General features: G+C 46.6%; 1 protein-coding gene across 2 annotated transcripts; it reads right to left on the bottom strand.

Annotated features, from left to right (window-relative positions):
• Positions 1-161,003: 161,003 nt before the first annotated feature.
• EPHB1 (EPH receptor B1) lies at positions 161,004-472,310 on the bottom strand. 2 transcript variants are annotated; one of them, XM_065410514.1, is made up of 16 exons: positions 472,238-472,310; positions 378,965-379,029; positions 358,668-359,349; positions 235,076-235,231; positions 221,243-221,578; positions 207,017-207,198; positions 203,791-203,953; positions 198,620-198,728; positions 196,249-196,313; positions 180,246-180,368; positions 178,441-178,688; positions 175,984-176,199; positions 166,763-166,912; positions 163,994-164,187; positions 161,643-161,798; positions 161,004-161,112 (listed from the first exon to the last, which is right to left on the bottom strand). In XM_065410514.1, the coding sequence occupies exons 1-16, from the start codon at positions 472,308-472,310 to the stop codon at positions 161,004-161,006; spliced, it is 3,027 nt and encodes a 1,008-aa protein (XP_065266586.1). The 2 variants fall into 2 exon arrangements, with proteins under 2 accessions (XP_065266586.1, XP_065266587.1); XM_065410515.1 differs by lacking the exon at positions 472,238-472,310 and adding an exon at positions 385,170-385,227 and having other exon boundaries at positions 207,074-207,198.
• Positions 472,311-576,716: the final 104,406 nt, after the last annotated feature.

The following is a 576,716-nucleotide window of genomic DNA, read 5'->3' as shown; positions in this document are numbered from 1 at the left end:
CAGTGGCTGCAGCGGCAATTTTGGTAGACACCTCGGCCGCCCTTGTTCTGGGTTCCCCCCTTCTTGTGTCGGTACCCCATGAGGTAACAGCACTCCTCCTAAGAGGGGCGACCCAACACCTGTCCAATTCCCGCCTGACTAAATATGAAATGTTGCTCCTAAATGCCCCTAACATAACCCTAGTTCGGTGCCCCATTCTCAATCCCGCTTCTCTGCTCCCAACAGCCTGGGATGGGGAGCCACATGACTGCCAAGCGGTAACCACCGAGCTATGTTCCCCCCCGAGTAGATTTGGGAGATACCCCTTTGCCTAACCCTGAACTGATATATTTTGTCGACGGGTCCTGTTTAAGAAACCCAGCGGGCATTCTTGTTGCAGGGTATGCTATATGCTCGCCCCACAATTTAGTGGAGGCCCACTCTCTTCTGGGGGTGAGCTCTGCTCAGGTAGCCCAATTGGTCGCCCTTACCCGTGCCTGTTCCCTAGTGGAAAAACGGTCAGTTAACATTTACACCAATTCCCGCTACACCTTCGGGGTAGTACACGATTATGGGCAGCTCTGGAAGTACCATGGGTTCCTCACTTCAGCAGGAACCCCCATCCGAAACGGACCCTATGTTGATGCACTTCTTACTGCCCTTTTACTTCCTTCTGAGATAGCCATTATAAAATGTGCTGCTCGCCAAACCCCTAGTGATGAGGTCACACGAGGAAATGCTCTGGCTGATGGATCAGCCAGACAGGCGGCCCTTTCCGGGTCTCCGGCTGAATTTTCTGCTATTTGTTTCATGGCTCTGGCTAACTCTGCTCCAGGCCTAGCCTCCGCCGAGCCATCTTCCCCTGACATGCCCCCAACCCTTTTGCGGGACTTGGCAGACATGCAGGAGTCGGCGGAGGAAGGCGAAAAAAAGTACTGGAGGGCGGTGGGTTGTGAAAAATCCCCCGACAATGTATGGCGCACACCGGATGGTCGCCCGGTGGCACCTGTAGGCTTGCTCCCTTACCTGGCCCGCCTGGCCCACGGGTTAACCCATGTGGGGAAAAGGGGAATGATAGAATCAATTGAGCAGCATTGGTATGCCCCACATTTTGCTACAGTAGCACAACAGTACTGCAGCACCTGCCCAGTGTGCCTGGCTCATAATGTGGGAAGACCTGTAAAAACCAAGCCGGCAGCCCATCCCTCCCCATGGGGCCCTTTTGTAAATATTCAAATTGACTTTATCAGTATGCCTAAATGTTGCTCGTATGAATATGTCCTAGTATGTGTCTGTAGGTTCTCGGGGTAGGTTGAGGCTTACCCAAGTGCCGAAGCCGATTCCCTGACAGTAGCAAAAAAACTGCTACAGGAATTTATTCCCCGATTCGGGTTGCCCCTTTCCATCAACAGTGACCAGGGCACCCATTTCACAGGCCAAATCATGGAGCAAGTCTGCAAGGCACTAAGAATCACTCAACATTTTCACTGCGCTCATCACCCACAAAGTGCTGGGGCAGTGGAACGAGTAAATGGGGTGCTAAAAAACAAAATTGCTAAGATCTGTGCAGAAACCGGTCTTAAGTGGCCAGTCGCACTACCCCTAGCCCTAGTGGAAATGAGAAGCACCCCAGCCAGGAAACACAGTCTTTCCCCCCATGAAATTTTGATGGCTAGACCAATGCGAATGCCAGCGGCCCCTCCAATGGCACCTAATTGCCTAGATACGCAGCTAACAGATGGAAAGGTCCTGACATATTGTAGAAAACTCATGCAATGTATTAAGTCTTTACATAAACAGGTACAAAGTGCCTTTCCTGCTCCAGTGGACTCCCCTGCCACGATCTGCAACCAGGAGAGTGGGTATATGTGAAAAAATATCAGAGGAAAAATTGCCTGGAGCCACGCTGGAAGGGTCCGTTCCTGATATTGCTAACCACCCACACTGCTGTCAAGTGCCACTATCTGTCCAACTGGGTACACGCCTCCCAGTGCAAGCAAGTCCAGGCCCCAGTTGACCCAAGGATCTCACCTCCGCGCCTTGACCCTGAGTCACAGGGACCGTGGGAAGCTGCAGAGGTAACCCGAGACCTCCCTCATAAAAGCCCTCGCTACTCATTGAGAGGAAAGAGAGGAACGGCCAAAATAAAGCCTTCTTAAAAATCCTACGGGGAGCCTAGTGCCCGCAGGTACAGTCTTGTGACAATGACAGACCCGGCCGACAGAATTAAGGAATCAGCTAAAGTGCGGAAGTGGCTCATGCCTTCCATCTGGTTTATGTGCGTGACTATGCTCTTATTATTAATCTTGAACTTTCATGATTCGTTTGTTTTCTTCTGGGCCTCCGGATTGACTCCCGCTCCAGCTTCAACCCTCGGACCACCACCCTCGACACCCCAGCCCCAAGCTTCCCAGAGAACCCGAGTCACCCGGTCTTTGGATGCCTTAAAGGAAAAGAGACTTGTTACAACAAAGGACATTGAAACCTTGCCATGGTACCAGCGAAGAAATATTATTTCCTGGCAGGGGGGACATGTGGTATAACATCTTGGGAGTGCGGGACCCACTATTACCTGGGCTTCCTGCCAGGGGAAGCTTCCTGCAGATACCCTCAAATCCCGCCCTAAACCCCTTGGTCACTCCCCGAGCTAGATCCGAGGCCACTTTTATAAATGCTTCTAATTGGCCTAGACCGGAAGGTCCCTTTAACCTTGAAAGGTTTTGCTCCTCCCTGTTTTCGAAAGAACCCGACGGCCATCTGTACGGCCACACTATTAAGTGGCGTAAAAACAAAACCGTCACCAAGGAAACCTTTCCCTTTGCCCTTAGCGACACAAACTTTGCAGCTCTGGGGGAAGACTCCCGGGCAGGAATTGAGATTTTAGCAACAGCTGGCACTTGCGAATTATCTTTTAGAAAAGGAACTTCCATGCAGTGCTTTGTGATCACTTATCTAGTTTTTGGTGTCCCTTCCACTTACTCCGGCTGCCACCCTAGATTTTCCTTCACTTGCAGAAGAGGGACCCCTACTTTACATGACTGTCTAATAACCCATCATCACAATCCTCATTCCCCAGCTTCTCCCCCTTATATCTCACCCACTTCCCATTCAAATTTGGCTAACCGCGGGCTTAGAAGCATTCAAGTCTCAGAACAAAAAATGTGGTATAGCACACCCTACCGGCGAGATTATTGTTTCCAACGGTGGATTGTGCTAAACGCTACTATAGGAGTCACCACTTTCTCATTCCCCATCTCCGCCTTCCAAATAACTACCCAATACCCTAATTGTACTCAGGGAGCGGCCATTTGATTGGCCCAACTTGTGCAGTGGCAAAGTTTTCGGAAGCGAAGAGGCTTACTGGAAGGGGCCTTGCATGGTCTGACTGGAGTAGCTGCTATCTGGACCATAGATAAGGCCCAAGACCATGAACAGCGCCTGGGAAATTTGGAAAGGGCCACAGGCCTCATTACTGAGACAGGGTTAACCAACACCCATACAGATAGAGAGACCCTACATGCCTTGTCAGGACTGGGAACTATAACCCAGACCCTCTTGACAAAATTAATAGACACGCTCGTCTTAATAGGAAAGGACACCGGGTGGGATTCGGCTTGTAGACAGATGCAAGACTTCTTTAATGGTCTCTTAGCAGAAATGCGGAGCGATGTCCTCAGTAAACGATGGCCCAAAGCCCTTACCACTACTGTGGGAGTGCCACCCGAGCTATGGAGATGGAGGCATACGTGGACGTTGTCAGGGTGGGCCTGCGACTCCTCAAAATGCTCATTCCAAGCTTCAGGACCTATTAATGGCACCTGGGCCCCGGTGCACTTACTCTTGCCAGGGCCCTGGGCGGGCTGTCTCTGGGACTGGGTTATCGGCCGGCAGGTATGGGAAGTCAAGCCACCCCACAGACCTAGCCGCTTTATCACAACCCCCCATGGTTTCTCTGCTCAGCACGTTTGGGTGGGGATCGGAACCTTGTGGTTCCTGTGGCCCTTGGAACCTCCCCAGTTGTTTTGCCTCCGCAAGTTACACCCTGGGGAAGTGCTAAACATCTTTGATGCAGTCTGTTGGGAAGGAGATGCTGTGGGTAAAGCCTCAGGAGGAGAACCCCTATTTAGTAGAAAAGATGGTTGCGCCCTGCCATCAAATCCCCACATCCCTCTCCCCTTTCACCTTAACTTAACCACTGCACAGGGTAGCCGCTTTATCTCGTGGCCTGCTAATCCCCAGATCTATATGACCCTCCACCCAGCTGTCCCTCTAGCTTTTGATTGGACTTCCCTCATCCCAAACCGATTCTTAAATTTAACTTCTCTTTTTTCCCTCCTCTCCAACATATCTCACCTCCAAGACCAAATTCATTTAATAGAGGTCGAATACAGCAGGGAGGCCAAGGCATTTCAGACCGCCTATCGGGTGGGTACCCTATGCTCTTCCCACGATGTTTGTGTTTTGTCTCTAAAGAAATCACACAAGCCACACCCAGCCTCTTCACTTCCTCAGTCTTAAAAATACTAGCTGGCATAATTCTTGCAATCTGTTGCGGTTTGTTAATCGCCACCCTTTGCTGCCTGTGCAAGGTATGTCGTTTACCCTATCAGCAGGTTCAGTCACCACCCCAGTCCCTACTTTTTCCCATAGATACCCCTGAACCAACACTATACTATCCCTCAGACCCAGAAATTAGTCACCTTAGTGTCAATTCCTCCAGTACTACCAGTCTCGTGTCCGCTGATCCCCTCTTCCAATCCACTGAATACGTCACTATGGCCTCTTTAGCAGACTATGATAATGATGCCTACAAGGCATCAGAGGAGGGAAATTGTGGGGAAATAGGACTGGATGGCCTCCCTTATGTCAATCAAAGTAACGCAGAAGGCCCGAACACAGGCCTTCTGACAGAGGCTCGATATACTGACCCTTACAAAAGCCAGCACAGGCCAAGGCCTGAACAAGACTAAGCTGTACAATTCCCTGCCAAATTCGGTCAAGGGTTATGACCAGAGGAGGGGGGGGGAGCAATGCGGAAGGCCGCAGTAACATAATAACCGCTTGTTTATGAAACATAATAACCGCTTACATGAAGAAATTGCTTCTAGCAAAGGCCAACTTCTCCTGTAATTCCAGCTAACTGCAAAGCTAGCCAATCATATATCTTCTTTGGGCGTCCTGTAATAACCCCCCATGCCCTATAACGGTAAAACCCTGGAAAAATAATATGCACCCTGCCGAGAAAACACCCCAATTGGTGACAAGTACTGCCCATATCGGAAACCACCAAGAAACCCTCCACCCAATATGCACCCAATTCTCGTAAATTGATAAGCAAGGTATCGGGAAAAGGGGACAGACCCCAACTCTTATTTCTCGCAAATGACGTATAATTTGTACTATGCTTGCGGTTTGTAAGAATAAAAGCAGCGTGCGCGCTGTGCTGGGTGTGGTAGTTTTCGGACTGCTACCCCAACGCGTTGGTACGTATTGCAATAAACTGGCCTCAGGCTTGAGTCTGTGAACTAAAATCAATGCGTGGGTGACTTTTTCCACGACACTTCCAAAGGCCAATACAATTAATACCAGTGCATTCACTCCCTCCCACTCCCGCAGCTGTCAGCTATTTGCCTGGTCATTACAGAGGGCCTCGGTCCCTTTGAACTCACCACCTTATCAATAGTGCATTAATGGTCCATGCTGCTTTCCTGTCCGCAGTACTCTTTAGTGGTTATTACACTAAGTAAAGCACATCTGCAATTAAATTAGGTGCTTAAAGAACAGACATCCTTGAATAGCCTGCCCTGCTGCAGAGACTGGGCTTCAGGCCAGCTTATATGTAAGTTTTGTTTTCCTAAAGCACTATAGAGGGAGACTGTGGAGAGAGGGAGTTTCTTGAGGTGCCCATGGCCTCTCAAGGACTTTTTCAGCAACCCTCATCTCCCATCCATCTCCCTCCCTCTCTGACTCTTAGCTAATAGCTGTTCACACCTGACTGCTCCACTCTTTGAAGTAGCTGACCCACTGATTTAAACAAAGCCATATTGGCAGTTCAGGTCAGGCCAGAACAACTTTCCAGCACTCTGTCAAATTACCCGCTAACGTAACAGTGGACTTTGTTTTATATTTCCTAGGATGCCTTGATCACAATAGTTTCAGATGTGCGTGTCTGTTGAAAGGCCTGGTTTCCACTAGTAATCTCAGCTGTTTTCTAACTCTGAGTCTGGTCCCTGGATGTGTGGTAACCTTCTGCAGGACAAGGAATGTCTCAGCAGGGAGGCACCCTAGCACACGCTTGGAAACACCACAAGAGGGGCATTTCCAGAACACACAATCCAACTCAGCCCCTTAAAGAGTTTACCCAGGATGCTTCTGGATCCTGAAGCCACAGAAATGACAGTGAGGAAAACCGTCTATTTGAGTGTATTCTGGGTAGCGATAGTACTTGATTTTCACTATGAACTGTAGTCTGCTGGGACAACAAGAAAACCAAAAGACAGTTTTCCTAGGATAGCACAAAGCAGACATCACTACACAGCTATGAATGATCACTGCCTCCCGAATCATCACATTCCCTCAACAAAGGAGGCTATGACCCACTGCAGAAAATACAGTTTTATTAAAATAAATTCACAACTAGACACTAACGCAAACCAAAACCTCAACTCCCAAATCCCTTAGGCTTGGGGGAAATTCAGATCTGGATCCAGTTCTGAACTGTGTGGCTGACCCCCTGCCTCTATAATGGGCCACACCAAACCCCAGTGCTAGAAAAATCCCCCTCATCCATAGCAACTTGTAAAGGGGTCCACTCACCTCTCATGAGTGCCCCCATCTCAAAGCATGTGCCAGCACACTCTCTCTCTCAGTCTGTGGTGGCTCTTTGGTGATTCAGTCCTCCGGCCAAGTCACACACAGTCTGTACATGAAATAAAAACACCCTTCCAGGGAAACAGTCCAACAGGGGGTCTATCCCAGTACCCCTCGGTTGGCCTTTCTCTCAGCCCCTGATGGGCTCTCTAAAATTGTCCTGCTCTTCAAGCAATCCCAGCCCTCGTGTGGGGCCATGTCCCCCAGGGCTCCCTCCCTGGAGACTCTTTGCCTCTCTGGCCCCCAACTCTCCAGTTGGGCCACTAAAAGAGTTCAATGCTCCTTATGGGGTGTGCCAGAGTCCAGACCACTTTCCCAATGGCTGGGGGGTACCCAGGCCCATCCTCTACTCCGGGCCCATGCCCAGGGACACTATAGATAGCAGCCATCAACCATGTCCCTTTAACTAAGCTATGGCACTGCTACAATTCCCTGGGCCACTTCCCAATGGCCCCAGCACAATCTTCACCCTTAACTCAGGGTCTGAGCCTGGCTGAATCCCAGTCTGGAGCACCTTCACCTTCCCCTGGGCCTCTGCCAGCACTGCTCTGTCCGAGGTCCTGTAGTTCCTTTGACAAGCCAGGCATACCATCCACACTCCTCCAACTCTAGCAAGGAACTGAACTCTCCTCTGGCCCTGCACCTCTTCTTATACTAGCTGTCTGGGCCCTGATTGGCTGCTCCATGCAGCCTCAAAGATTGCCTGCTTCCCACCAGGGCCGGCTCCCGGCACCAGCGGAGGAAGCACGTGCCTGGCGCGGCACATGCTAAGGGGTGGCATTCCGTCCATTCTTCGGGTGGCTTCGGCAGTTCGGGCAGCAGTCCGAACGGCTTTTTTTTTTTTTTTTTTTTTGCTTGGGGCAGCAGCCACACAGCAATTCTAGACAGCCTAAGGCCAAGAGAGGGTTCACAGCTGAGATTCACTAGCAGAGATAGGTTCCTATCCCACTGGCTAGCTTAGGCTGCCCCCTGCCTAGCGTGCTGGCTGTGTGCAGTGCATTTGAAGGCGTCTCTCTCTCCCCATGCATTGTACAGGAGCTTAGGCGCCTCACTCAGTGAATTGCAGTGATGCCGAGTCGCACAATGTCTAACCCCTTTTGCGCATTCAGGCCACTGAGCTGCGGGTCCCTCTCTGCTTCAAATGGTTGGGGATTTTCTCTTGCTCCTTAAAACCTACTTCTGCCATGATGCCCACACAACCCTTCCGAATGGCCAGGCAGCTGGTGGGCTGTGATCACGGCTTATAGCACTACTCAGACCTCACCGGGACCATGCACTCCCCCCATCATTACAGTATAAACTCTTGGGGGGGCATCTTTTATTTGTCTGTGTACAGGGGGCCGTGATTCCGGATTGGGGCCATGCAGGCACTATCACAATATAAATGATTAATATTTCTGTACAGAAAATAAAACAGTCACTAAAACTCAGGCATGTTTTTCAATCTACCCATACCAGCACTGGACAGTGCAGCCTCACTTTACTAACAGAGCACCATCAGAGTCTCAGTCCAGGAGTCCGAATCCTAAGAGAAGAAGGATGGGCCACTGGTTAGGGCAAACTCAAAAGAGCCAGGATCACTTCCTTGCTCCACCACAAACTTCCTGGGGGGCCTTGGGCAAGTCAATTAGCCTCTCTGCACGTTGGTTCCCCACCTAGAGATTGGGGCAAGCAGTACTTCCCTATGTGTTATGAGGATAAATCTATTAAAGATTGTGAGGGTCTCAGATATTATGCTGGTTCAGGCCAGAGAAGTACCTAAAATAGATCTGAGTTTCACCCAAATTGCTCCTAGGAAAACACATTAACAACAAAGGAGACATCACCATGGGCATTTGTTGATAGCAAAGGATTATTTTTTTTCAATCTCAGCATCACGTGACAATACTAATTAAATGCATTTCTGACCTGCTGGGCTTCTTTAAATATTTGCAGTTCTCCACAGTGCTGTTTGGTTAATGAAATGAAATTAATGAGCTCATTAGATTGTGCCTTAATCTTTCAGATATAAGTCTGGCAGTCAAGATCACTGTTCTAGTCACTGCTCTTGCAGTTTAACTCAATGCATTCTGCACCAGGAAGCAAGGGAAAATCATTGAGATTATCAGTTATCAGGGCAGCTAGACAAGAAGGGAAATCTGGGGACAACCTTCTCCAACCTTCTGTGGTGTCCCGGGCAGCTAGCCCTTTAAGGGCATTCTGGGTTCAGCCTCACCTGTGACCGTGTAACCCTTCTGCCAGGCGTTGTCAGCAGTAACAAGGGCCGGATTCAAATGTCTAAGGGGCCCCTCTTAAAATTAACCAAATCCCACCAATACAAACTCCCACCCAGAATTTCTGGGGTCACTGAAACATTTTTTCTGGGATCCCTTAATAGACAATACTCCCCAACTCTCAACCACCATGTCTGTGTATGAAATAAGGAAAACTGTATTTGGGGAAAAGGGAACATAGCATTAGCTTGGGAAAACACAGCAACAATCTATCTATGGAATGATAAATAACTTCGGCAGCCATCCAAGTCCATTAACTCATTTCCCCACACACCAGTGTGAATGTTCCATAGGAAAGATGTCCCTTTACAATGTCCTTTACTGCTTCCCCCTCCACTGCACCCCACATGCAGGAACCAGACCTGCTGGGGGAGATATCAGGGCAGCCTGAATTCAGTCATGGGTGAGACTCAAATGGCTAGGAGGGCTGTGAGGTGCTCCACACAGAGAGGTCAGGGTAGAGATGATTTTCCAATATTCTCAGAGAGCCTGGGAGAAAGATTATGCCAAAATAACCACTTGTTATATGGAATAAGTGAAATAAATATTGTTTTATTTATAGATGGATGGAGGAGGCAAAGTAAGGTATTATGAGATTAAATTGAAAGGACCATGCTGTATGGCCCACAAAATGCTAAGAATCTGCTTAGATTAAATCTAAAACCCTAAAATGCCTCCAGGGAGAAGGAGCTAAAAACTTGACACTCTTCATTCCCTTGTATGAAGGGCCAGCTGGCCCTTGTTGGTTATGTGGTTTGCCTTGGAGACAAAGTCCCCGCATATTGAGTTCTGAAGATCAGATCTGAGGTGAGGAGGGCCACTGCCCAGCCATGGACTGACGGCGGTACACATGGTCACCTACAATTACCCTGGCTGCACCAGATCAGTAATAATGCTGTGAAGCTCCTAGATGCCTGGAATAAAGATGTACAGTGGGTCTGGGATATTCAGCGCTACCAATCTCCGCTGTCTAAGCGCAGTTGCTGCTGTTATTCTTGGATTTGTTTGAAGACTCCTACATGTTAACTAAAAAAACCTCTCACTAGCTACTTCCCACTAACTCTGTGAATTGGTATCAAAATAGACAGAGCTGCAAGGCAAGCACTAAAATACTCACCTAGATCTTCTTAGTACCCATAAATGCATAGTTCAAGTGTTGGGCACATGGATTCATTAGGGGTGATCTTACACTATAGCAAGCTCATTGTCTTCAGTGACTGAAGATCAATGAATGAATTGCATTGGTGCAAAGCAGAAGGAAATAAGTCCCATCATTCAGACATAACTTTGAGGGGATGCAATTTATGTTGCCTGATCAGCAGTTTGCACCATCGCCAGAGAGAGTAGAAAAAGCAGGAAGGGAAATTATTATCTTCATCACAATAGAGCCTCAATTCAGCAGTCTGGATCAGGTGCTGGGCCCTTAACATCAGCAAAGGTAGACACAGAACCTGTGATACTGTTTGAAACAAAGAGCAACATGGGAGTGGGATAACAGGGGGAAGAGGAGGAAGAAGAAAAGGTGGTCCCATTGATTAGTGAATGCACACAGCGGTGTTACCTGACATGCCATGTACTTATCCATGGCCAGCTGGTTTTTTTGGAGGCATCATTGCGGAGTTGGGTTTGAGGAGGGATTTGAAGGAGGAGCATAGCAGACTTATGGATCAATTCGTGGAAGGTGTTCCATGCATAAGGGCAGCATGGAAGAGGATCTCGACATTTGTGGGGGAAGCAGACAAGTGGGTGTTCAAAGCATCGGTGGTGGGTGACACAATAAGACATTTCTTAATGTAATGACAAAATTCTTGATCTCCAGTGAGAGCGACTTCTACATTGTCTGTAAATCAAACTGGCATGTGGCATGCTCAGCCAATGGCACACATGGGACAGGTGACCATGTCCCTGGCACATGAGCATTAGAGTTTGTATTTGACAAGAAAGAGGCCGGTTTTGAGAGGGAATGCACAGATGCAATTACCTGTTTCAAAGGAAGGACCTCCTATTCGTGTGCAATGGTAGTGTTTATAACAAGGACCCTCCATTAGTTGAGTCAGAATTCAGTGGTCTCGCATCTTCATTTCCTCTCCTAGTTCTGCATAATCATCAGATTTTTCATCTTCCTCCTATTGAGAGTAAGAGAGAGTTTAGTGCTGGAATTAGGAAAGTTTATGCTACACCCTATGGTGCAAATCTGGTTCACTATACAACATATTTTGGTCTCGACAGCAATTTAATTGAATAATATATATGTTAACTAACATATGAGCCAACTCCCCAGCTGGTGTAAATCAGAATAGTTTCAATGGAGCTAAATTAATTTACAGCAGCTGAGAATCTGACCCACAGGTTTCTAAATGCATGGGTTTGTGACATGCAGATTTGTGTGTGTAGGAGTTTAAATGTGCGTGGATGTTCACACGTGATCACATGCATGTTTCAGTGTATGTGAGTATCCCCATCAGCAGTCATTGTTATGGGTGTGCACTGCAAACCACTTTTAATCCACACACGCAGCATTTAAACATCTAATATGAATGAATCTGCTGTATAAGCACAAACTCATGTATATCTGTCTGCAGGCAACTCCAAACATACACATAAACATGCTCCTGAATGAATGTATGTTTAGGTGTCTTCTTGTGCAGGGGTGTGTGTGCCTGTTTATAGGTATCTGCCAAGATGGGTGTTTGTGCTAGTGCAAAAGATGCATTCATATTTGTTGTATAAAAAAGCTGAATGCCAAAGGCGGATTGCCAATGGTTCAGAATGTGTTCTTATAAACGCAGCTGAGTTTTCAAAGTGCATTTCTATCTTATCTATGCTGTTTACCAATATGTTCAATAAATCATTATTCTTTATCTGATATGCTGCTTGCTCTGCATTCTAAGTGAAGCTTACAGTTAGCAGGGAATGGTACAGGAGGGGAATACTAATGGAATAATAAATGGAGCAGCTGTGTTTAGCGAGACTGCTGTTCTGCCATGGGATTCTCATGACATCACAAACCAGGAGCAAAGCTCAGATCACTGGGGGGACCCCTACGCTGGAGAGAACAGGCTAGTGTTATGTAGCCTCTTCTTTTGTTAATTACATCATCCTTAAGATGATGAGACATTACAAAACAAATCATGCAGCCTCTCCTGTGCTGGCTTCCCCCCTAAATGCCCACCAATCCACAGACCAAGGGTGCCCCCAGAAATTTTTCACAGGGGATGCACCACTGAAGCACTCTCAATTTACCTTAGCAGGGCGTCTACATGGACACGTTTTTAATCTCACACTTAGCGGCAAAATAGGCAATTAAAAAACTAAAAGGTCAATGAGTGGTGCTGCAACCCCCAAATAACACTCATCTTGTGGCCCTCTCAAAGGGAGGGGCAAACTGCCCCTTTCCCCACACACATACACCCCAGGCAGCCCTGGACTCCCCACACCCGAGCTGCATCCCTGCCAACTGTATGCGCTATGCATAATGTGCAGGGCCGCCCAGAGGATTCAGGGGGCCTGGGGCAAAGCAATTTCGGGGGCCCCTTCCATAAAAAAAAGTTGCAATACTATAGAATACTATATTCTCGGGGGGCCCTTGCGGGGCCCGGGGCCTGGGGCAAATTGCCCCACTTGCCCACCCCTCTGGGCGGCCCTGATAATGTGCATCTGACTGTGGGCATCGCTACCACAGGCAGTACCACCCTGTGCTCTTCCACGTCCACTGGGTCTCAGCCAGGGACTACCTATCTGTGCCTCGAAATGGGGAGGCAAAAGTTTTGGCCTTTCTGGGCTGGAATTTGCCCTGATTCCCAGCTGGTGGCCTAGCCACACTGAGGCAAACCCCTCGTATAAACCTGGAAAGGTAAAGGTGCTATTTGGACAAGTACAACTAAGTGCTGCAGATAACCCAGGATAAGCCACGACAATGAAAATCTCTGGTTACATCTACAGTACCACATATGGCAGTATAAGTTACGTCGCAAAGGGGTGTGATGATGCCACCCCCCCGAGCGACGTAAGTACACTGACCTAAGCGCCGGTGTGCACAGCGCTATGTTGACGGGAGAGCTTCTCTTGCCAACATAGCTGCCGCCGCTCGTTGTGAGGGGGATTAATTAAATCGACGGGATTGCTCTCTCCCATCGTCTTAGGCCTGGTCTACACTACGAGTTTAGGTCGACTTTAGCAGCGTTAAATCGAATTAAGCCTGGACACGTTCACACGACGAAGCCCTTTCTTTTGACTTAAAGGGCCCTTTAAACCGGTTTCTTTACTCCACCTCCGACGAGGGGATTAGCGATAAAATCGGCCTTAGCGGGTCGGAATTGGGGTAGTGTGGACGGAATTCGACGTTATTGGCCTCCGGGAGCTATCCCACAGTGCTTCATTGTGACCGCTCTGGACAGCACTCTCAACTCAGATGCACTGACCAGGTAGACAGGAAAAGCCCCGCGAACGTTTGAATTTCATTTCCTGTTTGCTCAGCGTGGAGAGCACAGGTGACCACGCAGAGCTCATCAGCACAGGTAACCGTAATGGAGTCCCAGGATCGCAAAAGAGCTCCATCATGGACCGAACGGGAGGTACGGGATCTGCTCGCCATATGGGGAGATGAATCAGTGCTAGCTGAACTCCGTAGCAGTAAACGAAATGGCAAAATATTAGAAAAGGTCTCCAAGGCCATGAAGGACAGAGGCCATAACAGGGACGCACAGCAGTGCCGCGTGAAAATTAAGGAGCTAAGGCAAGCCTACCACAAAGCCAGAGAGGCAAACGGAAGGTCCGGGGCAGAGCCGCAAACATGCCGCTTCTACGTGGAGCTGCATGCCATGCTAGGGGGTGCAGCCACCACTACCCCAACCGCGTGCTATGACTCCCTCACTGGAGAAACACACAGGGAAGTGGGTTCAGGGTACGAGGAAGATGAGGATGAAGATAATGTAGATAGCTCACAGCAGCAAGGAAGCGGAGAAACCGGTTTCCCCAACAGCCAGGATATGTTTATCACCCTGGACCTGGAACCAGTAACCCCCGAACTCACCCAAGGTGTGCTCCCAGACCCTGAGGGCACACAGGGGACCTCTGGTGAGTGTACCTTTGTAAATATTACACATGGTTTAAAAGCAAGCGTGTTTAATGATTAATGATTAATTTGCCCTGGCAATCGCGGCCAGTACAGCTACTGGAAAAGTCTGTTAACGTGTATGGGGATGGAGCAGAAATCCTCCAGGGACATCTCCAGAGAGCTCTCCTTCATGTACTCCCAAAGCCTTTGCAAAAGGTTTCTGGGGAGGGCTGCCTTATCCCGTCCACCATGGTAGGACACTTTACCACGCCAGGCCAGTAGCACGTAGTCTGGAATCATTGCATAACAAAGCATGGCAGCGTATGGTCCCGGTGTTTGCTGGCATGCAGACAACATCCATTCCTTATCGCTCTTTGTTATCCTCAGGAGAGTGATATCATTCACGGTCACCTGGTTGAAATGGGGCGATTTTATTAAGGGGACATTCAGAGTTGCCCCTTCCTGCTCTGCTGAACAGAAATGTTCCCCGCTGTTAGCCACGCGGTGGGGGGGAGGGGTGAAGTGATCATCCCCAATAATTGGGTGTGGGGGGGAGGGGGGTTAGTTGGGTTTGTGCTGCATGTTAACCCGGAAACTGCAGCCCCTCCTTTTACATTGCAAACCCATTTTAAATGGCCAACCCAACGGGTGCTTGGTATGGGAAATGAGGGCGCTACTGTTTGAAATCATTCCCACATGTTAAGAAGGTTAAAAAAGCCAAAAGACTGTGGCTTACCATGGCTGCCTGCAAGCCGAAATCTGTTGCCTGGCACTGCGTGAGTGATCTCTCACACCAAACCGGCAGGCCCTCAACATAAGAGGAAAAATGCGACCTTGTAACGAAAGCACATGTGCTGTGTAATGTGAACAGCAAAATTTAACATGAAAGAGTGTACCCATTGTTCTCTAAAATGTGTCTTTTTTAACCACCTCTCCCTTCTCCTCCACCAGCTGCAAATGTTTCTCCTTCACAGAGGCTAGTGAAGATTAGAAGGAGAAAACGGCGGACTCGGGATGATACGTTCACGGTGCTCCAGATGTCCTCCCACGCTGACAGAGCACAGCAGAATGCGTGGAGGCAGTCAATGTCAGACTACCGAAAAGCACAGTATGAACGAGAGGAGAGGTGGCGGGCTGAATCGCGGGATGAACAGAGCAAGTGGCGGGCTGAAGATGATAGGTGGTGTCAGCTTGCAGACAGAAGGCAAGAGTCGATGCTCCAGCTGCTGGAGCATCAAACTGATATGCTCCAGTGTATGGTTGAGCTGCAGGAAAGGCAGCAGGAGCAGAGACCGCCGCTACAGCCCCTGTGTAACCAACAGCCCTCCTCCCCAAGTTCCATAGCCTCCTCACCCAGATGCCCAAGAACACGGTGGGGGGGCCTCCGGCCACCCAGTCACTCCACCCCAGATGATTGCCCGAGCATCAGAAGGCTGGCCTTCAATAAGAGTTAAAGTTTTAAACTGCAGTGTGTCCTTTTCCTTCCCTCCTCCCCCACCCATCCCGGGCTACCTTGGCAATTATCCCCCTAGTTGTGTGATGAATTAATAAAGAATGCATGAATGTGAAGTAACAATGACTTTATTGCCTCTGCAAGTGGTGCTCGAAGGGGGGAGGGGAGGGTGGGGTGGTTGGTTTACAGGGAAGTAGAGTGAACCGGGTGGGGGTGGGGCAGAGGGTTCATCAAGGAGAAACAAACAGAAGTTTCACACCATAGCCTGGCCAGTCACAAAACTCGTTTTCAAAGCTTCTCTGATGCGCACCGCGCCCTCCTGTGCTCTTCTAACCGCCCTGGTGTCTGGCTGCGCGTAATCAGCAGCCAGGCGATTTGCCTCAACCTCCCAGCCCGCCATAAATGTCTCCCCCTTACTCTCACAGATATTGTGGAGCGCACAGCAAGCAGCAATAACAATGGGGATATTCTTTTCGCTGAGGTCTGAGAGAGTCAGTAAGCTGCGCCAGCGCACTTTTAAACGCCCAAATGCACATTCCACCACCATTCGGCACTTGTTCAGCCTGTAGTTGAACAGGTCCTGACTACTGTCCAGGCTGCCTGTGTACGGCTTCATGAGCCATGGCATTAAGGGGTAGGCTGGGTCCCCAAGTATCACGATAGGCATTTCAACATCCCCAACGGTTATTTTCTGGTCCGGGAAGAAAGTCCCTTCCTCCAGCTTTCGAAACAGACCAGAGTGCCTGAAGACGCGAGCATCATGTACCTTTCCCGGCCATCCCACGTTGATGTTGGTGAAACCTCCCTTGTGATCCACCAGGGCTTGCAGCAGCATTGAAAAGTACCCCTTGCGGTTTATGTACTCGGTGGCTTGGTGCTCCGGTGACAAGATAGGGATATGGGTTCCGTCTATCGCCCCACCACAGTTTGGGAATCCCATTGCAGCAAAGCCATCCACTATGGCCTGCACGTTTCCTGGAGTCACTACCCTTGATATCACCAGGTCTTTCATTGCCTTGGCAACTTGGATCACAGCAGCCCCCACAGTAGATTTGCCCACTCCAAATTGATTCCCGACTGACCGGTAGCTGTCTGGCGTTGCAAGCTTCCACAGGGCTATCGCCACTCGCTTCTCAACTGTGAGGGCTGCTCTCATCCTGGTATTCTGGCGCTTCAGGGCAGGGGAAAGCAAGTCACAAAGTTCCATGAAAGTGCCCTTATGCATGCGAAAGTTTTGCAGCCACTGGGAATCGTCCCACACCTGCAGCACGATGCGGTCCCACCAGTCTGTGCTTGTTTCCCGGGCCCAGAATCGGCGTTCCACGGCATGAACCTGCCCCAGTAACACCATGATTTCCACATTGCTGGGGCCTGTGCCTTGTGAGAGGTCTATGTCCATGTCAATTTCCTCATCACTCTCGTCGCCGCGCTGCAATCGCCTCCTCGGCTGGTCCTGGTTTTGCTTTGGCATGTCCTGGCTCTGCATATACTCCAGGACAATGCGCGTGGTGTTCATAGTGCTCATAATTGCCGCGGTGATCTGAGCGGGCTCCATGATCCCAGTGCTAGCTATGGCGTCTGGTCTGAAAAAAGGCGCGAAACTAGTATCTAACGGACGGAGGGATGGAGGGAGGGGTGAGTGACGACATGGTGTACAGGTACAGGGAATTAAAATCAACAAAGGTGGCTGTGCATCAGGGAGAAACACAAACAACTGTCACACAGAATGGCCCCCCCGCAAAGATTGAACTCAAAACTCTGGGTTTAGCAGGCTGTTGATTTCACGGAGGGAGGGGGAAGCAAATGAATACAGAACAAATCTATTTTTTACATCTTAAGCTGGCAGACGACGGTGCAGCATGACTGATAGCCCTCGGCATCTTCTGGGTGCTTGGCAGAAAATACTGGGCGCTTGGCAGAAAATAGCATATTATGACTGATAGCCATCATCGTCAAGACAGTTCGATAGGACTGAGCATGTCTGCCCAGGTGCCCATGATTGACAGCCACTGCAGTACGACGACGATGGATACCAGTCGTAATATACCATCTTCTACCAAAAGGCAAGGGGCTGCTGCTGTGTGCAATGCAGCCCCACGTCTGCCAGCCCCACGTCTGCCAGCACCCAGATTGCCGATGAAGGCTACCAGTCATACTGCACCGTCTACTGTCAAAAGGCAATTAGCTGCTGCTGTGTAGCAATGCAGTACCACGTCTGCCGGCACCCAGAGGACGTATGGTGACGGTGAGCTGAGCTGAGCTGAGCGGGCTCCATGCTTGGCGTGGTATGTTGTCTGCACAGGTAACCCAGGTAAAAAAAGGCGCGAATCGATTGTCTGCCGTTGCTCTGACGGAGGGGGAGGTGCCTGACGACATGTACCCAGAACCCCCCGCGACACTGTTTTGCATCATTCAGGCATTGGGATCTCAACCCAGAATTCCAATGGGCGGCGGAGACTGCGGGAACTGTGGGATAGCTACCCACAGTGCAACGCTCCGGAAGTCAACGCTAGCCTCGGTACTGTGGACGCGGTCCGCCGACTTAATGCACTTAGAGCATTTTATGTGGGGACACGCACAATCGGCTGTATACAACCGATTTCTATAAAACCGGCTTCTATAAATTCGACCTAATTCCGTAGTGTAGACATACCCTTAGAGCGGCTACAATAGAAATCTTACAGTGATGCAGCTGTGCCGTTTTAAGCTCTCTAGTGTAGCCATAGCCTCTGTTTCTAGCAACTCCCCTGACTGTACTAAAGTTTTGCCCTGGTCTAGCTACACCAGTGAGTGGCCATCGCTGGTTGTACTGGGACAAATCTGCAGCGCAGACAAGTCCTTAGTGTGAGAGCAGGCAGCCCTTTGGGAACTGTACTGTACATTAAAGATTTATAAGAATAAGGGTGTGTCTACACTATAATTAGACATTCCCAGCTGGCCTGTGCCAGCTGACTCGGGCTCATGGGGCTCAGATTAAGGAGCTGTTTAATTGTGGTGTAGTTGTCGGGGCTCAGGCCACAGCCTGAGCACTGGGACCCTCCCACCGCGCAGTGTCCTAGAGCCTGGGCTCCAGCCCTAGCCTGAACGTCTACACTGCAATTAAACAGCCACTTAGCCTGAGCCCGAGTCAATTGGCATGGGCCAGCCACGGGTGTCTAATTGTAGTGTAGACATACCCTACAGGAATGGGCTGGGCTATATCCCCAGGGATTGTTGGCTCTTTCCATTTCTGTGACCAATGTCTTTCCCTGTGGAGTGACAGCATAATCTAGTGGCTAGGGCACTAAACTGGGACCCATTCTTGGCTCTGCCGCTAACCTACAGTGTGACCTTGGGCAGGTGTCTGTTTCCTCTCCCATCTGGTGTCTGTCTTCTCTGCTTAGACTGTAAGATCTCCAGACGACAGACTGTCTTTTTACCAAGTGTGTTTACAGTGCCTAGCACAACTGGGACCTGATCTTGTTTGAAGCCTTAACACACTAATGAAAATGATCCGCAAAGCCAATTTGACAGCTCCAGCTCACCCCGGTTCAAACTACGGATCAAGCAGCAAAGAGATCCGGTAGAAAGGCTTATATCTTTCATCTCCACTCTCTGGCAACCCAAAGGCACCAGGAGTGAAATCCTGGCCCCACTGAAGTCAAAGGGAGCTGTGACACCGATTTCAGTGGATTCCACCCCAAGACTCAGTCTGTGTGCTGAAGGCTTAGCAGCACTGGATGGATTTTTTTTTTGGCTGGGGGGAGGGGTTGGGGGAGAGAGTAGGGATCGAGTCCCGTGAAAATCAGCTACAGCACATCTTAAAGCCTGCTACAAGGAAGTGTGACATCCAATTTCTTGGGAAGGGGAGGCAGAACGGTAATTAAATTTTCTGATCTTGTTAGCCAATTTCTCCAATCACTGCCCCTGAACTGGAGAACGGGAAAGGAGAGGGGACACACTTGCGTCAGCAACGCTTGTGAGGGAAATTAGGTTTTCACGGATTATTGGGTTAGTTCCACTTCTCCCACTTTTTAATTTATTTGTCTGCATGTTTCGTGGAGCTGAAAGGCCGAGAATTTCCCCCCCTCTTTTTCTAATTAAATCTGTAGTTTTGGAAGATGAAAACTTGGGGGGGTAGAAAGGGGAGAGAGTTGAAATCAGAGGATGACAGCCAAACTCCAGTTTTATTTCCTGTCTTTCCTAACTTTCTTGTTGTGTCCTCTTCAAAACAGAAGGATTCTAACACAATTTCTGGTCTGAACTCTTACTAAATAGCCTCTGGACATTTTTACTAAGAAATACCCACTCACTTGTTTTAAATAAAAAAAAAGAACAGAATTTACTTACAGATTGCTGTCTCTTCCTCTTTTTTTATTAAATTTCCCTTTATAGTTCAAAAGAAATCAAACCAAGAATTAACATTACAGGCCCTCCAGGGTCTAGTTCAACGGGCAGTAATGTCACCATTCTTTCTGATTTCCTTTGAAATACAAAACAATGACCAAAGCGAGCATAACCGCACCTTACAGGTAAATTGTCTGCATGATTACTTATAGACTAACCAGTGAGTGTTCTCTCAGGAACAATGTCCAGAGGCTGTTTTGTTGAAGACCTCTGAATTTCAGATAGAAAGAGAACCTGACTAGTATAAGAAGTGCCTGGAATCATGGATTTTTTTATGAGAGACTTGGAAAGTAGGGTTGGGGGGTTGTATTAAATTAGTGGTAGGGTGACCAATGGGCAAAGGCCTCTGGAAACATAACAAAATATGATCAGAAACATACCTTAGGAAAAACAAAAAGGCAACATGGCTCATGAATAAAAGAGCTGTAGTAGGAACGCTATTGTCCCACTCAATTTTAATTTTTTTAATCAAGTTAATTTGTTTTGAGTTAATAGCTTGAGTTAACTGCGATTAATTGAGAGCCCTATTAATACTATAATGGAGGCACCTTGCCTCAAAGGATGCCACAGAGATACAGTGTATTGGGAAAGACCTTGGTATGGAAGGGTTTAACTCCTGTAAATACAAATTCATACAATGAGGAGAGTTTATAGCTCCAGCCAGTCTGATCTCAGTATATGGGCAGTCCCTAAGGTTAACTGGGCTGATGTTAATTTTAATAGTCACAACTGTTTGAACATAGAAATATAGGAATTGCCAAAGCGGATCTGAGCCATGGTCCATTTAGCCCAGTCTCCTGTCTTTGCCAGTGGTAAGCACCAGATGCTTCAGAGGAAGGTGTAAGAACCCTGCAGTGGACAGATGGGGCATAAGGTCTCAGCCTGGTCTTTAAGAGTTAGAGATTGGCTTAGACCCTGAAGCAGGAGGCTTAATATCCCTTCCAGAATTTATGTTAGCATTAATTAGTACATGTTCAAATGCCCAGCATGCTTCTGTATCACACTGTGCCTACTAGGATCTCAAAGCACTTTACAAAGGAAAGTGAGTGTTATTATGCCCATTGTACAGATAGGGAAGCTGACAAATGGAGCCAAGTTCAGACTTGGGGACTTCAAGAGGGATGTGTCTGCATACAGGAGGCCTGAATTTGGCCTATAAAGAGGTAAAGGGACTTGCCCAAGATTACAAGGAAATAGAATCCAAGTTTTCTCGCTGCTTATCCACCGCTTGAACATAGTATCACCAGGATGGCACTATCTCAAAGTGAACTCACTGCGGAATAAGCATCCTCTTGCCTTCACCCATAAGAATGCCTCCACCATCACTTCCAGCAGTGCTTTTGGAGACACAGACTTTGAAAAGACAAAGGCAGGAATCAAGGGTTATTGCTAGATTATATTTGGGCCCCTTGGCTCTCAATTTAAACCAGCTGGTGATCTGGCTGCGGTACTGAACTAATCACTTTCAGATTCATGTCAAAGACAAGAGTCAATCTAAGTCACCTTCTTTTCTGAACAAAGCAAATGGACACCAAACAGGCTATGGTAAACAAGACTCCTCTTTCACATGGCAGCTGAAATCTCTCAGAAGATTGGACCTTCTATAATGGAGCAGAGGAATTGCAAAATAACTGTGGTTATTTCAGTTCTTTGCCCCAGAATGCAGGTTACAGAACAATAGCTATGGAAACCATGAAGTGTCATTTAATCTCCAGGAGCTGGTAATTACCATGCAATTTCTATTATTGTACAGGAGGAATCTGTGAAATGGTTAACCTTGTTGCACAAAAATGTTCTTCCTTAAATAGCTCTGGGAGAGTTCTGCTGTTTTGACATGCATTTTGGTTCACTGTACAGGAAGTATCATTATTTAAAAGATCTACTGTTTTAGCAGATATGGGTCTATAGTTGCGTTTTCTCTTCTGATTAAATAGAAGGTTACTCTGCTGTTTTTATTCATAGGCTTTTCTCTGATTCTTATTGCTGCACAACTTGAATGCCTCCAAAATGTAATGAGAACTAAGTCTCAAAACTCCCAGTGAGGTAGGGAAGTAATATTATCCCCATTTCACAAAGGGAAAAACTAAGGCATGCAGAGGTTAAGAGACTCAGAGTGGCCCAAGCTCACACAGGAAGTCTGTGTCAGAGCCAGGGATAGAATCAGATGTCCTGGCTCTAACAGTAGATGCTCTCAGTTATGGAGGACATTGTAGAGAAGGTAAAGTCTTCAAAGCACCGCCCTCCTCTTATCAGCATCACCTCGGTCTTCCTCCTGCAGCTTCAGCCAGCTGCTCTTCCTCCAGGTTCTAGGCACTGAAACAGCTGGTGCTGATGTTTGCCATAGAGGATATAAGTGTTGTCCTCCTGCTTCCAGCACTTCAGTCCACCTCCAGGGGAGCTGCACAGTGGATAAAAGTTCCATTTGTTGAAGGATTTCAACATCTGACTTTGCTCTAAATCAGAGCAAAGCCTGAAAATTTGAAATTCTCCAGGCAGGAAAATTCCCCCCCACACATTTCATTTTGAATTCAGGGAACCATTTAGTTTCAACAAAATCATTTTATTTCACTTTGTTTTATAATTTGTATCATATTATAATGTATCATATATATTTATTAAAAAATCATAAAGTTGTTTCAAAATGAAAAATTGAAATGTTGAGTTCCGAAAATGACAAAATAGATAGTCAGATTCTCCCTCACACACCCAGTTTTCTTCCAAAACAAAATTCTGGCAAAATCAACCTGATTTCAAGAAGCATTTTGATTTTGACAAAACTGCCTAGTCTGACAGAATGTGGTTCTGTTGAAATTCTTCTGCCTGGCTCTGAGCACCAGCTCTCCCATCAGCTTGTCCTTTGCACATCCAGTAGAGAAAATGGTCTTTTGAAACCACTACCATAACACTGCTTTCCTCAATGGCTAGGGAAAATCACCTTTTTCTGGAGTTCTTATATTTCCTGTCTCCAACATCCTTTTAACAGCCCGGCCTGCATCCTCAGCTTCAGAAATCCCTCCCTGTCACCATTTTCTAAGTGGATTGGCTAAAAAGCAAGTGATTTATAAAGGAAAAACAAGTGGAGGCAGTTCTAATTAATTGGGCATAACTGTTACATCTGTACTAGCACACAATGGAAAACATAGGGCAATGATGTTTATACACAGATGCAGCACAGTTTAAAATTCCTGCCACCTCTGCTTCAAACAGGGAAGAAATCAACATATATTTCCCATATGTTGGCCATATAGATACAGATGTACATACATTATGGTCTAGTAACAGCATTTGTTTTAAAAGGAAGCAGGCACGTGTATGTACCAAAACTATCTTGTGACCTCTTGTGGTTGTAACCACTAATAATAATATATGGAGATATACCTATCTCATAGAACTGGAAGGGACCCTGAAAGGTCATTGAGTTAAGTCAAGTCCAGCACCCTGCCTTCACTAGCAGGACCAAATACTGATTTTGTCCCAGAACTCTAAGGCAAGGATTGAACTCACAACCCTGGGTTTAGGAGGCCAATGCTTAAACCACTGAGCTATCCCTCCCCCCAATAAACTGATCTTCCAGTTGCCTGCTCCTCACCCTTTGCAGCTCATTCCTTGCTGTGCTCCTGTAGGTCTTGCTCAGGGCTCTCGCAGAGTTACCTCGGGTGATCAGCCCCCAGGATATTCTAGCCTAGGTGTAAGTAAGTAAGAGCTGCAAAGCTCTGCCTGGATTAGAGGCCTCACTGATACTGTGCTTATCCATGTGTGTCGCTAGGGTTTCCGGGGGCACACACCATGGTTCTTAGTACTGCAGTGAGCTGAGACGCTCTGTGGTTCTTCCCCAGTAACTTGTGGGAGAAATGGTCAGTCACCCTGGGCACCTGGGGAATTGTGGGAAGACATTGGAGGACTATCAGCCACGCAAGCAATGTAGCCTGCATCCTCACTGCAAAGTGGGTAGGCACCAGCCTGAGTGAAAGCCTCCTTCAGGGTTTAACCTATAGCCCCAGACAAGCCAGCTAACCCAGGACGAAAGCACCACTGAGTTTGGGTGAGGGTTCTGTTTTGTTTGTGGACAGGAGCCAGGTTAGGGCAGCTCCCTGCGGAAGAGCCTAAGTTCACTCTCCAGTGAAGACAGGCGCTGAGATGCTGATCTGGGCTCTTTCCTGGATCGCACTTCTATTCACTAATGTTTTGCTCAGGGTTGGCCGAGCTGTGCTGAGCACTGGATTCAGGGACAGGCGGCTCTAAGCCACCTTCTGGTCCCCCAGCTCTTTGGCTGCTCTAAGCTACACCAACGCTACAAGTCCCCCAGGCATTCTCCTACAGCAGGGCAACCCCACACTTCCCTGTTAGGGCAACAGTCCATCCCCTTTGTACCACCAGAGTGATACAAAGGGATCAGAGACATCTGCAAAGTACTACATCTCTCCCTCCCCCAGCAGCAATGGGAAAGCAAGCAGAGAGCAACATTATTCATGGGCTGCTAAGCTGCACACTGCCCCCTACACAGGGCTTGTGACAAAGCCACCAACTAGCCCTTAGCAACTCACATGTCTCTCTGACCATGTTAAAACCTTCTCAATCACAGTGCTTCGAATGCCCCCATGGCCATGATAACCAAGTACCTCACAAAACTCACGAGAGGCATGGTACCAATATTATCTCCATTTTACAGAGGGGGAAATGGAGGTACAGAGATGCTAAGGAACTTGCCCAGGGTCACACAGGGAATTGAACCCCAGGTCTCCAAAGTTTGCACACTAGCCACTGGACATTCCTTCCTCTCCATGGAAAGATGAATGGGGACAAATTGCAGATTTGAACCTTGACCCTGAAATTTAAAGACATTGGCCTCGAACTTAGTGAATGCAAAAGCTGATCCTCTGCATGGGAAGCTGGATTTCAGCATAGCAGGGGCCCCTCCTTCGTGAGACACTGTGATCTCATAGCTGCAGTGGGAGCCAGGGGGTGGTGTGTTGCAGAACAGGAGGGGGAAAAAATAAAAGTCTCATTCTTGTCCAGAAAAAAAAAGTGTTTGTTCTGCTTTCAGCAACATTGTAGCCAGGAGGATGGGCCCCTGGAGAGCAACAGATCACACAATGCAGGTGTCTGGTTTTAGGAAAGGAAAACACGCCAGTTTTCCTAACCGTGTGTGCCAGAAGCTCTGTAATTGAAGTTCATCTTGACCTCTCGCGTTGGCCGGCTCTTTGGGAGGAAACAGAAAGGCTGGGCATAATCGGAACAAGTTCATAATTAAAAGCTGTTTAGCCTTTATGAGTTCCCAGTTCACAGAGCTGGGGTGGGAGAAGTTGTTTTCATTTTACCTCATTATGTCTGGAGCAATGAAACCGTAATGAATCATTGGAGTTTGCCAGGGCCTGTTGCTGGCTGAACAAAGAGGGCGTCAGATATGTGAGCAAACATGCCAGAGTACATAGAAATGGGTTTGGGTTTGCTGGCACGGATTAGCTGCCATGAGTCTGCAGTTGGGGGACAAGGGCTGTCAGGGGTAATTACACTCTGAAGAGAGGGAGTGACTGTCAGCACTGAATACTAGATCTAGATAGGCACAGCCTATAGCTCCACTACATTGTGCTACGTACCCCGCATTTTCCTTTAGTACGTTCCTACTGAAATTTCACGGCTCTCTTTCCTTGGAGCTTGGGGGCTACTGAGAATGATGGACTGGCCCCGGTTGATTCCTGACATGGTATACCCACCCGCTCCCAGCCACACATGCTACAAGGACTGAGGAAACAGTGACACACCAGTTCGTATATTTATCTGGAGAAAAGCTACCTCTACAATTTGCACAGCCTGCACCAAATTGCAGTTCTCTTCTTCTCCAGGAGGGTGAGGGAGCCAGCAGTCTAATCCAGCAAAACTGGCAAAGACCCTGGAACACAATCCTTGCAGCAGACCTTTCTTGTCCTTGTTCTACTCCACCACTGAGTTCTTTGGTCTAGCTCCCACCCACTCCTTCTATTTATAAACTCTTCCTCTTCAGTTCCTATTGGTTCCACTCTCAGACAGCGTCTCTGGGTGTGTCCTGCCAGGCTGCTTGCCCACAAGGGAAATCACCCAGTTAGCTTCAAACAGCTAATGAACATGCCCAATGCCCACCATACTCACTTTCTAAATGATTCTCGCCCATTCAGCAGAGTCATTCCACCAAGCTCCAGCAAGTCTGCAGAGTAGGGTTGCCACCTGTCCAGGTTTTCCCAGGATCATCCCTTTTTTGAGGTAGCTGTCCAGGAAAATCTGTCAAAGTGCTTAGTACACACTGCTAACTATCCAGTTTTATAGGCTCAGAATCATCCAAGATGTCCTGGGATTTTTGTACCTCAGCGGTGGCAACGCTACTGCAGGCCAGAGTCCTCCAAAACACAAACAAGAGCTATGTATCCTCCCCACTGTGTCTTCCTTTATTTACACCACTAAATGCTGCAATGCAAGCATGTAGGTTACACTTGCATGGTCAGGATGTGGTGCAACTGCAGTACCACAACCCTTTGTGTACATCACTGTTCCCAACATGCTGCTAAAACAATGCATTGGGGAGGGGGTAACATGTTTGCATGGGATTTTCATTTTTTATCTGTCTAGTTTCCAGCAATGGCCTGAAACATGCAGTAAGTGTCCACTCAATACAGCCCCTGGGGAGGCATCATCTGCCAAGAATGGAATGAAAACATCATTATGCAGAGATCTCTAGCCCTTGATCCTGTGGAGAAATAAGGTTATACTGTAATGATTGTTCATCAACAGCCTGACACTAAGGATCAAGATGTTACACTCTCATCAATACCAGGCTCTTTGCAGGTTTTGAACTCAGCACCTTCAGGGCTGGTATTGATCACTAGAGCTAAAGCAACTTTATGAGTAGGGGCAGCAGATCAGCCATAGATGGGGTCATGTGAACACTTTACCAGTATGGCACACTAGAAACATTCTTGCTCTTATTTTGCACATAACTGGCACTTAACTGTATTGCATTGGTTGCCCATAAGGGGCTCTAGTGGGTACTAACAAGGAAGTGCTCTCAGACCCCTCTCTGACTTACAGAATGTGTCCTGAAGCTGCTGATGCAAACCCTGAGATTGTCTCTGGGAGAGAAACTGCTCTCAGAGTCTTCCTCTGCTGGGCAGGGTTTCAGTAAATGCAGCTGCTCAGGGGTCAAGATGAAGCAGTAGCTGCTCCAAAAATTAGGCATGTAGGGTGGCATTCAAAAGTGTCTAGCTCCCAGGAATTAGACACCTAAATAACTGTGAAACCCACCCTTGGAGACCTACTGAGGCAAAACTCCCATGAGTAAAGAATAGATTCTTCTATTGTTACTCACATTAAGTAATACCTTATTCCATGACCTGTTCCATTGAAATCAGTGGGCTACTTACAAAGTAAGGTACTACTCAGTATGAGGAAGAAAGGTAGAATTTGGCCCGAAGAAACCAGAATTGGGTCCATAATGGTCTCAAACCAAACATAGTAGCTTTGATTAGAGAGCTAACACACCATATATCATTTCCATAGTTTTCTGTAATAGTTATGCAGACAGCAGATATATGAAATATTCCCTTGTAAAATTGTGTGGCTTGAGATTTATAAAACTTTTTTTTTAATCTATCCTGGATCTGTCCTTATTCTGCAAAAGCTTGTGGAATTGTATGCATTTTCACAACACTAACGTTTTGAGAAGGTGCAGTGACTTTGCAATTTAACTCTTCTTTAGGGACCTCAGCCCACAGATCTAGAATGCCAATCTGATGCCCTGATGAATAATATACATCTTATCAGATGGGGGTGGGGGTGGGGGGAGTTTCTCTGCAGCCTGGAGAATACTGATGGTGGGACTGAAGCAGACAGTGGCAAAGCAATAACATGTTTTCATAGAAAGGAGGGGGGGGGAGCCCAAAGATGATAAAAAGAACACCTGCACACTGATTCAGGGATGAAAAAAATATATACGATGGCAAAGATTTGCATTGGCTTCAGGAGCTCCTGCTGCACTAAAGCAAGGCAGAGAATTTACAGCGAATTAATGAAACTAATTTTCTGACTGGAATCATCTTCTGTGAAATATCGAGTCTTTACTCATTAAATAAATTATCTGTGTCTTCCAAGACATTAAGAACGCATTGTAAATTACAGCCCTTCATAAATAATTTGTTACTGCCTGGGTTTAAATATAGAGGGAGAAAAGAGGAGGAAAGGTGAGGAAAAAAGAATATGAGAGAATTGAACAACAAAGAGACAGAGGAAATGTAAGAACAAAGAGGGAAAAAGAGAGTGCAACAGGGAAAGAAATAACTAGAGAAAGAGAAAAGAAAGAAAGAGAAAAAGTGGGCAAGCAAAGAAAAACAGGAAGGAAGGAGGGAATGATGGGATGGAAATGGAGAGAGAAGACAATACCATTGTGTCCCCTTTTGGGTCAGTGCTACTTACCACTGGCCAAACATTGCAGGGAATGGCTAGGTATATTTAAATAATATGATGGCTTTTAAAAACAAATTCACTTCAACTGAGTTTGCGGTTGCTGTGTGGGAAGATTCTCTCTGACGGGGTTAGGGGCAGGGAAGTAAATAAGGAAACCGCAAATTGTAATGGGAAAGTGGAGAGTATTGGCTGAAAAGGAATGTTGAATTTGCAAATGAGGCTCTTCACACCAGACACTTCATTACAGGAGTTAGGTGCATCCAGTCAGGGATTGAAACACACCATGTGATCATGTATCTAACTGAAACTAACCAGCACAGCTCAAATTTCAGACCTTGCCCCCTTGCAACAAATTGCTCATGCAAAATCTACAGACCAGGCCTGAGCCAGTGAAAAGCTGTATATAATGAATACATTGAAGAAAATCAGCAACATGTCAGTTCACGGATGGAAGCAGAGGTGAAAAATTGGTGCCTTCTCGGTGCATTCCAGCTGACCTCTGCTGTGTCTCTAAACTGGAGCAGAAGCAGTGACGATGACTGTCACATGGAAATCCAGCATTATGAATGAGACTGGAAGAACGCCCCTTTATACAAAAGGAGGTGACCCACCAATGCAGGCTGTGTTCCATGTTCCAGCATGATTCCTGAATGCAAACGACCCAGGATATCAGTGCTGGGCAGCTGGTATTGGAGTCAGCTCTTGCTCACTCCTTGCTAAGGGAAGGATAGCAAGACACTAGTTAGCAAAGTCAGTTGCACTCCACCATGGTTTCTGAAATACTGGCCAGAACATTATGCATTTTAGTGTGGCTGGAAGAGTTCCTTCCTCAGTAGAACAGTTGCCAATTTCAGGAAGCTGGGCTCCCAGATGTTCTTGCCTCTAGTCACCAGCCAGGAGAGGCAAGGATCAGAGTCACAAGTGGTGACTCAGATTTCCTGCAATGCTTCTAGGATTTGTTGTTGTTTACATGGGCCAGATTCTCCAAAGAAAATGGTGTCATGTTCCTCGGCCTGAGCTTGGTGAGAAGCCATCCCTTGTATAGGACCTTCTCAGGGAAGCAGCTCCTTGCCACGAGGGATTCTGGAGAGAAGCAGGTGCATTCCAGGTCAAGAAAGCAATTTATGAATTAGAATCATGTAGCAAGGCATGGCTTAGCAGCCTTTATGGTGTTGGAGAAGTAAGTCTCTTGGCTTCATTTAGAAGAGGGGGATGAGTTAGAAAGAATTGCTGTGCCAAAGTCTCTCTCTGTCTGCTTGTGTTTTATGCCACTGAAACTTGAGATTTTGTTCTTATTGCTTCTTCTACCACAGGTTGTCTGAGAAACATAGAGATCTGTGGGAAATGATGGGACATCGCAGAATTGATGGCAGTGCTCAATGAGTTGCTGTAGCATCTCATGATTTTGACTAGTTTTTGTCCTCCTGGTTCAGTAGGTTTTAGGAGAGTTTTGGGGGTGGCCCATGATGATAGCTTCTTCCCTCCTAGAAATTGGGAATACTCTGATCTCAGACTGGGTGAGTCAGTGGTCCGAGCAGCAAAGGAGGGTTATTCTTGTGTTCCTGTCAATCCGAGTCCAGATCTAATGTGTGACTAGTGGTTTGTGGCGGCCCAGAGATTCTGTCAGAGTCCTCACGGGGACACTGGAGATAGACTTCAAACCATCACATCAGAGCCATTGTCAGAATGCGTACTGAAGCCTCCTAGGACAATAAATCACTATTTCAAACACACCTCAGCCCCTGTATGGAATCCCTGCTGGGTTGGAGGTCTATAGATCAGCAGGATATCCATACTGCTGTTGTCTCTGGACTCACAGTTTAAGTGGATGCAGTTGAATGATTTTACTTTTAGGGAGCTTCACTTGCATTTGACATTGGCTGGGAATAGAATGGCTGCTCCCTCTCCACCTGGAACTTCTCTGGGTGTGGGATCTGAAGGGTACCACATAGCATGGAGGGATGAGTTGACTGAACAGTGATACCAGTTTGTATACTAGCCAGTTCAAAAACAGACAGGCTACATTCTTCAGCGCAAAAGTCCACTGCTTAGTGCAAACATGCTTGAACATATAGGGAGAGTTCACACACATTTATACAGTTTCCACAGTGCTTACTAATTTTCTGCAACCTAGAGTCTCCTTTAGACTGAAATGTTTGTGTCACTTATGGGCAGTAGAGCAGGTCTAAGCAACCTCTGGCATTGTTCTCCACAGTCCGCACACTCCCGAGTCTACCTGGTTCAAAGCTGGAAACCAGCTTCCCCAGCTACTTTCTTCTCCCACAGGACTGCCATAAAGATGCTTTTACCCTCATACCAACCTACAGCCAATTAGACTTAAAGGGTGGTAAAATTCCTAGCAACTCTAATGGGTTCAGAGTTAGGTCAACATGTATTGCTATTGAGAATCCCTTCCAAAAGGTGTCTCTTGTGGCTATACCTCTCTAGGAGCAGTCCGAGGGCATTCAGCAGAGCTCCCATTTGGGAAGACTGCCTCTAAAGGTTTCTCTTCCTCCCCACAGAAAGGAGCCCACAACAGCCAGTGCCTGTCCCTAACGCAGAAGGAGATATCACTCCAGTTTCAGTTTGGGAGATATCACACCCACTTTCCATCTCTAATTTCTATGATTTTTGGTGTCCTCATAGGTTACCTCAGGATTCTAGACATTTCATGTTCTGGCAAATTATCAGATATGCTCAATATTCGGACAGAAACTGGAATTTCTATAAACTCATGAAGTAGCGAGTCCAGCCAAGCATGAAGTAGATTTCTCTTCTACTTCACAGCTTCATTGGCTCCTGTTTTGTGTCAAGATGGTGACAAGGGCCAGCATGAGGGGAGAGGCTGAGAATTCTCCTGTCAGCCAGTTGCTTGCATGCAGTTGCATTGCATAATTACCTCCTTGGAGCTGGCAGTCTGAGGGTCCAATCACTGAGTCTCAATCCAATATTTTGTCTCACAGCGGGTGCACAGCTCCCCAGTTATGATCCAAGAGGATTTGGATACAGAGATTTATGCTCCATGTTTTTGAGCTTTCAAAAAGTCTGTACAGGAAAAGTTAGCTGCTGGTGAAATCCATCCATCTGTGACATTATTTATCCATGTTTCAAGGGCTATTTATTTTGTTTCAGGCTGGAAACTAGGCTGGGATCATGGCTTAATTGTATGGTTTGTTGAATTAATTGTTCCTTTTGATCTGCCTTTCTCCCAGGAAGCCCAGGGAAACAAGAGACTTTGTCTAAACTGCAGGGGAGGGGAGGGGCTAGCAAAGGGAAAAATGCACTCGTAATTGTAAATGCCTTTGCAAAAGAGCATGTACTTCAGGGTTACACACCATGGGGAAAAATATGCAAATCAGTTTAAGGTTAGGGATGGGAATTGGTGGTGGTTGTTGTTGTTTTACAGTTTGAGACAATATGAGAAATATGTCTGTGCTATAATTGCTGCTCTGATCATTAACCTGGATGCGGAGTGTGATTTACTTCCCCCTCCCACCCCCTGCAGACCCGATGAGTAACTTATCTATTTACCCAGAAGGAATAAAGAGCAACAGAAGCCGTTTGAGAGTACGGTAATGAAAGTTGCCGTGAGCGACCAGCCAAGGCTCCAAATAGACATAGAATCCAGTTCATGTGTATGCTCTGAGGTTCTTTGTTCCTGCTTTTCCACATGGTCAGCTGGCTAGCCCCATAACTCATAAGCCCAAAGGGGTTATCCCAGTGACAGTCAAATTAATACCTTTTTTGTTAGCAAATCAATAGGAAATCAAAATCATATGTGGTCTAAGGACTGCAGGATAACAGCTTGGCTAGATAGGTTAAAGTCTTCGCACTACAATGGTTTAGGTAAAGCCTATACTCATGCCCTAGCATTCAGGGGGTCTTCATCAGACTGACAGGTTCTGCCCCTCATCTTAGCACCACAGTGTCACAGATGGAGTGGTTGGGATAGTCACAGGAGCACAAGTGACTTAGGCACCTATCATCAATGGGATCTGGTCATCTCAATCCCTTTGCTCCCTTTGAGAACCCAGCCAGAGACTCTCTCTGTAATGGAAGCTTCCCATCTCTTCCTTCTTGGCTGGTGACATCTCAGTTGGACTGCTGGGCCACACTGATATTTCAAGAAAGCATCCTGTATTATCTAGGACTTGTAATCAAGCATGGGATGGAGGAGGAGCTGGAGTTGGTAAACATTTTTCAACTGAAAAATTTTCCTGCCAAAAACATATTTTTGGGGGTAGAGAAATGTCATTTATAACTGCATTCTGTCAATCTGTTGACAAAGAATTGCTAAACAAAACAAAGCTAAAATCTTCTGTTTTGTTTCCAATCTAGATTTTGGCTTTGTTTCTGTGGAGAACATCGCGTTTTATTATTTTAGGTCTGAGGGACGTAAAAGCAGTTGGGTGGAAATGAGAGAGTGGTTTGAAACCTCAGGAATCTGTGAGGGCCCATTGGGTTACTAAGAGCCACCCAACATGACTCAGGAGCACTGAATACATGGTCCAAAGTCAACAGTGGGAGGAAAACTGTGCTGCTCCAGACTGGCTGAAGTCGCCACGCAGAGTCTGACTCCAGAGATGGGGCCATCAGGGATGACAGAGGTCGAGGCTGCTGAGAGCGGGGCAGTGAGACCAGAACAGGGGAACATTGGACTCTGGCTTATGAAAAGGAATCCTGAACTGGGGTGTGAAATAAGATGTCTGGGGCTTGAAAAGGACAATGGGCATTTCCAGATGATCTGTACCGGAGTTCATTCATAGGTTTAACTGTAAATAATAAAGTACAAGTTGGTTAATTCACTGTGGTATAGAGGGATTTCTCGGCAGCCCTTCGGAGAACACCTACCATGCTTATTCGGGGACCACCACTCCTGGGGACAAGTGCCTTGTAACAAGGGAGCAGAAGGAGGGCTGCCGTGAGGAACAGTTTCCAAGTGAGAAGCTTGGTGGTGGTGGCAGGTAACCAGGACCTGGTCGTAGCCAACCCAGCATTGTGACTGTTTCATTTTTCAAAAGTCAGAATTTTTTCAAAATGTTAGATTCCCCACCTTCTCCTCCATTTTTGCCGCAGAATGCTACAGAATGAACGATGTCTACTGTTTGTTTGAGGAGGTTCCATTATTTTCTTTTTTCTCCCACAGTTTCCCCTCAGTAACTTTTTAAACCTTTCTCAGCTTTGGAAAAGATACAGAATGGAAGAAGGAAAATGGAAACTGACTTTGCAACTTTGTAACTTTTCCAAAATTGAAAATGTTCTGAAAAGGAAAAAGGAAAAAAAGAGGGCGGAGGGAAGTAAAAAGTTACAACAAGTGGTGGGGAAAAAACACAGAAAAATGTTTTAAAAGTGCAAATAAGTGGATTTTCCCACTTCATGTCCCTTTTACCCCCTTTCTCCCCTCAGTCTAGAAATTGGTAAAAAAGGTAAATAAAAATGTTTAAAACTTTTAACTGGAAAGAAGGTGGGATGGGGTGGGAGAATAAAAGAGTGATAGAAGGGGGGACTGGGTCTCTCGTTAGTGAAATTATGGGTTTTTTTAATGAAACTAAAATGTTCATTTAATTTTGAAAACTGTTGCTTCAATTTTTCGCCCCACAAAGAAAGAAAGATTTTGGCAAAATGAAAACAGTTCACTTTCTGTCCAAACTTTTCATAAAACTACCCTCACAGACATTTGACCATCTCTAATAAAACATGCATTGACTTTGGGATCCTGAAACCAGTTTACAAGCCTGTGCCTTTTACCCTCGCTCACTGTAGTCCTGAATTGGACCTTTAGAATCTTCAAGCCGGTTTCCCCCCCTTGTTTTCCTAAAACGAAACAAGGATAAAACACCTTTAAAACATGCTGGGTCCGATCCTGCTCCCTCAACCCCTACACTGAGTAGTACCTCACTCCATGAGCAGTCCTTGACCTCAGTGAGACTATCTGCATAATCAAGCCTACTCAGCGTGAGAATTGGACCCCAGATAGATATACTGTCATTGCCAAGCTGATCATACTCCTAGGGCATCCACTGTAGACTACAGGAGAAGCTAGACAGTAGCACCCTGCTGCAGCTAACAGTGCGGGGAATCTGGGGATGCATGGAGCTGAGGCCATGGCAAGTTTGCTGGAAGACTCTCCAGAGCCAGTCCTTCCTGGCCTTATCCCATTCAGCAGTAAGGAGTGAGCTGTCAGCACTAGCAAGCCATTTCAATCAGCAGATCCCTCTCACCGGACACAGACCCATTCTTTGCTGAGGAGGAATGAAGACTGCCCATGTCTGTCTCTCTTGCATTGTGGCTTTTCTCCCCCATAAAGCTGTCTAGCCAAATCTACCAGAGGAGTGGAAGAAAGCAATGTCACGTGTAATACAATAACATAATCAGGGTATGGGGGAGGGTATGCACCTGTCTGGCTGTGGTACCCGAACGCCTCCACCATGGTGACAATCTCTATAGCTGAGCCTGAATTTGATTCTCTTCTTTGCGCCCACCCTTCCAGCTGCCCCATGCCCCTCATGGGGCCTGACGCGAAACAGAAGCAGCAAATGGTTGTTGAGCAGTTGGTTTTCATGTGATGGGGCGTGGCTACAATGGTGCAAGTGGCGCACGCCCCAGGGCCCACGAGGTTATGGGAGCCAAACCAGCAGACACCACTCTGCCTCGGGCACCTTTGTGATTATGACACACTTCACCTACAGGCAGACCAGGCAGCTGCCCTCCCCAGGGGCTGCGAAGAGCCTGAAGCACCACCCAGCTGGGATGTGGGGAAGTGCTCCCATCCCTTCCCCACCCTCTCCCTGCCCAGTCATGGGAAAGATCCCAGCCACAACTCAGGCACTCAGTACTCAGGGCTGCTCCTGGCAGCACCATGAGTGCTCCCAGGCCTCAGCCACAAGTGCAGCAACCCACCTGGCTCCAGGTCGCCCCCCTGGCTACACCCACCACTCCATGCCTGGCTCCCATGGGCCCTGCTGCCCAGGCAACCCATAGCTCATCTGGAAATGTGCAGGGGGGGTGGACTGGGGGTGCAGGCTAGGATGGGCTGGGGATGAGGAGTGCAGGGGCTAGGCAGGGGTGCCTGGGTCCCATTGTGGTTGAGCTGAGTGGCTCCAGAGGGAGGGTTGATGGGGGCAGATGGGGCGAAGGTCCCCAGACCCAGAGGGGAGGAGGTGGCCAGGGGAAGGTGGATGGGGAGCAGGTTCTTGGCCACAGGGGTGGAGGAAGCCAGGGGAAGGTTGCAGGGGGCAGATGGAGAGCAGGGGATGGAGGAGGCTGGGGGAAAGTTGCAGGGGTGGATGGGGAACAGGTATCCTGTCCCCAGGGTTGTAGGAGGCCGGGGAGGGTTTCAGAGAGCAATAGGGCACGTGTCCCGGGCCCTGGGGGGTGTAGGATGAGGAAGTCTGGAGAGGGTTGTGGGGGCGTGGGGGGGAATGGAGGGTGGTCCCTGATCAGAATTAAACTCTTTACTCTGTTAGAATGTGTTTCTCCTAATTAGGCTACATTTACTGGTGCACTCTCGCACCGATGCAACATTTTGACAATGGAAAACCATTGGCAACCCGGTCTGATCTGCCAGTTTAAATGGATTCATGGAGTGACCCCAAAGTAGCTGGAGCACCAGTGAATAGTGTGTGTATCTAAGCAGTACCTAAAGATGGTACATTTGTAGGTGAGAGCTGGCCTTTTATCTAGGTCAGGGAGCAATTATATGATACAGAAGCAGACAGACCATAAATGCCAGATTTAGGGCTTGTCTACTCAAACTGATAGTTTGCAGGAAGCTGAAGTGTGAATCTACCCCACCGACGTGCATTAACAAACAGTCCACTAATGTGCTTGGAGCTAGTCTGGTTTCAAACAGGACTAGATCAAAGCGCTCCAGCAAACTGCTAATGCAGTCTCAAGAGTGGCCTGTATATTTGTGAAAACACTTTTTTGCATTTGGTGCCCAGCCATGTGACTGGTGACTTCAAAGCAAATGCTGTTTGTGCTCAAGCTGCACATTTTTCCATGGACAAAGATACAAAGATTAGGGGTTTGGTTCCCCATTGCATTTCCCCCTTCTTATAGTGGTGTCACTCCATTCATTCAGTTCCAGTAAAGTTGCACCAGCTTGAAACTGGAGTAATACAACAGTGGCCGAACCCATTGGGCTTTATGACTAACTCCATATGTGCTTTGGATGTGCCTTGCTATTTAAAGTTTGACATATAAAAGCTGAGTGTTTTATGTTGATACACTATGTGTATTTATTACTAGTGTGGGACAGCTCATAAGTGCTGTTGTGCAGATTTTCAATTACATACAATTTACTGGTAAAATGTTAGTTAGGTTTAAATTTGAATAGGGGTGCTTCATCACACAAAAGCTAGATTTTAGAGACCATCTCATGCGTGACAGAATTACCAACTTAAGATCATTTCTGTGTGGCTACTGCAGTATAAAAATTAGCATTACACATGTAGATAGCCTGTCTGTTGTGTTTGTGTATTTATGGAGAAGATGGATAGGTTCTGATGTTCCAAGATGGTAAAGGTAAGCCTCATTTTAGAGTTTGGATCAGGAATTGGGGCCTTAACCTATTCTTGCCCCAGGGTTCTCAGGGGACTTGCTACTCCCTTGATAGGGAATCATACACAACCTGGAAGTGCCAGCTAGCAGGTCAAGGGCTGTGGCTTGTCACCCAGTCACAGCCCTGTGTGGAGGCAGCATGATTTCACACCACTGCCAGGAGAGCACTGGGAAGCAGTCACCCTCAGAAAGGCATGCCAGCTACTGGAGTTCCCTGTCCGCCCCCGGGGGGAGAGCAAATGAGAAATCTGTGACAGCCTTTCAGACACTCCACTTCCCTCCCAGGACCTGAAGAATAGCTCTGTCTACAGGGGTGAAAGTAACATTCAACACTTAGCAGTACGGAGGCCAGCTCCGGCTCCCGGAAGGGGCAGGACCTCAGGTAGAAGGGGTGGGGGTCAGCATCCCCCAGCCAGCCCATCCGTGCTGCCTGGCCTGCGCCGCCCAGGCCTGCGCCGCCCAGGCCTCCAGCGGCGATTTAAAGGGCCCGGGGCAGCCGGAGCCCCGGGCCCTTCTAAATCGCCAGCCCCAGGGAAGCCGCTCCTTTTGCCTCCCCCCGCCCCCTGGCAGTGGCCTGGGGGGTGTAAAAGGGGCAATGATGTTAAAGCAGGGTCCTTTGCCGCAGCAGCGCTTTACATCTTTACGGCACCTCTTGCTCATAGCACACACAGCTGGAGTCTGGTCAATGATTGCAGTTATAAAATTATTTAGTGGGGGGCAACATGCCCTTGTCACAGGTAACAGGTTCTTTGCCTGGCGCCGACTGAGAGCTAATTAAGAAGATAAAGTTGGTGAAGCACACGGAAACTTTATGAGTACTAGTTAATACAGACAAATATAACTGAAATCATATAAAAATCAATAAACATAAGTATAACAATAAGATAAGTACAGTAAAGTGGTTTCCTGCATTGTTCATACTTACAATCTTACATTATAGCAGTAATCTCACTTAACGGTGAGAGTAATTGCCATTGGAACAACTTACGAAGAGTCATGGTGGATTCTCTATCACTCACCATTTTAAAATCAAGGTTGGATGTTTTTCTAAAAGATCTGCTTTGGGAATTATTTTGGGACAGTTCTCTGGCCTGTGTTATACAGGAAGTCATACTAGATGATCAATCTACAAATCTATGAATTGTGCACACTTATAACCTAATGGAGACCATTAGAAATGAAGATAGAAAGAAAAGTAGGTGGAGATCACCCTGAGAGGAAGGCACTGGGCCAGGCTTCCTACCTATGTGTGACAGGCCAATTTCCCCGTTTAATAACTGGGTTGGAGATGGGGGGGGGGGGGGGGGAAGGACAGGGAGCAGCCTACCCTGCCCCAGAGACAAGCACAGCAGGCAGGAGCTGGGAATCAGCTGACACAGTTGATCAGCACTGCATGAGACTGGCCCACACTCTCCACTGGACAATACAAAGGGAAAAAACCAGGAATGGGGGCTCTGGTAACTGAGCAGGAGGCTGCAGGCAGACAGACCCCATGGAGCCACTGCTGCAGGGACAGAGAGGGCCCCACTGGTAACTACCAGAGCCCAGAGGACCCTGTCTCAACCCCTACCAGCCTGCTGTTTGTGTTACTTTTTGCACACTTTTCTTTCTTATTTGTGAAGACAATAAGCAGAGCCCTGAAGAGAGGGACAGAAAACTAACCTGGGCGTGGCCAACTGGCTAGGGCCACCAGCATACACCCTGTCATCCCCCAGTGTCCCAACACCAGGTTGGGTAAGCACATCTTTTACACACCTTTTCCTATTCCACCCATTCACATCTGGGACCATATCTGAGAAGGATTCAGCCCCTGCCCAAGTGTGGTTATGTAGCCTACCTAGGCAGCCATCTCTCACAGAGGGCAGCCATAGATGTCGAGATTCAGCACAGAATCCGCTGTGCCAACCTTGGCTTTGGCAGACTGTCTTGTCGGGTGTTCAACAACCACAACATCAGAACAAACACTAGACTTTTAGTTTACAAAGCGGTGGTAATCCCAGTTCTCCTCTAAAGCCGCGAGACTTGGGTGACCTACAGACAACACCTGAAAACCTGGAACACCAGCACCAGCACTTTCTCTGCAAGATCCTCAACATAAAGTGGGAGGATCACCGCACTAAGGTCAGTGTCCTCACGGAGGCCAACATCTTCAGTGTTGAGGCCCTGAATATCCAGCCCCAGCTGAGGTGGAGCAGGCACCGTGTGCGCATGCCTGATGCACACCTGCCAAAACAATTGCTGTACACCCAACTCACCAAAGGAGAAAGCAAATGGGGAGGCCAAAAGAAACACTTCAAAAACACCCTCAAGATAAACATCAAGAGATGTGGAGATGGGAGATGGGAGACAGTAGCCCAGGACAGGGCTAACTGGCGAAGACTTGTCAGAGAAGGAACAATCACTTTGGAGGAAAATTGCCTTGCCCTAGACGCAGAAAAACGCCAGAAAAGAAAGGGGGAGACGACTGTTATGCAGAAATCGTGGCCCAACCCTGCCTTCCAACACCTGCAATGTCTGCCAGTGAGCCTGTGATTCAAGGATTGGACTCCTCAGTCACCAAAGGATCCATAAAAAATAAAACCTGTGGAAGAGATATTTCCTGACCCTGAGGGATCACCGATGATGATGTGTGGTATTCCAGCTACCCATAGTTAAACTTCCCATCACTGACACAAGCCCTTTGCATCAATAAATCAGGTACATTAATGTGGTTATCTCTATAGCTACCATATTGCAAAAATACTCTAAGATGCTACCATATGTTCATGTGTGGATTACCTATTTGTCACACAGCACATTGCTAAACCATCACAAGATACATATTGCTAAATTTTATAAACTTAGGTCAAGCACATAATACTCACGCTGGCTTATGCCAACTGCCAACTTCTACTGGGCCTCAAACAATACCCTTAACACTTAATGCTTAAGACATATAGTCACGCCTATTTTAATACGTATATTTGGTTCTTCTACTTGCTGTTACAGCTTCAGTAACATCCACCATTATTTCTATACAAACGCTTAGCAAATAGATTATATTTTACCTCAAAACATATGCCTTCAAGATCAGGTCAGGGGTCAATGGTCAACACAGCACAGCAAGGGGCAGGGCAGCAGGAGTGGGGAATGCAGCCAATGCTACACCAACCACATGGCCAGGGAGCAGCCAGAGATGGATTGCCAGCACGGGGCCTGGGGAATGGGAAGCCCCCACCAGGCCAAGTCTCCAGGACAAGGCTGTGGCAGCAGCCCTGATACAGCGTTGTCAGAGTAGTGTGGGATTCAGCTTGGGTCAGGTCTGAAAACAAACCTCTCAGATTCACAAGGAGGTTCAGGTAGGCTGTGATCTACTTGAGTTTGGGTTGAGCTTTGAAATTGGGCCTGAGCCAACCTCCGTCATGCAGGGGATCCAAACGCAGCTTTCACCCCAGCTGCTGCTCTATCTGGGCACTGAAGCCCCTACCCCGCCAGAGGAAGATCGCCCTGAATGGGAGGGCTGAGGTTTGGGGCAAGCAGCGTGCCCCAAGGAGCCCAGGTGCCAGGTAGCACAGGCAGTGCCTATGGGGGTAGGGGTGGGGGAGGGTGGCAGGGAAGGCACTCAACTTAGCCTTGAAGATTCACAGCAGGGCAGCTGTGGCGGTATGATGTCCCTGCTCCGCCTGATCACCCCTTTCCCACTCAACTCAGCTCCAGCACCCACCTCCAGGCACCCCTCTCCCCAGTGCCGAGGGGGCTGAGGTCCTCCATCTCATGCCTTCCCCAGGTACAGAGGAAACATTGTGTGGGTGGAAACATAGCCCAGATCCCACAATATTTCCATTGTGGGGACACTAGCCCCCCCGTCCTGCCAGTTCCACCACCCCTGTATCCCACACTCCCTTGCCCAGCTCCCAGAACAGATGCATACAGCAGGTATCGGGATGTCCAAAGGAATGAGGCAAACCCATTACATCATTTTCCTTTCTGGTCACGTCACTACATTGCTGTCATTCTGCAACGCATGACTCCCCTTGTTTTGGTTTGTAGATTGCTGCCTTGCTGGTTCAGTCCTGAGTTGGTTCTGCCCCGATTCAGGATCTGCGCAGGCTGTGCCCGCATACAGCCCCAGGCAGAGTGATGGCAGAGGGATGCCAGTGCGCGCCTCCTCTCACTCTGGCCTGCTGGCTCTGGGCCTGGCCATCAGGTATCTGCACTGAAGAGCATTGCCAGGCGTGGGTGCCCACGTCAGTCAACACATTCCACACGTTTCTGAGGGGGTTCGCTGGACGTTTTCCTTCCAAGGAATTTTAGTATTTTCCATGTTTTCAAAACACATGGACAGCTTCCTTGAATGGTGTGTCACCCTCCAATCCAGAAAGCCAGGGTTCAGGTGAGCAGCTCCCAACAGGCAACTGCCCCTGCCTTAGTGGTGCAAAGGGGCCAGAAAGCCACCACAGCTTTCCTGTTGTAGGGAAATCCCCGAGGTGGCTGGCTCCATGTGACCCCCATGGCACAATCATGCCATGACAGTGCCCAGTTATGGGACCAGCCCCCAGAGCTGTAGTACCTGGGCACAATCTTAGGCCTGGTCTACACTAGGAGTTTATGTTGAATTTAGCACCGTTACATCGGATTAACTCTGCACCCATCCACACCACGAAGCTATTTAGTTCGTCATAGAGGTCTCTTAAATTCGACTTCTGTACTCCTCCCCAACGAGGGGAGTAGCGCTAAATTCGACATGGCCATGTCAAATTAGGCTAGGTGTGAATGGAAATCGACGGTAATAGCTCCGGGAGCTATCCCACAGTGCACCACTCTGTTGACGCTCTGGACAGCAGTCCGAGCTCGGATGCTCTAACCAGCCACACAGGAAAAGCCCCAGGAAAATTTGAATTCCTTTTCCTGTCTGGGCAGTTTGAATCTCATTTCCTGTTTGGACATCGTGGCGAGCTCAGCAGCACTGGCAACGATGCAGAGCTCTCCAGCAGAGATGGCCATGCAATCTCAGAATAGAAAGAGGGCCCCAGCATGGACTGATCGGGAAGTCTTGGATCTGATCGCTGTGTGGGGCGATGAGTCCATGCTTTCCGAGCTGCGATCGAAAAGATGGAATGCAAAGATCTACGAGAAGATCTCTAAAGCCATGGCAGAGAGAGGATACAGCCGGGATGCAACGCAGTGCCGCGTGAAAATCAAGGAGCTGAGACAAGGCTACCAGAAGACAAAAGAGGCAAACGGACGCTCCGGATCCCAGCCCCAGACATCCCGTTTCTACGAGGCACTGCCTTCCATCCTAGGTGCGGCCGCCACCACTACCCCACCACTGACCGTGGACTCTGAGGATGGGATATTGTCAATGGCCGGTTCCTCGGACATGTTAGCGGACGGGGAAGATGAGGAAGGAGATGAGGAGGACGAGGCAGTCGACAGCGCTTACAACGCTGATTTCCCCGACAGCCAGGATCTCTTCATCACCCTTACAGAGATCCCCTACCAACCGTCTCCAGGCGTTAATCTGGACACAGAATCAGGGGAAGGATCAGTCAGTAAGTGTTTTAAACATGTAAACATTTATTTTTAACAGAACAGGAATATTAACAATATTAACAATGGGTTTTTCATGATTACTTTGCCCTACGCGCTTAACGTTTCAGTCCTTGGCAGTGCAACTACTGAAAAAAAATCTAACAATGTCCGGTTTAGCATGATTGTTTTGCCCTAGGCGCTCTACTGTTTAGTCCCTGCCAGTGCAGCTACAGTAAAATCCGGTCTATATGTCCGGGGATAGAGCAGAAATCCTCCTGGGACATCTTCACGAAGCTCTCCTGGAGGTAATTGGAAAGCCTTTGCATCAGGTTCCTGGGGAGAGCGGCCTTATTGGGTCCTCCGTGGTAGGAAATGTTTCCGCGCCAGGAGACAATCAAGTACTCGGGTATCATTGCCTTGCAGAGCATGGCGGCATACGGTCCTGGTCTTTGCAGGCTTTCCCGAAGCATCCGTTCTTTCTCCATCTCTGAAATCCTCATCAGAGTGATGTCGCTCATGGTGACCTGCTTTGAATTAGGTAGGGGAATGTTAGTATTGGGACTGCTTGCCTGTTCCTTTACAGAACTGTAACCGGCGGTTTAGAGCCACGCGGTGGAGGCGGGAGAGGAGCAGCATACAGGGATCTTTCCCTCGGACAGCCGCGAGGGGGTGGGACAGGGGCAGAGTTCATGCTTGCTGGATTGCTGGCAGCAGGGACTGGCATTGCTTTGAACGTGAAAGGAGGCCAGTGCTATTATTAAAGTTTTAAGCAGCCACAAGTCTACGGCTTACCATGTCAGCCTGTTACCCAAATTCCGCTGTCCTGTCCCGCTTGTCTGATCTGCACTGCAAGACCCCAGGCACTGAATGCGAAGGCCGAAAATTCGACCTTGTCCTGAGTGCGCATGTGATAGGTGCTGTGCATGGTCTTGTTCACAGAGAAAGACTATGTTCTTTGTTCAACCAAAAATTTATCTTTCTGAGGAATTCACTCCCTTTTTCCCATCCCACAGCTGCGACTGTCTCCCGAACTACCCTGGCATCACACTCCCAGAGGCTAGCGCAGATTAGGCGTAGGAAGAAGAGGACACGGGAGGACATGTTCTCGGAACTTATGGGCTGCTCCCGATCCCAGGCAGCCCAGCAGACCCAGTGGAGGGAGAACTTGTCCCAGATGCACCGATCACACATGGAACGGGAGGAGAGGTGGTGGCAGGAAGACCAGCAGGTGACTCAAACGCTGCTTGGACTAATGAGGGAGCAAATGGACACGCTCCGGCGCCTTGTGGATGTTCTGCAGGACCGGAGGCAGGAGGACAGAGCCCCGCTGCAGTCTATCTCTAACCGCCCTCCCCCGCCACAAAGTCCCATACCCCCCTCACCCAAAGTCCCAAGAAGGAGGGGCGGCAGAGTCCGTGAAAACTCTCACTCGACCCCTGCAGACTGCTCAAGTACCAGAAGGCTCTCATTCCCCAAAATTTGATAAGTCCTTTCCTTCCCGCCTCACCCAAGCCCCCGTCCCAGTTTCATCCCCCAGTTTCATGTGTAGTTGCTAATAAAAAATACGTTTCTGTTAATTACTGTTTCCATCATGTTCTTTTAGAAGAGAGTCTGTTTGAAGGGGGGGAAGGGGGTTGGTAATTGGACAGGACAGTCACCTTTACCAGGGTACAGACGCGGGGGCAGGTTCAGCAGCAGGGCACACACACATTGCATTCACTAGTTACCCTGGTCAGTCTGGGAGGTGGTTTTCATGTTCTGTGTGGGGGAGGGCTATGTGACTTTGTGGCGGGGGAGGGCGGTTAGAGATCTTATGCAGCGGTCCTTATCCTGGATCACAGAGCCACGCAGCAGGGGATCTGTAACCGTCCTCCCCCTGCCACAAAGTCACATAGCCCCCACACACAGAGTCCCGAACAGGAGGGGTGGGAGGCTCCGTTGAAACAACCAGTCCACCAGTGCGGAGCCTGTCATTCCTGGAGTTTAGAAGCGTCCTTTGCATCACTACACTACACCCGCTCCCCACCACAGTCTGCGTCCCAGGTTCAACACTTTCCCGCGAAAACAGTAATAAAGAAAACGGTGTTCATTAACAAATTTCAAGTGATTTTATTTTTAAACGTGTGTTGGAAGGGGGGAACGGGGTGAATGGGGTATGTAAGTGGAGAGGATAGTGAACATTTACTGGGTAAAGAAACGGGGGCAGGTTCAGCTTCTCTGTAAACAAACTTAATAGTCACAGGTTACCCTGCTCACTCAGGAACCTAGCTTTCAAAGCCTCCCGGATGCGCAGCGCGTCCCGCTGGGCTCTTCTAATCGCACGGCTGTCTGGCTGGGCGTAATCAGCAGCCAGGCTATTTGCCTCAACCTCCCACCCCTCCATAAAGGTCTCCCCCTTGCTCTCATACAGATTGTGGAGCACACAGCAAGCTGCAGTAACAATGGGGATATTGGTTTCGCTGAGATCAGAGCGAGTCAGTAAGGTTCTCCATCTCCCCTTGAGACGTCCAAAAGCACACTCCACCACCATTCTGCACTTGCTCAGCCGGTAGTTGAAGAGTTCTTTTTCACTGTCCAGGGCGCCTGTATAGGGCTTCATGAGCCAGGGCATTAGCGGGTAGGCTGGGTCCCCGAGGATGACTATAGGCATCTCCACATCCCCAAGAGTTATTTTGTGGTCCGGGAAGTAAATACCTTCCTGCAGCCGTCTAAACAGACCAGAGTTCCTGAAAACACGAGCGTCATGAACCTTGCCCGGCCATCCGACACTGATGTTTGTAAAACGTCCCCTATGGTCCACCAGTGCTTGCAGCACCATTGAAAAGTAGCCCTTTCGGTTAATGTACTGGCGGGCCTGGTGGTCCGGTCCCAGGATAGGGATGTGAGTTCCATCTATAGCCCCACCGCAGTTTGGGAATCCCATCGCGGCGAAGCCATCTATGATGACCTCCACGTTTCCCAGGGTCACTACCTTTGAGAGCAGTAGCTCAACGATTGCGTTGGCTACTTGCATCACAACAACCCCCACGGTAGATTTGCCCACGCCAAAGTGGTTCGCGACTGACCGGTAGCTGTCCGGCGTTGCAAGCTTCCAGAGGGCTATGGCCACTCGCTTCTGGACAGTCAGGGCTGCTCGCATCCGGGTGTCCTTGCGCTTCAGGGCAGGGGACAGCAACTCACAAAGTTCCAGGAAAGTCCCCTTCCGCATGCGAAAGTTTCGCAGCCACTGGGATTCATCCCAGACCTGCAGCACTATGCGGTCCCACCAGTCTGTGCTTGTTTCCCGGGCCCAGAATCGCCGTTCCACAACATCAACATAACCCATTGCCACCATGGTGTCCTCGGCGCGGGGTCCTGTGCTTTGTGACAGGTCTGTGCCACTCTCAGACTTCAGGTCCTCACCGCGCTGCCGTAGCCTCCTCGCCCGATTTCTCAGCATCTGCCTCTGGGAAAGGTGGATGATAAGGTGCGAGGTGTTGATAACGGCCATAACTGCAGCGATGGTCGCAGCGGGCTCCATGCTCGCAGTGCTGTGGCGTCCGCGCTGTCACTGACCAGAAAAGTGCGCGAACTGATTTCCCGCCGGCGCTTTCAGGGAGGGAGGGAGGGAGTGACGGTTCGATGACGACAGTTACCCAAAACCACCCTCGACACAATTTTTCCCCAGAAGGCATTGGGGGCTCGACCCAGAATTCCAATGGGCAGCGGGGACTGCGGGAACTGTGGGATAGCTGCCCACAGTGCACCGCTTCCAATGTCGACGCTTGCCCCATTAGTGTGGACTCACAAAGTCGAATTACTGTCCTTAGTGTGGACACACACGTTCGACTTTGTAATATCGATTCCACATATTTGATTTAAGTAAAATCGAACTACTCTCGTAGTGTAGACATACCCTTAGAGAATCTCCTGGCATGTTCCAAGCAGTACTGGGGCCGACCCAGAGGAACAAAAAAATGCGGTATAAAGGCATGGTCACCACCTCGTGGGTTCTGCACTCCGTGGAGCTCAGCCAGATTCACCATTCAGGCCCCAGGCTGCAGATGGGAGATGAGCACGGAATCTAGTGTTCTGAGTGGGGCTAATCTGCAGCTTTGATTTGGTTCTCGCACTGTTAATGCTGCCCTTTGGCGTGTTTCCTGTGGTTTGATGTGCATGTCTAATGGGAAAGGGAAGCCTGCTTGGGCTATTGGTTTTGTTGCTCATTTGTTGATTTTTTAATAGAACATAACTAGCCATTGGCAGGCTGCAGTTAAATACAAGGCAGGTTTATATTGCTGTGAATGAATTCATAGATTCCAAGGCAAGAAGGAGCCATTCTGATCATCTAGTCTGACCTCCTGCATAAACACAAGCCATAGAACTTCATCACAGTGATTCCTGCCCAACATGTCTTTTAGTGAGAGTTGTGGCTTGGAAGTCAACACAAAGGGCTAGATCTTCAGCTGGTGCAAACCGGTCTGGGGCCACTGCCGGATGATTGACGCTAGCTGAGGAGCTGGCCCTTTCAAGTGTTTGTCAAGCAGTGTGGGTGCTGGGGCAGCAACAGCAATGCCAAATCTCTCCTGGACCAACAGACACTAAAGGTATGTTTACATTGTGATAAAACACCGGCAGCATGACCATGGCTGGCCCAGGTCAGCTGGCTCAGGTTCTGGGGCTAAAAACTGCAGTGTAGACACTCAGGCTCAGGCAGGAGCCTGGGCTCTGAGACCCCACAATAGGGGAGGGTCCCAGATCCCGGGCACCAGCCCAAGCCTGAACATCTACATTGCTATTTGTAGCCCTGCAACCTGATCCCCACGAGCCCAAGTCAACTGACCTGGGCTCTGAGTCTCTGTGCCGTGGGGTTTTTATTGCAGCATAGACATGCCTTGTGAGAGCAAGAAGGCAGGGCAACAGCATAAAGAAACAGCTCAGAGGGAGAAGACTGTCACAGGATTGTTTGTTTTAATCAAACTTTTCTGTTTCTTAGAGCAAAACACAATTTCTTCCGGAAACCATAAATCTGGGAGAAACAACAACAGAAGAATTGGGCTCTGATTTCTGTTTTTCATTGAAAAATGTAACAATTTTCATGAAAAATTTTGGGGGGGGAAATGAACATTTTCCAAAATTTCCCACCAAAAAGAAAAAAAAGGAGGAAAAAAAAACAGTTGGCCTTTTACAGCCAGCTCTGTCCCTCACCAGTCTAGGCCCCTTCTGAAACCTGACCAAGTTCCAGACCTCCCATTATTTCTGCAATGGAGATTCTTGCACTCTGGCTCTCTCTTCCAATGCATTCCTCCCTTCCAGACCACTTTTTTGTGCCACAACTCCATGCCCAACCATGTAAATGCTGCATCCTGGTGAGCAGGTAAATTCAACATCTTCGCTGTTTTCTGATTAAACCCGATGAAGGAAGGACAGGATCAGGCCAGATGCTGAATAGATAGTCTGTACAAATCACTTCCACTCTTTGTCTTTCTAGTACAGCTGCTCTGCATAAAACCTAAGGTGCGTGACTAAGCAGGGAGCAGGGAAGGTGTGACCAAACCTGTCTTTGCAGGAGCACAGGGGAGTTTGATTTGAACCTCAGCTGTAACTGTATTATCATGATCTAAAGACCACCTTTCCCATCCAGCATCGTGGTTGAGAAGTGAGTGCTAGCATTTTGCTTGCCAGCTATGATGGGAGTGGGCAGAGGACAGAAACGGGGGGGCAGGGGAGGAGGCTTATCAAACAGCTGTGTCCGTTATACCCCATTAAATATGTTTTCTTTTTCCTGGGTTGTCAGAGTGCAGGAGGAAGATGGTGTCATTTGACCCCCTGAACTACTGGCGACCAGTCACCTCTGAGCTCACTTGCTGGCATGAGCACTGCTTGCACAGGCAGCAGAATGAGGGGAACTGGCAAAGATTAATCCTGACTGAAGCTAGGCTAATGTCACGGGGGACACGGTGTTTGTTATTTTCCATTTCTTTTTAATCCATGGCAGCGGTTTTCCAAGCTAAGCACAGGGTTCTGCTGGCTGTCCAGAGCACTGAAAGCCAACATGGCTGCCTTTGGTTTATTCCTTTCTTGTGCCATTGATGATGTCAGCAGGATCATGCCCAAGTCTTCTGGTTTAGCACTCTGCTGCTGTTGCCGGCACACCATGCTCTCTTATGAGGATGGGGCCACAACCAGCACTACTGCATCCAGAATCACAAGGAAGTCGGAGAGGGATTCTCATGGCCTATGTAGAGCAATGACGCATAGCACAGCATATACTACCAGGCAGAGCTGCTTTTACTGGTTTTCGTATGCCTGCTGGTTCCTCGGCAGCTAATCTCATTCCCAGTGTACAGTGTCTAACTCCAGGGAACAATCGCTGTCTGTGGGCACTGTCTGGCATTGGTGTGAACTAACAGAAGAGAGTGATGTAATAGAAGAGGAAGTTGTGGGTAAGTTGCAGGTAACAGCGGGTGAGACTCAGAATATCTAGAGAGTCATTTCCATTCAGATATTTGACAAAAGTATGAACGCTTACTCGAAAATGATCAGAGAGGCAAAGTGTCCTAGAAAGTTACTGAACTAGTTGCTAGGAGACATGCGTACTATTCCCTCCTCTGACACTGACCTGTTGTGTGACCTTGGGTATGTCACGTCACATTTTTTTACTTCAGTTTTCCCTCCATCCCTCTGGATGCCCTGACTATTGAGACTGTAAGTTCTTCAGGGCAGGATCCGTCTCTTACAAGATGTATCTTCATCCCTAAAACAATGGGGCCCTGCTCTCAGCTGGGGCCTCGAAGCACTACCTTTATATAGATAATAATGTAAATTATCGGGATCCGCCATCACACACAAATCTCCTTCCCCCAAACAGGCCTCAGTTCACTCTATCTGCTGTGTTATCTTTTTGGGGAGGGTCCAGCTAACCTGCTACTTTCCTCCAGCCTTATTTATATTTGAAATATGTACAGGAATCATAGAATCATATAGGACTCTGGACTGCAGGCCAAAGAGTGCAATGAGGTATTGAGGCATTCTGAGGGAGCCATTGGAATAGTAGTCCCTGTATGTCCCATAGATCCTGTTAATGTGACCGTTCCAGAGCTGTGGGCACCTGCAAAGATTCCTGTGCCGATAGGGCCATAGAAATGGATTAGATTATGACCCGAGTGGGTCTGACTGGGGTAATGAGCTGTTGCCACTAGAAAACAATTCCTAGTTAGACTGGTGAAGTGGGAGCAATCTCGCCGTCTCCCTCACCTCCTCCGAGAGTTGTTACTGACAGAAAGAAGGAACACTGGATGATAGGAGAGCATAGGAGTCAAAAGGCCAACCTGGGAGGGAGATATAGGGACTTTCACCAGACTTTCCTGAACCTTCACAAAAGGTCCGGTGCTTGGATTCCATGGGAGAATGGGCAAATTTGGAGCTAGAGGAAGATTTCCTCTTTTGAGCACACTGGTTGTGGGCAGAACACTGGGCAGCGCGGAAAGCCTGGCTCTGAAGGAGAGAGAGGATGTGTCGCAGTTCCTGGGCCACACACCTGGCCCCACCAGTTCAATAAAATGTCATAAAAGCAGAGAAATTTCACGATAAACACAAATAGATCAATAGCATTAGAGCTGCTCTTAATAGCTGCCTCAGGCTTTTCATTCTACATGTTCCAAAATGTCCAGTAGTGAGTAATTAATGACTGAGCCAAGTAATTACTTTCTTGATTTTTCTCAAAACTAGAATTCACGGAAAGAACTTTGAGCATTCCTTGTGCTACACAGCAAATTAATTCAGTAAGTGCTGATATTACAAGTTCAGGCTGCCTTTTAAAAACAACACCATTCAAAATGAGTTAAGATTGCGTCTTCCTGGCTCACCGGTGTAACCCTTTACCGCCTTCACGGCTCCTTATGTTAAAGGAGAGACCACAGCCATGTTATTCTAGGTGCTGGATACACACATAGTGAGAGTATCAGAGGGGTAGCCGTGTTAGTCTGAATCTGTAAAAAGCAACAGAGGGTCCTGTGGCACCTTTAAGACTAACAGAAGTATTGGGAGCATAAGCTTTCGTGGGTAAGAACCTCACTTCTTCAGATGCAAGTAATGGAAATCTCCAGAGGCAGGTATAAATCAGTGTGGAGATAACGAGGTTAGTTCAATCAGGGAGGGTGAGGTGCTCTGCTAGCAGTAGAGGTGTGAACACCAAGGGAGGAGAAACTGCTTCTGTAGTTGGATAGCCATTCACAGTCTTTGTTTAATCCTGATCTGATGGTGTCAAATTTGCAAATGAACTGGAGCTCAGCAGTTTCTCTTTGGAGTCTGGTCCTGAAGTTTTTTTGCTGTAAGATGGCTACCTTAACATCTGCTATTGTGTGGCCAGGGAGGTTAAAGTGTTCTCCTACAGGTTTTTGTATATTGCCATTCCTGATATCTGACTTGTGTCCATTTATCCTCTTGCGTAGTGACTGTCCAGTTTGGCCAATGTACATAGCAGAGGGGCATTGCTGGCACATGATGGCATATATAACATTGGTGGACGTGCAGGTGAATGAGCCGGTGATGTTGTAGCTGATCTGGTTAGGTCCTGTGATAGTGCTGCTGGTGTAGATATGTGGGCAGAGTTGGCATCGAGGTTTGTTGCATGGGTTGGTTCCTGAGTTAGAGTTGTTATGGTGCGGTGCGTGGTTGCTGGTGAGAATATGCTTAAGGTTGGCAGGTTGTCTGTGGGCGAGGACAGGCCTGCCTCCCAAGGTCTGTGAAAGTGAGGGGTCATTGTCCAGGATGGGTTGTAGATCACTGATGATGCGTTGGAGAGGTTTAAGCTGAGGGCTGTAGGTGATGGCCAGTGGAGTTCTGTTGGTTTCTTTTTTGGGCCTGTCTTGTAGCAGGAGGCTTCTGGGTACACGTCTGGCTCTGTTGATTTGTTCCTTTATTTCCTTGTGTGGGTATCGTAGTTTTGAGAATGCTTGGTGAAGATCTTGTAGGTGTTGGTCTCTGTCTGAGGGGTTGGAGCAGATGCGGTTGTACCTCAGTGCTTGGCTGTAAACGATGGATCGTGTGGTGTGTCCGGGGTGGAAGCTGGAGGCATGAAGGTAGGCATAGCGGTCGGTGGGTTTTCGGTATAGGGTGGTGTTAACGTGGCCATTGCTTATTTGTACTGTGGTGTCCAGGAAGTGGACCTCCCGTGTAGATTGGTCCAGGCTGAGGTTGATGGTGGGGTGGAAGCTGTTGAAATCATGGTGGAATTCTTCCAGGGTCTCCTTCCCATGGGTCCAGATGATGAAGATGTCATCAATGTAGCGTAGGTAGAGAAGGGGCGTGAGTGGACGAGAGCTGAGGAAGCGTTGTTCCAGGTCAGCCATAAAGATGTTGGCATATTGTGGGGCCATGCGGGTGCCCATAGCGGTGCCACTGGTCTGGAGGTATATATTGTCACCAAATTTGAAATAATTGTGCGTGAGGATAAAGTCGCAGAGCTCGGCAATAAGTTGTGCTGTGTCATCATCAGGGATACTGTTCCTGACAGCTTGTATTCCATCTGTGTGTGGGATGTTTGTGTAGAGAGCCTCTACATCTCGGGCATTGGCACTCTCACTGAAGGACTGTCTGGATATGTGGACTCCCTACTCAGACCCTACGCCACCAGCACTCCCAGCTATCTCCGTGACACCACAGATTTCCTGAAAAAACTACAATGCATTGGTGACCTCCCAGAAAACACCATCCTAGCCACCATGGATGTAGAGGCTCTCTACACAAACATCCCACACACAGATGGAATACAAGCTGTCAGGAACAGTATCCCTGATGATGACACAGCACAACTTATTGCCGAGCTCTGCGACTTTATCCTCACGCACAATTATTTCAAATTTGGTGACAATATATACCTCCAGACCAGTGGCACCGCTATGGGCACCCGCATGGCCCCACAATATGCCAACATCTTTATGGCTGACCTGGAACAACGCTTCCTCAGCTCTCGTCCACTCACGCCCCTTCTCTACCTACGCTACATTGATGACATCTTCATCATCTGGACCCATGGGAAGGAGACCCTGGAAGAATTCCACCATGATTTCAACAGCTTCCACCCCACCATCAACCTCAGCCTGGACCAATCTACACGGGAGGTCCACTTCCTGGACACCACAGTACAAATAAGCAATGGCCACGTTAACACCACCCTATACCGAAAACCCACCGACCGCTATGCCTACCTTCATGCCTCCAGCTTCCACCCCGGACACACCACACGATCCATCGTTTACAGCCAAGCACTGAGGTACAACCGCATCTGCTCCAACCCCTCAGACAGAGACCAACACCTACAAGATCTTCACCAAGCATTCTCAAAACTACGATACCCACACAAGGAAATAAAGGAACAAATCAACAGAGCCAGACGTGTACCCAGAAGCCTCCTGCTACAAGACAGGCCCAAAAAAGAAACCAACAGAACTCCACTGGCCATCACCTACAGCCCTCAGCTTAAACCTCTCCAACGCATCATCAGTGATCTACAACCCATCCTGGACAATGACCCCTCACTTTCACAGACCTTGGGAGGCAGGCCTGTCCTCGCCCACAGACAACCTGCCAACCTTAAGCATATTCTCACCAGCAACCACGCACCGCACCATAACAACTCTAACTCAGGAACCAACCCATGCAACAAACCTCGATGCCAACTCTGCCCACATATCTACACCAGCAGCACTATCACAGGACCTAACCAGATCAGCTACAACATCACCGGCTCATTCACCTGCACGTCCACCAATGTTATATATGCCATCATGTGCCAGCAATGCCCCTCTGCTATGTACATTGGCCAAACTGGACAGTCACTACGCAAGAGGATAAATGGACACAAGTCAGATATCAGGAATGGCAATATACAAAAACCTGTAGGAGAACACTTTAACCTCCCTGGCCACACAATAGCAGATGTTAAGGTAGCCATCTTACAGCAAAAAAACTTCAGGACCAGACTCCAAAGAGAAACTGCTGAGCTCCAGTTCATTTGCAAATTTGACACCATCAGATCAGGATTAAACAAAGACTGTGAATGGCTATCCAACTACAGAAGCAGTTTCTCCTCCCTTGGTGTTCACACCTCTACTGCTAGCAGAGCACCTCACCCTCCCTGATTGAACTAACCTCGTTATCTCCACACTGATTTATACCTGCCTCTGGAGATTTCCATTACTTGCATCTGAAGAAGTGAGGTTCTTACCCACGAAAGCTTATGCTCCCAATACTTCTGTTAGTCTTAAAGGTGCCACAGGACCCTCTGTTGCTTTTTACATAGTGAGAGGCCATCTTTGTCCCAAAAAGCTCACGGTCTAAGGAAGAGGAAGAGGAGGACAAATCAGTAGAGGTGATGAGGAGAGAGAAGGAAATGGAAGGGGAGAACAGAAGGCACAGTGATATGGCAGAGAGGATGACAAGAAAGGAAGGAAGATAGGATGGATGGAAGAGTCATTCTGTTCCCAAGAGAGTCTTGTCCACTGTGACAAGTCTGCCATGTCTGGGGGCTACTCCCAGCACCAGTCCAGAGCTCTAGGAGTGGGGAAAGGGGGCAGGTCCCCAAGCTATTTTCAACCTTTCGTCTCGTTACCTTTGATTTCTGTAATGTTATTGGCTGGCATGAGGCTGGAGTGTGCTAGCTCTCCCACTGCTCTGCTCTCTCTCTCTGTATCTACTGACACACACAGGACCCCCAGGCACAGCTCTACAACGACTGGCATGACCACACCTGGTTACAATCCAGGAAAGAACACAGCTGGTATGCGGCAGAAGAGACCATTTGCATCACGCCTGCGAGGAGAGCAAACTTTTTGCTCTTTATCTATTTGTGGTACTGGTCTGATCCCCCATCACCACAGTATCTGGGCACCTCACAATCTTTAATGCATCTGCCCAACCCTGGCAGGGCAGAGCTCTTCTCCCCATTGCACAGATGGGGAACTGACTCAGTGACTTGCCCCACATTGCACAGGGAGTGGGTGGAGCAGCAAGAAACGTGGGTCTCCCAAGACCTAGGCTAGTGCCCCATCCTTTCTCACTGCCCCCAAGTTGTTCGGGACACTGTCCTTTTGACCCATCCCAGATTTCATTCAGCCGCAGCTGGAGGTGGTACTAAATAGCAGCATGCGCTGGTCTGTGCGTGCATGTAAGAAAGATAGTAAAAGTCAATAAGCAAATAACTGAAGTAATCCTTCCATCCTCACCAGTAATGAATTATTTGTCTCCCTGCCCCCAGGAGCATGGCACGGTAAATCTGACACAGACCTCCCGTATGCATTTTTAATCCCTTCCGCACAGTGCAGAGCAACGAGTGACAACAAACCCCTCCAGCAAAGGAATCGCCATGGTTCTTTTCCCTCTTCCTATTATCATATTTTTAATTGGCTGGAAACGACCCTGGCTATGTCAAGACAAATCCCATTAAGTCAGTACTTCAGCTTGGAGCCGAGAAGCCAGGCCCAGTGAGACAAAAGCAGAGGAAATCCATTTGAAAAAGGAGTTTACCCTGAGTGGAAACCCAGTGTGTGAGTGTTGGTGAGTAATGAATGTCTGAATGTTTGCTTGGTACATTTCCATTGTGTTCTCTGTTGCAGGAGCTCTGAGAACAGTGATGTGCAACCACTGCTGAGGCTTGAATGCAGAGCGAATGATTAAGAGGTGCGCATGGAGATGAATCTGCTGACTTGGTCAGACAGAATGCCAGGGAAGACCAGAATGATTGCAGCAGAAAGGATATAAAAAGAAAATAAGTTGACCATAGTCCATCTGGAAGTTCAGAGGCCAGCAGACAGAACCAGAAATATGGAGAACAAACAACCAGCACTACAGAGAAATCAATTCTAAGAACATCAGCAGCAGGAGACCAGGGGATAGTTGGTGTGTTGGGTAGGACAACAGGGAGCACTATAGGATAAGGAGACAGTAGAGAAGCTACAAAGTGAGGCTGTACAAACTTGACCCACATTATTAAGCATTAGGGCTGGTCAAACATTTCCTGCTGTAACGTTTTCAATGGAAAATGGCATTTTGAGAACATGGCATTTCCTGAACATTTGGGGGCTTTGTAAACAATAAAGTTTCACTTTTTGATGATGAAAATTTGATTGCTCCCCCCCCCCCCCGTTTTGTGGGGTTTGATAAAAAAAATTGAAAAATTTCTAAGAAAAACATCAATAATAAAAAAGTCGTTTTGATTGACATTTTTCATGGGTGGAAAAAGTAATTTCTCACCCAGCTCTTGTAAGCATTGACACAAGTCACCCACTTGAGACCAGAGATGAGCAATCCAGCCTTGACTTCCTTCCCTCAGCCTTCACTTTAGAGCTTGAGCAGGAAATCTCTGCTCACTCTTGCAGGGAGGGAAGCTGAGGCATTGTCAGAGGTAGAGGCAAGGTATTTCAGCATGTGTTCAGCTTTAAGCAGCTGGGGAATCCCACTGAAGTGCCTAGGCTACTGCTCCCACTCTGGTGGATGGGGACTGAGCGAGTCTTGGCTCCGTCTCCACCCTCTCAACATATCAGCCAGCACAGCTGAGCAGTGCTGAGGCTCCAACTCACTGCCCCGATGGAGCAGGCTGGAAGCCTGGACCCAGTTCTGTCTCTCAGAGTCACAATTTCTTGCCTCCCTGCCAGGAGGGTGGAAGCTCCCGGAGAATGGTGGGGGACAGAGAGATAAGCAGGGGAGTGAGGGGAGGTACTGAGATGAAGCAAATCCCAGGGGTTTTCTCCCTGCTCCCTTCCAGCCCCTCTGGCTCCCACTCCCTGCTCCTGAGCCCAATCCCAGGCCTCAAGGCAGACACTGCAGCCTCTCTGGGCCCCACTCTCACCTCTGGCCTCCACCTACCCATAGGTGTGCACAAATTTACATGGGGGTGGAGCCCCCACACTCTTTCCACTGCAGGGACACTAGCCCCTCCTGCCCCTGTGGCCTGCTGTGGGCTGGTTTTTATTCCAACCCAGCCTCACGACTGTAGTCTGATAGGGTGACAGTTCCTCAACTCGCCTTTCCTACAACATGCCCTGTGAACTAAAACTGCCCCATTCCTGAGGCCTGGAAGTGAAATCTGGAGCTCCGCCAAGCCACCCACATTCAGGCTAAGAAGGAGTAAAGCACTGGGAGATATTTAAACAGAAGAAATATGTTTGCTCAAGTAGCAAATAAACATCTAGCACTTCCCAGATTTTTGTGTGTCGTTACTGGGGTTACTCGGTACCCCAAGCACTGGGGTGCCAGTAGCCTGCCTGGTGTACTGCGTCTCAGAGGCAACGACTGGAGGTACTGCAGCAGCTAGGCCCTGCCACGCTAGCCCTGTTGGATCCCAGTGACCACTCAGATATATGTATCAGGGAGAGGTCTGTACTGGGGCTGGCAGGAAAGGGGAAGGCCTCACAAAGCTTAGGGACAGAGGCTAAGTGAGCAACAGGTTTCTGTTTGGGTCCCTGGAGCAGTCCATCAAGAGCCAGGGCTCTGCAGGGCTACTGCTGGGGTGCCTGCTCCAGGCCACTCTCTGTCCCAGCAAATAAGCCTTTGAAGGTTCCCAAGCCAGGCTCAGTTAGTGTCTCTTATTGGGGCCCCTCTCCACTGTTTCTGTGCCCAACTGCAACTGCTCCCCCAGAAGTCCCACACAGATCTGCCCCAGCTGGAGCATCCAGCTCTTGCTCCCAAACCAGAGCCCAGCCACCTCCGCGCAGGACCTTCCCCCTTACCTGGCCAGGGGCAGGGAGTGCAATGCGAAGGGGGCTGATGGGAAATGTAGTACCTGCTTAGCCAAGAGAAAGGACTGTATAGTGAAGAGGGGGCTCATGGCAGTTGTAGTGCCCTGCTTTGCAGATCCATCACACCTCTTTCTAAGCATCTTGGTTTGCTAACGAATCAGTTATTTCAATCTAAAGTGAGAGGGATGGGGAAGAAAGGAGGTCTTAGAATTAGTGTTGACACTTAGCCTTAACTATGGAGTCCTGACGACCATTGCCTCATTCATAAGCCACAGAAGCAGATGACTTAAGCTATCAAAATCCTGGTTTCATTCACGTAGTTCCAGTTACTTAAAGGGGGGAGAAAGAAACCAAAATACAGAAAGGCTATGATAAAAATAGGAAGAATTACCTCTAAGCAAAATTTTCCATAGGGTTCTGTATGCCAGATACTTTAAGTGTAGAAAAGGAATATTTTTTTTCGTGAGAAAACATGTCATCTAGCATTATCTAGTATAAAATAAAGACTAGGTAAATCTGAGATGTCCAGGATTCATGTTAACTCACGCACCAGTTGTTTAGCAACGGCATTGGATTGTTCTGTTTTCCTAGGGGAGAAGAGGTGCCAATTGTTTACACTGACATTTTTCTATCATGTTAACTTCTACGCCCTTTTATTGAGATAGGCAGCCCACCTGCTCCTTATAAAAATACTAGACCACTAACGCTGCACACAGTAATGTAGATGTGAAAACACCAAATACCCATGTTCTGGAACTAGAAGAGGTAATGTAACAATGTGGCAATGAGCACAGTATAAGAACCTCAGTAGGACAGAACCTTCTACTAGTTCCATCTCACGTCAGTTTTGGCAGGAGAGAGCTATAAAATAAAAACAGTATTTTCATAATGTCTTAAGCATTTAAGTCCAGATTATTAATGTTTCTAATCATGGTTGGGTGACATTTTTGGACTGAAACTTTTATTCAGTGAAAAATGCAGATTGGGTGACATCAAAACATTTACGCATTTCAAGAATTCATGTCGATTTTGCTGAATTATTTTGTTCGGAAAAACCTGGGAAAAAATTATGAAAAAATAGAAACATTTCCTTTGGACATTTTTAGAATGAGATGTTTCAGTTTTTCAAATTCAGAACAACTTTTTGTTTATAAATTTCTGTTAAAAATAAAATTTTAAATGTTAAAAAATGTTAAAAATTGAAGCAAAATATTTTAGTTGACCTGAGAGAAAATGTTTTTGACATTTGATTCACTGAAAATGTTGAAAAATTTGTTTTTTGGTTCAAACCAAAACAATTCTCCTCCACCCCTGATTTTTTGGAATCGCCAGTGAATCTCTAGTTCTAATACCACTGTTCAGAGGACTAAGGAGGCATAAGTAGAGATCAGTGTTTTTTGCAAATCCAAAATAACACAAAATAAAACAAAAAAGAAAGTATAAAATGAAGCACTGCTCAGATTTGGCCCAACCGTCATGACTGAGGCCTGGTCTACACTACGGGGTTAGGTCGAATTTAGCCGCATTAGGTCAATTTAAAAATGACTGCGTCCACACAACCAACCCTATTCCGTCGACCTAAAGGGCTCTTAAAATCAACTTCTGTACTCCTCCCCGACGAGGGGAGTAGCGCTAAAATTGACCTTGCTGGGTCGAATTTGGGGTAGTGCGGACACAAATTGATGATATTGGCCTCCGGGAGCTATCCCAGAGTGCTCCATTGTGACCGCTCTGGACAGCACTTTGAACTCCGATGCACTAGCCACGTACACAGGAAAAGCCCCAGGAACTTTTGAATTTCCTTTCCTGTTTGGTCAGCGTGGCGAGCTCTGCAGCAGAGGTCACCATGCAGTCCCCCCAGAATTGCAAACGAGCTCCAGCATGGACCGAAAGGGAGACACTGGATCTCATTGCTGTATGGGGAGAAGCATCTGTGCAGGTTGAACTCTGATCAAAAAGAAGAAATGCTAATATATTTGCCAAAATCTCACAGGGCATGTTGGACAGAGGCTACAACAGGGACATACAGCAGTGCCGCGTGAAAGTTAAGGAGCTCAGGCAAGCCTACCAAAAGACAAAGGAGGCAAACGGTCACTCTGGGTCAGAGCCCCATACATGCAGCTTCTATGATCAGCTGCATGGCATTCTAGGGGGGGACCCTACCACAACCCCTCCTCTGTCCATGGACACCTGCAAGGGGGAGTGTCACGCAACAGGGAGGAGGATTTTGTGGATGAGGAAGAGGAGGAGGAGAATGCGCAGCAGGCAAGCGGTGAATCCGTTCTCCCTGGCAGCCAGGACCTTTTCATCACCCTGGAGTCAATACCCTCCCAAGGCAGGATCCCTGACCCTGAAGCCGGAGAAGGCACCTCTGATGAGTGCACATTTGTAACTACAGTACAGGGTTTAAAAGCAATAGTGTTTAATGTCTAATTTGCCCTGAAGAATTGGGATGCATTCACGGCCAGTACAGCTACTGGAAAAGTCTGTTCACATGTCTGGGAATGGAGCAAGAATCCTCCAGGGACATTTCCATGAAGCTCTCCTGGAGGTACTCTGAAAGCCTTTGCAGAAGGTTTCTGGGGAGGGCCGCCTTATTTCGTCCTCCACCGTAGGACACTTTACCACACCAAGCCAGTAGCAAGTATTCTGGAATCATTGCAGCACAAAGCATGGCAGCGAATGGTCCTGGGTTTTGGTCGCATTCAAGGAACATTTGGTCTATATCTTTCTGTGTTAGCCTCAGTAGAGTGATATCATTCATGGTCACCTGGTTGAAATAGGGGAATTTTTGTAAGGGAACAGTAAAAGGACCCCATTCATGCTGGGCTGTTTGCACTTGCCTAAAAGGGAGGGATAGCTCAGTGGTTTGAGCACTGGCCTGCTAAACCCAGGGTTGTGAGCTCCATCCTTGAGAGGTTTCAGAGTAGCAGCCGTGTTAGTCTGTATCCGTAAAAAGAACAGGAGTACTTGTGGCACCTTAGAGACTAACAAATTTATTAGAGCATAAGCTTTCGTGGGCTACAACCCACTTCTTCGGATGCATATAGAGTGAAACATATATTGAGGAGATATATATACACACATACAGAGAGCATGAACAGGTGGGAGTTGTCTTACCAACTCTGAGAGGCCAATTAAGTAAGAGAAAAAAACTTTTGAAGTGATAATCAAGATAGCTCAGTACAGACAGTTTGATAAGAAGTGTGAGAATACTTACAAGGGGAGATAGATTCAATGTTTGTAATGGCTCAGCCATTCCCAGTCCTTATTCAATCCTGAGTTGATTGTGTCTAGTTTGCATATCAATTCCAGCTCAGCAGTCTCTCGTTGGAGTCTGTTTTTGAAGTTTTTCTGTTGTAAGATAGCCACCCGCAGGTGTGGTCATTGAATGACCAGACAGGTTAAAGGTGAGTATTTGCTTTAGGTTGGGGGGTTGACTGTAAGCGAGGACAGGTCTGTCTCCCAAGATCTGTGAGAGTAAAGGATCATCTTTCAGGATAGGTTGTAGATCTCTGATGATGCGCTGGAGAGGTTTTAGTTGGGGGCTGAAGGTGACAGCTAGTGGTGTTCTGTTATTTTCTTTGTTGGGCCTGTCTTGCAGGAGGTGACTTCTGGGTACTCGTCTGGCTCTGTCACTCTGTTTTTTCACTTCAGCAGGTGGGTATTGTAGTTTTAAGAATGCTTGATAGAGATCTTGTAGGTGCTTGTCTCTATCTGAGGGATTGGAGCAAATGCGGTTATATCTTAGAGCTTGGCTGTAGACAATGGATCGTGTGGTGTGTCCTGGATGGAAGCTGGAGGCATGTAGGTAAGTGTAGCGGTTTCCGGTATAGGGTGGTATTTATGTGACCATCGCTTATTAGCACAGTAGTGTCCAGGAAATGGACCGCTTGTGTGGATTGATCTAGGCTGAGGTTGATGGTGGGATAGAAATTATTGAAATCATGGTGGAATTCCTCAAGGGCTTCTTTTCCATGGGTCCAGATGATGAAGATGTCATCAATGTAGCGCAAGTAGAGTAGGGGCATTAGGGGACGAGAGCTAAGGAAGCGTTGTTCTACTCACCAGCAACCACACATCACTGAACAAAAACACTGACCCAGGAACCTATCCTTGTAACAAAGCCCGATGCCAACTCTGTCCACATATCTATTCAAGTGACATCATCATAGGGCCTAATCACATCAGCCATACCATCAGGGGCTCGTTCACCTGCACATCTACCAATGTGATATATGCCATCATGTGCCAGCAATGCCCCTCTGCCATGTACATTGGCCAAACCGGACAGTCTCTACGCAAAAGAATTAATGGACACAAATCTGACATCAGGAATCATAATACTCAAAAACCAGTTGGAGAACACTTTAACCTTTCTGGTCATTCAATGACAGACCTGCGGGTGGCTATCTTACAACAGAAAAACTTCAAAAACAGACTCCAACGAGAGACTGCTGAGCTGGAATTGATATGCAAACTAGACACAATCAACTCAGGATTGAATAAGGACTGGGAATGGCTGAGCCATTACAAACATTGAATCTATCTCCCCTTGTAAGTATTCTCACACTTCTTATCAAACTGTCTGTACTGAGCTATCTTGATTATCACTTCAAAAGTTTTTTTCTCTTACTTAATTGGCCTCTCAGAGTTGGTAAGACAACTCCCACCTGTTCATGCTCTCTGTATGTGTGTATATATATCTCCTCAATATATGTTTCACTCTATATGCATCCGAAGAAGTGGGTTGTAGCCCACGAAAGCTTATGCTCTAATAAATTTGTTAGTCTCTAAGGTGCCACAAGTACTCCTATCCTTGAGAGGGCCATTTAGGAATCTGGGGCAAAAATCTGTCTGGGGATTGGCCCTGCTTTGAGCAGGGGGTTGGACTAAATGACCTCCTGAGGTCCCTTCCAACCCTAATATTCTATGATCATCCCAGAGAATAGCCACAGGGTGGGGGTAGGTGTGTGCTGCATATCCACCCAAAAACTACAGCCCCTCCTTTTAAATGTGAAACTCAACCCATTGCTTGCTCTGGGAAAGGAGGGTGCTGCAGTTTGAAAATATTCCCACTTGTTATGAAGGAGTAAGAAGCCAACCCCGCGTTCCAAAAAGCTTACCATGGCTGCCTGGAAACCGAATTCTGTTGTCCAGCCATGTGTGATGTGTCACCATACCGGCAGACACTCAATATAAATGGCAAAATGCGACCTTGTACCTAAAGCACATGTGCTGTCTGCTGTGAATTGCTTGATTCACTGTGAAAGAGTCTCCCTTTTGTTCTCAGAAATGTATCATCTTAAATTTTACTCTCCCTTTTTACCTCCCCCCAGGTGCAAATGTTTCTATGCTCCCCGTATCATCTCTGTCCCTGAGATTATTGCAGATTAGAAGGCAAAAAAAACGCACTCCCAATGACATGTTTTCCGAGCTCATGCAGTCCTCCCGCACTGATAGGGCACAGTTTAATGCATGGAGGCACTCAGTGGCAGAGGCCAGGAAAGAATTAAGTGAGCGCGAAGAGCGGAGGCAGGATGCGATGCTGAGGCTAATGGGGGAGCAAATAGACATGATGAAGTGTCTGTTGGAGCTGCAGGAAAGCCAACAAGAGCACAGACCTCCACTGCATCCACTGTATAACCGCATGCCCTCCTCCCCAAGTTCCATAGCCTCCTTACCCAGATGCCCAAGAACGCGGGGGAGGCTCCATGCACCCAGCCACTCCACTCCAGAGGATGGCCAAAGCAACAGAAGGCTGTCATTCAAACAGTTTGATTTTTAGTGTGGCTACAATAAACAATGTGGCCTTGTCCTTCCCTCCTCCCACATCCCACCTGGGGTACCTTGTCCATTATTTCATTTTTTTTTAATTAATAAAGAAAGAATGCATGTTTTCAAAACAATATATTTGTTTTGAAGGGGGGAGGGTGGTTATCTTACAGGGAATTAAAATCAACAAAGGGGACGGGTTTGCATCAAGGAGAAACACATACAACTGTCACACCGAAGCCTGGCCAGTCATGAAACTGGTTTTCAAAGCCTCTCTGATGCGCAGCGCACCTTGCTGTGCTCTTCTAATCGCCCTGGTGTCTGGCTGCTCAAAATCGGATGCCAGGCGATTTGCCTCAATCTCCCACCCTGCCATAAACATCTCCCCCTTACTCTCACAGATATTATGGAGCACACAGCAAGCAGCAACAACAATGGGAATGTTGGTTGTGCTGAGGTCTGACCTAGTCAGCAAACAGCGCCAGTGAGCTTTTAAACGTCCAAAGGCACATTCTACCACCATTCTGCAGTTGCTCAGCCTATAGTTGAACTGCTCCTTACTACTGTCCAGGCTGCCTGTGTATGGCTTCATGAGCCACTGGAACAAGGGGTAGGCTGGGTCCCCAAGGATAACTATTGGCATTTCAACATCCCCAACGGTAATTTTCTTGTCTGGGAAGTAAGTTCCTTCTTGCAGCTGCTCGAACAGCCCGGAGTTCCTAAATATGCGAGCGTCATGCACCTTTCCCGGCCATCCCACGTTGAGGTCGGTGAAACATCCCTTGTGATCCACCAGTGCTTGCAGCACCATTGAGAAGTACCCCTTGTGGTTCACATACTGGTTAGCAAAGTGGTCTGGTGCCAAGATGGGGATATGCACCACAGTTAGGGAGCCCCATTGCAGCAAAGCCATCCACTATGGCCTGCACATTCCCAGAGTCACTACCCTTGATAACAGAACGTCAATGATTGCATTGGCTACTTGAATCACAGCAGCCCCCACAGTAGACTTGCCCACTCCAAATTGATTCCAGACTGACCGGTAGCAGTCAGGTGTTGCAAGCTTCCACAGGGCTATCACCTCTCGCTTCTCAACTGTCAGGGCAGCTCTCATCTTGGTATTACTGTGCTTCAGGGTGGGGGAAAGCAACTCACAGAGTTCCAGGAAAGTGTCCTTATGCATGCGAAAGTTTCGCAGCCACTGTGAATCATCCCATACTTGCAATACTATGCGGTCCCATCAGTCTGTGCTTGTTTGCCTGGCCCAGAATCTGTGTTCCACTCGTATCAACCAGCACCACTGCCGCCATGATATCCCAATTGCCACAGCCCGTGCTTTCAGGAACGTCTGTGTCCATGTCCTCATCAAAATCCTCCTTGTGCTGGCATCTCTTAGCCCAGTTCTGCATATACTCCAGGATAATGCGCGAGGTGTTTACAATGCTCACAACAGCAGTGGTGATGGTGAGCTGAGCGGGCTCCATGCTTGCCGTGGTATGGTGTCTGCATGGGTAACCCAGGAAAAAAGGCACAAAACGATTGTCTGCCATTGCTTTCATGGAGGGAGGGGCGACTGACGACATGTACCCAAAACCACCCATGATAATGTTTTTGCCCCATCAGGCATTGGGAGCTTAACACAGAATTCCAATGGGCAGCGGAGACTGGAGGAACTGTGGGATAGCTAACCACAGTGCACCGCTCTGTAAGTTGATGCTAGCCGCGGTAGTGAGGACGCACTCCGCCGACTTAATGTGCTTAGTGGGGACATACACAACTGACTGTATAAAATCAATTTCTAAAAATCGACTTCTATAAAATCGACCTACTTTTGTAGTGTAGACATACCCTGAGTGGAGGTGGGCCAAACTTGAGTGTGTGGCTTGCAACCTGGTGCATGGGGTTGCAGTTCCACTGATGAAGGACCAGCATGGGGAATTGGGCCCCGCCCTGGAGGACAAGTTCTGTTACTGCAGGCTCTCTCTGCAATGCCCACCCCCTCTGGACCTCCCCTCTTCACCAGGCCAGGCAGGCTTGCTCTGCAGCGCCCTCCCAGCCCCAGGGGCAGGATCCAACTCCCCCACTCATTAGGGGGGATAAAACAAAATGACAAAAAAGACAAAATGAGAGGAGCTGTGATGGGGCTGAAGTAGGATGACCAGATGTCCCGATTTTGGGGTCTTTTTCTTATATAGGCTCCTATTACGCCCCCATCCTGATTTTTCACACTTGCTGTCTGGTCACCCTAGGGTGAAGATTTTCATTAGCAAGGGGTGCTGCAGGTCAAGATTGATATGCCGGCAAAGCAGAGGGCAACACCACTGAAATGAAGGGGTCTGTCTAATGCACAGTGTATTTCCCTTGCAGTTTATAAGGTGAACGCACACTCTACTACCACAATGTTTGCAAGAGGTTAGAGATTAGCAAGAGGATCCAGTAACACAAAATGAAGTGGGAAACGTACATTTTACAACCTTCTGACTTTATTGCTTCTGCCAATTGTATGGGACATTTTCATATCCCACGCCCCTCCATTTCTGGTACCAATTATAGTTCAAAACAGGGAGGAGGGGACTGCATGGTGAGACGTGTGTTTTTTTTAGTGCTGTTGAAAAGTGCTGGGCTGGTAGCTCTGGAGAAGGAAAGTCTGTGCATTGACAGTAGGGGAGAGCACAGGAATCAGTGCCAGTTTCCCCATGCCACTTTGTCAATATTACCTAGACCATTCCCTAGAGGAGCCAGCTCTAGGAGTGAGGCCAGCTCCATTTCTGTAGCCACCAAGAACTCAGAGTCTCTGCTGACCATACCCACAAAGGTAACAAGGCCAAACCTGAGCTCATGGAGTCATGTGATTATGTGAAACTCTCAGTTTTCACTGAAAAGAAAATAGGTTTCTGGACCTCTTGGTGGCAGAGAAAAGCTTTAAAATGTGACCCCTGAAGGTTTAAAAACCAGAAAGCCAAGAAAAAGAACCCAAAATTCCATATGCATTAAAAATCTCATTTTTCAAGCCAATATTAGGATTTTTAAATGTTTGTGATGGTAATACTGCAAATCTGTGAATGTGACTTTGAAATTCACTTCTCATGAACATCTTCGCCAGTAATATCTCACTGCTTGAATGTTCATGGACAGTGACCAGAGAAGGCATGGGAATATGGCCTGAGGAAATTCACTGAACCATTCAGACAAATGTCCTTATGACAGGGTTTAGTCACCCAGTTCTGAAAAAGGCTGAGCAATTGGGAGGGGAGCATTTGTTTAAACCTGGTGTTTAAACATAAGAAAAGCAATATTGTATACCCTGGATATTTAAACATAAACATTCCTACATCACCAAAGCAGAGCCCCTGGATGCAACACGGAGTGAGATACGGAACCTGTAAGGCCATTTTAGATTGTTAGTGTTATTGTTTATTTGTGTTTCAATTGCGCATAGGGGAATCATAGACCATGACCCCATTGTGCTCGGTGCTGTACAAACACAGAACAAAAAGACAGCCCAGTATACTTAATAGCCAACAGATTAATGCAACAGACAGATGAGGGAGCACAAGGAACAATGAGACAATTCTGGTCAGCATGAAAAGCAGTGCTCACAGGACCCCAGCAGGCTGCCCGTTGTTTGGCACATTTCTGAGGCCTGTGTGTTTGGAGAGAGATTTTTTAAATGACTCCCAATTCCCCATATGGGGTTTATTTCCAGATCTCCTAAGGCTAGACGAATGCTCCGTACTTTCAAAGCACAATTGGGGGTAGTAATAATGTTGCTGCCATTGGCTTGTCTTGGTGATGACCCCAATCAAATCCTGCACAAGCCTTTGGAATTGGAGGAAGGGGGTGTTATAATCCAATAGGGGTGGGTGTTAAATTTAAATCGAGGGGAGGGTCTCCCTCAAAATATAGCTTCTGAAAGCCCTGCCCTGTCCCCCCACACACACCTCTAGCCCACCTCCCTTGGAAGGTCTCACCTTTCAAAAGTCCCTCGTTTTGGGGGGCATCATTTTAATCTCACCTCCATTCCACATTCCTCACTTCTCCTGTTGAAGATTATTTAAGTCAGACATAAAGAAAAACGAGGCTATAGAGAGAGTCAGTGACACTAAATGGAAGGATCCTGCTGCATTTTAAGTATTCTGCACGAATAATTTTTGAGTGTCCCTTGTTTCAAGCCTTCATAAAGTCTTGGAGTCCTGCATTTGGACTTTGGCAGGTTCAGAGGTATAGGAAGTATAGCCTCAGTAAGGGTCCCCCCAAAACCCTGTGCCTGGGAGAAGCATTGCTTTCTTCAGATGGCTACAGTCGCAACTGCATGTCCTCTAATCCTTGGTTCTATCCCTGCCTCAGCCCACTTTACAGAGGGCCCCTTAATGGATGGGCTTGCTCAGACTGCTTGCTTTATATCTCTGTAGCTCACTGAGCAGAGTCCAGAGCATGGGTGGTGTGTGAACTGCTGACTGGGGGAGGCTAGCCCCCAGACCTGCCCCTTCTGCCCAAGGACCCGCCCCTCCTCACCACCAGACCCAGACCCCCCAACCACAGCCATCAGCCCCTGCCCCAGGCTAGCTTCCCCCCACCCAGACCCGGAGCACTGGGAGGACTGGTGGTGTGGCCCCAGCATCCCCAGCCCCGGAGTGCTGGGAGGGCAGGCTGCGCAGCCCCAGCCCAAGCCGGGGCCACCGCACAGGGGAAGCTGCAGAGGGGGACCTGAGGGTGGAGCATGGGTGGGGCCATGCCTGCCTGTTTGGGGAGGCAGAGCCTCCCCCCGCCTATGATACCCGCCACCCACGGTCCAGAGACAGCACAATTTAGATTTTGGTGCTTGATCTGCAGCTTGGCTGGGCAGAAATGAAAACAAGGAAGAACTAGACAGTGCTGGCGCAAGAGCATTTGATTCCTGTGCTTTGGAGCCTCTGGATTCTACACAGGCAGTATTTGCAGTTGTCATTATTCATCCCAAACCTTCCTCCCTGAGTGGGTTTCCCTCTGCAAGGAGAAGGCCCAGTGAGATGATTCTCCTTCCTGTGCTGTCTGGAGGCTAGAGAGTCTCTAAAAGCTAGGGCCAAATACTCAGCTGCTGACACTGATGGAGCGACACCGATTTGCACCAGCTGAGGATCTAATCTGTACAATTCCCTCCAAGGGATGAAGCAGAGAACCAGGAAAAACTTCTGACCTTAGAGGACGTTAAGAGAGACAGAACGGGAAAGAGGCGAGAAAGCACTAAAGACGAAAAGAACCGTGCTAGGATTCAGCCAACCGGTTCTTACTCCTCAGCTCCTCGCACGTCCCCGTGTTTCATGTAAACAGAGAGAGGAAGCTGGGGGGGGGAAAACAACAGTTAACAATTAACGTTCCTGATGAATTAATTGCCCATTTTATGTTGGGAAAAGATGTTAGAAATTCATCACTGTTTAGCTTGGAATGCGAAGCTGGCACTTGTTCCAGACATCTCCTCCCCTCTGCCTAAGTGCAGGGATAATTAATACATTATGGGGTAGAACACTGGCTGCCATGCAGCAAAAGAGATCTGTTTCGCTTTGCTTTATTTTCCCTCCCCAAAGAGACATTTGAAACGTATCGTGTAATAAATGGTTCTTGGATGGAAGGGGAGGCATTGTTCTTTTGCCATGGAAACATGTTCCATCAGTGGGGCCAGCCAGTACTTAGCAAGCCCAGATACCTCACTCATCAACTCTCACAAGATCCTCCATTGCAGGGTGGCCTCCCAAGACCCTGCTTCACAATATCCCCTTTGCAAATCAGCACTGGAAATAGGGCAGGGCAAACCGGCTCATATACAATGAGAACAGTCCTGTTCTTAGCCCTTTGGCCATGGGAAATCAAAGTCCATCCTTTATATCATTCTGATGCATTGGGGCAAAGATCCCCCTTCCCTGGGTCACATCCCTCTGAGTTCTAACCACCTCAAGAGCCTTTCCTCACTCGCTCTCCTCAGGAACAACTTACCAAGGGGCGTGGTAGATTCTTCACCACTGACTATTTTTAAATCAAAATTGGGTATTTTTGTAAAAGCTCTGTTCTTGGAATTATTTTGGGGAAGTTCTATGACCTGTGCTATGCAGGAGGTCAGACTAGATGATCTAAATGGTCCCTTCTGGCCTTGGAAACTATGACCGCGGGCCCCAGACCTGAAGAGCATACACTGGAGGCGCTGGTTTGACATGCTTGGCCATCATGAGAGCGGGTTCCCCTAAGTCTCCTGTTAGGGAGAGGAGCCAGACAGCTGTCTTGAACTCCCCCAGAAGGGGAAGCCAGCAAGCAAACATGATGTCTGTCTTTGTGTATATCTGGGAAACGTACAAGTGTACTGGAGAGCAAGGTGGTCCAGCGAATAGAGCGGTGGACCTATGTTCTAGCCCTGGATCTGCAAGTCACTTCCCTTCTTTGTGCCTGCCTTCCTTATCTCTTTAGAATACAAGTTCAATGGTAGAGACTGTCTCTCTTGGTTCATACAGGAGGGGTTGATATGGGCTGAGACCTCCGGGTGCTACTGTGATATCAATAATAATAATTGGTACCCGTTACTTTTGATGGTATTCTTGCAGAACAAAACTTGCCATTAGCAAGTAACTCCAGAAAGCCAGATGACTGTCAGCTAGGTTTTCATTTCACTGCATAAAATCTTTGTTTCAAAATGTTTTCATATCATCCAAAATTTTGCAAGTATGTCTGTAGTTCAGTACTACCTGGGGCGACGCTCATCTCTGTCCCCTAAGCTCTAATTTTCCTTGGTTTCTATAGCAAAAACATTTCTTCTTTCTACTCAATTCCAAATGTCTTCGACATGAAGGAGCCGTCAGCTTTATGCCTCTGCGGAGCTCCCCACATTTCACAAGATTTGGTGGGAAAGTGGCTGAGGAAGACCAAAGACACATTGTGATGTGCCTCCATGATGTGCCTCCCTTACAGTATATCAACCTGAATTTCAGTTGATTCATTTCCTTTAAAAAGTTTCACCCAACTCCCTCTTTAAAGGCTCTTTCAAAGGAACATTTGACATCATTACAACATTTCCTGTTGTAACTAGAGGTGGCAGAAAAATGCAGATGTTCTGCAAATTTTATTTTTTTAAATGTCCTACCTTTTCTTGTCAACATTTGGAATTTTCCAAAACTGCGGACTGCTCTACAAAGTGGGTAAAGAACTTTTTCATGCAAAATGTTTGGCAAAAAATGTTTGTTGAAATGTCAGACATTTGCAACTAGGTCTAATTGCAACAAATTACATTTTGAGTTTGTGCTTACACCAGAGGGAGAAAGGGATGTCACACACTATGTATCCATCCTGTGTTTTCACAAGGTTGCCTATCACAGTGGTAGCTGCATGCCTCACATGACTAATAATAATAATGCTTAGCTGTCATATAGTACTTTTCATCAGTAGATCTCAAAAGGCTTGACAAAGGAGACCACAGCTATCCCCATTTCACAGATGGGGAAACTGAGGCATGGAGAGGTGAAGTGGCTTGCCCAAGATCACCCAGCAGGCTAGTTCTCCTGAGGATCTATGCTCTAGGCCACACCACCTCCCCCCAAACAGAGGACCAGCTTATGCCTTCAGTATTCACTATTAAACCCATATGGGTAGCTGCTTAGGCATTAACTGATGCTTAGCTTCCACCCCCACAATCTTGCTGTATCTAGGTGGGTGGGCAGAGCTGGCCCCCCACCAGCTTTCCCACAGAACATCTCCTCCAGCGGAGTCTGTTGGTTCACTTCCCCCGCCTGTGCATCGTGTTCTGGGTCCCTGGGGAGAGGTTACATTTCATTTAGAATAATAAAAACGCCCTATTCTGACACAAAGAGAGAGGTTTATGCATTGCTCATTTTCTTCCTCCCAGCATTAACACAAACCAAACAATCTCCTTTCTTCCCCTGTACATTTCTCCTCCAGGCTTTTCTTTTTTTCCTCTCTTTTCCATTCCCACTACCTCCAGCAGAAGGCCCTTGGAGGCGCTAACAACTTCAAAGATACCAGGTCCAATGTGCGGCAAGTGATAAAAACCTACACAGCATGTGTTGAGTAAATTAATATACCCTCCAAAGCCGTGGACTCCTCGGTCTCAGCAGCACTATAATGAGCTGTTATTCTGAGGGGAGGGGGTGAAGAGGAAGGGGAGCTGTATTTAATGTATGCAAATTGACTGGCATGCAAATTGCCACTAAGTTAAAAATAACACTTTGCACAAGGAGCCCATATTTTAAAGAGCTTGTTTATTCATTAGTGTAATTTCTATTATCAATCCTCTTGGTTTGCGTTGTGGGAAGTTTGGTTCACGCAGGTTCTGGGGCTAACAGAGCCCACACCGCTAGCATGGAAGTCACCCAGCCTTGCCATCAGCTTTTTAGCCTATCTTTTCTTTCCCTCCTCTGTTCTTTCAAGATGCCCAAACAGAGGTCACCTCTTGCTCCACAGATGAGATGCGCTGAGACTCTGCGGTGCTTCGGGAACAATGAACGGTATTCCCAACAGCTGGAGGACACTAGTACGTCTACACTACGTGGCACCAAGTCTCTGAGCCTGGGTCAGCTGACCTGGGCCGGCCACAGCTGTGCTGCAGGTCTTTTATTGCAGTGCAGTCTGGTTGGCCCAGAGCTGCAGCGCATCTTTTCGCTGTAGTTATGAATGACCACAAACCCAAAGTGCCAGGCCCATCTCATTACCCTAGTTTAGTAATAATGATGATGAACATGAAGGGGAGGGGAATAGCCTACATGCACGAGGAGACCACCTATCTGGATTGATATACCATTGCTAGGTGCTCAGACACCATAGTGTTAACTAAGGCATAAATATCTAGCTAGGCCAATACTTCAAAACGATCTTTGGTCACAGGACCATGCCTCAGCCAATTGGATTATGTTTGTAAATCCAAAGCTGTAATAGGAATAGAAAAGGACCATGGGACTGGGTTCTTTTAGATGAAAGACACTCTATAACTGCACGGTATCATTATATCTAGACATGATTATAGCTGCAATAAATTCTATTGGCTGTTATGTACTTCAGAGAATAGAGGCTTTCAACATGTACTATATTTTACTACTGACACTCCATGCTTACAGCATGAATTGGAAAGGGAGGTGGTGGGAAAACATGGTTTAGATCAGGCAGGGGGTGCTTCTCTCCAGCTCATATCTATCTACCCACCAACGAATGATACTTATCTGGCACTCATTACCGTGAGTGCCATTGTCACGGACTCACAGGTCATGCCCAGTGTTGGCCCCATACGGTCCCTGGAGGAAGAACCCCCTTCAGTGTGACAGCTCTTCTCAGAGTGACTCTCAGCCAGCATAAAACAGGAGGGTTTATTGAGCGTCTGAACACAGCATAGGAAACTCTCAGGGCCCTCAGGCCTGGCCTCCCTCAGCACAGTACATCTAAGTCTTTCCTGCATCCAGGTGTGATCTGCCGGCTCTCCCTCTCTATTCCCGAGCCCCCGCGCTTTCCAGCTGAGCATCCAATATTACCTGCCCCCAAGCCCTGCCTCTGTCCTTTGTCTTCTGTCCAGGTAAACAGGGTCACCTGGGCCTCCTCTCCTCTCATCCATCCTTTGTTCCTGACTGGCTGGAACTGGCTGGTCAGGTCACCGGCGTCCTCTCTCCGCAGTCCATTGTCCTCCCACTGGCCAGAACCCGCTGTGACTCCTGAGCTGGGCCTCCCAATCACCAGGTCACCAGTCGCTGGGGTATCCATTCTCCAGGCCATTGGCTGGGGTCCCAAGTTCTGTCGCTGGTCCTCTGTAACAACAAACTCCCTCTCCCATCACCTTGTTAAACCAGTAACACCCAGAGAAACTGAGTCCCACCCCCTCTGCATGCAAACCATTGAAAAAAACAAGAAAATCCCCCACTCCATCACATCTCTCCCCCGTTCGAGTCTGAACTGAGCGGGATCACTTAGCCAGTGACCTGGGGAAGTTCAAGGCCCCTGCCCCATGATAAAGCATCGGCTATAACATTGGCACTCCCCCTCACATGGACAACCTCCATGTCATAACCCTGGAGGAGCAGACTCCATCTCATTAGCCCCTTTCATTTGTTGCAGCTGCATCAGGGGCAAATGGTCAGTGTACACAGTGAGGTGCCGCCAAAATAGATATGGCTGCAGCTTTTTAAGGGCCCATAGCATGGCAAGCCATTCTTTCTCTATTGCTGCACAGTGCTGCCCCCGGGGCAGCAGTTTCTTGATCAGGTACACAATGGGGTGTCTCTCCCCCTTAGTATCAGTTTGCGTCAGCACCGCACCCAGCCAGGTGTCTGAGGCATCGGTGAACACCAGGAAGGGTTTGTTAAAATCCAGGTTTACCAGCACTGGGCTTTGGATCAGTGCCCTCTTCAGTGAACAGAGAGCCCTCTGGCACTGCGCGGTCCAGACCACCTTGTCCAGCTTTCCCTTCCTACAAAGCTCCATGAGGCGAGCTGCCAGGGAGCTAAAGTGTGGCACAAACCTCCTGTAGTACCCCGCCATCCCAATGAAAGCCTGGACCTGATTCTTAGTCTGGGGAGCGGGCCAGTCCTTGATTGCCTCCACTTTGGCTGGCTCCAGCTTCAGGTGGCTGCTCCCCACCTTGTGGCCCAGGTATGACACCTCTGCCATCCCCACATTTCACTTTCCAGCTTTTATAGTTAGTCCTGCATCCTGGAGGTGACCCAGCACCCTCTTCACCTGGGACACATGTTCCTCCCAGGTCTGGCTAAAGACACAGATATAGTCAATATACACGAGAGCAAAGTCCTCCATCCCCCTTAGTAACTGATCCACCAGGCGCTGGAAGGTGGCAGGTGCCCCCTTGAGGCCAAAAGGCATCATCAGGAACTCGAAGAGCCCTATTGGGGTGATGAAGGCAGACTTCGCCCTGGCCTCTAGATCCAAAGGCACCTGCCAGTAGGCTTTGGTGAGATCCATAGTAGTGAGGTACCGGGTGCCCCCCAACTTGTCTAGGATCTCATCAGTCCTAGGCATGGGGTAGGCATCGAACATGGTTATGGCATTGAGCTTCTGATAGTCCACACAGAATCAGATTGACCCGTCCTTCTTGGGGACCAGCACCACGGGAGAGGCCCTTGGGCTGGAGGATGGCTGGATCACCCCTAAAACCAGCATGTCTCCGACCTCTCTCTCCAGGTGCTGAGCTGTTTTCCCAGTGACCCTGAATGGTGAACACCTGATGGGAAGGTTGGCTCCCGTCTCTACCTGGTGAACAGCCAAGTTAGTGAGTCCAGGCTGGTTGGAGAACAGCTGCCGGTATGAATGCAGCACCACTCTGATCTCAGCCTGCTGGACAGGGGTTAGCTGGTCTGAGAGGGGAATTGATTCCAGTGAGGGGTCAGCCCCTGCCTCAGGGAGGAATCCCACCAGGGGATCCTCTCCCTTCTCCTCCCACTGCCCACACACAGCCAGCACCAACTTCTCCCTGTCACTGTATCGCTTCATCATATTGACACTGTGTGCCCGATTGGACAGTTCCACTACATAGTTCACCTCGTTTACCTGTCTGATGACCTTGAAGGGGCCAACCCAGGCAGCTTTCAACTTGTTCTTCCTCACAGGCACTTCCCTGTATGCGAACAGCAGGTGGGGTAAATACTTTTCCCAGTCCTGCGGGTGCTGGTCCTGCGGGTGCTGGTCCATAAATGTTTTCAGCATCAACTTTAGGGTCTCATTGAACCTCTCCACCAGCCCATTGGACTGAGGGTGGTACGCCGAGGCCCAGGTGTGTCGGACCCCACACTTCTCCCACAAGCACTGGAGCAGGGTTGACATAAAGTTGGACCCCTGATCAGTAAGGACCTCCTTGGGGAACCCCACTGTGCTGAAAATGGTCAGCCTTTCCCTGCTGGCTTGGCCTGGCGGTCCCCACCCCTCGGCACAGCCCTATTGACTGTGGCCCCCTGGACTGGCAGTGCCCCTTCTCGGTGGGCTTCCACCCAGTAGTCACCCCACGGGTTCTGCTTGGATGCCATTTCCTTCATCTTCAGGTATTGCACCACCTTGTGTCCTTTTTGGCCACAGTAATTAAATTTCAGGTCCCTCAAGTCCCACGAGGGGGGGTCGGCGCATCCCAGCATTCATGGGCACCCCTGAGTTGGGCTTCCTGGAGTCCCACCTTTGAGAGGTCTCTGGGTGACTCCCTTTCTGAGTCCCCGATGCGGGTCTCCCTCCTGTCCCCGATCTGCTGTCCACAAACTCATCTGCCAGTGCACCCACACTATGCAGATCTTTAGGCTTCCGGTCCACTAACCACATCTTAAGGTCTGGAGGGCAGATGTCATACAGCTGCTCCAAACCCACCATGTTATACATGTCCTCTGCAGTAGTGGCCCCTGTGCCCTTCCCCCACTTACAGAGATAGTCCCCCAGCAGGTTGGCAATTTTCTTGTAAGTGACACCTGGGGTCTTGTGTACACCCCGCAATCGTTTCCTGTATGCCTCAGGGGTCAGTGCAAACTTCAGCAGCAAAGCCTGTTTGAACAGGTCATAGTCCCCCATCTCAATACCATCCATTTGGCTGAATGCCTCTATGGCCTTGGGACCCAGCAGGGGGGTTAGACAGCGGAGCTTTACCCCCTGAGAGAGAGTGGACAGTGGGGTCAATCTGGTTCAGATCACAAGCCTTCTCAAAGGCTGTGAGGTAGGCATCAATATCCCCCCCCACACACACACAGGCAGCAGTTTGGTGACTAGATTCCTCACAAAATTGGCATCTCGGGGCCCTTCCCCACTTACTCCCCAGCAGGCCCTCTTGGCCCACCTCTCCTCCAACTCCAACCCATGCTTTCGCTGTTCTGCACAGTCCACCAGCCTCTGCTTCTTCAGTTCCAGCTCCTTTGCTTTCACCTCCAGCTCCAATCTCCACAGCTCCTCCAGGGAGAAACCTGACTGGGGGCCCCCTGTGCTGACTGGGGAGTCGGGTCTGATAGACTCCTGGCTGCTACACGGACTGCCCCCAACAGCTACTCCCTGGCTCTCCGGGCATCCCGGGAGCCTCCCTGGGGTCTGGAGCTTGTTCCTCAGACTGGTCATTCTCTACAAGCTGAGCCATCAGCTGCTCATTAGTGAGCCTCACCGTGCTCAGCCCTCTCTCCCTGCCAGGTCCCTCTTACACAGCTGGTTATAGGCCATTTCCTCGCTGGTTCCTTCAATTCCCTCGTTTTATCGCTGGCAGCAACTCACTGCAAAGCACCCGTGCTCGCAACCAACTGTCTACAGGGTGCATCCACAAACCATCCACTCCTACCATGTTGTCATGGACTCTCAGGACATGCCCACTTTTGACCCCGTATGGTCCCTGGGGGGGAATCCCCTTCACTGTGACAGCCCTTCTCAGGAGTCCACTCTCTCTCTTGGGGGTTAAGCCCCTCTGCCTCCTGGAACCACACCTCTCTGAGCCTTAGCACACCTGTCTCTCGCCGTGGGCCCCCGCAGGGAGTCCACTTGCTCTGGACCCCTGGGGCCTCCACTCCCAGAGGGAATAATGCAACCCTGATCTCTAGACCAGAGTGACTCTCAGCCAGCATAAAACAGGAGGGTTTATTGAGCGTCTGAACATGGCATAGGAAACTCTCAGGGCCCTCAGGCCTGGCCTCCCTCAGCACAGTACATCTAAGTCTCTCCTGCATCCAGGTGGGCTCTGCCTGCTCTCTCTCTCCAATCCCGAGCCTCCACGCTTTCCAGCTGGGCGTCCGATATCACCTGCTCCCAAGCCCTGCCTCTGTCCTTTGTCTTCTTTCCAGGTAAACAGAGTCGACTGGGCCTCCTCTCCTCTCATTCGTCCTTTGTTCCTGACTGGCTGGAACCGGCTAGTCAGCTCACCGGGGTCCTCTCTCCACAGTCCATTGTCCTCCTACTGGCCAGAACCAGATGTGACTCTGAGCTGGGCCTCCCGGTCACCAGGTCACCAGTCCCTGCGGTATCCATTCTCCAGGCCATTGGCCAGGGTCCCAAGTTCCGTCACTGGTCCTCTGTAACAACAAACTCCCTCTCCCATCACCTCATTAAACCAGTAACACCCAGGGAAACTGTGTCCCACCCCCTCTGCATGCAAACCATTGAAAAAACCAAGAAAATCCTCCACTCTGTCACATCCTCAAAAATCCTTAATGTCCTTATTCTCACAGCAGCCCCATGGGGTAGGTCACTGCTTTTATCCCTAACTAGGGCACAGAAAGACTAAGGATATGTTCACACTGAAGCTGGGAGTGCGCTTCCTAACATTGCTAGATAAACAGCTTAGCTTTGCCTGAAATAGAGAGCTAAGCTGTGTTTACATTACCCCACTGTCAGGGGTTTGGGAAAAAACCCACAACCTGAGCAACGTAAGTTTCACAGGCATAAGTGGTAGTGTACACAGTGCTATGTCAGCGGGAGAGCTCTCTTTTGTTGGCATAGAGTGGCTACATGAGTGATTTTACAGCAGTGCAGCTGCAGGGGTGGCATGGGATGTGGCTCGAGCTAGCCACCAAAGTACATACCCAGGGGATCCCCAGCTACATTGCTATTTTGAACACATTAGCTTGAGTGCACATGTCTGTCCATCCGTGCTGGGAAAAATGCTCCCAGCTGCAGTGTAGACCCACTCTAAGCAACTTGCCCAAAGTTACACAGGAAGTCTGTGCAGAACAGGGACTTTTGCTTCTCTACAGTGGAGAGGGGACAATAGAGGAGATTGGATGGAAGCAACAAAGATCCCCAAAAAGTAGATAAATCGCATAATCTATAGCACGTTTGTTCCCCATGACAAACTCTACCTTATTTGTGGCAAACCAGAACCTGCTCTGAGCTGTGCCAATTGGACGTTGTCCAAGATCTACAAGAGAGCATTCTGGGGTTCCATTATTTGATCATCCACTGTCTGCCAGCACATTCCTGCATCCTCCCGCTCAAAAGAAGAGATTTTTATTGCTTGACTAGTTAATTCTCTCTCTCTTGGGAAAGTCTTGCTCCTGTCCTATGTGTGATAAGAGCTGTAAAATTCATATGGAGACTAAAGAAGTCTAATTACAGCAATTAGCATTACTAATTTTATTTCAGCTATAATCTTAAATCAGCGTACAAACAGATATTCACACTATCAATCACTGGGTTCCACGTTTAATGGAGAAAAGGGGGAAATGAGCCTGCATTGGTCTGGCTGGCAGGCAGGGCTGGGCTAATCACTCCCCTTTCACCTCTGGAGTCATGATTTCAAACCCAAGCCTCACAAGTGCAACGAGTTGTGTCCGCTCACCCTAGTTCCAAGAAGATTAGACATTATCCCCGCTGTTTGGAGCAACTGGCAATTCCTGTTTGGAAGAGGCCCAACATTAGAAGCCCAGGATATTCCACAATGGGAGCGAGATTCTGTGACGTTACACTCCATATTCTTTACGGAAATATACTTCTGATATGGACATATTTTATGCAAAATGGGTCATGTGAGATATCATTGAAAAGGTTATGATTTATTGAATGTGATTATCCAATTTTTATGCATATGTCATTTCTGTATCTAAAGTTAGGAATATGGACTATGTAACAATTACAACTGGGTGTGTATTGGGAAGACAGCCACCAAACAACAGGCCATCAGATTTGATGGATGTACCTATTGGGATCCGCCCACTGCTAAAGGACACCCCCCCCCCAGCCTAAGGGGAGGATCTACAAGACCCGGAAACCAACTAAGTTCGGGGGACAACTAATGTAATAACAGGGACAGGAGTGTGGTCAAAGGGTCAAAAGAAGGGAACCTGACGGGGACACTGAGCAGAGAACCCCGGACAGCGCCCACTGCTCCTCAAAGGTGTCCAGGGAGCCGGTGGATGCCGCCCAGAGGAACTGTGCCCGGATACGTGAACGGACAGAGGATCGGAAACAGGCCCCACAGTCACAGGAGCCTCCATCGGCCAACCGCCTCTCCCTGGTTTTATAGATGGCCAGTTTAGCCAGGGCCAAGAGGAAGTTGACCAGGAGGTCCCGTGACTTTGTGGGGCCATGGATAGGGAGTGCGTAAATAAGAAGGTGAGGGGAAAAGTGCAGCCAGAAACGCAACATAACATTGGTGAGGAGCCGGTATAGGGGCTGCAACCTGGCGCACTCCAGGTAAACATGCGCCAGGGTCTCCCTCACACCGCAGAAGGGTCAGGTGTCTGGGACAGGGGTAAACCGCGCCAAGTACACGCCCGTGCTCACGGCCCCATGAAGGAGCTGCCAGCTGATAGATTTGATGGATGTAGCGGGGTGGTTACCCGCTCCTGCCCTGAGGGGTTTAAAACAGCCCTGGAGGAGGGCTGTGGAAGGGCAAGAGGCCTGGGCTGATTGGGAGGAAGCAGGCTCAGCTGGGGCCACGCCCAAATCAGGGCCCAGCTGGCCCTATAAAGGCTTGAGCCAGGAGCTCAAGCAGACAGTCTCTCTTTGACTGGAGAGGGAGACAGGCCTGGCTGCTGGGGAACTCACCCAGGGGACCTAGAGTGAGGCAGGGCTGGGGAAAGGCCTTAGGAGCTCAGAAGCCCTAGGCCAGCAACTCCCCAGGCTGCAGGGCCTAGTTTTAGGCCTACCTAGGTATTGGGCTTGCAGAGGGGCAGCCGGAGGGTGGGTAAAGGCAGCCAGTCCAAACCCCTTGTTGCCTGTGATGATCAGCTGATAGACTGCAGTCCGCCTCAGGGCATGGGGGCTAAACAGAGACTGGCAGTAGCCACGACCGAGGTGATGTGGGGATAGTGGGTGGGGGTTCCCTGGGGAGGGGAGACCCTAAGACTGAGGGGTTACTGCCAGGGGGCAGCACCCCAGATAACAGGGCACCGGGAGGGATATGGGGGCCAAGCGGTAGCTGGACACCAGCCTGCAGAGGGCGCTCCAACAGCTGGATGAGCTAATTCCTGAGAAGACCAGCAGGAGGCGTCGCAGGGGTGAGTCCTGCACCCTTACAATAGGCCATTAGGAAGAAACAACAAGACTGTGAAGATACTAATCTCGTTTCTTCCTGGGAGGAGTCCTGGGACGTAACTGTGACACTACTAAGTCAGGTGGTCTTGTCACCTGATAATAAACATTATCTTGGACTTCTTGTAACTCTACACTAAAAGGAGAGGGGGGTTAAGTTTGGGAAACAAAAGATTCCCACCATATGTAAATCTTATTTAAGGGTGGGGAGGAAGGCAAACATGACTCTCCAAGAAGAAGGACTGCGGAAAGAATCTGAAGGGACAAAGGAACTAACCTGAAGGGAAAGGCAGGGGTGAGTCCAGACTGAGACAGGGCCAAGCCTGTAAGAAGAATAACTGGAATTCTGAGCTACAGAAACTCTGCATCCTGCCTAATTCAACATTTAGGGTTAGAGATTACATTATGTAACCTGTTTCTTTAGTGAATCAAGCTTAGTTTGCGTGTTTCGTTTTATTTGCTTAGTAATCTGCTTTGTTCTGTTTGCTATCCCTTATAATAACTTAAAATCTGCATTTATAGTTAATTTTTTTTGTTTATTATTGAACCCAGTTTTTGCAATTTCTAACTGGGGGGGCGGGCAAGAAGGTGTGCATCTCTCTCTTCACATTGAGGAAGAGGGCAAATTTTTATGAGCTTGCACTGTGCAGATTTTTCTATACAGCGCAAGACAATATACCTTTGGGTTTATCTCCCAAAAGGGGTGTGCATGTGAGTGCTGGGTGAGTCGTCTCACACAGAGCTGACTTCAGTCTGTGTCTGCAGTTGGGTGTGGCCCTACCTGTGTGTGTCTGCTGCAAGAGGCCAGATAGCCTAATTCAGCAAAACAGGGAGCGGGAATCCAGGCTGATGGAGCAGGAGAGGCTCAGTTAAACCCCAGTACATCAGGTAGCATCCCGGATGGGGGGGTCCAACCCATCACAGATGTATTGCTGGCTGTGTGGGCACCCTGGACTCGACTAGCAGGTGTTGTAGCAAGTCATGAGTGAGGTAGAGCTGTGGAGAGCAGGGAGAGCATGTAGAAAGCATCTTTATGCTATGCCTGGCCTGAAGTAGTCTTATTTTCATGAGCCCTTAATTCAACAAAAAAGTCTGAGCAAGATAAGCCATGAAGAGGAAGAGATGGGAAGAGAAAAGAATGCAAAGCACTTGGTCCAGCTGCTACTCACAGAACCACGATGGACAACCATGTATAGGATCCATCTCTCCATGCTTGCCTGCCTAGTGGAGATTCTAGGTTTGGTCTTGTAAGAAGGGCGAAGATGCTGACTACTCTGCTATCTCACACCGATCCTCTTAATGGGCAAGAAAAGAAATGAGGTTAATGCTAGTCTGGAACAGACCAGATGTTCAGCCTTCCATTCAGATGATAAAAAACAACAACATTAAAATGGCCAGGGTGTTTGATGGCATCAGATTCCAGGGGAAGATGGGGATAAATGAGGATAGAGCTAACGCAATCCAGGCTCAAGGGTCAGACATGACATGATGAGAAGATACTGTGTCAATCAGATTTGTAAGCAGGTATTGACCATTCCATTTTCTTATTGTTGATGAGTCTTATTATTGAGGTGTCCCTTCATCGTCTTGTTGGGGCTGAAGGGTAGTGGATAGATTGTCTTAAATAATGCTGATTCAAACCTGTTGGCAATGAGTTTTTCACCAATAATAACAATGGCTAAACAGTATTAGTTGTCGTGAAGCTCAGTGAAGATGTGGCATTCTAAAGCAGGGGTTCTCAACACTTTCATGGTGTTGACCACATCTAAACAGATTCTCTTGTTGACCACTTCCCTTTGCCTCTAGGATCACATTCCTCTGCTCTCGTTCATGATCACAGAAAATTCCTGTGGAAGTTCCAGCAATGGTTGTGTCACCCTGGCTGGAGTGGCTCACGACCGTGAGTGCAGACCTCAGGGCGGACTGTCAGAAAGCAGGGCAGACACCCCCAGCTAGTGGTGTGTTCTATAATTAGCCTTCACCCACCCAGTAACAAATGTGAACTCCTGGATCACTGTAACAGTCTCACCATGGAGTCACAGACAGTCCTCTTGGACTCTCCAATCTATCTTGTCACCCAGGCTAGCTGAACTTGATGAGAAATGGTCCTTTACACCAAAAATTGCAAAATGTTCAGGTTGTTTCCAGTCTCAAGAGACCAGTCACTTACCTCAGATTAATAGGTACCCTAGATCTCACACCAAAGACAACGCCTGTAGTCAATCCTGTTATAAACTATCGAAAGGTGTATTAACTAGGAAAAAGAAGTGAGAGTTATTTACAGGTTAAAGCAAGCAAACATATACACACCAATGAGTTGCCATATATGGTTCCTAAAGGTGAAAGAGATGTAGCAATCTGTCCATTCAAAATGTCTTTCAGGGTGGACCCAGACTGGCCCTGAGGACCTTTGCTTTAGTTTTGTGTTGTCTCTGGCCCTGTGAGAGTTCAAACAGCAAAGAGATAAAAAAAGTTCTTGTGATCCTGTTTAATCTTTTACATTTGGCCTTCCGGTCCATAAGATGAGCTCCTTTGCACATAGCGTTTCCAAGGTGTAATAGGGCCATTCACCAATCCTTTGTATTGTGATGTTCCTTAATGCCCTGTTTAATCTTGATAGGCCTTCTGAATGGATGGGGATGATGATTCCCATGCCTGGGTTCACAAGTTCAGAGCAAACATTTTCAAAGTTATAAAGCAAAACTTGCATATTTCCTTGTAGCATGGAATACAAACATTACAAATGTGATTAATACATGCAGCAACTTACAAGCATTTCATAGAGTCTAAACACTAAATATATTCTTATAAAAGACTAATACCTATTTTGACAAAACTAACATACAGGTGAGCTGGTTTGGTTTCCAGCTATGAGTTTGTCAGTTCTTAGCTAACACCTGTGGCCTTGGCCAGAGCTGGCACTTGGTTTACCAGCATCCCAGGCTGATCTGGAGCAGCAATATTAAGAAAGGGTTTAGGCTAGACAGCCCAACCCTTACTCATGCTGATGAGCACATACTAAAACACAAGTCGTCCCGCTGACTTCAGATGGAAGGACCTAGTCAATGTACTTTAGCGGTCATCTATTGCAGTTTGATAGCTGGATACAAGGATACACCGCCACTGTTTGACCAGCCAGCTGTCTGCAGACCCCTAGGAACAGCTCTGAGGATATCAGTTGTCCATGGATCACAGTTTGAGCACTACTGATCTCTCCTAGTTTTACTGAACTTCAGACTTTTTCTGTTGGCTAAACCCTGCTTTCCTTACCTAGCACATAGTCAGGCAAAAGTTCCAAGCCAAGCAAAGAATGAGGATCTGATCTTGCAACTCTCAACCTGTTGAATATTTGTTATTCGTGCTAATAGTCCCATTGACTACAATGGGGCTACTGACAAGAGTTCAGATTTACAGGGTCGGCCCTTGAGTAAGGATGGCAGGATTAGGTCTTATACACTGCACTTCGCAGCTAGCAAGTTGTGCTGTGTGGTTTGAGAGTTTCCTCCTTTCTCTTGCTCTAAAACTTCAGCTAGTGTCACTAGAACAATATGCAAATATTCCACAACAAACAGAGAACAGATCGGAATGCCACATAGACATAATGCCGAAGGTAAAAAATCTCCCGTCTCCCTGTACCGAATCCAGCTCTTTGTTCCCACAAGAAAGTAGGATGCTGGGTAGGAAGCAGTGGAAGTTTGACACTGTTGCAAGGAAGATAGGACCCTCTCTGTGAAATAGATACTGTCCAGCACACTCAGCTCAGTTTGGTAATCTAGGGCATTGCAGGTGGTTATTTTCATAAGCGGGAGCACACCCTCCCCTCCTCTCTCTTCCTCCCTCCTCCCCCCCCAGGGCTGAGCAGCAAGCCCTGGAAATTAGCAGCCTTCACAGCTCAAAGCATAAGGATATGCTCTGTGAAATTCTCATTTTACAATGCGGCAGCAGCAGGCAGGGCTGTCACCCAATTGCTGGAGCAAACCCCGTCACCTCCATGCCAGCCATTAACTGACCTGGGTGGTTTATTAACTGCTGCATCCTCTTCCTATTCTGGAGTGATTAATTCCTGTTCAATACAGTGGTTCTTAAGAACTGTAGAGGGGAAACTAAATGCATTCACCAGTGCTATCACTGGTACAGGCTTTTTAGGCAAATGCAAGTAAACACAAAAATCCAGGTAAAACCCAGACCTCCATGCTCCTTTTCTTTCCCCACATTGCAAACAAACAAACTGAAAAGAGCAAAATGCTTCTAAGGCTGGTATTTTATTTCTTGCGTAATGATTTTGTTTGAGACATATGCCCAGGCCTTCTGAGTAAATAGTGTCTGTGCTCCCAGGGCCTCTGCACGCTGCACGGCAGGGCTTGGGCGCAACAGACGCCTGGCTTGCTCAGATTAGGTGGGAAAACCGAGCTGTTCAATATGCTGAGACGGCCCGGACATTTCCCACAGGGAATCCCTTTTAGATCTGCATGAATGGAGATCAGGCATCCTGGCAGGAGGGAAGGATGGAGAGGCAATGTGTAAATAATGCTGATGAGTTAAACAGGGCTCAGTCTGAATGTTACCAACAAGGGTCCCAATCCTACAAATTGATTCATGGGAGCAGGTCTCTGAGAATCCTCCCTGAGCTTTCATAGGACTGGTGGGAGGGACAACACACAGGCCCTGACTCTGAGCCCAGGTCACTTCTCCTTCCCTGGCCAACTCCCTCCCCCCATGCAGATCCCAGGACATATCCTTATCTGGTACAGGGAAAGGGAGCTGACTTCCATGTCCATTCAGGACAGGCAGATACATGCATGAGACCCACCATCTTGGCCAGCACTGGGGATTGAACCAGGGACCTCCAAAGCTAAATGCGGGAGTCTCTACAGCTTAAACTAGAAAACCAACCTCTCAAACCAAGCAGGACAACAGATTCACATCTTCTATGCATGGGTCACAGAGGGGCTAGTAATACACCCTGACCAGTGAGTTACACATGCAGGATAGTCTCCTCTGAGCAAGGTTTAAGGGGTGCAATCAATCCCAGTAGAATTATTTAGCCTGCAAAGGGGAAGAGTAAGAAGGGAGTTAACTGAAGTATAAAACTCAGACAGCATTGCAGTGAAAGCCAAGCCAGTGTTTTGTATTACCCTGCCCTACAATTTAATGTGTAAACAAAGGGTGCTTGGTCAAAATAGGAGGCCATAAATTAGAGACAAATAAAATAAAAACACACTCTAACACTGCCCAGTTGCCTATGGAATCCACTGCCACAAGTGAGACACACACCAGCGTAACAGGCTTTTTAAAGGACTGGATAATTTTATGAGCATTAATAACATTTGCAACTATGCAAGCAAATAAAATTTTACAGGAGTAATCAAACTTCATGCTTCACTGTGAAAGCTGATTACCAGTGAGTGTGGGGAAGGAATTTACACTCTGGGGTTGCAGCACTGCACAACTAGCCAATTGTAGTAGGGGGGATTTTTATTGTTGTTGCTGCTATTATTTTCTCCTTCTAAAAAATGAGCTATTGGCCACTGCCAGAGAGCCTGATCTTGTAACATGGAAGTCAACAGGAGGTTTGACATTGGCTTCATTAGGACTAAGGATTGACTATAGAGACTTCATACTGGAATAAATCTGAACAGAACATTGTTTTAATCTAGCATGAGAGTCACTATGGGTATGTCTATACTTAAAATGCTACAGCGGCATAGCTGCACCACCACAGTGCTTCAGTGTAGACACTACCTACACCCACAGGGGGGATTGTCCCATTGCCATAGGTAATCCACCTCCCTGAGAAACGGCAGAATTTTTCTGTCAACCTAGCACAGTCTACACCACGGCTTAGGTTGAGTTAACTATGCCACTCAGGGGTGTCAATTTTTCAACCCCTGAGAGATGTAGTTATGCCAACCTAATTTTCAAGTATGGACCAGGCCTATGTTCCTATATCCTGGAGAACAGGTTCGTGCTGAACCCAAACTTTGGTTGTAGAATCATGGGTTCCATATTCAGTCTCTGTCCTTCATTTACATATCAAATGTGTAACTGACTTGACAAGTGAGAAAATAGCTCTTTGTTGGGTTTTTTTTTTATCTCATGTCCACACTGCAAATGCACCCTGATATCTAAAAGTCAAGCCAGGTTCCTTACCAATTAGAAGCTACCTAACAGTTTATGTATACTGCAAGAGGAAGATGAGAGCCCATCTAAGTATTTCTGATGCTTGGTCCTGAAAGACACTAATACCACAGTAATTAATGGGTTAACCCAACAATATGCAAACTACTTTGGAAAGCTGTTCAGCAAAGAAAGGTTTTGTTCCTATGTCTACACCTCCAGTAGAGAGAATTCACATACAGTGCAGGCAGCTGGGGAGCAGGTTCAAGGAACCACCAAACATAGCAGAAGAGCTACAATGACCCCATTGTTTCAAAGTAACCGGCACACGGGTTTACAAATCAGAACGCAAAGGGATGAAAGGGATTTACTTATCTTGCCAGACCCTGGGTGGGAGAACACAAAAGGAGCTATGAGGCTTGAAATCAAGCAGCAGAGACTCTTTCCAAGAGCCACTACTACCCGATAAAGCCAACGTTAATGTACAAACAAAAAGCTGGACTAGGTTAGCGAAACATCTGCGCAGGTCTTTTCATGGGTTCACTGCAGTTAGAGCCACAGCTGTGTCTGGTACCTCCCAGGGTCTGAAGCCTGAATACAAACCCCAGACCATAGACGCGGGAACTAGGGGAGCGGGGGATGCTGTAGCACCCCCAGGTTTTACACGGAACTGTGCTCCTGGTCCCGTGCTTGGAGCTCCTCACCCACCCCCAGCTGCGGCCCCAGCCTCGGCCCCCTTACCACGTCCCTCCTCTCCCAGAGCCATGGCCCTGCTCCCAGCTCCAGCTCTGAGGGGTAGCGGGGGTCATGGACAGGGATAAGGGGGGATGCAGCACCCCCACTCTAAAAAGTGTTCCAGCATCACTGCCCCAGACCTTTCCCATCCATTCATCCACCAAGTTTTACAGCCACACCTATCACCATGGAACTGAAAGCCTTAGAAATCTAAATCATCCTAGTGAGTGGTTTTCACCCAGGCCTGAACTGCTGCTGTTTCCCTTTCTGCCCACCTGGCACCTCTTCACTGAGCCGTGAGGTTCTTGTGTGGGCCAGGACCTAGCGCACCGACTGGGACATAGGCAGGGGGCTCTTTGGGAATTTCTTGACTCCAATTTTCCCCCAGCCCCATCTCTCTAAGAAGGCAGCTAGGCCCTTTGCTTAGTTCTTGCTGACATGAACAGCATTAGTGGGGGAAACTTTAATCAGCACTAAAACACTCTGACATTTCATTTGGCTCTTTCCCATATTTGTATTTCTCATGCCTTCAAATCCACACATTTTCACCCAGTAACTATAACCAAAATTGTTCAGCTCAAAGGACCAGATCCTCAGCTAGTCTAAATTGGTGTGTTGCAATGACTGCAATGAAGCTGGGCTGATTTACGCCAGCTGGGGATTTGACCCATTAACTCCACTGGAGCGATGCCAGTTTACACCAGCTGTGGAGCTTGTTCCTCATCTCAATGCCCAGAAGATAATTCTTCTTCACATATGTGCCCGGTCTCCATGTCTGTGATACTAGGACTCAGGATAGAATAATAATTTTTTTGATAATGTACCCCTCGCAAAAGAACTCAGGGTGCTGAACAACCACTCTGGGAACAATTTCTCATTCATTAATAAGAGGACAGGAGGAAAGAAAAAGTAAAGGGACTAGATTTTCCAATGCCCCTTTTCTGAAAATGCAGCTGTATTGTAAGAGGAAAGGCCAGTCCCCTCCCCCACCCCCATACACAATATCATGCTTGGAGATCCACTTTGGAACACGTTGCGGCATTACCGTAAACTGCAGTTGAGAACCTCACAGAATTTCAGTCCATTTTTTTCCTACTGACACTCCCCAGTTGAAGTCTCTCCTTAGAAATGGGGAGGCTTTTGGCCTGGAACATTCCACTGAGGCACAGTATGTCCCAGTGAAGCAGTAACTCTCCATGTCAGGAGAGGCAAGTGCCTCATTTGTAGTCACCAGGAAAGAAGGGGTCGGGGGAAAGCACTGGAGAGGCAAGACTGTCCACTGGTTAGGAAACTAACCCAGGTTTTAAGAGACCTGGTTCACATCCCTGCTCTGTTTCCTGTGTGACCTTAGGCAAGTCCCTTAGTCTCTCTAGCCCAGATCCTCAAAGGTACATATGTACCTAACTCTCATTGACTGTAATGGGAGTTAAGCACCTATATACCTTTGAGGATCTGGGCCTCTGTACCTTAGTTCCCCACCTACAAAACAGGGAGAATTATAGTCCTACAATGCAGGGGACTTGTAAGGGTCATTGGCCAATGTTTGCAACAGTCAACATAAAACTGAAGCATAACGTTTGTGTTACCAGATTTGTCCATAACTTTGAGGTATGCTCATTTATTAGGATTACTCTTCTGGGGAGCATGGTGGTTCTGTAATTCTATCAATGTACTGCTTGTGTTACTTGTGTTCTTATAGGGAGTTCTACTTCTCCCTTCTGCAAGTTCCCTTCCAATGGAGCTATCCTGCAGGACCTAGGTTCCCCAGGGCTGGGTTCTTCCAGCCCCAGAATCAGATGAACCCACACACACACACATTAACAGTACTCCCCTTATATGCCCCTGGACTCAGTAGGCTGGGTCGAGCAGCATTTCCAAGCTGTCACCCTCATAGGCCCTTGGATTCAGCAGGCTGGGTTGAACAGCATCTCCAAGCTGTCACCCTCATATACAATGGGCACTGCACCGGAATAGAGTACGCCTGAGCAGGCTGGGTCGAGCACCACTTTCAATCTGCCACCTTCATATGTCCCAGGTTCAGCACATCCCTATTCCCACTTTCACGTTACATTTGTTCTGGTAGTAACCCATGTGATGAGCAAACCCCACAGGATTTTGGGGCGCTGCAGGGATCTTTAGCTTAGGTACGAGGAGCGTTGCTGCAGAGCAAATAGGGAAGCCTTAAACACCCATGGCGGGAGGGGGAGAGAGAGAGAGAGAAGCAACCAGCTTAACCATGAGAGTTATTTATTGCCAGGTACTAACCATAGGGGAGCCAAACAAACAAAACAGTTATAATATTAAATCTAACTTAAATTTGATTATAAAAGTCAGGTTTAGAAAACCATAACTGATCACACAAGTCAGGGTCAGAAGGCTATACCGAGAGAGAGAGAGAGAGAGAGAGAGAGAGAGAGATGGGTTCTCACCACTCCGTGAAGCTTGAATCGCTTGGGGGTCGCAGGTAGTGGTGGTAGCTGAGGGTCCGGAGTGCTGGAGACAGGCAGAGCCCCCAGCACGATCAGTCAGGAGATGGAGTCCCAATGGAAATGATGCAGATTTTGGATCCAGACATCAGAACACTTACTTGAGCATGGGTAGGGGTTTTTGTAGGGAAAGAACAGTGGTTCAAGGGAGAACACTAGATTTGTTTATGTGTAAACTGGTGGCTCAAGGGAGTATACTAAAGTTGTTTTGTTCAGGCTAGACAATAGGAACTGATCATTCCTGGCTACGGGCAGTGTTCCTTGGAGGGAGCTCACAATGCAATTAGGGAGGGTCACTATTTTGGATACCAATAAAGGATTTATTACTAAAATTGGTCTGATAACTACTGACCTGGGTGTGTGCAGGCGTGGGTTCATTAACATCTGGAGCAGAGATCCCCCATCATGCAGTGCTTCTCTGCTTTTCTGATCCCAGAGTTCCATGTGGTTCTTGCCTTGGAATCTCTGTTCTCCATTCTGTATGTTAATGGAGATGCCTCCCTGTCCCCTCTCTGATGCAAATGAGGCTAGGGGAGTTTCCTTAATCCTGTCACCCTTGTCCCAGGGGTTTAGGTGTGTCTCCCACTGCCTTTTCATTGCTTTTTGTAAGTCTTTCTTCTGATCAGTTTCAGTTCAAGCAGAGGCTCCGGGGGGAGAGGGGGAAGGTCTTTCGTGAGTCAGACAGGCTGGGTACTGCGTCCTCGTTCCCCAAGAACACAGAGATGCTAGGTAACATTTGTAAGATCAAGATGAGGCATCTTGGCTGTTTTGAGTTAGAAAACAAAAAGAGGTGGAGGTTCTATCAACTCTCCTGGTCTGGGAACCTGAGCTCTAAGGGTTCGATCCATAGCCCCGTGGCTTCAGCGACTGTCATCAATTGGCTTTGGAGCAGGTCCCAAACAGCTGTTGGGTCTAAGTTCTGATAAGTGAGAAGCTAGGTTCCCAGGAAAATGCAGTCAGCAGGTAATGACCACAGCATGCAATTCTCTCCTTGGTATTCATTCAGGGTAGGATCTGACATACAGTGTGACTATCAACCTTTATGTCTACCCACTGAGCAGTAAAGATGACCACCTGTGATATTTTTCTATTTCAGCATGGGGCTGCCACATTCCTTTTAATAAACTTGGAGGCATTTTTCCTGGAGTCCATCACACACAGGGTCCTTTCTGCAGCTCGGCTCCTGGGGACTCAGAGAAACAGAATCATAAATAATAAAAGCTAATCAAGGAGGATGGTGCTATTTCCTGATGGTTAAAATCTCTGACTTTTCTGGGAAATAATTGTACACATAAAAAAAGAAACCATTCCTCCTCCAAAATATTTCATAATTATGTGTCATAAAAATAATTAGGTTATGGTGAATTAGTACAAATGTTTACAACAAAATTGCCATGCAAAACATTATGGGTAATAATATGCTAATTGCTGTAGAAGCAAAAGCTGATTATGTTTCAGCAATATTAAAAGTTGCCAAGTCGGCGCTTCTATCCCAATCTCAATCTCTTTCCATGGTATCTAGGGACATGAGGAATAGACGGTGACAAGGGAAGGAGGCAGGAAGTAGATGGACCCAGTAGATCAAGATAGCAGAGAGAGTTTACCAGTCCTAGGGCTGTCATCACAGCCTTTCATGTTATGTGGTGATGCAGCATTGCATCATCTTGTAGCGAAGGGACACTGCAAGAGAACGAGAATGGGGACTGTCTGTTACGTCCATGGCAAACACACAGAGAAATTAGATAAAAACATAAAAAGTGCTCTGGCTGGAAGTTTGCAGTGTAACAGACAGAGACAAAGCAGGCTGCACCTTAAGAGAGACACACAACTCACCCCCACCCCACCTTACTCTAGGCTGGCTGGCTCACATGCTTCCCTACAGAGTCTCACAGCCTGCAAGCAGGACCAAGAAACCCCATAGGAATTAAAGTGATAGTGGTACAGTTTTAACACAGTTTTCAAAGCACCACAATATCTTTCTAGATTTGTATATGGTGCCCATCACCATGGTATCTGACTAGGAAAGGCATTCCTGTCTCCAAGTAGGCCCATAGCCAGGCAAACAAGGGTGAGTGAGTGTGGTGGGGCTGGCATTTCACAGGTATTCCCCCCGCCATTCCTATCAATGCTACCATTTAGACTTGGTCACTAGACGCTCTGGAGTGATGTATAAACAACAACTAGAAATGAAGAATCCAGGGCTCTGCCTCTGAGGAACCTGAAATGGCAGGCGCAGGGTTTCTAGACCTCCTGTGCCACCCTTCCTCAGCTTTGGACCCTAACCCCCACCCTGCATGATTCTGGGTCCAAAATTCAGCACTCATTCTCCCTGCACTGCATCCAAATAGCCTTCTTTGAAAACTCCATTATTATTATGCAAAGGCCTCACAGAGATCAGAGTGGGGTTTAAGACAGAGCCTCTCCTCGCTCCAGTGAAGACTGGAGGGAAAGTGAAAGTGGAAACCTTTGAAATCAGTTAGTTCTGTGGTAATACAGCATCTAGCTGGTCCATGCCCAAGGCGCCTAGACACAGCAGTAATGCAAATGAGACCAGGTCCCATTCTGCTAGGCACTGCACAAGCACAGAGTAAGAGACAGTCCCTGCTCTGAAGCACTTACCTCTAAACAGACAAGACAGCCAAAGAATGAAGGGAAACCTAGGCACAGAAAGAGAGGTTGACTTACAGGTCAGGAGCAGAGCTGGGACTAGAACCCAAGTCTCCTTTGAGACTATGAGCTGCTTGAGCCACTTGCACTGCCTCTGCAAGCAGCCTTTATCATCTCACTGAACTGCACTTTGACTGAGAAGCAACATGTTCTGTGTACTTGTTGCCACTGTTTCCGTGCAATCTCAATTAGACATAAGGAGAAGCCATATCAATCTGCCATTTCTAAAGATAGCAAACCCAAATCTTTTCAGTTCTGCCAAGGAACAAGCCGGGGGGGAGGGGGAGGGTTTGAGGGGGGTTGAATTACATGTTCTTATTAAACAATTCAGAGAGCTGAATTTCCCTCTCATTTCCCTCTCTCCTCTGGGCTTGGTGCCTCCAGCATTCGCCATGATCAGCATCTCAGCTTCTCCATGCTGGGACATATAAGTCAGGCCTCAAGCGTTCTCACTCATCAAGCAATTAAAACACGCACTGGAAGAGGCAGCGACGCTGTCATCTCCTTCCAGAAGTCCCCACGCTGTTTGTGCAGCAACTCTGGCTCCCCGGCTCAGGGCAAGTTGGATTTCTTGCTACAGTTGAGGGCATGATTTGAAGTCTGCTCTTGAAGTCTGATAAGCAGAGATCCACCTCTGCTTTGCAGCCAGCACTTCGCTTGTGAGCATGAAGGGGGGTGTTCGTTAGGGTGTAGAAATGTTGTCCAAGAGCACGATGCAATGCACCACCTACGTACTTTGGGCTGGAGTCTCAAGGACATGCCACCCTGGAAACATAAAGGGTAAAAACAACCCCCAAACAACACTCTCAGCACAGAGGGCCTACTCAGCCAGCATAGAGCCAATGCGGGCGTTCTGCACCCGCCCTGCACCCAACATAGGGGTAGATCAGGGACGTGGCCAAAGCACACTGCACTCCAGCTATTCTCTGCTTCCCAGTGCCCACAGGGGGCTATGGGATCAGAGACTCATTTACAGTAGCCCTGAGGCTGCTCTATCTTACACCAGAGGCTGTGCTGGCCCCTGCACAGAAACACAGTACACAGGAGTCGACAGACATCTTAAAGCACGACACCGCTCAGAGTGCAGGAACAATAACTGGAAATCAAGCCCTATCTGTCTGCTCTAGCTGACACCATGAATCTCCCCCCCTTCCCTCGCCATGTTTTGTTTTTTAAACTTAAAGGACCAGCTCCTCAGCTACTGTAAAGTGGCTCAGCGCCACTAACGTCAATGGAATTGAAATTGAAGAGCTCTGGCCTGCCACGCTGCTGACAGGTGCTTTGTAAGAGTCTCCCCTAGGATCCCGCTGATACGCCCCATCGACCCGATTTGCAGCACTGCTTGCGAGCCCAGGCCTAGCCCGCCCTCAGTCATTGCCTTGGCTCCTCAGCTCTAAGCTGCAAACCCCTTTAGTTCACCCCACTGTCAGAACCCAGCAAGGGCGACAGATGGCCGGGTGTCTTTCTCTAACACGCTCTAAGGATGAGGTTGTGTCTGGGACATGGGGGCATGGGTTTAGAGCCAGTCTCACACTTGAACACTCATTGTGCTACTGAATCTGCCCTTTGGCTTAAGCATTTTCTTTATGATACCCAGGAGATAGAGCCGCACACTAGAACAAGCCATGGTGCGAAATCCCCCTTCCACAGAGGCAGCCTGTCTTGCCCTTCCAGGGACAAAACACTCCTAAAGCTGGGAGAGTTGAGGCCCTTGGAGAGGCAGTGTCAGCCGCCCCAGCGGAGCGCTCGCCCCTGCAGCGAGCCAGCCAGGGAGAGCATAGTGCAAAGATGAAAATGGAATATTTGGTTAGCGTTCTGACAAGCCATGAATCAAAAGCAAGTGAAATTGCTCCAGGGCCCCTAGGCCTGTCAGTTGACACCTCCCATTGGGTAAGCTGGCAGCCCTGGGATACAGCACGCTGCTGACTCTCAGCACAGCCGCCATAATACACTGTGTGAGGGGAGGAATGTTTAAGCTGTGCCATCTCCTTGCTGCTGGCCCGGATGGGACAGGTTATTTTCTTTCCTGGCCAGAAGATACTGACTGAATGCAAACGTTCCTGATGGATGTCTCCAAGTTGTCATGCTAGCTGAGTCCTCATTCCTTCCACCAGGCACTCCCCACCCCTCCCCAACAACATATCGATTCTCCTGGTCTGAGTCGCTCTTCATTCTTATTAAAGGAGCAACGGTGCTGAAAATAAACATGGCTGAGACCAGCCTTCCCACGGACAATCCTAAAGTGTGTGTGTGGGGGGGGAGGGTGTCACTCCTCTGGGAGCCCCTGGCAGAGTTCTATGACCATTATTCCATTGTGTGTGGGGTGCCCTCGTATGCAATGAGCCAGAGGTTCAGCCTCCTGGTGCAGCAAGATATGGGAGGGTTTCACCAGCAGACAGCCCCCAGTCTCAGCTCCAGGCTCTGGCAGTGCAGCTCCAGCCATTCACCAAGCAGGTGGGTTCAACAGGAGAGGAGGAGTGACAGGGGCTTGGGCACAAGGGGGATGGCTGAGGCCTGACCTGGAAACCCCCCCCCCCCCCCCCATACAATGCATGTAAGATGGGGGAAGCACCCCTGATCCAAGGCCCGTTCAGATTAATGGGAGTCTCTCCACTGACTGCAGCAGATGCTGTATCAGGCTAGCCCTGACAGCGGCCACAACCCTCACTCATTGTTACTCGGATTTTCAAAGTAGGGGCCTTGTAGGACGAAGCTGTGAGTTGATATCATTTTGTCCTTTCTGTACTTGGCCAGAGGCTTTTCCTTCTCTCTGCTTCTTCTTTCAGGGTCACTCTTCCTCACTGTTCCAGGGCTGTGCTGACTTGAGATGAGACTGACACAGCGAGCTTCATGGGGGAAGATTCCTTATCGTGGGTCAGGTGTGATTGGGGTCCGCTGTGACTGCTCACTCGTGACACAGAGCTTGCCATCTAATAGCCTCGCAGCTGGGATGGTGGGAACCACTCAAGCCAGCCACCGCCTACAGTACATGCTTCACGAGAAGCCCCCATCTCTGCATCTTGTCTCTTTGGTCCAACAGAGCTGGGACTGGCTCATCTTCATGGCAAGCCACCAGGCTCACCCATTGTCTCAGGCATTTCCATGGGGGGGCCACAACAGAGAAACTGGGATGGTTGAGGTGGGCATTGTTACTTGTGGCTGGGTTTTTACATGTTGCCTAGGCTCTTTATGCTATCAATGGACAAGGGTGTGAAGTGGCTTTTGGGTGGAGATTTCTCTTTGTGTTGTCCATTTAGGCCGGCTTTTTTAAGTTTCTGTTCCTTTTGGGTGCCCTGATTTCTGGGGATCTAAACTGAGACCCTGCAGCTCCTCTTGGCTTCAAGTGGAGTTGTGGGGGCTCAATACTTCTTAAGCTGCACATCCTCAATCCGAGGCCACCTAAGAGAATCTTGGTCTGAGTATAGACAGAGGCCCTTAATAAATCCAAATAAATCACTGCATGTATCTGGCCTCTTATGGGCCACATATGCCAGACATCATGTGTCTAATAACTCAGTCTCTCCCTCTGGTGGCATTTTTGCCATTCAAAATTTCAGACTTTTCTGACCCTTTTTTTTTTTAGTGGGTGGCAAGATGTTTTCCCACAGGTTGGAATATCTTCAAAGTCCTTTAATGGTGCCTTGGGTTGAAGTCACACCACAGATCAGCATGGGAGAGGAATACTCTAGGGAATACTCTAGCTAAGGGAGGATTGGATCTCCCCTTATATCCTGCCCAAAGATTAGATCTGCTCAGGAATTTTTCAATGAGATTTTTCCATTAGAAAATGCCAATTCATTGAAACCAAACTTTTTCCACGGGAAAGAGGCAGTTTTGATATTTTTTTACTTAAAATTTTTTTTGAAAAAAAAGTTTTGAAATTGTCAGAATGTTTCAACCTCTTTAAATGAAAAATTCTGGTGCCCTAGATCAAAATGACCTTTTGTTTTGAAATGGTCAAAAAAAAATTCAAAACATTTGAATGCCAAGAAAATGGCAATGTTTGAAGTGAGATGTTTTGACAGACCTGATTCAAGTTTTTTCAGAATGTGGAATTTGAGATATTGACTTTTTTTTCCTGATTCGTGATGGGAAAAAATGTCAATCTCAAAAGTTTCCCACCCAGTACTACTAAGACCATCAAAGCCCCCCGTCTCCCACACAATTCACCTTGGACCTGATCCAGAGCCCATTATGGTCTTTCCCTTCACTTCAGTAGATGTTGTATCAAGCTTAATCTATTCTCTAAAGTCCCTCCCAAGTTTGCAAATATTGAATGAAAACAGCGAGGAGCAGCCCGCCCATGGAGGTATTTTTCTTTTCTTTTCCTTTTATTTTTTTTAAACAAAGGCTTGTTACAGACATTAATTCCAGGACTAACAGTTCTGTGGATAATGAGAGGCTTTGCTGTGAAGAGACTCAGCAAACGGTTCAAAGCCTGGCCTTTCTCCCTCTTTGCTTTGCAGTGTTAAAAGTTTTGTTGTACGGCTCTGCCACGCTGGTGTGCTACCATCTGCTGCCCCCCCTCCCTCTCATTATGCACCAAGTCATTCTGGTTAGCTCCCAGCAGAAAGTTAAGACAGAAGTAAACTAGTATGTGAAAACAAAGGGGGACTTTCTCCATCCTAATTAGCGGCAGGTTGAGAAGTGCAGCGGTGAGGGTCAAAGGTTGTTTCCCAGAAGGCTTTGCTCAGGCTTCCAAAACACCCACTTAATTCAAGCAGCTCAGTGGGCAGAGGCAGACTAGAGCAATTACGCTCCCTGGATTTCCCGAAGGAAGGTTTTAATAAAGCAACTCTTAGAGAAAGATTACTGCAGGAGCTCTTTATTCTGCCACCTCGTAGCAGGAGGAAGTGGAGTATGCCCAGGTACCAATGCCACAACCGGCTCCCGCTTTGGGATTCTGCATTAGGAGGCAATTGGGGGAGGGGGTGGTGGTGGTAAAAGAAATATATTATAGCAAGTTTTAAAAAGCCAGAAACCCCCAAACATTCAGTGGCTCTCTTTGTACAGTGATTACTTCCCGCTGTGCACTGCAGGACTCCTGCTGCTGCTGCAGGTCAGAATGAACCTTTAAAAGGTTGCCTGAATTCTAGGTATTCCCAGGCAATCCAGGCTTTACACTGGACTAGCGTTCACTTCTCTCAGGCCAAGAATTTCAACTCTTCTTTGAACTCTGATTTACTGTGCCATCCCCTCCTACCTCAGGAAGAGCCAAAGCATCATTTTAATCTGGACAAATATTTCCTCCTTGTCCCGCAAGGTTATCCAGAATATCTGTCTTCCTCTCACACACAACCCTTTCAACTGCCCCACAGAACAGTGACTCTAACTCCAGCCAAGCTTTGCACAGCATTCACTCAACAGCCTTCATCTTTTGAACGCAGCACCAGTGGAGGCAATTCCATTGGAATCCCTAAGATGCTTTTCTCCTTCCGTCCAAAAGGCTCAGGAGAAGAGGAGCAGGAGCAGATAGGAACATGGAAGGGGACGCCACAGACATCTTTTATCCCTCTCCAAAAAGATCCGAGAGGCTACAGTTGTACTTCTCAAAGGCCTAAGAGAGGAGCAAAGAGCGCTGTGGGAATTTTCCATCCCACACTCCGCAGGCCCAGGGGATAGACTCCAGGAACTCTGAGGATGCGTGTACTCTCTCTGAATCTGTAGCAGGAAGGAAGCCAGACAGGAGGGGGCAGGGAAGGTTCTAGGCAGGAAAGACACAGGCAGACAGAGTAGCTGTAAAGATAACACTGTTTTCCTTAATATTCTAATAAAGTTCCTTGTTCAGTGTTAGAAGAAAATATATGTGACTCTGTCCCATTGTGACATGACAGAATCTGGGGCATGGGCGTCCAAAGTAATGGAGTACTCTTTCCCCAGCCCCTGGAGACCGGGGAAGGGTCCTGGACCCATTCTGAAGATCTTCTTCCAAAAGAGGAAGGGGAAAGTTTAGACCACAGGTTCTGCAGGCAAGGCGGGAGACGGGAATCTCTGAGTACATGCAGACTGCACTCTCCAAGTACCAGCATTCCTTCCTGCTCCATCAATCTCCAGGCCCTGAACCAATATGACTATTCCCCAGGGTGCCACGTGGCCTCATGGTGCTTGCTTCCATGGCACTGGTTCTTTGGAACAACAGAGATGAGCTCCGGGCAGAAAACAATCCAGAGCCAGTTGTGTTATCCAGGAAGCAGCAGTGCCTCCAGATCAGAAGCAGGGTCCATTGTTGGATCTGTGCTGGGAATCTCAAAGCTGAACAGAGTGGGAAATTCAATTCTCCTGTTACACAGGAACGGGGAGACCCTTCTGAGATAGAATCAACAGGCCTGATTCTCCATTGCCTCGTGCAGTCACTTCTAGCACTGGCAGGCTCCTTCACATCAAGCTTTGATAGAGCAGGGTGAGGAATGCTAAGATTAATGAACATGGGCAATAAATCCTTCTCCCAGTCCAGGAGAAGCAGGTCTCCTAAAATCAGGCATGTTCTGATGGCAGAACTGTTGGAGGAAGCCATAAATACCACCCACTCAAGCTAGGAGGATCTCCCTTCTGCAAAGAGCTATGATGCTCAATGAACGAGGATCCTCGGCCATCCTTGTCTCTCTCCCCACCCACGCCAGGCCACGGGCGCCACCCCTTCACCTTCTGCAGTGATTAAAGTTTCATCAGCGTGGCGTGGGAAGATAAATGGCTTTTATTGGGATCGCTGTTCAGCATGTGGAACATCAAACAAAAAGCAAATCAATACCGCAGCCTTTCCCCATGGTTTTATCCCCTCCCCCCCTTTTAATTTTGTTGTGAGCCAGGGCTATCAGTGGGTTATGTTGCCTTGATAAATCGACAGATCCCCATTAACCCGCAGCCTGCGGGCACCAGCTGGGTTGTTTTTTTTTTAACTCTCCCTCTCTCAATATTTGATGAGGGTAATTTCAAAGACTTGTTTAGTATGATCTCCACATAAGGAGTCCTTCGGAGTGTTTATCACGTTCCAGATATAATTACATTCAAATCCTGAGACACTGTTGCTAGGGTTACTGCTGCTTGCAGTTGCTCCAGCTTTTGTGTATTCACAGTTCCAGCTCCCCCCACCCCACACACCCTGCCCTTTTGCTGTGCTTGTTTCAACGTTAGGGGTTGGGTCATGATTAGAATTCCACTTCAAGATCCTTTTAGAGACGGGCACATTACTGCCATGGCAGAGTGCAGTAGGCCATGCCAGACGCCACTGCTGGACACCCCCAGCAGTGCCGTTCAGTGAAGATGACGGGTAGGATAATGATGCTGCTCTAGGCAGGTTTGGGGAGGCGGGGAAGACAGGGCAGATTACTGCAGCTAAAGGCTCCAGGGACTTAGAAACTCCATGGATGGAATAACAACAAGGTCTTTCCTTCACCCCTAGAACCCCAAGTCAGAATGACGCCTACAGAGCGGGAGACAAAGTGCTACCTCCAAGATCGCAGGGCTGCATTTATAAACAGGCCAGGACACAGCCCATGGGAGTAGGTGCAGAGCCAGGAACAACCCGCTGGTCTCCTACCAGATTCACCCCATGACATTCCTGTGCCTCACCCCAATTGTCTGTAAAATGAGACTGATCAGGATCTCATTGCGCTAGATGCTGTACATACACATAGCAAGAGACAGAGCCTGCCCCGAAGATCCTGCAAGCATGTTATTATTCCTGTTTCATGGGGTAGGTGGGCTGAAACCCTCAGACATTGAAGGTCTTCTCCCAACCCATTGAGTCAACAGGAGGCTGAATATTCTTCAGTACTGACCAAGTACTGAGTGATCTGCCCAAGGTTTCAGAGGAGATTGTTAGCAAAGCCAGGAGTGTTTTTACCACAAGACCAACTTTCCTCCCCTCTAAATAAAACATTTTGGGATCTACAAGTGAAATAGGCTGATATTAGGTTAAGTACTGCCCCACAAACAGCCCCAAGAAAAGGCAATGCATGCTGCTCTGAAGCTGGGAGATGCAAAGCTAAGGGCAGCCATCCATTTTTCACTCCATCCTTTGGTGGGCTCTTGGAGGGAAGAAATTAAATGGTACAACATTTAGGAGAGAATTTCAGCTTTATCGTTGCATTTCCTCACTGGCGGTGGCAAGTGCTATTTTATCCATCAGGTGTGGGAATGGAATTGAATTGTCTTTGTTCTAGTTCAAATTTTAAATAATAAGACCCACCGTAAAATAGGCAGCGTTATCGCTAATCCCCACAGTCAAGCTCGAAATGAGCTTACAAACCATGCAGCAGTCACTGTGGGAAGAACAATTATTGTAACAAAAAAAGCAAACAAACAAACCCAAGCATGGCTCCTCGGGTTATACAGAGAGCGAACACGATCGTTGTCAATTCACAATAGAAAAATCACTGCATGAAGGGATGGTAAAATACTTACAAATATCCCAGTAAAGAAGCTACCTGCCACAGTCAATGTTCTGGCAATTGAGTTCAGATTGAGTCTGTTGTTTACTCCCTAAATTAGTTCTAAATTAGTTCGCAGATGTGATTAACGGGCATTCTATTGGGACAGGAAGCAGCAGCATTCATTGCAAGTGTGCCTGGGGACAGCTCTTTTGATCAAGGGTTTGCACTACATTAAAATGCATCTGACACAAAACGTAAATTATTTCCCATTTGATACATTCCAAAGGGCATCTCCTGTTACCCTGGAATGTCATCATGGGGGATGGTAAATAACTACGAGGATGTCAGGACCAGGACATGGGTGGTCAGACCTAGTGGTCAGAGCAGGAATGGTCATGCCTACTGGTCAGAGCTAAGAGTCCAAGCCAGGGGTCAAAGCTGAAATCAGGAACCAAGGAAGAGTCAGGTCTGGTGCAACAGCTAGTCAGGAAGTCTCTCATTTGCTCAGACAAGTTCTTCTGCACCTTCTGGATGAAACAGTGTGGTCGGGCCAATCGGTGGGGCCATTCGTCATCATCCCCAGTGAGGAGTCTTGTGGCCCGGCCTCTGGGAGGGGACAAAGTCAAGGGTGCCGGAACCTTTATAGAAGTGGGGGGCCAAGGCCAAAGTGGTAGAGGAATTAACCTACTACTACAATATCCACAGAGTACAACTGTCACTTAAATAACAAACATACAAAATGTAGCCACATTATAGTATTTAAGGTATAATTATAGTACTAACAAAAAAAATAAGATAACTTGAGTTCTAAACATTGCTGGAGTGGGTGGGTGGGTGGGAAGTGATTTCTAGCCTATTCTGGTCCTGAACTCACAAGCTCAGCAGCAGGTGCCTGTACAGGGGCTTAGCACCATCTTCACCCCTTCCCCTGGAGCCTGGCCCCAGGGAGTGTGGGGCTGCTCCATCCCCTAGGCATTGTGCTATGGCAGCAGCCATGTGTGGCATTGCTTCTGCTTCAGGGGGCTCTCTCCCCTGCTGAGCCACCTCTGGCCAGGCTCCGCAGCCGCTGAAGCTCCTACAGTCAGGTTCCCTGGTGCCACAGTGCACAATGCCGCCTTAGGGCTTAACCCCTTTCTGCCCACGCTGCAGCCGGGGTACAGGAAGCGGCTGAGTTATGTTGGTGGCCAGCACCAGGAGCCTGGCATTAGCTGCCTTTTGGTGCTGTGCAGGCAGGAAGGGATGGGAACGGCTGCCAGCCACAGTGGGAGATGGCAGGGAAGGGATGAGCTCTGCAAAGACCCGGGTCTGGTTATTCTTTCTTCCCTTCTCCCCCCTGCAGCTGGCAGCAGCTCCCATTTCCTCCCGCCCTCACAGTGCCAGAAGGCTGCTGCTGGCCATGTTCTGGTGTGAACCCTCCCTGGCAGAAATCTGGGGGGGAGGATGCTCCCGTGTGCCCCTGGCCCCAATATGTTGCCTCCGATCATGTTTTTCCCACAGCGCATATATTTCTTGTGTTAAAAAGTGGGGGGGGAGGCATGGCCCCTGGTCCGTCTCCCCCAGTTCCGGCACCAGTGGTCAGAATTCTGCTAGCCCCTCACTTCCAGTAGTTCTGGGTGAGTTGTCCAGTGGCAGCCAGGGTGGGAGGGCTGCCTGGAGACCCCTGGGTTTGGGTTTGAGCTCTCTGGGTCCTTACATTGAATAGGTCACTGTCATCAAGAAGTCTGGAACTCATGGTAAGCTAAGATGCATTTTAATACACTCATATGCAGTGAATTCTTTATGCCTAGCTGTAGGTCAGACCTAGAGGACGGGGGGGACTGTACTCTTAGGCTACATCTACACTACGGGGGGGGGTCGATTTAAGATGTGCAAATTCAGCTACGCGAATAGCGTAGCTGAATTCGACGTATCGCAGCCGACTTACCCCGCTGTGAGGACGGCGGCAAATTCGACCTCCGCGGCTTCCCGTCGACGGCTCTTACTCCCACCTTCGCTGGTGGAGTAAGAGCGTCGATTCGGGGATCGATTGTCGCGTCCTGACGGGACGCGATAAATCGATCCCCGAGAGGTCGATTTCTACCCGCCGATTCAGGCGGGTAGTGTAGACCAGGCCTTAGAAGCAGCTACACCAAGCCCAACTTTGGGATCTTTGTAGTTAACCAACTGAACATGAGCTCCATGTGTGATGCTGTGGCGAGAAGGGCTAACATGATCCCTGGGTGCACAGAGAGATGAATACAGAGAAAAAGGGAGATTATATTACCTCTGCACATGGACTGATGAGACCACAGCTAGGATCAGCGCCCAGTTCTGTTGTTCACATTGTTAGAAAGGATGTCAAAAAATTAGCAAAGGTTGAGATAAGAGCCAAAAGATGTTGTGGCTGGAACACAGGCCTTACAGTGAGCACCTAAAGGAGCTCAATCTATTTCAATTTTTGAAAAGAAGGTTAAAAGACAATTGAAAACATGCACAAGTCTTGTGCAAAAACCTAGTGCAGCTGTGCAACAATTACTCACTACAGCCTGCAGCTCTGGCTAAAAATGACTGCCTCCTACTGTCTTTCAGCTAGAGCATATTCACTGCACAGCGGAAGGGGACTACTATATTCTAGATCTGGAAGTTAAGAGACTGAAACATGTGAGATACAAGAGATGATGAAATTTAAGGGCCAGATCCTCAGCTGATGTAAGCTGACTTAGTTCCATTGACTTCAGTGGAGCTAGACTTGTTTATATCATGTGAAGTCGAGTGACCATAAGAGTTTTAGGATTTCCAACAAAGAGGATGAAGACATCAGGGACGATTTTCTTAGTAGCGTGAAGAAAACTGGCTTCTGGTTTTGCTTCAAAGCGTGATGATATGATGGATACTGTTTATCGACTGAGAAAGTGGGAACGAAACAGAAAAGCTTGGCTGATAATTCAATTTATAACAAGGGACTGGATCTGTAGGGACTGGATCTGACATTTAGCTCCTCTGTTTGCAAAGTGCTTGACATTCATTATTGTGGAGGAATTGCAGATAGGCCGAGACCTTCTTTCCTTCTGGAAAAGCATGTGCATTGCTGAATGCAACCTGTTGCCTGAGCTTTTAGCTTGTTTCATGAGAGGGTAAAGTAAGGGAGACCCTGTATGTAATGTAGCAGTGCATGACTTAGGAGACCTGGGTTCTAATCCCGGCACTGCTATAAATCACCATCTCTGTTTCCTATTTGTGTTGTGCTACGCAGTGTTGTTGGTCCCTGGATGTTAGAGAGACAAGGTGGGGGAGGTAATATCTTTTATTGGCCCAATTTCTGGTGTGGGGAGACAAGCTTTTGAGTTTCTCCTATTTGTGTTGCTATTTAGATTATAAGGGCTTCGTTTTTACAGTGTCCAGTGAAATATACCCCTCATCTCAGGTGTGGCCTTGAGGTGCTACGGCCATAAAAATAATAAAGTCTGGCACATGTTCCTCTCTCTGAAATCTCGTTGGTAAGGAGAGATGGTGTGGTGTTCACTTCGGGGAGAGGGAAGGGGGTGGGGCAGGTCAGTTTCTTGGGCCTACGGATGGGCAAAAAACCTGGAGCCCTAAGCAGCCCATCCTGGGGATGATCTAAGAGACCTTTGAATCATAGGGAGTAAGAAAAAATGTCTGGCAGGCTAGGGGAGAAGGAATTATGGACATGAAGTAACTAGGCACCCAAAAGAACCACTGCAGTGGGGCTGGGCCCAGGAGATACCTGCTGACTGTAACACCTGTCTGGGGTGCAGCTGGGCAGTAACATGGAGTGGAACTGAAAGACTGGAGAAGCAAAACTGGTGAGCTGCATCAGGCCAACTTCTGAGAAAAAAAAGCCACCCAGAGATCTGCCATAGAGCCGAGGAGCCCAGCAGCTGCAGTGGAAAGTGAGCGAGTGGAGAAGAGGCTGAGAAGATGCTGCCCCAGAGCCTATGTGCATAAGGAAGAGTTTTTCCCCACAGCCAGGTTAACTCATAACTGCCCACTGCAAGATTCCTGCACTCTCCTCAGAAGCAGCGGATGCCGGCAGGTTAGAGACAGGATCCTGGACTAGACGCTGCTCGGGTTTGACCTGATCTGGCAATTCCCGTTCCTACAGTTGACGGTTCCTTACATACAGAGTTATTTCTTACTCTGAATGTAATAGAAGACCTCCAAGAAGCCAAGATGTTCCAACTGAGTTAACTAAGAGTTCCTGCAGCAGTCACTAAGAGTACTGTAGAAAAGCAATGCATAATATTCAAGATGTGGAGAAATATTTGATAGAAACAAAAAAGATTATGGAAGATATATTTAGAAGGGGGGAGGGATAGCTCAGTGGTTTGAGCATTGGCCTGCTAAACCCAGGGTTGTGAGCCCAATCCTTGAGGGGGCCACTTAGGAATCTGGGGCAAAATCAGTACTTGGTCCTGCTAGTGAAGGCAGGGGGCTGAACTCAATGACCTTTCAAGGTCCTTCCAGTTCTAGGAGATAGGATATCTCCATTAATTTATTTATTTATTTATACCTCCCAGGACAGAAGAGCTCTGCGTGGCTCCAAAGCTTCTCTCTCCCCACAATCGAAGCTATCACCTCCCCCACCGGGTCTCCCAAGACAGCTGTGAGGTTTGGCTCAGTGTTTGTCACATGCTTTGAGATTGCAAGTGGAAGGGCAGAGTACAGCTACTATTATTTACTATAGTAGCAGCAGCATAGGGAAATCTCCCCCTTTCATTCAAGAATCAAGCAAATGACTGGGTAAGCACCCCAGATAACCCTCTGTGTTGCCAACAAGCTCAGGCTCTGGCACCAGTCAGGGGCTGCCAGTGTGCAGTCCTGCAGGCTGGGATGCCCAAAGGAGCCTAAAGAAGTTAGCTGCATTTCAGTAGGGTTGGATGCCTAGCTGCCATAGGCACTTCGAGCGCTCCAGTCTAAGAGCTCAGCTCTAGGGCCTGTCAGCAAGCGTTTCTAGCTGCTCTTACCTGCCCTGGGCAAAGGTAGCAAGGGAGTTGCTTTAGGCCTGCCTTGTCAGAGACACAGGGCCCAGTGGATAGGGCACTAGACTCAAGAGGACCAGGGCTCTAGTCCCAGCTGTGCCAAGGGTTTTCTGGGTGACCTTGGGCAAGTCACTTTGCCACTCTGTGCCACGGTTTCCCCATCTGTAAAAAGGGAAGAATGCCAGTGACCTCCTGCAGCATGGGCAGCTACCTCCCAAGCACCCCATTGTGGCCAAAGGCCTCTCTCCAGGGCCCTTTCAGCACTCACAGCTCAAAAGTTGCCTACCAGGGGCCCGGTAGGCCCCAAGCAGTTCAGAGTCTCTCCCCTGATTAACTCAAAATAGCACTAAACAAACTCACCGGCTTCATCCCAGACGGCCTTTACAGTCTTTCCACTGCTTAGGCAGGGCCTCTCCTAGCCTCCCTGCCTGGAGTGCTGTCTCCCACTCCCTTCTGCCTCTTCGGCTTTGTTTCCCTGCTGACTAGCGTTGCCATGTGTCCGGTTTTCAACCGGACCACCCGGTCATAAAGGGACCCTGGCAGCTCCAGTCAGCACCACTGACCGGACCATTAAAAGTCCAGTTGGCGGCACAGCGGGGCTAAGGCAGGGACCCTGCCTGCCTTGGCTCCGCGCATCTCCTGGAAGCAGAGGCATGCCCCCCTCTGGCTCCTATGCGTAGGGGCAGCCAGGGGACTCCGCATGCTGTCCTCACCCCAAGTGCCGGTTCCGCAGCTCCCATTGGCCAGGAACCGTGGCCAATGGGAGCTGAGGGGGCAGTGCCTGTGGATGGAGCAGCGCGCAGAACTGCCTGGCTGCGCCTCCGTGTAGGAGCCAGAGGGGGGCCATGATGCTGCTTCTGGGAGCTGCCTGAGGTAAGTGCCACCTGGAGCCTGCACCCGTGACCCTCTCCCATGCCCCTACCCCTCCAGTCCCAGCCCGAAGCACCCTCCTAGACCCCAAACCTCTCATCCCCAGCCGCACCCCAGAGCCCGCACCCCCAGCCAGAGCCCTCACCCCCTCCTGCACCCCAACCCCCTGAGCCAGCCTGATTAAAATGATCAAGTGAGTGAGGGTGGAGAGAGCGAGTAACAGAGGGAGGGGGGATGGAGTGAGCGGGGGCAGGGCCTCAGAAAAGGGGCAGGGCCTCAGAGAAGGGGGGACAGGGCAACGGTGTTCGGTTTTGTGTGAGTAGAAAGTTGGCAACCCTACTGCTGACTCAGGCCAGGGCCCGGCAGGTGCCTTCTTGCTCACTGCACTTTCCTGGCCCCCTTTCTTTTCTTTACTGCAACTTCCTGCTCTTTTTATGATTCTGGGAGCACCTCATTCAACCCATCTGTGGCTCATCCTCTAATCAGGGATGGCTTAGCCCCAAGGCCTCCAGCCCATGGGTAAGCCACCCTGGTACACTCCTTTATAAAATGCTTTGTGATTGACAGGAGAACAGCACTAGAGAAGAGCGGGCTATTATTATTGTCACCAAATCCCAGACCACGTGGAGTTCTGTAGAGTGAAGGCAGCAACACAGTGTTAAAGGCTGCAATAGTTTCATTATTAAAATATCCAGCCTGCCCTTTCCAGGAGGAGATAATGTACAGTCCATTATTTCCCTGCTGTCTGGATAGTACCATTGCAGTAAATACATTATCCTTCCCATGTTCTTATAAATGACAGTCAACCTCCTATTTTATATTATGCTTCCAGCAACAATGCACAGAAGTACCTTGCCATTGTTTTGACAGCATCATACATTTTATAACTCAGTCTGGCTGCATAATGAAACTGCACCGTCTCAAAGAGGAGGAGTGGTCTCAGCCTCAGGGAAGGGACCCAGGGGATAGAGCCCCCAACAGACTGTCTGTGAGGCCGGAGAGGAAGAGCAGCTGGAGTTTGCATTATCATTGAATGTGAGGGTTGGGAAAGGTGCCATGTCACTGGCCTCCAGTGTTTAACCACAGAACAGGTCCAGGAGTGTCCCCACCCTGCTGGGGAGACCCAGAGAGATCATTCCTAGGGGTGAGAAAGCAGTTCACACTCCACTATCAGCTATTATTTACAGTGTGGCCTCAACTACCCCAGGCCCCATTGTGCTAGAGCCTGGGAGTGGAATTTTTAAAACATCTAAATGGCTTAGGAACACAAACCTTCTTGAAAGTACTGGCTTGTGCTCCTACGTCACCCTCCCCTCCCCCCCCCCCCCCCCCGGACAAACAGATAGGGGGAGATTTTTAAAGATGCTCAAAGGTGGCTCACACTAAAGTCAGTGGTAACTGATTCCTTGACTTCAATGGGAACAGTGTTCGGACAACAGTGCGGGCAACTGAAAATCCCAACCCCCGTGAATGACGGTCCATGGTCCAAAAAGCTCTCAGGCTACAAGACAAGATGGAACCAGTGGGCGGAACAAACAAGTGAGTGGGAAGTGGGGAGTTAGGGTAACAATAATAGGGTGTTTTAGCATCAGCAGTGCTAGTTACAATTCACCACCTGCTTAGCTGCTATTGGACGGCAGTTTTCTGCATGCATTGCAGCAGGGGTGAGTTCATGGATTCTGCTAAGAATAGTAATTGTGAAATTGTGACAGTGTTTTTCTTTTGGTGATGGGGGTGAGGGTGGTATTTCTGCACGTGGACACCTATCCTAGAGGGAGCTGTTCTGAGACCACCAATTCATATTTCACCTCGACTGACAGCTGGTAACACTTTTCAGTCAATGCCCAGTCCCATTGAACTTGAACAACCAATACAGAGGGGAAAAATTAAGTGCTCTATCCCATGCCTCGTCTATGCACCCAGGCATTCCTTGTGTTTGAAGGAGGCGTTTATGGGAGCCAGTGGCCTGATCATGGATGTCACCATGACACTTTGTGGTGCGGTTTTCATGTAAAATATGAATTGGTAATGCACATTTGGTTTTGGGCGCAGAATTCAAGAAGTCGTTGGCCATTCTCATTCATCTTGCCGATGCCAAAATATTCTAAGCAATCTGGCTATGAATTGTTGTGTGCGCCAACTCTTGCATTGAAGTCCCCGAGGAGAAAAAGTAGCTCAGTTGATGGTATTCTTCTGATGACTTGATGCAACTAGACCTTGTTATCATCAGGAGGAAAGACCTACCCCCAGTGCAGAACACTCGCATGTTCCACAGTTCTGATTGTGACACCAACCACTCCTTGATTATTAGCAAATTGAAGATTACAGCCAAGAAATTACATAGAGCAAAACCTAGGAGCAAGCCTAAAATCAACACTACTAACATCAAAAACAGAGGAAATGCAAGGAGTTTATGAAGGCTTTTGAACTTAGCATGCATGGGAAGTCAGTACCAGAGAAGACAAAGGAATTTTGGGAAGACTTAAGAACAACAATTCAAGAAACAGCTTTAGCTACATTTGAGAGAAAGAGGCCATCAAAAAAGGACTGGTTCGAAGAAAATGAAGTGGAACTATTACCTCTCATCAACATTAAGAACACAGCCTATCTGGAACATAATAAGAAGCCAACAGAGAGCACCAAAATGAGACTTTGACATGCAAAAACCAAGGTACAGAGAGAAAGGAGATGCTGTGCAAATCATTACTGGACCAAGCTCTATGAAGAGATACAGACAGCCTTAGATACAGGAAACCTTGAAGTCATGTACAACGGCCGAAAGAAAGCTCTAGGCCCCACTGTCAACAAGGTTGCCCATCTCAAATTGCACAGCATTGAAATCATCACAGATAAAAGCCAGCAGTTGTCTCATTGGGCTGAACACTATTCAGAGCTATATGCACAAGAAAGAAACATCGGCAGCAGATCATTGAACCAATTACCAACTCTGCAGGTCATGTCAGAGCTAGATGTGGAGCCCACTAAAGAAGAGCTAAGCAAGGCCATTGATTTGCTATCAAGTGGCAAGGCTCCTGGAAAAGATGGCATCCCAGTGGAAATCCTCAACTGCGGGAAAGACAGCCTATTACCATATCTTCATCAGCTGCTTCTGAAATGCTGGAAAGAGGGTGAAGTACCACAAGAGATGCGCAACGCAAACATCATCACTTTGTGTAAAAATAAAGGCGAAAAGGGTGACAACAACAACTTCAGGGGTATCTCGCTACTAAGAGTAGCAGGAAAAGCTTTTGTAAAAGTCATCTTAGTGTGCCTACAACAGCTGGCAAATCATATCTACCCCGAATCACCATGCAGATTCAGAGCTGGAAGATCAACTATAGACATGATATTTTCTCTGCGACAGCTCCAAGAAAAATGCAGAGAGCAAAACCAACCATTGTACATCGCCTTTATGGACCTAAGCAAAGCATTTGACACAATCAGCAGAGCAGGTCTATTTGCAATACTAGAAAAGATAGGATGCCCACCAACCCTGTTAAGTATTATACGTTCATTCCATGACAACATGAGAGCAACTATCCAGTTTGACGGGTTCACTTCGGACAGCTTTGAGATGAAAAGAGGAGTGAAGCAGGAATTGCCCCTACACTCTTTGGAGTCTTCTTCTTGGTACTCCTGAACTGTATGTTTAAGGACATGAAAGATGGAGTGTATCTCCACACAAGATCGGATGGGAAACTCTTCAACCTGTCCTGACTTAAGGCAAAGACTAAAGTCAAAAAGGTGCTAATCAGGGAACTTTTATTCACTGATGATGCTGCCCTCATAGCCCGCGATGAAGACTTACTACAAGAACTCATGGACTGCCTTTCAAGTGCTTGTCAGGCATTTGCTCTCACCATCATCATTAAGAAAACTGTTGTATTAGGACAGGGGGTTCCACAAGATCCTTCAATCACCTGAAATGCAAACCAGCTAGAAGTAGTCCAAAAGCTCAGCTACTTAGGTTCTACAGTAACCACCAACCTGTCACTGGATGAAGAACTAAATGTTCGCATTGGAAAGGCTGCCACCACCTTTAGCAGACTGACTAAAAGAGCATGGAACAACTCAAAGCTTACCATTAAGACCAAAATGCTAGTGTACCAAGCCTGCGTCCTCAGCACTCTCATGTATGGTGGGGAAACATGGACAACTTATGCTCATCAGGAGAAAAAGTTAAGCAGTTTCCACCTATGTTGTTTACGCCGCATATTCAACACCAAATGGCAAGATAAAGTTACCAACACAGAGGTTCTTGAAAGGGCAAATTTTACAAGTGTGACAGCCCTGCTCAAGCAAAGACTGGACCATCTAAATAGCTTGGAAAACAGACGCATACCCAAGGACATGCTATACGGGGGGAGGGGAGGCTATCAGAGGGAACAAGAACAACAGGACATCCCAAGCTTTGCTATAATCACACATGCAAGCGTGATATGAAGGAATTTGGAATTGATCCTGACCAATCGGAAACCTTGGCAAGTGATCATAACAAGTGGCGCCATCATCTCCATTAAAGTCCATGACAGAAGCTGGCTCCTAAGGCTTGGAGAGAAAAGAGCCCGTAGGAAGCAAGTGGCTCCCAACCAAGATACATACATTTGCATTAACTGCCAAAGATCATGCAAATCTTGGATTGGACTATTCAGTCACATGAGATATTGCAAACCATCTACATCATAGGCTGCAGTGCCCACCGTCTCTCACAGACAAAAATATGCCAACAGTTTGTGGGAGAAGCTGTTTGGCCTCTCCCTCATTTCCAATGCACTTTTCCTCTTGTCTGTGCATTACTTGGATTGTTCCACCTCTGAATGACATGAGCATGTGGCTTTGAACTGAGGTATTCTGAGAATATCCCTGCCAAACAAACAACATTTCCCCTTATTCACACTTGTCACTTGCAAGGCCAGATTCTATGAAGGTTCTGTCTACACCCAAATCACCTCTAAGGATATGTACTGGATATAGAGACCAAAACAACAGCAAAAGGTGAAAACATGATTGTCACCATGTCATCTCTACTACATTAATCCAGCAGAGCTAATGTTTATTGTTAACAGAGCTGTTTATTATTATTTATTGGTATAACAGCAGTACCTAGGGGCTTCAGTCACAGTCAAGGTCCCATTGTGCTAGGGCTGTACACCCAGTAAGAAGCAGTCCCTATCCCAAGGAGTTTACAATCTATTTAGACAAGACAGTTAAAGAATGGGAGGGGAAACCGAGGTACAAAGAGATGAAGTGACTCACCCAAGAGCATATGGCTGTTAAGTAGCAAAGCTGGGTGTGACGGGTTGGATCACAGAAACCCCCTTGGGGCTGCCAACTGATGTGCCAAGACTACTTCTGCCCCTGCTTTCCTGCCAGCTTGGGACTCCAGCACCTGTCTTGTTGAGACAGACACGCCAGTCTGCTCTGACACAGACCCAGGGTCTGAACCATGTGCCCCAAAGCTGCAGACTTAACTGAAAGCAACTTAAGAAGTGTTCCTGTCTTTAACACTCAGATGCCCAACTCCCAATGGGGTCCAAACCCCAAATACATCCGTTTTACCCTTATAAAACTTATACAGGGTAAACTCATAAATTGTTCGCCCTCTATAACACTGATGAAGAGATATGCACAGCTGTTTGCCCCCTCCACCCCAGGTATTAATACATACTCTGGGTTAATTAATAAGTAAAAGATGATTTTATTAAATATAGAAAGTAGGATTTAAGTTGTTCCAAGTAGTAAGACAGAACAGGGTGAATTACCAAGTAAAATAAAATAAAATAAAACACGCAAGTCTGAGTCTAATACAGTAAGAAAACTGAATACAGACAAAACCTCACCCTGAGTGGTATTCCAGTAAGCTTCCTTTTACAGACTAGTCTCCTTCTAGTCTGGGTCCAGCAATCACTCACACCCCCGTAGTTACCGTTCTTTGTGCCAGTTTCTTTCAGGCATCTCTTGGGGGTGGAGAGGCCACCTCTTGAGCCAGCTGAAGACCAAATTGAGGGGTCTCCCAGGGGTTTAAATAGACTTTCTCTTGTGGGTGGAGACCCCCCTCCTCTCTCCTATGCAAAGTCCAGCTCCAAGATGGAGTTTTGGAGTCACATGGGCAAGTCACATGTCCATGCATGACTCAGTTTTTACAGGCAGCAACCATTGTTTACATGCTACCCTGAACATCCTCAGGTAGACTTCTTATGTGGATTGGAGCCTTCCAAGATTCATTGTCCTTTAAGTGTTTCTTGATTGGGCACTTAATTTGCACATTCCTTTCTCAAGAAGCTGACCAAATGCTTTAATAAGGCTACTTAGAAATCAAGCAAGTACACACCCAATATTCATAACTTCGAATACAACGACACATGCATACAAATAGGATGAATAGATTCAGTAGATCATAACCTTTACAGAGATATGTTACATGGCATATGTAGCATAAAACATATTCCAGTTCTGTCATATATATACATTCATAAGCATATTTCCATAAAGCCTTATGGGGCACACCATCACACTGGGATCAGCACACCAGGGATTTGCTGCTCCCTTGTGCTATAACTCAGCAATCCAGATGCATCGCCTCTTCACTTAATTGCATCACAATCCTGGCCTACCAATTCCATTTTTTTTATTAAAGAAAAATATATTTAAAGCTTTTCTCCTCAAATTATGGTTCACCTGAGTAGATAATTAAAAGTCTATAAAGGAGATACATTTTTATGTGTAATTACGCCTACTTCTGCTGCTTCACAAATATTTTCAAAACAGCTCACAATTTTTATTCTGTCAGTGCAATAATTGCTGCTTGTCATGGCTATCTGTACAGGTGCCTCTTATCTAATGGGAGTGCCCTCTTGCCAGCAGCTTGGGTGACAGTGTTGCAGAGAAGTGGCAGGATGGTTCTGACACTGACAACGCTCTGTCCAGAGACTAGGCAGCTGCTCTTAGACTCTGCAAAGGAAATGAGCCCTTGGTTTGATCTGGGGCAGGAGGGTTAGGTTTTTAGCCCCTCACAGTCTCTCTCAGAATAGAATGTTCTATTTCACACCTGAGTTGACAGCAATGCCCGCATAAGTAGGATGAGATTATTCAGGAACGGAAGGACTGACTGGGTATGTATCTGTGTCAGGGTGGGTCGTGGTCATGCTATGAGTAAATTACCCAAGACATTTTGTCATGGAGGGAAGGGCTTGGTTTCATCCTAATTTATTATGACTAATTATTTGTATTATAGTAGATTCTAGAGGCCCCAGTCAAAGACCAGTGTCCGGTTGTGCTAGGAGGTGCTGCGCAGCCAATTCCCTGCTCCCAAGAGCTCAAAATCAAGGATTCCGAGAAGATGCACCAGGCAGAAGAAACAGACAAAGGGGTGGGTTGGGCAGGTGGGAGGACAATGTCTCATTTTCATTACCAGGTGTGGATGGTTTTCTTGCTTGCAGCTAAAAATAAAAGGCATGGCTAAAAATATGACTGTAAGTACAGTAGTGCGGTATGTTCCTCTCCTCTCCTGCGAGCACCCAAAGATTGGGTCTTCGCATGAGAGATGGCTGGAAAGCAGAATGTGCTGCTCACAGGAAAGCACTTCATGGCCGAGTGGAAGCAGGCTTTGACCTCACAAATGGCCTATCGCTGCAGTGAAGTAAGAGCACAAACAAAATGGTAGAAATGCCTCTGAGCGACACAGGCCCATCAAAGCACAAAGGCCAGGCTAGTTTGGAATGTGAACATTTACGTGCAGCTGTAGTGTCACGGTGCAGTCCTCTCAGCCCCTTTCTTGGAAAGGCTAGACTGAGGTGTGCTTACATGCCATATCATTGGCAGGGCTGGGAGCACTACCTATTAATGAGTACCACCTCTGTGGTGCCCCCTTGTGGTCCATCAGAGCACTAGTTGTGATGTTATTGACATGAACTGTGACCATATAGATCATTGTTGCAACCAGGGTCCTATGGTTGCACCAGGGCTTGTACAGAGGAGGTCAAGTGGGGTGTCTGTGGAAAGGTTGTAGTTTGCTGGGTATGATTATGCTGTCTGTATGTGTGTATCATTTTTGTATTTGAAGTTATGAATATTAGCTATGTACTTGTGTCTCAATGTGTTTGATTCTAAGTAGCCTCAGTGAAGCATTTGGTCAGCTTCTTCAGAAAGGACTATTCTCAGTAAACAGGTTTCAGAGTAGCAGCCGTGTTAGTCTGTATCCGCAAAAATAACAGGAGTACTTGTGGCACCTTAGAGCTCAATCAAGAAACACTTAACTGACAATGGACTTTGGGAGATGCCAATCCACATCTGAACTTTCCTGGGAATGGTCAAACTAACATGTAAACAATGGTTTCGGCCTGCAACAAGCTGAATCATTCATGGACATGTGACTTGTCCAGGTGGCTACAAACTCCATCTTGTTGCTGTGATTTTGCACAGGAGAAGAAAGGGGTTTCCGCCCACAAGAGAAAGACTATAAAGGGCCCTGGAAACCCCTCCATTTTGTCTTCAGCTGGCTCAAGAGATGGCCTCGCCACCCCCAAGAGATGCCTGAAAGAAACTGGCATAAAGAACGGTAACTACGGGGGTGTGAATGATTGCTGGACCCAGACTAGGAAGGAGTCCAGTCTCTGAAAGAAGCTTATTCAGTTTCCTACTGTATTAGGCTTAGATTTGCGTGTTTTGTTTTACTTTGCTTGGTAACTTACTTCGTTCTGCCTGTTATTACTTGGAACCACTTAAATCCTACTTTTTATATTTAATAAAATCACTTTTGCTTATTAATTAACCCAGAGTAAGTAATTAATATTTGGGGGAGCAAACAGCTGTGCATATCTCTCTATCAGTGTTATAGAGGGCGGACAATTTATGAGTTTACCCTGCATACGCTTTATAAAGAGTAAAATGGATTTATTTGGGGTTTGGATTCCATTGGGAGTTGGGTGTCTGGGTGCTGGAGACAGGAGCACTTCTTAAGCTGTTTTCAGTTAAGTCTGCAACTTTGGGGCACATGGTTCAGACCCTGGGTCTGTGTTGGAGCAGACTGGCGTGTCTGGCTCAACAAGGCAGGGTTCTGGAGGCCCAAGGAAAGAAAACAGGCTCAGAGGTAGTCTCAGCACATCAGGTGACAGTGCCAAAGGGGTCTCTGTGACCGAACCCATCACACTAGTCACCCTGTCACAAGGTCTCCCATGGTCAGTTGCTGCCTTTCACATCATCCAGTGTCACGGTGCTTTAGCCCTCCAACTAAGGCTTGCTTGAGTCCTGCCCCGTCTAGGGGGTTAAAGTCCAAAGGCAAAGGCATGCTACAAACTCAAAAGCAGGGTCATCCAAGGAGACCTTGGTAACACCCCCGTCCATCTACTCAGGCTTGTCTTCACGCAGCTTTGGGTCCATTTCTCTGGGCCTGCTCGTCCCATGCATTCTGACACTCATCCAGGCAGGCAGCTGTCTCAGACTCCTGCCTGAAACCAGGCTTCCCTCGCCAAGGGAGAAGCAGAGCTCTGCTCCTCTTCCTGCGCAGCCACAAACTAAGCTAGGCCTTCTCCTTTTAAACTCCACACCCAACATCAGTGGGGTGGGGCCATTTAGAGCCACAGGCCCTCATTAACTACCTTCTTGCAGCGTGGGGCCTGTCTGCCCCCTCACAATAAGGTTGCCTGACACTTCCCATTATAAGTCCCTGTTTTCTGTTGATTATAACTTTGCCAGACTTTAACTGATGGCACTGAAATTTTCCATGCTGGGTGTCTGCCTCATGGTGGTATGTTATAGATAAAATCAGCCAAAATGGTCAACCCTTTTCTGAGAAGGAAACTAGGGGGAAATACTTTGTTTTACCCATGTTCAAAAATTTTGGTGATATTTTCTGTGAGAGTCCCCATGCTTTGGAGCAAGGATTTGAAAGTTGGCAGGGTGTAAGGAATTTGCCTTTTGCCATCCCCATGAAAATCTGCTCAAATTTGGCCATTGAAAAATTGCACATTCTCAGTAGAGACTTGCTTCACAGTTCAATTCCTTGAAGACTCTAGCCACACAGAGCATGGTCCAGCCAGGGACTGAGCTTGACTTTCCCTGCAGTTGCTCTGAGCTCTGAGCTGCTGTGTGTTAAGGCACCAGAACTGGGAGCCTATTTCTCCTGTACTCCTGTTTCTTCTCATTCACTGCATGGAGTAGACCTGACCTGGGGTTCAATCGAGGATATGCAGTGAAGGCAGTTGTTGGCTCTAGGACCCCTGCCTCATTTGTTGCACAAGTTGGAAGGAGAGTAATGAACGAGGCAGGGGTTTGCTGGAACAGAAAGGATGATCACATGGTTAAGGCAGTTGAATGCTGCCCTGGAGAACTGGATTTTATCCCTGAGTACCTGTGGGATGCCAGGCAGGTCACTTACACCAGACTTTTCTAGTTGGGCCAAAACCACCACACGAGCTGCTGTTCTTGTGTAATTTCAGTGATCCTGCTTCTGAGCCAGGGAGGGTAAGAAAGCAGCTGGTGGGCACTGTCAGGGCTCCCGAAAGGTTCAAGCTCAGCTGTGTTCGAGTTTGTGAGGAAGACTTGCCCCCTTCGCCACTGCTCCACCAGTCTCCCCACACCCAGATAATCTCGCCCAGAAAGTGTGCTATCAACAAGATTCCCCGGTCCCTAGCAAGGCTGTTTTGTGGGCATCCGACTGTCCAATTTAAGCCACATGAGACACTGTTACCATGGGAGCAATTGTGTTGTCCCAAAGCACGGTGGCATCGCTGAAAGGACAAGGCAGGGAAATACCTACCCTAAAGGATTAAGGCCAAAACTTTTAAGCTTGGTATAAAGGGCTTCACTCACCACTGGAGCACCTCCTTGTGGCTAGGTCTGGGAATTAGCTTTCACCCCATATGGCGCACCCTGCCATCAATTGCTCATGCTGTGGTCCCACTCTCCCTTCGTGATTCGACCCTCCAGCCAGGTCACTGTGTAGTGCCCCCCCTTCCGGAATAACAAAGTCCCACTGGACAAGCTGTCCACACGCTGTGTCAGACAGCCTTCTATTCCAAGTCTCCAATCCCTGCGCTGCCTTCCCCACTACTCCAGACCCTGTCTCAGACCCTGGGGTTGTTTCCCAGGGCTCCTTCCTACATCACCTCTCTAGCTCCTGGCCTAGCTCTGGTTTACCACCAGAGATTCCTCTGCTCCCTGTGGCTACTTCACCCTTCTCAGTCTCCTGCTGGAGACCCCAGTCCAGACAAAGCCCCTCTCTTATTGGAAGTGGGTGAGAGCTATTGGGACCCCCAGAGAGCATGTAGTGCAGCCAGCGTGCTGCCAGGCAGCTGGGGACTAGGTCCCACAACGACTCCTTGAAACTGTGATACATGTTAAACCCTTCCCAAGGGAGCGCTAGATCCTCCAAACAGTTCCAGGGCAGCTCCAAGTTGACCGTTCCCCTCCCCACTCGGCTTTCCACATTAGCTAATGCTCATCATTTAGGATGTCCATCTTGTAACCAACAGCAAACTGGCCGTGCCTCCATTTATGGCTGTTCCCTGTTGAGATGACTAAGTGCTGAAGACAAATGTGTGTAAACAGGAGCTGTCTCCATTATAATCTGTTCCTGCTTCTCGTGACTGTGCAGACTAACGGCCCTGTTTCCACAGCAGGGGGGGAAATTGTGTGGTTATTTTAAGACAAAGGTGCAGGTCTGCCTTAATCTCACATGATGTGGAAGCTCAGCAGGGGTCTGCTTATTTAAGGCCATATATAGATTCCTGCTTAATGCATAGGCTGCAACTTGTAAAGCTTCTGGTTACATGAGCACGTATTCAATCAATGTCCATACCTGAGTGAGTAGCCACAGCTCCGATACATCTTGCCCGTCCTGGGGTTCCTCCCACTGGCAGCCCTGCACAGCCCTGGGTACAGCATGAGCCCTCTGGAATGCTGTCTGATTTGGAGCATCTTCCCTGCTTTACACATTGGTAGCTAACTTAGTACTCTGGAAAAGTGCCGGGTTGACAGCTTCCATTCAGTCAGGGGCATCATTGCAGAGACTGATAGGCAGGTGGCTAATTAATACCAGTTGGCCAGAGGTCTGTGTCCCCTAGGAACTGGACAGAAACCACCAAGTCTTTTGACATAGGTCACTAAATACCTTTCAGCTACCAAGCCTCAGTCACTCCCAAACTAGGCTAGATTTTCACCAGCTACTCAGAGATGAAATGGTCCAAATGCTGTTTTCAGTGGCTGAGCCATTCATTGCCCACAGTACTCCATTCACATGGCTGGTTGAGCTGCATATTAGGCCAGCTTCAGTCACGTCTTAAAAAGGTTTTAGAGTTACAGGTCAGATGCAAGATGTTTAGAAACCAGGTGTAAGAGGCAGGGAAGAGAAAGGAGGGCCTCGTGGTTGATATGGCGATATGGCTTCTCTCTCTCTGCCTCTGACACAACATTGGTGGTTTGTCCTGGGTGTACGTCATGCTGGGCAAGACACTGACACCAACAGTCTCACAGGTGGTCACTGGGTGTTCGTGTTCTGGATACTGTTTGAGACACCTAGGTGCCGATACACAGAATGGCTTCACACTCAGGGCTGCACCTGAAGTCCATAGGAGCTATGCTTTGAACATAGGAAGTGCTATTTAATGTTAAATCAGGTTCTAGGCATTTCAAATTGGGCACCCAAAATTAGGGGATACTTTTAACCTTAATCTCTCTGTGCCTCAGTCCTCCATGTGTACAAAGGGGAATAAAATACATCTCCTCTCTCACAGGGGTGTTGGAAAGTAAATTCATTAATGTTCATAAGAAGCTAAGATACCATGATTAGAGCACCACAGAAAGGCCCAGGAGGAAATTAATAACTCTGTATTCAGTGAAGCGTTGCGAAGGTGTGCAGTATATAATGCATGGGGTTACACATTGAATGCTGAGGATAAAAAGAAATGTTGAAGAGCTGCTCATTCAGAGCATGCTGTCTGTATTGTACATTGACTGAGGCAGGGGTCCGGTGGAGAAAATAGCATGTGTTCATGTAATTAAAGACACTATCACAATGCAGACGCACAAGGGAGCCGAATGAAGAGTGCACAGGCATTTCCTAACTTTTCAGTGCTTGACTTCGTAATCTTACCGTTCTATTAATGTAGTTCCTTTGGACATATCGCACTGCCTAGAGCTGAGCGAGGGACTGGCTGAGGCACTTGTACCATCTGCAGCTTTGCCAACCCAAAACATTCAAAAATCATAAGCCAGACCCCCAGAATCATGATTGGCCCCATTTTGGTTTTAAAGACTAAATAATGGATTGTGAGCTGCCTTCTGACTGTTGACCTCCCCACCCCCGGTCAGGACACATTCTAGTGACAAACACAATTCTAGCCATTGCATCCCATTGTCAATGAACTTTGTGCCCCAGCTCTGCCCCCGCCACCATCAGCGCTGCAGCCACAGCCCCACATCAGTGCTTGTTGTGTCCCTATGTCCAGACCTCACATCTGACCCAACCCCACAATAATTCTGAGCCACCACCCCGCCCCACCTCCGCTCCTCTGCAGCACTGGAGGTTTGGTACCCCACCACCCCAGTCCTGGGAGGGGGGGCAGCTCCAAGGGGGGGTCTGCTCACCCCCTTCCAGCCCTGCCCGCCCCCTGCTGTACAAACAGAGCAGAAAGGAGGAGCAGGGTAGGAGGGAGTAGATTGACCCATGACACATGGGGGGAAGCAGGAGGCAGACTAACCCATTGCTCACAGGAGAGAGGAGCAGGGACAGACTAGCCCACTATGCAAAGGAGGAGGGAGCAGGCACGGACTAACCCATTGCACATGGGGGGGAAGGAACAGAGGTCAGACTAGCCCATTGCTCACAGGTGTCAGCCACTCCCTCCCCTACCAGGGGGCTCTGCCTCCCTCCTGCAGCAGCCCTTATTGGCTGCTCTGCCCCATGAAGTGAGCAGGTGGGGCAGGCAGCCAATCAGCAGGCTGTGCTCGGGCCAGGCTGGCCATGGGGTGTGGACTGGTGCCAGCAGCCAGGCTCAGATCCTGTGACTGGCAGATCCAGCAAGGTCCAGAGCCACTGCCCAGTCCTGAACCCTCTCAGCAAGCAGGGACCTGCACCCCACTGAGCTCAGAACAGAGGGCCATGGGGGGGGGTGACCTGCACTCCATTGAACCCAGAGCAGAGGGGCCATGGTGGGGCAACCAGCACCACACTGAGCCCAGAGCAGAGGGACCACGGGGGGCAAACTGCACTCGACTGAGCCCAGAGCAGTGCAGCCATGGGGTGGGGGTGTCAACCAGCACCCCACTGAGCTCAGTGCACAGGGGCCATGGGGTGGCGAACAGCACCTCACTGAGCCTAGAGCAGAGGGGCCATGGGGGGATGGGAGGTGATTGCTGCAGAGGCAGCACAGAAGAGGGAAGTCACCCATATTTTGCAACACCCCTTGCTCCCCACTCCGCAGCAGTTGAGCTGGTAGGAGCAGTCCAGCAGCAGGTTTCCTGGGTATGGCATAATTAACATGGTAATTGAAAAGCAGCTGAGAGCAATGTGTTTTCCCTCCTTAAATCAAAGCAGAAGTGTCCCTCGTTCCCCGCTCCCATCCCCTGTTCGTCTGGTGATATTCTGTTACCATACGTCTCTAAAGCGCCGGGAGACATCCTGTCATAAGAAGATGCTTTATAAGTTGAAGCTGTTGCTGGGTTGTTGTTTTTTTTTTGCTTCTACTGTTTAATGCCAAGAGGTCCTTGCATGGTATATATTATGGGAAATTCATTCATAGAGATGGGCAAATATCAGCACTGCCAGCCTCCAGCATCAGTATGAGAGAGAGAATAATTGGATCAAGGTGTTCCACCTGAGGCAGTGAAATAAGACCCCTGGGTTTTGATGCTCCTGCATAGTTGTTGACTATGGGGCAGCAGCACAGGAGCAGGTCACCTGGGTATCCCTTAATTAAGATGGTAATTGAAAACCAGCTAAAAGCAATCGAGTGGATATAAATCCTACCCCTGCCCAAATCCCTTTAGATAGCGAGAGGAATCTCAGAACTCTACAGAATATTCTGACTGGAGTCACAAACACCTCCGAATTATAAACAATGTCTCCATTTTAGCTTCATACGCCGTGCAGTTGCAATGCAATGGATACAATGCAGTTCTGCAGGTTAGATACCTCATGGATGGGAGCCATATATGAACCTAGAAAGACAGAAAATGCTCTTCCTCGCATAGATTAATTAATGAGCTCCCTGCCAAATTCAAGTTAACCTGGTCAGACTTCAGAGCCCAGTTCTGGAAATCCCAGTTTCTAATTGGTTGACTCCTCAGCCCAGTTCGGTGTATTATTAACAGGTTACACTGTAGTTCGTGACCTCAGGGTAATCTGGAATACTGTAATTTGCTAGGCACATCTAAATACAATTCAGGAGAAGACATACATTTGTAGCACCTCACTACGTGCACCCCAATACAACCTCCTACACCATAGTGCCTGGTGTGCAAATGGGAGATGTTTTAAGACTGAATGTAATATCAATCTGTCCCTACCTCCCCCCACCCCCCAGCCCCCCGCAAGCTTAGCACAACAGGCACCGAGGTATCAGTGCAGGCCAGATGGTTTATCCGCTAGGAACGAAAGCACTTTTAATTGTTGATGGGACACCTCAAAGAATCCAAGCAGATGCTTCCATTTCACACAGACTGGCACATATCTTTGTAATTCAATTATATTGTTCTAATTATAATTTAGTTGATAGCCCTACTGGACAGGTCATTTGTTTTTAAGTGTGACATGAGTAGGGGGGTGAGGTGGGGAGAGTGGGATAGAAGATTTGACTTTGAATGTGTCATTCTCCCATCCATAATCTGCTCATTTCTTTTCAACATCAGTGTCTTTAGAGCTGCCCTCTTGTTTCTCAAATGCAAAGGAGCTGATCAGAGGCCAAGAAGGGTTGAGCAGGGCCAGACTTAGCTAAAATGGCACCTGGGACAAACTTGTATTTTGGCTCTCCTGGCCCCTGCTGCCTCCCTGGGCACCCCACCCATCCTTCCTGGCCCCTGCTGGCTCCCTGGGCTCCCCCACTGCCCCCCCCATCATCCTCGGGCCCTGCTGACTTCCCCCCCATTGCACTGAGTTCCCTTCTGTGGTCTTGCACCCCAGGCGCACCACGCTCCTTGACTGTTGACCACTGCAGCCCTCTGACCACGGCACCCTAGGTGGTTGCCCATGTCTCCCACCTGTAAGTCCGGCCCTGGGGTTGAGTCTAAGAGACAGCAGGGGAAGTGAGGATGGGTGTTCTACCAAGTTGCCTCAACCCCCATGTGTTCCTCTTTTGAACCAATTCTGCTTGTTCATGAAGAGGAAAGTCCTTGCGAAAGCCACCTCTCTAACTGGACTTGTCCTGTGTGTAGGAATTCCATGGACAGAAATGTAAAAAAATGAGCCCCAGAAGTAGCTGGGGGTCAGCTTGTCCTGCTTATATCAGTATGCCACTTGCATGCTGTCTGACACACACCTGTCTCTGACTGAGAACCACGTGCTCTCACAAAAGTGCTGTTGCGGTGACACCGTAAGCATGTTCTCCAGTCATTGCTTGGATGGTTAAAAACATTCAAATCAAACTCCCCTCCTAAATAATGTCATGTGAGGGCTCCCATGGTTACTGGTTTCTCTGAAAGGAATCCAGACGTTATCTTTTATTTTTAAAAGAGAAGTGCAAAAATGCCCTGTTACAGGGAAAAATAGCCCCTGCATCCAGCTTGATAAAAGGACATTATGATTTTTAATATGGCAAAATGTAACTGTAAACACCCAGGAAGAAAGCGGGCAGGCCATGGATACAGGGTGGAGGACTTTATTCTAGGAAGAGTTTTTGAAAAAAATTGGGGATTGTGGTGGCTATCATAATCAGCTGATAGCAAGCTCCCAGTATGACACTGTGATCAAAAAAGCTATTGCGATCCTGGAATGCATAAACACGGGAATCTCAAGAAGTTATTTTACCTCTATATTTGGCTCTGGTGTGACTACTGCTGTACCCAGTGCTGGTGCTCACCATTCAAGAGAGTTCAGAGATGAGTCACGAGAATGATTAAAGGATTAGAAAACAGGCTTTACAGTGATAGCCTCAAGGAGCTTGTCTCTTTAGCTTAGCAAAGAGAAGGTTAAGGGGTGACTAGGTTACAGTCTATAAAGTAGCTACATGGGGATCAAATATTTAATAATGGGCTCTTCAGTCTAGCAGACAAAGGTCTAACACGACCCAAAGTCTGGAAGTTGAAGCTTGACAAATTCGGACTGGAAATAAGGAGAAGATTTTTTAAGTGAGGGTAATTAACCATTGGAACAGCTTACCAAGGGTCATGATAGATTCTCCATCAGTGACAATACCTCACTTAGCAGCTCTTACAAGATCCTCCATGACAGGGTGGCCTACAAAGACCCTGTTTCACTGTATTCCCTTGGGGGAACCAGCTCTTATACAACAAAAATGGCCCTGTGTTCTTCTTAGCCCTTTGGCCATGGCAAATCAAAGCCCATCCTTCACATCATTCTGATGCATTGGGGCAAGAATCCCCCTTCCCTGGGCCATGATCCTCTGAGTTCTAACCACCTCGAGAGCCTTTCCTCACCCGCTCTCCTCAGGAACAACTTACCAAGGGGCGTGGTGGAGTCTTCACCACCGACAATTTTTAAATCAACATTGGATGTTTTTCTAAGAGATCTGCTCTAGTTCAAATTTGAGTTAATTCAAGGCAGTTCTCTGGCCTGTGTTGTACAGGAGGTCAGACTAGATGATCACAGTGGTCCCTTCTGGCCTTGGAATCTATGAATCTGTGACTAATCGATGGCCTGGGTTAATGCACTAGTGCAGTGGCACATAACCTGGGGCTCTTTGGGTTCCTGCAGCAGCTTTCAGGGTGCGAGTGGTGCTCCTCTCACTGTACAGTGGATGAATAGCCCTGTGGTTAAGGCTCTGGGCTGGGATTCAGGAGATCTGGATCCTGTGACCTTTAGAAAAACAAGGGCAGGCTCTCTGTGCCTCATCTGTTTAAAAGGTGGGGGGCCTACCCCACAGGGGCGTTGCAAGGATCAGTTCAGTAATGACTGGGAAATGTTCAGATGCAGTGTAGATGTGAGCCATTTAAATACTTAGCGTGAAAGCCAGTGACTATCGGCATATTCCCCATGAAGGGCCTCATCCAATGTCCACGGGAGTCTTTCTATTGACTTCACTGGGCTGGGCCCAAAATGCAAGGCAGGGCTTGGACAGCTGGCATAGGAGATGCTGCTGGCTGTTCTCCTTACACTGAGGTAGAAAAACAGACACAAGGCTCCTGCCGGGACCTGAGAGGGGAAAAGAAAGAGATGAGAACCCCATCCCTTCAAACAGACATGCATGGCCATTGCCAGCAGCTAGGAAGGGAAATAGGGGTTTAAACTTCCCCCAGCCAAGAGTGGCAGTGAGAGAGACTCACAAAACAATCACTTTGTAATATCTTGCCATTGGGATGCAATGTCTGTGTGCATGTTACAACCGTGCATTGTCACAGCTCGACACCATCACCTATTGTATCATGATCTCACAAACGCTGCCAGGCAATGCCAAGAGAACACACCTTACTTAGTTTGTTTCTCTCTGACTTCATTCAGTGATGCTCTCCAGCTCTTCAAGGTTGAGGCCCATTGCAAGAAAAAAGACAAACGACAATGTAGGTTCTCTACTTAGTGGGGAAGGAGATCTAATAACTGATGACATCCAGAACATTGTGGTGTTTAATGCCTATTTTGCTTCAGTGTGCACTAAAAGGTTAATGGTGACCAGATACTCAGCTCAATCAATATTAACAACAAGGGGGAAGGAACACAAGCTGAAATAGAGAAAGAACAAATTAAAGAATACTTAGATAAGTTGGATGTATTCACGCCTGCAGGGCCTGATGAAATTCATCGTAGTTTACTTAAAAAACTAGCCAAAGCAATCTCAGAATAGTTAGCAATTATCTTTGAGAACTCATAGAGGACGTATAAGGTCCCAGAGCACTAGAGAAGGGCAAACATAATACCTATCTTTAAAAAGGGGAACAAAGAGAAACCAGAGATTTATAGACCAGTCAGACCAACTTTGATATCTGGAAACATATTTGGACAAATTATTAAACAACCAATTTGTTAGCACCTAGAGGAAATAGGGTTATAAAGAATAGCCAACATGAATTTGTCAAGTACAAATCATGCCAAACCCACCTAATTTCCTTTTTTGACAGGGTTACTGGCCTAGGGGACTGTGGGAAACAATAGATGTGATATCTCTTGATTTTAGTGAGGCTTGGGATATAGTCCCACATGACATTCTCTTACGCAAACTAGGGAAATGTGGTCTAGATGAAATTACTATAAGGTGGGTGCACAACTGTTGAAAGACTGTACTCAAAGACAATGAGGAGTCCAGTGGCACCTTAAAGACTAACAGATTTATTTGGGCATAAGTTTTCGTGGGTAAAAAAGCCACTTCTTCAGATGCATGGAGTGAAAATTACAGATACAGGCATAAATATACTGGCACATGAAGAGAAGGGAGTTACCTTACAAGTGGAAAACCAGTGTTGACAAAGCCAATTCAGTCAGGGTGGATGTGGTCCACTCCCAATAATTGATGAGGAGGTGTCAATACCAAGAGAGGAAAAATTGGTTTTGTAGTGAGCCAGCCACTCCCAGTCCTTATTCAAGCCCAAATTAATGGTGTTAAGTTTGCAAATGAATTTTAGCTCTGCAGTTTCTCTTTGAGGACTATTTTTGAAGTTTTGTAGAAGGATGGCTACTTTTAAATCTGTTATTGAATGTCCAGGGAGACTGAAGTGTTCTCCTACTGGCTTTTGTATGTTACCATTCCTGATGTCTGATTTATGTCCATTTATTCTTTTACGTAGAGACTGTCCGGTTTGGCCAATGTACATGGCAGAGGGGCATTGCTGGCACATGAGAGCATAGATCACATTAGTAGATGTACAGGTAGATCTGCGTGGACTCCTCCTGACGGTCGAAATGACAGATTGGACTTCTACATAGAGTGCTTCCGCAGATGTGCACAGGCTGAAATTGTGAACAAACAACATCACTTGCCCCATAACCTCAGCTATACAGAATGCAACGCCATCCACAGCCTCAGAAACAACTCTGACATTATAATCAAAGGGGCTGACAAGGAACGTGGCATAGTCATCATAAACAGATCGGATTATGAACAGGAGGCTGCCAGGCAACTCTCCAATACAACATTCCACAGGCCACTATCCTCTGATCCCACTGAGGAGTACCAAATAAAACTACACCATCTGCTCAAGAAACTCCCTGCTATAGCACAGGGACAAATCTACACAGACACACCCCTAGAGCCCCGACCAGGGGTATTCTATCTGCTACCCAATATCCATAAACCTGGAAATCCTGGACGCCCCATCATCTCAGGCATTGGCACTCTTACAGCAGGATTATCTGGCTATTTGGACTCTCTCCTTAGACCCTATGCTACCAGCACTCCTAGCTATCTTCAAGACAACACCGACTTCCTGAGGAAACTACAATGCATTGGTGTTCTTCCTGAAAACACCATCCTGGCCACCATGGATGTAGAAGCACTTTACACCAATATTCCACATGAGGATGAACAAGCTGTCAGGAACAGTATCTCTGATGAGGCCAAAGCACACCTGGTGGCTGAGCTTTGTGACTTTGTCCTCACCCACAACCATTTCAGATTTGGGGACAACTTATACCTTCAATTCAGTGACACTGCTATGGGTACCCGCATGGCCCCACAGTATGCCAACATTTTTATGGCTGACTTAGAACAACACTTCTTCAGTTCTTGTCCCCTAGCACCCCTCCTCTACTTGCACTACATTGATGACATCTTCATGATATGGACCCACGGGAAGGAGGCCCTTGAAGAATTCCACCTGGATTTCAACAATTTCCACCCCACCATCAAACTCAGCCTGGACCAGTCCACACAAGAGATCCACTTCCTGGACACTACAGTGCAAATAAGTGATGGTCACATAAACACCATCCTATACTGGAAACCTACTGACCGCTATACATACCTACATGCCTCCAGCTTCCATCCAAGACACATCACACAATCTATTGTCTACAGCCAAACCCTAAAATACAACTGCATTTGCTCCAATCCCTCAGACAGAGACAAACACTTTCAAGATCTTTATCGAGCATTCTTAAAGCTACAATACCCACCTGGGGAAGTGAGGAAACAGATTGACAGAGCAAGGTGGGTACCCTGAAGTCACCTACTACAGGACAGGCTCAACAAGGAAAATAATAGAACATCACTGGCCATCACGTACAGCCCCCAGCTAAAACCTCTCCAGCACATCATCAACGATCTACAACCTATCCTGGAAAACGATCCTTCACTCTCACAGACCTTGGGAGGTGGGCCAGTCCTTCCTTACAGACAGCCCCCCAACCTGAAGCAAATACTCACCAGCAACTACACACCAAACCACAGAAACACTAACCCAGGAACCAATCCCTGTAACAAACCCGGTGCCTACTCTGTCCCCATATTTACTCTAGCGACACCATCAGAGGACCCAACCACACCATCAGGGGCTCATCAGCCACACCATCAGGGGCTCATTCACCTGCACATCTACTAATGTGATATATGCCATCATGTGGCAGCAATGCCCCTCTGCCATGTACATTGGCCAAACTGGACAGTCTCTACGTAAAAGAATAAATGGACACAAATCAGACATCAGAAATGGTAATATACAAAAGCCAGTAGGAGAACACTTCAATCTCCCTGGACATTCAATAACAGATTTAAAAGTAGCCATCCTTCAACAAAAAAAACTTCAAAAACAGACTTCAAAGAGAAACTGCAGAGCTAAAATTCATTTGCAAACTTAACACCATTAATTTGGGCTTGAATAAGGACTGGGAGTGGCTGGTTCACTACAAAATCAATTTTCCCTCTCTTGGTATTGACACCCCCTCATCAATTATTGGGAGTGAACCACATCCACCCTGACTGAATTGGCCTTGTTGACTGGTTCTCCACTTGTAAGGTAACTCCCTTCTCTTCATGTGCCGGTATATTTATGCCTGTATCTGTAATTTTCACTCCATGCAACTGAAGAAGTGGGTTTTTTTTACCCATGAAAGCTTGTGCCCAAATAAATCTGTTAGTCTTTAAGGTGCCACTGGACTCCTCATTGTGTCCACAAAAACAGACTAACATGGCTACCCCTCTGATACTTTGTACTCAAAGAGTAGTTATCAATGGTTTGTTGTTAAACTCCCATGGGGTCAGTCCTGAATCTGGTTCTAATCAATATTTTCATTAATGACTCCGATAATGGAATGGAGCGTTTGCTTCTAAAATCTGCGGATGACACCAACTTGGGAAGGGTTGCAAGTACTTTGGAGGACAAAACTAGACTTCAAAACAACCTTGATAAATAAGAGAATTATTCTGAAATCAACAAGATGAAATTCAATAAAGACAAGTTTAAAGTACTTCACTTAGAAAGTAAAAATCAAATGCACAACTACAAAATGGGGAATAATTGGCAAGGTGGTGGAACTGCTTGAAGGGCATCTGGGGTTAGAATGGCTCACAAACTGCATATGAGTAAGCAATGTGATGCAGTTGTGTAAAAAGCTAATATCATTCTGGGGTGTGTTAATAGGTTGTGTCATCTCTAAGACATGGGAGGTAATTGTCCTGCTGTACTCAGCCCTGATGAGGCCTCAGCAGGAGTACTGTGTTCAGTTCTTTAGGAAAGAAGTGTACAAATTGGAGAGAGCCCAGAGAAGAGCAACAAAAATGATAAAAGGTTAAGAATACCTGACCTGTGAGGAAAGGTTAAAAAAAACTGGGCAGGTTTAGTCTTGAGAAAAGACTGAGTGGGGAACTGATAACATTTTTCAAATATGTTAAAGGATTGGGCTGAAGGTAGGCCAACTAGCTGTAGACATATTCTGCAACAAAGCAGATTTAGGTTAGATATTTGGAAAAGCTTTCGAACTATAAAGGTAGTTAAGCTCTGGAATAGGCTTCCAAGGGAGGTTGTAGAATCCCCATCATTGGAGATTTTTAGGATCAGGTTAGACAAACACCTGTCAGTGGTGATCTAGGTGTACTTGACCTCTTGAGGTCCCTTCCAGCCCTACATTTCATGATGTTATGATTCCTAATCTGTTATTTCTGAAGTACTAGGATTAAATTCTGGAGCAGTTTATAAATGAAATAGGTTTGATAGTCCAGCTTCCAAATATATTTTTAATTACAGATAGTACCATGCACTGCAAAAGTCAGCACGATTGGAAATCTCTGCTGAGAGAGGACTTAAACCAATGCTAGAATAGTCAGGCGTGGGCAGCACCCCAGGTGTAGGGTGTCTTTGCAGGGCAGAAGCTAAATGTGGAATGTCAGGTGGTTTTGTAGGTCATGCAGCACAAAAAATCATCCTCAAATGAAGATTGCGGCAAATGTCTTGTTTTATAAACAGCTACTTCAAAACGAATGCACCAAAATCTGTAGCAATGGAGTGATGTTATTTCAGATCATTTGGGATTTAATGTGGATTTAAACCATTGGATTTAATATGTAACTGTTTTATGAGTTCTTAAAGCGGAAGCATTTTTCCAGAGCTGCATTTGCCAAGGAATATAGTAAACTTAATATCTTAAGTACAAATGTGAAAGACTGTAAAGCAGTAAAATATTGACGGCAAGAGCCCATGTACAAATGAAAGATTCATACCATTCCTAATTAGCTATGAAATATAATGTGCTCAACTAGATCTTCTGTCCCTGTGTTGTCAGAGCCAATATTTGGCACCTACCAAGTCCTGAGGGTCTTCATCGTGGTTCATGATTTCTGTCAGCTGGAGAACTGTTCATTCAAAGTGTTGTCAACTGCAAGGTCTTACAGATGTTAGCTGCTCTGAAGGTGTGCACCATGGTCCAGGCAGAATGGAGTGCACGTCTGTAGCAAAGGAGGCTACTGGAACCTGGAGATAGCTGTCCCATCTCCCAATCACCAATGTTGTTTGCAAGCAGGGCAAATCTCACCTCGCTCACTGGCTTGCCCCAAATTCTCTTCATTATCTTACAGATACCTCTGGGACTGATTATCCAGTTCTGCACTGAAGCCAGTGGAGTGACACTGGTTCCAATCTACTGTAACAGTGCAAAGAACCATACTCAGCATCTTTACCATACACTTAAGGTCAGATCCTCAGCTTCTGGGCAGCATATACCCAATAGGGATTTGGTCCTTAACTAGCTTTATTCACAAGGTTTTATTCGGCATCTTCCTGGCCTGATTGTCCCCCCCTTGCTGATGTAAATCAGGAGTGATTCACTGAAGCCCATTGAGTTACACTGGTGTCAAGAGCCAGGCATATTGAAATTTCTTGGCCCACCTGCAGAGAAATGGAAAGCATCACTTTGCTTCTAGCTTTTCAAACCTGATAGCCATGACACAATGATTTGTCACTCTGAGCCTCCTGTCCAGGCTGCCCGGGGGCCAAGCAACTGCAAGAAGAGGATGTCAGGCTGAAAGAGCAAATCCCCAGAGCAGCCAGGAGGAGGCACTACTGCGCAGTGAGTAGAGGTCCTCATGACAGTCACTGACTGCTTGATGGCCTTTATGGGACTCTGAAGTTGTCTGTATAGATCAGGGCAGCTGTGCAGAGTCACTGGAGCATTAACAAAACATGTCTGAGTCAATTAGCAGAGCACAATTGGGTCCTAGATTTAAACTTCTCCTGCCCCGTTTTCTGGTAGCGCCTGTCTAGGGTTTCTAGGATATGCTGGGTCAAATCCTCAGCTGGTATCAATCTGCATGACTTCACTGAAGCTACACCAATTGGGGATCTGGCCTGCTGACTTCCCAGGAGCTATGGCCAATTCACACCAGCTAGGGCTCTGGCCCACTCACTTTCCTGGAGCTCTGGCTGATTCACACCAGCTGGGGCTCTGATTTTTTCAATTACTTTTAGATAATTATTCAAAACTGTCTCCCTCTTTACCTCCCTGCTCTAGTGCAGTGTCATGAACTGCAGCCACAAAGCATCCAAAAAGCTGTCTAGCTCCTCTGAACACAAATATATACAGCTGTCAAACCCCAGACCAGACAGGAGCTGGGCCGCCCAGAGGATTCAGGGGGCCTGGGGCAAAGCAATTTCGGGGGCCCCTTCCATAAAAAAAGTTGCAATACTATAGAATATTATATTCTCGTGGGGGTCCCTGTGGAGCCCAGGGCCTGGGGCAAATTGCCCCACTTGCCCCCCCTCTGGGCGGCCCTGTCATCCGGCCAAGTCACAAGAGACCTCCCCTTCCGGGTAATATCAACATCTTCCTTACCATCCCAGGCAGCCCTTAAGTCCACTGCCCTGGCTGGGCCACTCGTTAATGGGTAGAGAGCATGGTCCCAGATAGCCTCCAAGTTCACTGCCCAGATTGTGCTTCTCCCTCAGTGGCTGATAAGGGAACCCAGGCTTGCCCTCTACTCTGGGTTCCAGTACAGGGCCCTATTTCTAGCAGCAAAGGTCTGGGCAACCACAAACCTCCCTACCACTCCCCTGGACTACTTCCTATCTTGCCTATCCCAGGTTCACATTCTCCAAGTTTCTAACCAAACCCCTTTCCTATGGGTCTGCTAGACTCACCCTTCCCTTTGGGTCCAAATCCCTTTCTCTCCCTTGTCCCAGGGAGAGTGGCTGCAGCCCTCTTCCCTAGAGACCCTTTTTGCTACCAGCACCCTGGTTTGATAGAAGCTTCCCCCTCTTCCTGCACAAGTGAGCTTCCCTTAATTAGGGTTTTTCTCTCAGCCTAAATATCCCCGGGTTTGCAGCTTAATGGGTTGATTGGCCCATCTGGCCTACGTTAACCCCTTCAGGGCCAATGTGGGGAGCACACCTCATCACAGTGGCATTCTTGCAAATCCTGTTAAAGACAAACCACTTTCTGAATCTGGAGCTCAGGTTGTAAATGTCTTTTGGTTACTTAGAGGGAAAAATCAACAAATGAACAGTGTAGGAGTTTTTTGTTTTCCCCAAAAAAACAAATAAATGGGAAAAGCTGGACATTCAAAGAGAAGGCTACATTTCAAGAGTGAAACCCAAAAATCAAAAGTTTGGGAATATGCAATTAAGACACTGTTAGCAGTGTTAATGATGATAATGTAGGATTCAGGCCTGTATATTTGCCTGAGATAGAATGTGGGGTCTTGTTTGCCCATTTGATTTTTGATACACTTATATCCTTACTAATATGTGTGCACACTGTCTGTTGCTTCTGCCTAGCCAGATGGGTTTGTTAGTATAATGGGAACAGATAAGAACAGCTACAGTGTTACTGGGCATGGTGGGAGTGTAATATATACGAGCGTACACTTGAAAACTGCCTTGACTCCTATCTCAAGGCAAGGTCAAGTAACCAGTTGGGATGGACAGGGAGAGTTGGGGGGAAGGTATAAGAAGCACTAAGAGGGCAAAGAAATGCCTGTCCCTGACCATAGCACAACCTCACTCCTTACCCCTCCCATGGGATACAAAAGAGGTGGGACAAAGCCCCCAGTCTCACGACCCCTCAAAATGGACCATGACCAGAAATTGTAAGAGGTGGGACCAAGGGCGTCTACTGCAGGTATAATTATGCCTGCTAAGGAGTGGGTGAACGGAGCACTGGGAACAGGCTCTGCAGCGTCAGAGCTATGGATATGCTTGCTTGAAACTAACCCCAATAAACATTGCATTGCCTGCACTTCGGTCTTCTGGCCTTCTGCTTTCTGTCTGCATGACAAGAACCAGGGAAGGGGGTGATGGGAAAGCCCCCTAACAGACACAACATTGTTAAACTGGATCATGTAGTCAAGGACACACAAACAACCCTAACTCTGCCCTCAATCTGCCATTGTCCTTCCAACCCCTTTGCACTTTGTATATATAATGGAAATATTTTCATTAAGGACTCTGGGGTTTGATGGAAGGCCCACTGAAGTCTACTGAAAGACTTGCAGAGAGCCTTGCAGTAACCTTTAACTAGAGCTGGGTGAAGAATTTGTGTTTCAGTTTGGCCAGCAAACCAAAAAAAAAAAATCTGAAAAAATATTTCATTTCCAAAAATGTTCAGAAATTGTCAGGCAATTGGAAAAGTTCATTTTGGGTCATACAAACTGTTTCATTCCAGTCAGCTCTAGAAAACATAGGTACGTGCGTGTGTGAGTTGTCTCCCCCACTTTATAACCTTTAGCCAGTGTCAGAGTACTGGCCTGCGTTGTGGGAGACTGTCATAACTATAAAAGGAAGGGTAACAGCTTTCCTGTGTACAGTACTATAAAATCCCTCCTGGCCAGAGACTCCAAAATCCTTTTACCTGTAAAGGGTTAAGAAGCTCGGGTAACCTGGCTGACACCTGACCCAAAGGACCAATAAGGGGACAAGATACTTTCAAATCTTGGGGGGGGGAAGGCTTTTGTTTGTGCTCTTTGTTTTGGGGGTTGTTCGCTCTTGGGACTGAGAGGGACCAGACATCAATCCAGGTTCTCCACATCTTTCTAAACAAGTCTCTCATATTTCAAACTTGTAAGTAAACAGCCAGGCAAGGCGAGTTAGTTTTACTTTGTTTTCTCAACTTGTAAATGTACCTTTTATTAGAGTGTTTATCTCTGTTTGCTATACTTTGAACCTGAGACTAGAGGGGGGTCCTCTGAGCTCTTTAAGTTTGATTACCCTGTAAAGTTATTTTCCATACTGATTTTACAGAGATGATTTTTACCTTTTTCTTTAATTAAAAGACTTCTTTTTAAGAACCGGATTGATTTTTCCTTGTTTTTAGATCCAAGGGGGTTGGATCTGTATTCACCAGGAGTTGGTGGGAAGAAGAAGGGGGGATGGTTAATTTCTCCTTGTTTTAAGATCCAAGGGGTTTGGATCTGTATTCACCAGGGAATTGGTGAAGGTCTCTCAAGGCTACCCAGGGAAGGGAATTAGCTTTGGGATGGTGGCAGCGGACCAGATCTAAGCTGGTAGTTAAGCTTAGAAGTTTTCATGCAGGCCCCCACATTTGTACCCTAAAGTTCAAAGTGGGGAAGCAGCCTTGACAGAGACCCACTTCTGAATCTCAGCACTGGAGCAGGGACTTGAACGAAGATCTCCCCCATCCCAGGTGAGCAGACTATAGGTTATTCTGTGACTGGCTGCTCTCAATCTCACCTATTGAAGCTGTTCCACTTTGTACAAATACTTAAATATTCAGATTCAAGTTGACAATGATTGACACTGTCACTGGTTGAACTTCAAGGCGCAAGAAGCCTCTCTGATTCAGTGCAGTCAAAAGAAGCACATAGGGGCTCTAGTGTTTGAACCTATTCTCAGACTCACCCTCAGCACTGCCTGAAAGACTAAGGGCTTGTTTCTAAGGAGAGTTAATGCACTGTGGAACGTTTAGAGAGCAGTAGCAGGGTCCACATGGCCAGTTAGCAGGTGGCAGGCGGATGCACTGCAGACTTACATTCCACCTTGCCACATACTAACTCTCTGCATAGGCCTTAAAAGTGATATCTTCCAAAGTATAGACTGTTGGCTTAAATCTGCTCCCATTGATGTCAATGGTGAATGACCAGTAACGTCACCGGGAGCACAGTCTGGCCAATGCTGAGGGCTTCTGAAAATCCCAACCTAATGCAAAAAGGAAAAACATTTTTTACTGCCATATATTTATCTCTTGGAAACTTAATTACGAGTAAAGCAAAATGAATAATTTATAATGATGAATTTCTCCACTATTTTTTACAGTATTTAACCAGTTCTAAGTCGAAGACAAATACCAGAAAAAATAAAGTCTATGGGAGAAGAAGGAAAAGTGATCAGACGTATTTCATCATTTTTATTGAGTGCAATTTTCTCTTTAGTACAATATTCTCTGAAAGTTACCATTACAAACTCTGACAATTTAAACACAATCAACAAATTGGGGAAAAAAATTACAATGGGGCAAAATCTTGTACAGACATCTCATTGACTATGTACAGGACTGGGCATCTGCTGGCCGGCACAGTGCATGCTGCTGAGGTGAGGGCTCTCATCGCCTCTGCTCATCAGGACAGAGCGAGGCCTTGGCATGACAGCCTGACTTTGCTGTGGAGAGGTCAGCATTCATCCTGCGGTCATGGTGGCAGGGTGCTTTGCCAGAGGAAATGGAGGCGGGCAGTATGGTGGTGAGCATTACTGTCCTGTCTCCATTTCCTTGTGAGATGAATTATTGATGTATTCCCCCTAAAAGAGAAAAGGGGAAAAACAAAATAAGAAAAAATAAGTTCATTTTAATGCAAAAAAAATCATCCCAATTCTTCACATCACTTGTGCTTCAGCAGCATAGGAGAGAGCAGCAAAGCACAGCTAAGAGATGGCATGCCCTACCTTAATTGGGTATATTGTTGGCACTAGAAGATACAATTTTGTAGGCTACAGTGATCTACAGACGGCTCCCTGGGCTTCTGGCTTTAACATCACATATAGCACCATGCAGATGTTTAGTGAAAATGTGTGCTGACTCCTTAGGAGAAAGTATCATGGTAAATTCCAACCATGCATGATCATTCCTGACATCTGTCCATAGTCATCATGACAGCTAGTCATGCATTTCCTGCTGATAAAAGATTTCAGCAAGAATTGAAATTGTAGGAAAAATGTTGATTTTGTGAAAAATGTTCAATTTGCCATTGTAAAAATTGAATAAAATAGTTCCTTTCAAGATGAGTGGATTTGGATCAAAACATTTCAGTTAATTGAATGGAATCAAAACGTGTCATTTCTGGCTAACATTAAACTCTGTCAGCCTGAGCTACTGCAGTCCCTCATTGGTGGTGTAATTTGGGTGCCCACTGACCTTATTCTACCCAATGGGCTGTGCTTCCTGGCTGGAGTACATCTCCCAAGGTGCACCACAGTCTTCACACTGATCTGCACACTGATTCAGGGATGTCTCATGATCATGAGGCATCATGGGAAATGTAGTCTAGTCAGGAGTCTAGCCCATAAGGAAGAATAGGGGCATGAAGCACCTTAACTATAACTCCCATGAAGCACTATGGTGGCTCAGGGGGACACAATTTATCAAAATTTCTGTAGTTTTTATCAAAAACAGAAAACCCGGGGGGGAAATTGTAGCAACCCCCCTATTTTTTTTTTTTTTTTTTTTACAAAAATAATACATTTGTTTTCAGCACCATTTTTCACATAGGAAACTCCCAAGTTTGAACGAGTTCTAGCAAAGCATCGGTCACACTTATGGTAAAAGAAAGTCCTGGTCCCAAAGGGCTCTGACAGCCCAATAGACAAGATGAAATAGGTGGATGAGACAAAGAAACAAGCAGGCAGGCAGGGAGGCAGGATGGGGAGACAGTAAAAAGTGGACGTCATAAGTAATTCATAAGTGTAATAGGTAGAAGCAGAAGTCACAAGAACTTCAGCTCACCAGCTGCCTAGCCATTCTCCAGTGGCAGTTTTCTGTAGGCATCACAGCACAGGGGAATTTTAAGGTGGAGCTTGGATAAAATGGTGACTTTGTGGGTTTTGATGGGGAATTTTCCCTGTGTATGTAAGGATGACCCAGGAGAAAATGTGAAGATGCTCGTGGGGAAAGCTGACAAGCAGGTAACACAGGAGGAGCAAAGGCCAGAGTCAATCTTGGGATAAGATAATAGAATGCGTAGATAGGGTGGGGGCTGGACCATCAAGGACTTCAAATTGTACAATCGTAGAAATGTAGGGTTGGAAGGGACCTTGAGAGATCATCTAATCTACACCCCCCCTCCCGTGCTGAGGCAGGCTTAAGTATACCTAGGCCGTTCCTGACAGCTATCCTGTTCTTGAAAACTTCCAGTGACAGGGATTCCACAACCTCCTGAGGTAACCTGTTCCAATGCTTAACTATCCTTATGGTTAGAAAGTTCTTCCCAATCTCTAACCTAACTCTCCCTTGCTGCCCACTAAGCCCATTATTTCTTGTCCTTCTCTCTGTGGACATGGAGAACAACTGATCACCATCCTCTTTACAACACCCTTTCACATATTTTAAGACTGTTATCAGGTCTCCCCTCAGCCTTATCTTCTCTCAGCTGAACATCCCCAGTTCTTTCAACCTTTCCTCATAGGTCATTGTTTTCTAACTCTCTTATCATTTTTGTTGCTCTCCTCTGGACTCTCTCTGATTTGTTCATGTCTTTCTTAAACTGTGGCATCCCAAACTGAGCACAGTACTCCACCTGAAGCCTCCCCAGTTGCTTTTTTTGCAGTGGCTGCGAATTATTGGCTCATGTTCAATTTGTGATCCACTATTATCCCCAGATCCTTTTCGGCAGTGCTGCTGCCTAGCCAGTTATTTCCCATTTTGTAGTTTTGCATTTGATTTTTCCTTCCTAAATGCAGTACTTCACACTTCATTGAATTTCATCTTACTGATTTCAAACCAATTCTCCAGTTTATCAAGATCAAGAGCTTGCAACTCCTCCAAGTTTGGTGTCATCCACAAATCTTATAAACATACTCTCCTCTCCACTCCATCAGCCAAGTCGTTAACGAAAATAGGTCCAGGACTGACCCCTGCAGGACCCCACTAGCTATTTCCTCCCAATTTTGTCCTAGATGATCATACCTCTATAGCAAAAAGGAAAGGGTTAAACGGAAACAACCCTTTACCTCCTTTCCCCCCATTAGGAAATCTTGCAGCAGGACTTTTTCTGTTACTATTCTTTAGATACTTCCTTTTCTTTCCATAGAAGCAATACAGCTTTGCCTGAATTCTCCTCCCCTTCCCCTCTGGTTTTATGCTAGGCTGGGGTAATTACCCCTGGCCTTCCCATCTGTGCTTGAGATTAGCGTCAGCTCTTGGCTGTTAGCTGAAATCTGTGCCCCAGGCAGTGGAGTTAGTAACAGGAGAATTGACACCTCTATTGCTCTAATGCCAGCATGAGCCATAACTTTAATAAAACTGGGTTTGCTTAATGCTGCACTGGTAATAACCTCTGCCCAAACACTGCCTCTTTTCCCTCTGTCTTTCTTGCACACTGCATGGCTCAATCAGTGTGTATTCTGGCATAAGAACCAAACAATTTCCTTCTCCCCACTCCTTTACTCCTTTTCAGACCCCTGCTGAGGCTTCCAGCTCTAAATAAGAAATACTGTCAGCACAGCCAAGCCAGGCTTTTCTCAATGGGCAGCTTCACTGGCAGGTGTTTGGGGGGGCAAGAGGTGCATTTGCCATGAGTGTAGCAGATAAGCAGGTTCTGGTTCTGCCCTGCTTTGAAGTTCAGGGGTGTTTGGATCTAGGCTTTTGCTCTGGACCCATCATCATTAAGCAGTCATGGCAGAAGCACTGGACAAACACCCAGCACCCACCAAACAATATAGAAACAAGACACTGCAAGGACAGGATACATTGCCTTTGGGGTTAATGGTCTCTCTGGTCTTGACTTCACTGCCACAGAAAGGTGTGTTTTTAACCTCAGGGTAACTAAGGTGCATGAGCTATCCTGAGGTAAAACACACTGAAGGCCAGACACTTTAGTTCTACCATGCGGTAAATTCAGCAAGATCAACCCCTGGAGGGGGGATAGGGCTGTTTACCTGGCCATTTACCTCGTGATAAAACTAAAGTGCCTGTTGTCTACTAAGTTTTTACTGGTAGGTGCCCTGAAGTAAAAAAAGTCACTTTATTAAGCAGTGAAGACAAGGCCTCTGTCCTGGCTGTAGCCAGGAGCTGAATGCAGAGCATAGGCCTGAGACTGAGTTGAAGATACTTGTGCTGTAGAGAGCTCAATTCCAGAGAAAGCTCCTCCTAAGGGGCACAGAACTACAAATCCTATACAGGTCTCTGCTCTTTAAGAAGCCCCTACTATCAATCACCAGTAAGGACAGAACCAAGACTTCTATCACCAACAGCATAAGCCTGTACCAATTGAGGTAGAGGAACAGCTCTGCTAGCTTGTAGCAGAAGGCGCTTTTTCTCTAAGTGGGCCAATCAGTAAAGAGAAAGATGGTCCCCACACACCTAGCCAGCATGGGGCATGTAGAAAACCCAACATGGCAGCAGGACTGTATCTCACCCATCCCTTGCTTCCCGCAGGCATGTTCTAAGTGGGAGGCAGATTATGTACTTAAGAGGAGAAAAAAATTCTGGGGCAGGTTAATTTGAAAAAAATAGAGGAAGTTGGACACCACTTTAGAATGAAAGACTAAGTCCTAGGGGGATCCTTCCATGGGCAGAGGTCGAGTTAGATGGTCAAAGTTGCATGGTAACTTCATTTCTCATTCGGTCTGCAGTTCATCACATGGCACTCGCTTCTCAGACACAGGACACTTTTGAATGCTGAAAACTAAACACATACTCTGGGCATTTCAAAGGAGCTAGGTGTTCAGTTCTCACTGAAAGTCACTGTGATTTGGGTGTATGGCTCCTGACCAGGTCTTTGGAAGCATCAGTCATCAAGCATGGCTCCCCTTAACCAGAACTGCTGATTTGAATGAGGGAAAAACTAGCTGTGATGACTGCTCAGATCCACCAGCCGCTGCTAGGCTGTCTCCCTGATGGGCCAGCTCTGCCCAGAGAGCCAGGTTGCAGGAGATAAGGGGGTGGGCACAGGGGGTAGAGAGAGCGCCATGGGCAGTGAGTGGAGTTGTGGGGATCATGCTGAGGGATCCAGTCATAGATTTACTTGCCATGGCCATGGATAACAGCCTTGGGATCAGAATTCTATGCCCATTTTAATTGATCTCTGGCTATAGTCTCTTGAAGAAAAAGAATCTGTACTGGACAGTTGTGACTACCTAGAATGGACTCTGGGCATAGCCCCAAAGAGGAAAAGAAATAGGATGGGATTTCTGTGCCCCCCTGGAATAGACACTTGGTACAACTTCCAGGGCTGGGAGGAGAGGAAGCTGAATAGGATTCCGGGACCCACATTCATTGGAATCTGGGCATAGGCCTTGGAATAAAAACCTGAGCTAGACTGCTGAGCAGATTAAGTATGGATTCCAGGTACAGAAGGAGACAATCCCAAAATGGACACCAGCCCGCAACCCCCGCCCCCTGCAATGGCCCACATTTGCACCCCTAAGGAGAATGGGAAGCTAAATGAGACTTCTATGCTCACCACAGAGACTGCCTCTTTTCAAGTGAAAAATGGCATTTTTCATGAAAAAGACTAGGAGGATTCCAGCAAAAAAGAGAGCAGCGCTGGGAGCACCTCCTACTCACACTGTAACCAAGAAGTGCAGCACGGAAGCAAAATCCCATTATTTAGCCACTTCAGGGGGGCAAAGAAGCTTTTAATATCCAATTTCACCTTGGAAACATAAAGCCGCCACATTAAATAACAAAGCAATTGACCGCTGAGTAGCCTTGTTTGGCTACCGATAACTGGGGACCGTCAGCGTAATTATACTAGGGCTTCTGTACTACTGTCCTAACTTACTGATGCTTTTAAAAATAATTCCAGCTGTGTCTGACATTTTACTCCTATTAAAATTCATCTTCGTACTGAATAAAAATCATTTTAGCCCACCTAGGTAGTAATGAAACTTTTATTTAGTAATGTAGAGTTCAGCAGAAAAAAGGGGAGGAAGCAGAGGTGAGAAAAGAAGAGTGGGGAGAGAGAAACTAAGATTATCTCAAAAGATAATTTATATGGAAGAAAATATATATCCGTGTATTTCTTACCACCAGGGTCCATTTTCAATGCCACGCTCAGATGTTAGGCCTCATGGCTCACATTAACATTAATGGGAGTAGAAAGTCTAAATTGCTGAAGAACTCTGCACTGAAAATGCATCCCAGTTATGTTTTACAAAAGGCATTACATGCCAAATATATCAGATGATATTTAAAATGTCACTTAACTGGCAAGGTCTCCCGGGGTCAGAATCTCTGTTGGGGTAAATCAGCATGGTTGCCTTGAAGTCAGTGGGGTGACAGTGATATACCACAGCTCCAGATTTGGCCATATAATAAGATTAAACAATAAATGTAAAAGACAGACTGCTCTTCAAGGAGAGGAAGGATGCTTTTGTGGTTTAAGGCATTGGAAAGCTGTCTTTTATTCTCAGCCCTGCCACACACTCTGTTTGTGGCCTTTAGCAAATTATTTAGGTTCAGATCCTCAAAGGTATGTAGGCTTCTTGAGGATCTGGGTCTTAATGTTTCCATCCCCTGTCTGTAAAAATTGTAAAATAACAATACTGCCTTTGCCTGCCTTGTTTGTTCACACTGCAGGTGCTACAAGGCAGAGAGGGTCCCCCATTATGTGTCTGTACAGTGCCTAGCAGAATGAGAGGGAGAAAATAAAGCACAGATGACAGATGTTAGTCATGCCACTTAAAGAACTACTAGAAGGTGCTGAGACATTATGTTGAGGAGTGTGGTAAAAGCTATAGACTATAATAACGAGGCTTTGAGCTCAGCCTATAAGCATTACTGTAATATAAATAGTAATAACTAGGAAACACTCATGCGGAAGAAGAGGCCCTATACCTGGCAAAGTGCTATTGATATTGATAGAGACAAGCTGGGTGAGGTCATACCTTTTATTGAACCAACTTCTGTTGATGGGAGAGACAAGCTTTTGAGCATCACAGAGCTTGCAGAAAGATTGTCCTTTCCACCAACAGAAGTTGGTCATATAAAAGACATTACCTCACCCACCTTGTCTCTCTGGGACCAACGTGGCTACAACAACACTGCAAACAACATTTGTATTGGTATAAATTGTATAATAATGCATCATTCATTATTTTGGGAGCAAACTGCGTTCTCCCTCTTAAGGGCCATAAAAACTAGGTTGCTTTGCAGAATTATAAATTATAAATATAGTGACACTTCACAGCTGCATGAAACGCATTTGATCAAGTATAACACATGTAACGCATTGGACCAGTGCAAAGAAAAGATGTCTATTATTCCTGCAAGAGTTACAGGGGAAGAATGAATAGGAAACACAGGCAAGCACGGAAGCAAGCAGGAGCATACATCAGGGAAGAAATATGGAAGAACATAGAAAGGGATCCCCAGTTTGTGATGAGAGAAGTGAGGGGAGAAAGAGAGCAAAGCAATCACTGTTTCTTTAACTGTTCCCACAAGCTGTCCCCGGGGATCAGCCCTTATAAATGCCATCTCCCTGGGGAATTCCAATTGTCAATGAAGTGCAGTTTCACACTTAACAGGGAGGATAATTTGACAGCCACAATTAACGCAAATGGCGCTTTGATTCCCTGAAGGGAGGCCATCCAGTAGTTAAGAGTTAAAACATGCTTTCTCTGTGTTAACACCGCTCCCCTGCCAGGTGTGTGAGACAGAAAGCTTGTTAATTTCCATAGGCATTAAAGAGAAAGAGCGAGAGGGAAGCCTGCACAAAGTATAAGGAGTCAATGAGGTGCAAGGAAGACAGGTGAAAAGGAAATAGCTTGTAAGGATTCAGTCTGCTGTTTCCACTGGCTTGGCTATAGCAGGGCCCTGACCCTGGGTGGTGCTGGACATCCTGGGAGAAGCATTTCATTTTCATTAGGGTGTTCAGCAGTTCTTCCTATGTACCTACACAATCCTTCGGTTAATCCAGACCACTCCAAGAGGCAGGATAAGAGTAAAGCCTGCTAATATACACAGGCTCCCAAATCACGCTTCTCTGAACTAGGCAAATCTCATTTAACACTTCTGCAAAGATGAGCCCCTTACAGACATTTCCTGGCTCTGTACAATGTGAAAATCCTGCTTAGTACCCACGTACATGAACTGAGCTGCCCTGGAATCAATAATAAATCTCATACTTTGCATTGGTATAGGGCATTGCACCTGAGGATCTCAAAGTGCTTTACAGACACAAACAAATTCAGTCTTGCAACACCCCTGTGAGAGAGGAGAGTATTACATTCCCTGTCCTGAGGCTGGGGAAATGGGGCTGGAGGCAGGAGATGTGACTTGCCCAAAGTCACACAGGAGATCTGACGCAGAGCTGGGAAAAGGCAGCAAGGAGATAGATTTCATGAACGCAGGTAGTCATGTCCCCTCTTTTCTGTCTCATCTGAAAGTTGGCACCACCAGAAGACCAATGCCTCTTTACCCAACCATTGGGCTGAGGAATTGTTTAGTTTCAACTTTGGTTGTGGCTCCTTCCATTCTCCTTTTGGGGTCAGGGGTCTTGGAGGGCCTGGATGGAAGAGTCTTCCCTAGCCCTTGTGCAGGAGGCATAAGGTGGGAGAAGCCCCCCTGTATCCCTTCCCACCCAGGCAATCCAGTCCTTCAGTGTTGTGATCAATTTTGTCCCATTTGGGTTTTCCCTACTTAATACAAAATAAGTAATAAACAGATAAGTGATCAAATAAGAGACCAGTGCTCTGTGCGCTGAATAAAATCCAACCCAATCAAGAAATGACAGTAGGAGAAATTGGGTATTTAATGATCAACTCTTTGACAGCAGGAGCTGGGCTCTCCCAACTCTTCAAACTAATGCAATCTCTGGGCTGCAGAGGGGAAATCAGGATTAAGTGATTCTGAAATCCAAAGTGTGTTGGGTGGGCTCATTTCTAAATTCTTCAGGGGAGGGACCCAGGAATCCTGTGAAAATGTTTTAGCAAATTGGTGAATGGGGAAAGAACTGACTTGTGCAGATTGCAAGCCCACATGTCTGTGGTAGGCTCTAGAGAGCTCCAGTCTGGTTTTCAGATATGAAACTCCCCAGGCATCTTGCTCCTCAAATATAATACTTGGCATGGTCTGTATTTCATGCTGTCAGTCCCACTCAGTGCTAATTAGCATTGATAATTGCACTGATGTTAACCATCATTTTCATGCCCTCTCTCCCCACCTTCAAAACAAGGGTTCAATTGCCTAATGAGACCCTTGAGGATAATCATCAAGATGGAGGGACAAATTCATCCTTAGTGTAACTGGATTGACTTCAATGAAGTCAATAACTCCAGGGATGAAAATGCCCTAAAGAAAGCAAAGATTATGGGCAAGTGCATGTGCGAGAAAGACAACTGAAAGGGCAACAGAAGAGAATGGAAAGTTATGGTGATGAGAGGTAGTGTGCCCTAGTGGATAATGTACAGTACTAGGAGTCAGGAGACCTGGCTTTTGTTCCCACCTCTGCCACGGAGCTGCTGTGTGTCCCTGTGCATGGCACGTTGCCTGTTTGTGCCACTGTCTTCCCTCCCATCTGCTGTCTGTAAATCCTTCATGGCAGGCGGGGACTGTTCCTCGCTATGTGCTCATACAGCACGTCGCACAGTGGGGCATCAGTCTCAGGTCTGGCCGTTAGGCACTGCTGTAATGCTGATAATAACAGAGACATCAGAACCAGATGGAAGGAAGAAAGAACACGAAGAAGGCACCGGGTCAGAGAGAGGGGAAGGGGAGGCAAACAAAGAACTCCTTTTATGTGGCAATGGGCAAATAGCAAAGTAGGAAACCTAGCAAATGCAATACCTTTGATGGGGTTAAAGCCAATAGAGATGGAATTCCTATGAGTCTGCTATTCTGCTACTGGACTTTAACCATCGTGTGTAAGGAGCTGGATAGCTTGGTATCAGAGTGAAATTCCATTTCCTAAGCCAGTCAATGCTGGTCACATCTAAACTGCTCCATCAATGAGCCAAGGAACTACTCTGACCTGGGCTGGGAATGAAATTCAGGCAGTATGCTCATGCAATCATGGCTCTGCAACTATTAAGCTATTAAGTGACATTCTGCACAGTAAAGCATTATAGTATTTTTCCTGGGATAAAGGATCCTAGGATGGGAATAAACATGGATGCTCTGTCTTCTGCTCTCCCTCTTTGTTCTCTGGCTTCCTCCATCCTCTCTTCCCTCTTCTGCTGCCTTCTAAAAATGGGATGGTTGAGTGGTGAGGTTGTAAGAACAGAAGGAGCTGTCCTTCCTCTTCCTGCTCCACGAAGATGCAGCTGGCCTATGACCTTTGTTGGGTGGTGGTTTTGTGATGTCATGTCCAGTGGGATGATGAGGTCAGAGGTGCTCATCAGTAAATCAGTCTCACCTCCCCTTGCTGCAGTACTCAGAGAAGAGGAAAGGTAGCCCCAGTGTTTCTCAGGGGGTGTTTGCAAGGAGAGCACAGAAGGAATGACAACTGCTGCATTCAGAGCGGTGAGTAGCTGAAAGTGCTGTTGGTGTCGAGGGCGATGTGCATTCCTAGGTACCTTGTTTGAGAGCTGCATGTGTGGGCTGGTTGAGAAGTTGGGGCAGTGAGCCAGTGCAGATAATGAGGGGGCTGGAAGTGAGGATAGCGATAAATGCCAATGCTGAGTGAACACTCTGGATAGCTAGCAGAGGATTTCCATGGGAATTCCCCAGGAAGCTCTTAGAAGAAGCCGCTGAAGTGTGCAGGCCAAGCACTGTGAAGTCCTACCAAACTCCTTTGAAAAAAGTACACAGCATAAGTGGAATATAGCATGGATCCAAAGGTGAGCTGATGCAGAAGGTTTGCAGTGTTGCTGTTCCTGAATGAAAACCAGGAGAACTACATTTACATGAAGTGCAAGGCCATCTGCTTTCTGGAAGAAAACTTACCAGGGCCTGACCAGCAGATCAGATCAATGGGAGAAAGAAAGAAAGCAAAACTATTAAGCACCAAAGGATAAACCATCAGAACCATCACAAGTTGGACACAATGGCTGGAATGCTTCTGCAGAAGCAAGTATATAGATAGACAAATGTGGTGAATAGAATGAGTAACACAAAAAGCTAGAGAACACCAACTGTGAAGTGTTTCATCCTACTCACCAACAACCATATTCTGCACTTGAGAAGAGGTCAGATGAGGAGCATACTGACAAAAGGAAAAGAAGACAGGGTAGCCCAACTGATAACCTCAATGAAACAAGTAAAGTGGAGCCACCAGCAAGACAAAGGAGACAAGTAATTCTGATTGGTGACTCTATGGGGAGGGAGGGATAGCTCAGTGGTTTGAGCATTGGCCTGTTGTAAACTCAATCCTTGAGGGGGCTATTTAGGGATCTGGGGCAAAAATCTGTCAGGGACGGTACTTGGTCCTTCTGTGAAGGTAGGGGACTGGACTTGATGACCTTTCAAGGTCCCTTCCAGCTCTATTTTTGGGAGGAGGGATAACTCAGTGGTTTGCGCATTGGCCTGCTAAACCCAGGGTTATGAGTTCAATCCTTGAGGGAGACATTTAGGGATCTGGGGCAAAAATCTGTCTGGGGATTGGTTCTGCTCTGAGCAGGGGGTTGGACTAGATGACCTCCTGAGGTCCCTTCCAACCCTGATATTCTATGATAATCTGAGCTGATACTGAAGGGTATAAATTCTGACACACTTCCTGGGTAGCACCTTACTGGCCAAGTTGTGCTGGTGAAATCAAGCAGCTACTTGTGGAGTAAGTCACTACTCACTGTGCATAACAGTGATAGAACCTGGCCCTTAGTGTGTTTCACAGGGATATAAATAGGACTACTGAAATCAAATTAAGAAAGGGAATTTAGGCCAAATATCAGGAAAGCCTTTTATTTATTAATTGTTAGCTATTATAGCATGAGGTTGCAAATTAGACTGCCAGGGGAAATGATAACAAGCCCAACTCATACTGGACAGACCACAAAAAAATGTACTGCACCAATATCAGAACTGAATGGGCCTGATTCTCCTTTCCCTTATATAGATGTCAGTCTAGAGTAACCCTACTGAAATCATTAGACTTGCACCAGTGTAAAACTGGTGCGACACTAGAGTTAACCCCAAAGATTCTGTCTCCTTTTCTCCCCACTCCTGTCACCTTCTTCCATCATCTCTTCCTCCCTCTTCTTCCTCTTTCCAACCTTCATCCTCTCCCCGTTTTCCTTAATAGAGTTGGTTAAAATGCTTTTGGAGGCTTCCAATTTATTTTTTTATTAAAGTTCATCTCTTGCTTCCAGTTGCTGGAGCTAGCACGCACCTTCACGCGCAAAAAGCGTGGCTGGAATGGCACTTCCACCCGGTCAGAGCAGGACTGTAAAAGTAGCTCACTCTGCACAGAAACATACAGGCAGACATCTGCCAATGCACATTACACCAGACCAAAATGCATAAAAAAGAGGAAGACGTAAAGTTAAAAACCTGATCAGAGTTCAAGCATCTCAGGTTGTTTTGAGATGGGTTGGCACACTTCCATGACAAATTTGCCATAAGAATAACTTCTTTCAGCACTGTTTGGCATAGAACCTGCCATTATGCTCTATTAGTAGTCATATTTCAGTAGCACCTAGAGGCTCCACTGGGCTAGGAGCTATATAAACACATAATGAGAGACCTTCCATTCTCACATCTGCCTGCTGCAGGGTTCTTAGGCTTGCCACCAAAGCATGTAGTACCAGCCACTGTCAAAAACAGGGTTCTGGACTAGCTGGACTTGGGTCGGCTCCAATCTGGCAATTCCTATGTCCCTAAATTCAAAGACCTCACAGTCTAAATGCACAACGGGTGGGATGGCAAACAGGCCACAGAAAGGTAAAGAGACTTGCCTAAGGTCAGACAGAATTTCAGTGGAAGCTCTGGGATTAGAACTGAGGACATCCACTGGATCCACCCCACGGGCTCATGTTACTCTGTGAATGCAACAAACATTTAAATATGGGGTATCTGTGTCTGCTCTCCAGAATCACTTTAGAAGTTTTAAATACTAAGTTCGTTCTCTTTCTCTCTCTCTCTCTCATCCCGGGGAATCTTATTTTGAATTTTACAAGAGGGTCTCCTTGAACTTCTTTGAAAACAATTTGGAAGGCTCCCAAGTTATAATTAGATCATCATCCATCGTGGCAGGCTCTGATATAAGAGCTGCCAAATCAGATTATGACATGTAAATTGAATAACCTTCTGTGGATCACCTTGCTCAATCAGAACTTTGAAGAAGCAAATACAGAACACCTACTTTAAGTGCAAGAGGCAGATTTAAAACTCTGATCAGAATGGCAAGTCTTTAAATGATAAATTAATCACATATAACCCAAATACAGAGAAATGAAGGTGGGTGAGGAGGAGGAAGTACGAAGAGTTAGAATTTGTTTGGCAGTGTTTGAAAATCTATTGTGAGGTTTGGAAATCCATTTCTCAAGTTGGAAACCTATTGCATTTTTTAAAGTTAAATTCAATGTTTAAAAATAATGGCTTCTAAATGAACATACTGTGGTTCAAATTTATTAGCAGCTTTTCTAGATCAGAGGCAAGAAATGCAAATGTGTACATCCTAGTTGTAAATCAGCAACAATGATCATGGTAATTCACTAAAAAATGCTGTAAATGAAGCCTGAGTATTTATTCTGCTCCAGATTCCCTGCCTCTACCAGCTGGAATACTCCTGCAGCATCCCAATCAGTAGGAGACACCAGGTTCTCTTCCAAATCATCATGTCCCAGATTGCCCCAAGGTCTCTTGGGAAGTCTATTTGTATGCACCTTGTAATAGTGGGGTCTGGGCACCTTTTGTAACAACACATATGGCAAAAAGAATTCCTATGAACCCTTAGGATAAATTATTTGCACCCACAGACAAATATTAAATATCTTGGGTGGGATTTTCCAAAGTGTTTGTGTTGGTCTAACTCGGCTCCCACGGAAGCTAATGGGAGTTAGGGAGAAGCCATTTCACAAGTTCTCAGAAAATAAGGACTCTGACATTTACTTTTATGCCATTCTGGTTCTCTCCACCTTCTCTTCACTTGGAAGGGTCTGTGGTCTAGGAGATAGGGCACTGTGTTGGGAGTCAGGAGACCTAACCTCTGCCACTGACCGGCTGGTTGGTCTTAGGCATCTTACTTCACCTCTCTGTACCTCAGTTACTCCGTCTGTAGAAGGGGATAATGATATGTACCCTCCTTTATAGAGTGTGCTGAGCTCTCTGGATGAAAATTGCTGCCTACAAGGTAAGCATTATTATTTGTGGCAGAATAAACCTCTCACTATGCTACATCAGTAATCACCAGTTACTAAACTACCTCGAATTGTGAGGTCACCGAATCCTTTGTGCTCCTAGACTGGATATCAATAAACGTGATTACTCTCTCAATGAGCACAAAGCCAAAAAGAAAAATCAGGAAGTACAACACAGATCTCGAGTCATTGCCCACAGAGAGAGAGTGGAGATCTTCAAAGTGCAAAAAAACCCACCAGTGATTTTCTTGGGGGGAAAAATGAATATATTAAAACTCCCCAAAGCTGACAAGCTTAGAAATAATGATCCGAGTTTGCTCTTATTTAAAAACCGGCTTCCTGCTGCTTTCACTGCAATCCCCGCTTTGACTTTCAGCAACATTTACAATTAAATATACATAAGTGCTTTCAAAGAGACGTTAATTTGAAGGTCATTAACAGTGCAAAATATATTTCCTTTATTTATAAAAAGCCACATAATAATGCTATTAATCTGTCCTCTCTCCCTATTTCTAATGCTGTTATTGTCTCTAATATGAGAGCGATTGACTTTACCTTGGCTTCCAGCTACACTGCAACCCATTTTAATTACTGCTATCGGAAAGCAGTCTGTCTAACACTCATGCGCCTTGACTTTCCACAGATGACATTTTATAAAGAGAGTGATGAATTCCAAAGGAAAAGGAAACATCTGAGTTTGACTTTGTTGGGCACCAATGAAATAGATTCATACTTCAGGGCCAGGAGGGACCAACATAATAATCTAGGCTGAGCATCACAGCACAGGCAAGAGAACGTCACCCAATGTTTTCTCCATGAAGCCCATGTCCTGTGGCATGTTTTGTAGAAGGATATCCAGTCTTGCGTCAAAGATCCCCATGCTGCAAGAGCATCTTCCACTCCAGAGGCTGCAGGTTTTGGATACAATCTCAACAATGAGTATGATGTAGTGCGTTTCTCATACACACATCAGCTCCTTCCCCCACCCCCATACCCCCGCTCTTGTCTCTGTCACAGCCATCCGAGCCTTCCACACCTCCAACTGCTTCTTGAGCAGGCAGCGAGGGCTTTATACTGCTCAGTGGAATTGTAAACAGCCATTTAACAAACACCACACCATCTGTCCACAGCTGTAAGGGAGATTTAAGCACCTCTCCAAGCCACTCACAGCAAGTTTTATGCCCCTACTCCCACCCCAATCACAAAGCTATCAGCTTGGGGACCCCAGGAAGCCTTCAGTCACTGAATGCCTTCTTCATATCCTAGACCTCAGTCTCTCATGGCCTACCTCCCTCAGGTCTGCCCCCTCTCCCTTCCCCACAGCTGTTTGCTTTACGAGATAAATTACTTGAAGTACAGCCTGTCAGCAGTCTCCTAGCAAATACACTACATGCACACACACACACAAAAAGATGATGACTAGGCTGAGATTTTGTGGTTGCCATAGAAATGTAGAAATGAAACTGACAATTGAAAAGCATTTCATAGAGTAAAAGGACATGATTTGAGAGTGTGAGAGAACAAGATAGATTCAGTCAAAGAAAATAAAGAGTGAGGCAAGATAGACAAATAGATTGATCAGTAGATAGACATAAGAAATAAACAGGGAGTGAGAAAGATAGACTCACTGCCAGAGAAATGCCAGCCTGTGAAATGGACAGACTTGGCGGCATGGAGAACAGAGAGGGAAAGGAATTAAACAGTGATGCAGTCAGACAGCAAGACTCAGAATTAGGGATGTAATACGTGCTGGGCTTAACAAGTCGCAAGTAGGAAGGGAGAATTCATAGGGAGGGCCTGGATGGGACTGGTCTGCTGTCTAAACCTAGTTCCCAGCCCTAGGGTCCAGGCCAACCTCCCCAGTTCTATGCCCCCCTCCATCTTTCCAGGTACCACCCTTCCTCCAAGTCCGTTCCTGAAGTCAGTGGGAGCTGCAATGGGTGGTCAGCACCTCTCGGGGGCTTGTAGTGGGACATATAAAAAAATCTGATGGCAGAACAAAGTTTTTTGCACTTGAGTGAAAATGGCAGAACACTGGTGCCCTCTTACAATGCCATGCTGCCTGGCCTCACAAGAGAGAACAAAAAAGACATTGATTGTTAAACTGGCTGTCAAAAAGCACATCCCTCAGTGTTACTGGAAGCATCTGCCATTTTAAAAGAAATTGTTTGGGATGGCAAGGGTCATAATCAAATGTTGCATCTGGGCAAAGAGAGACCAAGACGGACTGAAGAGACAGCTTGGCAGACTCGTAGTGAGCCTGGTGACAAACAACTCAGAATTCATTTGAGCTAGGTACAGACACATCCAACTTCAGATCTTCCTCTGCCTGTGAGAAGTGACGATGTTGCCTATTGCCATTTCCAAGGGTGTCAGGTGGGCAGAGCCCTCCCTCCAGAGGCATCAGAACTGGAAGAAGAAAAGGTCATAAGCCAGATTGTGGCACCTACTCTGGCTGCAACCCCTGCCCTGGAATGAAGCAGGAGAGGTGCTATCTCTTAGCTGGCAGGAAGAAGAGATGTCAATAATCTGCCTTGGCATGACTCCGGGAAAGCCCTGATGGCTGAACAAAGTTCAAAAGCAGCAGCATGAAGGAGCTAGCAAAATGATCCAACAAAAATCAGGACAATTTGGTTCTGACCGATACATTTATCTTCTCCTACACTAGAATCCACAGGTCCAGGAAAGAAATGGATGGGTTGCAATGCCCACCTGGCAGTCCCACAGGCACCTGGCTTCAGGCTTTCACACCCAACACTCTCCTTGTAAAAGGCTCAGCGCTGCACCATGGCTTCTAAAGACTCCATAACCTTTTTGACAAAAGAGATGCCTTGGACAATCTGAGTGCAGGATAGGGTTGCCAATCCTCCAGGATTGTCCTGGAGTCTCCAGGAAATTAAAATCAATCTCTAATTAAAGATTATGTCAGGTGATGAAACCTCCAGGAACACATCCAACCAAAACTGGCAACCCTAGTGCAGGGACAGAACCTCTTTCCTTAAAATAGGACAAATACACAGGCAGGAACAAAACTGTCCTACTCCCACACACCAGAATGCACTGGGTCAGAGCAGACACCACTGGGGCCATACAAGGCCACAAGGGAGAGCAGAATAACTTGAATAAATAGAGGAACAGTGAAAGGGAGGTATCTGCAGGGCCCACCCCACTTTGTTTCCTACAGCCAGGAGAAGGGAGGTTGGCCATGCTGGAGGCTTCCCACACCATGGGCTCTAGCAGCCTCTCTGAGGCAGGGTATGGAGGCCTTGTGGGACATTATTGCTGATGGGTGGTGTGACGGGGCCTATGCACCCTGCCCTGATGGGGAAGGGGCAAGAGTGGCCTGTGTGGGTGGTGGGAAGGAGGCTTTTAAAAAGGAGGAAGCTGCTGTCTGCAAAGCAGGAAGGACTTCGGAGCTGGAACTAGCTGAAGGGGCTCCTGCAGCAGCAGGGGGAACTCCCTTATTGGAGACCACCAGCCCTATGGGGCATGTAGTGAACTCCCAGCTGAGCCTGATTTAGCTCCCCGGCCAGAAGAACTCTTGTAAAACCATTCTACAAGCACCCCCAAAGTGAGAGGGTATCGCTGGCTATTTCTCTTTTGAGTTGGCTCCAAGAAAGGTTTATTCTCAGACACACTGGAATGTTTGTTTCCCTTTTTGGTCCTCACTGGGAAGGAAATATAAGGCAGCCCAGAAAGGGCAGAGCCCACTGCAAGGACTAAGAGATGGGGACCAGAGTTGGGTCCACCCAGTGTTAACTGTGGCTCCAGCCAGGTGGGAGAAACATCTGAGAGGGATTGTTTACAGGCAGGCCTTAGCTGTTCTTCCCATCCTCCCTGGGTCCTCTGCTGCCAGAGGAGGGCATGGAAAGGAGCAGGTGGGCTGTAAAGCTGCAGGCATTGCTGCGAGGAGAGGCTGAGACTGTTCAGTGAGGAGACTACGCTTTCCAAAGGGAGCAGCACTGAGCTGCCTTCGGCAGGTAGAGGGAAAACACAGGGAGACATGGTTCAGCTTTGTGCCCATTTCAGGCACCATGAGTGCAAAATGGACATGGCTACCCAGAAGCTGCTTTTCCAGAGTGATGTATCCCTGTGTATGGAAAACAGGGCCTTAGAATGGAGCCCTGGAAATCTGAAGGTCACTCTTCTAGCTGGCCAAACCCGTTCAGAAATGCAAGTCTGAAGCACTGGTGTTTGAATTTCACAGGAGAAAACTCCTTGTATCTCACATGGCAGTGACATTCCATTTCTTGTGAACCTGGTCATGAGCTTTTGGTTAAGACAATGGGGGAGAAAGACCCTTTGAGACAGAAAACTGGGAGGAAGAATAAGGAAATGAAATGTGGGGGTGATGTTATAATCTGAAATTCTTCTTAGAAGGGAGTGGCCAAATTTGAGGCTGATTCATAGTGAATGTTGCCTTTCTGCTGTTTAGATTTTATTATGTGGTCAGTCAACAGTCATGCTGGCTCAACTCAAGAGGTAGGAGAGTTCTCAATTAACACATTCTCTCTTCCACCCAAGAAAAGTCCCAGCCAACTGGTCCTAACTGGGTTTTATTCCTGAAAGTACAGCCTGCCCAAGTCAATACTGCTGGGGAAGTCGGCACAGTGCCCAGCCAGATAATTTTGGAGGTCATGTCTTTTGAAGGTGATGCTTCTAGAAATAATTTAAAATCACACAATAGTCCTCCTTGCACAGCTGGTCAATCTTATCTTTGCAAAGGTCCCTCAGAGACATTGCTACTCACATCCTCAAGTCACCTTTAACCTCTGATCTCTATCTAATGAATCATGTGGGGCCTGCTCTTTGAAAAACAGACAATTGACAGAAGAAGGGCAGGTCACACTTCACTTGTAGAGACAGCTTCAGATTAATGCAGAGGGATGGGAAGAATGTAGTTATGATTTCACTTACGTAGCCAGAAATGTAGCTCCACATCTATTGCCACGTACCTAGATGCCTTATGTTTAGAAAACCAATAACAACATCCCAAGCTTCTATCTTTAAGGCCTACAGCAAACCTGCCCTTTCACTCCTTTCCATAAGATCTCCACTTCTTCAACATTAAGCTAAAGCAAACCTTGTACAAAGCCTTGATGCAATAGGCAGGTATTACATTGTGCCTGGCAGCTCATTAAACTCAGCCTCCTGGAAGGAGCTACTTCCAGGGACGTGGGCCCTGCACTGAGAAGGCTCTGCTATCTGTGGTGGAGAGTGTAACCTTAGGGGTCAATGGTGACAGCAACTCTGGAGAGCAGAACTCTTGCAATGAGAAACCAGGGGAAGGAATAAAGCCTCTCACTCACACTGGAGCTTGCACAACCCATTGTAGGACTTTTTTTCTTGAGAGGTGGAGTGAGAGTGTGTGTCTGAGAGAGAGAGAGAGAGAGAGAGAGAGAGAGACACTGAGGAGTTTAAGGGAAATGTTCCACAAGGCTTGTAAACAGGGGCTATTACATTTTATTCATCTTTAGAGCTGGACATAAATGCTAATTATTTCTTGCTGGAAAGTATTGGGGGGCAGGGAATCCTGTGGAAATTTTGGGAGGGAGGGGTCAGGGAAGCCAGAAATTTTGGGAGGGAAGGGTCTTTTTTTTCAGTTTTCTATTGAAAAATCAGAAAATTTCTATCACCACTAAAATTTTTCATGAAAATTTCCAACTGTATAAACAAATGTTTTGAAGGAAAAATTTCAATCAGCCCCACTCATTTTACCATAAATCCCCTAATCATTTCTAGAAAGCAGCTTTTAAATACGCATAGGTGCAACATTTTGAGTCATTTGCCATGGAACGCACTGACATTATTTAGGTCTGGGAAGACTCCTGCTTTGGTGCTTCTCTCCCACTAAGATGAGGGACCAAAGCCTGCCCAAGAAAACCTAGAGAAACAGGTTCTGGGCAACCATTGATCACTCTGTTGATGGGATGGGGCTATTAGAAGGATATTTTATCCCTGGCTGCTGATGTAACTTTACCCTCACAGGCCACCAAGTCTTAAAGATGACTTGCAACAGACTAACCAAGAGGGAGATGCTTAGAGAGCTGCTGGTAGAAGTCCCAATCTGAGAATTTTAAAATACTTATGCTCTGACATGGAGAGGTGTCATTGAGTCCCCCATAGCATCTGCAAAGTCAGCAGAACTGCTTCAGGTGGTGGATAGCCTGATTAATCCCAGCTGCCTCCACTTAGAAATGTAGTCCAGTTTTTCGCTTTTGTGAGGAGTTTGCTTGTTCCACTGCAATACAAATGGCTGGAATTCAGACAGCATTTGCAGCATCTGTCAGTTTAGGTCAATGGCCTGAGTGCACCAGCACAGAGACTTCCGTTGGAGGTTTAGCCAGTGTTGCTCAAGTTCTGGAAATGGTGGGGGCGCTTCGGGCCACTGCCTGTGTATCAGAGCCATGTCCCTGCTGGCTGGTAAAGACCTCTTTCACCTCGAGATTCAAATACTGCAATGTGCTGTCCTGGGTGGAGGATGTACCTTGAGGCCACTCAGAAGATAAAACTCATCCAGAATGTGACAGCACTTGTATGAAGTGGAGCTTTTAGTTGGGAGCACATAGCAGGTGCACCATGGGCTGCTGGGTGTAGTTTAGGTTGTTGGTTTTGCCCTTTAGAGGCCTAAGTGGTTTGGAAGCTGGTTGCCTCTTTCATGATGCTGCTGCACAACAGCTGACGTCAGCAGATGAGCTCAAGCAGCAGCTCCCTCCATATGGAAGAGAGGAAGGCATTCTCTGAAAGATCCCCTCAACTGGGACATGCTCCCTGCCTTGGACCTGCTGGGGTCAGATTTGTTCACATCACAAAGCTTGCCTTTCTTCTCAGGCTCTGGGGAGAGGATGGGGGAGAACTGGATGGGGTTAATTACTGGCATGGTATCATGGTATGTAGTTTTGGAAGCAGGTCTGATCAGGATTGTGGAGGAAGTTGCAGTGGGTTTAAACAGTCTCCTGTGACTCTCTCAGTACTGTAAATTCCCAGCCTTGGAAAAGGGCATCCAGAGCTTCAGATGGGTGCTTCTATTAGCTGCTCTTATACAAAGCTATATAAATATAGCATTGTTCTCAGAGGAAATATCCCTCTCTCCACAAATGGCAGGACAGAAGCTCCTTGTGACCAGATATGCTTATTTCCCACACTTCCATCTGCAATTTAACACTTTCCTGTTGTGGAAATCAGGAACATTGCCCATGCCTACTCCCTGGTCTACGCAAGTTGGAAGAGACAGAGGGGGACCAGGGTCTGTTCCATGGGAAAAAGGAGAGAATAAAACTCTAAAGCATCATATCTAGCACTTTTCATTAGTCTATCTCAAAGTACTTTACAAAGTAGGTCATTATCCCCATTGTTCAGATGTGGAAACTGAGGCATGGAGGGGGGAAGTGACATGTCCAAGGTCACCCAGCAGGCCAGTGGCAGAGCCAGGAATAGCACCCATGTCTCCTGAGTCCCAATACAGAGCTCTAGCCACTAGGCCAGAGAGTTAAATTAAACAATAGGATGATGGTTAATGGACCCTGGGGAAGATACATGGCTAACCAATCTTTACATCTGTGAATCTATGGTACCAGTGCAAGCCGCTAGGTGCACAGCACTTTGGAAAGTCACGTACATTTATGTAGGTGAATGTAGGAGTCTCAGTTAGGAGATATTTGGAAGAGCTTGACCCTTGTTCTCCTTTATGTTTTTATAGTTTTTAGAACACTGCCAGTGCTCAGTAAGTGGTCAAGCCCAGTAACACAGGTTTTGCCTGCAGTGACAGCGAATATGAGAGGTGGGGAGGGGAACAAAGGTAATTTGTCACGGGAAATAATAAGGTAGAGTTAAACAGTATGGCTTCCTAGAACAACTAAATTACTTTGGAAGCAGAAGGGTCAATTTTATTCTCAGCCAGATGGGTACAGAGCCCATGGACTTCAATGGGCAGAATTGGACCCATTGATTTCACATTAAGAAGGGTTGTAACTCAGTTCTGTTCCTGCACTACATATAAACCATATAGACTTGGCAAAGCAAGGCTAGAGGGACAACTTCCTATCAGGAGCATTCCCACCCTGTATAATAAGCAGCAGCAAGGTAGTCATAAATGTAGTTTTTTTTATTTAGTCAGTTTCACTGTCATGCTGCTTTATACCTTTAGTTTTCTTCTAATAAAAGAGAAATAATAAAAACACAAAGGATCCCTTACCAATTGTGAATAGAAATGTAGTGACACAGTGTATTAGTATGCAGAATGCATGTTTCATATGCATGTTGTATTTGGTGTGACAACATGCTTGAATACAGATTTCGGTGGTGAGTATTCCAAACGGTATTAATGCTTGGCTATCAGACAGGCCTTGGAACAGTCCCTTCTGCTGTCAGACAAGGGGAGTTTTTCTTTGCCTGTTTCTCTGGGGGGAACTCTACGAGTTGAAACAAGATAATTTTTGCATTTGTTAGTATCTATTCCCCATTTGAGCTTTGTGACACTTTCCTAACTCAAGCGAAAACTGCCGATGTAAAGAATATCCAGGTGCCAGGGTCCACTTTCCACTGAAATCTTCTGGGAGGCCTATAATTCCTTTGTCTTTGCCCTTGCACGTTGGGTATCCTGTTCTCCCCTCTCCACAACTCTTTAGGAAGTGATAGATGTCAGCTCTCCCATCTCACAACTCTGAGCAGCCACAGCCCTCCCAATCCAGGAAGAGGTGTTCTTAGATATTGGAAGCTACCCACAGTCCCATCTTGCAAGAATAGGGTAGTAACTAAAGATAACTCCCACTACTCGTGCATTCAGCTCTGGAGGAAAGGGACAAACCAGAAGGCCAGGTGTCCTAATGATAGTGCAAATACTTCTGAAGTGTCTCTAAGTCCCATCACCCAGCATGCTGGTGTGAACAGGAATGTACTTGTCACACTGTTTCAGGATGCTGGGCAGCCAACCTCATGCCCCATAGAAAACCTTTCCAGGGATTGGGGGTGCAGTGGTCACAGGAGATGGCCCATCTGAAACTGCAACATGGAGAAAGAAGACATCTGGTGCCCATGAAAGAGCACAGAGGAGAGGTACAGGCCACCAGACAGAATGACTTTTGCTTAGAATATATGTCCAGTGATAGAACTACCTTTACTCCACCTCCAATATTACACCCAGACTGAAGATCAGCTCCAGTGGTGTTCGGCTGTATAAGTGCATCTATGCACTATGTGGAAGCGAGTAGAGCTGTACAATTTCCAGAAATGTTGAAGGTAGGGAGCAAACACAGCTGTTTCTGCTTTTTTTCCTCCAGAAAAAAACCCACAGAAATTTGTGGAAAATTGAAATATCTGCAGTAGTTATGTGCTTATCAAAATGAAACTTTATTTGCTTCTTTAAGAATGAGAAATGTAATGTGTATAATTTAGTTAGCATATAAAAAGAACTGTTGGTATATTTATGAACTAAGTATAAATTCTTTAGTTTTGATTCAGAGAATAATGACAAATACACCTAGTATTAGGGAGCACGCTAAGGTACTTAGGTGTATTTTTTGCCTATTGTTGAAAATAGAAAACATTAATACTATTATAAACATAATGGGAGGTTATATCCTTTGGGCTCAGACATAGTACGTATATAGACCTGACCTGACATTATCATGCAGGAACAGAAGAAACTCATGTTTCTAGAGAAAAAGCTTGGAAAATGAATGTCCCTATAATGTAATTAACAGAGCAGAATATTAAGAACCAACAGTAAATTCGGCTATATATCAAACTTTCTGGTGGCGGAGTTACTATACTCTTTAACAGTGCATTATCACTATATATACAGTAAGTGCTGTAATTGTAGACAAACCTAGCCATCCTATGAACCAGTATAACTTAAACAGTTACTAATGTATTCTTGGAAATGCTAGCACAGCTCAAGTTTTTCCTTCTTTCCTTCTTCTTTCACTATTCATTCTGAGAGAAAATATTTCATATAACAGTTTCTTTTAAATGTTTCCCCAAATTGTTAATTTTTCCATACTGGGTCTCAGAAAAAAATGGGGAAAAATCTGTTTTTTCCAAAAGTTTCTGTTTTTTCCCCAGACCATCTCTGCATGGTCACAATGATGGATGCGAGCTAGTGAGCCACCAAATCATAGATGTGAGATACTGAGCCACTGAAATTCCTTAAGGAGATGAATCTTAGGCACTAATATGCCAGGCTTGGTAGCAACTCAGCTAATTCTGGTCGGAAGCTAGGCAGGCTCCTTCAGCTGACTGATCAGACCTCTGTGTTTGAAAGAGCGGGCCATGAAATCTATTCCCTATGCCATGAATACACTTTGTTGACAACTGTGATTTCTGTAAGAATGTGGTGATGAAGCATGATAACTCACACAGAATGAGCTAAGTAAAGTCCTTACTAAGAGTTCATTCTTTTTATAAACTCTTCACATATTCCAGAGAGAGGCTAGACTGTCCACTCTTGCAACGTTTTATGTAAACATTGACATACTTCTAGTAATTTTAACTAGACAGATCAAATTAGCAAAGAGACTGACAGATGAACAACAAATCAAACACTGGAAAACATTCAATGGAAGATGTCTCAGTGAAGTGAGCAAAGAGATACAATAGGGAAGGATGGATGGACACAGAGGCACGCAAAACATATGGACCTACCTCTGAAGCCATGAAACCTAAGTCAGTAATTTAATAGCAAAATCCTTAGGTCCACACGATGGGAAAAAAAAGTTCTCCATAGCCATCTTTTGCAGATCACGGAGATGCTGGAGGACTAACAAGTCTATTTTCTAGAGTGTCTCTCTCCGTCTTCTTTTCCTGTTGCCTCTGCAGTCAACAATCCCGTAACAAACACTGTGCATGTCATAATAATCCCATATGAAACCCGTGCAGTATCCAACCTGACTGTTCCTTTGCTTCTTCCTCCAAGTTTGCAAAACATTGAGAGTTGGGTTTGCTTTATTTTTCTCTTATTTCTCATTAAACATTCCAGGTGCAATTGATCCAGACAGAAAGCAAAGCCAGTCACTGGTCCCTTCCCCCACACCCCCAGTTCCACTGGACGTTATGAATTTACCGTCCATTCCACTTGGGTTGGTTTGTTTTCTCTGTTATGGAGAAGCAGTGAATCCACAGTAAGTTGACAAAGTACACATACAAATGTACGTGCACGCACATGGGAACACCTTTTTCTTTTTCCATTATGTTTTTTTTTCCTTTTTGCAAAAAAATGCAAGCAAAAGAAAAACAAGGTTTTCTATTGAAGGTACATCTCTTCTTCAATATGAAGACATTAACTGGATTTATTTGGATCCCCCATGCAGTGGTCAGTGAAGTCCTTTGGTACTTGACAGAACAACATCTTGATATTACAGTAGGTAGCTGTGGAGACTTTTGAAGACACTTCCACATAGATCATGAGTAGAAAGGGAATGGGGTGTGGAAGAGAGGGTCAGGGAGGGGAGCAAAAGAAGAAAAGAAAAGGGATGTTGTTGTGAAGATGATTTCTCTGGGTTGGAAACTCAATTCTTGCACCTCTCCCCACCCCACTGGCCCCTTGTTTCTTATCAGTTTTGACTACTGCTCACTGGTGGTGGGATTGGAGTCTATTTTTTTCCCAACACACATTGGTTTGTCTTCATTGTCTTTTAAATATATGATTTGTACATATTTATATTTATTTATATGCTGTTTCCCCTGGCATTGGTAAGTGTGCTTCTGTTAGCGAGAAACGGAAGCTGCCGGTTAGAAACGAGTCCCATGTGTTCTTTGTCTGCAGCTGCTACAGTTCTCAGATGATAATTCAACCCTTCCACATTTTTCACTGCTTTGTCAGTCTGTTCCTCCCGTCCCACCTCTGACCCTTCATTGCTTCCCCTCCGTTTCCCATCCCCATAAAATGAGAGACGTCATGCCATCGAGGTTGGAGACTGACTCATCTGTACTCTCATAGACTGGACACTGTTCAGAATCTTCTTCTGGTGTCCGGCCAAAGTCACCCCTATTCTCAGGAGATCTCTGTAAAAAAACAACAGGTAGTTCAGTTTAGATGTCTTAATTTTACACTCTTTAATATGTTTCAGGTTATTTGTCCCAGAGACACCTCATTTTGTTCTTTAGTGTTACTGATGAGATAGGAGAGAAAAGCAAAATAAAAGGTGTCCCGTCTCTAAATCTAAAACAATGGACCTGTATTTGCAGGCTCATAAGCAAGCACGTATTGGACAGAAAAACCAACCTGAATATTTGCCCCAAACTCAAACCAAACCTATCTGAAGTTCAAAAAAGTTGGTTGATTTGAGGTTATTTATTTTTTCCATTTCCTAGTGTGTTTTTTTCCTGGAAGAGAAAATAGTAAACTACCACAAGAAAGGCAATTCTCATATTACTTCTGACCTTGTCTCGACCAAGAAGCACTGACAATCTCAAGAGAAAGTCAGTCTTTAGGAGTCAGATCTTCCTCCCACAGAAGTCAATGGAAGTCTTTCCAATGACTTCAGTGGGAGCTGAGTAAGAGTTTAGGTGAGTACACTGTATGCGCCACTTACTCTGAGGTCATCTGGGCAACAAGCTGGAGGGAGGTGAAGCCAGCAGTCAGGAAGTTGTCTCTGTACTGGCTCATTTTAATGGCGCTTAACCAATCTTCTACTGAGGTAAAGGCAGTGAAATCTGGGATGGAGCGGTCTAACAGTGGCTGAGAAGGCCTGAAACACAACAGAAAGGAGCCTAGGTCAAGCTGGACTGAAAACACAAGCCAACAGACGCTGTAGATCAAAAACAAGGGTGAAACCAGCCAGCTAGTAGGTAGAAATGGGGTCATGCTGTTGCCAGCACTTTACCTAGTGTATAATCAGTGAAGCATTGCCAGTCTGTGACTGAGAAGTACAATTATTTTGTGCTTATTAAAAATACACTTATCCCAGTCCCCCCACTGCCACATGTAAATAAAATCCATCTATTTTGGATTGCTGCCAAAAATCTTAAATCCCTCCAATATTTCCTGAACTCTCAGTCTCCCACCATACCCTCACGCACCCCTAGCCGCCACTCCAAAATACCCGGGAAGACAGAGAGACCTTGAATCTGAGCTGAAAGGCACTGCAGATAGTGTCCTACTTACTGTGGCTATTGGATTGTACATGTGCAGGATGGATGGACTGCTAACAACATAACTCTTTCTAAGTGTGGTCTGGACAGGTCCTTTGCAGATGGTTTGGAAGGCCAAGGTCTTTATATGGAGTTAAAAGTGGTCCCGGAGATGGTAACTTGTGACAGAGGCAGGATTTGTGAAGATTTGTGGCACATCGGCACAAACGTCTGTTTTCATGAGGTAATGGAACACAGCCTCTTCAGCAAGGAGGCAGAAGTGTACCTGGGAATGCTGAGTCACTATATCATCCTATCCTATCCTATCCATACTGCCCCTGCATACTGCAAACTTAGTGTTCACTAACATCTGCACAGCCATTTGATTCTACCATGGCTATTTGCCATGTTGCCATGTCTATCTTGCTCATGTCTTTTATTATTCACTGTTCAGGATTACTTTCATGCACAGACATTATATATCTGAAAGTTTGGAGAATTCCTTGTATGCCACCACTATTTGCATGGGTATTTGGTGCATGGGCACTATTCATTATTTGTCTTTCATTATTCTCCTGTTTAAAAAGTTTCAGTATCCAATTAAAGGGTAGAAACAATACCATGTGACTTTCACCATCAATCACATGCCAGGAATAACCAATAGCAAAGAGTCTACCCATGAACAACAACAACTGCTGATGGCTATTTATAGTGAATACATTTGTACAAATCTTGATTGGGTCATGAATGATTTGTCAACAAAAAAGAAAAGCAAAATTAATTGGATAATTGATTGCCTGGCAACAACTCAACTAGGTCTATGACCCTACATCAAGGGTGGGCAAACTTTTTGGCCTGAGGGCCACATCTGGGTGGGGAAACTGCACGCAGGGCCATGAATGTAGGGCTGGGGCAGGGGGTTGGGGTGCGGGAGGGAGTGCGGGGTGTGGGAGGGGGTGTGGTGTGCAGGAAGGGACTCAGGGTAAGGGGTTGGGGCAGAGGAGGGGTGCAGGGTGCGGCAGAGGGCTCAGGGCAAGGAGTTGGGGTGCAGGAGGGGTGCAAGGTGCAGCAGAGGGCTCAGGGCAGGGGGTTGGGGTGCAGAAAGGGTGTGGCAGGGGACTCAGGGCAAGGGGTTGTGGTGCAGGAGGGGTGTGGGGTGCGGCAGGGGGTTGGGGTGCAGGCAGGGGGCTCAAGGCAGGGAGTAGGGGTGCAGGAGGGGTACGAGGTGCAGGCAGGGGGCTCAGGGCAGTGGGTTGGGATGCAGGAGGGGTGTGGGGTGTGGGAGGGGGCTCAGGGCAGGGGGTTGGGGTGCAGTAGGGGTGTGGGGTGCGGCATGGGGTTGGGGTGCAGGCAAGGGGCTCAGGGCAGGGAGTTGGGGTGTGGGTGCAGGAGAGGTTCAGGGTGTGGGCTCCGGCCCGGTGCCGCTTACCTGGAGCGGCTCCGGGGTGGCAGCAGTGCGCACCGGGGCCAGGGCAGGCGGTTCCTTGGTCCTGGCCAATGGGAGCTTCGGGGGAGGTACCCACAGGCAAGAGCAGCGTGCAGAGCCCTCTGCGCCCCCTCCCCCAGGGGCCGCAGGGATTGGTGCCAGGCACTTCCCGGAATGGAGTGGCGCCCACGGTACCACGGGGGTGGCAATCCCACGGGCTGGATCCAAAACCCTGAGGGGCCGGATCTGGCCCACGGGCCGTAGTTTTCCCACCCCTGCCCTACGTCCATGGCTTGGAACATTAAGCGATGAGTTTGCAAAACCTAACCATTGACTCTCCCAGAACTTCCCACTGCACATACAGTATCAGGGCACTTTGAGACTCACACAGCGGTGATGGTAGCCACAGTTTTGAGGCTTGCCGGGTTGCGGATCATTTTATCTAGGGTGTTGACTATCTCGGTGAAGCGAGGGCGGGTGTTGCGGTCTTTCTGCCAGCAGTCTAGCATGAGCTGGTGCAGGGCAGCTGGGCAGTCCATAGGAGGGGGAAGACGGTAATCTTGCTCAATTGCATTGATTACCTGCAGGGAGAAGGAGCATGAAACCAGCAGGTAAATAGAGGAACAAATCTCAGAACAGTCATCAAAGTTCAAAAATCAAACCCAACCCGTACCTCCATCAAAGCAACATGCACCCTGGAAAAAATCAATCTTTCCACTGGCCAAAAGATTCACACTAAAGGCAAGAGTTCCCAAATTCAGTGGGTCAGATTCACTGCTGGCGTAAATGGCTGTATCTCCACTGACTTCAGTGATGCGTCAGAGGCTTTACAAGAGTGATGATCTGACCCAATACCAGAGCAAAGAGCTATGTGTTCTAAAAGCAAGATTTTCAGGGAAAGATGGCCTCTGCAGTACATTGGTGCACCTGTGACAGTAATGAACACAGCTGCCTGCACTAGCACAAATACAGGCATCTAAGCACTGAAGGGAACCTAGGAGAGTAATCACTTCGCCACCACTGCCCTCTCCTCTCTCCGAGGCAGAATCCTTGCCACAAGCTACAGTGTTCTCCCCATTAATGATGTGGATGTGGGAAAGCGGTGTGATCGCAGGCAAAAGGAGCCAAGGCGGTGTTGCTGGCTCGGATGGAACCAAGGCACTCAGAGGTTAATTTGAGCTCTGATGAGTCAAGGGTATTGTAGTCCCTCTCTGTGGAGAGCTGCCACTCTCATTATCTCTGCCGATCAAACTGGAGTACAGTAGTTGAACTACCAAGTCTCTCTCCCTGGGTTACAAACCCTCTGAACATTTTCAAAGGCCTTCCGGCTTCCTGAAGTCCAATTATCAGCCTACTGGTTTTTCTTCCCAATTTCCTATCTTAAAACCTTTCATTCATCAGCCTTTTTCATCTTGAAAACCATCCACTGCTGCACAGGTTGAGAGGCTGGGGCTGGAGTAGCTGTGAGCTAACACCTCATAGCGAGAGCTTCTGCACTACTCTCTGCAGTGACTTCTGGAGAGGGACTGCTGCCAAATCTAAAGCGATATTTGTGGTGTGTGCATCCAGGTGAGCCCCCCATATACTCAGGACTAAGGGCCTGTCATGGCCTTGTGTCACCAAAAGACCCAGAGAGGGATGGAACCAGGTCTTTCTCTTTCCAAATATATACGAGGGAATGAAAAATGAGCCCCTCACCCCTGTTCTCTGGCTGCCATACAGTGGGAGGGAGAAGAGTCTCTTATTCCCCATCGTCTGGTGCCCTCAAATGGAAAGGGCTGGGAGGGGTGGGGTGAGTAGACTAGTATCAAGCTGGGGGGCTCAGCACCAGCAAGCCAAGTACGTGGATGTGCCAAATGTGCCTCGGCTCCAAATCCACATGGTCAGAAATCCAAACACTGAGGCCTGTGTCCGGTCCTGCTCCCAGGCAGGTAGTGCTCCTACACACAGGGAAGGCTAAATTGGGGAGGATTGGTAGGGGAGGGTTTGGGCAGCTGAGGCAGTGGTACTGCCAGTGAAAATGTGGCCACTCATCCCTCTCCACCTCCTCAACCACTCGCCTCCTCTGCCTGTCTCTTAACCCCATCCTCTTGCCCCATTCTTTTCCTCTTACCTCTCCTTCTGTTCCCTCTCTCTTTCACTCACCCTATTCTGTCTCCCTACTTCCCCATCACCCTATTCTGCCTCCCCACACCTCCATCTCCTTCTCCTCCTTCACCCCTGAGCCATGGCCCCACCACTTTTTACAGCTGTAAGGATGAACAATGGAGAGAAGGGTCTTGGGGGGAAGAGGCTGTGCAAGAGCGAGGGTTCAGGGAGAAGAGGGGATGTGTTGGTGGGGCCTCGGGAGGAAGGGACGGCCCAGGGGTGGGGCCAAAGTTTGGGCGCTGGTGCCCACCCCCCACTGTTAGAAAGCTTCTGCTGCCCTTGCTCCATTCCCATAACCCATATTTTCTCCTCATCATCCCCTTTCTCAAGCTTAACGTACACTGTGTTGCAAAGAGACAGATACTGTTAAAACTCACTATGGTGAGGAACGGACTGGGGCAGGCTGGTTGCTGGCTAGCAGCCATGATAAATGTGTTTGAGTCACCTGTCCCAGCCCTGACCTCCTTATTTGCAATAATGAAATCCCATTGCAGGGCACTGACAGAGCTTGGAGGCACCTCCGAGCTTCCCCTCTGCCCATTCTTTCTCTCTTCACACAGCCTCCTGTACCCCCTGCTTTCCTTCTCACACAACCCGTCGGGTTGGGGCACTGAGGCTGAAGAGGGGCAGCAGGCCAGTGCTGGGAGGAACAGCCTGTTCTCTTCACGCCCCTAGTGTCTCTCCGGAATTTCAGTGGAAGCAGAAGTCTTCGATATCACAATGAGTTACTGCTGACCAGCTCAAATTCCAAAGGAGTTTAGACACACACACACACACACACCCAGCTGTGTGAACCCACCCAGGAGACCCTGGAAACCAAGAGACTCCTGGTTTTCCATGATATACGGCTATCTTATTCCCATGGTGACTTCTGTCAGCATTCCTACATCGTTCTTTCCAGTGATTCCTGCTGGGAGAGGCTGGGCGGGGTGGGGAGTAGAATAGCAGCACTTGGTTCTTCCCCTTGGAGACTGATCCACACACAGAGATAGTGCCCAGAACACTCACATCTTGGTTGGACATGTCCCAATACGGCCTCTCTCCAAAGGACATCACTTCCCACATGACAATGCCGTAACTCCAGACATCACTGGCGGAGGTGAACTTGCGGTAGGCGATGGCCTCGGGGGCTGTCCACCTCACCGGGATCTTCCCACCCTGGAGAAGAAGGACAAGCAGTTCAATTGTATGCCCTGGACTGTTTATCACCCCTTGGGACAAAAGTACTTAGGAATTACCCAGACCTGCCGCCAGCCTTCTCCCTCAGTTTGCTAAGCAACTGTTCACACCTCTAAGTGCTGCACAATAATTAAATGTACAGAGCAGAAGAGGAATCAAAATACCTACAACACAAACAAGCTGTCCAACCAGGTGTACTGAGAATTAAAAATTCTGCATCCAAAATAGATCAACACAAATCATAACCCCATGTCACTGCCATTGACCCTTCCCCCCGCCCCTAAGTCAAAAGCCCGAGACAACAGATGAGCTTTGTAGCATGTCCACACAGCTAACATATCCAGCCTCTGTGGACCTAAGCAGGGAAAACATTCCAGAGTAGAGGGGCTTTTCACTTGCCAACAGCTCCTTCTCATCTAGAGCAAGGAAACCACAGCTTGAGAGCCTTCACTTGCTGTGGCTCTGAAAGTAGGGCAACAGGGAGAGAGGCAGTCTCTGAAATAACCCTGTCCCAAACCACTGAGGACATTATAGGTCAAACCCAACACTCCTAACTGGGAGCCATGGCAAGCCTTGAAGCACTGCTGTAATGCATTCACCGCACGACATCCTGCACTGTAAGGATGCCACACCATTGAGCACCAACCTCAGCTTCCAAATGGACCCAAAATGGAGCCCTATTACATTACATTACCTTGAATCAGGAGCTGAAGGGCACTGCACATAGCATCTTACCTACTATCTAGTAGAGCTAGTGTTGGGGTGGGAGACAACCTGGACCTAAGTTTAGATGATAAAAGCACAGATACAGCACCTCCCCCTTTCCCTAATGCTGATGAATATACCCAGCTGAAGAGACATTCAACAGCAATGGTCCAAAAGCAACACCCAGCCAGGACTCAGCTACACAAAGCTGGGACCTCTTCCTTCATTAAATAATGGCTAGCTACCTATCTTCCATTCAGCAACATAAAACAGATTGCCGTTTACTAATACCCTAAGTTTCACTACAAGGCAAAGCCTTGCACAATGCCCGATGCTCAAATTTATCTTATCATTCCTGCCTTGCCTACCCTGATCACGACAACATTAATCTACATGCCTGAACTCCAGCAACCAATTCCACCTCCTGGATCGGTCTATAGCCCCCAGTAGATGGCAACACTACTCCACTCCCTTGACCTTTCTGTCATTTTAAGGTGGTCCTCAAAAGGATGAAGATGCTGCAGTGGGGTGCCCAAATAAGGATCTGCAGGGCAAGCTGGCAAAAGGTTGTTTGAAAGAAAATCTAATGCCCACCCAAAATACAATATCAAATCCCCCAACTACTATTACAACTATTCTTCAGAAACACCCCCTTGCTACTGCTGCTACTGAGGACAAGTCAATGCGCATAAAAGGGAGGGAGAGGGAAAGGGAGAGGAGAGAAGGTACTGGTCAGTATTTATGGAGGAAACTATAAAAAAAACAAAAAAACAATTGACATCAAGGGCATGTAGATGAAAAGACATGTAAAGACCTGAAGAAGAGCTTTGTGTAGCTTGAAAGCTTGTCTCTCTCACCAATAGAAGTTGATCCAATAAAAGATATTATCTCACCCACTTTTGTCCCTCTAATAAAACTATTTGTTAAATAGAAATGTAGGTGAATAAGGATGAAATAAGCCACTTATTTAGTAACATGCCAAAAGGATTCCTCTAATTTGTCCCTACATTTTCCTTTTCCTTTAGCTGTATGAGTTACTTCTCTACTCTTTTATTATGGTTTTATAATCCAGGGGGTCTAGTCTCACAATAACATTATCTTGAATTTATATAGTATCTTTTTCATCCCCAAAGAGACCCGTATGTGCTGTATGATACAGCTAACCAGATGAGATATCCTTTATAAACAAGCATCACATCATCCACCCCTGAAATGCACTCGCCTCACGAATAAACTGTCCCATAGCACGTAATAATGTTGCATGTATCTTCGAAGGACAGGAGGGGAAGAATTAGATCCAGTGCAGTAGAAAGAATTTGAGATCCAATGCAATGCGTGAGCTGGCATTTGGCTAGGATGGCAGGGTTATCACCCCAGTGATTACAAACAACACCAGGAGATCGATCAGGACTTCCATTTTCTATCTCATCTAGAAGATGTCAATTTCAGCAGCATGCTGCCCTCATGCTACGGTGCTAGGCATTACTTTAGAAAAGACTCAGGACCCCATTCGTCTCTCAGTGAAGTTGATTGAGTTATGTTGGTGTAAGTGAGATCAGAACCAAGCAATCAGCGTCAAGGACACATCTCAGGAGTTACTAATGGCACTCCCTTCCAAGCTGCTCGTGAGAGGTCTCCCACACAAGTGCTGAGCCAGCCTGACCCTGTAACTTAGCTCATGGCACCTGAGAGGATCTTAACGCAGGGTGGTCTGGCTGCAGGCCTTGTAGCTGAGATTCCAAACCATGTGTGTAGGACCCTACTAAATTCACGGTCCATTTTGGTAAATTTCACTGTCATAGGATTTAAAAAATCTGAAAGTTCATGGTATTGTAACCGTGGAGGTCCTGACCCAAAAGGGAGTCCGGGGGGTGGGGGGGTGTCACGGTATTGCCACTCTTACTTCTGCGTCACTGCTGGTTTCTCTGGATTAGAACTGGCGTAGGTGAGTTTCTAACTTTTGGATAAACTGTTATTGTCACATATGTAGGGTCCTACCAAATTCACGTGAAAAACGTGGCACGGACTGTAAAATCTGGTCTCCCCTGTGAAATCTGGCTATTTTAGGGGGTTGTGGTATTGCCACACTTACTTCTGCGCTGCCTTCAGAGCTGGGTGGTCAGATAGCAGCGGCTGCTGGCTGCTCTAAAGGCAGCGCCGCTGCCAGCAGCAACACAGAAGTGAGGGTGGCATGGTATGGCATTGGAACCATTGCTTCTGTGCCACCAGAGGAGGTTGGTCTTACCTGACCCCGGCAGTGGCCCATGCAGGAGAAGAGGAAGGCCTGTCCCTCTGCAGCCTGGCCGGGACTAGTAGCTGGAGCCCAGTGCATGGTAGGAGCCCCTGGCCGGGGTGCCCCCAACCTTGCCCCTCCACAGAGCTTGGGTGCAAAGAGGCCTTGGGCTGCCTGTGAGAGGGTGGCTGCAGTGCTCTCCCCAACCACAGTGCCCTGGGCAGTCACCCACATCACCCACTTGTAAGGCCAGCCCATCCTCCCCGCCTCCCCGCCCAAAAGTGACAACACCCCCATGTCCTGCCACCCTCACTTCTGTACTGCTGCTGGTAGTGGCAGTGCCTTCAGAGCTGGGTGCACAGCCAGCAGCCACTGCTATCTGGCCACCCAGCTCTGAAGGCAGCGCAGAAGTAAGTGTGGCAATACCACAACCCCCTAAAATAGCCAGATTTCATGGGGGAGACCAGATTTCACAGGCCGTGCTGAGTTTTTCACATGAATTTGGTAGGACCCTACATATGTGACAACAACAGTTTATCCAAAAGATAGAAACTCACCTACGCCAGTCCGAATCCAGAGAAACTGCAGTAAAATTAATTGAATTACTCCATGTTTGCACTTGTACAACTGAAGTCAAACCCTGGCCCTCCTCCATTCACAAGCAACAGGTAGGAATGAAGCACCTGCCATACTTATTCCCTTTCCACTACAGTGAGGCTAAAGCCATGAAGGGGATGTGCCCTATGCCAGCTTTAGGGTGGGGAAATTTATGTTAATCAAGTGCTATCATATATGGCAAATGCACCTAAATGATGGGAGCACAGATCGCTCTGGCCTTTAGCATTGCTGGCGTTTTGTTGACTGACTCCTTCAATGAAAGGGTTAAACTCATCCGGCGAACCTGCACTAGGAATACTACGTTAGATGCTTCCATGAATGCTAATGAATGTGCGCGCGGGTGTTTAAAAGGACTCTGCATTTCCCACAGAGAATCTGTAGGTGCTCTGGTCTCCCGAAGCCAGAAAGCAGACGTCAAAGGCTGGCAGCAACAGCTGCCTCCTTGCTCCTCCTTGCATGTAAAGTAGAAACCTCAGCCTTCAGAGTTCTACCCTGAGTGACACTTCTACACCCTGGGCTGCTTTGCATCACGAAGCACGTACGCGTCCCTGTCTTCAGGCCCCTTCCCTGGGGACGGTGGCAGGGAAGGGGTGAGGGATGAGAGCAGATGCCCTTGGTGCAGAGATGACAGCTTGCCATGAATAGCACTTGCACCAGCTGAGGATTAGCAGGTATTTTCATCACTTGGTTTTAAATTAAAAACATGATGTAGGGGTGATGCCGGTTTCATTTAGTTGACGTTCATTCCACATATTGAAGGGAAGGGAATCATTCCTGCTGCTGGGATGGTCAACAGGGATCTAGTCCCAATCAGCAGCCGCAGATACAGGAAATTACTTGTGACATCAGCATCATTTCCCCGGCAAAGCACTTTGGTGTCACAACCAGGACATTACGAGTCAAACTCTTTGCTGGTGTAAATCCACACAGCTCCCTTGTGTTCAGTGGGGCTGTGGCAATTTATGCCAGCCAAGAATTTGGCCCTCCAACTTCATCCGGGGTATTGTAAAAGAACAGAAGGATTCTCAAAGAAATAAAAGATCCTGGTTTTGTATAAATGATCATTAGCCATAAAGAACAAAGGAAAGAAAGCCACAGGGATGTGGGACCTGACGCTCCGCTACCTTCCATCGTGTGTCATCATTTACCCCAGTGCAAAGTGGGCATAAAGGGCTATCAAATCTGGATGGTAGCACTGTACTCCCACTTTGTGCAGGCATAATAAACGCATCAATCGCAAGGCACTGAAGACTCAGACCCACACTTCTTCATGTTCAACTACCCCACAGACTGCTCCGGGTCATTCTAGCGACATTTCCAAATTCAGACACCTGTGGACTAAGAAGCAAGAGAAATTTCAGTCCAAAGGGTAATTTTTTTTCCAGAAAGTTATTGACCCCTGAGAGAAGGCTCCCATAATGGAAGTGAATCCTACTTCAATTAGAGCATCATTACTGCAACTACTAGAGGGGTAGCCGTGTTAGTCTGGATCTGTAAAAAGTAACAAAGAGTCCTGTGGCACGTTATAGACTAACAGACGTATTGGAGCATAAGCTTTCGTGGGTGAATACCCACTTCGTCAGACGGCAACTGTGATTTATAGAGAACACATTTCCCCTATATATGGGATTTACCATATAGACCTTCAGGTCTCTATGCAAAAGGTACAGAATGCTGTAGACCAGGGTCTCTTTCCCCTTCAATGTACATCTGAATAACTCCCATTAAATGTAATGAGTCTATTACACTCAACCACTAAGGGGAAGCTACACCCAAATCCTATGAGCCCTAGTCCCTGAAAATCATTTTAACTACTGCAATAAAATGATCAGAAGAGGTCAAAGCTGCTCCAGGGAAGGATCCCTCCTTTTTCCTGCTGCTGATTTGAACCCATGAGGTTGTGTTAAAAATCCCTAGGAAAGGTCCAAAACCATCCTGTTTAGAATAGCTCATTTTCATGGGGAAGGAGGTTTAGAACCCTGATTCTTATCAACACATGAAAACAGAATCTCTATTTCTTTTTTCATCTGCCTTTGGTTATTTCCCACCAGACAACACAGTGCAAGATCCTCATTTAAAGTGTCCCAGCTCCATGGAGAATCTGCCCCATAATTCTGCTTGTGACATCATTTCTTGTTACCTTGGCAAGGAGTATGATGTCACATTCAGAGGGTTACGACTTCAGTGGGGAATAAGCAGCAGGAGCATATGAACTGTTGGAGAACAACAATCACATTTCCATGTAAATTACTCCAGTAATAGTTAAAATAATGGGGGAGGAAGGGAAAATGCAGAATATGTCTGGTATTTACTCTGGGCTGAATCATTTCAGAAATTGTTTAGCACGAATGTTTTCCATAGTCTTCCATGAAGTGTCAGGTGCTCTTTAAAGACGGATGGCAAAAATACTAGTTAAATAACTACAAACTGAGAAAGTGACTGCCAGCTTGTTTTTCCTGCCTTTTCCCCAGAGCCTCAAACCTGCTGTGGGAGGCAGTGATGTAATTGCAGACAGAGCATCATTTCCCGGCTGCTGGGAAGGCCTAGTATGGCATAAATTAAATAGAAACACAGATGAGAGAATCCATTTTATCTCGAAAGGTGGGAAAGGCCACTTCAAGCCTTTCCCCAGCAACTAGTGTCGGGCATGTTATCTCAAATGACATTGTTTGACTTAATATGCCACAATCTGTGCTCCTTATTAGGCAGCATTGCCACTTAAGTCAAAAGCAGCAGGATCAGACTCTGGCCCAGACCCAAAGCCTGTGTGAATTGGCTTCGTTCCGTTGACATCAATGGGCCACATCCCCAGCTACCTCGGGTTCCTACATTTGGTGATTCTCCTTATTTATTTACTTCTATTTGATCACATCCAAAAGGTGCTCATCTCACAAGCGCATTCTGCCACAAATTACATTACACACTATAATTCAGATTCCATGCAATGGGCCAACCCTCCGGCCCAGTATAACAACAATCCCTCTACCCAGTAGGCATTTCCTCATAGCTCATAAAGACTTGATCTGTGCCCTATGCAACGGGGGTGTGTGTGTGTTCTCTGCAGCATGGCCAGAAAGTTAACAAATCTGGGCTCTGATGCACCCAGGGGAGATGTGGATTTCAGAGCCAAGAGGCCTTCACAGAGATCACCACATCCTCAGCTCCCTCCTGATTGAATCGAGGGAGCTCCGCTGATCATAACTGCAGCCACGTGAGAAAGGTGGGCTCTCTGAGAGCCACCCCCCAAACCAGTTCGGGCTTCAAAGGTCAAAACCATCCCTCTGAATTCCACCTGCAGCTCCCTAACCACAAGGAGGTTCCATTCATAGGCTAGTTCCATGCTGGAGCCGGGGAACAACCCGGCAAATTGAACAGTCTGAACAGAGGACTTGACAAGAAGACAAAGGAGAAATTGTTCGGTTTAGAGTGCGTTGTCACAGGTCAAGCCTGCACACGTATTTTGTTACTGATTTGAAATCTTCAGTGGTTTGGACCAAACCCGTAAGTTCACTGCTCAGGCAAACTCCTACTGAAGTTGCTTTAATTCTTTACTTTAAAAAATCTTTACATTTTACATCATACAAAAACAATGAGGAGTCCGGTGACACCTTAAAGACTAACAGATTTATTTGGGCATAAGCTTTCGTGGGTAAAAAACCCACTTCTTCAGATGCATGGAGTGAAAATTACAAATTACTCCCTTCTCCTCATGTGTCAGTATATTTATGCCTGCATCTGTAATTTTCACTCCATGCATCTGAAGAAGTGGATTTTTTACCCATGAAAGCTTATGTCCAAATAAATCTGCCAGTCTCTAAGGTGCCACCGGACTCCTCATTGTTTTTGTGGATACAGACTAACACGGCTACCCCTCTGATATTTTAAATTGTACTTATTGAGCAACATAGACGTGACCTGCTTTGTTGCTGATCTACAATCCTCAACCCCTTTATTACTGCTGCCAATAAAAACTGTGTTCTCCTTATTTTCACTCTCCAAGGCATGCGCGGATCATATTATTACTACTATGGTTTATAAAGGGTTAATAAATGATTAATCAATTCTTACGATTGTGGTACAGTCCAACAGGTTGCTCGTAACCACGTTTTATAACCAGCTGTAACACCAACTGATGAGGCACTTATAACCATCTATAATATACATGACTCATGTCTGTAGTATATTATGACATCTATCAATCATTTATTAACCTTTTATAGGGTATTTATAAACTGAATCTTAGCATAATGGGTGGTTTATTTATTTCATTCACTCCAAATATGACAATCACCCAAGTATCTTCTTATTCCCTCCCACCCCATTTTTGACAGAATCCGATAGTATCCAGAGGCCAAGTTCCTGATGGCAGAATGATTCCAAAAGAATGCTCTAGAGGGGACCAGGGTTCTGTTATCTTCTCTACTGCAGGCACCAAGGGGAGAGTGCTAGGCTACCGCAGGTGAACAAGGAGACAATGAGGGAGTGGGGGAGAACTGGGATTACCTATGAATGAGTTAATTAAGCAAGAGAACTGTGACTGGGGAATAGTGGAGCTTGGATTAGATTTGTCTTTTTAATTAATGCCCGGAACAATTTCCAGCAGAGAAAGATAGCTTAGGATTAGAGTGGTACTGTAGCTGTACTTAAAACACCTCCTATATGCAATCAGTCTTCCTTCTGCACCTCTTCCCAGATCCCCACTGTTCACCCCCTTCCCCACTCATTTAATGGAAGAGAGAGAAATTCTCATTTGAAAACTAGCCAAGAGCACAGAAAAACTTAAGAGAGGGAGGGGACAAGAGAGAAAAAACAATGAGAGGGAACAGGAAAGGGAAGGGGAGAAAAAGAGAAAGAAAGGATGATGAAGAAAGGAGCGACAGAGAGAGAAGGCAGGGAGAGGTACAAAGAGAAAGAAAACAATTGTTGTCCTTTCAAAGCACGAGAGAAACAAATCACAGGATGCTTTAACGTCATTTGAAAGGAAAGTGGCAAGAAAGGGCCAGACTGACAAGTGTATTTGGGTGCCTAAAGATGATGATGGGCACCAAACTCACCTACGCACTTTGGAAAATGCCACCGAGTTCCTATCTGCATCTTTAGGCACCTAAATATCTTTGCAAATGCAGCCCAAAGAAGCTATTGCCGATGGATACTGGAATCTACAATCCCATCATTCCATCCGACTGAGCTCTGATGTTGTTCTGCAATGGGCCTACAGCCCTAAACTCCACAGCAGGGTTGTGGCTGGGATTTATAAAGGCCAGGGCAAGAAATAGAAGAAGAGCCCCCAAGGATCTCCCACCCGCCCACCCCTATTTACTCCCCCCTTTTGGTGGGACCTGGGCACCTCACTGCCCTTTGTAACCCTCCCCACAGGGTCCAGCTGTAATGAACTGCCCCCTGAAGTGGGAAAGGCCCCAGGAAGCAATGCAATTTTGTGGAAGCAAAGTGAGATCGGGAAAGGGGAGCATGCAGCAGGGCAGAAGGTACATACCAAAGAGCTGGTATAGGTTGGGTCAGAGGTATCATCTTGCAGGTAGCGTGAGAGGCCAAAGTCAGACACTTTGCACACCAAGTTACTATTGACCAGGATGTTTCTGGCGGCAAGGTCCCGGTGCACGTAGTTCATCTCCGCAAGGTACTTCATTCCCGCAGCAATTCCCCTGAGCATCCCCACCAGCTGGATGACTGTGAACTGCCCGTCGTTTTGCTGCGGTCATAAAGAGCAGGTGCCATAATTAGAATGATCCAGCTATTCCTGGGGTAATAGATAACTCCATTATCCAAACAAACCTGTGACTCTGGGCCAGTCAGTTCTCCTATGTAGTGAGACTGTAAGCTGCTTGGGGCAGGGACTATCACTAGGTGCATGTACAGCACCTAGCGCAATGGGACCTGAGCATGGCTGAGGCCTCCAGACATTACTGTAATATGAACAACAACCACCGAGCTCCCACTTAGCACATTTTCAGCCTGAGAGTCCAGTTTCTGTTGTGTTTGGTGTCAGGATGGTCAGGTGGTTGTTGCTGTTTGGTTAACTAATTTTTTTTAACTAATTTAGGGAAAAGTCATCTCTAAAAATCTGTGTCTAGCTCCATTGTCTCTTAAAATTTAAAATCTCTTCTGGGCATCTTTTTATTTTTCAGGCCATTTGTTTTCTCTCTTTTCAATTCTTGCCTCTCCCTACCCCCACCAAAAAAGTGTTAGATTCTGGGCAACCCACATTATGGAACAAGCGAAAGCAGATCAGGCTTCCCTAGGCTTTCCCACGGACACAGGGCTAGGGGGGGAGGGAAAGACCATTCGAATTCAGGACTCTCCATAGAGAACATAAAAATAAAAAAATAAAAAAAAAATTTTAAAAAAAAGGTCAACATTCCCAGGAGACAGACATCAGAGTCTATCATGTGGAAAATGTGGCCATCTTATTAGAGGGCACCTCCTCCCTCTCCCTTTTTGGGGCCTCTATGAGTATGATGCCAACAGCAGGGAGCAATCTGTCAGTTCTGGAAAGCACAGGGACTGCAATTGTTTCTGGCACCTGCATGGGGGTGCAAGGCTCCTCACAACAGTCTCTCCTCCCCAACTCTTTGTGCATGCACCCAAGGGTCAGTCTGACTCTAGGGCCCTCAAGTATTTCGCTACTTTGGGCTGGCCCCCATGGAGGGACACTGATGACCTACTTTGCTATCTTTCCAAGCAGCTGATGCACCAATTAGCGATGCTATTTTTACATCAAGACTGAAATTAGACATATAAATTACCTGCTTCTGAGCGTTGGAAAGAAGGTGGCATTAACAGGATTTGGATGCTCAGTTCCCATTAATCATTCCTCCAACTCCCTTTGAAAATCTCAGCCTAAGTGTTTACCCCCCCTTCTCCTCTCCTTCCCTCTTCATCCATCTTTCTTTCCTGTCTCTCCCTCCCTGGCTTCTTTTCCCTCCCTCTCTCCTGCACCCTCCTTCCCCTACCTCCCAACCTCTTGAGAGGTGTGCACCAGAACGCTGGGTCAGATTGCCTTTGAGCTGCCTCCAGACCCCTAGGACACACCATCTAAGATGCCAGTACAAAGAACAACGGATGGTTTCCCTGCCGCGTGAGGATTAATACTGTTGCTGCAGCAGCTGCTTCCTCCAGATGATCTCAGATCCCGTAATGAGATGAACACTGTCCACGAAAGAGCAGTGTTTGGAGTCACACAGTGGACCTCTTGTCACTGATGCTCCATGATGCTACAAGCTGATGATAAAAATACTCAAAGCTGGCTTCAAATATGAAGTGAGAAAATAAAAGGGCACTTCTTTAATTCTGGTCATGCCTCCCCCTCCCTTCCCTCCAGTTCTAGACCACTTCAAATAGCTGCCCATGCTTCAGTGATTCAGAAGTTCTCAGTTTTGATCTAGCATTCCCAGTCCTTGCAAGGCCTCTTCTGCTTCCTATACTTGCCTCCCTTCACCTCACCTAGCTAGCATGATGATCAGGTCCCCAGGCAGTAGCAAAGAACTTTTATTTGGGGTGGTTCCTGGTGGGAGTGGAATCCCCAGCCCTCAGAACGTGTTAATGCAGTTATGGTTTATCTTTTCACTCAAAAACTGGCCTTTCCCCTCATGGATTTCTTCATTTCCCCTTTTGTAGTAGTGGGCACAGCAACCCTTTCCTCTTACTGAGGTCTCTGGGGGAGATTTTCATCAGTGCCCAAGAGATTTAGGAGCACAAGCCTCACTGAAAGACAACAGGATTTGTGCTCTGAAATCCCTTTGGCTCGTTTGAGAATCTCGCCCTCTCTCAATATTGTTTCTTAGGTCAGTTATTAGGGTTCCATGAGCCCAGCTGCTAGAGGTTTGACCTCAACGGATCTTCTACAACACAGCATGACTCAATTCCAACGAACGTGACTCCATTCCAGTGCTATAATAGAAGAGCAGCCAATGAGGCCATCATGCTTCCTTACCCTCAGAAAGGAGTCCAGAGCTCCATTCTCCATAAACTCTGTGATGATCATGACTGGCCGGCTTTTGGTCACCACTCCTTCCAGCCGAATGATATTTGGGTGGTCAAACTGTCCCATGATGCTGGCCTCACTCAGGAAATCCCTACGCTGCTTCTCAGAGTAGCCAGCCTTTAATGTCTTAATGGCCACATAGATTTCCCTCTTGCTGGGCAGTTTCAGACGTCCTTTATACACTTCTCCAAACTCCCCTGCAATTGCAAGAATATCAGTTGCAACCACCTCCTCCTTTTCCTCCTTCTCCACCACAACAAACCGTGGTAAAGAACAGCAGTATCACATAGCTGCCAAGGCTCCAATCTGATTGGCTGAAATATGTGCACACTTAAATAGTGTCTTCTTAATACTATTTGTCGTCCCCCTCTTAAAGGGGCAGTGTCAAAAGCATCCATTCCTCTGCTACTAAGAATATTCCTGAGCCTACAAACTGCTCTACCTGGATACAACCCTGCACGCCCATACAACTCTTCCAATGTTAATGGAGCTTTTTGCAGATGCCATGGATCAGAGCCTAAGATACCAGTAAAACAAAAGAATTTTCCTAAATCTAAAATGTTATAATTGACACTGTCCTTTTTGCATTTCACTCCTCTTGGAATGTGAAAGTAAGTGGGTCAGTTTCACTTTTGTTTAGAGTCAAGTTTAACTTCCTGTTTTACGTGGACATTAGTGGGACAATGCTGTTTTTCATAGGGGTCTCAGCTCTACAGGGGAAAGTTTGCATCCAAAATAACGGGGTTTATTTGAAATAGATCAATATCTATGTTATCATTAGGGTTGGTGGAAAAGTCTTCGTCAACATTATTTTTTTTCAGAAAATTGGATTTTCACATTTTTTGTTTCCTTGGAAAGTGTCTGCTGTCTTTGACAATTTCTGATTTTGCATCAGAAATAAAAAAAAACCAACTTAAAACAGAAACTTTTCAGCTGTTGAAAACTGAAGCCTTTTCAGTTTGGGTTTCTTTGAATGACGAGCCAAAATTTCCCATGCAAAAATCTCCAGTTTACCAAACAGCTCAAGTTATGATGTTCTATAACCTCTTGACCCCGTCCTGCCTTTTCTTTTTAACAATATATAAATTTTAGGCCTCAAACTAATTGACAGTATCCCTTAAAGTTCTCCAATCCCCAGATGTAAAACTACCTAGCTTGAATTTATTATAGAGCAAATAATGGGCAGCCTAAATTATAGATCTCTTGTGCAGAAGCTAATGATACCTACAGATCACTAGAATGGTTCATGTTTAAGTCAGATTTGCAGCTGCTTTGCATTGACAGAGCAGCATAAAGCAGTGAGATTAATCTGACCCCAAATTTGAAACAATCAATTGGTTCTTTGAATCTTCCTCACAACTTCTCACTTTCTCTATTATTATTCTACTGACATAATACAGTAATTTAACAATAATACTACAAATGCTTCAGGTGATAGAGAGAGAGAGAGAGAGAGAGATGTCCAACTTTCTCTTGTTATTTCCTGAAAGTTAAACTAAGAGGTCAAAGAAGCACCAAGATCAATGAATTAATAAGTTAACCAAACCCTCCCAAACCTCAGAAGAGTATTCAGAACTCAGGCTGTAGGCAGAAGTGTGAATCTTTTTTTATTTTAGCTGAATGAGTTAGCTGGTCCGTTCTGAGTTATGAGTGGATATAAAATGAAAGGGAGGAAGAGAAAGGAAGATGCGGGAGTTGTGGAGAGGGTGGGAGGGCGGGTGGGGAAAGACACCCAATGGTGAAACGAGACACACCTGCTCCAATGACTTCTTCAATCTTCACGAAGGAGACGTCAATCTCCTTGGCAAACTCGCGGACAGCCTCGTTGGGGTCCTCATAAGTGAAGGGGTCAATGTAGATCTTCATCCCTGGAGAGCCTTATCATGAGAGAGAGGAGGGACAGCAACAGGGAGAAAAAAACAGTTGGTATTTAGGGAAAGGGCTTTGGGAGCATCTTGCGTCTCTCTGATACCTTCTCACTTCTCTGCAAGTCAATTACAATGCTATTTCTCTTAGCTCTTCTACTCCACTCTCTCTCTCGCTCATTCTCCGTCCTTCCAGCCCCAGTCCCACTCATCTGCTCTTATTGTTCTGTCCTCCACTTCTCCTCCATTATCTTCCCTCTTGCTCCTCTCCTGGTAGGTGGAACGTATTACTTATAAGTTGACAGATTGAGACCAGTCCACACAGAGCACACGGGAACCAGCAGCGTGGCCATTATTTATTTATTGAAGTCATATCAAATGCAGTAGCAGCAGAGCCAATGTAGAATTGCAGGTTGAGATCAATATTTATCAATCTGACACTTTTTGGAGGGGAAGCCGCCGCTGAGGTCATACCAGGCAGCTGTGACATAGCACACTGAGAGTGATGGAGGAAGAGATTAGAAAAAGGAGAAAAATAGCAAGGTGGGAAATGAAGGATTAAAGGAAGAAAGGTTAGAAAGGGAAAAAAAACAAAATTTCTTTTAAACTTTCAGAGGAAAAAATAAAAATACTAAAAAGAAAGAAAATTTACAAGGATAAAATCATAAAGAGAAATACATAAAGAAATATAAAATACAGTATGGACATATAAAGAGACAAACAGATATGCACAAGGAAAATATTACAGTGTTTTTCACTCTCGCTATGTGTGTTAGACCACTTTCCTTTACCCTGGGTCTGTCTGATCTATTTAGATTGTAAACTCTTCAGGGCAGAGAGAGTTTGCTGCTCTGTGTCTGTACAGACCCTAGCACAATAGGCCCCATTCTTGGCTGGTTCCTAGTGTGATAAGCATGATATTAATAATAATAGTATCATCCTAACAGGAAAAATACATTCCTATAGTGAAGGAGATAGACTAGGCCCTGATCTTCTAAGAAAGGAATACTCCTTTTGCCAACTCCAAGAGCTCAACAATCATGAGTCAGGCCTCAAAAAGTCATAAGATTGGCTTAAAAATCACAGGATTTTTAAAAAGTGGAGCTCTTGTTATTTGCATTTTAGTTTTGAAGCGTTAGGTTGCACTTGGGTGACGGTTTCAAGTTTTTCTTCACAACTACAAAGGCTAGAAATTTCCTTTGTTTTTAAGGGAAGCGGAGATTCTCACCAAGTAGCACAGCTTCAGGATCTGGGGGCTGTAAGATGAACATCAAATACCGGGAGACTTGCGCTAAAATCAGGAGAGTTGGTAACACTGCCAGCACCGTGTTTTTCTGAATGCTGCAGCTATCATTCTAGGAGGTAAAGTCATGCCAAGAGGGTTTTCATTTGGTCCAGACAACCTAAAGCCACAGCTTCTTGAGTTAAACCCATAGCTATAAGTGTTTTTCCCCAAGTGCTCTCCTGCTTATATAGCACATTCAGCTCCCAGCAATGAAGTTACAAAACTACAATTAGCTGGTTTTATGGTAAGGAAAGTAGCAATTTTATAATGCTTCCTGCATAATTTGAGAAATATTTATTTACCCAAAAAGGTCTTTGAAAGTTTTGTTGCTGCTACTAAATTGACAGAGTGTAGCAATTATAATCAAAAACCCGAATGGCCTGATAAAAGATGAGTTACGAGCCTCCATAACCAATAGTCAGGCACTATTTTTGTCTACTAAAAAGCATTCCAAGGAGATGTTCCTCAAGTCAGGGCTGCCCAGGCTCAGCCAGACGACTGTGGAATTTCTGTGGCACTATAGACAGATGTGGAATCTGCCTTCGGGCGTCAAATCGGACTCAGATCTTGTTACTGTACTCGTTAAAAATAAAAAAAAATCCTCATGCCCAGGGATGCAAACGCCGTTAATGGTGGCTGCTCAAGTGGCATTTCCTCTCATCTGGTGCACATTAGGCAGTGGAAAAAATGAATCCAGCAAATGCTATTAAAATATCATAATAAAACGGTGCTTTTCAGAATTAAACCCTCCACAGCTGGATAAGGGAAGCAGGTAGCACCACCTGCAACACGGGTAATAGACATTATTTGCAGCTACTCTCCTCTAATTACACACACTCGTGTGGGGCATGTTATGGTTAAACCTACATGGTATGCCCCACACCAGTAACAACACCATTCTGGAATTCTTCTTGCCCCGAGCTCCTGGGGCAGGAGGGCACCAACTAGGGAAATACCATACAATTACAGAGAGATTGTGGCCCAGTGGACAGGACCTCAGGAGAGATGGGTTCTTTTCCTGGATCTGCCACTGACCTGCTTTGTGCCCTTCAGCAAGTCACTTCCCCAGTCTGTGGTTCTCTTCTCCCTCCCATCTTTGTCGGTTGTGTCTATTTAGACTGTAAGCTCACTGGGGTAGAGACTGTCTCCTATGATGTGTCTGCACAGTGCCTAACGCAACTCAGCCTTGATTCCAGTTGAGGCCTCTACCTATGGAAATATCACTAGGAACATAGAGAGGTGAAAGTTCACTGACCCATACTCTGGTGGCATATTTTCTTGAGTTTTCTCTCCCTCATTCTTTTTCTCTCCTTCCACCTCCTTTAATTCACTCCATGCCCATCTTCTCCTTTCCATTCTCCTCTCTGTTCCGTTTCCAGTCCATTCTGTTTTCTCTCTGCCTCTCATTCTTTGAAATTATCACACTTTTCTCCCCAGCTCTACAGTTTCTCTTCCCAGGCCCTGTTAGCAGCAGGAGTGGATGTCTTTAATTGGCAAAGAGCTTTGCGCATGCCGGAGTTGGTAATCCCGGCTAGCTAGCGCTGGAATAACTGAGTGCTTATAACTGTCTCCCAGGAATGACGACACATCCACTGGAAAAAACAATACTGTCCCCTTTCATTCCAACCAGCAGCAGCCAGGTCTCCTTTCATTTCCTTTCTTCTTTATTGTCACTCCCCAGCCCTGTTCTCCTGCCGAGCCCCTTCAATTTGTTATCTCTCAGCCTGCTTTCCTTCCACCTCCTCCCTCTCCTACTTTTCATTTGTTCTTCCCATCTAAGTCTCTTCCCAGTTTGCTTCCTCACATCCCTCCTTTGAGCGTATCTTTTGCCTTTCATCCAGACTCCTGACTTGTGCTACCAAAGAGGTCACTGATTTTGGCCGCCCATCGATTTGGCACCTAACTCCCTTTGGCTCCTTTCAAAATCCCAGCCTCAGAACACTAGTGACCAACAATCCCTTCCTCTACCTCGGTCTCCCCAGTCATAAGCATGCCTTGCTAGGGGCCTGCCCCCAAACATCTGGCCAGCAGGGAGAGAGGGGAGCTTTGCCCAACCCGTTCTGCAAGGCTCCTAGTCCCGGGCCCTTAAAGGAACAATGGTCTAGGATGGCCCTATACCTTCCCTTTCCCCCGACACCATGTTCCTCTCTCCCATGGACTTCTTCAATTGCTTTCCTGGACACATGGAATGGGGTAATCATCTCATCCGGCCTTAGCCCTCGATTATCACCCTACTGTGCACAGTGTCAGCTCAAGAATTTTGGGGAGAAACAGTACTGTGATTCTTGAGCCACACCACACCTTGAGTGAATCCTTACACAGGGTGTCTGTATCAGGGCTGCAGGTCACCCTGTGCCCCCCACTGTGGAAGAGAAGCCTCACTACCGCTCCTGTTGCCCTGAGCCATTCGCTCGCACCGCTCTGCCTTTCCAAGACTCTCTTCTCAAAGAAAAGCGTAACACACTCATGGGGTTTTTGCTTAATGAAATCTGAGATTCTCCTCTACAGGGATAAGTCCCTTGAGTCGCCTCCTGCTCCACAGTGGGATGGGGGAGGGAAGGAGTAGCTGCCCCGATCCCCACGCTGCCCTGCGCTCAGGGGAATCAGGACTGACCCAGCCAAGTTGGAAACATTGCTAAGCTAGTCACTGCGGGGGGCTGGTATAAGGAGAGGTGGTTTGGTTTTCCAGTCTGGGCACAGACTTTGCCAACGAGAGAGTCCTGATGATTCCAATTGTCCCTTTGGACCTTACAATCTATCAAGTGAGCAGAGAACCCATGTCAGTGAGGATTTCCAGATGATCATGTCTGGGGTGAGCAGAGAGGGAAAAGTCTCTCCGCCCCACTCCATTGGTCTGACCTGTTTTCCTTCGAAGGTTTACACTACAGGTCAAACCACTATTTTGATATTTATTTTAATTGCTTAGTTAATTGTTCCCATTATTATTAGTTATTATTATTATTATTATTTGTATCTTTAGGAGCCCCACTCAAGGATCAGGGTCCCATGGAAGCTTTTCTAAAGCTGACATCTGAACAATTCGCCTGTTGTCATGTTCTTGTCATGTGACAGACTGTACATTGGGAATCTGAATGAGCCCATTGCGTCTTTACGATGCCAGTGAGCCATTCTGAATTAGCAGTGAAATCCAACTATCTCAGCGAAAGAGTTTATCAGATGTTGCCTGTTAATTATGGAGTGATTGTGAAAAAACAGTTGATGGAAGAATGAGCTCATGATTCTGGTGTCTGAGATTCAAAAAGGATGTCAGATGAGCTCCTTGCTCCTAGCAGGGCCAGTTTGGGCAGAAGCGCCACATTCCCAAGGCTGATGATGAAAACTGCAATGAAGCCATCTGTACATCTCCCACTTCATAAATCCCTTTACGGCTCAGTCTCATACACTTTAACGGCCCCATAAATTTTTTTACAAGAGCAGCTGATGCTCCTGCCAGGATTACAAAGGGATTTACAGGATCATAACCAAGACTGAGTTAGTGATCAAAAAATCTTGTCTCCCTTGCTCTTTCACCCCAGAGGGGATGCGGGGCCTCAGTGCAGATTGGGAGAAGGAGCAGCAGCCTGTGGATCCACTGCCACCAGGTTGTTTGCCAGGATGGGAGGGGCACCGAGGAGGGCAAGGCTGCCGGAGGCCTAACTCTGTGTGGAGCAGCACAGCCTGCTCCAGTATCAAAGGCTTCTCTGAAGCTGAATATCAGGGATACCTATCACAACACGCCCATGTGCCCCTCTGCCACAACCCCACCTCTCAGGAAACCCTCACTTATTCCTTGGCCTCTTCTCACTTGGACTATTGCAACCCCCTCTTCAGCCACCCTCTCACCCAGGCAAAGAACTGAGACCACACCCCCTCCACGCTGTATTCCCATTTATTACAGGGTCCACTTCATAACAGCCACATGGCCTTTAAACCATCACTTGCCCCAGCCTAGCAAATGCACCTTTTCTCTGTCGATTCCTCTCCCCAATCCCCCCACTCTGTAGGCACTAGGGCCCAGTTCCACAAAGGCATGTAGGCTCCTCACTTCCATTGCTCTCAATGGACCTTTGTGGCTCTGTGCTGAACTTCCCCTCTCCCCTTTCACAAAGTCTTGCTGCTGCTGGTGGTGGTGTGCCAGCCTTCTCCTCTGCAGCGTCTGACGTGTGCAATAACTATCCTCCAGCGCATTCACTCTTCCTCTGTATTTATTATTACCAATGAGACAGACACTATTCTGATGTATATAGCGCTATAGCTGTGCATGGAGGTAACAGGACAAGACCATGCATCTTGGCGTCTACAGTTTCAAGGTCTGATCCTGCTTTGAAATAAATGAATCCCCCCATTGACATTAATGGGAGCAGGACTGGCCCTACATTAGACAACAAATGCTGACAAGGGACCAGGACAGGCTGTGGTAGGGAAGGCTGGTGGAGAAACATCACCTCTCACAATCAGGGGGAAGTGCTGTTCCTTGGGAAGCTTGGTAGGAGGCTGGCGGGAAACAAGAATTCCATTGTCTGAAAAATGTTGAGGTTTTGGAATTTGTTTTAGGTCTCACACAAAGTGAAAACCAAAACGCTTTGGAATTTTTCAAAAAAAAAAAAAGAGACAATATGCACCAGTTTCCTGATCCGGAGCAGGGACTGGAACCTGGTTTACCCAAATCCCAGGTGAGTGCTCAAACCACTGAGCTCTTGGCTATTCTGGGGTGAGTCATGCTTTCTAATTTTGACTGGAAATTCCACCCTGGATCTAAGAAACCTTCCTGACAAAAGTTTCATTGAAACTGATACGTTTCTGCCAAAAGTTGCAGTTCGGGTGAAAAAAGGTTTTGTTGAATAATTCCCGTCCAGCTCTATTCAGTAGCCTTTCTTGCAGAGAGTGAATGATTTAAGTTTACTAGCTTTGTATGCCTCTTTCTGGTTAATTGCAGTAGGGGATTATTAGAGAATATTTACATTTGTTCAGTTTTATGCAAATTATCCCTGACAGATTTGAGGGAAGATGTGTGCTTTAAAGAGGGATGTGGAGATGGTGGATGATTGGCACACAAGAGTGCATATGGTATATCCAAGCATAAGGGAGAGCACGAAAGAAAGCGTGAAGATCAGAGTATTCATTTCTCTCTCCATCTGCTCACGTTTAGCTCTGTTGCTGTATTATTCAACTGTGGAAAGGATCCTGAGAGATAGTGAGTATGAAAGATGCTACACAAATACCATTGCAATATATTGTAGTTCCTTAAGATGTCAGTAGGTTTTTAAATTACAGAGCAGCCAAATTACAGAGCATGACAGATAGCATAAGGTAGGTGGGGCAAGGCTGGCCAATTTACACTGAAAGGTATGGAGGAAATTTATCCCACCACTGCACCCACCGCTGGTTTTAAAGAAGACAATTTCCACTATATGGGTAAAAATCTCTCTGCATTACCTCGCTCTGGGGAGGAACACAGAGCGGGTGCGCTCCGGAATATAGCTGATAGGGTGAACAAACACGGGATGGGACAGAAGGGGAGTAAGGAGGCCAGGAGATTCATGGACAATGAAAGATAAGCATCTTTTTTTAGTGAATATACTGTGTCCCAGCAGACCTGGGAGTAGAGATTTCCAAAGCCACCTAAGGAATCTGAATGCCCACATTAATGGAATGAGGGCATCCAAATCTTCTGGGGGTGGGGGGGTTGATCAGCTCAGTCTGCAGGACCTTAGCCAGCCATAACTATGAGGAATAAGACTGGGAGATTCAAAAGGGCCGTGTGCTGGGAGTTTAATCACTGGCGTGAATGAGAGCAGAGGTAGGCCAACACAGAGGTCTGTTGACGATCCCACTGTAAATACTTCCCTTTCCCTCTTGCTATTGCCCTGATACTTGTCTCAGTTGTATCCGGTTATTAACGACCTTATTAGAGCACAGCAAATGAGTTAGTATTTTGATAGCAAAGCCAAACGCTCATTTCTGTAACCATTAGTAGTTTCATGTTCTACCTGCATGTGAATTCCTTCCTGTGTGTAACCTAGACATCCATGGGATTGCAAGGGGGCATACCTTGGAGCAGACTTCGACTGATTGAATTGCTACAGTTCTAACCTATATAGCACTGTTCATACTCAGGTCATCTCCAAGTGCTTTGCAGAGCAGGGACATAGACCAAGCATGGGAAATTACAGCCCAAAAGGTGATTTTTTCAGAAAATGTTGATCATGTCCGAATCAAAGCTTATTAATTAAACTGTTTTACAACTTTATGCATCATCCACTACTAATGGAACTCTATTACTGATTGGGTGTGTGATGACAGATATAAAATCCATTTCACCGATACTTATAACATCAATTTATGGAAATACCTCTCTGATTACACAGACATTCATGCCTACATACAGCAGAGAAACGTATGGTCCATATACTATTTACAGGAACACGTATTCACCACTCTACAACAGTAATGAGCCAACAGAACAACTGCCAGGAATCTGTATCTGTGAATGAAGATACAATAGAGAATCTGGCCCTGCTTGAGAAATCTGCCCCAGTACAGGGTCGTACAGAAAAAATAGCTACTTTGTTCTGCCTGCCATTACCTCTCCCTGACCAAGATGGGCAGGACATAGGAAGCTGCCAATCCCCCACCTCTGCCTGATTAACGGGAGGTGAAAGAAAACCACAAACCCTTCCGCTCTCACTGCACTTCTTGGGGGAACATGGAGGGAGAAGGAGCTACATAGAGCCCCTCCCAGGAGTCAGGAGGAGTGCTGGCAAGATCAAGAAGCAAAAGAGATGGATTGAGCCCACTATTATTTCCTAGGAGACTCATAGACTTTAAGGTCAGAAGGGACCATCATGATAATGTAGTCAGACTACCTGGACATCTCAGGCCACAGAACCTCGCCCACCCACTCCTGCAATAGACCCCTAACCTCTGGCTGAGTTACTGAAGTCCTCACATCATGGTTTAAAGACTTTAAATTACAGAGAATTCACCATTTAATCTATTTAAACCTGCAAATGACCCATGCCCCATGCTGCAGAGGAAGGTGAACCCTCCCCCCGCACCCCACCCCCCGCCCAGGGTCTCTGCTAATCTGACCTGGAGGAAAATTCCTTCCTGATGCCAAATATGGCGATCAGTGAGACCCTGAGCATGTGGGCGAGACCCACCAGCCAGACACTGGGGAAGGAATCTCTGTAGTAACTCAGAGCCCTCCCCATCTAGTGTCCATCACTGGCCATTGAGGATTTTTGCTACTGGCAGTCGCCGATGGGCCACATGCCACTATGGGCAGTCTCATCATACCATCCTCTTCATAAATTTATCAAACTCAGTCTCAGAATTCCCCATAATCTCTCAGAATGAATGAGAAACTAGTTTCTCCTCCTACTTCTTCCATGAAGGACGGGCTTGTGATTAAGGTACTGGGCTGGGACTGAGGAGATCTGGGTTGCATTCCCAGCTCTGTCACAAACTCCCTGTGTGACCCTGGGTATTTAAATCACATGCTCATTCTGAGCTTCACTTCCCCATCTGTGAAATGGGGACAACACCACTTCCTGCCCTCCTGGGTGTATTTGGGGGACATACTCACTAATCTTTCTTAGATGCTCAGTTATTATGATGATGGTGAATACATGATATACCAGCTCCCCAAATCCATACTCCCCCTGATTTCTGGGTGCTGCACCAGATTGCTGCAGCAAAAAGAAAACTGCAAGCTACATCATTTTCAGCATGGACTATTCAGTGCTGGTGTGGAAGAGAAACCAGGTGCCCTTGCTTTGAATAGGAGGCCCATGTCTCTTTGATAACCAGAACCAGGGATTCCCACACATATGCATGTAACTACATATACAAATTATACAAATTCTGCCTGTTGCAATGATGCCAGCATGCATGTACACAAACATGCATCAAAGGACAAATCTCCCTTTTGGAGTAATCCACAAAGGCCTGTTGTGCACAGAAGATGTTTCACCACATCTATCAGGCGTAGAGCTGAGCAAAATTTTTTGGATGAAACATTTTTTCACCCCAAAATTCAGGTTTGGTTTGGCTGAAACTTTTTGCAAATTCATCAAATAGTTTTGATTGAACACCTCCCCTCCCCTCACACAAAAAAAAAATAATCAGAAAAGCTCAAAAAGTTTAGTTTGACATTTTTGAACTAATACATTTCAATTTTTTTAATCAAAATCACTTTTCAGTTCAAACTGTACTTCAGTTTTAAAATGGTAAAAAAACTCAGGCATGAAATGAAGCATTTCATTCACCCGAAAACTAAATATTTTCGACTTTTTTGGTTCACTGAAACATTACAACATTTTTCATTGTGGATCAATCTGAAATGAAGTTTCTAAAAATTATTTTTCCGTTTGGCCACTGAAAATCAGATGATGGCACAGCTCTAGTCAAGTATCCCTTTCCCCAGGATCCCACATCAGACCCTGCCCTTCTACTCCCCACCCACCCCCCACCCAAAGTGGCTCTAACATGAACAGCTGGGCCGGGTGAGGGGAGACTCTAATTGCTGTTCAGTTAAATGAGTGCATTATTTGTTCCAGTTGATGCACTTGCTACTGCATTAGCTGCTCTCCACAAATTTCCCACCTGTTTTCCTTTAGTGTGTGCAATAATAGCATTAGCGTTAGTCATCTCTCTAACCTTGGCAGTCTCCCTGGCAATCCAAGAGCCTGTTTTCCACTCTTCACAGCAGAGCTTTCAGGTGCAGAACTCACAACACATGGGTTTTATTTGTAATCATTCTGGTGCATCAAGAATTACCTCCTTCAAGGAGGTTGGCAATATTTGCAAACATGTAGGAAAAACGCCAATTGGCAATGTGACCCCAAGATCACAAATTGCAGGTGGAGCTGCAGAAAGGTTCCTGCAACAAAACCTTTTCTGTCTTTCCTAAGGACTGGTTCAAGAGGGTGTATGCTTGTCACCTGGATCACCTGGATCGATCGGTCTTCAGCTGTCGTTAAGATTGCGCCGATCACAACACATCCGCCATTCTTCTCGCATTCTTGCCTTTCTTCTCCATGTTCGTCCGAAACGTTTAACAATGTCATCTTCCCATCTTCTTGGAGGCCGACCAGGTGGTCTTTTCTGTTCTCGCGGGTACCACTCAGTAATGATTGCAGTCCACCTATTGTCCGTGAACCGTGCTATGTGGCCCGCCCATCATATCTTACTATATCTGCTTTCCATGACAATATCTTTCACACCGCTGCATTCTCCAATCATTTCATTTGGAATAAGATCCAGAAGGGAAATTCCCAACATAGCTTGTTCCATTGCCCTTTCAGCTACCGACAGCTGCTGTTCTTCTCTGAGTGACAAGAGGTATGCTAGTATCCTTTTGAAATCCTAGTTTGGGCAGGGCTGTCCTACCTCTTCCAAAGACATCTGTTCTCTTACTGCAATATTTTTGCCTCACTTCATGTGAGCTGTTTCCAGCGATGGAGACAAGTGCTCAGCACTGGGAACAAGTCAGAGTACAGGCTGCAAAGAACATTAGTGACTTGGTGGACAAGGCATTAGCTGGTAGACTTTCAACAAACCCTTTCTTCCAAGTAGAGATATGCAGCAGAAGAGACTAAAATGGGGACAAGGAAGCGGCAGAGGGAAGAGAGAACCCTTGTATTTTATTGGAGTCCAGTGATATTTAGAGAACTGTACAAAACATTTGCTTAAAGATTTGCTGGTCCCAAAGATTACAAGATCATCAAGATTGCAAGGGTTTTCAGTGGGGAGCTAAGAAGATCAAAATCCATCTAAAATATTTTTTAGTTTTAACTGGACTTTCTCTGCCCTGACTGACTGGCTCTTTGCTCCAACCCTCCCACTTCCTCCTCGCAGTCTCTCACTCAATTTAGTGTCACTCCACACCTACCCGCTCATAGCCTCCTTCGGCCCCTCTTCTCACCTGCTCCACATCCTCAATCCCTTCGTCTCACCTATCTTTCCATCAGCTAAGCTCCACCCTCCGAAAAAAATCATGGAACTAACTAGAACTCTCTAGTATCAGAGGGGTAGCCGTGTTAGTCTGGATCTGTAAAAAGCGACAAAGCGTCCTGTGGCACCTTATAGACCAACAGACGTATTGGAGCATGAGCTTTCGTGGGTGAATACCCACTTCGTCAGACACATATGGTGGAAATTTCCAGAGGCAGGTATAAATATGCAGGCAAGAATCAGTCTAGAGATAACGAGGTTAGTTCAATCAGGGAGGATGAGGCCCTCTTTTAGCAGTTGTGTTTGTACAGTGCCTAGAACAATGGACCCTGGATCTTAGTCAGCTCTCAGGCACCACCATAATAACCGTGATTAACAATAAAAGCTATGACATTGTAACCTAACTTCCTAAACAGGGATACAGTTTAACTCAACTTTAGGGATCTGTACGCTTGGACTCCAAACTAGCAGCAAAAGAATTCCTCAGTCAAAATACATAGAAACTTTTTCAAGAGAATTACACAAATATCAGGCAAATTCTTACTCGTAGGAGCAGCCACTGGCTCAGTAGGTTTAGCCACATGAATAAGGACTGTATGCATAACAAGCTGCATATCCCAGGTAAAACCATCCTCTAGCTTCCCTGATTCCACAGTATTCCACCACCTCCTCTCCCAGGCATCTCTGTTTTGGCTCTGGGTGTTGCTCTGGTATATTATGTAGGCATATGATACATGACAACATTTAGCCATGCAATGTTGTTGTAGCCAGGTTGTTCCCACAATATTAGAGAGACAATGTGGGTGAGGGAATATCTTTTATTGCATCAACTTCTGTCCAATAAAAGACATTCCCTCACCCATCTCGTCTCCCTAACATTTAAACATGGCAAGGACAGGGAGTTTTGGTTGAGGTAGGAAAAACAGAAGCAAGGGTCAGCAGCTCCTTCCTCTGTAGATATCAGTTGCAGTCACCTGCATTTGAGATGACAGAATCAGAAGGGCAGCATTCACACTCATTTTGCAGGGGGCTGCATGATTACACAGTGCAAGGTGACAGAGAAACAGGTCCTATCATTTTGAAAACTATTGGTCCAATATTCCAAAGCTTGGCTTGATGTTTAGGCCTCAGCGTGATCAAGAATCCCTGACAGGTTTGGGGTTTACAGCTTCAGCAGTTTTTGGAATCCGTGGCAGTCGACTATTTGGGTGGCACCTTCCCAAACCAGAGCAAGCAAATTGGACACGCTGTTTAGCATGACTCATCAGCCCTCAGTAGTACTCTGGCTGGAGCTAAGTCTGAAAACAAGGTGTCAGTTCACTACCTAGTAATTCAGAGGCATAACAATATACCTATACATTTCTAGATTGTAGCTCTTATTTTCTGGTTTTGCATGCTTTTCTTTAATCTCTTTCTGTTGGTATCTGTGGTTTTTGTATTCACTCTGTTTTCTTCATTAAAAAAAAAAAAACTCTAGGAAATTCCATACAAAAATGACTAAAAGAACTTTAGGGTTACAAAGTGAATTACTCAGAGTCAGGAAATGCAACATGCAACCTTAACGCTGCCCCTGTGCATCTGCATTCCTGTAGTCCAATTACATGCCTCATGCTATTTCTCAAATAACATAATCTATTCATTACAATTATAATTAATCCCATTTGTTCTACACCTTGGGTCCTTTTTAAAGAAAATGAATGCATCTGGGAGGTTTCTGTGGTAGACTGTAATTTGGATTTCAGCTAGTCCCAATTTTGTATCTCATTTCCTACTCCGCTGCTTTCCTTCTATGCCCTGCTTTACGTGGGTACTGAGGCTGTCTGTAATCTGCAAAGCCCTAAAGAGAAGTGTGTGTTTGTGTAAGAGACATTCCTTGAAGCACTTGGGAATTGCAGAATTCAACTCTTTGCAGCTGGTTCCACGCGTGGCTAGAGCATGTGAAGTCTGTGGAAATGTGGATGGGAGTTACTGGCTGGGGCTGTTGCTTTACTCATTTATTATCTTTTCCAATGCAGGTCATAAAGGCCCATTTGCTGTTTTACCAAGAGCAGAGCTCATGCACTGGAAGAGTATCTGAGTATGAGCTATACTTTCTGCACACAACCAATGCTTCGATTTTATTCAGACTTGTGGATCTACAGACCTCCAAGGGAGGTTTAAAAAAGCTAACCCCCTCTGGAAAAATAGAACTTCCTCTTGACTTTCAGGTTCTTGTATTTGTTTACCAACCAGATCAGGAGCATCGAGTCAAGAAGCCTTTCCAGTTATTTGCAACATAGCCTCCTGTTGCCCAGTGCGAGATAGAAGCACTGGCCTCTTATTGAGCATAAGAGTGGTGAAGCCGACAGAAGAGCTGCCACCCCATGGTCTGCATGAAAGATGCTAAAAGGTTTTTTTAGATTCCAGCAAATATTTTCTGTTCAGGCCCTAGGTTAACTCCAGCAAACTTTTTAAATATCCATGTAAGGAGGAAACCAGGAGGAGCCCCAGTTAGATGAGGCTGTTGATTTCCTCTAATGCTTCTGCAACTTGGGTTTTCTTCCTGGCTCCTCTATCCTGGCTGCTCCATCCACTCTACTGACCATCTCTGGAGAAAGTCCCCCCCCATACATAGACTCCCTCAGATTTGTACTGTCCTGCCTCTGTTCTGCTTCAGCTCCCTGTCTGCTTCCCCTGCTGTCAACCCACAGCAGCTCTCAATTCCTCTGCTCCACTCCTTAAACCTCCTTCTCCTTCCCTGCCCTTGCGCTCTGCCTCTGCTGCTCAAGGTCTCCTGGGTTTCTTCTAAGACAACACATACAATCTGCAGCAGCAGGTCTCCTCTGCCACCTGCTCTCTCCCTCCCTGAATCCTCACCGCCTGTACCTGGCTTTCTGAGATCTCCCACTGTCTTGCCCAGGCCCGCATCTTCTTCCCCCCCTCCCCAGAGTCCTTTTTCTCTGATTTGAGTATGAGGCTGACTCCCCTGCCCTGATTTCAGCTACTTCCCTCCCTTCAGACTGCTCTCATCACACCCAGTCACATAGCCGAGCCTTACAGCCTTCTCCCTTTGTTCGTGACCCCTGCATCCTCTGCCTGGCTCAAGGGCCCTCCCTCTCCAGGCTCTTTCTTCCCAGGGCTTTCTGAGCTCTCCATGCTCTTGGTTTTCAGTGTTGCTTGAGGAGGCACCTGCTCTGTCACTGCCCCCCCCCCATGCCTGTCTTATTCTTGCCCTAGATGCATTCCTTTGAGCCCATGGGTTAAGCCATCCATCTGCTCTCTTGACTTTGACATTCATTTCCTGACCAGCCTTGCACCTTTGCTGTGTCTCTGGTACCGCCTTATGGATGCCCGACAGACTGCTCCAGCTCAATGTGTCTAAACTTCTGGTTATCGGATCACTCAGCCCCCCAACACACCCCCTCTTATCTATCCATGTGAAACTCCACTCTCCTCTATAGCTCCCTGACTCAAAACACAAAGGCCGGTTTCTGTATTGCAAATCTGTTCCAAAACCATGAGTCAGGCCCCCCCAAAATCCAAAGTTTGTCTTAAAATCATAAGACTAAAACAATGATAAAGGTTGGGTTCTTTTTATTGGTCTCCTGGTCTCTGAGCCTCTAAGATGCACTCATCACATTTTCAAGATTTTCTTGCAGAAATGAGGGCTAGAAACTTAATTTTTTTTTAAAGGAAAGCTGAGAATCTCACTTAATCACCTGTCTCCAGCATCTGGAGATTTAAAAGAACCCAAATATTGGGAGAGACATGATAAAAATTGCAAGAGTCAGCCACACTGCATATTTTGCTCTCCTCCTCTGATCACTATACCATCTCTAAGATCTGCCCTTTCCCCTCAAGCCCTGCTACAATAAATCCTGATCCATGTCTTACTCAATTTGTGTCTTGTCAGTTTGTGTCTTGCAACCTCCTGCACTTTGGATTGTCTGTAATTAGCTCCAATCTAGCAAAAACTAGATTGGGTGATACTTTTTTTTTTTTTTGGTGAATAATTTATTTGCTGAAAAATGCAGGTTTGAGCTGACCCCAAACAAAATTTTTGGGGTTTTCTGTTTTAGTGAGAAAAACTGAAAAATTGTTGTTTCAGGTAGACCTGAAATGAAATTTCTTTTCAGACTTTTCAGTTCAGCCACCAAACCATAAAGCCAATTATTTGTCCAGCACTAGCTCTTCTGCTAAGATCGGCATCCTTTCCCAGTGCGCTGATCACATCTGCTCTCCTTAGATCCCTTCACTAGCTTCCTCTCTCCCTCAACTTCCAACTCCTTTTCCTCACCTTCAGAGGCATGCAATGCTTCTACCCCACTCATTCCACCCTATAGTCACTGTCTTCTTCTCTCCTTTAGTACTGCAGCTTACTGCACAATAGCCTCCCCCCTCTCTCCACCAAACCGCCTCGCTCTCCTTTTTCAAGCCCATGAATGTGTGCTGAGCTGCACTGATCTTATAATTATAAATTCTTTGCTATTGTCCTGTGTATCATCTTCATCTGAGTTAGGCTGCGCCGAGAAGTTTATCTTTTGATGTGATTTCTAAAGCCACACAGACACTTGCAACTCTCTATAAAAATTATTAATGTATAGGAAACACACATGTTACAACTTTCTTTCTCCAACACAAACCTGCTGTACCATTTTTCTCTCCACTCACCTCGGCCAGTGCTGTAATGCTGTAATTTATCACTGTACACGGCCTCTTTGCTGTAAGCCCGCTTCCTAGGGAAAGGGGAGACAAATTGTTCAGGTAATATATAAGTGGCTCACTCTTACCCAGACCGCTCAGAGCATCTCTGAAAAAGAGTGTGACAATGAATTTACCTGCACTGGCATGGGAAAATGATGCCTATTACACACACACTAACACATATTTACATCGAGGTGATATAGCTGTGCACATTCACATGCAGAAATAGCGATAGAGACACACCCACACGTGCAGCTGTCTACCCATATCGGTCAGTATGTCAGAGATTTGAAACAGTGAGTGTCCACAGGAGAAGGAAGAGACAGTGACCCAGCATAAACTGTAGCTCTGGAATCCGCATGCCCATTTTTTGTGCTCCCTGCTTTCTACAGTTTCAGTGAACGGAGCAGAAGGCAATAAAACTGGGTCCGTGTTTGCAAAAATATTGTTGAAGTAAATTCTCTGATTAAACTCCTTTAAATATGTTGCTGTCTCCATGGCTCATGTTCACTTGAATGAAAAACGCTTACTCTCTTGTTTCATGTCTAACTTCTCATTGTGTTCGCAAAAAAAACCACTGAAAAATTTATAACCCATTGAGAACTGTCTGGTGTTATATTTGCCTGTGGCAGCGCTGCCTTGGAAATCTCTAGTACAATACTAGAATCATGGTCATTTGTAAACTGCCTTGTGCTAGGTGTCCCGAGCTCATTCAGCTGCCTTCTCCTGGCAAGCTTTAATGGGAGCCAGAAGACTCACATCTCGTGCCCTTTAATACTGCAAGGATACTTCATCCTTCCCCACCTCACATGCTTTCCTTGCACATGCTATTTACTTCGTACTTTCCACCACCTCCAAATCTCAGTGCAGTTCCTGTTACACCTATATGGCACGGCACATCCAACCAAAGGGAATGGTGAAGAGTTCCCTTCTGCTGCAGTCTGGCCGCTGCTTTGCTCCAGGCTGGCCAGCAGAAGGCACTGCAGCCAATGGCCCTGTGACGTTATTGACATAAACTGTGAACGTATAGATCATTGTTGCAACCAGGGTCCTATGGTTGCACCAGGACTTGTACAGAGGAGGTCAAGTGGGGTGTCCGTGGAAAGGTTGTAGTTTGCTGGTTATGATTATGCTGTCTGTGTGTGTGTATCATTTTTGTATTTGAAGTTATGAATATTGGCTATGTACTTGTATCTCAATGTGTTTGATTCTAAGTAGCCTCAGCGAAGCATTTGGTCAGCTTCTTGAGAAAGGACTATTCTCAGTAAGTGCCCAATCAAGAAACACTTAACTGACAATGGACTTTGGGAGATGCCAATCCACATCTGAGCTTTCCTGGGAACATTCAAACTAACATGTAAACAATGGTGTGGGCCTGCAACAAGCTGAATCATTCATAGACATGTGACTTGCCTAAGTGGCTACAAACTCTATTTTGTTGCTGTGACTTTGCACAGAAGAACAAAGGTGTTTCCACCCACAAGAGAGAAAATATAAAAGGCCCTGGAAACCTCTCCATTTTGTCTTCAGCTGGCTTAAGAGATGGCCTCTCTACCCCAAAGAGATACCTGAAAGAAACTGGAACAAAGGATAGTAACTATGGGGGTGTGAGTGATTGCTGGACCCAAACTAAGAAGGAGTCCAGTCTGTGAAAGAAGCTTATTGGAACATCTCTGGGGGTGAGATTTCATCTGTAATCAGTTTCTTAATGTATTAGGCTTAGACTTGCGAGTTTTGTTTTATTTTGCTTGGTAACTTACTTTGTTCTGTCTGTTATTACTTGGAACCACTTAAATCCTACTTTTCATATTTAATAAAATCACTTTTGCTTATTATTGAACCCAGAGTTAGTGAGTAATACCTGGGGGAGCAAACAGCTGTGCAGATCTCTCTATTAAGTGTTATAGAGGGTGGACAATTTATGAGTTTACCCTGTGTAAGCTTTATACAGAGTAAAACGGATTTATTTGGGGTTTGGATCCCATTGGGAACTGGGTGTGTCTGGGTGCTGGAGACAGGAGCACTTCTTAAGCTGTTTTCAGTTAAGTCTGCAGCTTTGGGGCGCATGGTTCAGACCCTGGGTCTGTGTTGGAGCAGACTGGCATGTCTGGCTCAACAAGGCAGGGTTCTGGAGGCCCAAACTGACAGAGAAAATGGGCTCAGAGGTAATCTCAGCACATCAGGTGGCAGTCCGAAGGGGGTCTCTGTGACAGAACCCATCACAGGCCCCTCCTTGAAGGCCCTGTCACTGAATCGAAGACACGGCCACTGCATGCCAGGGAGACTCTCCCTTCTGATTGCAAAGGAAAAGCTAAAGACTGTGGGTGAAAAATGGTACCTGCTGCAGACGATTGAAATAGCCACCAGCGAGACAATGAAGACCACACCAGCTGCTGCAGACCCTGCGATCAAAGGCAACTGCTCCCTCAGTTCCGACTTGTAGTCATCTGCAAGGGAGAAAGGCATCTTACGCTCTCTCCTACCCAAGAAAGAGCCAAGAACAAACCTCTCCAGGCCAGATTCTGCTGCCCTTTGGCTGAGAAGTACCTTACTGCCCAAGTTGGCTTCAATGGAGTAAGGCACTACTCGCTGGGAATAAGGGTAGTAGAATGAGACTGAGGCACCAGATATATTGCTCCTCCCACCTCTTGGGCAAGGCCAACCACTTATGGGTTGGGAGCATCACCATAGGCTAGGAAACAGCAAGTCCTGGGCTTGTATAGCCCTGATGTGGATTGTCACACACGACTCGCGTGCGTTTGGGGTTAAAAAATAGAACAGAGAGGTTGGCAGGTTGAGCGAACGTGACACATTTCTGAACCTTGTGAAAAGCTGAAAACCTCCACCTTTTCCTCAGGTCTGGGTCTGGCAGCCGTGGCACCAGCCACGCGGCCACATGTTAGATTATCATGCTACAGGGCTTTGTTTTGGTGCTCTACAGCACACTGACTCACACAAGGTACCTGCTGAGCACCTGCCACAGCAGATCATAACAGACTTCCCGGTGACTGAACACTGGGACTGGGGGGATGGGGTGGGAAGGGGGGAAGGGGTAACTGCACAACCCTTGGCTTTGCACAAGCATCATATGTTACCAAGAGGGAGCTAATCATGAGGGAGATGGAAGGAGTTTTAGAGCCATGAGCTTGGGGCAGAGGGAGTATTTAGCAATTACGGCTGCGATTTTCAAAGAGAGGTAGAGTTGGGAGCTCCTTTGGAAATCCCAGCCATCATTTACCCCATAGCTACAATGTGACAGCTCATATAGATTGCCTATTCCCTGCCCTTCCCTTAGACCATCCCGAGGGCGTCAACATGCTGGGAACTAGAAAAAAAGAGTAGTCACGAGGAGAACTCTAGCTTCACTGGCTCCTTATATCTACAGAGCTCGGGTGACCATCTTGCAAAGAAAGCTTTAGCTGCGACAGCTCTTCAACTCCATGGAACACAGGGAAGTAGCTGCAGCAACTGAGGAAGTTGATTTCCCAGGTCACACATGAGAAAACATACTATCTGCTGCTGTGTTCTGCTCATTTGAACAGCTCCTTTTGTTACAAAAATGTGACCAAGACACACACACACCGAACTTGCAGCAGTGAAGGAGTTAAAACCAGGAGGGGAGATATGAAAATCCAGAACCTTACAACAGGAGTTCATCCCAAGGAACTGGTTCTCATTTACATTAAGGCCATTTCAACTGCATGTATGCCTACTTTAAGCCTTTTACACTGTTGGAGTAGTGTATAGGGGCCGTAGTGTAAACAAGAATCAACCCCTAACTCTTTTGTTTAAGTCTATTTAACAATGACCGCCTGGCTGATGGAGATGGTGTAGTTTACCGGATAAGGACATGGCACTGTGACTCAGGACACTTGGGTTCTGATCTGGACTCTGCCGGTGCCCTGCTGCGTGACCGTCCCATCTTTGTGCTTCTGTTTCCCCTCCCCGCCTTTGTCTGTCTTGTCTATATAAATGAAAAACTACTTAGAGCCAGGATTGTCTCTCGCTACGTGTCTGTAGAGCAACTAGCACAACAGGGCCCCACTCTGCATTCCTATTGCAATACAAATAGTAATAATTCATTTTCTAAAGAGTAAGACCTGTTAACTTGTGCCGGAAGCAGAAACCAAGAGGTTAAAGTAAAAGTCCTTCAAAAGGAAGTATTTAGCACTCTTTTTATCTTTAGTTTTTCTTTTTCACAGTTATTTGCTAGTAACCAGATTTATCTCCTGCGTGCTACTTAAATCCTGAGAAAGTCTCATTTAACGATCAATGATTATTTAATAATTTACAATATCCATTCTTATTAAATTTCAATTAATTGCTTATTGGAAGCAGAGTTTTCTCCTCCCTTCGCTAATCCTGAATATTCAAGACATTCATTTTTTGTTTGCATCCTTTCAATCATTCTGTGTTTTTCCTTTTCCTTATGCTGTTAGATGTTTGCCTGACAGAAAAAATATACAAAAGAACCTGCTGAAGGTTAGCTTCTTAAATACGAGAAGGCAAAATAACTTTTCAGAGAGGAAGGATAGTTCTGTGGTCAAGGCATTTCATCAACACTCTAGAGATGTAGGTTCAATTCCTGACTCTCTCAGAACCTCACTGTGTGACCTTGGACAAGTCATTGAATTGCTCTGAATAAATCTCTGACTGTCTCTTACTGTATGCCTGCTCTGATATTGTTTGGGGCCCTTAGTTGCTATAGTAATATAAATAATTAACATTTGCCACAGACAATCACACACATCTTTGTGCTTCTGGGCAACAGTCATAGTGCCATATTTTTCTTTTAATGGCTTCTGCGTCTTTGGGCTATAAACTGTCTTTTTCTATACATCTCTGTACATGACTGAACACAATGGGGTCCTGACTGGATCTCCTGCTGCCACCCCAATACAAATTAATATTAATGGGTGAGGATTTTTAACAGTGCTTACCCAGATCACCCAGCTGCCATTACATTTCAGTGATAGTCGGTTCCTAACTCCCTTAAGCCCCTTTGAAAATCCTAGCTGCTGCTAATCCATTTGTACCCACAATTAAGCATGTGCCTTATCCTGCTGGTAGATAGACATCTAGCTTGATTCAAACATGTACAATCTGCGTGGGCACATATGACACTTTGTTGGATGTGCAAAATAAAGGCATAGATTTGGAGAAAAGGCTGGGGATCTTTTGCATCTGTGGCATGTTCAGTTCAGTTTATTCCTTTTTTCACTATGACAAAGCCCAAAATAACAGAGCCAAAAGAGAAAGAAAAGACACAGGCTAGGAGGTGACAGAGCTATGGAGTTTCTTCCCTAGCTATAGGCCTCAATTTTAATCCACTCGTGTTCATAGGAGAAAACCTCACATACATGTTCATATCAGACTACTGATCATGTGGTTTCACTGGAGCAATCTAGGTAACTCGTGTCCATCATGTGACGTCCTGGAAGTTCATAAACAGTAGTAGTAATAGCTATTACAGGCCCAATCCTGAGCTGGTGTAAATCAGCAGAGCTCTGTTGTTTTCAGTGGGGCTACTCACATGCTTAAATATTTTGCTGGATCAGAGGCAGAATGCTCAGCACCTTGCAGGATAGAGCCTGTGGCATGTTACTCTAGAGAAGGTACAAATGGGCTGGAAATCAGAGAGAACAGACTGCCTTTGGGAGATTTCTGAACTTACGGCTTCTGGACATGTTAGACTACCACAAGAAAAGCCTTTCTTTGCCAATTTCAGCACTTCCCTGAAGGAATGGGGAGTGTTGTGAGAATGAAAGATAATCCCCCCAGTTTATGGTTTTTTTAAGGTTAACAGGCAATTTTTCATGCTAAGAAACAGAGACAAGTTGGAACCAGAGGAATGGATCCAAATATCCTTGGCTGTTGTGTAACTTTGGAGAAAGAACTAGACCAGGGTATGAACTCTGAATTGGACCTTTTGGTACAATATACTGAACTGAGGAAAGGACCCTGAACGCCTCCATTCACTGTTTGGTCTGATTCGGGGTTTGAGCATTGGCCTACTAAACCCAGGGTTGTGAGTTCAATCCTTGAGGGGGCCACTTAGGGATCTGGGGCAAAATCAGCAGTTGGTCCTGCTAGTGAAGGCAGGGGGCTGGACTCGATGACCTTTCAAGGTCCCTTCCAGTTCTAGGAGATGGGATATTTCCATTAATTATTATACCTGGACCCATCTGCCCTGAAGAGATTTGGATCAGGTTTAAAATGCTCTGAGATCTGGGGAACGTTTCATGTCACTTCTTAGTTGATTTGAAGCAGTTTGTTCATCTCTTAGAGTGACTTACCAAATATACAACTAATAAACTGTTATACAGAGTAGGAGAGAGCACGTACAGAAAGGATAGCTTCTTTCCAATCTCCTTATTTTAGTCTGTTCTTTGCATCTTTTATTGATGTTACTCAGAGAAGTGCCATACAAATGATTAAAGAGCTGGGGGATTGATTTACAGGAGGGAAGAGTCAAAGAGCTAAATGGGTAGAGCTCGTGAAATGAGAGCTAGGGAGCAGAGGATGGAGGGACATAATCTATTAGAATCTGGAGGGGGTAAATGCCACAGACGAAGTGGAAAGATTTAGGGCCAAAGAAGGAGAGGCTGGAAGTAATGGGATGAAACTGAAACACTGGGGCTGAATATTGGGAAAATCTTCCTGTGAGTGAGGCCTGTTAGAGTGTGAAATAGTCTCTCAAAGGAAAGAGCGGACACTACATTGAGTGAGTGGTTAAAAAAATGCCTGGACCAAGGGTGTGTCTATGCTGCAGTTCGAGGGGTGATTGCAGGTCGGGTAGACATACCGCGATAACTTTACCCTTGCCAGCATGGCTAACAATAGCAGTGTTGAGGTGGTGGTGCAGGCTCCAGCAACATGAGTAGCTCCCCAGCAGCTGCGTGCAGCCCACGCTGAAGCTCCCCCTGCCACGTGTACACTGGTATTTTCAGCCATGCAGTCGCACCTCGGATTGCAGCATAGACCTCCCCAGTGAGCGGAGTGTAGGCAACAACCCTGAACTGGCCAGGAGAGGGACTAGAGCAGCTGGCCTGACAGTTCTCTTCCGTCCTTCATTTCTATGCGCATGTGATTCCGTGGCACTCAGATCACATCCCCACCCCCACCTCTGTGCGTACCCCCATACAGCACACGCACTCTAGTGTGCTATATTTCCCAGCTCAGCCGGAACAGGCTCTTAGCAAGGTGTGGGGTCAGGAAGGGGTAAACGTTCAGGTTCTCCCCTGGCTGGCATGCAAATAATCCAAGCCACATACAGACACGAGAAATGCAGTTAAATGGTGGAGGAGAAAACAGAGATAAGAGATTTAAAACAGATTACTCCTCCAGCTGGCAATTAATCAAACATCACTATAAATCACCTGGCTCTCACCACACTGCCCCTCTGGGAGCTGGGGTTTGGAGAGACAGGTTTATTTAATCCAATTACAGCTTGAGCTGCAAGTGAGGCCTCTCTCTCTCTCTTACCCCCTCCTTTTGCCACACACTTACCATCTGTCAGTGTTTGGAAGCACATTTTCCCGCTGTATTTCCCATAGCCAGCCACTGTCCGGGCTCGCACCTGTACCACATACACCATGCCAGGCCTCAGCCCCTCAATCCTGGCTGTGTTGGTCTGACTCTTGGCCATGGACGAATTGTACTCATTGTGGTCCTGCGGGGAAGAGTAAAGAAAGGCTGGTGTCAATCAACAGGAGGGGATGTCACAGTTCCAGAGCAATGGTAGTCCCATCCAATGGCCGCCCCAGGGTTCTACTCAGGCATGAGGCTCATCCACTGGTGGAATGGGAATATTGGGGTTAAAGCTTTACTGCTCCAATCACCCCACTCCAAGCATTCTGCACTGAAAATACAGAGAACTGAAGGAAGATGCACATGGCCATATTGTCATTAATGAAATGCATGCCTTAAATTACTATATATATGTCCATATATACAGTGTGGTAGTTAGACACATTGCACATGGGTGTCACCCTGCCATGGCTGCTTTGAGAGACCACTTGCAGGTACAAGCTGTATCAACTAGAGGTGGCAGATCTAGACAATGAGGTGACCTTTGCTTCCTCTCTCAGTGCCATTGCAGCACACACACCCCTGCTTACAATCTGACCTTAGTATGGTTCTTTACATGGGTCAATAATCTGTCCCCAGAGCCAGGGCCAGCCTTTGGGGTGGGTTGTCTGGGCCCCTACCCAGGGCAGCCCGCCAAAGAGGGCGCTGTGAGCAGGGTTTGGATTCCCACCTGACCTGCCGCGGTGCTGGAGAGGGGGTGGGGGGAGAGACCCAAGCTGCAGGGGGAAGTTGGATGACCTCCGGATCAGGGGTGCCCCTCCTCCCCCCTGCTCCACATGTGCAGCTGCTGCTGTTCCTGCCTCCCACCTCCTCCCCTCCCCCACCCCCGGCCTTCCTCGTCCTCCCCAGAGCCGCCCCTGGCCACTCCGGACTGGGAGCACCCTCCTGTCTGCTGGGGGGGAGGCTATTGATGGGGTGTCCCCCTTCACCCCCCCATGCTCCCAATTTCCACTAAGCTGGGGTGACGGGATAGGGGGAATCTGTGTGTGTGCTGCTGCCTCTCTGGGTCAGGTGCTGCTGGCGGCTGCTTGTGTCTGAACACAAGCCTTCAGGCTCCTGCCCCGAGTGCTTTCTTAAAGAGATAGCACACGCATACACTCAGGGACACACACACTCCCCTCAACACAACACACACTGTCTCACACACACGCTCTGTCACACACTTCCCTCAAACACACACACAGAGTACCCCCCAACACACATAACACCAGGGCTCCCTGCATTCAGGTCACTTCCCCGCCTGGGCTGTGCTGAGGCATCAGCAGCCGCTGCTCTCCTGCCCTCTCCTTACGCAGCCCAGGGGGTGCATGGGGCAGAGAAGCAGCAGTCCAGTGGGGGAGCAAGCAGCAATGCCAGTGCTTTGTGCATCCAAGTGGGTCAGTTTCCCCACATGGGTGCAGGAGGGGGATGCAGGGGTTAGGGGTGCAGGAGGTAGGAGTGAAGGGGGCACAGTGCAGGGATTAGGGGCACAGGAGAGTGGTGCAGGGGTTGGGGTGAAGGAGGCACAGTGCAGGGATTAGGGGCACAGGAGAGAGGTGCAGGGGGTAGGAGTGAAGGGGGTACGGTGCAGGGGTTAGGGGCATAGGAGAGAGGTGAAGGGGGTAGAAGTGAAGGGGGTACAGTGCAGGGATTAGGGGCACAGGAGATAGGTGCAGGGGGTAGGAGTGAAGGGGTACAGTGTAGGGATTAGGGGCACAGGAGGGGAGTGCAGGGGTTGGGGTGAAAGTGCACGGTTCAGGGATTAGGGGCCCAGGAGGGGAATGCAGGGGTTGGGGTGAGGGGGCATGCATGGTGCAGGGGTTAGGGGTGCAGGAGGGAGGTGCAGGGATTAGGGGTGAAGGTGGCACAGTGCAGGGCTTAGGGGGGAAGGGAGGATGGGGGACCAGGGGAAATGGGGGGCTCCATGCCCATGGGGCCCGGTTCCAGGGGCACCAAAATGTAAATTCACCCAGGGTGCCATTTTCCCTGAGGCCGGCCCTGCCCAGAGCAACAGTCTGTGGGTTAAATGACACAACTGCCTCCTGCAACAGGCTTTTCCTCTGAGAGGTCAGGAAAGACTCTCTGCAGAAGTGAGTAAGGAAAGCAAACACATCAACAAATGGGAACGAAAACAAGTCTTTCCTTCTCCCCTCCCCCCATCTTGTCCAGTTAGATTGCAAGGTCATTGGGGCATATGTGCATGCACAGCACCTAGCACAACGGGGTCCTGGTCTCAGCTGAGGTCTCGAAGCACTACCACACTACAAACACGAATGTGTTTGTTGGTGCAGTGAGCACTGTTTGTCACCCCAGGAGACATAGATTCAAATCTTAGATCAGGTCACTAAGGGAAAGTCGGTATGGCCTGTCTTCTCCTAGCCCTGCTTGTCCACGGGACAGCAGGGGTGCACAGGTCAGCACTTTAGCCGGGGAAGATGTAGAGCAGAAAGGAAGTATGGAGGCCGAGCCGTGTGGGGTTGGAATAGCAGGTGTGGAGTGGGATGCAGCCAAGGAATGAGCCCCTTGAAGTGAATGGCCGGAGCTGGTGTTGGAGCACTCTATGCCTGGCCCTAACAAGGGGTATTGCACTCTATGGGGTATTGCTCCCTTCCTTTAAAAACACACAGAATGAACGCTTGGACATGGCTCTTCTATGGACGCGTCCTCCCATCCAGCACACTAGGCTTTGTTCAGACTCTCGGGTCATGTTGTAACTCAAGTTAATTCACTGCTTGGCCTATGCTGCACCTAGACTAGAAACAGACGTTTCTGTCCTGGAACAAATGCTGGTGGTGTGTCTGGATTAGCATTTACGATTGTCTTACAGAACTTGAGTTAGTTCACATTCAGTTAACTCAACATGACCCAAACTCTAGTCTAGGCAAAGCCGGCAGCAGTGTCACTTATGCCCCCTTGTATCCACACCTCACACCCAATTTACCTGCCAGGGCTGGGTGTTACCTCTCATGATCACACTTTGTTGAGTTATCCCAGGACCTAACCGTAACCCCACGGTAGTCAATGGGTCTTTCCATTGACTTCAGTGAGTGGTGGCTCAGGCCCATAATTAACAATCCACAACAAGGAAAAAAATACAGAAGCGTTTCAGAGCCTTGAGTATCCGTCCCCACCCCAGCCTTCTTCCCCTGCTTTCATTCAGGCTTACGGTGGCTGGTTGTGAGCCCACAGTGCTGCTGATCTCGGGGTGGCAGATCCGGCTCACCTTCTCATAGTAACGGATCTCGTAGTCCAGGATGATGCCGTTGGGCTGCTCTGGCTGAGGCCACGACAGCGTGATGCTCCTCATGGTGGCACTTACCTGGTGCATGATGGGAACTGTGGAGGGAGCTGTGGAGAAAGGAGGAAATGGGAAATACAAGAGAAGTGAAAATTAACTCATGGGCAAGGGGAATAACATGATCTGAAGAGAGGGTGAAAATAAAATGTCAGAGAGCCATCCTGGGGGGTGAGGAGGGAAAGAAGAGAATGGGAAGAAAGGAGCAAATGGCGGGAGGTTGGAAGGAAGGAGAATGAGATATTATACAGCATAATAAGAGCATAAGAACATGAGAATGGCCTTACAAGTCAGACCAACGGTCCATCTAGCCCAGTATCCTGTCTGTGACAATAGGGCAGGTGCCCGATGCTTCAGAGGGAATGAACAGAACAGGGCAATTTCAAGTGATCCACCCCCTTCATCCGGTCCCAGCTTCTGGCAGGTTAACCCTGTTCTGTGTGAAGAAGTACTTGCTAATCTGTGCTTTAAACCTGCTGCCTATTCATTAATGCGACTCATTGCACTAACACCACGTATTTAAAGGGACCAAGAGAAAACGCTTTCGATGTTGTAGAAACCAAATAACACAGAGAATTCAACCTTAAAGAATGGAATATAAAGAAAGAGGCATATGTACTGTAGCAGAGGTAGATAAATAGGTATAGAAAGCAGAATCAGACAGAGAGAGAAAGGCAGATTCAGCATATGGGTAACCAAGAGTTATGATGATGGTTTATTGTTTGTTGAAGGCCAGCGGTGCACTTGGTGCAGCGGAGAAAATAAAGGAGAGACCTCAGTCCCTGCTCCATGAGTAATCAGAATCAATCTCTAACAATGGAATTGATCTAATCAATCTAGACAATGCTAGAAGACAGACTGATGTATGAAAAGAGAGAGAAACAGAGAACAATATACAAGCAAAAAAGGCCATTGATCAAGACTTTCCCTCTACCCTATTTCACATAGCAGAGTGCTCCCAGCAGGTCCGGCCGCTCTTTGGGCCCAGTCCTGAGAGTCTGAAACATCGTAACACCTTCTTGCAGTAACTGGGAGTTCCAATCACAAAGGGTGCCAGGATCAGGCCCTCACACTCAGATGTACTGCCATTATTTTAACAGCGAGCTCCCACAAAAATGCACCCATTTGCCTGTCATTGGCCCCACACCCTGATGTGTAGGGGCTGCAGGCAGGAGGAGTGGTGTGTATGATTCCCTAGGAAATATTTTGCAAATACCTGTCATCTGGGGCAGTTTGGCCCGTTACAGACGCAAGTCATTTGCTCTTCAGCCATGTCTTAAAAAGCACCAAACACAAGTCCTCTCTGGGAGGGGTGAGTGAGCAGTGTTGGGTGTGTGTGTGTGCTGAATTCCACTGGAGATGGAGAACTCACCCCACCTCTCCCTTTGCTGTGTTAGCAAGAGGCTTCCATGTTTATTTGCTATTATTGCAACAATATGCATGAAATGAGAGCAGTGTGTCAATAAAACTGGTTGAATATTTAAACTGATAATTATTTTTAATTAGAGATTTTGAATTCTGAGCGCTCAGTCTAACCAGGAACAGTCAATAACTCATCAGTGAGTAAAGCAGTGAATTCAGAGGACATTTCCCAGGGGTGAACAAAACACAGCTCCCACATTACATTAACTGTGACAGAGGTTAGAGCTACCCAGTCTAAACCTCTGTCAGGTTGCCTCTTGTCTGACACTTGGATTGTAACTTGTTTGCACTGGGCTGTCTTTTGTTCAGAGTCTGTACAGCACCTGGCACAGTGGGGTTCTGGGCCATGACTAAGGCTTCCAGGTGCTATTGCAATACAAATAAATTATAACAACAATAAACTTTGGCAGGACAATATTTTCACTTAACTATGTATCCAGGCTGCTAAGTCCCGCAGTAAGGTTCCAGGACAGGGCTCATTGAGCACCCCGAGCATGGGCATAGTTTGGGGGAGGAGGCCAGGGGGCACTGTCCCCCAAACAGGGCCAGCCTTATGGGTGGGCGTCATGGGCAACCATCCATGGTGCCGTGGTCAGGAGGCGAGGCTCAGTGCATTTAATTTAATGCACCAGGACAGGCCCCTGCCAGCAGGGGAACTGGCTTCAGTATGTGCAAGACGTGCCATGTTGTGTGTGTGTGTGTGTGTATGTGTACGTGTGTATGTATACTCAGAAACACATGTCACTGAGTCTCAGACACACGTCGCTGGGTCAGCCCCTCTCAGACTCCTAGCATTTCACGTGCCCTCACAGACAGGGACAGGGACACACAAACACAGGCACATGCGTGTAGACACACGCACAGCTCCACTCACTCAGCTTGTTCTGGCATGACAAGCTACACCCACATAACCAAAGGGAAACGGAGCCCTCAGGGTAGGGTGACCAGATGTCCCAATTTTATAGGGATAGTCCTGATTTTTGGGTCTTTTTCTTATATAGGCTCCTATTACCCCCCACCCCCGTCCCGATTTTTCACATTTGCTGTCTGGTCACCCTACCTCAGGGTCCCTGTTCGAGACCCAAACAAACATCGCATGGCAGGTGCCTGGCCCCATGGGCCAGCAGTATCCCCACTGCGGGCCCAGCACTGCAAGCCTCGGGTATGCGTGAAATTCCCACCCACCCCCCACAGCCCCACGGCCGGGCTGGCACTGCCCCTGCAAATATAGAAGTCACACTGTGCCTATGGCCCAGAGGAAAATCTCCAGAAGCTTTAGCACTTACAGAAGATAAAAGGAACCACAGCTCTGTTAGTCTATGGAGCAGCCGTCAAACTGAACCAAACCGAGTTGGTTTGTGGGTTCAGGGCGTGTTAACAATCACCTCTGCCCCTTTACAACTGGCTCAGGGCGTGCCCCGTTAGCTTGGCTGAAGTCACAACAGGAAAAAGAAGAAAGGCCAAGCCTAATGTCAAATAGAAGAAAGAAGCAGATCTCATTAATCCCGAGCCAGCCAAGCAGGAGGCAGAATAATCCTCTCAGAGGTTCAGGGCCTCAACCCTGCTCTCTACTTGAAGTTCAAAGTTAGCCTTTGCTGGGCTATGCAAAGCAAGATGGGCATGATCCAGGAACAGCGTTTCTGCAGCTAAAATGGCGGGCGATGTGCTGGAAGGCACTTGAAGAGTTAATACTAGGCCTCACCATCCTCTGAAGCAGTGCTGACTGCCTGTCTCATGTCTACATAACTACACAACAACACTTCTGTCTGTAGCCGCACAGACCTCTTTGTACTCCTTGCTCCTGCCTGCCTCACAGCTGGACACCCTCATCTTTCAGTTCAACCCCTTGGCCACATTCCAAAGTTACTCCTTTGCACTAGCTCAGATTCCCTTGTGCTCCAACTCCCTTAGCGCTCCTTACATCCCCTCGACAGAGCTCTAAGGCCGTCTAACTTGGTGTAACTTGCATGCCAAAGAACTGGTAGAAGGTGGAAGATGGTCTATGTGAAAGTAGGGTGACTTTACTGTACATCTTCCTACACTCTCTTCTGGCTCCTTGCCTTGCAAATTACTCCGGATTAGGCTAGTGTAGACGTTGTTGGAAGGGGCATACCAGCGGGTTGCTCTATGGGAGTGTACTTGGTGGAAGGGTTTGTTTACTCTGAATCTGGCCCTGTGTATCTAAGGGAACCTCAAGGCCAGATTGTGAGTGTGACGTTGCACTCTATATGTTTATGGAAATATGCTTATGAGTGTAAATATGACATAACTGGAATATGCTTTATGCTAGATATGCCATGTAACATATCTTTGCAAAGGTTACGATCTACTGAATATATTCATCCTATTTGTATGCATGTATCATTTTTATATCTGAAGTTATGAGCATTGGCTCTATGCTTATATTTGAAGTGTTTGCTCTAGGAAACACATAAGGAAGGTTTGGCCAACATATTGTGAAGGATCTATTCAAGTAATTGGAAGTACTTAACTAACAATGGACTTTGGGAGACGCCAATCCACATCTGAGCTTTCCTGGGAACGTTCAAACTAACATTGTAAACAATGGCATCGGCCTGCAAAAAGTTGAATCATTCATGGATTATGTGACTTGCCCAGGTGGCTACAAACTCCATCTTGTTGCTGTGATTTTGCACAGAAGAACAAAGGGGTTTCCGCCCACAAGAGAGAGAATATAAATGGCCCTGGAAGCCTTTCCATTTTGTCTTCAAGAGGTAGCCTCTCCACCCCAAAGAGATGCCTGAAAGAAACTGGAACAAAGGACTGTTACTGTGGGGGTGTGAGTGATTGCTGGACCCAGGCCATAAACTACAATGTTGGTCTGAAAAGAACTGTACCTGAGATAACATCTAGGGTGAGAAATTAGTATTTGTAACTAGATCCTTAGTGTATTAAGTTAGCCTTGCATATTTTGATTTATTTTACTTAGTAACGTACCTTGTTCTGTCTGTTATTACCTGAAACCACTTAAATTCTACTTTTTATACTTAATAAAATCACTTTTGTTCATTAATTAACCCAGAGTAAGTGATTAATACCTGGGGGAATAAACAGCTGTGCATATTTCTCTATCAGTGTTATAGAGGGTGGACAATTTATGAGTTTACCCTGTGTAAGCTTTATACAGAATAAAACAGATTTATTTGGGGTTTGGATCCCACTGGGAGCTGGGTGTCTGGGTGCTGGAGACAGGAGCACTTCTTAAGCTGTTTTCAGTTAAGTCTGCAGCTTTGGTAGCATGGTTCAGACCCTGGGTCTGTGTTGCAGCAGGCTTGCATGTCTGGCTCAACAAGGCAGGGTTCTGAAAGCCCAAACTGGCAGAGAAAACGGGCTCAGAGGTAGTCTCAGCACATCAGGTGACAGTCCCAAGGGAATCTCTGTGACCGAACTCGTCACAGTGAGCCTGTTACTCGCCCTGGTGAGGAGTTCCAGTGAAGTCACTGGAACTGCGTGCGTAACTGCATGGGACTTTGAAGTCTGGCCCTAGCCAGCCAGTACATATGAAGGGAGGCTAAGTTAGTGAAACATGCACATCGAGAGGACGGGAAGAAAGGGCAAATTACATTAACTCTCTTCATCACTCACCCTCACCTCTGAATTCGGCTCCCCGTATTCATTCTCCAAACATTCTGAATTCCCTGATGGTGAATCTGCATGTCACTCAGGCAACACGACGTGCATTTCATTAAACAAGTTAATTTCCTGTCTGGTCCTCTGGGGACATCAAAGCCTCGTGTGCCGAAGCCCGCTGAAACATGTGGGGAGGGCTCGGGAGAGGCTAATCCTCAGAGTCCAAATGCAGAGCTCCCCACCCCCTCATCCTTGGGGAACTTGGATGCCAGCAGCTTCATTGACAAGGAGAAACATTCCCATTACTATAAATCATCAGTGACGTCAGCACTAACCAAGCAGCAGCACATGGAGTAATTTACCAAACAGCTCTCAGATGCTAACAATTTTCAACTACTTGTGAGCTCACCAACACTTGAATTGTCATCTAGAGGTGTACGGCTTGGTATGCCAACCTCTTCCCCCAGCTGGTCCCCTCGGATGTTGGTGAATCCTGCTTGGCCGGGGAAGAGATTATTTTTTTCTCCTGGTGGAATGTTCCACTCTGGTAGGGATGTCTCTGTTCAAAACAGATGAGCATATACTAATTCTGGGGGCATCACCTGCTGAGCAAATAAATAGCTGCATATTGGTTCTGCCCATCCCTCAGATGAGAAGCAATGCTTGTCTGTCAGGTATCACATAGATTCAGAGACACTGCAGGTACGATCTTCAATATTACACCCCTCTCTCTTTGTTTATGCAAGGAGTAACATCCCACATTAATCCTAGGACTCTGGAAATTGAAGGCCACTTGAGTAGCTAACAAGAAATACCTTGGCACTCACTTGTGGAGGTAGATGCACCATACCCTCCTTTACAGAGCAGCTGAATGTAGTCTATGCCCCACCCCCATGGACAGACTGGGGTTCCAAAGCCCTTGCAAAATGCACCCTACCTGCCAAGCCTTCTGTTCTACCTCTGCCCTGGACAGATACTGCCATCTGTGGAACAGACCTAATGGGCTTCTGCGTTAATCACCTGGGGAAAGCAGTGGGTGTTGCTGCTTTTTCCACTTCCATGAACACAGGCCGTTCCACAGATGGCCCAGTATGATAACTGTGGTCTGGCTCCAGCCACTGACATCAGTTCCCTAACCCATCTCCCCTCCCTAAAGCACATTGGTACATAATATCAGACATATGACTCTCGCAAATTAACACAGCACACCGGTTTGCTTACAAACAAATGCCCTTATTAAAAAAAGTATCCTTATTGTATACAAGGTTACACATATTTGTAACCCCCTACGAAAGAGCTATGGAGCAGCATAACGATTTCTTAGCAGTGTCTATGACATGAGCTTTGTCTTGTTTCTTTTCCTTCTGAGGGTTGTGTCTATATACACAGTGCAATCTCTATTTGCTACGAACATCCGACCTTCCAAAAAATGCTTTCTGCAAAACACATGTGCAAATTTATCATACCACATAGGCCAGGTTCTTTATTCCAGCTGAGTGCCACTGTGTGCAGCGTGGGGCAAGGGGCATCAGGGAATCACAACTCTCTGATTCTTTGCCTGGCTCCGCCTAAATCCCAATGCAGGTTAAAGCAACCTGGGGGCTCCTCTAACCTGCACCAACTGGAAACAATCTCCAAAGAACTGTCTGACAGCTGACAACAGCTGGAACCCACACACCCCTCCCATCCTCATCAAGCCCCCTAACACCAAGGCTGGAGTGGCGCCTTAGGGGCCAGTGACACCAACTTTATGTTAGCTGAAAACTCCCCCGCATGGGACACTGGCCCCCTTGCACTACCAGTGTGATTTCAAAGGGCCAGAAATGTAGAGCAAATCTGGCCCTAAATAGTAATACATATCCATTCCTACATGAAGGGAATGTGAACACTGCATGCTTAATACACCCAAGTCAGGCAATGGCAGTGTAACTCTTTGCATACGCCCTCCCCTTCCTGTGAACCCACGTAGGCTGGGACACAACTTGGGAACCCAAGTTTGCATGCACAGCTTAAACACCCATGCTGGAAACACCACCTCTATCCATGTGCCCTTCTGCATTTTTAAGAGACCATAAAAACAAGCCACATCGGATTGCCACATTGCAACCCCCATACACAGAATGTAACACCAGCTATGAAACACTTATCCTACAGATGGAAAATATATATTCTTGCTGCATGGATGAGTGAGTTTAGCCCCTTATTTTATGCTCTTCTTCCTGTTCTCGGGCTCTGAAGCTGGTGCCTCTTAGGGAATTCACTGAATTGCAGACTCCCGGCTCTGGGAAGCTGTCAGTGTCTTTCCCTTCCAGCAGGAGATGTTTATGGTCCAGCACTGCCTTTGTTTACCCAGCACATTTAATCCTTCATTTTTTATCTTTCCACATCCGCTCAGAGAAGATGTTAATTTTCTGAAATTAAACACTTAGCTTGATTGCTGTTTTGTTAATTGCTGCATTCGCAACCCCCCTTGGTGCTCCTGCCTGTTTAACATGGAGAATGCTGTGAAAATGATCAGCACCAAATTGGTGCGCAGGTGGATGGATGGCAGCTCCTAAGCCGCTCCATGCCTACTTGTTCCCATGCAGCGACCAGCCTTGATCCAGCCAAGCAGAAGCACTGGACCACACTAGAGAAGGGCAAATCTTTGAACAGCCATGACCGGTGCAGGGTTACAGAAAGAAGCAAGAGAACTGTTCTCCCCTTTTACTAGTTTTGGGATGCATTTGGAAGTGGGGGACTGAGAGTGTAGACTAGAGGCCAAGAAGGTGTGATGCAAGCTTCCCAGAAGCTTGCCAACACTCCATATGATTGACTGCTCCTTGCTATTCTAGGCTCAGTTCTCTCTTGGGCAGTGGCTGCAAAATGTGCCAGACTCCTTGGTGAGTTTCTGATGTTCAGAAATAGCTATTCAGGTTAGGATGACCTCACAAAACTTATTTCACTTGTTACCTGCAATGAATTTGAGGCTAGGCCAGCAGGATCTTAGGCTGTAAGAAGAGAGATTACTGGCAAAACAAAGGAAATGCAGATGCCATTATCCACGCCCCTTCTGAGCATGGCATTCCATAAGAATGTGCACATTTTGTAGAAATTCATGGAAGTGGGGTTAGACGAACAGAGGGCTGGCAGATCTTTGCTCCAGTGATAGGCTGAAGCGCTCCAGGGCAGGGTTTTCAAAAGAGCTCAGCATGGGCCTTGCTCTGCTCTCACTCAGGTGAATGGCAAAACACCCACCAACTTCAACAGCAGCAGAGGTAGGCCAGTGCTGAGCCCTTTTGAATGTTCTACCCTGAATCAATCCAGTTTGGAAAGCGGAAAGCTTTGGGGAGAGAGAAATCTTCTTTCAGGTCATACCAAACCCAGGTCTTGGAGAAGGTACTGTTTGAACTAAGCAGCACCAGGAAACCAGGTGGACATTCCTGGACATTGAAAAATATCATAACATAAAGATTGTAGGTTAAATACCTAGGAGATCGTTCCCCACCACCCCCCAGGTAGGACATCAGCACGTTAGGATCTTTCACTCCCAGATGCACTGGTAGAACCCACATCATTTAGGTTCAAGGAGCAATGGAGAGTTACTTGAACACCCAGCCATATTTCAGGTTGGCGATGAGATACACAGCTTTATGAGGGTAACTCTTTTTCACATGCTGATCACCATATTTGGGGGTGGGAAGCAATTTCTCCCCAGGGTGCAGTGGCAGGGACCAGGCAGAAGTTGCCTTCCCTGCAAGGACCGGGGCTGGGTCAGCAAGCCCTCTTTGGTCAATTTCCTAATAGTGCATCAAGCATGTACTGCCCCTTCTGCCCTCTCTGTGTCCAGTGCTCTCCTGGGGGGGAGGTGGTGCTGCAGAGCCCCTGCTCCGGGCTGTGCCTAAATGCCACTCTTGAGCCTGAATTGCATAGACATGTGTGCAGACTGGATGTCTGAGTGACATCTACCTGAGTGACTAGCACACAAGCCACATTATGTAATATGGAAACTCATTCCCCCCCACAGATGCCCAGTGCAGAGGGAGGAGAGACACGGTTCATGCAAGTCTGACAGCCGGTGCCCAGCCCCCGGAGTCAGAAGAAGAGCCATCATGTCACAGAGAGTAAGAGTACTCTTTGCAAAAGTGTCGGTGTGACTTAGGAACCTAAGTCCCACTGAAAACCCAGAAGACTTGAGGCTCCTAAGTCATGGTGGTGCTTCTGAAAAATTTACCCTCACTCACTTCCCTGTACCCAGATTTAAACTCACGTTCTGGAGTCAATTATTTCTCTGAGAAGTGGAACTTATCCCAGGGAATGGAAGAGCAAAGCACAAAACCCGCTTCAGCCTCCTTGCTGAGAGACGGCAGCAGAAAATTTAATAACAAAGTACTCTAGTTTGCTCTCCCTTGCACTCTGGCAGCCCTATTAGTTTCAGTGGGGTTGGCTAGGCAGGTGTAACTCAAGGCAGATTTTGGCTTAGAACAGAAATGTCTAGGAAATTATCTCTCATTCTTATTCCTATCTCTTCTTTTTCCCCATTCCCCTCTGCTCTCTTTTTCCTTCTCTCCTTTTAATTGTCCTGCCTTTTCCCCTTTCTCTTTTTCTCCTTCTGCTAGGTCAGTCTGTTTAGCTCCTTCATCTCTCCCTCTGTTGCAGCTAGTGCTATGGTTTGGGGCTGTCCTCGGACGTCTCCCTCTTGTGCAGACTAGAAGAATCACAAAGGAAAAGGGTCAAGACTGTAGACAACAAGCACTGTGGGCCCTCAGAAACTTGGGAATGAGGCTCTGCATGAATAAGTATTGGAGAAGATAGACAATGTATGGCTGAATAGTCATATATATGGAGATATACTTATCTCATAGAACTGGAAGGGACCCTGAAAAGTCATTGAGTCCAGCCCCCTGCCTTCACTAGCAGGACCAAGTACTGATTTTTGCTCCAGATCCATATGTGGCCCCCTTAAGGACTGAAGTCACAACCCTGGGTTTAGCAGGCCAATGCTCAAACCACTGAGCTATCCCTCCCCCCAAATATTTGGATGGGAGATGGATGGACAGAAGGACAGATGGGTGGATAGCGATTATAGGAGAAAGAGGGGATAGATCACTTGATCATTGCCTGTTGGTCCACTCCCTCTGGGGCACCTGGCATTGGCCACTGTCGGTAGACAGGACACTGGGCTAGATGGACCTTTGGTCTGACCTGGTACGGCCGTTCTTATGTTCTTATGTATGATTGACGGAAACATATATTTATGGGTGAATGGGCAGATAGATGGTTAAGATAAATGTACAGATCTGGATGTTCTTATGGACTGGGGAAAGGGATTCAATTTGTTTCTATTAGAAAGATTTAATTGGTCTCACTGAAGTGAATTGATAACATATACTAGACAAATCCACAGCATAACATTTCTTCTGTCATTTCCCCACATTTGGAGTCCATTTCCTTCTGTCTCCTATGCACAGTTTTAAGAGAACCACATGCAGCTTTTGAAAACAGACATTTTCATTGACAGTTTGCAGACCTAACTGACTATAACAACATAGCTTTCAATATTTTCTGTCTAGGCGATAATACATCCAGTTTAGCAGTATATTGTGCTCTTAGGTCAGTAACAAAAAGAGGACTCACTAAAATAAAATGTTAACCAACACTGACTGATTTGCCACAGAAGCTGCGCAATCATCCTGCTTGTGCATTCCCATTAACCTCTTTTTATCCATCCCCCCTACTCAGCACTCCAGTCGCAGCCTGCTTAAACAATTCCTGAATGTTAAAACCTCCTGTGTGGCAGCCAAATATTTATTTCATGTTTGTGGTCCCTCAAATATTGATACCACCCTAATGCATCGAAACCTAATGCATTTCAATTAGGTTAGTACGGAGGCCTTCCCAATACAGTAGACATATTTCCATGTTAATATACAGGCTCTGCTATAGAAATAGAGAGGGAGGGAGAAAGAGATGGATGAATAATAGAGTGAGTGACAGGCAGAGACAAAAGAACTATATGAAAGAATAGCTGGAAAAATAACAAAGGCAAGCAGGAAAAGTTCCAGCCGTGAGGGGATGGATGGACAAATCAGTGTTTTGGACTATGTAAGTCTTGGGCAACAGAGTTCAGTGGTGTCCTGCTTGCTTACATCAGGGCTAATGTTGGCCCCTCTAGTAGCCTGACTTCGAGTATGGATGGATGAGCAGATGGTCAGGTGGGTGAACTGCAGAATGGATGGAGGGGAGGGTAGGAAGAATAGCTAAAAGGCCGAGATACAAGCATCAGGTTTGACTGCACATGGTTAAAGAGAGAGAAGTGACAGCCAGGCACAAACATAACATGACAGTCTGACAGAATTGTTATTCCCAGGAGCTGGGATACTAAAATATTTACGCCAGGTTTCTGCCTTGCATGCTCCCAGGAGAGCGCAGCTAACAAAGGCTGCCCGTGTTACACGTTCAATATAAAGCAGAAATTACCATCGCCTTTCTGTTCCCAAACCAAACAGATTTCCATCACCGTTGTCTAGTGTTTCCTTCCTTGCACTTAAAGCCAGGGTCACCAACTGGTGGCTGCCCCTCCCCCACCTTCCCTTGAGCCCCCCCCCATACAGTACATACACACTGCACAGACTGGCCATCTGGCCACCCCAGCTCTCCTACATCAGTTCTTTTCCTCACCAGCCAGGCAGTTTGCAGCCAAGAGTCCTCTGTTAAAAACCAATGCCTGGTTCTAACGTGAGGAGGGAGAGATGAAAAAAGCCAAAGAGGAGGAAGAGAGGGCAAGCAGGAGAAGGAAAAACGAGATTAATGGCAAAGGAAGGAAAGAGAAAAAGCAGAGCGGCATCAGAAAAGGAGCAGAGAGGAAAAGAGAAAGAAACAGAGGAGGAGCAAGTGAAGGGATTGTGCATTGTGCTTCCCTCCTGATTTTAGCACAGGGATCACTGCCACATGTAGAAATCCACTCCACAGAACTGCTCCGATTTCATCCACTTTAGTGATATTGGTCATGGTGCCCCATGCCCACACGTCAGACCTCACCAGCATGAGCTGGGCACTTCTGGACATGACCTCATTGGAAGAGTGGGGTTTTAATGCCGGTTTCACCCCAGTGTCTGTACCAGCCCCAGAAAACCCCGCCAGGGGACGCTAGTGCAAAGCAGCCACTGGGTCCCTTCCGCCTAGTGGCCTGCAAGGTTTCAGCACTGTCCAAAACATGGAGGAATCTGCGCAGGAAATGGATATGGTCAATGCAGCTATGGGATACACTGACTGAGTACATCCCTCCATTAGCAGTGCCCCACTTGGAGCCCTGACTGCAACTTTCAGCTCCTTCTACCCTAGCAGAAACCCTGAGAGCTGGGGAAAAGTTGTTCCCCTACCTTCCTTCCATGGGGGGCTTGAAAGCCCCCTGGACTGCAGGGTCCTGGCTAGCACACTGCATTTTAAATTACACCTCCCTGCATGAGCAAGCATGAACCAACCCCTGGGTGCTTCTTACTGCATTGTTGGTATTGGCTCTGAAGCTGAGCTCTTGTTTCAGTCCCAAATCCACTGTACCTAGTTGTGACACCGCTAATGCAATTCAAGCATTCCATCTTACTGGGCCTCATTTACTCAACACCTTGCAGCAGGAAAGTCAAACTCCCTCTGTAGAGAGGGCTGAATTCTGGGTGTAATTCTGGCCTTTTGGTCAAGATATAACTGTAGGAATCTATACTCCACTCAGTGCCCAGTGGGGCTCCCACCATCAGTGGCAGGTTTGCACCAAGATCAGGAAAGAGTCTGCCCTTTATGTATGATTGAACGTTCAGTCGTCAGCGTCGTTCATTATTTGCTCCGTGAGTTATTGTCCACTCAGCATCACCCAGCGTGAAAATCTGCTCCTCTTGTATCTGTCTACGCTGCAGCTGGGAGCGTGCCTCCCAGACACACGCTAGCTCTGCTCAAGCATGTGCAATAAAAATAGGAGTGTGGCCATTGTGGCATTGATAGTGGCTCAGGCTAGCCACTCGAGCTCAGGGCCAGGGAGCCAGGTGGACCTGCACTTGAGTAGCTAGACAATGCGACAATGTTCACACTGCTACGTTTAGCATGCTAGGCTGGCCAGAGCTAGCATGCGTCTGTCTATCCAGGCTGGGAGGCACACTGCCAGCTGCAGTGTAGACATACTCCTTAGGGGCCAGCACTATTTATGCCCCTTATTTCTCTTCCTTCTCCATTCTCCTTCCTCTGCTGCCCGCCTTCCTCTTTTTATGCCTCTCCTTTCTGCCCTCTGCATTTCCATCCCTGAAGCAAGTCCTGGTTTTCAACCACCTCCCCATTCCACCCACTAAAATGATCAGCAAGGAAACATTGAGAGGGTCATCATTAGACTTCAGATCCCAATGATAAGTGGGGAGAGTACACTTCTTTCAGGCTGTCTGTGGACCAAGGGCTGGTCTACACTAGGAACTTACACCAGCATACCTGCATCTCTCAGGGTTGGGAAAAATCCACACCCTCAGAGACGTAGCTAGGCTGACCTAACCACTGGTTTAGACTGTGCTAGGTCAATGCTGTAGCATTTCAAGTGTAGACAAGCCCTCCGGCAGACATAACCGCATTGGTGACACCTAGAACACTTAGGAAGATTTTCTTCACAACAAGGGCTAGAAATGTCCTTTGTTGTTGTAGTACGAGGCTAGATCCTTCAGAATCTGACTGTGCCATGCAGGTCATGAGTGGGTGCTAAACACCAAAGCCCAGACACTGCCTTATGTCTAGGTGGGCCTGCACTGATATTTAAAGAATTCTTAAATATGCCTTGCAGATGGATATTGTGTGGTATGTTTATGTGTACGTGTGTGTGTGTATACACGTTAGGTGTGTGGGCATATGCCTGCGTATGTATACATATATGCATGTGAGTGTTTATACTGGGTGTGTGTGTGTACACATCTTATATTTATTCTCTTGCATTTCAGTTAATATCTGTAATGCTGTCATATGGGGTTTCACACTCCTAGAATATTCCGTTAGAACCCAGCCCTAGTTTCCCTTTTCCCCATTAACGACCCCCCCACATGGCACACGGTATGTACACATTGCCCCTGTGGGACTCACCAGCTTGGTTTGTGGTGATGTTCACCGACACATGCTGCGGGGGGAAGGGGCTCTTGCCAGAGACGCCATTAACAGCCTGGATCTCGAAGGTGTATGGCGTGTGGGCCCAGAGGCTGCTGATGAAGACCCGGGTCTCCGTCAGGCCCAGCTGCCTGGGTACAAACTCCACGTTGTCATCGCAGCGGGAGCAGCTGCGGCGGTCAGGCCGGCACTTCTTACAGACGATGTCGTAGGTCACGTCATCACGCCCGCCTGTCTCCCGGGGTGGGTGCCACTCTAGGATAATGGACGTCTCATTGACAATGGAGATAACGTTGCGGGGCCCTGATGGGACACCTGTTGAAAAGCAGGTCAGTTGATAAGGTTCCTGTCAGGAAATGATACAATATTGAGCTTTACTGTATACTGATTGGGGAACATGATAAGATCATAGGGGGCTGATTCAAAGTTCACTGGAGTCAATGGGACTCTTTCCACTGACTTCAAAAGGCTTTGGATTAGGCCCATAATAAGGAAAACACAGCCTTCAAACTGAAAGGTGAAGCAACAGGGAGTTATAATCCCTTTCAACAGGCCAGAAATGTGCAGTTAGACAAGCGTACTGCTTTCTTGGTACCAACTTCCTGAGGCTGATAAGGGAATCCAGTAATTGTAGCCATTCACTTCTGGGCTTTCCCAATGCTGTTCAGAGCTCAACCCCAACCTCACAGGTCCACCCAACTCCGCTGGGAACAGAGAAATTCAGTCACCATGTTTCATTCAGTCCCACGCTTTTACAGATTATTGCTTTAGTGGCACCCCATCTGCCTATGTTGGTACCAATCTCTTTACAATGGGAGGTAGGATCCAGACTTAAGGCTTATATCATCTTGAACTCTCTCACACTCTTCCTCCTCTAGAAATCAGGTAGGTATCACCTTCCAATAGACAACAAATGTAGGACACACAGTACATTGTAAAATAGGTCCTTCACATGCTAGAGGAAGGATAGATCCATGGTGCAGATGCTAAAGTAGGATGCCAGTAACCTGGATTCAAATCCCTGCTCTGCTACAGCATACTCTTGTGAGCTAGGGCCAATTGCTTAGTCTTCTGCCCATTCGCTCCCCACCCATAAAAGAGGGGTAAAGTACTGCTGTACCTCATGTGGTGTTGTGTGAATAAATACATTGACAAATGTTAGGTGCTCAGCTGCTACAGTAATGATGGCCGTATAAGTACAATAGCTAGATTATCATAGTTGGAGAAATGTGGTGTAGATGGAACTGCTGTAAAAGGGACACATAATGGGTGATTGAAAAAAGTCAGAAATGGCAAGTAGTTATTTATGTGTCAAGTTGAGAGGGTGGGTATTTCATGGGGTCTCTTCTGCATCCAGTACTATTCAGTGTCTTATTAACAAGGTGGATATTGGAATGGAGAGTATATTGATCAGATCTGCAGAGAACACTGAGCTGGGAGTGATCGCAAATGCTTTGGAGGAGAGGAATTAAATACAGCAACGTTGGCATACATTGAAGGAATGAATAATGTGAGATTCAATACGCACAAATACAGAGAGATTCATGTAGGACAGAGTAATCAAATGCACAAATATATAATTGGGGACTGCTGACCAGACAGCTGTGCCATGGAGAAAGTTCTGGGGGTTAGCAGGGAGGATAAATGGAATGAGTCAACACTGTGAGGCTGCTGCAGAGAAAGCAAACAGAACAGTGGGTTACATTAAACAAGAGAGGTAATTATTCTGCTCCACTCAGCACTAGGGGAGCTCCAACTGGCCCTCTGCATTCAGATTTGAGCTCCGCACTTTAAAAAAGACAGAGACACAATGGAAGGAGTTCAGAGGAGAACAATAACAATGATAAAAGGTTTGACCTACATGGTAAGGTTGTGGGAGTGAGCGCACTCAGTCTTGAGGAAAGAAGTCTGAGGGGAGGCATGCTCACTGTCAACACATATGCTGAGGAACGTTATTAACAGGAGATGGGCCAATTACTCTCATTAGTCATCAAGGACAGAACAAGCGGGGATGGCATAGGCTGCAGCAGGTTAAATATTAGAGGAATGATGTAAGTACAAGAACAGTTCAGTGATCAAATGAGCTGCCAAAGAAGGCTGTGGGCTTAATATCATTGGATGGTTCACGAACAAACCAACACTACTATGAAGATGGAGAGAGACTTTCCCACCCAAATGATTCCCTATTTCTTCAGTCCCGAATACCCTGCATCGCCCCATGAATGGACCTAGCTATGATCTGAAACTGGAGGAATAAATCTTGAATCCCTGGCTCCGTTAGCCTGGAATAGATTTACTTATCAAGAATTGGAGACGAATCTTGTCAACACTATTACACACATTTTCTGAGCAAAGAAAGCTGCCCAGTGACGGAAGTCAAATGGCACCAAAGGATGCAGGCACGGGCCTAGTAAGATTTATGGAGATTAGGCACCTAACTAACTAATGATGTCACTGGGAGATAGGTGCCTAATCTACAGAGCTGTTTTTCAAAATCCCACTAGGCATCTATCTGCAGATGCCTAAATACCTTTAAAACCCTGGCCCTCTGTGTCTAACTCCCCTGTCTGTACAGGGCGGTAATGGTACTTCTCTATCTCACAGGGGAGTTATGTGGATGAACGCACTGTTGACTGTGAGGGCTCGGATACTGCGGTAATGGGACCAGAGCAGAACCTTGAGCAGATGGATTGTGCAAGTAAGTCATTTATAAAGTACAATCACAAAATGAGCTGTCAAGGCCAGTTAGTTCCTTTTGGACAACTCTTCTGTGGAACACTCCGACCTGCCCAGTGGAAACAGGGAGTATTAACTAGATCTGGGCTTCCCGTAAGCTCTCTCTGAGAGAGTAAATCCAAACAATTTAACGGAAGCTGTCATCACCAACAACCTACCTCTCCTCAAACCCTTGAGGGGGTGTCAGCTGTTCTCCCCCACTCCTGACACCCCATTTCTCTGCTCTCTCCCTCTTCCCCCCTTAATCACATTGAGACAGGCATTCAGGGAGCCTCTCTGACCTGTTGCCAAGGTTACAGCAGATGAAAACATTTTGTTGAAATGGCTAGAAAAATGCTGTCCTTAAAAAAAAACCATTTTGTTTAATTTTTCCTTCAGCGGAGTAAATGTATTTTCCAGGAATTTCCTGGCAATGCGGCTTGCCTGTGTGCTCAGTGGAAAGGGCTTGCATGAACTTTCGAGGTGTGGCAGCAGAGGGGCCGTGCTAACGCGATACAGCAATGTATTACAAGTTAGCTAGAGTTAGCTAATGTGATTTTGGAGATGACATAACAGGACAACAGGGGGAGAAGAGGGAATGAGCAGTAGGAATGAAACTGGAAAGGTGAGCTATCTTGAATAATCAGGATAAGAATCTGTTGGATACCATGATAAGCAGTTAGTTACTCACAAAAGCCAATATCTTTAGCAGGAATCTTAATGAAAGAGCTCTGCCCATATATTAAAGGGACATTACCTTTAAAAACTATACTTTAAATGAATTTAGAGGCTTCAATACAGCAAAGCACTTCTCTTTAAGCATGTGAGCAGCCCAGTTTACTATGTAGGCACGTGCTTCAGTGCTTTGCTGGATAGGGGTCCACGTGCTGCTGAACTTTGCAGGAGCGACAGTTTCTGAGACTTAGACTTCATCCACAGCCTTCCACTGATTACAAGGGGCTGTGGCTCAGGTGCTTAAGTCCTTTATTTACAGACAGAACAGGTCTGGCACAGACAGTGGCAGATTCCTCACATGCTCTACCAATGTGTTGCAAGGCTGAACTGAAGGGGTGGCACACAGTAGCACTGGTAACAGACTAACCTTGACTTGGTGGCCCCAGAGATCTGACCTGGGTTAGGGTTAAAACAGGTTATGCCCTGTTAGATGGCACTACCCATTGACTCCACTGACTCCTGCTATAGGGCCAGATTTTCCTCTAGTGTAACAGCATAGCTCCACCGACTGCAGTGGCACCAGCCCAACTGAGAATCTGGCCCATCATCTTTAAGGGAGCAGGGAGTTCCATGTCTGCATGTTCAGTCCTTGGCCTGCTAGCCGAGATTGCCAAAGAAGGTGCCAATTAAAAGGAAATAAAGGGACTACGTTAATTACTTTGAAAAAGTATTACTTTGTGTTATTTGTAATATCCTGTTAAAGATTTGAAAATACACATTTCCTTCTCAAATACATTCCAAAACGCATGTCCATTAGCAAACCTCTGATATTTTACACTCATGGGCCTGATCCATTCTTTAGATTGTAAACTCTTCAAGGCAGGGATTGTGTCCTCTCTGTGTTTGTCCAGCACCCTGCACAATCGAGCCCGAGCTCTGAGTGTGGCTTTTGGACACTACCATCATGTAAATATTTACTATTGATAATAATAATGATGATCCTGCTCGCATTAAATGTCAATGGGGCAAATTGATACACTAAAGCGTAATAAGTCACCACGAACAGATGGCATTCACCCAAGAGTTCTGAAGGAACTCAAATAAGAAATTGCAGAACTGCTAACTGTGGGATGTAACCTATCACCTAAATCAGCCTCTATATCAGATGACTGGAGGATAGCTAATGTAACACCGATTATTTTAAAAGGCCCCAGAGGTGATCCTGGCAATTACAAGCTGGTAAACCTAATTTCAGTACCAGGCAAATTGGTTGAAACTATAGTAAAGAACAGAATTATCAGACACATAGACAAACACGAAATGTTGGGGAAGAGTTAACATGGCTTTTGCAAAAGGAAATCATGCCTCACCAATCTATTAGAATTCTTTGAGGGAGTCAACAAGCATGTGGAGAAAGGTGTTCCAGTGGATAGTGCACTTGGACTTGCAGAAAGCCTTTGACAAGGTCCCTCACCAAAGGCTCTTAAGCAAAGTAAGCTGTCATGGGATAAGAGGGAAGGTTCTCTCAGAGATCAGTAACTGGTTAAAAGACTGGAAACAAAGGGTAGGAATAAATTATGAGTTTTCATAATGGAGACAGGTAAAAAACGGGGACCCCAAAGGATCTGCACAGGGACCTGTGCTATTCAGCATATTCAAAAATGATCTGGAAAAAGGAGTAAACAGTGAGGTGGCAATGTTTGCAGATGATACAAAATTATTCAAGATCCAAAGCTGACTGTGAGCAGTTACAAAGGGATCTAAAAAAATTGGGCAACTGGGCAACAAATTAGCAGATGAAATTCGGTATTGATAAATACAAATTAATGTACTTTGGAGAACATAATCCCAACTATAAATACTAAATGATGGGATCTAAGTTAGCTGTTACCACTCAAGAAAGAGATCTTGGAGTCATTGTGGATAGGTATTGGAAAACATCTCAATGTGCAGAAGCAGCAGTCAAAAAAGCTAACAGAATGTTAGGAACCATTAGGAAAGGGATAGATAACAAGATATAAAATATTATAATGTTATTATATAAATCCATGGTATACCCACACCTTGAATACTGTATGTATTTCTAGTCACCGCATCTCAAAAAATATATATTAGAATTGGAAAAAGTACAGAGAAGGGTAACAAAAATTATTAGGGGTATGGAACAATTTCCATATGAGAAGAGATTAAAAAGACTGGGACTGTTTAGCTTGTAAAAGAGATGACTAAGGGGGGGATATGATAGAGGTCTATAAAATCATGAATGGTGTGAAGAAAGTGAATAAGGAAGTGTTATTTAGCCCTTCACATAACCCAAGAATCTGGGGTCATCCAATGAAATTAATAGGCAGCAGGTTTAAAACAAAAACCAGGAAGTACTTTTTTACACAGTGCATGACCAACCTGGTGGAACTCCTTGCCAGGGACTGCTGTGAAGGCCAAAACTATAACAGGGTTCAAAAAAGAACTAGCTAAGTTCATGGAGGATAGGTCCATTAATGACTATTAGCCAAAATGGTCAGAGATGCAATCCCATGCTCTAGGTGTCCCTAAGCCTCTGACTGCTAGAAGCTGGGACTGGATGACAGGGCATAGATAACTCGATGATTGCCTGTTCTGTTCATTCCTGATGAAAAATCTGGCATTGGCCACAGTCAGAAGACAGATACTGGGCTAAATGGACCATTGGTCTGACCCAGTATGATCTGACCCAGTCTTAAAGCTCTTGTTGACTTGCAAAGGTGTCAGATCAGGCCCATATTCCACAACTTAAAGAGAGCATAGTCAGTTTGTTTTTGAAATTCTTTCCCTTGTTTTAAGTTGTCCCCAGTAGGGATGTAACATCCCATTGCAGCTCAAAGCAAATTCTCAAGTTTGAGTTTTAAAAGCCCCCTGGAAAAAATATGATTTATAGACGAGATTCTGACAACAACAATCTTGTACAGTGCCGAGGTAGTAGTGCCTGGGAAGTTAACGACAGGAAGGTTATTTTACCGGGAGGATTTTCTAGTAAACTGCTTTTCTCACTTTCCTAGACCTTTATTTACTGGGCAATCTTGCACAATGCCTGCATTATGCTGAGCTGTAACTAATGTTGTCAGCTCCTCACTCTCCTTGGCATGAAATAAAACTCCACTGATAATAATTTAAAAATAGTAAAAAGAAATAAAGGAAACCAAAATAAAGATGATACCTAAAACAATTCAGGTCCAACAGATGATGCGGAAAGGTTCATATCGTTAAAAATGTAACAAGGTATGTATTTGTGCACACATGCCTTTCAAAACTGTAATTCGCAGACAGCACTTTTGTAAGATATAATTATGTTTTCACCTGCTCCACAGTTGCCCCCACCCACCCTCTTCATTTAAAAAGTCAGAATTAGTGATTTCAGAATTACACATTAACATTTTTTTTACATTTACTCTGGTTAAGTTTAGCAGTTGTCCTCTCTCCCAGTTCTTTGCCTTGTCCCTTCCCCACACACCCTATCTTTCCCACTGCAGTAGATACTTTGAAAGAGTACCCAGGCTGAAAAGTATTGATTAAATAAATTATCATCATTCTGGTACCTAGGAGCCCCAATCAGTATTGGGGGCCCCAATGTGGTAGGTGTGGTAACAACATAAGTAATCCCTTCCTGGAGCACCGATGAGTCCCGAAGAGTGGAGCACCCCTGACTCCCCAATTTTTCCTCCCTCCTATGTGACTCCAGGGCCCATCTGGGGAGTTGGGACCAATGGACTCTGGGGGTTTTGTGTGCCATCTCTCTTCCTGTAGCTGGAGGCCTAGCCATCATAGCCTGGTCCCTTCCTCCTAAACTCTGTTCCTGACCAACCTCAGCACCCATGTCTGGGTGGTCCCAGCCACATGCCGGATAGCCTGGGCCTGCAGTTGGCTGCCCTGGCATGTCAGTCAAGCTCCCAGCCAGATAAGTCCTCCCTGTCCTCCACACAGTCTGTCTGTGCTCAGACCCCTCTGTTAAGCAGATATTTGGGGTCTTGGGAGGTCCCTCTCTTCTCTGGAGCCTCCTGATCAGCTCCCCGCTCAGGGTAATCAGGAAAACATGTTCCTTTGTTAGTTTCCTCAGTTTCCTCAGTTGTTGCTTCTGGGATGGTGTCTCTGGGAACTGCCCCCAAACTGCTTTTATAGAAGAGGCAGTACTGAGTAGCCATCGTGAAGGGAGAGAGAATAGGGTTCACGCGCCTTCCTCTCTTTCTCTTCCACAATCCGTGGGGGCAGGGAGGACTGGCTTGAGGAGTTAGAGTGGGAGTGGGAGGAGGATATGGTGAGAAGCCCAAATAGGAAGGCTCATTGGGGTACTGAGAGCTGGTGTCAACATATGACAGGCTGGTAGGGCTGGTCCCAGAAGCTCACAAGCTCTCTGCCAGCTTGCTGCTGCCAATGTCATAAGAATATAAGAATGGCCACATTGGGTCAGACCAATGGTCCATCAGCCCAGGATCCTGTCTCTGTCAGTGGCCTGTGCCAGATGCTTCAAAGGAATGAACAGAACAGGGCAATTTTGAGTGATCCATCCCCTGTCATCCAGCCCCAGCTTCTGGTAGCTGGAGGTTGAGGGACACTCAGACCATGGGGTTGCATCCTTGACCATCTTGGCTAATAGCACTGGTTGACCATGTGTTGAGTGAAGAAGTACTTCCTTTTGTGTGTTTTAAACCTGCTGCCTATTAATTTCATTGAGTGACCTCTAGTTCTTTTGTGTGGAGGGGTAAATAACACTTCCCTATTCACTTTCTCCTACTATTTATGATTTTATATATCTCTATCATATCCCACATTAGTCATCTCTTTTCTAAGCTGAAGAGTCCCAGTCTTTTTAATCTCTCCAATGGAAGCTGTTCTACACCCCTACTCATTTTTGTTTCACTCCTCCGTACTTTTTACAATTTTAATATACCATTTTTGAGATGGGGAGACCAAAACTGCATGCAGTATTAAAGGTGTGGGCATATCATGGAGTTATATCATATCATAACAGTTCTGTTCTGTTATTTATCCCTAGGGTAGTGTTTTGGTTGGGTTTTTTTTTGCTCGGCCAGCAGCACTAGGCTTTTTTTTTTTTTGCTCCCGCCCCCCGGTGTCGCGATATTTTCTTCCTCTCATCTGGTCACCCTATTTATCCCTCTCCTAATGGTCCCTAATATTCTTGTACTTTTGTTGACTGCCACTGCACATTGTTTTCAGAGAACTATCCATGACGACTCCAAGATCTCTTTCCTGAGTAGTAACAGCTAATTTAGACCCCATCATGTTGTATGCATAGTTGGTCTTATTTTTTCCAATGTGCATTGCTTTGCACTTCTCAAGATTGAATTTCATCCACCATTTTGTTGCCCAGATACCCAGTTCAGTGAGATCCCTTTGTAACCCTTCACAGTCAGCTTTGTACTTAGCAATCTGAAGCAATTTTATATTGTCTGCAAATTTTGCCTCCTCACTATTCATCCCGTTTCCCAGATCATTTTTGAATATGCTGAATAGCACAGGTCCCTGAACAGATCCTTTGGGGACCCCACTATTTACCTGTCTCCATTATGAAAACTCATCATTTATTCCTACCCTTTGTTTCCTGTCTTTTAACCAGTTACTGATCTCTGAGAGGACCTTCCCTCTTATCCCAGGACAGCTTACTTTGCTTAAGAGCCTTTGGTGAGGGACCTTGTCAAAGGCTTTCTGCAAGTCCAAGTGCACTATCCACTGGAACACCTTTCTCCACATGCTTGTTGACTCCCTCAAAGAATTCTAATAGATTGGTGAGGCATGATTTCCTTTTGCAAAAGCCATGTTAACTCTTCCCCAACATTTCGTGTTTGTCTATGTGTCTGATAATTCTGTTCTTTACTATAGTTTCAACCAATTTGCCTGGTACTGAAATTAGGTTTACCAGCTTGTAATTGCCAGGATCACCTCTGGGGCCTTTTAAAATAATCGGTGTTACATTAGCTATCCTCCAGTCATCTGATATAGAGGCTGATTTAGGTGATAGGTTACATCCCACAGTTAGCAGTTCTGCAATTTCTTATTTGAGTTCCTTCAGAACTCTTGGGTGAATGCCATCTGTTCGTGGTGACTTATTACGCTTTAGTGTATCAATTTGCCCCATTGACATTTAATGCGAGCAGGATCATCATTATTATTATCAATAGTAAATATTTACATGATGGTAGTGTCCAAAAGCCACACTCAGAGCTCGGGCTCGATTGTGCAGGGTGCTGGACAAACACAGAGAGGACACAATCCCTGCCTTGAAGAGTTTACAATCTAAAGAATGGATCAGGCCCATGAGTGTAAAATATCAGAGGTTTGCTAATGGACATGCGTTTTGGAATGTATTTGAGAAGGAAATGTGTATTTTCAAATCTTTAACAGGATATTACAAATAACACAAAGTAATACTTTTTCAAAGTAATTAACGTAGTCCCTTTATTTCCTTTTAATTGGCACCTTCTTTGGCAATCTCGGCTAGCAGGCCAAGGACTGAACATGCAGACATGGAACTCCCTGCTCCCTTAAAGATGATGGGCCAGATTCTCAGTTGGGCTGGTGCCACTGCAGTCGGTGGAGCTATGCTGTTACACTAGAGGAAAATCTGGCCCTATAGCAGGAGTCAGTGGAGTCAATGGGTAGTGCCATCTAACAGGGCATAACCTGTTTTAACCCTAACCCAGGTCAGATCTCTGGGGCCACCAAGTCAAGGTTAGTCTGTTACCAGTGCTACTGTGTGCCACCCCTTCAGTTCAGCCTTGCAACACATTGGTAGAGCATGTGAGGAATCTGCCACTGTCTGTGCCAGACCTGTTCTGTCTGTAAATAAAGGACTTAAGCACCTGAGCCACAGCCCCTTGTAATCAGTGGAAGGCTGTGGATGAAGTCTAAGTCTCAGAAACTGTCGCTCCTGCAAAGTTCAGCAGCACGTGGACCCCTATCCAGCAAAGCACTGAAGCACGTGCCTACATAGTAAACTGGGCTGCTCACATGCTTAAAGAGAAGTGCTTTGCTGTATTGGAGCCTCTAAATTCATTTAAAGTATAGTTTTTAAAGGTAATGTCCCTTTAATATATGGGCAGAGCTCTTTCATTAAGATTCCTGCTAAAGATATTGGCTTTTGTGAGTAACTAACTGCTTATCATGGTATCCAACAGATTCTTATCCTGATTATTCAAGATAGCTCACCTTTCCAGTTTCATTCCTACTGCTCATTCCCTCTTTTCCCCTTTTGCTTTTTGACTCCCTCAAAGAATCCTAATAGATTGGCGAGGCATGATTTCCCTTTACAAAAGCTGTGTTAACTCTTCCCCAGCATACCATGTTTATCTATATGTCTGATGTTGTTCTTCACTATAGCTTCAACCCATTTCTCTGATATTGAAATTAGTTTTACCAGCCTGTAATTGCCAGAATCTCCTCTGGTGCATTTTAAAATAATTAGCTATCCTTCAATCATCTCGTACAGAGGGTGATTTAAATCATAGAATCATAGAAGATTAGCGTTGGAAGAGACCTCAGGAGGTCATCTAGTCTGACCCCCTGGCAAAGGAGGACCAACCCCAACTAAATGGTAGTATACCACAGTTAGTTGTTCTGCAATTTCACATTGGAATTTATTGAGAACTCCTGAGTGAATACTATCTGGTCCTGGTGACTTATCATTTAATTTACCTGTTTGTTCCAAAACCTCCTTTATTGATACCTCAATCAGGGACAGTTTCTCAGATTTATCACCTAAAAGGAATGTTTCAGCTGTGGGGATCTCCCCCACATCCTCTGCAGCAAAGATTAATACCAAAAATTTATTTAGTTTAATTTCTTTAGCTTTTCAGCAATGGCCTTGTCTTCCTTGAGTGCTCCTTGAGCACCTCCTTTGTCACCCACTGCCTGAGACAGAGCAGCCCATTAAGTTGCAGGTTCAGATGGGTGGAGCACAAACAAACTGGACTAATTTTACTGGCTAAATTGAGTGACATACAATAATAAATAGCAAAGTGAAGAGGAAGTTAGGTCTGAAACATCCTTTCAGTTTCAATAATCCAAAGTGCCATTAATACAAAATCAGGAAAAGGGCACACAGACCCTCAGCTGGGGTCATTTGGCATAGCTCCATAGAAGTCATATAGACAGATCTTCACTGAAGACAATAGATCTTCACCAATTTATAGCATCTGATGGTCTGGCCCTTGATTTTAATCTGGACAGTGCCCCTTTCACTAATGAACGTGGGTTAGAAGAAAAACTAAAATAAATAAAGTGCAGGAAAGCTACTTACAACTGCAAAGGATTACCTACGAGCAGATACACTATATTATTTACTTCTATGATATGTAACCACTCTGAAACAGAACAGCTGGTACCTCAAATTAGAACATTTTAAAATTAAGCCTTCATTAGGACAAATAAAAATTTACCAACAGACTTTTTTATACAGTACTCTTCTGATGTTGCATACTGTAAATCAGCTATGGAACAAGATGCAATAAAAATAGATTTATTTACAATTGTTCTACATGCCTAGCACTTCCTCTGCCACTGACAGCTAAAGTGATCAAGCAAAATATAGAAATTAATCTCTTATTTCAGATGCATACTTTTAGATCTTCGTTAGCCATGCAGTATATAAGCAGATACAAGCAATACTGCAGGATTCTGTGTGGTTATGCTGAACACACACACACGCTGGGTGCATAGGGAAGCACAAGGATGAACATTAGTTACATCCAATCTCTTTTTTCAAGACATGCCAATGTCCAGGATAAACCCACAAAGCAACTGTGCAATTGTTCTTGAAAAATGTATTTTTATGACAATAAACCCGGCATTGCACAAACACAGACCAATTGAAAATTCACTTTTATTAAAGAGCACCAGCCTAGAAATATAATTCAGTGCTCATGCCGCACTTATTAAATAATAAAATACAAGATGCCAGGGAAGAGGAAAAGCAGGGGCAGCAAGAAATTCCCAGTTTTCACATCTCAATTATTTTTAATGGCAAAAACAATTGTTTTGCAATATAGTCCCTGTGACCTTTCACCCCACTTGGAAGGAAAGCAAGTCCAGGCCAGGGCTTGTAAATCTCCAAGGCACAGCCACCATCCTGCTTGAGTGATCTCCAGAGCAGAAGCCAAGGGTCTCTGCAGCTTGGGCTAAAGAACCCAGCTCTCCAGCTAAGATCTGAAACGGACTCACATTCTCTGCGGATCAGGCACAGAGGGGGACATGTAACACTGACCAGTGGGTCACACAAGGACATGGTTTTTAAAACTTTTGGGGGAGGAAGTAGAAGGGGCCTTTGCACACCTGTTTGCTAATTTGCTCGTTTTTAGGATCCTGGCTAAGGCCTATTACACCCTTTTAGCGGGGAGTTTGACCAGAGGTTAAGTTTGACACTAGATTGTCTTTTTGTGCTGTGCAGGTACAGCACCAAGCACAGCGAGGTCTAGTCCACGACTGGGACTCCTGGGCACTATTCTAATACAAATAAATAATATTCATAAGAATGATACACTTTCAAATACACAGAAGCACACAGCAGCTGTTGACTAGCAATGGGCTCTTTCTATATCAAGCTGATTTTTTATGGAGCGACAGACTTAAGATAGCTTCTGCCGTCTTATTTACAGTAGACAGCCGAGGAAGATGATTCATTTCAAGCAAAGCCACGCAGAATACCAATGCTTAACATACTCCTTGCCCCTGTAAAAGAACATTCCATCAACAGGACTACGAACAAGACAGCAGTGGTAGATAACCTCCAATTCTAATTTATCCTGGGGATTATCTGCCTCCTACTGCAGACATTGCCGCTAAGAAATATACATTTCTGGGAGATCTTCCAGTTTGCACCAACTGATGTCTGGGTTGTGGAACTAGGACATTATTGAGAATGTGGTGTACACTAAACTACTATCAGAAGAACCAGTTGCTAGCAAAGAAGCAGAAGTTGATGCACGATCACCTGCTCATGCCAGTCTAGTGATAAAAGGATTAGTATTGATGTTATGACACTAGGCACATTTCCATTCCAACAGAAGAAGATGGTGTCATATCATGTGGTAACAGATGGCTACTGAACACTGTTCATGTGGCCTTTGGATGTCTAAAATCTTCAGCCTGTGGGCTCTCCCACCTCTATGGGAATACAGTGAAGATGCATCTCAGAGCCGCAGTTAGAAAACTCTGCAGTCTATCCCTCACTGACTCGTCCTGTAGTGTGCAGCCTGAAGGGCAGATCCTAGCTGAGGTAAATTAACATAGCTCAGTGATTTAATGCAGCAGCATCTGCTGAGTACCTGGCCCTGAGCCTTCATAATTAAACCACCTTTCCTCCTCTGGCCACTGTCTAATAATGATACACTGCAGCTCTCTATTCCCCATCTGTGTAATTGGGACACTGTTACTTACTGGTGCAGGCTGCCTCTGGTGGGTCAAAATCAGCACGATAGTAGCCATTCCTGCAGGTGCAGATGGGAGAGGCCTCCGACGTGGAGCGACTGTTGGTGGGACACTGGGCACAGGTCCCCACGCCCTGGTTGGCCTTAAACATCCCTGCTGGACAAGCTGGAACAGAAAGAGGAGAGAAGGAAACAGGTGAATGCTGAGCTCTGCAGTCTAAAAGGTGCACCAGAGATGTTGACCTCCAAACCCTCTTCTTCACCCACAGGAGGTGAGTCCTGATTTTATTATAAAGCTAAGACAGCAATGACAACAAAAGAGAGTTTGTGTTATTACAGTCACAAAGGGCAGCCTGAATGCAGGGAGCTGGCTAGAAACAAGAAGGGAACAGAGCGGCTCTCCTTAGCCCCCAGGTAGATGGTTTAGAAGTGCAACCCTGCAGGGGGCAGATCAGAAGTTAGTCTGTTGGAGGAAAGCTCCTGTAGAAGGGAGAGAGACTCATCGCAACTCCCAGGAGGGCACCTGGGCAGTGAGACCTACAGGAGCACCTGAGCCAGGGGAAAAGGCACAGTTTACACATGGAACTTAGGGTCAGCTCTTGTGTGTAGGTAACTCAGTCCCTGAAGAAAGGGACTGAAATCCTGTGGCTGCTGAGAGTTCGTTCATGCACTGGCTGGTAAGTTGGCTGATTGGCTTACACCCTCATTGGAGATCTCTCTCATCCATGTTGAAAGCCTGTATAATACACTGGGGCTCTGACCACTGACAGCTGTGATCCTCAGCCAGTTCAGCTGATGAAGCAGGTCCGTAACTTGTGTGCCCACAGCCACCCCCCTTCTTCAGAAGAGGTGTCCCTCTCAGAAGAATGCCCTCTGACTGACTGCAGTGCCATCACAAGAGAAATGCCAAACAGACATGATGGCACCTCCTGGAACCATCTCTCACTCTTACTCATCGCGGCAGAGACAAACAGGGAGAACTTTGTTTCTATTTGTAAACATATTTTCTCTGACTTGTCTCAATCCTACTTCCGACCATGAAGAATACAAGAAGAGTCAAGAAAGCAAAAACCTACTAGCTAGATGCTAAAAGCAGAAAAGCAAGTTCAAGGGATATATTAGCCATGATGCCTGCTTCAGGCTGTTGAGAAAACAATAAACAATAAAACAATAAAATTAGGTCAATACCCTTATTCTGGTGGTTTTCCCAGGAGTTTGAAGACAACAGTGTTTGTATAATGTCATTTTCTGGGCATGAAGTGGCTTCTATTCCATTCTGTTTGAGTTTTTGTATTGCCCCCATCAGTATATCATCAGAACACCTGTATTTTGGCATTTGCAGAGTTGTAGGCACGTTGGTCCCAGGATATTGGAGAGACCAGGTGGATGAGGTGCTATCTGTTATTGGACCACCTTCTGTTGGTGAAAGAGACAAGCCTTTGACCTACACAGAGCTGAAGAAGAGCTCTGTGTGGCTCAAGAGCTTGTCTCTTGTCTTGTTTCTTTGGTGGCCTGTGATAAGTCAGTGGTTTCAGTCCAGTCTCTGTTCCCCGAGCATCCTTATCACAAAAACCATCAGCACCAGTTAGTGCTGTAGACATGCCAGCATATTCTCTAGGCAAAAGTGATCAATTCCATTCAGATTTTTACTAACACTAAGTGAATCCTCTCAGGATGCTACTTCCATCAATGAATGCAGGAAGATGCTAATGGAGAACAATTAAAAGTGGGCTGAGAGGGCTGTGAGTGGGTCGAGGCAAGGAGAGTTATTAGTCCTAATGAGTTGTGTAGGTTGGGATGGTACTTTCATTGCTCTCATTCCCGTTTGAGCGGGACTGATTCAGTACACAAAGAAGAAAGTTAACAAACATTGGACTGAAAGGGAATTGCATTGACCAGTCCTACTCATGGGCACTGGACAATGATTGATGTGTAACGGTACAGGATTTTCACAGTTGCACAGTTCCCTGCATTTTAGCTGTTCATGTCTAATTTCCATAATATCTGTATGGTGTTTTCTCAGTAACCACACGGTGATTAGCCAGGCAGAGTGAAGAAGATGGCAGAATCACTGCATGGGTATATTTCAACACCTGTACTTTGAATATGTAAGTCTTTTAACTCTGGCTACTATAGTCCCTCTGATCTGATTGGCTCCTGTCCTCTGAATTTTCAAGCTGAATGACAGCAACCAAGATTGCCTGAGATTCCCAATTTGTAGAGATGGAGGTAGAGGCGGGGAGGAGAAATGGGAAGGACAGGATAGGGGAAATGAATATGGCCAAAAGAATGCTTTCCGTTTTGATTGGTTTTAAGTGTAGCTTTTAGCAGATCAAGCAGCTCATTTAGGTTTTTGTAGGTTTTTTCCACTTCAAACTTTAATATTTAATTTAAAATGTCAGTATAATAACAATAACAACATAAGCCTCCTTCCTGTTATGTCGCTACTAACCATCACCTGGGCTAATAAACTTCTTGTCCTTTGGCCTCAGCATTTATTCAGTCAGGATGCAGTAATTAATTCATAAACAGAGAGCACCCTCCAGATATCATTATAATAAGACTTTAATCTCTGGCAGGGTGAGGTTTCATTAATCGACAGTATCGCTCTGATCTGTGATTATATATCAAGTATAAACGAAATGACAATGATGGGTTTGATCAAATGAATACCGGGATCCATATCCTCAGCTGTTGTAAAGTGTCATAGCTCCATGGATTTCAAGTCGAGGATCTGACTCTGGATGGGATATACCCCATAAGCGAATTAGCCCCCTTCCTGCATGAAGAGGTCCAAATTAGCATTTGGAGGAAATTTACAGTGTCTCTCAAACAATACTCTTAAGAGGCTTTAAACTACAGTGGCAAGAGTCTCAGCTATAGGATACAAAATTCACAGATCAGAAATTTTGCTGAGCTGTGTATCCTATATAGACAGAGGCTAATTTCTACTCTGTGGAAATTGGACTTTGTACTGTGTGTTGACCTTCAGTCAAGGTGACCTACAAGTGTTACTGTTCTGTAATATACTGGTCTGCAAAAGTGGAAATACCTTGCATTTCCTTGAGTTCTTGCAGTCCTCTTCCTTCCCTCCCCGCCGACCGGAGCGGAGCCCTCGTGGCAGGCGGCGGCGCAGCAGGAGGGGCCGCGTGGCAGCGCCCCTGCTGTAGCCCTGGCCGCCCCCTTCTCTCTTTCTCCCGCCTGCTCCCTCCCCCTCCCCCCCCAGCCGGTCCCCCTGCACCCGTGCTCCGGCCACGCCGCAGGTTTTTTTTTTTTTTTGCTTTGCCCTTCTGGCCGCTCCGTTTTTTGTTTTTTTTTTGCTTGGGGCGGCCAAAAAGCCAGAGCCGGCCCTGGATCAAGTAACTACAGTAGCTGGTTGTATAACCTGTTCCATCTGCCAAGACCTTTTCAAAGGCATCCTGTTTGTTCAAAGGCTGTCAGAGTCTAGGGTGACCAGATGGCAAGTGTGAAAAATCGGGATGGGGGTGGGGGTTAATAGGCACCTATTTAAGACAAAGCCCTGAATATCAGGACTGTCCCTATAAAATCAGGACACCTGGTCACCATATCGGAGTCTAAGAGTCCCTTGGGAGAATGCTTGGGGTTCTCAATGGGTCTCTCACTGTTGCTCTCCCTGCTTTTCTGTCCTTGAGTTGCTGTATCCCTCCCTGTTAATCCCCGCTCCCTTTTTTTAAGTAACTTTGGGTTGATGGATGGATGCTCATTCAGCCTTGACATCCCTGAAACTCACTAAACACAAATGATTTCTACACAACTTCAGGACAGAGACATGAATGACTGTTTTTGCATATATATTGGAGGCAACAGACCTTCATCAAATCTGCTTGGAGAATATAACACATGTACCTTGGATTGTCCAGGGCATCCAGCCCCCCAGGAAGTATGAAATACTGTCAGTGGGAGATTTCTTGAAGCATCCCTGACTGGCCTGAAGCATTTAAGCACAGAAGGAAGTAAAGCAATGAGCAGGGAAACATTCTCCACTTTGCTTGATATGGGAAAGCTACGAGCTAATAGGGCAGGGTCCCCCATGGGCACCCCACTCCTGATCTGCTCACATGCTCAATGTGGAGCAGAGAAGACTGAACATAGGTGTTGCAGGAAAGGTCTCAGTGTTGCATTCCTAAACACATGCATAACAGATGGCCCGAAAATAAAGGAGGAGAAATAAAGAGGAAAGCAGATGGCCTTTGAGAAGAGAAGAAGAGGGAACAAGGAGGGACTTAGCAGAGTGGGGGGGGGAGGGAAGGGAATCCAGGTTTGCTGGTTGCACAGAGACAGGAGGAGCAGAGCCAGTGAGGAAGAAGGAACTGGGTCACCAGAGCTATGGAGGGGATGGGAATGAGGAACAGAAAGAAAGAGATAGAAAGCAAAGCCGTGAAGAGAGGCGTTGTTGCTGGGCTCAACCTGAAGCACCCCAACATTACCACCCTCCTCACGGGTTCATTCATGACTCAGAAGGTGCTCACTACACTCATGACATTCCATGCCTGATGGATACCCAGTAATTGTGACCGCTCCCATCCAAGCCTCCATGGCCTAACGCCTTGTCTCCCTCCTCACCAGCTGAGCCTTCCCACAAACGTTACTAGGAAACCCAAGAGCTCCTGGACTCTGGCTGCACAGATATACAGTTCTGACCCTTGGAGCATTTCTCCCAGGTGTAAAACTGAACACACCAAGGGCCTGATCCAAAGCCCTTTGAAGTCAGTGGGAGTCTTTCCACCAACTTTCCACCAACTTCACTGGGCTCTGGATCAAGCCCTTTATGCACAGTGAGCCAACAGTGAGGCCAAGCTTATGAGTCCGCACAGGCCTTTGGAACCTCTCTGCGAACCAAAGGATGGAAGGAAGGGAAAGTGTTTAACAGCAGAGCTCATAGCAGGAACTAGCACCATCTTCTGTGACAAAAAGAGCTAATGGGCTAAATTAGTCTCTTCAGGGGAAAGAGAGGCCCCTGCATGACCTGGCTAGAAGTAGCTGGCAACACCTTGCCTAGCTTTACTCTTAAACAAAGGAGCTAAAAGCATCCAAAGGTGTCCCCCACATACACAGCCTGTCACCCACGCAAAATCCATTGCATCTAGTAGGATTACTTTGCAAAGAAACATACTAAGTGTCTCATAAACAGTGCAGTGATTGAGATAATGGAAAGTGCCTCTTATCCCTTGCCCGCTGCATCAGGATATGAGGCATCTCTGAGAAGCCAAGAAAAGGAAATTAATAGGAGCAAACAGGAGTAACCACTTATATGCAATTTCCTTGGGAGATAGTGGACCATCTTATCTTTATTTGAGCCCTTTAGCCTGTCAGACAAAACTCACAAAGGCCTCTTGCTCTCACAGTATTTTCAGATATTAAAAGAAGATAGAAACGAATACATCCAAACATTTTATGATTTTACTATTTGCAGACTAGGGTTTACAGAACAATGTAGACACACCCACAGAGGCCCAGGCTTTTAGATCCAGAGGTCAAGGGTTCAAAACCTGCAGGTGATCTGTCCAGAGATATAAAAACACATTTGTGAATCATCTGCAGATTCTATACCTAGCTAAGAATGGAGATTAAAATCCTGCGTAAAGCTGCAGATGTGCTATTGACCCTGTGGCACATGTGATCTGTTAACACCACTCTGAATATGAAGGAGGAGAGAGTAATTTCTGCCAGGGGATGAGATAGAGGAACTCCAGGAGGGACACCTAGACACATCCAGAATCCAGAAGGAACCTCAGACTGATATTGAGACATGGTTTTGAGTGAGCACTAAAGCCAAACCCCAGACAACAGGTGAGTCTGGCCATTAAGCACACTCCACCCATTCACACTCAGGAAGGCAGCTGGAAGAGGTTCCTTCCTAATTCTGCCTTCCCAATGGCATGCACCCTGACTACCTTGTGTAGAGCACTTTGTGAACTCGGGCTGGCTTCAGGTGGTTTGGATGATGCCCACTAGGCAGGGCCGGCTCCAGGCACCAGCGTAGGAAGCAGGTGCTTGGGGCGGCCAATTCAAAGGGGCGGCACTCCGTCCGGTATCGGGGTGGCACGTCCGGGTCTTCAGCGGCAATTCAGCGGCGGGTTCTTCATTCCCTCTCCTCCTCTTTGAGCTGCCACCGAATTGCCACCAAAGAGGAAGAGAGGGAGGACCCGCTGCCGAACTGCCGCCGAAGAAGCGGCGCGATTTAGCTGCTGCCGAAGTGCTGCCGCTCGTATTCATTTTTTTATTTCTGCTTGGGGGGGCAGAAAAGCTGGAGCCGGCCCTGTCACTAGGGACTCAGCTTGGATTACTGCCTATAAGACAAAAGTATCCTGGAGACTCAATATAAACAAAGAGAGAGTGTGATCCAGTCTGATTAGATAACCAGAAGTTGCCAGATGTTGCAGACACTAGCCATTTGATGGCAATTCAATGAAGGAACATGCAAGAGGAGTAATGAAAGCAACTACTTTGCATAAAACTGCTATTAGCTCACTGTAGATGGGCATTTGCGGGCAACAAAGAATCAAATGGCAGCCAACATCTTTATCCTCTCCCCTCAGCCTCCGGAATGTTCTTCACTAGGTTTATTGGATTATTTTTGCTGACTTTCTAATGACAGGATTAAAACGCTACACAGTAGCTAAAACAGTAACAAATGGCTAGGATCCCTCAAGAATTATTGTAACATCTGAAGAGGATATTCCAGCCAATCAATTTTTTTATTGGTCAGATTGTTCCAAGGCCCACCTCCCCAGTCTCTGTTGATACAATTTCCAAAAACAGAGATTTGAAAAACACACTAACTCAATACTATGGTCAATCACAGGATGACTATAAGCCACCTATGTGGTATGGCTGTGAAAAAGACTAATGCAACCCTATGATGCATTAGGCGAGGCATTTCCAGTAGAGATAGGGAAGTGTTATTACTGTTGTACAAAAGGCAGAGATGAGACCTCATCTGGAATACTGTGTAATTTTGGCCTCCCATGTTTAAGAAAGATTAATTCAAACTGGAAAAGGTGCAGAGAAGGACTACTAGGATGATGCGAGGAATGGAGAACAAGCCTTATAAGGGAAAACTTAAGGAGCTTGGCTTGTTTAGCCTAATCAAACGAAGGCTGAGGGGAGAGATGATTGCTCTCTATAAATATATCAGAGATACAGTAACTCCTCACTTAACGTTGTAGTTATGTTCCTGAAAAATGTGACTTTAAGCGAAACGATGTTAAGTGAATCCAATTTCCCCATAAGAATGAAGGTAAATGAGGGGGTTAGGTTCAAGGGGGAAAAAATTCACCAGACAAAAGACTATATTATATATATACACACACACACACACACAGTATAAGTTTTAAACAAACAATTTAATACTTGTACACAGTGATGATGATTGTGAAGCTTGGTTGAGGTGGAGGAGTCAGACGGTGGGATATTTTCCAGGGAATGCCTTACTGCTAAATGATGAACAAGCAATTGGCTGAGCACTCAAGGGTTAACTCTCACACTCCACAAGGCAGCAGGAATGGAGGGAGGGGAGACAGCATCGCAGGCAGAGACAGAGACACACACCATGTGTGGGTGTGAGAGAGAGGGATGCGCATTTCCCTTTAAGTACGCTGACCCTACTCTTAAGTACACTGCCTTGTTAATTAGAACATCTTTCTGAGACCACAGCTGCTGCCAGCAAGCTTCCTCTGTCCTGAGCCCTGTCGTGTGTCCCCCCTGCTCTATGGAAGATGGGGTAAGCGGGGTGCAGGAGCAGGGGGGAGGGGGACACCCTGACATTAGCCCTCCTCTTCCTTCCCCCCCCCCCCCGCACAGCAAGCAGGAGTCTCGTGGAGCTGCTCCAAGGCAGAGGGCAGGAGCAGCACATGGCAGTGTGGGGAGGGACAGCTGAACTGCCGGCAATTGATAGCCTGCTGGGCAGCTGCTGCACAGGGAACTTAGGGGAGTGTGGAGCTGATAGGGGGAGCTGATAGGGGGGCTGCCGGTCCACCCTGGTTCCAAGCCCCCACCAGCTAGCTTCAACGGGCTGTTCTTCCTGCAAGCAGTAGACAAAGCAGGCGGCTGCCAAATGACGTTAGAAGGGAGCATTGCACAACTTTAAATGAGCATGTTCCCTAATTGATCAGCAACATAATAACGAAACAACGTTAACCGGGACGACTGTAAGTGAGGAGTTACTGTATAAATGTCAGAGAGGGAGAGGAGTTATTTGAGTTAAAGGCCAATGTTGGCACAAGAACAAATGGGTATAAACTGGACGTCAACAAGTTTAGGCTCGAAATTAGATGAAGATTTCTAACCATCAGAGGAGTGAAGTTCTGAAACAGCCTTCCAAGGGGAGCAGTTGGGGCAGAAAACCAAACTTGTTTCAGTGCAAAACCTACAGATGCAATACCTGTAGACAGATCTCCACTGCCACGAAGATCCTACACATGCCTATCACAACAAGTGGTGTACCTTATCCAGTGCACTAAATGCCCCAATAACAACTCTATGGGTGAAATGGGACAATCACTACACTCTGGAGTGAACTCACACAGAAAAATGATAGACAAAAACACCATATCACCTCTGGGTGAACATCTGTCACAAAGTGAGCATTCTATATATGACCTCTCAGTCTTCATCTTCAAAGGAAACCTGCACAACACCTTCAAAAGTGGAGCCTCGGTGCTTAAATTCATAATTTTGCTAGACACTAAGAGTCATAGACTGAAAAAAAGACACTGATTTCTGGCTTATTACAACAATCTATAATCCACTCACCCCATCAGCTTTTTTCCTCTTCTTTTCCCGATATGACTGGAGAGGTATTAACAGGCCACTTCACCTTGAATGGTCCCTTGAAATATATGTGCTAACTGCTTATGCTAAATAATCCATTCCACCTTGTATTTAGCTGTGACACTTTTTGTACCTTTCCCAGACCTGAAGAAGATTTCTGTGTAGCTTGAAAGCTTGACTTTCCCACTTACAGAAGCTGGTTCACTGGAAGATATTACCTCACCTGCTTGTTTCTCTACCTTGTTTCAAGACTGAGTTTGATATGTTTATGGAGGTGATGGTCAGATGACATTGCCTACAAAGGCATATAACCCTTCTGTGACAGCTATTAGCAAATATCTCCAACAGTCGGCAATGGGACACTCACTCTAAGTTACTACAGAGAATTGTTTCCCAGGTGTCTGGCTGGTGGGTCTCAACCTCATGTTCAGGATCTAACTGATCGCCATATTTGGAGTCAGGAAAGAATCTTCCCCTGGGGAAACCTTGGGGGTTTTTCACCTTCCTCTGCAGCATAGGGCACGGGTCACTTGCTGGTTTGAACTAGAGTAAATGGTGGATTCTCTGAAACTTGAAGTCTTCAAACCATGATTTGAAGACTTCAGTAACTCAGCCAGAGGTTTGGAGTCTATCACTGGAGTGGGTGGGTGAGATTCTGTAGCCTGCGATGTGCAGGAGGTCAGACTAGGTGATCATAATGGTCCCTTCTGGCATTAATGGCTATGAGAACTCACAAGGAATTAGCATCTATGTGTTTGTTCTAAACATGATGTTTTCTGCATCAAATACAAAGCTATTAAATGTAGCATCCAAAAAAAGTCACATATATCAAAGGTATTTGCAGAAGAAATATTAATACACACTGAATAGCTATATGGGTGTAGCCATAACATTAGCTGCTGTGATTTCAAAATACCTCACACTCTTACTGGCCTAGCACTTGCACGGGAAAGCATCAACAAACATCAAAGTGTGAGAGAATGTGGTGTGAAGGATTCAGTGGTGACAATCTTCCTTCTGAAACAGTACAGGACTAGTGCCCCAACCTGTTATTAGGGGGACTGTGCTGCTGAACGACACAGATTACACCTGAAGTGTCAAACCGAGGTCCTGGCCACTTGTGGTTATTAAAGACACCAATGGATTTTTTTTTTTTAAAGAATAGGGTGATACTCCTAATGTCCTGGGAAAATTCCAACTTACATACAGTATAGTGGAACCCCATTAATTCACACATTTGATCACTTCTCTCCCTTCCCACAAAAAAAGTGGTGTAACCCCTGTCAAAGTTCAGGGCAACTGCACCAGTATGCCCCCTACATGGTCCAGCAAGGGAGATTTCCTGCTCCCCAGCCGTTGCCTCTCTTGGACAGAGGCACACATCTCACTCCCTCTTGACTGGGGTATTTTCAGGCTGCACAGATCCCTGCCTAAACTCTGAATTCCCCAGCAAAGTCAGACTGCCTCAGCAGGCCTGCTTTGCTTTTCTCCTCCGAGATGGCAAACAGCGTCATTGCCACAGTTAAGTTACCACTCAGCTTTTTCTAATCGAGCACATTTATTCTTAAAGTAAAACCACTACAGAGAAAACACATTAAAAACAATAACAGAACCTACATGCATGCCGATAAGCTTACCAGAGATCGCCCCCTGACTCCAACAAGGGCTCTGGCTGGTGAACACTGCTTCCAGCTACACCCAGGGGCTTTCCTAGGGTTACCAGTTCATAACTCCTTTTAATTAGAACCAGAACCCAGCCTGAGCCAAGTCCTTCCAACTCTTCCCAGAAGGGACTGGGGCCCCCTGTGGACACGAAGTTCTGTTCGTTCACTGGATCAGAAAGAAGGCCCTGAGTCAGTTTAAAACTCAGGTTCTTTATCCAAAAATCCTTTGTCTATTGGTCTCTGGAGACTCCAGTTTGAACCAGTATAGGCGAGCCTTTCTAAGGGCAGGTCTACACTACCCGCCTGAATCGGCGGGTAGAAATCAATCTCTCGGGGATCGAATTATCGCGTCTCGTCGGGACGCGACAATCGATCCCCGAATCGACGCTTCTACTCCGCCAGCGGAGGTAGGAGTAAGCGCCGTCGACGGGGGAGCTTATGGGAGATGCAATGTTATGTTGTACAACACCCAGCACAACGGGGTCCTGGGTTCATGACTAGGGTTCCTTGGTGCTACTGCTATGCACATTAATAACTACAATACGACATCTTACTAAATAAGAGTTATGAAGCACAGAGATTCACCAATGCTCTTTGGTGGGAAAGGCTGGCCTATAACTCAGCATCTATGCCCATTTCCCCTAGGCCAAGTGGGCCTTTTGGAGGGGATCACAAGAAGAAAAGTCAATGTATGCAATTCTGAAGTTTCCTTTCACTTTCTGAAAGTAGCCCAGAATGCTTTGGATGGTGACAATGAAAATACTCAACCTCTCCATGCCTTATTTCCCCACCATCAGCTTTGATGACACAGAATTATGTCTGGTTTTCAGCTAATGGCAATTTCTGAACATTAATTCATGCAAGAGGCCGTTTGCAAGGGCAGGCATGGTAACAATCTTCGAATCTATCAGTTTCTGATTTTGTGCAGTAATGTGATATTGTTTGGGAGCTGGAGGGACACGAAGAAGCACCAGGCACTTCGATGACATTTCCAAAAGGAGATGTTAAAAAGTCTTTCAATGTCAAAAGTGCATAATTTATTCCGCGTTTTTGGAGCACATTCTAGTTGCCAGGAAGCCATAACCATGAAGATTTGGAAGCAGGAGTATTTTTTCCTCCCTTTTCAGAGGGGAGAAAGTCAGCCTGCACTCTCTGTGCCAAACCACCCCCATGCAGACCTGGTCCTACAACCCTGCTCCTAAAACACCAAAAATACAGGCATCAGCTCCTTCAGTTTGCTCATGCACAGATACAGTGCGCAACATGCTCTCCTTGGAAACACCCAGTAGGAACACAATTAGGCTTGGAACTCTTACAGAAATGAAGCGGGGAAGGAATGGGGCTGAAACGCCCCACAACAGAAATCATTAATAACCATCTTTGAATCCAACCTCTCCCCGCTTTGGCCCAATGAATATTTCATTATTTATACAAAAGGGAACAGCTCCATCAGGAGAGACTGAGTCTGTAACCCAGTGGTCAGGGCACTCACCTGAAATGTGGGAGACCCAGATTCAAGTCCTTGTTAGTCAGGCAGAATAAGAACTTGAACCCAGGTCTCCCTTAGCCCCAGTAGTGCTGTGGGTTAGTGGTTATTCTGCGGTGTGACATATGTGCTCCCTCTTCCCCCAGTTACTCAGGAAAATTTTCAAAAGCTCTTGGGTTCATCCTGATGCAGAATGGGGAAAAAAAATTAAATCTTAGAAAAATTTTCATGGGATGGGAATCATAGGATTAGAAGGGACCACAAGGGTCATCTAGTCTAACCCCCTGCCAAGATGCAGGATTTGTTGGGTCTGACCCATTCAAGACAGGTGATTATCCAGCCTTCTTTGGAAAACCTCCAGTGAAGGAGCTTCCACAACCTCCCTAGGTGTCTGTTCCATTGCCCTACTGTTCTTACAGTTAGGAAGTTTTTCCTGAGATTTAATCTAAAACTGCTGTGCTGTAGTTTGACCCCATTGCCTCTTGTCCTGCCCTCTGTGGCAAGAGAGAACTCGTCTCTATCTTTTTAATGGCAGCCTTTCAAGTATCTGAAGACCATTCTCATGTCCATTCCCCCTCTCCCCCCCCCCCCAATCTCCTCTTTTCCAAACTAAACACCCAGTTCCTTCAGCCTTTGCTCATCTGGCTCACATTCCATCCCTTTGATCATCTTTGTCGCTCGCCTCTGGATCCTTTCCAATTTCTCCACATCCTTTCTATACATTAGTGACTAAAATTGGACACAGTGCCCCAGCTGAGGCCTAGTAGAGTAGAGTAGAGCGGTACTATCACCTCCTGTGACTTGCATGCTATGCTCTGTTAATGCAACCTAAAATTGCATTTACTTTTTTTGCAACAGCATCTCATTGCTGACTCATGTTGCGGTTGTGATCCACCACAACTCCCAGATCCTTCTCAGCAGTGCTGCTGCCAAGCCAATTTTCCCCCATTCTGTATTTGTACATTTGGTTTTTCTTCTCAAAGTGTAGCACCTTACATTTGTTGAATTTCATTTTGTTGTCTGTTGCCCAGTTCCCCAATTTATCAAGACCCCTGCCCACCTCTATTAATCACTGTACACATAAAACAATTTAGAGCTCTCTCCTAACCTACAGAGCCCCAAAAGTCACATTCCCCCAAGGTCATCACCAGAGGAACTGGCATTACAGTGCAGTACATGGAGAAGGTATTTGTGCCAGGGAGCCAAACTTTTGATTTTTCAAAATAAATCCTCCTGATAACTTCAAGAGCTGCACTTTTTAATTACTCCCCCAGGGAAGCTTTGCTGAAAAAGAGACATCGCCCTGTCTATATTAACTTGCTCTGAAGTTCTCCAGGGATATGGAGGTGGCGTCTTTCTTATCAAATTTGAAAATAGAAGCTTACTGCAAAAACTTACAAAACTCCAGCTGGTAATTCCCTATCCCCTTCTCCTGGCCCTAGCCCATGCCCCCTGCCGTAATTTTCTTTATTTGAAAGAAATAAAGTCTCTGGCATTTCATAATTTCCATGGATCTAATATCCCCACAGCGACAGTGTTAACCATGTTTGCTTTGGCTCTCTGAATGCTGCAGGAAGAATAACCACATTTGACAGGGTCCCACAAAACACATTTCCCCTCTTCAAATGTGATGAGCTTTACAGAGATGTCATCTTTTTAATATTCTTATTGTTCTGGCTGGCCCCACAGACACAGCCTGCCCCCTCTGTGGGCCCACAAACAACATCAAGATGAAATGAGTGCACTAATGCTTGATACATGCTTTATTGCAGTTCTATCAACAGTCATCTTCTTCATCCTTCTCCTTTCCTTTGACCTTCCTATAGCTGCCTTCTGTTTCTACTTCCTGGGCTTGGAAACTTGCCATATCTGTATAGGGAAAGTCAAATTCTGCCAGTGTGTGTCTGTAGGCATGCATGCAGGGGACAGGCATGGTTTTGCACAGTAGGTTTAAGTTTGCACAACAGGTAAGAGCTGACACATACGGATAAATACAGGTTGCGTATAATTATTAGAAATGCATGAACTGTTCTTAGTGATTAGTTTATTCTGCTCATTTTGCTCTTCATGAGCGGTTCACAAACACAGTCTGATTTTTACAAGCCTGTTTGCTATTGGTAATTGTCAGGGTGAAATTGTAACTCCCCCTGTGCAGGTGGGTGCAAGGCACTGCTCACTCCCCTGAGCAGGCTATCTGTATTGCAGGCAGCAGTGCAGAGAGACAGCAGCTTGTGTACAGGCAGGTGGACAGCAGCAAGGAAGGGGCAAAGCCTTCATTCCACATCCTTGCCCCCAAAGCGCCAACCAGCGCAGCTAAGCTCCAACAGAGGGCGATGCAATCTGTAGCCGCTATAGGGCTGATGCAGGTTACTTCTCTCACGGAACAAGGGGAACCAGGGACCCACTTGTGACAATCTGGCCCCTGATCTGCTCCTGGAGCAGACCACTATACTCTGCCACCTTTCTTGGTGCTTGTGGCAAAGGCACAACTGAGCTCTCAATCCACGCGACTGCTGGAACTATGTGTCTTAATCAGTCAGAAGCACAGTCAGTTGAGTCAGCTACAAGTTACTGTCTACACAGAAGCTTTTCTGCCATCACCACCAGGGTCTACGTTCCAGACCCAGCACACAGCCTCCCTGTAGTATTAAAAGTGCCTTCTGGGCCATGCTGCATGGTGCCGGTCCACAAAGGGCCACACTAGCAGTGCCTTATGCCTCAAACAGTTCCATTGACACAGCTGGAAATACTCAAAGAGTAAGGTGCTGCCCAGCATGGGCAAGGGATCAGAATCTGGGTCAAAGCATCACTGGAAAAATGTGTTAATTTCTTATATCCACCATTCAACTTTAACTATTGTCGCCATGTGGCTGGTCAGCATAGTCATATATTGTCACATGGTATTGTTTCTGTCCCTTGATTGGATGTAACAGAGGTGTAACCAAGGTGCTGGAACTTTAGTTCTCTCAGGGAAAGAGTAGGGATAGTTTGTGGAGCTGGGCCAAAAGGACTAGGGAACTGTTAGGACATACTACTGGGCCAGATCCCATGCAGGTGTAAATCAGCATGGCTCCATTGAAATTGACAAGCCAGATCCTGGCCGGTGTAAATCGACATGGCTCCATTGAAATAGACAGACACTATGTGAGCATCGTCATCCTGCTTTCTCCAGTCAGCAGCAGTGGTACAGATCTCAGCTGACTCAGGGCCTGGCACAACCCCCCTGGGTCTGTCCTTCTGCAGTGTGAACAAAGCATTGCCCTATTGGTAACAGCTGGCCCCCAGCACACACAATGAACAAGAGAGGAGGGAGAAAAGGTCTGCCCAAAAGAAACCTAAGGGTCCTGCACAGACTCCAGGGGGCAGGCCACTAACATAAGTACCCTGAGATATGACTCTGTCCTCGCAACCTGCCACTGCTTCTGCTGGCCAGAGTAGAGCGAGGCACACACATATCCATCCGTGATGGCTGACAGCAGGATGGGATGCTCACCTGGTGCCAGTTACTGCCAAGGGGAAGGAGACAGAGGAACCAGTTATCAGATCTCTTCTCCCTTTTTTAGCAATGTCACCTCTCAGGAACAACCTGCAGAGTTGCGGCCCCCAACCAGTGAACACTCATGCCTTCCGTCACCCTGAGAACAGCTAGAAAGTCATTCCCTCTGCTGCGTGGTGCCTCTCTCAGCTCCGTGAGTGCCCTCCCTGCCATACCCACAAGGTCTCGTGTGCTCATTACAATTTCTGTGGCTCAAGCACATTGTGTAGTGTCTGTACATACAGAAACCCAAATTCTCTTCCAGTGCAAATGAGTGAAATGCCACGGATGTCAATCAGGGCTGCACTCATTTACCCCAGCAGAGAATTTGGCCTTACCTCAGGATGTTGTCAGGTATCCCACAGTTTGGCCAGTAGCCTGGGATTTGTGAGACACGGGTTTAAGTCCCTGATCCACCAGAGATTTCCTGTATGATCCAAGGTAAGTCATTTAGCCTCTCTGTGCCTTCATTTCCCCATCTGTACAATGGGTACATAGCCTTGCCCTGCTGCACAGGGTGTTGTGAGGATAAATCCATTAAAGACTGCGAGGTGCTCAGAACCTACAACGGGGCGGGGGGACGGGACATAGAAACTTGACAAGCGACAATAAATACAAGGTTCAAGGTGGAACACAAGAGGGATCTAGGTGTCAGGAGGAAACTGAAGATTGGGAAGATGGAGAGTTTGGTACAAAACTTCTTGGAGCACATGCAGTAAATGTCATCAGGATGCCTGCAGACCAGAACTCTTCAAGATCCTGAGAAATTCAGAAATGTTACAGGGATAACTAATGGTGTAGTGGGGCAGTTACCCTGCTCCAGTGGAAAAAGGCTAGGCTGATTGGGGAAGCAGCCACAGCTGGGGCCATGCCTCAATCAGGCCACATCTGACCCTGTTATAAGGGCTCATGGAGGACCTGGGTCAGTCTCTCTCTAGCTTTGGAAAGAGAAGGACCTAGCTGCCTGGGAATAGGGTATCTGGAGCAGAACAGTGCTGGGGAAGGGCAAGAGGAACTGGGGAGCTCCAGCCTGGCAACTCCTCAGGCTTAGACCTTGATAAAGGCCGATGCGGGTACTGAGGCTGAGAGGTGCAGCCTGGGGTTAGGCAGAGGCAGCTGGTCCAACCTCCTTGCCAATGATGAGTGGCCATGACAGATGGTATGACAGTGAGCGGGGGCTAGGTGATGACTGGCAGTAGCCACTGAGGCAAGGTGGGTGTAGAGGGTTGGGGGTTCCCCTGGGAGGGGAGACCCAGAGTGTGGGGGTACTGCTGGGGCAGAACCCTGAGGTAAAGGGCTACCAGGGTCTGGGAGGGACATGGGGCCTGAGGTAGGCAAGTCACCGGCCACCAGGAGGCGCTCCAAGTGCTGGACGAGCTAATTCCCAACCGACCAGCAGGAGGTGTCACGGTGGTGAGTCTTTGCTCTGCTACATGTGGATTAAATACACTTTGTAGTGATGATGCAGATTTCATCACCCCCAAAGGCAGACTTGCAGGCTTATTAGTTCTGACCCAATATATATAAGGATCATTTCCTCCCTGACACTGCCATGCAGCTATCATTGGGCATCAGCAACATTGAACTGTGCTTTTATCCAGAAACAAAGAGAATAATTTCTCCAACAAACACCATGGTGGAAATCTTAGGTCCAGAGAATGCCTATGACTATGACCAGAAGACAAGGCCTAACACGAATATCCTTCTAAAAAGCACAAGAGCTTCTTTCATGACCATGAGTGGGCACAGGGCTTCTGTTTTACACCTCATCTGAACAATGGCACCCGTGGCATCACATTGCCCACTTAACATCTTGCTGGAGCATTTTTCATTCCTGACTCAGCAGGAAGAGTGCTTCTTAAATTGCCAACACCACTTTACCTTCAGCAACTGGGCTTTCCTTACCAGCCTTCAACTAGGGCCTGACCCATGGCCACTGGAATCACTGGAAGTCTTTCCATTATGCTCCTTAAGCTGCACTTTCCAGGCCTGATTCTGATTTCGTTTACACAAGTGTAACTCCATTGACCCCTCTGAACAACTCCTAGTTATCCTTATTGTGGTTACCATCTCTCTCTTCTATCCTCCACTATCCCCACTCTTTGTTGTCCCTTTTATCCCTTCCATTTACACTTGTCCCTTCCTCCCAACCCTCATTCCTATTTGGCTGTTTACACTATGGGGCCTATGCCAGTAGCATGCCAAAGTAGGAACTCTATCTCCCCCAAACATAAGAAAGGCCATACTGGGTCAGACCAATGGTTCATCTAGCCCAGTATCTTGTCTTCCAACAGTGACCCCTGCCAGAAGAAAAGAACAGGGCAATTATCGATTGATCCATCCCCTGTCATCCAATCCCAGATTCTGGCAGTCAGAGGTTTAGGGACACCTTGAGCACGGGGTTGCATCCCTGACCATCTTGGCTAATAGCCTATCCTTCGGGAACTTACCTAATTCATTTTTGAACCCAGTTATACTTTTGCTTTTGGATTTATATAGTGTCATTATGATATTTAATGTCTTATTATCTATCCATTGCCTAAAGGTTCCTAACATTCTGTTAGCTTTTTTGACTGCCACTGCACACTGAGCAGATGTTTTCAGAGAACTATCCACGATGACTCCAAGATCTTTCTTGAGTGGTAACAGCTAATTTAGATGACATCGTATTGCATATATAGTTGGGATTATGTTTTACAATGTGCATTATTTTGCACTTATCAACATTGAATTTCATTTGCTGTTTTGTCACCCAGACACTCCATTTAGTGAGATCCCTTTGTAACTCTTCATAGTCAACTTTGGATTTAACTATCTTAAGTAATTTTGCATTGTCTGCAAATTTTGCCTCCTCACTATTCATCCCCTTTTCCAGATCATTTATGAATATGTTGAACAGTACAGGTCACTGTACAGATCCTTCAGGAACCCCACTATTTACTTTTCTCCATTATGAAAACTCATCATTTATTCCTACTCTTGGTTTCCTGTCTTTTAACCAGTTACCGATCCATGAGAGGACCTTATTCCATGACAGCTTACTTTGCTGAAGAGCCTTTGGTGAGGGACCTTGTCAAAGGCTCTCTCAAAATTCAAGTGCACTATATCCACTGAAGCACCCTGGTCCATATGCTTGTTAATCCCCTCAAAGAATTCTAATAGATTGGCGAGGCATGATTTCCCTTTACAAAAGCCATGTTAACTCTTCCCCAACATATTGTATTTATCTATGTCTGATCATTCTGTTCTTTACTATTGTTTCAACGAGTTTGCTTGGTGCTGAAATTAACTTTACCAGGATCGCCTCTGGAGCTTTTTTTAAAAATAGGCATTACATTAGCTATTGTCTAGTCATCCGGTACAGAGGCTGATTTAAGGGAAGTGTTACATACCACATTTAATAGATCTGCAATTTCATATTTCACATTCCTTCAGCACTCTTGGGTGAATACCATCTGATCCTGGCAACTTATTACTGTTTAATTTATCAATTTGGTCCACAACCTTATCTATTAACACCTCCATCTGGTACAGTTCTTTAGATTTGTCACCTAAAAAGAATGGCTTGAGTGCGAGTCTCTCCTCTACATATTCTTGAAGTGAAGACCAATGCAAATAATTCATTTAGCTTTTGCACAACAGCCTTGTCTTCTTTGAGTGCTCCGTTAGCACCTCGAATGTCCAATGGCCCCAATAACTGTTTGGTTGGCTTCCTGTTTCTGATGTACTTAAAAAAAATTCTGTTAGCTTTTGTGTCTTTCGCTAGTTGCTCTTAAAATTCTTTCTTGGCCTGCCTTATTGTTCTTCTACACTTGACTTGCCAGAATTTATGCTCTTTTCTATTTTCCTTATTAAGATTTGACTTCCAATTTTTAAAGTATGCTTCTTTGCCTTTAAATGCCTCTTTCATTCTGTTTATCCACGGTGGCTTTTTTTTTTTTTTTTAATTTGGAGGTATTCATTTAGTTTGAGCCTCTGTTATGGTGATTTAAATAGTCTTTGTGCAGTTTGCAGGCATTTTACTCTTGCATCTGTGCCTTTTAATTTCTGTTGAACTAGCTTCCTCATTTTTGTGTGGTTCCCACTGTGGTGGGTTTCTTTGGCTTTTCCCCCCTACAGTGATGTTAAATTTAATTACTTTTGGTCGCTGTTACCAAGTGGTTAAGCTATATTCACCTCTTGGACCAGCTCCTGTGCTTCATTTTTAACTAAATGAAGAATTGCCTCTCCCCTTGTGGGTCTCAGGACAAGCTGCTCTAAGAAGCAGTCGTTTATAATGTCTAGAAATTTTATCTCTGCATGCCTTCCTGAAGGGACATATACCTAGTCAACATGAAGATAGTTGAAATCCCCCATTATTATTATGTTTTCTGCCTTTGCAGCCTCTCTAATCTCTCTGAGCATTTCACAATCACTGTCACCATCCTGTTCAGGTGGTCGGTAGCATATTCCTGCTGCTATATTCTTATTATTCAAGCATGGAATTTCTATCCATAGAGATCCTATGATACAGTTTGATTAATTTAAGATTTTTTATTTATTTGACTCTATGCTTTCTTTCATATGAAGTGCCACTCCCCCACCAGCATGACCTACTCTTTCATTCCTATATATTTTGTACCCTGGTATTACCGTCTCCCATTGATTATCCTCATTCCACCAAACTTTCACAATGCCTATTATATCCTCTTTTAATGCCAGGCACTCTAGTGCATTCATTTTAGTATTTAGACTTCTAGCATTTGTATATAATCGCTTGTACATTTTGTCAATATTCAGTTGCTTTCCTTCTTGTGCTATATATTTAAATGGGACTCTTTTGTGTTTGACTGACTGTTCCTCACTAGCTCCTACCTGTACTTTAGCAACTTCTTTCCTATCCTCTTTACTAGGATAAAGAGTTTGTTCTTTAATAAGTTTGTCCCTAAGGGATGTCTCTCCCTGAACTGTGTGCTCCTCCGCACCTGTCAGCTTTCCCCCAGCCCTTAGCTTAAAAAATCCACGTCAACCTTTTTAATTTTAAATACCAACAGTTTGGTTCCATTTGGATTTAAGTGGAGCCCATCCCTCCTGTATAGGCTCCTCTCCTAAAGGTTCCTCAGGTCCTAATAAGCCTAAAACTCTCCTCTCTACTCCATCATCTCATCCACGCATTGAGACTCTGCACTTCTGCCTGTCTACCTGGCCCTGCATATGGAACTGGAAGCATTTCTGTACGGGGAGACTTTGGCACACCAATAAAGTGCCTAAAACCACTATGGCTTATTGTTAAAAAGCAACCTAGTCAGCAGGCTGTAAAGTGGCCAGGCAGCTTGACCAAGGCAGGAGGGGGGGGGGAGTTTTGGGTGCCATAGAAAGGGCAGCTTGACACTGCATCCTTCCTGATAAGAATTGTGTTGAAGTTGCTGATACATGCATTTTAAAAGAGCAGGATGTGCCCTCAGGAATGTCTATTGGGGTCTCAAGGCTGCAGACTCTGGAAAAACCCACACCTGGTTAATCAATAATCAGAAGGAGCCTCTTGCTTGCCCACTGGAACTGTTTGCTTGACAAGTTTTCTTTAAGGGACATGTCATTGTATTACTAATGTATAAATAAGGGGGAAAAGCTTGAGATGGGTGGGACTCTTCAGGACTGGCCTCTCCCTCTGGATGTATCTTGTGTTCCCCAGCGGCAGACGGGCTTCTGCTGTGTCACTCGAAAGCCACACTCTGCTTTGGTAATTATCAAGGGTTGGGTGTGTTTTACTAATCTTGTTGTGGACGTGTGTAAGTGCTTGAGATTAAGTAAAGTTTAGCTTTAAGTGAAAGCACTCATGTTGTCCTGTTTGTGCCAGCCATCTATCGGTCGGACGGCCGTGTCTCCCCTGATTTATTTCCTGAAACCTCCTCGCACAGAGTAAAAGTTACCAAGAGCTTTGGGTTGAAAGAACCCCGGGTAACATTTTAGAGAATGCTACCACGGAGGTCCTGGACTTCAGTCTCTTACCTAGCAGCCTAAAGCCTGCAGGACCTCTCTCCTACTTCTCCCTCGGTCATTGGTACCTACATGTACCATGACCACTGGCTCCTCCCCAGCACTGCACATACATCTAGATGTCTTGTGAAATCCACAACTTTTGCATGCAACAGGCAATTCACCATGCAGTTCTTCTGGTCATCACAACCCAGCTATCTATATTTCTAGTAATTGAATCACCTATTACTATTGCCTAGCTCTTACTAATAAGTGGGGGCCCCTGCCCTGGAGGGATATCCTCAGTGTGAGAGGATACCATAACATCTGGAAGGAAGGTGCAACTATGGGATCGTTTCCCTCTACTCCAGCTTGATATGCTCCTGCTCCTTGACATATAGGAGCTGTCAAATTGGAAGGGGCCCGCTCTACAATGTCCCTCAGGGCTTGTCTACACTACAAAATTAGGTCGGATTTATAGAAGCCGGTTTTATAGAAACCGGTTTTATGCAGCCGATTGTGTGTGTCCCCACATAAAATGCTCTAAGTGCATGAAGTCGGCGGACCGCGTCCACAGTACCGAGGCTAGCGTCGACTTCCGGCGCATTGCACTATGGGTACCTATCCCACAGTTCCCGGAGTCTCCGGCGCCCATTGGAATTATGGGTTGAGATCGCAATGCCCGAATGATGCAAAGCAGTGCCGCGGGGGGTTCTGGGTACATTGCGTCAGGCCCCTCCCCCGCCGTCACAGCAACGGCAGACAATAGATTCGCGCCTTTTTACCTGGGTTACCTGTGCAGACAACATATCACGCCAAGCATGGAGCCCGCTCAGCTCAGCTCACCGTCACCATATGTCTTCCGGGTGCCGGCAAACGTGGGACTGCATTGCTAAACAGCAGCAGCAGCTTACTGCCTTTTGGCGGTAGACGGTGCAGCATGAGTGGTAGCCTTCATCGGCGATCGGGATGCTGGTAGCTGTGGGGCTGGCAGCCGTAGGGCTGCATTGCACCAGCCCCTTGCCTTTTGGCAGTAGATGGTTTATTACGACTGGTAACCGTCCTCGTCGGACAAATTTACAGGTTGCCTGAAATGCTCATAGATTATTGTAGCCTGAGCGCCTTTACCGATCCTTCTGGCTACTGTACAGCATATATTGCTACACAGCAGCAACCCCTTGCCTTTAACCGTCCTCATTGGACGATGATGGCTACCAGTCGTAGTATACTATTTTCTGCCAAGTATTGTCTGCTAAGCACCCAGAAAAGGCCGAGGGCGATCTGGGTGCTGGCAGACATGTGGCTGGCACACGTAGGGTTACATTGCTACCAAGCACCCAGAAAATGCCGAGGGCTATCAGTCATGCTGCACTGTCGTCTTAAGATGTAAAAAATAGATTTGTTCTGTATTCATTTCCTTCCCCCCTCCCTCCGTCAAATCAACGGCCCGCTAAACCCAGGTTTAGGAGTTCAATCTCTGGGGGGGGCATTCTGTGTGACAGTTGTTTGTATTTCTCCCTGATGCACAGCCACCTTTCTTGATTTTAATTCCCTGTACCTGTACGCCATGTCGTCACTCGCCCCTCCCTCCCTTCTTCCCCTGGTCTTTAGATACTAGTTTCGCGCCTTTTTTCAGACCAGACGCCATAGCTATCACTGGGATCATGGATCCCGCTCAGATCACCGTGGCAATTATGAGCACTATGAACACCACGCGCATTGTCCTGGAGTATATGCAGAGCCTGGACATGCCAAAGCAAAACCAGGACCAGCTGAGGAGGAGGAGGAGGCGATTGCAGCGCGGCGACGATAGTGATGAGGAAATTGACATGGACCTAGACCTGTCACAAGGCACAGGCCCCAGCAATGTGGAAATCATGGTGTTACTAGGGCAGGATCATGCCATGGAACGCCGATTCTGGGCCCGGGAAACAAGCACAGACTGGTGGGACCGCATCGTGTTGCGGGTCTGGGACGATGCCCAGTGGCTGCGAAACTTTCGCATGCGTAAGGGCACTTTCATGGAACTTTGTGACTTGCTTTCCCCTGCCCTGAAGCGCCAGAATACCAGGATGAGAGCAGCCCTCACAGTTGAGAAGCGAGTGGCGATAGCCCTGTGGAAGCTTGCAACGCCAGACAGCTACCGGTCAGTCGGGAATCAATTTGGAGTGGGCAAATCTACTGTGGGGGCTGCTGTGATCCAAGTTGCCAAGGCAATGAGAGACCTGGTGATATCAAGGGTAGTGACTCTGGGAAACGTGCAGGACATAGTGGATGGCTTTGCTGCAATGGGATTCCCAAACTGTGGTGGGGCGATAGACGGAACCCATATCCCTATCTTGGCACCGGTGCACCAAGCCACCGAGTACATAAACCGCAAGGGGTACTTTTCAATGCTGCTGCAAGCCCTGGTGGATCACAAGGGACGTTTCACCGACATCAACGTGGGCTGGCTGGGAAGGGTACATGATGCTCGCTTCTTCAGGCACTCTCTTCTGTTTCGAAAGCTGGAGGAAGGGACTTTCTTCCCGGACCAGAAAATAACCATTGGGGATGTTGAAATGCCTATCGTGATCCTTGGGGACCCAGCCTACCCCTTAATGCCATGGCTCATGAAGCCATATACAGGCAGCCTCTACAGGAGTCAGGACCTGTTCAACTACAGGCTGAGCAAGTGCCGAATGGTGGTGGAATGTGCATTTGGGCGTTTAAAAGCGCGCTGGCGCAGCTTACTGACTCGCTGTGACCTCAGCGAAAAGAATATCCCCATTGTTATTGCTGCTTGCTGTGCGCTCCACAATATCTGTGAGAGTAAGGGGGAGACATTTATGGCGGGGTGGGAGGTAGAGGCAAATCGCCTGGCCGCTGATTATGCGCAGCCAGACACCAGGTCGGTTAGAGCAGCACAGCAGGGCACGGTGTGCATCAGAGAGGCTTTGAAAACTAGTTTTGTGACTGGCCAGGCTACGGTGTGAAACTTCTGTTTGTTTCTCCTTGATGAAATCGCAGCCCCCCCACCCACCCGGTTAACTCTACTACCCTGTAAACCAAGCACCCCAACCTCCCCTACCCTCCCCTCTTCAAGCACCACTTGCAGAGGCAATAAAGTCATTGTTACTTCACATTCATGCATTCTTTATTAATTCAGCACACAACTAGGGGGATAATTGCAAAGGTAGCCCGGGATGGGTGGGGGAGAAGGGAAGCAGCACACAACTAGGGGGATAATTGCAAAGGTAGCCTGGGATGGGTTGGGGACGAGGGAAGGAAAAGGACACACTGCACTTTAAAACTTTAAAACTTTAACACTTATTGCACTGGAAATCATCTAGGCTGGAGTGATTGGGTGGCCGGAGGCCCCCCCCACTGTGTTCTTGGGCGTCTGGGTGAGGAGGCAATGGGACTTGGGGAGGAGGGCTGTTGGTTACAGAGGGGCTGTAGCGGCGGTCTCTGCTCCTGCTGCCTTTCCTGCAGCTCAGCCATACGCAGGAGCATATCACTTTGATGCTCCAGCAGCCGGAGCATTGACTCTTGCTTTATGAGAACAAGTTGACGCCACTTCTGCTCTTCAGCCCGCGTTTCAGCACGCAACTTCTCCTCTTGAGCACGCAACTTCTCCTCTTCAGCCCGCCACCTCTCCTCTCGCTCATATTGGGCTTTTTTAAAATCACGCATTCTGCTGTGCTCTGTCAGCGTGGGAGGCAGTCTGTAGTTCAGTGAACATTTCGTCACGCGTCCTTCGCTTCCTTCTTCGAATATTCACTAGCCTCTGAAGGTGAAACATTTGCAGCTGGTGGAGGAGAAGGGAGAGTTGTTTAAAAAAGATACATTTTTGAGAACAATGGGTACACTCTTTCACGTTAGATTTTGCTGTTCACATCACACAGCACATGTGCTTTCGTTACAAGGTCGCATTTTTCCTCTTATATTGAGGGCCTGCCGGTTTGGTGTGAGAGATCACTCACGCAGTGCCAGGCCACAGATTTCAGCTTGCAGGCAGCCATGGTAAGACACAGTCTTTTGGCTTTTTTAACCTTGTTAACAAGTGGGGATGGTTTAAAACAGTACTGCTCTCATTAACCATACCAAGCACCCGTTGGGTTGGCCATTTAAAATGGGTTTGCAATGTAAAAGGAGGGGCTGCGGTTTCAGGTTTAACATGCAGCACAAACCCAACTAACTCCCCTCCCCCACACACCCAATTCTCTGGGATAGTCACTTCACCCCTCCCCCCCACCGCGTGGTTAACAGCGGGGAATATTTCTGTTCAGCAGAGCAGGAAGGGGCACCTCTGAATGTCCCCTTAATAAAATCGCCCCATTTCAACCAGGTGACCGTGAATGATATCACTCTCCTGAGGATAACAAAGAGCGATAAGGAATGGATGTTGTCTGCATGCCAGCAAACACCGGGACCATACGCTGCCATGCTTTGTTATGCAATGATTCCAGACTACGTGCTACTGGCCTGGCGTGGTAAAGTGTCCTACCATGGCGGACGGGATAAGGCAGCCCTCCCCAGAAACCTTTTGCAAAGGCTTTGGGAGTACATGAAGGAGAGCTTTCTGGAGATGTCCCTGGAGGATTTCCGCTCCATCCCCATACACGTTAACAGACTTTTCCAGTAGCTGTACTGGCCACGATTGCCAGGGCAAATTAATCATTAAACACGCTTGTTTTTAAACCATGTGTAATATTTACAAAGGTAGACTCACCAGAGGTCCCCTGTGTGCCCACAGGGTCTTGGGTGAGTTCGGGGGTTACTGGTTCCAGGTCCAGGGTGACAAACATATCCTGGCTGTTGGGGAAACTGGTTTCTCCGCTTCCTTGCTGCTGTGAGCTATCTATGATGTTCTCTCCATCCTCATCTTCCTCGTCCGCCGAACCCGCTTCCCTGTTTCCAGCGAGGGACTGATAGCACACGCTTGGGCTAGTGGTGGCTGCACCCCCTAGAATGGCATGCAGCTCCACGTAGTAGCAGCATGTTTGCGGCTCAGCCCCGGACCTTCCGTTTGCGTCTCTGGCTTTGTGGTAGGCTTGCCTTAGCTCCTTAATTTTCACGCGGCACTGCTGTGCGTCCCTGTTATGGCCTCTGTCCTTCATGGCCTTGGAGATCTTTTCTAATGTTTTGCCATTTCTTTTACTGTTTCGGAGTTCGGCCAGCACTGATTCATCTCCCCAGATGGGGATCAGATCCCGTACCTCCCGTTCGGTCCAGGCTGGAGCTCTTTTGCGATCCTGGGACTGGGACTCCATCACGGTTACCTGTGCTGATGAGCTCTGCATGGTCACCTGTGCTCTCCACGCTGAGCAAACAGGAAATGAAATTCAAACGTTCGCGGGGCTTTTCCTGTCTACCTGGCCTGTGCATCTGAGATGAGAGTGCTGTCCAGAGCGGTCACAATGAAGCACTGTGGGATAGCTCCCGGAGGCCAATAATGTCGAATTCCGTCCACACTAACCCAATTCCGACCCCCCTAAGGCCGATTTTATCGCTAATCCCCTCGTCGAGGTGGTGTAAAGAAACCAGTTTAAAGGGCCCTTTAAGTCGAAAGAAAGGGCTTCGTCGTGTAAACGTGTCCAGGCTTAGTCGACTTAACGCAGCTAAAGTCGACCTAAACTCGTAGTGTAGACCAGGCCTCAGTCTCCTCTATGTACCTGTCTCCTTCTGCTGCTCCAGCTCAGCCACTCTGGCCTCCAGAACCCATACTGTGTCTGTGAGGGCCAGGGTTGCACTGACTGCACGCACATACCTGCCTTGTGGGCAGTGGCAATCATACATGCTGCATTCAGTGCAATAACTTGGATAGCCCCTGCCCTGCTGCTGGACTTCTGCTGCACTAATTTTGCTTTTGCAGAATTTATTTTTTGAGGGGCGGGAAGGGGTGTTATTGGCCAGTTTAGAGTATGTTTGTTAGGTGTATGTGCCTGTCACACTCCCTCACAAACCTCCCCTGTTCACTAGCTACATCACCAGAAGTCCTCTTCCATCAGCACAGCTGCAGCTACACTGGGGCTTTTGTTGGCATAGCTAGGTCAGCTTCTTGCACACCCCTGAGTGACCGCTCTCTGCTGGAATAAACGTTAAGTGGATTCCAGGCCTTTGTCTCCTTCTCAGGGTTAGTCTGCTGAGCCTGAACTGCCAGTTCACCTCTGGACCCTGCGGGCAGCCTCTTAGGTTTCCCCTTGCTCTCTAATTAAATGCAATGAGTCATGCTACACACTGGCCAGTCCTGCCTGTGCATTCGGTAACAATTAGGCAGCTATTGTTACATGGCATAATGTCCCAGGAAGGCTTTTCATTGTGGGCTCCTCTGAGAGAGAGAAATCATTACCCCCTGCCCTCTCAGCCCTGCCTCTCCCACCCACCCCCCACCCCCAGGGGTTGACACGCTGTGCTGTGGATCAACCGCTGTAGGGCGGAGGTAATGTTCTCTGTGTCACTTAGTGCAGCCATGGGGGCAGGTAAATCACAGTGGAGGGACGTGAGGGACCGCCCTTCTGCAACAAAACAGTGCAGGAAGGCAAGACAGCGAAGGGAAAACCATCCGTCTCCCAGCACAGCCATACCTGTGATTAGAAATAGAAGCCTCCTATGACAGCTGCCTAGACAGCCTGTTTCTTAATGCTGGTACTCACGATGAAAATGACATTGGCAAGGATTTGTATATGATCTAACCCTTTACAGTTCTGTGCCTGGCCACTCTTGTTATGTGACCACTTCCACTGTCTTCCAAACTCTCGTGATCTTCAGAGTTCAAGATGTTTGTCTCTCCACCAAACCAGTTTATCAAAATACTGTAATATTGCAGAGTTGACCTTATATGGATTTCTTTCCCCCTGCCTTACCCTATCTACAAATACTCCTGCTGTGAATTATTGGAGCTATTGACATTTGAGCTGGTTGGAAAATGGGAGTTTTTCCTGCAGAAAATTTTGATTTTTCATTAAAAAAAACTGAAAAAAAATCATTTTTAGGTGACCAAAAACTGGAGCTTGTTGAACAAAATCTGAAAATGTTGGGATAAAAGCTGGAAAAAATTAGCTTTTCAATTTTCCAACAAAAAAGAAAATTGTAAAGTGACAATGATGCTTTCTGCTAAATTTCATTTAGTTAAAAACCCAATTTTTGGCTGAAAAAAGTTTCAAACAGACAATTTCTGGTCAGCCCTTTTTATGGTGTATTTTAGTTCCTATGCACTTTTTACCTTGACTTTGCTGTTGCCTGCTGTGTGCAGATTATAATAAGGCTAAGAAGTTCGTGTGAACTTCTTGTGGATAAAAGACACTAGAAGGAAAATAAACACCCCCACAAAGTTGCATTCTATACAGCAATGACACACAGGCAACGTTAAGGTTACACCATTAAGCACTTCAGTGGATTTTCAAAGGAGCCTAAATGTACCCATATCCTATTCATTCTCAATGGGTGCCTAACCCCTTTAGGTTCTTTCAACTATCACAGTTGCAAGGATCAGGCACAACTGCAGGCCTGTGCAAGGACTACCCCTCCTCTGCCGTGCATGGAGGGGACAGGGCTGTGCCCCTTATGCATCAGCAGAGCTGGTCCAGCCATACAGTGTGAGGGGGAGAGCAAACTGCACCCCACAAAGGGGTGTGGAAATGGGTATACAGCAGCTGTACCCATGGGAGCGCTAGGAGGCATTCTGCATCATAGAATATCTGGGTTGGAAGGGACCTCAGGAGGTCATCTAGTCCACCCCCCTACTCAAAGCAGGACCAATCCCCAGACAGATTTTTGCCCCAGATCCCTAAATGGCCCCCTCAAGGATTGAACTCACAACCCTGGGTTTAGCAGGCCAATGCTCAAACCACTGAGCTATCCCTCCCCCCATCCCTGAGGCCTGCTACAGGCGGTGCCTAAGTGGGCTCCCCATCCCGCATGCTGGAGCATATCAGAACGTATTCACTGCAACACATAAAACCCTCTGTGATGGCAGCCTAGCACTTGGCCAATCGGCCTTTCTGCACTCTCTTTGCACCAGTCTATAATCCTGGGTACATAGAAATGTGTGGCAAACTTGAAGCCCATACCGTAGATATTACAGAGGCCAGCAGGAAGCTGCCTATTTATTCTGGCTGTGCTCTTGTGGGCAGGGATAGCATTGTAATCCTGTCTAGTTTCCTGGCTTTAACCAGTCTGAACGTTTGCATTGCGAGGCTTGTGTTACATCGTGATGTCAGCCCTGCGAATTACAGCTTCCGGGGCCATCCCGTCATTGTGCATTATGAATATATATATAAATGGTGGCAAACCCCAAGCAAATCCCTTTGTTGTCTCTCAACAGGGCCACTGTTCCCAGCCTGCACACCTGTAATGGTGAGAATAAAATGCACTGGAATCAAATTACTGACATGGCCAAGGCTGAGCAGGGGTCCCTGCAGCCAGCTGTATCACTCACACCTCTTCCTAGAGCTCCGGGGAAGTGAAAGAGCCTGCAACAGCTGTCACATAAATACAGACTCTCCCAGGCAATGGTTGTGATTTCCCTATCTTCAAAGGGCTGCATTTGCCTGGGCCTCTTTCATCTCTCTCATTATTTTTCTGAGAGAACAGCAGAAATGAGAGTGGGCGCTGATTGGCTAAGATTTAACTGGGACTCTGGGAAGCGCTTCTCTGATTCCTCACAATTACCTTCTCCCCCCCTTTTCTCTCTTCCCCCCCTTTTTTTAAACTTATACTTTTTAATGATTTGATTCCCTTTTATTTCAGGCCAACTGTTTCCTCCTCCGCCGAGTATCTCAATGCTAGCACCACAGTGCCACGCGCCACAGGCAGCTGGGAATGATAACAGGCCTCTGATGTCAGACCTTGGCTGGTGTTACAGCCCAAAGTGAGGGCTCCACAAACTAATTCAGAAACATTTCACTGTAGATAGTTATTTCCCCACCCTACCCCCACAGATGGGACATTGGTCATTGTGCTTTGAATTCCTGGCTTGACCAATAAGGCAAGGAGGGGAAAAACGAACATACACAAGGTTTAGTGACTGTATCAGAGGCACTTGCTAGATTTGTGATACACACAAGAGTGTTGCACAATTGGGTCAGGCTTGGGTCCAGGAGGTAAGGTGCTTATTTTTTTGGTGAGCAAGCAGCTATCAGCTTCTGATATCCCTAAGCAAGGCCCCTCCCCTTGTAAAATATTTCTGGGCTTGCCTTTGAGAGCCCTGCATGCCAAAGACGTGCTTAGAAGGGGAAACTATTCTGGCGCATGCCACCTAAGACTCTTGGGGTATGCCCACACTGCAAGGGAAGCAGTGACTGATATGGGTACAAATACCCATACTGGCTTTAATTAGTGTAGATGTGGTGGCATGAGCTTCAACACAGGCTAGCATCCTGAGTATGTTCCCAGGTTCCCACTGGACTTGTCCTGGGGTGGCTAGCCCATGCCACCACATCTACACTACTATTGCTATCTGTGCTAGCTAGAGTAAAGCTTGCAGGGATACGCCTAAGCAGGCTACAATCACAGCTTCACTTGCAGTGTAGAAGTACCCTTATAGCTTCCCCTTCTGAATCCTGCCACAAAGGGGGGACAAGGCAGGTAGGGGGACACCTGCTTTAGAGAAATGATGGATATGAAAGCTATGGACTGTCCCAAAAGTCTTTCTGAATGCCAATTTCCACCGATCAGCTCTGTGTCCAATCCCTGAAATGCCTAATCAAGGCCATGACCAGCTCCAATTTTCCAGCCAGAGTTGAAATCTTTACTGCTACTGTACAACTTTCCATGCCTCATTAGCCTCAACAAGACCTGAGGTTGTAAGAAAAGCTGCCAAATCTGCCTTCATATTTTTCATGCTCCTGCTTAGCTAGTGTGGCAAAGCCGGGAACTCTGAACAAAGAGGGGAAACTTCTGATGTTAAGAGTCTCTAATTCCTTACTCTTATGTTGCCATAGAGTGAAACCTACACCAAAAACTGCTCCAAAACATCCCTGAACATAGTAGAGGGTGGGGGGCAGGGTTGTGAAAGTACAGTGGATTTAAATGGTGCTAGGATCTCACTGCTTCTCATGGAAAACGTCCAAGAGTGCATGGCAACTTCCAGGTGCATTCCACGGCAACTGGCAAACCGCAACGCAGCCTGCCTCATTCTCTGCGCAATAAACCTAAGATGCCATGCACAGCAGCCAGCACACTCACTGCCTTGCTCTTGTTCCAGCACACGCAGTCCATATTTAACAACTACACCACAATGGCAGCCGGCTTTAAGCCTCACCTCACCACAGTCCATTCTACCCTGCTCTGCAGAGCCCCGCCTCCCAAAATGGAGAAGGACCTGTGGTCACTGCTGTCCAACCCACATCCTAAGTGATGCAGGGTAACAATTGGCCCTGTTTTACTAGCTGGGCAGTAACAGTGAGATGAAGTAACTAGACCACAGCCTTTCTCCATTCAGCACACTCTCATTGTCTAACAGTCAGTTAAAGGAGTACAGATCAGTGAGTACCCTGGAACTAACAGCAGCTACCAAGACCTCCCCTCCTGCAGAGTCATGGAGTGCTGGTGAGGAAACACTTTGTTCTGCAAATTTCTTGCACCTCTCTTTGCACTGACTTTAGTGGGAGTTTGTCTGAGTGGAACCCAAGTAAGGTGCTCAGAATTTGGCACACTCGATTTCCAAGGGCTCTTTAGGGCCAAGGCCATGCCTGATTTTGTTTGTGCACCGCACACGATGGGCAACACCAGACACTAACAAGAAGAGTTGCGGCCTGCTGGTCAGTAGCACAGACTCTCCAAAAATGAAGCTCTCATAGCTTGTGATTGAGAAGGTATTTGAAAAGGGCACATCTGAGTGACGGAGGGGTTTCTTCTTTCCTAGCCAGCTCCTTGGTAACAGAAAGCTGTAACAAACCTGTAGGAGGTATCGACACTCTATCACTACATGGGGAGTTAATCCCTCTTAAATCATTAGGGCTCATTTGATTTTCCAAATGCTCAGTTTCCATCATAATGAAGCATTCACGTTAAATAATAGCTGCACCCAGGCTTGGAGAGTAAGGGTATGTCTACACTACCTGCCAGATCGGTGGGCAGCGATTGATCCAGCGGGGATCGATTTATTGCATCTAGTCTAGACACGATAAATCGACCCCCGAGCCCTCTCCCGTCGACTCTTGTACTCCAGCTCGGCAAGAGGCGCAGGCAGAGTCAACGGGGGAGCGGCAGCAGTCAACTCACCACAGTGAAAACACCAAGGTAAGTCCATCTAAGTACGTCGATCTAAGTACGTCTAAGTTATTCACGTAGCTGAAGTTATGTAACTTAGATCGACACCCCCGCCCCCCAGTGTAGGCCAGGGCTAAGACTTGTGCCTGCAACATTATTCCTTTTAGAAACAAAGTGCTTCCCTCCAAATCCTGACGCTCACCCACAAGCCCATCTAGAGCCAGAGTCTGTGAGGCCCCCCATGAAACCTCAGAGAGATGAGCAAGGGTCCTTTCCTCTCCCTCCTGCATAGCTGAGCAAGGGCCCTTCACAATAATATCTCCTGTGCTGCTTGCTGTGCATCCCTGGTTGTCTCAGGGTGCCTGAATTTTCCATAGTTACATTCCATCATATGTGTTATGTTCACAACATACACAGATAGTGGATAAAAACATAAATAATCCTTCTGTAAGGTTATAATGTCACATTACTCTTATTCTTAGAACCCAGAATGACAACACATAGTAACCCAGTAACCAAAATCAGAGAGAGACAAAGCAGGCTGTTCCTTAAGGCAGTGAGGTACAGCTCACCCCATCTCATTCTAGGCTGTTTTTTCACTCTGATTGTCAGCTTCCCTGCAGAGCCCTCCAACTTGCAAGCAAGACCAGGAAACCCCTTACAAATTAAAATGACGGCCTTCAATTTCACAGTTTTCAATACACCACAATATGCATATGTAACCCACTGGTGAGTGTGTGTTACAGGTCCCCTTCTGTGCTTGATATGTTGTCCAAGATGGCAGCTATCACACATGCATCAAATCTCACATGCGTGGTGAGGGACAAAGATAAAACCAAGCATGAATATCTGGCATGAATTAATTTCTCCAAGTGGACCTGCTTTTCCATTGACCTGGACCTTGGGTAGTCATTTACACCTGCACAAAGGAAGTGCAAAATGGGTATGAAATGCTCCCACTGGGATGTGACAGCATTTTACACCTTCACTTTTCAATCCACGGCACAGGGCGATAGAGAACCACATTGTTTTGTTACATTTTGGTAACTGACAGTCACTGAGGCCCGACATATGTGGTTCTATTGGACGCCTGCCACCTACAGCAGCCAGCCAGCTATCTCTTGTCCCATATACCCACTTACAGATGCATTATAAGATGCTCTAGTTTATTTCACAGAAAACTTGCTATCCCAAACATGTAACTTAGCACTACATCTGTGTACTCTGTGATTCACACTATTTTAGGTTATGTTGATTACCAGGAGCTATTTCCATTGGAAAGTTTGGAATGGAGAGCTATTGCTATATAATTGCAAACAGTGCTGGTCTCATTGAATCTTGTTTCCATATTTCAGCAACATATACACAGAAATGCATAAGATAAACATGAGCTTCCGAGCATCTGGGTTTGTATCCTAGAGGCTATATAGTTTGCATTTATCCAAGATGTATGAAGAGAGGAGGGCCCTTGCTTTTGGTAATGCAGTGAGTTAATTATACCAGCCGTTCATCTCTAGAGAAATAGGTTCAAATCTGCCTTGGGATACAAGGGAATTAAGGGCCTCTCAGCCTGGTCCACAATGGTTTATTCATGTTAAAAAACAATGTAAAATTGACATGATTTTCCTATTTTCTGCCCCATTGTACAGTATGTGAAATTAATTGATCTGGAAAGTCTTTGGCGGGGATGTCAAAGGAGCCTAAGGGAGTTGGGTGACCAAGGCAATTAAAGTCCAGGGGATTTGGGCACCTTGACTCTCTTTAGCTGCTTTTGTAAATTCCATCCTTTACCAACTAACATTTTGTTCCCCTGTGACAGACACAGACCTTCATATGACTAAAAATCTATTGAATGCAAGGTGTCCTTACAATGTGTGAGACAAAAAATGACTAGTGTGAGTGCAGCTTTAAAGTTGTGAGATCAAGCACTCAGAGGTAGAGAATTCCAGTAGGTAAGGGTACTCCGACAATGCCGACTTAGCCATGCTGCAAATCCTGCATATTTGATCAGCTACAGTACTAAAAACATGTCATATGCCAAGGCCTACGTTAAACAAGGAAAGGGTTGCTAAAGAAATGCTGCACATTTCCCACATGGCCAAGTTAATGTCAGAGTAACGTTGGCCTTTGGAATCACCTGCCCTTTGAGCGGTTGAGCTCATGGCTTTAATGTTGCATGTTTGATATTTGGGAGATGGGGAATGGGCACATTTAAGGAAGAGGGTGGGACTAGGGAGAAAACTCTGGTTCTGATGAGCTGCACAGTTTACAATCTCCCTGCTGGCTTTGCCAGCAGAGTTTGTAGGCCCCTTGCTTTGCATCATTTTAGGACACTGCATCTCACTGTGCTGTACATTGATTTTGACAACTGCAGTCTAAGTAATTAATGATAATGCTTCCATAGCGCACCAGTCAAAGAGCTGTACTATAATTTGCAAGAATCAGGTGTCTTTGAATCAACAGGAAAACATTTATGGCCTGTCTCCTACAATGTTCTGAGGACCCTCAACTCCTGCTGGCTTCAATGGGAGTTAAAGGTGCTACATTTTACGTTCACAGAATACACATAGAGAAGTTAGATAAACACATACATAGCAACCTTCCAGCAAGAATATCTAACACTACTTTATTTCTTACAATTCAAAATAACACACAGGAACCAAAAAGAGAGAGAAAGCAGGCTGTTCCCTAAAAGAGAAGCACAACTTACCTCACCTTACTCGAGGCTGTCTGTTAGCCCCAGATCTCACACTTTCCTATAGAGCCTCTGGTTCTGCAAGCAGAACCACGAAAGCCCCCTTGTATAATAAACTACGTTTTTAACAGAGGTTTGTATGCACAACACTAAGCACCTGGCAGGATTGGGCACTCAACCAGCTGCGCACACACACACACAAAGTGTCATTAGTTCAGGGATCAGACTTTTAAACACTGGCCTCCCATTGTGTGCACACAATTTCCTGGAGCAATTCATTATGGGCACAAGTGAAGTCATGGGGACATCTATGTGAATGCACCCACAACCCAGGCAGCTGGACATCTAAATGTCCCAAGCCTGTGCCCACAGAGAAATGCAGGAGCAAATCCACGTCACACATGAGACACTGATTTCAAGCTGGGTTGGAGTGTGTACCTGTAGACTTCAGGGCAGTTCAGTACTGCGCATGCTCAGAATGCAGTTTTCAAATCTTTCTAATTTTGTGAAACCCAAGCAATATCTTTCAGAACAAGCAAAGGCAAAATACTCATTAAGAACTGCTTCAAATTTCAAACATCACCCACTTTTGCTGGAGCCCTGTTAAATTAAGGGGCATTTAGAATTTTTTTTTACTGAAGAGAAACATTTTTCCCACACTCTCTCATAACTCAAAGGTGACTTAAAAGAACTTGCCCAGGCTCCACACACAAATTCTCCTCCATGCAGAGACCAAGCATGGGAAATAAAATGTCACCTCTGGAAAGTGAAAGGTTTAGAAAGTTGTGGGCATTTGGATATGGGAGTGGGGGTTTAGTGAAAATGGCGTTGCAAACATAACTAGTGGCACTAAATTATTTGCTCTTTTTATTGATTTATTTTATTAGGTCACAAAGCACAGTCTGAGAGAGCACTTACATCTGCGGGACAAGGCTGTAGTGTAGACACTGACATAATTAGGTCGCCGTAAGCTGCCCTACGTTGACCTAACCGTGTAGTGTAGACCAGGCCTGAGACACCTTCCACGTTTCAAGACAATGAGTGGACCTGCCACTTTAAGACACTGAAAATGGGCCTAGAAAAAGAAAATCCAAACTAGTGACAATGGAGAGTAAAATTATCACGAAGGAATTGCCATGAATAGAAAAGCATTGCAATTAACTTTGAAAACAGCTACAGTGAGACTTTGGCAGACTTGTTAAGAAGAAAATTCCATATATGGGGTCCGTGAACAGAGCAAACTCTATCCCTGGCTCAAACCAGATTCCTGGGACAGCAGAGTCTTAGAGTGCCTTATCAATATAAGTCCTGCATACCTGAGAAGCCCGGATATCCCTGATGCTCATGTCGCCAATTTTGCATGTTAGACTGATCTTACAAACATTTGTGAAATGCACAAATTAAATAACATTCTGGGTTTTGCTTTATTTTTTATGCCTGGAAGGATTTTGAAGCTGTAAATAGGAAACCTGCCCCAGATCTGTTTGCAGGGGGGAGAGAGAGAGAGGGAGATTACCTGCAACCAAAGCCTGCTGCCCATCACACTGAGAGCTTTGGAAGATTATGTTGCTGGGTCTGCCAACTCAGTAGAAACAGGAAAACTAATTTTGCCCTCAAATACATTCAATCAAAAATCATTTCTCAAGGTCACTTTAGCAAAACTGCACACGCTGCTTTTCTTCAGCTTCTTTTTTCTTTTAGAAAAAATGTTACCTAGTCTCACTCTGCTGCCTCTTCACCACCTTCTGCACCTGGAACAGTAACTGGAAAACACACACTGCAAGACCAGTATGCGGTGAGTCCCATAATAAGGCCACCGGAATAACTATCAATTCAGAGGTGCAGCCTAGAGAGGCATGGACTATTGTCCATTCCAGGATGGCTCAGCTTCCCAGTGCCAGTTCTTCACCTCAATAGCAGGCTACTTTTAAACTGGTAAAATTCAAACACATAATTCTCCACCTCATTCGACCAGATGGCGGTAGGAGCACCTAGCTATGCTACAACCCCCTGTAGTACCTACAATACAACCCCCCAATGTGCCCATCAGCAGTGGGCCTATGTGACGGGTTCGGTCACAGAGACCCCCTTGGGACTGTCACCTGACATGCTGAGATTACCTCTGGGCCTCCCTGCCAGCTTGGGACTCCAGAACCCTGCCTTGTTGAGCCAGACATGCTAGCCGGCCGCAACACAGACCCAGGTCTGGTCCATGCCCCCAAAGCTACAGACTTTAACCAAAATCTGCTCACCAGGTCGCCTCTCTCCAGCACCCAGACACCCAGCTCCCAATGGGATCCAAACCCCAAATAAATCTGTTTTACTCTGGGTAAACTCATAAATTGTCTGCCCTCTATAACACTGATAGAGAGATATGCACAGCTCTTTGCTCCCCCAGGTATTAATCACTCACTCTGGATTTGTTAATAAACCAAAGTGATTTTATTAAGAATAAAAAGTAGGATTTAAGTGGTTTCAAGTAATAACAGACAGAACAAAGTAAGTTACCACACCCAAAAAAAAACCACGCAAGTCTAAGCCTAGTACATTTAAGAAACTGAATACAGGTAAATCTCACCCTCAGAGATGTTCCAATAAGCTTCTTTCACAGACTAGACTCCTTCTTTGTCTGGCCAAATCCTTTCCCCCGGTGCAGTCCTTGTTAGCTCCAGCTCAGGTGGTAACTAGGGGATTTCTCATGACTGGCAGCCTCTTTGTTCTGTTCCACCCCCTTTTGTAGCTTTGGCACAAGGCGGGAATCCTTTGTCTCTCTCTGGGTTCCCACCCTTCCTTCTAAATGGAAAAGCACCAGGTTTAAGATGGATTCCAGTACCAGATAACCTGGTCACATGTCCTGTGAGACCCCAAGCCTCCATTCTTTCCAGCCTGACTCACATGAACACAGGAAGGCTTACAAGTAAACAGCCATTTACAACCAATTGTCTTGGTCAATGGCAGCCATCAAGATTCTAAACCACCATTAATGGCCCACACTTTGCATAATTACAATAGGACTTTAGAGCAGGGGTTCCCAAACTTGGTGTGTGGTTGTTCAGGGTAAGCCCCTGGTGGGCCGCGAGATGCTTTGTTTACCTGAGCGTCCGCAGGTACGGCCGCTTGCAGCTCCCAGTGGTTCGCCGTTCCCGGCCAATGGGAGCTGCAGGAAGTGGTGCGGGCCAGGCCACTGCTTCCCGCAGATCCCATTGGCCGGGAATGGCAAACCGCGGCCACTGGGAGCTGCGAGAGGCTGTACCTGCGGACACCCAGGTAAACAAAGTGTCTTGCGGCCTGCCAGGGGCTTACCCTGAACAAGCCACGAACCAAGTTTGGGAACCCCTGTTTTAGAGTAATACTTCATACTTCTAGCTTCAGATACAAAAATGATACATTCATACAAATAGGATGAACACACTCATTAGATTATAAGCTTTGTAATGATACCTTACAAGAGACCTTTTGCATAAGGCATATTCCAGTTACATTATATTCACACTCATAAGCATATTTCCATAAACATATGGAGTGCAACTTCACAGGCTACACTGACAGGGAATTATACATCCAGTTTTCCCTACTGTAGAGAAGGCCCAAGAGAACTAGCAAACTAAGGGATGCACTGATATAGACTTTATTAGCCGATAATGTTCACCTGGTACCACTGCAAGGTGCTATAGGAATGGAGTTTTGAGCTCTTTCATCTTCATGCTGGGATTTTAGCTCTGTCCCCAGGGAAAGAAGCATCGGAAATAGAAAATAAAGTATTTTGGGAAAGCAGGAGGACTGCAACTTTTTTTTATAGCATCCAGTTTCACAGATTAAATACTAGATAATTCAGTGCATTTCTGCAAGCTGTCTTGTGGTGAAATAAATGGCCGTTGCCCAGCAACAGCAGTGATTGGCATCTGGTTTTGCTAGCTGTTCTAATACTGCCCAAGTTTATTAATCTGAGTCAACAAAGGAAGGACGATGAAGTTCTCGGAAATGATTTGAAGATATTTAACCTTCTTATACTCTATTCATTTTAAAAAAATATGTTTAGTCCTTTTAGCCTGGCAGCACAATAATGATCTTCCAAATCACTGTGCCTGAGATTGGCTACGCCGCGTCCTTCAAGAATGGAGCACATGTGAGGAATGATTTACCTTTTGCCCTTACAAATTGACTGGGACTAGGTTTCCCACAGCTACGTTGAACTAACATGCTGCAAACTTTCAGGTAGGAGAGGAGCTGCCCACTGTCACTTAGGATACGTATGCAGTGCTGGCAACACTTGCAATTTTATCATGAGTCTTGCGATACTGTACTTGTGCTCTTCTTAAAGTTCCAGCTCTTGGAGTCAGGTGATTAGGTGTGAATCTCAGATTTTTTTTGTTTTGTTTCTAAATAAGTTTCTATCTCTCAAGTTTGTAGAGAAAAATCTTGAAAATGTGACTCAAATGAAGAGGTGACCTAAGGATTCAAAATCCAGAAGACCAAAAAAAACCCTCAAATGTATTATTTTAAAAATGAAAATCTCATTATTTTTACACCAATCATTATTTTTGTGACCCGACTTTGAACTCTTGAGGTTGGCAATACTGTGCATGTGCAATGTGATGTCTGTTGGGGACGAGGTTGCAGGAGAGAGAAATGAAGAAAAGATCTGGAAAAACCGGGGCAATAAAAGTTACGAGGGGGGTGTTGAGAGAGAGAGAGAGAGAGAGAGAGAAATTGTTCCATGTGGCACACAACAGCAGAGAAAAGGGTAACTTATGCTCCTATATTTAGAAAAACAACAGGGAGTCCGGTGGCACCTTAAAGACTAACAGATTTATTTGGGCATAAGCTTTCGTGGATAAAAAACCTACTTCTTCAGATGCATGGAGAAGTGGGTTTTTTATCCATGAAAGCTTATGCCCAAATAAATCTGTTAGTCTTTAAGGTGCAACCAGACTCCCCATTGTTTTTGTGGATACAGACTAACACGGCTACCCCTCTGATACTATATCCCAAAATGTTAGCAGCTCCCCAAAAGAAAGAGCATTGATAAGCTCCAACCAGGTCCATGTGCAACTGTACCCAGAAGGTGCCCTCCCAAGGAACAGGGTGGGACCTTTGGGAAAGTAGAGGGCAATTGACATGGCCAGAGCAGCAGCCCAGTACGGAGATGCTCCTGCAGCACAGAGTCAAAGGGAAGCAAAGAGTATCATCGCAGGCAGATTTGGCACATGAGCTACCAGGCTTTATGGAAGATGCTGTTGTTGCATTCCTGCCTTATTCAAGGCTCTGTGCCATGGGGTTGTCGCTTCCTCACCCCCCTTCACATCAGCTGCTTCTTAATGCTCCTGCCCTGATCTGTGTTTTGTATTCTATACTGTGGGGGTCATTGGTTGGTGACATCCCTGTGGAGGGGCAGTCACAGTGAACAGGGGCGGCTCTATGTATTTTGCCGCCCCAAGCACGGCAGTCAGGCGGCTTTCGGCGGCATGCCTGCGGGAGGTCTGCTGGTAATGCGGATTCGGCGGCATGCCTGCGGGAAGTCCGCCGGTCCCGCGCCTTCGGCATACCCGCCGCCGAATTGCCGCCGAAACCGCGGGACCGGCGGACCTCCCGCAGGCACGCCGCCGAAGGCTCCCTGACTGCCACCCTCACGGCGACCGGCAGGCTGCCCCCTGCAGCTTGCCACCCCAGGCACGCGCTTGGTGTGCTGGTGCCTGGAGCCGCCCCTGACAGTGAATGAGCAATCTCCTTAGCTCTCACCAGCCACTCACCCAGAGGGGCCTCAACACAGCACTGCCTGAAGCAGGCCCAGATGGGAAAAGGCACTGCCCTCCAGCCTGCCTGTTGAGAACCTACTTTGCTAGAGATCACAGTTGCCACAGACAGTGAGGCAGCGATTGCTAACTCCATCCTAGGCTCCCCAGTGACCAGGATCTCCACAGCACTTAGTCCTTGCACATTTTGCCATCTGTTGTCTTAACTTCCTTCATTCATTCACAACTTCTCCCTCCCCACTGCCCTCAGTGAACAGATGACAAGTAGTTCAGTTCAGCATCTGCCTGCTGACCACTGTGTAGTGCTGCTTGAATAAGGCATGGCTGATAGCACCATCTTTCCATTGCTCCTCTGGGCCATGTGAAGGCTTCCTTCTATGAAACTAACCCACTGCGTAGGAAAGATAGGAAGTACAGCAAGAGACCACCCTGTCTTAACCAAGAGATTGTCAATGATCTGAAACTCAAGTGTGTCCTACAAAAAGTGGAAACGATATCAAATTACGAAGGACAAATATTAACAAATAACCCAAGTATGTAGGAACAAAATTAGAAAGGCCAAGGCACAAAATGAGATTAAACTAGCTAGAGGCATAAAGGATAACAAGAAAGCATTCTACAAATACGTTAGAAGCAAGAGGAAGACCAAGGACAGGGTAGGCCCATTAGTCACGGTGGGAAGAGAGGGAGAGGGAACAATAACAGAAAATGTGGAAATGGCAGAACTGCTAAATGACTTTTTTGTTTCAATTTTCACCAAAAAGACTAGTAGTGATTGGACGTTTAACATAGTGAATGCCAGTAAGAATGAGGTAGGATCAGAGGCTAAAATAGGGAAAGAACAAGTTAAAAATTACTTAGACAATATTGAAGAAATCAACTCATTAGGGCCTGATGAAATGCATCCTAGAATACTCAAGGAGCTGACTGAGGAGATATCTGAGCCATTAGTGATTATCTTTGAAAAGTCATGGGAGACAGGAGAGATTCCAGAGGACTGGAAAAGGGCAAATATAGTGCCAATCTATAAAAAGGGAAATAAAGACAACCTAGGGAAGTACAGACCAGTCAGCTTAACTTCAGTACCCGGAAAGATAATGGAGCAAATAATTAAAGCAATCAATTTGCAAACACCTAGAAGATAATAAGGTGATAAGTAACAGTCAGCATGGATTTGTCAAGAACAAATCATGTCAAACCAACCTAATAGCTTTCTTTGACAGGGTAACAAGCCTTGTGGATAGGGGAGAAGCAGTGGCTGTGGTAATCTTGAGTTTAGTAAGGCTTTTGATACTGCCTCACTATGTTAAACGTCCAATCACACACACACACACACTAGAATAAAATTCCAAAAGGACAAGTGTAAAGTACTCCACTTAGGAAGGAACAATCAGTTGCATACATACAAAATGGGAAATGACTGCCTAGGAAGGAGTACAGTGGAACAGGCTTTGGGGGTCACAGTGGCTCACAAGCTAAATATGAGTCAACAGTGTAATACTGTTGGGAAAAAAGTGAACATCCTTCTGGGATGCATTAGCAGGAGTGTTGTAAGCAAGACACGAGAAGTAATTCTTCCACTCTACTCCGCGCTGATTAGGTCTCAACTGGAATATTGTGTCCAGTTCTGGGCACCACATTTCAGAAAGGATGTGGACAAATTGGAGAAAGTCCAAAGAAGAGCAACAAAAATGATTAAAGGTCTAGAAAACATGACCTATGAGGGAAGATTGAAAAAAATGGGTTTGTTTAGTCTGAGGAGAGAAGACTGAGAGGGGACATGATAACAGTTTTCAAATGCATAACAGGTTGTTACAAAGAGGAGGAAGGTAAATTGTTTTTGTTAACCTCTGAGGATAGGACAAGAAGCAGTGGGCATAAATTGCAGCAGGGGCAGTTCAGGATGGACATTAGGAAAAACTTCTAAACTGTCAGGGTGGTTAAGCACTGGAACAAATTGCCCAGGGACATTGTGAAATCTTCGTCATTGGAGGTTTTTAAGAGCAGGCTTGACAGACACCTGTCAGAGATGGTCTAGATAATACTTAGTCCTGCACTGGACTAGATGACCTCTCAAGGTCCCTTGCAGTTCTACACTTCTTTGATCACACCATTGCCAGATCATCAATTGGTGTAAATCAACCCAGGGCCTTTACTTCAGTGTCTCAAAAACAGATAACGATTAAACTCCAACTTTTTCTCTCATCAAACCCCCATGAATTTTCAATGTCAGCAGCAACCAGTGGATTGGGTTTCATGGGAGGACGGATGAGCAGATAAGGAACAAGCACTGTTGACCCAGTTGCTGTGAAAATACCTCCTTTGGCAGCTAGTGGGATCTCTTGATCCCATTCTTTTTCAGTGCTTGGAGACCCATGGCTCAGCTCACTGCCTGTGATCTCTGTGATCATCTCAGATGGAGAGATCCCTGTCATGGGATGTACAGAGACAGGGCACAGCAGTCATCAGAACCATGCATGCAGAGTGTAGCTGAGTGGGCAATGCCTGCCTTTCCCCGACACCATCACCCTTAAAGTGATCGCTTGCAATTCTGAACACAGTCCTCAATACACCACATAAAATCCAAGCACCATCTTCACCCCAATACAGGGGAGGTCGTATGACAGCAGTGGTCAATCAGTAGGATCTGAAAAGTTATGAGAAAATGATCTAGGCTATGTCTACACCAGTGGTCCCCAAACTCTGGGGTGTGCCCCCCTAGAGCACCACAGAGGAACATTCAGGGAGGCGCAGCAGGACCCAGGCCAACCCCCATAGGGGATGGGGAGAGAGCACAACCCAGCCTAGCTCTGCCGCCAGCTCCTCTCCAGCCTCAGCTTGACTCTACCTCCCCCTCCGTCCTGCCCCAGCCACGACCCCAGCTAGAACCACAGCTCTGGCATCAGCCTATAACTCCCAGTTTCCAGCTGTGGTTCCTGGTTTCCGGCCCCAGACCCTGGCCACAGCGCCCTTACCGGTCCTACTCCTGGCCCCAGCCCCGCTCTGCCCTCATTCCCTCTCCGCCCCCAGGCCAGCTCTGCCTCTAGCCCCAACTCCTCCCTCATCCCCAGTTATGCCTCCAACTCCGCCTTCAGCCCAGCCTCCTCTGCTGAGCCAACTGTGCAGTAATGGAGGGGGGCGCGGACCTATTCCACTGCTGGTGGGGCAGGGGTTCAACAGGAAAAGTCTGGGCACCACTGCTCTACTCTATGAGCTAGAGGCGTCATTCCCCTGCTCGTGTACATGCACTTGCACTAGCTTGCATCAAGATAGCACGAGTATAAACAGCAGTGTAGCCACAGTAGCATTGAGGTACTGGTTTCAGGCAGCAGCACAAACACACTGGTTTCAGGCAGCTGAGTATTCAGCACAGCTCAGCTGTCCCTCTACGCTCTCTTGCATGCTACTGCAGCTCCCCTGCTATTTACACTGGCGCTAGCCCAATGAGAGCTACATGAGCAGGGGAATCACACCCCTAGCTCATAGTTAAAGATAAGATTATGGCACAGAGGTCACGGATTCCATGATTTTCAGAGACCTCAGTGACATTTTCTATACCTGGGGCAGTGGGCCGGAGCTGTCAGCTGGCAGAGGCTCTGGACTCCGAGCTGCCGCGGGCAGCCCCTGGGGCAGCTGCTGTGAGGGGGTGGTGCTGGATCCTCCCACTTCTGCAGTGGGGCTCAGGTTCTCATCGCCCTCCCTGCTTGGGCTTCAGTCCTCCCCCCATCAGCCCGATTTTGTCAAAGTTATTTTTAGTAAAAGTCAGGGACAGGTCACAGTCTTCTTTGAATTTTTGTTAATTGCCCGTGACCTGTCCCTGACTTACTAAAAATAACTGTGATAGAATCTTAACCTTACTTGTAGTGTAGATGTAGCCTAAGAGAGACAAACACAGAAAGCAAATGCTCCTGTGTGATGTCTAAGAATGTTTCCCCATGAGAGACATGATGGTAGAAGTAAATTCTTTTATTGCACCAACTTCTGTTGGGGAGAGAGACAAGTCAAGAGACAAGCTTTCGAGCTTACACAGAGCTCTTCTTCAGATTTCTCCAACAGAAGTCGGTCCAATAACAGATATTACCTCACCCACCTTGTCTCTCTAATAGCCTGGGACCAACATGGCTACAACAACACTGCATACAAGGCTTCCCATGTCAGTTCTGTTGTATTAGTGCATGCACAGGCGCTGACTTTTGTTTTTGCCGGTGGGTGCTTTTGAAGAGGTGTGTGTGTTGGGCGGGGCACTCTGCCAGTTTTGGGAGGAGGCTATTTTCAGCATATTTATACACTTCTTTCATATTCTAGTTATTGAATGTGTCTATCATTGGTATCTTTACTATTTTAATAATGATTGAATTGTTATGAACTATGTAATTACATTATCATGAATTACAGTATATTAAAATCATTGCAAGCTGTCTTCACTAATGTCCCAGTTTAAAGACATTATGTCTCACTGTCGCTTTCTGGATGAAACTATCAGCAATCTTATTTACATCTAGGTTCCCTGGTATTGTTTTGATGCACGTTAAGGACAGCTAAATTATTCAGTTGTGTCTGTCCCATTGATAACTAGAGATAATTTGCAAGTCTTCTGAAGCTGGAGAATGAGTTCAGGATGATACAGGCACGGTAAGAAAGAATTTTATGAATTTGCAGTAATCTGGAAACTACAGTGCAAATAAGTGATGGTCACATAAACACCACCCTATACCAGAAACCTACTGACTGCTATACTTACCTACATGCCTCCAGATTCCATCCAGGACACATCACAGGATCCATTGTCTACAGCCAAACCCTAAGATAGGACCGCATTTGCTCCAATCTCTCAGACAGAGACAAACACTTACAAGATCTTTATCAAGCATTCTTAAAACTACAATACCCACCTGGAGAAGTGAGGAAACAGTTGACAGAGCGAGACGGGTACCCAGAAGTAACCTACTACAGGACAGGTCCAACAAGGAAAACAACAGAACACCACTGGCCATCACATACAGCCCCCAGCTAAAACCTCTCCAGCACATAATCAATGATCTACAACCTATCCTAGAAAATGATCCCTCACTCTCACAGACCATGGGAGGCAGGCCAGTCCTCGCTTACAGACAGCCCCCCAACCTGAAGCAAATACTCACTAGCAGCTACACACCACACCACAGAAACACTAACCCAGGAACCAAATCTCTGTAACAAACCCCGTTGCCTACTCTGTCCCTATATCTACTCTAGCGACACCATCAGAGGACCTAATCACATCAGTCATACCATCAGGGGCTCATTTACCTGCACATTTACTAATGTGATATATGCCATCATGTGCCAGCAATGCCCTTCTGCCATGTACATTGGCCAAACCAGACAGTCTCTACGTAAAAGAATAAATGGACACAAATCAGACATCAGGAATGGTAACATACAAAAGCCAGAATGTCCCTGGACATTCAATAACAGATTTAAAAGTAGCCATCCTTCAACAAAAAAACTTCAAAAACAGACTTCAAAGAGAAACTGCAGAGCTACAATTCATTTGCAAACTTAACACCATTAATTTGGGCTTGAATAAGGACTGAGAGGGGCTGGCTCACTACAAAAGCAATTTCCCCTCTCTTGGTATTGACACCCCCTCATCAATTATTGGGAGTGGACCACATCCACCCTGACTGAATTGGCCTTGTCGACACTGGTTCTCCACTTGTAAGGTAACTCCCTTCTCTTCATGTGCCAGTATATTTATGCCTGTATCTGTAATTTTCACTCCATACATCTGAAGAAGTGGGTTTTTTTTAGCCACGAAAGCTTATGCCCAAATAAATCTGTCAGTCTCTAAGGTGGCACTGGATTCCTCATTGTTTTTGTGGATACAGACTAACACGGCTACCCTCTGATACTAGACACTTCAGAGGGAATGAATAGAAGAGAGCAATTATCAAGTGATCCATCCCTGTTGCCCAGTCCCAGCATCTGGCAGTCAGAGTAAAGTTTAGGGGCATCCTGAGCATGGGGTTGTGTCCCTGACCAACTTGGCTAACAGCCATTGACGGACCTGTCCTCCATGAATTTATCTAATTTTTTTAACCTAGTTATACATTTGGCCTTCACAACATCCCCTGGCAACAAGTTTCATAGGTTGACTGTGCGTTGTATGAAGTAGTACTTCCTTATGTTTAGTTTATACCTGCTGCCTACTAATTTCATCAGGTAATCCCTGGTTCTTGTGTTATATGTTGGGATAAATAACACTTCCCTAGTCACTTTCTCCACACAATTCATGATTTGATAGACATCTATCATACGACCCTTAGTTGTCTCTTTTCTAAACTGAGCAGTCCAAGTCTTTTTAATCTCTCCTCATATGAAAGCTATTCCATACCCCTAATAATTTTTTTTGTCCTTCTCTGTCTCTATTCCAATATACATTTTTTGAGATGGAGTGACCAGAACTGCACACAGTGTAGCGTACCATGGATTTAAATAGTGGCATTATGATCTTTTCTGCCTTATTATCAATCTCTTTTCTAATGAATCCTAACATTGTTAGCTTTTTTGACTGCCGCTGCACACTGAGCAGATGTTTTCAGAGAACTATCCACAATGACTCCAAGATCTCTTTCTTGAGTAGTAACAGCTAATTGAGACCCCATCATGTTGTATGTATAGTTGGGTCTATTTTTTCTAATGTGCATTATTTGCATTTAGTAACATTGAATTTCAGCCACCATTTTGTTGCCCAGTGACTCCTTTTAGTGAGATCCCCTTGTAACTATTCACAGTCATCTTTGGACTTAACGATCTGCAGTAATTTTGTATCATCTTCAAATTTTGCCACCTCACTATTCATACCCTTTTCCGATAATTTTTGAATATGCTGAATAGCACATGTCCCTGTACAGATCCTTCGGGGATGCCACTATTTACCTCTCTCCATTATGAAAACTCATAATTTATTCCTACCCTTTGTTTCCTGTCTTTTAACCAGTTACTGATCCATGAGAGGACCATCCCTTTTATCCCATGACAGCTTACTTTGCTGAAGAGTCTTTGGTGTCGGATCTTGTCAAAGAACATAACAAAAGAATGGTCACACTGGGTCAGACCAAAGGTCCATCTAGCCCAGTATCCTGTCTTCCAACAGTGGCCAATGCCAGGTGCAGCAGAGGGAATGAACAGAACAGATAATCATCAAGTGATCCATCTCCCCATTCCCAGCTTCTGGCAAACAGAGGCTAGGGACACCATCCCTGCCCATCCTAATAGCCATTGATGGACCTATCCTCCATGAATTTATCTAGGTCTTTTTTTAACCCTGTTATAGTCTTGGCCTTCACAACATCCTCTGGCAAGGAGTTTCACATGTTGACTGTGTGTTGTGTGAAGAAATACTTCCTTTTATTTGTTTTAAACCTGCTGCCTATTAATTTCACTTGGTGACCCCTAGTTCTTGTGTTATGAGAAGGAGTAAATAACACCTCCTTATTTACTTTCTCCACACCAGTTATGATTTTATAGACCTCAATCATATCCCCCCTTAGGTCTCTCTTTTCCAAGCTGAAAAGTTCCAGTCTTATTAATCTCTCCTCATATAGAAGCCATTCCATACCCCCAATCATTTTTGTTGCCCTTTTCTGAACCTTTTCCAATTCCAATATATTTTTTTTGAGATGGGGCAACCACATCTGCACGCAGTATTCAAGACATACCATGGATTTATATAGAGGCAATGTGATATTTTCTGTCTTATTATCTATCCCTTTCTTAATGACTCCCAACATTCTGTTCACTTTTTTGACTACCGCTGCACATTGAGTGGAAGTTTTCAGAGAACTATCCTCAATGACTCCAAGACCTCTTTCTTGAGTGGTAACAGCTAATTTAGACCCCATCATTTTATATTTATAGTTGGGATTATGTTTTCCAATGTGCATTACTTTACATTTATCAACATTGAATTTCATCTGCCATTTTGTTGTCCAGTCACTCAGTTTTGAGAGATCCTTTTGTAGCTCTTTGAAGTCTGCCTGGGACTTAACTATCTTGAGTAGTTTTGTATCATCTGCAAATTTTGCCACCTCACTGTTTACCCCTTTTTCCAGATCATTTATGAATATGTTAAATGGGACTGGTCCCAGTACAGACCCCTGGGGGACACCACTATTTACCTCTCTCCATTCTGAAAACTGACCATTTATTCCTACCCTTTGTTTCCTGTCTTTAACCAGTTGCCAATCCATGGAGGAACCTTCCCTCTTATCCCATGGCTGCTTACTTTGCTTAAGAGCCTTTGGTATGGGACCTTGTCAAAGGCTTTCTGAAAATCTAAATACACTATATCCACTGGATCCCCCTTGTCCACATGCTTGTTTACCCCCTCAAAGAATTCTAGTAGATCGGAGAGACATAATTTCCCTTTACAAAAAGTATGTTGATTATTTCATAACAAATTATGTTCATCTATGTGTCTGACAATTTTGCTCTTTACTATAGTTTCAACCAGTTTGCCCAGTACTAAAGTCATGCTTACCGGCCTGTAATTACCGGGTCACCTCTGGAGCCCTTTTTTAAAAATTGGCATCACGTTAGCTATTGTGACCAAGCTCTGTCCTTGTCTCTGTGGGTCCCGCATTTCCTTGCGGATCTCGCTAGCCTCAAAGGCTCACTGTAACCCTCCACATAGCCCTTCTCTCTCTAGAGGCAAGGGTCACAGCCACTGAGCCATTTTCATCATAAGCCAGCGAGGGAGGTGAGGAGAAGCTACCCTCCCTTGCACAGTCTTTGTTGTCTCCCAGTCTCATGATTAATCACGGGGGACAAAGAGGGGAGCCCGGGCCTGCCCTCTACTCCGGGCTCCAGCCCAGGGACCCTAATAGTATCAACTATGGTAGCTGACCTTTTAGAAACAGGACACATACAATTCCCTGGGCTACTTCTCCACAGCAGCCCCCACTTCCTCAAGCTCCACTTCACCCTTACCTCAGGGCCTCCTTCCTTGTGCCTGATATGGTGTGTAATGCTCAGTCTCTCCAAAAGCACAGCTTCCTCCCACAGCTCCTGACATGCACACCCACCTGACTAACTGGGAGGTTTTTAACTAGTTTCAGCCAGCCCCTGATTGGCTTCAGGTGTCCCAATCAACCTAGCTGTCTCCACTGCTCTCTGGAAGGATCTTAATTGGCCCCAGGTGTCTTGATTAACCTGGAGCAACTGCCATTTGGTTACCATAGTAACAGGGATTTGTTTAGCCTGGGGCTAACATACCTGTTTCTCACTACTTTCCTATAGCCATCTGGCCTTGCCCCGTCACACTATCCTCCAGTCATCTGGTACAGAAGCCAATTTAAATTATAGGTTACAAACTACAGTTAGTAGTTCTGCAATTTTACATTTGAGTTCCTTCAGAACTCTTGGGTGAATACCATATGGTCCTAGTGACTTATTACTGTTTAGTTTATCAATTTGTTCCAAAATCTCCTCTAATGACACCTCAATCTGGGACAGTTCTGCAGATTTGTCACCGAAAAAGAATGGTTCAGGTTTGGGAATTTCCCTCACATTCTCAACTGTGAAGACCGATGCAAAGAATTTATTTAGTTTCTCTGCAATGGCCTTATCATCCTTGAGTGCTCCTTTAGCATTTCGATCTTTCAGTGGCCCCACTGGTTGTTTAACAGGCTTCCTGCTTCTGATGTACTTAAAAAAAATTTTGCTATTACTTTTAGATTCTTTGGCTAGCTGTCTTCAAATTCTTTTTTGGCCTTCCTCATTATATTTTTACACTTCATTTGCCAGAGTTTATGCTCCTTTCTATTTTCCTCACTAGGATTTAACTTCCACTTTTTTTGGTTCTCTTATTATGTTTTTTAATTTGGGGGATACATTTAAGTTGAGCCTCTATTATGGTGTCTTTAAAAAGTTTCCATGCCGCTTGCAGGGATTTTACTTTTGGTGCTGTACCTTTTAATTTCTGTTTAACTAACCTCTTCATTTTTGTGTAGCTCCCCTTTCTGAAATTAAATGCTACAATGTTGGGCCGCTGTGGTGTTTTCCCCACCACAGGGATATCAAATGTAATTATATTATGGTCACTATTACCTAGGATGACCAGACAGCAAGTGTGAAAAATCAGGACAGGGGGTGGGAGGTAATAGGAGCCTATATAAGTAAAAGACCCAAAAATCGGGACTGTCCCTATAAAATCGGGATATCTGGTCACCCTACTATTACCAAGCGGTCCAGCTATATTAACCTCTTGGACCTGATCCTGTGCTCCCCTTAGAACTATATCAAGAATGGCCTCTCCTCTTGTGATTTCCAGGACTAGATGCTCCAAGAAGCAGTCATTTAAGGTGTCAAGAAACTTTATCTCTGCATCCCGTCCTGAGATATGGGGATAGTTGAAATCCCCCATTATTATTGAGTTTTTTATTTTAATAGCCTCTCTAATCTCCCTGATCATTTCACAGTCACTATCACCATCCTGGTCAGGTGGTCGGTAATATAGCCCTATTGCAATATTCTTATTATTAGAGCATGGAATTGCTATCCATAGAGATTCTATGGAACAGTTTGGTTCATTTCAGATTTTTTCTTTCATTTGATTCTACGCTTTCTTTTACATATAGTACCACTCCACCACCAGCACGACCTGTTCTGTCCTTCTGATATATTTTGTATATTTTGTGTCCCATTGATTATCCTCCTGCCATCAAATTTTTGTGATGCCTATTATATCAATATCCTCATTTAATACTAGGAACTCTAGTTCATCCATCTTATTATTTAGACTTCTAGTATTGGTATATAAGCACTTTAAAATCGTGTCACTTTTTAGCGGTCTCCCATTACATGATGTAATTGAATGAGACTTTTTTTCATTTGACTGTTTCTCATCAGATCCTACCTGTATTTTATCATCTTCCATACTCTCCTCCTTACTAGGACATAGAGGATCTATATAAATAGATCCTCCCCAAGGGGTGTCTCTGTCCGAACCACGTGCTCCTCCGTATCTGTTCGCTTTCCCCCAGCCCTTAGTTTCAAACTGCTATATGACCTTTTTAATTTTAAGTGCCAGCAATCTAGTTCCATTTTGGTTTAAGTGGAGCCCATCCTTCCTGTTAGGCTCCCCTTTCCCAAAAGTTTCCCCAGCTCCTAATAAATCTAAACCCCTCCTCCTTACACCATCGTCTCATCCACGCATTGAGACCTGCAGTTCTGCATGTTTAACTGACCCTGCACAGAATGCTACCATGGAGGTCCTGGACTTAAATCTCTTACCTAGCATGCTAAATTTGGCCTCCAGGACTCTCTCCTATCCTTCCCTATGTCATTGGTACCTGCATGTACCACGACCACTGACTCCTCCCCAGCACTACACATACGTCTAGCTAGATGTCTCGGGAGATCCGCAACCTGCACCACAGGCAGGCAAGTCACCATGTGGTTCTCCCGGTCATCGCAAACCCAGCTATCTATGTTTCTAATGATCAAATCGCCCATTACTAATACCTGTCTCTTCCTAATAACTGGAGTTCCCTCCCCCAGAGAGGTATCCTCAGTACGAGAGGATATCACAACATCATCTGAAGGAGGGTCCCAACTATGGGATCATTTCCCTCTGCTCCAGTTGGATGTTCTCCTTCCCTGAGGCTTTCATCCTCCTCAAGAGCACATCCTCCTCAAGGCTGTCAGACTCGGGGCGGGACTATTCTACTGTGTCCCGGAAAGTCTCTGTCTCCCATAGCTCCTCCAGTTCAGCCACCCTGGTCTCCAAAGCCTGTACACGGTCTCTGAGGGCCAGAAGCTCCTTGCAACGAATGCACACAAATGTCATCTGCCCATAGGGCAGGTAATCATACATGCTGCATTGGGTGCAATAAACTGGGTAGCCCCCACTCTGTTGCTGGACTTCTGCCTGCATTCTCTTTTTACTCCTGCAGCTCATTCCTGGGTTGTTGTGTTGTTTTTATCAGGAGGTGATTTTTGGCTTAAGTTTAAAGAAGTTTAAGAAATGTTACGTGTATGCAGCACCCCCACACGCACACACTTCCTCTGTAAACTCCCTTGCAAAACTCCCCTGTTAGTCACTCCTGTTCGCTAGCTCCTCCAGTCACTTAGGAGCTGGCTTTTTAAAGCCCTGGTCTTCTGGGGTAGTCCTGCCCCTGGTTAAGGCTTTCTGAAAGTCCAAGTGCACTATATCCACTGGAGCACCCTTCTCCACATTCTTGTTTACTCCCTCAAAGAATCCTAATAGATTGGTGAGGCATGATTTCCTTTTTATAAAAGCCATGTTAACTCTTCCTCAACATTATTGTGTTCATCTAAGTGTCTGGTAATTCTGTTCTTTACTATAGTTTCAACCTTTTTGCCTGGTACTGAAGTTAGGCTTGCCAGCCTGTAATTGCCAGGATCGCCCCTGGAGCATTTTTTTAAAAGTAGGCATTACATTAGCTGTCCTTCAGTCACCTGGTACAGAGGCTGATTTAAGTGATAGGCTAGTTACCACAGTTAGTAGTTCTGCAATTTCATATCTGAGTTCCTTCAGAACTCTTGGGAAAATACCATATGGTCCTGCTGACTTATTACTGTTTAATTTATCAATGTGTTCCGAAGCTTCCTTAAGGATATGTCTATACTACGTACATTACAACGCGGCCGTGGTAGCACTGTGACGTGGGCCGTGTAGACACGCTTTATCACCGGGGGAGAGCTCTCCCAGCGATAAAAAAACCCCACCCCGAACGAGCGGTGGTAGCTTAATCGCCGGGAGCATGGTTCCTGGCGATAAAGCACTGTCTATACTGGTGCTTTTCAGCACTAAAACTTTTGTCACTCAGTGGGGTGTTTTTTCACACCCCTGAATGACAAAAGTTTTAGCACTGAAAGTGGCAGTGTAGACACAGCCTTAATGACACCTCAATCTGGGACAGATCCTCAGATTTGTCACCTAAAAAGAATGGCTCAGGTGTGCAAATCTCCCTAACATCATCTGCAGTGAAGAGTGATGCCACGAATTCATTTAGCTTCTCTGCAATGGCCTTATCGTCCTTGAGTGCTCCTTTAGCACTTCAATCATCCAGTCGACCCACTGATTGTTTGGCTGGTTTCCTGCTTGACATACTTAAAAATTCTTTTGCTGTTAGTTTTTGTTTCTTTTGCTATTTGCTCTTCAAATTCTTTTTTGGCCTGCCTAATTATACTTTTACACTTGATTTACCAGAGTTTATGCTCCTTTCTATCTTCCTCAGTAGGATTTGACTTCCAGTTTTTACAGGATGCCTTTTTGCCTCTAACCACCGATTTTATTCTTTTGTTTAGCCATAAAGGCATTTTTCTTGTCCTCTGTCACAGGGCGCACCACTCACCACTGGTCTGGCGACTCCCTCTGGTCACTCTGGGGATTAGCTCTTGAGGTCAATGCCCCCCTTCCACAGTTTGCATGCAGTTGCTCTGTCTCTCTCTCTCTGTTCTGCAGTCCCTCTCTCTCTCCAGGAACTGCAGCGTCTTCTTCGTGATTCAGCCTTCCAGACGGGTCACTCAGTGTTCCCCCCTTCCAGGGTAGCAAAGTCCCTTTTTCCTAGTAGTCCTACGCAGTATCCCCTCTCACTGCCCCCTGGTGCCACTCCCTCAGTGGCTGGTAGGGGAACCCGGTCCCGCCCTCTACACTGGGTTCCAGCCCATAGACCACATGCAGCCAAGGCCTGTACTGTCCTAGTCCTTGCTGCTCTTTCCCTGGGCTTCTTCCTAGCTAACTGGGTCCCCTTTCTCTTTGGGTTTGCCAGCCCATCTCCCTCCTCTCAGAAAGTGACTTCTGCTGCCTGCCTTCCTGCATCTTTCCCAGCAGCCCCTTTACTGTTCACAATCTCTGGGCTTTATACAGGCCTCCCGGGTTCCTGCACTGCTGAACTAGCTTCCAATTAGTTCTTTGCTCCCTGGCTCCTCTTCCAGGTTATTTTTAAAAATTTATTTGGGGTACACATTTAGTTTGAGCCTCTGTTATGGTGTTTTTAAAAAGTTTCCACGCAGCTTGCAGGCATTTCTCTCTTGTGACCGTTCCTTTTAATTTCCATTTAACTAACTTCCTCATGTTTGTGTAGTCCCCCTTTTAGAAGTTAAATGCTGCTAGGACGGGTTTCTTTGGTATTCTTCCCCCCCCCCCCGCCCCCCCCAAGATGTTAAACGTAATTACATTATGGTTGCTATTACCAAGCCGTTCAGCTATATTCACCTCTTGGATCAGATCCCTTGCTCCACTTAGGACTAAATCAAGAATTGTCTCGCCCCTTGTGCATTCCAGGACGAGCTGCTCAAAGAAGCAGTCATTCATGGTGTCTAGAAATTTTATCTCTGCAGCCGGTCCTGTGGTGATACCCATTGCAGCACATAGTGTTTGAAGTACAGCATACAGTAGGGTTATATACAAACACTGTCTGAAAGACAGCAAATAGAATAGAGAGCATAGCCATAACATGCATCCAACTCAATCAGAGACAAATCCATCACAGGCACAAGGTGCTCAGGCTCCGCAACACGAAGCATAACAACAAAACACAGCATGAAATGCACAGTCCCAGTGTGTCAGACTGTCAGTGGTCAATCCCGCATGACAGTTGTCCCCATAGGAGCTGTGACCCCCTATTGAACCTGGTAACAGCTGCTTCCTCAGATGCAGATGCGGAAAGTTGCCCCGATCCTGTTTAAATTGCATACTTCGGCTTCTTTTTTTCAGAGGTGGTGTGGTAGGTGTGGGATTCAGCCCTGCCCACATTGTGTTTTTTGAAGGCCGCACCACCCTGCACACCCCTTGCCCCTCGGTCCCTTGCAGGGGAGGGGCCTGCACCCTTTGGGGCAGAGAGCCCCCATCCACCTGCAGGATGGGGCTCTAGGGGAGGAAGTCCCTGCCAGAGGTCCTCCCCTAATGTTCGGTCAGAAGGAGGTGGGGTTCAGCCCTGTTTATCTGGGTTCTTATCTGGCCCTCATCCCCACCCTCTCTGAGCACCTCACACAGCCCTGTGTACAGGGACTCGCTCTGTTTTTCGGCTGGGGAACCAAGGCACAGCCTAGATGAAGTGTCTTGGCCAAGGTCACACAGGGATTTTATGGCAGATCTAGGAATAGAAACCCCATCTCCTGAATCCCAGTCCAGTGCCCTGGCCACTAGCCCATCCTTCCTAACCCCAGATGGCAGAGTAGGCCACAGGACAGAGTCCCAGACCTAGAGCATCACCAGCATCCTCCTCTCCAGCAACCCCGACTGTGGCTGCCCCAGGACTCCCGGAGAGGGATGGAGGGAGGGCTCCCTGGAGACGATCCAATGGCTGGGGCTGGAATATCTGTGGGGCTGAAGGGAGCATCATGCGTATCCCTTGTAGCTCATCTATTCCTGTTCCCAGTCCATCCAGCCTCTGCCCTCTCCCCCAAGAGGGCCTGGCATTCAAAGATCCCCATTCCCAAGGTCTGGAGGAGATCTCTACAGGGAGGGGACCATCTGCACCCACAGCGGAGGTGGACAAAGTGTGAGAAGTTGCATATCAGATACAGCCATGAGGCAGACCCCAGAGTGTGAGAGAAACAGAAGGGAAAAGGCTAGAAAAGGGAGAGAGAAAGCGTGAAGGGAAAGAGAGTTACAGTGAGGAAAATAGTGCAAAGGGCATGAAACCTGCTCCAGAAAGGAAATGAGGGGAAAGGGCAAAGATGGGGGCAGACAGACAGGGTGGAAAGGCGGGGAGAGAAGGGAGTGGAACTGCAGAGAGAAACACCCCTCCGGGGAGCCCTGCTATGATTTCCTTCTTGCTCCTTGGATAGATATTGACAAGCAGTCTAGTGACAGCTCCTTGCTGCGCAAGGGGCTGGTGGACGGAGGCGATCAGCATTCCAGTTGTGGCCCAGGCTGAGCTGTTAGCCCTTCAGTGAAGGATGAGGGTCACCTAACTGACTGCTGAAGAGCACAGAGGGGCAGAGGCCAGGCAGATGCAGGCGGAATACAGTCATTAGCCACACCCCTGCCTGAATCACATGGATCCTCCCCCTTCGCCAGCTTTTGCATTTGAGCTTCATCTTCCTCCCCTCTCCCTTCCATTTTCACCTCCAGTCGTTCTTCCTTCCCTTTCCGGTGAGAGGCAGCCCAGGTTCCTGGACCAAGCGCCAGCATCTTCTAGGGCCCAATCCTGCCAACCTGGGCTCACCTGCATTTGCCCCGTTGTAGCCAATAGGTTTCCTCGCGTGAGTCAGGGCTGCAGGATGAGGTGCCTGCTGAGATCTGCTCCTGGCAGACCTCTGGCCCTGGAGGGAGAGGGGGGAATGACACTGCTCTGCTTCACAGAGGCCTCTTGAGCCTTCATGAGCCCCTGCAGGTTCAGTGCCTTGAAGGTCTCAAGCCGTAAATGCTATTTCCTTGTGTGCTGTTCTCTTCCAGTCACTCTTCTGTTCCGTGCTTTTCTTTCTCCTTTCACCCACATGCCTCAAATACCCTCTCCTGTCACTACTCCTCTTTCTCTGTGCCTTTGCCATTCCTCCTGCAGGCACATACACACAGGTCTGCAGCGCGTATGTACACACATGCACATGCACACTCACACACAGAGACACACACACTCATGTGCACACACATGCCCAAACATACATACCCAGGGCCATGCATTCCTCTTCCACATCCAAGTGTGCAGAGAGGAACAAAATAACCAAAGGCCCCTGGGGGGGTTGGCACGCAGCCCTTGGCTCCTGTTCTCCCCCTTCTATGAAGGGGCAGTTGAAATATGATGCAGGCAGGAGCTGGGGCTGTAAAAACCAGGGGTCAGGTATCTGCAGCAAACCCTGGCTTCACTCTCACAGATCCTCAGCCAGAGGTGCAGTGGCTCTCTCTCTGCATGTATTAGCAGCCATGATCCCCAGTGGCTCCCAACCAGCACCTGGAATCTGTCACACACACACACACACACCCCCAAGTGGAGGTCCGAGGGCACAGAGGAGACACAGATGCTACGTTAAGCAAAATGGACAGATCTGTTATTTTTACACTGAATGTTTCCTGCGCAGGAGAGGGAATACGCCAGACGCAGCAGGCCGCTCCCCAGCTTCTCTGCCCACCCCTCAATCATGATGCATGTAGCTCTATGGGCATAAAGGGCTATCTTGCAGAGCCAGCTAGGTCCTGGGCCCCTTCTCCAGACTGAGCAACATGCTGCATGTTCTGGTTGGTAAAGCAGAATTATAGTCCCAACATGTGCCCTCATTGGGGGATAACGGTCTGCGTCATTCAGCTCATCAGCTAATGAGATCACAGCTCGCCTGCCACGAAGCATTTTTAAAATGGCAACAATGCACTGGTTAGATTTGAGCCACTGGTGAGATTTGAATCACTGTCAGGGACATCCATCAGGTTTAGGGTTCATCTCACGCTCTCTCAGACCCACCCTTTCACCCCTCCCAGCCCCTAAAATGAGTTCTAACTCCATAGACTTTCCCCTCGCACCGTATGTGGATGCAGAACTAGGCCAGCTAATCCAGGAAGAGCATTTGGAAATGATTCAAATAGCAGCAGCAGATTAAACAGCATGACTTAATCCATCCTGGCTCCCCTTCAGGTGCAGCTTCCTGCGTGACAAGATATAGGGTATGGAGAAGATTGATTCGCCTGTGAAAAGGCAAGTAAATAGACGGCAGTGTTTAATCCAATAATCCTGATGCTTCTCCCTTCATCACCCACACAATAAAGAAAATACTGTGTCACTGCAGCATCCTGGCCCATTTAAATCTTTTCTGTCTATTATTAAAAAGCTGGGGCTGAGGCGAGATGGAGCGGAAGGCGATAAATCAATCTCGGGTCTGTGATTAAAAACAATTTAGGGGGAAAAAAGGCCTAAGAACCCCAGCCAGGCAATTGGCTAAGGGTGAGTCATAGCAGCGTGCCATTAGCAAGGCACTTGAACATGAATGACATCATAAACATAGCTGTCAGGATACAGCCTCCAGGATCCTTGACTGAGTGCCTTTGTCCGCCCTTATTTCCTTTTTAGAGCAATCAGGAGCCCGTTTAAAATAGCAAAGGGGCGCCTCAGGGCAGTCGCTGTGCTGGCAGCTATGTTCTGTGGCTGGCTGAAGATATCCGGGGCGAAAGCTTGGCTTCATTGCCCGCAATGGGAATTTTGCTGTCGCCTTCAGCGGAGCCAGGATTTCCCCCCAAGAATGGGCAGTGGAGAGCTTCTTTCTCAAATCACCAGCCTAATCAAACACCCCAGTAATTATTATTGTTATGGTGGCAGCCCTAGGAGTCCTAGCCATGGATCAGGCCCCCACTGTGCTAGGTGCTGTACAGATAGAGCCAAATGATATTCCCTGCCCCACATCTAATATAATCCAGTGGGATTTTACTGTATGGTACCTACTCCATACATTCTCTTCTGTGCATTTTGCAGGTACAGGTGTGTGACAAAGAGGTTGAGGGCATGCTCACCTTTTCCTATTCAGCCTGCTTGATATAGGCGCACACACACCCACACACCCCTGTATGCCATATGTGCAGAAACCTACCTGCACACACACACACACTTTGCAAGAGGGGCTGAGATGACAGATTAAATAAAAAAGACTTGCTAGGTGTTAATTGAACTGGTGTACTACAGGAGTCACCCAAGACATTGCAGCATCCTTACTGCAAAATGTGGCATTCTCAGACTCTTGTTTTTGTTTGTTTTTTCCCCATAGATTCCAAGGCCAGAAGGGCCCATTATGATAATCAGGTCTGATCTCCTGTATGACACAGACCAGAGAACAGCCCCAAAATAATTCCTAGAGTAGATCTGTTAGAAAAACAACACATCCAATCTTGATTTAAAAGTTGCCACTGGTGAAGAATCCACCATGACGCTTGGGAAATTGTTCCAGTGGTTAATTACTCTCCCTGTGAAAAATGTAGGTCTTATTTCTAGTCTGAATTTGTCTAGCTTCAACGTCCAGCCACTGGATCATGTTAGACCTTCCTCTGCTAGACCGAAGAGCCCACCCCTATCAGACCTTTTCATAAGGGATGACAATACAGTTAATGAGAAGCAAACGTTTTATTCTGTCCTGGGTGAAGAAAAAAAAACAAATATAAGCTAAAGGCTTTATACCTGAATATGATATCCCATCAGGCCTAGCTCCCTTAAAGTAACAGTAGCACAGGTAGAGCTTGAATTGATAAACCAGAAGCAAGGTTCTATTCATGCACAAGACCCCCCTCTAGTGGTAAAAACGTAACTTTGTTTGATGCGTAACTGAAATGAAATATAAAAAGGACTGAACCCGGCTGCCTCCTGAATATAACATAACTCCCGCTCTGTGCTTTTAGGCACCAGACCATATTTGAGGCCTCCATCCCCATAGTCAACCAAAGTCCCACTCCCCTCCTTTTGGGTGCCCGTGAATCTAGTGGGACAATCCCTCTATACAATGAAGGGGCTATCCTCATCTACTTTTCTTTATGCTCTGCATCATCTTGCTTTTCATAGCTGCTGCCACTTGTTGCAGAGTCAGGAACACAAGCAGCAAAGCACTGAAAGATCCACCACTGAAGCCAGTCGGGAACAGAGCCCGAAGTGAGGTTTTTACCCACGAAAGCTTATGCCCAAATAAATCTGTTAGTCTTTAAGGTGCCACCAGACTCCTTGTTGTTTTTGTAGATACAGGCTAACACGGCTACCCCCTGACACGTAGTACACAGTATCACTCCTGGGTCTCAACCACACCATTCTCCCAACCAGGGGAGCAAACAACTTCGCCCCGAATGCTTGAGAACTTGAACCAACATGTAAAACTCCTAAATGCAAGCCACCGGGAAATGAAAATCAGATCCCAGCACAGAACCAGCACACTGCCTCACTCCAATGAAATATGAAATGTGCAAACCTCACTAAAATACAGAATGAGCTGTAGTGGAAAATGGGAGAGACAGCCCCATGCAAACAGAGAGAAATGACTATGCAACCAGCGTGACGGAGGACAGAAGGAAACAAAGAGACATTCTTTTTATTCCAGTTTCCCAGATACAAGGGAACACAACAGAGATATTTCCTCAGATTATCAGAAACTATCAAAGCCTTCCCATGAAAAAGCAATGAGGAAAAACTGTGCCTAATTCTGGGGGAGAAGAAAGAGATGGCAGGGATGGCATCCCGCTATGGGACAGCTTGATGCCAAATCAGATATGGACAATAATGAGAAATAAACAGGAGATCAAACCCCAAAAATGCTGTGAAGCCCATTCCTGAGCAGACTGTACCTACGTCTGGCAGATAACTATGGAGTTGATCTCTTTCTATTTATGTGCTGGCAATACTTATATAGCTTGTCATGTAAATACAGTGTTAGTGAACTGAAAAATTAAGCTGTGTGAAGATTTAGGAAGTGCGGCAGTAACACCTTTAATTCTTCTGTGAGCCTTGTTAAGAGGGGTGATAGCTAATAAAATCCGTGTTCCAGTTTCCACCAAAGTGTTCTACCTCTTTTCCTCGAGGTCAAGAATCATGGGGCAACATTTTCTCAAACACCTAAGTGACTAAGTCTGATTTTCAAAAGTGGCTTAGGCACTGAGGAGCCTAAATCTCATTGAAAGACCATGGGGGCTGGGTTCTTAAATCACTTAGGCACTGTGGCAAATGTTACCCATGATCTGCTGGAGTGCACGTTCTTGACCCAGACATACAGCCATTTTTTGTGCTCAAGTGGCACAGTAATCAAAGCCCTGTTGGGTGGGATGGGGTGTTTCATGCCCCAGCCTAGGATTTTTTTTTTTTTTTTTTACAATAGCTGAGCAGCAATGAAAACGTGGGAATAAAAGGATTCCTGTTTCTCTCTCTCATTTTCACTACAGCTCATGGGAGTACAATCCAACACCCATTATATTCCCATGGAAGTTGAATAAGGATTGAGAACACCGCTGGCTTTTCTAGCCTTTCTTTCTCCTACAAAGATCTTATTTTCTATTCCAGCCTCTCTCAGTCTCTTGATTGTATCAGCTTTCATTCTTCTGTTTCTCTCTCTCTCTCTCTGTTTTTATGGCCCTCATTTAGGCAGGATTTCGTTGTTCCTAGTAGTAACATTAAGCTATTTATTTAATTCTTGTCCTAGTGCTGGACATCCCTGGTATCTGCTTCCAGGAAATGTGTTTGTCCATTTTAGCCAGAGAAATACCATGAACACCACAATGTTCTATTGAGTGACAAACAATGAGGTCAAGTGGTGATTCCATTTTCTGCAAACTCGCGGGTTTTGTCTAGCTTTGGCAGAATGCAATTTTTATTTGTAAGTCATTTTGATGGCTAATATCCACATTTATTTTTAAGCTTTTTTTATTTTTATCGATTTAAATTTCACATTTGCACAAAATTACGGGGCAGGGGTTCAGACAATTATTTACCGACAGTAGATGTTGAGATTCAAAAAATGAACATTTTTCAACCGTTCAAACACAAATTGTCACCATCATGTCAAAATATACACAGTAAAAAACCTTAAATCACACTAATAAGCTCTCAAGCAGCATTTTTCTTACTTTGCCTATCTGTAAATTTTGATAAGTATGGATGGAAATATTTTGGTTGGGTTCTGTGTGTATGATGAAATTGACATTTACCAACATTTACCAATACAAATCTAATCCTTCCAAGCCTAGTTTTATCACTAACAGAGTTCATGTAGCATGCCTGCTGTGTATGAGTTCATCCTGATCCTACTCGGCATTTAAAGGGGAGAGTGTCATTGAAATGGCTTTGACCCAGGGGTCAGCAGAACAGAAAATCCAAGGAGACAGCCAGTGGGGATGTGGCTCCTTTGCTTTTCTAGTTGCAAATTTCTCTCTTGACTTGCTTAAACTGGCACCTGAAAATGTTGCCTGCTCTAATTTGCAAAGCAGTCCTGCCTCCTGACTTTCTCTGTCCATGTGTCACGTTCCCCACCCCCCTAGTGCCCCAGACAAACTCTCTGCCCAATTTCTGTGGGGCTGGTCAGATCAGAGTAGGAGTGTGGTGGCAAACAAGGGCACAGTGCTCTACACAAATTTGTGCATATCACTTCCAAGTCTCTGTCCCTTAAGCAGGACCAGCTCCAGCTTTTTTGCCGCCCCAAGCGGCAAAGCGGCAAAAAAAAAAGAAAAAAAAGGATAAAGCCGATCGGTGGCACTTCGGCAGCAGCTCAATCGTGCCACTCCATTCTTCAGCGGCAATTCGGAGGCGGGTCCTTCGCTCCCTCTCTTCCTCTTCGGTGGCACTTCGGCGGCAGCTCAAAGAGGAAGAGAAGAACTGAGGGACCCGCTGCCGAATTGCCGCTGAAGACCCGGAATGCCCCTTTCCATTGGCCGCCCCAAGCACCTGCTTCCTTCGCTGGTGCCTGGAGCCAGCCCTGCCCTTGAGTACTTGGTGGTCATGGTAAATTTCAGCAAAGCTTTCTCTCCTGTAGGTTAGAAAGCAGATGGGTAGCCAGCTAGCATGGAGATTTATTTCCCTCTGTTGGGTTCCCCTGTGGCCTCTAGGGGCTTGTCTTCACTGCAAAGTTAACTCAAGTTATAACTTGAATGTCCTAAATCAAGTCCCGTCCACAGACAAAACCCCTTAGCAGGCCTGTGGCCTGTGCGTTTAACTCAAGTGGGCTGGCCCGAGAGGGGGTATAGACTGAAATTCGAGTAACTTATCACCTGCTAACATGACCCCTTTATAGTGTGAACACAGGCTAGTGCCACTCAAGTATCTCTTATCCTCCAATTCTTCCCCGCAATTGCCCCCATGTGCCCTGAAAAGACAGACATGTTCTCCCACAAGTTCACTGAAAAGACTTCATAGAGTTCAAGGCCCAGTGTGGATACACAACTCATGTGTTATTGGTATTTCACAGTATTGCCACTCTTACTCGAGTGAGACTAACTCAAGCGGAGTAACGTGAGTTAACTCTGTACTGAAGACATACCTAAAGGGTTTACTCACTGTGGGTGAAATCCAGGTCTGTACAAGTCCTAGACATTACAGCAGGCCATAACATTTTAATCAGACCAGTTTTTTCTCAGAAAATGCCATTTCGATAAAACCGATTTTTTTTTTTTTTGCAAAATTGTGTCAAGTTTGATTAAATTTCACTATGACAAAAAATTGGAAAAAGTTTCAAAAATGTCAAATGAAAAGTTTAGATTTTTCATTTCAAAATGACTTTTTGATTTGAAATTTATTTTATATAAAAAAATAAAAATAAAAAGGGTCGATCTTTAAATGACAAGCTTCAAATTTATCAAAACAAAATGTTTCAATTAACCCAAAACAACTTTCTTTTCCAGAATTTCATTCCATTAAAAAAATTCAAAATTTTGGCTGTTCACCTGATTTGGCATATCAGTTTTTTATTTGTTTGTTTGCTTTTTTTTTAATTTCAACATTTTTCATGGGCTGGAAAAATCTATTTTCTGATCAGCTCCACTAGGCACCACTTAAGTGACCATTCCTGAATCCCTAGGATTGACAATGGCGTTATGAAGTAGAGAACAGACAGGGCTTGGTTGTAATGAATATAAAAAGGATTCTTTTCTCTGGCCACTGGACAGGACAGACGGATAACAGCTCCCTGCCCCAAAGTGGTTACAGTCTAAAGGACAACAGAAAATAAACAGTACAAAACAAGAGTCCTATCCTCAGAAAGAGATGGAATCCAATATAAACAGGGGGACTCCATTGGCCCATTTGTAATTTTTTTAAAGGATTCATTTGCAACCAGACTCCTTGTTGCTTTTTGGATACAGACTAACACGGCTAGCCCCTGATATTTGCAACCTGTGTGTGATATGATCCTACAGGAATATTTCTCCCTTAACATCTTCAGATTTTCACCGAGTGTCTAAGAAAGTTTTTAGCAGCTCATAAACATTATTATTAATTAGCTTACTTGTTCTGTGGTAGCACCCAGGAGCCTGAGTCAGGATTGGGACCTCCTTATGCTAGATGCAGTATAAACACATGGAAAGGCATGGGCCCTGACATTAGGTGAGTTGAGACCATGTGGTGATTTGGCCCATTTGGTTATTTATTTATTCATTTGGACATATCAAACTGGACCTCTGGGTTTTCAATAGGATAGTACCATACAGCATTCATGTACCATATATAAAATAGCAAACCCAGTATAAAGCCACCCCCCTACACACACACCAATGTGTCTAGCTATATAACCCACTTCTAGGCAATCATATACAAAGCAAAACACCCACCTCCTCTACCCCTCCCCACTCCCATCACTAACCTCTCAACCTTTCCCCACAGGCCTTGCAGCTAGACCAAATCAAGGTGGTTTGGACCAGGACAGCACTGAGTTTTAACTTTGGGGGCCCAATGGTGCAATCCTGGGTGAGCACCACTGGACAAATGGCACGAGTAGGTGCTGACCCCCACAAGGACCGCCCGGCTGAGCTGTTACAGCGAAGGTACTGGTCAGTATTATCAGCAGGCAGGATGAGTTCATGCAGAAGCTATCCCTTGTCCAGAACATCACTCTAGATATAAACGCTGTGGTCTAACCACTTCTGTGAGCCGGGGGAGCCAAGAAGAATTAAAGTGGAGTAGCGAAGGTGCTTATGGCCACATTTCCTGGCTGCTCCTGGCCATAGGGTTCCATCCTATGTTTTGGGGAGGTGAAGCAGGCATTCTAGAAGGCTCAGCGGCATGCCGGAGGAGGCGAACAGCAGCTGTGAAAAGGCTGCTTTTCGTGAAAAGCCAGTTGGTAGAGACACAGGAAGACAGCCGGGCTCTGGATTTTTCCCCAGAGTATGACTGTTGAGAATATGCTAGCTCATGGATGAGTGGGATTGCATTGATTCTAACGCCAGAAGGGACCACTGAGCTCCTCTCCAGTATTTCTCAACCTTTTTGCACTGGAAACCGTCTTTGGACTTAAAAACAAACAAACTTGTGAGCCCCCTACTCAGACTTGGAAAATTAGGGGCCCCCCACCTTAAATATCATTAAGTAAATGAGAAATAATACTCAGGGCCAGCATTAGGGGATGGCGAGCAGGGCAATTGCCCAGGACCCCACAAAGCTAAGTTACATGCTTCAGCCCCTGGTGGCGGGGCTCGGGCTTCGGCTTGGGCTTCAGCCCCAAGCTGCAAGGCAACTGTCCTACTTGCTACCTCCTAACACTGGCCCTGTACTTGCGATCTCCCTAAACCCATCCTGTGACCCCCAGGTTGAGAAACACTAGTCTGACCTATGGAATAACACAGGCCATAGGACGTCCCTGAAATACTTTATATCTCCTTTGTCTCATTTCGTTCTGGCAGCGAGCATAGGGTGAGTGAGCTCTGAGAGACTAGACTTTTGTCTGGCTGTAATGATTCATCTACCTACTTAGAAGCTATCCATAAATCGGTCTCTGCTCACTGGCTTATTACACAACTTTCAAATCAATCTACATTGCCTATCTCCATCAGTCAGTCCATCTGTATCTCTTCACTTCAGTACTGAGTCTATATGCGGTGACTATGCATCTGTATACTGAACGTGTGTGCTCTGTGACTATTAATCGTTAGCTCTATGCATGCCTATCTGCTGCTTCCATCTTTCAGTTTACTGACTGTATCCACAGTTATTGGTATGCAGGGCTGGAGTAGTCATGTGGGTCCCAGGATATTAGAGAGACAAAGTGGGTGAGGTGATATCTCTTATTAGACCAACTTCTGTTGGTGAGAGAGACAAGCTTTTGAGCTCACACAGAGCTCTTCTTCAGGTCTGGGAAATGTAATCAGTGTCACAGCTAAATACAAGGTGGAACAGATTGCTTAGCATAAGTAGTTAACACATATTTCAAGGGGTCATTCAAGGTGAAGTGTCCCATTAACACCCTTCCAGTCATAGGAAAGAAATGGGGGGAAGCAGTTGGAGTTGCTGATAGTGGGTAGAAGATTGTAATGTGCCATCAATCCAATATCTCTGTTCAGTCCATGATTTTTAGTGTCTAGCAAAGTTATGAATTTAAGCTCCTAGGCTCCTCTTTTGAAAGTGTTGTGCAGGTTTCGTTTGTGGATGAGGGATGAGAGGTCAGACACAGAGTGATCACTTTGTGAGAAGTGTTCCCCCACAGGTGATAGGGTGATATGGTGTTTAAGGGTATGTCTACACTGGAAAATTCAAAGCGCTGCCTTGGGAAAGCTCCCGCAGCAGCACTTTGAAGTGCGAGTGTGGTCATGCGTGAGTGCTGGGAGAGAGCTCTCCCAGTGCTCCTGGTAATCCACCTCCACGAGGGGATTAGCGCTGAGTGCTGGGAACGCGGCTCCCAGCGCTCAGAGCCTGTCTACACTAGTGCTTTAAAGCGCTCAGACTTGCTGCGCTCAGGGGGGTGATTTTTCATACCCCTGAGCCAGCAAGTTAGAGTGCTATAAAATATATGTGTAGACAAGCCCATAGTCTTTTATCATTTTGCTGCAAGAAAGTAGTGATTGTCTGGTTTTACCCACATAGTTGTTATTGGGGCATATAGTGCCCTGGATGAGGCAGGGCCGCCCGGAGGGGGGGGGCAAGTGGGGCAATTTGCCCCACGCCACGGGCCCCGCAGGGGCCCCCACGAGAATATCGGAGGCTCCCCCCGACCCGCCTTCCCCCATCCCCCGGTGCCTCGGCGTACCGCGTCCAGGAGCGGCCCTGGACAGCGCTGCAATGGCGTGGCTCAGGCAGGGCCTGAGCTCCTCCCGCTCAGAGCTGCATGGTAAGGGGGCGGGGCTGCGAGCTGCGGCCCAGCGGCGGGACCTCAGGCCCCGCTGGAAACACGCCACTGCAGCGCTGTCCAGGGCCACTCCTGGACGCGCCGAGGCACCAGGGGATGGGGCAGGCGGGGGTAAGCAGCATGATAAGCCCCTCTGAGCCGGACACCCCCCGACCCCATTCCCCACAGCCCTGACCCCCAGCTCCGAGCCCAGCCCCTCTGAGCCGAGCACCCCCCTGACCCCATCCCCCCCACAGCCCTGACCCCCAGCTCCAAGCCCAGCCCCTCTGAGCCGGACACCCCCGACCCCATCCCCCCACAGACCTGACCCCCAGCTCTGAGCCCAGCCCCTCTGAGCCGGACACCCCCTGACCCCATCCCCAACAGCTCTGACCCCCAGCTCTGAGCCCAGCCCCTCTGAGCCGGACGGCCCCCCGACCCCATCCCCCACAGCCCTGACCCCCAGCTCCGAGCCCAGCCCCTCTGAGCCGGACACCCTCCTGACCCCATCCCCCCACAGCCCTGACCCCCAGCTCTGAGTCTAGCTCCTCTGAGCCGAGCACCCCCCTGACCCCATCCCCCCCACAGCCTTGACTCCCAGCTCCAAGCCCAGCCCCTCTGAGCCGGGCACCCCCCGACCCCATCCCCCACAGCCCTGACCCCCAGCTCCAAGCCCAGCCCCTCTGAGCCAGGCACCCCCTGACCCCATCCCCCCACAGCCCTGACCCCCCAGCTCTGAGCCCAGCCCCTCTGAGCCGGGCACCTCCCGACCCAGAGCCCAGCTCCCCACCCAGCCCTGGGCAACAGCAGCGCCACCCCCAGGCAGTGACAGTCCATTGGCACCAACCATCACCATCACCCAGCGACAGCCCATTATGTAATTGCAAAAGTATATATACCATTAAAGCATTTCATGTTTTTAAATAATGTATTTTGTGTATTTTCAAATTATTAAAAATTAATTTTTGAATGTATTTCACTGGTTATTTTTTACATTTCCAAATACGTTACTATAGTATTGCAACTTTTTTTTATGGAAGGGGCCCCCGAACTTGCTTTGCCCCAGCCCCCCTGAATCCTCTGGGCAGCCCTGGGATGAGGTACACCCCATGTTGTGATAGGCATGTGTAGGACTGATGGATCTTGAAAGGGGTCTTGTGTAGATCATTGTAGCAGTGGAGATATGTCTGCAAGTTTTGCTTCTGTTCTTATGGCAGGGTCTGGTGCCACTTTGAGTTGGTGTGTCCTGATCTGTGGGGAGCTTGCTTCTGATGATGAGCTTGGATAGGTGTTTGGGTTTTGGGGTTTTTTTTTTTGAAGGCCAGGAAAGATTCCTTTCAGGATAGGTTCCCTATTGACTATGGGTTGTAGTTTTTTGATGAGACCCCATATGGGTTCCAGAGTGGGGTGCTAGGTGACAGCTAGGGGAGTGCGGTCTGAAGAGGTTTTATTTCTGTATTGAAGCAGGTTCTCTCGGGGTATTTGGGTGGTCTATTCCATGATGTGATCTACTTCTCTGGTGCAAAAACAATGAGGAGTCCTTGTGGCACCTTAGAGACTAACACATTTATTTGGGCATAAGCTTTCGTGGGCTACAGCCCACTTCGTCGGATGCATAGAATGGAACATATAGTAAGGAGATATATGTACACATACAGAGAACATGAAAAGGTGAGAGTTACCCTACTAACTCTAAGAGGCTAATGGACAGGCCCAACAAAGAAAATAACAAAACGCCACTAGCTGTCACTTTCAGCCCCCAACTAAAACCTCTCCAGCGCATCATCAAAGATCTACAACCTATCCTGAAAGATGATCCCTCACTCTCACAGATCTTGGGAGACAGAGCTGTCCTCGCTTACATACAGCCTCCCAACCTAAAGCAAATCCTCACCAGCAACTACACACCACAGAACAAAAACACTAACCCAGGAACCAAACCCTGCTACAAACCCCGGTGCCAACTCTGTCCACATATCTATTCAAGGGACACCATCATAGGACCTAACTACATCAGCCACACCATCAGGGGCTCGTTCACCTGCACATCTACCAATGTGATATATGCCATCATGTGCCAGCAATGCCCCTCTGCCATGTACATTGGCCAAACTGGACAGTCTCTATGCAAAAGAATAAATGGACACAAATCTGATATCAGGAATCAGAACATTCAAAAACCAGTAGGAGAACACTTCAACCTCTCTGGTCACTCAGTAAGAGACTTAAAGGTGGCAATTTTGCAACAGAAAAGCTTCAAAAACAGACTCCAACAAGCAACTGCTGAACTTGAATTAATATGCAAACTAGATACCATCAATTTAGGTTTGAATAGAGACTGGGAATGTCTGAGCCATTACACACATTGAGTCTATTTCCCCATGTTAAGTATCCTCACACCTCTTGTCAACTGTCTGTAATGGGCTATCTTGATTATCACTACAAAAGTTTTTTCTCTTAATTAATTAACCTCTTAGAGTTAGTAGGGCAACTCCCACCTTTTCATGTTCTCTGTATGTGTATATATATCTCCTTACTATATGTTCCATTCTATGCATCCGATGAAGTGGGCTGTAGCCCACAAAAGCTTATGCTCAAATAAATTTGTTAGTCTCTAAGGTGCCACAAGTACTCCTGTTCAAAATGTTTAGTGACACATTAACTAAGGGTGAAGTTCACACCTAAAGTCCAGGTATCCATAGGGGAGAAGGGAGGGGCAGCTGAGAGATGAAATCCAGCCCTGCAACTTAGGGCTAGGATGTGGGACTGCTCTATAGCCACACACCCCCTCGGCCCTGGCCCCCCCAGCTGCAACTCCAACCTAAGAGCTGGAACAAAGGCTGAACCCCTCCAGTCATGGTTGCACAAGGTACTTGGGCCAATGGATCAGTGTAAATGCAGATCTGCAGCCCCCTCTCCTGGCCTTTTCATTCAGGGAAGTTAATGGGCCAGGTCACATCCAGCTCCTGCAGTGCAGATGAGCAAGTGGGGAGGTTCCTTGCTACCTTTATTCCCTTGTACACCTGGTCAAGGCAGGTCTTGCCCAAATTGTGGCCATCCCTTGGCCAAATCACTCATTTCAGAAATTTCCAAGCTTGTGAAAACTGGGGATTGCAACGGATCCTTTGTTTCGGTCTGAACGGCAGTTGCCTATATGAGTGAAGCCTGTAGAGTCTCATTAGTTCTCTCTCATGACTGGAAACCCACGGAGAATCACCATATTTTGCAAAGGATCACATGAGCAAACAAACGCAATCAAACCAATCACAAAACACCCTGTGTTAATTCCCTCACAACCGCTGTAGACATGATTTGCCATGTTTCAGAGCCTGCTAGCGAATGCCCTGAGTTACCACAGTCTCAGGAGCAGGAGACCCCAACACAGCACTCTTCTATTAAATCCTTCCGCAGAAGTGGGGTGAGACCACCAGGCACTTTTGACCACTGGCAGGCATTTGGATGAATGCAGTGCAAATTAATGAATTTCTGCTAGGAGGGATAATTATATGGGCAGCACATCAATCTTGCTTCTCTGAATTACCATCAACCAACTTTGCCTCCCTATAGCAGCCCATATTGTCCTGTATAGTTGGTTTTAATCTTTGACAGTACTAGTGTTATTCCTATTCCAATTTACTGTATCAGTGTCTAACTCTGGCTCCATCCCTATCTAGCTCCACTGGGTCCCACTCTCTATCCTTTCATTTTTTAGTCTGGTCCCCAGTGGTTGCTATTTGTGCTGATGCATAATAAAGCAGCTTGAAAAACCCCATGCCACAGATGTAAAAGGCAGAACAGATGCAGAATGGGAAGGCTTCCGTAGCTAATAGCACAGCCGCACGTGGGAATGCAAGGTTGGGAAGCCGTCAGTGCCACTTCTTTGACTAGCAAGATGCATATGTCACTGTGTCTGAGGTGCCCACAGACCATCTGCTCCCCACCCAACCTGCAGCACCCTGAACATGGCTACAGCTCTTGTCAAGCTGATTCCCCACTTTGGCACTTTGGAGTGCAGAAAGTGGGGGCCTGCAAGGATTTTAAAAATTAATACTGGCCAATCCAGGCTGGTATTAAACTCCCAAGGTCACAGCTTCTCTCTGCCCTTGGATAGGTAGATGCTGCACCACCCAAGTGCAAACCTCCTCCCCCTCCCCCTGCCTTTTGAGAACCCAGGAAGGAACACTTGGGAATTCCTTCCTGTGGCGTACCCTCAAGCCCTTTCACCCCCCTTCCCAGGAAAAGCTGAGAAAAAAACAAAGGAACTCAACTGTTGCCACCAGCTGATTAAACAATGTGCACAAACCTCTTAGGGACACACAAATCCAATCTTGTTCTTAAAAAAGGTAAATTTTATTCAATCCAAAAAGAAAGGAAATACATTTGGAACTTACGCTTTTTGCTAGATCTTAAAAGAAACAATTACAAAAATTAAGCATCAAGATAGCTCTCTTGAGGTTCAGCTTAAAGGTTACAAGCAAAACAAAAGCATCTGGGGTTAGCACAGAGGAGTCCACAAGCCTTACAAAATAAAAGAAATAAACCTAATTGCATCTTTCTAGACATTTCTGATCTACTTACATAGCTGGGTTTCAGATAAGTAGGTTCGAGGTATGAATTGATGCTTTTTCATACCTGGTTTTAAAGTTGCTTACAGCATTGCTGCTCTGTGTCTCCGCTCTCCAGAGAACAACAAAAAACAGATAAAGGGAAGTTTTTTCCCAATTTTAAAAAGTTCTAGCCCTCCCATCGACTCTTTTGGTCAGGTGCCCACTCCCTTCCTTTAACCTGTGGGCTCGTTAACGCTTTACAGGTAAAGCAAGTAGAGAACAGCTACTAAGAGGAATTTTATAGCTAACTGGCTGGCTGAGTGTCCATAAAAAGAAGCTACCTCCCTCCCCCCCCCCCCACTTCATTTATCACAGCTCTTCTGCCCATTATTAATTAGCGAACATCTGGAGAGATGGGGGACACTCAGAATTCATCCCTTTTCGCTGCTGTGGCGAAGATGGGGCTTGAGGCTTTTCCCCTCTCTGTGGAATCAGCTACACACAAACTTGCACCCATTTAATTGAATCGGTTTAGCTAAACCAGGACAAATCCCCATGTGGACTCTCTCTTATTTTGATTTAACAGTGGCTTATTGCAGTTTAGCTTAAACCTCTCCCTAATGGACTTAAAGCTAAACCAGAAGAAATGTCCTGACAGCCTTTTGCAGTGGTTTAATTAAATTGTTTTAAAAATCACTCTGCCTACCAGCAAGCACTGTTTCTCTGGGGGAGATCTCCTTAGCTTAGCTCTTCTCTTGTGGTGTGGAGGTGTTTTGGGGCTTGCCCTATACACCCTCATCCAGATCTCTCCATCTCCCCATGATCGCCAACCTCCCTATGTCTCCATTTCTGTCACCCATCTCACTATCTGATTCCAATGTCCTTGTGTCCCCCCCATCTGACCCTTTGTGTCCCCATAGGTGCACACACACACACACACACACACACACACAGCTACTCACCAAGTTGCTCCAGTTTAACTCGGGATGTGATTCTGAACTGACTTTGTTAAACAACTGCAACTTGGTGCATGGACACTCTTTACCAGATTAAGAGTATTTTAAATAACTTTAGCATAAATCAGTTTGAAATCGATTTACACTAAGCCAACGTACATTCTTAACCCAATGGAAGGCTGTCCATACTAAGAGGGTTGCACTGATTTCACTATATCCATGTCTAAACCGATTCAGTTAAATCGATACACAAACCATTTGCAAACAAGGCCTTCGTCTCCTGTCCCCACCCCAGGAGCCTTTCCATCCCGTATCTTTTATGTCCATGCTTGTGCCTAATTACACTCATTGTCCTCATGCATCTCCCCAATTGTCCCTGGGCACGTAAACCCATACTTATGCCCTCGGACAAATGGATTGATTTCCAGAGGGGCTGGGCACCTACAGCTGCCACTAAAATTAATGTGAGCTGAGGTTGCTCGGCACCGCCGAAAATCAGGCCATCTATTTAGGTGCCTAAATAAGGATTTGTCTGACTTTAGGCACCCAAGTTTGACCAACTTCTGGTTTAGCTTTAAGTCCATTAGGGAGAGGTTTAAGCTAAACTGCAATAAGCCACTGTTAAATCAAAATAAGAGAGAGTCCACATGGGGATTTGTCCTGGTTTAGCTAAACCGATTCAATTAAATGGGTGCAAGTTTGGGCTATAGGCATTGCCGTACCAATCACATCAATAGGTCTTCTAATCCCGTATCCTATCTCCAATGGTGTCTAGCACCAGACATCGCTTCAGAGGAAGGTGCAAGAAGCCCCACAATGGACAGTTATGATATAACCTGCCCAAAGAGGAAGTTTCTTCCTGACCTCAGGGTTGGGTGGTGTTCTGAAGCATGAGAGTTTATATTCTGATTATTTCTATCCTGTGTAATGCAGCTGTGGATGTTGGTCAGGGCCTGTGGCCTGTGGCCATATCTGCAGAATGGGGGCCTGTGTCCTGGAAAGCAGAGACTCTGAAAAGGAGCTAGGGGTCACAGTGGACAAGTAACTCAACACAAGCTCCCACTATAACACTGCAGCAAAAAGAGTTAATGCAGTCCTTGGCTATATGACCAGGGAGGCGATTTTACATTTGTATATGGCATCAGAGAGACCAATACTGGAATACTGTGTACTGTTCTGGTGTCCACATTTTAAAAAGGATGTTGAAAAACTGGAGAGGGTGAAGAAAAGATCCACAAAAAACGACTCAAGAGCTGAAGATAATGCCCTACAGTGAGAGACTTAAAGAGCTCAATCTGTTTATTTTATCAAAAGAAGATTGAGAGGTGACTTGATTACAGTGTGTAAGTACCTTCACCAGGAGAAAATACCAGGCTCTAAAGGGCCCTTTAATCAAGTGGAGAAAGGCAGAACAAGAATCAATGACTGGAAGTTGAAGCCTGACAAATTCAAAATTAGAAGAAATAAGGCTCAGATTTTTAACAGCAAGTGTTATTAACTGATGGAAGAATCCACCAGTGGGAGTAGTAGATTCTCTGTCTCCTGATGTCTTCAAATCAAGACTGGATGCCTTTTTGGAAGAGTTTTTTTAGCCAAGCACAAGCTATGGAGCTCAGTACATTAGTAATGGTGAAATTCTATGGCCTGGGTTATACAGGAGGTCAGAATAGATGATCTAATGGTCTCTTCTGGCCTCAAAATCTATAAAGCTAGCCTAGGGATAGTGAATGAAACGGCATGTGCTCCAATATTCTGTTTAACACAATGAGGTGTCTTCTACCATTGATACACTAAGCATTTATGGATAAATTTATTTAGTATGAAAGTAAGTTACCTGCAAAGAATTCCCCAAGTATCTTGGGAAAATAGTTCCCTCCTCCCCCAGTATCTGCTTAAATTCCTGGCTCAATGGGGGTATCAGTACTAATAACCATCTACCATCTCAGACCCTTGGTTCAGGAGCAACCTTGTCTGCATTTGATCCTCTGAAGGTTTTTGACATTATCCTGCCATTTGCGTTTCAGAGAACAGCACTGAGGACATGCACAAGTGAGCAAAAAGGAACCTGCTAAACCCAGGTGACAGGGAGAGGGCAAAGAAGGTGATAGTGACACTTTTAAAAATGGTCGAGAGATCTCTATTTGGTTTTTGCTTTGCAACCAATAAACTCCCCTTTAGGATTTAAAGAAAACTCTGTGCAGGCAGCGGATTGATTCTGGCTCTAAAATTCAATCTCTTTACTCAACCTGGGTAACAGGCAGATGTCAGGGGGTCAGGGCCACCCTTCCTTTCTTTATGACTAAATGGAAGGGGAGGTCCGAAAATGTTTTACTTTTGGAACATGGGTTCCCGGTATGGAAAGTGCTGTAAAATCATCCTCAGTTGGCTGTGCAGGGGTCTCACAGCACAACGAGCCAGTCACCGGGAATATGTCTACACTTAAAACGCTACAGCAGCACACTCACCACAGTTCTCCCGTCCCTCTGTAGGAAATCCACCTCCTCAAGAGGTGGTATGTTACCATAGCTACGTCGCTCAGGAGTTTTCACACCCCTGAGTTAGGTAGCTATGCTAATTGAAGTTTTCAGTGTAGACCAGCCAGCCCAAGAAAAGTTTTTGTTTTTATATCTAAAATGACTGTCTTTTTGTTCTGTGTTTGTACTGTGCCTAGCTCAATGGGTTCCTGGTGCAGGACTGAGGGCTTGTCTACAGGGAACACTGAGGAAAGTTAATCTGAATTAAGAGAACGTGTACATTAAAAGTGTATTAGTGAAACTGCATTAAACCCCTGTGTGGACACTCTTATTCAGAACTAAAGTGGCCTTAAAGGTAATTCCAATTAACTTTCCTTAGTGACCTCAAGTTACAAGCCCTAAGACTCCTAGGCATTATAATCATACAAATAAAATAACAATAATCAGACAAAGTAATCCAAAAACGTAACCTGAAAATGCCATGTTTGCAATGGAGTAAAAAGCACTCTCTCTTTCTAACAGGAATTAATTAAGGATTCTTTTTTTTTTTGTGTGTGTGTGCTAGTCCTGTTTGCTCACTCCCCTTCCATTTAGAAGACATCAAAAGCTTGTTAATGATGTCAGAGGAAGAGTGTAGTTAGCACTGATACTGTAAAGAAAGGTTCAGTTGGAAGTGATGCCACAGGAAATGTTCTGTCTGGCTAAAGAGTCATCCCTGAGTTTACAATACCTGCCGACACCGGTACAAACACACACACAGACACACCCAGGTACACAAAGAAATACGAGCACAGACTCTCCCACACAAAAACACACACAGGTGCATGAATACTCTCAAATGCAGTGAATGGATGTAGACTCACTCTCACATAGTACACATGCTCTAGATACTGACACAGATGGAAGTGCCTCGGGGCAGGGGGCACACAGAAATACTTCCGGACAACTCCACACCCATCATCAGCCACAAAAACACAGATACATTCACACAGGTGTCTGCATTTTAGCACCCAGCAGCTCCAGTCTGGATACCAGGGCCTCGTGGGGGAAGGTACCACACACCCCCACAGGCTGACATGGTCCCCGCCTCAAAAAGTTGACGGTCTAATTTCAGACAGGATGCTACAAATGAGTGCGTGGGAGATGAAGGGGTGGGAGGGAACAGGAGTAAGTTCACATGGTTGCAAAGGATAGTTATAGACTCTGGATCCTGCAAGGTGCCGCGTGCTCTGGCCCCATCCAGAGAAGCACTGAAGCACCTGTTTAAGGTTCAGCATTTGAGTTGTTGCATTAGGGTATGTCTCCTGTGCAGCTGGGAGCCAGCCTGAAGCCCAGGCAGACAAACTGATGCAAGCGGGGCTCAAGGAAGCACTCCGAAAATAGCAGTGTGGACGCTGCGGCTCAGGCTGCAGCTCAGGCTCTCAAGCCCACCTGACACTCTAGTTAGGTGCTACATCCCTCTGAGGACCTGGAACTTCGTGCACAATGTTAAGCATGTGCTTTCGTGCTCTCCTGTATCTGGTCAGAGAGTTCAGCATCTTGCAGGATCAAGCCCTCCATGCACACATTGATGGTTTCACATCCTTTAAAGGTTTTTTAAAAATGTAATGAATTAATATCAGATGTGTCTGTATTAATAAATAGAGTCATAGCGTCATAGACTTTAAGGTCAGAAGGGACCATTATGATCGTCTAGTCTGACCTCCTGCACAACGCAGGCCACAGAATCTCACCCACCCACTCCTGTAATAAACCCCTAACCTATGTCTGAGCAATTGAAGTCCTCAAATCATGGTTTAAAGACTTCAAGCTGCAGAGAATCCTCCAGCAAGTGACCCGTGCCCCACGCTGCAGAGGAAGGTGGAAAACCCCCAGGGCTCCTGCCAATCTGCCCAGGAGGAAAATTCCTTCCCGACCCCAAATATGGCGATCAGTTAAACCCTGAGCATGTGGGCAAGTCTCACCAGCCAGACACCCAGGAAAGAATTCTCTGTAGTAACTCAGATCCCAGCCCATTGAACATCCCATATCTGCCTCTCCACTTGGCCATCAATAGACATATGGTTTCTTGTAAGTGTCACAAGAGAAGTAGGTCCAGAGGAACACTCTGAAGTAGGAGAGGGAAGTGGCTTTCCCGGCTAGCTAAGGCAGGGATTTGCATGCCTATGGGGTGGCATGGAAGAGGGTGTGAAGACAGCTGTGGGAAAAGCAGATGAATGGGTGACCAAGAGGTTCCAGCAAGGCTGGAGTCTCGTCTTGGATAAAGACCTGTAGAATTGGACTTAAATCACTAAGGACTGAAATGCAACAGCTGGTTTTAATACTAATGTGTTGCTGAGAATTTTAAAAGCAAAATGAATTTACCAAGGCTGGAAATAGTCATTCAGTGTATATTCGCTCTCCCACATATTTATACCCACCATAAAGGCCTACTATCTGTAATTAATTATAATTAATTTAATTAATTTATAAAGAGAGCTCCCCCATGAATATTAATAATGGAACAATGGAATAATTATTGTTCCATGAAGCAAAGTGGAGGGGTTGTTGGGGGGGCGGGGTTTGAAAGAGAATGTTGAGTTAATGAGAGATCAGAGAGTTTGAATGACTACTGTCACTTTATTATTTATTTACATGCACATCCCATGCTGCCACCTCTCAAGCAGCCTAGTATAGAGATACTATCATGTCATCTAAAGTTGTGCTGGGTTAGATGATAAAATCCCCTGCAGCAGATTATGGTACAGCTCACCCTATCAGCACTGGTGCTGAAAAATAAGTGATATCCTAATGTACACCAGGCCTCTGTCTCTCATCTTCTCAGTGGCAAAACCTCCAACACGCACCCCAAGTGAGCCCACAGGGCCAGAGGTGCTGGATGGCTGCTCCTCAACAGACCACTCTCAGTGTGCGATTGTGGAAAATAGCCCCTTCACAGTGTGGCACTCTGCAGCATAAGCACCCCTGGCTCCTGTATAGCACTTTTCAACTAGTCTATTTCAAAGCGCTTTATGCAAGAGGTCAGTATTGTTATCCCCATTTTACAGATGGGGAGATTGAGGCACAGAGAGGCACGGTGATTTGCTCAAGGTCACCCAGCAGATGAGCTGGGACTAGAAAGCAGGTCTCCTGAATGACAAGCCAAAGCTCTATCCTTTAGGCTGCACTGCTCTCCTCTGCCCTGCCGGTATGTCTGGATTTGGGTGCACTCACAAAAATACAGTCTGTCAGAGATCTGACAACCCATCTGCATGGCAGTTAGGAAATGGATTGTCTTTCCTGCACTTCGCAGGCAAGTCAACAAATGTGCCCACCAGTCAAGTGATAGTCAGCTGTGAATAAACTAAAGGCTCGGGGGTAGGTACTTTGTGAGGTCAGCAAGAAAGAATTATTGTCCTCATATTCCAGCTAGGAAAACTGAGGCCTAGAGAGGATTCCTGAGTGGTGCTGTGATCTTGTGGGGGTTAGGCCTGGGCCAGCTAGTGTAGAGACCTGAGTTCTAGTCCTGGATTTGTCTCTGACCTTTGGCATGATCTAGATCAAGTGGCTCAGGCTCTAGTGGTCTCTGTTTATCCACCTATAAAATGGGATAATGATAATTATCTCCATCACAGGGATGCTGTGAGCCCTAACTAAATGGTATTTGAAAAATACTATTGTGCAAGTGCAGAGTATTATGAAATGCAGCCAGTGGAAGAAGTGGGACTTACAATCCAAGAACTTTGGGCTTCCAAAGCAGGGCAGTTGTGTCTAGGGAAGCATCCCATCCTCCAGGGAGAATTTCACACTATCCCAGACTTCTTAGTAATGTCCGCCAAGCCTGTCAACTGCTTACACACCCTTACACATTTAGATTCAGGCAGCACATTTCACTGCACGTCCAGTGTCCCAGCCATTTGTCAAACTCATCCACAGAGTCAACTGCACCTAGGTGCCCCCCTGCATTCAAAGATTTAGGTCAAGCACCAACATCTAATAGAGAAGCTTGCATGAGCATGAAAATCTTCCACAACCACTGAACTAATTTTCTTCCAACACAGCTTATTACTTTCGATCTTACTGAGATCTGCAAATGCACCATGTGCGGGGGAAAAAACCTGGTTCAGCCATTGCTGAGTTACTCATGCACTTCTCACTGCTTGATTAGAGCATGCAAAGGCCCATCTCTGTTTGGTAATGCAAGTTCTGCATGCACAGTTGCATGGACCACTTCTGATAACAGTGCACTTGGTGTCTTCAGTTCTTGTGTCAATACTTAAGCCTTACAGACAACAAACGCTTCTAAAATGTAGCCAATATAAGGCATATTTTTAATCTCAGGGGATATGAATAAAGTGTTCCAATTCCACTCTTGGGGTTTATATCTTCAGCAAAACCTGCAGATAAAAATAAAGCCGTATTTCATGCAATTGGGTGCAATTTATTCTCTCTCTATTACTTCTATAGATGAACATCATTTATATATATTTTGTATAATTTGTCTCTTTATTAATAACACCTCCTATTCTACCCTAAGCAGCTAAATGGAGCTTGCCTGGAGTCCAGTTGCATTGATTTCCCGTGTTCCTGTGGAGAAGCTATTATCAGCCCTAATCTCAAGAACTGTTAGGAGCCAGAAAAGCCTGGGAACACAGAGAAGCAATTTCTGAAACTTTCATCTTCCTTTTTCAATTCTTTTTTTCTGCTGTTGTTTGTTCTCACCTTCCCTGCGCTCTCTTTTTTTAAAATCTGATTTTATTTTCAGATGACCATTATTTTATCGTGTCCAGGATAACTTTGTTTTCCTCCATCCTTCTTACTGGGACAGATTGATTTTTATCTGCCAGTAACTCATATTTAATATAAAGTATCCTGCGAAGAGAGAGATATAAGAATTAAATGAACCCTTGGCCCTTTAAACTCAGCTATAAGACAGACAGTGGTCCATGTCCAAGTTAAAGCCCAAAGTTCACTTCCACTGATGTTAGCAATATTAGCAACCCCTGGTGCAGCTGAGCCACCAACTTCTTCTCAGGGCAGGTCTAACTGCCTCAGTGCTTAAAACACTGGCAGCCTATCTATACTGATCTTCCCCAGCACTGCTTAGACCTCTGGAGCTTAACCAGTGATAGCAACAATAGGAAATTTTTGCAAGAATATAAGAATGGCCAAACCAGGTCAGACCAGTGGTCCATCTAGCCCAGTATCCTGTCTTCCAACAGTGGACGGTGCCAGGCACTTCAGAGGGAATGAACAGAACAGGGCAGGGCAATTACTGAGTGATCCATCCCCTGTTATCCTGTCCCAGCTTCTGGCAGTCAGTGGTTTAGGGACACTGTGACCATGGGGCTGCATCCCTGACTATCTTGGCTAATATCTTTTGATGAATCTGTCTTCCACGAACTTCTCATTCTGTTTCGAACCCAGTTATTCCTTTGGCCTTCACAACATCCCCTGGCAATGATCTCCACAGATTGCCTGTGTGTTATGTGAAGAAATACTTCCTTTTGTTTGTTCCAAACCTGCTGCCTATTAATTTCATCAGGTGACCTCTGGTTCTTGTGTTATGTGAAGGGATAAATAACACTTCCTTTTTCATGCCAGTATTTAGCCTTAGATGGAGTTTACCACCAGCTTTGGGCTGCATTCCCAAGCAACCCGACTCCAAGAAGACCCGGTCCCAGCGCGCCGGTGGCCGCTACCGGTCTCACACCGTCCACGGGCACCTCTTAATGGTTTCACGCCCTCTTGAGTTCAGGTGTGGGGATACCATGATTTTATATAGTAGCATTATGATATTTTATGTCTTATTATCTCTCCCTTTCCTAATGGTTCCTAACATTCCATTAGCTATTTTGGCCACTGATGTACACTGAGCAGATGTTTTCAGTGAACTATGCATGACAATTCCAAGATCTTTTTCTTGAGTGGTAACAGCTAATTTAGATCTCATCATTTTGTATGTATAGTTGGATTACGTTCTCCAATGTGCATTACTTTGTATTTATCAACATTGGATTTCATTTGCTGTTTTCTTGCCCAGTCACCCAGTTTTGTGAGATCCGTTTGTAATTCTTCACAATCAGCTTTGGACTTATCTTGAATAATTTTGTATCATCTGCAAACTGTGCCACCTCACTGTCTATTCCTTTTTCTAGATCATTAATGAATATGTTGAACAGCACTGGTCCCAGTACAGAGCCTATTTACCTCTCTCTACTGTGAAAATTGACCATTTATTCCTATCCTTTGTTCCCTGTATCTTAACCAGTTACTGATCCATGCGAGGACCTACTTCTCCCTAGTGGAGATAAGGCCTGACCTGCTGACTGTTGAAAGATTAGGAAGAAGGGAACAAGTGGGGCACAGAGGATGTTTTCTCCATAGAACTAAGGAACTTCCTCACTTTATTACTGTTCTTATACATTATTTGCATTGCAGCAACATCTATGGGCCCCAGTCATGAATACGACCTCCCCCTACGCTAGGTGCCAGACAAACAGAGATCATCTCTGCCCCAAAGAGCTTACAAGAGACAACAGATGGATGCAACAGACAGACAGGGGAAGCACAAGGAAACCACATGACAGGCAGTGTCTCAGCGCACAGGCTGTCTGGCCAGCGTCTGGTTTTTTGGAAGCATCACATGAGGGAAGAGTTTTAAGGTAGGACAATGAGATGACCTTGTGCATGTTTAGGGAGAGCACCTCACATGTAAGTGCATCAGCTGTACCTAGATCACTTATGATGACCATTTCTTTTGATTTAGTCTGATCTGTGGTCCATTGCATAGTGCACTAGAGACCTGGCGTTCCATTGCAGGCTTCGCTGCTGACCTGCTGGGAACAGAATTCAAGTCTCCCGAGTCCCAGTCCAGGACAAACAAGTCCAATTGCCACAACCCACTGTGTGTGTCTTCAGGGCAGGGACTGTCTCAGACAGATAGCTACTGCAGTGTCTGTGATACTTAGCAGTAGGAGGTGGCAAGTAATTTGCCTGTGGAGAAGACAGCGTCAAGCTTTGCCTTCTCTCCTTGCTCAGAGTTCTCCCTTTCTCTCTGCATGGATATTTATTAACAGAGAGTCCTACACAGTGGATGTGCAATTCAATTTGGAGCATTTTATCAGTTTATCCCTCCCCGATTTATTACACCAATATGGCTAATGGCTGAACACTTTGCATGCAGGTGCAAGCCATTCTGTGCCTGCTCCACCTAGGGTTTTCCAGCTGGCATCTGACCCCTTCCCCCAGCCCAAGACTTAGAAGCCAAAGCCTTTTAAGGAAGAAAGAAAAGCTCTACAAAGTGCATAGCCCAGTGTCTATAAAGAGAAGAGTTTTAACCAGTCCTTTCAGTAGAAGTTGCCTTAGCACAGTGGTTCTCAATTTTTTTTTTTTGCAGACCACTTGAAAATTGCTGAGGGTCTCAGCGGACCACTTAATGATCTTTCCAAATGTTGTTTGTACCATTAGCTAACTATTGTAAAGCGCTTTGAATAAAAGCACTATATAAAAAAACCCTTAATAATAATTAACTTTTTTGTTCTACAAATAAAAGCACACAACTCATATTTTAATATCAGTAGTATTAGCTTTCTAATGCAATGGATGTGCCCTCTCTCCCCTGCTGTGGCAGCCCCTGAGCTGGGGCTGGGAAGGAGGGGGGTCCCTCCCTCTCTCCCCCGCCGCAGCAGCCTCCGAGCTGGGGCTGGGAAGTGGGGACATCTCTCCCGGGCAGCCTCAGTCCTGGAGATGGGGAAAGTCGCCACTTTCTCTGGCCGCCACAGCCCTGCACATCCCAAATTACCCCCACCCCCTCTTCTCACCCCAATGCCCGCTCACATCTACCCCTTATTCCCCCAAGGCCACCACCTCACCTTACATGTGCGTCTTCTCCAGGGTCCAGCCACCTAATTAGTGGAGCCACGCATGCTTGGCTCCACTAATTAGGTGGGTGGCTCTTCATTCTCTCGTGTGCGGCTGCCCAGGTGCGCACCTTAGAGGGAACTATCCACGGACCACCTGAATGGAGCTCACGGACCACTGGTGGTCCGTGGACCACAGTTTGAGAACCTCTGCCTTAGCACAAGCCCCATGACAAGACTCTATTTCCAGAGCTTATAGCCAGACTTTAGCATTTGCAGGAAGCTGAACAGGTCTCTATTTAGCCGAGCAAAGCTCTACTCTCAGAATTATTCCTGGAAATTTTCTCAAATTCTGACTCACTTTTCAATTCAGCAGTGTTTTCACCCCCTCCCCCCACCCCCTTTGTTCACTTCACCACAACCATCTAGGCACTACTAAATCTAGTTGCTGTTTGCCATGGAATTGCTCAAATCCTTTTTTATAAAGTTCCAGTCATCTAATCAAAAAGGAGAAACACAACGATGTGACTTAGACAACCAGTCATGCACAGCAGATAATGAATAGTCAAAAGACCATCTGAATGAATAGTTCACGGACAGCTCATAGGCTTCAATATATTTGCACAGACTGTTCACCTGTCTGTGGTATTTATCTGGCCTCCATGACTGTGTATCTGAGCTCCTCACAGACATTAACTTAGCTATCTACACAATACCCCAGTGAGGGAGGGCAGTGCTGTTATCGCCATTGTACAGATGACAACTGAGGCACAGAGAGACTAGGTGACTTTTCCACAGTCACACAGGAAGGCTATAGCAGAGCTAGGACTTAAACCCAGGTCTCCTAGGGTAGCTCCCTCATCACTGGACCATCCGTCCTCTCACCCTGCAGTTGTGAATAATGGCTACCCTTGTAAAAATCAAAGGGTGAAATCCTGACCTCCATTAGAGTCAAGGGGAGTTTTGCCAATCGATGGAACCAGGATCCCATTCAAATCTTCTGACGCACAATTCATAAACAGAAAAAAGGAGGAAATGCATCAGGTAACTGGCTTGCTTTGAACAATTTGCCCGGCTCTAATACAGCTGAATACTTGCAGTGCTGGATCTTCCCAATTGGATATTATGTGCAGTCATCCTAACCTTTAACACATTCAGAAACTTGGCCCTTCTCCTTGTCTCTCAGAACCAGTTTTAAAGAATGTGTGAGGGAAACAGAGAGAAGGATATGAAAAGCCAGAGGGAGATAACGAAAAGAAAACCGGAAAGGGTAAGACAGAGGAACATAAGGCAGGAAGAAAGAGAGAAGCTGGAGGTTTCTCTATTTTAACAGAAGATTCTTCTGCTTTAATTAGAACAATTCATGTCATCTCTTTTTTGTCCTCTGTCCCTGTCCTTCTAAAGGCTGCAGTTGCATCACCCTGACAGTGAATTAAGCGGTTGCACAGGATTTCATGCCAGATGAGAAAAATTTCAGTGCCAAGTTTGCTGACTCACAGCGATCTTTTCCCATTAAGTTGTTGGCTGAGTCTCCACCTTACTAACTTCTTTTTATAATTATGATAATGTAAAAGTTTCATGAAGCAGCCAGGAAATTCTTCCTTTAGCTCTTATGTCATTTGGAAGCTTCTTTCAAAGCCTTGTCTAGAGAAGGAAACTAAATGGGATGGGAAGCTTCTGACTTAGGAATATTTGGTTGATGACATCACAGTGCATGGCAAAAAGGCTTTATGGGATGTCAGAGATGATGGGTATGTCCAGACTACTCACCGTATCGGCGGGTAGCGATCGATTTGTCGGGGATCGATATATCATGTCTCGTTAAGATGTGATATATCGATCCCCGAACGCGCTCCCCGTCGATTCCGGAACTCCACTGGAGCGAGCGGCGGTAGCGGAGTCAACGGGGGAGCCGCGGCCGTCGATCCCATGCCATGTGGACCCCAGGTAAATCGATCTAAGATACTTCGACTTCAGCTATGCTATTCACGTAGCTGAAGTTGCGTATCTTAGATCGATCCCGCCCCCTCCCCCCCAGTGTAGACCAGCCCGATGATAAAGAGGCTTGAATGAGGATTCTTTACAGTGAGAGTCTAGTGTGGGGGCACATAGGTAACTCATGACACCTGTTCTCAGGGATTTTCATTTGTATCTTGAGATGTCCTATTGTCTAGATGCAAAGCAGGAACTAACCCAGGGGCTTTGTGTCAGTAACCTGCTGTTAGATAATGTGCTAGATATGCACCTGGGCAACATTCTGGCTGCCCAGAAACAAGTGGTGGGAGGAGCAGAGTGCCAACAAACAGCCAGATCATTTTTCAGCCGTCTCCCTCGCTGCACCATTGATGGCATCATGGGTAGGGATGCGTGAACTTAAAACAGTGGGACAATGCAATTCAGATAAGCAGACACAAGTTCAGAAACATATCTTAGCACTATCCAAAATTCCTGGGCCTGCCAAACCGGGCTGCAAATGTCATTCACACTGACTTCCATTACTTCCTGGTTCCAGTTAGGCCAGGAAGGAAATACCTTGAGAAAATGTTTTCTTATGACAGTTTGGCTCCACTACCACACAGACATAGGAAACAAAGAGAAACATGAGAATGGAAAATAATAAATGATATCCAAACATTTCCAGACTTGCAAAATATTGTGGTTCAGGCTACAAATGAGTTATGGATGCAGGTTCAAGTTGGCTCTTATTTTATCTCAGAGGTTTGCTTGTCCCTAATTAAGCGTAGGTTCAAAGGCAGGACGAGAGCCTCAGTGTAATGAGCAGAAAAGGATAAATGTCATGCAAACATCATGGATGTGGGAAGTTTGACATCATGCTCTCTTGGATCCCATGGGAGATTGGGAAGAACAGATCAGTCCCTTTTCCTAGAAGTCTCTGGTTGTTTTAGTCCTCACCTGTAACACTAGTTCTGCTGTATAGGCGCAGTGGCCACCATGTGAATGGTAGGTGAGCAAGTTTCAGACACCATGAAAAAAAGAGCCAGGTCCATCATACAACTGTGCTGTGCACAAGAATTCCATGTGAGAGCCAACAAAGCCCTGATACTGGTGCTGTCATCCAGACAAAGGCATGGGCACATGAGGAGCTGGGTGACTTTGAGATGGATATTTGTTTCGGGATGGACTTTGTTTCAGTTTTCACCAAGAAGGTTGGTGGCGATTGGACGTCTAACATAGTGAATGCCAGTGAAAATGAGGTAGGATCAGAGTCTAAAATAGGGAAAGAACAAGTCAAAAATTACTTAGACAAGTTAGATGTCTTCAAATCACCAGGGCCTGATGAAATGCATCCTAGAATACTCAAGAAGCTGACTGAGGAGATATCTGAGCCATTAGCAATTATCCTTGAAAAGTCATGGAAGACAGGAGACATTCCAGAAGACTGGAAAAGGGCAAATATAGTGCCCATCTATAAAAAGGGAAATAAGGATAACCCGGGGAATTACAGACCAGTCAGCTTAACTTCTGTACCCAGAAAGATAATGGAGCAAATAATTAAGCAATCAATTTGCAAACACCTAGAAGATAATAAGGTGATAAATAACAGTCAGCATGGATTTGTCAAGAACAAATTGTGTCAAACCAACCTGATAGTTTTCTTTGACAGGGTAACAAGCCTTGTGGATGGGGGGAAGCAGTAGATGTGGTATATCTTGACTTTAGTAAGACTTTTGATACTGTCTCGCATGACTGTCTCATAAACAAACTAGGGGAATACAACCTAGATGGAGCTACTATAAGGTGGATGCATAACTGGTTGGAAAATCATTCCCAGAGAGTAGTTATCAGTGGTTCACAGTCATTCTGGAAGGGCATAACAAGTGGGGTCCCGCAGGGATCGGTTCTGGGTCCAGTTCTGTTCAATATCTGCATCAATGATTTAGATAATGGTCTTGAGAGTCCACTTATAAAGTTTGCGGATGATACCAAGCTGGGAGGGGTTGCAAGTGCTTTGGAGGATAGGATTAAAATTCAAAATGATCTGGACAAACTGGAGAAATGGTCTGAAGTAAATAGGATGAAATTCAGTAAGGAGAAATGCAAAGTACTCCACTTAGGAAGGAACAATCAGTTGCACACATACAAAATGGGAAATGACGGCCTAGGAAGGAGTACTGCAGAAAGGGATCTGGGGCTCATAGCGGATCACAAGCTAAATATGAGTCAACAATGTAACGCTGTTGCAAAAAAAGCAAACATCATTCTGGGATGTATTAGCAGGACTGTTGTAAGCAAGACACGAGAAGTAATTCTTCCGTTCTACTCTGCGCTGATTAGGCCTCAACTAGAGTATTGCGTCCAGTTCTGGGCGCCACATTTCAGGAAAGATGTGGACAAATTGGAGAAAGTCCAGAAAAGAGCAACAAAAATGATTCAAGGTCTAGGAAACATGACCTATGAGGGAAAATTGAAAAAAATGGGTTTGTTTAGTCTGGAGAAGAGAAGACTGAGAGGGGACATGATAACGGTTTTCAAGTACATAAAAGGTTGTTACAAGGAGGAGGGAGAAAAATTGTTCTTCTTAACCTCTGAATATAGGACAAGAAGCACTGGGCTTAAATTGCAACAAGGGCGGTTTAGGTTGGACATTAGGAAAAACTTCCCAACTGTCAGGGTGGTTAAGCACTGGAATAAATTGCCTAGGGAGGAGGTGGGGACTTTTAGGAGCAGGTTGGACAAACACCTGTCAGGGATGGTCTAAATACACCTCTACCCCGATATAACGCTGTCCTCGGGAGCCAAAAAATCTTACCATGTTATAGGTGAAAACGCATTATATCGAACTTGCTTTGATCCGCCAGAGTGCGCAGCCCCGCCCCCCCGGAGTGCTGCTTTACCGCGTTATATCCGAATTCATGTTATATCAGGCCGCGTTATATCAGGGTAGAGGTGTAATACTTAGTCCTGCCTTGAGTGCAGGGAACTGGACTAGATGACCTCTCGAGGTCCCTTCCAGTTCTATGATTCTATGATTCTATGATTTTATTATTAACTCTGACTTTAAAAAAAAACACTTTGGGCTTTTCCTCCCCTAGCAGCTTTGACACGAGACCCTCATTACGCGTCTGTCACATCACCACCCTTCTCCTCAGTGGAGACAGTCAGTCCTCCCCCGCCCTCCACCCAGGAACATCTCGCTTGCTCGCACCTGTGAGAAATGTCACAATATCTAGATTGCACATGCCTCTCCCCCTTCAGTGACTGCTGGGAGCAGCCCCTCCCCGTCTCTTTGCTAGCTACTCAACTGCCTCAGAGTCAGCTATTCTTTTACTCCCTTCCTCTCCCTCGGGGTCCCTCCTTGTCAATCTCCCCACCTGCTTTCTCCCTCCCCTAGCACCTCTTCTTCTCCCATTCTCTTTCCCCAAGGCTCCCCCTCTGTTTCTCCATGCCACACTCACCATGAAGCCAGCAGTGGGAGGATTTAAAGCTGCCTCTCATCAGAGGAGTAGCAGGTGCACCTCTCCTTCCCGACCCCAGGTTCTCTGTCGTAGCTCCCCGCTCTGCCCCACCAAGCTCAGGCAGCGCCCCGGGAGCCTGCTGCTCCTCTAGCTGCTGGGAGATGAGCCAGTTCTCCCACCACCAACGTTTTTTAAAAGATGTTTCCGCCTTGCTGCAGGACAAGCAGGAATGGGGGCTGACGCCCGGCTGGGTGGAGCTGTGGCCCAGGAACCAGGAGCTGAGGGAAAACCGCTGCCCTTGTAGCTATTCAGAGAACAAATCACGTACTGGTGTTCCGAGAGAACCCCACAGTCAAAGGAGACCCACCCATTCAGTGGAGATGAAATGGCTGCCAAATCCATCTGAATGCAGTTTAACATTCTCTGCTCTCTTCACAAGATGTTTTGTAACAGCAGAGAGAACAGAGCAGGCATCTTACTCTACTGCTGTAAGGTAGCATCCACGCAAAAGGTTAAAAGAGAAAGAGGCTTAGGTGAGACAAAAAAAACCAGGATTCCTATCCCTGAGGTGTTCCAACTGGGGGAAACTGGGGGAAAGCAACACGTTAAGATAATTTAATGTGGCTCATGTCAATACAAATGCCATCTCATTGTTTCAGACACCACTGTTAGCTTTTGAAACAATTTGCAGGCAGTAATGAAAACACAGTGGGAAGGGTCACTGTACTGAATAATGGCTCAGTGTACATTTTCAAGCAATACCCATTTTAAGCATGCAAGGGAGAATTTACATACCAAATAAATGGTTTCATAGGTGCATATTGACGATACTGGTGCCACAGGGAACAGGCTGGGAGGAAAAACCCCACCAAAAAGGAAAACGGGGGGGGAAGCCCCTTGAAGATGCCAGATAGAGGAGTGGGCCTACTGCCTGGCCCTAAAGATGCTGGGGAAGGATGGGGAGCAGGCCACTGCCTGGGCCTCCCCAAAAAACGCCAAGAAAACCACAGCAGGTGGAGAGCACATATAGTGGAGTGACGGAGGTCAGGTGCTGGAGACCTGGTGAGGGGCCCCAGAGATTCAGATACACATGTATCCAGCTGGGCCTCAAAACGTTGCAGGCCCCACCCATTCAAAATGACCCAGAGTTCACATATACTCCTACAACAGCTGGAGGCCTGACTCCAGGAAGTAGCTTCTTCCCTTGTGCCATGCTGTGGTTCTCTGCTATTTTCAGACTCATATTCCACTGCAACGAGACACATCATGGTACCCGGCTTGCTTCCCTATTATTCCATCCCACATGGGTTTAAAAAGTGTTTCCCTGTGGCACTCATTAAGGGCGTAGAGTTGAATGATGTTATTTGCTCATACAGCGGCATCCAACAGTGTCACACTGTGCCATTACAGTTTACAGGCTACTCCTTCATGTGGATTAAAACACATTTTATCAGGGCAAACTGGATTCAAACAGTTACAGATACATCCAAACACCCCGTGTTACAACACATCCCATTATGCTGCATTATAAGCAACCATGTTCTGCTGCAACACGGCCAACACTTGCATTCCGACACGTCCTGTTGCAGTGCGTTCCTTCAAGTCGCAACACACTGCATACTCTTGCGGCAAATCCCATCAGATTGCATAGGGATACATCCTATAAGCAAAGCCAGGTGGGACACACTTATCTGGTGTCATTTCTTATTGTGTTGCATCTTATTCCACTATGTTGCCATTTGTTACACCTCATCAGATTGCAAGTGTCACACAGCGAGACACGTTAACCAACAATAAAACTACATTCAGACATCTATCAACTGTTTCTTTTCCCCCCAATGTGACTGTCACATTGTGCCTGGGAGCAAATACATAATAAATAAAAAATGATATCAAAAATTAGTTGATGACTATCAATCAAGAGTAAAAGGCTCAAACCCACAATCAATTATGAAAGAAGGTGCGCGCCATCATCATCCCTTCAGACAATAGAACCAGACATCAAAAGGCTGATAGATTTAAGGTAGAAACTCTAGTCTCAATCCTCTTCTGAAAACACATTTTTCCAAGAGTCCCATGCAATTATTCTTTATTTTACAGTAGGGATGAGAGATGGCAGCTAAGATTGGGGCCCTGTTGTGCTAGGTGCTGTACAAAAAAAGAGTAAGAGATGTTGGTAGTCTCTGTCTCACAGAGTTTATAATCTAAACAAAACAGGAGTGGGAAGGAAACCAGGACCTCTAAGGGTATGTTTATACTGCAATTAGATACCTGCAGCTGGCCCAGGCCAGCTGACTCAACCTCATGGGGGTCAAACTATGCGGCTGTTTAACTGCGGTGTAGATGTTCAGCTCAGGCTGCAGCCTGAGCTCTGGGAATGGGGATCCCACAGCCCAGTCTCCAGCCCAAGCCCAAATATCTACACCACAATCAAACAGTCCCTTAGCCAGAGTCAGCTGGCACAAGTAGAGTCGCCAACCCTCCAGAATTGTCCAGGAGTCTCCAGGAATTTAAAATGAACCTTTATTTAAAGATTATGTCATGTGATGAAATCTCCAGGAATACATCCAACCAAAATTGACAACCCAAGGCACAGGCCAGCCGCGGGTGTCTAACTGCACTGTAGACATACTGTAAGGCTACAGGTGCTATTCTCCTGCTCATGTGCACATACTCACACTAGCGCTTGTCGCGCTAGCGCAAGTATAACTAGCACTTTAGACAGTAGCAGAGGCCTGGCTGAGTACATTCCCAGCAGTTTCAAGCAGCTCAGCCAGGCCTCCACTGCCACTCCCCGTGATACTGCGACTATACTTGCAGTGTAGAGTGTAGACACAGGCTAAGGCATGAAGTGACTGGCCCGAGGTCACCCCTCAGGCCAGCCCACTGGATCACGGTGCCTGAGGGGTGAAAAATGGCAAATGTTACACATACAAACACAACTAGGATTTTATGGCATCCCTCTCCATTATCTTTTCTCTGTTTGCTTGGATTGGAACTGCAGGTGCTCAGCAATTTTGAGAATCAAGCCCCCTTTTTAGTGGACCTCTGTATGGATTTCATAGAATATCAGGGTGAGAAGGGACCTCAGAAGGTCATCTAGTCCAACTCCTTGCTCAAAGCAAGACCAAGCCCCAGACAGATTTTTGCCCTATCCCTAAATGGCCCCCTCAAGGGTTGAACTCACAACCCTGGGTTTAGCAGGCCAATGCTCAAACCACTGAGCTATCCCTCCCCACCAATTTCAACATCTTAGCTTTAGGCACCAGCATTTGAACATTTCTCAGTTTTTATTTTGTGATGGGCAAGACCTAAATTATGCCTTGGACATGAGGGCATTCTCCTCGCTAAAGTCTGATGAATTTTCTACCATGGCTTCACAGTCCTTCCTCCTTCCTGAAGTTACTATTTAAGCACAAAAGAGATCATTTGATTTAATCGCTGTGTTCATGTTTCTCCACAGCACATCCTCTGAGAAACAAAACATTGTGAGTGAAAAATGACTCCTTTTAAAATACTGTGAGCCAATCCCAAAGTATTACTTAGTTTGTCATGATCAGAATGTGATACAAACTGGGTAATGGCTAATGTTTTATGGAGTCAGTGGTAATTGCGCCTGGAAAAGTACAAGTAGAAACTTCAGGAATTTGCCCTAATTTAATAGTTGGTTAGTTAGTTAGTTAGTTAGTTAGTTAGTTAGTTAGTTAGTTAGTTTCTTTCTTTCTTTCTTTCTTTCTTTCTTTCTTTCTTTCTGTGATTCTCTGTGCCTTGTCCTGATAGGTTCCTTTCACTCTTTCTTTGATTACATACACCTACCATTTTAGGGATACAACAACTGTGCCTTATGTTGCAAAATCAATACCTTTGCTGTATGGGTTATAGAGTAAGAAATTCATTCCCCCCGTCTCATCTGCTTCAGGCCATTTCACCCCATTTCTAAAAATCCCCTTAAGTGCATTCCCATCCTCACCTCCCCAATGGTTTTTACCGTGACTAATGTTAGCCTTATATTTCTTACCTTTCCCTCCCACTCCCCTTGAGATGCTTTTGTCCTGGAGCAGACAAAGGGTATTTTTTCACACAATGTCTTTCATTGTATTTAATCATGTTTGTGCAGCGTGTTCCAGGCTCCTTTAGCACCATGTAATAATCTCCTGGAGTGTTTCTCTTGCAGAGGTGGGGCAGAAGGAGATTAACCTGCACACTTGGTTAACTGATGTGTGTGAAGGGCAAGGTGAGCTGGATGCCACCACCAATGCTAGTGCAATATGAGCCCCGTTGCCAGTCCAGGTATTAAAGGGCAGCCCCACCACCACTAATGCACCAGATCCTTAGAATCCAAATCTGGACGTTCTTACTCCGACAAAACTCCCCTGGACAGCAATGAAAGCAAAGACATGGTAAGGACTCTAGGTTTTCTCTCTCTACTCTATGGATGTTCTAGAGCAGGGGTGGGTAAACTTTTTGGCCTGAAGGCCACATCTGGGTGGGGAAATTACATGCAGGGCCATGAATGTAGGGCTGGGGCAGGGGGTTGGGGTGCAGGAGGGAGTGCGGGGTGTGGGAGGGGGTGTGGTGTGCAGGAAGGGGTTGGGGGCTCAGGGCAGGGGATTGGGGTGCAGGAGGGGTGCGGCAGGGGGCTCAGGGCAGAGGGCTGAGGTGCAGGGAGGGATGCGGAGTGCAGGAGGGGGCTCAGAACAGGGGGTTGGGGTGTAGGAGGGGTACGGGGTGCAGCAGGGGGCTCTAGGCAGGGGTTTAAGGGCTCAGGGCAGGGGGTTGGGGTGCAGAAGGGGTGCGGCAGGGGGCTCAGGACAGAGGGTTGGGGTGCAGGAGGGGTGCGGGGTGCGGCAAGGGGCTCAAGGCAGGGGGTTGGGGTGTGAATGCAGGAGGGGTTCAGTGTGCGGGCTCTGGCCCGGCGCCGCTTACCTTGAGTGGCTCCAGGGTGGCAACGGTGCGCAGCAAGGCTAAAGCAGGCTCCCTGCCTGCCCTGGCCCTGCACCGCTCCCGGAAGAGGCGGGCACCACGTCCCTGCAGCCCCTAGGTAGGTGGGGGGGAGCAGAGGGCTCCATGCACTGCCCTCGCCTGCAGGTACCTCCCCCGAAGCTCCCATTGGCCATGGTTCCCGTTCCCGGCCAATAGGAGCTGTGGGAGGTGGTGCCTGCAGGCGAGGGCAGCGCGTGGAGCTCTCTGCCCCACCCCCGTCCCCGGGGCCACAGGGACATGGTGCCAGCCACTTCCGGGAGCAGCACGGGGCCAGGGCAGGCAGGGAGCCTGCCTTAGCCCCACTGCACCATGGGGCTGGCAATCCCGCGGGCCAGATCCAAAGCCCTGACGGGCCAGATCCAGCCCGCGGGCCGTAGTTTGCCAGTCCCTGTTCTAGAGTGTCACCAACTCTTGCCATGTTATCATGAGTCTCACAAAATTTGGTGTTTTCTTTAAAGCCCCCGCTAGTTTCAGCACTTCTGGTTGAAAGAAAAGCTTGAAAATGTAACCCAAGTGTATGCTAAAGGCATAAAAAGCAGAATGCAGGGGAAAAGAACATCAGATTGGTGAGATTTTTTAAATCTTATGATTTTTCAGCCAACTTCATGATTTTGAGTCCTGACCATATCAGCTACGTCAAACATAATGAGCTCAGCGTTAGACTGTGATATTTACACTCAGGCTTGAGCCCACGGTGGGTCTGAGCTGCAGCACCCAGGGCAGCATCAGGAGAGACCGTGGCCTAATCCTTCTCAGGCTCCACAGTATGGATGGTTCTGGGGTGCAAACTCAGCACAATCTATTATGGTGGTTTACATGGCTCTCCCTGGTGTACCATGGCTCCCCATGGACAGTGGGCTAGCTGGGGAAGGAAGGCATGAGCAGCCCAGGTTCTGGCAGGGTTGCCAGGCGTCCGGTTTTTGACCGGAATGCCCAGTCAAAAGGGGACCCTGGTGGCTCCAGTCAGCACCGCTGACTGGGCCCATAAAAGTCCGGTCAGTGGTGCAGCAGGGCTAAGGCAGGCTCTCTGCCTGCCCTGGCTCCACGCAGCTCCCAGAAGCGGCCGGCATGTCTCACTCCTAGGTGCAGGAGTGGCTACAAGGGCTCCGCCTGCCCGCCCCTGCACCTAGGAGCCGGACATGCCGGATACTTCTGGGAGCCGCACGGAGTCAGGGCAGGAAGGGAGCCTGCCTTAGCCCTGCTGCACCACCAACTGGGAGCCACCTGAGGTAAGCGCTGCCCGGAGTCTGCACTCCAAACCCCCTCCCGCACCTCAACCCCATGCCTCAGGTTGGAACCCCCTTCTGCACCCTAACTCCCTCCCAGAGCCCACACCCCTCCCTCCCTCACCCCAACCCTCTGCCCCAGCCCTGAGCCCCCTCCCAGAGCCCACACCCCATACCCTCTCTCATACCCCAACCTCCTGTCCCTGACCTGAGCCCCCTCCTACACTCAAACTCCCTCACAGAGCCCACACCCCCTCTCGCACCCCAACCCTCTGCCCCAGCCCTGATCCCCCTCCTGCAGACCAAACCGTTCATCCGTGGTCCCACCCCAGAGCCCACACCCCCAGCCGGAGCTTGCACCCCCTCCCATACCCCAACCCCCTCCCCCGGCCCTGAGCTCCTTTTCGCACTCCGAACCCCTCAGCCCCAGCCCAGAGGCCCCTCCTGCACCCCAAACTCTTCATCCCCGGCCCCACAAAAGTCCGCACCCTCAGCCAGAGCCCTCATCCCCTCCCACATCCCAACCTCCTGTCCCAGCCCTGAGCCCACTCCCGCACCCTGAACCCCTCATTTTTGGCCCCACCCCAGAGCCAGCAACCCCAGCCAGAGCCCTCACCTCCTCCCACACCCCAACCCCCTGCCCCAGCCCTGTGAAAGTGAGGTTGGGTGGAGGAGAGTGAGTGACGGAGGGATGGGGGATGGAGTGAGTGGGGGGCAGGGCCTCGGAGAAGGGGCGAGGCCAGGGGTGGGGCAAGGGTGTGTGGTTTTGTGCGATTAGAAAGTTGGCAAAACTAGGCTCTGGGACTTCTGGAGTGACTGGCTCTTCTTCAGGCTATGCAGTAGGTGGGGAGAGACGGCTTTCTGTGCATCTCCTATCCCACCCAGCCTCACAGAGCTGATGACAATCTGCCCACTCCATTGTACACCTGCACAGATTTTAAGGCTATAAAAGGAGCACTATGATTATCTAATCAGGCCTACAATGTGTAGGAAAGCTGCTGCATGGCCCGTAATCATATTTTGCCAAAAGCTTTGGTGGAGCAATAAGATCACTGCTGATGGACAAAAATGAGATATCCAGCCAGACCACCTTTAGGACCTGGCTAGAGATCAGTCAGAGCAGCACTCGATCTGCAGAAAGGCTAGTCCCTTTGGGATGATGACAACCTCAGATAGAACCACATAGACCCAATCGTCCTTTGAGAGCGGGCAATGACTAAACCCCATTCATTTCATCAGCTGAAGACCAGGCCCCTTTCTTAGACCATCAGGTAGCTGGAAAGCTGGCTATTGTTCTCCCAAAAATGTTTTATGATATACAAGGTGACCATTCATGAAATAGCGTTTTCATATAAGACCAAAAACACCTTTAATAATCCCTCTCAACCAGTCAGACAGCAGGGAACATAAGAACATAAGAACAGCCATACTGGGTCAGACCAAAGATCCATCTAGCCCAGTATCCTGTCTTCCGACAGTGGCCAATGCCAGGTGCTGCAGAGGGAATGAGCAGAACAGGTAATCATCAAGTGATCCATCCCGTGTTACCCTTTCTGGCAAACAGAGGCTATGGACACCATCCCTGCCCATCCTGGCTAATAGCCATTGATGGACATAGCCTCTATTAACTTATCTAGTTCTTTTTTGAACCCTGTTATAGTCTTGGCCTTCACAACTTCCTCTAGCAAGGAGTTCCACAGGTTGACTATGCGTTGTGTGAAAAAATACTTCCTTTTGTTTGTTTTAAAACTGCTGCCTATTAATTTCATTTGGTGACACTCTAGTTCTTGTGTTATAAGAAGTAAATAACACTTCCTTATTTACTTTCTCCACACCACTCTTGATTGTATAGACCTCTATCATATCCCCCCTTAGTCGTCTCTTTTCCAAGCTGAAAAGTCTAATTCTTATTAATCTCTCCTCATACGGCAGCCGTTCCAAACACCCAATCATTTTTGTTGCCCTTTTCTGAACCTTTTCAGATTCCAATATATATTTCTTGAGATGGTGTGACTGTCACTGCACATTGAGTGGATGTTTTTGGAGAACTATCCATAATGACTCCAAGTCCTGTTTCTTGAGCAGTAACAGCTAATTTAGACCCCATCATTTTATATGTATAGTTGGGATTACATTTTCCAATGTGCATTACTTTGCATTTATCAACCTTGAATTTCATCTACCATTTTGTTGCCCAGTCACCAAGTTTTGTGAGATCCTTTTGTAGCTCTTCACAGTCTGCTTAGGACTTAACTATCTTGAGTAGTTTTGTATCATCTGCAAATTTTGCCACCTCACTTTTTACCCCTTTTTCCAGATCATTTATGAATATGTTGAATAGGATTGGTCTCAAAATAGGCCCTTGGGTGACACCATCTCTCCATTCTGAAAATTGACCATTTATTCCTACCCTTTGTTTCCTATTTTTTAACCAGTTACCAATCCATGAGAGGACCTTCCCTCTTATCCCATGGCAGCTTACTTTGCTTAAGAGCCTTTGGTGAGGGACCTTGTCAAAGGCTTTCTGAAAATCTAGGTACACTATACCCACTGGATACCCTCTGTCCACATGCTTGTTGACCCCCTCAAAGAATTCTAGTAGATTGGTGAGGCATGATTTCCCTTTACAAAAAACATGTGGCCTCTTCCCCAACAAATTATGTTCATCTATGTGTCTGACAATTTTGTTCTTTACTATAGTTTCAACAAGTTTGCCCGATACTGAAGTCAGGATTACAGGCCTGTAATTGCTGGGATCACCTCTGGAACCCTTTTTAAAAATTGGCATGACATTAGCTATTCTCCAGTCATCTGGTACAGAAGCTGATTTAAATTATAGGTTACAGACTAGTTAGTAGTTCTGCAATTTCACATTTGAGTTCCTTCAGAACTCTTGAGTGAATACTATCTAGTCCTGGTAACTTATTACCGTTTAATTTATCAGTTTGTTCCAAAACCTCCTCTAATGACACCTCAATCTGGGACAGTTCCCCAGATTTGTCACCTAAAAAGAATGGCTCAGGTTTGGGAAACTCCCTTACATATTCAGCGGTGAAGACTGATGCAAAAAATTCATTTAGTTTCTCCGCAATGGCCTTATCGTCCTTGAGTGCTCCTGAGTGATCTTGATCGTTCAGTGGCCCCACTGGTTGTTTAGCAGGCTTCCTGCTTCTGATGTACTAATTATATTTTTACAAGTCACTTGCCAGAGTTTATGCTCCTTTCTATTTTCTCACTAGGATTTAACTTCCACTTTTTAAAGGATGCTTTTTTGTCTCTCACTGCTTCTTTTACTTTGCTTTGTTTTGCCACGGTGGCACTTTTTTGACACACTCTGTTTTTTAATTTGGGGTATACATTTAAGTTGAACTTCTATTATGGTGTCTTTAAAAAGTTTCCATGCAGCTTGCAGGGATTTCACTTTTGGTGCTGTACCTTTTAATTTCTGTGTAACTAACTGCCTCATTTTTGTGTAGTTCCCCTTCTGAAATTAAATGCTACAGTGTTGGGGCGCTGTGGTATTTTCCCTGCCACAGGGATGTTAAATTTAATTATATTATGGTCACTATTACCAACTGGTCCAGCTATATTCACCTCTTGGACCAGATCCTGTGCTTCACTTAGGACTAAATCAAGAATTGCTTCTCCTTTTGTGGGTTCCAGGACTAGCTTCTCCAAGAAGCAGTCATTTAAGGTGTCAAGAAACTTTATCTCTGCATCCTGTCCTGAGGTGACATATACTCAGTCAATATGGGGATAGTTGAAATCCCCCAGTATTATTGAGTTTTTTTATTTTAATAGCCTCTCTAATCTCCTTGAGCATTTCACAGTCACTATCACCATCCTGGTTAAGTGGTCAGTAATATATCCCTACTGCTATATTCGTATTATTAGAGAATGGAATTACTATCCATAGATATTCTATGGAACAGTTTGATTCATTTAAGATTTTTACTTCATTTGATTCTACTCTTTCTGTCACATATAGTGCCACTCCCCCACCAGCATGATCTGTTCTGTCCTTCCGACATATTTTGTACCCTGATATTACTGTGTCCCACTGATTATCCTCATTCCACCAAGTTTCTGTAATGCCTATTGTATCAATATCTCATTTAATACGAGGCACTCTAGTTCACCCAGCTTATTATTTAGACTTCTAGCATTTGTATATAAGCACTTAAAATATTCTCACTTTTTAGCTGTCTGTCATTATATGATGTAATTGAATGGGATTCTTTTTCATTTGACTGTTTCTCATCAGATCCTACCTGTATTTTATCAACTTCCATCCTCTCCTCCTTAATAGGACATAGAGAATCTTCATTAATAGATCCTCCCCCAAGGGATCTCTGTCTGAATCACATGCTCCTCCACACCTGTGTTCCAGCAGGTCTCATCTATGTACCTCTCTGTCTCCAGTTCAGCCACTCAGGTCTCTAAGAGCCAGGAGCTCCTTGCGCCGAATGCACACACACGCCACCTGCCCATAGGGCAGGTAATCGTACATGGTGCATTGGATGCATTAAACTGGATAGCCCCCACTCTGTTGATGGACTTCCACCTGCATTCTCTTTTTACTCCTGCAGCTCTTTTCTTTGTTGATATTTTGTTTTTATCAGAGGGTGTTTTTGGCCTTAAGTTTAAAGACTGTTACATGTATCTAGCCCCCCTCCTCCCACTCCCATCTAAACTCCCTCGCAAAACTCCTGTTAGCCGCTCCTGTTTACTACAATACAATAATCTGTCAACAGCCCATCATCACACAGCTCCCATCAAGAGTATATACATCGAACTCCCTCTCAGCCAAGCAGCCAGTGGTGATGCCGTCATTTAGATGGGCAAGTCCAGCTGCAGGATATAAAACCTGGCTGCCTCCTGTTTACTGCTGAAATTATAAATGTATCATGCTCAGAAAGGCTTTGGAAAGCCAAAACGAAGCTTTAAACATATTTAAAATAGGCACAAGAGATTCAGCCATGACCTCCAACTTGGAATCCTTTTGAATGAGGAGAGAATCCAGGCAGCTGCTTTAGAAAGTTTAAAGGTTCCACCTCTCCGTTTGATTTAATGTAACTGCAATAACACTAATAAAATGGGAGGTTTTGCTCCAATTATGGTCTGTGACCACATCAAAAAAATAAACATCTCTGCTTCAGGTCATCATTGATCTTTCTGCTGTAGCAGATACCATTAGTGAAGCACCAACTTGCATCCCCTTAATGTTATTGCTTTAATACAGCTGGGGGGGAAAGTTGGCGCATTTGTACAAAGCTGCAGATAAGTGAATGAGTGAAGAAATGTTGGTCAAACTCTAATTAGCAGCCTAGAATGGCCCTGCCTCTCTAGACAAGCAGAAGAGCACTTAATAAAACCTAACGCTTCTTGTTGGTAGATCTCAAAGTACAGTCAGTATCATTAGCTCTATCTTATGGGTGCAGAAACTAAGGCACAGAAAGGGGAAGTGACTTGGCCAGGATTACACAACACATCAGTGGCAAAGCAGGGGATGGAACCCAGGTTTCTTGAGTTTCAACCCAGCATTCTAGCCTCTTCCCAGGGGTTCTGAGCTGCCAGCAAGTACAGAAAAAGGCACAGTAGCTGCTACAGTGCTTCTCCACTACCCAAGCATCTTTCTTCACAGGGGTTCTTTCCCAGAGCCAATTGAGCTGGATTTAGGGGAGCTTTGGCCTCCGGAGAGGTGTGAAGCACCCCTAATGGAAGGATGAATCAGGCCTGGCGTTTACAATAAAAGATACGCATGTCAATGAAAGTAAGAACCCCACCCCAAGATTGCAATTGTCATGTTTTGTTAATAGCTATTTCATGCTAATATGTTATTGACCTATAAGTCACTACTTACCTCTTTGCGAGGGAATATAGTTTAGTAGGTGTATTGCTTTAATACTGATATTGACTAAGTTTATTATGGAACTTGTATAAACAAAATAAATGTAAAACAACCATGATATTGAAATATAAAACAAATCAGACCATGACCCTTTGGTCACATAGTATAAGCCACCGCGATCTCCTGGCATTCATTGTTTAAACCTAATAAAGAGAGGTCAGGAACAATTTTTGCTATTGGAGGCATGTTTGATCCTGGATTTTTCTTGAAAAATGTCCCAGTCCTTTCAAGTATGTCAGAAAAGGAATTGTCACTATTTACAGGAGAGAAAGGGACTGAAAATACTGAGGGATGATGGCCTAGCAGATTCATCTGCTATGTTCTCATAGAGAAAATACATTCAGGAAGATTCTTATTTGTTTGTTTATTATTATTATAGCTATTATTTCTATTGTGCCACAGGCATGGCATGGTGCCAGAATGCCATAGGCATAACATAGTCCTATTGTGCCACAGCCATGGTGCTACACTGACATGGATCAATAGCCCAGTGATGTTAAGGCCCCTACACTCTTAGCAAACCCATGAAGGCTGGCCAGGGTTCATTTAACCTCTGTCCTAACCATCCCGCACTCAACAACTAACTCGTCCCATGAGTAAGTCACTGCAGGATGTTGCCCCTCGTATGAACCCTGTCACCTGCAGTATTAGACAAGGCATCAAAAGTTCCCCAAGCACTTAAACTACCACAGAAAGTTTCCAATATTGACTGTTGGCTCGGTAGAACAAAGTCAACAGTTTTGAAACAGCTCTATTCCTCCACTTTTAAATAAGCTCATGAAAAGTCCCCTGGAAAAATCAATGTGGCCTCTTTTTACGGCGAAAATCAATGTGACACTCAAAAGTTCTCATTAAAAAAGAAAAAAACCACTGACAGTATCCTTCTAGGATAAGCAGCACACAAGGAAAAGCACCACCACATTTCATGGCTTTCAGGACATCTTCTCACCTCTCGCAGACCCACAATAAAAATATATGGAATAAATAAATATCTACGTTGAGAACATTTCCCCTGCACAGTCTTTCTATTGATGTTATTAGGTCACAGCTGATTGACACACTTACTGTTAATGGAACAAATATCATGTCTCCTTCTCCTTTGCCCCAAACACCTGCTCTTTGAATTCATTTGCTTCCACGGGTGTATGGCTGGGGGCATTTTCTCTTTGAGTTTCGTGATCTGAAAGAGTGTTTTCTCGCTACGTTATTTTTCATCTGTTTTTACCCTCTGCTCAAATGATGGCTTAAAACACAGAGGAAGGGAAATGAGGGTCTGCATAAAATGACATGCTAACCTTGCTCCCAGTGCTCAAGATCCCAGCACTATGATAAGACCTGCAACCTGGAGGAACATTATGATGACAACAGAGCATTGAGTTTGCACACAGAGCTACAGGGAAATCTCCAGGGAGGTCCTAGGACTTGGAGAACCCTCCAAGCAGTGGCAGATGAAGTGCAGCTTCCACTGATATCTCTGTCTCTGAATGCTGGATGCCAGGGGGTTCAGTGCCCCACCCCTTAGATCCATGGGTCCATCATGTGTTGGAATTTAACATGGTACCTGTGGAGCACCACAATATTACATCATGAACTAGCAGCGACCCTTCCAAGGTGAGAAAACACCATTCCAAACCCTCTAGAGGGGATAGTGGGTAGATAGAGCTTGAGCCCAGACCACCACCACTAGCCCCTCTCCTCTCCTTTCCCTGAAGGCACTTGCCTTCCCAGTTTGTTGTCATATAAATGACTACACACCACGCAGCACACCATGCTGCAGAACGGCCCTGTCTGCTACTCCCTGAACTCCCTTTCTAGTGCTCCAGGAACTAGGAGATTCTGGAATTGAAGCTCTCCCCTTTCCCCCATAACAGAAATACCAGATCTCTGGCTGCTCTAAATCTTTCAAGGTGTGCTCCATGAATCTGAACAGGAAGGGACAGGGCCTGAATTCACTGGAGCAACATTTTGGCTAATAATGTCTAATTAAGGCCTCCATTAAAACCCATCATACTCATTAGAAAACATTTTTAACAAGGTTTTTCTGGACATTTTCCTTGTGAAATTATTGCAAGTGTTAATGGATGTCTTCATTAAGATGTCATTTAAGAAAAATTACATTTTTTTAAGTACAGTGATTCAAAGCCATCTACTCCCTAAAGCTCACTGAAGCACAGCTATCAGTAAACCTGGGCTGCCTGTTCCACCCAGTGGTGGAAATGGGCAAAGATTAAAAGACAATAGTTATAGCCTCTGGGACAAAGAAGACTGTTGCGATGGGGTCTTGTAGTTACACTGTAAAGCTAAAATATTTGAGGCGAGCATGGATGGTTGCCATGTTTAAATATAGAACAGCAAATATATGGAGTCAGTGACGAATGGGAATTAAGCTCATATGTTGTACTAATCACAAGGGCTAGACTGCAATGACCAAGCCAGGAAAACCATTTAGTATTGACAGAGAATAGGAATGATGGCAAAAAGCTTTTATTGTTTTAAGATTATAAAGAAGAGCAGGGCAATCCAATTTTAAATGATCAGGAAAGCTTCCATATTGGGTTCTTTTGATCTATGCCTTTGGATTCGCACTTGTTTAACCAAGATCAAGTTTTAAATGGATCTAGTTAAACCAGCACAAACTTCTACGTCTGCTCTTAACTCGGCTTAACTCTCACTCAGATCAATGTAGCATAAGTTGGCAATGAAAACAAAATAGATAAGTCAAGTTTAAATTGAAGTAAGAGCATCCACAGTGAGTTTTGCACCAGTTTAAATAAACTGATTAACACCCCCCTTTAGGCCTTGTCTACATGGAAGAGTGGCACCAGATTGAGTTAGGTTGGTTTTTTAAACAAGTTTAATTAAACAAGTAAAAAGCTAGGGTTACCATATTTCCTCATTAAAAAAAGAGGACACTCCACGGGGCCCTGGCCCCGCCCCCGGCCCCAACACCGCCCCCTCCCCTGAGCGCCCCGCATTCCCCCTTCTCCCTCCCAGCCGCGAAACAGCTGCCCGAGCGCTACCGGCTTCACGGTTTGCCGGGCAGCCCCCAGACCTCCAGACCCTGCCCCCGGCCGGGCGCTTCCCCAGCGCAGCTGGAGCCCGGGAGGGGAAGCGCCCGGCTGGGGGCGCAGGGTCTGGAGGTCTGGGGGCTGCCCGGCAAACCGTGAAGCTGGTAGCACTCGGGCAGCTCGGCTCTTCAGCTGCACAGAGCTGAGGTGTCTGGGGGGAGCAGCAGCAGCCGCCACGGGGGAATCCGCCTGCAGCTCGCAACCTGCGGGAGCCGCAAGGTAAGCAGGGGACTGGGGCAGGGATGCCGGCAAAGCTATTTTCCTGGACATGTTCGGCTTTTTGGCAATTCCCCCCGGACGGGGATTTGAGGACCAAAAAGCCGGACATGTCCGGGAAAAACCGGATGTATGGTCACCCTACCTAACTGCCCCCCAGGACTGCACCCCCTACCTAAGCCTCCCTGCTCCTTGTCCCCTGACTGCCCCCTCCTGAGACCCTCCCCCCATCCTAACTGGCCCCCTAGGACCCTACCCCCTACCTGTCCCCTGACTGCCCCAACCCTTATCCACACCCCCACCCCCAGACGGACACCAGGGACTCCCACGCCCCATCCAACCACTCCCCACCCCCTGACAGCCCCCCCCAGAACTCCCGACCCATCTAAACCCCTCTGCTCCCTGTCCCATGACTGCCCCCTCCTGGGACCCCTGCTCCTAACTGCCTTCCAGAACCCCACCCCCTACCTAAGCCTCCCTGTTCCTTGTCCCCTAACTGCCCCCTCCTGAGACCCCCCCACCCTAACTGCCCCCCGAGGACCCTACCCCCTACCTGTACCCTGACTGCCCAAAACCTTACACCCCCAACCCCCAGACAGCCCCCCCCCGAACTCCCGACCCATCCAACCCTCCCCCTGCTCCCTGTCTCTTGACTGCCCCCTCCAGAACCTCCCTGCCCCTTCTCCGACCCCTTGGCCCCGTTACCGTGCCGCTCAGAACAGTGTGTCGGGCTCCACACGCAGCCCGACACACTGCCTCGCTCCCCCACGGAGCGCATAGCCTGGTTCCCGCCCTCGCAGAGTGCTGCGGAGCGGCGCGCTGGGGAGGGGGAGGAGCTCCAGACTGCCGGAGGCCCGTTGCGAATGGCCGGCCGGCTGCAAATGCAGAGAGGGGGAGGCTGGGAGAGAGAGGAGGGGAGTGATCTCAGCTGCAGGGGAGAGGAGGGGAAAGCGGAGGAGGGGCTCTCTCTGGCTGCTGGAGCCCCATGCAAGTGGCACCATCCGGCCGGCTGCCCTGTCAGCCGCGCGCACTCTGCATGGGGGGGAAGTCCGGACATTTACAAATTCCCCCCGGACGCTATTTTTAACTGAGAAAAGCCAGACATGTCCGGGGGAATCCGGACGAATGGTAACCCTAAAAAAGCTATAAGTGGGCACTCTTATTTCAGTTTAAAAGTGGCTTATTGACATTTAGCTTAAACCAATTTGACTTAAACTATAGTGAAAAAAGCCACTTTTCAGATGACAGTAGCATGTCCGCCCAGGGGCTTCCACCAGGTTAATGACATTGGTTTAAATTCACACCTTAGTTTAAACAAGGGTAACTTTCTTGTGTAGACAAGGCCTTAATTCAACTGGAGCAACTCTGTGTACTGTCCAGGCATTTCCTTTGAACCCCACACTCTGCATCTCCATGGTTCCTGAGAGCCTGGGATGAATGCACTTGATTGAAAAACTCCAATGAATTTAAGTGGGCTTTGGATCAGGCCCTAAAAACAGCATGAGGGTAGAGAACTAGCAGCATTGTTGAATTTCATTCTCCCTGGGCTTTACACCAGCCTGCCCAATTGCAGAGTTTGTTACATCAGTCCAAAGCAATAGCTCATGTTACGTCAGTAAGCAGCATGGCTGTGGGCTCTGCCTCTCGAGCCAGTTTGGTTCCTGACTTGCACCAGGAAATGATTGTAATGTAGCTGTCAGTGGAAAATCACTGCACAGCCTTGAGCTGAGTTGGAACCATTTCAGAAGACCCTTGCATTGTAACCGGTGGGAGTTTAACCCACCCAGTGAAAGGTGAGGGAGGGGAGTTGGTACATAAATCCCCCCCAGGACTGATAGGAGAACAGATCCCTAAATATTTGGTGAGTGTGATAATAGTGGTGTCAGCTTCCAACTGGCTGTGGGGGTGTTGCTTATAGCGCTACAGGTGTGTGCCTGGCACTCAACACACTCTAAGCTGGAGTGAAACACAGGTGCCTGAAGCTAGAAATTCAGCAGCACAGTGCCATGCTTGCAGAGTTGGCTGCTCCCTAGCTAGCAGGCAATCCCATGGAAGGACAACTCTTCAGTATTTTTCCACTGGTGCAATTGTTTGCTCTTTAATTCTCAGAGACCAGGCAGGGCTGCATTCAGCTATTCAGATGCAAATTGCCCACAAAATGATCTTTGCAAAAGCAGACCATGAGCACGAATCAATTCTGTCTCTCAGCTTTTCTCAACACCCCTATTTTTCTCAAATCTCTCTCTCCTCCTTCTCTGTGGGTCCCTCCTTCCTGCCTTCCCAAGCTCTCTGTTAACACTACACCTCTCACTCTCTAGCATTTCCTACTGCCGTCCCTTCCCCTCCAACACCTCCTCTTGCTCTCTCTTTTCTCCTGTTTTCTGCATCTCTTAACAGCCCCCCCTCTCTTTTTTCTCTTGCCCTTTGCCTCACTCTGTCTCTTTCGATTCCTCTGAGCCCAATCCTGAAGGCAATGGGAATTTTCAGGAGTTCCGAACTGGGTTCTTAACTTCTTTGTGCTTCTAGGTTCCTAAAGGTGCGTGGGTTTCATGTCTGATGCAGAGAACAGTATTATTACTCTCCCTATACTGGGTTTGGCAGAGCTGAGCAGGTGCTCTCCTCCAGGGCACTCAATCAAGCAACCTGTCAGCGCTGTAGCAAGGTTTTCTGCATGTCTCTGCTAGACAAAGGGTTCCTCTACGTGACACCAACTGCACGGGACTAGTAAACGTAGCAAGAGAAGAGAATGGTTTGTCAACACCGGGGTCTCTGCAGTAGGCCCAGGGGACATTACAAAAGATGAAAAGCACCTAGAGAAACATCACAGAAAGACAGCTCAGGCCTCGGCTACCCACAAATGCTGCACTGGGTTAACTGAAAGCCACTTTTTAACCTCTTGAGTTAAACTCAGGTAAAAGGCTGTGTGGACACTCTTAAACCAGAGTTAATTTGGTTTATCTTAAATTGACTTCTAAGCAAAACTGAAATATGCATCGTTAAAATGAAATCAGAGTGTTCACACCACCTTTTGCATTGGTTCAGAATCCTACCCTAAGTTAAACAGGTACAGCCCTGCATGTAGGCAAACCCTCAAAACCGTTCCACTGCTTTCTTCTTCGGGATCCTCTGCCCACTGCTTCCCTGGCCCTTCTGGGCATCTAGCACTTGGAAGCTGCTCTCAGCAGTTCCTCCTTTGCAACGACATCAGAGAGTTCCCAGTATTCATCCTGATGCCAGACAGAACAGCAGCAGCAGCAAAAAACCAGGGATCAGTGAAAATGATACACTTCCCAGTCCCTATAATAGAGACAATCACAGAATGGAGCCATTGAGAGGGGAAGAGAGACAGAAAGGGAGATGGGCAGTGGGAGTCTCTCACAAACACTTTCTTTTTACCTCTACCTCCCCCCACCACCACCCTCCACACCCACACTTTTTATGGTGGAAAGTTTAAAAGAGAAGAAAAGAAAAAACCCTCCTTTCACTTTGGAAGGACCTTTGTCACTTGTTTTGTCAAAACAACCCACTCCCACTCCTTTGGAAGAAAGGCCTCTACGTTTAAAGGCTGATTGATTTGCATGGAAGCTAAATTCCTCCCAGCTCCCCTCTTTCTTTTTCCCTCTCCCTCTTTTCTCGCTCTAATTAGCAATTGCTTTTCCTGTATGGCGGTTCACAAAACCAGAGAGAGAAAGGGAAAGCAGGGAGCTGTGTGAAAGACGGAGGCAGATGGTGTCTTCTTAAGCCTCTCTGTGTGCCGGAGCCACCCTGTTGGCAAATAGCGTACAATGTGTCTAAAGATCACAGTGCAGAGAGATGGCAGAGGGACCCTGGTGGGCTACCCGCCATTCACGGAGCAGCAAGTGGGGAAGCTGAAAGGAGGTGGTGGGAGGGAATTGAGGGGGAGAACGGTTGCTGGGTCAGTGAAGGTGCCTGGAGCTGGAGATGCTTCCCAGCTGCCATGCAGGAAGTGGGCCACCAGTATGAAAATCAGAAACCACCTCTCTGGGAAGACTCACACAGGTCCTGGTTGGTTAACACATTTTGCCTCTTTAGGGTAAGAACTTATCCAGTAAGTTCACCAGTTGTTAGTGTTCACCCTCCAGGGTGAGCAACAATGGTGCTGTGAGCTAGACAGAAAACAAGCAGGAGCGCCGGGGTTTATAACAGAGCGGGCAGCTGCTCGCCCCTAGGTCCGGTAGGTAACCAGGCTGCAGAAAGCCAGACACTTACTGACTGCCGAGGCCAGGAGAGCAGCACCCAGCAAAAGGGAGGAAGCAGAGTCAGCGCGGGTCAGAGCCCAGGGAGAAGCATCTAGTCCCAGGGTCCAAGACCCCAGCACCAACGTGGATAAGTAGAGAAACAGGCACAAGTACTGAGAAGGACCACAGCAACCTCTCTCTTGTCAACATGTGTTTGGTTTCCTAGTATCAAGGCACCGTGACTGTTGCCCTTGTCTGTCCTCTCCTTCGTGCCATTGTCTCCATATCATTGCCGCCTCTTCTCTCTTCTCCCATTACCCCCTTGGGCTTGCTCCTCTCCACTCCCCACAGCATATCCCTATGGCTGCTTGCGCCCTGGAGAGTTCTTTAAAGCTGCTTCTGGTTGCTTTAATTTACACTCTTTGGATGCCCGTGCTACACAAGCAGTGCTAGGGGAAGCATTCAACAGTCTGTTGAGAACCACTGTGCTCGCCTAGCCACCCTGGGCTACAGCTAAGGGCTGTGTAGGGTGGGCTAACAAGGAATGTGTTGGAATTGTAAGCTATTACTTTAAGAGTGAGGGAGGCAGAACAGAGAGCTCTGTAGGGAAGCGTGTGGTCAGAGTCTGTTTGGAAAAAGCCAGCCTAGAGCAAGTGGAGTGAGTTGTGCCGTGCTGCCTTCAGGAGCAGCCTGGTTTGTCTCGCTCTGGTTTTGGGTACTGTGTGTTATCATCCTGGATTCTAAGAATCAAAGTAGCAACCTTCAAACAAGAATATTTTATAGGTGTAGTGAACATAACACCCACCAGAACCCATGATTCTGTACCACTTATTCTTCTTTATAGAGGCACTGGCATCTTTTGTGGATATTTGCACTGCTGCACAGAGGCAATGGAAATAGAGGATATTCAAGCCCACATAAAATGGAAAAAGAACGACAAATACATAGCTAGAAAGATCAAAACCAAGGAGTCAAGGCCTGCTTCTCAGAATGAGCAATATTTTGATTGGAAACTCTTGACGTTTCCCTCCTTTGAACGTTGGCAAATTATTCTAGTGATAATTACAGAATGTCCATATTTATTTCAAAAGAACCAGCAAACTGTCACTTTATAAATCTCACACAGTACTATTGTTTCCATATGTCTGTGATCTATAAATACAGGAAATCAGTAATTATCACCGAGGCCTGTCCTTCGAATGGGAAAGATACACCATGAATAGGAATGGGGCCATTCTTTCATTAAAATTCCACCCGCGGAAACCATCTCCCCCATTATCCCTTTCATGAATCTGGCCCGGAGTGTGAAACAGTGACAGGCAGGAGGGAAAGACAAATGCAAAAAGGAGACAAAGAAAGCAAAGAGAGGTAAACAACACACACAAGAAAAGGCACCAGGGGAGAGAAAAGACTAATAGAACAAGACAGAGAAGAAAGGGAGAGACTACAGCCCACAACCAGGACTTTAAAAGGGGGCAAGGAAAGCAGACCCCACCATAGTAATTAATATTCAACCAATGTCTCCAAATCAGCCCTTTGAAATCGATGGAGGTGGGGTGCACAGAGATGCTTGCCTGTAACAGCTTTGAATAATAGACCTATACAGGCACCATAATAAGAAAAGAAAGAGAGAGAGGCTGGTGAGTGGAGAAAGGAATGGCTTGTCGTCAGGGAGAATGACAAGGGGAAGTAGACACAGGCCATGAGGCGTGTTCATCACCAGCCAGCATTGGGCTAGACTGCATGGTGGCCCACCCCATGCACACAGGAGACATCAGTGGTAGAGAGTAGGACCCCATCTCTGGGGGGGCACTAGTCCAATTCTCAGCTCAGCCAAAAACGTGGCACATTTCCAATCACAAGCCTGTTTATTGAGACCCAGCTGAAAGGGGCCTGGTAAAGTCTTCATGCACATCCAAGCACAGAAGCTCTCTGTCCAGGGGGAAAGGGAGGGCTAGGCTGTGATCCAGAGGATGGGCACTATTAGCAGAAGAGGCAGAAAGATGGTTTTCATAACAGCTGATTGCTTGGCTAACGTTTCTCACTTTGGTGCAGCAAGTGGCATGACTTTGAACAGCCTGCTTCACAGCCGTGAGCTTTTGGCCTGCCCAACCTTGATGGTGAAGGAGGGAGGAAGAGTTTTTAAAGGCTCCACTCCTATGTTTATTCTTTGAAGGTGCTCCTTATGGCTCATAGGTAGCAAAATCTGAAAAATGGCTGTCCGCACAGAACTGGAGACAATCACTCTGTCTTAAACTTGGGGAAGCAATGACAGGGACCTGTGAGATAAGAGTTTTAATCCCGAGGCAGAGGAATGTAACTGGGTATGAAAGGGGAATTAAAAATGAAATAGACAACAGCCACGGATCTGAGCACCAGAGAGCAGCTGTGATCAAGGTCACTGAGAGGAGAATGGGAGGCTGTGATACAATCACTGAATTAGGCTCCAGGTTTTTCCTACTTGTTTCAGAGCGACTCAGTGGGTTTAAACAGTGCGTATTGTTCAACTCTGGGGACTCAGGTTTGTGTCTGGCTTAACCCTTTGGGGGCTGGATCCAGCTCTGGCTGAAGTCAGCAGGAGCCCGTGCAGTGACATGAATGGGGACTGGCACAGCTCTCACTGCTGATTGTCAGTGGAAGGGTGATGTGGCGATAGTGAGCCAGCAAGAGTCAGGGAAGGAGCAACACAGATCTAGTCCTAGCTAGTGACATCAGTCTCTCATTTTCAGGAGCACTGAAGTTGCCAGGGGGCAGGTAATACAAGCTTCAGGGCACAGTGAGGGAACCCTATCCACGCAGCCCATCCTCTGCTAGCACAAGTACATATTACCTATTTGATAGACATTAGCTATGGAGAGTGCATAATGCCATGGGCACAGCTCATGGAGTGGTGTACTGAATCCCTGCAGTCTCAGCTCAGTCTTGGGGCGCCCTGGGAGCAGAACTCCTATCAGATGCACTCGGCGGGAGTTCCTTCTCACAGTTTGCCCAGGCCTACGGACTCAAGGCAGAAGCTGGTGAGTGAATCAATCACAGGTTGGCTCTGTTACCTTAATAAGCAAGAATGGCATTCTAACTTGTGGTGTTCCAAGATGCCCGATGGAGACATGGTATGGGACTCCCTCCCCTCTAGTCCCACCGCAGACAGTGAGATCCAGTGGGTCCCACAGAGTCTGTGCCTCTGCTGGCACAGAAACTAGATGTGTGCTATGAGCTCCCAGGTCAGAACAGGTCTGCAGGAAGTCCAAATGGACCAGCTCCCAGGTCACCATGTTTGTGCCTAAGGTCAGGTCTGGTCCCAACACCTGAGAGGGGCCTAGTCAGAAAGAAAAGACAGAAAGGGTTCTCCTGTGTGTCATGCACAATGGGAAAGCATCAGAGGGTCACTTTCTTATAACACTGAACAAGGAACTTTATTGTCATAAGAAAAACAGTACTATCCTCACAATGAGGGTGCCTCTCTCTGCCTCACAGCAGAGCTCCTGCAGAGAGCCTTCCTCAGCCCCCTCCTGCCAGCATTCCTGCTACTGACTGAAAGAGACAGTGCACGTGCCCTGACACTGCTACGCAGCCATGGAGTGAGTTAGGAGACTGGAAGGTTTGGGGCGGTTCCACTCTTCATTTTGCCCTCGATTATTGTTTGCTGTGCATGGTGGAACAGAGCCTGCGCTTGTATGCAACAGCAGTTCTGTCACCCTGAATCACATGGGAAGGAGGAGTATAAACCCAAGCCCCGGAGAGGGGTTTTTGTTTCATACAAATCGCCAGACTGCCCCCACCCCCAAAATGGGAACTAAGGAAGTAAACGGATGTGTACTTCTATAGAAACACTGAAAGCGTCCAGCCTTCAGTAGGAAACATTCTGACTCACACTCCCCCTGGAGTGAGAAAGATGTTAGAAAAAGACTCTCCTGTTCTGGCTTGTGAAAGGACCATTGGCATGTATGCGTTAGAAAAGGCCCAGGGGGCCATCATCCTCTAGAGCAGAGAAACCATGGTGTTGCCTCCATGGGCAGACTGAAATTGGGCCATTCTGTTTGATCCCAGCTTCCCCAATTTTTAAATTGACTAGCCCCAGTGATTTACATTTCCAGCAGTGCTGGGCAGCTAAATCTGTGTGCCATTCTGGGTGACTCTGGCTACAGCACATCTTCCACAAGTTCTTAACTGCATTACAGCAGGAATTCACCAAGAGAAAAATCAACAGGCCCTCTCTCTCTGCCTTGGGAAAGGCAAAATAAAAATTCAGTACAGAGCTCCTTTGGTCTTTATACAGCTCCACCCAGCTTATCGAATGCACTGGTACCTGAGGATAACCCTGTTGCAAAGGTCAGAATGGTAAAGAAGGATCATTTACTGTACCCTGTGGTCTGTGTGAGTGCTAACTACAATGATATTCACTCAGCAACACAGAACTCTTGCTGTTATTGACTGCCCAGACTACAAGGGAATCATGTCCAGAACCATGTAAAAGCTGCACTTCTGGGGCTGTGAAACTGGGCAAAGAATTCACTGGGTACTGTAGAATTATTCCCCAGGTTTTAGGTTTAACTTCTTTAAAATTATTATTTTCCCTGCAAAGACCTTCTAAAAGTGAACCCAGTATAAAGTGACACCATGTTATCTGCTTGAGTCTGCACAGGGCCTGAAACAACAGCTCAGAGAGAATTATGAACTGACCATTGATGCCAATGAAGTGTTAACTCGGAAACCTAATTATGACAATCTAAATACTAACATGGTTAACTATTGCATTTATGTTAGCAGAAACATCCAGGTAATGTACTTTTCCCACAATCCCAAACTACATCCCATGTCTATCCATGTGCCATAGAATCGTAGGATTGGAAGGGACCTCGAGAAGTCATCTATTCTAGTCCCCTGCACCCAATTGCAGTACTAAGTATTATCTAGACCATCCCTTACAGGTCTTTGTCTAACCTGCTCTTAAAAACCTCCAATGATGGAGATTCCACAACCTCCCTAGGCAATTTATTCCAGTGCTCTACCACCCTCGCAGTTAGGAAGTTTTTCTTAAGGACCAACCTAAACTGGCATTGCTGCAATTTATGCCCATTGCTTCTTGTCCTATCCTCAGAGGTTAACGAGAACAATTTACCTCCCTCCTCCTTGTAACAGCCTTTTATGTACTTGAAAACTGTTATCATGTCCCCTCTCAGTCTTCTCTTCTCCAGACTAAACAAACCCAATTTTTTCAATCTTCCCTCATAGGTCATATTTTCTAGACCTTTCATCATTTTTGTTGCTCTTCTCTGGACATTCTACAAGTAGTCCATATCTTTCCTGAAAGGTGGCGCCCAGAACTGGACACAATACTCCAGTTGAGGCCTAATCAGTGTGGAGTAGAGAGGAAGAATTACTTCTTGTGTCTTGCTTATAACACTCCTGCTAATACATCGCAGAATTATGTTTGTCTTTTTTGCAACAGTGTTACACTGTTGACTCATATTTAGCTTGTGATCTACTATGACCCCCAGATCCCTTTCCGCAGTACTCCTTCCTAGGCCGTCATTTCCCATTTTGTATGTGTGCAACTGATTGTTCCTTCCTAAGTGGAGTACTTTGCATTTCTCCTTACTGAATTTCATCCTATTTACTTCAGACCATTTCTCCAGTTTGTCCAGATCATATTGAATTTTAATCCTATACTCCAAAGCACTTGCAACCCCTCCCAGCTTGGTATCATCCGCAAACTTTATAAGTGGACTCTCAAGACCATTATCTAAATCATTGATGAAGATATTGAACAGAACTGGACCCAGAACTGATCTCTGCGGGACCCCACTCAATATGCCCTTCCAGAATGACTGTGAACCACTGATAGCTCAGCAAACTGTTCCCAGTGAGTAGTTATGCACCCACCTTATAGTTGCTCCATCCAGGGCCGGCTCCAGGGTTTTTGCCACCCCAAGCGGTGCAAAAAAAAAAAAAAAAGCCGCAATCGCGATCTGCAGTGGCAATTCGGCGGGAGGTCCTTCGCTCGGAGTGGGAGTGAGGGACCGTCCGCCGAATTGCCGCCGAATAGTTGGACGTGCCGCCCCTCTCCGGAGTGGCCGCCCCAAGCACCTGCTTGGCAAGCTGGTGCCTGGAGCCGGCCCTGGCTCCATCTAGGTTGTATTTCCCTAGTTTGTTTATGAGAAGGTCATGTGAGACAGTGTCAAAAGCCTTCATGAAGTCAAGATATACCATATCTACTGCTTCCTCCCTATCCATAAGGCTTGTTACCCTGTCAAAGAAAGCTATTAGGTTGGTTTGACACGATTTGTTCTTGACAAATTCATGCTTACTGTTACTTATCACCTTATTATCTTCTAGGTGTTCACAAATTGATTGCTTTAATTATTTGCTCCATTATCTTTTCGGGTACTGAAGTTAAACTGACTGGTCTATAATTCCCCTCAGCTGTCCTGTACCCAGCTACCAAATCTGCCCACTTCTTTCCTGACCTCTCCGATGCACCAGCCCCTTGACCATACAAAATCTGCAGGACACTGACAACAGCGAATTATGGCGCAGACTAAAAATCAATGGAATTCAATACCAAGTTGAATAACGCGAGGGATACCGCACTGACTAGATTATTCATGTCCAGTTCAATAAGAACCCGGAGGTTTTTAATTGACTGGAAGCTTCAGCGGAACCTCCACTCTGCTGCAAAGGCACATTGCAAGCACCAGGGGGCGCTATCACAGAGTTTAGGCCCACTTTGCCAGAGTACATGGGCCTGGATCAAGGGTTGCATTTTTTTTATGCTGTATGCCAGTCGTCCATGGGGAACCTATACTAGTCCCTCTGCAGATTGGAAGGAAACGCTGTGCAGGTGCCTGCCTGCCAAAGCGACACATTACTAAATGACGTGAAAGCAGAAATCACCCAGAAATCACCCAGATGGCCTGCAAGACAAAATCTAAAATAGCCACTAAAATAAATAAATAACCAACCCCACTCCTGTTCTCATCCCAGTGCCACAATGGTAATGACCCAGATCGCACCGACCCGAAAACACACTGCTAATCTCCCAGCGACTGGCAATCCCCCTGATGAAGATTGCGCTCTGTCTGCGCCTTTCACTTGGGGGCTCTGAGCGAGTGGCTAAGTGCCAATAAAAGCTGGTATTAATGGCTCCCTAAGTGCCCCCTGAGCTCGGCTGTCAGCATGAAGCAGCTCTGGTCTAATAGCCCCACGATATCTGCAGCTTTTGTTCTGGGGTGGGGAGCGGGGCATGGGGAGAGGGACCTAAACAATACAAGCCTATTTCTCCATTGCAGTGGAATTAGGCCCATTTTCTCAGCCTTAACATCCCAGGAATTTTTAGTGACAATTCCCCCAGGATTATTAAGTGGCTCATCTCAGCAGCTCAGGTTGACGAAGGCTTTGCACAGATGTCAGAATCCACGGCCCTCCTGGGAGTTTGCAAGGAGGAGAATTTGCTGGATATGCAGACGGTTCTGCTGCATGCAGAGGGCTTGATTCTGCTCTCAGTTACACCAGCGTGTATGAGGAGCGACTCTATGGAAGTCAGTGGAGCACACTGATCTAAAACCAGCACGTAAGACAGACCAGCATCATAGGGTTGCCAAGTGTCTGAGTTTTATGGCAAATCTCAGTGATAGTTGATGCTTTCCTGAAAGCCCCAGTTTCTGGAGTCCTGTGATAACATTAGAACCCAGCTTTCATTTCAAACCAGAGCAAGTTTCTAGCCCTCAGGGTTGCACAAAACACATGACCCCTAAAGACTCAAAACCCAGAAAGGAAATAAAAAGACCCAGGGGTTATTATTTTAAAATCTCATGATTTTTAAGCAAATCTCATGATCTGGGGAGGGACGAGGGGTGAGGCTGAGTCATGATTTTGACCACTTGAGATGGTCAGACTCTTTAACACCACTGAGGTCACCAAGGCTAGAGGCATGACATCTACAAATATGTATCTGGGCTTGACCAATCAGTGAGCAACAAACCAGGATATGTGGAAGTTATACTACACACCTCATGGTAAAGGCTTGAAGCTTTCAGTTACTATGACTTATTTGTATTACAGCAGCACCTAGGAGCCCCCGTCACAGACAAGGACCCCACTGTGGTAGGTGCTGTACAAACCACAGCTCACCTAGGGCAGGACCGTCACCTGCCCTTAGAACAGTGTGCCAGGGAGTAGGAACACAAGACATCCCCTTCGCGCCCTGTACTGACTGCCCAAAACAGCTGCAGCACCAGGAGAGCAGCTTTCACGGGGCAGCCACTCCCCTCCCATACTGGTTGGTAAGGAAACCTTAGCCCCTTTCCCCCAACATGCCAGCCAGGGAAGCTGAGCTGCTGCAGAGAGAGAAGCAAGTCACACTGGTCTATACCAATAGACACATATTGTAATTTAACACAGCTGCATTACCCCAGGGGCAGTCCAGGGAGCTAATTGTGACTCTGAGAGTTACCAATCACTCCCTGGTTGGTTGCCCTCTCCCTGGGTCCAAAGGGTAAGTAATCTGCAACTGGCCTATAGCAGTGAAGTCCAATATATGCTTATAATGCAAGTTACATTGCAATCTACCCTATAGGGGTGTCACAAGGAATCGGGCCCATTACTATGCAGTCTGAAAATCAGTAAGTACATCAGCAAAAGCATGTCAGGGCTGACTGGCCAAAAGTAGCCTTCATGGAGGGCAGATGTATCATGGGTTGGACCAGATCCTCCGCTGATGTCAATCTGCACTGCTGCACTGAACTACAAGGGGCTACACCAATTTACACCAGCAGAGGATCGGGAGAGGAGCAGGGGAACAAAGGAGTGAGCTGTAACTCTCAGAGTCACAATTAGTTCCCAGCCTTGCCCCTGGGACAGGGTAGCTCAATTAAACTCTGTGTCCACCTGGCTTCCTCTGGAGGATCATCTGCAAGGAGATGCAGACTCAATTCACACATACCATTCATTGGCTAAAGCAGTTGGACAGGAAATTATCCATGGCTTGGGAACCCTGGTATTGTCCATCTGCTATGGACGTGTCACGCCTTGGTCCCTACCAGCAGAGTGAGTCTACATGACCCACACTATGCCATCTGCTCCGATTTGCCTCGAGTCCTGATGAAACAAAACAATTTAAAGAAACAGACATGGTATATGGTGTAGACGAGCTGTTAAGACCCTGAAGTCCAACCTCAGACCAGATTTTAATAGTAAGCAGTCAGTGTTCTAAGAGAGCACCCGTTCAATAGAATGCCTGAGTTTGTTTCTGTCTTTTATTTCCCTTTCTACAAATCTTAATAATGTTTTTCTGCTCCCCCACTGACATTTGGGAAGGTCCTTTGGTCACTGAAGTAGGGGGTTTGGAGAACTACTTGGTGGGTGCCTAACCACCAGGCTCAAGAATCATTCTCACTCTCTCCCTGTGGCTCAATGACTCTTTAATTATTTATTGACTAAGGGAACCCCCACACCAGAATCTCTCTCAGGCCAGGGCACATCAGAATATCCCCCAGATCAGGGCACTCTCCTGCAAGGAGTGAGACTCCTGCTCAAATCCTTTCTCCCCTCTGGCAGAGGGGGATTTGAACCTGGGTTTCCCACATCCCCTGGGAGTGCTCTATACACTGGGCTAAAAGTTATAAGGCAGCTGCTACAACCGCCTCCTGTTAAATTCTGAATGGGGCCCGATCTGGTAGACATGCTCAGAACATGCCTACCAGATCAGGCCCTGCAAGCAAGATGGGTGGAGGAATGCTGGACTTCCGGATCACACTGGGACATAGGCAGGAGATAGGTGTCGGGTGCGCAAAGTGAGGCAGCATTGAACCCACCCAAAGTTAGAAACCTGGGCTTGTCTTCACATACAATATACACTACTACGCATAATTAATCCACCTCCCTGAGTGGTGGTAGCTATGTCAACATGGTACTGTCTACACGAGGGGTTAGGTCAGTACAACTACGTTGATTTCACATCCCTGAGCAACATAGTATGTCGATATAGGTCTGTACTGTAGACCTGGCCTTAGGTACTCAGTGAATTTTACCCAGATAATACAGATGCTGAGAGGGTTTAGGCTCCTACAGGGTTAGGCAACAGCCACGTGGGGTGTCTGTGGATTGCAACAGTGCCTAAATCTTGGGTTAAGGCACCTAAGTCCCTTTGTGGATTTGGGCCTTAGTGTCTCTGGGCTCCAGTTCCTCACATGTAAAATGGGACACTAGCATTTCCCTGCCTCACAGGGGTACTGCAAGCTTCACCACATTAAAGACTGCGAGGTGCGCAGATACCATGGTGTGGGGGCCAGAGAAGTATTATAGATAAGATAGTCAGTTTCATAGTTGTGCTGAACTAATCATCACAGGCACAAATGGAAAAGATAAAGGGAAACTAATATTCAACATCTAAGTGGTTCTTAGTGTTGCTAATCTCTTTCAATTAGAGTCATCGTAGCATTTTGCTAGTAGTAACAGGAGTTACAATGTTTTGCAATGGAAATGTTATTCTCATGCTGACCATGTTCCTTTAACCAACTGGACAAAGTGAGCTTGCATATTTCATCCATTGCTCCACACTAAAAAGAGGATTGTGCACGGAACGGCGTACATAACTCTAGGTTCACAGTGATGTTAGCCATGCAAACACAGCAAAACTAAAGCGTTTTGGGAGAAGCCCCATAGCACTTTATATGGGCAGCATCTCTTCCTGGAGTTCTGAAGAGCTGTGAAACATACATATTCCTAGAAGCTACTGAGTAGAACTGAGCAAAGAAATTCCCCCCTCACCTCGCCATCAATTTAAAACAAAAATATACACATATATGGAAAATCACATTATTTCTCATTTTTCAGATCAAACTTTTGCCAAAATTGGAGGTTATTTTTTGAAAGTAGAAGAATATCATTTTGCCATGAAAAGAAGTTTTTTTGTTTACAAAAATGGCAAATTTCTAACCAGTCATTTTTTTAAAAGCGTTTCCACCAGAAGGTGCATCTAAATTCTTTTCTCTAAGCAAAACAATTGATGTTCTACATCAATGAGAACAACATTTTGCTCTGGATCAAATTTGTGATCCATGTGTATACTCACAGTATTTTTTTCACAACTCTACTACTAAGGGCAATAAAGAAGCTGCTTCCAAGGAATCAATATTCTGAGTCATTCCGAACACCTCCCTGTTTCTTAAGCGAGCATCCTGAGTAAATGTCACAAAGATACCACTAAGATGGGTGAGATGCAAGAACATGGACAGACAGACACAAAAATGTAGAGTGTGACCTGGAATATATCTTTACTGTAAGCACTACATCTTCCCCTTTTCAAAACACAATTAAATCTTCTATGAAAATTATGCCTTCTTAACACCTCCACCCTTTCCCTTTGATCTGGAGATCTTAAAAACTGTGCCCAAAGGTACAGAATCATATTTAATTTCAGATTGTTTCCACTTGTACTAAAATACATAAGATAATTGCCTCCCTTTTGATAGACTGGAAAGCAGTTTTTTCATGCTGAAAAACTGCATTTTTGCCTGGATGAAAAACTATGAGAGAACCAAGCCTGGTTATATTTTCTGCACCTTTTTAGGATATATGGAATCACAGCTCTTTTAAAACAGGAAGAATTAATTAAGGAAAACAGCTACAACTACAGACACATGCACACAAGTCCCTACACAGCTTGAGTCCCAGCTTTGTCCTCCTTGTTTACCCAAGGCCACACTCTGGCTGGACCTCTATTCAGCTCATAGAGCCATCTAGTGGCTGAATAATCTATTGCAAGTAAACACACCATTACATACCCAGTACTGCCAACCCCAAAAGTTCAAAAATCGTGTCAGCCCTGGCCCTCCTGCCATAAGAGTGGCTCAAAAAGAAGAAGAGTATTTTCTAAAAGATTTTGTCATGGGTTTTGACCTGGCTTTCAATGTTGAACTCCCCCTGCCTCTTCCCCTCCCCCCTCCCCACCCCTGAGTGTGTCTGACTATTACAGTGTTGCCCATTCTCCCCAATGTTCGCAGAGCAGGAATTCTGCAGGGACTCGGACTGCTGCCTGATGGCATGGGCCTTCCACCTTCTCCCCAGCCCTCAACATTCTAATTCATTAACTCTGTGACCCCCACCCTATATCTGCCACTCCTCCAGCCCAACAATTAATTATGCACCACTCCAGCCCCCACATCAAATTTATCTCCGCAGACACACATCTGTCCCTTGTCAGTCATCACCTCTCTGCTCCTCCTGCAGATTCAGGGCTTCTTCTCCTCCCTTCCCGGACTGACCCATTGCTCACAAGAGGGGAGGGCAGAGGAACTGCTGGGCTCTTTCTGCTCCCTGTTCCCCCTTCCCCTCCTATGGAATTCTCCTTCCTCCACTACTTAAAAACTCCTCGGCTCCTAGGGTGGGGGCGGGGCGTTCTGCCTGCCTTCTGCAGCATCTCTGATTGGCTGTTCTTCTCCAGGAAGGTGAAAAAGTGGGGAAGGCAGCCAATCAGAGTGGGCTATCCCTTGGAGAAGTCCAAAAATCATGCGAGTGCTGGAGCTTTTAGCATCATTATACAACTAGCGCCAGTGATTTCTCACAATGAAATCCCGAGAGTTGGCAATCCTGCATACAGTACGTTGAACAGTCCTCAACATCTTCATTAAACTCAGCCACAGACCTCGGAGGCCAAGGTTACACAATTTCTATGAAGAATCTGGATGAGCTTGGTGCATTTCCTGATGATGCATGTTGTCGGCCTACAGCAGGGAGTTGACTGCAGCTTCAAAACAGCCGTGGCTGACTTTAGCATAAAACAAAGAGATTTAATGCAAACATCTGAATTTCTAGGCTTGATGGTGTCAGGGTTCCCCAATGGCCAACACTTGAAAATCCTCCCCTCTCAGCATCCTGAAATGAATTGCTATAAATAACAGTGTAATTTGGGAGGGAAGAATATGAGTAAATCTACAGAAAAAACAGAGTACAATTTTGGAAATATTAATAAAAACCTCAAAAAGAGGACATCAAAAGAAACAAGCATGATTTCTGTATTTCTAAAACCAGCCCCGCGGAGGACTCCAGCAGGCGGTATGAAATTGACAGCCTGGATGGCAGAACCCAGAAAAAAGAGAAAAGTTCCAATTAACGGGAAGAATCAGAGTGCTGTTCCCAGAGTTTCATTTAAATCAGAACCAATCAAGGATTGTTCTGGTTCCTGCAGCTTCGCTCAGGAAATAATGAGAGAGATGAAAGAGGCCCAGCCAGCTAATGCAGTCCTGCATAGCCCTTTGAAGCTGGGAAATCACAAACATCACTTCGGAGATTTTCCGTTCATGCGGCAGCTGTTGCACAGGCTTCTTCAAGAGAACGATCTGCTGCTTGATTTCCTTTAGTGCAGCCCCTGCCTGAGCACTAACAAACGATCATCAGTCACACGTGCAATGTGTTTTATAACAACAACAAGACGGAGCAATTTGAAGGACACCATCAAGTGGGTAGGCCTTAAATCTGGCCTGCCTTAACAGTCTGGATCGAAACTGTTCTCCATTCTAAATCCTTCATTCTTACTCCATGGGAGAGAATTAAGAAAGCAAATGATAGCTGCTATTTTTTGGTCAAACACATCCCACCAGTCCCACGGGATTTGTAGCAGGATTTTGACCGAAAGACTCTGTTCCCACGATTGTGCTGACATCACTGATGCTGCTGGACAAACAAGGGAGTAAAACCCAAAGGGAGGGGTGCAGATCTGTGCTGACTGATTAAAAGACCATTGCAGTTGACAGGCATCTTTCCAGAGACTCTCTGGGCTTGGGTGCCAATCCCAGAAGCACCCAGGAATGAAACTGGTTTGCCAAACGGAAACTGGGGAATATGGAGAGTGCAAGTAACTTTGGTTTCAAGCTCTCACAAAGGTATTAAAAACAGAATAAAAATAAATGCTATTTTTAAAGCCCCTATACAGCTTTAAAACGAAAAGAAAAAATAGCCAACATTCTATTTTGTAGCTGGAATTTTTCTCACTGAATGTCTTGTTCTCAGGTTTCTGTCCAGTTTGGAAAAGACTCCATTGAACACCTCCCATGCTCTGGAACAACACCTACCCAGGACAGAGCTCTGCTAGAAACACACCACCGCTGATTTCAGGTCAGCCTAGATGAAGGGAAAGGCAGCCTGGCATTCACCATGCGCCTAAAGATTCCAAAGGAGTTTGGAGCATTTCACTCAACTACCTAGGTGAACCCCAGATTAAAAACAGATGGTTCTCCACCTTAGTAAGGGAAGGAGAAAGATATAAGCCACATTTATTGGATGTCTAGCAGGGTTTCCGCTCAATTTCCCCTTGTCACATTGCCACCAAGGACTGCACACATATCTAGAATCACCAGTTACGTGTTTCTGACCCCAAAACACTCGTTCACGTGCAAATGCATTAGCTCACACATTTGCACAAACAAAAGCTCCTCCCCAAAACAGTGGGGTGAACAAAAGCTGGTCTCACAATTGTTAGAGGAAAGAGAACAAACAAGGATACGAACACGATTGAATCGAACTCCACGTCAGATTTAGCTGACAGGGCCCTGAATGCATTTCCCCACTAGATGCTCTCCCAGGACACTACAGACTCGTGCCTAGTGTGAGGTCAGTTAACACTCCTGCATTGTTGGGGTTATTTATGCACCGCGTGCCCAGCTGGTCTATAAATGTGCCACAGTTCATTTTCAACGATTTCATATGGGGTAGGGTGGGAGGGAGAGTCCTGTGATGGCATTTGCCATCTCAGTCAGTTGCAGGCCAATGACCTTAGACCTCCTGATGCCAAGCATGGGCAGAGCTGGGATGGGCAAAGTGGTATCTACTTCACAATGCTCAGATCCCTGACAATCCCTGAGGGCAGCACTGAAGCCCCTCAATGGTAGAATGGGCGCTGGCCAACCTCAGCTGGCTTTGGGGCATCCCCTTTGTTAGCAAAGCAAAGCATCATGAAACAATACCCAAGCTGAGCAGAGTCTTACCTTTGCAGACCACGTTGTTCTCAGCCTCGTAGCCGGCCTTGCAAGTGCAGCGGCCAATGGGAACCATCCACTCCCCATCACCATTGCAGTACAGCTTAATGGGCACATCCACCTCCTCGGCATTGGGAATGCAGGTGCCACGTGCAATCACCAGAGAGGTGCTCTCTGCCCCAGTCATGGTCTCTGGGAAGATGGCAAAGTTCTGCACCACGCTCGGGCACTTCTTGAAGAAAACCCTGACCGAGAGCAGTGACATGCAAGCCCCATAGTCCTGGAAGGCGAGGTAAAAGCCATTGCGGGTGAGGGGTCCGAAGCTCCTCACCTCGGTGTTCACCTTCATTAACCGGCCCCCAAAGTCCACCTGAGAGAAGCTCTCATCAGCAGCAATTGTGTCCACTTTGAGGTAGGGCGCCTCCGTCCAGAAGGCCGACTTCTTGGTGGCAATGATAGAGTCCGTCTCATAGTAGTACAGGTTGAAGGTTTCCTTGCAGGAGCCAGGGACGTTGGGGAGGCTGCTGCAGTCCCGCACAGTGAAGCGCATCTCGGTGTAGATGCGGTGAGCGCCCCTTCTGTTTATGAACGTGGTGAGGAGCCAGTTGTTCTGATTGGGTTCGAAGACGTTGCACACCTGGTAAGTGCGGATGGTGTTCAGGTTCTCATCATAGCCGCTGACTTCTTCCCACTGGACAGAATTAACACAGGAGAGGAAACAGGCAATGAGAAGGGTGCAGCGAAACCAGCACAGAGATGACACTTTAACCTATTGGCCCATTAATCACTGCCGCATGCGGGGAGTTAGTGACATAGAGGGTGAGAGAAAATCATGATTAGGGCTCAGGATTTATGGAATCAACAAATACAAAGCAAAACCACCAGTCCAAAAGCAGAAGAGAAACTGCCCCAGCTACACACACACACACACACACACACACACACACACACACACGCTCAGGTACAGTGACACTTTTCACATTCATAATAAAAAATAATACTAATTGCACTTGTAATCAGTAGATCTCAAAGCGTTTTACAAAGGAGGAGGTCAGTGTCATTATCCCCATTTTACAGATGGGGAAACTGAGGTACACTGAGGTGCTGTGACATTTCCAAGGTCACCCAGCAGGTCAATGGCAGAGATGGGAATAGCACCCAAATTGCCTGGATCCCAGGCCAGTGCTCTAACCACTGACTCTCATTGTCTCCTATTCATTTCTTGTCCCCATTCTCATCCCCAGGCCTCTTCCCAACACTTCAAGATGGTGCAATGCTGCATCATCTCGTCACTTTGAGACATTGTCACAATGACTGGCAAAGCTTATGAGCAATTTTAACCACGGAAGGGCAGAGCTATGTGGACGAAGCTTCCAGAAATCTTGCTCGCACTATGTCTCTAAGCCAGAGGTTTTCAGATTGAGGACAACTTGCTGGTGGTCTGCAGAGAGCTGGTTGGTTAAATGGTGCTGCTCTCTTCCTCATTTCCAGCTGCTAAATTGCATGAAGACATAGTCAAAGACAATATAAAATGACTTTTCCATGTGAGTGATTGCTCTAGTTGCCACAGGGATGTTACATGCGCATAAATGGGAGGAAAGATGATCCATATACACTCGTGAGTGGAAGGGAAAATGGTACATAAGAATATTTCTCTATTAAGATGTAGTCAGCATGTGGCTCTGAAAAAATGTGAGACATCTCTAGGCGGTGCTATCAGATTCTCACTTTCATGAGTAACAAAATCAGCAAAACGGAGACTGAGAATGCAGATTTGCAATTGGATTCATGAAACAGCATCAGTCTAAAACTGGATATGATTTCAACTAAGGGGCAGCAGCTAACTGTAAATAGTTGTGATGACATGAGAGTCCTACGGACAGATTTATAACCATATAATCCATTCATTTTAACTAGTCTGTGTTCACAGTCTCTTTGTTAGTAACAGCGTTATTCATGCAGCAGTCTTTATGTGCTACAGTGGAAACAATGCATAATTCCTAGCAGTGCCAGTGTCACATGTCTATGTATGGCAAACTTCTTGTGTGTGCAATGTAAAATGCTTGAGGGTCCTCGTATGTGCAGATGTTAACATACTGACAGGGAAGCAGGAGGTTATAAAACAATATGCTGCCTCTTTGCAACATCAGAATGTTATCACAGATTTTGTTCCCTTGTGCTTCCTTTTAAATAGTCCGATAAATATTTTCGTCCACATTTCCACTAATAAATTGGAGTTCTGGTGTAAGATCTGGAGTACCAGTGTATTCATACAAGATCTTGTAAGAATACACACATCCGCTGGGCACTTTGGACAATTTTACCCCAGTTCAAACTGTGCTCAAGCTTATGAGAGCTAACAGGATCACAGCTGAAGGTGGCCTAGCTGCATTGTGACTAATTGTTGTTAACCAAACAAGGAACAGATGGTGGCAAACAACCCCACCTGATCGTGTCTTCTCTCCCCGCATCCTATTCCCGAATATGCCATGAAAGCAGTACAAAGATATTACTTCTCTGCATTCAACAAGATGTCATTTTGACAGAACCCAGTGTTCTCTTGTTATCATTACAGAACACAGTTGAAGGGTACTTGACGTCATTCTGGCTTACTGGTTCGGGAGGTTTATCATTCCATTTTTGGGCTTTGCATGATGGACCAGAATCCAGTTAATTTCAGACAATTGTCTGTCTATCTTTTAGCAGTTATCTGGCCATGAAGCATCAGCTCCAGGAGTTTTTCTGACCTATGCAAATTCCCTGAGAAACATCCAGTCCTTCCAGTTTGTCATCACCTACACGCTCGTATGTCACTGCCTGCTTGGTTTGCATGTTAGCAGGGCCAGCTCTACTGTTTTTGCCGCCCCAAGCAGCGTGCCGAATTGCCGCTGTGGACGGCGGGGGCAGTCTGTGTGCTGTTAGGGCGGCACGCGCGTTTCCGCAGTGGCGGCAATTCGGCGGCAGCTTCTGTCTTCAGCCGGAAGACAGAAGCCACCGAATTGCCCCAGCGGGCAGCTGAACATAGAAGCTGCCACCGAATTGCCACCGCTGCGGAAACGCGCGTGCCGCCCTAATGGCACACGGACTGCCCACGCCGTCCGCGGCGGCAATTCGGCGTGCTGCTTGGAGCGGCAAAAACACATGGACTGCCGCTCCTTGCAGATTGCCGCCCCAAGCACCTGCTTGGAATGCTAGTGCCTGGAGCCGGCCCTGCATGTTAGTCATAGGCCTGTACCAACATTCATTCTAGATGTCAAGCTCTGGTTCTAACTCCATTTTCATAGACGACTCCCTACCACACCACTTCCCAGGGTGCTTGGATCCTGAGCGGTGCTGCAAAATTCAGATGTGGATTGTGAATCCCCCAAAGTTCATGGATTTTCGCTAGCCCCAAGGATATTGACTGCAAAAGCAGCTGCAAGGGAGAGCAGGCTAAATACGCCCCGTGCCAGCAATGATCACTCAGACACGCTGCAGGGGCAGGAGCCCATAAGCAAATCCCAAGAGCAGCCTACCACAGGAGGATCTAGGCAACTGCAGCTGGGACACACCTCACTGTAACTCTCTCAGGAGCCCTTCCTATTCCAGCATTCCCTCTGCTAGTGAGCTGTCTGAGTGAGGAAGGGAGAGAGGCTGGGAGGTACAGGGAGAGTGGGGCTGCCAGTGTATTGGGGTGAGGCAGAGAAAATGGGGTGGGTTAGGCCAGCTTAAAACTAGCCAAGAGGCAAGATACCAGACTGGGAATCGATCGTAGGGAAAAGTTCAAATCAAGGGGTGAGCAGAGGTGGGATCTAGTCGGGAGGGATATGGAAGGGCTGCAGATGGATTCCGCAAGGTGGGGGGAAGGGTGCAGAGCAGGTATGTGTGGGGGAGAGGACTAAAGTAAGGTTAATGGGCAGGGGTTAATTCAAAAGAGAAGATGAGTTCCCTTCACACATTCCTTGGCCTCGATGATAAGCAAGCTTCCCTCCCCTTGCACAGCCACACAGGGGCCGCTCACAACTACTGGGCTCTGGGAAGAGTAAATGCTAAGGAGCTGGATGATGCATCGGGATAGGGGGGCAGGGTGAACATGACCCTGTCTCCTCCCACCCCTCCAAGTAGCAGCTGCAGCAGAGATTATGAGGCGCATTCTCTCAGGTGCTCTTCCTAGTTTAGGTCCGTTCCGCACTGACCCTATGCAGAGCCATGGCTTAAATGCCCTTAGATTGCAAGCTCTTTGGAGCTGCAGGACCCTGTCTCAGCATGTCTGGAAAGGTCTCAGCACGTTTTGAGCATTACAGCAATACTAAAGATGAGGATGAGAAAACCACATTCAGGGATTGTTCCACTTGGGATCGGCGCTATTTTCCCAACCCTCAGAAGGCTAGGTTTGGGCTTAGCTCTGCTCCTCAGTGGAAAGGGAAAGAGGCAAGTGGTGAATCAGGGAATGGGGTCTGGGTGCAGGACCGGCTCCAGGCACCAGCTTGCCAAGCAGGTGCTTGCGGCGGCCACTCCGGAGAGGGGCGGCACGTCCAGCTGTTCGGCGGCAATTCGGCGGACGGTCCCTCACTCCCGCTTGGAGCGGGATTATGAGGGACCGAATTGCCGCCGCAGATCGCGATCGCGGCTTTTTTTTTTTTTTTTTTTTTGCGCCGCTTGGGGCGGCAAAGACCCTGGAGCCGGCCCTGTCTGGGTGGCAGAGCCGGGCGTGTGTGGGAATATGAGTCTGCAGAGCACCAGGGCGCATGGGGGGGGGGAAGTGGTCTCTGCAAATTCAGGTGCAGGAAAGAACTTGCTTCTCGCATGCAGCCACACATGCTGGGGAATTTGCTTCTCCAATAGAGCCCCATGCATGAGGTCCAGACCATTGCTGGATCCCACTGACATGAATGGCGTCCTCTTCACACTGCTGTCTAGGCTTTGCAGAAGCGAAGGAGGGAGCAGGTAGCTGCGACATAGGCCACACGATTTAGAAACTCTATCTGGAAGAGGCTCCAGCAGTTCATGGAGCCCGCTCTTCCCCTCTGCTCTGCCAGGCCTGTGAGTAGGCACCGAGCAGCACCAGCTCCTGCCTGGGGAGTATCCCTGTGGCTTTTGTAACAGCTGTGTCTGTTGTTGCCACTATAACAGCCACAAATTCATTGTTTCGACAAGATCCTTTTAAATAATTCAGGGCGTTGGGGATTAAGTCAGTGCTCTTCCCTGTCTCTGCTGAGCTTTAAAACCCTTCCAGCTGGGAGACCTAAAGAGAGTATAATGGACTGTTCCACCTCCTGGCTCCCCTCCCCGGGCCCTCCCTCTCCCCATTCCAGGAGCCAACTCAACAACAACAACAACAGCGCACAGCAAAGAAAAACCAGGGAAAGAGCTTGGCTGGTAACCATAGCAGCAAGAGCCGTGCTATTCAGCTGTCATTATTCCGATGGCTCACACATGTGATTATCCAAAGCTGTCAGCTGAATGCAGTCTGTCATTCTTACCCTGAATGGATCGTGTAGAAACAAGTCAAGGGAGTGGCTAGCGGCTGTTTCTGTGCACTGGAGGCACTCTTCACAGCACCTTGGTGCCAACACATGCCAACAAGCTTATTCTAGAGGGATCACTTCCCCTCTGGGGATTTCCCGCTTTGAAAATCCCTCCGTCCTTCCTGCTGCAGGCACCATAACCTATGCTACCAGGGACTCAAATTTGGTCCTTATTATTTTAGTGGGGATACGTACATGCCTCATGAGCTGAAACATCCTGGCAGCTCCTGCCATTAGAAATAAATTCACCTTCTGGTGTAAAATACAGGTATGGTACTTGTGCCACATTATCATGTGGTAATGCTGCAAATAACTTGTGGCCATGCATAAAACATTTAAAGAACAACTAGAGTATGGCAGATCTATATTGTACACATAGTATATCTACACTGGTCTATCTACCTACAGAAAAATCCTGCTCCATTCAGCTACCTCTTAAACACAACGGGCCAGACCCTCAGCTAGTATAAATCAAAGTAGCCCAAGGCAACAGACTTCAACTTACATCAGCTGAGGATCCGGCCTAAAAATGGTAATCATAGATACGTCATATGGTTGCTTTGCATAGTAATACCTACACTATAGTTTTAAGCCTGTGACAACCTTGTTTCTAATACAACCTGTGTAAAGCCAGTCTTAAGGGCATGTCCAGGAATGAAGATTTGCAGGTAATCGAGTTGATGTGTGCGGCTCTGGTAGTGAGAGCTAGTGGAGTTCTAGGGAAGAGCCGTCGCCAGGCCAGCATCAGAAAACACCAGCGTGATGCAGGGAGAGTAACTCACTTGGTCTGCACGGAAAGGAGGCACAAACAATCCCTGGAGACAGGAAGGAGGAAGAGATGGCAAGAGCTTTTTGAAAGCAGCAGCGAGAGCTTGGGAGCATGAAGAAGGAGCAGGAAAGAGAGGGTTGGGGAGAGCGATGGGCATTCACATCTTAATCTTAGCCATTAGAGATGGAAAGAAACATACAAAGTCATCCAGTGAATGCAAGTCGGTTCCCCGCAGCATCATGGAGAGGAAGTGGTGTGGAGGATGGGACTGAAAAGAACTTTTGGGAGAAGAGTTGAGAGCTGGCCAAGCAAGTGACTCTGAACTACATACTGCTCTGCTTACCCCTGTGCCACCCCAATGAAACATCTAGTGTCAATGGGCAGCATTTGGCAATATATGTTCTCTGCTCTCTCCACCCTGGCCCCAGCTCTGTTTTCTCTCTCTTCTCTACCCATCTGTCTATCAATACCTATATCCATCTGTCTAGATCAGAAGTTCTCAAACTGGGGGGCAGGCCTCCCTGGGGGAGAGGAAGGCCAGAATGTATTGGGGGGGGACATGAGAAGCTTTAAGAAGGGTGGGGGGAATCTTACTGTGTACATTTTACACACAGCAATGAATAACTAGCAACACTCATTCCTCCAGACCTATCAGGCCCTCAGATGGTGCTGTGCCTTTTGACAGATTCCTGGTAAGCCTGCATAACATTATACAGAGCTGTTGCCATCTATATGTTAACTTGTTAGCTACGACGCAGTGTGCACATTTAATTGTGAGCCTGGACCACAATCGCCTTTTTGCTTTTGCTCTTATTACAATGGATCGTTGGCTCATTTGTGCAACAGGAAAAAAAGCTCAAGTGAAAAACAAAGAAACCAAAACTGATTCAAGTGAAGCACCACCACCGGATGTATACGTTTATGTATTTGTGTGGCCGGGTGTACATTACTACAGACTCAAAGAAGGGGGGCACAATGTAATAAGTTTGAGAACCACTGGTCTAGCTATCTGTTCTGTTTACTCTCTTAGGCCTGGTCTACACTAACCCCCAAATTCGAACTAAGGTACGCAACTTCAGCTACGTGAATAACGTAGCTGAAGTCGACATACCTTAGTTCGAACTTACCGCGGTTCAGACGCAGTCCACACGCGGCAGGCAGGCTCCCCGTCGACTCCGCGGTACTCCTCTCGCCGAGCTGGAGTACCGCAGTCGACGGCGAGCGCTTCTGGGATCGATTTATCGCGTCCAGACCAGACGCGATAAATCGAACCCAGAACTTCGATTCCCAGCCGCCGAACTAGCGGCTGGATGTAGACCTGGCCTTAGTCAATTCTCTCTTCTCTATAGCCTCTGTCTGTGTATTGTATCTGTAAGTCTATCCATATGTTTGTCTCTCTATATATGTCATTTTTACCTATCCACTTGTTCTGTCTTTCGTCTACATGCAAGTATCTGTTTACCATCCACTTAGTTATCTGTCTATATATCTCCTGTCAGTCCGTCTGAGGGAAAACTCTGTTTCATGTCAATAACTTCTTTCCAGTATTGAATTGTGCAGGGAAGTTTTGTACAGAGAAGGCAGATCAGGCACTTCTATTAACCCTGTCGCAAAACACAAAGAAAAGGGATATTCCATGGAACCAAAAAGGTGGCAAATTAAAAAGGATACAAGGAAATACCATTTCACACAATGTACAGTTCGCCTCTGCAATTCACTGCCACAAAGATAGGTGAGAGTCCAGGAGCTTAGCAGGATCCGAAAAGAGGTCTGAACACTCAGAAGCTAAAAACAACAGCCAGAGCTAAAACAAGTATTAAAAATAAACCCAAGAGTTTTAGAAGGGACATCAGTCCCCATGCTCTGAAGTATACGCCAGCCCCCCACGGATGGTGTTAGAAGAAACTTTCCCTGAAGGCAGGTTATTCCCTAACTGCCCTTTGCAGGGTTCTTGCACCTTCCTCTGAAGCAGCTGGTGCTGATCACTGTTGGAGACAGGACATTGGATGACATGCAGGGGGCTGGAACAATTTTTACAGTGTGTGCACGGGGGTTGAGTGCCATTGAACCAAACTGTAAATCCCGTATATGATGGAAACCACTTCAAGCCCAGGGCTGTAGCACCTACGATGACATGGCTCTCGGATCTGACCCCATCTGGCTGCTCCTATGTTCCTGCATCATTTGCCACCCCCACACTCTCTACATTCTTCACCAGCTTTCCTCTGTCTTTTCCAAATACAGAAGGGGCTCAACTGTGTGTGAAGTGGCTTTGTTAAAGGTGCCAAGTGATGCCCCTCAAGACTGAAACCCGGAGGCTTAAAGCACACACCAAACACTCTCCACTGGGCTTAAAGATCCAAGGATCCAAGGGAACCATTTTTAAAGGATAAGCAGACACCCAAGCTGTGTGTGTCCCACTGGGCTGGTGCTGTGAGAAACAGATCAGCAATGCCTCTTCTAGCCACACCAGCACATGCTCCTTGCCTTTCCTCTTGATTCTCAGCTGGACAGGATAAACGGGAGCCACTTTTGTCCCAACTGCTCCTTAGCATAGCTGAGAGATAGGGTTGCTTGAATTTGCATTTGCTGTTGAACTTCTTTTTAGATAGAATATTGGGTTCTGACTAAATGCATGTCTTCATGGAAAGTACCTGCTTTCCTTGAACATTTTCAATTTTTCCATTTGCAAACCAAAAATCTGAAAACCAAATGTGAGTGGTTGGCCAGAATATATTTCTTTTCTACAGGTTTTAGCCATACAATTTAGATTTTCATCCAAAAAGTTTGTTTTCGGTTACCTAACATTGAAAATTTTCGGTTTTGGGGGTTTGAATGAAAACAAAAAAAAAATATTCAATTTTTGTCAAGCTTTTCTGGCGAAAACCAAACCATTTTCCAACCAATTCCTTTGAAGTCATGGGCAAAACTCTCATTGACTTCAATGGGACAATAATTTCACCCATAGCGACCAGGCTGTGAGAAAGAGCTGTAGCTGCATGCATGAGTTATGAGGTCATAAGTCAATATAGTTTACAATATTCTGGATAACTCTTATCTGGATACATTTTATTACTGCTGTGCAGACGTCCAGCACCTGGACTGGCCAGGAAATTGCACAAACCTGCTTTAGGCATATTTATTGAGAGCTCTTAAGCTGAACAAAAGACTAAGATTGAGCTGTTACAAGAGGATACTTAAAGAATATTGCTTAAATGTTCAAGTAGGCATGGGAACAGGAGGATACACTGTTTAGCATAGACTGGCATCCAAACTGGATTGACCATTTCACCACTCTGGTCTGGTTTTGAGGTAATATACGGATGTTACCTCTCTCTATGACAGTGAGAGCTTTACTGGAATACTGAGGCTGGTTTTGGTGTGCACACTTCAAAAAGAATGATGAAAAATTCAAAGGGCTTCAGCAAGGCGCTACACGAATAATTGAAGGCCTGGAAAAATACCTTACAGTGAGAGACTAAAGATGCTCGCTCTAGTTATTTTGTCAAAGAAAAGGTTAAAATAGTAACTTGAGCGCTGTCTACAAGTACTTCATAGTAAAGGCTCTTTGATCTAGGATAGGGAGGCATAACATGAGCCGACACTTAGATGTTGAAGCTAGGCAAATTCAGACTAGAAATAAGGTACAAATGTTTAATAGGGAAGGTAGTTAACCATTGGAACAATTTACCTCTTGAGGTGGTTGATTCTCCATCACTGGCAGTCGAAGTAGCATAGGGTCTCTTTCTAAAAGACAGGCTCTAGCTCAAGCAGAAACTATGGGCTCAATGCAAAAATTATTGGGTGAGGTTCTGTGGCCTCTTTTATTCTTGAGGTCAGATTAGATCATATTAAGGGGCCCTTATGGCCTTAGAATCTATGAATTTGAGACATTATGAACTTGAGTCTCCTATGGAACAGGTTGCCTCTAACCCGAGAAAAAGGATTTGTTCTGCCATGCTGCATTTCATAATGCACATTTTGCACCTGCCTCCTGAGGGCTTCCACAGTACCTGCTTATGAGGGGCGATTACCAGCTACCTTTCATTTGCTATTCCTGTCAGCATTTTGGTAATTTGTCAATAACAGCTACGGGGGCTGGATTTTCACAAGCACTCAGCTCCTGAATAGGCATCGGAACAAAGGCGAGATGCTTACAAGAGCCCACACTGAGCGCCTCTCACAAAAATCAAAGTCGGGGCCCTTGTTTTGGTGCCTCAATAGGAGCTGTGCAGTTCTGAAAGCCTGGGCCTGGGCGCTGGAGGCCTCAGAAAAAATTAACTCTGACTCCAGGGAGGGCAAAATAAGAAGCAGATAGTGATCAGAATGCAAGATCACAGGTTAGAGGATTGTGAAATGCTAGTGCGGACCACTGGGGCAGGAGGAAGGCTGCAGGAACCCAAATGGTAACCGCACTTATGTACAACCCCGCCTACAGAAGTAGTCTTAGCAGCCAGCTGTAAAACACAACTAGATTCAGTTGGGATTGAAAACTTCCACCAAGATAAAACATAACCATGTGAAGCATATTGGATTTTTCACTATTGCAATGATCTGTCCTTATATATTTTCATTGCTTTAATGTAGCCATCCATCTCACCATCCATCCACTGGCCTACCTCTGTACCACCTCTGTTGTAGTATCTAGTTCACTGTAACCCTATAGCTATCAATCTGTTATACCCATCTATTAAACTGAAGCCAGTCTTCCTAACTGATTCGTCCCCCCCCGCCGCCTTTCTGTCCCTGTCTTTGTCTATCACTTTCTCTGTCAGGGGAATGTGAGTCAGGTTATTTTATGCTTCCATTCCTCAAAGACTGGTATTGTATAAGAAAGATGTTTTAAGTGCCTCAGGGTGTTTTGTTCCTCATTACTTCATAAAAGTGACATTAATAGCCAGGGAAGAGCACTGCTGAGTGCAATTATGGATGATGTTCCAGGTATGAAAGCTGTTTTGAGCCTGCTAATGTTTCCTAATTACAAGCCTTTCGGTAGAGAGTGAAAGAGAGAGAGGATGGAGAACAGTGACTTAACTGAGTGGTTTACCTGGAAGGAGGAAAAGGGGGGAAGGGAGTTCAGAGACTTCTCTGTATGTGGAAAATCTTTCTGAAGCCTGGGGGCCAGCTTGAGGACAAGATCTATCTGAAGGAGTACGTCTGTGTGGCTGAGATACAATTCTGTGTATCAAGTCAAATGCATACAGCCAACTGTGCCATAGACCAAGTCCTCTTTCCATGGGCATCCAAGTGGAAGCCAGGCAGGAAGAAGCCACTGCACTGCTTCAGAACAGAATTCGCTTTATGTAGCACCTGTTTGAGTGGCAGTGCCAGCAAGTCCCATATAAAGTTCTAAGAGCCATTATTAAGAAGTGCTAACAGTGTGCTTGGCCCTGCACACAGGTATTATAGAGGCCTGGGGCCCAATTCTCTGTTACTGGCTTTGTACTATTGTAACTCCATTGACTCCTGACTTACACTGATGTAAACAGATCAGGTCCACTGTCCTTGCCCCAAAGCAATACGCTTAGTTTAGAGACAGCATAATAGCCATTGGGAGATCAGCAATAGCTCACCCGCGTTGGTTAGAACACTAGGGTTATAGCTCCAACTCTTTCCATCACGTGCCACAGAAACCCCTCCCTGGTCAGCAGGAACCGGATTTTATTTCTCCTCTGGAGGAACAGACGTACTCTAGGTAAATGCTACAGAAAACCAATCAGTTGACAGGAAGATATTTGCTCAATGGCTGCTAAGGACACTGCAGAAAACAGGCAGGACAGAAGATTATCTGACAGAGGCTGGTATCAATCAATGCTGCTTCCACCAGTGCTGGTAAGAGAGGCCGTTAAAATTAGAAGGATCCTTAGAAGAGAAGTAATCCACTGGGGTAGGGGACACGTGTGTGTCTCCATTTCCTTAAGTGGGAGGAAGGAAAGAAAACATCCTCCTCCACAATGATCCCACTGTCTACCATGGTTTTGGACTCTGGAGGTAGGGTGGCATGCTGCTCTTACAATATGCTATGCTGGAAGGATCTCTGATGAAGAGCAGAGGACTCATTCTTTGCCCAGGATCCTGGACCTGTAAACATATGATGTTGCCTATGAAGTTTGTAGAGGAGACATGCAGTCCTTTTCCATAGGCTGCTGTTAGAATGGAGATATAATACATGCTCTCTCTCCCCCACACCTACATACCCCATCCACCCCTGGCTGGGTGAGCCCTTATATTTTGTCAAGAGAGAATGCTCAGGTGCCTGATAAAAGACTCTACTAGACGGTCAGGCAGCTGAGAGATCACAGGCTCAGATAGAAAGATCAAGACTGAGGGAAAAACTATACATGACCCACAATTAGCCACTGAGGAAGTATGAACAGGGGTAAAAGGACCCTTATCTCCCTTGGTGAAATCTTGTAATGATGTCTGCGGCTAGTTTACATCATATCTGTCTTTTGTAACATTAAGGCAGAACAAGTAGGTCAACATTTTACAAACTGGGCTCTGGTTTTATGTGGCTCCATTTTTAAATTTCCCCCACACCCTAGCCCAATTTTCAGAGCTGTTGAATGCCCAGCGCTCCACATGAAGTCACAGCCTCTGACACCTAGTTGCCAAAAATGATGAGCCACTACTGACATGATGCTTCCATACCAGTAACAGCAGTAGTGGCTGCTTCAGCATCCTTTCTTAGGGCTAAGTCAACAATACTGGTCTGAAGCATCTTTTTAGGGAAACGTTATCTTCTATGCATCTGCTACAAGAGAGAACAAGACAACATCTACAGTGGATATCACTACGGAGTCCACCTTGCGCCTATGGACAGGGTAGGAGCTCTGAGCTTGTTTGCTGAGGTTTGGGGGGGCTGCTGGACAATCTCACTCAGCTCTGATGATGTCCTCTGTGGCTGGGTGCAGGGGTATAAGTTTTCTAGACTGAACTGAAATACTACAGCTTTCAGTGCCCAGCCCACTTAATTCCTGGTGCTTCTCCTTCCTGGGGCGATCACGTGGTCAGGAAGATCTAGTAATGGTACCACCCTCCTATTCTCTCAGGTGTGTTCAGGAGAAAGAACTTCTCCCTATTTTCTCCTGTAAGACTTTGGGCATGGAATCAGACAGTTGCCCATCATCCCAGCAACAGGGCAGTAGTTCTGCGTTTTTCTCCTCGTTTTCACTTTTGACTTCCTGGGAACCCTTGGGCTAGAACAGGGGTGGGCAAATTTTTTGGCCCGAGGGCCACATCTGGGTATGGAAATTGTATGGCAGGCCATGAATGCTCACAAAATTGGGGATTGGAGTGTGGGAGGGGGTAAGGGCTCTGGCCGGGGGTGTGGGCTCTGGGGTAGGTAAAAAATGAGGAGTTCAGGGTATGGGAGGGGACTCGGGGCAGGGGGTTGGGATGCGGGGGGTGGGGTGAGGGCTCTGGCTGGGGTGCGGGCTCTGGGGTGGGGCTGGGGATGAAGGGTTGGGGGTGCAGGAGGGTGCTCTGGGCTGCGACTGAGGGGTTTGGCGGGCGGGAGGGGGATCAGGGCTGGGGCAGGGGCACGGGAGGGGGTCAGGGGTGCAGGCTCCGGGCGGCGCTTACCTCAAGCGGCTCCCAGAAGCAGCGGCATGTCGCCCCTCTGGCTCCTACGCAGAGGGGCAGCCAGGCGGCTCTGCGCACTGCCCTGTCCATAGGTAGTTCCAGGCTAATGGGAGCTATGGGGTCAGCGCTTGGGGCAGAGTCAGCGTGCAGAGCCCCCTGGTTGCCCCTATGCATAGGAGCCAGAGGGGGGACATGACGCTGCTTCCGGGAGTCGCGCAGAGCCACGGCACGTGCAGAGTGGGGCAAGCCCCGGACCCTGCTCCCCGGTGGGAGCTCAAGGGACGGATTAAAATGTCTGAAGGGCTGGATGCGGCCCCTGGGCCGTAGTTTGCCCACCCTTGGGCTAGAAGAAAGTGAGAAAACACCCTCTCTCTTTTATTGAAAGCTCTCTCCTCACTACCAGGGCCTGCTCTACTAATTGGGCCTACAAGTTTACCCTAACTGTGAGTTCAACTGTAAAAAGTGAGTGAAGGTTTATAAAACAGGCCAAAATAATCTATAAAAATGATGAGAAAAAGGTGCACACGGGAGACAACGAGACTGAATTAGACCCAACAAAAAGCCCTGCTGATAACTCAAGGACTATGTTAAGATCATGTCTGGTAAACATGAGTGTGGGACTGGAAATCAATGGACAAAAAGTGAACAAAATAAGAAGGGAATGGGCTAGTCTGCCTGTTGCTCCCTTTTGGTGTTCTTAAAGAGAGAAGATTGGGGCAGGGGAGAGAAATTAGCAGAAGCAGCTGTCAGTCAACAACTGCTGGCTGGGTTGGACGAACAGATGAAGAGGCTACTGCTACACTGACTGACTAAAAGATGAGAGAACAGCTCCACCATTATAGCAGCTGCCATCCCAACCATCTGCTGGGAGTACTGTGACCTCTGGGGTGTGGGTTGTCCTGACGAGACTGGGCCAGAGAGGGGCCCAAATGACACTGACATCTTCACCAGCTCAATCCCAACCACCAGCTGGGATGTGAGATTGTCACTCCCTCTACCCCATGTGACCTTTTCTTTTCCACCTGACTACTTCCTCTCCCCCCCCCCCCCCCGTCCCGCTTTTCCTTCTGTCTAAGAGGAATCTGGCTTAGCCAGACAAAACTGTCTTTTCTGCGACACTGATGGAAGCCTGTTACCTGACAGCCAACTAAAAGCAATTCCCTAAGCAGCCCAACGTGGGTACAAGCCAGCCAGGTTTGGGGGGAGAGGGGGCGCTGATAAGACCACATCCTGTGTTTTTCCAGTACTGAGGTTTCAAGTAAGAAGTAACACCACAGACAGAAGCTGGATTTTCTCCCTTTGCTGGTCTTTTCCCCCTTCTTGTGCATGTTTGTCTTCTAGGGAACGGGATTGGACTTAACAAAAACAGCAACAACTCCTGCCCATTTCAATGCACTTATTCTTTTCCCCCAGATAGACAGTTATTACCTTCTAAGAGACTGCTAAATAAAGGGGGGTTTATTCTAAAAACTCTCCACCCCAAGGGAAAGAGAACAAGGGATGCTGTTTAAGTGACAGTCTTACTTCATACTTTACATTTCAACTGTTTTTTCTTCCTTACTCTATCTTATCTTTCATAGAATCATAGAATATTAGGGTTGGAAGAGACCTCAGGAGGTCATCTAGTCCAATCCCCTGCTCAAAGCAGGACTAACACCAACTAAATCATCCCAGCCAGGGCTTTGTCAAGCCGGGCCTTAAAAACCTCTAAGGATGGAGATTCCACCACTTTCTTAGGTAACCCATTCCAGTACTTCACCACCCTCCTAGTGAAACAGTGTTTCCTAATATCCTACCTAGACCTCCCCCACTGCAACTTGAGACCATTGCTTCTTGTTCTGTCATCTGCCACCACTGAGAACAGCCTAGCTCCATCCTCTTTGGAACCCCCCTTCAGGTAGTTGAAGGCTGCTATCAAATCCCCCCTCACTCTTCTCTTCTGCAGACTAAATAACCCCAGTTCCCTCAGCCTCTCCTCATAAGTCATGTGCCCCAAACCCCTAATCATTTCCATTGCTCTCCACTGGACTCGCTCCAATTTGTCCACATCCCCTCTGTAGTGGAGGGACCAAAACTGGATGCAATACTCCAGGTGTGGCCTCACCAGTGCCAAACAGAGGGGAATAATCACTTCCCTCAATCTGCTGGCAATTGTGACAGACCCAGACCAGTGGGGTACAGGAGTCTGGTAGAGGGCAAATACACTGGTCACTGGATGAGTAGTTTTCTGTTCCCTGAGTGACCAGAGAAGGAGCTGCACTAGAGTAATCAGGAACCTGCTAGAACCAGTTAAGGCAGGCAGGCTAATTAGGACACCTGGAGCCAATTAAGAAGAAGCTTCTAGAATCAATTAAGGCAGGCTAATCAGGGCACCTGGGTTTTTAAAAGGAGCTCACTTCAGTTTGTGGTGCGAGTGTGAGGAGCTGGGAACAAGACGCGTAAGGAGCTGAGAGTGAGAGGGTGTGCTGCTGGAGGACTGAGGAGCACAAGCGTTATCAGACACCAGGAGGAAGGTCCTGTGGTGAGAATAAGGAAGGTGTTTGGAGGAGGCCATGGGGAAGTAGCCCAGGGAGTTGTAGCTGTCATGCAGCTGTTACAGGAGGCACTATAGACAGCTGCAGTCCACAGGGCCCTGGGCTGGAACCCGGAGTAGAGGGCGGGGCCGGGTTCCCCCCAAACCTCCCAATTGACCTGGACTGTGGGTTCTTCCAGAGGGGAAGGTCTCTGGGCTGTTCCCCAACCCACATGGTGAATCTCTGAGGCAAGAAAATCCGCCAATAAGCGCAGGACCCACCAAGATAGAGGAGGAACTTTGTCACACAATGCTCCTACTAATACAGCCCAATATGCCGTTGGCCTTCTTGGCAACAAGGGCACACTGCTGACTCATATCCAGCTTCTTGTCCACTGTAATCCCCAGGATCTTTTCTGAAGAATTGCTGCTTAGCCAGTCAGTGCCCAGCCTGTAACGGTGCATGGGATTCTTCCTTCCTAAGTGCAGGACTTTGCACTTGTCCTTGTTGAACCTCATCAGATTTCTTTTGGCCCAATCCTCCAATTTGTCTAGGTCACTCTGGACCCTATCCCTACCCTCCAGCATATCTACCTCTCCCCCCAGCTTAGTGTCATCTGCGAACTTGCTGAGGGTGCAATTCATCCCATCATCCAGATAATTAATAAAGATGTTGAACAAAACCGGTCCCAGGACCAACCCCTGGGGCACTCCGCTTGATACCAGCTGCCAACTAGACATCGAGCCGTTGATCACTACCCGTTGAGCCCAACAATCTAGCAAGCTTTCTATCCACCTTCATACAAGGTTAAAAAGGAGTTTCATGGTCTCTTTGCCATGGTATAAAACAAGCTGAGGTCTCTCTCTCTACTAAACCCCGTTTAAAATGTTTTGATGTTGACGGTGACAGGGTACGTAAACACTTTTGGCTCTTTGGGTCCAGGTATTCCATCTAAATTAACACAACAAGCCTTAGCCCTGGAAGACTGAGACACTCGGTTCTGAAGTATCTGACAAGGAAACCTGGGAGGCAGAGAAAGAAACAACACTTCTATTTCTTTCCCCACAAAGAGAAGCTGTCAAGTTTAGTTGCTCCTTGTGGTTTGTTCTCCTGCAAGGCCTTTCTGCAGTTAAGGACTTCTGGAACAGTTAATGCTTTGGTCTTCTAGCCAGAGCTGCTGTTCTCTCACTGCTACTTTCAGCAGAGTCAGATTTCTCTTTCACTGGGTGTGAGCTTGCAGGGAATCCCACACCTCCTTTGCCTCTGATCAAGAGTGCGAGGCTCCAGGGATGCATGGAATGGATCTGGGTAAAACCCATACATAAGAGGTGATGTTTTAGGGTATGTCTACACTGCACGCTCACTTATGGCAGCATGTAGAGTACCTACAATGCATGCATCCCCCAGCCCAAGTATTAATAGCAGTATAGACTGTGAGGCACTGCTTAGGTGAGTAAAGAAACTCCAGAACCATATGGTATATACCCTACATGGCTCTCTACATGCCCAAGCAGTGCATCCCCTATCTACACTGCTAGTTTTAGCAGTGTAGTGTCCCCTTGCCAGAGCCTTTCACTGCTGGGTGTAGCTACACACTGCAGTGGGGGCAGAGCTTGCTTTTCACAGTGGCACATAGCTACGCATACCCCATACCCCACCTGCCAGTGTAGACAAGGCTTCAGGGTGAACAAACCCCACACTCAGCTTATATATCTGTATAACGCCTAGCACAATGAGCCCTTCTCCTTGATCAGGCACCTTAGAGCTACTGCAGTACAAACAGGCTCTGGCTTGGGAGGACCTAGACCTACAACCAGAGTCAACAAATTTCTCTCTGCAAGGAAGACTGGAGACCCAGGGCAGAATCTATGGACCTGAGAGAAAGCCTTGTGCATAAGGTGAACAACTGGACACACTATTTTGTTCATGCAAATCCTGCATTTGCTCAAGCAAACCTGCCAGTGCATGCTCAGATTAGCAGCCATGTTGAGGAGCCTTTCAAAAGTTTGCCTACATGTAACTACAGAGTGACCAGCCCATGCTGAAAAGTATCCCTGCACCAAAGGGTCTACTTATTATTCCTTCCTTGGCAAGTCACCCATATGAAAATGCAGACTCAGATACAAAGGTCTACATGCTTTGCACATACATAAATGAAGGTGAACCATGTCTTGTGCTAACCAGAGTTATCTATTCAGAAAAAAAAATAAGACTGCAATTGCCAGCCTTAAGGAGGTCAAAAAGGGTGATTCAGCTGTCCAAAAAAAATTCAAGCCAATCATGAAACAGATAATTAAATTGGTTTGCCTTCTAGTTTTCCCCTTTATGGAGGAAGACATCCCCCACACACTGGTGGTGAGGGATGATTTCAGATAGACAAACCCAGCCCGGGACGTACACCCAAATAGGCAGTCTTCTTCTTTCTATGGGAGGGTATCTCGTGCCCTTCTCCTAACCAGAGATGGGGAAGCTGTTCTCTCCCAGCACTATCCGGTTCCCATTGTGTCCTCTAGCATCTCCCTCCCCAGGCTCCTGCTCCATCTCAGTCTCCTACCCAATATCCCCCCACCCCCATTTCATCACCTCCTCTACAATCTGCTGCCCCCTAATATCCTCCTTCCCTTTCCCCTCACTCTCCCCCCATTCCCCTATCTCCAACACATTCTCCCTCCCTTCTCCCCAGTTTCCCAGCGCCGCCCCCCCCCCCACACACACACTTTCCCCAGTTTATGAGTCAACATTCCCTCCCACAGAAAAACAGGTTCTAGTGCTCACGAGCTGTATATGAGCCAGGGCTGAGTACACAACGGTTACTGCTGTGCAATTTTCTACACATTTAATGCACTAACAGACTCTGACTCATTGCTTTGCAAAATGTTTTGGAATGCCATGGCTATGGGCAGAAGGTGGTACCGTACAGAAATCAAACCCCATCTCTTCCACTCTGCAGCTGTTTCTGAAAGCCAACCTCTTCCTGGCAGCGTGTGAGTTGAGTGGAGGCTGATGCCATCTGAGAATAGGCAAAAGAGCCATGCACAGAGCGAATTTACAGCAGAGGGGATAGATCATTGACTGGAAAGATGACAAGCAGTTCCTAACCTGCCCCTGCTGTGCATGTCATGGCTAGGGATTTGTGGTGGGTTTGAACCAGGAGAGGGAGAATAGGTGGAGTGACTTTCCACTGGGGAGTCAGGCTCAGAGAGTGGCCTTGCCCAGCCGTCCAAATGTAATTTAACCCTTGCCATATCACACTGAGGTGCCCGCTCAACGTTCCTGCCTTTGGAAGGGAGACTGGTGGTTCACAGATCAGACACTGCTGGGATAGAGAAGTGCGATTGGCTGTATATAGTAAATGAAATGTGAAATTTGGGTTATTCATAGACGCTAAGACTAGAAAGTACCACTGTGATTTAGGCTGTGTCTACACTAGCACTTTTGTAGGCAAAACTTTTGCCGGTCAGGGGTGTGAAAAAACACACCCCTGACTAACATAAGTTTCACCGACAAAAGCACCGTTGTGGACAGCTCTCCCATCAACACAGCTACCGCTGCTTCATTGCGGGGTGGTTTAATTATGCCAGAAGGAGAGCTCTCTCCCATAGAGTGGCTACACAGGAGATCTTACAGCGGCGCAGCTGCAGCGGTACTATAGACCGTACTATAGATCCGTACTATAGACATAGCATTAATCTGACATCCTGCATAACACAGGCCATAGAACTTCCCCAAAAACACTTCCTGTGTGTGTAAAGATGGTGGTGAGTATTTTTGCTGATGCTGTTTGGCGAGTATTTTTGTCGTGGGAGAAAGGCAGTCTTCACAACGTAGAAAGGACTCAGGAGTTTTTAAAATCAGCATTTCTTGAAAATGACTGTGAGGCCTGCAAGACCTGATAAACATGCAAAGAGCCAACAATTTGACATATCCACTTACCCCTGAAGGAGGGTTTGCAGTCCAGCCCAGCTCAGCTGTAGCCGTCCGGGTATCCATCAAGGTTTCTGAGGAGCACACACAAGAGGATCAAAACAAAATGAGTTACTAGGAACTCCAGATAATAGACTGAAATTACAAACACACTGCAAATGGATTTGGTATCTGATTCGGCACTCATTGTAATGACTAGCACTCTCTTTGGCTTTGATGGTGCAGGATCAGGTCCTGGGAGCTCTTCCGAAATAATGCAGCGGATCCCCTGTTACACTGAACAGTTTCTGAAGCCCACATTCTTAATGCAATCACACCAGCAGTGAGACTCTCCTGTTTCTCCAGCAAGACTCCCATAGAAATCAATTGGATTTATTTCAGCATAAAGCCTCAAGACCCTGGCCTACAAGTGAGTGAGTCACAAGTGCCCCCTTAGACTACAATGATGCATGTGAATCTGCATTGTGACAGCCCTGAAACAGGAAAATAATGTTACCCATAAAAATGGTTGTGTGGAGTTGTAAAAAGGTACCTATATTAAGGCCTGGATAAAAAGCACTAACTCCTGGCTGCAGATTTCATTTTGCTCCTTGAATTGTTACAAAACAGGACAAGTCCAGGGATGGTGGGGGGGAGGTGAGGAGGGTCTCAACTTCAGTCACAGATACAATCTCTGCTCCCAGGGATCAAGAGATTGAGCATGGCCAGTTCTGCAGTCCTGGTGTGAAGTTGCTGACAGCTGGGTGCTTTGATCAACAGCATTGGATGTCCTGTTTTATGGACTGGCAGCTGTTCCATGAACCGAGTTGTTGCATACATTCATTATCCCCGTCACGGGTGGAGGGCGGGGAGTCAGATCAATGAATAATAAGTAATATCACTGCAGTAGGATTTCTGTTTTGGTTTTTGGGGGGAGGATTATTGCAAAACATTAAGATGCAATACAGCTAATATTTTCCCTGCCCTCCTTTTATAAGAAAAAAAACTTACAACATATACAGACAGATGGGGAAAATCTTCCAGGTTTTATTTATTTGTTTTCAGTAAGGCAGACACAGAGATTAATTTGCTTGGCTCCTGCATCTCTACCAAATGCAAAAGAAATTTGTCACTCACGTCTGGTCTAGCTGACTGTCTGTCCACCCCCAATCCTATAAATGTTGGTGTTTTCCTTTACAGCCCAGATATCACCTGGGTGCCTAAAAAGGCAGCACTTTTGTCCCAAGAAAGTTACTACTTCAATGTAGTAGGAAAGTGAGGAAATGAATGCTGGAAAGATAAACATGTGGTGCTGGAAAGATAAACGGCTGGGAAATAAAATCAGTATAACTAAAAGAATATAGTAAATGCTGCCAAACTGTTGTGTTTAACTCCTCCATCAATGTTCCAGAAATCACAAGTGGGAAATGAGGAACTCCTATTAGTCTTTCCACCCATCCTTTGCCACTACTCGGGGACATAGGGCTAGAGGACTACTACCAGGACCCTCCACCCAGTTTCTCTTGATTAATGTTCTACATTCTTTCTTTAATCAGCACCATTGGCTAGAAGCATTTAACATGGCTCCTTCAGAGACTGAAGTGGGGTTAGCAGCGGAGATGAGGCGTTCCACCTCTATTTAGAGTATAAACAGGGTTCAAAGTTAGTGAGGAAAATCTAAAATTCTCACCAGTATTAGGACTCTCCTTGTAACTATTGCTCTAAGATATTTACGTAGCCCTTCACCACAGTATCTGCATGCTTCACACTCTTCGTGTCTTGTTCCTCACAACCACCTGTGAGGTAGGACAGTGCTATTACCCTGACTTCACAGGTGAGGAACTGAGCACAGAGAGGCTAAGTGACTTACCCAGGCCACACAGGCAGTCTGTGGAAGAGCAGGGAATTAAACCTGGGTCTTCTACACCTGACACTAGCGACCTAAACACTGGCCCATCCTTGCTGTCCCTGTGGGAGTACGGCATTGGCTGTGGCCCTACCACTCACCTTCCATATGTCCTCCATCTACTTAAATAAGGAAAGAAGTGGACACTGTCAAATCACAGAAGTTTCCTCCCTTTGGGCCTCCCCTGGCAAACCCAAGAGCTACAGCTGTTAGCAGCCTTACAAAAAAATCCACCCTTAAAATGGCATGAGTCATGGTGAAGTTGTGAGATGTCTGGAAAATGGGAGACACACAACAACTCTGAGGATGTATGTTGTGTGTGGGGAGGGGGGTGGCAATCAGTACCAAGAATGGGGAGTGGGAACCACCACCTCACACAGGCCTACTTAGAGCAGTGATGGGGAGGCAAGAACAGGAGGTATAACAGTGAGGAAGGCAACACCATTAGAGAGAAAGGAGGGTCGGGGAAGAGAGCGCTCCGGGAAGTGGGCCATGAGAAACAATGTTGGGAGAGAGACAGAGAGCGGGGAAGGGAGCCTAGAAAACTGAAGGTAAACATATGTCTGTAGGGCCACATTCAGATCCTCTTCCTCAAGCTGGGAAGCACCTTACTCTATCAATAGTCCCTCTGAAGTCATGAGGCTGCTCAAGTAGCAGAGTGCTGTTTTACATGGGGGTGGGGCAGGTAAGAGCTGGCTTTGTAGTTAAGGCGCTGCTGTGGGACACAGGTGACTTGGTTCAGTTCCTGGCTTCTGTAACTGGGCAAGTAACTTCACTACTGTGACTCAGCTGAGTACCTGTAAAATGAAGACACTGCTCCCTTCCTCCTCCTCTTTGAATAAGCAAGAGACAGAGAAACTAAGTTCTTCAGAGTAGAGCCCGTTTGTTTGTGTGTGGGCAATGTTTCGTGCAATGGGGCTTTCAGGCACTATTGCAATAGAAACACCACCATTCAAACGGGGAAGGGTATCGGAATCTGGCCCGTAAGGGGTAACACGAGCCTGAACAGGAAAAAAAAAGAGATTTTTAAGAGGCTGAAGCATTAGGGTTAATAACAGCCAACAAAAAGGAATGAAGAAAGAGATATCAAGATGTAAAAGAAAGAGTGGGAAATAGAAAAGGGAAGAAGAGAAATGCAAGGGGATTCGAGTCATTTGTTTTTAGAAACTCAGCTTCATTCAACACATCTGGGCCATAGTGTAATGTTTGTCACAAACAATAGTGGAGGACTGTGCTGCGATCCCTCTCAGCACACTTCCATTCACTTGCCTCCCCCGAGAACTGCCACTTGAGTATTTGGCAGCTACAGAACCTGGGCTTCCAAGCTCCTTATGTGTATCTGTTAACTCCAATAAATATGCAGTGCCACCAGCCTTAGTCCTTAAACACACTTTGTTATATACACAGCTCATCCTTAAGCCCTTCTACAAAGAGGGTTCTTAGTCGAGGCAGGATTGGGCAATCACCACAAATCTGATTTCCTTCCTTGCACACATACCTCTAGAAGGACTGTCATATACCTCATTAAGAAGCCATTAATCCTTACTGGAGTCCTTCAAAGAAACAGGTTGACATGCCAGTGCATATGTTAACATGCCGAAGTGATAACTCGTGACCATAGATCCCCCGCCTTCCAAGCAGAGAACTCTGCCTACCTCGGCACTTCTCACTGTAGTATCCAAGTGCTTCAGAATTAGGGGCTTTTATCTTCACAACAGCTCTGTGAGATAGGGAGGTATGAGTCCCATTTTACAGATGGGCAATGTAAGCATAGGCTGGATTAAAATTCCTTGCCCAAGGTCATACAGGAAGTCTGTGGCTGAGCTGTGAATTGAACTCTGATCTCCTGAGTTTCTATCCACTAGTCCAACCTACCAACTCTGCAATAACTAAGGAAATGAACAACCACCACCTCATGTCAGCAAAGATTGTTCTAGTTTACCCATAATTCATCTCTTTCTTTAATATATAGGCTTGCTGTGTTCAATTACAGGAAAGGCACTTTTAACAAGTGTTTATTTAGAAAAGATTTTCACTCCATCATCTCTCTTCCTGTACATCAGTTCAGTGCACTTATAACTTGCTTCCCTGGAGTGCTTTTCTTGGCTGCGCTCTGACACCAGGAATGTACTTTTGATAACTTCAGCCAGTAAGGTGCTTCCTTTGCACTGATTTCTGTAGTTCCCTGGCTGTTGTAACTTGGCAGTGTTCTGTGCCGTTCAGAGCAGTTGACTCATGAAGTTAGGAAAAAAATCCCTGTTAACAAATATGTTTTGCCCATCAAGTCTGCAGTGACAAGGGGGAGGTTTGCATCCTCTTCCTCTGAGCTCGACTTTCTTATCTATGCCGCGGTGCATGACTGCGAGACACGAGGGGATTAGTGTTAGCAGCAGCAGCCGCCTGTCACACAGCTCTGCTCTAACATGACAAATGAGTGTTTGGTTCTATTACTGCAGGGTTCTTTCCTTTAGTCTCCTCAGGACTATTCATTCATGGCGGATGAAAAGCTCCTGCAGACAGTGGATTAGAGGCTGACCTCTAGCAGGCCTCGCCAAGAGATTTGGGGGTGGGGGGATGTTACCTGGTCACAGGTCACACATGTGGCAAATTACACAGCTCTAAGCTTGAAAAACCCACAGTTGTGGAATATTTAACTGGGGAAGGGGTGAAGTTTCCAAGTGACGAGGGTTCCCTTGTGGTGACCAAACTCAATTCAGGAGGGGACAGTCTTTTCTGCCTGTTCCAGGGCATAGCTTGGGGTAGAGAGAGGGCAGAGTCTCCTTAACCCGCCCCTTCTTTTGTACATACATAACTCCTAGGACAAGAGCTTCTGCTTAGTGAAGAGACATCCAACAGCCCCATGCTCAGTGGGTTCGCTCTCAGCAAGAAGTGATGCAGCAGCCGGGGCTCGTTGCCAGGAGGACAGTTTTGCTAAGCATGCTGAGAGGCCAAATGTTCCATGTGGACGCCCTAGAGTTTGACAGATTGCAGCCCAGCCCTTTCTTCCATTCCTGACCCCGATGTCACACACATACAGTCCTGCCAACTGACCATTTTTCTCCAGATCCACTCATCTTGCTAAGATTGCCCATAATCCAACAGTCTGTTATTTTACCTGGCAGCACAGTAATAGGGGCAGTGCCATTTATAGGGGAAAGGGCACAGATTCCTCCCCCTGCCAGACCCTTCTCTTCCTCCCTCAGGTGCCCCCACCACCACCAGGGGTAGGCTGCCACCTCAGCCCATGAACCACTACACCGATCCCCTCCAAGTCTGAGTGGCATTGCGACTTGGCACAAACCTGAGCAGCGCGGTGACCCTGCACACCAGGTCACAATACCACTCACTTAGAATTTCGCTTGGCCAGTCCTATTCCCCATTCCTCTCCTCTCTTCCCCAACTCTCCTCCCCCACATCATGAGGAAGGGATGGCTGGCCACTCAGGTTTGGCTCGGCCAAAGCATGGTCAGGCCATGGCCTACAACTAGAGGGTCTATAGAACTGAAACAGGCCCCCCAAAGGTCATGAGGTTAAAAACACACAACTTTGGGGTTCTTTTTATCTCCTGGTGTCACACCCTTCAAGGTTCACATTTTCAAGCTTTTCTCCACAACCAAAAGGGCTAGAAACTTACACTTATTTTCAATGAAAGCCGAGATTCTCACATAATAATGCGACACCCAGAGCTAGGGTTTTAGGAACATGATTATCATGCAATTTGCAATGAAAGTGCAGGAGCGGGAAACACTGGAATTGAGAGCTGAATTCTCTCTCCGGGCCATGTCCAGACTAGGAAAAGTGGTCATGTCTGAAGAGGTGTCAGCTAACGTATTTTTACAAACATGGTTTTACACAGTACTCAGATAACATAGCCAGGGAAAATCATGGTGTGACGTTGCACCCCATAAGGCTTTATGGAAATATGCTTATGAATGTATATATGACATAACTGGAATATGTTTTATGCTACATATGCCATGTAACATATCTCTGTAAAGGTTATGATCTACTGAATACATTCCTCCTATTTGTATGCATGTATCATTTTTGTATTTGAAGTTATGAATATTGGCTGTATACTTGCTTGATTTCTAAGTAGCCTTAGTAGAGCATTTGGTCAGCTTCTTGAGAAAGGAATGTGCAAATTAAGTGCCCAATCAAGAAACACTTAAAGGACAATGAATCTTGGAAGGCTCCAATCCACATAAGAAGTCTACCTGAGGACGTTCAAGGTAGCATGTAAGCAATGGCTGCTGCCTGTAAAAACTGAGTCATGCATGGACATGTGACTTGCCCATGTGACTCCAAAACTCCATCTTGGAGCTGGACTTTGCATAAAAGAAAGGAGGGGGTCTCCACCCACAAGAGAAAGTCTATTTAAGCCCATGGGAGACCCCTCCATTTTGTCTTCAGCTGGCTAAAGAGATAGCGTCTCCACCCCCAAGGATACCTGAAAGAAACTGGAACAAAGGATAGTAACTACAGGGGGTGTGAGCGACTGCTGGACCCAGACTAGGAGACTAGTCTGTAAAAGGAAGATTACTGGGTGAGGTTTTTATCTGTATTCAGTTTTCTTAGACACAGACATGCGTGTTCTATTTTATTTTGCTTGGTAATTCACTTTGTTCTGTCTGTTACTACTTGGAACCACTTAAATCCTACTTTCTGTATTTAATAAAATCACTTTTTACTTATTAATTAACCCAGAGTATGTATTATGTATGTAATACCTGGGGGGGAGGGGGCAAACAGCTGTGCATATCTTTCTATCAGTGTTATAGAGGGTAAACAATTTATGAGTTTACCCTGCATAAGCTTTATACAGGGTAAAACAGATTTATTTGGGATTTGGACCCCATTGGGAGTTGGGCATCTGAGTGTTAAAGACAGGAACACTTCTCAAGTTGCTTTTAGTTAAGTCTGCAGCTTTGGGGTACGTGGTTCAGACCCTGGGTCTGTGTTGGAGCAGATTGGCGTGTCTGGCTCAACAAGACAGGGTGCTGGAGTCCCAAGCTGGCAGGGAAAGCAGGGGCAGAAGTAGTTCTTGGCACATCAGTTGGCAGCCCCCAGGGGGTTTCTGTGATCCAACCCGTCACACATGGTTAACATCTATGCTGCTAGTGGTTCATCTTACACCCCGTATACACATGACATGAAGTCATGTTAGTGAACACTATTTCAAAACACACCATTTTTCTAGCATACGCATGGCCTCACCGTCAATAGTGAGATAAACATGTCATTGCATCATGTTGTGAGCAGAAGGCTCCTCAGTTTAAAAGTGGTCCAATGTGATTCAAAAGGGGAGGATGTATCACTTGGCTTGTGCCACTGAGCATGGTTAAGTACCAAACGATCCTTTCTTGATGGACTTGTTCTTATGTCCAAATAGTCTTTTTGTTGTTACACCATAGAGTCTCTGGCCCAAAATCTAATGGTACAGTCACCCTCAGATTTTGCTCCTGACTCCCACCTACAAAAAAGTTATTTTACAGAACTTTCTATTTACTGTATTTTGCAAGAGCTCCACAATCCAGGAAAGTGTTTCAAAAGCAGCATTAGCTAAATCTCTCTCAGCTCCATGCCATCTTGAGATAACCCAAGTCCTCTGACTCAGAAGGCCCAGGAGTCTGAAAAGTTCTTTATAGGAGTCATACTGCTATGAAACATTCTGAAGTCAGTTTGAAATTTGAAAGGGTCTCAGGTGTTCGTTCTTGGACTGTGTCACTCTCAGCATTTCAGGAGCTTCTACATAGGTTTCCTGCACCAACAGAGTCCATCACTTCATGTGCCTAAACACAGGGGGTAAGGTTCTAACTGCAGTCTGGTTAGTTTAAGGTCACATTTTAAGCCCTGGCACTAGATATTCCAACAGGCTCAGCTCCCATTTATGCACCTGAACAAGGGCAGGTTTTCAGAAGTGCTCAGCAGCCAACAGCTCCCATTGTTACACATTGTAAAAATTTGGCCCTCTCTCAGGACCCAGCATGCTGAGTTCTCTCAAGAAGCTGCCCATTTATTTTTGTTGCCTAAACAGGGGCTAAGTTCTTGGGAAAATCAGGCACTATGTTTTATCATCAGAGTGACAGGCAGTGCAGAATCCTTTGTAAGCTACCTGGTGGCTTGTTGATCCAAAGAGCTCATTGTTTATCCTTGAATCAGACAGAAACCGTCCACCCCTTATGGACACCAGCTAGGGACAGTCCCGATATTTGGGGCTTTTTTTAAAATGGGCTCCTATTACCCCCCACCCCCGTCCCGATTTTTCACACTTGCTATCTGGTCATCCTAACACCAGCACACGCCATACTGCCACCTGAAAGGTATAACTGAGGACATATAACCAAGTAGCCTAAATTTTCATCCAGGCTGATGATTGGCCTCCCTTTAAATGAATCCAAATGTCCATTATATCTGTGCCCATTTCTGTGGGCACAAATCAGCATATTTACACCACAAACTACCTGAACAGCCTACATAGTAAGACAGACTCAGACTCTATACACACCACTCAGATCTGCAAAGTGACAGGCTCTGTATTGCCACAGACTGCAAAGAGGCATGGAAGAGTTGTGTACCAAGCCGATGAGTATGCTGGTCTCTGCAGGAGGCATGAGAGAATTCTCTACTAGCTAAGACACCTCAGTGGTACGCCCAGACAATACATACACCACCAGGACAATCAATCACTCAGGAGAAGAGCGGGTGGAAAGGCGGTCAGTCAGGGGCTAGTGTAAAAATTACTTTTCTCAGCTTGCTAACGAAGGGATTACAGTGGATCACAGCCTGAGCATCATCAATCAGACACAAAGCCTCAAAGTCATCTCCCTTTCCTGTCCTTTTAACTCTCCCCTGTTCTTCCATCTTCTCTTTTGTGTTTCTCCCTGCCTTGCAGTCCAATTCCACATACTCCCCACCCCCATCTCTCCTACTCTTTTGTCCTCCTTTCCCTTTTGCTCTCCTTAGCCTCAGCTGTTCTCTCTTCTTCCTTAGGTCTCTCTCTCTCTTTCTCCACATATATTTTTTTCTTTCTGCACATCTAGTAACTGTCTGAGTTGTTAACAGCAAATGCAGGTCAGCATATAATCCCATTAACAGCAAAATTAGTGTCAGAAGACCTACACAGAAGATCTTTAGCTCCCGAATCAAGGAGGAACTGAATCAATCTCCCAGTTCCCCTGGGAGTGACTAGCTATTGCCTGTTTCCAGCCCACACACAGGACAGCAAGGGCCAACTGCAAGATACACGTTCTCATCCTCTTCCCCCCCAGTATTCTTGCTATTGAGTGAAACTCAGTATTCACTTTGCAGGAAGGGTAGAGCAAAGTGGCAGGCAGGTGTTTGCCTATGCCTCTCCGAGTCACAAGAGAACAGGACTGTTTAAAATAGGGGTAGACATTCAAAAAGCAGCAGGCAAGACATTTTGCTTGATTATTCTGTATCAGATATGCAGTCAAGGAGGTGCAATATGTTAATAAAGGAAATATCCAAAGCTTAGATCTTACGGCCTGAACAAAACAGAAACTCCACAGTCAACTGCAGGAGTGAGTTAACATGCTAAGCAGGTAAGAGCTCTTGCATATCTCGTCCTTCCAGAATATGCATATCTGCAAATTGTAGGAAAGTCATGGATTATTTTTCTGGTATACCTACCCAAAATACATTACAATAAAGGCTGAGAAAAAGAATTAAATAAACCAGCAGAAAATAAAGCATGAAAATCAAAGTTTGTCTGGCTATACGCAACCAGTTCTCATCAACCAGACGTTTCCTTTGCATTTGGTTTTTCAGGGGATCTTCGTGAATCTCTACAGGGCAGGTTTACTGGATCTCTCTCTGAGCTGCAGATGTGTGCTCCTTATATGGAGGCCATTAGCATATCCCTTTCCATTGTATTTAACAGGGCTGAAGTACTAGAAACATCAAGGTAAAATAAAAAGGTAACCAAATCAAGGCAACCCTGAAACATCAAATGCTGTATTGTTACAATGAATGTGATCAGTGTAAAGAAATGTGTTGGAATCAAGCTTCCCACACCCCCAAAACGTTATTTTGTACTGGTATTACACAGAGGATCCAATCAGGGATTAGACTCCCATTGTATATACAATGCCTACTACAACAACAAGTTAGTCCTTAACCCCAAAGAATTTACAATCTAAGCAAACATTAGGCACATTTAAATATCCATCTGGTTAGATTTCTATTTCCGGTCCATATACTAGAAGACTGAAAAATGACAAACCGTTGACGTGCATATCAATGTGAGGTTGAGCTATTGTATTTGTCATTCTATACCTCCTAGAACGGATTCATATGAGACTGATGACGTTTTGAGTCATGTCATACAATCTACAGCTGCTTTAAGTCAAATGGAACAAGCCTCTACAGTAAGGTTTTGCCCTTCACTGTAGGAACTTGAGATTCTAGCGTTTGGTGAGTCTCATTGGATATGTTCTATAAGGCAATTTTCTAGTCCAGGTGAGATGTGTCTCCTGGTGGGCCTGACACACCCTGAGCTGTTGTTCCAGCTGGATTTTATCCATGTACAGGCACATTCATTTTCCTTCATTTCAGGTTTTGGTTCTCCAGTGGGCCCCATCTGGGACAAGTGTTTTTGAGGTTTTATTGTGCACCTGGATTCAGCTCTCTGCCCATTGACCATCGGTGAACCTCAAAGAGCTCCAGAGGTTCATTGCAGAGTAGCGTCCAGAAGGCTACGGTGGTTAGTCAAAGCTTCTTGGAATTACTCAAACTTTGAAGGACATGTCACTTCTCCCAACACCCCATGCCCTGCCTTTGTTCTAAGCAGACTTTGCTACTCTCAGGGTCCCTGAAGGGTCAAGGGAAGGCTATTTGCTGAGTCGCTCATCACAGAGAGGCTCCACTGCCCTCTTGCCGCAGCATGAAGTGGCATCAGAACCAAAACTGTAGACAGCCCATCTGAACTCCACACTCTGTCACTTCCCTACTTGTCGACTCCAGGACAGTCCTAGATGTTGAGAAATGTGCCACTACCTGGGAACTTTCTGTGCTCTGGGCATGTCACTAACTGGGTTAGCCCAAAGTGAAGAGGCAGCAGGCTAAAGAGATCAGTCCAGTAAATAGGGGGAAAGGGAAGGGAAAGAGCTAACTGCAAACCCTGCTCAGGCCTCAGGAAAATATTTGGCTTCAGTTTGGCACCAGGGCTGGCTGAAGATCTGGGTCAGTTCTTTTGTCTACATTTTCCTGCTTGCCCATCCCTGTTTTCCCCTCATTTCTAAACTATTTGTGTGGTGCTGCCTTCTTAGATTAATGCTTTCTCTAATGATTCCTTTCATATCTACATGTCTGTGTGCAGCATGGGTTTGGGGCATCCACCGTAAATGCTGGAGATTGGCTGCACGACAAGCACCCATCATTCTGAATATGAAGGCCCTAGAGATAATTCAGCATCTTTACTTGGAAGCAACTGATCCCACTGTTAGTGGGACTTGAGCTTCTGTCACAGCAAACTGACCATGATGGCATTGCAGGAGCCCCTGGTACGGAGAGAGGAGCTCTGTGAGAGTGAAGAATCTTCAGTTGTATCCAGTAGATTTTCTTTAATGGACACATTACTTTAAACTAAGCCTTCACCATCTGTTCCACTCCCTAATTATCAATACAAAAACAAACGTCTACTCACAATTACACCAGTAACAAGTAAAGATGCCAGCAATTAGAATGCACGAACATACTCTTTGTGGAACAGAATCTCCATCTGTGATGTTATTCTCACGTTCCAGACACAAGTTGGTTGGGGAGGAGGGGAGGAGGTGCTCGCTCCCAATAACTAAGCTGCCTGGCTATGCTTGCATGTCTTCTCATGGCTTGCTTTCTAAGGAAGTTCTGCTGAGCTAGATGGCCCCTCATGGCCAAAGCAGAGGGGATGTAAAGTGGTGGTGTAAGCTACGTGATCACATACACACTGAGGGGCAGAACAATGCATTTGTAACAGAAATAGCAACCAAATGGAGGGTGCAAAGCAGTGTCAGATAAAATATACTTTGTTTTTACCAACTGTCTCACAGCCTACTTTTATCTTATATCATGTTGATCACTCTTCTAGGACATACATTTTCCTTGGAGGACCACCTCTGAAGCTCTGTGAAATATAGATAAGTTTATTCAGTTGAGATCCACTCCCTGGGCTGTTTATCAAAATCCTTATTTCAGGCTTCCCCTGTGTAGAACGTTCTTGACAGTTGCACAGAAGGAATGTCTATTATGTAGAGGGGGGGAACCATAATGAATCAAGGGTAGCACAGTCAGGAGGGAGAGTACTTTTGACTTCTTGGCATGCATCTGCTAGACCCAGAGTAAAAGCAAGATCGGGTTGCATTATATTCTGGAAGGAAGGAACATTGTAATGAGTTTTTTCCGCTAAGAGAGGCTGTGAAGAAACATCTACAACAAATCTGTTTGTCCAGTGGAAACTTGTGGCTCAGATATGGCTCCTCCCCCAGGCAAATAAGCAGAAGCTTGTCACTACAGGAAGAGAAGTTGCGGGCATTAGTCTACAAGATAAGACAGCTTTCTTGCACACAGTTATATGAATATAAGACATAAGCATGCCTGGGAAGATCAAGAAAAAAACAGAAATTAAGCAAAATAAGAAAACACGAGAAGACATAGTAACAGATGGGCAAAGAGAGATTTAGAAAGAATGCCAACGACTGGAAACAATGACAGACACTTCCCAAAAATTCCAGTGCAAGATGATAAATCAGCATCTGAGAGGTCTGCATTGGTAGCAGAGACTTTGGAGTGAAGAGTGGGGGAAGGAATGCATCCAACAGCTCATGGGTGGAATCTGATATGGTCACCGTGGTGAGGATGAAGAGGAAACAGATAATGGGATTTAACCTTTTCCCTCTGGGTCCCTAGTTTGAAACAAGCCCAAGTAAGTAAAGTCACTATATCAAATTATTGTTCTCAGTCCAATTAATAGAAGACAAGTGTCCACATCACATGAGGGTGAGGGGAGAAGAGATCACTATTCAGCATCCTTTTTGGCAAGGATAAAAAAGGGAAAGGAGACTGAAGTACCTCCTACCCAAATGATGCAGTCCCTCTGTGTTCAGGATGGAGGCACATTGGCAGGCAGTGTGAAGGTACAGTGAGCATGTGCTCTGAGACACATGGAAATCTCAGCTTTTTGCAGAAGATGCGAATGAAGGTGCATGGATATTTCCATGATGGGCATGAAAAAGCTTGGTGGCCCTTATGGCCAGGAGGAACAGTTGCAAAGAAAAACCTCCTCAGGTCCTGCATCCCTGAGATGGAGCATGCGCCTTCTGGTTAGCACACAAGAGCTGAGAGAGTACAGAACATGCTCAGTGCAGATGGAAACTTTGGAGAATAATGCTGACATGCTCTAGCCACCATCTACTACCCACTGAGATTCCCAGATGCTAATAACTTTTCCCAAACTTGGGTGGGTTTTCAGGAGGTCAGCAAAAGGCACATCCTTGACACCAGGGCAACTTATCTGCCAACTTTTGAGTCCCTGCTCCAAGGCATAGAGGCATTAGAGTGTTTCAATGAAACTGTTGAAGACTTTAACATGGTCAAAACAATGTATGTTCTCCTAATCCCATTCTTAAGAGCGTAAGAACAGCCATACTTGGTCAGACCAATGATACGGCTAGCCCAGTATCCTGTCTTCCAACAGTGGCCAATGCCAGATGCTTCAGAGGGAATGAACAGAACAGGGCAATTGAGTGATCCATCCCCTGTCTTCTACTCCCCAGTTTCTGGCAGTCAGAGGCTTAGAGATACCCAGAGCATGGGGTTGCATCCCTGACCATCTTGGCTAATAGCCATTGATGAACCTATCCTCCATGAACTTATCTAGTTCTTTTTTGAACCCTGTTATAGTCTTGGCCTTCACAACATCCTCTGGCAAGGAGTTCCACAGGGTGATTGTGTGCTGTGTGAAATAGTATTTCCCTGTGTTTGTTTAAAACCTGCTGCCTATTAATTTCATTGGGTGACCCCTAGTTCTTGTGTTATGTGAAGGAGTAAACAACATTTCCCTAGTCACTTGCACCACACCGTTCATGATTTTATAGGCCTCCATCATACCCCCTCTTAGTCGTCTCTTTTCCAAGTTGACCAGTCCCCGTCTTTTTAATCTCTTCTCACACATACCCCTAATCATTTTGTTGCCCTTCTCTGCATCTTATCCAATTCTAATATATCTTTTTTGAGATGGGGTGACCAGAGCAGCATGCAGTATTCTAGGTGTGAGCTTATTATGGATTTATGTAGTGGCATGATGATATTTTCTGCCTTATCTATCCGTTTTCTGATGGTTCCTAACATTGTTAGCTTTTTTGACTGCTGCTAAACATTGAGTGGATGTTTTTGGAGAACTATCCACAATGATTACAAGATCTCTTTCTTGAGTGATAACAGCTAATTTAGATCCCATTCACTTTGTATGTATAATTGGGATTATGTTTTCCAACGCACATTACTTTGCATTTATCGACACTGAATTTCATCTGCCATTTGTTGCTTAGTCACCCAGTTTTGTGAGATCCCTTTTTAAGTCCAAAGCAGACTGAAAAGAGTTAACTATCCTAAGTAATTTTGTATCATCTGCAAGTTTTGTCACCTTGTTATTTAATCCATTTTCCAGATCATTTATGAGTAGGTTGAATAGAACTGGCCCCCTCCTGGGGGACACCACTATTTATCTCTCTCCATTCTGAAAACTGACCATTTATTCCTATCCATTGTTTCCTATCTTTTAACCAGGTACAGATTCATGAGAGAACCTTCCTTCTTATCCCATGACAGCTTACTTTCCCTAAGAACAAACAAAAAATTTCAGCAAAAGGGTTGAAGTTTGATAAAGCTCTGAGAAACTGAAAAAGGGTGTTTATAATGGATCATGTTAGCATTAACTGTAGTTAAGGTTGTCTACTAGCTCTGCCTACAATATGAGTTTTGATAACTGTACTTTTTGCTAAGATTACATCAGGATTTCCATTACTACACCCTATACTCTCATACTTGTTTTGCATTCGCATAGATCTAAGGGTCTAAATGTAAAGCCTATTGATGTCAGAGGCGCCCATTGAAACCTATGAGACCACTAATGGAGTATGGTACTTACAACTCAATATGAGCAAGGGTATCAGAATCTGAGCTTTAGTGTTTAAATACAACTTAATGTTGTCTTAATTTTGGTTTGTGTTTGTGGATAGAGTGCACAGTTCTGATCCACAAAGCTCTAAGGGGCTGAGCGCCTGTGCTGCAAAAAAGGTCGACCCCCAATAGATTTTGATGGATATTAGACCCCCCCAAAAAAATGTGGATGAGAAAAGCAAGATGACAGACAAGTGGCTTTACCACAGGGATAGAGTCAGCCAGCCATTTGTGGTGCTTCTGACTTGAAGAAAGTTTCTTCTTCAGGAGAAAGCTCGGTAAATTTTTCATTCTTAATTGGAAGGGAGTGCAGGCTCAGCAGAGCTCTGCAGTCTGCCTCTCACACAAGCTGAATGAGCTGGCGTCTTCTGCATTTTGAACACTGACATCTCTCAAAGCTCTCCCACAACTGCCAGACATTTTAATTACGGTGCTGGATAGGCGGGCAGGGTAAGAGCAGAATCACCCTTTTCCATTTGATAAGCAGTGCTCTTCTTAACTGTCTCCTAAGAGCATCAGCTCCCGAAAGAGCCGCTTACAGTATCTATGCACTTTCAATCAAAAATATTACAGCAACAACTAATTATGGCCCATCATTCCTATGGCTCTTTGCCTTTAATAGTGCATTTTGCTGCTGTAGAATTACAGCGGAACTGCTCTGCAAGTGCATAAACGAGCAATCCCCATCAGTCTCCCGTGGATTCATTATGATCAAGGATTATCCACAGAATAACAAACCAAGTTCAAAACATGGAAGAGGCTTTAAACAACAAAATGATCCATCACTTGGTGTTTTTGTCCATCTTTTTAAATAAAAAACCCTCTAACCCTTGGCATTTACGATGAACCTTCTAGAGGGGGCAGGGGGGAGGAGAGAACATGTGTGCTTATGAAGGCAACTGTGGTAGGTTATGCTATGCACGGTTCTTTGTGATTGTAGATAGAGCTATGCATTCAAAAAGTCAATCTAGGTTTAGGGGGAAAAAGACCAGCAGAGGATTAATATACAGTGACACTTGGTCAAGATACAGTAAGCACTGTGCACACAGCAAACCCCAGAATGCTCTTGGAAGCCAGTATCACTGCCATGAGTTCAAGAGGGTGGCCCACAAAGCAGATCACTGTGGAATATAGAATCATGTAGTGAAATACAGAATTAGGTAGATTCACCCATCAATGGCAACATCCCACTACATACCATGAATTCTGATAATCCTATACACATATCAAGGTGTGAATCCTATTAGATGGATAGAAATATGGGGTTTAATTTCATATAACACTTGTTGCAGACACTGCATAAAATATTGTTCTAGGTTTTATATACATGCCCACAACAAACAGCGACTGTATTGTTAAATTTGGACTACAGAACACATAGTTAACATAAAACCTAAAAAGCAAGGACGTTAAGAGTAAATGCAGCCAAATTCCACTCCTACCACCATTACCAGATGACCAGATTCCCTCTACCTACTGTCCTTTCCACACAGTCCTGTTAAACTGCACACACTCAGGGCAGGGGACGGGGATGCTGGCATTCCAAATGGGGCAGAGTTAAGGTTGTGATACATTCTCAGTGGCTTATGATGGTTGTGCAATTGCACTAGTGGTGACCTGGCTTTTGGTCTCCAAAAGATTTTCCTATAACCATTTTGATAATGTTTATGATGTTTAAAAAAAATTGAAAAATTGAAAAAAAACAAATGTGGGTCCAGTCTGAACATTTAGAAACAAAAGGAACTGATTTTTTTTATGAAAATAGATTTTCATTTATTGACCCTTCTCCAATAATGCCCACGGTCTTGAACAAAATCTTGAGAGCAGTAGTTCCCCATGAGATTTGTAGCCACACCTTCATCACAGCCCACTGCCAGATATGGATTTCACACCAAACCAACATCGAATCTCTTCATCCAAACAGGCACTGCAAAGCTGACATCTTCCCCCTGGTCCCCAGATGTAAAGGAGTTTGGGTTCAAGGTCCTGGTACCTGCACATCTCTAGAGTTAATACATGTTAAATTGCCAATACTGTCGTCTTCTGCAGTTGTTTTTTAATTGAATTTTGTTTTCTTTAGTGATGAGTCCAGGGCTGATCTGCCAAAACCGTTTTTCAAATGCTTAATCCTCTCTCAGGATCAGGCCTTCACATAAGGCCAGCAGACGTAACTGCAATTATAAACCAGAGTTACAAGTATCACTTTATGTGCACGCACTGTACCATGTATACAGTCACACGAAGAGCCTGGGGACTCATCTGTATGGGCCCAATCCTATGTGATGCTGAGCAGCTTCAAATTCTACGGAAGGCAATGGGGGCTGAAGGTGCTCAGCATGTTTTAGGACTAGCTATGGAGTGCAGGGTGAGGAGGGCTGTGTGTGCAGCTGTTCTGCTTTCACTGCTTACAGGGGCTTGACCTAGCGTGCGTAAAAGGTGTTGGACTAGCTCAAGCTGAGCAGAGCAATTCATTTATCATAATCCTATGGAGAAAAGACACAGTAAATCAAAGAGACAACCTGCCTGCAAACAAATTACAGAGAGAGAAGTGCAGTGAGAGAGAGATAAGAGAGGCAGGGAAACAGATAGAAAATTAAGAAAAACAGTGCATCATGGGGAGACAAAGACAAAGAGTGATTCAGAGCAGGTACAAAGGGGAGAGAGACAGGGTTTTTTTAAATCCTTCATTTTCCAAACTATAAACTATTGTACAGAACTGTATTCAACTATAATTCTACTGAGCACCAATAAGAAATATTAACAACACACAGAGATTACCCTGGCTCCTAACCTGTGTGACTTAGGCATTTTCTGCTCTTAGTAATGGCTAATTTGTTTCCTGTGGTTTTTTTGGTTTTCTGGTATAAAGTATACATGTGTCTTTCCTGAAACTTAGTGTATGATTTTCCTACTGTATGGAAATGTTCCTTGAAGGAGGCAGCGATGCTTTAGCAAAGCTGCATATCAAAAGGGGCTTCAATGTAACCTATGAATGTGTGGTCAATTTCTCAGATGCACAAAAAGGGATGTTTCTATTGACTTAGGGTTGAGATCATATTTTTAAATGGGGCTCAAAAAAATCTAAAAAAAAGAAGTCTAAGCTCTCTACCCATAGGAAGTTTTCTATACAAGTCTCTATAGCTACATCTGTATCTGCACACCCACATCCCTACACACAATATATTCCAAAATGCAGCATAGCAAAACAAGAACCTGAACAAATGAGTTTCCCTGACACACTCAGGTTCAGTCACACCAATAACTCACCATCCCAACAATAAAATGCCATAAACCAAAACATTAAAAAAAAAGAAAGAGACAACAGAACAAGGAACAATGGTCTCAAGTTGCAGTGGGGGAGGTTTAGGTTGGATACTAGGAAAAACTTTTTCACTAGGAGGGTGGTGAAGCACTGGAATGGGTTACCTAGGGAGGTGGTGGAATCTCCTTCCTTAGAGGTTTTTAAGGTCAGGCTTGACGAAGCCCTGGCTGGGATGATTTAGTTGGGGATTGGTCCTGCTTTGAGCAGGAGGTTGGACTAGATGACCTCCTGAGGTCCCTTCCAACCCTGATATTCTATGATTTTGCCTTATCAAAAGTGTCACTGATGCACTCTGAAAAGGTCAAGGGTGAGCATCAATCACCTTCCCTGTAAAAGGAGGTTCAAGAGTGGGTAGCTGGTAGCCACTGGATAGACCCTCAATGTCAAGTGGTGGTGTCTGAAGCAAAGATCAGCATCTTTCAGCTTGTTAGTCACTCAGTTTTCCCCCAGGGAGTCATTGTTAACACTTTCCATTGGCTTTCACATCCAAAGATGGGCCTAAAGTTTGCAGTTTGGAACCTTGCCCAAGTCTTTCAGGATCTCTGACTGTCAAGGATAAACTGTCCAATTTCAGCCTCACCTGGCTGGTGTGAGAAGGGCTGGTTCTGATATAGGATTTTTCCCTCAAGAAATAGATAGGGGTTGCGGTAAAAAGTCATTCAGAGAACCCAGCAGAGAAAACAGCTCCATAGAAGAGAGGGTATGTCCCATGCTCTTCACCCCAGACAGATAAGCTCTGCTTGGTGATTATTTGATGTGTCTGTATAGACAAAAGGAATTGTTGCTTCCTTTTAGCACTATGGTATGCACACACCAGAACTCTAGGAAAACCTTCTGCCAGCCCCAAATTGTAGTCCTTTCCATCAGTGCTCCACTTTCACTCCCTGCTGTTCCATCATTCCCTTTCCCCTACTACCCACAAGATCAGCTATGTCCTATTCTGGAATACCAAGACCAGCTGGTTTGGGTGAGTATCTTTATGGCAAGGATACCAACAGCCAACGAGAATCTATTATCATAATGTACAAATGAGTTTGGGTCAATAAGATCATGAAAACAACAAGGAGTCCGGTGGCACCTTAAAGACTAACAGATTTATTTGGGCATAAGCTTTTGTGGGTAAAAAAAACTTACTTCTTCTGAAGTGTGAGGTTTTTTTACCCACAAAAGCTTATGCCCAAATAAATCTGTTAGTCTTTAAGGTGCCACCGGACTCCTTGTTGTTTTTGTGGATACAGACTAACACAGCTACCTCCCTGATACTTAAGATCATGAGTGATTCCTCACTGGAGACAGAGATAAGCTAGAGGCTTGGGACTGTCCTAGGGATGGGGGTTCCACGACCACCACTCCCAAGAGGAGGAGGAGGGTGGTGGTGGTCGGGGACTCCCTCCTCAGGGGGACTGAGTCATCTATCTGCCGTCCCGACCGGGAAAACCGAGAGGTCTGCTGCTTGCCAGGAGCTAGGATACACGATGTGACGGAGAGACTGCCGAGACTCATCAAGCCCTCAGATCGCTACCGCTTCCTGCTTCTCCACATGGGCACCAATGATACTGCCAAGAATGACCTTGAGCGGATCACTGCAGACTACGTGGCTCTGGGAAGAAGGATAAAGGAGTTTGAGGCGCAAGTGGTGTTCTCGTCCATCCTCCCTGTGCAAGGAAAAGGCCTGGGTAGAGACCGTTGAATCGTGGAAGTCAACGAATGGCTACGCAGGTGGTGTCGGAGAGAAGGCTTTGGATTCTTCGACCATGGGATGGTGTTCCAAGAAGGAGGAGTGCTGGGCAGGGACGGGCTCCACCTAACGAAGAGAGGGAAGAGCATCTTCGCCAGCAGGCTGGCTAACCTAGTGAGGAGGGCTTTAAACTAGGTTCACCGGGGGAAGGAGACCAAAGCCCTGAGGTAAGTGGGGAAATGGGATCCTGGGAGGAAGCACAAGCAGGAGAGCGCAAGAGGGGAGGACTCCTGTCTCATACTGAGAAAGAGGGACGATCAGTGAGTTATCTTAAGTGCCTATACACAAATGCAAGAAGCCTGGGAAACAAGCAGGGAGAACTGGAAGTCCTGGCACAGTCAGGGAACTATGATGCGATTGGAATAACAGAGACTTGGTAGGATAACTCACATGACTGGAGTACTGTCATGGATGGATATAAACTGTTCAGGAAGGACAGGCAGGGCAGAAAAGGTGGGGGAGTTGCGTTGTATGTAAGAGAGGAGTATGACTGCTCAGAGCTCCGGTATGAAACTGCAGAAAAACCTGAGTGTCTCTGGATAAAGTTGAGAAGTGTGAGCAACAAGGGTGATGTCGTGGTCGGAGTCTGCTATAGACCACCAGACCAGGGGGATGAGGTGGACGAGGCTTTCTTCTGGCAACTAGCAGAAGTTGCTAGATCGCAGGCCCTGGTTCTCATGGGAGACTTTAATCACCCTGATATCTGCTGGGAGAGCAATACAGCGGTGCACAGACAATCCAGGAAATTTTTGGAAAGTGTAGGGGACAATTTCCTGGTGCAAGTGCTGGAGGAACCAACTAGGGGCAGAGCTTTTCTTGACCTGCTGCTCACAAACAGGGAAGAATTAGTAGGGGAAGCAAAAGTGGATGGGAACCTGGGAGGCAGTGACCATGAGATGGTCGAGTTCAGGATCCTGACACAAGGAAGAATACGGACCCTGGACTTCAGAAAAGCAGACTTTGACTCCCTCAGGGAACAGATGGGCAGGATCCCCTTGGAGAATAACATGAAGGGCAAAGGGGTCCAGGAGAGCTGGCTGTATTTTAAAGAATCCTTATTGCGGTTGCAGGAACAAACCATCCCGATGTGTAGAAAGAATAGTAAATATGGCAGGCGACCAGCTTGGCTAAACTGTGAAATCCTTGCTGATCTTAAACGCAAAGAAGAAGCTTACAAGAAGTGGAAGATTGGACAAATGACCAGGGAGGAGTATAAAAATATTGCTCAGGCAAGCAGGAGTGAAATCAGGAAGGCCAAATCACACTTGGAGTTGCAGCTAGCAAGAGATGTTAAGAGTAACAAGAAGGGTTTCTTCAGGTATGTTAGCAACAAGAAGAAAGTCAAGGAAAGTGTGGGCCCCTTACTGAATGAGGGAGGCAACCTAGTGACCGAGGATGTGGAAAAAGCTAATGTACTCAATGATTTTTTTGCCTCTGTCTTCACAAACAAGGTCAGCTCCCAGACTGCTGCACTGGGCAGCACAATATGGGGAGAAGGTGACCAGCGCTCTGTGGAGAAAGAAGTGGTTCGGGACTATTTAGAAAAACTGGACGTGCACAAGTCCATGGGGCCGGATGCGCTGCATCCGAGGGTGCTAAAGGAGTTGGCGGATGAGATTGCAGAGCCATTAGCCATTATTTTTGAAAATTCATGGCGATCGGGGGAGGTCCCGGATGACTGGAAAAAGGCTAATGTAGTGCCCATCTTTAAAAAAGGGAAGAAGGAAGATCCGGGGAACTACAGGCCAGTCAGCCTCACCTCAGTCCCTGGAAAAATCATGGAGCAGGTCCTCAAGGAATCAATTATGAAACACTTAGAGGAGAGGAAAGTGATCAGGAACAGTCAGCATGGATTCACCAAGGGGAAGTCGTGCCTGACTAACCTAATTGCCTTCTATGATGAGATAACTGGCTCTGTGGATGAGGGGAAAGCAGTGGATGTGTTATTCCTTGACTTTAGCAAAGCTTTTGATACGGTCTCCCACAGTATTCTTGCTGCCAAGTTAAAGAAGTATGGGCTGGATGAATGGACTGTAAGGTGGATAGAAAGCTGGCTAGATCGTCGGGCTCAACGGGTAGTGATCAATGGCTCCATGTCTAGTTGGCAGCCAGTTTCAAGCGGAGTGCCCCAAGGGTCGGTCCTGGGGCCGGTTTTGTTTAATATCTTTATTAATGATCTGGAGGATGGTGTGGACTGCACTCTCAGCAAGTTTGCCGATGACACTAAACTAGGAGGTGTGGTAGATACACTAGAGGGTAGGGATCGGATACAGAGGGACCTAGACAAATTAGAGGATTGGGCCAAAAGAAACCTGATGAGGTTCAACAAGGACAAGTGCAGAGTCCTGCACTTAGGACGGAAGAATCCCATGCACAGCTACAGACTAGGGACCAAATGGCTAGGTAGCAGTTCTGCAGAAAAGGACCTCGGGGTCACAGTGGACGAGAAGCTGGATATGAGTCAACAGTGTGCTCTTGTTGCCAAGAAGGCTAACGGCATTTTGGGCTGTATAAGTAGGGGCATTGCCAGCAGATCGAGGGACATGATCGTTCCCCTTTATTCGACATTGGTGAGGCCTCATCTGGAGTACTGTGTCCAGTTTTGGGCCCCACACTACAAGAAGGATGTGGAAAAATTGGAAAGAGTCCAGCGGAGGGCAACAAAAATGATTAGGGGTCTGGAGCGCATGACTTATGAGGAGAGGCTGAGGGAACTGGGATTGTTTAGTCTCCAGAAGAGAAGAATGAGGGGGGATTTGATAGCAGCCTTCAACTACCTGAAGGGGGGTTCCAAAGAGGATGGAACTCGGCTGTTCTCAATGGTGGCAGATGACAGAACAAGGAGCAATGGTCTCAAGTTGCAGTGGGGGAGGTCTAGGTTGGATATTAGGAAACACTATTTCACTAGGAGGGTGGTGAAGCACTGGAATGCGTTACCTAGGGAGGCGGTGGTGTCTCCTTCCTTGGAGGTTTTTAAGGCCCGGCTTGACAAAGCCCTGGCTGGGATGATTTAGTTGGGAATTGGTCCTGCTTTGAGCAGGGGGTTGGACTAGATGATCTCCTGAGGTCCCTTCCAACCCTGATATTCTATGATTCTATGATTCTATGACTGTTTAATCCTATTTAAAAAGGACCACCTTTTCTCCCGCCCTCCCTCAGCCACTAGGTTACTTCAATAGGGAGCAGATCCAGATAACAGAACTCAGGGGTTTGAGCCCTAGCTCTAAGTCAATTCCAAGTCTACACCGTGGCCCCAATCCTTAATTGCATTGTGGTTCAGAAGCCGGATGCATCCTAAAGTCAGTGTAGTTAGCCCTGGGAGGGTCACCCTGTCACAGGGGAATCTTTGGATGGCACAGAGACAGTATAATGGCTTCTATGCCATCCCTTTTCCCCCTGTAGGGGTATGGCAAAGGCTTCCTTGTGTTGCCCAGCTGCCGTAACTGCCCGAAACAGCTAGTGTAAATTACAGCAGCGTTCAGGCTTCTCTAACTTGCATCAGGAGACCATCCCTACAACCAGGCTTCGGACTCCTCTGTCCAAAGCTTTCTGTAGGTTCTCAGACAGAACAAATCAAATTGTTTCTATTCTACAGTATTAAGTAATAGGTGCCGATATGTTGCCAACTTTGCTGCAACCTGATTAACAGCAGTGGCTAGTCTTGGACAAAAACAGCATCATTATCAGGAATGAGCTCTTCCGAAAATAAAGCCTTTAGCAGCTCAACCCTTTTTCTGGGCAGGATTGATTGAATGTTTTCCAAAACCTTGAGCTTGAAATCAAACCTATATGATTCCTGTCCAACAGCTTTATAACTGCTGGCAAGCAAAGGCTATATTCTGGCTTCCACTGCACAGTGTGCCCCTACTGCTTTGAATGGGAGCTCAAGGGTAAATTTGCCCCAAAGTATTGAAATCTACCAAGTGCGGGAGAGACTGGAATTGTTCTTTGTAAGGGTGCACCAGCCTTTAAGGACAGGCCCCAGATCCACTGCTGTCCTCTGACTTTTGCAGCCCAGACCCAAGGCATTCTGGGACTTGGAGTTCAAAAGGGATGTCTGAGAGTTGGAGGCTAGCACAAAGCACGCTGGCGGGAAAAAGGCAGGACTATAAATAGCTCCCTCCCCCCACTGCAAGAGGAGACCTAGAGAAATACTAGCATGCCTTTTGATGAACCCATGGTATGTTTTCACCACTAAATAGCCACTTCTTCCAGAAAAGAAAAAACCCTACATGATGGTAGAGACAATGGGGTCCAGAAAAAAGCAGAGAAGTATTTTGGAGAATGAGGGCTTCCCAATGACAAAGAGAGAAACTATATCTAGAGTTTCCAAAAGGTCCCAATACAGCTACTAACTCTTTTCACAATCCCAGCATACTGGTCATCAGCTATTGACTCAAGGAGGAGCAGATATGCACATGAATAGCATCTGCAGTTACATTATTAGGAAAAAAAATATGGGGACTAATATTCTTCATGCTTCAGGGCATGAGATGTGCATGCACTGGGTCGCGTGGGAGATTTCCCCAAGTATTTGTTCCAATTGGATGCACACTTCTGTGCACTATGAGTGTGTCATGGCCACTTTCAGAAAAAATATCGAGTGGGTAGGGCATAACAATGCTGAGCAAGAGAGCCAGACATGGGTTCCCCTTGAATGTGGCTCCATTTTGGCTTATTCCAGGATGGCAGTATCTATGAGAAGCACTATGAAGTCTAAACATTTATCTGGAGTTTCCCTACATGTCAATCTCCATAGAGATGTAAAGTGAGTCATTCCCTTGAACCATCTTCTCCAGAAAAGCTTCACGTTTTCTACAAATATGTATCTCGAACAGTCCTACATCTCAAATGCCAAACAAGAGCTGTAAGAGTGTTAAAGGAAAACCAACTTTTATTATGAAAGATACATTTGAAATAATGCAGCTCTTAATTACTATATCTTATTTAAAAATCTAAGAAGGTCCAGCCTAGCCCATAAACATGGCACGGTGCTAGTACTCAGGGCCGCTCAGAGGGGGGGGCAAGTGGGGCAATTTGCCCCAGGCCCCGGGCCCCACAGGGGCCCCCACAAGAGTTTTCAGGGGCCCCCACAAGAGTTTTCGGCGGGTCTTCGGCGACAGGTCCTTCAGTGCCACCGAATACACCCGGAGCGAAGACCTGGAGCTTCTTCCACTCCGGGTCTTCGGCGGCAATTCGGCGGCGAGGGTTCCTTCCGCTCCGGGTCTTCAGCGGCAGTTCGGCGGCAGGTACTTCACTCGCTCCGGGACCCGCCGCCGAACTGCCCCGAAGACCCGGAGCGGAAGGACCCCCGCCGCCGAAGACCCCAGGCCCCCTGAATCCTCTGGGCGGCCCTGCTAGTACTTCAAACAAACCTGCAGAGTTAAACAAAATGTCATACCAAAAAAAACAGTCCTTGGCATTTTCCCTAGATACCAGTTCTCTGGGAAAGCTGTCAGTCACCAGGTGACCTGCACCTCAACCCACTCCTGGTCTTTTAGAAAGCGTCCTCCCTTCAGGTCTCAGGCCAGGAGTGGTCCCCTGGCTGCAGGTGGAATCACACGATTCTTCCACTCTCAGACTGGGCCTTGGGTTGCTGTCCCCTGGTATGCACCCTAGCTGCCTCAGAAGGTCTGACATAGGCTGACTCTCTGATGTTCTGTCCCTGCTCTTGGAGAGATCAGTGACCAGAGAGCCTCCTGAAGGCACAGTATTGTTTGTTTAGAACAAAAGCATTTCCAGGAAAACAGGTCAGAAAGCTAAGTAAGCCTCTATGCATGTCTAGCTTTCCCTTAGGGCTTACCACCCGCTGCATCTAGGGAGGGCAAGCTTCTTTAGACCCTCTCCCAGAGTCTGGGTCAGCCTGTCTCTCAAGACAGCATATGACAAATGCCCCCTCCCCTTTCAAAGGCTAAAAAGGCTTGAGAAAAGAGATAGGATCCTTATAGCTAACAGCTTATCCCATTGTCCATCAAGTGTGTGCTGGGTGCTCTTATCTAGGTCTATAGTGTTGCTTTCCAGTTTCCTCTTCACACAGTCCCCAATTAAGTTAGATCAATACAGTCATATTGTAAGCAGAGTCAGGATAAGCTCTACCCTGACATCTGGTGGTGAATTATGGTGAGGGTGGAAAAGAACTTCAGGGGCTGATCTTGTTTGCATAGGCACACCCACCCACCCGCCTAGCCTGGGACAACAACAACTGAAAGTGGTTACTTTGGCTGGTGTGGGATCCCCAGTTTCTCTGTTATTGGGGCAGGAAGAATAAAGTGTTGTTACCCTGATTCTGTGAATCAAGGCCAGTGGAACTGTTGTATGACAGAGGGACTCACCAGTAACTAAGTAGCACTCGCTAGACAAGGGGCATGGGTTACAAAACCCAGTGAATTGAGAGAGGTTGGGGATAGGTATGTGTATCTGATGGTATGGGCCCCCTTTTGAGGGCCTGGAACACCAATTGCACTACCTTCTCTCTCCACTGTTGAATAGCAGAGCTAAGTTTACTTCTATTAGGAGTCTAGCTAGAAGTTGCTGAACTGAGTTCACTTTGGGCCAGTAGTGCACCAGCACTGGGGCTCCCCTACTACAAGCTGAAATCACTAAGAGCTGAAATTGCTGAGCTGAGATCACTGAGTGCTGTGTTAGCCAGTGGGGGGAACCTGAAGATATATCTCTAAGCAGCTGGGATGGTTGGAGCAGCCCATGGAACAGCGAGCGGAGCGGAGTGGAGCTGAGCCATTTGCGGGGGCAGCTGGAGTGGTTCATGGGACGGCTGGTGGAGTGGAGCGGCTGGCAGAGCTGAGCAGTTTGTGGGACGGTTGGAGCGGCCCACGGAACGGGGAGCAGAGCGGAGCAGTTTGCAGGGACGGCTGGAAGAGCGGAGCCATTCGTGGTAAAGGCTGCAGCAGAACTCCACGGAGAGGTGGGGCAGTCGGCCTCGGACCACGTAAGGTGCCCCTTAACATCCCGTGTGCCCCCCCCCCCATTTCCGCCCAGGCTGGGGGTGTAAAATTCTGCAGATAAACTTTTGTGTTATGAATCCTGTTTGTGGTGTTTCCCCAACATAATGCCGCATTGTTTCCCTCCTTTATTAAAAGGCTTTTGCTACACTCAGACTCCGTGCTTGCGAGAGGAGAAGTATTGCCTCCTAGAGGCGCCCGGGGGGTGGTATGTAATTGTCCCAGGTCACTGGGTGGGGGCTCGAGCTGGTTTTGCATTGCGTTATTGAAACGGAATCCCTAGATACTGAACCCGGCCCTTGTTGCTGCCAACTCAGAGGGGCAGAAGGGTTACATAATAATGCCCCATAGTTATATAGTAACTATATCTCACTGACCAGGTCACTTTCCATATTCAGACTAGTACATATCAGGATTCATACATTAATGAATAGTGTCAGATGAGGAGATACATTGCCCAACTGTCTAGTTCAGGGGTTCTCAAACTGGGGGTCAGGACCCCTCAGGGGGTCATGAGGTTATTACATGGGGGGTCACGAGCTGTCAGCCTCCACCCCAAACCCCGCTTTGCCTCCAGCATTTATAATGGTGTTAAATATATTTAAAAGTGTTTTTAATTTATAAGGGGGGGTCGCATTCAGAGGCTTGCTATGTGAAAGGGGTCACCAGTACAAAACTTTGAGAATCACTGGTCTAGTTACTATGTGGTCTTCATCGTGGTATCGGAATACCTACCAAGACGTTAAAAATAGGCCCCTTATCATCAGTGTCTACGTGGGTGTGATTAACTGTTGTGTATGTGAAGGGCTATTGAAGGAAAGCTAAATCAAAGAAGTGGGTCTTGTGTATTTTGTTCTGAGTGCGGTTAGGTCTTTGATCAGTCTGGTCTGTTGCAGGAGAGACTTCAAAATCTAAGTCCAGGACCTGGGAGATCTCTCTGTGGTATTCACAGCCTTCCCAAACTGGTTGGCTATCTTTGTTCCAACAGCCTTATTTGTCGAGAGAGGGTCATGCTGCCTGCTGATCAAGGCAGTGCTGTAGCAGTGCCTGACACCAAAAGCCAGTTACTCGTGGTATAGGTCAGCGTGGAGAAGAATCGAGCCCCTCAGTTCTAGTCCCTGCTTATGGTCAGAGAAGACTAATACACCACTGAGCTTAACATTTGCAGAACAGAATATTGTTAAAGGACCCCTCCATTGCGAAATCTATCCCATCCAAATTCCTCTGCTGCCCCAGACTCTGATATTAAGTTTCAGGGGCGGGGGGGGGGTGAAGAAGCCACAAATGGTTACTCCCTCATTTACAATAGATCAGAAACTTTAAACCCAAATGTCAGCTGTACTCCTAACATGAGAGAGGGAGAGGGAGAGAGAGAGAGAGAGAGAGAGAGAGAGAGAGAGAGAGAGTTAAAAAACAGGAAAGGTTTGGGGAGAAGCAGTTCCTTTGTGACTTGTCTTACAGGCATTAACAGGAAGGGTCCCACAGTTTAATTTATGCCCACTGTTATTATTGCTCACTGAAGACAAAAGGCGAGCCAAGCTTTGGAAAAGCAGAAACAAAGAGTCTGCTATTGGGGTAAAGCTGTAATCTAGTCACTTTTGTGGTTGCTGTTTAGTATAAGGCAAATATTACGCTACCATTGCTTTTAGCCAGTATGGCTTCTTACTGAAATGCTGCCAAGAGCTGTTCTGAGAATAGCTTCCATTTCAGAGGCAAGTTCAGCTAAGCGAGGCCATCCCTGCTTTTCCACAGGATCTCACTAAGAAACTTAGGGCCAGATCCTCAGCTGGTGTAAGTCAGCATAACTCCACTAACTTCAGAGGAGATGGTCCATCACTTCTCTGTATCAATGCTGATTTATATCAGGCAAGGATCTGGACTGTACACTTCTCAGAGTAAAGCCACTTGTAACCTGCTAAGTAGCTAGCAGATCAGAGCCTGGGAAGGCCCGATCCAGCTCCCACCAAGGTCAGTGACTTCTGCAGGAGCACGACCAAGCCCTGGATCAATGAAGGCTGCCTTATCTTCACTCCCAGAACTAGAGTGGCTGACAGACACTCAGGAAGCATGGCAGTTGTCAGCAGATTCTCTGAAGTTCAGCCACCTCCTGGGTTTTAACCAGTCCATGCTATGCGGACTGATGAAGAATCACTGCTCTCTGATCTCACCTTGCCAGCTGCTCTCCTAGGAAGTGCAGCTCGCCTCCTCCTCTCAGCACCTCCCTTCTGTTAGAATCTCCCTTTCTTCCGCAGGCCTGGCACAAGCAGCAGTTCTTCCGCTAGCACTGCTTTACCAGGCCATGCAATAGCAACACTGGCTCTCCTGTCCCCTGTGCCTAGACTACAGGGTCTACAGCTATTTCTCTTGCTTCAGCTTTCATTTTATTCTCTTCCCTGCTGTCACCTCTTTGCTTGCTTCCCACGCGGAGATAGAATCATATAATCATAGAATACCAGGGTTGGAAGGGACCTCAGGAGGTCATCTAGTCCAACCCCCTGCTCAAAGCAGGACCAATCCCCAACTAAATCATCCCAGCCAGGGCTTCATCAAGCCTGACTTTAAAAACCTCTAAGGAAGGAGATTCCACCACTTCCCTAGGTAACCCATTCCAGTGCTTCACCACCCTCCTAGTGACATTTTTTTCCTAATATCCAACCTAAACCTCCCCCACTGCAACTTGAGACCATTACTCCTTGTTCTGTCATCTGGTACCACTGAGAACAGTCTAGATCCAGATAATTCCCCTCCATTCTCAGAATCACTCATAACCTCCTGGCACTGGACTGGATTTGATTTCCTGCTCTGCCAAAGACTTCCAGTATGACCTTGGGCATGTCACTTCACCTCTTTGTGCCTTGCATCCCCGTCTGTAAAGTGATTTTTCCTTTCTCTCGCTCTGTCTGTCTACTCTGTTGGAGACTGTGAGCTCTTCAGGGCAGGTCAATCTCTTGTGTGTACTACGAGCACTTTGCCTGCGTAGTATACTGGTATAGCTACACCAGCAAAGCCTTCCAAGCGTAGACATGGCCTCAGTGCTATGACAGCCACCAGCATCTTAACCATTGGATTGTCTAGAGCCGAGCAGGAGTAGACAGTGTGATAGCAAAAGATGCTGTCTGGCCTGGTCCTGCCACCACTGTTATGCTAGTGGAGCTGCACAGGTGGGGCAATGCAGACGGGGAGATTTCCCAATACAAGTCTCATGTAGATGCCGTCTAAAAACGGACTCCTCAGACCAAACGCTAAGTGCAGTTACTTCAGGAAGTTTGCTGACTGCTTAATACTCACAAAAACAACAGCTTGATTCATTTGGGATGCGCATATTTGATGTTTTTACACCCAATTATCTTCCCAAGAGCCAAGACACATTCTTCCCCAGTGAGCACTGCGTAAATGCTCTCTGCCAATATTAAACTGATTTGTCTTGCCTTTCCCTATGTCATGAACATACAGCTAAGGGTAGCATAAAATCCCTCCTTTATCTGTAAAGGGTTAAGAAGCTCAAATAACCTGGTTGGCACCTGACCAAAAGAACCAATAAGGGGAGAAGATACTTTCAGATCTGTGGCGGAAGGTTTTTGCTTTGTGCTCTGTGTGTTGTTCTCTCTGAGACAAAGAGAGAGACCAAGCAAGTAATCCAGCTCCTACTGAAATGATACATCTAATATTACAGAAATAGTAAGTAATAGCAAGGAAATGCATTAGATTATCTTTTGTTTTAGCTTGTGAATTTTCCCTATGCTAAGAGGGAGGTTTATTCCTGGTTTTTTTTGTTTTGTTTTTTTGTAACTTTGAAGTTTTGCCTAGAGGGGAATCCTCTGTGTTTTAAATCTTATTACCCTATAAAATTACCTTCCGTCCTGATTTTACAGAGATGCTTGTTTTACTTTTTTCTTTATAATAAAGTTCTGTTTTTAAGAATCTGATTGGGTTTTTAGTGTCCTAAAAACCCAAGGGTCTGGTCTGTGCTTACCTTGTTTACCTATTTGGTTGGTATATTATTCTCAAGCCTCCCCAGGAAAGGGGTTGAAGGGATATTTTGGGGAAGCAGGAACTCCAAGTGGTCTTTTTCCTGAATCTTTGTCTAACTCACTTGGTGGAGGCGGAGATACCATCCCAGGGCAAGGAATTTGTGCCTTGGGGAAGTTTTTAACCTAAGCTGGTGGAATATAAGCTTAGGGGGTCTTTCATGCGGGTCCCCACATCTGTACCCCAGAGTTCAGAGTGGGGAGGGAACCCTGACACCCCACTTCCCTAAGTCTTCTCCTCCTCAGAATGATCACAGGCTAAAGCCAGATCAGCAGAGCCAGAAGTCAGATCCGTCTCTGAACCACTATTATAACCAAAACTGACATGACTCAGGAAGAAACACAGCATTTGACAAAAATCGTCAGGTGAGTGACCAGTAGGTGCTGGAACATGTGAGGCCAGATTTTCAATTGAGCTCAGTCTCATTTAGGCACCTAAGTTGCAGCCAGGTTTTCAAACTAACACACAGGGTGCTGAGCCCTTTGCAAAGTCTGGCTATGATTTAGATGCCTAAACACTTTTAGAAATTCTGCCCCAGTAGCATGCTCTTACAATACTCCACTCAGGCACATGCAATCGCTGGAGAAGGAATGCACAAAGAAAGAGGAGACCTGGGGAAAGGCTGCAAACGTATTCTGCTTTCGGTGGAAGGGGATGAGCCAAGCGCAAGCCGTCAAGAGACCAGGCAAAAAAGGGATAGAAATATTGAAATCAAATAAAGGAAACTGCAAAAGCCACATGGTTACAGCAGGCTCCCACTCTCCTGTTATCGGCACAGCTTTCACTTAATCATTCCCTTGGAGCCAGCGAATGGGCTAAACACCATTTCCAATTTCTGCACCATATGGAGCGAGCTTGAAAGTGCAAATGAGGCAAAGAGCCTGAGAGGCAAGGAGAAATAAACCCTGCCTGGCGTGCAGTGATAGCAATGCACAGTGCTGTCCACAGGGTAGGAGAGCCAGCATCAGGACGGAGCAACCTGGGCATGCTCCTCATGGCCTGGCCGATGCCAGGTACACCAGAGAGGTGACATTTTGCTTCTGAGAGAGATCTGCGAGCTTTGTATGCCTTGGTTGGGTGACCAGACAGCAAGTGTGAAAAATCAGGACAGGGGGTGGGGGGTAATAGGAGCCTATATAAGAAAAAGACCCCAAAATCGGGACTGTCCCTATAAAATTGGGACATCTGGTCACCCTATGCCTTGGCCCCCTGTGACTTGGCCTCAGCAGACCATGCACTCTGCCCTGTGTTGTCTTCTCCCCCACTTTGTCACAGAAAAGGGGAAAGAGCAGCACATCTTGCCACAAAGGGCTGCGTTTGGGCTGTCCCTGCTGGCAAAGGCATGAAAGAATCCTCTATGGGGTTTTTTATTTAAACAAAAAACAAAAAACAAAAAACAAAGGAGAGCTGATTCAAAGCCCAAGTAAATGAAAGAGATAGGAGGGAATATGGCAGTGTCTAGGAAGAGCGGAGGAGAGACAGTGAGTGTAACAGAGTGAAAGAATAAGGGTGTCAGAAAGAAGGTCTGTGTACACAATTGGAGGGAAAAGAATAGGCTGCAGCAGTTCAAAGTGAAAGAATTCTCTCCAAGGCCTGAGTAATGAAACCTGAGCCCTTGGTTTCTCCCTCTGACAGCCCATGATTGCTGAGCACAAATAAGAACCTGCAGAACAGGGGATTAAAGGAGTGGGGGTGGAGAGAGATGAATGAGGCCCTGCCCAAAGAAAACTAACGGCATCCAGGGACAAAGCAAATGAGGGGCATGGGCGGGGGGGCGGTAACTCTGCAGTACAATTCCTCCGCAGTGCTCACACAGAGGAAGGCGTGGGTGTGTGAATGCACTGGATACTACCATGGGACTGGGCTCTGAGGACACCTTCCCTAAACGAGGAAAATTCCATTTCAAGGCAGGCCTGGGGGGGCGCTTCTCCTTGCTCTCCTTTCCCTTTGTCATGTCCCAATCTGGACTGAGATTGCCAAACTGACCTCACACACACACCCTACACTGACTGGTCTATAAAGTCCTGTGAGACAGAGAGAGCGCCAGGCGGTAAATATAACGTTCATAAGATGGTGTTTTGGCTGGAAAACATTTTCAGAAGGAGGAAAACTGAATCTGTGTTTCTTTGTTTAACTGAAGCAATAGCCATCCTGACATCCAAGCCCAGAGCAGGAAGTGACTTCCCAAAATGCCTTGCAAAACAAACCAGTTGGCTCTCCAGTTTCTTCAGAATGGCTTGTAAAACCAAAGTGGAATTTAACGTAGCTTTCCGTTTTTTATTATCTTAGTTGAATCGTTGCGGAGGGAGAAACCAGACCACGGCATGTCAAGAGAGATTTGTAGGCACAACAGGAAATTACAATGTCAGACTTGTATTACCTGGTTCCAGCACTCAGGTCTGATTTAATCTTTGCACTGAATTAAAAACAGCTTGAGGTTGAAAGCAAAGGGAGAAAAATCCTCTGCCAGATATTGTTTTTTAAACTGACCCTTCTCCTCAATTTAAAAAGATTTGCTGTTCTAAAGAGGCACATTCTGACCCATCCTCCATGAGTATGAAGGGCCTGAGAGTCAATGGAACTGTACTGAGGAGCAGGCAGGATTCCCCCACCTCCCGAGTTGCACCCACATATAGCTGCGTGCAGCAGACCCTGAAGGTGGAGTTGAATAGGAAAGTGGTGGGGAAGGGGCCAGCAGATATTGAGGCTGGCATAGCAGCCACAGAACAGACCTGCTGCTCCACGACCTGTAGTCTCCATCTTCCCGTAGCATGGAGACTGCAGCCTTCCTTCTTGGATGCGCACCTCCTCACTGGTTTCCAGGGCTTTGTCACCGCCACACCACACTACTTCAAATGCACTCCTCTTGGGATTGCCCTCGAGGAGCAGTCAAGCCATAGCCAGAGTAGAATGTGGCTGCCTACCAAGTCAGTAGTGATTCTCACATGGACCATGATTACACATTTCCTGCATGGGCTTCTAGTTAATTTCCCAAGACTGATCATTGATCTGGTTAAGCTCTTAATGGTTTGGGTCCTGGCTATCTCTGAAGCAGCCTCTTTCCTCATGCTCCATCATGGCAGTTGAAATACTCTGGGATGTTCTCATTGGCTAGTGCCTAGACTTGTTTGAGGGCAGAAGGCAGGGCATTATCCCTGGATGGCACTCACCCCACCTGTTTGAACAGGGCACAGCCCAAAGCTTAGCTATTGACTGCACCTTTTCCTGACTGGGCGGGAGAACAGTGTCAGGTTTGTCTGTGGTTTGGGAATTGCCTATAATTGGTTGACACTAAGTCAGTGTGACATGCTGAATTTGTGTGGCTTTATATTTCTCTTTTCTGTGCTTCTAGGGGTGAAAATAGACAAGAAGAAAAATTCAATTTTAAAGGAAAAGAAAGAAAAAGTGGTCAAAATGGCTAGTGGCTGCCATCTGCAACTACTCTACCCCTCTTCAAGGATTTTTACTTCCATTTGAACAGTCTTTATGTATTTGTTTGACAGCTGGTCTACTGAGTAGATAAAGGGTGTTTGCTAGGATTTCTAAATGCTTGTTAACACAGTCTACTGTATCAGCGCTGCAGGGCTAATACAGGTGCATTAAAAGCTCATCTGAATATGCCTATTGCTAAGAGAGCCTATCAGCTAAGAGAGCCTTCCATGCTTTGCTGGATCAGTAATGACTGTTTTGGAAACAGTCCTTAAATCTGGGCTCCAGCAGCTCTGGCAGTGCCTTTAGGATCAGACAGGCCAATAAAGCACAGTTTAAGTTTGTTAATTAAGGATGATATTCATATACATCCTACACAAAGACTGAGTAAATAAGGTGTGCAAGGGGCACAATGTGGATGCTGGGATAGGGCTGAAGTAATAGTTGCAATACCATACACTGCTGGGCTGCCTCCTCGGGGTATTAGGCTTATTGGATGTGTGAATCCAGTGGGCCCTTCCCTAATCTAGGACAGCACAGAGTCATTCATGGGATACAGAGTCCTCCTTTCATGGCTCACCCATTGACTTCATTGAGCTTTGAATCCAGGCCTTGCACAGGACCAGACACCACTGGTGAATTTCAATACTACTGAGTCACAGCGACGATGGAAGCAAGATCAGAAACAGCGGCACGCTTGCTATTTATACAGGAGGCATGACCTAGAAGTGGAAGCCAGGTTGTTGCCCTGACCATACCAAGCACTGAACAGCTGGGACTTGAGGTTTTCCTGTATGTCACAACAAAAGCTGGCTTTAAATAGGCACCCTATTTATGCAGAATTTTAGGCAAAAGATGTAGAAAAATGCTTGCTCATTATGGGCCCATTCCCAAGTCTATGGAAGTATCCTATTGATGTAGAATCAAGCCCTATCTTTATGCAATTTTTTTTGTTTTTTAAATAAAGCAAGTCAGAGCAGTGACTTTAAAATTTGGCATGAAAATAAGTCTTAACAGATATTGTTCAAACTCCTTAGCCTTCAAATCAGACTTATTGACTTCTGCTTTTAATCCTCATTGTGTTTCTCTTGCATTCATTGGGCAATACAGGTTACCCGCAGTGGCTAATTTCACAGCTGCACATTCCAGTTAAACAACAAAGGTGTTACTTAGTGGATAAAATATCTTCCTTTCATTTCCATTATTATTAAGAATGTAGGAGAGAGCATATAACAACTCTGGCCAATGGATTGCTGCATTTTTTCATCCCTAAAAGCAGCAGCTGATGTTCAGAGGTGCTGAGCATTCCCCAGTTTCCTTCACCTTCAATGGAAGCTGAGTGCTCGACAACCCCAAATATCTGACCCACAAAATACATGAATAGCTGTTTTTGCTGCAGGAACAGGCCTGTTTTTCAATAACATTTTGTAGAGGGGAGGTTTGTGTCTGTTTTTAAGCACTTTCTTACTGGTGAAGTGTTCTGGGTTGACAGCTGTGGAGCAGATGAACTGTATCCAAAACATGTATGCTAGGATTATCAGGAGCACTCTGACTGGCCTAACCCTAATCCCATTGAAATCAATGGACATTTTACAGTGACTTCTGTGAGCAAGTTAGGTTAGTGTTGAGCACTTTGGAAAATGATATCCATACTACCATTCAGTTCTTATATAGCAATTTTCATCAGTAGTTCTCAAGAGCACTTTACAAATACAGTTTACTCATCCCCATTTTACAGATGGTGAAACTGAGGCATAAAGGCAAAGTACCTTGCCCACAGTCACCCAGCAGGCCAGTGGCAGAGTTGGCAATAGAACCCAGTCTGAATTCCAGTCTAGGGTCCTAGCCAATAGGTTCCCCCCACAGTACAAGTAATGGCAGTGTGTCCTGAGCCTCAGCAGGCAAATATCAATAGCAGGGTTAAGAAGGTACTTTAGCCTTCACTCAATCCTTCTATTCTATGTTAAGGCTACTAAGAAAGATATTAGTGTAAGCTATCATTGGTGGTTTTTGCTGGAGCCTTCCCACAAGTAAATCGCTGCTCCCCAGGTGAACTGGATTTCATTCAGTCATTTAACCTGGCTAACTAAGTGTGAAAGGTTTAGGAACTACAATATCTGACCCTCATTAACAGTTTATTCGAACTCTGCACTTTTTTCCAGTATACACATTTCCATTGTATCTACTTAACTTAATTAACTGTTGCCATCATTTTCACTGTTGGGGGGTTCTCATTAAGACATCTAGTAGCTTTTTTGTAGATTAATTCTTATCACTTTGATAATGCAAAAAATAAAATGTTTAATAAAATAATGAAAGAAAAGCGAGACGCAAGCTACTTCCCATGAACTTTCATACTATCTTCCAGGACTAAGCAGCTGCCCAGGGCTGGCCCTAGATCCAATAGCGCCCCAGGCAAGGAGCGTCTTTGGCACCCGCTCCCCTCCCTTTGTTAAACTTTTGAATAACTTATTTTTTATTGCCGTTGTAGCCCGTTTCATGACTTTGATGCATGATTTATCCTTGTCATATAAAATGATACATTTGCACCCTAGTATCTGTAAATCTGTATTTATTCACGCCATATAGAAGCAAAATGTAGTTCTCAAAGCCCAGAAGGTTCCACGAGATTCTACCAAGGTCTAGAACATTCTAGGAGGTTAGTAAAAAATGAATCCACATATGGATAGGGTTGCCAGGTATCCAGTTTTTGACTGGAAAGTCCGGTTGAAAGGGGACCTGTTTAGTATGTGGTCGGTACTGCTGACTGGACACCAAAAATCCAGTTACAACAGTAATCACCACCAGGAGGGTAGTAAGAACAGCTGATGATGATGGAGGAGGGATCCTGAGCACGCAGCATTTGAGGAGTGGGGCTAGCAGCCAGGCTCGCTGCCCGGACACCCCACCCCTAGGGTTGTCAGGCATGTTCCAGTCCCGTCAGCACCGCTGACTGGGCCGCTAAAAGTCCGGTCGGTGGCACAGCGGGACTAAGGCAGGCTCCCTGCCTGCCCTGGCTCTGCGCAGCTCCTGGAAGCAGCTGGCATGTCCAGCTCCTAGGCTCAGGGGCGGCCATGGGGGCTCCGCGCGCTGCCCCCGCCCCCAGTGCCAGCTCTTTAGCTCCCATTGGCTGGGAACTGTGGCCAATGGGAGCTCAGGGGGCAGTGCCTGTGGGCAAGGGCAGCACTCAGAGCCCCCTGGCTTCCCCTGTGCCTAGGAGCCAGACATTCCGGCTGCTTCCGGGACCCGCCTGAGGTAAGCGCCGCCCAGCAGGAGTCCGCACTCCGAACCCACTCCCGCACCCCAACCCCCTGCCCCAGCCCTGAGCCCCCTCCCGCACTCTGAACCCCTGAGCCCCAGCTGGAGCCCCCTCCTGAACCCCAAACCCTTCATTCCCAGCCCCACCCCAGAGCCCACAACCCCAGATGGAGCCCTCACCCCCTCCTACCCCCCAACCCCCTGCCCCAGCCCAGGGAAAGTGAGTGAGGGTGAGGGAGAGCAAACGATGGAGGGAGGGGAGATGGAGTGAGCGGGGGCGGGGCCTTGGGAAAGGGGCGGGGCAGGGCAAGGGTTTTGTTTTTATGCAATTAAAAAGTTGGCAACCCTGCTCATCCTGCCTTCTCAATCTTCCAGGGCCATGGCTCTCTCTCCAGCCCCTCGCTCCGGAGACTGACCCCTCCCCTATGCCCCACCATGCCGCGATTGGGAATTCAGGCAGGCTCTGCGTCAGCTCCTCCCAACCTGGCTCTGCAGGTGGCAGGTGAGTCCCAGGGGAGGTGGGAGAGAGCGACAGGGGGGCCTGTAGTGTCCAGTTTTGAAAAATTGGAAAGTTGGCAACCCAACATACGGAATACCTGAAACATTTTACTTCAAACATTCTATTTTCCTTTTTGTAGCTAACAACAAAAATAGCACCCCAAGCCCGGCACCCCAGGCGGTGGCCTGGGTCACCTGCCTCTAAATCTGGACCTGCAGCTGCCTCATGACAGTCACATCATGTGCCACTGTTATGCCACAACATCATCCCATTGCAATGAGGAGGTATCAGGTCATCAATGAAGTAGCATGATATAGTGATGTCACACTGCTTCACAAACTATTTTGGGACTGTTTTAACGTCCTGCAGGCCTTAGTTATAAAAAACAGTCCTAAAAAGTCACAATGCCCCACAGCCTATGCTGGTGAACCACCTTAGAATTACACTAGCATCTGAACTAGATGCATAGTGAAACTGACTTTAAGATAGTCATAGTGAGTTTCCCATTGCAACCAAATCAACACAAACCATTCTGGGTCTGCATTGCCAGTACCAGCATGTAGTTCACACTAGTCTAGTACCTGGTGTAAGAGCAGCTCAGGTGACCAACTAGTTATTAAGAAGTGTAATGACACAAGGGCAAGAATGCACAGCAGATCCCCAGCACATAAGCCCTTGGGATCATTGCATAAGGTTAGCATGCTAGGGTCGCTGTATTAATGCTGAACCCACAGGCAGTCATCCAGATCACAGCACCCACACAACCATTTTAATCAGCTACAACTTTAACCCATGAAGACCTGTCTGTGGGGGTATAGATTCACCGACGGCCCATGATGTCTGGTTCAGGGTTTCCCTGCTAGCTATAGATTCCATCACCCTAGGTCAGACCCCTTTTTAGGGCTGCTGCAGGCTAGTTTTCAGAAAGAATGCAGCCGATCACTTATTGCAGATGCAGGAGGGCTTGAGGGGAGCCCTTCCTTTGGGTAACATTTATAGACTCCAGTCAGCCAGCTCTGCTGCTCCCCATAGTGATCGTAGCTGTGGTGGGCCCAATGCATGGGAAATGTCCTCCAGAGCCTTTGTCAAGTGAGCCTTAAATCCCAGGACCTTGCAGACAATCAGCCTCCACTTGGCTGGCTGGTGAGAGAACTGACACAAGGGGGTAGAGCATATTGTTTTCCTTCTGCAGGGAAGGGGAAGGACCACTCAGAGCTGGAGAAAAGGCAACACGAACCTCACCAGCCTCTGTGCAGCCAGTTGCTGTTGTAAAAATATGTCACTTTGATGCAGAGTTTAGTTACCCTTTTGTTTAAACAAGCTTTTGGCATGTGACCTGAACAGTGCCTGAAGCCATGAATGTACTCCTCCCCCCCCCCCCCCCATTTCCCAGCTGCATCTGCATTTAGGAACCACAAAATAGTGCTTGCTCCCCTCTGCCCTTGGGCTGGCTGGTCCTTTCACAGGTGGGGAGGCAACCTGCAATGAAGCATGAAGTGCATGACCATCACATGGCTGGACACATCCTGCTTGGCCATTTCACTGAGAAAGAGGATGCAGGTGAGAGCTGGGTGGGTGTAGAGCAGCACTGTGCCCTGTGAATGGAGTAGGAAGAGCAGGTGCTCCATAAGGTACATTTAAAGAACCCTAGAACTTTGCACTCAAACCTCTACCAGGAGCCCTGGGATTCACATTCCAGAGGATGCGCCATACGTGAAAGCTAGCTCAGGAGACATGGGACCACAAAGAGCTCTTGTTCAGTAGATTTAAGATCCTACAGTGTGAGCCGCATGGGCATCTCCCTGTACCAGCCTCACTCACTCCATGCTGCAAACGGCTCTGGCTTCTTGACAACCCTTCTGATCCATGAACTTCAGGGAGCTGGTGAGAGAAGGCTGGCAGGATACGACGCTTGGCGCCTTTCCTGCCAAGCACACTCCTGCCTCCAGCCCAGACGCCTGTGTGAGTGTGAGCTGGGAAAAGACTCCCAAGGAGCAGGCATGAGGAGAGCCATCTGTGAGCTGGGAATCGGGCCAAAGCCGGTCTTTTATTTGCTGGGACTGTTTCCTTTTTGGCCAGATACATAAAGCTGCCTTAATGAGCAGCCAACGCCTCGCTGAAAAAAATTGCTCTGTTGAGAAACAAGCCTGCTTCTAGACAGGGGCTTCTGCATTTCTGCTCTGGGCTTTCACCTCACACCCCAGCAACAGTAAACACCTGGGTCCAGGCACTCAGGCTGGCTCTAGGAGTCAACTGAGTGGGTCTAGTGCAACAGCTGCACATGGACCAGGAACTCTTTAAATCCTGTTTGATATGTTTGGCCAGGCATATTGTTGTCAGGTCAGCCACCTATCTCGCTATACCACAGCCCCTCACCAAGTTATCAAAGTACCTTACAAGAAAGAAAACAGATACGTTTTAACTAAGTGGTTCTCTCTGCACCTGTCCCCTGTTAGCAAGGTGGTTTTGTCATTTGTTACATTATCACGGTCGTTATTGTAGTAATTGTTGACTATTACTATGGCTCTTATTGCTGATGGGAAGCCAAAGGGAAAGAGGAATGTCTTGCACTTTGGCCTGCAGGCACCCACGTTCAGCACTGTCCTGACTCAAGGTTGCTCTGAAGGGAGTTCTGCCACAGTCAGCCAGCTGCAGAGAGACCGCTTGTCTCCAGCTCCCACCGATCTAACTCTTGTTGGGAACAGTTACTTGGCTGCCAGGGAGCCCAGCTGTTGTGGAAGGCCCTGGTGATGGAGAGGTGGGTGGTCCCCACCCAGTGAGAAGTTTGAAGATTAGGACCATGACCTCGACCCAATACTCAGCAGCAATTCAGTGGGTTATCAGAGCAGTGGAGCAATGTGTCTGTGTCTACCAGTGTTAAGCACAAGCAGCATACAGCATGTTGGACTAGCTGCAGTTTTTCCCAGAGCTTGCCAGATATAGGGCATTCAGTAATCAAGCTTGTAGATCCAATGGTAAAGGAGTCAGGGCTCTGGCTAGCTGAGAGTGAGAGAAGGTCATTCTGACCCTTGGAGTCCTTCTGGACTCCTCCTTAACCCGAGATCCCCAAAGGTATACACCCATTACTCGCTCTGGGAGCTGAGTCCACCAGTAGCACCTGATAACAGGGTGCCCACTAGTTCTCCAAAGCACCTCACCCCCTGCCAGGATCAGTCTTGCCTCGGGCTCAGTTTCAGCCACCTATTCTTCCTCCACCTGCTGATTTGACTTAGCCATTGGAATAGCTTGGAGATAGCGGCCATGTGAAGACGCACGTCAATATACTGCAGACATTTGAGTGGGGGGGGGGTTACCATTCCCCTAGTGCTTCTACACAAATACTGAAGATGGAGAAGGTAGAGCCTCTGGGGATCCACAGGTGCATATCTGTCTATCTATGCCACCTATTACCATAGTATCAGTGCTCCAGAGGTGGAGATACAATTGTTCACCCTAACTCTCTGGGTCTTGTCCAAGAGGAACATACACTATTTCCTCTGCATGTTTCTGGTTATCCTCGCTAGTCTAACGCACTTTGATGGTATAATCTCTTGCCTCATGGTTGGTCAAATGCTGCTGATCAATCCAAAGTTTGTTATCAGTAGCACCTAGGAGTCTTAGTCATGGACCAGGACTAAGTGCTGTATATGGATCATGTGCTATACAAACATGTGCCTGCTGTCCACCATGGCTAGGAGATCTTCCGCTGGCACATCCAGAGCTCTCTGTTGTGCCATAGTCTGGTAGGAAGTGTGACTGGGAGGGATCCAGAATACTGGTGGAGATATTGGAATTGCACTTTTCACCTTGAAGATTGGGAGATTAGACACTGAGCAGGAGTCAGAAAACTGGCTGTATTATTAAACTATTTCTGAAGCATCTGTGTGATGATGAGAAACCAAAGGGAAAGAGGAAAGTAGCTGTGGAGTGAGTTGGAAAACCTGGGGGGGGGAGAGGGGTGGACAGAGGTACGCCATACCAGACTGTACTGGCTTCTCTGGCAGTGATTTAAAGGGCCCAGGGCTCCAGCCGCTGCGGGGAGCCTTGGGCCCTTTAAATCACTGCCGGAGCTCCAGCAGCCGGGCTCGGGCGGGTATTTAAAGGGCCCGGAGCTCCGGCAGCGCTTTAAAGGGCCTGGGGCTCCCCGCAGTGGCAGGAGCACCGGGCCCTTTAAATCCCCGCCTGAGCCCTGCTGCCCCAGGGTAGTGGCAGCTGGGCTCCCGCGGTGATTTAAAGGGCCCGGAGCTCCGGGCCCTTTAATTTGCCCCTGAGCTCCCAGCCGCCTCTGCAGCTGGGAGCTCCGGGGTGATTTAAAGGCCCTGGGGCTCCCAGCCACAGCCTCTTCCGGTTGAGGCCACGCCCCCGCTCAGGACTCCAGCATACCGGTAAATCCTTTAAGTTACTTTCACCCCTGGGGGCAGAGGACCACCCCCAGCAATTTTAAAGCCACAGATTTACAAATGTCTCTTGAGAGGCCTAGTCCCAGCTCAGCTTGGGTTTTGTGACTGCGTTAGGCTTTAGTTCACACTGGGTTCTGTCTTGTGCCCACAGAGTTTTTGGAATGTAGAATCAAAGCAACCTCTCCTAAACACAGATTTCCTACATTACCCCAAGAACCAGGCCATCGGAGCAGTATCTTCCAGTTCTATTGCAACCTGCAAGCCCAATCACCAGAGCTAACGGCCCCCTGGGCCTGCCTGTCTCTAACATATCTGGCAAGTGAGAGATGGTTTCAGGAACACACATGATTCTGTTTTGTGCAATGCTAACTCTTCTCATTTTTAAAGTGGTATCAGTTGAAGAGAATAAGCTTCCCTGTATCTTCATTTCCATCTCCCCCTTCTCCTGAGGATCCTGACCCATCCTCCCTGATTGCAGCTGGCTTACTGACAAAAGTAACTTTAACTGCACATTGTGCTGTGTCTCGTTGTGGATCACCAGCTGAACAGTGGGACTGTCACAGCCTTAGAATTCTGTCAGCTGGGCAATCCAATCTGATTTAACAAGAAGGGCTTGGCAGTGATTGCGGACAGCCAATTAGATATGAGCTTACCGTGTGATATGGCAGAAAAAAAGATCAGTGTAATTTTGGGCTGGATCTGAAGAGGAGAGGGATTTAATAGTCCTCTCTGTTCACAGCACTGCTCCAACTGTACCTGGGATAAGCATTTAGTTCTGAGCCCCTCATTACCAGAAAATCTAATGTCACCAGTTCAGAGAAGAACAGCAGAAGCAGTGAGTGGGATGGAGAAGAAAAAGGGGAAATCTGCATATCTTTGCTAAGAGATGACTAAGGAGTGGAGGCACCTGATAGCAATGTGCAAGTATCCAAAGGTTGAAAACCCCAAGAAAGGAGAGGAATTTAGTATAATTTTCCCCACCCTACATTCCACCCATCTGTTCCCCTCAGTGCTGCATAAGGGAAGGCAACCTATTGGTTTGTGTTAGAGTACCGCACTACATGATACAAATACACTGAGCAATGTGATGCTATCATAAAATACAGATGAAGCATGTAGTGCTATAGAAATGTTGCAAATTAAAAAAAGAGATTCTCAGATAACTCAAGTAAATGGACATTTGTCAATTTTAAGGCCAGAAAACACCATCATCATCATTTAGACGGACCTCCTGCATAACATAAGCCAAAGAATTTCACCTAGTGATTCCTGCATCTTATGGTCAAGCTAGATCATTTATAGAAAGATATCCAACCTTGATTTAAAAAGCAGTCTGAGTTAGGGTGACCAGATGTCCCGATTTTATAGGGCCAGTCCCGATTTTTGGGTTTTTTTCTTATATAGGCTCCTATTACCCCCTAACCACTGTCCCAGTTTTTCACACTTTCTCTCTGGTCACCCTTGTCTGAGTAGTCATGTACACACCAGATTCCCAGCAGCCTACCAAGGGCAGGACTTAAATTCACACTCCTTGGGTGCAGCTCAGGGTCAAGGACGATCCCATGTCAATAAGCCACTGTTAAAACAGGTCTATTCCAAAATACCAGGCTATTCTGGGGCCTATCGTGAGAAGACACTTTTGTAAACATTTAAGATTGGTTGGTGAAGAGGATTTAGGAGAACTGAATGTACATTGCATGCAATTAGAAAATCACAAGAGTAACATGACTATGAGCAAAATCCTGGGAGTCATTGAGAGTTCTTCCATGGACTTAAATAGCCAGGATTTCACCTTATATATTTCAGTTCCATATATTGTCATATAGCCACCACAACTTCAGGACTAGAACTATATCCATCGGTCACTATTCATCAAATAAAAATGGATGTTATGACATGCACATTTTCTATGAGACATGAAAGGAGCAAGAATCCTTTGATTTTTAAAAATCAGGACTATATTAATTATATTGTGGGTGATACAGTAGGTGGCATTCTTATCTCCAAGTCAATAATGAATCCATACACCAGGATGGTGTATGGGCTGTGTTGACAGAGATGATGTCTTCTGGAGGAGTCAGACTGGGCCCTTCATGGAACAGGGTCCTGCAGGGAGAAAAACTCTGTGGTGATTCTGCAAGGTGAGGTGAACAACAGGGGGTTCTGCCCCTATTCCTGGACTCCTGGGGCCCTTTGACACTCCCTCTTCCATCTCCCTGACAGCACAACTCCAGCCGAGCCATTCCACCCAAGTTCCATATGCCCCCAGCTGTCCCTTGAACAAGTCTCTGGTTCCATGAAGGGACGAGGGGCTCTAAGTGTTAGTGCAGGCTCAAGAAAACATTTAGTTGTAGTTGAAATGTAAATTCCCAGTCAAACTCTTGGTTGGGAGAGAGTGAAGGCTGAGAACCTGCATAACTTAGAGATTCTTCTAATTCAGGATGTAGCAGAGTAAAATAAAGATTTCAAGTATCTGAAAGTCAGGAAATTTGGAGTCAAGGTTCCACAAAACATCTAAATGGTAAGCCTGCGGGCCTGACAAGCCTCCACATGTAGGTGTGTGTATCATCTACATTTCCAACACAGGATGCAGACCACCCCCCACCCACACCCATCATACATAAACCACAAGAACTACATGGACATTTGCAACATCAGTCACTCCCCTCATGCCCCTCCCCCCTCCACAATAAGACACCCTAGCCCAAGCAGAGTTCCTGTAGCCAAAATGGGAGGAGAGAGACATGGACTCCCTCAGGGAGCTCACTATTGGCAGTCTCTTGTATGTGGAAGTGGGTCATACTACAGTGATAGGCCGATATTGACATGGGAAACATCCAGCCATCACAAATTGGCCTGAACCTCCACACCCACCCACCCATTATGAGCCAGCTCCCTACATTTCATAGGGTGTCTGTGCATATATGCTAGAAACTCAACCATCCCACCACCACCTATCCAGAGCTGCCTTCACCATCCGGCACCCTCTCACAGCTGTACAGGGTGTTGCAGCGAGTCTCGCTCAGTCCCCCCATGCACCCAAAAATCATCCTATAGCTCCATGACCGGTGGTTTCTGGGCAGGTCATTAATAGCCTCCCCCTCTCCAGGACAATCAGTCACCATTTGTCAATAAAAAATCTCATTCTTCCAAGTCTATTTATGCACCCCATTTCTGTGACGGCCCAGAAATCCAGAGTATACGGTCAGCAAGCTGTCCCTTGTGCCATTCCACAGAAGAATCAATAGTGCCTTCAACCCCCTCTGTACAGACTGAAAACCTACTATACCTGATTTATTCACCGTCTCAATAGGCACATGCTAGCTCTGCTGTGGCACGGGGCCCACCTACAACCCCTCTAACCTACTGCCACGACTAGCAATCTCTCCTCTGCTTCTTTTCTCATACTAGACCCTGGTTCTGTCCCTTCAGCCATGTCTCCTCTAGTTCTGGGTCAGGGTAAGGAGGTCAAATTCATGTTGCTGCTTTCTTCATCTTCTAGTAGGTCATTTAGGGGGAACAGCAGAGGCAACAGATACTCAAAATAGGTGAAAGAGGACTGCCATACCCTGGAGACAAGCAAGAGAGGCCATGGGTTATTGTGGAAGCTCAGAAGAGTATGTCTGGACACTAGTCACCGATTGTGAAGGAACCAGGTGGGGTCTCACTGGTTTTACATGGGTAAGAGCTCTGTAAAAACAAAGGCCAGCCATACACTCACAGAAATGCTTAGATGTACAAGTACACCACACACAAAACCTTAGAGTGTTCACACACAGACAAGAGAATATGCTTAGAAATAATACATGCATACAAACAAAAGAGCACAAGCTATTAATTTGGGTGAACTGAAGGAAATGAAATAGTTATGTCTGTAGCTACAACATCTAGAAGAACAAATTTCCTGCCTGGATAATAAATGAATTCTTTTGTTTCATGTTGGCCTCAATCACATGACTATCTTGGCAGATTCTTCATCCAGAAGATCTTGCTGTATAAATACCCAGATGGGTTTGAATTTCAACTGCTTAAAAAAAAAAAAAAAAAACACACGCCACTAATTCTCCAGACCCCTTTATTCTCTCCCCCCCTTAAATAAACTCAGAAGATATCCTAGCATGCAAGCAAGGAAACAAAAGACCAGTATGGCCTTATTTTAAAGGTTGCCAGTTACATCTGAATGATACACATGAAATTTTAAAGAAATACCCAGACATCAGAACAACATACCAGCGTTAATGTGTGTAATAAATTACCACTGACAAAAACAGAAACAACTCATGTATAAAGCATTTTAAATATTTACAGCCCAATTGTGCCTGAAGGCACCTAACCGTGCTGGGGGCAGCGTGGTGCTACGATATGCCAGCACAGTGCTTCCCGCACATGGGTAGGACATCCACTTCTACAACCTTTTAAGAGGTGCTGGGTTGGTTCACCTCCACAGCTAGCCGGCTCCCTTGGCCTGGCCCTTAAACTAGTTTCCTCCTTGCTCCTTTTGGAGGTGACTAATACCATTGCACCCAAGGGACCATAAGGTTCCATCTGGCCGGTCCTCATGGGCTGCAAGGAGAAATACTTCTGGGCATCCTCTTCCTTCCCTCATGTTCCTGCTCTCAAGTTAGGCAAGTACTTGAACAAAATTATTCAGTGCCCGTACACAAACTGCAATAGCAACACACAGTATTTGCATAGTATTATGCAGACGTTATCTGATTAATTCTCAAGTATCCCCATTTTACAGATGGGGAAACTGAGGTAGAACGGTGATGTGACTTGTCCAAGGCCACACAGCATCTCAGTGGCAGCTCACCATCCACACCCCTCTGCTCATTCCTACAGAGCACATGTTCCCCCCCTCCCACCACTGCTCTTCTGTTCAGGGCCGGCTCCAGGCACCAGCTAAGGAAGCAGGTGCTTGGGGCAGCCAATACAAAGGGGCGGCACTCCATCCGCTATTGGGGCGGCACGTCTGTGTCTTCGGCGGCGGGTCCCTCAGTCCCTCTCTTCCTCTTTGAGCTGCTGCCGAAGTGGAAGAGAGGGAGTGAAGGACCCGCCGCCGAAGTGCCGCTGAAGAATGGAGCAGCGCAATTGAGCTGCCGCCGAAGTGCCGCCGATCGGCTTTTTTTTTTTTCCCCCGCAGCTTGGGGCAGCAGAAAACCTGGAGCTGGCCCTGCTTCTGTTCCCACACTCATGTGGACACGATTCACTGGCTACAGTGCAGACTCTACTCCTCACAACTCTAGTTTATGGGGTTTTAAGTGAAACAGGCTTTGGAATTTCATGTTCTTTCCTACACTTGACACGTCACAAAGCCAGCATGCAGAACTCTGGTGAACTGACAGAGGTCTGTCTAGGACAAAGTCATGGGACTGGGACCAAATAGCTTTTTATCACTACCAGTGGTGGGCCTTTGTTACAAATGACCTGCAAAAGACTGGGCCTGTGCCCATCTGCCTTTTCTTATGATGCATAAATAAGGCCTGGCATTTATTTTCTCTTTTTTTTTTTTAATTTTCCTCAGCTATAAGGAATGTCAAATCTAGGTCTTCCATGGTGCTGCTGGAGGATCTATTAGATGTCTCAGAGGATGCACATTGTTAGTTCTTACACCTAAATTACAGAGAAGGGATAGCAGTCCCAATTCTGGGTTCTGTCATAGACGCTGTACATACACACCATAATCGGGGGTGTGGGTAGGGTTACCAGGCATCCGGTTTTCAACCGGAACGCCCAGCTGAAAAGGAACCCTGGCGGCTCTGGTCAGCACTGCACAGTCGGCAGTGCAGTGGGGCTAAGACAGGCTCCCTCCCTGCCCTGGCTCCGCACAGCTCCTGGAAGCGGCCAGCATGTCTGGCTCCTAGGTGCAGGTCCAGGGGCCAGACATGCCAGCTGCTTGTGGGAGCTGCCTGAGGTAAGCGCTGCCTGGCCAGAGCTCACACCACAAACCCCCTCCCGCACCCCAACTCCCTGCCCCAGCCCTGAGCCCCCTCCCACACCCTGAACCCCTCATTTCTGGCCCCACCCTGGAGCCCACACCCCCAGCTGGAGCCCTCACCCCCCCACACACCCCAACCCCCTGCCACAGAAAGGGAGTGAGGGTGGAGGAGAGCGAGCGATGGAGAGAGGAGGGATGGAGTGAACAGGGGGCAGGGCCTCAGAGAAGGGGAAGAGCAGGTGGCAGGGCAAAGGTGTTCGGTTTTGTGGGATTAGAAAGTTGGCAACCCTAGGTGTGGGGAGGGAGGGGGAGGGAGGCAACCAACACCCTGGAAAGCCCCATAATGAATTCATGGTTATCTTATAGCCAGCAGAATGGTCCTGCCATCCAAGCCCTGGTGCAGAAAGAGTATGGCTGAGGATGTGTCCTTAGAGGGGGATCAAAATGGTCCCTCACACTCTGCAGAATCTGCATGTCTGGAAAGGAGGTACACAGCCCCATTTGTTCCCTTCCCATCCTGGGCTTGGCCCATCTCCGAATCACAGCCATCCTGTCACCAAAACATTCATCAGTCAGCAAATTTAAATAGATGTAATAAAAAATACAAAGGGTCTGGCTATAAATCCACTCCCCCTTTCAAGTGCTCAGCTTTCACTCTTAGCTCTCATGAGGACATGATTTCACACCTTCTCTCCAGTCGCCACAGAGAATCTTCCAGCCTAAACTGGACCTGAATTTCTAATGTAAAAACAAGCAGAAGAAAAGACATATGTTGAGAAATCTCTTTGAAGTCTTCTTTATACACCATAAAGAAGCCAAAAAGAGCACAAGTCCAAGTATTTTCCTCTGTGAGTCACCTTTAAGGTGACACAAATAGGGCATTGTGGGGAATATCTGATCACAGCAGCAGCCCAGTTTCAGTTTTCTATCACTGCTGTTTCATTGTGTAAATATTTTGTTTCCAATTAATTTCTCGCTTGTCCCAACAGACCCAAGAGTGCAGTATATTTTAAAAATCTTAATTTGCCTTTTTTTGAAAAAGGAATAGTCTGGTAATTAGTTAAAAAAACCATAGCTAGATAAATTAATATTTGCTAAGGAGGAACGCTAGGTGTGAACATACATGGGGTGGGTATTTTAAATAAAAATTGTTTATGTGTGTGTAAAAATAAAAATCTGCACATTTAAAGAACAGACTGGCCCATGTCTGCACAAAGCGAGTTAACTCACTGTGAGCAATCACTAACTGGTGGAAGTCTTTAAAGAGAAAGAGTTAGGGCCAGATCCTCCCCCCCCGCCCCCCAAATGCTGCCCTAAATTGGCATTTGAGGTTTACTCCACTGCGGGAGAAGCCTGGCCTGGTATAACTAATTTTACACCAGCTCCTCCATATCCGGACTGGCTGGGCAGGGTCAGGCCAGAGCACAATGTGCTCTGACAATTCCCAGCCAGCAGAACAGTTAGGGGATCAATGTAGCTGGCATGTGCTAGAGCAGCTCTGTGACTCCTCTGACTTGCACCAGGAGCCAATTTGGCCACTGGCCAGCCCAAGACTTGGGGCTGCCATAAAGGTGGTTTAGAGACACCTTTTGCCTCCTTCCTTGAGCTACACCAGGTGTAAGTTCAGAAGCTGAAGACCGCATTCAGCACTTCACTTTGGTCCAAGATGTTTGTCAGTATTTGGAAAAAATACAGCCTGACTTTCAGATCCCAGACTGGGCTTGCAGGACCGGGAGCGGGGACGGGAGGCAGGAAATAAACAAACCAGAAAGTTTCTAAGGGCTTGTCTACACTGGCACTTTACAGCACTGCAACTTTCTCGCTCAGGGGTGTGAAAAAAACACCCCCCTGAGCGCAGCAAGTTTCAGCACTGTAAAGCGCCAGTGTAAACAGTGCACCAGTGTTGGGAGCTGCGCTCCCAGCGCTAGTAGCTACGCCCCTCGTGGAGGGCTCTGCCACGATCACACAAGACACATTAAAGCGCTGCGATACAGCCTTTCCTTCAGCGATACATCCACACAGCTGAAACTCTCATCACATCACTCAGTTACTGCAACAGCCTTCACCCTGGCCTTGCCAAATGCAATCATGCCCCACCCATTGCCATTCAGAATGCCTCTGTTCTCCTAGCCCGTTGCTTTGACCATTTCGCACCTCTCTTTGAATCCCTCCACTGGCTTCCCGTTCTCAAACGTAAGGTGCTTGTCCTCACTGTCAAGGCCCTTCATGATCTATCCCCACCTACCTATCAGCTCCCATTCACTCTCAAAAGGTCAACTCCTCCCTCCAATGAGATTCATGGTGCCAGCCTACATGGTCCCCTTGTTAGATTTTCAAACAAGCACCTTCGTGCTTTCTCCCACGACGCCTCTCGCACCTAGGAGAAGCCCCGTCAAGAGCCACAAAACTCGTTATCCCCCTTTAAAACCCTACTTTGGTGTGATACCTACAATAAAAAACTTAATAGGCTGCTGAGACCACTGCCTCTCGTGCTGACCAGTGTGTGATTGTTTCCTTGTATGCCTCCACTATCCATCATCTCTGGTCTCAGACTGTAAGCTCTTTGAGGCAGAGACTGGTCTTGTTCTGGGTGTGTACAGCACCGAGCATAGCAGGGTCCAGGGCCCCGAGGTGCAATGGTAATGATAAACACCCTCAATGATGCAATTCTGATATGCAAATCACTGAATTACAATCCGTTAGAGCCCTCCCACTGCCACTTTTTACAAAGCCACTTTTCAGAGCAGAACTGCACTTGAAGCAAAAAAGTTTTAAATACACGGCACTGGAAACTAAACACATACAACCAGGTGTAACCAGCACTGTGCTCTACCACACCAATTAGTGTCCATGTGGTCCCACAGCTCAGACTAGGCACCACAACTAGCAACACACACCAAAGTGCTACACTGTGATGCCCCCATGTGGACACAAACCTTTAGTTAAACTTTAACTTTAATCCAGCCCTAGGTCTCCTGGGTTTAGGACCTTCTCCTCCAAAACCCCCCTGGCTGAAGTAGGTAAGGGAACTCAGGGCCACCCACCCCACTGGTGTTCCAGCTGAGGACCCTTGCTGCTCCCTGAGCTATGTCCTCTCTCTTCTCCTCTGTAGGCTTCCCCAGCTTCTTGCACTGCTCCTCCCTCTTGGGAGGGTTCGCTTCTCAGACACCATCTCTCCAGGCTGCTGGAGTAATCCTCTCTATGACAGCTGCTTTTCTCCTCAGGGGCTCCCCCTCTAGCTGAGGTCCTTAAACTTTTATTATGCCCGGATGCTTCCCTGCCTAATTAACTGCCTCCCAGTTGCTCAGTGAGTTAACTACTCCCAGGTGAACCTGAGCTGCCTCATTCCCCCTTGTGAAGCCTGGCAGAGGTAGGTTGGGCCCCTGACCTCTTCAGAGGGCCAGCTACCCTCTGACATTGTCCCAGAGAGTTTACAGTCTCACCAGCTATTAGTGCATTTGGTCCCTGGAGCTACTGATCCTCCAGCTGAAAGCAATAGTGACCTGTACAAATCAACATAAACCAGTTGAAGGAATCGAATGGAGTCTACTGGAATTTCCATGAGGGCTGGCATCACAATGTGTTTTTAGCCCACACAGGCAAAGCAGATAATAGGTATTTGCCAATAATCAACAGATCTTGGGTTTCTCAGTAAAAGTAATCAATGGAGCCTTACGGACAGGTGAATGTTTTATTACAAAACACTAACTGCTGGTCATTTAGAAAGCTAAAACTCCCTGTTCACTCTGCTGAAGTGAACTATTAAAGGTGGGAAATGTTACCTCATGTAATAAAGAACAAGACCTGAGGACCAGTCTGGGAATTCAAATTTACAACTTGTATCAATTTCATATGCTGTAAAACTTCACCTAGTTTATAAGTTTCTCACCAACTTCATAAAAAATGTTTTATTATTATTATTTTTCTGACTCACCTAAACTTAATAAAATTCTTCTTCCAGTTTGTGTGGCTGCTGTGTTATAAACCTCTTGATGCACTCAAGATTTAAGAAGGCGTTCAAGGTGAACTATTAAGGATTTTTTTAAAGGATTTTTTACTTTAGTACCCCACGTTTTTAAATGAATGCACGAAGAGTTAGAAAATAAAACTGCTGTAAGTCTAAAAGCAATCTACTTCCAAATGGAAATACTCTTCAATTACCTGTCATGCCTTTAGTTCCAGGTAACATTCAGAAACTGAGAGCATCTCAAACACTCAGAAGTCACACAGGGACTGCAGGATTATGTCTTGCTTTAGATGTTTGTGGTGTTATTAGTTATTTGTGATGTCACCAGGTGCTTTCGAAGATAACCAAAGCACCAAACTCAGGATTTGGCAAATACTGTAAGAAGATCGGATTTTCTAAAATGTCTTTGTTTTTAAAGTGCCTTTGTAAGCTTTTTACATTGTTTTGAATCAGGAGAACTATAAATCATGATTTATATGAAATGATGATGATCACACATAACTGTGGGAACTGGGAGCTTCCTCGTGTCTATGCTCATACATAATTGACTACGAATCTCCATTTAACATCTCCCCTTTTCCATAAGCCTGGAGTTAACCATTACATGCATTACCATTTCCCGAACAATGTCAAGTCAATGGGTGGCAGAGTTCTAAGGATTCAATGTGCAATAAGAACACTGACTGCAAATTCGTTACATAGTGGAAGAAATAAATTGTGTCACCCGCAGTCTATAAAATCCTTTTTAACTCCCACTTTCATTATTAATATAGCTTAATGTTTCTCTGAGAGCTCAATCGCGTCGCAGGCTGCATGCTCACAACAGAACATAAATGGGAATGAGACTCTTCCCTCACACTCCTGCATGAGCTATCAAAACCCTGGATCCAGGTGCACAGAGGTAAGCCGGCATTTTGCACCTGCTATGACATTCCCAGAGCATGGGGTTGCAAATTAGGAAGCAATTGGACCAGTAGCAAATTACTTTCCCCCTTTGCCTTTTAACTCTATTGTTCATGCACTGACTAGAAAATGAACCATAGAGTTCAAAGGCAAAGGAGGAGATAATTTGCTACAGGTCCAATTGCTTCCCTCCGAAACAAGAGGGGAGCAGGGAGGAAAGTCATTTCCCACCCCAGACACAGGGCCTGTGGCAAGGGCACCATCTGCTCCTACACATTTATTGGAAGTTTGAGATCATGACTAGAGCTGGGTGACATTTTTCAGATGCACCTATTTTTTTTGCCCCCAAAATGTTGATTGAAACGTTTTGCGAAGTTATATCAAATTTGCTGAATGGTTTCAGTCAGAAAAACAAAATTCCAAAAATATCTATTCGATTGTTTGATTCTAAATGACTTTTCCTTTAAAAATTTGCTTCAATTTTGTTTCTTTGAAAACTCAAAAATGAAACAAAATATTTTGTTCGACCCAAAACAATTTTTTTTTTCAAATCAGCCAGTGAACGGAGAAATTGGTTGTTCGCACTGCTCTGGCATGAGCGACCTTTTTTATCTATTTGTTTAGACAGTAGGCAACCTGAGAGCCTAGCAACCTCAAGAGTATTCCTTTTAACTCTACTGTTCGTGTGCTGTTCAGTACACCAGACCCGGGTTCTCAACCTCTTCCATTTTGTGACCCCACATTACAGAAGACATGGACAAACACCCCTTATAAAGTTTTGAGATTCTCTAGGGTTGCCAGCCATCTAGGATTGTCCTGGAGTCTCCAGGAAATAAAGATTAATCTTTAATTTAAGATTATCTCATGTGATGAAACTTCCAGGAAAACATCCAGCCAAAATTGGCAACCTACTGCCAGCTAGTCATAAGGGGGAGGTGGTCCTGACGCCCTGAGCCCAGATTGTGATTCTCTGGGGAATTGGGAAGCCACGTTCGCTAGCATGTCACCTTTTGACACACTAGAAATGTACTCACTTTAAGCAGTTTTTTACTCTATGCAAAAAGGGCCTCACTGGCCGTTTGACTGGCTCATGGGCACAGATTTTGTTCAATTACTATCTACCAATTGTGCCTTCAAGTGAAGTTGCTTGGTTATTCCTCCTCACAGCTAATGTGACAGCCCTTTAAGGAAAGCCAAGGGGCAGCAGTTCTGATAGCAGCTTGAGGTTTACATTTTCATTTCAGCTAGCCTGCGAGTCAAACATGGCATTGACTGACAAGTCCCAGGCCTGAGGCAGCAGGTTTCCACTGGGATGGAGGGAGGTCTCAACACACTGCCCTGTATCTGAGGAAAGCATGTTGGCACCGAACTGTTAACACTAAAGAAAGGAAAAACTGACAAAAGGGGGAAGCCATCATTTTAGGAGCTGGATTGACAACCTTAGAGACCAGGGTTGGGTTTGTCAATGAATCACCCAGAGTTGGGTGGTGGCAAGCCAGGCTTCTCACATATCAACCTGAAACCAGTCCTTCTCAATGCACCGTCTCTCTACTGAGGGGCCACCCATTAGTTCCAGGCTCTGTGGTTTGATTCAGCAGACTGGAAGAACCATCCACTCCTCCTTTTTGTTTGTTTTTAATTAATCAAAGTCTTAAGAGCACATGCGATGCATTTCATCTCCAGTGGCTTTGCAAATGAATGGAGAAAGAGAAGGGTTCCGTAGCAAACCTCACTTCTATTGCTGCCACAGTGCCTTCATCTATACTACGCTGGGCCTGAAACCAAATCCTAGATCTTCAGAGAAGGGGGGACCTTTGAAAAAGGTTTCCATGCGGCCAAACTCCATGAGGATTCCCGCTGCTGCAGCGGGACCATTGATCCTGACTAGAACCAGGCAAACTATGAACAATTTATGACTCTGAATCTATAACCTTTCCCTGTTTGCCAATTATCCCTGAATCCGGCTTTATTTTGGAATTGTTCATTATTAGAATGCATTTGCCGAGGGATTTACGCAAGCAGTTTTCACTGTCTGCAAACTGCTCACGGAGGTTGTTCTTTTGGGTGTTCACTATTCTCAATTTATTACTGGCCCCGACTGACTGAGTTCCTAAATCACATACTCCCTAATTATATGTCTCCCAAGTGCACAAAGGGTTTTCAAGATGGTCTCCTGAACATCCTAGTGGATAGAGCAGTAAACTGGAAATCAGTAGACCTGACTTTTATTCCTGGCTCTGCGTGATCTTTGACAAGTCACTTCACTCCTCTGTGCCTCAGTTTCCCCCATCTCTACAATGGGGATAATGATAGTGCCCTCGTTTGTAAAGCCCTTTCAGATCTACTGATGGAAAGCACTTAGAAGAGCATTATTACATTAAACTGTTATTATAAGATTATTATTAACATTTCCAGAATGAATCTTCAGACAAATCCACATTCACATGCATATTCAGTATTTCTATGAAGATTCCTGAAACCAAAAATTTTCTTGCATTATTATTATTCTCTACTATAGCAGCCCCATTATGCTAGGTGCTGTCCAAACACATATTGAAAGACAGTCCTGTGACAGGTTGGATCACAGAAACCCCCTTGGGAACTGCCAACTGATGTGCCAAGACTACTTCTGCCCCTGCTTTCCCTGCCAGCTTGGGACTCCAGCACCCTATCTTGTTGAGCCAGACATGCCTGTCTGCTCCAGCACAGACCCAGGGTCTGAACCATGTGCCCCAAAGCTGCAGACTTAACTGAAAGCAACTTAAGAAGTGTTCCTGTCTTTAACACTCAGTTGCCCAACTCCCCATGAGGTCCAAACCACAAATAAATCCGTTTTACCCTGTATAAAGCTCATACAGGGTAAACTCATAAATTGTTTGCCCTCTATAACACTGATAGAGAGATATGCACAGCTGTTTGCCCCCTCCCCCACCCCCAGGTATTAATACATACTCTGGGTTAATTAATAAGTAAAAAGTGATTTTATTAAATACAGAAAGTAGGATTTAAGTGGTTCCAAATAATAGCAGACAGAACAAAGTGAATTACCAAGTAAAATAAAACAAAACACACCAGTCTAAGCCTAATACAGTAATAAAACTGAATACAGATAAAATCTCACCCTCAGAGATGTTTCAATAAGTTTCTTTCACAGACTGGATGCCTTCCTAGTCTGGGCACAATCCTTTCCTCAGTACAGCCCTTGTTCCAGCTCAGGTGGTAGCTAGGGGATTTCTCATGATGGCTGCCCCTTTTGTTCTGTTCCACCCACTTATATATCTTTTTCATAAGGCGGGAATCCTTTGTCCCTCTCTCGGTTCCCATCCCCTCCTTCTCAATAGAAAAGCACCATGTTAAAGATGGATTCCAGCTTAGGTGACATGATCACGTCACTGTAAGACTTCATTACCCACTTGCCAGCACATAGGTATACAGGAAGACTTACAAGTAAAACACAGCCATCTACAGTCAATTGTCCTGGTTAATGGGAGCCATAAAGATTCCAAACCACCATTAATGGCCCACACTTTGCATAATTACAATAGGCTCTCAGAGTTATATTTCATATTTCTAATTTCTGATACAAGAGTGATACATTTATACAAATAGGATGACCACACTCAGTAGATTATAAGCTTTGTAATGATTCCTTACGAGAGACCTTTTGCATGAAGCATATTTTAGTTACCTTATGTTCACACTCATCAGCGTACTTTCATAAAATCATATAGAGTGCAACGTCACAAGTCCCTGCCCTGCAGAGCTTACAATCTAAATAGATTAGACAGGCAAAGGGTGGGAGAAAGGAATTATTACAATTCTCACTTTTACAGATGAGGAACTGAAGTGCAGCGAGATTAAATGGTTTGTCCCATGTCATGCAAGAAGTTTGGACCAGAGCTATGCAGTGAGGATACTTTATCAAAAGTTGAGCTAAGACAATGGGTTTCTTCCAATGAGTATCAAAGATATGCACCATGTTAAATTACTACCAGCTGATGCCAGGATCAAGCAGGCACCGGAAGCCACCAGCCCCAAGGGCTTAAGAGATGTCTGTCTAAAATGGCTAACTATACAAACTTCAAAAACATTAGTTTTTAACTCAACCTCCTAACTTGTGTGAAAACTACACACTGTCTTGTCTTCCCTAGGATTTCATCTTGAGATGGTTGAGTTGAGTTAGCTAACTCTAGTTAAGAACACACCTTTCTTTCCTAGCGAAGACAAGGTCTAGACGTTCAGAACATGAAAACCCTTCAGATGGGATCCTTAGGCCTTTTTAGGTCTCATCCAAAGCCCGCTGAAGTTCGTAGGTGTCTTTCAATTGACTTCAACAGGCTTCAGACCAGGCTCTTTAAGCACAAGAGATTCCTGCATACATGCAGTTCTGCTAGCCATTTTGAAAATGACCAGAATAAGACATCAGGATGGAAAACAAAAGCTGATTCTCAGAAAGTGTAAAACACACCTAACCTGCGACCTTTCTGATTCTGCAAACCAACCCCTATCTCCTTTCCCACAATGTAGCTTTTGTATTGGAGTCAGAAAGAAGTGCAAAAGAAAAGTATTGGTGTAGTGCTACCCAACTCCATTCAAATGGTTAAGGGATCAGTTCCATTAATTGCTTTGCAACTAATGCTTGTTTCAGTTTTGCTGAGGCAGGCAGGCAGCCACTTAACAGAACAGAAACAAAAGTAGAGATCAGTTCATGCACTTTTAACTCAAACTGGTTAAAGGAGCTTTGGGTACTTCCCTAGGAAGATCTGGCATGGAATTAATTCACCTGAATTTGATTACACCAGAAATTACTGCTTCAGTAGTTATTGGTTTATTAATATCTGCTCCAAATGACATCTTTAGTGTCAGTGTGTGTGAGACCAAACTGCTCATTGGACAACACACTAGTGTGAAGGTACAGGGATGCCTAATAGAAGGGTGTCAATAATATCTTACCTACCATCACTCCATATGATTTATTTTGCATCTTTGGTTAAATAAACATACCTTGGCCTGATTCTATTGGCCTCAGAACAGTGCAAAGGGGCCTTATTATGAATGAGAATCAGGCTCATGTTTATATCACATTTTACACATATCCTGTGAATTTCGTATCTATGAAAATGAGGCACTGTCTGGAATCAGGCTCCAGCAGAGCAGGTGTTGTGCAAGCTTTTGTGCACTGTTCTGCCAATGCACCTTAATAGTCATTCCTGGCAGACAACAGTCCTTGCTATGAAATTCCAGTCCTGGGTCTTTCCTAAGCAGAGCCTGCCAAGAATGCCACATCATGTGGTGTTTTTCTCATGTTTGTGTACCAGTGTTTACTAGTCCAGGTGCCATCCATCGCAACTTTCACAGATGGTCCCAGTTCTTGCCAGTCTGTCCTGCATCCTACAAGGCTAGCTGAGAGGAGACAAATGCCTGAATTAATTCTGGGGATGGGGAAAAAGCACAGTTTTTTCATCTCAGCACGTTCATGTGTCATGTTGAGACATCTAAAGCCTCTACCGACCGTAGGTAACACTATACTGCTACCACCAGAGGTGCTAAGCACCATCACTTGGTAACACTTCCAAAGATGGTACCTCATGCCACCAGGATGACTCCACGAGCCTTTCTCAACTGTGGCCTATTCCTGGATTTTAACCTACAGTAAATCTCAAGAGGTGAAAGTCCTCCGAGAGCCTTAAATCCATATACACGTGTCTCTCTCTCACAGACACACCTCCCCCTCCCCCTCCCCCTCCCCGCCAACACAACAGAACAGTGCGCTGGGCAAAGTGGCATTGACATGATGGGAGACAGAGATTTCACTGTAGTTAGCAGCCTCTCTGCTGAAGTCCTAGTGAACTCAGAATGACTTTGAAGCTCCAGAGCATTCTTATCTAACAGTGAAAGGCACATGATAACATTGCATTCCTATCTAATACGGAAAGCCCATATATATCATTACAACAAAGTTTGGCCTCACTAACGTATGTAACTTGTTGATGGATTTTTGCCAGAAATATGAACTTTTAAAAAAGCACTTGTCCCAAAATGTTTTTCTTACTCTGATAGTTAGAAGACTGTTTTAACAGAGACAGCTCAATAATTGCATGTATTACACCTTGCTCATCGTAAGTTTATACAAACATCTGAAAATGAACCAGCAGGTCTACATTAATTTATGTTTCACATTTGCATTCCCAAAATGTTCACAGACCAACTTTCTTTGCAGAATATTTATTTTTGTTTCATCAGCCCTTGAAATGGGATTCCCAGGCGCTTTGATAACTGAATTGTAAAGTTGTCTGCTTTCACTGTAGCTTCTAAATTGTGTCTCAGTATCATTTATTAAAAGGCTAGCTTAGTGAGAGACAACAGATATACTGACACCCCCAACATCAGTACATTTGGGGAACTATCCCAAAAGCCAAATCTCAAAAGGTCATGATACACTAGGACTTCTCGATATTGATACCCATTGGCAGACTTTAAAAGGTGATTAAATTACACTGCACACTCACACACAAGAGACTCGGTGTCATATTTTCAATAGCAATGCAGTCAGAAAGTTCTTTAACAAGTTGAAAATATTCAATCAAATATCTAGAGTGACATATCTATTTCTGCTATTTTGTAATTTCAAAAACCTAAACTTTATTTGTTTAAAATATGCTGGTGTTTTAATTTAGAGAACAGCTGATACCTTGTGGAAAACTCCGGAAACACAAGCCAAAATAGGAAAAGAACAAGTTAAAGAATATTTAGTTAAGTTAGGTATATTCAAGGATACGGGGCCTGATGAAATTCATCCTAGGGTACTTAAGGAGCTAGCTGAAGAATCTCAGAACCGTTAGCAATTATCTTTCAGAACTCCTGAAGGACAGGAGGACTGGAGAAGGGCAAACATAGTACCTGTCTTTAAAAAAGGAAACAAAGGGGAACAGTAAGACTAACTTCGACACCTGGAAAGATACTAGAACAAATGATTAAACAATCAATTTATAAGCACTGGTCCTAGAGGATAAAACGGTTATAAGGATAGCCAGTAGGGATTTGTCAAGAACAAATAATGCCAAGCCAACCTAATTTCCTTCTTTGACAGCGTTACTGGCCTAGTGGATAGGAGGAAAGAAGTAGATGAGAAATATCTTAATTTTAGTAACTCAAAGAGACTTTTGACACATTTCCATATGACATTCTCATAAGCAAACTAGGGAAATGTGGTCTAGATGAAATGACTATAAGGTGGATGCATAAGTGGTTGAAAGAACGTACTCAAAGAGTAGTTATCAATGGTTTGCTGTCAGACTGGGCGGATGTATCTAATGGGGTCCCACAAGAGTCAGTCCTGGGTTTTATACTATTTAATATTTTCATTAATGACTTGGATAATGGAGTGGAGTGCTTATATAATTTGCAGATGACACCAAGCTGGGAGGGGTTGCAAGCACTTTGAAGAACAGGATTAGAATTCAAAACAACCTTGACAAATTGGAGAATTGGTCTGAAATCAACAAGATGAAATTAAATAAAGACAAATTCAAAGTACTTCACTAAAGAAGGAAAAATCAAATGCACAACTACAAAACAGGGACTAACTGGCTGGGTGGTAGTACTGCTGAAGAGGATGTTGGAGGTTAGAGTGGGTTACAAATTGAATAAGAGTCAACAATGTGATACAGTTGCAACAAAGGCTAATCTCATACTGGGTTATATTAACAGGCATGTCATAAGTAAGATGCGGGACGTAATTGTCCCACTCTATACAGCACTGGTGAGGCCTCAGCTGGAGTCCTGTGTCAAATTCTTGGCGCCACATTTTAGAAAAGATGTGGAGAAACTGGAGAGAGTCCAGAGGAAAGCAATGAAAATGATGACATTTTTAGAAAACCTGATCTGTGAGAAAAGGTTAAAGAAACAGGCATGTTTAGTCTTGAGAAAAGAAAACTGAGGGTGGACGACAGACCTGACAACAGTCTTCAAATATGTCAAGGGTTGTTATAAAGAGGGCAGTGATCAACCGTTCTCCATGTCCACTGAAGGTAGGACAAGCAGTAAGGGGCTTAATCTGCAGCAAGCGAGATACAGGTTAGATATCAGGAAAAACTTTCTACCTATAAGGGTAGTTAAGTTCTGGAATGGGCTTCCACAGGAGGTTGTGAAATCCCCACACTGGAGGTTTCTCATAGGTTGGACAAACACCTGTCTGGGATGGTCTATGTCAGTGGTGAGCAACCTGCGGCCCACGGGCCACATGCAGCCCATCAGGGTTATCTGATAGCGGGCCGCAAGACATTTTGCTGACATTGAGCCTCCGCAGGCATGGCCCTCAGCAGCTCCCAGTGGCCGCGGTTCGCCGTTCCCAGCCAATGGGAGCTGCGGGAAATGGTGGGCTGCAGGGACGTGCTGGCCGCCACTTCCTGCAGCTCCCATTAGCCAGGAACGGTGAACCGCGGCCACTGGGAACTGCAGGGGGCCATGCTTGTGGACAGTCAACATCAGCAAAATGTCTCACAGCCCACAATCAGATTACCCTGATGGGCCACATGCAGCCCGTGGGCCGCAGGTTTGCCACCACTGGTCTATGTTTACTTGGCCCTGCCTCAGCGAAGGCTGATGGACGTGATCACCTGTCAAGGTCCCTCCCAGCCCTTCCTTTCTGTGATTTTATGAAATGGTTCATTTTAAACCACTTCTGCTAATGTGCCATCATGCAATATGCGCCCACCACACATGCAGTAAGTGCCCAGTCCTTTGCTAAGTTCAGCATTCAATTACAATTGTCTTTGCATAACTTTTCCATTGAGTTTTTTTCATTTTTCAGGTGGAAGAAGATGTGAGTAATTTATACCTTTTCAACTCTTCCACAATGATTTAATGTCTTTTGAGCAAAAGCAATTATCCTCATAACAACAGGACCCTAGTGAGACCGATAATGAGTTGTTTTAGACCCTGCGGCTAAGCATTTCGAGAGAGTGGTTTAACCAAGTGGAGGCCTCCGGTAATCAAAAGGACCGTCTCCTGCACCTGATTGTATGGAAAAGCTCCATTCAGTCACTGCAGTTCCCTTTTCCTTTCTTCCTCCCTCTGAATCTCTCTGTTGAATCTAGTGAGGCTTTTAGTGTTAATGAAAGCGAGACCAGCACTGCCCACAATCCCACCTATCCATCTCGCCCTCATCACCTCAGTATTTAAGTGCATCACACTTATCAGTGTATTTAGCCTCACAGTGCCACTGTATGGACAGAAGTATTACCCCCATTTTACAAATGAGAAACTGAGGCACAGGGGAAATTAAGTGACTGGCCCAAGGTTGCATAGAGCACCTGTGTCAGAGTAGGGAACTGAACCCCGGTGTTTAGTCCCAGTCCAGGGCCTTATCTACTTGACCAAACTTCCTACCCATAGCAGTCATCCTAGCCCCTTCCCACTTTATCCGTGGTATCTTCGGTTTATTACTTATGCCAACCCACGACAATAGAAGGCAGCAGCTTAGAGGCTACATTCTCTGTTTGCCCAGGTGTCTCTCCGGTGTCTCTTTACAAGTAGTCACTAATGTCTCTACTGCCACATCTTCTGCTAATGTGCCAGACACACTGCAGCCTGACTCAGCATAGCAGGAAATGCTGCTTGTGTTAGTCACCAACTGAAAGGGACACCTCCAGAAGGAAGGATTCAGCATTGTGTATCCCCCATTGATCAGCAGCACCTTCTGACTTATGATCAACCAGAAAGGAAGTGGACCTCCTACAGAGCTAACACAGTGGACCTCAAGGGCTGGTGGAGGCTAACCCTGAGACAGGGAGCAGCATTCTGATCCCGGGGTAATTTGCCATATCAAAGGCTAGCAAAACGGGATGCATTGATGTACTTAATATCTTCAGGACAGGGCAGCATGCTCCCCACTCTATTTCTCATCATTAAGGCTGTGAGTCTGTCATGGAGGTCACAGAAGTCACGGATTCCGTGACTTTCCATGACCTCCGTGACTTCTGCAGCGGCTGGTGCTGGCTCAGGGGCTGCCTGAGCTGGGTAGCCCCTGGGCCAGCAGCAGCAGTTTGCATGTGTGAGAGGGGGCTCAGGGCTAGGGGCACGGGGTTGGTGGGTGCAGGGGGCGCTTACCTCTGGGTGTGGGACTCCCTGGCTCCAACGTCCATGCAGGTCCTAGGCGGCAGAGGGGCCGGGGGGCTCCGCACGCTGCCCGTGCTTGCAGGCCACGCCCCCACAGCTCCCATTGGCTTTAGTTCCTGGCCAATGGGAGCTGTGGAAGCCAGCACTTGTGGCAGGAGCAGAACGCAGAGCCCCCTGGCTCTTCCGCTGCCTAGGACCTGCAGGGCCATGGGAGCTGGGTAGGGAGCCCCTGCCAGCCCTGTCAACCCTCCCCCCGCAGCACCAGCAGGGGTCCCAGGCCACCTCCCCCAGCACCCCCGGCACCCCCAGACCACCACCCCCCAGAACACCAGTGGCCCCCCTCCCAAGTTTTATTCACAGGTATTTTTAGTAAAAGTCAAGGACTGGTCACAGGCCATGAATTTTTGTTTACTGCCCATGACCTGTCCATGACTTTTACTAAAAATACACTGCTCTACAGCCAAAATGCTTCTGAAATAAATGTAGTCAAACTTTACTAATTCTGGGTCACTGAGAACGAAAATGATGCTTTAAATTGTTGATTGGCTCTAGTTTTCAAGATATGCTATTGGGTCAGTATATACGACCCTTGACTTGGGAATGGCGGAGGATAAGTGAGTTATAAAGGGAAGGGATCTCAATTTAAACCAGAAATGACTAAAATACTTCTTTGACTGGATCTATGAATAAATCTATGACTGGGTTTGGACAGTACTTGCTTTTTAGGCAAAACAATGAATGATGCAATCTGAAGCTGGTATTGCGTCATACATGATATGGATTGCATCATGTTATTCCTAGAAGTCATGGATGATGCAATCATAACGAAGCTTACATCACTCTGCTGAACAAATTGCCCTATATCAGCTCTAGAAATCATACAGTGTCGTGCTCTCTTATTTGTCAGTGTTTGATTTTGCAAAGGGACACATTTCTGTTTAGCCAAAGTGAGCAGAGATGCCTCGGACTTGTGTGAACAGTGCAGATAACTTCTGCTATGTTTGTGGTGAAGTGACTTTTGCATCACAAAAGCGCAGTATAACAACTATGGTTAAGAAAGCCTATCACCTTTATTTTGGCTGCAAAATTGGAGATCAGGACAAGAGGTGGGCCCCACACATATGCTGCAACACTTGTGCAACAAATCTTCGCCAGTGGTTGAACAGGAAAAGGAAATCTATGCCTTTTGCAGTGCCAATGATTTGGAGAGAGCCAACAGATCATACCAGCAATTGTTACTTCTGCATGGTGCCTCCAGTTGGGAAAGGTGTGTCAAAGAAGAAAAAGTGGACTGTGCATTATCCAAACATTCCATCAGCTATACGCCCAGTACCCCACGGAGAAGGACTGCCGGTTCCTGATGCACCAGAATCATTCTCACTTGAGTCAGACGAGGAAGAGGATGAAACTTCTGGTCCGAACCATCAATGTCACAGGACCCACATTTTCTCCCATCCTCCTCCTCTGAACCACACCTCATAACACAAGGTGAACTGAATGACCTTGTCAGGGATTTGGAACTACCCAAGAGTAAGGCAGAGCTGTTGGGCTCCAGACTACAGCAGTGGAATCTCCTGGCAGGTGATGTTAGGGTTTCCATGTTGCGTGACCGTCAAAAGGATCTTGTCCCATTCGTCTTCATGGAAGGTGATCTTCTAGCCTGCAACAACATCGATGGTGTGATGGCAGCCCTCAACATCGTTCACGATCCAGATGAGTGGAGACTATTCATTGATTTATCGAAGACGAATCTTAAAGCTGTTTTACTGCATAATGGCAATGTTTTGCCATCAATTTCAGTTGGTCATGCAGTCCATATGAAGGAAACCTATGACAACATGAAACAATTTTTGAGGTGCATAAACTATGACCAACATCAGTGGCAGCTTTGTGGCGATTTGAGGGTTGTTGCTCTCTTGCTTGGTCTGCAGACTGGATACACAAAGTACTGCTGTTTTCTCTGCGAATGGGATAGTCATGCAAGAGATTCCCACTACATCAAGAAAGATTGGCCACTCCGACAGTCATTGGAGCCTGGGAGGAAAAGTGTTCAGCATCCACCACTTGTTGAATCAAGGAAGATTTTGTTACCACCCTTACACATCAAGGTGGGTCTGATGAAGAACTTTGTCAAGGCCATTGACAAAACACAAGCAGCTTTCAAGTACCTCCGTGGAAAATTTCCAAGGTTAAGTGAAGCTAAGATAAAGGAAGGTGTCTTTGTTGGTCCTCAGATTTGTGAACTTCTTCGAGATGATGCATTTGACCATGCACTGCGTGGCAAGGAAAAGACGGCATGGAAAGCCTTCCAGTTAGTGGCAATAAATTTTCTCAGAAACAACAAGGCAGACAACTACAGGTTGTTGGTGGAAAACCTCCTCAAGGCATACAAAAGCCTTGGTTGCAACATGTCACTAAAGATACATTTTTTGCACTCTCATCTAGATTTTTTTCCACCGAACTGCGGAGCAGTGAGCGACGAGCACGGCGAGCGATTTCACCAGGACATTGCAACAATGGAGAAACGCTATCAGGGCAAATGGAGCCCATCAATGCTTGCAGACTATTGCTGGACAGTGACAAGAGATGCTCCATTTAATGAATACAAGAGACAAGCCAAGAAGCGCCGAGTAGACACTGAATAGGACTAAACTATGTACAGAATAGTTTTTTGCCTTTTGTTTCATAATAAATTTTATTTATATAACCCTTTTGCTGATTTTTAAAGTGTTACATAAACAGGACAGGTGAAATATTATCATGTAAAGCAACCATAAACACATGAAAAGACCTAGGTTTACAATTTATGATTAAAACTCTACTATCTACACAATATACATAGACATAAAATGTAAAAACTTAAATATCTTAGAAACAGTAGCCAATCAGTTGTTTTAAATGTCATATTTGAATTCAGCACATCAAAATACATAATATATAGCACATTTTATCTCTGAAGCAGACGACTTCTCAAAAATTGTAGACCAGTGATATCCGTGACTAAAATGTAGCCTTACTCATCATCTCTGAGCGCTGGCGCAGGGCAGAGACCATGTCATGGCACTAAGGGAGCCCTTGGAAGACCCACCTGGGAGAAAATGTGACTGTCTAATATACCTGAATTCTTTGAGCATGTCCATAAAGGAGAACTTATGGATATAGTTTATTTGGACTTTCAGAAAGCCTTGGACCAAGCCCTTCACAAGAGACTGCTAAGAAGCAGACTTCAAAAACAGGAGTCAGAAAGAGTCAGAAAACAGTGCACAGTCAGTTTCTAGTATGCCAGAAGGTTAGCAGTGAGGTGTCTTGCAGTTCTGTAATAAGCCCAGTATTATAGAATATACTTAATGATCCAGACAAGGTGATGAACAGCATTGTGGCAAAATCTGCAGATAGAACAACATTGTGTAGGTTAACCAAGACCAGATTGGGCTGCAAGGAACATCAGAGGGACCTAACGAAGCTAGGGAAATGTGCAGCAAGATGGCAGCTTGCACACAGCGCTGACAACCACAAGGTAATATATACGGAACAACTCCTCCACCCTCCTGGCTACTGAACTACCTGTAACTTCTCAGACAGAAATACACCCCCAGGGATGGCAGTCAAAAAAGAAAACAAAATGGCAGGATGGATAAAGATGGAAAATAATACTAAAAATATTCTAATGCCATTATATACAGCTAGGGTGCACCCTCACCCGGAATATTATGTGCATTACTGGTCACTGCATCTCCAAGAAGAGACAGATAACAGAAATAGAAAAGGTCCAGAGAAGGGAAATGAAAATGATTCAAGGCATGGAAAGATTTCTATATGAAGAGATGTATAAGATTAGCAGTGTTTACTTTATAGAGTAAGAGGAGTACAGTGTGGCACTTATCTAGTGGTTTCATTAGTAGATCTTTTTTCAAAGGGGGTCAGTATCATTATCCCATTTCATAGGCAGGGAAACTGAAGCACAGACAGGTGAACCAACTTGCCCAAGGTCACCCAGGAGGCCAGTGGCAGAGATGAGAAAAGAGCCCAGGTCTTCTGAGTCTCAGGCCAGTTCTCTATCCATTAGGCCACACTGCAAACAATGAAGGGTGGACTGCAGGTAAACTGGGAGCTCCTATTTACCCTGTCTCCCAATAAAAGAACAAGGAGGTTGTGAACTGGTGCCTCAGTATGTCAGCGCCAACCCCCTTTGATCAGGCAGGGTGCTGAGCAAAGTCTGCTCAGATCAGTGGGGCAGTCAGCTCGCCCTCCTTGACTGAACCTCTATAGTCCTATTCTGGAGGTGAGGACGTTAATTCCTGCCCCATTGGGGTGCACGGGATTCCTCTCATGTTTGGTGGGGGTATCTGCTCCTGGCCTGGAATCTCCTTTGGCTCTTAAGTCCCTGTTAATGATATTTAGGGGAACCCAGGCCCACCCACTCCACTGGGTTCAGCTCAGAGACCCTAACCCAGGCAGGCAGAATCCTTCCTCAGCAAATCTCCTGCTGTCTCCTGGGCTCCTTCCTACCTCCCTTGGTTCTGTAGGCTTCTGCAGATAGTGGCTCTGCTTATCCCTTCTTTGAGTCATTGTCACTTTGGGGCGGCTTGCTGGCAGTGCCTTCCTTCTCCGGCCTGCTGGATTCTCTGGCAACTGCCTCGCCCCTCTGCTTCTCAGCTCTTTTATTCCCCCAGCTGCTGTGAGGCCATAGGTGTAGTTTGACTTCTATATTTGGGTTGCAGCTCCAGTCAGGCCAACGGGCCCATGTGTTGGGGGGGGGGGCAAATTCCATGCCTGCCTGAGGCTTGCAGCTTGCAACACCCCCATTGCCTCCCACACTACGCCTCAACATTGGCCAGCAGTTCCTGCATTAACTCCTTGGCTGCTAGGGGTCTACACACCCCAAGACAGACCTCCTCACTTTGCATGGAAGCGGGAGAGTTCTCTGCAGAGGTGGTGCTTCCTCCTTCTCGAGAGAAGAAACCCGTATTCTTATTTTGGTGACCAGGGCAATGCTCTGCTGAGAAGGAGTGTGGCTGTAGACTAAGGTACCACCTCATTGCTCTTGTGTTTGTCTCATGGGCAGTCACTAGCTTCAAGTGGCTGCCCAGTAGATAGTACCATAATGTCTCACCTGCCCATTTCACCACAAGGCACCCCCTTTTTATTATTGCATGTGCTTTGTCACGGTGGAGTAACTTCCGGCTTAAGTACAATAACGGGTGTTCTGCACCATCATATCCTTGGGATAGCACTATGCCTACGGCAACTTCAGAGGCATCAGTCAGGGATAAATGGCCTCTCAAAGTCCGGGGTCCATCGTACTGGTTGGCTGCACAGAACCTCTTTAATCTTTTGGAAGGCCTCCTGGCCCTCAGTAGTCCATCACACTTTTTGAAGGCCAGAGGCTCTGGCTAGTTCAGTCAGGGATGCTGCTAGCATTGTGAACATAGGCACAAATTTTCTGCAGCAGCCTGCCCTGAAAATCACCACATTGTCCAAATAAGCGGCCATGTAATCATTATGTGGCCACAAGACCTTGTCTGTTCGGCATTGAAAAGTGACTGCTGCATCGTATGAACCGAAGGGCATGGCTCGGAACTCGAAGACTCCCCATGGTGTGGAGAAAGTGGTTTTCCCCCATGACTCTGGGACAGCTTCTTACCAGCTTGCTGGCAGGACCTTCCTTCTCCAGCCTGCTGGCTCCTCTGGCAGCTCTTTTATTCTCCTAGCTTCTGTGAAACTGTCCATCAGCACTGGCCTGCAGTTCCTGCATTAACACCTTGGATGCCAGACCTGTCTGGGGTCTATACACTCCATGATAGGGGTATACAACAACATCAGAGGCAACCAATTTAAAACGGATCAAAGGAAGTATTTTGGTTACAGAGTGCATAATTTGCCCATGGAACTCATTGACACGGCACCGTTCAGGCCAAAAGCTTAACAGGGTGCAGAAAAGAACTAGACACTTGCCTGGGAACATCCAGTGTTACACGAGATAGGGTTTTTCTCAAAATAGGGATATAAACTCTCATGCTCAGATTAAAGTAAATGACCTAGAAGTGAACATGTCCATAGCCTGCTACCAGTCTTCAAAGCCGTACTTTTAGCTACTGTATAATTGTAACTTAATCAGCTTCAAAAGTACCGGTAATACCAACTAGATGTTTCCCAGGTATTAAACAACCTTCTCACTACCCTAGCTAGCACATAGTTGAGGCCTATGCTAATCCCAATTCATTTGGAATTGCTATTTCCCAATCAAAAAAAGCAAAATACATTTAATACTGTATTTTCTCCAAGTGCAAAAACCTTGAAAGGAAGCCACCTGCTTATTAAGGGATAGAATTGTGAAGGAAAACAAGCAAATTACAATCATTATCTGAAACTATTCCTAATCCTCTTCCCTTCCAACAGTCTTTTTTTCTCCCCTAGCTCTCCACCTGTGTTCAAAGGAGAATCTGTTTTAAGAACTGCAGAGAAGGGAAATGATTTTGGTTGCTGGGGAGTTTTGTCAGGAGTTTGGTACTAGGATGCTAGACTGTCACAAACTGTTCTTCTTCCTCCGGTGCCCAGATACGCTTGAAATCAGTGGGAATCAGACACCTAAGTTAGGGTTACCATATTTCAATACTGCAAAAAGAGGACACTCCTGGCCCCGCCCCAACGCCGCCCCAACTCCGCACCTTCCCCAAAGTCCCCGCCCCAACTCCGCCCCCTCCCCTGAGCACCCCGCATTCCCCCTCCTCCCTCCCACCCCCCGGCTGCTGCTGCGCTGGGGAAGTTGCTTCGGCCCCCGCTGTGGTGGAGAGCGGCGGGAGCCGGGAAAGTTGGAGCCCTGGGAGGAGGCGGTCCCCTTACCATGCCTCCCTATTTTCCCGGACATATCCGGCTTTTTGGAAATTCCTCCCGGACAGGGATTTGAGGACCAAAAAGCCGGACATGTCCGGGAAAATCCGGACGTATGGTAACCCTACCCCAGAGCCGCCTCCCGCCCGCCCGCCGGACCCCCCAAGGCCTTACCCCAGAGCCGCCTCCCGCCCACCCATACGCCGGAACCCCCAGGCCTCACCTCAGAGCCGCTTTCTCCCGCCCGCCAGACCCCCCCCCAGGCCTCACCCCAGAGCTGCCTCCCGCCCGCCCGACCCCCCAGACCTCACCCCAGAGCTGCCTCCTGCCCGCCTGCCGGACCCCCCAGGCCTCACCCCAGAGCCGCCTTCCACCCGCCCACCGGACCCCCCAGGACTCACCCCAGAGCCACCCGCTCTCCACAGGGCCCATCCTCAGTCTTCTCCTGTCTCAGTGCCCCCTCTCCTGAGAGCCTGCCCTCCGCAGCCCCCCCACTCTCCACAGCCCCCACCTCAGAGCCCCCCACCCCCTCCCATAGCCCCCACCTTCCATAGCGCCCCCCCACCTTCCACAGCACCCCCTCAGTCCTCCCCTTCACCGCCCTCCATAACCCCTACCCTTCATTTCCCCACCTCCTCCCATAGCCCACCCCCTCCACAGCCCCCCACTCTCCACAGCCCCTGCCTCAGAGCTCCCCACCCACTCCCATAGCCCCCACCCTCAGAATCCCCCCCACCTCAGAGTCCTCCACCCTTCACCTCCCTCAGGGGAGCCTCCACCCCGCTCCCAGCCGGACCCGGCGAGGCTGCAGCAGCTCAGGCTGCGGGAGGCGCTGCAGTGCGGGCCCTTCCCGGGTGGGGGAGCTCGAGCTCCTGGGAGCCGCCGCCGCCGCGCGCCGAGAAACTTTCCCCTGAGCCGGGACCCGCCCCCTGGCAGCGGCTCCGCCGGGGGGGAGGCAGCCCCGGCTGCACGGACCGCTGGCGGGGGGGACTCCTTGCACGGCCAGGACAGAGGGGGGAAACTGAGGCTCTGCCAGAGCCGCAGGGGATGCTCAGAGGAGGGAGAAGCGGCCGCGGGTCCCCCGCACCAGCAGCTGGCTGCAGAGACGCCACTGCTCCTAGCCGTGGGGCGCAGGGTTGCAGCAGCACGGGGAGGGGGGTTGCAATCCGCAGGCTGAGCGAGCTGACACCCCAAGAGGAGAGGGGGCAGTGGGTAGGGTTATCATACGTCCGTATTTTCCGGACATTTTTATATATTTAAAAAATCCTCCCGGGACCCGGACGGCAATTAACAACTAAAAAGCCGGACATGTCCGGGGAAATACGGACGTATGGTAACCCTACCTAAGTACCTTTGAGGATCTGGGCCATGGGCCCCCAAATTCACACAGTTCCTTCCCTTCAACTTAACTGCAAGCAGGCACCACCAAATGAAGATATCACAGTCGAGAAGGCAGCCTCAGTCCAACTCAAAGTCCCCTCATTATGACATCAACTTTTGAAACCACCCACTCTGCGATTTTTCAATAAAGGGTTTTCTCAAGGAAGTTATTAAAAACAGAACAGAACACACATATTTTAATAACAATTAGGTGACCCAGGGTTATGGGCTCAGAAGACAAAGCTATAATTATTTAGCAACATTGAGTTTAAATGCCAATGAGTCTTAATGAAGCCAAGCTAATTAACCAATTTCAGCTGAATAACTGATTAATAAAAAAAATCAATGGTCGTATATGACAAAATATTTTTTTTCCACAGGTCATTTCCTTGCAGCAATTCTCCCGAGTAGACTCTATTGTATGAAATAAGGTCAGGGGGCTGTGCTAACTAAATATTATTGTAATTAAATATTCAATGGAATGGCTTCTCAATTATTCAAAGCAAGGCTAATGATTTTGTTTATCACCAGTATGTTCTATCATTTAAGACAATCTTTTCCCTCTGTGTTTTATTGCAAAGCTCAAAATTCCTGCTAACTACCATGTTTTCATTATGATGCACTGAGATTTAGCCTCAAGACTCCCATGAATAACGTGTGCAGCAGAACAGACCTTCAAAACAGTGAGGTGCTATGAGTAGCAGGTCTCTGTAGCACTTCTGAAACCACAGCAGCCGGGCACTGCAGCCAAACACCACAGATGATTGCATATGAGTGATTGCAACACACCAAATATCCTTAGATCAGGAGAGCGAGCTCTCTGCAAAGTCATTTACCTTCCACCAAACCCATTTGCTAAAGCAGCCCCCTTTCATTCTGCTTCGGACAATTCTTGGTGCAGGCCACATGATCATAACTACTTGGCTGTGAAATTGGCTTAGAGCTTTTCTTTACTCTGCCTTTTGCCTCAGGGATGCAGCCTGGATGGAGAGATTTCCGATGGGCACAGATTTTGAAAGGACTGGTTATCAGGCTCTGATTCCAGTGGCAAGCTTTAGTGTGGAAACATATGCAGGATTATAGGTCACAGCAATGAAGTGCAATCTTGCCACCTGCCACATTATGGGTTTTACAACAAAAGAAATATGGCTGCTGTTAATTCACCCATCCTGAAGAAACATATTCCAGGGAGGTGGAAACTTTCCAACCCAGAAGTGAAAAAATGGACCATATGGTCCACACACTTTCTCGAGTTTTCTTATTAGATTGACAATTTAAAAGCAGGACTAATGGCCAGTTTCCAGATTTTGCACAATTTTCTGATGGCAGCGTTCTTCCACTATTGAAGAACGAGGAGGAAAAGCAGACTCTGCATCATTACAATTCACTAAGCAGCATTACCATAGGAAATTACAAATTAGCTTTTCAGCAAAAGATACAGAGATATTTAGATTAGTTATAGAAAAACTACAGAACCTTTCAACCCATTTATCAAAGTTATTGCAATTCCCAGTTCCAGGGAAATGAAACAATAATAAGGGCTGGGCACAAAAAGTTAATCTCTATCCAGTGCACTTCAATAATTTAAACTTTAAAAAAAAAAGCACCGATCATTTGGCTCTTACTAACACTTGTCCAATTTTTCTCATTATGTGCATCCTTGGAAAACTGATGGTGATGAAAATCATTCGTGGCTGGAAGATATCAAATTTACCATGCAAGATGGGCAGGCCATCTGTGTTTGTCACCTGTCTGAAGAATGAAGGACCTACTGCAATCACTAATATTCTCCTAGTGCTAGGGAATAAAGGAAGGGCTTGTCAGAAGCACCACCTAGTACTGGATGGTATTTGTATCAGACCTGCTCAGATTCTCTCCCCTACATGATCTAAAGAAGCAACTCAGGCAGCTCGCTCTGAAGATGCCTGTATTTTTAGAGTCAAAAGGCCAGAATGTGTAATAACAAGCAGATTAGCATTCCAGCGCCCCCCAGGAGCAGCGCACAGAGAGAGTCGTACTCTCTAAAATGATTCCCTCCCTGCTTCCTATTTACTCCGGGGAATAGTAATAGGCCACTGGGCTCATACTGCTCCGACCACACACCAGCTCAGCTTCCCATCCACCCAGGATCCATTATCCACCTCTAATCACCCAGACCCCCGGTTTGGGGAGGCTGGACAAGAAATGTTCATAAACAAATCAGGACATTCCTGAATGCAATTCTTACTCAACGTCATTTGGGAATTTCATCCCAATTTTCCCCTTTCTTAATAGCTCACAAAGAGTCACGTGTGAATATTTCATACGTGAATGTCAAAATTCACATGGTGTTAGTTATTTGAATTAGCCCTGCTGCACTGCTTCTGTTTCCAGACTAAGTGACTTCTGTAAATGACTGACACAACAGGACTCCCACATTTCTAACATTACAAGTAAGAATATGCAACTGCAAATTGCTATGCAGCAAATATCCATGCTTACCATTTGCCTTTTGCAAGTATTCATGCACATAGAGCTTGATGGCTCAACTGTTTGCAGAAAGCGAAAATGGTCAAATCGATGTGTGTTTTCAAACTCTAATGAATATTCAGGGAAATCTTTTCCCCAATATTTATTCAGCTCTGCTATGCAGTTAAGTGACCAGTAACTCTGTGTGTGTACGTTTAGGGAGATGGAGCATTGCAACATCTTTTGATGGTATCTGGGAAGCTTAAATATTTTACCCAAAATAAGTAGATGAATAAACTCTTATTGCTTGAGGACCAGATTGTGATTGGCTGTTGCTCAGGTACACAAGGGACAGGGCCGTGATAGGAACTTCCCTACTCTTTACATCCTTGCTCAGGAGACAGGTGCAATGTGGCCGTTTGTCCTCCCAACTTGAACTAGCCAGCTGCAGATGGGAGTGCACACTGCACACACTCAAGGGTTGTAGCAGCAGTTGTGCTTCCTTTGCACTCACCAGGCCTTAGTTCACATTGCACATGATGCTTCTGCTGTACCGATACAACTCCACGTCACCCCTAATGTGGGTCAGGGCCTCAGAGACATGATAGCACCCTAGATGACTAGGGCTGATTTACCTGTGACTCCAGGTGCATGCCTGATCCCTTGCAGTTGACATACAACTGAACTTCAGATGTACACTTGCACAGGTTATAACGCATTGTTCTGCAGAATGTGGCTAGCTATTTATTCAGAACCATGGACCAGATCCAGTGCAAGACAGAGAGAGACTCAAGGGACTGCGCTGTCATTAGTAAGTCTGTGACTGTCGAAGGCAGAGTTAGAAAATCAGGCAAAGGCCTTTGCTCTGCTCTGTCCTCTCCTGTTTTGTCAGGAGCCAAATGCCAGCACTGGTCTGTATCTGCACCGGCATCATAATGACACGCCTGCCTGGCTCACACACGTCTACTCTCAGCACTTCCAGAGCTTGAGCCTCAGAGCCTTCCTCCTGTTGCAGGATGCTCCCTCCACTGAAATCACAGGGACCGCTCTCGTGAGTAACAGGACCAACAGAAGGAAGGGCTACACAATCTAGCCCTGAGGGCTACACAAATGGAATGCAACATGCTCCCAACCTGGCTGGTCCTGGTGTCCATTGCTGCATAGGGTGCAGGACAATGGCGAATGGTCTCACCCTGTTAGTCAGCCCAGCCCAGGCCTAGCTCAAAACCTTCCTCAGCCTCACACAGCTTCTGGCAAACCAAACCCATCAGCTCAGAAACATCCTCCTGTCTCTGCCCCACAGACTCGCCTCCCCACCTGCTCGACCCAGCTAGGCTCAGAAACCCCTGGTACCTTCGCTCAAACTCCCTGCCCACACCAAAGGCTCAGAGGCACTTTCTGCCCCACTGAATCCTGCCACCTCCACAAACACACAGTTGAGAACCCTCTGCTCTGGGCTCAGGCACCCCCAAATAGGTTCAGAAAACTCCCCCCTTAAACCCTACAGCCTCAGAAACTCCCATCAGAGGCTCAGTTCAAAACTCTTCCCCCTCCTGCCTGCCTTGCCAGGCTAAGAAAGACCCCTCCCACCAGCTCAGGAATCCCCTTATCTGCTTCTGGGCATGGAGGAGCCGAAGCTGGGGCAGCAGGGAGAGATTGTGGTTACAGCGAGCCCCATACTCACCTCTGTGGGACTAACCTGAATTAGCGCTGCATGACTCTTGCAGTGGCCACAGTATCTCCTGACTCATTAGGGACCTCCCCAGTGGCAGCAGGTGCTACTTCCACCCATTGGAGCCACCTGGGAGCAACAGCCCCTCCCAGGAGTTTCCCCAGTGATGGCAAGTGGTACTGAAACCTGCAGTAACAGCCGTACTGGAGATGCTACAGTATCCATAGTGTGGCTGACAGCTAGGGCTTTATTGATACAGATACAAAACCTGAGGTGTAAGTTCTAACCACTGATTGGCTAGCGGCGAGTAGATGTCCTCTCCACCCCAACATTAAGGAGAGTGTGTCCGAGAGCAAACAGGGCTTGGGCCCCCACACTGGGATTCAGGGAGACATATAAAAGAAGGCACTTAGCTTATCAACCCCTGGGGCAGAGACTGTCTTTTTATTCTGTGTTTGTACAGCACCTAGCACAATGGGGTTCTGATCCATGACTGTGGCTCTGAAGTGCTACAATAATACAAATAAATAATAATAGCAATCAGCAATGGGCTGTAATACTTCGGTCTAATTTCGGGTGGTGGGTTTAGCATGCGGGTGCTGGGTGGTGCTGGTGGCCTGCGATGTACAGAAGGTTAGACTGGATGATCTGGTGGTTCCGTCTGGCCTTAAACTCTCTGACTCTCACAATAATACTCTAAATCAGTAACTCCTTTGTATCTTAGTTCCAAGGCCTCTCATCTTGTTTGTGTCTGTCTTTCGGGACACTCCTCAGAGCAGGGACCGTGTTTATTTGCATCTTGCACAGTGCCAAGCAAATGACCAGCCCTTAATAGATATTAAGAATGATAGCCAGGTACTAAGCGATTCATTTTCACCAGTTCTCAGTGATCACCGGCGTTTGGTTTTATCTGGAAGGGGCCAGGGCAACGAGAGCACTGTACGTGATTCAACTTGGAGCCGGCTGCATGGCAGAGGGGAAAATGTATTTTTCAGGCTGCAGATCAACAATACACTCAGCCAGGAGTGCTGAGGGAGGGGGAGCTGGACCAGGATCCATCTGCGCTAGACCTGGTGCTAGCCAGTGGTGTCACTCCCTGACTGCACAATTCATGGTGCTGAAGATCTGCATATGAATTCAGTGCTCTTTCAGGGACAGCTGTATCAAGGCCATCTCGGCTGCGAGTTGAGTCTTGTTTACGTAGCAGAGGAACAAAAATTCTCCGTTCAGTCTTTTCAGCATTTAATAACAATGTACAGTGTGAGTCACTGGGGTCATCTGTAGCCTGGGAAGAGCCTTATTCTTATTGTTCCTCTTTAATGCCCCAGCATATAGGCCACGGCTATTATACATGAATGGGACTTTGTGCCAGCTATTCTGTAATGTCACAGGTGAGGCGGTCCTGACTCTCTCCTTTCCCCCCAGCCAAACATGGAATATTTGAAACTGCTAAATAACACCAGGTGCCATCATTCCTTCCCCTTTGTGTGTCCAGCCCAACCCTCTACACCCTCACCCTCCCCCCCAGATTCTCCAATACCCAAGGATGTGAGACTGGAAATGGAAACAATATAAATAGCATAGCTCAGTATACAATAGCAGCTTGACTGTGTTTTTAGATGGGGAATTGTTCAAGATGCCAGCTGTGTTGTTTCCTCCAGCTCTGGATGTGTCGCCTAGAATTTGCAATATGAGTTCCTCTTGGATTGGCTACAAAGCCCTTGCAGTGGTGAAGAGATCTGTTTCCCTCTTACTAAGCTGGGGGGCTGCCAAAAATGGGCAACTGAAGGAAGCCCACTGCTAGTTTGGGGTCACACACACACACACACTAGAAAAGGGGATTCGTAGGAGGAAGAGAGCCATGTGTGAAGGCCCAGGGTTGAAAGGACAGAGAGGAATCGTTGGTTAGAAGGAAGGGGCGTTGACAGAGACTGCCCAGCCCCTTCCTGTGATGTGCTTCTCACTTGCATGAACGCTAATCCAAAAGACATGGGTTCTAATTCTGGCTCTGCCCCTGGTTTACTAGATGAATGTGGATGGTTCTGTGCCTCAGTTTCCCCATCTGTAGAATGGGGATAATGATACTTACATCCTTTGTAAAGCACTTTGAGATCTACTGATGAAAAGCACTGTGTGAGAGCTAGGTGCTATTACCAACCTATACAGAGTATTTAAGGACACCAGAGATTTCAAGCCTGTAACACAAGGTTTCCTCTGAAACCCTTTACACCCCAGTCTTGGATGTGGGAGCTAGGGACCAATCCTGAGAGGTACAAAGCACCTATTATGAAATGATAAGCACCCTTAATACCCATTGAAGTCCACAGTCGATTAGGGTGTTCAGCACCTGGCAGGATTAGACCTTCATAGCTCCTGACCCTTAGACTTTTTACCCATGTCTCTAGGTGTAAAGTGCCCGGGGGAAGGAGAATTAACAATAATTATAGTGGGAGCCATAACAACTGCTGTTGTAGTCAAAGTTGCACAAGCGTTTACGTTCTAAGCCGTGTTTTCGGTCGCTTTACGAAACTTTCGCCCTTAGGGCTGGCACTGTGCAGGCCTGCTCTCTATCCACAGATGGTATTTTGGGAGACTGTGTGCAGAAATGGCTCCGCTCTTATGGCATATCAGGAAAGTTGGGGAAGGGGAATATACAACTTCTCCATTACATAAAATCCTTTCACTCTATCTGTGAATAGCTCTCGATCTGCAACAGAGAAGAGACAGCAAGATGAAATTTGGCAGGGAAAATGCCCTCATTGACAAACTGCCATGTAGTGTGAAAATTGGTTTGAATGTAACCAAGTGTTGATCGTATCTGGTGCAGGCTCAGTTTAAGCGGTATGATTTTTAGTGATAGTGTAGAGGGCCGATCCAGGCCCCCTTGTGCTAGGCACTGTCCATGCACATAGTAACAAACAGTGCCTGCCCTCTTCTAAAGAGACAAGAGATGAGAGAGGAAACTGAGACGGGAAGTCACACAGCAGCTCAGCAGCAAATAGAAATAGCAAGCAGGAGATGGGTCTCCTGACTCCTAAACCAGTGACCTCAGTGCTGTAGCATCCTGCTTTTCGGAAAGGTCAGAGAGGAGGATGAGCAGATCCTGCCTGCACGTAGTGACAAATGCAGGATGCAAGCAGTGAACAAGGCATGGCTTGGTAGGTGCTCTTGGGCTAGAGCCATAAGGGGGATTCAGGCCCAGTGCTGCGGTGCCTAACTTCAGGTGACGTGCTGCCCAGCGGAATCCATTGCCCCGCGTTAGGCACCCTGGTTACCTGTACGATGCGCAGGGAGAGTGAGGAGCCTACAAATGGGATTCCCAAAGACAGCTTGCTGAGCCACCAACACTAGCCAACAGGCAATGCCAAGGAGGGGGTGTGGCCTCGACTCTCTCTGGAGGAACATCCCTTCTGCACGGAGGGGTAGCACAAGACCTATGCAGCCACTCATGTCGCACTTAATCCACCAAAATAGGGCTTCTGTGAGATTTGGGGTGTGCATAGACCTTGGGCTGGCCCAATCCTCAGTGCTCAATACAAGATACTCAGGGAGTCTGCAGGAGACAAATCTCTGCTCTCAGACATGCAGTTCGGCAGATGCTGGCTCCTACGGCCTGAGAAAGCTGACATTACTATTGTCCTCTGTGCAAAGAGATGGCCAGACAGGAGAGAAGCCAGGCAGAGCAGGAGGAAGGAACCGGCTGGCCCTGATATCTCCTGCTGGGGAGCAAGATCCCAGAGTTTTTGCTTGTACTTCTCCAGAACTCAGCTACTATGCTGGGGTGAGGATGGTCGACGGCTTCCAGAGAAGGTCTCAACGCTTGTCCTGAGCCACAAGAGCCGCCCACTGCTTAATGGTCTTCTCCACAAATTTGCTCCTCTGCTGGGGAGTGGACCCAGAAATTGTGTCTTCTCCCCCAAAGACTAGGCCTGAGAAGGAGAGAGCCTTCCCCCAACAGGTGAACGCTGCTAAGGAAGGCTGAGCAGTAGAACACACCTGACCTCGGACCTGAGTTCTCTCAAGGTTCAATTCCTGGCTGAGCCACAGCCTTCCTGTGTGGCTTAGGCCAGTCACTGAATTGCTGGGCCTCCATTTGTCAAATGGGAATAAGGCTTCTCTACCTCACAGAGTGTGAGGGAATAAAATCCATTAATGAACATGAGGTGCTCAGACACTATGGTGACAAGGGCCACAGAGGTAGACAGCTGGAATTGCAAGAGCTACTTTTTTCCTATGAACAATGTTATACTGCTGCTGTCCACTGAGATAGCCAATGTTTGCTTGTACAACAAGGCAGACCAGGTAGTGATGATGCACACACACAGCTGTAAAAGGTAAAAAGAAAACCTGATTTTTAAAAGGGGAGATGTGGGATGGAATCTGCTCATAACCTCAGCCCTTAGTATTGAACAAAGGAGATGTTGATAATGACAGTGATGATGATGATGTGGGATGGGATAGATAGAAACTACATTGGCAGACACTGAATCCTATGAGAAGACAGTAATAGACAAATCTGATTCTCATCTGACTTGCTGACATCTTGGGAACTCCTACAAAATACTGGGTTAAAATGTGTAACACCAGCCCATTTCAATCCTCTATCTAGATACTAAATGTGATTAAATTTAGTTCAACTAACATCAGAGACCAAGAGAAACAGCATTTTCTGAGTGACTGCAGAGTGTGGGAAAAGCTGAGTATTCATGCTCATTATCATCTTTTTATGTCTGTCTTTTCCCGTCACAAACTGCAAAAATATTAGTACAGCCAGTCGTCCAAAAATAAAAATAATTGGTTCAACAAAACCATAAAATAAAAATCAAGTGGCTATATGAAATGTACCAAAGAGACATTCAACCACCAGTAGTAAGGCTAGCCTTCTATATGCCATAAGAGTACTTACCAGTATTTTATTGAAGATAAACAGAATTGTTTGCAGTGCAAATTATTGTTTTACACCATCAGTAATTGAAAGGGCTTCAGATATACAAGGGAATATAGCAGGGGAGGCAGTATAGACTGTGAGTTACAGTAAGTCCTGTGTACATACTGTTATTATAAAAGGTATAGACCTAAGCCCTACCGTTTGATAAGAAAATGAGGAAAGCAATATTCATTCTGCATGTGACTGAGAAATCAATGTGATATTTACATGACCTTCCATGTTCAGATATAAGTACACTCACAGACATACCCCAGTAAAGGGCAGAATACTTTATCTTCCTGCTCTGTAGATGCTATAAATGCTGTCCGATGGAATTTTGGGTGGTGGACTCGCAGCTGGCATTCTCAAAGGAATCTAAGAGAGTTCAGCGCTCAACTCTCAGTTCAGTGGAATCTGGGCAACTCTCCCCCCATTAGATTCAATTGGAAACCACTGGGCCAGCCTTACTGTGGCAAACGATATTTTGAGAGGCAGCGTGATCTAGTGGATAGCTCACTGTTTGTGGTTCAGGGAGAGCTGGGTTCTATTTCTGACACAAACTTCCTGTGTGACCTTGGATAAGTCACTTCATCTCTCTGTGTCTCAGTTCCCCACCTGTAACACAGGGATAAAAATCCTCCCTTTGTCTGTCTTGTCTATTTAGATGGTAAGTTCTTTGGGGCAGGAACTAGCTGGCTGGAGCCTACATGGGTCTATCCTAGCAGCACAGGAACAGATGTTTCTACCCTGAGCTAGCAGAGTCTATGGGAGAACAACCTCCTAGACAGCTAAAGGAACCAGTGTTCTGCATCTTTAATCTAGTAAGTAAAACTCTTACACTAAGCGAATTTATAAGACATATAAGCTCCATAAAACGGTGTTTTCTTTATATGACCATACCAGGGGACATTCTTTTTAACTTCAAATCCGGTTCAATCAATTGCTATGTTATACTTCAGAAATTCTCCATCCCAAATTTTCTTTTAAACCTGAAATCTCTCCCAGGGTATTACTTTACTATCAAAGTAATTTCCTCAGTAGAGTAGAAATAATAATGTTCTTCTTCGACAGGTTTGGTTAAGAGGGGATTATGATTAAAGTTGTCAAGAGTCTAACAGGGACCGCACGGTGCAGGGAGTCATAAAGAAGCACTTTGAACTAATTTTAAAGCCCCATTACTCTGGAACCCAGACAGAAGCAGCAGCAGGTGAAAAGTGCTTATAGGAAGGTAACACTTCTTCACACGGAGCTCAGTGAATTGTGACTTGCCTCATGCTCAGAAAAGGAGCCATTTTGATACCATTTTCAAAAAAGGACTAGTCAGGTACCATACAATGAATGAAGCAGCCTTTTCTAGTCCTGGAGCCCCCTTTGTTTGTATCACAGAGCTGCTGCAGCACTGCTAAACATTATTCATTAGGAGCAGCACTGCATTGCCCAAGGACACCAATGGAGAATGGAAAGCTATTGTGTTGTATCCTCACACTAAGAGGCAGTCTCTGCCCTGAGCTGCTTACAGGCTAAGTAGATCCGGCAGACAAAGGTGTGGGGGATCAGAGACTGGCAACACAGCAGAGCTGGGATTAGAACAAAGGTCTCCTGACTCCCAGCCTGTGCCCGATCCACTACAGCAGTGGTTTTCAACCTGTGGTGCATGGACCCTGTGGGTCTGCACACTATGTCTAACATGTCCAAAGGGATCTGCCCCCCCCCCCCATTCAACCAATGAAAAAAGGTTGAAAACCACTGCAGTAGACAACACTCCGGATGCATCACCTTAATGGAACACAACTAAGAAACGCAGCCTGCTGCAGTCCCTGGGTGAGTATCTGAACTGCATTTATCCATGTCACATTAGCACAGGGTGAGACATCACTGAAGCCCCCCACCAACCCTATTGTTGAGGGTTTAAGTGGTAGCTAGGCCTTGTGCTGGCCCCCATAAGGACAATTTTGCGTCATTGATGGAGCTTGCTGCAGGCTATAACCCAGAGGGGAAGAATGCCTTGGTCTGGATGGAGAAGTGAGTGATCCCAGGGAGGGTGCATGCTTGGACTGGCTGCTTTTCTCACCTTCCCTGGGTCAATCTATTTCCCCTTCTGTTTCAATTCTCATCTCTCCTTCTAAGAGTTTCCTTGTAAAAAACAGTCCCCCATGGAGTCCAGGATTTAACATTCTGGTTTTGTCCCTGACTTGGACTGGGCTGTAACCATGAAACCCAACCAGAGTAAGGGGCTCTGCAGAGGGGAGGAATCTGTGCTAGCCCTGTGGCTTTTGCAGCTTACTTCCCCTTCTATAGTGCACAGATTGGCACATGCCCTGCCTCTGCCCACCCACTCTCTGCCCACCTCCTCTGGGTAGGAGGGGAAAGCAGCTGTTGCTTTCCCCTCCTGCGCAGTCTCTGGTGATGCAGGTAGCTCAACCCAGGGTGTCAGGAAGCTCCTTCCACTCCCTTACTCCCCTGCACGTGCACGCAGCAGGGCTCACAAGCCAGCCCCTTGTGCATGACTCTGCCAACAGAACATGTGCGCCTAGAGTTGATTTAGGGCAAGATAATGAAGCCCCAGGATGACAAAAGGAATCACTATATTGCAACACAGGGACAGAGGTAAACTCTTGCTGCTGATCACAATCAACCTTCCTCTGAAAGAAAACACCCCAGCCAATGAATCCATGTTTATAAACACAAAGACAGCCTTGCCCTAATACAAGTGACTTCCACTGACTCTAAAAAAGAACCATTTGGGAGCTTAATTCTGTTAAAAATCAATAGCAGACGATGGGTCTGACAACGCCCCTCACTAAACCGCAGCATTGTCTCTGCTGACTATAGATACATTTCCCAGAGGCCTTAAAGGACTCCCCATCTGCCCCACTGCCACCTCCAGAGATGGCTGGGAAGGGGCTGAATGCAGCAAAGGAGGCAGGGTACCACAGACAGTAGCCTCATTCTCTGCACATCCCTGATCCATCCCCAGAGCAGCTCCATCCCGTGCACTAAATTAAGCAGGGGTCCAGTGGAAAAAATTGTACAGGATCATGGAATTTAAGGCTATATCATAATACCTACACAATATATATATATATATAGGCTGGGTTTATATGAAGGATAAATGAGGCATTGGCTTACTGTGTGATTTCTTATATAGTTCTGCAATGAGAAGGCTGATTTGTAGAGTGCTTTGTGTGTTTGCCTAGCCATATATCTACACAAAGAGAGAGAGGTACATTCTGTACTCAGAGTCTAAGTGCTATCCTCCCCAAAATTACATGATGTATTTTTCATACACAGCAGAGTTTGAATCTCTGCTGTAGGTGAAAAATTCAACCAGTAACCAGCATATATCACAGACAGTACCACTCATGTGGTCGTGATTGTCAGCACACACATAAACGATTTTACAAGTTGACTTCATATTTGAAGGTTGTCACGAATCTAAACACATACAAATAACGTCATTTTTTTCTTAGGGCAACCCTTAGTAGGTTGGCACTAATTGGCATAATTAGCATGAGTAGTTCCATTGACTTCAGTCCCTCATGTCAATTGGGAGCATGCCAACAGTCATAAGAGTAGCTCAGTCTACCCCAGAGTAATTCATATATTATAAAGGGGGGAAATGGAGAGAGACTAAATTTAAAAAGTACAATAAATGGCATCAACAAAATACATGATGGCCAGGGGTCTACAAAACTGTTGTTGGCATGACCTGTACGTTTATGTCCCTGCCACACATGGCAACCCAAAGGAATGCTCATAAAATATGCATAGCCCACGTCTAACAAGCTATACATTGTGTCCTGACACCATCACATATCGGTGTTCTCTACACACATAGGCCAGCATTGAATTTTATGGTCTCAGAGTTAAAAGCAAAGTGTGTCCAAAAATCAAGGCTGAGATCATCATCTTTGCCCTGTCAAGGCCACTTTGACAACTCAACGGGCAATCATTTTCCCCTAAGAACTACCCTATTGTCCTAAGTGTGTTACAGTGTCAGTTCAGTGTGAACATGTGCAGTAAGCATGTTAGAGAGACATTCACATGTCAGCTCACAGGTTCTGTGGCTGAGCCTTAACGCCCACCGCAATAATCCACACATATAGCAAGAAAACGCCACAAATTTCAGCCCATGGAATTTCCTCATCATCATTTGGCTGAGCTGGGTGACTTTGAGATGGATATTTGTTTCGGGATGGACTTTGTTTCAGTTTTCACCAAGAAAGTTGGTGGCGATTGGACGTCTAACATCGTGAATGCCAGTGAAAATGAGGTAGGATCAGAGTCTAAAATAGGGAAAGAACAAGTCAAAAATTACTTAGACAAGTTAGATGTCTTCAAATCACCAGGGCCTGATGAAATGCATCCTAGAATACTCAAGAAGCTGACCTAGGAGATATCTGAGCCATTAGTGATTATCCTTGAAAAGTCGTGGAAGACAGGAGACATTCCAGAAGACTGGAAAAGGGCAAATATAGTGCCCATCTATAAAAAGGGAAATAAGGACAACCCGGGGAATTACAGACCAGTCAGCTTAACTTCTGTACCCAGAAAGATAATGGAGCAAATAATTAAGCAATCAATTTGCAAACACCTAGAAGATAATAAGGTGATAAACAACAGTCAGCATGGATTTGTCAAGAACAAATTGTGTCAAACCAACCTGATAGTTTTCTTTGACAGGGTAACAAGCCTTGTGGATGGGGGGAAGCAGTAGATGTGGTATATCTTGACTTTAGTAAGACTTTTGATACTGTCTCGCATGACTGTCTCATAAACAAACTAGGGAAATACAACCTAGATGAAGCTACTATAAGGTGGGTGCATAACTGGTTGGAAAATCGTTCCCAGAGAGTAGTTATCAGTGGTTCACAGTCATGCTGGAAGGGCATAACAAGTGGGGTCCTGCAGGGATCAGTTCTGGGTCCGGTTCTGTTCAATGTCTTCATCAATGATTTAGATAATGGCATAGAGAGTACACGTATAAAGTTTGCGGACAATACCAAGCTGGGAGGGGTGGCAAGTGCTTTGGAGGATAGGATTAAAATTCAAAATGATCTGGACAAACTGGAGAAATGGGGAAGTAAATAGGATGAAATTCAATAAGGACAAATGCAAAGAACTCCACTTAAGAAGAAACAATCAGTTGCACACATACAAAATGGGAAATGACTGCCTAGGAAGGAGTACTGCGGAAAGGGGTCTGGGGTCATAGTGGATCACATGCTAAATATGAGTCAACAGTGTAATACTGTTGGGAAAAAAGTGAACATCCTTCTGGGATGCATTAGCAGGAGTGTTGTAAGCAAGACACGAGAAGTAATTCTTCCGTTCTACTCTGCACTGATTAGGCCTCAACTAGAGTATTGTGTCCAGTTCTGGGCGCCACCTTTCAGGAAAGATGTGGACAAATTGGAGAAAGTCCAGAGAAGAGGAACAAAAATGATTAAAGGTCTAGAAAACATGACCTATGAGGGAAGATTGAAAAAATTGGGTTTGTTTAGTCTGGAGAAGAGAAAACTGAGAGGGGACATGATAACAGTTTTCAAGTACATAAAAGGTTGTTACAAGGAGGAAGAAGAAAAATTGTTCTTAACCTCTGAGGACAGAACAAGAAGCAATGGGCTTCAATTGCAGCAAGGGCGGTTTAGGTTGGACATTAGGAAAAACTTCCTAACTGTCAGAGTGGTTAAGCACTGGAATAAATTGCCTAGGGAGGTTGTGGAATCTCCATCATTGGGGATTTTTAAGAGCAGGTTTATGTATCACTGTTGTAGCCTATAGGTATTTGCTAGGTAAGATATAGGTATAGCTTAAGGCCCTAAAGCAAAAGCCTACAGGCCTCAGGCTTGTAAGATATCTAGCTTAGCTAAACAAGTCCTCAGGCCCAAAGAAAGATTTGACATAAGCAACTAACCAGTAAGTGATGCTATATCACAAGACATTAGAAGATAAAATGCTGCATGAGGGAAGGAAGTTAAAACTGCGGATATTTAGCAAATGTATGCTGCAATGTACCAGTTAAAGCCAGTTAGAGTATTTCGGGGATTTTGCAGACGTAGGGTGTCAGCAATGTGCTAACCACAAGTTGTCATGGTGACTGAGTGATGTAAATGTTAATGAGTATAAGGGAAACTATTGAGTTGGCCTATGAAAAACAGGGCACCCCAAAGTCGTAGGGCGAAGCAATACAAATAAGGAAAAGCGGTTAAGCAGATGCAACCCCTATTGAATATGCATTAGGCAAAGTGGCATCAGTGTCACACATTATAGAAGTTGTATACGGGCCTGGCTACCTTGGGAGATGCCAGGATGATGGCCACTGGTGATGCTGACTCAGGGTCTCAGTTTAAACTGACTCAGGGTCTCAGTTTAAACTGACTCAGGGTCTTCTTTCTGATCTAGCAAATGGGCAGGCCCTTCTGTTCCAGGGTAACCCCACTGCTTACTGGGAAAGGCTGGAAGGACTTTAGCATATTGAGGCCCCATAAGACTAATGGGTGACCTCTGGTAAGCTTTAAGCAGGCATGTAGTTTCTTTTGTTGTTTTAATAGGTTTTATCTGTAATGCTTTTACCTTAAGAATCAATGTATTTGCTTAGAAAGAGCTGTGCACTGACATATAACTGCTGGCAATTGCACTGTTCATAGCCGATGAAAGGTAAGCCAAGTGCAGATGCTGACCTGTTTAGGTAGCATGGCTTGCTGAGAATAACAGTATAGGCAGGGAATGGGGCAGCCTGGAAATACCCTGCTCAGGAGGGAGAGAGACATGGGTCTCCATCCAAGGGAGGTGACAGCTCTGCAGGGAGCCTAGAGCAGGTGCCCTTGCTGGTCCACAGCGGGGGAATACAGATGCAGTTGCCCTGAATGGGACATACTTACCCCACCCCACACTCATGGAAGAGAAATTAAGTTCATCCCCATAATCCTGTAGATCTCCTGAGAGTCATACAGATCCTGGCATCCCAACGTGGTGGCCCAGGGCTTCCCAACTGCCCCGGTTTCTTATCTCACCCAGGGCAGCCAGCTGCTGAGGGCGCCCTCTCACTGACTGCCCCCAAATCTCCCTGGGTACCTTCAGGAAAAGGCAGGTATTATTGCTGTTTCTCTCAGCAGTAACTTCCAGGCAGACTCCCGGAATAGAAATCTGCCTGATCACAAGGGTGGAAGTCAACGAACCTGGCTATTGCATACTGCAAGAGCCCCTACCACATGCCATGTACCCAGAGTCTTGCCCATCTTGTGCTATTTGTTAAGCTTGAGTTGATGAGAGCAGTGAGATTGTATGGGACCGGAGCATAAGCAGTCTGGCCTAGCAGCACAGCCGGGCTGGGATTACCAAGCCACAGACAGTCAGGAGGCAGCAGTCAGCACACAGGGATCACAGCAATTGCTGGAGCCAAGATCAACAGGCAAGAGCCAGGGTCAGATTCAGGCCAGGGTCAGAGACTAGAGACCAGCAGCAGTTACCAGGCTGCAGTCAGGAGCCAGAGCCAGACTGGAGTCAGAGACACGAGACCAGCCAGCAAAGTGATATGTGAAATCACAGCAGGCCAGAAGTCTGCATGGCTGCCCAGACAATTTCCTGGGCCACTGTCTAGGGTTAAATACTGAGCATGGGGCAATCAGAAGGCCACCGGGTGCTGTCAGTCTGGACCTGTTGGGTGGTACATCCTGCGGTGCCTATTCTCCAGCATGCTCCTTGGAGATGACTTTATGCAGGCTCCCGGTGGTGATGTGAGAACATTAATTGCCTAAAGCTCTGCAGACCTGGGTTCTAGTTCCATGGAGCCTTCTAGGGGTTATGATGGAGGTAGAGCTGGAGCTTTAAAAATACATCCACTCTCCTCTAATGCCAGTTGCCTATCCTATGGTTAGATATTGCACTAGGAGGCAATGAGCTCTGCTATGTGATGCCAGCTGGCTGTGCTGTTAGGATTCCAGCATTGCTACTTGCTTCAATAGTCTATTTTAGCAGAAAACGCATGTATTGTTGGTACATTGACTTGTATTTCTGCCTTATTACATTGTTTTTCAGTGAACAGTGGGTTGTATGTGCCCCATCAGCCTGCTTCGCAATGTCTATAGTGCTCGTATCTATTTCTCTTTGGGGTTTACGCTAAAATATTTGGACTCTGTTCTTCCTTGACTGAGATGTCAGAAGATGAATCATCTCACAGGCCAGTGAAAATGGCAACACAATGCCCTTTAAAGCACATGGATGATATCTTATTGCATGATGTGATTCTATGGGCACAAGATGAGCCTTCAGCCTCCGTAGCTGCTGTCCTGATTTTGGTAGAGTACAGTGGCAGTCAGTAGTCAGCATGTTATTTTACATGTCCCATAGAGCACAGTGTGAGTGATCTCTCCATGGATCACAATGTGAATCTATACAGTATATACAGAAAGTGGGATTCCACGGTCAAAGCAGCAGAGCACAATAAGATGTGCGTCAGTTCCCAGGACAGCACAATAAAAATCATACTGTGCCATATAGAAGAAAGCCACATATACAGTGATCTGAACAGGACATGCAGCAGCTGTCCCTTAACCTAACCTGTCAATAGAAATCATAGTTGTTGCCCAAACTGACTCTAAGGGAGAGTATATCTACCATAACACTACAGACTAAGGGACCCAACCTGCAGAAATTGGGCCACGGATTTCCATATGAGTAGGATCTGTCTCTAGCGTCTTGCATATTAATTACAACATCCCAAAAGAAAGGGAGCAGTGAGTTTGCCAGCTCCTTTCTGACACTTCAGTAAACACAAAAATTCCTTAAGAAAGGCTACAGAAATGAAAACTCATTCACCAAGGCAGAAAGCCCCCCAGTATGGAACCAACAGGGATATAGAAGACAAGCGAAACATTAAAAGAGTCGATTAGCAGGGAGGCAGCACAGTTTGGTTTGAGAAGGTATCATTCCTGACTATTTTCTCCATGGGATGGAATAGCAGACACTCATCTGCCAGGAACTCAGACTCCTATCACTGGAATATTGTACAAGCATCAGAGCTCTGTTTTTTTACCAATAACATTCAATTTTATATTATAGTCCTTTGACAGCCACGTCCCAATCAACTGTACAGTCATTCTACAATACACCCTCCACTTACAACACGTGTCCCAGCCATTACCATTAATGCAATGCCTTTGCTTTGGATTGCTTTCTCTTTGGTTACAGAGGAATTAGGCTGGTAAGCAGAGCTGTTTGCCCAGAGGTTATCTCCTAAACTCCAGAGAACTTCCAGAGTAAAACAAGAAGCAGTCAAAGAGGCAGATGGGAGAACAATAAGCCTCACAGACCACAGACACAAACAGTTCACCCAGGAGAGCGAGATTTGACGTCTTATTGATTCACTTTTCTGAACATTACACACTTGTACCAAATCAAATAACCAAACCACAAGGCTGGGGTCACTTTTACCTATGGTTAGATGCCCATATGTAGAGTATGAGGGAGAAGGATAGGCTGGAGGGGTGTGGGAATAAGTGAATGATTGTACTGCCTGGAGAGCGGGTTGCTTTAATATTCTGCTGAATAAGTTGTGTTTTTTAACCCTTGGCAGTCAGCTTTTGGCACACAGACTGCTCTGGCCAGGGCTTTCCTGAGGCTTACTGGTGACATTCATTAGCTCATTTTGCCACATTTCAAAATGCAATTTCAGGAGCAGATACATCTATACCATATGTACCTTCAAACCATACAGACCACCATTGTCAGGGGCTGTTTTATACAAAGGGGGGAAGAAAAGGAACACACAAATAAGGTAACAAAGGATCACCAGGGTTGGAAGGGAAATAACAGAATAACAGAATATTTAGTAAATTGAAGAATGATTTCTAACATTTTTCCCCAAACATTTTCCTTCTCTCTCTTAATTCCCTAAACAAGTATCCAAGACTGATTTTTGTCAAAACCTGTTCTCATCCAGAAAATTATTTTTCCTCCTAAGGCTTAAACAAAAATAATGGAAGTCCAGTAAAATAAATAAGATACATGTCATCTTGAGGGGTGCCACGTTACAGATGTACTTTGCCCCACCACAGCACACACAGAATTCAAAAGAGCAATCCAGAGAGTGGAAGGCTAGAGACAAATAAATTAAACAGTTCCTGGGCTGCAGAATATATACAAATATGTTTTGTTTTCCCCAAAATGCAGAATTTTTGGGGGGGGGGAACTCTTCATTGTGTGATTGCTTGGAATCGGTTTTGTTGATATGAATAACTACAGGTTAACTTTTTTTGTTTTAACTTTTTAAATCAGTGTATTTCTGCAACCTTCCAATTTCAAGGAGGAAGAATTCAGCAGCTTTCAACCAGCTCCCCCTCTGCTTTCTAAAGGCAACATATGCCTCCCTAGCATCTAACAAATTTTAATAAAGAACCCCTGCAAAGACCACCAGCTGGGAGAAGAGTGGAATGACAAAAAATCACCTTTTGGGGGGAAAAAATCTTTCTGCACTAATCTTTTCCCTGAGCTACAATCTGGATAAAGCAGAGATTCAAAGGAGGATTCCTGCAGTCGTCAACAAAAAGAAGAGGGATTTTGACTGTTACTACATCACCTAAAGAAGATATCACAAAAAGCAAGAATAACGGTACTGTTCTGGTTTAAAAAAGATGACATTTCAATTTTTTTTTTTTAAGTTTCTCCACCCTGTTGCACATAAGAGCCAACTAAGCAGGTTTTAGATTCTGTTTAGTATTATTAACCAACGATCATTTCAGACTTATAAATCAGATTTGTTATTCACTATCTAAGCCGCAACTATTGCAATTGTTTCCCTTTCTTTGCTGGATCACAAACATGACTGTTTTAAAATTAGAATAGATGGGCTACGAGAATACTGAAGCTGCAATCCTGACTCCAAATGCAAATGACCAAGAGCCCACAGTTGATTCCAAAAATGGATTGTACCCAAAAGTTGTTCATGAAGCTACTCCCACTTCATTTTGTTTGGTGAAATGAACATTCTCCTTTGTGTTAGTGGGAAAGTTTCTTTTCCTTCACTGAATTCTCTTGAGCCTCCTTGCTTTGCAAAATAAACTCAGACCCGCCAGACAGCAGGAAACAGAAAGCCAGGTTTTGATTTAAGGCATGTTTCATTCATTGGAAAAGGCTGTGGCACATTTTTTTCCCAGGGACATGAGAAGGAGGAGGAGCAGAAGGAAAGATATAGGGACTCCAACTCTGAATGATACAGCTGATATAATGGATAGTATAGTTATAGTATAGAATGATATTCAATGCAGAGGGCACTGGAATTATAGCTAGACTAAATGTTAGTATAGAGACCATATGGATATAGATAGCTAAAGCTAAATGCACCCCACCTAGTCCCTTTACTCTCCTTAGCGCTACGGGTTTTCTTACTAAGGGACAGAGCTAGCAAAAAAGGTCTTTAGCTAGAATATGATTTTTCAAGGAGCCTGCAGGCTTGGTTATCTATATGCAGACAAATTACACCTCCTTTGCTAGAAAATGTAGACCTTAAAATACAGAAGCTTGTCATCTCCAGACCATGGGTAAGAAGCAGCAAATTGCCTGGCTGCTCCTAGTATAATCTGCCCTTCAGTATGTAATGCATGCCCTTTCGCAAAACACCCCTGCTCGGTCTCTCCCCAGGGGTAAACCCGCAGCCCTGGGCATCAGCTAAACCCAGGCTGCTCCTGCTGCCTCCAGCGACAAGCACAGACACACCTATGCACATGCACAAAGAGCAGCGATTGCCTGCCGTGAAGCCGGGATCTCTGCTAGCTATTGCCCCCCGCTCTGCTCAGCCCAAGGGATCCAACCGCAGGAGGAAGGCGAGAGAGAGACCCGGAAAGTGAGAGAGACAAACAGGGCAAGAGAGTGACAGGGGTATAGGAAGGAGCGAGGGGCAGAGTTATTGCAACGGCAAATCAAAGATCCTGTCTGAAAACAATCTCCTGGACCAACCCTGGGCTCCAAGATCCCCCCATCTTCCTTGGAATCACTGACCGCTGCTTCAGCCCCAAGCTGCCAGTTTGTAGTATGTTAAACAAGCCCTGCAATGCAGCTCAGCATCTTCCCTGGCCAAGGAGGGAATGGGGGTTAGCCTAGGGCAAACCGCTAGTCCATCTGCCTTGTTGGCTGGGGGCGGGAGGGGGCGGAAGAAGTCCTTCCCATTCCGAGAGCCAGATCATGGGAAATCCACTTGGTTGGCTCTGCTCCGGGCACGAGTGAAAAAAGTATCGCAGATTCCTTACATGTCGCATGTGGCAACCCCTTAGCCCTGCCAGCCCTTCGCCAGACCAGCTGCCTTTTGCACAAGGGGAGGGAGAAACAACATGCATTTTAAAACATCTCACAGAGCAACCCAGGTACAAAAGTTTTTTTCCCCCATTATTGTTTGTATTTTACCTTCCACTGCTGCAATTGCAGATGCCAAGCAGAAAACCACTACAAAATCCAGTGCCATGGTAGACCCAAACATGTTTCAGAAGAAATAAGAGTTATAAAAAAATAGTTCCTTGTTTGGCAAGATTGGTTTCCCTTCTTGTTGCTTTTTGTTATATATGTATCTCCTTTAGTATTCCACTTTGGATACCCCAGTGCTGTATGTGTATGTGTGTGTGTAGGTATGTGTGAATGTGTGTGTCTGTGTGCGTGCATGAGTGTGTGTGTGTGTGTGTGTATGTGGTGTGTGTGTGTGAGAGAGAGAGAGTATATATTTTAGTGTCACATTGCAAGCAATAGTAAAGTGTACAGTGAGAACAAAATCAGCCACTGAGGCTGGAGAGAGGGGGAGGGAAAGGGTTCTCCCCCCCCCCCCCCCCCCATCAACTCTCTTCCCACCCCCAACACCTCCTGTCCAATCAAGGAATCAAACCTACAAAAATCCCCCATCCAATCAGCGCAGAGCACCTCCTTACACTGGTATTGTTAGTTTAAGAAAAACTTTTGCAGCGAGGCATGGGGAGAGAATGAGGGGGAGAGAGTCATAAGGAAGTGAAAGAGCTCCCCCTAATGGTCCTTTGCAGTATTGCACACACATTTCCACTGATGCAGCACTAAATTCAGGTCACTATTCACAACCCAGCCCTGCCTGTCGGTAAATAATCCACCTATTTTTATTTTCAGCAGTGATCGGCTTCTTATTGACTATAGGTTTCGTTATCTTCTAACATGTTGATGGTGTGCTGATGTCAGCTAGCCCTTTCCAAGAAGGGATCCTGGAGTTTAGGCCAAATAATATGATTTTGAATGTTAAAAGAATGATTTTCCCCTACAGGGCTCTGACACATCTAGTCTACAGCCCCCTTTCTAGTATGTCCTGGGTCTCTCCTGGTCCCGAACGGCCACCCATAATTGCCCTGTATTGTGTAAATGTGAGGAGAGGAGAGGCACTATGGCCATGTCAGAAGAAGAAATCAAAATAATGTAGAACATGACCAAACCTGACTAAACCCAGATCTCTGTAAGTGCAAGACTCATGAATTCAATCCCCTCCTCCTCCCAAATCACCTGGATTGTGAGAACTGGACTACGCTGCTAGATACCATTTTAGAACACTGTCTAAAGATGCTGGCTCCAGTCACTGAGCACAGGAGCAAAGCTTTCCAGGGCCAGCTGACAAAGAGCTCACTGGCTCTGGATATTTGTTTGTCCTGGTGATAACTCTGGGGAGGGATTTTGTACCTTTTAACCATTTAAATTGTAATCTGGCTGCATCAGTCAGTGCCATGGATTGTGATTTCTAAATGACAATAAGCCCCTGGCATATCCAGTTTTGATTCCACTGTTTTTTTACCTTTATCTGCAAGTTTGCCTCATTTGTTCTCTCAATAATACTGCATCTTCTTGCCCATTTTTCCTAGCATGTCAGATGAATGGTTGGGTTCTGTTGCTAAATCATGATTCTGATGTCAGGGCTAATGATAGAATATCAGGATTGGAAGGAACCTCAGGAGGTCATCTAGTCCAACCCCCTACTCAAAGCAGGACCAATCCCCAGGCAAATTTTTGCCCTAGTTCCCTAAATGGCCCCCTCAAGTATTGAGCTTACAACCCTGGGTTTAAGCAGGCCAATGCTCAAACCACTGAGCTATCCCACTGAACACCCATATGTGACTTGAGCCTTCCAAATAAGGCTTATGTGATGCCGAGCCTGTGTGCTGTCTCTCTGCCCCCCAGCTGAATTTCACCCAACCACAGGACTAACTACAGGTGCACAAATAGATTCCTGACTACCATCTAGTGTCTAGAACCCTGCCTTTCTTCTACTCCAATTGAAGCATCTGCATGTCCTTGGAAGGAATCCTATTACTTTTGCTTATCTTAAGCTATACAAAGCAACAAAGTCACAGAGCTAATCATTGTCGTCTCTGTGCATGTCTACACTGCACATGAAGCCTAGGCTATGGCTCAGGTTTGAGTCCAAGCCCCCATTCTGTCCATACACAAATCAGCATGACTTAGGTTAGCAAGCACTCAGAACCCAAGCTTAGGACCCTGTCAGAGCCTGAGTCTTGCTGTGACTTGGGTCCAAGCCCTGTCATTTTGCAGTGTGGATGCAGCTCAAGCCACAGAGCCGAGTCAGAAGGTCTGCACATTACAGAATGGTCGTATTAGCACAGCTATGAGGCCCGGGTCCAGCAACTGTATATCCAGGTTTACGATGCAGTGTGGATGCTCACGCATGGGCTTGGAAACACCAAGTCCAAAAGCCCAGGTCCCACGGACCCGGATCTACAATGAAGTGTAAACATACCCTAAGTGTCATACCTTTGTGATGATGCCAATAGACAAGTACTTTACTTCTTTGCTTTACTTCCCAACATGGGGAATAAGAAAACTACGATGAGCTTTTTTTTCTTAGAAAGAAAAGAAAGAAAAAGTTATTTGTCTGCAATGCCTGGCATAATATTGCCTGCCTTTGTAACTTCAGAAGGCCCTGATCCTGCAAACAGGTGCTTGCTCACTTAATTTTATTCACAAGAATAGTCCCATTGAAGGGTAAGCATGTGACAGAGTGGATGCAGAATTGGGGCCTACTGTTTGAGAAAGACACTTCAACTTCTTTTTCTGTCCATCCGTGATTATCATTGCCCTCCAATTTCAACTAGCACCCGTATTTGTCATTGGTTGGACCAATATATTTGCACTGTAGAATGCATGTCAACATACGGCAATAGCTGCCATAGTTCCAAATGTTACAGTTCCGCATACTTGTCCCATCTACCTGAAACATCTGGTGAAAAGAAATGCCTCCATCTGCTCACAACTAGCCATTTTTCTATTTCATTAGGGCTTTGTTGGGCGTCTGAGACCCTGGCCCACATTGGGGGTAGGGATGATACACACTGCCTCCTAGAAATGCCCAGGGAAGGTGTGCTCACTGCTTGCACTGTGTGCAGATGCCGCGTGCTCTCCATGCAGCCAATCAGTATCATTTTTCAAGCCCCTCTCCCCATACCCTTTGCTAATGCAAGAAGACCCTGGAGAGAGGGTTCTCTTTTCCCTTGGCAGGATGCTGCTTTGATTGGCACTGAGAGGCAGTGCCCTGAGGCAGCCTGGACCTGCACTGCTGAGTAAACATGGGGTCTCACTCCCACTCGCCCTTCAGGCAGCTTCTCCCAATCAGGACTGAGGCCCATTGGTGGAGCCGTATGACAAAGCCCAGGCCTGAATGAGCACAGAGACCACTGAGGAAGCAGCTAGTCCATGTCTAGAACTGACTAAACAGGGAGATAGAATTGTGCCTTCACCACAGGTGAGTCCGGCTCAGCCGTGTGATCCATCAGGGCCTTCCCACTGGGAAAGGTCCAAGCCTCAATATACGTACGTGCAAGTGTATATTCATACGAATTTCCATATGTCCCAAGAGATGAGGGAAGGGAACTGCTACTGCCGTACACTGCTGTGTTATTTTTGTCATGGTGTCTGTATGCGCTTTATATAACATGGAGAGCCAAGAATGGAGAGAGAGACTGTTTAGTCAATCAAAATAAATAAACACAATGATGCATGCAGCAGGTATCTGCATGTTTAGCTATGGTACTTATCTGGCCCTGACCACAGCAGCTGAGTACCTCATCACTTCTAATGCATATCACCTCCCAACAGCCCTGGGAGGTGGGTCAGTGCTCTCATTACCCATCTACAGACAGTGAGGGAGCTGAGTTGCAGCAACTTACTCAAGGTCAGCCAGGCAAAGAAAGGAACTGAACCCAGGTCTACCATAGCCTAGGCCCATGCCCTAAGCAATAGGCCACCCTTACTCTCCCCAGAGCCTGGCTCTTCTGAGGAAACACAAGGTGCCATCATGTCACAGGGCCACCTCAAGGCAGTCTAGCCTCTCACAGTTGGGCCATAAAGAAAAGGGACTCCTTCCCCTTGCTCCCCTGTCCTCTCACACAAGTGCTGTGGTCTCTCTGGATCTTCCCCATCCTCTCACTGTGAAGCTCACACTCTGTGTAGACGGTGCTTCATGTTTCATTGCATGCCTGGGCACCCCGGAGTGGGACACTGGCCACCTCCCAAATCTAGGGGCTGCTTATTATCCCATTTAATCCACCTCAGACCTGAACAGGAGACCTACCCTTGTATTTATGCCTGCACTGGGGGAAGCTGGATGGCTCTGGGAACACAGGGCCTGCCCTAGAGGCAGAGACCAAATAGTGCATCCGATCTAGTCCAACGGTGGGGGCGAAAGAGGAAACGGTGGGGGCGAAAGACCTTTCTGGCTTCAAGATTAGGCTTGATAAGTTTATGGAGGGAATGGTTTGAAGGGATAACGTGATTTTAGTCAATTAGGCATTAACGTGCCATCGCGGGTAAAATGAGGGTCCGGCTGTAGAATCTTGCCTGTATGCTCGGGGTTCTGCTGATCGCCATATTTGGGGTCGGGAAGGAATTTTCCTCCAGGGTAGATTGGCAGAGGCCCTGGAGGTTTTTCGCCTTCCTCCGCAGCATAGGGCAGGGGTCGCAGGCTGGAAGATTCTGTTGTGGGTGGGTCAGCTTTTGTGGCCTGCATCATGCGGGAGGTCAGACTAGATGACCATATTGGTCCCTTCTGACCTTAAAGTCTATGAGTCTATGAGTCTATAACTCAGGCTCTGACAATGGTCTCTACTACTAGGTGCTTCAGGGGAGAGTGGCTTTGTAATGTGATGTGGAGCTCTTTAACTTCAGCCCAGGTCACTAGACATCAGCATCACCCTCATCTACTTTATGTTGGCCTCTTTAGGATGAGATGGCGGCCTGCCACCCATATGTGATGGACCAAGGCCCAGATCAACCCAACATTGGCCTCCTTGTTAGCAATCTGACCAAAGCCAAGGGCACAATGGACACAGAGACAGAGCTGCTTCCTGACAAAGAGCGGAGGCCCCCTCCAACTCAGAGAGGCAGCCCATTAATGGAGCCTCATGCTTTGTGTTTCACCTACTCTGCCAGTAGAGAATATGTCTCCAGGCCTGTCAGGCTGGCACCTTTCCTCACCATCAACAATAATAATAAAAAATTGATTGACACAGATTGGGCAGAGAGCTGGCTAGACTCCTCCATATTGCCCCCACCCATACACACAGGGAACACAGGAGCAGCCAGAAGCGGTGTGAGCATGTGCTGCCTCTCTCTCTGCATTGCAGACCCTGGGGGCAGTCACAGCGTGGAACCGCTGGAAACGCAGCCCCTGTAAGAGCTGCGGCTTTCCATGTATCACCAGGATCCAACTAGGCCAGGGGACACAGAGGAGACAAGAGCTGTGGAGCAGGGACTGTCTTTCTGTTCTGTGTTTGTACAGCACCTAGCACAAGGGAGTGTTGGTCCATGACTGGGGTTCTTAGGGGGTTACTGAAATACAAAGAAAAGGATGTCCCCCTTTTCTTCCTGTGGGTCTCATGAGATCTGCCTGGATCCTGAAGTACCTGAAGCTTAGCGGAGTAGATCCTCCTGTTATAAAATGTGAGAGGAAGGAGAGCTGATAAGAAAAGCTGATCTTTGTATTCCAGAGCCAGGTTCACGGCTGGGTCAAGGATACATTATACCCCTCTTACAAGGCAGGGGTTGGTAGCCACTGCCTCCTTCCTTTTCATTTAATCAGACACTATTGAAGCAAAACATCCACCCAAAACAGCAAGCTTAGACAGCCAGTTAATGACACACAGGAATAGTCACATCTAGGTTGCAGGTCAGCACAAACAACTTCACTTCCTGACAGACAGGAACATCATTCAGCCTCTTACTAGACAGTGACTACCTCACATCCACAATGGCTTTCGGAGAGCATGGCCACGCCTTGCTCCCACAACAGCTCCTGCTGCCGTGGCCTGCATATGCTGAAGTGGATCTACCCCTGGAGCCTATATTTGCTGCTCTTCATGTTTTTCATTATCACTGTCCATTGGGCAGATGTGCACTGTATTTAGCAGCCCATCAGCACTGGCAGTAGCCTTCAAGGTGTCCTTCAAGGTGTCCTTCAAGCAACATAGAGCTGGTCTCCTCCTTGCTTTTCTTTATAGGTCCTCTGTTTCTCCTGTAGCACTGACTTTCAGGGGTGATTCTGATTTATGGTCTTGGTCAAGCTTGTTACCTTGCCATAGTTTCCTTCTTTTCTAGTTTCCTAGCATATGGCTCTTTTATAACTCCTTCAGGGTTAATTATTTTTGACTCAAGAAGCTTGTTAGATGTAGGTACTAAGGTTTTTGTCCTTCAAACTATGTTTCTGGACTTTGGTGATACTAAAAAAGCACTGTAGAATATGTTAACAGTGCTAATTATGGATCCTTTAAATCTCCCTTGACTTTTCTTAATCAACATCTTTGCTCTTCATACAGACTCTTTAGGTAACTCATTTCTCTGGGCGTAACAAGGACTTGATATGCTGTGCTTGAACTGATATATGAAAGAGAATTGCTGAAACGAGACACTCCTGAATTGTGGGCCATTATCTGTTATTAACTCATCTGGAATCCCATGGAAAACAAATGGTGATTTACAATGATTACATTGCTACTTGATGTGTTGTGCAACAGCTCCATTTAAAAAAAACCAAAACACACACCTCAGGAACCTCTACTGATAAGAAGCAATCTTTCCTGTTTCATAACTCTGTACAAAATTCGGACTAATGGAAACAGAAAATGCAGGTGGTTCTTCTGCATTCTGTGTTTTTTATTAGTTGCAGGTTTCACACCTTATCATCAATAGCACCACCCTGCAGGGCTGTGGCATAAAAACCACAATCTAGCCCTTTGTTTTTAAACCCTGCTAGCTTCTTAGGGCTAGATTATGGAGATGCACATTGTCTTTCCCCACTCCTCTGCCTCTGGAAGGGCAGGAAGTGAAGGGAGCATAGGGATTGCTGTGGGCACTGTGGGGAAGTGGACAGAACATTGCAACAGTGTGGATAAGAATCCAGCCTTTCAGATTTTTTCCTACCTTTGTAAAGCTCTTTCATTCCTAGTTATGGGTGAGGATGGAGATGCACTGGTGGAATTGAGTGGGAGTTCAGGAGCAGAATAGCAAGAGGTGTTCCAGCCAGGCTAATGACTATTGTGGTGATGAGAGAGCGAGTGTGAGGTACTGAACAAGTCAATCCCTTGCTCTTTTACCGTAAGAGGCACAAAGCCATTATCTCCTCTATACTTTTGTGTAGAAGGACAATTCATTCATAGAATTTAAGGCCAGAAGTGACCATTAAATCATCTAGTCTGACCTCCTGTATTTCACAGACCATCAAATTTCACCGTTACCCCTGTATTGAGCCAAACAACTTGTGTTTGACGAAAGCATATCTTCTGGAACAACAAAGTTGTCCTAGTAATACCCAGACAGCATCACTCCTAAAATGCAGGTCTCCATTTTATCCTCACATCACTTGGCCTAATAAACACACAGATTTTACACAGGCTTCTGCTCACCATTGGCTCTCCACTTACACAAGCCTTGCCCAAGAAATCCTAATGGTCTCAGATCATTCTCAGGTTTCATTCTCTCTCTGCCCCACCAGCCTGGCTAAGTACAGCTAGTAAGAAGTGAGGAGTCTCGTGTTGTTGACTCTCTTGAAGTGCCATACTCTGCAGTGGTTAAGTAATACAATTCAGAAGTGAACCAGCAAAGCCACGCAGCAGCTGCTGTACAAAAAGTCTTGCTTTCCCTGCCTTTGTAAAATGACTATTCCTATCCCCGGCATAAGCAGCGGCCTCTCAGAATGACCGCTTACAGTTTTCAAATCCAGAAGAACTTCATTAGAATGTTTCTTTTTACTGGTGGCTGGAAAAATAGCTCCTGGATGTGATCGTTTTAAAATGTGGTTAAAGGGGCTGCCTTTGATAATGCTCTCATCCCTCAGAGTTAAAACGCTGATGGTATTTAGCAAGAGGAAAATCAAACACTTTAAAGATCAGTGTGAGCCCTTCAATAAGCAGTGGCATGCAAATCAGAGTCTGTGCATCTTATCATCTAAAGTCACTGAAAGAAATGCTTCATAATGAGATTCCATCGTGTCCCTTTCAGCCTCTAACATGCTGAGCAAGAAAATACAAACGGTTCCACCCGCACTATGGAGATTATGAGAGATAAATCCAGGCTGCAGGGGTACAAACAATGGGGCATGCAGTTCTTCTTACTCTCCACAGCTAGTGAGGGGGAAAAAGTGAGTGCAACATGGTTGTAGGTGCCCACAGGTCTCAAACCAAGGGTTCTCAGGCAACCCTCACAGCCTGGCTGCCATTGGACAGCCCACCCAGAACAAATGGAAGTGAGGTGCTAGCAGAACTCTGACCTCTCCAGGCGGTACTGCCCATAAAGACCTTGATTGGGGATGATAACTGGCCCCACCGATTGGCCCAACCATACTATTTATGCCAGAAGGAGGCACAGGAAGTTGTCTGAGCAACTTCGTGATTGGCTGCTCATGGAGCCTGATTCTTGTGCAACCTCTGGCCATGGCTTAGGTCTAGTTCCTGATTCTAGCTTTGACTCTGGCTCTGACCACTAGGTCTGGCCAGTAGGTCAGACTGCCCAAGTCCTAGTCCTGATATGGAGGGGGCAGCAGTACCTTTGTTGCATGCTTTGCCATCTGCTTTGCCATATGCACAACCTTCACTTGCCCTGCTCATTTAGGATTCTGCAGGAATTTGGGGCTGAGCCCTGGTGGGGAGCAGCTGCTCTCAGTTATGACTATTCAGCTATCTGGGCAAAACTTCATGGTCCAGAAGCCTCTACACCTGCCAGACCCAGTGATGGGGTGCAGGAGGGAGCAGACAGTCATGGCAACAAGACTCCCTGTTTGGAGCTACGCCTCAATGTATGAGTGGGGCAGGGGAAGGGGGGGGGTGACCTTGCAACCAGCCTGGAGGATGCATGTATTCATGCATTTTGTGTAGTGCTTTGCTGGGGGATTGGTGGAGTCTTCAAACCTTGTCCTCTTAATGGAAAGGGAACAGCTGGCGCAATTGATACCTATTAGAGCTGGTCAAAAAAAATTGTTCAAATCCTTTTTTCCCCCTGACAAAAGTTAGACCTTTGAGGGAATGAACACCATCACAGAAGATTTTTGCTTTTTCAAAATTTTCTGATTTTTTTCAACAAAAAAAATCACTGGACATTTTTTTTAGCGAAAATGACTATCTCTCCTCCCCCTCCCCCCCGCCCCCATGGTGAGTTATTCAGTTTGGGGGCGTTTGGCCTGATTCAGTGGCAAAACAGAAAATAAGGGGAAAATGGAAAAAGGGTAAAAAGGAAAAAGTATGGCTGGGGAAAGGAAAGGGGAGAAAAATTGTTCTACCGCAATACAAACTAATAATAAAGTAAAAATACCAAACACTGAAAAGCCAAAAACAAAGCACTGGACAATGATCAGTTTTTGTTTGAAATTTTCAAATTTTTTCACAAAAAATGGAGACACTATTTTTTAATTTTTGCAGAACATACCATATTGCACCCAGCTCCAATAGAGCAACGTAAATAACCCACTTTGCAGAGTACATTGTCAAAATTTCTATGGAAATTTACTTTCCATGAATATTTCAGCAATCCAGTTTACTCAGTCAGATGTTTACAGAAAGCAAATTGTGACATGAATTTCAATATTTGTTCCACAAGTGGTTGCATCCTTCTCCAATAGGCCACAGAAAAAATGCCATGTTAAGTATTTGACCAATCACAACCTAGCCACACAGCTTGAATGTAGAATATTCATGATCAAATATTAACAGTACCATTAAAGGGCTGTGACAGAGTGTGAGCAATCTTAGCTGACTCACCACTCTGGTCCTTTGGTAAGTGGCCCCACAGGGGGCAGGTCAGGGTGATAAATGGTTAAGGATCGATTGATTGATTACCCAATAAACATGGTAGTCCAGCTCATTGGCTGAGGACAGCTAAAAGATAGATGGGAAGAGGAAGAAGGGTAGGCTGGAAGGATGGGCCAGAGAAACCCAAGATCTCAGGGAGGAGAGATCTCTTCCCCATCTCACCTTGTGAAGACTGTAAGACCTTCAAACTGTAGGGAATTTGTTCTGTTATATTCACGCTGTAAACAAAGTAATTGGTGTTGAACTTGCCACAAGTTCCGTGTGAGGAGTGTTAGCTGCAAAGAATACTGGGTGAAGGCCACATGCTGTGATCAGTGGAGATAAGGGAACACACGTTGTGAATGCATCTGGACAATATTTTTCAAATTTTGATTTTTCAGCTAAATTTTCTAACAAAAATTCAAATTTTGACCCAAAAACCCTGAATTTTTTAAGGAAAACTTCCATAGAATTTTAGGGTTTTTTTCAAATTGGAGTTGGTTGAAATTTATAAAAAACAATCCCATCCAAAAAAATCAGCTCTAGTTGTGAGGCTACATGCACTGTCTCTTTACATCCATAGCAGGAAGCCAGGCAGGAGAGGCTGGGGAAAGTTAAAGACAGAGCTCCATACTTCTCCTTAGCATATGCACAACATGCCTCAGGTGGCACGTGACCAGGATTCATCACTGAATTTGATCCGCTGGTTGGATCATTAGTTTACCTGGCCCAGGCCAGATACTGATGGGGAGTGTGACATGAACGTTGATCCATGTCCTCCAGCTCCCTACTGAAGCAGGTAGACTGCATAGCTTTAGGGATAATATTGTTTTTTCTTATTCTACAACTGTCTTTGTTGAGTGTTAGAAGCATGTGACTTTTGGTCATTTTGTTCTATTGTCACATGACTTTAACAATGACCCATCTAGGGACCAAGATTAAAAGAACATCAAAATAGTTGCTAGAAATAAGGACAGCGGTATTTCTACCCTCCTCCTTCACCCCCCCCCCCCCCGCACAAAGTAGGATAGTTGGGTTAACAATAGCAATAATTTGTATTTACACTAACTTTCATCTATGCAACACACAGTGCTTTGCAAATATTAATGCACTATCTATTCCCAACCCTACAATTTTCAAATCTGTTTGTAAGGATGCTGTAATGGGTGGCTATTAGACTTTATACACTTAGAAATAGACTATCACATTGCTATGTTTAGTCTAAACTAATGTGAATCTATTTTTGTTCAAAAAACTTCACTCTCTATGTAGAAGTTTCCCCTGGCATTTGAAGCAATGCTCTGGAGAACCACTGAATCTAGTGGGCAATTCCTCCAACTGTCCTTCAAACCAAGGTCCAGTCTATACACAAATTGGCACCAATTTAACTGAAGGTGTGTTTTTAAATCAATTTAGTTAAACCAGTGCAAAGTCCTGTGTGAACACTCTTAAACTGGTTTATATTGATTTAGCTCAATATAAGTCACTTCTAAACAATTTTAAGTGTCCACACACTTTGTGTGCATATAAAACCTAAGTTAACTCTCTTGTTATCCTATTGCATTGTCACTCTGAAAAGTGTGAGCAGATGGTGGGGCCTTGCAGGTTAGCTTCCCATTGGAGGGGGGGGAAAATCAGTGACATGGAATTTAGGTATTTTGTTAGTGTGACTTGTTTGAACTAGTCCTTGAACAGAGATGGTCAACCAGCCTGCAGACAAGCTCCTTATTCTGAACTCACAGCCAGAATACCACTGTCCACTTAGTTCCCAGGGAGCAACTCTGCCCCAAGAACTGACTCTAGTTAAAAAGATTAAGGCAGAAAGCCAACTCCCCTGTTGTTTGCAACAGCGTCCCATCAAAAGAAACTGCATAACTATACTGCAACTCAGTGTTTCTTCAAAGACTGAGTGTTGCTCACTTGACTAAAAAAACCTCCCAAAGCTATGCACTGCCTGGCGACTCCTTCCAGAACAGTGTAGGAAAGACAGCCATTGCCCTGCTCCCTTTCAAGTCAACATTTCACTGAATGCAAAAGCCTTGACTCCAGGCAGTGTCACATCCTGGGAGAGGAGGAAATGTGCTGGAAAGACAGTTAGCAAAACCAAACACTGCAGTGCAGACAGTGCAAACTTCTTCCAGGAATTTATTTCAGCGGTCCCATCCCAGGCGCATTTCCCTCTGGTAATGCTTTACAGAGGTGATTGATACAATTGTTACACCACACAACAGTCAGTACATGAGGCCAGCCAAGATCTGTTGCCAGAATCATCTGTCTTAATTAATAGCTTTGCTTTTGTTTTCTGATGATGCTTTAAGAGATGCCAAACCATTTCTTAAGGATTAAGATCCAGCCACCTGATGAAAGAAAATGCTAAATGTTATCATACGTTGCAGTCTGAATTTTCCCCTTAAAGCCTTTAGAAATTGCTTAGAAGCCAAAGGAAGTCACAGTCTGAGACACCAGCACACACTTCAGCTGTCACCTGCCCCTCTGAACACTGAGGGTACGTCTTCATTACCCGCCGGATCGGCAGGTAGCAATCAATCTATTGGGGATCGATTTATCGTGTCTCATCTAGACGCGATAAATCAATCCCCGAACGCGCTCCCCATCGACTCCGGAACTCCACCAGAGCGAGAGGCAGAAGCGGAGTCGACGGGGGAGCTGCAGCCATCGATCCCGCGCCGTGAGGACGGGAGGTAAGTCGATCTAAGATATGTCGACTTCAGCTACGCTATTCTCGTAGCTGAAGTTGCGTATCTTAGATTGATCCCCACCCCCTTAGTGTAGACCAGCCCTGAGGCTGGTCTACACTAGAGAATTGAAGCGGTTGTAACTGAACCAGTTGAAGCACAAACAGTTCTGTGCATCCAAAGTGGACATGCTGAATTGTATTAAGAACACATTCAGGTTTCTTCTGTGCTTTATTAACCCATTTTGGTTGCAATGTCCCCTGAATAGCTCTCCCACAATTCCCAACTCAGTTTGTAGAAGCAGTGGATTCTGGGAGATTTCACAAAATCATCAGGGCCCTGTGGAGTTACAGAGAGAGGACTAATTGAACCAACTTGCCTAGTCCACTACAACATCTTTGGGGGGTCGCAAAGAGATCCAGAGGGTCGGAATCACTGACTAGAAGGAAAGGAGATCTTGAAATTTTGTTTCAGTTGTAAAATGGGGTCACAATTTGGAAAAATCTGAGAACCACTGATCTAGTCTGTGTCCTCACTGGCAGTAAAACTTACTGAGGATGGAGTGAGTGAGTCTCAGACTGTATGTAACCCTGATGAGAACTAGTCCATTTTGAACAGTACTCACTGCTGTTTCATGTACCGTATGCTAGGTAAGAACATGAGAGGACTCCATGTTTCTAAAACTAAACTGGCTCTTTATTAAGAGAACTGTTTACACATGTGCTGCAACTGCAGTTAGCATTCACGCCATGTGCACACGGACTGCCTTCCAGGTTCCTTTTCCAAATTCCTCCCTCTTGCAACCTGTGACTTTCCTCCAAGTTCCCTGCAGGCTGCTACAATTACAATTGAAGCAATTCTTTGTGCAGACATGGGAGTGGGCTACTGCTGATCATGGGGACAGTGGTTGTTGTCCATCATGAGCAAAGAGGGCGCTGGTAACAGTTTTATGTCTTGTGAGTATGGCTGTGGCTAAAAAGGCTGATGTGCAAGTGGCAGTCCTTTCCGCATTGAGAGCTCAATGCCGAGGAAGGGATTACAGCCTGTGTCTGTTGAGTCTGTCACTGTTTGTGACTCAGCCTCTGTGCCTCAGGGTCCTTACAGCAGTTAATATGGAACATTGACTGCTGCTCACTGGTATGATCTGTTACTGATGACTCCCAGCTGTCAACATCAGTGTTGCACTTCAAGTAGTGCTTCGATGTGTCCTTGAAGTGCTTCTTCTGGCCACCTTGTATCCGGTTGCCCACTTTCAGTTTGCCGTACAACAACTGCTTTGGCATTCTGGTGTCTTCCACCTCAGCAGGGTACTTAGCATGCTGTATTTCCCTCATGTAGCCAACCTTGGGAATGGAAAATGTAGAGTGAGCCAATACGCAATCTGGTGCAATGGATGCACTGAGACCAAAAGTGGATCTTGCAGATACCATGCCAGTTCAAGTGAGCATGAACATGAAACAGACCTAATTGAGTCCTACCCCTGTGGTGACAGTACCTGCTGAGAGGCAGTGTGAACACCTCACAAATGGCCTGTATACTTGATTTTTAAAATAAAAATCTACCAAAATAAATGTAGTCCATTATTCACTGGACATTTTCCTGCTGTGGAGTCTTCCCCCATGTTGTTCCTTCCTTCCTGATGAGGGCAGTTGCTGCATCTGCCTCAGGATATTGTCTACAGTACAGCATCCCAAGTAAATTGAGACAGTCATCAGGGGATACGTGATTGGTGGGTGGGGTGGGTGGGTGTGCCCAGGAAGGGTGGAAAGGATTACACACAGGCACTGGGAAGCAGGAAGTGCTGATTGTAACTGCTCTCATGGTTATCTCCTCAGAAAGGAGACGGAAGGGATGTTCTCCCTGGCAGAAGAGACTTTGACCTGAGCAGACAGACAGACCTTTGAGCTCCTCCTCACCCATCTAGGGAGAGGCATTCCCTGCCAATGACCTGGCCCAGTGAGGTCTGGGCTGACATGAGTCAGCCCTGTGACGTGACTGCCAGTTAAGATTGGGCAGCACTAAGCTACCTATTATCAATTTCCTTTTGGTCAAAATTAACTTGAAAGGGGCCTGACTTTGCTTCTTAAAGGGGTGTGACATCCACAGTAGCTCTAGTCTACAGCACCATCCGGTGCATCGTTAAATCACACAGTAGCTTTCACTGCTCGTTACTGCGCTGGGGGGAAAAATAAGCCAGCATGTCCAGGCTTACATTTCCTGACACTTCTGCAGCAGAGATTAGAATTGCTCCGTGAATGCCTCTGTTATGTCAGGCCTGCTGGAAAGGAGTTGGGCAATGTCTGAGCAGAGCCACATCTAACTGAATATTAACAGAGGAAAGCCCAGTCAGACCGAGCACCATGGCAGGTGGCTGGGACTCGAGGGATCAGAGTAGAAGGATGGTGTGACAAGTGCAAGTGCCTGTAATACACTTGAAAGACCTTACTGTATTAAGTTTATATATTATTGTGGGCTGGGATTGTATGAAACCTCTCCGGGGGAGATGAGAGAGATGTGAGACCTGGGAGTTCAAAAGACTATACTGAGATGTGCCAGACAAGTATGGACTTTTGGGACAATAAAATTGAGAAGTGGGTTTCTTGGGGAATCCCGAGGGAGAGGTTAATGCAAATTCCCCAACTCTGGTTATGCAAAAACCCAGCCTTTGAAGTTCCACCCTGAGGAGAGGGTGACTGTCTGCTGATTACTCTTTACACAAGGCTGAGTTCAAAGGCCTGAGCTGTATAAAGAAATGGCTGATCCGCCCAGTCTGGGTTCTCGCTCTGGAACTAAGGTGGATGGGGAACCATGGGGAAAACCAAGTTGTGAGTTTCACAGTACTAAAATCTATGAGAGCCCTAGGTAGGTGTTGGGGGTGATCTCTGATAAGCTTTCTAGCATGTGGGTAGGTTCTTTTATTGTTTTTACATGTTTTCTCTGCAATGCTTTTACTTTAAGAATAAACGTGCTTGCTTAGAAGGTGTTGTGTGGTAACTCCTAACTGCAGGCCATGCACTGGTCGTAGCCCTCAGAGAGAAATCAAAGTGCAGTTTCTAGCCTTTAGGCAGTCTGGCTTGCTGGGGATATCCCAGTGTAAGGCAGGGAGCTATGCAGTCTTAAAACCTCCAGTCTGGAGGGAGTGAGACGTGCATCTCTGCGCAAGCAAGGTGACATCTGGGAGCTGAAGGTCTAAAGTGGGGGCCCTCAGTGGACCACGGAGAGGGAAACAAGTACAGTTACCCTCAAGCTGTGACAGATGGCCCAGGGGTTTGGGTACTGGTCTAGGACTCAGCACACCTGGGATCAATTCCCTGCTCTAACAAAGACTCCCTGAGTGACTGGGGTCTCAGTGTACCTCAGTCCCCCATCTGTACAGGGGGGATAACAGCCCTAATCTGCCTCACCGCAGGGTGGTTATGAGGATAAACAAATGACAGCTTGTGAGGCACTCGCTGATGAGGATCACATCAGTACTTCAGCTAGAACGGCCAACTGTATTCAGAGTGGGGAGTAGAGGCACCATTAAAGCATAAATCCAGAACAGGGCAGGCATAACAGTCACAAAGAGCCCTCCTCTGTATTAGTTCCCAAATTGTCCATGGTAGATAGGTGTGAGGTTTTACCGAGAAACCATAAACATACACAGCAAAGCAGCTGTGACACCACTCTTATTTTCTGAGGCAGGGATAAGCACCCAGCAGAACAGGTCACAAAAGCCATCCACAACAGTGGTTTTGCCTCATCAGTGTGCTGCTCCCAACAGCTTGCTTGAGGGCTCTTCAAGTGCACAGAAAAAATATGCACTGATAATATTATCCCAGGGTGGCATTTGGCTTGGGAGGATGGAGAAGGTGGGGCTGAGAATTCTTTCCCTGACCAGTGAAGGACTTTTGCAAACAAAGCTGTTAAACTTACCCATTGTGCTGCAGCCAGGAGTCAGTAAGGGGTTGAGGCAAATGAGGTTCATCTCCGAGGAGAACATTAAGATTCTGCACCAGTGCAGCATCCTAGCAGATAGCAACCCCAAATCTACATTTCCATCTCCATGCAATGTGGTCTGAGATGGCACGTATTGTGTCCTCAGTAACTTCCTGCAACCCAATTTGAAAATTAGTCCAAGAGATTATAATAGTAGTAATTAGGACTAGTATGGGATTCAATATATTTCCAACATAGTTCAGTCGTTCTACAAGCTACTGTCTGACCTGCTCATGATATTCCCAAGAGAAATAACCTCAAAGTGACTTATGAACTTGGAATAACAGGTGGAAGCTAAATTTATATTAATTTCTTCCTAAGCGATTTAAGAGAATTGAGGTATCTTATCACAGCAGAAGTAGAGGCTGTAGGAAGGATGATTATTTTGTCGTGTGAACAATTTGAAGACTAAATTGAAAGGAGACGAGAAGGAAAACTAGGTGAAATAAAGGTTAATTTGGCAACTACACTGAGAGGAGAGGGAGCTGGGATATGGAAGAGTCTATTAATTCTCTGGACAAAAGAAAAATTCAGTTAGAGCAGGGACTCGGGAACTTAACTCCTTTCATAGCAAAAAAAAAAAAAAGATAAATTGTGAGCCCTTCATGTGTAATATTCTGTTTATGGAGTACAGAAATAGGAGATAGACAAGAGACAGGAGCCTTGAGTTTCTCTCCATGCCTGAGAACATATTAATCACTATAATGATTGAACAAAAGAGAAGAACAGTATTAAGATGTACTCTGGTCCGACACCAGTCACCATATTGTGTAATGGCCCTAAAGATTTTCACACTTCATATAACTACCAATTTGCTGCAGATGCAAAGACTATGTCAGTTACTCTAATGATGAAGTGTAGGCAGACCTATCTCCTCGACAAAATATAAGGATCAAGTAGCCTGCAGTTAAGGGGAAAGAAATTCAGCTCAATTTCAGAAATGCTACAATTTTGACTTTGGTTTTTCACCTTTAATTGGCTACTAGTTGGTTGTTGTTTTTTTTCAGAATGATTAATGGTTCCAAATGGACATGTGGTCACATGACAGTAGCAACATTGTGCAAGTGCATCATTTGCTGCCTGCTTTTCCTTTCTTTCTATCCCTAAAGATATGAAGATCTGTGTGTTCCCTTTGAAGATAAAGGATTAACAAAGGCAGATGTAAAAATCACTTTGAAGACAGATGCTTGTTTGTTTCTAGATCTGGCTTCAACTTTCATTTCCTTAGCATACAAAAATTCTTAAGATTAAATTTTATGGCAGTGCTAGGAGGAACAAGAGACAGAAGCATTCAGGCTAGGAGACTTTGTTGGTTCTGTGAAGTCAGAGTTTTCAAAATGAAGAAAGTAAAAGATAGACAGAGGAACACTTTCAATGAAGATAAAAAACACCCTTCCTCATGTTCTGAATGCAGAGGCCACAGCGAAATATGTTTTCCTCCAAGGAAATTTCATTATCTAGCAGCAAAATGCAATTTATCTTCCAAAGCCAGAAAAAAAATGAAGAAAAAAACCCCCAAACAACAGAAGTGTTGCTTATCACATGAAGCATTCCTCTTGGTTCCCTCTGGTTTTGTTTCTACTTCTCTTGCGGAGTCTTTTCAAAGGAGAGATAAGAAGTTTTTAAGATGCAAGTCTAGTCAAGAAGGTAGGGAAGAGAGAATACTCCACAGCACATGCAGAGATCAGCCAATCTCCTCCTTCGGTGATCCTTTCAGACAGCTCTGTAGCTAGGTCACCTATTACAGAGCAAGAAAGCTAGCTGCCATTGGCTGGTTTCTGATGCAACTCCTCCACTCGATTCAAAGGAAAGTTCCTGTCTTTCCTATTACATTGTGATTAATTTCCAATTGTCATCATGATCAATGGCCTCTTGCATGCTATCAAAAGGATAATATGGTATTTTTTCCTGTCTGACACCCACAAGATAATTACATGGATGATTGCATCCAAGGGCAAAAGCACACTTCCTGCAAACTTATCCGTAACACACACCACACAGACGCAGAGTCCTGTCCTCTCTGAGTAATGACAGCAAGTTCTGACTCACGTAGCATAGAATCCTCTAAACTACAAACCTGCGCTCACCGGCATACACACAAACATGCATGAGCACAGCTGAATAGATATCACTTGGGATACCTGTTATGCTATATTGTTGCTTGAGGGTTTCACAGATTCCAAGGCAACAAGGGACCATTGTGATCATCTCGTCTGGCCTCCTGTCTAACACAGGCCAGGGGACCTTGCCTAGCGATTCCTGCATCTAGCCCAACACCTTTTGCTTGAATTAGGGTTATGGGTGAGAAGAGTCTGCTAAAGAAACTGCAGTCTTGTATCACCCAAATGCACATATTCATTCATTATAAACCATTCCACCAGCACAAGCAAATCAGCCGTCGTGCTGCTATTGGCCCTGGGCCAAAGTTCCAGTCGGATCCATCTCAGGGGAGTCCTGGGCCGTATATGGTGAGTTCTCAGCCAGAACCCCAGTTCAGCCACAAGTTGTTAGGCTCACTGCAGGAGGAACGGGGTGAAATTCTATGGCCTGTGCTATACAGAAGGTCAGACTAAGTGACTGTAAGGGTCCCTCTGACCTTGCCATCTACGAATTTATGAAACTCTCATGTAACAATCCTTTTTTTGTCAGGGGTCCCAGGTCGAAACTGATCCATTGCTAACATCTGTCACCCCTCAGCTGAAGCTGAAAGTGGTTTAACCACGAGTGCAACATTACTACTTTTTAACATCTATATTGCAGCAGTGCTACCGACATCAACCAGTCAGTACCTCATTGTGCAGGAGACTGTCCAGACATCTAGTGGAGACTATATACCACCCACTCTCAGTCATGCTTTCTGTAGCAGTGCTGAAAATGGCTTGTCCCAATCCAGCAAAACTAGAAGGTAAGCAGTTTTCAACGGTAGTTGAGGGGTGCTGGAGGGGAACCGTCCTTGACAGCCATTGCTAGTGATAGGTCATTTTCCTAATACAGATGGAGGCATTAGTCCAGTTCTTTTTATATGGATATTCGTTCTCATTAGAAGGGGACGCTACCGGTTAGAACAGCTGCCCTATGCCTCTCCAGAACTAGGACCTCCCTCATTATTCCCCCATTGGCACATGTGGACATCTTTCCAGAGGGGACAGTAGGACCCATGAAGGAAGGGAACACCCTGCAATGTCCTCCCTGGCAGCTCCCTGCTCCCATATCGGCGGAATGAAGGCAGTCTTTGCTCCTTCCACACTATGCAGCAGAGAGGAGTGTGCGGATCAGGTGCTTGAGGGAATTCTGCCTAACGAACAGCCAGCCAGGGTTTACCATGTACATGCAGTCCAGAGGCGGGACAAACTCACCTTTTAGGATATAGATATTCAGGCCTGTCTGCAAAGGCCTATACTTTAAGAATTTAGGTGTATTCTTATCACTTAGCTAGTTATAGAGGTATAAAAGAAAGAATCAAAATCACTGTCTGCCTATATAGGGCCTTTTCTCACTGTGACAGTCCTGTGACAGCCCTGTTCTTAGGCTAAATAAGGCCTTTGGCTAAGCAGCAGAGGCAGCCATAAACTGGGAAGTGAACGGTCACATCCTCACATTCCAAAGTATTCACATTGAAATAAGGCATTCTGGGGCTGTTAGAAAAGTGATCCAATCTATCACCTCCAGAGAAAGGGAAGAGCCTAGAAGATGTAAAAGGAAACTTAGTTTGATAGCATCCTGTCTGGCAAGAACTCACTTATCAATAGCTGGGATGTGAAATCTTCATTTCTGTATTGTTCTATCACTGTAGTCTCCACTTCCCTATTGTTTGTCTGTATAATCTCTGTCTGGTTCTGTGATTGTTTCTGTCTGCTGTATAATTAATTTTGTTGGGTGTAAACCAATTAAGGTGGTGGGATATAATTGGTTAAATAATCATGTTACAATATGTTAGGATTGGTTAGTTAAATTTCAGTAAAATGATTGGTTAAGGTATAGTTAAGCGGAACTCAAGTTTTACTATATAGTCTGCAGTCAATCAAGAAGTAAAGGGGGAGGGGGAATGGAGGTGGGGGAATTGGAATCATGTTTCGGAAAGGGGGGGAATGGGAACAGGGACACAGGCAAGGTTCTGTGGTGTCAGAACTGGGAAGGGGGACACTGAGGAAGGAAACTGGAATCATGCTTGCTGGACGTTCACCCCAATAAACATCGAATTGTTTGCACCTTCGGACTTCAGGTATTGTTGCTCTCTGTTCATGCGAGAAGGACCAGGGAAGTGAGTGGGTGAAGGAATAAGCCCTCTAACATCACAGATCAAATTCTGAAATCCAATGAACTTCAAAGAAAGTCTAGCTAATGGAAGCTAATGTTGGAACAAAACTCCCATTTCCACTTCTTGACAAATCATTGCAAGAAAGGGCACCCTTGTGTCATTGCATTGACAGATGCACATGAGATGAGATGGCAGAATGCAGTGATTTTCAGCAGTAGCTAACACTGCATTGGAGAGGAACATGCTGGTACAGCCATTGTTCTGCAATCCCATCCCTAGTGGCTGCTGTCCTGCCTTGCACATAGCAGTACAAGGAGGAGGCATTGGCAGCTTTAAAAAGCCACACTAACAGTAGACTTTCAAAGGACCTGGAGCTGGAAAGAGGGTGGGACTGTAACAAAATCCTCTCTATGGCCAGATCTGACTGGCAGGAGACATCAAGAACCTGGGAAGAGGAGATTCTGGGACGTTTTACATTTCAAACAGAAGCCTAGGTTAAGTAAAGGGGAGGATGTGTAGGGAAGAAATGGAGACTCTACAGTTTCATCAGTTAACATCTGGCAGCTGCGAAGCTCAGAGATAATTCTGCCTCCATCCTCAAGGGAGACCAGCTCTGGGAGAACTGCCAGGGAAGCAGCTACCAGAACTGGATGAAATTCCTCCACAGCATCCAAAACAGGCATAAAAGCAACACATCATTTCTACTCTCTCTCCTCTTACATAAATGGCAGTGGGCTGCTCATAGAACCAGTTGAAGTTTCTTTAGCTAAACATTTTTGATAAAAGATGGTTTTGGACCAAAACAACATTTGCATTTTTTGTTTTCTTTTGGTCAACATTTTGCAATATTTCCCAGGCAAAAAGAACTGAAAATAAAAATTTTGGTAAAAAAAATAATAATGTGGGTTTTGGTTTTTGAAAACCAGCTTTTTTATTAATTTTTTTTTCAAAAACTAATTTATTTATTTTTTGGTTTTTCATCAAAAATTGAATCCTTGTAGGGTTTTTTTAAAAAATGTCAAAATTTCCCACATGGAATAATTGGCATTTTTCACCCAGTTCCTGGATCTCTTCCTCGCATGCAGATCACACTCTTCCTGGTTCACTCTGCTAGTATGACAAAGCTGCTGAGGTGCTGTTCACTTTGTGCTGGCTTAAAACGGGTAACAACCAGGAATTTGGAGACTGATTTGCATGAAGAAGGAGAAATGGAGCAATGGGAATGGAGAAAGGGGAAGTGTGACAATCAGGGTCCAGACACCCCAGGGGGAGAACAAGGGGTCTGAATCCCAAAGCATAAGCAACTGAATATTGTATACAATATTATTGTACCATAATGCTGTCTTGTAAGTGTCTTGCATATAAAAACATGCTGGTAATGAATATCATTGTGTGAGGTAGATATGGCTTGTGTACAAAGAATTACGCATGCATGCTGGAAATATGTTTTGGTCACTAGAAGGCATGTTTTGTTTGTAACTAGACCTGTCTCTTTTTCTCTTGCTTAGTATACTTAAATCTCTCTTCTGTATTAATAAACATTCTTAGTTTTATGATAAACCATTTTAGTGCTGTCAGATTGAAGTAAAGAGGACTGAAGTTCTGGAACAGCCTTCCAAGGGGAGCAGTGAGGGCAAAAAACCTAACTGGCTTCAAGACTGAGCTTGATAAGTTTATGAAGGGGATGGTATGACAGGACTGCCTACAATGGCATGTGGCTCATCAGCAACTGCCAGTAGCAAAAATCCCCAACTGCTGGAGATGGAACTGTAGCTGGGGAGGGCTCTGAGTTACTACAGAGAATTCTTTCCCAGGTATCTGCCTGATGGGTCTTGCCCACGTGCTCAGGGTCTCACTGATCGCCATATTTGGGTCAGGAGGAATTTTCCCCCCAGTCAGATTGGCAGAGACCCTGGTTTTTTTTTTTTTGTTTGTTTTTTTGCCTTCCTCTGCAGCATGGGGCATGGGTCCCTTGCAGGTTTTAACCAGTGTAAATGGTGGATTCCCTGTAACTTGAAGTCTTTAAAGCCTGATTTGAGGACTTCAGTAACTCAGCCAGAGGTTAGGGGTCTATTTCAGGAGTGGGTGGGTGAGGTTCTCTGGCCTGCAATGTGCAGGAGGTCAGACTAGATGATCACGATGGTCCCTTCTGACATTAAAGTCTATGAGTGAGTCCTCAGCTAACCTAACAGATTGGTGGGTGCACTGTCTCTTTGGAGGCAGCAAACTTAATCATTTCTGAGTTTCCAGTAAGAGGGACTGGACAGTGCAGAGAGATGGGGAACTTGAGAACTGGGCTGTACTGACTGTGACCTGTGTAACCCTTTCGCCAGGTGGATCCAGCAGCAACAAGGGCCAGGTTCAGTATCTAGGGATTCCTTTTCAACAAAACAACACAAAACCAGCTCGAGACCCCACGCAGTGACCTGGGACAATTACACAACACCCCCTGGGCACCTCTAAGAGGCAATACTTCCCCTCTCGCAAGCACAGAGTCTGAGTCTAGCAAAAACTTTCAATAAAAGGAGGGAATCAACTCAGCATTAATTTGGGAAAACACCACAACTAGGGTTCATAAACACAAACCACGAGCAAAAGACCCACCCCCAAGTTGGGCAGAGTGCTTTTCCCCTCAGGGTCTTAAGTCCAGCAACCCAAAAGTCCCTTTAACATGCCCGTCCCTTCTCTGTACCCCACTCACAGTTGCTTTCCTTGGCCAGTGCAGCCCCAGAGTTCAGAGGTTCATCTGCAGAGTTCACCTCCCACCCTGTGGGGTAAGGAGGCACCTTACACGCTGCACTGCTCAGGCACTTGCTCGTGGCCCCAATGGCTGATTGCCACGCCTCTGCGGGGCTCTGCTCTGGCCCTCTTCACCAGCCACCCTGCTGACCATGCCTCTCCACCAGCTGCGCTGCTGGCCGTGCCTCTCTGCTAGCCACCCTGATGGCTGCTTGCCATGCCTCTCTGCCAGCTGCCTGGCTGGCCGCTCACCCAGATGTCTTTAGGGCTTCCCCTACGCTTAACATAACTTTCAGTGATTTCAGTTGTTAGTGGGGGAGCCTCACTGCTGGTACACACTGGGCAGTCACATGCAGTAGAGACCCTGTCTCAAAGTATCAGCGATTTCAGTTCTGCAGTGTGTAATAAGACTCTCAGTTGAGTCTAAAGTAGCTCTTTGATTATTCCATGGAGGAAGGATACATTAAAGGGTATCTAGCATCTTTAAACAGGGCCCATGTCGCCTGCCTAGCGAGTGCCAGTCAGTTGAGGGTGAATCCCTCCATTGGAGTATGCCAGGTACAGCTCTGCTGCCCTCGATTCACACAACAAGGATAACAACGCTTTATTACTCCTGCCCCAACAACAAGGAGACAGGGGATCCAACACCAGCCACAAGTGATCATTTGGGCAAGCAATCCCATCATGCTGAGCACCTCGACAGGGTGAGTGTGTCCACAAGATCAGCTTCTGAAGTCCTTTTCCACAGATCACCACTAGATGTCAGGGGGGAGCTCATCCAGACTCTGCTTACACTTGCTAGGTAAGGTTAAGACCAGCAGAGTCTTGTGGAGTTGGCTGATGAGGTGCACAGACAGGTGTGTCAGAGAGCTGACACACAGTCGGAATTCCAGCAGAGCTCTCCCTTGCTGAGGCAGAGAACTTCATGGTTTGGGGTACCCTGAGCATAGCATCGCAGGAAAAGATCCTCAGAAAGACTGAACAGACTATTTCTGGGCTTTTATACAGCATGCATCAGTGGATTATCCAAAACCCATACAGAATTGTATTACAGCAGGGAATATATGGGCTCCCTTTGGTATTTCCTTCCCTTCTTGCTTCAGAGGAGGAGGGCTTTTAAAATGATTACTGTCACGATAACTGTCATGACTCATCATCACTGTGGGAAATCTGTTGCATAGTGATTGCTCTTGCATTTTGTCCTGCAGATGGCATGTTTGTGGCCATTCTTAGTTCTTGTAGGCGGAAGTTCCACAGCTGTGGAGCAGCCACCGAGAAGTTCTGTCTGCCTTTCTATAATTTCTATAATCCCCGTGGAACACAACCGGCCTGGGAAGCTTTTTTCTCCAAGGGAGAGGCACTCCCTGACTCAGCGTGGGCCGAACCCGTTAAAGGATTTCCAGATCAAGACTAGGGGTCAGAGTCTCTGCTGATATAAATTGGCACAGCTCCACTGACTTAAATGAAGCTGCACTAATTTATACTAGCTGAGGTTAGAATCAAGCCCCAGAACTTTAAACTTAACTCAGCATTCAGTGGCGAAACAGAGTATTGCTCATGACTAGAGGTGGTAGAGTTGCCAGGCGTCCAGTTTTCCACTGGAATGCCCAGTCAAAAAGGGATCCTGGCGGCTCTGGTCAGCACCGCTGACCGAGCTGTTAAAAGTCTGGTTGCCGGCGCAGCAGGGCTAAGGCAGGCCCCAGCCTCGAGCCCTCTCCCGCATTCCAATCCCCTTGGTCCGAGCGCAGAGCCCCCTCCTGCACCCCAAACTCCTCATCCCCAGCCCCACTCCAGAGCCCACACCCCCAGCTGGAGCCTTCACACCGCCCCCCCACATCCCAACCCCTTGCCCCAGCCCAAAGAAAGTGAGTGAGGGTAGGGGAGATTGATTGATGGAGGGAGGGGAGCTGGAATGAATGGGGGCAGGGCCTCAGAGAAGGGGCGGGGCAAGGGCGGGGCCTTGGGGAAGGAGCAGGGGTGGGGCCAGGGTGCTCGGTTTTATGTAATTAGAAAGTTGGCAACTGTAAGAAGTGGTGGAAAATTTTAGAGGGTAGGAGAAGGAAGGGAATGTGTGGGAGAACTCAGGGGCGGAAATGAACTTCAAACTGAAATTCTTTGGGTTTCTAAAAATACAAAATGAAATGAAGTTTGCAGTTGTTGAAAACTGAAAAATCAAAAATGTTCCCCAAAATGTTCAATTTTGGCTTTCCATAAAAAAAAAATTCACAGAAAACTTAGCAAAAAATGAGTATTTTCCCCCTAAATTTCCTATAAATAAGACGTTTTCCAGCCAGCCCTACTCATGATACCCTGGCTGCTCAGCAGGTGGGCTGTTTCATGGTGTCTTTTCAGTGTCCGGAGTTCTGTTTCCAGAAATAGTGCAATGAATCAGAGAGGCAACCTGTCATTTGTCAGGATGGGATTTAGTCTCCTGACCGGCAATAGGTGGGTTTTGCCATTGAAGCTATTTCAGGCTCTGGAATTCATGAGGCTTCCAGTAGGACCCAGAGATCTTCAAAGCATTTTTACAGTATGGAGAGATAGTCAGGAATAGGCACCTTTAACTGAGGCTAACTTTAAGGGGTTGGCTAGTTCCTCAAAACTGTTCCCTCTTCCCACCAGTATCCATTCTGCCATGTCTGCATTTAGCTGCAGCCAGTGTCTTTTCAGCGGGAGATGATCTCACTCAGTCTCTGGGACACTAGGGGAATGGGGCTGTTTGCACTGATGTACATGAGGGGTAGAGTTGGATGCCCTCTGAGTACTGCTAGTAGTCAAGGCCTCTGAGCCTTATGCTCTCCTCCTGTGCCTTAAATTCAGACCCTCATTCAATCCCAGCCCTAGAGTTAGTACCCTGAGCTAAGTGCTTAGCACACCGTTCGTAGAGGTTTCACATAAGATAGTGTTTTCATTGTAAATTAAAAGTGCTGCTCTTTTTGCATTTGCATTTTGTTTGGACCTGGTCTTTCCCATTTCTAAATTACTCAGAGTCCTGGGGTTAGCATGCACCTACAGTGCTTTGATAAACCTTTGCCAGCCAATTTTGCTCACATGCTTATTGTAGCATTTCCATCCCTATTCAAAAGCCAGGACTGTCCCAACCAGACAAGACAATGTGATTCTTGTCTCTGCTAGTTGACTTGGAGTGTGTTCTCAGGTCAACCCCTGGAGGTCATCAATTTGTAGTGTTTTGCAGAGAATTTCAGCCAGAAATATAATTTCTACCCTATCTGGTTGTGACGAAGTTTACGTCATATTGCAAAAATTGCCAAATGCTCAGAAAGGTCTGGTCCATATACCTCCCTTTGCTGAACAGTACTGTTAGCATGTTTGCTCTGCAGACAAAGTGACTCAATATGTTATAAAGAAAGGTCTGAACTTCTCACATTCTTAGGAAATGATTAATTTCAAAGTCTACTTTGACCATTTTAAATCTAAGACTCTCCTGTCAATTTATCAAAAACTTACACACACATTTCTGGTACCATGAATGTGCCTATGTGCCTGCATAGCATTTAAACATTGCCAACCTGCAATGTCTTTTTCTTGTTTAATATCTGAAGGGCACTTATTGTACCCTCTACAGCTAAGTCACTACTAAATGTACAATACTTAGCACTGCTAGTAAGATGTAAGCAGGGTCACAGGCACCAACTTTTTTCTGCTCCAGTGGGTGCTCGCGCCCCCGCCCCGACTCCACCACTGCCCCAAAGTCCCTGCCCTAACTCCACCCCACCCTGCCCTTATTGGACCCCTTCCCAAATCCCCGCCTGGCCCCGCCTCCTCCCGCAAGCACACTGCGTTCCCCCTCCTCCCCCCTCCCTCCCAGGCTTGCCGTGCAAAACAGCTGTTTTGCAGCACAAGCGCTGGGAGGGAGGGGGGAGAAGCAGGACACGGTGGCTCACTCAGGGGAGGAGGCAGAGGTGGAGCGGAGGCGGAGGTGAGCTGGGGCGGGGGGGCAGGGAGCTGCCGGTGCGTGCAGAGCACCCACCAATTTTTCCCCGTGGGTGCTCCAGCCCCGGAGCACCCACGGAGTTGGCGCCTATGAGCAAGGTCTAAATGAACTGAATAAATTCTCCCCTGCCAGCTAGCTGGGAGGGGGAAAGAATTCATTTGGGAGCTAACTGTATTTACATGAAGACACCTACTCTGCTTAGATATCCAGCAGATAGAGCAGAGTTGCTCAAAATAATCAACTTTGGCTGGTGTTGGGTTACAAATCACTTTAGTACTGAATGCAGGGGTAGTGAAATGTGATTACCAATTTTGTTGGCATTATTGTATGAATTCAGGGAAGCAGGACTGTGCTTAACCTGCCCCAAATGAGGGGGTCACCCTCAGCTGAAAGGACCTCGTTAAGCCAGGGGCTCGAATGCCAGAGCCCTGTGAAAATAAGGGGGGGGGAGGGAAAGAGAGGAGGGAAATAAAATAGTTGTCCTAGCCAGGAAATGTGGGCCCTTTGTAAAAGCTTCCCCCTGGTCTGGTTTAACTTGTTCCTCCCCACTGTTTAAAGAAAAAGCTAAATGGGCTACATTAGGAGCCTTTTTGTTATTTTAAATGTTCCATCAGAGCTGAAATCAGTTGTGGTGGGACCATGTTTCTGCCCAACCTGCTAACAGCTAGAAATCACAGAGAGCTAAAATCATGGGTGATAGGACAGTGTTTCTGCTCAGCCTGCTAAGAGCTAAAAATCACTAAGAGACTGACCTGCAGAGATCACAGCAGAGAGGCATCAGCCACTTTGTTAGAGGTTCCTGAAATGTGTTGTATTTCAGAATCAAAATCTTGAAGAGCTAAACTCCACCAAAGAAGTTTTTTGTTAGTTTCTTTGACTGTGTGAAGCCACTTCAGTGCAGCATGGTCAGTCTGCAGGTGGAAATGCCATCCCCAAATGTATGGGCGTAGCTTTTTCAGAGCATACACAATGGCGTAACATTCTTTTTCTGAGACTGACCAGTGGCTTTCCCTCTCAGAAAGTCTTTTGCTGAGGAACACAACAGGATGGAAATGTTGATCTGGTCCTTCCTGCATTAAAACTGCTCCTACACCACACTCAGACGCATGTGTGGTTACAACGAAAGGTTGGTCGCAGTTTGGGGCCTTTAGTACAAAGTCAGACGTAAGGGCTGCCTTAAGCTGGTTAAAGGCTTTCTGACACTTTTCAGATGACAGAACTGCATTTGGCTGTTTTTTCCTGGTTAGGTCAGTCAGTGCGGTGGCAATTTGGCTGTAGCGTGGTACAAATCGTCGGTAATACTTGGCCAAGCCCAAGAAGAATTGGACCTGCTTCTTTGACTTAGGAACAGGCCAATTTTGGATAGCATTTACTTTAGCCTGTAGGGGGTTGATAGTTCCTTGATCCACCTGGTGTCCAAGGTATGTTACTCTGTTTAGACCTATTTGACATTTTTTGGCCTTAACAGTTAATCCCGTCTCCCTTATGCGCTGGAAGATAGCTTGGAGGTGTTCCAGGCAGTACCGGGTTTACCATGGTGCTGGGCCTAGAGTCAGAAGGGGCCCCAGCCAGCCCGATCCCCGGCCAGCTGAGCCGGCCAGGAAAGCTGCCTCCGCCCCTGCTCTGCCTCTGCCCTGCCTCTTCTCACCCCGGCTCTGCCCCACCCCCGCCCCCACTCCACCCCTTCCCCAAAGTCCCTGTCCCTGCTCCACCCCTACCCTGCCTCTTCCTGCCCCTGCTCCGCCCAGCCCCACCCCCACTCCACCCCTTCCCCTGAGGACTGCAGCAGGAGTCGGGTGCGCCCTGCACTCACCGGGCGGTGGTAAGTTGAGCAACCCAGCCCCAGCCCACTCCATGCCGCTGGCTCCCAGCTGCACTGCCGTGAGTGCTGGGGGGTGGTTCACCCCTGCTCCCCAAGTCCCAAGGCTGGGAGCCAGGGGAGCAAAGCGGAGCAGGCTGTGGCTGGGTCACTCCACTTCCCGCCGCCCCATGAGTGCGGGGTCAGGCCCTCCCTGCAATCACCGGGCGGCAGGAAGTGGAGCGACCCGGCCCCAATCCATTCTGCTCTGCCAGCTCGTGCTGGGAGGCGGTTTCCCCCCTGCCCCCCAAGACTGGGTAGGAGATAGGGTGACCAGATGTCCCAATTTTATAGGGACAGTCCCGATTTTTGGGTCTTTTTCTTATATAGGCTCCTATTACCCCCACCCCCTGTCCTGATTTTTCACACTTGCTGTCTGGTCACCCTAGTAGGAGATGGGGCAGTGGGGAAGGGGCATGGGAGAAGGAAGGGGTGGGGTGGGGAGGAGGTGGGGCAGTGGGGAAGAGGCATGGGATGGGGAAGCAGAGGCAGGGGGAAGAGGCAGTGGGAATGAAGGGGGTGGGGTGGGGGGGAGATGGAGCGGTGGGGGAATGGGCATGGGATGGGGAAGAGAAGGGGATGGGGGAAGTGAGGGCATGGGGAAGCGGCAGTGGGGAAGGAAGGGGTGGGGTGGGGAGGGAGATGGATCAGTGGGGAACGGGCATGGAATGGGGAAGAGAAGGGGATGGGGTAAGCGGGGGCAGGGGAGAAGCTGGAGCCCAGCATGCGGCAACCCCGTGTTAGAAGCTGGGGCTCCCCTGTTAAGCAGACCCATCGAACCCTCACCTTGACAAGCCCCACCTCCCCTGCATCTGTACCTCCCCGATGAGTCCCCCCAAACCCCCTCCCTGCTGAGCCCCAAACACCTTCACCTGGATCCCCTGCAGAATCCCATTGCCCCTGCACCTGGAACCCCCCCAATGAGCTTCTGTGCATCCAGATCTCCCACTGAGCCACCCGCACCCAGATTGCCCCACAGAGAACTCTTACCCCCACCTGGATCCCCCCACACTAAGTCCCTCTGCACTTGGATCCTGCTGCCGGGCTGAGCCCGCTCACCCACACCTGGTGCGCCACGCACAGGGGGGCAGGGCCCTAGGGTGTTTCTGGGGCAGGCCTGGCCCTTGCACTGTGTCAGGGTCGGGTGCAGCCTCACTGCCAAGTCCCTGTCCTGGGGTGGGGTCGGGGGAGGCTGCAGGGTAATCTCCCACCTTCATGCAGCCAGTGGCCTGTACTCCCCACTGCCATGTTGGAGCCGCCACATTTATTTATTGACAAATAAAATGTGCAGAATTTTAAAATATTGTGCACAGAATTTTTATTTTTTTGGTGCAGAATCCCCTCAGGAATATGGGTGCTGTGCAGCTGTGATGGTGGGACTCTGAGAAAGGTAGTGGGCAGTGGGGAGGTCTATGGGTGGGGGGTGCTGGGTGAGCGGTGTGGTGTGCAGGGTGCTGTGCAGTTGTGGTGGGAGGCCAGCAGGGGAGGTCTCTGGGAGGGGTGTGGGCTGGGCATAGAGATCTGTGGTAGAGGTCTCTGGGCGAGGGGGCGCTGGGCATAAGGGTGGGGCACTGGGCAGGGGGGCGGTGTGGTGCGGGCTCGCCCTCAAGAGGAAGGGGCATGCTGGCAGCACAGGGCTGGGCAGGCCAGTGTGCATCTGGCAGCTGCAGGTTTGTAAACAGCCCTCCTGCTGGGCTGCGTGGAGCGGGGCTGCTCCCGCCACTCTGTGCCTCATTGCCCCCAGCCTGCCCTTCACTCTGGAGACTGACCATCCCGCCCCCTGCACCTTGCCCTATGGGGGTCCACAAATATGTTTGGCCCCGGGCCCAGAAAAAGTTAATCCAGCCCTGGTTCCAGGTGTTCTGCCCATGAATCTGAGAATATGGCCACATCATCAAGGTAGGCGACTGCAAATTCTGCAAATCCAGCCAGGAGGTTATCTACCAGTCTCTGGAAGGTGGCAGGTGCATTTCACAGTCCGAAAGGGAGCATATTAAATTAATACAGCCCTACATGGGTGATGAAGGCTGACCTTTCCTTGGCTGGGTCATCTAGCGGTACTTGCCAGTACCCCTTAGTTAAGTCTAAGATGGAGATGAATTGGGCATGTCCCAGTTTTTCCAATAGCTCATTCGTGCGTGGCATTGGATAGTTCTCTGGGCGAGTTACAGCATTTAGCTTACAGTAATCCACGCAAAAGCGGATTTCAACATCTGGTTTGGGAACCAGAACCACTGAAGAGGCCCATGCACTCTCAGAAGGGCAGATTACACCCATCTGTAACATGTCCTTGATCTCCCTTTCTATTGCGGTTTTGGCTTGAGGAGCCATCCAGTAGGATTGGGCTCTAATTGGGAGAGCATTACCTGTCAATGAAGTGGTACACCCGTTCTGTCTGTCCTGGGGGGCTGAAAATATTGGCGCGAAGCTGGTGCACAGCTCCTGGATTTGTTGTTGCTGCTTAGGCCCAAGGGTTATGGAAAGGCTCACCTCTTCTGCTGGGTGTTTTGCAGGTTGGTTACAAAGACTCTCTAGCCCTGTGGTGCCCTTTGGTGCTGGCTCCCCTGACTCTGGTAGGGTTGCAAGCACAGGCTCTGGTATTGACTGCTCCACCAGTTCCAATCCTTGGGCTGGTTTTGGCTGGGTCCCAGAAACTGGCTCTACAACTGCTGCCATAGACTTTGGTCTGGGGCTTGGTTCCACCACCTCAGGCTGGGTTCCCAGGCCTGTGGTACCAAGGGACACAGACTGGGTTCTTGTAGGAGGCTCAGGAATGGGGTTAGGTGTGGAGACCTGTTTAGCCTGGCTGCAGGTGACCATCCCAACCTTTTTGTTAGCCTCACATGGTTGGCTAAGTCTTCTCCCAGCAGCATGGGAATGGGATAATCATCATAGACTGCAAAACTCCATATTTGTGAACAGGCAACTTGGCTGTAGGCAAGTTAAAACAGTTGGTCTTAAAGGGTGGCACAATCACTTGGGCCTCTGGGTTGATGATTTTGGGGTCCACCGGGGGTTGGTGGATAGCTGACACCTGTGCTCCAGTGTCTCTCCATGCAGTAATCTTCCTCCCGCCCACACTCACAGTTTCCCTTTGCTTTGGGGGTATTTGCGAGGCATCTGTACCTGAAGGCTCTTGGTGGGACCCTGGGGTGATGGGTTGCTGTCAGCTGGTGCTATTGGGGCAGTTGGCCCTCACATGCCCCAGCTCATTACATTTGAAGCATCGCCCAGCTGACTGTGGGCTGGGGCGAGGCAGGTGGTTGGAGAGTAGGGTAGTGGGAAGAGAGAGCATCTGGTGTTTCCCTGGCTGTGTGGAGGGCTCCTCCTTGTGAGGTGGGGGTCTTGGGCTGCCTCCGATGGTGGGGTGTCGTCTCGGGTTGCCCCTTCTGGTATCCCCACCAACTGCTACTAGCTTTCTTCTTCTCCGCCACCTCCACCCATTTGGATTTGATCTCCCCCGCCTCAATTTCAGTTTTGGACTTCCCATCTAGGATGTACCTTTATATTTCCTCAGGAACACCCTGTAAGAACGGCTCCATTTGTATTAGAAGAGACAGATCTTCCAGATACTTAACATTCGCTTCTGATATCCAGGCATCCCAATTTTTTACAATGTGGTAGGTGTGTCGGGAAAATGCCACATCTGGGTTTCCACCTTAGGGCTCTGAACCACCGATGGGCATGCTCGGGTGTTAGCCCCATCCTAATTCTGGCCTTTTGTTTAAAAAGTTCATACTTGTTCATGTGTTCTTTAGGCATTTCAGCTGCCACCTCTGCTAAGGGTCCACTGAATTGTGGCCTCAGCTCCACCATATACTGGTCTGGAGGGATGTTGTACCCAAGGCAGGCCCTTTCAAAATTTTCTAAGAAGGCCTCTGTATCATTGCCTACCTTGTATGTGGGGTATTTCGTGGAATGGGGAGCGGTATCTGGAGAAGGACTGTTAGGGCTACCTGGTTGACTCAGCTTAGCCTTTTCCAGATCTAAGCGCTTCAGCTCCATTTCCACCTCCAAGCTCTTCACCTCTCTCCTCTCCTCCGCTTCACCTCCATTTCCACCTCCAAGCGCTCCATTTCTGCTTCCAAGCACTTCATCTTTAGGAAGAAATTCCTTTCTTCTGCAGTTAGAACTTGGCCTGGGTTAAGGGCATCCCTCCATCCTGGCACCTGGATCCCGGATTGGGGAGGGCCGTCCCTTCCCTCCTGGGAAACCTCCGGTTCCCCATCTCTTCCCTGCATTTCTGTCATGGAGCTGGATGTCTGGGCTTGATCTGGGTCTGTTTTCTCAGTGGCGTGCCACTTTGGGAAGACTGGTTGCTCTAGGGTTTCGGTGCCTGACCACAACCTCATGCACAGGGCTACCCTACTCTAGCCTAGCTATTTCATTGCCATGAAGCTAGAACAAAAATAAAATGCTTGTTGGACTCCCTGGCTTTGCAGGCTGAACCCTTTGCATGCCTGTAAGAAAGAAAGAAAGGAAGGAAGGAAGAAAGAAACCTCCCTGACTTTGCAGGCTGCCAAAAGGAAAAATGTGTCCTTTTAAAATCCTGAGGTCTGCGCTTCCGGTTCAAAATGATCCCACCGCGCTGCCACCATGTCAAGGCTGATTCCCCACTCTGGCACTTTTAGTGCAGTAGGTGGGGGCCTGCAAGGATTCTAAAAATTAATACTGGCCACTCCAGGCTTGTATTAAACTCCCAAGGTTACAATTTTACTCTGACCTTGGATGGGTAGATGCTGCCACCACCCAAATGCAAAACCCCTTTGAGGACCCAGGAAGGTGCATTTGGTAATTCCTTCCTGTGGGGTACCCTCAAGCCCTTCCAGGAAGAGCTGAGAAAGAAAAACAAAGGAAATCAGCTGTTGCCACCAGCTAATTAAACATGTGCACAAACCTCTTAGGACACAAAAACCCAATTCTGTTCTTAAAAAAGGTAAATTTTAATAAAAACAAAAAGAAAGAAAATACATCTAGAAGCTTAGGCTATTGCTAGATTAAAAAAAAAACAACAACAACACTTACAAGGATTAATCATCAAGAATAACTTTCTTGAGGTCCAGCTTAAAGGTTACAAGCAAAACAAAAGCATTTAGGGTTAGCACAGAGGAATCCACAAGCCATAAAGAAATAAAAAGAGATAAACCTAATTGTGTCTTCCTACACATTTCCTGATCTACTTACATATCTGGGGATTTCAAATGAGTAGTTTCTAGGTATGGTTCAGATGATTTTTCATACCTGGCCCAAAGCTTCTTACAGCATAGTTGCAGCCCTGTCTGCCTCTCCCTGAGAACAACAACAGAGATACAAAAGAGGAGTCTTGTTTCAATTTTAAAAAGTTTTAGCCTTCCCATTGGCTCTTTTGGCCAGGTGCCCACTCCCTTCCTTTTACCTATGCGTTGCAGAGAGACTTTAACCCTTTACAGGTAAAGCAAGTAGAGAACAGTTACTAAGAGGGATTTTATAGCTAACTGGCTGGGTGTCCATACAAGGGATGTGCCATGTTTGTCTTTCTTCCACAGGACAGAAGCGACTTTGTCTGTACAAAGTGCAAGCTGGTCTCCATATTGGAAGAGAAGGCTCAAGGTCTGGAGAAACAAGTATCAACCCTGCATTGCATAAGAGAAAATGAAGATTTCCTGGACAGACATCAGAATATGCTTCTACGGACACAACATTCTGAAGAATCAGAGCAGGCTGCGCAGCGGGGACAGAAGCACGGTGAAGAAATTTGGCAGCATGTGACTTCCAGAAGAAAGAGGAGCGTCCATGTACCAGCAATGCAGATACAGGTGAGCAACCGTTTTCAGGTTCTCTCCACAGGTACTAATGCGGAGAGTGGACTAGATGATACATATGAGGGAAGGGAGCAGAAGGAGATTCCACCAATTGGAAGGCATGAGATGGGTTCCTAGGGATGGGGGTTCCACGACCACCGCTCCCAAGAGAAGGAGGCAGGTGGTGGTGGTCAGGGACTCTCTCCTCAGGGGGACTGAGTCATCTATCTGCCGTCCCAACCGGGAAAACCGAGAAGTGTGCTGCTTGCCAAGAGCTAGGATTCACAATATGACGGAGAGACTACCGAGACTCATCAAGTCCTCGGATTGCTACCCCTTCCTGCTTCTCCACGTGGGCACCAATGATACTGCCAAGAATGACCTTGAGCAGATCACTGCAGACTATGTGGCTCTGGGAAGAAGGATAAAGGAGTTTGAGGCGCAAGTGGTGTTCTTGTCCATCCTCCCTGTGGAAGGAAAAGGCCCAGGTAGAGACAGTCGAATCGTGTAAGTCAACGAATGGCTACGCGGGTGTTGTCGGAGAGAAGGCTTTGGATTCTTTGACAATAGGATGGTGTTCCAAGAAGAAGGATTGCTAGGCAGAGACGGGCTCGACTTAACGAAGAGATGGAAGAGCATCTTCGCAAGCAGGCTGGCTAACCTAGTGAAGAGGGCTTTAAACTAGGTTCACTGGGGGAAGAAGACCAAAGCCCTGAGGTAAGTGGGGAAGTGGGATACCAGGAGGAAGCACGAACAGGAGAGCGCAAGAGGGGAGGACTCCTGCCTCATACTGAGAAAGCAGGACGATCAGCGAATTATCTTAAGTGCCTATACACAAATGCAAGAAGCCTGGGAAACAAGCAGGGAGAACTGGAAGTCCTGGCACAGTCAAGGAACTATGATGTGATTGGAATAACAGAGACTTGGTGGGATAACTCACATGACTGGAGTACTGTCATGGATGGATATAAACTGTTCAGGAAGGACAGGCAGGGCAGAAAAGGTGGGGGAGTTGCACTGTATGTAAGAGAGCAGTATGACTGCTCAGAGCTCCAGTATGAAACTGCAGAAAAGCCTGAGAGTCTCTGGATTAAGTTTAGAAGTGTGAGCAACAAGGGTGATGTCATGGTTGGAGTCTGCTATAGACCACCAGACCAGGGGGATGAGGTGGACGAGGCTTTCTTCTGGCAACTAACAGAAGTTACTAGATCACAGGCCCTGGTTCTCATGGGGGACATCAATCACCCCGATATCTGCTGGGAGATCAATACAGCAATGCACAGACAATCCAGGAAGTTTTTGTTAAGTGTAGGGGACAATTTCCTGGTGCAAGTGCTGGAGGAACCAACTAGTGGCAGAGCTCTTCTTGACCTGCTGCTCACAAACAGGGAAGAATTAGTAAGGGAAGCAAAAGTGGATGGGAACCTGAGAGGCAGTGACCATGAGATGGTCGAGTTCAGGATCCTGACACAAGGAAGAAAGGAGAGCAGCAGAATACGGACCCTGGACTTCAGAAAAGCAGACTTTGACTCCCTCAGGGAACTGATGGGCAGGATCCCCTGGGAGAATAACATGAGTGGGGAAGGAGTCCAGGAGAGCTGGCTGTATTTTAAAGAATCTTTATTGAGGTTGCAGGAACAAACCATCCCGATGTGTAGAAAGAATAGTAAATATGGCAGGCAACCAGCTTGGCTTAACAGTGAAATCTTTGCTGATCTTAAACACAAAAAAGAAGCTTACAAGAAGTGGAAGATTGGACAAATGACCAGGGAGGAGTATAAAAATATTGCTCAGGCGTGAAATCAGGAGTGAAATCAGGAAGGCCAAATCACACTTGGAGTTGCAGCTCGCAACAGATGTTAAGAGTAACAAGACGAGTTTCTTCAGGTATGTTAGCAACAAGAAGAAAATCAAGGAAAGTGTGGGCCCCTTACTAAATGAGGGAGGCAAGGTAGTGACATAGGATGTGAAAAAAGCTAATGTACTCAATGCTTTTTTTGCCTCTGTCTTCACTAACAAGGTCAGCTCCCAGACTGCTGCACTGGGCAGCACAGCATGGGGAGGAGGTGACCAGCCCTCTGTGGAGAAAGAAGTGGTTCAGGACTATTTAGAAAAGCTGGACGAGCACAAGTCCATGGTGCCAGATGCACTGCATCCAAGGGTGCTAAAGGAGTTGGTGGATGTGATTGCAGAGTTATTGGCCAATATCTTTGAAAACTCATGGCTATCGGGGGAGGTCCCGGATGACTGGAAAAAGGCTAATGTAGTGCCCATCTTTAAAAAAGGGAAGAAGGAGGATGCGGGGAACTACAGGCCAGGCAGCCTCACCTCAGTCCCTGGAAAAATCACGGAGCAGGTCCTCAAGGAATCCATTTTGAAGCACTTAGAGGAGAGGAAAGTAAACAGGAACAGTCAGCATGGATTCACCAAGGGCAAGTGTCATAACTATAAAGGGAAGGGTAACAGCTCTCCTGTGTACAGTACTAAAATCCCTCCTGGCCAGAGACTCCAAAATCCTTTTACCTGTAAAGGGTTAAGAAGCTCGGGTAACCTGGCTGACACCTGACCCAAAGTACCAATAAGGGGACAAGATACTTTCAAATCTTGGGGAGGGGGGGAAAGGCTTTTGTGTGTGCTCTTTGATTTAAGGGGTTGTTCGCTCTTGGGACTGAGAGGGACCAGACATCAATCCAGGTTCTCCCCATCTTTCTAAACAAGTCTCTCTTATTTCAAAATTGTAAGTAAAAGCCAGGCAAGGCGTCTTAGATTTACTTTGTTTTCTCAACTTGTAAATGTACCTTTCACTAGAGTGTTTATCTTTGTTTGCTACACTTTGAACCTAAGACAGAGGGGAGTCCTCTGAGCTCTTTAAGTTTGATTACCCTGTAAAGTTATTTTCCATACTGATTTTACAGAGATGATTTTCACCTTTTTCTTTAATTAAAAGCCTTCTTTTTAAGAACCTGATTGATTTCTCCTTGTTTTAAGATCCAAAGGGGGTTTGGATCTGTATTCACCAGGAGTTGGTGAAAGGAAGGAGGGGGAAGGGTCAATTTCTCCTTGTTTAAGATCCAAGGAGTTTGAGGGTAGGAAATGGTGGCAGCGGACCAGAACTAAGCTGGTAGTTAAGCTTAGAAATCCTCATGCAGGCCCCTACATTTGTACCCTAAAGTTCAAAGTGGGGATACAGCCTTGACAGCAAGTCATGCCTGACTAATCTAATTGCCTTCTATGATGAGATAACTGGCTCTGTGGATGATGAGGGGAAAGCAGTTGACGTGTTATTCCTTGACTTTAGCAAAGCTTTTGATACTGTCTCCCACTTGTCTTTGATTCTTGCCGGCAAGTTAAAGAAGTATGGGCTGGATGAATGGACTATAAGGTAGATAGAAAGCTGGCTAGATCGTCGGGCTCAATGGGTAGTGATCAATGGCTCCATGTCTAGTTGGCAGCCGGTATCAAGCGGCGTGCCCCAAGGGTTGGTCCTGGGCCTGGTTTTGTTCAATATCTTCATTAATGATCTGGAGGATGGCGTGGACTGCACCCTCAGCAAGTTTGCAGATGACACTAAACTGGGAGGAGTGGTAGATACACTGGAGGGTAGGGATAGGATACAGAGGGACCTAGACAAATTAGAGGATTGGGCCAAAAGAAATCTGATGAGGTTCAACAAGGACAAGTGCAGAGTCCTGCACTTAGGACGGAAGAATCCCATGCACAGCTACAGACTAGGGACCGAGTGGCTAGGCAGCAGTTCTGCAGAAAAGGACGTAGGGGTTACAGTGGACGAGAAGCTGGATATGAGTCAACAGTGTGCCCTTGTTGCCAAAAAGTCTAACGGCATTTTGGCCTGTATAAGTAGGGGCATTGCCAGCAGATCAATGGACGTGATCATTCCCCTCTATTCGGCATTGGTGAGGCATCATCTGGAGTACTGTGTCCAGTTTTGGGCCCCACACTACAAGAAGGATGTGGAAAAATTGGAAAGACTCCAGCGGAGGGCAACAAAAATGATTAGGGGGCTGGAGCACATGACTTATGAGGAGAGGCTGAGGGAACTGGGATTGTTTAGTCTGTAGAAGAGAAGAATGAGGGGGGATTTGATAGCTACTTTCAGCTACCTGAAAGGGGGTTCTAAAGAGGATGGATCTAGACTGTTCTCAGTGGTACCAGATGACAGAACCAGGAGTAATGGTCTCAAGTTGCAGTGGGGGAGGTTTAGGTTGGATATTAGGGGGAAAAAATTCACTGGGAGGGTGGTGAAGCACTGGAATGGGTTACCTAGGGAGGTGGTGGAATCTCCTTCCTTGGAGGTTTTTAAGGTCAGGCTTGACAAAGCCCTGGCTGGGATGATTTAGTTGGGGATTGGTCCTGCTTTGAGCAGGGGGTTGGACTAGATGACCTTTGGTATGGTATGGTAGGGGAACCCAGCCCCTCCTGCTGCACCGGGTTTGGACCCAGGGGCCTATGAAGCCAGGAACTTCCCCGCTAAGGGTTTAGGCATCAGCTTCTACTACATCCCCTGGGTCACTTCCTATCACAAGTTATGTCCCAGGAGGCCACGCCCCCCCTTTCCCCTGCTGCACATGCTCCAGGTGGAAGAACCAGATAAAAGGAGGCAGCCCAGCTCAGTCGGGGCTGGCTGCATAGTTGGCGGTGGCCTGGCATCCCCGTCTGTCTCTGCAGTTGGCGAGTTCCCCATAGCGTAGTCTGGGTCCATGGGCTCTGCCACTCGGAGCATCACTGCCCCCTCAGGAGAAGCCTACAGTGCACATCCTTCCTACTATGCAGCCAGCCCCGACTGAGCTGGGCTGCCTCCTTTTATCTGGTTCTTCCACCTGGAGCATGTGCAGCAGGAGAAAGGGGGCGTGGCCTCCTGGGACCACAGTCATTGGTCTGTCCCCGTTGGCCCAGTGCAGGGTTGGTATATCCTGTCACAGACCCATATGGAGCCTCATTGACTTCAAGGGCTTTAAAACCTGACAATACTAATCTGATAGGTATGTGCCACTTTAAAGGCAAGCACAGTAAGGAACACAGGCTGGACTCGATGTGATCAACTAATATGGGGTAGAAACTGCACTGGTTCTGTTAGCTGAGGATCTCCTCCTAGCAATGGATGAAGACAAAGTGTTTATGCTGATTCTTTTAACCAGTCTGCAGCCTTTGATACAGTTGACCATGAGATTTTGTTGTCTCCCTTGCAGATACTAGCAGGGGTGGATGGACCTGCTCTTCCATGGCTCCATTCTTATTTTGTCAAGACCAAATGGTGATAATGGGCAACTGTTCTTCTGCCCAAGAGTGTCCAGGGTGATATTGTCACCTCTTTGCTCAGTGTATGTGACTGCCAGGAGGGCTAGTGATTGCACACGCTCTACGTTTCCATCCCGTCTGGCCCAGCCAGAGCAATGGAATTACTCAGTGCTTAGATGAGTGTGGGGTTTGGATGAGACCTAGCTGGCTGCAAGTCAATCCAGACAAGACTGAAGTAATGTTGATGGGCTGGGGGAAGCTGTCAGAAGAGCTGGTGGAACTTGTATCAGCAACAGCGTCCCTCCAAGGGGGAGTGTAGCAGCCAAAAGCAGGTGTGAATCCTGGGAGTGCTGCTAGACTCTGGGCTATGCCTGGGTTCCCAGGCAGGGGCTGTAGCCAAGACTGCTTCTTTCTTTCTGTACCTGACAAGACAAGTGCAACCTTTCTTCTGCAATGCAGGGACTTTGCCATGCCTTTGTCACCACACTCTGCATGGGCTATGCCTTGGAACCATCAGGCCCTGAAGCTAGCGCAGAATGTGGCTGCCAGCTTATTAAGTGGAGTTGTGTACTAGGAGTACATTAGACCAGAGCTACATAGTCTGCATTGGCTTCCAATGACATTTGAGGGAAATTCAGTTCTTTGAATCTATGAATGTTAGTTTCACCCTACAAAACCCTTACTGCTTTGGGACCTGGTTGGCTCAGAGCTTGCCTCTCTCCCCATGTTACACAGTACCATTGAGATCGGCAATCTGAATGAGAAGGAGCTGCTGGCAGGGCATCCTCTGTGAGGGGACCTCCTTTTTGGAACTTACTCCTTCTGCTTGATCAGCCGGAGCCCAGATTTGTTCACCTTCCATTATCTTCCACCCGTCGTTTCCCTCTTTTTGTTATGGTGCTTGAGAAGGTGGTGGGTGGAGATGGGTATATTTAGGGGCAGTCCTTTTGTCTCTATTTATGCTGCTATTTTTAGTATATGGAATAATTGCCCAGTGCCCTGGATAGGTGCCTGTAAATGGATTTTAAGAAACAGAAATAACAAAGAGGATAATCTTTACCCAAAAGGAAGATTTCTGCTTTCCCAGTGCACAGGATGGAGGCGTTTCCATGCATCCAGCTAGGATGCATTCTTCTAAGCATCTCCCCAGAGCAGAGGCAGAGCTTGGATAGTACCCAGGATGTACAAGAGATATAGTTGTGTGATATCTCACTGGATTAGTGGCACTCGCTCCTAACTTAGAAATTATTTCACTAAGAGTCCTCCTGTAAAATGAGAGCTGACTGGAAGTAGGCTTTTTTGAGGTGTAAAAATATATAATATTCCCCCCAGTATTTTTCATTCTTTGCACGCTTGCCCTTCCTGGATCTGATGGGAAGCAGCAGTGTTGAAAGATTCTTACTGTGGCGTTTCCAGACTGAGCTTGAAGATCTAAGTGTCCAGACTTTGGGGTGATAAAGTGTAACACTGTCAGATGCTGCTTCAAATGGATGCTGCTAATGACATGACAAAGTTACAGTCCCTTCAAGGACAGTTATCTATCTGTTTTTCTTTCTACACTGTATTTTGGAGAGGCAACTATAGACTCTCTCTAGTTAAGGTTGTACTAGGTAAGCCCAAACCAAAAAACTCTAATGCTTTCAAATCATTAGAGTTAATCAGTAGTTTCAATGGCAACTAGTATAAGACCTGAAAATCATGATTAGTGGGAAATTAGGAGTAGGAGATTTTGACTTCAAAAGCCTTAATGGCGCCTTTTAACATTTACAAATTAGCCAACTTTTTTGTCTCCCCCGCTTCTCCCCAACAATTTCACCATACTGCAAACTTCATGTAAAGGAATCATAGAATATCAGTGTTGGAAGAGACCTCAGGAGGTCATCTAGTCCAACCCCCTGCTCAAAGCAGGACCAATCCCCAACTAAATCATCCCAGCCAGGGCTTTGTCAAGCCTGACCTTAAAAACCTCCAAGGAAGGAGATTCCACCACCTCCCTAGGTAACCCATTCCAGTGCTTCACCACCCTCCTAGTGACATTTTTTTCCCTAATATCCAACTTAAACCTCCCCCACTGCAACTTGAGACCATTACTCCTTGTTCTGTCATCTGGTACCACTGAGAACAGTCTAGATCCATCCTCTTTGGAACCCCCTATCAGGTAGTTGAAAGCAGCTATCACTAGGTGTGGCTGCTGTTTGCTCTGGGTCCCAGCCCAGGGGTTCAGGGGCCATGAACTGTTTGTTTGTCCTGCCCCACCCAGGGGCTACAGACTGATTGCTGTTCTGCTCTGCCCGGAGGGCCAGAACCCCAATTGCAACTGCCTGCTCCAGCTGGGAGGCTCAGTGGCTACAGACTAATTGTTTGCCCTGCCACACCCGGGGGCCATAGACTGACTATTGTTCTGTCTCACTCAGACAGCCAGAACCCCAATTACTATTGCCTGCCCAAGCCAGGAGGCTTGGGGGGCCATAGACTACTTGTTTGCCCAGCCCTGCCCGGGGGCTACAGGCTGACCATTGTTCCGTCCTACCCAGATGGCCAGAACTCCAACAGTTGTTGTCGGCCCCAGCCCGGAGATTCAGGGGCTACTGACTGTTTGTTTGCTTGGCCCCACCAGGAGTCCAGAGCCCACTGTACTGCAATTACCTGATCTAACAGGGAATCCCGATAACTGGGTGACAGGGTGTACCAACCCCACACTGGGCCAACGGGGGCAGCCCAGCCAGACAACAGGGCCCCCATCACAGGGTCCACCAACACAGATCCAGGTGCAGGATCTGGGCCAAAGATGATACACTACACGAGATCTGTGGTGGATGTTCTGAGACCAAAGGCCTATGCTCAGTTGACATGAGAAGGGAAATGCAAGAAACCATAGATAGGAGAGCACTGACAGGGACAGTGTCTTACCATATTTTAAAGATACTATATCTGGTCAGATTAAGCAGCTGACCCTGACCACTGTCAGACACAGACACTGAACCAGATGGACCTTGGGTCTGATCCAGTCTGGCAATTCCTATGTCCACTCAAACAGGACTTTTTCTTTCTTTTGTTCTTTCAAACATTGCCATTGACCCTATTTTCCTCACTACCTGCCCCTCATTAGCGACTCATTTCACTTTTCAGAGTAGCAGCCGTGTTAGTCTGTATCCGCAAAAATAACAGGAGTACTTGTGGCACCTTAGAGACTAACAAATTTATTAGATGCATATAGAGTGAAACATATATATATTTCACTTTGCTTTCTGTGCCACTGCTTCAGAGAGGTCTCTTGACAGCAATTCAAGGAGCAAGTAGGTGAAACCACATGTGAACAGAGCATGTCACAGACAGACTCAGATGGCAGCATAAGTAGCTTCAAGACAGCAGCTTCAGAGGACAAAACCAGGAGTATAATCCATAGGCAATTACTTAAAAACCATCTACGTTTTAATCGTACTAATGAGGTTCTGTGCAATTCTCTCTGAACTTTATTCCCATTTCCTTTTATGACTGTAAGAAATATTTTATTAAGGGATTCTGCTGCATGACTGTTCACGTGGGAGGCTTGGTTCTAATCCTGACTGAGTCACAAATGGATGGAGCTGGGTGGGCTCAGCTGAATCCGTGATGGACGTTTGTTCACATCACAAAACCACCATGTTACACATTTGTTGATCACTGCTCAGGAGAAGCCAAGGAACCAGTTACAAGAGTTCTGTGCACTGGCTGACGTGTGCAGGACGTTTGCACAGTGCTTATCATGCTATGCTTTTTTTTTTAAATGTCATGCATTTTTTGCTGTAGAAAAATCCTGAGCAATATAAACCTTTCCCAGCAAGGACGGTAGGACCTCACGCCTACTCCACCCCCAGAAGAAAATGCTGGCTTGGAGGAGCTTCCTGCTTTCCAGCCTCCATCCCTACAGAATTCAGGCAAATGGTTTTAAAGTAAAGCATGTGAAACTGCAAAGGGTTGATAGAGTGTGAAATGCACCTGCTTACAATTCCAACCCTAACTGCTACACCACCTGCTGCTGTCTGCAGGGTGCTTTGATTAACCAACAATGGAGCCATCACTGATCACAGTAACAGTAACTGCTCCAATCCATCAATGTCTCTTTAACACAGCAGCTTCTACCCAACCATAGTTCTGCTCCATTCCCACTTTCTCTCTGCGAGCTTTCGACTTTTGCTCTATGCAATGTATTGTCCTCCCTCCCTCTCTTTTTACCCTGCTCTTTCTGTCCCTCTATTGTTCTCATGCTGGATGTCACTCCCACAATACATGTATTTATGATTTGTGTCACAGTAGCACGGATGCACACCAAACAGATAAGGGCTTAATTGTAAGAATACAGAGGAAACAATCCCTGCCCCTAATGAGGTTCTTTTCCTCTCTACACTCTCTCTTTCTCTCCCAGGATTCTGACCACTAGATTGGTTTTACATGTAACCGGAGTTACTGGTAAAGTCTATGCAAATGCAGCTAATAACCCTTATAACAATATCAGTGTCACCTAATAATAAATAAAATAAATCAAACAACTGCTGCAGTGACACAATTGTAAGATGCAGAGTTTGGGACCAGTGCTACAAAATACTGGAGTACTTTGATTGTATGTACGTATACATACACACGCATAAGGAAATGTAACCCCGAAATCACCAACATATAGAACAGAGGAGACTGTGAAGGTTAAAACTAAGATGATGGCCCATCACGTTGTGGAATATAGAGAACTCTGGGGTTGGAAGCATGAAAATAGCCACTTCCCTAGGGGCTGGCATGAAGGTAACTGGGTATTAGAGCTATACCTTTCAATCTGTCAAGACCCAGATGTGGGACAAAGCTCCAAAAGGGGGACTGAAAACCAACTAACCTTCTTGAAACCTCATGATTCAGCTATTCAGATGTAAGTAGTTTCTTGTAATAAATGTATTAATTTTTACACAGATTCACAGAGTTTAAGGCCAGAAGGGATCATGATATCATGTAGTCTGACTTCCTACATAACACAGGCCAGAAAAGTTCACCCAGTTATACTCCTAAACGACCCAGAGATCTCAAATAGGATGAGGGCCCCATTGTGCTGGGTGCTGTACAAACACAAAGAACTGACAGTTGAATAAAAGGAAGATAAAAGTTGTGTGTGGTATTGGGTGACCAGAGAGCAAGTGTGAAAAATCGGGACGGGGGTAGGGGGTAATAGGCACCCATAGAAGACAAAGCCTCAAATATCAGGACTGTCCCTATAAAATCGGGACATCTGGTAACCCTAGTGTGGTATGTGGGTGACTCTAACCCACAATGGGAAGAAGAAATGGGAAGAAATGGGAGAGATGATTAGCTGTCTGGAAATGTAACACCGACAGACCCCAGTCGTCGGTGGGCAGGATCGAACCTGGGAACCTCTAGAGCTAAATGCATGAGCCTCTACTCCATAAGTAAAAGCCATAGGGCCCTTAACTAAGGCTGTAGGGCAGACTCATTAATCTCTCTCTCTAGTGGTCTTGGTGCCACTAGATGGGACAGAGCACCACACTCAGGAGGTGTGTGGGTTACAGAAACACACTCCTTTCAGTGGTAGCTAAGATTTTTAACAAGAACACTGCCTCAAAGTCAGTTGCAGTCAGGGTGTGTGACTATAGGGATTGACCCATTTTCAAGGCACGTCCCAAGTCCATATTGGTTTTGTAAAGAACTGTGAGACTGCAGACTGATCATCGGACCAAGTTATCCCACGGATGAGCAGATGAAATTGACAGCAGAGTGCCCAAGCACTAGTGCTACAGCAACGTAAGGGGCACACACTGGGTGTGTGTGCGGGGGTGGAAAATGTGTCAAAAAAACAAATTGCCCCCACCTCTTACTGAGTTTTGAGATTTTGTCAAAATTCAAAAAATTTCACCAGGCTCTAGAGCTGGTTAGAAAATGTTGAAAGTTGAGACATGCCGACCTTTCCTACTGGGCACGTGCACTTTCTAGTCGATTTAGCTTCTTATTCTGCACTCATCACCATGGTGTCTGAGCACCTCCCAGGAGCGCATTAAGCTCTGCTTCGTCCAACATTCAAGGTCCAACCTAGATCTGGGCAGAAAACATTTGTCCCATGTCGTGCTGCCACCTGTCTGGGTTTTACCCGGACAGTCCAGTTTTTGGCTTCTGTGTTTGGGGGCCATTTATGGTTGATGGATGCCTGGTTTTTGACCAGACTTTCCAGTCAAAAAAGGGACCTGGCAACTTCCAGTCAGATGTACTGACCAGACACCAAAAGTCTGGTTACCACGGAGTGGGGGAAGTGCTGGGTCATTCGCCTGCACCAGCCCCTGCTCATCCAGGGCTGCCTCCTTCCTGCAGGCAGGCTCCTTGTCAGGCTGCAGCAGCTCCCATTCCAGCCCCAGAGCAGAGGGAACCCAGGTGGGGGAGGGGAGGGAGGCAGAGACAATTGAGTGAGCAATGGGGGGAGGGGAGGAGAGCAGCAATTGACATGGGCAGGACCTTGAGTGGGAAGAGGCAGAACAGGGGTGGGGTCTTGGCCCCAAATCGGGCCAAAATGTCAATCTTGAAAATTTTTGCAACCAAAAATCCCCCCCAAAAAAATTCAGTTCAGGTCAACAGAAACCTTGTTTCAATTTCAACCATTTAAAAAAAAAATTATTCTAGTTAACTTAAATTTCTAAACAAAAAGTCATTTGAAACTGGAAAAATCAGTTTTTTCCATTCATAAATGCTGAAACAAGATGGTTCAACGATTTCTAAACATATTTTCCAAATTTTTAGAGTTGAGAAATTCATCCAAACTGATTCTTTCCCACAAAGTTTTGGTTTCAACCAATCTGCATTTTTTTTGACAAAAAAAGAATAGTTTAGTTGAAAAATTCCCAACCAGCTCTAGTCCAACCACTACTACACCTGTCCTGTGTTGCCTTCTGGGCTTCCCCCACTGCATGAGACCTCCTGGCAAACCCTGTGTCTACATGAGTCCGTAAGCCAGCTCTGCCATGCACCGGGATCTCTCTCTGGCCACATAAATTTCTGTAAGTGGCAAAGCAAATGGCATCTCAGCCACATCTATCACCACACACAGGCAGCTAGTGACCTGGCCTTCACCAGTACTCGTGCATCTTTTCACACCCCCTGCAGCAGTGGTGAGAGCTAGCTTGTGGCACTGGATGGAGGCACAACCGGGATCTGATTTTGGTGGTGGCAAGGTTGTGGGAGGTAATTGAGATTTAATGATTGATGGATGAGTGAGCGGGAAACAGAAGAGGGAGAGTTAAGGAGGGGAGAAGATGGGGTGGGAGGATTAGACTGAAGGATGGGAGGGAGGGAGAAGTCTAGTAAGTGTCTGACCCATAGCAGGGCTGGTAACAGATTGGTCTTTGTTTCCTGGCCTTATTCATCGGAAATCGCTCAGGTTACTAGGGGTTCGTGTCCCCGTCACATGACACGAGTTGGACTCAAGGGACCTCAGTAATTGCAGGTGCATCTTCCCTCTTATAAAAACCAAACAATTAAATTGAAAAACTCCCCATGATACAGACTGGCCAATCTAGGGTTTTCAGACCCTCCTACAGGGAAAACACATCCATCGACAGGGAAAATCCCCTCTGTGGACGGGGCGATGAGGAAGGGCAGCCAATCACAGCTGTTGTATGTGGCAGGCAGAGCTCTCTCTGGGGTAGGGGCAGTCTCCCCAGCTTCCTGCCCCTCATCTGGAACAATGATCCAGATCCACAGGGCTGGCTCTCTGGGATCTGGCCCCTTTGTCAAAGGCACAGGAGCACACTGCACGTCTATAGCTTTTTACTGCCTCTTCTGCTCTGTCCCTTCATCAGAGCTCCCTTCTTAGGAGAGGAATCCTAAGGCCTACTCTCCCCCTGGCCCTCCTAGATCTCTCCCCTTCACTGCTCTGGGCACCTCTCTCTGAAGACCATCTCCTCCCCAGCTGGGTCTACTAACGAACTGTGCCTAACACACCCTCCACCTCCCTCCAGGTGTGCTAATCGAGCCCTCAAGCTCCAGTTAACCCTGTCACTGCCAGGTTTGTACACCCCATCACAAGCAGTGTATTATTTTCACAAAACACATTATGGGAGCTGCTGTGTGATATGTGTTTATGAAAATCTGGCCTCAATTGTGGGTGCTGAGTTCTTCGGAAAGTCTGGCTCACACGTTGTAGAGCTATATAGTTGTATATTACATACAGCTGTACGTGTCTTATTCATACAGTTTTTGCAAACGTAACAATCATACATAGCAAATGTTATAAAAAAAAATCAAGGAACTGAAAATCACAGTGCAACACCCAACCTTAACGCTGACCTATAAGAGATTATGCTTATTCTAATTAAATGACTTGTTGGTGTCAATTTCAATAACATTGGTGTATAGTTTGTTTAGTAGTGTGTGTGCACTGCTGATCTGATTTTTGGAAAGGCAGTGCTAATATAGAGTAGGTTGTTTGTATGTAATCAATTTCCACAGAGCATGTAATCAACTTGACATCATTCTTCCCTCTGTTGTGTGTGAAGATACTGAGATGGTAATTTCACCGATTGAAAATGTCATTAGATTATTAACTCTAGTGTTGGAAGGCTGGAGTTCAGGTTCTGTATTGCAGTGGAATCTTTGGGTCATCTTAGAATGTGACCACCAAGGGCAGGGGCAGATGTAGCCTCACAATTCAATGGGTGCCCTGACCTATACTAAACTGCCCCAGGGACACCGACCACCTGCAGCAGCACCTTCCACTCCAGCACCGCATCCCTTATCCTGCCCCAGTCTAGCCAAGTCTGAGTGGTGCTGCAACCCCATGCGCCACGTCACAACGCCCAGAGCAGGGAGCCAGGCCCAGCCCAGTGGGACAGGAGCTGCCACTGTGGGGTGAGTGTGGGGCGAATTCACTCTCCAACACACACACCCCTCGGGGCCTCTCCTCCACACTATGCCAGGAGCAGTGACTGTTTGCCTTTGCTGGCACCCATGGTTTCATGATTTCTCTGGCTGCAGCTGAACCCATGAAACCCTGCAAAAGCCACTCCGACCGAGGGCGATAGATTATTGAATGGGAAGTGAATGCTGCAGAAAGGACATTGGTGTCATTGAACGTCATGATGATAGAGGACTAATACTTTGAGACGGGTATTGATTTAGCTCTAAATGTTGCCTCAACTTAGTGCACTGTTTGTTAGCTTTCACATTCCAGCAAAGAAATGCACTCAAGTAATTAACTCCATGACAGTGATTTAGGCCCCAATTCAGCAAAGCATGTGTTTTACTCCCACTGATGTAAATTAGACTCAGGGGCAGATTATTAAAAGGTATTTAGGTGCCCAACCCCCACTGAAATCAATGGGAGTTAGGCACCTACATATCTTGAAAAATCTGGCTCTTAAACACATGCTTACTTGCTTTGCTGAACTGGGGCCTTTGGGTAGGGAGTGGGGGTTAAAAAAAACCCAGTAGAAGTAATTTGATGAGGCAAAAGAGTATAATCTGACTGCCTTCAAAAGCACCCTACTCAGTATGTGAGCAGAAAATTCTGAATTCTGGCAAATGTAAAGAATTAAATGAAAGGCTAAGATGTTATATATTAATAGATTCGAGACATAAATTAAGGATTAGTTTGGTGGTAGCACAAGCCTAATTTATTTCACAAGCTGTCCTGGAAATTGCAATGTGTGGCCTGCTGTTCAGACACAGGTTCAAAGGTCATCACACACACCAGCAAATTACACATATCCAGGCTGTGATGCCTTCTTCCCATATCCAGCCTGGAGATTAACTGGGTATCCTTGTCTACTATGACAAGCATGTAAGTTGGCCATGGAAAAAGATCAATTTGTGATTTCTCTCTCAAAAACTCTGATAGTAACACTTTCTTGTTAGGTGCCACAAGAAAACATGGCAGTACTGAGAGGAGTATTTCTCCTTTGTCATGGTGAGAGGTTCTGTTTTAGATGGTTGCTTTTTATTTTAGTTTTTTTAAGGCCCTGCTAATTATTACATCATATGCATCTGGCTATCTAAGACTGAGTGATAGAACTTCAGGAGCTAACAAAGAAAGCAGGTAATTTGGATTTAGGCCCAGATCCTCAATGAGAGTTAGGTGCCCAAATATCTTTAAGAATCTGAGCCTTGGAGTTCTTCTCAGTGGTGCAGAATAAAAGTAGCTTTTGCCCTTCCAAAGAGTAGCATCCCAGTCTGTAGGTAAAACAGGTAGGCAGGTGGCATGGTTTGAAATCAATCGTGCATCTTCTTAAAGATATTGAATTTAACACTCAATCATGTTCATATAAATATACTGATAACTAACCTATTCTAAGAGGGAGAGGATTTTCTGGAAATTTTCCAGTGTTTTGGGTATACAGTATCTTTATTATGAGGAATTCTTTAGGTCAAAACCTTTGGCAGTATAAATTGGCATAGCTCAATTGAAATCAATAGAACTACCCTGATATATACTATCTGAGGATCTGGTCCAGAGTCTTTGTATTGGTTTTACCATCATGTATCAACTTGCATGGTTCCTGCTATGATTATTGTATCTGAAATGTCTTCATAAAGAAAAACAAACAGTTATCTTGGGGAAAAGGAAGTATATGGGTACTACAATAGGCCAGTGCATTAGCCTTTTAGATTTGGGATCCAAATTCAGTGTTGCTTTTAGATACAATTAATTGAGTAGTCTCCACCTATTCTCTATTGGGTGTTTGTCCATCACACAAAACCACTTCAGAGTTTGAGACAATTAGGCATGATGGGCTTATAGCAGGGGTGGGAAAACCACGGCCCGGGGGCCACATCCCGCCCTCCAGAAGTTTTAATTTGGCCCTCGAACTCCCGCTGTGGAGTGGGGTCGGGGGCTTGCCCTGCTCCACGCGGCTCCTGGAAGCAGCAGCATGTCCCCCCTCCGGCTCTTATGCAGAGGTTCCTGGCCAATGGGAGCTGCGGGGGCGGCACCTGTGGATGGGGCAGCACACAGAACTGCCTGGCCATACCGCTGCAAAGGAATTGGAGGGGGGACATGCCCCTGCTTCTGGGAGCTGCTTGAGTCAAGCACCGCCCAGAGCCTGCACCCCTGACCCCTTCCTGGGCCCCAACCCCCTGCCCCAGCCCTGACCCCTCTCCCACCCTCTGAACCCCTTGGTCCCAGCCCGGAGCACCCTCCTGCACCCCCAACCCCTCATCCACAGCCCCCCCCCAGAGCCCGCACCCCCAGTCGGAGCCCTCACCCCCTCCCGCACCCCAACCCCCAATTTTGTGATCATTCTTGGCCCGCTATACAATTTCCATACCCAGATGTGGCCCTCAGGCCAAAAAGTTTGCCCACCCCTGGCTTTTAGGATAATAGAACAGGACTGCAGTGCAAAGCTATCTATGTAGGTTCAGTAGGCTCAGTGCCAGCCTAAGCCATGTCTTGTTCTGGTCTGTTAGTCCCCATGACAGCATAGTATTTTTTGAGCACTACAATTTTCCTAAATATTAAAAACAAAATAAACAAAAACAGCTCCTCCGCACAGTTTTCCCATATGCCTGGACTTCCAGTCCAAATGAAAAGCTAGATTAATTCTTATTTACATATTACAAGACATTTGATGTTCTTACATTTTAGCACATCTTATTTAAATCTTGTTCACAAAGTCTTTGAAAGAAGAACTAACATTACAAGCAAAGGAACTAAGTGGGATATATTTGTTCATAAAATCTTTTCTCCTAGAAGTTCAGTTGCTCTTACTTTCTCTCAGATGTCTCACTTTCTTTAGGTCTTTCCTAATTTTTGGAAATTATTCTGCAGTTTTCTGAAGACACTTGAGTCATGTTTTAAACATCTTCTTTTCATCTCATGTAAATAATTGTTCAGTTCCAAGGTTTTGAATGAAGTAGGATTAAGATTAGCGCAGACTAAGCGACAGAGAAAGGATTTTGCTGCCATTTTGCATTTGGGTGGAAGGACAGCTATAAAAATAAGAGGAGCTTGTTTATTAGAATAGACCCTTCTAGCAAAGCAAAAGTTGTATTAAAAACGCACTGCTTGCAGATGTAATTGCAGCCAGAGTGGTAAGAGAGAAGGCCACGCTAAAGCTCCACAGTATGATTGAACCAGTTTATGTGGTAATCCCAGTGTGAGAAACTGTAGCTGGGATGAATCTGAGACATTTGTCTGACTTCAGCACTTGGCAGGCAGGATGAATGAATGAAAATATATAGCATGGGTTATGGATTTTCAAAGCATGACATGGGTTGGTCACTGTCAATAAACTGAATCACAAAAAAACAATTTCTTGTATTTTCAACATAATTCCTGTTTGATTTAATAGTTCATCGACGTAATATTTTATTTTTTACAGTACCAAAAAGTGCGCTGATGCTGTAAAGAACAAAGAGAAAGCAATGTCCCTGTCGCAAAGAGATTAGTCTCAGGCCCCGCCCCTGCTAACACTTATATATTGTTATACATTGTTAGACTCCATTGAGGCATGTTCCTTTTTTATTGGCTCAATAACAAGCACAGGGGTTTAAAAATGTAATAGTTAACGACACTGTTGGGGCACTGCAGAAGTGAGCCTTAGGTATTAGAATGAGACGGTGATGATGGCTTGACAGAAAGAAATTGAGAGGGCAGTAAAGGAGTGTGCAGTTTCTAAAGCAACTAAGGGAACCCAGCTCCCTGATATGCTTCTGAAAACCCATTCATACACTTACGGGGCAGTGCATAAAAAAGACACAAAGACCATTGTGAAGGAAGTGGCATTGAGACTGGTATCTCTGTGGGCACAGAAGAAATAGGGCTGATATAATGAGAGACTAGGGTTGGAAGTGGAGGCAGAGTACAGGCTTTGGTGAGGACAGAATCATTTCAAGTTACATTTTAATTTATACAACATGGGGGGAAATATTCCCCACATACAAAGAGCAAGGCATGCTTTTTTTTTTATCTAGATGTCTTGATATTAAGGAGAACAAACAAGAATGAACAAATATTGGTCCTTCCTGATCCACCTCTCACTCACACCATTGTAAGTGAGTAGTTGCTCCTCTAAAATCAATGGAAAACCATGGGAAAAGAACAGATGTGGGTCCATGAAGACTTCCTAAGAAGGAGATGAAGAGAGACCAATCCACAAGAAACAATGGGCCCATAAGACACCCAAACAACAACCCCCATGAGGCACAGTGTGCCATTTTGAACTAAAGTACTTTTAAATTTTTAGCCAAAATATTTGGCTTTCGGATGAAGTATTTCAGTTTTCAGCTGAAAGCCAAAAGCTTTGAGTTTTTTGATGAGATATCAAAATTTTCCTCAGAAAACAGACACTTTCACAAAAAATTTGTTTGCTCAATAAATTCTCTGTGGAAAAAAAGTTTCAACAAAAAATGTTCAACCCGCCAACACAGGACCCATTTGTGACAGACAGCTTTCAAAAAAAGCTATGGCTGACTTCATCCAAATGAACAGCACCCCAGATGTAGGCCCTGGTAGTCTACTGAAGGTGGTATGTGGGGTAAACTTATTTCCATATGTGTTTAAGCTGATTGGTTTAAAAAGAGGCTCTTAGTCATTTAGATACAGCTGAGAAAATAATTCATACCAAATTAGTGATCTGATGAATTTATCCTCTTAGGAAGGTGCTACTGGAATGACCATGAGCAGATCCATTTCCTCACATTTATTCATTATTCGAAATGTTTTTTAACGGTGTGGAATGATCGCAACCCTCTCGCTAAGTGCTCAGTAATCTCTATGAGCTCAATCCTGCAAAATGTGGAGCGCTCCTGAAAATGGCTGAGTCCTCTAGTCCCTCTGACTTCAAGGTATGTCCAGGAGCACCAAACCCTATTTGAGCTATGTTGGTTTCACTGATTGGTCAGATAAGCCCCATTGTTTCCTGACTGGATGAGCACACAAACACTCATACAGGCAAATGAAAAGTTCAGTTTCCATGTCTTCTTGCTCACATGACTTTGACATTTGTATTCCCTGAACATTCATTCCATTAAAACTCGGTCTCTGGAACACTTGTGGACAACAGACACAAACAGGACATGAATATGGGCAATGCGAATGCATTTAAAAGTCAGAACCAATAAACATAGAACATTGTTTGCACTGTTCACCCAGCCCTCATTTAAACTACCTCACGTTTCTTGAAGGAACTTGAGCCAAAACATCACCTTCATATCAGTGCACATAACAAAATTCATGTGGTGGGGTGGGGCCGAGGGATTCAGAGTGTGGGAGGGGGCTCAGGGCTGGGGCAGAGGGTTCAGGTGCAGGGGTATGAGGGCTCCGGCTGGGGGTGTGGGCTCTGCGGTGGGGCTAGGGATGAGGGGCTCAGGGCTGGGGCAGAGGGTTGGGGTGCAGGGGTGTGAGGGCTCCGGCTCGGGGTGTGGGCTCTGCGGTGGGGCCGGGGATGAGGGGCTCAGGGCTGGGGCAGAGGGTTGGGGTGCAGGGGCTATTAGCCAGGATGGGCAGAGATGGTGTCCCTAGCCTCTGTTTGCCAGAAACTGGGAATGGGTGACATGACAAGGGATGGATCACTTGATGATTTCCTGTTCTGTTCATTCCCTCTGGGGCACCTGGCATTGGCGACTGTTGGAAGACAGGATACTGGGCTAGATGGACCTTTGGTCTGTCCCAGTATGGCCGTTCTTATGTTCAAACAGCACCTGGCAGACTCTGCCCTTATTGCAAACTTTATTAAATTCTGAGAGAAAGTTTGACTCTATTGAGATAAATAGGAATGAACATAAATTTAGCCAATTTTTAAAAGGCAATAAATCCAATGAGGTACTTGCCTGGAATTTTACACAAAATATCTGATCCCAAACATTTAAAATCAACAGGAGATTTTTTAAAATTCGCTCAGATTAGGGAAGAATTTTCCAACCTTTACTGTCTTGTGTGACTCTGAAATTGCTAGCAGACTTCAGAATACCTAACTACCCAAGGCTGACAAGGTCTATCTGGCCAAACCGACTCACTCCCTAATTTAGGAAGACACTTAAGCATATTTCCAATTTTAAGCATGCAGGTAGTACCTTTGTCTTCCGTTAGGCACATGCTTAAGTAACCGGCTCAATCAGAGCCTAAAGACCTTAGAGCAACTCTAAGCTGCGTTGGCCACTTAGGGACTGTTTGCCAGCAGAAATCACCACAGCACAGGACACTCCAACAATGCCCCCCCCCCCCCCACACACACACACACACATCATGTCGGGACTGCTGCCCTAGACCTACCTATGGCCTGTAGACATCCTCAGCTCCTCACTTAGGGCCTTTAATTCCCCTTTGCACCATCAGATTAGCACAAATGGGATTTTCTGGGGGAGAAAAAAGGCTGTGTTTCCCTTTTAAAAGATTATTAAAGCAGGAGCTGGAAGCTCAGTAGCAATCTCTCTTACCTCTGTGGAGGGCAGTATTTTAAAACAATTTAGTAGAGATTAAATTGTCCCTGCTACTTATGTTTCGCATTTTACAGAGGTAACAAGAGACAACAGTACAACTTGCCTAGCCAAAAGCTGAGGGTACATACCATCGCATTAGGAGCACATGCACAAGTAAAGGGGTCGTACATCAGATGCCTGATCTATAGCCCATTAAAATAAATGGGAGTCCAGCCATTTATTTCAGCTGGGTTTGGATCAGGCCCATAATGATAGTTTTCTAAAAACACTGATGAGAGAAGGCTAAGCAATTAGAAAACCCCACCAAATCAATGTCTCCAGGTTGATTCAGGATTTCTGCGTAGGGAGGACAAGAATGATTTGAGCAGACATAAGCAGAGTAACAAAAAAAGTAAAATAAAAAAAAACACATAGGAAATCTTTTATTTACAGATTTCTCCTTTTTTGAGAGTCCACAGAATGACTCTCACCTAGTTACTGTACATATCCGAGATATTCATTATTCCTACACAGATGCAGTGTTTATTATCATGAACTGCTTGGTGCGCTGGGCCGGATCATCCACAGAGAGGAGAAGAGGGCCAAGTTTCTATTTCCATGTGATTCATTTTTTGATGGCCATTTTTAAATGCCCACATACGTCATGATATTGGCCAACAGGGGAGTATTCAAGACAGGAAACTTTTGATGGGGCACAGATAAATTCACATATGATACCTAGGTATTACAGTGATAGCTGCATCAGCAATGCGATACAGCTCGAAAGACAGATATCAGCCCTAACGTTCATACTAGTCTTTAGGAGGAGTGTCTGTGTAAATGTGATCAAGGGAGCTTCAGAGTTCAAAACACAGAGGGAGACCTGGATTAACAGCATGAAATTTAGCAGGGATGAAGTGTATCCTCTACAATAGGGGTGGCCAACCTGACCCTGAGAAGGAGCCAGAATTTAACAATGTACATTGCCAAAGAGCCACAGTAATACGTCAGCAGCCCCCCATCAGCTCCCCCAACCTGCTCCCAGCACCTTCCACTCCACCAGCAGCCCCGCAGATCCACGCCTCCCCCTCACTCCCTGCACCTCCCGATCAGCTGTTTCATGGTATGCAGGAGGCTCTGCGGGGGGGGGGGGGGGGGGAGAAGTGAGGCTCCGGAGCAACAGGTTGGCCACCCCTGCTCTACAAGGATTTAGAGGCAGAGCCCTATCCCTGGACCTGCTAAATACCATTTGTTTGATAATGATCGCTAGCTCTTATATAGTGCTTCTCATCCATAGAGATGAAAGCACTTTGCAAAGGAGGTTGAGTATCATTATTCCCACTATACACATAGTGAAACTAAGGGAGAGAGAGCACATAACTAGCCCAAGATCAGACAGCAAGAGAGAGCCGAGCTGCAAAGAGAGCCCAGGTCTCTCAAGGCCCAAGCTTTATGCATTGGGCCACACTACCTCTCTTCTTTCTTCTTGTCATTTACCCATCTGAATTACCAGAACTATTAGGTCCTCAGTTCTTTCTTTGTGGAAGGACCATACCAAGAGTCTCCACAGTGATACCACACAAAGTTCTGTCTTGAGCTACAGCTCTCGGTCCCTCCAAACCAATGGGAAGGGGATTCTCAATCTCAGTCTAAAAATTAGCATCCCCCTGCCCTGTCAGCTGAGGTAAGGGTGAGCTGCAGCTTGTGTTTACAGACTTGTGGGACATTTTTCAGGTTCAAAGAACTTGTCAAGGGCCTCTGTCAAGAAGGAGAAGCTGGGGGCGAGGCAAAGATGGCTTCCTGTGTTCTGGGGCTGAATTTACGCCAGGTGCAAGTTACAAAAACCACAAGGCTGCTCTGACTTACACCAGATGGAATGATCCCCAGAGGGATTTTATTGAAAGTGCCTATGCCTGCCCCTCCTGCATTGAGGGTCAAAAGGATAAGAGTTGAAGTTGAAAGATGATCAAGGTATTTAGCCACATGGCTCCCATTAAAACTAATGGGAGTGGTGTGATTGAACCCCATAGCCAGTTGGAAGATCTCCAACCTAAGGGAGATCTGCAGCTGGCATAAATTACCCAGGCTCCCTTGACATTAATGGAGCTACGACCATTTATACCCAATGGAGATCTGCTCCCATAGGGGCACAGGTAGGCATTTCAGTTTGAAAATGTTGGCCTCATTCACCAGAACATGCATCTACTAAAAGTACAACTAGAAATCACAGTATTTAAAACCTGGTGGACTGGGGGTGAATGTTATCCTCAGTACTTTTAACTGTTCAAATGCCTCTCCAGCTCTCTCTTCCCAATGACAGCCAATGTCAATTTCCGGCAGTTCTCTTAAAGCCTTATTGCTCACAAATAGCTTATCATTCTTATATAGCTATGCAGTGGTGTTGGGACAATTTGTATAGTGGGGGTGCTGAGAGCCATTGAACCAAACTGTAAACCCTGTAAATGATGGAAACCACTTCAAGCCAGGGGGTGCTGCTGCACCCCCAGCATCCCTTGTCCCAGCACCCCTGTATCTATGTACACCCCTTTCCATTATAAAGTGAGCATTTCAATTATTGCTTTGGAAATTAGAAATTAAACCATCTTTGCTCAATTTACATCCAACGTAGATAACTTATCTTTAACTAGTTTTTGACTCATTTAAGTTAACTGTTAGGTGTCTCTCTCATGCTCTCTTCAAAACTCACATAAAATAGACCCCTAGCCCGAATTAAAACATCATCCATTATAACTTCCACATAATATGTGAAATTACTCTGTGACATATTTTTAAACAATCATTAACTATACTAAAAGATACCAAATTAGAGTTTGACTCATCCAACTTTACTTTCCAAACTAATAATAGTAATAATACCACCTAGCTTTAATAGCTTGATTTTTACTGGTAGATCTCAAAGCCCTGCACACTCTTTAATGTATTTATCCTCACAACATCCATATAAAGTTGGGAACTATTATCCCTGTTTTACAGATGTGGATCTGAGCATAGGCGCTGACTCCATGGGTGCTCTGGGGCTGGAGCACCCACGTGGAAAAAATGATGGGTGCTTAGCACCCACTGGCAGCCCCCCTATCAGCACCATCCCCTCCCCCCAGTGCCACCCGCCCGCCAGCAGGCCCTGGGGGTCAGCACCTCACCCTCCCTCCCTCCCAGCACCTCCCATCCGCCACGAACAACTGTTTTGCGGCGTGCAGGCGGCTGAGAGGGAAGGGGTAGGAGCGGGGACATGGCATGCTCAGGGAAGGAGGACAGACTGGGCAGGAAGAGGCAAGGCGGGGTGCAGTGGGGGCAGGGTGGGCCTTTGGGGGAAGTGGTGGACTGGAGGCAGGGCCTGGTGCAGAGTCAAGGGTTGAGCACCCCCGGCACTTAGAAAAGTCGGCACCTGTGGATCTGAGGCACAGAGAGGCTAAGTTACTTGCCCAAGCTCACACAGGAAGTTTGTGGCAGAGGGCGGATTTGAAGCTAAAATTCCCAACTCGAAGCCCACTGCCTTAACCACAAGACCAACCTTCCTGAATCCATGGCCCACCTCAAGTCCTCAGCATATTTTTACTTCCCAGAGTTTAGTTACATTTTCAGTGGATAACATTCACGTTTTATTTAAATCACATGGATTGATACATAGACGTACTTTATTAGTCTTTCTAGCTACAGCCATAGAATTAATCCAGTTTGTAGGCAGTTCTAACTTTTCAATATCTCCCAGCTTGTTCATATTATCAAGTTTTCATTATCTGTTAGAGCAAATGGAATTTTTCTTGGTGGATGAATCACTGGAATTACTACTGATTTATCTATGGTATTCTCCTTCCAGACACTGCAGTCTTTGAGAGTCCTTTGAGAATTCTCCTATATGCCATCTGTGCTCTCTGGTGGAGATTCTGTGGTATTTAAAGAAAATCTCTTTTTAACTAACTTCATGTCTATGCAGGACTTTAGCACTAACACAGGTGGTATGTTGGCATTTACTGCTTGGAAAATTATTAGTTTTTAAAACAAAGTTGTAACAGTTCTTGCCCTTGTACTAATAGTTAATAAGATGGATATGAAACAGGCTTTGTTTTACATTTCTTCAGGTATGCTCTTATATATTTGATTTAATTGGGGATTGGTCCTGCTTTGAGCAGGGGGTTGGACTAGATGACCTCCTGAGGTCCCTTCCAACCCTGATATTCTATGATTCTATGATTTAGAACAATACTGCTGGGTGGTCGTAAGTTACTGGTAGAGTTGTATTTACCAATCTAAAGTTCAGGGGTCGCTATACCTGGAAAGAGATCTGTATCTCTGCGATCCCAGGAACGTGCAGGGTTTTAACAGTGTGACATTGCTCTGAAAAGTTATAATAACATAAGAACATAAGACTGGCCATACTGGGTCAGACCAAAGTTCCATCTAGCCCAGTATCCTGTCTTCCAACAGTGGCCAATGCCAGGTGCCCCAGAGGGAATGAACAGAACAGGTAATCACCCAAGTGATCCATCCCGTCACCCATTCCCAGCTTCTGGCAAACAGAGGCTAGGGACACCATCCCTGTCCATCTTGGCTAATAGCCATTGATGGACCTATCCTCCATGAATTTATCTAGTTCTTTTTTGAACCCTGTTATAGTCTCGGCCTTCACAACATCCTCTGGCAAGGAATTCCACAGATTGAATGTGCATTGTGTGGAAAAGTACTTACTTCTGTTTATTTTAAACCTGCTGCATATTAATTTCATTTGGTGACCCCCTAGTTCTTGTGTTATGAGAAGGAGTAAATAACACTTCCTTATTTACTTTCTCCACACCAGTCATGATTTTATAGACCTCTATCATATCCCCCCTTAGTCATCTCTTTTCCAAGCTGAAAAGTCCCAGTCTTATTAATCTCTCCTCATAGATCAGTCATTCCATACACCTAATCATTTTTGTTGCCCTTTTCTGAACCTTTTCCAATTCCAATATATCTTTTTTGAGATGGGGAGACCACATCTGCACACAGCATTCAAGATGTGGGCGTACCATGGATTTATATAGAGGCAATATGATATTTTCTGTCTTATTATCTATCCCTTTCTTAATGATTCCCAACATTCTGTTTGCTTTTTTGACTGCCGCTGCACATTGAGTGGATGTTTTCAGAGAACTATCCACAATGACTCCAAGATCTCTTTCTTGAGTGGTAACAGCCTATTTAGACCCCATCATTTTATATGTATAGTTGGGATTATGTTTTCCAATGTGCATTACTTTGTATTTATCAACACTGAATTTCATCTGCCATTTTGTTGCCCAGTCACCCAGTTTTGAGATCCTTTTGTAGCTCTTCGCAGTCTGCCTGGGACTTAACTATCTTGAGCAATTTCGTATCATCTGCAAATTTTGCCACCTCACTGTTTACCCCTTTTCCCAGATCATTTATGAATATATTGAATAGGACTGGTCCCAGTACAGACCCCTGGGGGACACCACTATTTACCTCTCTCCATTCTGAAAACTGACCATTTAGTCCTACCCTTTGTTTCCTATCTTTTAACCAGTTACCATTCCATGAGAGGACTTTCCCTCTTATCCCATGACAGCTTACTTTGCTTAAGAGCCTTTGATGAGGGACTTTGTCAAAGGCTTTCTGAAAATCTAAGTACACTATATCTACTGGATACCCTTTGTCCACATACTTGTTGACCCCCTCTAAGAATTCTAGTAGATTGGTGAGGCATGATTTCCCTTTCAAAAAACATGTTGACTCTTCCCCAACAAATTATGTTCATCTATGTGTCTGACAATTTTGTTCTTTACTATAGTTTCAACCAGTTTGCCCGGTACTGAAGTCAGGCTTACCGGCCTGTAATTGCCGGGATCACCTCTGGAGCCCCTTTTAAAAAATTGGCGTCACATTAGCTATCCTGCAGTCATTTGGTACAAAAGCTGATTTAAATGATAGGTTACAGACTACAGTTAGTAGTTCTGCAATTTCACATGTGAGGTCCTTCAGAACTCTTGGGTGAATACCATCTGATCCTGGTGACTTATTACTGTTTAGTTTATCAATTTGTTCCAAAACCTTCTCTAATGACACCTCAATCTGGGACAGTTCCTCAGATTTGTCACCTAAAAAGAATGGCTTGGGTTTGGGAATCTCCCTCACATCCTCAACCGTGAAGACCAATGCAAATAATTCATTTAGTTTCTCCGCAATGGCCTTATTGGCCTTTAGTGCTCCTTTAGGATCTCGATTGTACAGTGGCCCCACTGCTTGTTTAGCAGGCTTCCTGCTTCTGATGTATTTTAAACAAATGCTATTATTTTTTAAGTCTTTGACTATCCTTTTTTTTGTGAATTTGACCAAATGTTGGGCAGTTTCATGGTTCATGTTTCTGGGGGCAGCTGGTACATTTCCAAACTACAGTCTGCAGAGCACTTACTGGAGGTCTGCAGAGACCTGGCGGGTCACATGGTGCTGGTTCACTATCTCATTTTCCAGCTGCTTGCTTACAGTAAAAGCCAAAGGCTTAGTCTACACTACAACATTTTGGTGGCATCAATAAGTTAGGTAGGAGTGTGAATAAAAATCACACCCCAGCCAATATAGCTAGGCCAGCAAAAACCCAGTATTGACACAACTATGCCGACAGAGCTAGGTATTATTCTTAGCTATTATGGTTGCTGAAAAAGCCTCAAAAATGTAACAGGGTGCAACCACTGCAGAGATGGGTCTACAGAAAGCCTTTAGGAGAACAATGGCCCCATTCTTCTCAATGAGTGGTTAAATCAAATGCCCAGTAAGGATAATGTAAGTGTCCCTGTTGTTAACTATTTCTTTCCTATGCACCAAAGAATACTCCAGCAATGGGATCCCAGGCCCTTTTCTTCAGAGAATTGTGTGACCCATGGTGCCTAGGGTAGCCCTCACTGGAAATGCCGAGGTCAGGGCAGGCTGAAAAAGGGAGAGCAGATACTCTCAAGACTGGTGGGTAACACTGAAGTTAAACTCCACAACCAGTCACAAACTGTGCTGCTGATCCCGCACGCTGGTTATCAAGAAGGGGAAAAAAAGAAATCACACAGCCCCCTTTATTGCATTCCAGTTCTCTGGCTCCCAATCAGTACGTAGGTCCAGTACAGTGAGAAATTATTTTAAAAAACTCTGCTCACATATACAAAATATTTTTCTGACCCCAAAGGGTCAGCCACGTTACCAGGTCAGTATAGGTTTGGATCTTACCCAAAATACCACGCTGCCAGCCAATCCTTAAGTGTCTAAAACTAAAGGTTTATTATAAAGAAAAAAGAAAGAACAAGAAGAGATATTAAATGGTAAAACAGTCACATACATAAGAAGACTTCAAAGTCCATATATCAGGTTCCTAGCAGTGTTGGTGAATTTGCTGGCTTGAAAGTCCCTCTGGAACACATCCACAGCTTGGAAGGGTCATTCAGTCCTTTGTTTAGAGCTTCAGTTTATAGCAAAGTTCCTCCAGAGGTAAGAAACAGGATTGAAGACAAAATGGAGAAGATGCAGCTGCCTTTTATAGTCTTTTACCATGTGGCTTGTGCTTCCTTTGTTTCAAACACAAGCTGCCCAGAACATGGCTTGGAAATCTTTTCTGTCCATAGGCATGCCCCTGCATGCCTTGCTGAGTCATGAGGTGTATCCTCTGCCTTTTCTCAATGGGTCAATTGTATAGTTGATGGTCCTTAATGGGCCATCAAGCAGGCTAGGCAATGCTGTCTGGGGGGTGTCCCCAGAAGCATAGCACAAGTTTGAAATACAGACAGACAGACATATCTATAACTCATAATAAAAAAGTGATACAAAAATATAAATGAGATTATCATATTTGGCAAATCATAACAATTTTGTAGATATCTTACATGGCATATCTGCCACAACTCATTGCAGTTTTCCAATATTAATATTCATAATATCCTCAAGTGTCCCCCAGATTCCATACAGTGTCACAACTTGGTTTTATTTCTCGGGGGGAAAAAACTATTCAGCACATCAATCACATCCTTTCCCCTGACCCGGGGTTTTCTGCTGGGCCCATCTACTCCCTAGAAGATTACACTCTGCACACAACACCTCTGAGAATCATATATAAACTATGACCTCTGCCTACCCCCATGGATTCAGACATGAGGCCACCTATTCCCTGCAGCTCTTATCTTTAACTGGGTTATTTGCTGGTTTTCATGAGGCCTAGGTGATCTTCAAGCTATCATCTGATTTCTGGCCCTGCAGCACCAGCTTGGAGGCAGCTGATTAGTCACAGGTGGGCTGAGCCTAACTCCCCTTAAACGGTCAGCCAAGTTGTGACAAAGGGTCACAGCTCTGCATGATTTATTGAGAAGGGTGTCTCATTTTGGTGTCACAAGTAGGTGGCATTTGGGAGGTGTCACCACTCATTTTAGAAGGAAGCAGGCTCAAAGAGCTGTATGATTGTTCAGATATTCAAAATATTCATCTCATTTTGGCTGTTTACCTGGGTGGAACTTTTTGTGGGTAGAGTTGGAAGAATACAACCACCTTCTCCCCCGCCCTCCTCTGCCACACCACCCAAATCTGAGCTCTGTTTAGAAATATATTAAATAGATCCCTAATGATTAGTTTGCCATGTAACCTATTGCTGGAGTTGCCACCAGGATGTTATGAATTCCCAACCAGGAGGAGAGATAACCCATGCAATCATAGGGTTGCCAACCCTCCAGGATTGTCTTGGAGTCTCCTGGAATTAAATATTAATCTTTAATTAAAGATTATGTCATGTGATTAAATCTCCAGGAATTTGTCCAACCAAAGTTGGCAACCCTATGCAATCATGAACAAGGAAAAGATGATCTCCAAGGCAACCTCGCCATTAAAATATTGGCCCACCCTATTAAAAAGGTTGAGAACTCTTGTGCCAGGGCATGGAGATTTTTGTCTTTCAAAAAAACTTTAGTGTTGTTTTGATTGTTGCCTTGGTTTCCTTTGTGGTATCACATGGACTATTATCTGTATTGCCAATCCCAAGCACTCAAAAAGCATGACTCAGGGCCCCACAATCATGCCATTGGCTTAAAAATCATGTGCTTTAAAAACTAAATACATTGTGGGTTCTCATTATTTGACTTCTGAATTTTGTGTGTTTGTGGTTCATGTTTTCAAGCTTTTCTCTTCAATCATGAGGGCTAGAAGTGTCTTTTGGAAATGAAAGCCAAGATTCTCAAGTAATAGAGGCAGGAGGGGAAACCATCTCACCCCTTGTCCTCGGTGCTGCTCTTTGCATCAGTGAAAACCATGTTCTGTTTCAGCAGCTCAGCATCATGGGAGTTTTATAACCAGGATAGAACTGTATGTGTGTGAGTACATTAACAAGGACTGCACCAGCCATGGGCACATACAAATACTTAACACTATTCATTAGTGTGTAGGACCAAAAATGTTGATGTGCACTGCAAACGGTTTCCTAGTGGTTCAGGGACTGTCTGGGCCCAAACACTGGATGGCACACAGAGCCCTCAAGGGAGGCAGCTGACCAAACAACCCTGGCTGAATGTAGGGATGGACAGGTTGGGGTGGAGTGGGGAGAGAGGTCTGTTTTGCCAATAAGCAGAAACACTGGGTCCATTGTCCTGAGCAAGAGAATGATAGAAACATCAGCTAGCTGGGTGGCAGAGTCTAGATGGGGGACAAATGAGAGCTGGACCAGTGGGGCTGGCCAAGCCTGAGAAAGCCAAGGAGAGAATGGCTAGTCTAAGAGGATCAAAGCGAGGTACAACATTTGCTCCCCTCTGGTGTGGTAGCTGATTTCAGTGAGATGGCGTGGGTTTGTTAGCAACTCAGCCAGTTAGTTTTTAAGCGCCTGCAGAACTCTTGGGTGTGCACTATTTGAGCCCGGTAACATGTTGCTCTAATTTAATACATTGCTCCAGCACTTTTTCTTTTGAAGCCTCGATCTCCAACCAGGGGATAAGCACCTAGAAAGAGTAGGTCTAGGTTAAGTATCACCCCAGCAGCTTACCTGATAACAGTTTATTTTATCCAGACAGTTCTGTTTGTGCTACCTGCATGTCACCAAATTTTTCTAAATCTCCTCTGCCCTTGAACAATGGAATGTATTCCTATACCTAATGAATGGCGACATTTGTGGTGCCCTACAAGAACGATGCCAGAGTTCACTTGCACATGCACACTACACTGTGTTCCGTGATAACCCAAGCTCACTCATGGCTGCACTACAGTACAGGAAGACAGTAAATGTTTCCATTTATTGCTTTTTTGTAGGCATATGGCACTAGTAGCGTAGAAAGGCTCTAAATATAGCCCTCCTATCAGTGGGTGTGATTTCTGTAGAAGAAAGGTTATAAATTGCATACTAGCCCTTCTAAACTTTGATTGCCTCTTATATCTACATTTCCTGATAGAAGTGAGATTAGTTTGTACTGTGATTTTGTCTGTCGGCATTTATAAACAGCACAGGCTCAGGGGTGTCTGAACAAACAAGGCAAGACCACATTGCCTTGCATCTAACAATGCTTTAAAGCAGCCAGAGCCCATGCACAGCAGTCCCTCCATCTCCTAGGAAGCTGGCTACGGACAACATGACATGCACAGTCACTTTCTCTTTCATTTCCTCATCATTGTAGCATATACACCTTGTATTGTACTGAACCCTGTGTGTGTTAGTATTTTGCTCTTTTCATGTTCCCCTTGGAAACAAGAAGTCCGAGCTCAATGAGTTTACCTGCATAAACAATCCTTTGTATTCAAGTTAATTCATCTATTTGTGCATTTGTACACACCTGGCCAGTTAAACTGACTGGTTCCATTTAGAGCTTGTATAAATGCTACTGCTGATGTAACTTGGGTCACAGGTACAAAGATCAATTACTATGGGATAGAGAGTACACTAAGAACTTATTTCCTTCTTGTGATAAGGCACAGCATTTAGCACAAGAAGGTGAAGCCCTAAGGCATTCCAAGGAGTTCTAGGAGAACAAGAATCCTTCTTGCATCTTTACACGGATGAAAGTAATCAACAGAAAGTCCAGCATCCTGGCAAAGAGGTAATCAAAGCTCCGAGAGAACTCCTCACCTGAGTGGTTCTTGAGAGCTCAACACTCACTAGTTCTTAGAAAAGATTACATTACACATTTGCCTGGCAATAAAGCAGGGGTGAGATTTGCAGAGTTAAGACTCAGGATAGCTACCAGCCATGCTGCAAGCCACATCAGTTCTTGCAGATCGGAGATTACTTTGAATTCTTAACTCAGCACTGAATTGGAAAATATATCACTTTTAAGGATCCGGTTTCTTTTTCTTTGAAGGGTGGCTTCAGGCCAACCCACATCCATTTCAAAGGGCTTGGCAGCAAAGTCGGAGTGATTCCTGTTAAAGGGGCTGGCTCGAGGTTGCTGCTGAAATATGAAAATCCCAGTACAGCCAGTCTACTTGTTCAAATGTGTATTTATTTATTTTGTGGATGCCAGGGCAAATGAGCAGGATCAAGGTCCTGTGGAAGACGAGATTGCTACCCTGAAAAGCCTACCATCTAAGACAGTGGTTCTCAAACTGGGGTTCGCAGAATGTTACAGGGGGTTCGCAGAATGTTACAGGGGGTTCGCAAGAAAAATGTCACTAATACGTATGCGAGAAAGCGTTTTCCTCATATGCACATCTGAAAACCAAATACAGAAACAGACTTGATGCCGAACCAGACCTGAGACTTTATCTTTCTCCAGTGGTTCCGGACTTCCAAGAGCTATGCAGAGCAAAGCAAGCGCATTGATCACACTGAGGAAATTTAAACTTAAAACCCTGGAAATATTCATTTTTAGGAGGGGGTTCACAAGATTTCACAATTTAGAGAAAGGGGTTCATGGGCTGTTAAAGTTTGGGAACCACTGATCTAAGAGGAACAACAACTAGGGAGAGGATACAATGAAACAGAAATGGTCCTGTAATATACAGCACCTTTTTCTTTATGTCACGCTGTGCCCCCCCCTTGCTTATCCCCCTGTGACGTTGCAGTCTATATAATTTTATAAAAATATGATAAGTGAATATTATGTAACTGGCATATGCTTCATGCAAAAGGTCTCTTGTAAGATATCATTACAAAGCTTATAATCTACTGAGTGTGATCATCATATTTGTATAAATGTACCACTCTTGTATCTAAAACTAGAAATATAAAATATAACTCTGAGGGCCTATTGTAATTATGCAAAGTGTGGGCCATTAATGGTGGTTTGGAATCTTGATGACTCCCATTAACCAGGACCATTGTCTGCAGATGGCTGTGTTTTACCTGTGAGTCTTCCTGTATATGTGTGTGCTGGCAAGTGGGTAATGAAGTCTTGCAGTAACATGTGATCATGTCACCTGAACTGGAATCCATCTTTAACCTGGTGCTTTTCCAGTGTGGGGTGGTGGAAACCCAGAGGGAGAAAGGGTTCCTGCCTTATGCAAAAGATATATAAAGGGGTGGAAGAGAACCGAGAAGGAGGAAGGAGCCATCATGAAGCATCCCCTAGCTATCACCTGAGCTGCAACAAGAGCTGTACCAGGGGAAAGAATTGTGCCCAGGCCTGGAAGGTGTCCAGTCTGAGAAAAACTTACTGAAGCATCTCTGAGGGTGAGATTATCTGTATTCAGTTTGATTAGACATAGATTTGTGCATTTTATTTTATTTTGCTTGGTGACTTACTTTGTTCTGTCTGTTACTACTTGGAACCACTTAAATCCTACTTTCTGTATTTAATAAAATCACTTTCTACTTATTAATTAACTCAGAGTATGTATTAATACCTGGGGGAGCAAACAACTGTGCATATCTCTCTATCAGTGTTATAGAGGGCAAACAATTTATGAATTTACCCTGCATGAGCTTTATACAGGATAAAACGGATTTATTTGGGTTTAGACCCCACTGGGAGTTGGGCATCTAAGTGTTAAAGACAAGCACACTTCCATGAGCTGTTTTCAGGTAAACCTGCAGCTTTGGGGCAAGTAATTCAGACCCTGGGTCTTTGTTGGAGCAGACGGGAGTGTCTGGCTCAGCAAGACAGGGTGCTGGAGTCCTGAGCTGGCAGGGAAAACAGGAGCAGGGGTAGTCTTTGCACATCAGGTGGCAGTTCCCAAGGGGGTTTCTGTGATCCAACCTGTCACACCCCAGCCTCGGGCTGTGTGTTTATCTGTAACTATCCTGGCAGAAGGGGATTGAGGAGTGATTTGAAGGAGAACAGGGTAAAGTACCAGCCTTATGAATCAGTTCCACAGCACTGTCCCTTATACATGGAAGGCACACATGCTTGTAGGAAGAGAGAACAAGCAAGCAATACAGTATGCCGACCTTAGCAAAGCAGGAGGAATAGGGGTGATCTGGTAAGAGACAAGAGCTGAGAGCAGGGAGAGAATCAGATGCTCAGATTTGACAGTGAAGGAGAGGGAGCCTGAGGAGGGATTACAGGGGGCTAAGAAATTTGGAGAGAAAAAAACTCCGCAGAAAAATAGCTTCTTTTTAAAAAAAAAATCAGTTCTTAAATTACTATTCATATGTTAATTATAAGGATGCAGGTTTTTGGCCTGTGGGTCTCTTGCATTACAGCCAAACTTATTTTTAATATAAATCTATAAACCTATTACAATATATCAAATACTTAAACTTATAAGAAAAGATATATCAATGCAAGCAAGCAGATTAATCCTTAGGGCTACAATTCCTAAACTTTTTGTTTTGTCCAGAGGAATTTCTGGTAACATCTGACAGTAGAGCCTGAGTCACCTGAATCTGTAGATGAAGTTACAGGTTTATATGCATAGGTAGTTGCATGCTGGTATGATACATGATGAAAACAGAAGAAAAAGACTTCCTGACTTTTCCCTTTGTACCACACTGGCCATTGTCTGATTGTTAATCCAGCAACTCGGGGGAGGATGACATTGTCATTTGACTGAACAGTGCCAATTTCATTTTGGGGAGAAAACACACCATCCTAATCGTGAACAGAGGCATCTGACAAGAGAGTTTCGAAGGGTGTCACTGTGGAGTATGCTTGGAGGTAGTGGGCCTCGGTGAATGGTGTGTTTGGTCCATCTGTGGGTCATTTGCCTGTTTGCTCTGTGTATGGGCTGCACAGGTGTGCCGTGGGCCCCCGCGTTAGCAGCTGAGACAGGTCTATTTGTTGGTGCATTGCCTTGGGACAGCCACACAGCTCTGGTCCTTGGAGCTTTAATCAGTTCTGCTGCTTGAAATCAGCAGTTAATTGCTCCCTGGTGGTGAGGGGCAGAGCGGAGTTAAGCAGGGAGACTGGTACAAGAAGTCACTTGCAAGGTGAACTTGAGAGCTGCAAAGAAAGGCAGCTAAGAGGAGAGTTTAGGAGGCAGCATAGAGGCTCTCCTTCCAGCTCAACATGCTATTTCAAGATTGTCAATGATGGAGCAGGGGTGGTGATCTACCACAGAGGTGCCATTTTTGCTTTCCTGCCTGAAGGGACTTCCCGTGCATGAAGTGCATACTGGTGGCTGTGCTGGAAGAAAATATTGTTGGGTTGGAAGGGCAAGTAGTGGCACTACAGAGAATCAGAGAAGCTGAAGAGTTCCTAGATAGGCAGATCCAGAAAACACCAGTACCCCAGGTTCAAGGAAGAAAGGAGCTGGACACCAAGAAGTCAGAGAGGAGACTTGGCAGTTTGTAACTACCAGAGTCAAGAGGTCAAGGCAGCATTCTACATGGCTGGAGCCTGATGAGGATGGGCAGGCGCATTGGCCACCAGGCAGAAGGGGACCATAGGGAATGCCACACAGCTAGAAATTTCCAATTGATACCATGTCCTTGGTGTGGAAACTGGGGAACCTCTCTCTCAAGATCCAGCTGGTCCGAGGCAATGGAGAGATGTCCAGGACATACCTGTGGATGGCAGCTCAGCCCAGAAACAAGCTTGCCCACAAAGACCTCCAACAGTTCAAGGCAGATGGACAATCTTTCTTGGGGATTCAGTTCTCAAAAGAATTAAAAGAACATTCTGCAAGGGACAAGCAGACAATAGGATGCTGTGCTGTCTTCCTGGAACCGAGACCTCATTCTAAGACTGGACAGGCTTCTGAAATCAACAGGCAAAGATCCATTGGTGATGTTTCATATAAGTATTAATGACACTGCATCAGTGAGCTGTGCTGCAATAATAGATTACAACAGGGACATTAGAAATCTGCTGAAGAAGAATGTCAAAGCAATCTTCTCAGGGATCCTTCCTGTACCATGAGCAAAGGAAAACAGGAGGCAGAAGATTCTGGAAGTGAATCACAGGGAGGTAAGTGGAGGAGGATTTTGGTTTTGTGGAATTACAGCCCCGTCTCTTCATTGATGGTGAACCATAGTTTGGATGGCCTCTACTTCAGTAGAAAGGCAACCAATAGTCTACTTGTCCCCAGGTTGAGAGTAGCCAGCAAGATGTTAGTTTAACAAAAGGGGAGGATAAAAAGAGGGAAGATATGAGCACTCAGCACAAAAAAAAATCAAGATATTGATAACAAAACTAATCAAGGAACTAAAGAACCTGAAGTGAAGAAATTCTTGAATTTGACTATCAATAGACGGTAGAATTTTTATTTTATATAATTTTGATGGATAGTATTGGTTTATTTTCTTCAATTATAAATTTTTAATGTGCTCAGTTGCAGGAAATTAGAGGAGGTCAGTCAATTATTTAAAGACAATAGAGCTTGAGTTGCAAAAAGTTAAACTTGTCAAAAATCACATCAAAATATACAAAGTAAATATCCTTAAATCAAACTTTAAGTTCTCAAGCAGCACTTTTCTTACTTTGCCCATCTGTAATTTTCAATGGAAATATTTGTCAGTGTATATGTGTATAGTGAAATCGACATTTACCAACATGTACTGGTACAAGTTTAATCTTTCTAAGCCTGCCTATACACCAATACTAGGAGCATGGGTAATAAACAAGAGGAATTGGAATTGCTCATTTTGAGCATAAATTTGATCTAGTTGGCATTACTAAAACCTGGTGGGATGATTCCCATGAATGAAATGAGAAGAGTCAGTCTATGGTTATAACATATTTAGGAAGGATTGAGTGGGCAATAGGGGTGGGGGAGTGGCACACTGTCAAAAATGGTATTATCAGCTTATGAGTCACTGATTGCTTGAAAGAAAGTGATCTTGAATGCGTGTGGATCAATGTCCTGACACTGAAGGCACACAGTAGGGTATGAGTTAGTGTCTGCTGCAGACCACCAAATTGCACTAGGCAACGGGATGACCTGCTCCTTAAGCCCCTGTCTACAATGTGTAGGAAAAGAAGCTGCATGATCATGGGGAACTTCAACCTGAGTGACATATACTGGAAGGCTCATGCTGCCAGTATAAAACATTCTAAGGATTTCTTATTCTAGATGACAACTTCCCAACTCAAGTAGTGCTTTATCCAACATGGGGGAATTCTGTATAAGACCCTGTAGTGACAGATAAAGAGGAACTTATCATAGAACTAAAAGTGAATAGTAGAGTAGGTACAAGCAATCATGACATGCTCACACGTATGTGCAAACAGAATGAAGTCCAGACCAGTGATTGACCTGGGTGATCTGGTCACCCTATATATAATATCGGGATGCGGGGGAGGGGGGGCGTGGCGGGGGGTCGTGGCAAAAAAAAAAATAAATAAATAAAAGGGTGGCAGAGAAAAAAAAACAAAAAAACCCTCCTCCACAAGTGCTGGAGGGAGGCCCCAGAGACGCAGGGGGAGCGGGGTGCCATGAGTGAGAGTCCGGCCTGGCCCCGAGCAGGCAGGACTCAGTCGGGCGGTAGGGAGAGTAGGGGGGCAGCCCACGGGGCCAGGCGGCAGCTGTTCTCCCCCCCTGGGCAGCGGGACTCGGGAGCAGCCGCTGCTGCAGCTCCCATTGCCGCGGTGGGAGGAAGCGGCCGATGGCCAAGCTCGGCGGCTGCGGCTCTGGCGCCCGGGCCCGAACCCCCCGAGCCTGGGCCTGCTGTGGGGACCCAGCAGCGCGGACGCTGCGCCCAGCCCCTGGCCAGTCGCATCTGGGCTGCTGCCCAGCTGGTGCAATCCCGCGGCGGACCCGGAGTGGGGGCAGCAGGCCCCAGCCCCCTCGTCCTGCTCGGGTCCCGCAGGGGAACGAACGGGGCTGGGCTGCCGATGCCTTCGCCCCGGGCCGCCGCGGGATAGCACCAGCTGGGCAGCAGCCCAGACGCGACTGGCCAGGGGCTGGGTGCGCTGCTGGGTCCCCGCAACAGGCCCGAGCTCGGGGGGTTCAGGCCCGGGCGCCAGAGCTGCAGCCGCCGAGCGCCATCGGCCGCTTCCTCCCCCCGCGGCAGTGAGAGCTGCAGCAGCGGCTGCTCCCGAGTCCCGCTGCCCGGGCGGGAGAACAGCCGCCGCCTGGCCCCGCGGGCCGCCCCCTACTCTCCCTACCGCCCGACTGAGTCCTGCCTGCTCGGGGCCAGGCCGGACTCTCACTCACCCTGGCCCCGCGCTCCCCCTGCGTCTCCGGGGCCTCCCTCCAGCGCTTGTGGAGGGAGGAGGAATGGTGAGCCTGGGGAAGAGGTGGGGATTTGGGGAGGGAGCCAATGGGGGAAGGAGGGAGCGGAGTCGGGGCAGGGGGGTGCGAGCACTTCCGGGCTCCGGAGCATTTGCTTGTTTGTCCAGTGTCCCAACCTAACATCGGTCGGGATGCGGGACAAACAAGCAAATATCAGGACAGTGCCGATAAAATCAGGATGTCTGGTCACCCTAGATATATATACATACTTGATGCTTTAGAAGGGCCAGTTTCACAAAGCTGAAAACAGTTTGAGTCAAATCAGCTGGGAGGAAGAATTTAATCACAAAAATGTGAATGATAATTGGTAATTGTTTAAGAACACTTTACTAGAAGCCCCAAAAGTCACAATTAAGGAAGAGGCTCTGCTAGTTAAAAAACACCAGCCTGGTTCAGAGCGGAAATGAAGGCAGCTATGGAAAACTGTGTTTATATACACATATGGAAGAAAAGGGAAGCTGATAATAATGAATATAAATCAGAAACGAGGAACTGTAGAAAATTAATAAGGGAAGCAAAGGGACACAAGGAGAAATCTGTGGCCAGCAGAGTTTATAAAAACCTCCTTCTGATTGTCCTTAAATATATTAGGAACAAAACAGAATCCTAATAATGGTTTTGGTTCATTATCTGATGGAAGTGGTAGAATTATCAATAATAATGCAGAAAAAGCAGAAGTGTTCAATAAATATTTCTCTTCGATATTTGGGAAAAGACAATTATGTAGTCATATGATATAACACTCTTCCCATTCCACTAATATCATAGAATATCAGGGTTGGAAGGGACCTCAGGAGGTCATCTATTTCAACCCCCTGCTCAAAGCAGGACCAATCCCCAGACAGATTTTTGCCCCAGATCCCTAAACGGCCCCCTCAAGGATTGAATTTATAACCCTGGGTTTAGCAAGGCCAATGCTCAAACCACTGAGCTACCCCTCCCTATCTTGGGATACTATTAAAGCTGGACATTTTAAAATCTGCAGATCCAGAATACTTGCATCCAGGAGTTTTAAAAGAGCTGCCTGAGGAGCTCATTGGACCATTAAGGTTGATTTTTAATTCGTTTTGAACACTGGGGAAATTCCAGAAGACTGAAAGATGGCTAATGTGCCAATGTTTAAAAAGGGTAAACAGGATGATGTGGGTAATTATAGGCCTGTCAGCCTGACAGGAATTCTGGGCAAGAAAATGGAACAGTGAATACAGGACTCGATTAATAGATAATTAAAGGAGGGCAATATAATTAATGCTAGTCAACATTGGTTTATGGAAATTAGATCCTGTCTAACTTGCTATCTTTTTTTATGAGATTACAACTTTGCTTGATAAGAGTAATATTGTTGACATAATACACTTAGAGTTCAGTAAGGCACTGGACTTAGTACATCATGACATTTTGATTATACAACTGGAAAGATATAAAATTAACATAACCCACATTAAATGGAATAAAAACTGGTTAATTTATAGGTCTCAAACTGTAATTGTAAATGGGGAATCATCAAATGCGTGTATTCCTAGTAGTTCTTTGTCCTATGCTATTTAATATCATAATATTCAATGATCTGGAAGAAAAAAGTCATTACTGATAAAGTTTGAAAATTGGGCACATGGTAAATAATGAAGAGGAGAGGTCACTGACTCAGAGCAATCTGGATCACTTGGTAAACTGGGTGTAAGCAAACTGTGTATAGCTAGGAACTAAGAATGTAGGACACACTAACAGGATGGGGGAAATCTATCCTGGGAAGTACTGACTGAAAAAGATAAGGGGCTCATGGTGGATAATCAGCTGAACATGAGTGCAATGCTGTGGCCAAAAAGGCTAATGTAATCTTTGGATGCATTAACAGGGGAATCTTGAGTAGGAATAGAGAGGTTATTTTACCTCTGTTTCTGGTACTGGCGTGATTGCTGCTGGAATACTGATATATTGAAGAAGGTTCAGAGAAGAGCCATGAGAATGATTAATGGATTAGAAAAGATGACTTAGTTTGGCAGACTCAAGGAGCTCAATCTATTTAGCTTAGCAAAGAGAGACTTAAGGGGTGACTTGATCACAGGCTATAAGTATCTGCACAGAGAACAAATATTTGATAATGGGCTCTTCAGTCTAGCAGAGAAAGGTATAGCACTATCCAATGGCTGAAAGATGAAGCTGGAAATAAGGCATACATTGTTAACAGTGAGGGTAATTAACCATTGGAACAATTTACTAAGGATCGTGGTGGGTTCTCCAACTCTTGACAATTTTAAAATCAGGATTGGATTTTTTTTTTCTAAAAAGATCTGCTCTGGGAATTATTTTGGGGCAGTTCTCTGGCTTGGAGGTCAGACTAGATAATCACAATTGTCCCTTCTGGCCTTGGAATCTCTTAATCTAAGTGTGACATTACTTATTGAAACATTGATAGGCGACATCAGTATTGTCTAATTGCTCACTAGGGGCATATCACTCTCTTGTTTCAGTTTCCTAAAAAGCATTGGAATTATTTAGGGGTTTGTGGAGAAAAGGGATTGTGTTACACTGGCTAGCACCAAACATAATGCAGGCAAACGTTGGAGACGTTTTCCCAATGCTTCTCTGCTACATGCATTATAATATTATTCCAAAAGTTTGGTCAGATGGGAGTATGATCCTCAGGTGGTGTAATGGTCTGCTATCGTCAGGGAAGTTTGCTGTTATCCTGGTCTGCTGACCTCAAGGAAGTCAGTGGAGCTATGACAATTTATTCCATCTGAGGATCTGCCTCCTTAGTAAAAGAATGTCATGTCTAAGTAATTTATAGCAATGTTTAATCATTTACATCACAATCTAAGTAAATGACTATTGAGTATTGGTTTTGCGATGTAAGAGATTTTCTTAGTAATTTCCATTGGAAAAGTAAATAATTCAGGCCATATCAGACGTTTTCCCCTCTCCCCACAGCAATACCCATTGGAGAATTTCTACCTGAATGTTCTGTCATGGGAAACGCTGCAGATCCCCTGGGACTGGTCAGGAATCCCATTTCTGCCCTCATGCTTCGGCAGCACAGTACCCCCTAGTAAAGGAAAGATCTCACCGTGGTTAGATGCCATGGTAAAGGAATAATTGTGGTAAAACATCCTTATGACAAGAAACGGAAGTGAGTGGGACTGTTTGTTATAGAGAGGAGAGGGCAAGGGACTTGATGGAGATATTCACAAGAATTAAGGGTATAACAAAGGCAGGTCTTTCATCCTCACTCATAACGGAAGAACAAAGGGTCATTCAATGAAAGTGGGAAGTGGCAAATGTGAATTTGACCAAAGGAAATCCTTTCCCACACAATGTCCTAATAGCCTGTAAAAAGAATGAGGAGTACTTGTGGCACCTTAGAGACTAACAAGTTTATTTGAGCATAAGCTTTAGTGGGCTAAAACCCACTTCATCGGATGCATGCAGTGTAAAATACAGTAGGAAGATATATATACACAGAGAACATGAAAAAATTAAGGTTAATTGATTACTCTCGTTATAGTTGGTATGGCAACACCCATTTTTTCCCATGTCCCTGTGGCCCCGGAGGAGAGGGGGGCAGAAGGCTCTGTGCTCTCCCCTCGCCTGCAGGCACTGCCCCCCACAGCTTCCATTGGCCGGGAATGGGGAACTGTGGCCAATGGGAGCTTCGGGGGTGGTACCCACAGGCAAGGGCAGCGCATGGCAGAGCCGCCTGCCCTACCCCACCCCACCCCCAGGAGCCACTGCCGGACATGCTGGCCACTTCTGGGAGCGGCGCGGGGCCAGGGCAGGCAGGGAGCCTGCCTTAGCCCTGCTGCATGCCACTGCCACCCTGGAGCTGCTCGAGGTAAGCAGCACTGGGCCAGAGCCCAAACCCCAACCCCTCCTGCACCCTGCACCCCAACCCCCTGCCCTGAGCCCACTAACCCCCTGCCTTGAGCCTCCTGCCACACCCCTTCTGCACCCCAACCCCCTGCCCTGAGCCCCCTGCTGCATCCCGCACCCCAACCCCTTGCCCTGAGCCCCCTGCTGCACCCTGTACCCCTCCTGCACCCCAACCCCTTGCCCTGAGCCCCTTCCTGCACACTGCACCCCCTCCCACACCCCACACTCCCTCCCACACCCCAACCTCCTGCCCCAGCCCTACATTCATGGCCCTGCATACAATTTCCCCAACCAGATGTGGCCCTCGGGCCAAAAAGTTTGTCCACCCCTGATCTAGCAGCACATACAGCTAGAGGTACATAACAAAGTAGCTGAAAAGATAGAGTCAGCTCCCCGCCAAAGCCCTTCAGATACAGTTATTGCCAGATCTCCGACATCCTGCGGCATGCTCGCTCTTTACAGAAGCCATAATCCCGGCACAGCAGAGAGCAGATGGCTGTAATGATGTGGCTGAGAGAAGCTGTCAGCACCCAGCTCCCTGCCTCACATGATTTTAAGCCTACCACCTGGGGATCACAAGCAATTCTACATGCATGTAGAAGGCCATTGTTAATACCATGCTCCATGACTGCCATAAGCCAGCTTGTATGGAACAAGCATCGTGCAGTGCCTAAAGGTCATGCCTTGGCACGATTATGAGGAGGAGCCAGGAGTCGAGGCAAAAATTTCACCTCACTTGACCAGAATTTAATTAGGACTCACTGAAATTATCTCAACCTAGTCTCAATGGACATTGGTCCACATTTGAAACCACAACATCTGCTAGAGTGCTCAAGAGAGGCCCTGGTCTGGAATAGGAGGGCTGGGGTGAGAAATCAGACCAGAGTGTATTGAGAGAGCTGTGGGAAGCCTAAATAGCCCCTGGACTCTGCCTGACTCCAATCAGCACAAACACTTTTCTGTGTCCTAGCATGTATTCTGTTCACCCAAAGGGAAATGATTATCCAAACCATTGAGGGGTGCTCTGTTCCAGGGACTGACAAAGAACCCTGCACATATAAGCAAATATAAGAGACTGGCAGTGAAGCTGTGGTCTGACAGGGATCAAAGGGCTTAGAGGTAACAGGCTAACCATTGAAAGGGAGAGGCACCCTCGGGCACTCGCAGCTTCCAGGCTAGTTTGAGCTGCTATCAGAAGCTCAGAGGAAAGGCTACCTACTCTTGCTTGTGTCACTGCTTAAGAAGGCTGGTACTCAGAAGGCCCAGGAGGCATCTGTTGCTACCATTTTGCTATTAACACGTAGGCCATTGGTTCCTGTTAGGGAAGCCAGCGCACAAAGGAAAACCAATTGGAGTGAGTGGCTGGGAAGAGCCAAGGAAGCTAGATAGCCCCTACATATAAGGTACAGAACAGGGAAGGCAGGTGCACTTAGCCAGCTAACAGCCGTTACTGTAGGAGAGCACCACCTAAAAGTGAGAAGCAGGCATAAGTGGGGATAGACACAACCCGCAGGCCTGGCAATAGGCAGCATACCCACGTGGCCCTGGCTTCATCTGAGGGAAAAGACTGCTGAGATGAGAAGCTGGGGCTGGAGCATCTGGTCTCACCTCTGGCAGAGAGCAACCATTCAGAAGCAGGAAGCCGCCTTGCAACCAGTAGGTCAGGTTTAAGCATGCTAAGAAGGAAGTTGGATACTTGTCTCATTCAAATGTGTCCTCCAAGCCCCCAATGGCTGACAACGAGGAGGTTGTGCCCACATGGGTGGGTGGCACAGCTGAGAGCAGGAATTATTCTGCGAAGGCTTTGTTATCAGAGCACAACAGCTGCTCTCTTGGCCCATACACCGGGAATTGAACCAGGGACCTTCAGAGCTAAAAGCACAAACTAAACAGGCAAGCCGCTCTAGCGAGGGCCATAACAAACCCACACTCACTAGTGGATTACAGTAGCACTAATACAAAGAACTGTGGGTGCCCAGGAAACTAAAACTCTTCTCTAGGGTTTAATCAAAGATATTATGAGCGAGTCCCTGGAAAAGCCAGTCTCTCACAGACACCCAAGAGACAGGTCCTGAGGAGAGAGTACATACAGCAGGCTCTGAACTGCTCCCACATCCATAAAGAGGAATGAAAGTACAGCCAGTCAGAAGACAGCAGCTTTAACTTCCTGGCACTCATAGAATCTTCCTAGCTCATGTTACGTTCATGTGTCCTTGGCTCGTCTTTGTACAGTTGAAAAAACACAGTAATGGGACACAGTTAATTGAGGCAGCGGCATTAGCAGGGCAAAAAGCAGGGAAACAATTCTTTCCCATTACATTTAATTGGTGACCTGTGGCTTTAACGGGACAATCCTACTTGCGCAATCTGTTTTATTGAGATGCTTTTCAGCTTTGATAGGCCTGTCAATCACAATTAGAGGGGTTACATTGCCCATGAAATGCTACAAATTGCTCATGGGCTGCTTTACAAGATGGCCACCAGGAGCAATGAGCTCTCCCTTGCTGAGCATGTTAAAGTGCATGCTTGCTGCTCCCTAGACATCTGCTATTATTACTTAATCCACTGCTGCTAATTATGTTGAGTTCTCAAAAAGATGAACTAGTCAAATTAGCCACAATAAAAGAAGATATTAGCAGTGATGACTGAATGCTAATCCAAATTTGGACTGGAAACATGATGGGTAATGAAAGCAAGGGAAGTCTGTTGTTAATTATTATTTATCCATTTCAGTACTGCTGATTCATATCACATCTTGTCCTGTGTTTGTTCAGCACCTAGCACCATTGGGACCTGGTCCATGACTGAGGCTCCTACTGGGACACCACAATATAGATAACAAACAACAAAAATGTGGTTTTGATAGCAAACACAGTCACCGGGTCTGATGCTAAAGCAAAGAGCACAGAGTTGGCTTTCCAACATTGCTATAAAAGATTTGAACTCACTGATAGCTGGATGTCATTTGGGAAATTGTAATGGTAGTTCTAAGAGAGCACAGTCTTACAGTTTAGACAGGAGTAGAGATCCAGATCCAAAGGTATTTAGGCACCAAAACCCCAGACAGGCAGCTAGGTCTGGGATTTAGTTGCTTAAGTCCCAGTTTTGGCTCCACTGTGATCCACAGAATGCTGGATGAACCTAGGGTTGCCAACTTTCTACTCACACAAAACCGAACACCCTTGCCCCACAGCTCCCTTACTCCGAGGCCCCACCCATGCCCTGCTCCTTCTCTGAGGCCCCACCCACCTCTCACTCCATCCCCCCCCTCCGTCACTCGCTCTCCCCACCCTCACTCACTCATTTTCAACGGGCTGGCTCAGGGGGTTGGGGTGCAGGAGGGGTTGAAGGCTCTGGCTGGGGATGCGGGCTCTGGGATGGGGCCAGGGATGAGAGGTTTGGGTTGCAGGAGGGGGCTCTGGGCTGGAGGGTGGAGCCAATGGGTTTGGAGTATGAGAGGGGGCTCCAGGCTGAGGCAGGGGGTTGGGGTGTGGGAGGAGGCATCACCCCCGCAGCTCCCATTGGCCATGGTTCCCAGTCAGTGGGAGCTGCAGGGGCAGCGCTTGGGGCAGGGGCAGCGTGCGGAGCCCCCTGGCTGCCCCAACGCATAGGAGCCAGAAAGGGGACATGCCGGCTGCTTCCCGGGAGCTGCGCAGTGCGGAGGCTAGCAGGGAGTCTGCCAGCCCCTCTGTGTGGCGCCGCCAACCGGCCAGTAGTGCTGACTGGAGCCGCCAAGATCCCTTTTTTACCAGGTGTTCTGGTTGAAAACCGGACACCTGGTCACCCTAGCTGAACCCTGTAGGCACTCTCACTCACTCAGTACCTAAGTTTTCAGATAAAAGTTAATTCGGTGACTGTAGGCCCCAGTAGTAACTAATAGAAGAGTGAATGGAAGAGGGGGACTGGACCCAGATCTCCAACCTCCCAGATGGGTGCCCCAACCCTTGGACTGCAGAGTCATATTTTCCTCTCTATCCCTCAATGAGAACTTTATTTATCAACAGTCATTGGGCCAGAGTGTTGGAATGACCGTAGACACCCATGCGAGAGTCCCAGGGTCCTATCCCCTTGCGCCAGTCACTTGCTCATGATTTAATCCACAGGAGAGATTGAGGGAACCCCCACAGAATATCTCACAGCTCAGTGGTTAGAGCACTCAGACGAACAATCCCTGTTCAAAGCCTTTCTCCCACTCTAGCAGGGAGGGGAGACTTGAACCCAGGTCTCCCATGCCCCAGGAGGGTGCGCTAAGCACTGGGGTAAGAGTTATACGATGAGCAGAGGGGGTTACACCACTACCTTCTCCTCCCACCACTGTGTCTGGCGCGAGGCAGGTGCCTAACCCATTCCCGCAAGGAATGACTGAGGTGCCTATGGGGGCTCCACAAGCGTGGGGGACAAGCCCCCTCTCCCTCACACAGAGTAAAATCTTGTCCCATAGCTGGTACTGCTGCTGCTGCGGCTTCAGAGGCAACGTGGTGCCAAGCTGGCAGGTCTCCTCCCCCTGCCCATATGAGAATGGCAGCAGGAGGGGAGCTCCCTGCCCGTGGGGGGAGGGAGGGAGGCTGAGGAGCTGGCTCTGGGGGTGCCATGGGGGGAGGCCTGGGGAACAGCATTGCCACTGTTAGGCCTTTATTACTGTGCAGCCTGGAATGAGCACACCCCACCCAGGCGCCCAAACTCCACCGCCGTCTTTTAGTAACACCAGCGGGGCCCTGGGGTGGGGCCATGCTGGCTCAGGCCCAGCCTGGCCACCACAGGGCATTAGCGCAGCATGGGGGGATGACAGAAAAGTACTAACCCCACCCAGCAATTCAACTGCATGGCTCAGGATCAAATCTGCCAAGCCCTGTCCCCTTCCCCCACCTGACTCCAGCCCCTTAACCCTTCCCCTCTCAGTGTGTCTACCTCAATCTCCTCTCCCCAAACCCTTCAACCCCACTCCACCCACCCATATCCCCAGCCCCTAAACTCCACCTCCCATGCTCCCCACAGCCTCCATGCCAGTGGTGCTCGGTAATAGAGTGCCGAAGTACCTTTAAGGATCCCATCCAGAGTGACCTGTTGCCCATGTGTGCTGCCATACTGTATTACTGCTGTTTACACAGGGACATTTTTCATAAGACAGACTTTTCAAATTATGGTTACCCAGACAGAGGATATATGCATCAATAGGACTCCAATTCTTTACTGCTCGGAACAGTCAGAGAAAAGCCTGTACACCATCAGCAAGGAAAGATTCATTTGAAATAGACAACTTCCAAAAGCTGATAGAAATGCTAGAATGCCTTTGGGATATGACCAGCCAGTGAGACTTGTTTTGATGATGTTTTCAGTTTGGTGTCTCACTGGTTGTGTGGTCTCCCACAGGAAGCAGTCTTGGGGGGGGGGGGGAGGGTCCATCGGTTCGACAATGATGTTTTCATGCTCTCTCTTTTTGTGGATTCTGGAGTGACTCTGAAGTCCAAAGCGTGATGCACATGCTCGTGAGCAGATCAAGCAGACAAAGTCATAGGTGAGCACCTTGGTAGCTATAGCAGTAGTATGGCGCTTTTCCCTTGCAGCTAACAATCGTTTATTTCTGTCCTCTTCAAAGGCTTGGAAAGCTCTGAGTGCTGTATGTTGCCATGCTGATCTATTTAACACAGCCTTCTCAAGATCATCTGGTTTTATTGCACCACAGTGTGTGCTCTTCTTGATGCTGTCCTTATAGCGCTTTCTGGGGCGGCCTTGATTCCGATTTCCTTGTGCCAATTCCCCATAGAAAATTTTTCTGGGGAGTCGATATTCAGGCATCCTAATGATGTGTCCAACCCAGTGTAGTTGGGCTTTTATCAGCATGGCCTCGATGCTTATGGCATTTGACTTTTGGAGAACCTCCAGGCTGGTAATTTTGTCCTGCCAGCGGATCCCCATAATGGCGTATAGAAACCGCGTATGGAAGGCCTCTAGCTGTTTGATATGCCATTTGTATGGTGTCCAGGTCGCACAGCCGTAAAGGAGAGATGTGAGCACAAAAGCATTATAAAGTTTTATTTTTGTTGAGAGGGTTATGTTGTGGGATTTCAGGACTTTGTTACATAGCTTTCCTAGTGACTGAGAAGCTTTCCATATCCTGTTCATGATCTCTTTGTCAAGAGATCAATTGTTGGAGATGTTGCTGCCAAGATAGGTAAAACTGTCAACTTGCTTTAGTTGGATTCCACTAATGGATATGCTAGGGGATATGGCATGGAGCGGTGAAGATGATTGGTGCACACAGTTTTCTCCAGGCAGATTGTAAGTCTTGTAGTAACTCCTCAGTAAATCCTAGCCCTACTGAAGTTCATACCAAAACTCCCATGGAGATCAATGGGGCCAAGATTTCTCCAAAGAAATCTTCCTCCTGCTCATGTAGTTCAGTTATTGCCAATGCCAAATCTTCAAAAACCATGAATTTAAAAAACAAAGTTGGCATTTTTTTCAGTTGCCTTTTGCTGTTGGAGTGTTTGCTTCACACTTTCTAGCTTTTCTCTGCAACCATAAGAACCAGAAACTTTCATTTAAAAAGAAAAAAGAAAGCTGAGCTCGCAGGTAATGACCATATTGCAGCAGCTGTGACTAAGAAAATCACCAGAAATCACAAGAGTTGGCAACCCTGATCTGAGATGCAGCCAGCAGCCACTAGTTGCAATCTGGCCACCACAGGGCAGAAGTAATGCCAAATTTAAAGAACCATTACCAGAAAGGAATATTCTGGAGAGAAAAAAAAGTTCTTATAAAAGGGTTACCCTGCTCTAGAGAGGGATAGCGAGGACTTGGAGTTTTTGGAGGTACTGACTGTTATTATATTGTATCATGTCTCAAAGAATCACTACTAGGCACTAGCGCTGTCAGGTTTACAACAGCAGCGGAAGACTTTACCACTAAAATCATGAAGCAATAAGTTCCAATGCTACTGTAAGAGCTACATATTATTTATTTACTTTCAGTATCACGCATAGGGCTCAGGGAAAGAATACACATCACCGATCTGGTTTTAAAACTTTGGATGAAAAAGAAATCTGAATTTTATATATTGCAGGACAGCCCACAGAGTGCAAGGTGCTTTCCAGACAGACGAACACCATTTCCATCCCAAAGTGCATATTGATTAAGGACTATGACCTGCATGGTCCATTGTCTCATTTTTACTAAGCTAACTGGAATGAGTATTTTCCATGTTGAGGATGTAAAACAATAAGTGAATTTCCATGTTTTATTAAATTGATAATACAAGACATTTGAAAAGTAGCTTTGTTTTAGTGGAAGACTGACTAATACTGGTAGCATTTTGGTATATGTCACAGGATCAGTATACTTTTAGGGCCAGATCCACTGATACACTGTCTGCTTTGTGCTGCTCTGGCAATGCAATGCTGCCATCAACTCTGTATAGTTGTCCAGTTAATCTGGGTTTACAGCTGCTTTGTGGTGCTGTAATGGGGTCACCAGGGCCAGCATTCGACTTGCTGGGACCTGTGGCTGAAGCTGAAGCCCAAGCTCTCCCTCCACACGGGGCAGCGGGGCTTGGGCTCTGGCCCCCTCTCCCCTGGGGTCATGTAGTAATTTTGTTGTCAGAAGGGGGTCACCGTGGAATGAAATTTGCGAACTGTTGCTGTAAAGGGTTTTTCACTCACCGCAGAAGCATCTCCTTGTGGCCAGGAGTGGCGTAGCAGCTGTCTCCCCATATGGTGCCCCTTGCCGATAGTTCCTCCATTGCTACAGTGGTCTCTTTTCCTGCAACTTGGCCTTCCAGCCACATCAGGCTTTAGTCCACCCCTTCCAGGGTAACAGAGTCCAACCAAGCTGTAGTCCAGTGACCTTACAGCAAGTTTTCTGCCTTTCTTTGGGCTGTATGGTTCTTACACCCCTTACCTCAGCAGGTTTCACCCCACCTTCCTTGGAACCTCCCACTACTCTGGGTTCCAGCCCAGGGACTCTGGAACTGGCAGCCAAGGTCTATGCGCTGCTGCCTCCCTGGACCACTTCCTACCTCGTCTATCTCCGAGAGAGTGACCACAGACTCCCTCCCTTCAACCCCTTTCTGCTCTTTTTTAAATGACAAAGCAGACTTGACTGAATAGTCTATAGCTGCGACCAAACAATTCCTAAATAGTTAGTGCTGCATATTCTCTCACTCTGTCCTGCATCCCTCAGGTAATATGACAACACCTTCCTAATCCTACCCCATTTCCCCAATATTTTTTTGCTAAATAACATAATGTAATTTTTGTTACACCTTACAATGTTTGAATTCCTCACAAAGCTTTTCCCTTTCTTTATTAAAGCCCTTACATAACCATACAAAATGATGAGTTGTTTCTTCCACCTTACCAAGTATAGAATATCAGGGTTAAAAGGGACCTCAGGAAGTCATCTAGTCCAACTCGCTGCTCAAAGCAGGACCAATCCCCAGACAGACTTTTCCCTAAATGGCCCCCTCAAGGATTGAGCTCACAACCCTGGGTTTAGCAGGCCAATGCTCAAACCACTAAACTATCCCTCCCCCTGTAGTCTAGTTTTGTGCCTGGTTATTCAAAAGACTTTCATTTATGCCACAATAGTCAGTTAATACCCTAAACAAAATCACTTCATTTTTCTTATACAAGCCCTGAAGTATGTCACTATCCTCAACTCTAGCCACCCCTTTCTGCTACAACCTTCCTGGCTCTATAATCACCAGCCAGCCCCACCCCAGCTGGGCTTCATTATTAATTAAGCCTGGCTTTCACGCTCTAGCAGGTGCTGCCAGGTTTGTTAATTGGCTCCTCAGTCCCACATTAACCCCTTCAGAGTCTGTGTGGGGTACACTCCCCATCACAGTTGTCAAAACAGCATAAAGCAGCTGGAGCCTACTAGTTCACCTGGCGCATACATTCTATAGCAGTTAGCTAAAAACTATCCATACGTCATTCAGTATCGGCCTGACGCTCCTGTCACTTAGATGGTTTTATACTGGTGTAACTCCACAGGCTTCAATGGAGTTAGCCTTTATCTATCCCAGTTTGAGAGGAGAATCAGGCCCAGTGTGTGAGAGATGAACCCCAGCTCACTCTTAGCTTTTTTTCTCTAATACTGTTGTAGCAGAATGAGTGGAACTGGAGAAAGTTGGTCAGTTTTCAGGAGGGACCTTTTGGGGTGTGACATCAGAGGCTCAGGAATGGAAGCCAGGATGCGGCTGCTACATCATAAACCTTAGAGTCTCAGCATGTAATGCTGGCCTCTCAGCATGCTTAGCAAAGCTCTCTTCCCTACAAAGCAGACTGCCAAACTGCTCTATGCTAGTGAAACAGCCAAACCCTGTTTGTGAATCTGTCATGCACTCTAAAAGGCCAGTGAGCCACACATCTCATTTCTCAGGTAGGTCTACCTGAGGGAAGCAGTTCCTCAGACAGGCAGCAGCTGGCAAACTGAAACTGCCTGCTGATCCTGTGTATGGGCCTGAGTAGCACATGCTGAGAAAAGAGAAGACCCCAGCAGCAGAAGGAGAACCCCTGCCCCCCCTCCTCCCCGGTTGCTCACTGCAGGCTAGTTGAGAGGGAAGTCCATTTTGCTAATGAGCCCAAGGTAGGGTGACCAGATATCCTGATTTTATAGGGACAGTCCTGATATTCAAGGCTTTGTCTTATATAGGTGCCTATTACACCTCAAGCCCTGTCCTGATTTTTCACACTTGCTGTCTGGTCACCCTAGCCCAAGGAGTGCTGCCAACCATGCTGAGGGAGTCCTCCAAAGACCACAGTGACAGAGGGCATTGGGTAGGGAGAGAAGCCAGCATTCCTCTCCCAAAGAGTTATCAGCCACAAGCCAGAACCAGAAGGGAGAGGGGAGAGCCAGACAGCCTATGCCTGGCGCAAGAGGAAGGAAGGTTGCTCCAGAACTCCACTGTCCAAGCAGAGAGGTCTGTCTGGCAGCCTTCTCCATTAGGCCTCCCTTCTGCGGGAAGCCAAGGGAAGGAAAGGGTTTAAGCAACCTAAGGGCCTGCTCCAGTCCAGAGGGTGATCTGCCTGCCTTGGGTGGGACATGTGAGTACTGTCTGCTACATGTAGGTAGCTAGGAAAGGGCTCAGGGTGCATTAAGACCCAGCTGGTGTGTGCATAGACAGAGGAAGTCTCACTCAAAGGGTGTATCAGCACCAGACCTTGCACAAGCAATGGTCAGGCCTCTAACACTCCTTGATCAGTCACTGTAAACCTACCTTTCTTCAGTCATCCCCACAGAGCTCCACTGTGGCCTGGACCACCTGGACTCTGGGGGTGCACTCCCCTTACTCCTCTCTGCTGCTCCTGGGATTCTGAGTGCACTGTATTCAGGGGTGAAAGTAAGACAGAGGACTTACTGGTACGGGGGCTGGCTCTGGTCCCCGGAAGGGGCAGGGCCTCGGGCAGAAGGGGCAGGGCCAGGGGGTCAGCATCCCCCAGCCAGCCCATCTGCACTGCCTGGCCTGCATCACCCGGGGCTCCAGTGGCGATTTAAAGGGCGCTGGGCTTCAGCCGCTGACGCGGTAGCAGCAGAGGCGGCCGGAGCCCTGGCCCCTTTTAAATCGCCAGCCCTGGGGCAGCTGCTCCTTTTGCCCCCGCTCCACCCCCAACCCCAGGTCAGCTGTGTACGGGCTGGTACCAGCGGCCGCTTTGGCTTACTTTCACCCCTGACTGCATTGCAACATCATTTCATCCCTGGTTCCTGTCTATACTTCTTTTAAGTTTGCCCTTTTCTTTACCTTAATAATGTGTTTTTCCTTCTTAGGGTATGTCTACACTACAGGATTAATCCGAATTTATATAATTCGAATTTAGGAAACCGATTTTATAAATTCGAATGTATTCGGCCACACTAGGCACCATTAATTCGGTGGTGTGCGTCCAAGCTACCATAGTAGCATCGATTTCCAGAGCGTTGCATTGTGGGTAGCTTTTACATAGCTATCCCATAGTTCCCGCAGTCTCCACCCCCCTTGGAATTCTGGGTTGAGACCCCAGTGCATGATGGGGCAAAAAACATTGTCGCAGGTAGTTCTGGGTACAGCCTCCCCCTCCCTCCCTGAAAGCAACGGCAGACAACCATTTCGCGCCTTTTTTCCTGAGTGAACTCTGCAGACTCCATTCTGCATCAAGCATGGATCCCGTTGTGCTCCAGAACGCAGTCTTGAACATTATAAACACCTCGCGCTTTCTCGTGGAGTTTATGCTTACACAGGACCAGAAAAAAGAGGCGAGGAGGAGGAGGCGGCGATTGCAGCGCAGCGACCAGCGTGATGAGGACATGGACACGGACACAGAATTCTCTGAGACCGCGGGCCCCGGTGCTTTGGAGATTATGATGTTAATGGGCCAGGTTATAGGCTTGGAACGCCGATTCTGGGCCCGGGAAACAAGCACAGACTGGTGGGACCGCATAGTGTTGCAGGTGTGGGACGATTCCCAGTGGCTGAGAAACTTTTGCATGCGTAAGGGCACTTTCATGGAACTTTGTGACTTGCTTTCCCCTGCCCTGAAGCGCCAGAATACCAAGATGAGAGCAGCCCTCACAGTTGAGAAGCGAGTGGCGATAGCCCTGTGGAAGCTTGCAACGCCAGACAGCTACCGGTCAGTCGGGAATCAATTTGGAGTGGGCAAATCTACTGTGGGGGCTGCTGTGATGCAAGTAGCCAAAGCAATCACGGAGGTGCTGCTACGAAAGGTAGTGACTCTGGGAAATGTGCAGGTCATAGTGGATGGCTTTGCTGCAATGGGATTCCCTAAGTGTGGTGGGGCAATAGATGGAACCCATATTCCTATCTTGGCACCGGAGCACCAGGGTACCCAGTACATAAACCGCAAGGGGTACTTCTCAATGGTGCTGCAAGCACTTGTGGATCACAAGGGACGTTTCACCAACATCCATGTGGGCTGGCCGGGAAGGGTTCATGACGCTCGCGTCTTCAGGAACACCAATCTGTTTAAACGGCTGCAGCAAGGGACTTACTTTCCGGACCAGAAAATAACCGTGGGGGATGTTGAAATGCCAATTGTTATTCTTGGGGACCCAGCCTACCCCTTAATGCCATGGCTCATGAAGCCATACACAGGCAGCCTGGACAGGAGTCAGGAGTTGTTCAACTACAGGCTGAGCAAGTGCAGAATGGTGGTAGAATGTGCATTTGGCCATTTAAAAGGTCGCTGGCGATCCTTATTGACTCGCTCAGACCTCAGCCAAACCAATATCCCCATTGTTATTACTGCTTGCTGTGTGCTTCACAATCTCTGTGAGAGCAAGGGGGAGACCTTTATGGCAGGGTGGGAGGCTGAGGCAAATCGCCTGGCTGCTGATTACTCGCAGCCAGACACCAGGGCGATTAGAAGAGCACACGATGAAGCGCTGCGCATTAGGGAAGCTTTGAAAACCAGTTTCATGACTGGCCAGGCTACAGTGTGAAATTTATGTTTGTTTATCCTTCCTGAAAACCCGCCCCCTTTATTGACTCATTCTCTGTAAGGAACCCACCCTCCCCCTTCCCCCAGCTTGCTTTCAAAGGAAATAAAGTCACCATTGTTTAAAAATCATTTATTCTTTATTAATTGATTATAAAAAGAGGGAGAGAACCTGAGTGGGGTTTGGGAGGAGGATCAGCGGGAAGGAAAAGCCCAGTAAAAAAAGGTTAAGAAAATGGCAGCCTTTTGCTTGGGCTGTCCACTGGGGTGGAATGGGAGGGTGTACGGAGCCTCCCCCCCCCCCCGTGTTCTTAAACGTCTGGGTGAGGAGGCTATGGAACATGGTGAGGAGGTAGGGGGGTTATACAGGGGCTGTAGCGGCACAGAACCTGAGTGGGGTTTGGGAGGAGGATCAGCGGGAAGGAAAAGCCCAGTAAAAAAAGGTTAAGAAAATGGCAGCCTTTTGCTTGGGCTGTCCACTGGGGTGGAATGGGAGGGTGTACGGAGCCTCCCCCCCCCCCCGTGTTCTTAAACGTCTGGGTGAGGAGGCTATGGAACATGGTGAGGAGGTAGGGGGGTTATACAGGGGCTGTAGCGGCACAGAACCTGAGTGGGGTTTGGGAGGAGGATCAGCGGGAAGGAAAAGCCCAGTAAAAAAAGGTTAAGAAAATGGCAGCCTTTTGCTTGGGCTGTCCACTGGGGTGGAATGGGAGGGTGTACGGAGCCTCCCCCCCCGTGTTCTTACACGTCTGGGTGAGGAGGCTATGGAACATGGTGAGGAGGTAGGGGGGTTATACAGGGGCTGTAGCGGCACTCTGTTCTCCAGCAGCCGTTCCTGAAGCTCCACCAGACGCCGGAGCATGTCTGTTTGCTCACGCAGCAGCCCCAGCGTTGCTTCCCGACTCCTCTGATCTTCCTGCCGCCACCTCTCATCTCGAGCGTCTCTCCTCTCCTCACGTTGGTCCCTTCTGTCCTCACGTTGGTCCCTCATGTCCTCACGTTGGTCCCTCCTGTCCTCACGGTCACTGGCTTCTTTCCTATACTTGCAAACCGTCTCCTTCCACTCATTCAGATGAGCTCTTTCATTCCTGGTGGATTGCATGATTTCGGCAAACATCTCTTCTCTCGTCTTTTTTTTACGACGCCTTATCTGGGATAGCCTTCGGGAAGGAGGAGGGAGGCTTGAAACATTTGCACCTGCTGGAGGGAGTGAAAAAAGGAGAGAATTTTTTTAAAAGATACATTTTTCAGAACAATGCTTATACTCTTTCACGGTGTATACTATTCACATTACATAGCACATGTGATTTCTGTGCAAGGTCGCATTTTGCCTCTTAATATTGAGTGCCTGTGGCTTTGCTGCTAGAGATCACAGACGCAGGTCCGGGCAACAGAATTCACCTTGCATGCTGCCATGGTAAGCCACTGCCTTTAGGCTTCTGCGCCCTGCTTTCCCACATACCAAGCAAAGCCCGTTGTGCTGCAGTTTTCCTGTTAGCTTGTTTTCTGCTGCTGAAGGTTAACACCCCCCCCCCATCCAATTCTCTGGGATGAGTGCTTTCTCCCTCCCCCCACCGCGTGGCTGGTATCAGGGAACATCCCTGCAGGAACCAAACTAACACCCCCCCCCCCACCCGCCATGAATTCTCTGGGATGAGTGCTTTCTCCCTCCCCCCACCGCGTGGCTGGTATCAGGGAAGATCCCTGCAGGAACCAAACTAACACCCCCCCCCCCCACCCGCCATGAATTCTCTGGGATGAGTGCTTTCTCCCTCCCCCCACCGCGTGGCTGGTATCAGGGAAGATCCCTGCAGGAACCAAACTAACAACACCCCCCCCCCACCCGCCATGAATTCTCTGGGATGAGTGCTTTCTCCCTCCCCCCACCGCGTGGCTGGTATCAGGGAAGATCCCTGCAGGAACCAAACTAACACCCCCCCCCCCCACCCGCCATGAATTCTCTGGGATGAGTGCTTTCTCCCTCCCCCCACCGCGTGGCTGGTATCAGGGAAGATCCCTGCAGGAACCAAACTAACACCCCCCCCCCACCCGCCATGAATTCTCTGGGATGAGTGCTTTCTCCCTCCCTCCACCGCGTGGCTGGTATCAGGGAAGATCCCTGCAGGAACCAAACTAACACCCCCCCCGCCACCCGCCATGAATTCTCTGGGATGAGTGCTTTCTCCCTCCCCCCACCGCGTGGCTGGTATCAGGGAAGATCCCTGCTAGCAAAACGCGAAAAGCTCTGGGCCAATCCTCCCCCCCCCCCCCTTTGCACTTGGCTAAATGCAGGGAAGGATTTCTTTTCAGCCACAGGCAAACAGCCCAGTAGGAACGGCCACCTCTGTCCCCTTAATTAAATTCCCTTATTTCAACCAGGTTACCCTAAGCGATATCACTCTCCTGAGGATTACACAGCAAGATAAAGAACGGATGTTGCTTGAATGCCAGCAAACACCGGGACCATACGCTGCCAGGCTCTGTCAGGCAATGATACCAGATTACTTGCTACTAGCATGGCGTGGTCAAGTGTCCTACCATGGAGGACGGAATAAGGCTGCACTGCCCAGAAACCTTGTGGCAAGGCTTTTGGAGTACCTCCAGGAGAGCTTCATGGAGATGTCCCTGGAGGATTTCCGCTCCATCCCCAGACATGTTAACAGACTTTTCCAGTAGCTGTACTGGCTGCAAATGCATCCCAAGTGCTCAGGGCAAATTAATCATTAAAAATGCTTGCTTTTAAACCATGTTTTATATTTTAAAAGGTAAACTCACCTGAGGTCCCTTCCATGGGGTCATGGTCTTGGGTGCTGGCTTGGGAGGCTTGGGAGGGTACTTCAGTCAGGGTGAGAAACAGATCCTGGCTGTTGGGGAGAACGGAGAGCTGGGTGCTCTCTGCCAGCTCGTCCTCCTCCTCCTCCTCCTCTTCCCCTTCCACGGAATCATCAGGTGTACCTGATGAGATTATCCCCAGCTCGGAATCCACAGTCAGAGGTGGGGTAGTGGTGGCGGCCCCCCCTAGAAATGCATTTAGCTCAGCGTAGAAGCGGCATGTCCGCGGCTCTGACCCGGAGCGACCGTTTGCCTCCTTTGCTTTTTGATAGGCTTGTCTGAGCTCCTTGACTTTCACGCGGCACTGATCTGTGTCCCTATTGTGGCCTCTCTCCATCATGCCCTTGGAAATTTTTTCATAAGTTTTGGCATTTCGTCTTTTCGAACGCAGTTCTGCTAGCACTGAATCCTCTCCCCATATAGAGATCAAATCCAGTACCTCCTGTACGGTCCATGCTGGTGCTCTTTTTCGATTATCAGCCTGCATGGTTACCTGTGCTGATGAGCTCTCTGTGGTCACCTGTGCTCTCCACGCTGTGCAAACAGGAAATGAAATTCAAATGTTCCCGGGGCTTTTCCTGTCCACCTGGCCAGTGCATGCGAGTTCAGATTGCTGGCCAGAGCGGTCACAATGGTGCACTGTGGGATAGCTCCTGGAGGCCAATAACATCGAATTGCGGCCACACTAACCTTAATTCGGATTAACAATACCGATTTTGACGCTACTCCTCTCGTCGAGGAGGAGTACAGAAATCGAATTAAAGGGCCCTTTAATTCGAATTAACTGGCTTCGTTGTGTGGACGGGTCAAGCGTTAATTCGAATTAAGGCAGCTAAATCCGAATTAAAGTCGTAGTGTAGACCAGGCCTTTAACTTCTTGGTCCTTGATTCTTCTGCAGTATAGAAATGGTTAATGTAACAGGGGGGTTGTGCATTCATTTATTCAGCCCCCCGTGGGCGGGGGCACCACACGCTCAGAAGACCAGCAACAAAAGGCTGAAACCTGCCATTGACCTGCAGAGCACCAAGCACACGAGGTTCATTCATCCTAAGCCTTTGGGTCACTCTGCAGGGAGGATCAAAAGGACTCTGTCAATTTTGCTGCTGGGGTGGCTCAGAAGGGAGCCAGCCAGAATGGCACGTGTTAAGAACAAACTGGAATTTGCATAGGCATCCTAATTACAGTGCTGACATCTCTGGCGATTTTATCAGGAGTCTTGCAAGATTTGGTGCTGCTGGAATCCGGATATTACCTGAGACTGTCAGCTTTTACAGTATTTTTAAAAAATTGTCTAACGGTCCTGCTTGAAGAGAATCTTAAACCATTGTACATGCCCCAATGGCAGAACGAAAATAAAAAGAACCCAGCATTTCTTATTTGTTAAACCTCATTGTTTGTAAGCCAATCTCATGATTTTTCGATGCTTGGACTGGCAACACTGCAGAGGCAGTCTTTAAAGATCTTGTGACCCATCCAAATCAGATTCTTTGACTGAACTTTCCATACTTCTGTTGTGGCTTCCCCGTCATCGAAGTGGGAAATGATGTGTAAAGACTGGTTGCATTAGGCAGCAGAGAGGAACATTTCAGATGATGAAAATAATGCTGAGCTGCAAAAAATGGACACTGATTTAATGTTGGTTGTTCATTCCAGGTGAACATTAATAAAGGAAATGGCATTTCATGACCGTCTGTCCCACACACAGAGGATTCTGCTGGCCATCTTCTGCTTCCCTCTGCTGCCTTTCTACCTCTGTGCTCTCTGTGAGTAGCAGATCCATTTGACCATACACGCCTTCTGTATTTCACCCTCCTCTATGGGCAATCACTGCCAGAGTGATAATAAAGAGCTCTAAAAAAGGGGGTGGTAATTTTATTAATGCTGTGACTAGGTGGGAAGAGGTTGCTCAGAGATGAGACCCATCTTGAGGTAAATTGGGTCAAACAAGTGAAATATGCATCTTTAAAGATAGAACCTCTCACTCACACATTTGTGTCTTGGCAAACTGAGAGCTCTAAAAACAACCAGTGACACTGGAAGTCTCCTCAACCCACAGTCAGCCAAAGGGTATTTCTGAATATGGGTAAAGGAAATCCGTGGCAAGAATAACAGCATATCTATGGATTTGTGACAGCTATGATATCCCTATAGGCTATGCAAGGAGTCATGAGGAACAAGAGGAAGGAAAACCCACTGAACTTGGTAAGTGAATGCCGGGACCTCTTTCTGCTGTATATTAGGCAATGTGAATACACAAAAATTGAATCTCACCTAGAGCATTATGGGAAGGTTTGGGGGTGGAGGAAAGTACTTTCACCTTCTGCCTCTTGACTTTCTGGGGCTCTTGAAAAAAACTGACTAGGGATGACCCATCTTGAGTGGAAATGACAAACTCAGAATGAAAGGAACAGCTGTTACTACTCAGAATGGAGTGATAAAAGAATAACAAATGCTATGCTCACAGACTTGGTGGCCTCGGGCACCTGACAGATAGCACTAAATATAGCTGGCATGGAAAACTTAAAAAAAACCACATTTGATTCAGCAGCAGTTTTAGGGTTTGCCAAAATGTTGACAATGTAGCAATATAAACATTATATAATTATTGTCCTGTATTTCTGAATGTTATGACCCCTCCTCTTCCCTTTTACTTACCCTGGTAAAAATAAATACTGATTAAATTGCAAAACGAACAAAGCTGCTTCTGGAACATAAGGCCCAATCCTGCTTGCATTGACATCAAAAGCAAAACTCCCATTGGCTTGAGTGATGTGGGAGCCAACCACATTTTCTCTTGCCTTGAAAAACATAACTATGTTTGGTTGGATTAGCACAGTGGTGGGCAACCTGTGGCATGTGGCCTGTTAGGGTAATCCGCTGGTGGGCCGCTGGCATTCCCGGCCAATGGGAGCTGCAAGAAGCGGTGGCCAGCACGTCCCAGCAGCCCGCGCTGCTTCCCACAGCTCCCATTGGCCGGGAACGGTGAACCACGGCCACTGGGAGCTGCGGGCGGCCGTGCCTGCAGACGGTCAATATAAACAAACTGTCTTGCAGCCCGCCAGTGGATTACCCTGACAGGCTGCAGGTTGCCCACCACTGGATTAGCAGGTGCAAAGTGCTGCTGAGCAGGGAAGGAGTTAAAATAGGTGTTGTGTTTAAGCATCACAAGCCAATCCATTATAATCAGTGTGATCTCTAATCAGTGTGATCTCTAGTCATCAGCAATGCCCAAGAAAACCAAGCTGAGGACCTTGTGTGAGAGCTGCGCACTGAGGTGGGACTAGAAAAGAATCACTCTGCCCCAGGGAGAGGACCAGGGATGGAAAGCAAAGCAGAAAAACATTCTTTGGATAACAATCCAAACACAGTTCTTTTCCCCTGGTGCTCAGGAGCTCGCAGGAAAAGACCCCCATCACATTTCCAGTAGGCGATGCTGACTGTTTCAATGACACAGGATACTCTGCCTCAGAGATGAGAGGTGCGAATGGACATTCTCCAGCTGAGAACAATGATGATGAAAATAGAGAAGTAACAATTAATTACTTGGACTGCTCAGGACCTGTCCTGAGGGCTCGCTAACCTTTTCTGGGTTGCTTTAACCCTTTATGCCCTGCCCAGAACTCAGCCTCACATTCTGGCATTGAATACACTTCCCCACCCTATCAGAACCACATCTTACTCATGCAGACATGCAGTGTTATACCAGTCAACACTTGGGGGCTTGAAACCATGAGGCTGAGATAGCAGAAGGCAGAGCATAATGTGACAGTGATCATCTGCTTTAGGAGTGACATCAGTAACAGTTGCTCATGTTTCCAACAGCTCACGTGGAGGCGGGAAAGACAGTTGAAACACAGAAACACTCCAGCTTCACAGGTGAGACTTTTCTATCCTGAATTGGAGACTCTCTCATGCATTTCACTCTCCTGGGTCCCCAGGCCCCTGAGCAGAGGGGTATATTTCTGCATTGTAGAAGTATTGTTCACTGTGATGCAACAGTATCCTGCTGGGTCTGTGAGAAGTTGGAGATGCCCACCTGTCATCCCCATGGCAACCCAGGGATGCACATTCCAGGCAAGCTCTGGATGGAATTTAATGGCTTGCTGAGTTCATTCTAGAGCTGGAAATCTATGTGGTTGCACGTTAATTGGCTGTTCAGAGCTGAAATCTGAATCAAGATGTCTGATTACTCTGATTCACGGGCTGTAAGTGTGTAGGTGGAATTAGCACCAAAAGGGTGAGTGGTTGCTCTGACACGTTGGCTGCTGAACCAACTGACTGGGTGTTCCAATGTGGTAGCAACATGTCTGAGAATATGCAAAGGTTTGGTTGGAGCAAAATGCTTCTGAGTTTTGGACTAAGCCCATCAAACACCACTGATGTAGGCAGAGTTAGATACACGGTGTTTGGCAGGTAGGGATTGTTTGGTTATCTGTTGGTATCTCGAGTGCACCAGCAGTGTTCCACATGAGGGTAGCGGAGATGTTGGAAGGAATTTATGATGCTACAAGTTCTGATGATGATGATGTGGTCTGAAATGAAACCTTAGAGTATCATGTTATTAGTCTATGAGAGGTTCTGACTGGCACTAGAAAAGAGTTTGAAATGTAATAAGGAAAAATGTTGTCAAGGCTAATTCCCCTCTCTGGCACTTTGAGTGCAGAAGGTGGGGGCCCGCAAGGATTCTAAAAATTAATACTCCTGTCCTGTCTGCCTCTCCCCGGGGGAACAACAGACAGACAAAAGGGGAGTCTTTTTTCAATTTTAAAAATTTCTAGCCTTCCCATTGGCTCTTTTGGCCAGGTGTCCACTCCCTTCCTTTTACCTATGCATAGCAGGGAGACTGAGGGTATGTCTACACCCAGCCGCTAGTTTGGCGGCTGGGAATCGAAGTTCTGGGTTCGACTTATCGCGTCTTGTCTGGACGCGATAAGTCGAACCAGGAAGTGATCGCCGTCGACTGCGGTACTCCAACTAGACGAGAGGAGTACCGCGGCGTCGACGGGGGAACCGCGGCGTCGACGGGGGAGCCTGCCTGCCGCGTGTGGACCGAGGTAAGTTCGAACTAAGGTACTTCGAACTTCAGCTACGTTATTCACGTAGCTGAAGTTGCGTACCTTAGTTCGAATTGGGGGGTAAGTGTAGACCAAGCCTGATTTACCCTTTACAGGTAGAGCAATTAGAGAACAACTACTAAGCTACTGGTCTACACTGCGAGTTTAGGTCGAATTTAGCAGCGTTAGATCGATTTAACCCTGCACCTGTCCACACGACAAAGCCATTTTTGTCAACTTAAAGGGCTCTTAAAATCGATTTCTGTACGCCTCCCCGACAAGGGGATTAGCGCTGAAAAGGACATTGCCGGATTAGCGCTGAAAAGGACATTGCCGAGTCGAATTTGGGGTAGTGAGGACACAATTCGACGGTATTGGCCTCCAGGAGCTATCCCAGAGTGCTCCATTGTGACCGCTCTGGACAGCACTTTCAACTCAGATGCACTAGCCAGGTACATAGCAAAAGCCCCAGGAACTTTTGAATTTCATTTCCTGTTTGCCCAGCGTGGAGAGCACACGTGACCACGCAGAGCTCATCAGCACAGGTAACCATGCAGTCCCAGAATCGCAAAAGAGCTCCAGCATGGATTGAACCAGAGGTACTGGATCTGATCGCTGTTTGAGGAGATGAATCCATGCTATCAGAACTCCGTTCCAAAAGTCAAAATGCCAAAATATTTGAAAAAATCTCCAAGGGCATGATGGACAGAGGCTACAATAGGGACCTGGCTGGCTGGGTGTCCATAAAAGGGAGCTACCCTCCCTCCCTTCATTATCACAAATGCCATTTAGCAAAACGAAGGCTCAAATGCTTGGGGCAGGATTGTGCCTTTAGGTCCTGGCCTGCAGTGGGACAGTGCAGAGCTGGACTGCTAATAAGGGGAGCTCAGGGAGGGATTCCCCTTCAGGAGGCACTTATTTCCCCAGCTCCCTGGCACTGACAGGACTCCAGGGGCTGTGCTTTGGGATGATGCAGCCTGTTTCCTCCTTCTCACCCCGCGCGCCCCTCCAGCCATAGGGGTCTCTGTGTGTATGTGGAGGCCGGGAGTAAATACTGTACTGCCATTCTGCCTCTCTTGGGTAAATACCCCTTTCTGCCCCCATTGGAATAAATACCATCCCACCTTTCTGCCCCCTTCTGCCCTCTGAGTGATGTGTGAGCCAAGAACACTTTCTCTTGCCTTGAAAAACATATCTGTGTTTGGTTGGCTTAGCAGGTGCAAAGTGCTGCTGAGCAGGGAAGGAGTTAAACATAGGTGTTGTGTTCAAGCATCACAAGCCAGTCCATTTATAATCAGTGTAATCTATAATGGGTGTGATCTCTAGTCATCAGCAATGCCCAAGAAAACCAAGTTGAGGACCCTGTGGGTGATGTGTGTCCCTGGGGACACTTGGAGTGAGCAGTCCTTGCATGCCTGAATACCAATTTGTACCAAAAGTGGTGTCTCATTTCCACCTAAATTAGGTCATCAAGGTTTCCCTGAAACCTCATTCTCACCTGGGAGATAGTAGATTTTATATCCTAAAGTTTAAAGGATTCCAAGATCGTACCTGGGCAGGACTTAGACATATAGGAATTCATCTAGGCCAGTGGTGGGCAACCTGCGGCCCGGGGGCGGCCGCATGCGGCCTGTCAGGGTATTCTGCTGGCGGGCCGCAAGACAGTTTGTTTACATTGACCTTCTGCAGGCATGGCCGCCCGCAGCTCCCAGTGGCTGTGGTTCACAGTTCCTGGCCAATGGGAACTACGGGAAGCGGCGGCCAGCACATTCCTGCGGCCCGCGCCACTTCCTGACGGTCTGCAGGTTGCCCATGACAGACCTAGACCCTGTAACTTTCAGGGTTCAGTACACGGTGACTGCCATTTCCACTCATCTCTCGAAGAGACCATGCTGTGCATTGCCACGAGCTATGTGTTAGTGAGTGTGACGATACCTTAGAGCTCCCTCTACTAGGGCTAAGGAGGCACTGACAACATGTCTCAGGAAAATCTCCATTTTGTAGATCTGCAGGGCTGCTTCCTGGAGTTCTGTTCACACAGCACTCCTCTCTCAGCTTGGCATCCAGATCTTATGTTTGCACTGGGAGAACGTTTAGTTGGAACTGCTCAACCCACATTCCTGGGTTTGTATTTCTCACTGTACTCCAGTAAATGGGGGCTATGCAAAGGGCAGCTCAAAGAAGAAAGTCAGGTTCCTCACTGGTCACTAGTGCTTCCAGAATGTTGCTTCTGCAGGTCACAAAGTGTGCGCAAAGAGCAGCCCATCCAATGGTCTGGGTGCCCTGGACCATCTTACAAAGATACCCTGAAATAAGCAGATCTGTCTTCACACTATCCACCCTCCTCCTCGGATTTCTGTTCTCACAGGAATCTTGGCTCAGTTCTGCTAAACCCAAACTGACTCCACAAAGCCCTTTCATAATCTGAGCATTCAGTGCCATGGCAGAGCACTTGGGCAATCCCAGCAGCCACTTCTCTTCCTGATGGTCTGGCCTGGGAGAGCACCTCCGACAAGTGCGAATGTCCAGAGGCAATGCTCTTAAAGAATGACAGTTGTTGGGGAGTAACCTTCCCTTGGTGCCCAAGCTGCGTTGTAGGGATAAGTTCCCTTCCCCGGTGATTATAAAGGATTAATAACATAGGCCAACGAGAAAAGGAAAGCTTTGCAGAGTGTCCTGAAGGTCAACGAATCCGCTCTTTGGCAGACAAGGGGGAAGAAAATCCGAACGCTGACAACCGTTCGTGGCAAATGTCCTGCCAACAGACCCCTCCCTCGCTTTTATAGAAAGAGGTCTCGAGTTGCAGCCACCTGAGTATGAGCTCTGGAGAAAAGAGATCCCTCATGTGGGAACCGCTGTCCCTGTGCTATTCATCCTGCAGGCTAAGTAACCAGCGGCTCCTGCACAAAGAGGAGAAATAACATCTATCATAAAGCAACAAAAATGGCAAGGGGGATGGGTAGAAGGGATGTGTTTTAAAAGAAAAATCACATGCCCCATATCCCAGCTCTTTGCCTCAGGAAGGTTCCTCTACTGATGCTGTACTTTGAATTCTTCCTTTGTCAAGACACACAGGATTTGCCCTAGCAGATCAAATAACGCCACAGTGAAGTCAGTGAGTTAGGTGCCTTCATAACTTTGAGGATCTGAGCCCCTGTCACTAGTGATTTTCAATGCCCTTCCTTGGGCCTTCTCAGGGCCTTCTCACTGTATGTCCCTAGAGGTGACAGCTGAGGGCATTACCAGCACTTTGTATAATGTCATGTTATGTTCGATTTGGGTAAAGTCTGTGCCCATCGCTGTGTTTATTTGTGGTGTTTCGGCCATTTCATTTAGCTCAGTGTAAATGAACAGTCCTCATTGTCTTTCTGCAACCTAAATATGGCCTGATCGCTTTTCACAATAATATCCCAGCCATCAATTAGATCCCTGGTTGTGTGGATACCAGGAAACCGAATACAGGAGTTTATAGTTCAGTGGAAAGTTCTGCTGCGTCTTAAATCATAAAGCACAGCTGCTGACACAGCAGACGCTGCAAAATGAATGGCGCATTTGAGCAATGCATGGAGTGGTAGCTTATGGAAAGGGAATAAATTCAATGTGTTGCAGTTCAGTTAGAGGGAGAAAGAAAGGACAGGCAGGCCAAAGGACTCCATTACAGCACACTGCAGAATCACCAGAATGTTCAATGCAGTGGGAACACACTTGGAAGCTTGACATGCCCAAATCAGACAGCTACCACAATTTGAATGGGCTGCTGAATGCAGCAGCTAAGAGGGGAATTCAAGATCCGGAGCTTAGATTTCCAAACGTGAGTAGTGATTGCCGGTGCTGTGATTTTGGGGTCTGACTTTTCAGATGGCAGGTACACAGCAGCACTTTCTGAAGGTCAAGCCCCTCTAAGGTGTCTCACAGTGGGCCCCCAAAAACTGAGGGGCCCAAAGTCATCAGGGTCAGATTTTAAAAAGTATTCAGATGCCTTAAAGTTCAGATAGGCACCTAGTGGGATTTTCAAAAACATGGCAGCACCGAACTCCCACTGATTTCAGTCTTTTATCAGTGTCTCAGATCTGTGGCAGAACGGATCTTCTCACCATGCGTAATGCCAGTGCCATCACATACTTGCTAGAGTCAGAAGACTTGTAGAGGGCCCAGATTATTCTGTATTTTCTTCAAAAACTCTGGTCTGTAGTTTTATTTTATATTCAGTGAGATTTAATAATATAATTCTCACTATGTACATGTTCTCTCTCTCTCATGGTATAGCCTCACTTGTACTCTGGCCACTGATCCATCTCCCTGAGACTTATTCTAACATTTCAAACCCTTGATCAACTTCAAAGAGTTGCTTTATTTTTAAATCAACCTGGCAGTAACCTCCTCCTTCCCCAAGATGTGAAATTTCTGCCTCCAGATAACACCTGCCTGTGGCCCAGGATAAGGGGCAGGAATTAGTCCTGGGCCAATGCCAGGGTTTTTATGCATAAAAGTGTCATGGCCTAAAGATCTCTCAACCCTACTGGACTAGAGACAGGCACTTTACACCAATGGGAAGAGGAAAAGATGTGTTTTTTAACTGAGTTAAATTGCCACATGCTCATACATTAGGAAGCCAGAAGGGACCGTTATGATCTTCCAGTCTGCCCTCCTGCATAGCACAGGCCAGAGAACTTCACACGGGGATTACTACCTCAAGCCCATCTCTGGTGACTGAGCCAGAACATTTTAGACAGACCTCCCATCCTGATTTAAAGATTCCAGGTGATGAAGAGGCCAACACATCTCTTGGTAAGTTGTTCCATTGAGCATGGGCTGCTGCCCCAGTGCTGCATGCACATCAAAGTAAAGGGGATGGACAGGGAGGCACAAATATGTTAAGCTGCCCGGATGCACAAAGAGAGGCAAGCGACTCTGCCCTATATGACAGGACTATGAGCACAAAGAATAGACATGGTCCAAAAATTAGGGGGGAGGGTTCCATGGATCTTTTCACTGGCAAGCCTGACAACCAACATTTTTTTGTCTGAAAACTGAAAAATTTGAATTTGACCATTTTCAAGGAATGCAGACACTTCCCATGAATATATTCATTTAGTCAAAAGCCCAAATTTTCTGTTGAAAATACATTTGGATGGAAACATTTTGAGTATCCTACTCAAGATGTCAGAGAGAAGCTGTGGTGATAATCCTGCCGGCTGGTAGGAGGAGGTTAGTGACAATGGGAGACGACAGCAGCCAGCCCAGGTGTATCAAACTCAATGCTTGAAGGAATAAAAACTACCACTAACCTCGCCATGGTCAGAGCCAAATACCCAGCTCTTCTCCCAGGCTTCCCCACAATAGAGTTCTCATTCCCACAGACTCATTCATTAAAAAGAGAAAATCCTGAACCCCATTCTGCTGGCAAGGAAGGAATGGAGAAAGAGAACACTGTTGTTTTTCCAGAGATGGGGGGTGCTTACATACTACGGTGAGGAGGGCCTTGTAGGGACTTAGATAGATGGGTATAGAACTCCCCTTAGGACAGTGCAACTCCAGTGCCCACTTCTGACGCCGGAGTCTGACTCTCGCAATCTAGTCCTAAGAAGACACGGTTCAGCAGCAACTGAAAAACAAAAAGCACCAGGTGGTGGAGGCTTTTAGGAAGGATGCATGGGGTTTAACTTAAATTTGTATTGAAGGTTAGCTGTCCCCAATCAACTTAAACTATACTGAAAAAAAGAAACTCCTAAACCAAAATGGGTGCCACACAGGGGTTTGCACCAGATTAACTAGATTGGTTTAAATCCATACTTTAGTTTAAATCAGTGCAACTTTCTCATGTAGACAAAGCCTTAATCTGGTACCACAAGGGGTTTCCCCTCTAATTATTAATGAATCATTGCCCATTCAGTTGTTGGGGTCTGTCTAATGGGATTGCCAGAAGAAGGGTGTTTGGAGGAGGGATATGAAGGAGAAGAGGTTTGTGTCACTGGAATATGGAGGTCCAAGCGTAAGGTGCAGTGTGGAAGAAAGCATGGAGATAAGAATGGGAGAGAGTGAGGAGGCTTGAGATGCTGACAGAGTGAGGGGAGGTGTTGGGGAGGAGTATAGGCCAGAGCCAAGTTTTATGCAGTAGAGAAGGCAAATATGAAGAGCTTCAATCTGATGTGGAGAGCCAGGGAATGCAAGAAGCGGGGTGAGATGTGCAGAGTAGATGGTGAGGAAGATGATGATGTTACCAGGAGTATTTTGGCTGGGCAGTAGGGGGACATGGTGATGTTCAAGAAGGCCAGAGAGGAGAAGTCTAGAGGAGACAGGACCAAGGCTTGGGTGAAGGATTTAGACAGCAAAATGGAGAAGAAAGGGTACTTGTAGCGATGTTGTGCAGGAAAAAAGCACCAGGATTGACAGCCTAGATGTGGTGGCAGCAGGAGCGGCGCCAGGGTTTTTTCCACCCTAGGCAGCAGTGCTCCTCCTCTGAGCATTCGGCAGCGGGGGTCCTTCCGCTCCGCGTCTTCGGGGCACTTCGGTGGCGGGTCCCGGAGCGTGTGAAGGACCCGCCGCCGAATTTCCGCCGAAGACCCAGAGTGGAAGGACCCCCCGCCGCCGAATTTCCGCTGAGGGCAGCAAAATGCCACCCCCCAAATCCTGCCACCCTAGGCGACCGCCTAGGGTCACCTAGTGGAAGCGCCGGCCCTGGGTGGCAGACGAGAGAGTAGAAAAGGGCTCCAAGGTGGCGACACCAGCTGAGAGGAGGACAGTGGAGCTGCTAGAATGATGGACACAGGAGAGTTTCATTAACTCAGAGGACCTGACACACAGATGGGTGAGCCACCGAAGGACTGGAGGCTATGTTTGCCTGAGCCGCCAGAACTTTGAGTGCTTTTCTGAATCTCCCATGCCCTTCTTTTCCTTCCTTTCAACTGTAACACCTCGCTGGATGGGTCATCAGCAGGAACCTC

The sequence above is a fragment of the Emys orbicularis genome, chromosome 9, assembly GCF_028017835.1.
Source record: "Emys orbicularis isolate rEmyOrb1 chromosome 9, rEmyOrb1.hap1, whole genome shotgun sequence".
NCBI lineage: Eukaryota > Metazoa > Chordata > Testudines > Emydidae > Emys > Emys orbicularis.
This window is presented reverse-complemented; position numbering and strand designations above follow the sequence as displayed.

What these genes read in the sequence shown, in the direction of transcription:
- EPHB1 (XM_065410514.1), bottom strand. Translation starts at nt 472,310, where the DNA reads ATGTTTGGGTCTACCATGGCACTGGATTTTGTAGTGGTTTTCTGCTTG. An exon ending in ACCAGAGGCAGCCTGCACCA is followed by an intron (nt 221,579 to 235,075) that starts GTAAGTAACAGT and finishes GCTTTTCAACAG; the next exon opens with GTGTCCCATCAGGGCCCCGC. An exon ending in ATTTCAATCGTCTGCAGCAG is followed by an intron (nt 196,314 to 198,619) that starts GTACCATTTTTC and finishes CCCTTTCCCTAG; the next exon opens with GAAGCGGGCTTACAGCAAAG.